Source organism: Perna viridis, chromosome 12, assembly GCF_037379345.1.
Source record: "Perna viridis isolate PV_CMFRI_1.1 ecotype Kerala chromosome 12, ASM3737934v1, whole genome shotgun sequence".
NCBI classification, from domain to species: domain Eukaryota; kingdom Metazoa; phylum Mollusca; class Bivalvia; order Mytilida; family Mytilidae; genus Perna; species Perna viridis.
In genome coordinates, this window is record NC_142456.1 from 5,765,434 (window position 1) to 6,285,843 (window position 520,410).

A 520,410-nucleotide genomic window follows, 5' to 3' on the forward strand; every position below is an offset into this window, starting at 1 on the left:
CGGTTTTAAGGTCATTTGTTCTATAACTGACAGGCCAATATCTATTAACCGAGGTTATAACTGACGCGCAATTATTTTACAATTATCTTAACATGTTTGAGTAAAGTGTCATATTACATTGGTAAAAATAACCAATACGCTGTAAGAAAGTAAAACTTCTTCCCTTTGCGTCTGAAAAATGATTCGATATTTTACAATTTTTTTCGCAGCGGAAGAGAAACAAGTTTTTTTCGATTCATGTGAAATCTTAAAGATCGATGTTCTAAACATTACAGTGTCTTCTTTGTTGTTGATACGATTAAAAGAAATGGTGAAATAAAATAATTATCTTGAATCATTAGTAAGAAGCACGCAAAATGTATCCATGTTATTACGAATACAAAATAAAATTATAGGTTTTGTTTTCCCCATATTTATTGTTTTTGATACAAGTGTGGACACAGACTGGTATTGCCGGAGGGGCAAGTGTGGACACAGACTGGTATTGACGGAGGGGCAAGTGTGGAAGCAGAATGGTATTGCCCAAAGATACATACGTTTTGTCTTGAAAGAGTAACCAATGAAACCAAGATTTTAGCGAAAATCAAAGGAATGTAATCTAAGGACAAAAATCAGACATGGAAAACAGACAAACACAACAATGAATATAAAGTAACTAAAATAATACATATGAATTAACAAAATTAAATGAGAAACTCGGACTCCACTTTAAACTGAGAGCATGGACCAGATGCACCGGTAGGGTGAACATGTTTGCATCGTCCAGAAAGCTCCTGCATTTACTGAAATCAATAATTGAATTATGCACATGTTCATAAATATATATTAACATGTGTTACTAAATATCTACTGATATCAATAAATGGTGAACGAATTCCACAATGACTTGCCACAGCCATAAGACATGTCATATACATATTCTTCCTTGAAGATGTACTTGTATGGATGTGTCGAACTTGTTATTTCATCTTAATAAGGATTGGACATTCACTTTATGTAGGTTAGCTTGGTAAAATTCTGGGCTCTTTTTTTTTATTTTATTTTTTTTATTTTTTTTTTTTTAATTTTTAAAATTCTGCCGATTGTCTTTCAGAAAAAGAGAAGAACATTGAAAACACACATGCCATGAGTGGAGTGTGCTCTTGGTCGTGGATAATCCCATTTTGGAATTTGGCACTTGAGATATTTTTCTGTTTTTACCACCTCCGTCAAAGCCTGTGGGTATGGACTAAGTCTGTACTTCGCTGGGGACATTTATGGACAAATAAAACTGTTACAGTGTTTACGGACAATATGACGACCAAATGTATTTTGAATAAGGGGCCGTCAAAGAACAAGTGGCTGATGAGTTTACTGAAAACTTTAATTTGGTTGTCCACAATGCATGATTTTGACATTCAGGCAAAATTTTGAGAGGGCGTTACAACGTTATTGCCGATGCCGCCTCACGTCTTCACAAAGAATCTCAACTTTCGAGACTTTATGATATATTGACTAGTTACAGTTGCATTCCATATACTGTACATGAACTATTAAGACATGTTCCGTTTGCCTTTTATCTTTTTAGATGGTGCAAATATGATAGCGAACTTGGAGATCGCCGTTGAACGATTGAAAGGAAAGGGGTGGGCTGAATCAACAGCTGGAAGGTACACCACGCACCTGAAGACGTATCTTCAGTTTTGCGACGAGTACAAACTGCAGCCGGTACCATGTGATCAGAAGACTATTGAGATTTATATCGCATATTTAGTGGACAAGAAACGTTTCGCATATTGTTCTATTCGCTCCTACTTGAACATTATTTCTGTTTTACATAAAATGCACGATATACAGGATCCTAACTCTAACTCTTGGAATATACAGCACTTACTAACGGGGGTGAAAAGAGAATTAGGAACAAGTCAATCCTGCAAAGCGCCAGTTACGCCGGAACTGTTATTGAATTTAAGGAACATTCTTGATTTGTCAAACCACAACAATATTTTTTGGGGTAGCTTGTTTGACAGGGTTCTTTGGCTTTTTAAGACCAAATAATTTTCTTGTAAAGGGAACGTTTAATCCCGACCTTAATCTTTGCAGGGTTGATGTATTATCATGTAGCTGGGGTATGCTTTTACGTTTAAAAGTAGTTAAAACGCTTCAGTTTCGTTCAAAACCAATAGAAGTGGTATTGCCTTGTTTAAGTAATCACCCGTTATGTCCAGCTACAGCCATGTCTCATGTATTAGCTTTAGCCGGAGATCCTCTGGACCCCTTTTTTCTCTTGTCAGATAAGTCATGTTTAACATGTACTGTTTTTTTTTTAAATGCCTTCCGTTTTGCTTTGCAAAATTTAAATGTAGATACCACAAGCTATGGTGGTCATTCCTTTCGCCGTGGTGCCGCTACCTGGGGCTCAAAAGCAGGTCTCTCTGACAACAAGATTAAGTTACTAGGATATTGGTCAAGTGATTGCTTCACAAGATATATAGATAGTGATGTTGATCAACGTTTAAAAGCTATTTCCTCCTTCTGTACCCTCTTACCCCGTTAAAATCCTTCTTTGGGTTTGGGACTTTATTACATGCATCTGTTCATCAACGCAGGGGGCATGTTTGTAATTGGGGGTTTGTTTGCTTGGGGGTACCAAGCTATTAAATTTGCCATACTTATTGTTGTGTGTGTATATATATATATATATATATACCTAACATAGTAGTAATCATACAAAATAGGTAAAGTTCGACTTTTTTGCATTTGAAAAGCTACCTGTTTTTGACAACAATATTCCTAAATAATTGAAACTATCAACCGTGATGCATCATTAAACTTAAAACTAAGATTTTTAGACATCCTGCGTTTTGGAGAATTTTTTTTTTTACTTTTGCTAATAGTAACTTTAAGTTTCCACAATGTTTCATTATTCTAAGTTGATAACCATAATCTTTCTTGGTTTTGAATATACTATGCCGAAATTTCTCTCCTTCAATCGGCTCTTATCTTCTTTTTTTTCGAAGCGATGCTAGCCATCTTTAGTATTTTTTTTCTAAGTATCAGACAGCAGATAGTCACAAACCTACAAATTCACTTGTATTTCTTATTCAGAAACAGTTCAAGACCACATAGACAGTCTTAGAGTTTAGTATTTCGAACAGTTGTTGCAGTTTTGAGATAAATATATATATATTGTAACTGTCACGATGCGCGGCCTGTATTTTCTCATCGCTAAATATTTACATACCAAAAAACACAGTAGTCACGTCAGTCAACGAGGCATCATAAATGGCCCAAAGAGGTAATTTAGTCATTTCTACATCAATCTATCAAGTCAATCATTTCTATTTTGATAACTTTTAAGATATTTCATGTATTTACTAGGTTTGTAAACAATGTTTCTTTGATCTTTTCAGATTTTACGTAACTGTGTAACTTTGTACCTTTGTACATGTACCTGCGACTGCGTTCAACAGCATGTGTATTGTGATTTGTAATTGTTTGCGATAATAAATAATTGAACTTTGAAGCTTCATGGACCTTTATTGACTGCGACAATACTCTTCCTGCTACATATATAGAGGGTGTATAAAACTGACACTCTGCAAGAGTTATCGTTCTCGATTTATGTTGTTCTAAGACGGAGATGAATAATTTTTTTCTCAAGAACTGCATATAATATATACTAAATCAAATATGGCGTATGTAGATTGTAGAAGCATAGTCTTTTCGGTGTGGTACTTGTTTGCAAAATGATGTAGCTCCATCACGTAAGATGGTGGAACTTCAGAATATATATATAAGCGGATAATAATTGTCTCATTTCTGTTTGATCTTTACAGAAATTTAATAATCCCAATTTGAGAAGACGAATTTTTTTTATTGATTTTTTTCACAGATTCATCATCTGTTTTTTTTTTTTCTTCTTTCTTTTTTATTTTTTATTTTTTTTTATTTTTTTTTTTATTTTTTCTTTCTTTCTTTTTTTTTGAGAATACGAACAACTGTCTATTATTAGACATAACTCTTTGGTGAAAACTTACGAAACGTCTCGTCCAAGTAGGAAACAGTAGATACAATAACTATGGAAAGTCAGATTGGATTCCCCCCCCCCAACAAAGTCACATTTTCCCCCATAGAAACCTATGGAATTAATTAAAAGTTTGTAGTCACGGCTGCTATCTAAAAGATATTATCTAGATTAAGTCGCGCTTTGACAATTTGGGGAAGGAAGAGTGGGGGCTTTGATTGAAAAAAATGTATAAGGAATTTGATTTGATTCAAAGACTAAAAAGTGATATGTTTTTCTTGCTTATAAACCCATGTACTCGTATCTGCAAGCGAGGCTCTTTTAACTTGGACAATGTTGATTTTTAAATGAAAGAGAGAGAAATCAAAGTAAGATGCCAAATTCATAATACTCTAAAGCTTACAATTTGTATCAGATAAAACATTGATCGTATTCTGTCATTTTGGCACCTCCAGGTATTACAACTTCAAGGTTAATTTCGAATGCTAATAAGCTGTACTGTCTGTGTTGTAGTGTGCAACATTCATGACAATCTGTTGTCGGAAATCAAGTGTCAGTTTACACTCGAACAATTACATATATAACTGACATGTAAAATTGAAACTGTAGAAACAAAAGGATTCAGGAGCAAGTTAATCTGACTTACCTGATAATCATGACATGGGTTATTAAACTACATAGTTTTTTTTTTTTTTTTTTTTTTTTTTTTTTTTTTTTTTTTATCAATTGCAAATTTTTTCGTTTATGTTTTGTTTTTTCATCATCGTCGTCGATTAACCTGGAGCAGATCGTCAACCTGGCCCTGAAAATTACCGTATTTTTTTAACCAACATCAACTAAAGAAGACACCAACCAAGATAACAACTTCCAACAATGACCATCTTACATCCAATCTACGACAATATTTTAAAGCTGGGATTATTTTTTGTCATGAATGCCCCAAAGATATTTCATTCTGAGTAATTACTGGAACTGATATTCTTGCTGAACATCCTGGTATCTCCGCATATTACCATCCAGAAAGAGCATAAATGGTGTTACAGTTATATCCCTTTGTCCGGTCATTTGATATTTGAAGGCATTAATGTTGAAGACATCTGTTTGCTATCTGGGAATGGCTTACTGCGGGTCGGAGCAGCACAATATAGTCTAAGTACCGTGATAAGCTCTACCAAAGTCTTGGAATTTTATGACTACACAATCAATAAAATATATTATTGACTTACTTAATATTAATCTAAATATGATCAGAACTGCCAATACATATACAGAATACAAATGTGCATATACGTCATGTTGGCCTGGTTTAAATCCATATTGGCCTAGGCCAATATAACGTATTGGACAAGTTAGTCAATAAAGGTATAATTGCGTAACATTTTCTATATTGGCTTAGTTGTTGCTCCGAGGCCAGCCATATTGAACTGAGACGTAGTCGAAGTCCAATATTGCTATCCGTGTATCAATAACTTTAATTAACAATACTATAATTATATAATATCAAACTTTTGTTTGTACCAACTCAATAATACTTAACTAAGTTCTCATGGTATAAATAGTGAAAAGATACTATCGAAGTTGTGAGGTTTTTAGTGTGTTCCAGTTTGGTCTTAACTGTGAAATACAGATGGCCGGATACCTCTAGAACTTCGAACTGAGACAGACGAAAAAGTAGTACGACACGGACACAATATTTAAAAATGGCTTATTCGAATAAGTGCGCAAATACCATCACCACTAGACACTTAGACTGAGGTGTTTCTGAGACTTTACACCGACAAGAACTAAAGTTTAACTGAAAAAAATCGTTTTGAAAGTGGAAACAGTTTCTTGGATTATTAGTTGGCATAGAGGACTCGTTACACCTTTCCTCGGTGTTACGAAAACACCGAAAAATTTTAACTGGTGTGCTGGACATTTGAGTGGTTTCTTATTTCCAGATGAATAATATGGTCAAGGCTACAACAAAAAATGTGGGTTCAAAAATGTATGAGAGTGGCGGATCCAGAGTGGGTGCAGGGGGTTGGCACCCCCTTTTTATCAGACATTTGTCATTTTCATGTGTAAAATTGACAAACATGGCAACCTGGCTGGTATCCCTCCTTTCCAAAGTATCTGGATCCGCCCCTGGAATCAATATTTATAGGCCTGGGGTCAGATGAGAAAGGATGAGTACTAAGGCGCAGTTACGATATCCATAATGGCTAACAAAATCGTTTACTGATTTGATATGTGTATAACAATATTTCACCCATTGCTTAATTACAAACATTGACACTTACAAATATGATGCCTCTAACCAAAGTCTAGAGCCGAACTTATTGAATCTGTTGATATTTAATCTAAAAAATATTAATATTTATACAATGAATTAAATATTCAGTGTTATGAAACAAAATATTTAGTATATATCAAACCAGAAGTTTAGAAATATAAATTCTTGTATCACAGGCTTATTCATAAGTTTAATACATTTCATAATTAACTTACCTTGACCAAAACTACCACATAATGGCGTAAACTGACTTATATTAGACATTTGAATGTAATTTTTGTCCTTTAAAATATGAAAAAAAACGTCTTTATCATTTTTCTCAACTTCCTTAATATAACACCAACGACCTTGAAAATGAATAGGGTTTACTAAGTATGGACCAAGTTTTTTTCGGAAGATATCGAACTGATTGATTGATTGATTGATTGATTATAATAAAAAAAGTTTGATTCTTATACTACTCCATTAACCAACTTGTAATGTTAAATTGGCCCTTTCGTGGTAAGCTGGTGAGCATGCGTGACTTATACTTCCGCGAGGTAGGGCTTGGGAAGAACAAGAGAACTTTCCTCGCGGAAGTGTACATTGAGCATGATACATGTATGCTCATCAATTATCAGCACGAAAGGTGATGACGATTAGGGTTTTTTTTTGTCTTAGCTTACCTTGAGGATCTCCCAGGATCAGTTCTTACGAATTAAAGTTGAATTTGTTGGCTTGCATCAAAAACAATGAACGATACTTTGCATTGTATTTAGGATGAACAGTAATTCTTATTTCAGCAGATTCGTTTCCTCTTGTTTAACTGATTGAGGCCCCTGCATGTGATATTGGATTTTACATTCCTGATTAAATTATTTCCACTAACAATACAAAAATAGTAAATATACATATATATATAAATAATTATAATCATCGGGTCTGATTTCAATTTCGCCAGCAGTTTTTCCAACCCAGTAGCTTTGACAGGATTAATTGAATGCAAATATGAATAAAAGGGGATCATGTTGAACAGTGTTTTCATTTCAACGATTCCAGTTTAAACCGAAACCTGAATTAATAAAAATTAAACCATTTAAACCAAACAAAAAGAGCCAGTGTAGCCCAAACAAAACGAAATTTTATCTGCACCTATTTCTATGTATACTTATCAACCTTTTTTTTAGTAGTGTTTAATCAATTTTTGAGTCAACTAGGTAATGTTACAGGGCTCAAGGTATCAAAATAGATTTATCTGCCTGTTGTTATACAACACACATTTTTCGCGAATACTTAAAACAAAACTAATTTCATTTTGCATGGCATTTCATATCCTGAACTTTTCTTTTTTTTATATAGTAAATTAGAACCTTTGACATAATGTAGACCTCTTTAGATGTCACTTTATAATATAATGAAACCTGTCTAAACCAAACCTCTTTAGAATTTTTAATTTTTAAATGTTTAATTTAGACATGTGTTTGTTTAATTAAGGTTCAAAATGTATTTTTAAAAGTGCTTCTCTTTATAAGAATCAGGCAAAATGTGTATAAGGTGAAATCATGAAGAAAAAAAGGAGATTTTATGGCATTATCTTATTTATCCAGAAACAACCATCAAAGTAAGTATGAAGTATGCCTTTTTAAGATATTTATAGTCAAATTTAGTTGAAATACACTATAGAAAAATGGCGGGGAAATTGTCAAGCACTTTTCTCTATATAAGAAGTCAAAAAATATCTGTGCCATAAGTGCTTCAGGATAAATTAAAATAGCTTTACGGTTAATTTCTAGATGTATTAAAAGTATTTGAGGCACAGAAGACCAAATTTATAGAAATGATGTGCCACCCATTGTCTAATTCTTACGCAGAATGGTATTTAAGTAGACAGGAGTTGATTCATGCATGTCAAAAACCCACTGAACTCACTTTTATTTCATGTTCAGAAACAGCTACTGGTCACATAACTGGTCTTAGCTTTTCATTTGGACGTTGCGCTTTTGAGATAAAAATTATGTAATAGATCTGAATATGGAAAGGACAATTTCACGTAAAAATACAGCGTATGTAGGACCATTTGTTCGATGGGTATTTCTTTACAATGAATCACTTTAATAATGACACTGTCTGAAAATTAAATGGCTGTTACTTAAACTGACATTAAGGGATTCAAAAGTTTGGTTTAGACAGGTTTTCTGATTATTCAGGATTCAGTTTAAACATGCTTCACTGTATTGCCAGCAGATCATGGTATAGTTTTGTTTAAGTATGCTGCGCTTGCTGTTAACATTCTTTGAAAGATACTAGGTTTGTGATAAAAAGATGATACCCATAGTGATGCAGAAGACGAAAGTGGTGTTGATAAGGCGATCTGTCTATCCTGTGTTAAATAAATTGATATTTGGCCGTTTTTTTTAGAAATCGTTTCCTGTGTGTTTGTACACTACGATTTAATTTACCACATTTTTTTCAGGAATAAAGATTCTTTAGTTAAGAGATTTAATGAATTGTTGTGGTTTCATTTTATTTTTTATTATCTAGGGAACTGCATCAATCCGATTTCATGAAATGTTACATTATTTACTTAGTATTTATTCTTCGCTTGTTAGAAGGCACGAGATAGCAAAAAAATTGTAACCACTTTCACTGATACAACTTAGGAAACAACCATTTGATTTTATGGGGGGCTAGGATAATTTTTTCCGTCCTGGATATTTTTTTTTGTTAAGACTATCCTAACTTTCTATTTTTTATTCCACAGCTTGTCCTGGATTTTTTATGATATATATCCTGATTTTTTTTTCAACAGATGCATCCTGCTTTTGTTTACCCGAATGGTCATCCTGTTTTTTTACCATAATTATGCTACCATCTTGCCTTTTTTCTAAATTAATCCTAGCCCCCTAAAAATCAAATGGTTGCTTCCTTCCATGCAGCAAAACTAATTTCATTTTGCAGAGTATTTTCAGCTATGTTATACTTTCAAACCAGGTCCTGACCTTTTCTATTTTGATAGTAGATTGAAACCTTTTACACACTGTCAACTTCTTTAGATGTCATTTTATAACAGTACCTCCTTTTCCCACTTGGTTTATGTCAACCAAAAAAGCTTTTTCCCCTATTATAACAATACTGAGGAAAATGTTCGTTATTTCGACATGCAAACCAGTATTTTATTGACTAAATTTGAATGCTCTGAATGAATACATTTGTATTAATTCCATACTAAAACCCTTATATTGATTTTAAAACCCATTAATATTAAATGATTTTAAGAAAATATTAGTTTTGCCTAACCAATATTATTTACCTATAGGTATTATGTAAACCAACAATGACCCAGCGCTTGCAGTGGTTGACCCAGTAATTCGCGAAAAGGGGAAGGGAGCTTACTCAGGTCACATTTTTTTAATTCACTCGAGTTCATAATAAGATTTTTTTTTTATCAACTGAACTATTTTGCTTGCAGAGTATTTTCCGTTGTTTTAACACTGAAAAAATATAACATATTTTTCTGAAATCTCATTGACAATATTATAATGGGACTTCAAATTGGCAAGACTATCAAAGACGTATGAATGATAGAAACTCAGTTGTTTTCGCTAAGTACATATATTAAAGATCTTTCAATTTTGTGTCAGAGGGGGTCATTTAATGCTATAGGATAATATGCCTAAATAAGTATTTAGCATTTAGTTTAAAATTCAGTATTATGGGGCATATAAGATGATGTTCCAAAATCAAAGTTTCTAATTTTTTCTAAATTCATAATGTTAGACATAATCAGTATTAAATAAAAACAAATATAATTATATTCTCGACCGAAAAATTATTACCATAATTCGGAATAAAAACAACAACGACTGTTTATAACCATTTCATTCTATGGTGAATAAATTATAATTTAATCAAACTTGATCGCAATCACAAAAAAAATAATGCTTCAATAATATTTTCTCTGATTAGTTGATCTTTAATGTAACGCGTTAAATTATTTTTGGATTTTTTTTTTGTAGTTTATACATTCAACATAAATGTAAATATCTTCTCTGAAACCATGTGGATTCTGCCCGAGAGATTGTCCCTTTCAGTGTTTAAACCCCAAACGAATTGCGGAAAACAAAGAAACAATGAAGAGTTTAAATTTAATGACGAAAAAAATGTACAAAAATATTAAAATCCTTAAGGCATGTTTTGTGATCGAACGAGGTTTTGAACAGACGTACGGACGGACGAGTTAAAGGCAATAGACAATACATTGTCCGACAAATGAGCAATTGTTCTTATTACAAGAAGCTTGAAAGTAAACGTAAAAACGTAGTGGAAAAAAATACAAGTGAAATAACAAATACTGGATAGAAATTTGTTTTACCACAATAGCTTGCTCCCACTATCCAACAAAGGGTGGGTGTTTCCAACCCCATAGACCCCACACGCCAGCCACTATACCCCACTTACGATCCACCACTGCATTATATAGACATACTTACTGGTAATCAGTGTCTTTGCGGTGTTTCCAAAAGTCAATATATACACAACCAAGAATGTCGCATGTGATAATCATATGGTACTTAACGTACTATTCTAAGACGAGAATATTAGCTTACTTAAATCATAAACACATGATGATCAAATACATGTATGTGATTATCGTCCGATAAACTGGAACTTATCTTAATTTTACATGATAATCATACGTGGAACTTAATGATTCTCATGTGTGCACATGTGTGGCACTTTTGGCTGTGTAGACAATAATATACCTTGTATTGCATTTTCAATAATTCTTCAATACTTTTTTCAGTATTGTTTAAGGATTATATAAGACGATGTCAAAAAAATATGTAATTTTATACCGCTCAGGCTTGTAGTCTATTCAGTCAGAAATTATAATCTCCTTGCACACAAGGGAACTTCTTCATTGTTGTACAGCACAAAAGTCGTACTTCATGTACTGACTTGGGGTTATTCACCGATTTCACAATTTTACTTACTGGTAAATATACAGTGAAACCTGTGCGATCCGAACCCTAAACATACAGAACCGGCAAAACCCGTCCTTTGTTTTGATGCCATTCCATGTCACTTTATTTTCATTCTGAACCCGTGGGCACTTGTTGGCTGCCTAAACGAAACAAAATAAGGAATCCTTACGGAGTTCGATTAAAAAAGGTTTTCCTGTAAAGGCATTCAAATGAGTATTGGTTTTCCACACAGGCAGGCATCACTGCACTTACGAACGTCAGCCTGTTAAATTAATGAATTTAATTGATAACGGGGTGCGCTTGGTTGTTCACAGGATTTAAATTTAATCTTCATATTTTGTTTTCGGTTTCAATGTTTAACTGAAATATTAGTATAAATGTGCACTAAGCGTGGACAAGATTTTACTTAAAATATACGAAGTAAATTGAATCGCTTTTGTATATCGATGTTTTTCAAATCAATTTCATAAGACGTATGATTTAAAATGAATTGATCCTGTTAAATAATATTACGACCTTGAATAAGTATTTTAAGTTCACTGTCATATGTTGTTTTTTTTTTAAAGAAATCACCGCGCAATTTCTCTCAACTAGTGATCTGTTACTATTGCCTATAGCTCCGAAGAAGTAAATAAGTGGTCAGGGGCGTAGCTAGGCCTGTTTTATTTGTACGCAAAATTACGGCGAGGGGTCTTGGGGGGAGGGGGGTCGCTCAAGACCCCAGTGAGTCATTGCATAAAACCTTTATTTCATCTTTAAAATGTGTGTTTTTATTTTTGTTACTTTTTCCGAAAGTACGCAACTGCGTATTTGAGTATAGGCAGCTACCCTCCTGGTGGTGATTGTGGTGCTTGGTTGCGTTTTGGTTAAAACTATGTGTTCGTTTTGTTTTGGCAGGATTTTTGTATTTTGAATTTGTCAATATATGTGTAACTAATAACTTATGCATCCATCGTACTTTTTTTCATCATCTAAGACTAGTTTTCCCTTAGTTCCACTGTCTCTATGTTTTTTGTTTTTTTTTCAGCATTCAATACATTTATTTAATATATAATATTACATTGATTTATTATTTGGAATATGCCTTCCTCTTAAAATTAATGTCAGAAGAAGCCAATCGGAACACTTCAGCCTTTCTAGTTAAGCAGAATATTTTTTTTGTAGTGTAGCGGAAATGACCGAGTAGTTCCGATTGACACATAGCAAAACAACTAAGAAGTAAACTACAATTGTAAGATATTAAGATGTTTTGGCATGCCATGTTGGTTTTAAAATCGATCATCAATGCGATCGGGATGTCTTCAGTCCCTATTGAGTGGATTGATGGATTGAAGCGCGTTGATGATTCCTAACATCGGGTATATTGACTAAAAAATTAAAAGAGAAAAAAGATTCCAATTCCTGTTTTAATAACCTTTAGTTAATGGTGCCTTTCGCGATGGCTGACATACTTTACTTTTTTTTTAAATAATAAATGTTAAAGAAATTAAATGTCTTATTCATAAAAGAAATATTAAAACACAAATTAGAAGCATGATCTAGATTGATGATGGTAGAAAATCTTCAAATAGAAAGAAATTAGGGAAAACCAGTTAACGTCGCATTCGTATCTGAACTGTTTCATTTGTTGTTAAAATCTCAATTTTGCTCGAGATAAAACTCTTTTTAAAATGTTTTTTTTTTGTGTGTACATGAATACATGTAAGTCGTTGTTAATGGTCGATTAAATTCAAATTTCTTGTAAATGCAAACAATTATCCTTTTATTAGATCTTAATTGAAGAAGTTGGGAGTCCCTGATCATTAAATTAAGTCAGCATATGACTTTTATTCCCTATGAAAATGATTCAGCTCTTAATACAGTGAAACCTGTCTATCTTGAACCTTGTATAAAATCTGTCGACTCCGGGCATTGTATTTTGAACCTGAGTAAACCAACAAATCTGTCAGTCCAAAAATGGTTCAGTTTAGATAACTTTCACAGTAGTAAAATAATACGAGGTATCGTGCTTAGACAACAACCATTTTTATGGCGAGGAGGGGGGGCTCGGAATCAAAATAAATTTACTCAATAATGAAGAGAAAAATTGCGAAACCGTATCCCCATTAATTAACAATGCATAATTAAAAATAAAAATTTAAACTCCGACTACTGCTAAAATGATTTGGTTATAATCTCGATCAACAACCCCCCAAATCGAGAAGAAAATCGTCTGTGCCTTACTTGAATTAGTGTTTTGAATTTTGTTCGGTTTCACCATTTGGAATCGAGAGGGGTCTATCAAATACAGTAATCAGCACACCAAGCACTTTGCTTTAGAAATCCCAAAGATGGCGCTGACTGGCCTTAGACGACCCACTCCTATGATTTTCAATTATTACTTTATAATTAACCAAACCTTTTGAGAATAAGCGAGGGTCATGCACCCAGCCCCACCCCTTCAATCCACCTTTGCTCACAGTATACACATTCATAAAACGTACTTAAAGAATGATTGCATGTCCTAAGCTAGGTGTGCTCGAATAGTGTTCAAAATTTTGTTGTCTCTCACGCTTCATTCGCCGTCTCGCTCCCACTATTAGGTGCGCGCGCAATTGTTGAACCCCTCCACCACACATAAAGCGACATATATAATATGAAAATACCTTATCTTATGTAAACGGCTATTTATGAAAGCAATCTCATTGTAATTTTTTTCGCAACTTCATTGTGTACATTCGAGTGTTCAAATAATATACTTATTTTTAATTGTTTTGTTAAAAGGCAATATATGAATTTGTTTCTTTCACTTTCTTTTTTCTATCATTTTAAATTACTAGTAAGTGAAATTGAACTCATTCCAACTTCATGCGGTGACAAACTAGTTGTATCCCAGTACATATGAGCTAAGTGCGATTAAGTCATGCCTTTAATGTGTGTGTGTGTGTGTTTTCCCTTGCTAGTTTTTATCCTTGGAATATAGTCTTTTGATTTCCGCTCGAATCTTTGTTCACTTGATTACTCTTTCTGCATATTTAAGTAATTTAGAATACAAAAATGAACAGGCGCGGGTCTAGGGAAATGCTTGTCTAGCATATCCCCACCCCCATTAGGAAAAATACATTTGTTTGCATGAAATCTTGATTTTTCGCAAATTCTACTCCCCAAAATGTTTTGCCTCGTTTCACTGGGTCTTTTAATTTAACGTACACCCCTAACTTGCCCCTGATTAAATATAATAAAACCTGTCTTACTTAAAACCCTTTTTGACTTTCACCTTGGTTAACATACATTTTAATTGATATAAAGTGACTTTTTTAAAGTGTCAGCTTTAGATTTGTTTTAAGGTTCGCTTTAGACAATGTACTATAATCATTCGAAGATCGTTAAAACGTAAACTTTGTGAATAGTGGCTTTCATACTCCTGATTTGCCCAGTAGAAATGTAATTTCTGCTGGAAGTTTGAATAAACTGGGATACGACTGACCAGGCGCGGATTCAGTTTTTGATCGGCAACATATATATCCAGTGTGGTTGACGCGTTTTTCAACAAACCATCGGCATTGCAATAGAAACAAATTGTGCTCTTCTACTTGCAAACCTATTCCTTCACTCTTTTAAGGCCGACTTTTTAGCTGATCTTATCCAAAAGAAAAAACATCGTTTAGCTAGATCCTTTAATCTCAGTTTCCGCTATATAGATGACATATTATCGTTAAACAATCCTAGTTTATAGGATCTTATACATCGTATCTACCCCAAAGAACTTAAGATAAAGGATACTGCGGACACTGTGAAGTCAGTCTCATATCTTGACCTACACTAAGAGATCGATAGTAAAGGAAAACTAACGAACAAACTATACGACAGACGCGATGACTTTTCATTCCCTGTTGTCAACTTTCCTTTCATCTGTGGCAACATCCTTTCAGTACCTGCGTATGTAGTTTTCATATCACAACTCATACGTTATACCAGAGTTTGCCGTAACTACGCAGACTTTTTGTACAGCGCTAGACTTCTTAAAATAAAGATTTCATCCAAAGGAACTTTTAAGGTGTGTCGTATGCCGGGTTCACGCCGCCCCTATGAATCCATCCCTGTCTTTTTTATGGTAAATCCTAAAAAAACATCAAATGAAAAGTAAGCGTAGGTGGCCGGAATATATATTTTATATATACTCAGTTTTCCTAGTTAGACACAATTTATTAATCGATTTAACAAAATTGAATTAACCAAGGTTATTATATCGATCACCTTTATATGCTTTGAACCTTTTTAAAAATTTAAATTCTTTATTCCTAACATAAGTAAATTTGTTTACACATTTGATGAAGTGCATCGAAATTGAAACTGGGAATCCCGAGGTGTAAAGTACATCTACATGTCAGTAAATTGAACTGATTTAATTGTCTAGTCATTGCACTGAACTTAAACTGATTTATTTTTAAATATTATTTTCTGTCGATGAACATCTATACATTTTACGAATTGAAATGTATTTGGGTCAAATGGGTCAATATACACATTTAGTCCAATTTATATTTGAATGTCTCAATTAAATTTAAGACAAGTTTTCGAATACACGGGGTATAAAATCTGAGTAATCATAGCAACGAAAAGCGTAGTCACATTAAATCAAAGTACGGAAGTACTGAGTCAATGAATCCTTCATAGTTTCAAGTAACAGAAGCATAGTCACATTAAAAAAATAAAACTTCCACAGTACTGTGGACGTAGCATTTTAGCGGTTCATAAATAAATGCAAACAACATCTCTCGCAAACATTATATTATCATACAATGAATTCGAAACCGAGAAATATACTTTTGACAAATCCGCGAAAATGTATTCGTTTAAAGTGCTCCGATGTCTGATAACACAAACTTTTTCCAGGGGACCGGGAGTTGAGACCTATTGTTTGAAAATTGTGTTAATTTCGTGTAAAATTTTGGCAAAAATAAGCAAATAACAGACCCCCTTTCAAAATCTCTAGATCCGCCCCTGGAATGATTAAGTTGTCTTAATCATCATCTCTCATTCCTCCCCTAAATGCTACCTCAAAAACACTTTCGACTATACCCTTTCCCACGAAGGATTTCCTTTTAAAAAATAATACATTTATACTTTAAGTCCCCTGTCTAAATATCAATGGGAACTCGTCCCACGCTGCGAGACTCGAATTATTGTTCTGAAAGGAACTTCATCACACGAACAATCTCTTATCTAAGAACTCAGCTTGAGAATTTTAACCGCATATTTTTTAATGTAAATATAATTAAGATAAATTTTATATAATGGTTGCCCATAAATACAATATACAAAATACAAAACGACAATTGACACCTACATGCATTTAATTTTGCTTTCATTTCGTAAAGTATCTGTCATGATAATTGACAATGAAAGCAATAATCCCTTCAGAGTTAAAATGCATATTTAAATTCCGCTAATCATGTAGCCTTTTAATTACATCGACGATTGAATATTTGCTGGGTAAACCATGATTTTAAAAGTGGTCGCTTCAACAGTAGGACACCACATTACTTATTTTCAATAATTTTTAGCAAAAACATATTTTTGTGAAAGAGTAATCAAGGGAACCAAGGTCATAGCGGAAATCAAAAGAATACAATCCAGGGACAAAGACCAGACATGGAAAACAGACATACACAACAAAGAACATAAAGTAATTAAAATCATACATATAAAGTAACAAAAGCAAATGAGCATATCGGACTCCACTAAAAACTGGGAGCATGGACCAGGTGCACCGGTAGGGTAAGCGTCCTCTGCTTTTCTAGAAACACCCGCCGTGAGTAATTATAAGTTTAGAAATTATACACCTCTGGCTTTTACACATATCTATGCACAGTATATATTTGGGTCTATTATACTGGCATTCTGGTGGCGGATCAACGGGTTCATTGGAAAATTTGATTAAGTTAATGCAAAATTTTAGCAAAACTGAGCAAATATTAGCTTGGAACTCCTTTTTCCTGGACACACCCCTTTTTCAAAATATCTGTATCCGCCCCTGCTTCTTTCTGTATAGATACGCACTATGATAGAGGAAGCACATTCGAAGTCCACTTGAAAATGGTTCTATTTGGTTATATATAGATAAAAATGAACTAAAATAACTAGAAAATATATTTTAATCACTGATCACTGTGTACGTTTTGAACCAAAAAACCAGACAATTCAAAACAATGCCAGAAACAGAATTAGAAAAATACCGGAATACATCGCCATCTACCAAGACTCCACCATGTGCGAGCGTTTCCCAAACACAATGTAATAGTTTCGGTCGGACACGGCGCCAAGATATCTCGAGGAGCTGTGCCATGCCCTCGACCTCTTCACTCCGATCCCATACATTTTTTTCAACATTAGTGATTAAGTTAATTTGAACCAAGACAAAGTTTTTTACCAATTTGTTTATATTATGAAATTAGTATTTAAATACATAAAAAAAACCTGATCAAAGTTAATGTCCTTATTAATATTTTATTAATATTTAAATGATAAAATTGATGTACATGTATTATCTTTATTATTGTAACTTTTATTTATCATTATTATTGTATATATTGACTTAGCTGATGACAAGAGTGAAAGATGTAACATAAAGTAAATATGGTCTGTTTAAGGTCCGCCGAGTCTCTGTACATGTATATCACAAAGAAACACATGCGAATGCTGATTCTCCCAAGGTTTAACCCCGAGTAGCAATATTTCAGATATATTCAGGCGATAATTTTGAATTGATTATTAATATAATACATGTACACTTTATAAGTTTGTAACGTAAAAATATGCTTTTGACAGCAAATCGCTAACGTTGGTGGTGATTTTATTATCATTCTGGGGTTCGTTCGATGCAGTTGAAATTCGAGTTTATTTATTGGTTCTCATCAAGAGACGTAAATCAAAATTAAAGTAATTGTTGAGCACCTAGCGCTTATTCAATGCCGTTTGACAGCTCACAATTGCGGGATTGGTTGTTGTTTTTCCAAGCGGGAAATCGTAATTTTATCGTTTCTGATGACGAAAATCATTAAGCGTGAAAGCTGTCTAAACCAAACCCCTGTTGAACTTTAAAATTGGATCAGTTTTGACCACGTTCGGTTTACCAAAATTTAAAAAAAATTCAAATTGAAATTGGATTCGAGAACAATCATTCGTCAGCACCATCAACACAATTATGCGTGATGATATTTGATGCAAAAATTTTCTTTTAAGGAGGTAGACCTAGGGTATGGGACACAACTCTTAAAAATCATTCGAATGTTTGAATGCAGCATTTTACTTCAATCTTAATATGTTAGCATCTAATTAACTTGGATTGATTTTATTCTGCTTCAAATGAAAGCTTGAGAGGCTTTGGTGAAATTGAATATGATACAAACGTATCACTGATTTCAAGAGTTATGTCCCTTACCCTAGTTCTACCTCCTTAAAGGTGTCTCGTTTAGACAATTCTGGGATTACTTAGAGTTCGGTTTATAGTTTGTTTTATTGTATTCATTTTAATTATATTACATTTGTTAAGGTACATGCATTATGCATTTCACTTACTTGCAGACAAACATATATAATGAAGAAACAAAGTTGCTTTAAAACTCAAATGTAAAGTGCTAATTACCTTGACATACTTTTAGTAGCTGGTCAGAAACCTGTACTATTTAAATTGAACGCAATAGCGACCAATGTGGTTTTAATATTTGAATTCGGTTTTTTTTTTTTTTTTTTTTGTTTTTTTGTTTTGTGACGAGGTCAGCTCAACCTCTTATTACAAAATGTACATATTCCATAAACTGTAATTATACGTTTAGTACACATATGGTATATAGAGTACTTGGTTTTATTCATTTTAACCAAAAAGAGGCGTTACTCGATTTGTATGAAAGTAAATATTGCAACCCCGATAATAAGACGGCGGCCATCTCCAAGCAATGTAGTGTGTTTCTCGACATTAAATGATTTAGTCGATAAAATTCACACAATCGAATCCTAGCTTGTTTTTTTTTATTACACGTGGGAACAAACTTTCCCTAATTCTACTTCGGTTCGTCTGGTTTCGTAGTCAGGGACGAACCGCAGTCTACGACCCAATATTGGAACACTAATATTTGGTTCAAGTAGAACAAAACGTATAATAAAAAGAACCCCTTGCTTCTTTTCTCCCTTTTTTTGTCATTTGGTGATGTGAGTTGGGCTACAAGAAATTCTTCTCTCGTAAGAATTCAATACTATAGTGTCACGAAAATATATTCAGAGATAAAACCAAATTCTTCAATACAGCTAAATAACATGACACACAGCTAAAAACCAATAAAACATTCACTAGAACTACTACGGCCAATTCCTATCAACCTCTTGCCATAAAGTTTAACTAGAATAACAACGAATGGATCAAATCATAACCTGGCGTTGAATTCACAAAAAGGCGTAAGTGTGAAATTGGTCGTAAATTATGACGTCACAATGATATTTTCTGTTATGATGTCATTACTTACTATCAACTTTACTCTTACGACTTTTTGTGAATTCGACACCTGGCCTACTACGACGATATGCCAGGATCGGTTGCACACAAGTACATGCCTATTGTAGTAGGAACAAAAACAGAGCAGTTTAAATTGCTACAATTATTCTACCTACATATCATACCTTTTTTCAAGTTTAAACGTGATATTGCAATATTTCGTTTTGAAAAAAAAAAAAATTAACGGAGAATTTTTAATATCGCTATAAACATTTAACAATATAAATCAAATATTATTTTATGAAAGTCTTGGATCGTATTTCTTACCTGAGACAAGATGATACATTATTCAAACAACTTGTATTTTTTTTTAATTATTATTCTACCAGCGAGAAAAATAGATTACTTCAGTCAATATAGTCTTTCATTGGCAGAGTAATCATTAGACTACCTGGTGGACTGCTTTGGCACTTATAATAATTGAGAAGGAGGTTTTCATTTTCTATCGGATAAAGATTCAAATACAATTATAGAAATAACCTTGTCAGTCAGTGGCGGATCCCGAGTTTTAGGTAAGGGGGGGGGGGGGCAAGAATGATCAAGAAGTCATTCTAAATAACTAATTTGCAAGATTACTATTGAATCATACATGTTTCTGTGTGTTTTTCATGATTTAACACACACAATTTTTCAACAATTTTTAAAAATTGCTATTTTCAATTTTCTAAGGGGGCGCCCCCTGGATCCGCCATTGTCAGTTAACTTCTGCCAGCTCATCAGGCAATTGTGATTCAATTAAAAGGTGATCAACTCTATCCCGTGAAGTTAACAATTCTACTCGCTGTTAAACCGGAAATTGTTCAATATAGTTATTCGGTTATCACATTCAATCTATCGGTCATTTACGATTATTTACCTTGTAATTTACCTGTAAATGTATTAGTAGAAATTTAAAACTCAACTTTGACCATGGAAATACAATACTTGTTAATTGATATTATCAGACCGGAATTATCCATAATAGTAGATACTGAAAAGTATCAAATCTTTCGAATTTACTTAAATCTTCACGAAACGAATAAGTAACATGTATTTGAATCAACTAAAGAACCGGACAGGTATGTAGGTATTATGCTCCCGATGAACGAGTGGGTGGTACATTAGAATCCCCTTGTCTGTCCGTCCGTCATTTCGTCTTCCCGAGTATCGTTGCAATTATCTCAACCGCCAGTGGATGTATTGAATTCATTTGGCCTACAATGCATGGGGCATACACTGTTTATGATGAATGAAAAACTCGGTTTATAAAACTTAATAATAGTTATAGCATATCATTAGGTTCGTGATTTACAGACAACCTCCAGGCCTGAGTTTCATAAAAGATAACCCTGAGAAACATTACCAAATGGTGGTAAAAATAACAATAAATATTTCGGATAACCGATACACTTCATCAGTCTTTAAACAGTGAGATGCTGTGTAAGGCGATCTCATGGATCTTAGATTAACAAAATTTCACGATTCAAAGTTCAAGATCAAAATAACAAAATTGATTCTGAAACTGGATGAGAATGACTGTACCTTTACAAAAGATACATTAAACCTAAATAGAAAAAATGTAAAAAAACGGAATAAGAATAACGTTAAAATGGGAATAATTTAGTGTCCCGTGGTGCTGTATCATCTTGGAACCTGGTCTCAGCTGTAACTTATTTCTTTTCGTTAATTCCATCTGAAGAAACAATTTGTAATTAAAAATCTTTGGGTTTTAGACCAGTTAATGTTGTTTTCTATGGTGGTGATAGTGAGGTTGTAAAGGTCCTCCTGAGTGTGAACGGCAGACATTTTAGATACGACATGAGCAGCTTAACGGGTGTTTTATAGATAGCAGGAGGTAGTCAAGATGTCGAACAACGATTGGTGCAACTTGTCATGTGCCAGTTTTTTCAGATATTTCTTGGTTTGTGTTGATTTTTTCTATGTGTTTTGTTTCTTTTTCGTGTCTTTTTCATGTCTTTTCTTCAGATACAAAATTAATATTTATGAATACATAGTTATAATATGCTTTTAACTATTATCCTACATTTTGCTAACTTGTTTTTAATAGAAATGAAGTTGGTCGGTTCAGTCATGCATACATGAACCTTTAACAAAATAATTTTCGTATATTATAATTGTTTCTAAACAAGTGGTTTGAAGTGATTCTATATGGAATTAAACACTAACCCGTCTATCTTGTCTTAATACAATGGTCCAGACTTTTGTACTTTGGATGCGTGATCTAAAAAGATATAACATGTAGAAGGTCGAATGTTAAAACTCCGCGTTGTTTCAAAATCTATCGGGATTATCTAACGATATTTTATCTTCAATGGTTGAGAAATGGACCAGAAACATAACATATCTCTGTTATTTTTTGACACTTCGTTAAGTTCAAATACTTTTCGATTGTAAAGTATGCATCATAGTTACAAAGCTATTATCGCCATATATACCAAGTATAAATTAGGTTATGGTTTAAAAGTCAGACTTGAGGTAAAACGTGTTGAACATTATACTTATAAGTTGCACCTCATTTAAATTCAGACCCATGATACACTGTATATGACTAAAAGATGTTTTAAAGGCCGTGGTACTCGGGGTGAACGAGATCAGTTATTACTCGGCCTTTATTGTGAAATATATTGCAATACATTGATGTTTCGCCTCTTAGTACTATAAACCAAGGAGAGTGCGACATCTTCCTCTGTGAAACCTAATTCTCTAAATATTCTAGTACATTTTCAGTTATGCTATTTCAGATGAAGTGCCATAAAAAATACGAACCTCTTTCGTAAGCGACAATGGCTCAAGTATCGCACAACACATTATAATTACCAAAGTAAGAATCATTTGCTACAAATAACAGCAAACGCACTTTAAGCAATGCCTTTCTCAACACCCGACATTTGCTTAGTGCTTGGTCGTTCTCAGATTGGTAATATCATTTTCATTGCTCGTCTTACGCCTCCGTACTCATATATTTAAGAATAAGGATACTTTCTATTATTCGCGGTTCGTTCCAACTCAACCAGGGATCCGTGTTCAAGTATTGGTTCGTCTCAGACGACATACCAGACGAACCGGAAGTAGAATTATTGGAAGTTGGTTTCGTACCAGTAAATGGAAAATAAGCTAAGAGTATAAATTAATGAGATTCCGTTGTGTTTGTTTGTTAATATTGTTGTATTTAGAATGTCCTGGTACTTTAATATTTTTCAACTTTTTTATTCAAACAACCCATCACATCCGATATTTTCCTAAACTTAATTTCAGACAGAAATCTGCTTATCACGAACTTTTTGTGATCTCTCTGATTAAGAGTTAGCAAATTGTTCAGAACTCAAATCTATGTACTATAATAGTTTAAACCCATGCTTAAATTCATATTGAAAATCAGACGGAATCATTCTTTTTGTCATGCCTTTGGGTCGACTTTGGGTAGACTCGTCATGTAAATTTCACCCTTAACATAATTCACATTGTTCATTACTTTAAACTTTAAAATTTATTTGAAAAAAAAGAAAGTAAGGGATCAAAATAATAAACCTTTGCAAATAAGTAGGGCGGTACTCTTTGAAAATGAATTATATATTTTCTGTTGATTGTCAGAAAAAGTATTCCTTGTTGAGAACTCTTTAACAATGGTTGGTTGTTTATATTCGCTCTTAATGTTTATTAAAGAAATTATAAACGAGCATTTGTACGTCAGTGTGAAACTTTTGTCTGATATAAATTGCTTTTGTATGTTTTATTTACATCATTTTGTTAATTGGAAATATAAAATTTCAGTCATTATGGTATTGCAATTTGTATTGAACTATAAAAATGTGACGTTTCCGTATATCATTTTGTAAACTTTATACATTCCAGTTTTGTAGATCTATACCGTATCGAAAAGGGTGTGATTTACTTAGTGGTGCTGGAATGTGGTGATGGACCGGTACCACCGAACACCGCCGAACAAATTCGAAAAAAAAAGCTAACTACCATCGAACGCTCTTTAACACGAATAAGTAGTTTATTTCGTTAAAATAGATAATACATATCCTGGGATAGTTACACCCAAATTTAAACTGAAAATAACGTATCTAGTGATCAAAAGACAGTTTGTAAATTGTTTGTTTACCACCGATCACCATCAAACTACCACAGAACATTCTAAAATACGGAGAAATGAACACATACATTAATACAAGCTAGCTCAAATTGGCCTTTAACCGCACCACGGATTGGGCAAAGTTTTAATAAGTTGTAACTGTCTCAATTTTTCTTTCTTCTATGAAATTTTCTAATTTAATTTATGTCAAGAGCAAGATTTCAGTGGATACTTTTTTGTTTAAAATCAACTGGTATAATTCCTTTTGTCATTTCGGAATTACACGTTTTAATGCAGGAAACCCTGACTAAGTGACTATAGTCATATTTTGGTCATTACAATGTTTGTAGTTGTATTTTACATATTATCTACAAAGTGATACGTTTTAGGACTGAGATAAAAGAATTACTAGTAATTAAATGACCATTTAAAATTAGCAGTTAAGATGTTAAGCGAAATCTTTCGTCATTTAAAATTTATCGTGTAATAGTAAACAATGTTGATCGAAAGTCATATCTGCGGGGTGAATGAAATTAAGTGAATATTCATAAACAAAATAGAAATGGAAATACCGAACCCGACATGGATGACTTGTCTGTAATCACATTAACTCTGAACAGAAACTAACTCCATGGTTCATTGATTTTGGCAGTTAAAAAACCTATATCAGATAGATCAGTGGCATGTAGAACTGAAAACGGGATTTATCCCGAAAGAACACGACGCGAAATTTACGACCAAAAAAAACTTGTGATATAACTGAGACCTTACGTAAAGATGGACCATCCATGGTCCCTGTGTGGACTTTTTCTAGTATTACAATTGTTTTTAGTGCCATGTAACTCGAGGTTTATAAAATTCAAGGCAGGATATGAATATGAGTATAAATTCGAATCGAATGCAGAATTGACGGACTATGGAAACTTTAACATCAGGGCTAAGGTTTGTACATACATTCGATTTCTGTCTGTCTATCTGAAGAAATGCGTTATAGGAATCCAGCCGGACGGTTCCAAATAAACATTAAATCGCATGTATACGTTCAGGTTACGGGATTTTGCTCACTGCGTGCACTAATTTATATAACAGATAAGCATTAAATATATAATGTTCATGTATTGCTCCATATGCGAATTATTTATGAGTTTTAATTGTAAAAGGAATTGCATACATGTATATTTAAATAATTCTTCTCTTAAATGTAATAGGTGGAAAAATTCGTCTTCAAAATTTTGTGATTTTTTTTTAATTCCATTTATGTATATTCTCTATATGTATTTGTGATAGTTTATCTATATACTGAATATTACATGTCAATATCTGTATAGCATGTTGTATCAACCCATAACTCCTACAATATATAACAACCCAAGGGCCAAATGATGCGATATAGGTCTAGAGATGTGATATAGGGTAGGCAATATAGGGTTTAAACGAACATAAATAATGCATATATAATATATATATATATATATATATATATTAATCTAGATATATGATATCATATGTTTTTTTTTATTGCATCAAAGAGTCACACAAGGCTTGATGACATTTATTGTGTAAGATTTAAGATTATTATTGAATTAGTTGCTGAAATCTTTCCGATGACTTATATCAACAGTATAAAACAAATATTCTTCAAGTGTTAATTGTTACAACCGAGTGAAATTTACTACTGTCAGTGGTAGCGAATTACACAACAAAAGGATTAAACAAAACATTTTAATTTGCAGTAAGCCTCGGGTCAAGAGAACTAAAAAAAACTTCAATTGTTCAACGTTTTTTGTTCTTGGCACACAACGACAATAGGTGAAAGAATGACAGAGTAAAAACTAATTAGATAATTAGACTGATTATATTTGACGGAATAATTAGTTGTGTAAAATAAAAGGGCTTATATAACCTTTGACTTTTTTTGCATGCTTATAAAATTATTGCTTAACTCATGATCAGGTAAAAACGAATAATGCAAGACTGCATTAAATTTGAACTAAAAAATCCTAATGTATTTATATTTTAATGGCTAAAATTCTGATATCAAAATTGAAATAGCTCCTCCGGGACTGAACATTATAGGTTGTAGCCGCTATGTGTGTTAAATTTGAATGTTTCAAGCTTATAAAAGTGTCTTTACTAAGGACATGAATAATGTGCTTTTTATCATAGTAACAGAAATTTAGGTTTGTTTTCGGTGAATTTTGTGGGGTTTTTTAATTAAAAAGTCAACGATATTGATAATTTCGTTGAAATGGAGTTGGATTTCTTGTGTATTAGCTTGGTGTATCGTGTTATAAAATACTATACTAGTTATAAACAAACATATTTTTAAATTAACGGTTACTTTTAACTGACATAAAAAAAGAATGAAACCGATTTAGCGGTGTTCGTTTGGTTTTTATATGCACGAATAGAGACTTGATTTTGTTAAGTCGTACAGTTTTCCTACACCGCTAAATATGTTTGTATGTGTTTTAAGTAACATTATGGGGGGATCTAACCACCTTACTTGTACTTTACTATTAAACTACACAAACAAACAAAATTGCAATGACAAAAACAATGTCTTATAACGTTCAACATTAGTTTGACGCGCTCCAATCGGTCAATATAATAATCTTAACTTTCACTCGTTCGTCTTCACAATCAAAATCAATCCCAGGAAACCTCTTCTTTTTCGGCATGAATTATTCAAGACCAGTCACGGTTTTATGAAAGACACCTGTCACGAGTCCGGGCCAGGGTTCTACCATGACCTTTGTCGTTAAAGGCATCGATCTGTATACATAACTCAAAGCACTTCTATAGAATATTGCCATGGCATTTTATAGTTGTGTCTAGTCAGTGATGCCATCTCGTTTCCATTTCTCTATAATATGATTAATTATTTTACTTTTTTTTCTTTATTTGAAACTCTATTTTACACATAATTCTTAATTTGAATAAATCCGAAATAAAACTGTCTTTTCATATGGTCCAGTTCTCGTTCACAAAGGTTTCACCCATTATATCATTTATCTATCTACATTATAGGCAGTCCGACCTCATTTAATGCCTTGAACAAAAGTCGACATTTTTTGAAAAATTATAATAACCCTTATGTTTTGTCATTCTTACTCTAGATCAATTAGTCCTTCGAGAACATTTAAAAAAGGAACCCGGTCACATGTGTGGGTCGCTTTTTAGGTCAGCCTTCAAAACCGTCCATGCTTGTTCAGCCTTTACATTCCGAAATTTAATGGAAAACGAACGTTGTGTATATCTCAAACGCAAGTTTCATTTATCTTTCTGCACGGAGTTATCATTGGCTATTCAAATAAATAAACAGGGAAATTGCAGAAACTGCATGAGAAGTACATGTAGCAGGGGTGGATCGAGAAATTAATTAAAGAGGGGTCCAGTCTATCATTTGGTTATTTTTCAGAATTTATCGCAAAAAGATTTACATTTTCCGGTCTACACAGACAAAACCAGCCCCAACTGAATAGCTACGTTTATACATAAATATGTTTATATAACATATACGTCACCGCTTCAACGTTAGCCATGGTTTTGATGTTAGTTTTTATAGTCTTGAATTGTTGGCAGTAAATACATAACAACTTGTATCTTTATATTTATGGTTTGTCCTATAACTTTTCTCATTTTGAATTTCATGGTCTATGGTGCAACTAGAATGGTATATTCATGCTAGACGAGTGATTTACTGTCTAGATCAGTCAGTCAGCACAAGTGATCTGCAGTGACGAATCCAAAGGCGAGGGTGGTGTGGTGGTGGGCGGTTAATCCCCTTTTGTGGGAAACTTTTGGCAAATTGTTAGCAAAGGATTATCCAGGATTTCTTCATCGGACCTCCTTTTCATAATTTTCTAGACCCGTCCATAGTCTGCTATATGTCCATAGCCACCTTCGGGAAAAAGGAGACGAAGGCAATATAGTGCAGCCATTAATTCAAAGGAACGTACATTAACTAGATGTATTATATAAAATTCATGCACACCAAGCGTATTTTTATGCATGTACGCGACTGCTTCATTGCATTTAAACCAGTACATGATGTACGCTCCTTTTTCGGCTAGTCACGATAAAGGAGCACCACAAACCCAATTTATTTGGATTTCATTTTTGCTGTTTAACGCTCCATAAACTTAATAGATTGTCTATATTTACAACCCTTATCTATAAACATATATAAAGCGTGAATGATATCCAATATATATACTCTATGGCGATATGAAAGATGGTGTCTTTTAAACTGTTCTACTTGAGGAAATTTTGTTATTATTGACATGACCGAAGTCATGATCACGTCATTTTGTTCGTTTCCTTTTACTTTGATACAGTAAAACCTATCAATGGAACCCCTTTCTGACATTTTGGCAGATTTTCTAGCTACCAAAGTTCAAAATATATTCAAATTGATATAAAGGGACTTTTAAAAGTGTCTGTTTTAGACTGGTTTCACTCTAAAGAGTGATTGTTTACATTTGGTGGGTCTCACTCAAACCATTGTTTCGATATGTGAAATGCAGATCTCTGTACGGAAACATGCAATTCACTTTGATCATAATCAAATCATATTTTGTGCACGTTTTATATGCAATGCCTGGACATCGTTGATTTTCCCTGTCCGTTCGTCTGTCTCAAAGTTAATTGTATGTTGTGTCCGAGCAAATATCCTGCTACAGATTTTGACAATTCGTGCAAGTTTTCATATACAGAATGATTGCCTCTCCAAAGAGTGTTTTACTGTATCCACACCAAGTTGCATTTCTATCCTTTGGGGTGTTATTGTTTTTGAAAGTTCCTATCGACTTGAGACATGGTAGCAATCTGGCAATTTTCTGTGTGTGAAGAATATGGCGTATTCTATTTTCCCCTAAAAATATGGCCCATTCCTGTATGCCAGATCCGCTTCCGGAGATAACATTTCATTCGTAAAATGTAACATTTATGCTCCGATATTCACATCTAACAGGTTTTTTGTAACATGACACTATTTTGGTTTTGTTTAAATGTTACCATCACGATATCAATTTGTTTTGTTGATCTTTTCCCCGCATTATAAGTTGAGCGTTAAAATATCAAACAAGATATCCTTTAACGATTCCAAACTTATTAAAAAGCAACAAAACTAATATCCTAATGTCACGAAATCACAAATATCTAAAAGTTTTTTTTACTTTATTACTTTCAATGTACTCTTTTATTTTCGAAGTATATGTATTTTTAAAACTTATAAACTTAGAAAAAATATGCATGCCCAAACTATCTGTATTTTTTATGTTGTTGAATGAAATGGAATTTGAAACAACACACCTTAAAAAAAAGACATGTTATAGAGTCCAGGGACGAATCCAAAAACTTATAAAGAAGAGGGGTCCAGGCTACCATTTGCTGTTCTTGTCCAACTTCCGCTCAAGATAAAAACAAATCATAACAACAGAGTTGTTTCTTATCTCTGATTTTATTTTGTAATGCTAACACTTTTTAAAGTCGTTATTTTTTCATTAGTGTCTGAATTAATTTTTCAGATAAGCTATACAAATATAGAAGAAAAAGATGGATACCAAGAAATATTGTTGCGAATTTACGCATTCATCTTTTATTCTACCGACCCAGGTTTGTTTATTTGTTGACCACCTTTGAAAATTGTCCTTTCCATTTGCCCTATTTCAACAAAAAAGTAATTACGCGAAATAACAAAATAATGTGATGAAAATTGATAATCATGCGGATGAACGTGAATCACCCCAAATAGATAGAAAAGAAAAAAAATATTTAATTGATGTCGGTTAAAACTAAAATTGCTTCATCAGCTTTTTATAATAAGAATATTACGTGGACTTGGTCGAAATTTACTATTATCAAATTTTTATTTTGTTTCATTGTATTTGTCTTTTTTTTTTTTACATAGATGCACCTGGTCATGAAATGGACCTTAGTAAATGGTAAGTCCGTATATAATTAGTAGTTTCGTTTCGTAAAAAAGTGTATTTTACAATATTACAATATTTTTTCTGTATTTATGATCTTACTACATTTAGTTGATTTAGCATAGGCCTGATTGTAGTGGCTTTTGAAACTCTCTCTCCAAGAATACGCTCCTTGATTGCACCAAGTTAGAAGACGCATCAATATTAATCTTTATCTTCTTTAAATGATAAACTATAGTTTTCACTTCAGACGAATATAGGAGAATTTTCCTGCAATGAAAGTTCTTACATAATACAACAGGACAATCTGAATTTCTAGAAGGGGGTACCGTACTATACAGAACTCAGTTAAGAGGGGAATTGAATCAATCCCTGACGCACAATTAATGGCCAGTTACTATCAAATAAGTGAATCAAGTATCGGTGACAAATCCACCAGGTTTTTAGCATGTTAACGTTTTCAGGAACCAAGCATTTTAAAGAAGGCAATTTGTTAATACCCCCTTCAAGTAAAATCTTGAGAGAATACTTGTACTGGCCTGATGGGCTTGTCTGAAGGAAAAAATCACTGGGAAGAGTTTTACTTTAAATGTTGGGGTCTAGTGTAATACAAAGTCCGTTACAAAGGGGTAAATGGAATTATTGATATCAACATCAGGTGTATTATTATGTGAAAATTTTAAATTTAAGAACTTTCTGAAAGGTCCTAGTACATTTTGTATGGCCATTATTTACTGTTAAAATAATAACTACATGTAGATATATACATTCTGTATGTACCTTTTAGCTGTTACATGTATCCTCTTAAAAATGTGAACAACTGTAGAAATTTAAAGAATTTTGTAAAAGTGAGGGGTTTAGGGGTGGTTTTTTATAATTCGAAAGTTTAGATTGCATGCTTTGGAAGGCCACATGCAATTGCAAAGAGATATTTTGCTAGTAGATATCACGATATAAAAGACTTGGGTTCGTCCAAATTCTAAGAAAATGTATATGTGATACATGAGTCCATGACATATATTATACATGTCAAATTATGATGTGAATTGTACTTTATATAACATACATGTATAAATATATTTATAAATAAATATATTAACAGGTTCTCCTTTGAGATAACACCAAGAGGAGAAATATTGAGAGTATATCATCCACCAGAGGATGATGACTTGGTCCTGGCTACAAAGAAAGGATTTGCTGCTTTATTGGCATCGAAACTACATGAGCAAGGGGAGGTAATCTGAATAGACTGAAATATTCTACTGTTAAACAATTTAATTATGATTTGTAATATATAACGCACAGTGTGCTTAACATTATTGATTGAATAGAGATGTTACAATTTTCAACAGGCCACTAAATTACACACAATGTTCATTTAGAGTTTATGAAAATCTGCATCATGAACATATATATATATATATATATATGCATACATGTAGAGGGGATTTTTCATTGACTTTGAAAAATGGTCTACCAATTACTTTGCTGTTCTGAGCTATGACAGTGTACACATACATGAATATGTAAATGAAGTGTCATTTCTTTTCAACTATTATGATAAGAGAATTGCAACTGTAGGGATAGGGTAGAACTTCTGGTCTTGTATAAATTGTTGTTCTGACCAGATAACAACATTGCAGAGAACATTATTTTCTTTTTTGTAATCAAATATGAGTTGTTCTAAACAATCTTTTTTTTCAATAATCAGGTGCGTGGACATTCAACATCAGATGGATTTAAATACCACACAGAAGAAATGGGGCATGAAGGTAATGAAAACAAATTATAAGTATCTTTCTACCTGTTTTAGTTGGAAAAACCCTCATCGAAATTATGAGAAAAGGGTAACAAAGAATCAACTGGACTAAAAGTAGATAAGAGTTGTTACAGTTATAAAGAATAACAACAGTTTGAAAGTTGAAACAGTTAACAATAAAGGGCATGATGTGTTCTGTCATGACGTTCAAAACTGACCTTATTCTGTTAATTGATTACATCACAGTTGATTGATATGTTGTCATTAGAAATTGCCTATTTCTTTTATTTTTTTGGCAGTAGCCTGAGTTAAAAACTATAAGGCATTAAGAACAATGAAACAATGATTAATAAAGTTGTAGATAGTTATAAAGGATGTGTATTGATCATTGACTGTGTAGAGTTCTAAAATACATTTTGATAATTATTGTGAGTATTAATTATAAAATAATTCTAGCATCAAAAGACTCTTGAATGATATTTTCTAACAGTGTTCAACTGAATTTTTATGGGAAATATGTGCATTTTCCTCAAGGAAGTACATGTACTTATGAGACTGCTCAGAAATAAATACTCTTTAATTATTTCAGATGAAAAAAGTATATGAATGTAATATTAGCATGTGTGTTGAAGACATTTATTGTTGTTATGAATTTGTAATACATATATTGAACACATTTAGAAGTACATGTAGTGTTTTGTGTACATGTATGTAGTCTGTGTCTGTTTTACTGTCTGTAGGTCCCCACAATTCTACATATACAGTGAAATCAACCAATACTGGTCTCCAGTTTACCAAGACTAGACATGCACCAATTGTTAAAAATGCTGGTGGAAGATACCAAAAGGTATTGTACTATAATTACAGATTTGGTTTTAAGTACCAGTCAATATAAAATTCAGACACTGCCTATGGTAAAATGATTCATGGTGTAGCAAAACCCATGGATCAGACGATCCTTTTTTGGTCTACATATGCTATATTTTTATGTGACAATAATCCTTTCTGTATTTAGATCTGTACTTTTGAAAAAACTACACTTTAACCTCCCACTAAAATCAACCAAATCAAATCAAATCAAGAAAGATAACTCTTGCAAAGTGATAATGTCGTGTACAATCTATATAAATTTTATCTCAAAAGTGCAACCCCCAAATGAATGACTAAGACTGATTATGTGATCTATAACGGTTTCTGAACAAGAAGTAAAACCGACTTTGGTGGGTTTTTTTATATGCATGAATCACCTCCTCTTTTTTATCAAGACTGCTACTTAATGAAAGTGTTTTACATATATATTGTATAACCTCCATGGGTTCTAATAAATACTGGTAGAAGGTCTGGAACCCTCAATTTCTGATACAGGACCATTAAAATTTTCTTTACCTATGGTCCTGGCATTAATCTCACAAAAAAATGTTAGTAAGTTGATTGATAATGATATCACAACAGAAAATAGCATTGAGATGTCATAACTTATGATCAATTTGAAGCCTGGACCTACTATACTTAACTTTTACTATTATTGAGGACCTTTCAGTTCTGTCTGTGGGACATTTCTTTTAGGATGTAAAAAAGGTCCAGGACCTTTCACCCTTGAAAATGAATTAGAACCCCTGAGCCCTCCATATTTATCTTCTTGCACTGAACAAGACCTTTAACAAGATTCCCAGCAGGTCTCTTGAATAGATGTGTGGGTACTTTTATGTACATGTAGAGTAGAAGCTACATTTTGAATATACAGAATAACGGCAGTTATGAAGTCTAGACAGAAAAAATCACAGCGAGATCAACAGGGAGGGATATGATGTTCTGTCCAGACTTTCAAATCTGATGTTATTCTGTTTATTGGCATTGGCACAGATGGTGTTATGTAACGTTGACATTTGGAATTGCCGATATTTTTTAGTATTGCCACAGAAGCCTGAGATAACAAATAATCACGCTGTAGAAACAATGGAAAGTTGATAAAGTTGACAATGAACTGCTATCACTTTTCTTATCTGCCTGTTTGCCCATCTGTCTGGTCATACTTTTTTGCTTTCTCAGCCACAGATTTTAAGATAATATCAAACTTCATGAGATAAGTACATGCTATCAACATTTTCAGTTTACATATGTAGTTTTTACTGAAGAGTTAACTAGTGGTACATTTTTGATGTTTGTTGTTGTAGACTATGCATTACCATCATGATTTAGAAGTGATACACAGTGTGTTGATAGAAGAAGATTTTGTATCTCCAAAACCATCTGCAAAGTAAGTCAACATTACATTACATGATACTCTTTGTAACATCACTTGTGTTTTTTGTTGTTTTTTTGTTGTATTTTTTTTTATTTTGCTTCAAAAAGCACAGATTTATTTAATTAATATGTATTTTTCCCTTTTGAGTTCAAATTTAATTTATAAAGCATTATAACAATCACCTTATTAAACTCCATTTGAAAGAAAATGATTGGATTTTTTAAATGTCCATACAAGGTTGAAACAAACAGTTTACAGTTAAAGGGAGATAAATCACTTTGTATTTGAAATTAATTACTTGAATTGGAATTCAAGCTAAAGTGTATAAGTAAATTTGTCATTCCAATCTGGAATTCATGCTTCTGAACATATCTAGTTTTTGTTAGTCCTGTACAAATTGATTTTCCAAAGTTTCTTTTTACATTGAATTATTAATTGTACAAACAAATTTTAAATAAAAATATACCACTCAGGCCTTTCACAGTCAACTTTTTGGTTCTTGGGCTATTTTCATGAAAATCAATTAGGGAGAAATTTATTGTTATTTATAGGTTAATGACCAATAGATGCAGGAATTTAATTATCAGTTACAGGTGGTTAATTTCATGTGTCATAGAACTATATAGAAATTTGATTTCTATCTTTTAGATTTGATCCATTATACAGAATGAGGAGGATGAAAGCAGTTAATGAGTTCAGTACTGCAGGTAAATTTATGTGTAAAACAATGTTTAGTTTGATTTTCATGAGAATTAAGCTTTCAAGTCTGTTTGATATCAAAAATAAAAAAGTGACAAATTTGTAATTTCACAGTCTTAGAATGCTTAGATGTTTTATAAGCACTTGAATTAAAGATATGTTAGTAGACTGTATATAATTGAGAAAAATAGGTGAAATATTTATTGTCAGGGTCTGCATCATTGACCATGTTGAAAATAACTGCAAAGAGAAAATAACTACAAAAGAAAATTTCTTTGTTTGATCCGATTGCAAAATGTTTTACCCATCAAATCATGAAAATAGATTTCCATTTATACAGTATAGTCAGTGTATTTTACTTTTCGTCCCGTTATTAAAAATCCATAATATTTGGTCAACCTCGTCAACAGACGAACAAGCAGCGGGAAATTAAAAAAAAATTTTTTTCTGTATTTATGATCTTACTACATTTAGTTGATTTAAAGTTAACTTCTTTAATAGATCTATTTTTAATGTGAAATTTAATCACTTGATGATTATATGCTTTGTTTCCTCTACAGAATGGCCTGAAATGAAAACGTTTACTAAGGGACATCTTTCATACCTTACAAGGAGATTTGAAAATGATCTAGTAACAAAACCTATGCTAGGTCTGGAAGCAGGATCTATCCATGTCAAACAGGTAAGGGTGTGCTTTAGTAGGTGTTACAACAGGTAAAGGTGTATTCAAATAGTGTTTACAAGGGGAAGGGTATAATCTAGCAGAAAATTTGATTGGTAGGGTGTACTCTCAAAGAAGAACATATGAAAAAGTACTTAGAATCTGCTCTTATTCTAAAAGCTTTAGTTTAGAGGAAAGAGTGCTGTTGTTCATTTGGAGGAAAAGTGTCAAAATATATGCCATACTTTTCCAATTTATTGTATAAACTTGATCTATTTGCTTGATAAATTTATTTTTACTGTTACATTGAAACCCATTTGTTAGACTGGATGATTTTTTTCATTTAAAAAGGTAGACCTAGGGTAAGGACCACAACTCTTACAAATCATTGGAATGTTTTTATTCAGCATTTTACATCAATCTCATGTAGCATCAAAGTAACTTGGACTGATTTCATTCTGTTTCAAATGAAAGCTTGATATGCTTTGTTGAAATTGAATATGATACAAACATATTACTGATTTCAAGAGTTATGTCCCTTACCCTAGGTCTACCTCCTTAAGACAGATTTTTGGTTTACGAAGGTTTAAGGTTAATTGATGTCGTTATGAAGGGTCATGAGAAAGAGTCTGGTTTGGACAGGTTTGATGTTTGTACAGTGTTTTGTTTAGAAATGATTCATTGTAAATTTTTCTTCATTTTGCAGATAAGAAGAAAGTCATCGTTACTGGACAGGACAAAGGCTTGGGACTACATCAAGGGAAATATAACCTGTATGAGGACCCAACCTAATAATGGTAAATGATATACACTGTTATTATATAGATAGTGGTATTTTATCAAATGTTCCCAGTGTAATAAAATTTCAATAATTCACACTGTGAAATAAATTGGGTAATTTCACTCTCATGCTTTCTCCCGCCAAAAAGTCACAACTTTGATATCGATCTGCCAAATCACAGAATTTAAAATTCATATTGAAAATATCGATAAGTTATGAAGAAAATCTATATAATAAATAGGATTATCAATTAATTATCGTGAATAACCGAAATATGATCACTCATGCCAAGAATGCTTGAGGATTTAATTCGTGTGCAGAATAAATTCTGCTCACTCGTTAAATCTAGACGTTCTTCGGCACTTGTGGTAATATTTTGGTGATTCACTCTTTCCAATTTTTATTCTTGTTATGAAATTATAGGATATAAATTAATCTGAGAAAACAGGAATTTTGATCAGTGCTGGAAAATGACTAGACTAATGAGTAACGAAGGGTTAAAATTTACCCTTTAAGAGTGAAAAGTCTTGGACTTTTACAATTCTGAAATCAATGGTCCACTATAGGACAATGTTTAGATCCAAGACATATTTTACTGTAATTTTAAGGTCAGAAATTTAGGGTCTGGGACCTTTGACTATCACTAATTCAAGCCCTGGTAACATGAGCAATGTTCTGGATACATCCTTGACATTCTAACTACTAGATGTTTTAAACAAAATGAAATATTTCCTCTGTAGCAATTTTATAATGTCACATTCATTTTACCATTAATAAGTCAATTGTACTTTTAAAAATTATTGCAGTTGGACATGTATTGAAGAGAAATATTTTTTGAATTTCATGTTATTTATAATTTTTTTTCATTTTGCAGGTGAAACTATTGAAGCCAATGCTTGTTTCTTCAAGATAGTGGACGTCCTTAAGCTTCTACCGGAGGATGAACTGACAAAATTGGCCAGTTTCTACTTTATTGAACTCAAGCCTGTGTAAGTTTATAAAACAGCAACTCTAATGTTGCATATGATATACATCATTTAATGATAACCATGCAAACAAAGTTGGGGAGGGTATATAGAAATCACCTCGTCTGTCTGTCCATCCATCCATCAGTCTGTCCGCATTTCTTGTAAGTGCAACTCCTCCTAAACCGCTCAAGAGATTTTGATGTAATTTTATAGGAAGGTTGTATATCATATGTAGATGTCCACGAAAAATTACAATTAATGTTAGATGATGCCAAAGGGAGATAATTCAACCTGTGTTTTACATTCATGTCCTTTTGAAGAAGGGAGTATTCTCTTTGTGAGCTTGTTCACTGTATTTCTAGTTTAAAATTGTTACATGGTAATTTTTTGATGCTCATTTCAATTTTACTGATTACTGCATTTAGCTATCCTTTTTAATTACCAAACTAAGCAGGGCTTGTGAGCTTTTGTTTTAACACAGATTTTTTTAATCGCCTCAGTTGTCTCCTGAAAGTGTGCTGTCCTTTAGTGATAGAGGTCTTTCTCTTAGTGAGGTTATACCCTTTCTTGCAGGCAGTTGCATCTGTGTGCTAACACATTAAATATCTGGCTCAAAGCTTTATACTACTGTAAAGCAAGATCTGTTTGTTTTGTCATTATTTTTTGTTCTGCAATGCATGAAACATCTGACATAGGACTTTAGTATCCAATTAATCAATCAATTAATAGCATTTTTTTTTATACTTCTGCAGGAGGAAGAGGAACATTGATGCCATGTCCATCATGCTGGATGCCTTTGGTGTACTGTACACTGACTTTAGTGAACAGCTAATTGCAGACTATGTGTTAAAGGTCAAGGAACCTTACCCAGACCTTATTCTAAGGATGCTGACACATATTGTTGGTAAAGAAACACCACCACATGATGTAAGTCAGTCATTCTGGTATCCAGAAATTACCTCTGAATACTGGCTTTTTTTTTAATTAAAATCATGAAATATCATGATTATTGTTATCATTTTGGTATCCAGAAATTACCTCTGAATACTGGCTTTTTTAAAAATTAAAATCATGAAATATCATGATTATTGTTATCATTAGTAGCAATCATCGTATGGCAGATATAAAATTTGGTGTATGAAAAGTTTTGTGTAATTTTGACCAATGTTTAGTGGTGCACTAAATACTTAACTTAAGCTCAACAGAATTAATTTTGGCCTTTTTAGACATGCCACTAAAATACACCAAAATGAGCACCCTGTGAAAATTACGTGCTATTTAGTAAGATACATTTTTATAAAAGGGTTAAAAAAAGTGTTGTTTCTTGTAGAATACTTGTAATTTTTATTTCATTATGCAGAAGTTAATTGACAAAATAAATTTTGTTCTTTAATTTCAATTTCAGTCAATCATTGAAGGACTAGAAGACTTGGTATTCCACAAGGAAAAGTTTCCATCCCATATTTATGACAAAGATCTGTTTGAAAGAGTTCTATTGGCATTGGGATCAATTGCCCACAAATTGTCAAAGATTGGTAATGAAGAAAAAGCAGTTTCAATCACTGTTCAAGTTCATCAATGGCTTGGGTTGCATGGTAAGATTAAGCTTTAAATTATAGCTCAACCTAATAGTCATGCAAATGTGAATTATAAGTGATACATGCATATTATGCTAAGAATATTTTGACTTAAAATTGTTTGATTAGTCTATATTCTCAAAAATAAAGTTTTAGTCCAAACTTGGTTAAGTAGATATTCACAATCTTTAAAAGGGTCTATTTAATGAATCATGTCTGTTTAAAGATTTATTTTAAAACTGGCTATTAATTGCCTTCTGCGTGATTTTCAGATGGAACTGTACTTAACAATGTTCTGGAATTTTTCAAATTTTAAGGTTTCCATGGAAAAACTCTAATTGAATATAAACTTTTGCCTCACTTGAAGTTGCTTTCCAAACTTATAAACCCTTTAAAAAAAATTCAAGCTTTCTGCCAAAGGGAAAGTGGGGCATAATAATCTACTTTCCTACACTAAAATTGCACTTCCCCCGGGTGACGGAAAAGTGGAATCCTAGAACACTGACTGAAAGAGTAATTCTTGAAGTAATATAAATTGTTATCTGAACTTACATGGATTTATTATTTATAAACTGATTTTTATTTTATTTTGATTTTAAAAACAAACACTGAAATGATTAAGAAGTAATCTGTGGTACACCCCAAAAAAAGCTACATATTTTCATTTTTCTATTAAGTTGCTTTATAGGTCAATATGATGAAATGTATAATTATTCATTCCAATCTGTGTGTTCTTGGGAGATAATCCACATTGAAAATCCAACAGTTTCTGTTGTATTTTTGTGTCATTTACAGAGTTATCTCCCTTAATTTGGAATTTTACAGTACATTCTATGTAATTTTTATCTCATAAGAACAAGTGTTATATGAAAAGCCACATAAATTTTTTTGTTTGATCTAACATTTTAAACAAAATATCAAAAATAAAAATATGTAGGTTTTCCAACCATGAATCACATTTTGCATGATTCTTAGCTGGAGTGCTACTTAAATAAAGACTATTTTAGTGTTTAAGTGTGCAATTGTATTCAAATAAAAAGTTTCTATCTCATTTTAGATCCATATGAGTACAGAAAAAAGAGAGCAACACAAACCGAAGCTGAACAGATACAGTATGACCACTGGCGAGTCATTCTGATTGAAACCCTTGGTAATGCCAGACAAGACTTCTCGTTTGATTATATTGTGTCTCATATCAATTCAACTAACTCACCATGGATAAAGAGAGCTGGTGTTCACGCTCTGAGGAAGTATGAACATGAAATGGTATGTTATTAGGATTTTAATGGTTTCCTTTTCTCAAACACTTTTTTTTCTGCTTTTTCAATCTGGATTATACTGTTACGTTTCTCATCTTATGTTAAATTCTGATTTTGGCAATTTCTGCTTTTCTGTTGGCTTTGTAAAATCATGTCTGTTTTCAGTTAAAGCTTATTTTGTTTGAAGTACCAATTTATAAGTGTTTTTTTTAATGCTTTGTTGTAGAATATTTATAGAAAGAAATGTAAATGGAAGCAAAAGAGTTTATTTATATTAAAGCTGAATTTTCATAAAAGATTATATTTGATAAAGATAATTTCAATGCTTGTACATAATCTATCTGATTAGATGAATCCTATTTTATTCTTGCTTTTTAATCTATTTGATTAGATGAATCCTATTTTATTCTTACTTTTAGGCAGCTGATATGATGTTCATGGCAGCTCATTATGATGAAGATGAAAATGTCAGATATGAAGCGTTACTACAGTATCAGGCACATCCTAATGCTAGGATTATAACTCCTCTTAACAGGTGTAGATTGAAACCTGTCTTAAGGAGGTAGACCTAGGGGAAGGGACATAACTCTTGAAATCAGTGATATGCTTTTATTATATTCAGCTTCACCAAAGTCTATCAAGCTTTCATTTGATACAGAATTAAATCAGTCCAAGTTACTTTGATGCTTATATGAGATTGATGTAAGATGCTGAATACAAACATTCCAATGATTTGTAAGAGTTGTGTCCCTTACTTTAGGTCTACCTCCTTAAATGAGCTCTGAAAACATGAAAACTCATCTAAACCCTTATTATCAGTTCAACTGTTTTTAGACTATTGGTAAACTGAACATCTGTCTTATCTGAACCAATTATTAAGTAAAGAAAAAGGATTCTATCAAGACAGGTTTCACTGTGTAACAATCAAAGAATTGCTGCAGATGACTATTCAGAAGGCTAGGTATATAATTTCTCTGAATGGGTACACTGAAAACATAGAAATTTTACGATGTCATACTAAATATAATTTCAATGCATAAATCAACACAAAAAGTAATACCAACAAAAATAATGGTATTTTTTAAAACACTAACTGTTTTTAATACATGTACTTAAAAAACTAAAACCCATGTTCAATTTCATTTTAAAGAATCCTAAAAAAAATTCACAACCATGAATATTAAGATGTTTACAGAACTAAACATCTCTCTTGCATATCAAATTATGCCTCATTATTGTAATACTTAACAAGTTTTGTGCAGATGTCTCTGTTCAGCATTAAGTTAGCGCAACATATCTTTTCCAGATTTTTTCAATTGGATATATAGGGGTCTGAAAATTAAATTCCCAATGATTTTAGAACTGTCAAATTTGCGAAGCAAATTTTTGTCATTCCCTCCGCGGGACTCGAACTCGTACCGCTGTGACATCTATGGCAACACCGCCTGCACTAAGTCCAGCGCCCTAGACCACTCGGCCAGCTAGGCTATATAAAATATAGCTTTCGCTGGCCGGGTGATTCCTCCTCGTAGGATTAATCTCGGGCTGTAACTTAGTACATGATGTATGGTAGTACGGGACAGTTCATCTAGGTGTTATTATGTAGGATAGAGGATCAAATTAATGATGCATGTCACAACAAATCAATATTATACAACGTCTCAGAATGTGACGACTCTATTCACTACACTGCTCCATCGGATCAAATTGATACAGGGAAAATAACATAAACTTATAGATGTTAGAACTGTCAAATTTGCATCATTAATTTGACTTAGTGCAGGCGGTGTTGCCATAGATGTCACATAGGTACGAGTTCGAGTCCCGCGGAGGGAACGACACAAATTTGCTTCATTTGACAGTTCTAACATTGTTGGGAATTTTTCAGACCCTTCTATAAGTTTATGTTATCTTCCCTGTATCAATTTGATCCGATGGAGCAGTGTAGTGAATAGAGTCGTCACATTCTGAGACGTTGTATATATATATACACATCATTTTTCCCAAATGTCTAGATGCTGAAGACATATTTATATTTTTCTTTAAATTTAATATCATGAACTTTGAACTCTCACAGTAAACAAGTTGAGAATGGAACAGCAATCATTGATCCATATGTGTCCGGTATAGAGGAGTACAAACCACATGCCAGAAGAAAACGTGATCTTTTCGATGGTATAAGTTTCCGACTTGAGGCCCCTAGTGTTGATTGGAGAATGTTGTTGGGATCTGAATCTGTGGGAGCTGCTTTTGGTCTGATTATGTACAACTTACTGGATTTGAATATTCGTAGGTTTAATTTTGATTATGTTTATTAGTAGGTATCAGTTCATATTTATTTGTTGCTTCTAAAATATTTAGCTTTACTTGACTATGTCCATATTATAAATATAAAAAATTGTCTTTTTTTTGTATTTATTCCAGAGGTTTGGATCATCACAAAAATTATGAACAGTATTGGAGTATTTACTTTTTCTCTAGTAACACTTTTTAAATAATGATAATGAAAAAAACAAAACTTGAAACTTTTTCAATTGGATCTGCAACGTGCAATTCTGGTTTAAATTTCACATAATGTCTTTTTTTTAAAGTGTTTTGTTGATTTGAGGTAATTGTAATTGTAATCATAAATTAACTGTAATCAATTACATTTTTCAAGTAATCATTTTAATCAATAATCATCCATACATTACATGAAATAATTGAGATAAAAATAATTTATCTCGTTATCTCAGTAATCATAAGATAATTTATCTCAATAATCATCCAAACATTACAAGTAATTTAGTTTAATCAATTAAATTTAAAAATACCCGGTAATCATGAATATACATGTAGCAATATGATGTCATCAATTGCAATCAATTCTACACTCATAAATTTATATGAAATTGGCTGCAGAAAACTTAAGTAATGTTATTGAACATCCTGATTTCCTTTAAATTTCTACACTATTTAGCACTGTGATGAAGTTAGTTCCCCGGTGCAACATTGAAAAAAGAAATCAATAATCCTGTTGTGGCAGTATGTACTTTAAATTATGTTTCTATTTTCAGAACCATTGAGTGGTCATGTTAGAATTGTTGTACACGATGAAGCTTATGCCAGAGTCTTACTTGGAGTGATAGATACTGTACTAGACTTTTTCGTTGCCAGAGTATGTTTCAAAGGAGGCAGTCAGTACAACCTCAATATACTTCAGGTAGGTCAGGAAAATGTATATTACAGGTGAGGGTCTAGAGGTTTTCAATAGGGGAAGGCTCAGAAAAAGGGGGGATTCCAGGATATTCCTCAACATACTTCTTGATAGGTGCCGATCTAGAGGTTTCTAAAAGGGGAAGATTCCAGAAAAAAAGGTGGGTCCAGGATAATCCTCAACATACTTCAGGTAGATCAGGATAATGTTGATATATCATAGATAGAGATCTAAAGATTTTCAAAAGGGGAAGGATCAAGAAAGAGACGGGTTCCAACATATTCCTGAACATACTTTAGGTAGTTCATGGGATCCAGAAAGAAACGGGTTCCAACATATTCCTGAACATACTTTAGGGAGTTCATGGGATCCAGAAAGAGAGGGGTTCTAACATATTCCTCAACATACTTTAAGTAGTTCATGGGATCCTGAAAGAGAGGTGTTCCATTATATTCCTCAACATACTTTAGGTAGTGCATGGGATCCAGAAAGAGAGGTGTTCCATTATATTCCTCAACATACTTTAGGTAGTGCATGGGATCCAGAAAGAGAGGGGCTCCATTATATTCCTCAACATACTATAGGTAGTTCACGGGATCCAGAAAGAGACGGGTTCCAACATATTCCTGAACATACTTTAGGTAGTTCATGGGATCCTGAAATAGAGGGGTTCTAACATATTCCTGAACATACTTTAGGGAGTTCATGGGATCCAGAAAGAGAGGGGTTCTAACATATTCCTCAACATACTTTAAGTAGTTCATGGGATCCTGAAAGAGAGGTGTTCCATTATATTCCTCAACATACTTTAGGTAGTGCATGGGATCCTGAAAGAGAGGTGTTCCATTATATTCCTCAACATACTTTAGGTAGTTCATGGGATCCAGAAAGAGAGGGGCTCTATTATATTCCTCAACATACTATAGGTAGTTCATGGGATCCAGAAAGAGAGGGGCTCCATTATATTCCTCAACATACTATAGGTAGTTCATGGGATCCAGAAAGAGAGGGGTTCTAACATATTCCTCAACATACTTTAAGTAGTTCATGGGATCCTGAAAGAGAGGTGTTCCATTATATTCCTCAACATACTATAGGTAGTTCATGGGATCCTGAAAGAGAGGGGTTCCAACATATTCTTCAACATACTATAGGTAGTTCATGGGATCCAGAAAGAGAGGGGCTCCATTATATTCCTCAACATACTATAGGTAGTTCATGGGATCCAGAAAGAGAGGGGCTCCATTATATTCCTCAACATACTATAGGTAGTTCATGGGATCCTGAAAGAGAGGGGTTCCAACATATTCTTCAACATACTATAGGTAGTTCATGGGATCCAGAAAGAGAGGGGCTCCATTATATTCCTCAACATACTATAGGTAGTTCATGGGATCCAGAAAGAGAGGGGCTCCATTATATTCCTCAACATACTATAGATAGTTCATGGGATCCAGAAAGAGAGGGGCTCCATTATATTCCTCAACATACTATAGGTAGTTCATGGGATCCTGAAAGAGAGGGGTTCCAACATATTCTTCAACATACTATAGGTAGTTCATGGGATCCAGAAAGAGAGGGGCTCCATTATATTCCTCAACATACTATAGGTAGTTCATGGGATCCAGAAAGAGAGGGGCTCCATTATATTCCTCAACATACTATAGGTAGTTCATGGGATCCTGAAAGAGAGGTGTTCCATTATATTCCTCAACATACTTTAGGTAGTGCATGGGATCCTGAAAGAGAGGTGTTCCATTATATTCCTCAACATACTTTAGGTAGTTCATGGGATCCAGAAAGAGAGGGGCTCTATTATATTCCTCAACATACTATAGGTAGTTCATGGGATCCAGAAAGAGAGGGGCTCCATTATATTCCTCAACATACTATAGGTAGTTCATGGGATCCAGAAAGAGAGGGGTTCTAACATATTCCTCAACATACTTTAAGTAGTTCATGGGATCCTGAAAGAGAGGTGTTCCATTATATTCCTCAACATACTATAGGTAGTTCATGGAATCCTGAAAGAGAGGGGTTCCAACATATTCTTCAACATACTATAGGTAGTTCATGGGATCCAGAAAGAGAGGGGCTCCATTATATTCCTCAACATACTATAGGTAGTTCATGGGATCCAGAAAGAGAGGGGCTCCATTATATTCCTCAACATACTATAGGTAGTTCATGGGATCCTGAAAGAGAGGGGTTCCAACATATTCTTCAACATACTATAGGTAGTTCATGGGATCCAGAAAGAGAGGGGCTCCATTATATTCCTCAACATACTATAGGTAGTTCATGGGATCCAGAAAGAGAGGGGCTCCATTATATTCCTCAACATACTATAGGTAGTTCATGGGATCCAGAAAGAGAGGGGCTCCATTATATTCCTCAACATACTATAGGTAGTTCATGGAATCCTGAAAGAGAGGGGTTCCAACATATTCTTCAACATACTATAGGTAGTTCATGGGATCCAGAAAGAGAGGGGCTCCATTATATTCCTCAACATACTATAGGTAGTTCATAGGATCCAGAAAGAGAGGGGCTCCATTATATTCCTCAACATACTATAGGTAGTTCATGGGATCCTGAAAGAGAGGGGTTCCAACATATTCTTCAACATACTATAGGTAGTTCATGGGATCCAGAAAGAGAGGGGCTCCATTATATTCCTCAACATACTATAGGTAGTTCATGGGATCCAGAAAGAGAGGGGCTCCATTATATTCCTCAACATACTATAGGTAGTTCATGGGATCCAGAAAGAGAGGGGTTCCAACATATTCCTCAACATACTTTAGGTAGTTCATGGGATCCTGAAAGAGAGGTGTTCCATTATATTCCTCAACATACTTTAGGTAGTGCATGGGATCCTGAAAGAGAGGTGTTCCATTATATTCCTCAACATACTTTAGGTAGTTCATGGGATCCAGAAAGAGAGGGGCTCTATTATATTCCTCAACATACTATAGGTAGTTCATGGGATCCAGAAAGAGAGGGGCTCCATTATATTCCTCAACATACTATAGGTAGTTCATGGGATCCAGAAAGAGAGGGGTTCTAACATATTCCTCAACATACTTTAAGTAGTTCATGGGATCCAGAAAGAGAGGGGCTCCATTATATTCCTCAACATACTATAGGTAGTTCATGGGATCCAGAAAGAGAGGGGCTCCATTATATTCCTCAACATACTATAGGTAGTTCATGGGATCCAGAAAGAGAGGGGCTCCATTATATTCCTCAACATACTATAGGTAGTTCATGGGATCCTGAAAGAGAGGGGTTCCAACATATTCTTCAACATACTATAGGTAGTTCATGGGATCCAGAAAGAGAGGGGCTCCATTATATTCCTCAACATACTATAGGTAGTTCATAGGATCCAGAAAGAGAGGGGCTCCATTATATTCCTCAACATACTATAGGTAGTTCATGGGATCCTGAAAGAGAGGGGTTCCAACATATTCTTCAACATACTATAGGTAGTTCATGGGATCCAGAAAGAGAGGGGCTCCATTATATTCCTCAACATACTATAGGTAGTTCATGGGATCCAGAAAGAGAGGGGCTCCATTATATTCCTCAACATACTATAGGTAGTTCATGGGATCCAGAAAGAGAGGGGCTCCATTATATTCCTCAACATACTATAGGTAGTTCATGGGATCCAGAAAGAGAGGGGTTCCAACATATTCCTCAACATACTTTAGGTAGTTCATGGGATCCTGAAAGAGAGGTGTTCCATTATATTCCTCAACATACTTTAGGTAGTGCATGGGATCCTGAAAGAGAGGTGTTCCATTATATTCCTCAACATACTTTAGGTAGTTCATGGGATCCAGAAAGAGAGGGGCTCTATTATATTCCTCAACATACTATAGGTAGTTCATGGGATCCAGAAAGAGAGGGGCTCCATTATATTCCTCAACATACTATAGGTAGTTCATGGGATCCAGAAAGAGAGGGGTTCTAACATATTCCTCAACATACTTTAAGTAGTTCATGGGATCCTGAAAGAGAGGTGTTCCATTATATTCCTCAACATACTATAGGTAGTTCATGGGATCCTGAAAGAGAGGGGTTCCAACATATTCTTCAACATACTATAGGTAGTTCATGGGATCCAGAAAGAGAGGGGCTCCATTATATTCCTCAACATACTATAGGTAGTTCATGGGATCCAGAAAGAGAGGGGCTCCATTATATTCCTCAACATACTATAGGTAGTTCATGGGATCCAGAAAGAGAGGGGCTCCATTATATTCCTCAACATACTATAGGTAGTTCATGGGATCCAGAAAGAGAGGGGTTCCAACATATTCCTCAACATACTATAGGTAGTTCATGGGATCCAGAAAGAGAGGGGTTCCAACATATTCCTCAACATACTTTAGGTAGTTCATGGGATCCAGAAAGAGAGGGGTTCCAACATATTCCTCAACATACTATAGGTAGTTCATGGGATCCTGAAAGAGAGGGGTTCCAACATATTCTTCAACATACTATAGGTAGTTCATGGGATCCAGAAAGAGAGGGGCTCCATTATATTCCTCAACATACTATAGGTAGTTCATGGGATCCAGAAAGAGAGGGGCTCCATTATATTCCTCAACATACTATAGGTAGTTCATGGGATCCAGAAAGAGAGGGGCTCCATTATATTCCTCAACATACTATAGGTAGTTCATGGGATCCTGAAAGAGAGGGGTTCCAACATATTCTTCAACATACTATAGGTAGTTCATGGGATCCAGAAAGAGAGGGCTCCATTATATTCCTCAACATACTATAGGTAGTTCATGGGATCCAGAAAGAGAGGGGCTCCATTATATTCCTCAACATACTATAGGTAGTTCATGGGATCCTGAAAGAGAGGGGTTCCAACATATTCTTCAACATACTATAGGTAGTTCATGGGATCCAGAAAGAGAGGGGCTCCATTATATTCCTCAACATACTATAGGTAGTTCATGGGATCCAGAAAGAGAGGGGCTCCATTATATTCCTCAACATACTTTAGGTAGTGCATGGGATCCTGAAAGAGAGGTGTTCCATTATATTCCTCAACATACTTTAGGTAGTTCATGGGATCCAGAAAGAGAGGGGCTCTATTATATTCCTCAACATACTATAGGTAGTTCATGGGATCCAGAAAGAGAGGGGCTCCATTATATTCCTCAACATACTATAGGTAGTTCATGGGATCCAGAAAGAGAGGGGTTCTAACATATTCCTCAACATACTTTAAGTAGTTCATGGGATCCTGAAAGAGAGGTGTTCCATTATATTCCTCAACATACTATAGGTAGTTCATGGGATCCTGAAAGAGAGGGGTTCCAACATATTCTTCAACATACTATAGGTAGTTCATGGGATCCAGAAAGAGAGGGGCTCCATTATATTCCTCAACATACTATAGGTAGTTCATGGGATCCAGAAAGAGAGGGGCTCCATTATATTCCTCAACATACTATAGGTAGTTCATGGGATCCAGAAAGAGAGGGGCTCCATTATATTCCTCAACATACTATAGGTAGTTCATGGGATCCAGAAAGAGAGGGGTTCCAACATATTCCTCAACATACTATAGGTAGTTCATGGGATCCTGAAAGAGAGGGGCTCCATTATATTCCTCAACATACTATAGGTAGTTCATGGGATCCTGAAAGAGAGGGGTTCCAACATATTCTTCAACATACTATAGGTAGTTCATGGGATCCAGAAAGAGAGGGCTCCATTATATTCCTCAACATACTATAGGTAGTTCATGGGATCCAGAAAGAGAGGGGCTCCATTATATTCCTCAACATACTATAGGTAGTTCATGGGATCCTGAAAGAGAGGGGTTCCAACATATTCCTCAACATACTATAGGTAGTTCATGGGATCCAGAAAGAGAGGGGCTCCATTATATTCCTCAACATACTATAGGTAGTTCATGGGATCCAGAAAGAGAGGGGCTCCATTATATTCCTCAACATACTATAGGTAGTTCATGGGATCCAGAAAGAGAGGGGTTCCAACATATTCTTCAACATACTATAGGTAGTTCATGGGATCCAGAAAGAGAGGGGCTCCATTATAATCCTCAACATACTATAGGTAGTTCATGGGATCCAGAAAGAGAGGGGTTCCAACATATTCCTCAACATACTTTAGGTAGTTCATGGTAATGTTTTCATACCATACATAAAGTGCCTGTAAGACAGGATTTTGTACTAGTGTGTTACACTCAGAAAATAAATCACTCTCAACTGCATCTCAGGAAATATATTAAGTGTGGTATTTCAGTGTACTCACTCACTGTGTGTTTTAGTGTACTAACACTGCTGTGAATGCTGATTGGACAAATTACTTCTGGTCTATATGATGATTTATCCCTTCAGCACCTGCGTATGGAGTGTTCATACATTATGCCAAAGCTTGCCGAAACTACGCAGACTTTTTGTATTGGGCTAGAACTCTAACAAATAGGCTTCTTGAACAGGGTTATGTTCATACAAGATTGAAGTCATCACTACTGAAGTTTTATGGTCGTCATCATGAACTCGTGGATCGTTATGATGTATCCATCTGCACCATGGAAACTGATTTATTCAATGGGTCAGTTCTCCTTTCCTCGTTTGTCAACCCCGGACTTGACTTTTTATGAGCAACTCAGCAGGTGTTTCTAGAAAAGCAGAGGAAGCTTACCCTACTGGTGCACCTGATCCAGGTTCCAAGTTTTTAGTGGAGTCCGAGTTGCTCATTTGCTTTTGTTACTATGTATGTATGATTTTAGTTACTTTATGTTCTTTGTTGTGTATGTCTGTTTTCCATGTCTGGTCTTTGTCCGTGGATTACATTCTTTTGATTACCGCTATAACCTTGGTTCCCTTGATTACTATTTGATTACCACTATAACCTTGGTTCCCTTGATTACTCTTTGATTATCACTATTACCTTGGTTCCCTTGATTACTCTTATAAAAAAATAGATTCTCCTAGAGTAATGAGGTGTTTAACTTAACACTCTACTCGAAGAAGGTAAAATTCAGATTGTTAAAATGAGAGCTTTTCTTTATTTTTTGATTGAAAATGCCTCTTCTGTTTCACACCTTATTTCAGATAACCCCTTCTTTTGTTTTATAATTACAGGAAAATGATATGAAGAAGATTGCGAAGATGGCACTGGAGTTTGACAAGAGCATCAAGAGAATTGTTGGTGGAATAGAAACTGGAGTTCAGATGTTTAAAGATATTGTTGGTGGTAAAATAAATTTCAAAGAGATCATAAGTGAGTTTGTAGATGCTCTTCAGGAACTGCCTGGCAAGGTAATTAGGTAGTTTTAAGATTGTTAAGTAGCACTCCAGCTAAGAATCATGCAAAATGTGATTCATGGGTAAAAAGCTTACATATTTTTATTTTTGATATTTTGTTTGAATTGCCATAGTAAACAGAAATTAACATTCAGTTTTTCATATAACCCGTGTTCTTAGGAGATAAAAATTATATATAATACGCTGTAGATTTCAAAATTAAGGGAGATAACTCTGTTAATGAATACAATAGAATCTATTGGATTTTCAATGGTGATTTTCTCCTAAGACCAGCCAGATTTGAATGAATAATTACACATTTCATAGTACAGACCCATAAAACAACTTAATTACAAAAATAAAAATATGTAGCCTTTTTTGGGGTGTATCATATTTTTCAGATTTTGCATGATTCTTACAAAGACAGTTACTTAATTATTAAATTGACCATTGTATTTTTGTGATTTCCAACTACTTTCCCTCTTTGCAAAATAAATGTTTATATGTGTATTTATATTTTTGAAGAAATTAATACTGTTCAAAGCAGACATGATTTTCTCCTGCTTTAAAAGGAATTCCACTTTTTATTCGGATTTTATTGTTCTTTTTTTTTTTTTTTTTATTACCGTATGTTAACTTATGATTTTGCCAATTTCTGCTTTTTTCCATTTGTTTACTTTAAACATCATGTCTGTAAATGGACCTCAAAGAGCAAGTATGACAAAACAACTGCTATACTAGGAATAAGAACTTTTTTGATAACATTATAATTAATTTTTTAACAAAAAAAATTACAATTGAAATCTTCTTTGAAGTTATTTAAGTAGCAGTCTTTCTAAAAATCAGACAGGAGGTGATTCATGCATATTAAAAACCCACCGAATTCAGTTTTATTTCTTGTTTAATCGCCTGAATATAGCTGAAATATTGCTGCTCAGGCGTTAAACCCCAACAAACAAACAAAATTTCTTGTTCAAAAACAGTTGTTGATCAAATAACCAGTCTTAATTTTCCATTTTGTTGTTCTGCTATTGAGATAAAAATTCTAAATATTGTACATGAAATTTGCACTTTGGAAGAGTTATTGTTCTTGATTTGGCTTTATTTTGTTGATTTTAGTGGTAGACAAATTTAAGCTTTTCTTAAAAGTACAGATCTGAATGCAGAAATGATTGTTGTTATATGAAAGTATAGCATATGTAGACTGAAAAAGCGACTTTAGTTGGTGTTTTTTTTTCTTCACTATGAATCACTTTACCATTGCCACTGCCTGAATTTTAGGTGAACTGGTACTTAAATCTTAAAATAGTTATAAATAGATAATCAAAGAATGTAAATTGATATCTTGATAGGAATAGGATTTGTAAGTCTCGTTCTAGTTTCAGTTTCCCTTCCAGAAATTCCGGTGTAGAACGTATTGAAATCCGAAGACCCATCTGTATTTTATTGTGTACTTCTGGGTGATCCATAGGCTGCTTCACAATGTAAAATCTTCTATTTTATGCTATTCCTAACATTTTTATCCTTTGGAACTAGATATTTGTCATTTTTAATCAGTATTTTTACCCCAAAAAGATACTTCGTTTTAATATGGAACTCAATGCTATGTTTATGACGAATCTCCATACATTTGAATTGTAGACTAGGACCCATTCTTACAAAACCATGGAGTCACGTGACGAGACTTACATACCCTGTTAATATGAAAATTATTGTTTCATAATAGGTGTGGAGTCTGAGAGATAAAGCTGCTAATGTAATGAAAACTCTTGGAAAGATAGATGAAGAGGAGTTACCTCCCTTTATAAGACCTACCAGAAATCTGATTGTCAAAGTCACAACTCTGTTTAATGACATCAAAACAGACATCATGAACTTCTACAATGTAAGTCTAACATTATGAACTTCTGTAATGGAGGTTAAATATGAACTTTTACAATGGATTTCAAATATGAACTTTGAAATTCTGTTATGTAATTGAGTAATTTAAGTGATCTTGACCTTTTATAATGTAATTAAGAGATCTGTCAGAATTTGTGATCTATTTTTTTAAGATCAATTCAAAAATAATAAATTCTTCATTTTTGTCACCTTTCTTTTCAATGGCATGGAAACAATTTAAATTTTTTCAAAACTTGATCTCCATTTAATGTGAAACACCACAAGTTCTTATGCATTACCCCATTCTTTAAATTATTTTTTTTCTCAAAAATTATAATTTATTCTATTCAAATCATCAATGAGTTTTACTCAGTTTCGATGAAAATCCTGACTTTCTATGCATGTGATTTAATGCAAAACTGAATTTATGTATAATATTGACCTTCTAGACCCTGGTGGAGACCATTACCATCATCATTCCACAAAATGCCAAGTTGATCTATGAGAGTATCCTTGACATTATTGATGGGTTCAAGGTCATTATGAAGGATCCTAAATCTGCCCTCACGAATATCGGGAAGGGTGTTGTCCAGTGAGTATTTTTTAAAGCTATTCCTTATTTAGTATTCAAAGGAAAATATGTCATAAATATTCAAAACAGTAATAAAGGCACTGGCACTTGAACAAATGTTTAAGGCTCTAAAAATAGATTTTGTAAAAAAGCAATAATCAATTAATAGACCTTTATGCGCATATATTTTTGACTGTCAGCCGAATTTAGAAATTTCAGGCAATAAGTTTAGCACTAATAACTTATTTGTTTATAACATGCATTAAGAATTAAATATGGCACAGGATAACATAATAGTATTTAAAATAAAAAAAAGTAATAAATTCTTTACCCAAATCAGATTTTTGTGACAAAAGTACATGAAATAGCATATACTGTGAAAGCACTATTGTTCATGGGGTACTAATTTTCATGGTTTTTGTGGGTAGACCAAACCATGAATTTTGGTTCCCAACAAAAAATAGATTCACATTGATGTGTATACTGTAAACTTTAAAACCATGAATTCAAGAACCCATGAGCTTGTGTTTCTTCCTGATCCATGAAAATTAGTATCCACTAATTAAAGTACCTTTGCAGTATATTTCTTAGATTGTTTGAAGAGCAATTAACATGAATTGTAATTGAATTCTTCTTTTCAGAATTTTTATGTCAATTAAGGCTTTGCTTGAAGCTAAAAATAAAACACAGGAGGCCTGTTTCTTCCTCAAAGGTATGTTTATTTAATTAACATCATTATGTTAAAATAAAGAGATTTTTTAAGTACTTGTGTTGTTAATGTATCATACTTCTGTTGTGAGGTTGTTATGTGTTGCATTTAAACAAAATTAAGGTAATGAGGTGTGAATTAAGGAAGAAGATCTAGGGAAAGGGACACAACTCGTAAAAATCATTGGAATGTTTGTATGCAGCATTTTACATCCATCTTATGTAAGCATCTAATTAACTTTGATTGATTTTATTCTGCTTCAAACAAAATCTGGAGAGGCTTTGCTGAAATTGAATATGATACAAATATATCACTGATTTCAAGATTTATATCCCTTATCCTAGGGGTACAGCCTTAAGTTTCAGCCAATATGAAATTCAGACACCACCTATGGTTAAGGTGATTCATTAGAAAAATCTATCGAACAAATAAGACGATGCTTTTTTTCAGTTTACATATGCTATATTTTTACCCTACAATAGTCTTTTTTGTATTCATATTTGTATTTTTGAGATAACCATATATTCATCTACTAAAATCAACCAAATCAAGAACAATAACTCTTGCAAATTTCATACACAATATAAGTGTAACTATTGAATCATGTGAATGACAAGCTAAGACTTGTTATGTGGTCTGTTTCTGAATTAGATTTGGAGAAGGTAAATCTTTTTTAGTCTTGTTTCATTGAATCTGTAAATGGTGAATAGAAGATTAAATTAAGTAGAAGTTTAAATTGTGGGATTTTTACACTCTCTAAAACCCTCTATAAATATAGCAGAAGTAAGACACATCTTGAAATTAAGTAGTGTTTATTATAACTGTAAATGTTTTTTTTTCTTTGTGTTCTACTTTAAACTTTTTTCAGGTGAAAATAGTACATGCAAAATGATTTTTAATACTGTTTGACAAACTTAGTAACAGTAAAACCACGAAAATTAATATTCATAAATATGTTTATTGGACAGAATTCACAAAAACTGTAAATCAAAGATTCTGTTAAAATTGATATGTTTACAGTATTAAATGTTATTTCCTTTGTCAGATGAGAAACCTTACTGGTGGGATATCAGTGCACAGTTTGAGGAAGTTGTAGGTCTGGCTGCCAATGCCACCTCTGCTCTAGCCAAAGGTGGCCCCACTTGGATTGCCACTACTCTCTCCTCTGGTGAAGATCCTATTGCCAAGTTCACAAAGGGCAAAGTCTCCCAGGTTTGTAGGCTATTAAGTTCACATAGGGCAAAGTCTCTCAGGTTTGTAGGAGATAAGCTCACATAGTGCAAAGTCTCCCAGGTTTGTAGGCTATTAGTTCACATACACATGTATAACAAATGAATAGAAGTAGTGTTATATTCACAAAGAACAAAGCTAGGAGCGTTTGTTGAAACGCATAATACAAGCGTTCGTTTAAACGCATGATGGGAGTGTTCATCTATTGTGCGTTTAAACGCACACTGGGAGCGTTTGTCTATTATGCATTTCAAAAGCATGCTGGGAGTGTTCATTTAAACGCACAATAGAAGCGTTCATTTATCATTCGTTTGGTGAGCGTTTAGGGTGCGTTTAGGTATTGTGTGTGCGGGAAACCTAAACGTCTCAAGGAGTGTAGGACAAAATCTCCCAAGTCTAGGCTATTGTTAAGTTCACATAGGACAAAGTCTTCCAAGTCGGTAGGCTGTCGTTAAGTTCACATAGGACAAAGTCTTCCAAGTCGGTAGGCTGTCGTTAAGTTCACATAGGACAAAGTCTTCAAAGTCGGTAGGCTGTCGTTAAGTTCACATAAAACAAAGTCTTCCAAGTCGGTAGGCTGTCGTTAAGTTCACATAGGACAAAGTCTTCCAAGTCTTAATTCTATTGCTGAACAAAGATACATGTATAAAGCAGACTTCAAACTTTTTTGTTTCTCAGATCTGTTATTCTTTTTGAAGGAATACTGAGTTTTCACATCACGTATTGTCATAAAAGAGAAGGATCCCTCTTATTGTTTTAGTCTGGCTATAAAAAAAAAAACTGTAAAAGTATATATTGAATCAGCTGATATCATCAAGTATAAAACATACTGCATAATGGTTAAAATATTTTTCAGCAAAAATTGAAGGAAGAGATTATAGACAATATAACGAACATTGTTGATGAACTACTAGAGCCTTTTGATGGTCTAAAGGGGATAGCAGACAGATTTATGAAACAATACTCGTCGTTTTTCAATCTTGTGAAAAATGTGAAAGAGGCGTATGCTATCTTAAAGGAAGGGTATGTATTTCTGGGTTGTGCGTACGAATCCATCTGAGAATCAGGAAGGGTTTGTATTTCTAGGTTGTGAGTACAAATCCATGTAAGAATCAAGCAAGGGGTAATTGGCCTTTTAAAATTTGCAGCACTTATTGGGAAAATATTTCCTACATATCTAAAAGCACACTTCAAAATTGAAAAATTGACAGAGTCAGGAATAGAACTATTATCTCAGAAGATCTGGGTATGGCATTCTTAAAGGTAAATAATTTTTTTTTATAGGTACGAATTGGGTCAGTCAATAATCAACAAGATCTTTGGACCAAAAGCTCACAAGGACTTTCCTCGACTGTACAGATTGGCTGGTGCTGGATGTGATGGGAAAGGTTTTTACCCATCAACTCTTGAAAATGGTAATCCAGAGTATCCAATAGAAGGAGTAGATGTGGAGGTTGATAAAGGACGTAATGTAAGTTTATTAAATGCTCATGCCCAACAACATATCATATTGCACTACCAATAGAAGAAGATTTACTTTTGCAAAAATCACCCATAAGTTAAATTTTAATATATTTTGTATTTTTCATATATGTGATATCTGAAGTGCATTGATTTTTTCCAGGTTGTGGCCCCTTTCCCAGGAAAATTATACAGAGGTAACAACTCAAATGAAGCCATCATTGAATGTGACACTGCTGCTTTGAAGGACATCAAAATCACTATTACTAATGTCAAATTGAATGCTACAATCCTGAAGCCTAGCGACCCTCTCTACATCACCAACAGGGTATGTACGATGTAGATATGGTAACATCCCAGTTTTTTACTTTTGTGGGAACACAGTAAATAGTGCCCCTCATGAGAATCATTTGGAGTGCATTATGTGATTATCATATGAATAGAGCATGATAAATATTTGTTCCAGTTAACACATGATTATCATATGATAATTATGTTTTTCACTAATATGTAATAATCATAGCTAATATTTACATATGAGAATCATATGATTGTCCTGTGGCACATCTGGCTGTTTAAAACCATGAGAATGAATGAAGGGTTATATGAAAGTCAACTTTGAACCACCCTGCTGTCCATTCAACCATACTAATTGCCAATTTTTGTTTTTATTTATAGGTTGCTGCTGGTACACCTATTGGTACTGCCATTGAGTCAGAATGCTATCCTTTCAACCATATCCACTTTGCCATGCAGAAGGGCGAGGGTATTGTTGATCCTTCTAGATTCTTATCTCCAAGGTTCTTCGAAATTCCAAAATGGGAGCAGACTTGTGATGATTACAAACTTGTCTACAAGGTAAATTAATTTATTCTGAACTTCCATGGTAACAATAATCAAAGTTTTAAGTAGATGACATCACAAACAGTTAAGAATTTTCTCAGACTTAAATAATTTTCAATTTTTGTCCCACTGAGGCCAAGTGTCCAAAGTAAAGAAAAAATTAAGCAAAAACAAGCAACAAAGAGTGTAAAGAAACATATCATGTGATAAAAGGAATACAGTCAGAAAAACTTCAGTTGCCAAAGAATAAATACATGTATAAAGAGTTTCCAATAACAAATCGATTGGCCATGTGGCTTTACTGAGTATGCCCAAATCATGCAGTTGAATATTTTAGCAATATGACTTCACTATGACATTTGTAGACATATACCAGTTTAATCTCTTAGACTGCTTCAGAAAATGTTAACGAAAGAAACAGAATCTTCCTCTTTTTCATGTTGATTATCTTTTTTGACAGTTTGAGACTATAGCAGCTGGAGTAATCGTAGGACTTGGTGGACAACAGCCCAACAATACCAGCCCTAAGTTGAGCAATGATATACAGCCACTGGACCCTCCATCAACAGCCCAGGATCCTGGTACAGAGACTGAAGCTGTCAAAAGTAAGTTAATAAAGTTCAATGGTTGTCGTTGTTGAGATTGTTGTGGGAAACAATAATATTACAGGGATGATTTTTTTCTGCTTTTTAACGGAATTCCGCTATTTCAAATTTTATTACATTGATTTAGATGGATTGGTAGTGGTGATTTACTACTTATATTTGCTGAGTTCATTAGTATATTTCTTGTGTAATAAAAGGAATAATCAATTGACAGTAGTGAATAACAAAAATATGTCAAAAAAAGTTTGTAGATTTAACTTTTACCTGTGTACCTGTGGTACATTTGCTTTAAATCTTGGCATTTCTCTATATTTGTGATTGTATATATATAAAGCTTTTGTCAACAAATGTTGAATTTTCTTTTTCATTTGTAGGTAATCCTGATGGGATGTTTGCTAAGGCCAAGGCCAACCCATCCAAACTACCTAATGACAACAAACCAAATGGGGTCAAAGGTCAGTATTAGTGGTTGCTATGCTCTTTTACAATTGGGATTTGTATACCAAGAAAATTTGATTTTTAAAACTTGTTTCTAAACTTAAATTGCAAGTACATCTCCTATAAATCAAAACTTTAATCTTACAAAGGGAGATAATTCTACATACCAGCTCTTACAAAGGGAGATAATTCTACATACCAGCTCTTACAAAGGGAGATAATTCTACATACAGGCTTTATTTGTAAACACAGGACTTCTTTTATTGTTGATGGACATATATATATATAAATCAAATAATGATATGTTTTGTCTTAAGGTTGGTTGGTATTTTATTGTTTATGCATTTTATATACTACAATAATATTTCTGCTTATGAAAAGGTAAACAATTATTTTTTTGCTGAATATATTTTTTGCAATCAACATTTGCCATGAATACATGATTGGCTGATTTCTGTTGTCAATTAAGAAACTGCAAAATATGAAATTTACATATCACAAAAATTAACAAGATTTCATTACCAGTTTTCTGAACAATTAGAATGTAGTATACTGTTTCTAGAAATTGAGCCAGTCAATGACGAAGCAGGTAAAAGCCTTGTAATATGGTTTGCCTATTTATATTAACTTTAATAAATGCTGTGTATTTAAGTACTAAGTACCTGCTTTTAACATGAACTTTGATTAGTTTCAGACAACATTATTATGTTTACCTGTTAGTTCTAATATTGTGTGTATGATTAAGAACAGGATTTGACATTTAACAGATTCTATGATCAGTTTGTATGATTGTTAGCTAACAATTGTGTATACTTGTGAACAGGCTTACCAAGCTTGTTATACTTTTGACATCACATATATGAAGGGTAATAGCAAAATTACCGAACCGATAGGCAGTCATCAAAAGGAATTGTCTAACATATAACAAATGGCAATATCAGGGCAAAAACCGGAAAACTACAACAATGGGCCTGACTTAAAGTATTTCAAAATGAAAGAAGGGTTAAACTAAGTTTTTTGGTTTTATAAATGTGATATTTGCGATGGAATAAATATATATTATAACAATTCAGTCATTTGTGATATAGGATTGATGATAGTAAGAAGATTTTTATATTGACAAATCACAGGCCTATGGAGGGCAAGGCTGGTCATTTATTTTTCGACAGATTGTAACCAAATCTGTTCCTTACAAAACCATAAGGAAACATTAGATTCTATCATTTATAACTGGGTTTGGAGTCATGCAAATTGGCATATGGAATGGTGAATGTGGGGCAGGTTCAGGGAAGACATTTTTCTAAGCAAATATAAATCACAATCCGCTAGATATTTGGTATGCAACTTCAGTATGGGGTCACATATAGAGGGTAGCCATTTCAGGTCTGTTGTAATTTTACTTCCTGTTTACTGACTAGGTGTATTTTTCAACTTTTAGGCAACCTGACCATTTCTGTTTTTGACCTATTTATAAGCTTATAAATATTAAGTCATGGTCACAGGTATAATTTTCTTAAGCAGTAGTTTCTCTGAATTTTAAAGTTGTTTAAAACAAAACCTTCCATTTTTAGGTATGTTTTCAACATTGATGGCTAAAGCTGACAGTTTCATGAAGAAATTTTCTCTCCGTCGACTGAAAATGGGAACCATTATTGAATTTCTTACCAAGCTAGACATGACAGACAGTAGAGCTAAATTTGTAAAGGCACTCAAAACTCTGCAGGTAATATATAGAACTAAGAATCTTTGTGAAAAATTAGTTGATAGTATGTTACAATGTAGAAAGTATGGCTAATTCTGAAACTTGGAAATAAAGAAAAAATCTTTGAATTGAAAGTAGCCTTTATAGTCAGGGGTTTCATAAATATTTTGCAATTCAGGTATGTTTTACTTTGTAGTATATATTTTCCATGATTTCCTACTATAAAAATATCTGAAAATTTAAAAATGGTATGGTACCTTTCAATAATTTAGATGAATTAAAAGTGTGAAACTTTCGTATAATAGATAGGTTTGAAATCAAGGAAAGTGAGCAAATTGTTTTAGCTGGATGATTATAATATAGCTCAAGTGGATAAATGTTTACACACCATGGTTTAAAAAATCTTTTATGATCTTGTAACTACTGGCCTGGGTTTCATTAAAAAATTTTAAGTTGAAGAAGGAATTGAGGAAAATTTGAGTCAATGATTTTTTATGAACGCGGGCACTGAAGTAATTATGTTATAACTCTAGGCCTTGATTGAAAACAAGCCGTGTTTCAATCCCTACGAAATGACTGATGAACAGTTGAAACAGACCCTAACAGAGCGAGGAAAACCTACCAATGGGACAAGAGAACAGATGATAAAAAGGATTGTGGAGCAAGATAATCGTAAGTTAACATTTAAATTATAATGAAGAAGTAAATTTGTATGTACTGTGAAAGTACTAATGTTCGTGGGGTATCAATTTTCATGGTTTTCGTGGGTAGGCCAAACGACGAAATTTGGTTCCCAACGAAAATGAGATTTCCATTTTTGTGTATCCTAAAAACCTCTAATCCATAAATTTAAGGTATCATGAACTTGTGTGAAAATTGGTATCCATGAATTAAAGTACTTTCACAATAGTTCAGTGTTTTCAGTAGATTAAACTGTATTTTTCAGACCTCATAAAGGTGTTTTCATTGGAGATTTATCAAAAATCAAATCTATGTTCAGTTTTTGTGATAAACTGTTTCATTTTCATTGCTTATTTTATACATGTAGAAATAAACAATGGACAAGGAAAGATAAAAAATAAGTTCATGATTGAAATGCAAAATCAATTTTGTCTGTTAGTATTTTGTAATATCCCCTTCATAGAGTTTCATCTGATTTTTTTACAATAACAGCAAAAATGTTTGATACATGTACTATCATTTTTAAATTAAGCCTTGGCCTTTTATTACTCTTCTGTTCTGGTCTGTTCAATTGATTAAATTATTCCAAAGGTATATGAAATATCTACCATAGGATCAGGATGTAAAACCATGTGATCTTTCTACACATAAAGATTAAATTATTCCAAAGGTATATGAAATATCTACCATAGGATCAGGATGTAAAACCATGTGATCTTTCTACACATAAAGATTAAATTATTCCAAAGGTATATGAAATATCTACCATAGGATCAGGATGTAAAACCATGTGATCTTTCTACACATAAAGATTAAATTATTCCAAAGGTATATGAAATATCTACCATAGGATCAGGATGTAAAACCATGTGATCCTTCTACACATAAAGAATTACTCCAGTTTTGAAGTCAAGATGTAAAATATCACCGTGAGCATAGTAGGGTTTACTGTTAAGATGTGCCGTTAAGACGTTCAAAACTGATGTTATTCTATTGATCATCCAAGTCACTGTCAATTTGAAGTAAATTTGCCATTTGAAATTGCCAATATTTTTAGTAACACTGCAGGTAGGAAATATCAGGCTGTAAAAATGGTTAAAAAACAATAAAGTTGATGATAAATGCCAATTCAATGTAAGGTACATTTTTCTGTTTTGTTATTTCAGAATGTCCTCTGATGTCTTTCACCATGCCGAAGAAGATTTATTGTCTGTTTTCCAGTGACTGTATGGCTGTTGAATGCTGTATGAATGTGAAGATCTCCATGTTCCTCAGGGTGGTTAAAGCTTATGTTAACTTTAATCCATGTACATTCAAATTTAAGTATGGATTTGATTTGTTCAAGGGTGAAATTGATGTACCAAGTATTGATTTTGATGGTAAGCATATGGTGTGATTTTTTAAGATATTTTTAGGGTCTTTTGCATACTTTCTGTTTGAGAAAAATGTCTTTTAAAGGTCATTCAATACTATATCACTGCACTTTCTTCCGTCTGTCTGTCTGTCTATCATTACATTCTGTAATAACTTAAAATTACTTTGAAAGATTATAATAGTTATTTGGTACAATGCTTTCCATCATGCATTTTGTTTTGTTTTTCTAATTTGTGAATTTAAAATCATTTGAATTTAAACATTTAGAAAAAAATGTAGGCATTACATTCTTTAGTACAGGTTTCTTTTTATCTCTTTTATGAGTTTTTAAATGAAAGATGAATCTTATTCAAGTTAAATATTAACCTCTTGTTGAAAAATCAATATTGCTTAAGTTATTGGAAGTCATCATTTAATAACATAAAGAATAATTGTAATTTGAATTTATTTTACTAGGTCTTGAGAAAATTATCAACACTGGTATAGTATTCCCAGTACCTGTCATTGGAGATCTGGAAATCGTTGTGTAGTAAGTTTTTTTTAGTGTATACATGCATGTTTTCAACAAAGACATTAAAGTTGGTAGTCACCATTGCTCTGCCAAGCATGCTACATTTCAGAGACAAAGAAACCCATGTATCTGAGTGTTAGGGGTCAGAAAGTAGTACAAAGCAGAATCTGATCATTTGATCCAATGTTCTCATCCTGTAATGCATGAAAATCCTACTTTAAGATTAAATTACAATCAATTTTTCTCATCTGCTTAATATTGAATTATATGCAATACATTTATTATGGAAGTTAGAGATTTTGGAATTTTTAACAATTAACATGACTTATAAGCAAATATATATCAATATACCTGTAATTTTGATGGAATATACAGAACGTAAGATTTCACATTACTAATTTTCAGCTTCAAGATTGAGAAGACTGACCTAGAGACAGTAGCCACATTTGGTGGGGGTCTATGTAACCCTGGGTCCTATCCTGACAAAGAGAATTGTCTTGTGATGATAGATTTACTAGACCAAGCTGTTCTTCCTTTACCTATCTGTTACCCGAATGGTAGTTACTCCTGGCCAGATAGTAAGTATATGCTTGTTAACCTTGTCTTATGATGATGGATTTACTAGACCAAGCTGTTCTTCCTTTACCTATCTGTTACCCGAATGGTAGTTACTCCTGGCCAGATAGTAAGTATATGCTTGTTAACCTTGTCTTATGATGATAGATTTACTAGACCAAGCTGGTCTTCCTTTACCTATCTGTTACCCGAATGTTAGTTACTCCTGGTCAGATAGTAAGTATATGCTTGTTATCCTTTAAAACTTCTGGTTGTAGGCCAAACTGTGACAAAATTTTTTAAAAAAGTCCCCCTTTTTTACATGAATGATTCTTTTTCGGACTCCTGACCTTCCACTCACAAATGTAATGAACCTTATTTGGCTTCAATGGCCTTTAAAGGGTACATGCTCTGGGATAAATGCACTTTGGATTCTCTCTTACTCCTAGTTGGCCCCACAACCAGCAAAAAATGGCCAATTGATTTTTTGGTAACAGACCAATTTTTTTGCTAGGTATATTAGCTGGTTCATTTATATTCTATAACTTACTGTAATGACATTTCAGTATTGCCACATAGTAAGTACTGGTATATTGTTTATTCACATCAAAAATTGAAACAAGTGGTAGAGAGGGAATTTAATGAATTACAACTTCATTTTAATTATCATTTCTTTACAGTCAACTGGGCAACCTACTTCAGCAAAGAGGCAGTAATGGAACGACTAAAGAAGGCAGGCAAAGAGGCTGCTAAACAACTGGCTGGCAATTTAGTTGAGGAAGCACTGAAAGCTCTAGGATTGCCTGAGGTATGTAGCAGCTAGTTTCTCAAAATTAAATCTCATTATTAATTTTTCCATCAAAAGTGATATCATAACCTTGTCTTGCCAATTGTATCTGCATTATTATACTGAAGTCTTTCCATGTCATTTTATTCTACAGCTACATGTATTTCAAAATGATAAAGTCAGTATTGTTGACAAGAATTTCTCATTTCTTGATGTAATTTGATTTTTGAAGGATTTATTGGATGCAACAGGTCCTTGCCCAAGACCGGGCAATATGACACTTGCCCTGCTTAAAGGAAAGCTTGAAGATGCCAGTTTATCTGTAATTGGAACAAGGACAGAACTGAATTCCAGATGGGAACTTTATGATAGGAGTAAGTATATTTCTAAGTATAAGATTTGATGTAATACATGATGAAAACATTTCGTTGGAAAAGAATTTAGACATATAATGTTGCTTGGTAATCTTTTTACTGTATGATCCTAAATAAAAGTTTTAGTATGACAGGGGTTTATCGAGAAAGGTTACACTCTATATTTGTGACTTATAAGGTTGTCAAGCTCAATCATGTACAATGAATAGAGTTCCCTATCTTATGATTTTGGCACAAGGTTCACGACTTTTTTGGCCATCTTACACTATTATGATTGTTGTCAAATTTCTAATGATTTGGCAAATTCTCTAAAAATTTTCTGATTTCCAGATTTTTTTTTCAGTTCTGTTCAGTTCTTTTTTTATATGACTCCGTAACGATTGCATCAATGGTCATTTCTGGTTTGAAAAAAAAACATGGTTGTAAAGAAAATAGTGATGCTTCTGCCAAGAAAAAAGCTGACCCAGTGGTCACAAAAGTTTAAGGAAGGCTATACATCCTCAATATGGATGTTTTATGTTCAATATAATCAGCTTTTTGTGACAAAAAATAACATTACAATTTTTTATCTCAAATTACTATTCTTTTGGGTGTACCTTACTATTGTCTTTAGAGAGGGGTAGGCAAGTCTGAGTGTCTTAAGACTTTCCAAGGGAGAGCAAAATCCTGGTCACATAAGGCAGATGGTCTTTCTATGCAGGTGATGTGTTATTTTATAAAATCTGTTGAAAAGACCCAAGTGTATTGAATATACCATGTCTCTTCTAGGTTGTTATTTAGCTCTTTTAAACAAGACCTTGACACTACCAGCGATAACCAATCCCACGATGAAAAAACACCTTTATTATTCCCTGACACCAAACTGTATGAGACTGGATGCCTGTGCAGATATTACTATCAAAGCTATTGATTACACCAAGGCATTGAGGGCTTATGTTGAACTGGATCCCTGCCATTTTATCTTGTATGCTGGATTTGAGAAGTGGGAGAGACAATTTATACTCATATCATATGAGTGGGGTAAGCATTTAGTGATCAGCTGTTTTTACATGGTAGCTGAATTCAGTTTTTTTCCTTTAAATTGAAAAACAATTTTTGAGTCTTATTTGAGAAAGTTGAATAATTGGATACCTGCAATAAATACAAAGGTAAGGAATGACTTACATGTACATGTATTAACAGTAGTTGTTTTTGCTTTAAAACTTTGTTAGAATTTAATTTACAATTTAAGATTGTAGTAGACATACTTCATATTTCGTATCTGTTCAGCAATTTATTTTTACAACTTTGCCAATTTTTTTGCAGGTAAAGAAGAAGTTTTAGAAATCACTCCAGACATAGTTGTCAAGTAAGTATTGTAGGGAGGAAGCGGTATGATAGAAGTGGATTATTGCCCTTTTTATAATTCACAAAAATCAAACCGAATAAAGAATGGTAATTCTTGCAATGTGCCAATTTCACACACAATCTATATATTTAAAAACTAAGACTGGTTATCTGATCAGTAAGTGTTTCTGTACAAGAAATAAAAGCGAGTTCCATCAGTTTTGGGTGAATTACCTTCTGACTGATACTTAAAAGGATATTTAATAGTAAATATAAAGGAAAGGTGACAAAAAAATTGTAGAAAAAATGTGAAAGGATGGATATAGATAAAAAAAACCAGTTTTGTAATGTACATTTTAATCTTTTAGGTTTAAGGTACAGCGAGATGCAGATGTGAAGAAAGTTTTTATTGTTGATTTTGGACTGAAGATTTGTATCTCAGGAGAATGTATCCTAGATGAGTATGTCATTACAGACTATGAAGTACCAATTCCACTGTGTAATGAGGATTTCACCCTGCCAGGTTAGAATTTAGTGCTGTAGAGAGATGGTAATACATTGTGTTGAAAGGACTTGTAATTACCTGAATCTACTTGTTAGCTGGACTAAAGTTATCCAATGGATAAGTTTAGTTCTATTTATAAAAGTTTTCCAGCAGATAAATACTTATCTTCCAGCTGGGTTCATTTGTTCAAAACTGTTTATCCACTGGTTAAGTTAGAGATTGTACTGTTCTTTATCCAGTGGATATATCTTATGAAAAAACTGGGCTCAGCTGCTCAAGCTTTTAACAATTAATATCAGATTCTTGAATATGAAATTAATGGTATGAATTGAACTGAGTTTGATGTACTTTAATTTACTTTTGTACTTGAAACCTTTTGTGAATGTGACTCTATGGAAAATGGAAAACCAAGAACAACTTGAATACCTTGAAAACCAATAAATCTGAACTAACATATCAATACACTGGCTGCTATGATTGAAGTACATGTATTTGATTTAGGTTCAGGTACTATTAAAGACTTTGCTGCCCAACTGGGAGGTGCCATTACTGCTGAGGCCTTTGATTTGATCCTTCGGACACTCAAACTTGATGTAAGTAATTACACATACATTTCAGGTAGTCATATTTTGGTGTGGCCTATGCACTGCATGTACGGCTTGTTTTATTGACATTTTCTCAAAGTGGGGTTGCCCCCAGAACTAGACAATCTATAGGTATTGGTAAAGCAAACAATGATAATGATATTGAAACATTTTTAAACTATTTTCAATTTTATGTTGTATGTTGTGTGTATGTGTTTTTTCTTTGTCTGGTCTTTGTCCCTGGGTTACATTCTTTTGTTTTCTGCTAGAATCTTGGTTCCCTTGATTACTCTTTTTTCTTTCCTTGCAGACTGTGTTCATGAAAGGCCCAATTACAATTCCACCAGGACCAACAGGTAAAACATTAAAACTTGAAAACTATTAGTTTCTAAAATGGTAGATGTTGGGAAGAAATTTAACATGTAATTAACATTCCCATTGTAATGGGTATATAGAAGTTTGTTCCTGTAAAGTCCAATGATACAGACAAAATAAAGAAAATAAAGATAAAAGCAAGACAGAAAACGAAGCAGCTGAAAGCAAACTGAATTTGATGAGTACTCATCAAGAGTATGCAATACTTCCGTAGCTGGTGAATGTTAGAGTAGTCCCTACAGTATCAATTACAGTTACAAAAGATACAATGACACTGACTCCACTGACAGGCTAAGAACGTTTTGATACAGACTTAAAGGGAAAGGCTACCTTTGCATTAAGTTTGGCTCTTATGATAAATCATACCCAGGTGAACAAAAATAAACAACCTTAAATACAAAATGCGCTTTTATAAAATGCTCAAGGCTATGCAAAGTTCGAAATATATGTAAATAGCCATCGTACAGAGCTCTCCTTTCTGAAGGAAGATCATAAGCAGACTTTATTGATTTTAACTGAAAGTTTTCGATTGGCTCGTGATGTCATTAAGTCAGTTTGGTACTGATACAAGTACTGTAAATAATATGTAAACATAGAATATTCCGTAAATATTTCTCCGATCCTGTTTATCTAATCACCAAAACATGTTGTCTTGTCAAAATTACGATTGCAGGAATGATAAAAGAGAATATTCTAAAAGTTGTTGATCGGCAACACAAACATTCTTTGGAAGTAGATTTTCCTATGACATACTAATCTTCTGGCAGTAAATCCCGGTTTTCGTCGACGTTGTCTGACATTCACTTAATGTTGTGCCTCAATCTTTTCTTCTATTAATTTTGGGTTGAAATTATAGAGGAAAAATCCCAGATTTGAGATTTTTTGGACGTCGTTATCAATTACCTATTTACTTTCACTTTACAAACCGACTTTGTGACATCACAGCTCAACCAATCATGGTGGCGCCCATGGACGCAGGAAATTCAAATTGCCTAATTTTAAATCGTGATTAATTAATTAAAAAAGGGAAATAATTTTGTTTCAATTTAATTTTCATGAACACTCAAAAGACTAGTTTCGATATTTATGACTTGCACAATAACATGGTCTTCTCCTTTAATGTTCATCACTGCCATCAGTAAGCGTCTTCTAGCTCAATGCAAGTTTTAGTTTTCTTTCCATCATAAAAAGTAGTCTGGTTTTAATGGTCCGTCTTTTTTTGACACTTACATATTTTTGCTGATATTTAATATACATTGTTTTTGAATCCATTTTAGACTGCCCATGGCAGATTGATGTAAAGAAGTACCTCCCTGCTTCAGTAAAACACATGGTGAACTGTGAAATGCCACAGAATTGTTTTGGATTGGACTGTGCCATTGATTTGTCCTTCAACCTTCCAGCTGCCCTTGGAGGCAGAACGATACAGTACAACATCCCATTCTGGTTCAAAATGAGTCCATGTGACTTTGAAATCGATGTTGGATTTGGAACTTTTACTTACAAGAAGACTCTGTTTGAATATGTTTGGGGTAAGAAATTTTTTTCCCCCTGTAATTCTGAAGATAACTGTTATTATTACAGTTTTCATCTTAAATTCATACTATCAATTATGTTCTACTTATTTGGTTCAGGACTTTTTATCAATTGAGATTTCTATCATTATCATTTTTGAAAATTGGATAGGGGAAAAAATAGCTTCAATTTAAACAAGGCGGCTGTAATTAAAAAGTGATTGAAAGTAAAATATGGACAGGGATCCAGTATAGCCTCGTTTATGAATAACAAATGAGGGTAGTAAGATTAAAAGGGGGATCACTTTTATTCCAGGTGAAGAGCGTACACTTAACATTGGAGATGCTGATCCAGAAGCACCTGTACAAATCAAGTTAGTGTCATTAGTGTAGACATGTATATATCTATACATGTACTTTACCTTATAATTTTTGTGAATTTTGGCTGTAACCTTTTAACACTATCAAAGTTAAGGTTAAAATGGTGTGATCCAAATAAATTGAAGCTGTTCAGTGTCAACACCTAGGTGTTTTTTTATAAATGAAAAATTTAGAAATTTTGTTGATTTATTCACCATTGTTGAAGATTAATTGCAGATGTAATACAATATCATGTTCAACTTATCAATAGAAATTCGGTAATCAGTAAGATACATGGTAACGGCCTGATTAAATGTCTGCCTTTTTAAATCTGAATTTTACTGTTATCATTTATTTAACTGTAGACTTCTGATTTTCATTGTTTTTTCTAAAATCATGTCAAAGTGATGCATAATAAAATTTCACAATTTAAAACTTAGATACACCATTGATAAGATGGGAGGTGGACAGGGTTTCATTGTTGATTGTACTGTAAGGATTTGTTTCCCATTTGATGGCGATCCATTCTGTGTACCCATAGAGGAAGGTCTTCATTTACTAAACCAACAGGAAATACCACTTTGTTCTAGGAACATCACGCAACTGTTCAATAAAAGTAAGGAAGCTACAAATTGTTCTTGTTTGTATGGAGAAGGTTGAATTATTTTATATTTTAGAATAGAAATGGAACTTCTGGTAAAACCTGTCCATTAAACCAGATACCTTTATAAATTCCTGTCTATTTAATCAGTATCAATAAATTTGAAACCTGCATACACCAAACACTTGCATAAACTGAACATGACCTTACTGTCTCATACAGTTTTTGTAGGTTTCACTGTATATACTATGAAAATTAATATTGATTAGTATGCTTTGATATACATGTTATTTATGGGGTTTTTAGCCGTTAAGTTTGTTAGGACATTGTAACCCAATTTGAATTTTATTTTACAAACTGTGAAAGAACTTTAATTTGTAGATCCCAATTTTTGTGGGTTAAGGAAGTCTTGAATTTGTGGTTTTAAGGTTTTCAGTTAACACATCAATGATAATCTCTGTTTCGTTAGGAACCTAATTTTGTGGTTTGGCTCAACCATGAAAACCACAAAAATTAGTACTCCACAAACAATAGTACTTTCACAGTATTTATCTTAGAAAAGCTTTAGAAGAGAACAGAACATTTTTTGGGGAGTAAAATGGTTTGCCAAAATTATACTGTGTATAATATAACTTCTCTGAATTCTACTTTTATGACACTTGTTAACATTAAAAAATTTCTACTTGCATTTCAGATTTCTCAGTGACTGATATGATGAAGGATGTAGGATATGAGGCTGGGAAACAGCTGGCTAAGGGTGCTGTTCAGTACGTACTCGAACAATTTGGTTTGACAGACTTCTTTGCTGGACCCAAGTGCGACAGAAAACGTGGAATTTACAATCCAAATATACTGGGATGGAATAATCGTTAGTAGATATTGGTCTACCTCATTGATCATGTTCATTATTGACAAACAATGAGATTTTTTACAAATTGAAATACAAGAACTTTCATTACTCATTGACACAGTACATACAATGGTATAATAGTATACATGCTAAATGCTGATTTTTTTATTTTTTTTTAAAGATTTGTCTAATTTTGAATATATATGTTGAATTTCTCTTATCTTTATAGAATTAAATACATTTACATGTATAGCATTCAAATAGGGAGACTTTGAAATACATGTAATTTTGATGTTGAGTAATATGAGGCATACTTGTAATTTTGCATCTTTGACTACATATATTTCTATTGCAGAGTGTCCAATGAGTATACTGAAGTTACCAGACATTGACGGCCCTATGACCTGCATGATAACAGATACTTGCAGTGGTATAGATTGTTGTGGAGAAATACCATTCCTTGACCTGACAATCCATGCCTACTTCATCATAAACACTTGTGAATATAGTATTTCTTTCGGTATTAACTCCAAGGGCATGAACCTGTCCCTGTTTGAGGGAGGAATTGACAGTTATGAATGGGGTAAGTTCTTTTTTTCTTCGGATATCTATCGATGCAAAAAGATTTATTTTAAACAATGAATTGCACCATTGTTAAAAAGTAAATTTCAAATGCACAATTTTTAATTCATGTTGTATTCAAGGGGACAAAAAGAACAAATATTGCAACTGAAGAATAAACATTTTTTTATTATTTTGAACAAGTATCTCAATTCTTTACTAATCAGCTTAATTGCTTTTATTGTAGGAAAACCTTGGATAGTCAACATTGAAGATGTTGTGAAACTAGAGTGAGTACAAAATGACATTACAATTTTGTTTGTACTATTGTTATAGTTAGTATTCCATTGAAATAGACTTGGGGATGATTGGCGTGACTTCAATTTTATATGCCCCTTTCTCCATTCATTTATCTTTCCACATACCTACAATATTTAAAAAAGAGAGAGAGATTTTAAAACTGTTTTCATATTGTTTGTATCATTATTACTCAACATTTATGTAGTATACATTCCATTATTAGGTTTATTTTGAAGAAACCTGCTGGACAGAAAAAGTTCATTTTAGACTTCAGTGCTCATGTTTGCTTTAATCCTGATGATGTTGACCAATGCTTGGAGTTTCCCATCATGAAAGGAACTGAGATACCACAGCTACTCTGTGACATGACTGCAACTATGAGCTTGTCAAGTAAGTATATTGTAAACTGTGGAAAGTTTTGACATCATTTTTTTTGTTTGTTATTTTCTTCATAAGAACTGCAATTTAAAAATTAGGCTGTAACTGAAATCACAGTCAAAGAAGCCTTTCACATGATTGAAATATGATCCCTTATTTTCCAAAATCACAAAATAGATTGACTGGAAAACACATGAAATAAAAGACAGCATGACAATTACTCAAATGCAATGGTTACAAATGGTAGTCTGATGACAATGATATCTTTTTACACATTTATAACATAAGATATGTTTTGCTAAAAGTTTGGAAAATTTATGCAATCTTTTTTAAAGAGGTATGGTTCTGAAAAATACATATAACCAAATCAAAACTTAACTGTGAGTGTTTATACTAACTACTATTTCATCATAATATGAGAATTGTTTATTTTAGATTTCTCTGCCATTGATTGGGGAAAACAATTGGGAATAAACATTACAGATTTCAAAGGGACATTGGCTAAGAATGTAGCTCAGCTCTTAATACAACAGTTAGGTATAGATGAGTATATGGAAGATCCTGGATGTTCCCGCAATGATGACAAGTATCAACCTAGTGTTGGCGGCTGGAAAAATAGTATGTATATTTGTAGATAATGTATGGTGGATTAATTTGGGGGGGATGAAAAATTTGGCAATTTTAAGGCAAAAAAGAATTTTAAAAGAAATTTGTCAAATTTGGTATTGGCAGATACTTAGTGCTGCAGTAAGCACTTTAGTTCAGAGTAAATACATTAACAGAATTTATTTTGGCGTTTTTATAGACTTCTAAAATATGCCAAATATATTGGACACATTGTCATATTCTTACTACCATTCATCCCTTATTTTTTTCACCAAGTATATTCTCAGATATGCAGATTAAACACAGTTTCAGATTGAAATATAAAATTTCTAGTTATATATCTTGTTTAGGATATTCCTGTAAGTTGACAGCTAGCTGTCATTACCCTGTTTTTGACTTCTGGTTTAGCTTATTGAGGAATCAGATTGGAATTTCAAAAGTGGTTCTCTTATTGCATCCGGATTGTAACTGAAAAGTTTATTGTGCACTGCACTGATGCAGTGGTTGATCATTGACCACACCCAGCACCCTATTTTAATAATTGTTGATGGGGTCTCTGTCTCTTGATTATTTACCAAAATTTGTGTTTGGTGTTGGTGAAGTTTTCACTATTTTTTGGCAAATTTCAATGAATAATCCTGAATCAGTTAATGAGATTGATATCTACCATTAAATGAATTTGCTTTGTTAACTATTATTTTATGTGGCGTAGATATATATTTATAAAACAAAAGCAATGTTTTTTTTATTTTACAGTGTGTCCTTTGGATTTTGTGACACCACCAAACATGACATACCCAATTAACTGTTACATACCTGATTATTGTTTTGGTATTGACTGTTGTTTTCATTATGATTATCTGGATATCTCGTTAAGGACATACCTGTATGTTGACACCTGTAATTATGTCATTAGTGGTGGTATTGAGAAGTTGACTTTTGAATATGAAGTTCTGAACTTTGATGACTATTGGGGTAAGTACTTGTCTCTGTATCTGTGCCTAGTTAGCTATAGGATATGCCTAAAAAATAACTTCTTAGAAGAAGTGTTCCTCCTAACGATTAATTAATTCATTAAAATGAAGCTTTAAAACTTTGAACTTTGAAAGCTATTAAAGAGCTTCCATCTACCCCTCTGTCTGTCCCTTCTGTCAATTTATCGTACTGTAACAATTGTGTGTACACTCTATAATCAAGATATATTGATGGATTTTATCAACCCAGTAAACGAAAATGACAGTTATTCATTTATTGTTAGAGTCATAGTTCAAGGGTCAAGGTGACTAAAGAGCATGATTTTCTATGCTTCATGTTGTTTTTCTTCACATTTCCAAAACAAATCTAAATATTAAAAGTTTTGAATTTGCATTTATAGAATTACAAATGAATTATTCCAACATCTGCAAATCTAAATAGTATGAAAGTTTTAGCTTAGTTTTCTCTTTAGAATACATTGCTGTGCATGTGGTGACTTATATATAGTTTTATTATACACCATATATATTTTTCTTATACAGGTAAAATCATTACTATCCCACTTCAAGAAGTCATCAAAATCAAGTAAGTTTTAATTTAGCATGAATAGTAATTGAAGTGAAAATCAACAAAAATTGCCATGTTACATGAAAGCAATATTTTTTTAAATTTATATAAGACTACATGTATTTCATAATCTGTAATGTAACACAGTAAATAATGATTGCAGGTTTTCAGTGGACAGACTTACAGAACCTGGAAACAAGAAGAAGTTGGTAGTTGACCTTGGATTACAGATTTGTCTGGACTCTACTCAGGACTGTCAAATAGAATTTTGGATCCTGAAGGGTGAAAAATTCCCACAGCCTCTCTGTGACATGAGCATGTCATGGTCCAGTGATACTGGTGAGTTACTTCCCTTTGACAAGTATGTTTGGTTTACAAGTCTGAATATAGTAATGCATAGAATTAAGCAGTAAGAAAGCAGAGATAATGAATTTTAAGCTAAATGACTTGATCTGATTAAAATAAACATAATTCAGCTCAAGTTCAAAATTTGCATTAGAACACGACCTCCACTTAAAAAAAAAATCAATACTGGTTAGTCATTAAAAGAAACATGGAATTCCAACATTGCAGATTTTTTAAAATAGGTAAAGTCATGTCTATAATTAAGAAAGGTGCATATCTTTCATAAAAAAACTTAATTTAGAAGAAACTTTGATGATGCAAACTACTTAAAACAGTTACTCTACATGTAAATAATTTTTTCTTTAGATACTTATTTTAATGATTTATATCATTCCAATTTAGTGGCTACTTAATTTTGCATCTAAAGTATTCTATTACAAGAAGGCTTATGTGCTGCAATCTATTTTTATGGATTTTTATCTTGATTGTGAAATTATTGAAAAGAAATCAGTCATGCAATAAATTTTAAAGTATTGAATTTTCTTTTTTATTCCAGATTCACTGATTGACTGGGTGAAAGACAAAGGTCTTGAGGCAGGACAATCTCTCTCTACAGCTCTGGCTAATAAACTGTTCGATGATATTGGTTTGACCCAGTTTCTGTATAATCCATCATGTGACCGATTTTCTGGTATTTATGCTGGAGCTGTCAATGGTTGGAAATCTGATGGTAAGAGAGATATTTAATTAAAAATGTCAAAATAATATGAAAACATTCTTCAACTTAGACAGCATTTTTTTTCTGATAAAAATTCTGATATATTTCTGTTAAGGGCAACAGTTGTTCTGTATTTATTTTTTAGAATTCCATACTTTTTTAACAAACTATAAATAAAATAATCTTTTCCATTCACCAACATTCCGTCCAGGATGCCACAAAACTTTTGAAATATTAAACCTTAGAATATTCAAAAATCTTATGATGTCACAAACTGTTAAGAATAAATAAATAATGAAATAAGTAAGGTGTCTCACACAGATGTTAGGACCTGGCAAATGGGGTTTGTGAATTAAAATTTCTGACAATATTGTACCCATTGGAACAGCTTGCCCACTTGCCAGTAAAATGGAGTTGCCTAAGATTAGAGGAACAGTGAGTTGCCACGTTCCGGACTATTGTACTGGTATTGACTGCTGTGTTGATGTTGGCAAGATTGGCAAGTCTTTCCGTATCTATGCCCTCTTAGATGCATGTGAATGGAAACTGAGCATTGGAATTGAGAAGAGAGCTTTCAATTTCACCATAGTGAACTACAACTGGGGTGAGTTATATGCATTAAGAGTATATTTGCTAGCCACACAATAGTGGAAGAATGCTGCAGAGGCCATGTGTCCCTTTAGGGGATAACAGGATTGTCAAGTCATGCTTGCTGTTTACTGGCATGTATAAATGATACAAGGAAAATGTCCTAATTCTAATGGTATCTTTTTGTATTGGAGGAAGAAATTCATCCTTGTCGGTTAGTGATCAATTAATGCCAGGTAGAGACTTTTAATGATTTTTATCCTTTTTTTAATTACTATATTTTTATCTTGGAACTGCAGTCATTTTATCTCTCTGAATCTGTCTTTGATATTATGTTTATTTTTTAACAGGACAAAAGGAATCCATGACAGTTTTACAAGTCCTAAGAATGGAGTAAGTATTATCTTAATATTGTATGCATCTTTTATACTTATTTTTGAAGAGAGAGAGAGACAACATTGAATCTGATTTGGAAATGTGGCAACTGTTTTCATGCAAGAATTCATAGGATTAAGATTGATGTCATGCATCCGTAATTGTATAAGCATCAAGAAAATAGTGTTTCGCTTTTAGTCGTCTTTCTGAAAAATCATGCACAAGAGGACACTACAGTATTGTTTACCTGGGGTCATAGTTCACTTTAAGATTTCTGATTGCATCAATTTAATATGAACTTCTCTTGATAGATCAATCATATTTGTTATGCAATTGCATTAGAAATTTCTTTTAAAGATTTTAATGTGTAACCATTAGTACTATTTTTTTTCAGCTATTCCATTCATAACCTACAAGCTGAAGGGCAGTACATGTTAAATATGAACTTAAGTGTCTGTTTTGAGAAAGAAGGACCTTGTTTGGTGTCAGTACCTGTGTTTGAAAACACAAAACTTCCCAAACTTGGATGTAACTGGAATGCGGCCAACTTTGGTAAGATTAAAAAAAAACATTTTGAAAAAATTGTATGCCCATTTTAATACAGATCTACCCAGGCCTAGTGAATGATTGAAATAGATATGTAGATAGAAATGTGGGCTACATTATACCAATGTAGCTTATTTTATTACTGCAGAACACTGTGTGGTCTTTTGGACACTTTATTTCAAGTTTCAATAGTTGACAATTATGATAATGCCAGATTGTTGCTAAATTTCAACTTTGCCTCTGAGCATGGTTTCCTATGTGAAATTGCAGAGTAAAATTTACATGGTTCATTAAATAAATGCACTAATTTTTATTTGAATCCATTAATTTCTAAGTGGAATTGCCCTTGATCTGAATTTCAAACGCATACATTCAAGGTTCTAATTAAGTTGAATATATCAAAACTGATTTCATTGGTGTGAAAGAAGAATTTCAATTTTCAAATTCCGATTTTACTGTATATTTACTTCCCATTTTACTAATTTTCATTTTGTTTGTTGAATTTGTAAAATCAGTTCTGATGTTTTATGAATCTTTTACTTGAAAAAAATAATCGTAATATTTTATTATCTTCCAGACTTCTCACTAGACGACTTCAAGAATCTGAATGGAGTAACTGGTAAAGTACAGGGACTTATCAGAGACAAGTTACTTGAGGCATTAGGACTAACTCCTTACCTGAAATCTCCAGCCTGTAGCAGGGCAGCAAACCCTTTCCTGGATGACATTAATGGCTGGACCAATAGTATGCTCTATTAGATCAGAAATCATTACATTTTTTTTTATGTTGGCATATAAGTACATGTTAATGGAACAATCCTATTTCTAATTGTCATGACTAACATATTGATTGAAATGAGTATATCAGACCACAGATTTTGATTCTAAATTCAGAAGTACAGTTCACAAAAAAATAGATTTAAAAGAGGTATAAATAATGGAAGCGTAAAGTACCAAGAAAATGTAAAACAAGAAAATATAGAAATATTAACTGTTATTGTATGAAGATTTTTATTTAGTCCTAATCATAGAACATGATTTTGTGTGTTTGCAAATTGACAGTTTTTGCCAACCCTTTATTTTTTTTATCTTTAGATTGCAGCCTATCTTTGCCTTTTGCTCTACCATCTATTAGTCCTAACATTCCAATGACATGTCACCTGATGGATACCTGTACAGGTATCACATGCTGTCTTGATGTTAACGAGCTGGACCTTTCTGTCAACTTCTACGTCAAGTTGGATGCTTGTGAATTTACATTTGAAGTTGGAATAGAAAATCTACCATGGAAGACAAGTTTGGTGAACTATGAATGGGGCAAAGAAGAATACATAACATTACAAAATGTGATCCGTATAACGTAAGTACCATAAACACAGCATTTTACACTAAGCACTCATTATTAGTGTACTTTGTAGCAGTATTATTACATTTGATGATCCAAGCAACTTGTAATTGTTCCTTAATTTAGAACTAATATTATTTCATCACTGTCAGTTGTAGAATTGATTTTAAGATCATTTAGATCTTTAAATCAATATTTAAGAAATACAAATATATTATTTAATATTGATGGAAATAATGCAGTTCCATTCTATTTCAGAATTTCTGTTGATGACTTGAAGGCACAGAAGATGTTTTTGGTGAATGCTAAAGTTGCACTGTGTCTAGATAAGAACAAGGCTTGTGTGTTTGAAGTGCCAATAATGAAAGATATTAAGTTACCAAAGCCCCTTTGTAACCTGGAGGCCAGTTTATCTCTACCAAGTGAGTTTCCTTTTCTTATAAAGGCCACATTGTTTCGCCTTTCATTAGGTAGGGAAAGTTTTTTTATTGCAATGCTCTAAAAAATACCTTACCGATTTTACTGGATGTTGCTTTATCTGCTTTCTTCAACCTGATTGCGAAGCTTTAAAAGACATTATGAGAAATTATTAATTTTTTTAAAAACTAAGGGATGAAAATAAAATTGCTGATATTTTTCTGCGTACTACATACATTTCAATCTTATGTATAGTTAAGACTGAATGGGTAAATACATATATGATTCATTATAATATTATTGGGAAAAAATCTGATATGCTGAGGAAGACTAAATAATCTTTCACTTTGAGCAGTTTGTTATCATATTTCTATAGTCAAAATAATTATTACTTCAAATCTGTACTGCCAAAACTTACTAATGTGGTAATAAACTTCTTGTACAGAACAGTTCTTTTTCTCCTGAATATACCAATATACCAATGCAAATTGATTGGTCTTTTTCACGAATACCCATTTTTCATGTGAACTTTATGCATGAAATCCTCTATATTTCAAGACTTTCTCTATTATTCATTTAAATTGCAATAAATTTAGACCAATCAGTGTACAAGAGAAAATAATTTGCATTTGATTGAACAAAAATTTATATAAATCATAACGAATAGGGAAAGAAATAGAGAAACTACTATTCCAAAATGATGGTCATTGTACTCTCTTTGTAGACATATCTGCCACAGATTTCCTGAAGGAACAGGCAGGTAATGCTCTGGATGTGATGCCAGAATATGTGGCTACCCTGTTCCTGGAACAGATAGGAGCAACCCAGTACCTAGAGAGCCCTCAGTGTAGCAGGAGTAGTGCTCCATATGTTCCATCTGTAGATGGCTGGAACAAAGGTATAACATTGTATATATATGTCATAGAAAACTGAAATTTCATTTAGGGGTTGGATTCTCTCCCTTGAGGCACTTGAAACGTATAATCAGACCACTTTTCCTACCTATTTCATCAAATTCAGTTGAAAATTTTTCAGGTAAACATTTTCTCCATTGTTGATAATAAGATTAAAGGTAGAGATATTCCATACTTTGGTATGTGGTGTGCATATTTTATATGTTGAATGTTTTTATATTTCTAAAAGCTGATACTTAAAGCATTTTTTCTAATTTCAAATTTCAGGAATAAAAGTCGGATAAAATAATTATTTCAGATTAACATGCTTATGTAGTTTTGACTTGTTTTGAAACATAATCTCATTTACCAGTCTGTACTTTTGCTTTGGAGTGATTATTAGAGAATTGTCTTTATAAAGAAGGGTGGTACATGATATGCTAATGAATAGGATAAGATTTTGACAAAAAAACATCTTTTGAAGAAATGTCTTCAAACATTTCTTTTTCACAAAATTTCAGGCATGATTTTTTTTTGTTTTAAAATAGAATTTCTGTTTTTTTTTTTAAATTCCAAATTTTACAGTTATGGCTGTTGTTTTTATAGTCCAGTATATTGAACACTTTCGTCTCTTGATTTCCTTTTTTTTTTTCATCTGAATAAAACCATGCCGGAAATTTGTAGCAGGTGAAAACATTTGAAGAATAGAGCCAACATAGATTACAACATTAGCACATGTTCTTCATGGTCCATGTCAAAGCAGGGTCTGTTTGATTAATTTATTGTTCAGGTGTCAATTTCACAAAAAGTCGTATATGTATAGTTGATCGTAAGTAATGATGTCACAACCAATAATAGCTTTGTGACGTCATAACTAACGATCAATTTCACACTTACAACTTTCTGTGAAATGTACACCTGGTCGAGAAACGCATAATTTACCTGCCATTTGACACTAAACTTTAATCAGTCAATCAATCTTCCTTAAAAAAAGTGAAGATATAGATAGTTCAATTTATGAAAACACTGTAAGAATTCTGATTAATGACATTCCAATTTCAGAATGTCCAGTCAAGTTCAGCCTACCAGCCATACCATCAGATAAAACCATTAGCTGCCACGTTCCAGATTTCTGTACAGGAGTAGAATGTTGTGTAGAAATACCATTCATTAAGAGGTCTTTCCATTTCTACATACTGGTTGATGGCTGTCGGAACAGGATTAGAGCAGGAATAGAGAAATATGGCATTGATGAAGCTTACTTCTCATTTGACAATGGTAAGAACTACCTCTTAAGAAATTGGAGAGGTAGAGGGTCAGGGGTTGGAAAGGCAAGACCATTGGCCCTTTGCCCCTTTGACAGAAAATGGCCCTTTCATTAAAAAAAAAATTGATATGATTTATTAACAAATAGCCCTTCATTTTTTTGAAAATGACCCCTTCTCAAAATTTCCTTCCCAACAATTTGAAGGTTGGTGCTTCATTTAAATACATTTCTATGTGAAATCTTGTGTATTGTATTGTATGAAAACTGTATATTGTTTTCTGAAAAGTTGTGATGAAAGAAATTTACGGAATAGCCCTAATTAACCTTTACACATACCTTATAACTCTGCAAACAAAGTTTAGGGGTTGTAGGTGGGGTATATGGGTTTTGATCTTTAATTTGGACATAACATTGTCCACAACATCTGAGATAGAACTGGCTGTATTTTCATAAAACTAAATGAAGGATAGGATGACTTTTTTTTAAATGTTCATACATGTATTACTTTCTTTTAGGACGATTTTAGTTTTGAACAGGAAGAATATTAGCAGTGCATTTGGATTTGATTGTTTTAGGGCAACTTTGGAGTGATTAATTTGATCATTTTCTTTTTAAAGCTTTACAATATTTGACCAAGATGTACACTAGATTATTTATTGAATAATTGTATTTATGTATTTTGCTTTTAAGGTGTACAGCAGGCAGTTAAACTAACTGAAGTATTCCACCTTGTGTGAGTAATGCATTTACATGGTATTCTTTATTTTAACTTTGCATTTATTGGTTAAAAACATGATCTTTCATTTGTAAAAAAAAAGGATTAGTTAAAATAATTTAAAAAAAAAGGCATATTTTTTCTATTTAATTTGAAATTGTTTTCCTGTGTATTAGTTTTGTTTTGACCTTTTGACCTTATTAAATATTGCAGTCTCTTGTTCATGTTTAGGATAAGAATTTTTCCTCACTTATTTTGCCTTCTAATGAGAATAATTGTTAAGCTTTCTTATTTCAGTTTCACTGTCGATGATTTCCCAGATGAGAAAAAGATCTTGCTTAACATGGACCTTAAGATATGTCTGGATGAAGGGAAACCATGTGACCCAGAACTTACGATTGTCAAGGATCTTTATCTCCCCAAAGTTGGGTGTGATTGGACAATAAGCCTCCAGAATTTTAGTGCCTCTGACTTTTTGGCAGAACAAGGACTTTCCTTACAGAATCAGCTGACGGACATTGTTGTTGAACAGGTATTGGAACGACTTGGTATAGCTGAATACCAACAAGACCCACAGTGTGATATCAGTGCTGCTATGTACCAGTCACAGTCGGGGGATATAACTGGCTGGAGGAATGGTGAGTTTATGTTGTTATGAAAGTGTTCAATTATTTTCTCTAGACGAGGTCTATGATTTTAATTAAAATAAGATTATGCAGCCAAATTTTACTGCTATTTGTGTGATGCCTAATGCAATGTTAAAACTGAAGCATTTTTTACACTCTCAGATAAAAAAAAGTTTGTTGATACAAATTTCTTTTAAAATTTATGGCTAAGTCCTTTTATGACTGTAAGTCTGCCTTCCTGTAAGCAGAACTGCAAACACACAACTTATATCCCTTTCTTTCAATACATGCAAACCTTTTCAATTTTTTATCATCTCTAGATTAAAGTTTGTTTTACTTATTTTTTCCCAGAATGCCAACACCCCATTGGCAATATGACAGTATTAACTCCCTTGTCCATTAATTACATCCTTACAAATTACATCCTTTCCATTTTTTTCATTTTCAGAATGCCCACACCCCATTGGTAATCTGACAGAGTTAGCTCTCTTGTCTATGAATTATTTCCTTACAATTTGCATCTTTTTTTTTCTTTTTCAGAATGCCCACACCCCATTGGTAATCTGACAGAGTTAACTCCCTTGTCCATAGCTACACCAAAGTGTAATATTGCTTCCCACTGTACATCTATAGACTGTTGCTTGTACATACCAGTACTCAGAACATCTTTCCATTCGTACTTTGACCTTAACATGTGTGAAAGGTCATTTAAGATTGGAATCGAGAAACTTGTGATTGACCTTGACTTCTTGACTTATGCATGGGGTAAGTTGATTGGTGTAATATTTTTTTTTTCAATTTTTTTATATGTATGCATTTTGTCAGTTATATTATTGTATAATGTTATTGGTCCATCTATGTTTGTCCTTCATCACATTTTTTTTGCTCCTGTGATAATGATTTTATGATAAAACATATATAGCTCCCTTTTGATTACTGAAAATGATACTTGCTGTGTTTATCAGTTTTTGTTGATAAATTATATTTTTCTATTTATTGGAAGATTACAAAGAGTGATCTGTATATGATTTATCCATTAACAGAAACAATTTATATTACAGATTGTATGATTGAATTGTAATAAATTCAAATATTCTAGTTATGTCATGTGTAGAACTATCAAGTACAACATTGTCAACTATATGTCCTAGAATTATATATGTATGTGATGTTTTTTTTTAGGTCAAAGAGATACAAGAGATTTACTTGATGCATACATATTTGAGTAAGTTTTTACATCTAGTCACTACTTTTTATTTCAAGTTCTTGAAGATGATAATGGATAATTGATAATGAAAAATTTACATAGGAGGGGTCTGACCTATTTCATATTAAAATGAGACATTTGAAAAAAATACCAGGTTTTTTTACCTTCCATATTTTCACCAGATGGATCTTTTTATTTTACATCAGAGCTGTTCCAAGACAAAGGTGGATCCAAGGGTGCTCCGTGGGCAATGTTCCTAAAGTCTGGTTGATTATAAAGTAAGAATTGAAAATCACTGGAGTGGTTCAAACTTAGGGCGGTTGGCTGGTCACCTTTTCTATTTTCTGGATATGCCTCTGCTAGACCTTTAAATCAGAGAAGGTTAACCCTGGAAAAGATTTTAAATCTCATCATGAGATAAATCTATATGTAGATGAGTTAAATAGAATATGACTCTTGAATCATCTTTCATAAAAAAAAAACCAATTTGTTTTAGTTTCATCATTGATTACAACATGGCAGATGAGTTCTTCAGAGTAGACTTGAACATGAGTATGTACTTGGACAGAAGTCAACAGTATGTGACCTTTGAACTTTATAAGGACCAGATTCTACCCATACCAGCTTGTAATTATGACACAACCTATGGAATCCCAGGTAAATTTAAATTTTATTCTCCCCTGCAGCTGAATGGAAAGGGACATAAAATACCTGTGTCTGTGTCTGTCTGACAAAATTGACTACGTGGATGCAACTCCTTAGCAACTGCCCAACAAATTTTGTTCAAATTTTGAAGGATTGTTAGTCACCATATGTTGTTGATCATATTTGTTTTACACTCACTTTTAAAAAATTTCAGTATTTTTTTGTTGTTGCCGATATTGTATTGTCAAATTTGACAGGAGTTTTGGGACTTTTTCACTTCATGTTTTTTTGCGGCAACCAAAGGGACATGTGGTTAAGCATAGCAATCTTGTTTTAATTTATTACTTAGATTTTTTGATAGACATCATGATAACTCATGAACACTTGGAAGGATTTGAAAATTTTTTCAGTTCAACATTTGTCGTGATGTAAGAAACTTCATTGTTTTCTAATGTTTTGTTTATGATTTATGCCAAAAAAAGGAGTATGTACATGTATGTATCTTGTGTTTTGATCTAGTTGTTTATATGAAATCTTCATAATATGACTGATTTAGGAAAAATCACTGTATTTTCTATTTTAATGCTTACATAAGTTTTGATCAGAGCCTCAGTTTAGGGTAAATAATTGGTCTAGTTGTCAGTTACAAAACACTGTTGCAGATTACATTTTTTAATAAGAACAGTATTTTTTACATTACATGTAAACAACACTACAGGATTCATGGAACACATATTTTATTTGTATTATCTATCTAATTTAGGATGTTTAGTGGTTTTTATTTGTGGGTTTATATTGATATACATTGAATAGAATTACTCTACCTTACAATCTTATGCAGGATTTTATTTGCCTAACTGGTATACATACCACAGCCTCCCACCAAACTCACTACTGACTGCACCCATGGCTTCTAAGCTGCTGCAGTTCCTTAAGATAGGTGAAATGATGGCTTCTAATCAATGCCAGCAGTCAGGAGAGAAGTACAGCCCAGCTGTCAATAGATGGAAGACAGGTAAGCTTACAAAAAAAATTAATGGCATAAAAAATGAAAAGAATTAAGTACTTATTGGTTGTAATGTAGTAAAAGTGTTTTTGTTTGAAATTCCATTCTTAAGAATGCTATAAAATCTATCAATAATTTTTTTCTGTTATTAAAATTAAATAATATTTGTAATATTCTGTTTGGAAGTTACCCAGTTTCTTTCTACCTTCAGTGTGTCCACTTGATGTTCCCATGGCAACACTAGACTCATCAACAGTGGGTTCAATTGCTGATGTGTGCTCCAACATTGATTTCTGTAGTGAAGTAGATTTCCTCGGCAGACCATTCCATACCTACCTGCATTTAGATCCCTGTGCAGGGAATGGAACTATTGGTATTGAGAGATTCAACTTGGCACTAGATTTAAAAGATCCTGCTACTTTTGGTATGATTCTTAAAGAATTGTGAGGTTCCTACCATAGATTGTAATCTCTATGTTATATTTTAAATGCAATCCACTTTAAAATACCTGTATATGGAGGTTATTATAGAGAACCCTGTATGTCTTTTGGTTTTAGCTTTGAATGCATCTCCTCCTTTGCAATTTTCAATAGATCTTAAAAAATGTAGTTGAGCTAGTATCAAATACACATGTAATACTGGAAGGGTGTCAATTGTCTGAATGTGCTTTTAATTTTCAGAATATGAGAATCCCAAGAAGTATTTTTGATAACATTATTTCAAAGGAAAAAATATTGCTGAACATTATCTGCACATGTATGCTGACATGTATATGACAAAAGTAATACAACATGCCAAAGTAATCAGTACTTTTTTACTGTTTATAGGTGTGGAGAAGAAATTCAACTTAAAAGGAGTTGTCAGACTGACGTAAGTAGCTTTAACTAAGATAATTCTAAAAACATAACTTTCTAAACCACTGCATGTTTTTTTTCTGAACTTGTTAGTGCTATTTTTTTTATTATTGTCCTCACTTCTAATATAGAAATATTAAATCCATTGTGTTTGCTTTTGAGTAGGACTTTGAATTTTGAATTGTGGAAAGTAGATTAGTTATCAATAATATTCAACATAGCATAAACTTGTTTGTTATACACATTTGTAATCCACTGATTTTACTCATTTTCAAGCTTTTGCAAAATATTAAGATCTCTGTATAAAACTTTCAGATACAAAATAGAAGAATTTGCTGTCAAGCGTCAGTATAGAGTCAACATGAAAGTTCAGATCTGTTTCAACAGTACAACAGAGTGTCAGATAGAAACAAATGTTTTCACCAATGCAATGATCCCATGGAGACAATGTTCATGGGATCTTCCATACTCAACAGCAGGTAAGTAAGGTTAGCTCTGTTACCATGATGACACTGATGTTGGGGTCTTTCATTTTCATTCACAGGTAAGTCAGGTTGAATCTATTTCATATTTTAATATATTTGAAATTGATTAGAAATTTAAATGTATAAATGACTAAAATGAAATGAATCCCTGGGAGGACCAAAAAAGTATAAATCACAGCCCTTTTCACAGATAAAGACTTGTTACTTCTCAATCATTGCTGTGCACTTCACTTATTACAATTTTGATTTTATCTCAGTGGAAAATTTTGAATAACGGCTGGCATAGATATTTATCCATTTTTTTTTTCAGGCTTTTCTCTGGCCAGCCATTTGACATCTATAGGGAAGACATCAGGACAAGTGTTTACAGCCCAGGAGAAGACAGATTTGTACAACCTACTGGGTATCAACTCATACATGATGGGATCACAGTGTACTTTGGCTGATTATTCTCCTATTAATGTACAGAGATGGCAAAAAGGTAAAACAAAGTTTGGGTTGATGTAAACATATTAGTATCAGAGGTGACATCAAGTGATCATATTTCTTGTTTCCTTATTATGTGTTTCATATTTCCACCACTTCCTCTCATCCAATGCAAGCAGTTAATACCCCTTTACTAAAAATTTGTGATTATCCTCAGATTGTCTTGTTGATATTAGCCTCCAGACCATCACTTCCAACAAGGGAGTTGATTCTTTATGCTAAACATTTTTTATTGACTTCAGATTGTGTTGCTGATGTTACCCTCCAGACCCTCCCATCAAATGCTGCTTGTAATCTACACAGCACTTGTACACACATGGATTGTTGTATGTATAATGACTGGCTCCAGCAGGGATTCCACACAAACCTTAAACTCGACCCCTGTGAACACAAACTGACCTTTGGCATTGAAAGGCTCCAGGAGACTGTAGACCTCAATGGATATGCTTTTGGTGAGATGTTAATTTTTTTAGGCTGTTGATGAAAATTCGTGTGGGATTTTTGTTCATTGTATTAAGGCTGACTGGCCAAAAACATGCAGGTGATAAATTTGGTAATGTTCAAGGGGAAGAATGGCAAATATAATAAAATCATGCATACTTTAATACTCATTTTGTAGATGTAAATGTATATTTTTTGCAAGGCAGTCAAGATGAGTTTGTCTATTAAAGTTTTTCTGCCCTGTTATAAAATTACAGTGACCTCTACATAGTTACTCAGTATGATTAGTAGGTTTTAAAGATATATAAAATTATTTATATTTGATTTTTTGGAGGTCCAAGATACATTGGAGGATGCTATACTTTTAATATGCTGTTGATATCAATTTAGTTAAGTTTGTGTTATTTTGCAGGTGTTGAGGAAACCAAAACGATGATGAATGTGGTCAGAATGACGTAAGTAGCTGTTTCACTTGAATTTTTTTCAGTCCCTTAATAATATAATTTAAGTAATCTGCTATAGAACATAAAACTACAATTAATCAATCTAAATAGGTTCTCTTAATCTTATCAAAACATCTTTTTACCTCTGTAGATACACCATAACAAACCATCAGGCCACAGGAAAATATGAACTAGACATGACAATAAAGATCTGTTTTGAGGATACAGGAGCCTGTGAATTTGAGATGACTGTATTTAGTAGTACTGTGCTACCTAAACAATATTGTTTCACTGGGTCGGCATTTTATGACAGAGGTGAGCTAGTACAGCAATTTGTTTTCAACTTATGATGGTTTAGAAATGAAATACTTACTTGTTGTCGAGAATTTTTCATTTATTGAATTTTTGACGTGGATCTATTAGAATTCAGCTACATTTAGGCAAACAAGGGCTAAAATAAAAGGAAAAAAAAATGTGGCATAATCAATGTTAACAAGGTATAATTACACCCCCATTCAACAAGAGGAATCACCATCCATCCAAATTTCCTCACAGTTATCTTGGTTCCCAATAAATGGATTGATTTCAAGTTTGATATGTGGCTTCATATAGACGGGGCATTCATTGTTAGCAGATTTGGTTGCTGTCAGATATTTACTTCCCGTGGGGGTTTCTAGCATGACAAATTATATAACTTCATGTTCATTCATTGTTAGCAGATTTGGTTGCTGTCAGATATCCCATGATTGGGGGTTTCTAGCATGACAAATTATGTAACTTCATGTTCATTTTGTAGCTTTCTCCTTGAACAACTTCTTGGCTGATGAGGGAGTGACCAAAGTAGACCCTCTGCCTGCAGCTACAGCCACCAAACTAATGACAGACACTGGCATTACTGCCTATCTACTGACCACTGAGTGCCAACACTCTACTGCTCCATTTGCTACTAGCAATAACAGACTCAATGATGGTAAGATGTTAATTCTGTAGTAGATTTTAGTTGAGTGACTCTTGGTAGTGTTTTGCTTGGTCTGTTTATACCTTGTAAGTCTTTTCTTGTGCAATATTTTAAAAATGAGTTCTTGAAATTTAATGTTTGAATAAGTTGTATATGGTAGAGAAAAATAAAATTCAACCATATTTCAACCTTTTTCATAGTAACATGCTTGAAATTGAAATATGAAAAGTTTTAATAAAATTTATAGATTTATTTTTCAATGATAACTTAAATAGGAAAAAAAATCACCTTGAGTGCATTAACGTACCATGGAATGTATTATGTACAGGTTGTATACATACTCAAATGTTTTTGCAGAATGTGGTAACATAGAGGGGACTATATCCCTGCCAACAGAGGTCTCTGCTAACATCAAATCAGACTGCACCACTGTCATGTTCTGTGCCAACATGGGATACATCAGTAGGAACATACAGGGAACCATCAAATTGGATCCCTGTTCATATGAGATTACTGTGGGTCTTGAAAGTATGGAGGCAACTGAGTCACTCTTAGTTTTCAACTGGGGCAAGTCTCAATCATTTGCCCTGCAGGGAGGCATCAGGATGGAGTAAGTTATTATTTTCATTTATTTATTTAGTGATCAAAGTAGATCTATATGTTTTCACATGTTATAAATGTTACAAAAATTTGCATTATTAGAAATTTAAAAGTGAAAATTTCTTTTTCGGATGCTTGATTATTTAATATCAGTTGTATAGAAAAACAAAGCACAATTTTGTATCTATGAAGTTTTCACTTCCATCATTTCTTTAGCATGAGGCACTTTGTGTGCTCTCCGTGGATCCGGAAACAGCAAAAAATGCCGGTTATTGACGGACAAATTCTGCAAATGACCGACGACCATTTCCCAATATCAGACATAAAAAAATTGTCAACCCTTATAAATTACAGTCTGCGTGGTTTTATTAGTGTATAAACATCCTGTCTACCAGTCTTATAATTGTTTATTGGAAATGAATTGACTGGTGTGTGTCAATTTTAGCCGATGTGCAGCCACCTGTGACTGCAATTTACCTGTATCTGATTAGTTGATTGCATAATTGAATTAACGGTACACATGCAGCCCCATTGCGTATACAAGTCATTTGAAGAAACTCGGAGAATTTTCATACATTTATTAGTTGGTAATTAAGAAAAATGTCCACCATTTTCCCGCTGACCTTTCAGAGGTAACGAAAGCACATGGAACTGAAACTATGAATCAGTCGTAGTTTGTAATTATTAATTCATCAATTGTATCTTTTTAACACAGAAGTCAACAGACCGTTTTAAATGCTTTAAATAAATATACAAAATGTGTTAGCGATTTTTTTAAATAATCAACATTTTTTTCATCACTTGGAAGTTTTCGGCTGTTTGCCTATGTGATGAAAAAATCTGAGAGATACAATGTTTTGTTTACATGTTAGACCGTCCATGTGTGGTCGAAACCAGACTAGTCCACTCGCTTTAATATTTTGTAAAAGACAGAGTATGTGCTGAAATAACACAGTTCCCAATTTTACCTTAAATAACTACATAAAAAAGTTTATTTTCGGTCTGAGCATGTAAAAGACTGACACAAACGTCTGCTGAAGTTTGATAAAATGTCCAGCATGGGCAGTCAAAATTTCCAGACCCTTGGTGCTTTCATATTTTAACAAAAAAGAGAACTTAAAAATAGAAATAGCCGGAGTTCTACTGTCCAATATTTTGCCACTAAACGATGAAGAATAAATCTGTGATATAGATAATGATTAATTAGTAAAGCAACTAATGATATTGGTTGTGATCTGTCAAACTTATATGTCATATCTTTTCTACTTTAGTTACACAGTCCATGATTTAACAAAGGACGGAATGTATCTGATATCTATTGACATTGGCCTCTGTATGGAAACATCTGACAAAACCAACTGTGATGCCAAGTACACTGTATTAAAAAATGTCCAACTACCAAAGAAATCATGTAATTGGAACATGGGATTTGACTTCTCTGGACATCCTAGTATGTATTTGTCTTAGAAAATCTATGATGTCACCAGTTTTTGCAGGAGAATATATTTTAACAATGAAAAGAATCATCATAATGTCATGTTCAACCAATGAGATTTTATTGACAGTTTGTCACAATCCAGCAACAGCTTATCTAAATGTTGATTTTTTCATTTCACAAGTTCATATCACATTGTCCCTTTATTAATGTAGCAAAAGATTTAGTCATTCAAGAATTAGATAAAAAAAAACCAAATCATAGAGATATTGAAATACCTACTTAAAAAACTGAAATTGTTGAAGAAGGGAGATTTTTTTATTTTGGTTATCTCATGTTCCTTATCTGATTGAAATGAAAATATCACTCCATTATTTCATTGCAGTTCAAAAATGTTCAAGGCATATTTAGATTTTCATAAATTTGAATTTCCACCAGGAAGGAAGATGGATGTGAGAGCTATGCAAGACATACATTTTTGTGTAAAATAAATGTTATCATACTCTGTTTCTTCTTACAGCATTTGACTTGACAACCTATCTGACTACCAACAGTTACACAGACAGTACCCCACTCTCCCCATTGGTCATTCAAGAGGTTGTGAGGTACCTTCAGCTTGAGGACTACCTCCTGGAGAGTCATTGTGATAACTCTGCTTCACCATACACGCCCATCAATGCACAGGGATGGAATGTTAGCACAGGTAGATTTTCTCATTTTCTCTTTATTGTTTCATGTTTCTCATAATTAATTTTTAACTGTATCAAATTTGTGTCATGTGTTGAAGTATTAGAGGTTTTAGCTTGAATTTTTTTTCTTCATTTGTGAGAAATTGAAATAAAGAAGACACTAAGGGGAACTACTAATGGCTAATAGAAAAAATAAGGAATTAAGAAAAGCCAACCTAAGCATTTTGTTTTTTTCCTATTTTTCAGTTTGTCAAAATGCCCCAACCTTGAACACCATAACAGGAGGAGGCATTGCCTGTCACCTTGGCGACAGCTGTACCAGCATCAACTGTTGTGTTGATGTTCCAAAGCTTGACATGACCTTAAAAGTGTATTTTGACCTTGATGTGTGTAGCAAGGAGGTTACCATAGGGGTGGAGAAGTTTAAAAGGACCATTTCTCTGTATAGTTTTGTCTTTACTCAGGAAGACAATTTCTCATTTGGTGGACTTGTATATATTAAGTACGTCTCAGTAGAAAACTACATATTGTCTGTGACTGTATAGTTTTGGCCAGTGCATTTTGGCAAATAGGACAGTTGCACTTAATTTAAATTTGTAAATTCAGAAAATTATTCAAACACTAGATTGTTTTTTTTTTCAAACTTTTGCCATTTTTAGACTTTTTATGTTTTAGAAATGCTAAAAATGTAATCATGTGAAACAATTTTGATAACAATCCATTGCAATACAGCATTTACTTATTTAGTTTTTCTGTGGGTGAATTACTTACTACCTCTAAACACACATTGCCTTAAAATAGTTCATGGTCGTCATCATTGACCAGGTTTCTTCATTAAAACAATATTCTTCTTATCAGAGTTTTCATTGGCTGGAGTTAATGATTTACTGTCAAACTTTATCACTGTTTACTTTACATAGATACAAAGTAATCAATTACAAGAGTGAACGAGTATTTGTGGTCAACCTAGAAATAGATGTGTGCTACAGTGCTTCAGGACCATGTGCTCAGCAACATGTTGTGCTAACAGACATCAAACTTCCCAAAGCATCATGTGACTACAATGAAGAATATGCTATTACAGGTAAGAATCCCTTACGGTTTAAGTTCTTGTGTACATATAATGGACATCGATGTTGATCATTTCATGGAATTTGTTATTTTAGTTTAAAACGTCTCAAAAACAGCCCAAAACAGAATGGTATGGAAAATGACTGTAGCAGCCCTACGCTCAGGAAGAAATGAAGAGGACTTAACTTTTACTATAGTTATGAGTAATAGTGGATAAACTATATTTTCATATGTGTGACTTATGATTTATCTATGAACTAGAATAATTATCATAATGGTTGCATTTACAGATTTCTCCATGGTGAAATACATGGGTGAACTTGGAGTGAACACTAACGTTGGACAGTTACCAAATTATGCTGTAGACTTGTTGATGGAAGACTTAGAGGTGGCTGGATTCCTGCAGGAGCCTCAGTGTGAACTTAACAGCTATGCTGGAGCTCTAGCTAATGGATGGGATACTACAGGTAAATGGGATTGAAGTTGTCACTACCAAGTCTCATAAAATAACAAACATTATTAGTTGATTTTTTTAAAGGAAGATGAATTACTGCATGAGCCTCAGTGTGAACTGTGTTGCAATTCTTATGGCCTTTTTAAAGTTTTAATGTATGAATTTACCTTGGTAAATAAGAAAAATAGGTCAAATTTTGAAATTTACATTATAATGGAAAGAAAACAGGAATGAAATCTTGTGTATTAAACCTTGGAATTATGCAACATATGTAGTGTTTTTGATAAATGACAAGGTCAATTTAAGGACAAATGTGGAGATTAGGATTAAAGACAATAACAGTGCCACGTGGTGACAGTTTTATTTGTCTTCTTTTTTCACCACATTAGAATGGCGTCATTAGAACGTATTACTATGTGGCACTGAGAGTGTTGTCTTTAATTTTGCTATTTATTACTTCCTGAAAGATAACTAACAAGTACCCTAGGCTTTAGAAAGCCCTACTCACTCATATTGCAGTCAGGTGTTTAGTTCACTGATCCAAACCTTACTAGTAGAACAAGTAAAAAAAAACAAAACAATCCAGAACATTTGTTTATGACATCTTGGTCCTTCCTAAAGACTATTCAACTTCATGTTTTACAGCCTGTGGGGAGCTAGTGACCTTGCCATCATTGCCTGCCTACACTAGATGTCGCCTGCCAAGTTACTGTACCGGAGCTCAATGCTGTTCCAACATTGGCTATCTTGGGAAAAAGATGGAAGCTTTTGTCCTGGTTGATCCTTGTAGTTACACTGTCAGTATTGGCTTGGAAAAGAGGAACATTAATGTTACTTTACTGGAGTTTACACAAGGAAGCTGGCAGACGGTCACTCTAGGAAATGTTCTGAGACTTCAGTAAGTGATAAGATGATGTTAAAGTTATATTTTTGTTAAGAATGGTGTTGTCTAAGAGTTATTTAATCATTTTTATTGTGGCTGCTAATGTGATTAGCTAGTTCTAGAACAATGTACTGGGGTGCATATAATTCATGTTTGAATTGTCCCCCATTGGTAGTTGTTAGCCAAATTGATAAAAGCTGAAATATTGAATTATTCTACTACTGATTCCAATTCTTTTATCATTTTAGTTTAGCAATATCACAAATCATATTTACATCAGATTTTTAACCCATAAACACATGAAAAGAAAAGAGGAATGAAATTTAAGGTTTAGAAGCCTTTTGGCTAAATAATGGTAGTATGATTTAAGGTATAAAGCAGAAGAACTGACAGCAGAAAAAGTCTACATAATCTTCATGAAAATAAGCATTTGTTTTGAGACTGTTGGAGACTGTCGTTACACATTCACCGTTTTTGACGGAACCAAGATTCCTAAACAACCTTGTGATTGGACTGGAGGATATGCCATACCAGGTAAAAATATCAGCAAAAATTACAGATGTGTTAAAAATAGAAAAATGTAGGGATATCAAAGTCTAAGTACTAAGACATTAAAACAAAATATACATACCCGATGTTGTAGACAGAATAAAATACAATATCATATGAAAAACTGAAGTCACAATAAACGAGACAGCAGACAAAAAACAAAACCATTTGTATTACAAATCCTACAAAAAATTTGAGTGACTTTATTGGTCAAATTGAAAACTGAAACATTTCCTGTTCCTAATTCATGAAAGTCAACTAAACCTTTTATACATTTGTATTTTTGAAAATGAGGCTCTATCTAGTCACACACCTCCCCCCCCCCCAAAAAAAAAAAAAAAAAGAGAGAGAGAGAGAGAGAGAAATCTGAATGAAATACCAATTAGTTGTTAAACGGGGATGATTTTTTTCTGCTTTTTAGCGTAATTCCGCTAATTGAAAATCTGGATTTTTCTGTTACAATTCTTTTTTTACTGTTTATTTATTTCCAATTTTACCAATATCAGTTTTGTTTGATGACCTTGTAAAATTATCCCTGATTAAAGAAAAACCAAGTTTTTGTGTTGATCTTGGAATTTATGTCAGACAATCAATCATTTAAAATGCTATTCATTAAAATCATCTTGGGTTCTAAGAAGGCTGAATCTTATGTGGGGGAAGAGTTTTGGAGGGTCATCCCCCTCCCATATGTTAGAAAGTTTCTGAAAAATGAAAACTCTGAACTAGGGTTTTTGCAAAAAATGCATCTCCATTCCAACTACTGTAATTTTCGTAGTTCCCATGCAATGTCCAGTGTCATTAAACAAAATATTAAAATCGTTCATACATTTATTTTTAGGATTCAACCTGAACTCTTACCTTACTGCTAGAGGATATGCTACTACTACCCCATTGAACTCATTAGTGGCCTCTCAGTTGATGGAAGATTTAGGTGTGGCTCATCTACTCAGTGCTGCTCAATGTCAGATGTCTGATCCTATGTTTACTTCACCGACCAATGGATGGACTAAGAATCCAGGTAAGATATATTGTAGGAAAGTGATCATAAATTTTTTTCTAATTCTTTCAAAAGAAAATCTGTAAGATGATAAAAATAGAACAAGACAGTCACCCAACAAGTTTCTAAATTGGAAAACAAAACCTAAAGTGATGCTTAAGGTAACTGTATGTTCAGATGATATACATATACATATGTATAGATGTGTAGATATGTAGATATTTATTCGAAATCCATCAACTGATAATCTCACATTTGTTTTTGAAGATTCTGCTCTTCATTAACCTTGCCTTCCATTAGTTACTTTGTGCTATGTAAACATTTGAAAATCTGCATTCTTGTCTTTAAAGAACATTTCAGTGATAAATGTGAGGTATCAATTTTATCATCCCCTGAACGAATTAATTTCCCAGTCAGAAAATTGTTTGTAATTTCTCAATACATTAAATTACTTTATTAATTTTGAAGTAATGGTAATGATACTTATATTTTATCTTCTTCTAATATAAGCCTGCAGTGCATCAGTTGACTTACCGAACCTTGGCAGCAACTTAGTCTGTCACCTGGAGGACACCTGTACAGGAGTTACCTGTTGTGCTCACTCTACAACTATTGACCGAAACTTCAAAGTATTTGTCAAGCTGAATGCCTGCACACAGAGAATTAACTTGGGAATTGAGAAATACCAGTTTGATTTCTCTTTGTATGACTTCAAGTATGAAACAACACAGTACTTCCATATTGAGAGAGTTGTTGATGTGGAGTAAGTTTATTTAGTCTCATACTTTGTGTCTTTGGTTTTCCTGAATCATTTTGAAGGTCTTGTAAAAGAAAATCAGGTTTGGAGAAAGGCTTGATCTTTTCATTAATGATCTTGTTATAAAATTTTGACAAAGAAGATGACACTGTTTTTATAATTTATTTTTAAAGTCCCGGAACTGATCTGCACAACTATTTGACAGATCAATAAGCAATGACTGAATGATCACTGATTGATTGATAATGATGATCAGTGAATGATCTGTTTTGTTATGTAAAAAAATTTGATGGTTGGTTCATTGAAATCTCCGAAATTTCATTGGAAGGAATCTTGTTTACATTTATAGTTCATTTTTACATACTATAAAGTGAGGATATAATCTAAGTCAGTATGCTCACTCAACTTTGGTGGACAAGATTTATTTTGATAAATTTTATAGTTTTCAGTCACTTATATTATTGACATTGATTGCAGATACAAAGTGACAGATCTGAGTGGGGAAGGTGTTTACAGAGTTGACATGAAGGTCAAAGTCTGTTTCAATGACCCTTCACCTTGTGACCTTCAAGAAACAGTTCTGATAAATACCAAACTGCCAAAGCAGGAATGTCCATGGTTTAGAGGATATACTGATCCTAGTAAGTCATGTTTTCCTGTTTTCTGTGATACAAAGAATATTTTGTAGATATCTCCTTGTATGCGATGCCAGTTATTTGAATGGCCTTACCATTTTGATGTGAAGAGGCTGAAGAAATTAGTTTATGTTACACATCATGGCACAATCTCCTTTCAATTGTAATTTTTATTTTAATGTACATATTTTGTCTCCAAAGAATGTAGTAAATCTATGAAAAGAGAGGTTGCTTTTTTACAATACTTGCAATATGATTCACAGAACCAAAAGTACCTCTATTTCATTAAGTCTCTGATGTAAGAAATTCTTGGAGTTTAAAGCATGATTTTTGTCCTTGTATTTCAGATTGGTCATTGACCCAGTTCTACACAGATAATGGACTGACCCCAGGGTCAACACTTGAGACATCAATGACCTCATTACTAATGGAGGCTACCGATCTGAGTGATTATCTACTGAATCCAATGATTGACAGAGAAGATGCATTTGGAACTTATGCTGCAGCATACTTAGGATGGAGTTCAGAATGTGCTGATGGTTCTGTCACACTATTAGCCATGGATGGTGATAAGATCTCCTGTAATTTGGAAAGTTCCTGCCAGGGACTTAGCTGTGCTGTTGATTCTCCATTCACTGGAAGAACGTTTGAGTTTTTTATGAGGTTGAGGCAGTGTGATTATATGATGGAGGTTGGAATTGAGAGGCAGAAATATAACAGGACATTAAAGGGCTATAACTGGGGACAATGGACTGAGGTGGACCTGAATGGCATCCTCAGAATGAGGTAAGTTTTAGTGACAGGGCTTCGTTTTTTTTTTTAATGCCTGAAATTTAACTCAGATTTTTAATATCAAGTCATCTGATTGAATGAAATTTGAGTTGAGGAAGGATTTGATATGTGCATACTAAACCAGTTGACTGAGGTTAACTTTAAGATAGGAATACTGGTAAATAAGTTTTCAAGAACTAATTCTCTGCTGTCTGAATAAGAGGACATTGAAATCTTACTAGAGGTTGGCCATATAATGTTGGAATAGTGCTGCTTTTAACTTCTATTTTAAATTTTCAGTTTCATACTTCATGACTTGTATGCTGAACCAGCTTACCTAATCTCGATGAAGCTGAGTTTCTGCTGGGAATCTCAACAGGCATGTGACCCTGTCTATAACATCTTTGATAGAGTCAGATTGCCTAAGAAAAATTGTAACTGGAATAAGAAGTTCTTGCAAAATGGTAAGATTTAATTTTAAAATTTGATATACAACCAAATCTACAGTTAGAATTTAAGTAGCAATCCAGCTAAGAATCATGCAAAATGTGATACATGGTTGGAAAGCCTACATATTTTTATTTTTGATATTTTGTTTAAAATGCTTCAGTAAACAGAAATTAACGTTTAGTTTTTCATATAACCCGTGCTCATAGGAGATAAAAATTGTATAGAATGCACTGTAGAATTCAAAATTAAGGGAGATAACTCTGTAAATGACACTCAAATACAATAGAATCTGTTGGATTTTTAATGTTGATTATTTCTTAAGAACAGGTAGATTTGAATGAATAATTACACATTTCATAATATAGACCCATAAAACAACTTAATTACAAAAATAAAAATATGTAGCCTTTTTTTTTGGGTGTATCACATTTTTCAGATTTTGCATGATTCTGACATAGACAGCTACTTAAAAAAAAACTACACTATTATATATAAAGTTATGACAATAGTAGACAATTTGAAGGATGGCCTTTAACTTGAGCAGGAAATTAATTTTTTAGCTATATTATTTCTTTTAAAAAAAGCTTCTTGAGTAACTAATAGATCTGACCATGATTTACAAGCATATTGCTTAAATATGAAGACTCTAGAAATTGCAATTCTGTGTTTTAAAATCATTGTAAGACATCAAGCTATTTAGTTTCCTTTCCCGAAAATTATGGTTTTTTTTACAGACTTCTCTCTGACTGACTATAAGACAGACAACAGCATTTCTGTGCTGGCGGATCATCATGTATCAGACATACTGAGAATTACAGGCATTTCACAATATATGAAGAGAAATCCTTGTGATAGGACTGCAGCTCCTTACACAGGTGCTGATGGTAATAACTGGAAAATTGGTAAGTGTCATGTTGTTGTACCATCTGCTAACTAAGCTTGTTGGTACAGTCAAACCTAATCGTGGTAAAACCAGTGTTTTAAACGTATTAATTTTCACGGTGTACTAATTTTCGCTACTTTCGTGGTGCACTGAAAAGTGCGAAAAATAGGAAGTTTATAGGAAGTAAGGGCTTATTATTTAGAAATAATTGCTGTTAGATGCATGTAGGGGAGATAATCCAACTTAAAAGTATGAAATACTCTGGCATCCCATGCAGAAAAAAACTTGAGGATTATATAAAGATATATTTTCCATTCAAAGGCAAAGCTAGAAATTTATGAAAAAAATGGGGGATGAAGATCTAGGTTTTTAATAATGTAGGCCTTATGTAACCATATTTATTGAAATGGAAGTTGCATTGTATTATATTGAAACTCCCAACATCTTTTGTTACAGACTGTGCTGATCCTATTACTGGCCTTAATTCTCTGGGATCACACATGACCTGTCAAATAGGACCAACTTGTACTGCTGTAGATTGTTGTGTTGACTCACCTAGTCTTGGTTTGACATTTAATGGCTATGTTCGTCTGGACCCCTGTAATTACAAGATCCATATTGGACTAGAAGACATTGCTTTGGACTACACATTGGTGGACTACAATTTTGGGCTTCTCCAGCACTATGCCATGAATGAAGTTTTCAATCTTGAGTGAGGCATCTTTTTTAAGAAATGATTTTTCTTCTGTTTAAAAACTGAACTGTGTTTTTTTTTTAATCCAGGTTTTACTGTTTAATTTTTTTTGTTTTGTATGTCTGCAGTGATTTTACGAATTTCCCCTCTTTTCGTTGGTTTCATAATATCGTGTTGATAGATTATGGTTTGGCAAGATGTCTGAAACTTGATATTTTGACATAACAATGATTGAGGGATGAAGATTAAAGCCATACATTGTAAGCAAAATCAAAAACAAAAACAATGTAAACAATTATACATAAAAAACAGAGTTTATGTTTATTTTGTTTGGCTTGTACTACATGTCCATACGTGTTAACCCTCCCACATTTTTAAGGAGACTTCCACATTTGAGCACTGTCTTTAGTTTTAATGTGGAAAAGTTGGTCGAGAAAAATCTCCTACATAAAAATATGTATAATGTGTGAGATCTCCGACCTACCCATTTTCCAATTTTAACAGGTATGCATGTATGTGACATAATTTCAATTTTCTGTGTTTAATTCAAAGTGATTTCACATATATTGTCTTCATTTTTTCAATAAAATCTATCCAAATTTACTTTTTCCTTAATATATTCAAATTTTGTCAGTAAAAATTAGAGGAGTGTACATTAGAATGCGCTGTCTGAATTGTTCCATGTTATTTTGTACAAAAAATGACTTTTTTCTACAGCTTTGTGATTGATGACTTGACAGTGGATGATGTGTATGTCATTAGTATGAATGTATCAGAATGTCTCGAGTCTGGCGGTGCCTGTGAAGTCTTTGCCAATGTCTTCCAGGATGTCCGATTACCAAAAGAGAAATGTGACTGGAACTCACAGTATGTTATTCCTGGTAAGTATACTATTTTAGCATTAGTACTTTAGGAGTTATTTTAGAACCTTAACTTTGTAGGTTATTGTTCCAGGACTTGAAAGTGAATCAATCTGTATTACTATATTATTATGAATTAAGACTCAATTCTTTGTTTTGTTTCATTAACATTCATTTACATCTAACTGACTTGTAGTTATGGACAAATTTTACAGGATTATTATTTTTCTAACCTAGCATGGGTTTCATAAAGCTTCTTAAATAGAAAATCCATTCAGTTTTTTTAGTTTTTCCTCTAATCTTTAATTTCCAGGGCTGTAACTTTTTCATAGTTGGCATAAGGGATAGTATCAGCTGATTTTAGCAATCAAATTCATTCATATTTGTATTTTAATAGGTTTCAAGATGTCTGAGTACCTGACTGACAAAGGCATTGACCCAAACACCACTCCACTTGATATCCACACCAAGGCTCAACTGTTACATGACCTTGCCCTTGCACCATACATGCTGAAGGAAACATGTGATCAAACTGTCATACCATATTCTCCCAACAACAAGGGCTGGAACAGAGGTAAACTTGTAAAATTTATTCCATTTACTGAATATAACATAACCATATCCTCACATCAGTTCTTTTAAAATATAGCTATCCATCACAACATTTTCTCCTAATAAAAAATAGCTGACAAGCAGTTAACTCCGAAAGGTAAAACAACACAATATTTAATTGACTTGTATATCAAAAGATCCACGATGGCTGAAACTCAACCTAGTCTTCTTTAAAGGAGATAATATCTCATTTTGATATTAACTGTTTGATCTGTAAATATATGTGACTTGATTAGCAATGACTTCATCAGGTGGTTCGTTCTAGTAATCAGAAGATATTGACCTGGTTTGATGGAGTTTATGGTTAATCTGTATTTTGTTTGATATACATTACTTTTTCATATAACTTTGTTTTTTTACCCGACAGCTTGCGAGAGCTATGTAGAATTACCTACCCTACCAACTGGTACCATCTGCCATCTGTACAGCTCCTGTACTGGTATCACATGTTGTACAAACTTCCCCAGGCTAAGTACGAATATTAATACACAGCTGAAAATAGATCCCTGTAACAGAAAGATGACCATTCATATTGAGAAACTTGAGGTTGTCGTCAGTTTATTTGGATACACCTTTGGCCAGACTGAGCATGTCAAATTACATGGAGCTATTGGAATTGAGTGAGTATAGATGTTGCTATTTGCAGAATTTTGTAAACTTAATGAATGTGTTTATTAAGCAGAGGACGCTTACCCTACCGGTGCACCTGGTCCATGTTTTTAGTGGAGTACGAATTGCTCATTTGCTTTTGTTACTTTTTATGTATGATTTTAGTTACTTAATGATCTTTGTTGTGTATGTCTGTTTTCCATGTCTGGTCTTTGTCCCTGGATTACATTCTTTTGATTACTGCTATAACCTTGGTTCCCTTGAATACTCTTTCATCATAGTAGCTTATTACACCAACATTGCATCAATACAAATTTCTCTAAATTATACCCAAAAATTTCATTGATGAATCAATTGGTTTTTTTTCACTGGTCAAATTCATTTAATGGTTTTTATGGATCAGCAAATTCCCTTAGGCTTGAATTAACTTTTCAGGTCATTTGATGTTTAAATGATGTGTTATGACTTGTATAAGATGTAGATGTGTTAAAGATGTTATATACAGCCATTTCTCCCATTTTAAGCTGGGGATTAAAAATGCATGGGACTTTTTAACCACTGGGCAGTGATTAAATTTCTGTGAAAGATTTCTTATCACTTTACATCATTCAATTTTTTACAGATTTCATGGAAGAAACCGATTCTCCTTTAGCCCATACTTGATTTAAACTATTTCTCAACTCTCTATGGTAAAATTAAGATTTTAGTTTGCTCATTAAAGCTCACATGTTGAAATTTTTTACTTTACCATTTTGAGTGGAGAAATAATTTTGATCACTTATTCGTTTTATTACTGAAGGAGAATCTAATTAAATATTTTTTTAGCAAATCAATCAATATTTTAGCTTTAAGATCGTCGACTTGGAAGCAGAGAGGAAGTACATGGTTGACCTTGACATTAGTATTTGTTTGGAGACGAACAGTTCATGTGAGATTACGGTCCCTGTCTTAGCCAGTTCTCAACTACCTAAAGCTCAGTGCGAATGGAAGAATGAATTTGTAGATCCAGGTAAGGAAAAGATAGTCTAGTATTTTGAGTGTCTTAAGAATGTTTTTAGATTTCACTGTGCGTTTGGTAATTTTTTTGGTATTTTTACTGCTAATGATTACAGTATGACATGATATGATGGATGCCATAAAAGTAGTAATTTTCTTAGAATACATATAATGACCATATTCACAGATGGTTTTGAAAAAAATTAGTGTTTCAAAGTACAAAAATTAATCTTACAGGTTTGATTTTTCTTGCTTATTTTTTAATTGGTAAAATAGCAAAAATTCATACACAGCAAAAATTGATATGTTCACAGTAAGAAAGAATAAAAAGTACAATTGTGTAGAATGTAAACTGTAGACTGAATATAATTCATAATCATGGATAACAATAACAGTATTTCTTTTTGAACTCTTATACTCTTATTAGAAATTTTCCTGAAAAGTTGCATACATTATACAGTGAGATCTGTCTAAAACAAACCCTGAATAAACCATAAACCCGTCTTAATAAGATACTCTTTTGAAGACCCTTTGTATTTTTTTAAATGTAATTTAAACCTGGGTAAAACAAACAGTTGTCTAAACTGTAAATTTTCTGTAGTCCAAAAAGTTTGGTTTAGACAGCTTTCATTGTTGACTAATGCCTTTAAAACTTAAAATAAACGTTTTACAATTTAACCAAAAGCCTTTTTTTATGTATAAATGATTTTTTGTTGTGAGGTATTAGGGCATTCTGTTAATCTTGAAAGAAAGCTTTGGTTTTTAGTGTATTGGAGAAAAAGCAGGTAGGTTTTTGGAGCCAACTTTAGAATTTAACCACTGTGGAGGGATATTGATTTAATACTACATGTTTATGTGATGATTTTCAAATGCTTTGTTTCAGTTTAATTTTGTTTTTAGATGAACTTGTTTTATTCAATATTCTACAAATAAGTTTGGTTAACATATTCATATTTAAATATTAAATAAAAATTATTAAAAGTTTCCATTACTTTGACATGTTGGAAGAAAGTTAATTTTCATTTACCATTTTCAATATGAATATGTCAGTTTTTTAAAATCCTGTTTGTAGTTATATACAAATGTGTTTTGAACGTCTAACATTCATATGTACTAAATTTAGAACATGCAATTTAAAAAAAAATACAATTTGTTTTCTTTCAGGATTCTCCTTCAGTGGATTCTTGGCAGAGAAGGGAATAGGAACCAATCAGAACTTAGATACCAATCAGATGTCAGCCCTGATGGAGAGATTGGCCATTGGTGATTTCCTCAAAGATACACAATGTAGTGCTTCTGTTGCTCCATACTCTGGGGCAACCAATGGATGGACTAATGGTCAGATTTGTTTCGTAATTCATGTTTATTTAAATTGGATCTAATGTAAAGATACCTGAAATAAAAATGTTTGGAGTGACATCTGAAAATATGATACTGTGTACTTTGGTTACTTAAGGCTATTCCAAAAAAATTTTGTAGGGGTGGAATGTCACTAGTTTTACTAATACAACTTAATTAAACTGCCTGGTGTCATCCTGGTTTGCATACATTTAATTACCATACTAATTAAATAGTTAAATGATCAAAAAAAGACCTATAGTTTGTTTTAAATATGTACAATGAAATGCATAATATTTTTTTTTTTACCTGCAGAAAATATATGTTGGCATTCTGTTGAGTTTTTTTAGTATTGATTGTGTGTTTTATTTAATGTGTACATTTGTCTTTCATTTCTAATAATCCTATAAAAAATAAGTAAAACATTATTTTTTAATAAATATTTTAATAACAAAATCAACAACACAAGATAAGGAACAAGACAATTCATTTTCAGATAGCTTGAATCACAACAAATAAAATAAATAATTTGCATATACTAAGAATACATGTACAACATTTAAGACCCATTGCAGCATTAAAATAAATATAAAATCAGGTTAAATTATCAGAAATGACAAAGCATGAAATATATTACAATATTTGTATCGTTTAAAAGTTCACTAATTAAGATGCAGTAAGTGAGAAGCGGCATCTGCATAGTCTGTCACAGTCATAATCTGCTGCTGATATCTGTCTTTGAGTTGCTGTAGTTGTGTGTTGATGCGTCGGTAAACTGGTCTTTTGGGTGGACGAGCTCCTCCTGCTGAGTACTGGATCACTGTAATTTCTGTCATGGCCTGGGTAGTCTGTAGTAAGTCAATTATCTCGTAGATGTTTGGGTGAGCATGTCAGACTTTTTTCTTGATTTTGTTGTGCCAGCCCTCTAAATGGTTTGTAGTGCGAGGTCCTTCTGTCTGGTAGTGGTTCCATAAAAATCTGTTGTTCTCAACCCAGTGTTCGGTAACGTAGACGGTAAATGTAGTAGTATCGGGTATGTTGTCTGCATTGATGATGTCTTGTAGTGCGTTGAACCAGACGTTTTCTACTTCATGCTGGGGGATGAGTGGTAGTACTGCAGCCCGTCTTCAACAGACATTAATTAAGGATAAACTATAAAACTAACTTTACAGTTTTAATTTTTTTTATTTCATTAAGTTCATAATTTATTATGTAAATAATTGTATTTTTGTACTATAATCCCAATATTGACAACATGTACTAAAATAAAATATTAAATAATGAAATATTTCATTTAAAACATCATCAAGTTTATTTTGATATTCTCATAACAATATCTTAAGATTTTAAGTACAATTCTTCAGGTAAAATACAGGTGCAATTAAGGTGACCAATAAAGAACTGACCATAATGATTAAAACAACAATTTAATCTTTGTTTATTTAAACCTGTAATTAAATGTATGCAAACCAGGATTAAACCAACTGCCTTTTAAGGTTTTTTGGTTAATTAACAGATTGGAGATTTGTTACTTTATACCCCTCTTCAGCTCATTCTGGTAAATTTACTCTCAAAAATTTTTAGTATGCTTTGTTTTGTTTTCTACAAAATGAGCATATACATAATTGTAAGAGTGAATAAATCTGCATTCTAGAAGTCAATCTAAAACCATGTTGTTTTTCAGGGTGTGGACTCTCTATGGCAACTCTCCCCACTCTGTCCAGTGGAGTGGTCTGTAATGTCGCTAGTGACTGCAATACTGTCAAGTGCTGTCTTGAAGATACAAGGATTGGCAAAAACTTTGAACTGTTTGTCAAATTGGAGCCTTGTTTGTTTAGACTGAGTGTAGGAATTGACAAACTAACATTTAACACACTTACCTTTGATTATGAGTTTGGACAGTTATCTGAGGTCTGGTTGTTTGGATATGTTAGAATGGAGTAAGTATTGTAAAGTTGTTTATTTATATAGAAAGGAAATTGTCGTTGTTTAAAGTTGTAATGGGAAAACAAAACACCAAAAAATAGCATAATTATGAAATTATGGCCAAAAATATATGACACATATATCCATCTCCATTGCTTCAAATTGAAATCAAGAGAACCTAGATCATATATAATCAAGGTTAACAAAGGTCAAATGTGATCAAAGTTAACCATGGTCAAGTGTCATCAAGGTTAGCCAAGGTCAATGTAAAATCAAAGTTAACCAAGGTCAGTATGAAGTCAAGGATTATATTAAAAGGTCTAAGAAATAAAATTCATGTTCATGGATCAAGATTTAATTCAATCCCAAAGCCATGTTATTACTAAAATCATTAAAGGGGGTACATTGGGTATTCAGAATCAATTATTTTTTTTATTCACATGTATATCCATATTCTATTTAAAATATGTTTGTTACCTATTATCACAGGTTCATTGTTCGTGACCTTGAGATGGAAGAGGGTTACCTCTTTGACATGAAGGTACAAATTTGCAGAGAGGCTGATACACAAACTACTCCATGTGCTGTAGAAAATGAAATCTTCGACAAATTTATACTTCCCAAGCAAACATGTGACTGGAATTCTGACTTTGCAACCCCAGGGTTCTCTTTCACCAATTGGCTGACATCAAATGGAGTCACAAGAACTGAACCTTTGCTCTCTACAGTGACCTCTAAGTTGAACTCTGACACTGGCATTGCTGCATACCTACATGCACCTCCATGTAATAGAGATGGCAGTGCTTACATCCCAAGCATGAATGGTATTAAAAATGGTGAGTAATTTCCTGTACTGATCTGCTAGTTTTTAACTTCAACAGTATGGCATCAAAATGGATTGTATAGTCTTTTATCGTTTAACAAATTGTTTTTTTTTTATTTTTCATTTTCAGATTCCATTACTTTTTTTATTCACAAATTTGGCAAAATTAGAATTTTGTTCACTCTCTGTACAATAGAGTACTACAAATTTGAAGTACAGTGGGAGTTAATACCTGTACATTATATGAATGAACTTAGAAAATGTCGTCTTTTTCTCAGACTGTGGACTGTCTGTATCTATCCCACCATTACCAGCGGGAGTAGTCTGTACCATCAACAAAGACACGTGTACAGGACTGGACTGTTGTATTGGTGTACCGCTGACCAATAAAACCATGAACTTCTACATTAATGTAAACCACTGTTACAAGGATATCAGGGTTGGTGTAGAGACAATGTTCAGAGAGTACAAGTTACTGGACTACAGCTACAACACACCAGAAAAGTTTAATCTACGTGGAGTTGGAAGGATGGAGTGAGTTTTTTGCTCTTGTATATAAAAAGTGCCTGTGATACATCACATACATCTTTCAAACGTTTAAAACACTGTTTTTATCCTGATACAGTGACCCCAACCAAACTGGCATAAATTCTTGAACTATGTTTTGGTCTTCATTCACTTTTTCATTGCATCTGATTTTTTGTGTCAGAGTAAAGGGACTTTTTGACACACAAAAAAAGAGGGAATTAGGGTGTATTTTATGCTTTAGTTTTGTCATTAATAAAAAGATGTTTATTTTGCACCAATTTCAATTTTCAATATTGATATTAATTCATTTACTGATTCAAGATCAAAATTGTGAGGAATTTTAAAAAATGCATGTTGTAAATTTTAGATATAACATAGAGAATTTCATTGGTGGTGAAGCTTACTTGGTGGATTTGAAATTTGATTTTTGTCTTGAGTCATCAGCTCCATGTGAGTTCAGTGAGGTCATTATTGAGGATGTCAAGTTCCCCAAGAAGAAGTGCACATGGGATGATACTTACAGATCCAAAGGTTTGTTGATGTTAAAGTTGCATTTTGTTATTACCACTACCTTGTGATCTAACAGTGAAACTCTCACCTCAAGTTTAGTATGGTGTTCATATTTGCAAAGGTTTTGATTCCAAGCTTAGATAAATCAATTTGAGATAAATACTGTAATCTGATTGGTTAAAATAATTTTGTTATATCTCAATGGATAAAAAAAATATTGACACGCTCCTATTCAGTTAAATTTAGAGCTATTTTTCTCATGTTTAAAGATAAAAATATGTTTTAAAATTAATTTATAAGAATTGGCTATGATAAAAATTTTGTCTATTGAAAAATAACATAAATTTTCCATGTGCATATTGTTTATTGCACTTCGCTTCGTGCAATGAACAATATGCTCATGGAAAATTTGTTATTTTTCAATAGACAAAATTTTTTCATAGCCTATTCTTAAGAATACAGAGACAACTGAGAGGCAGTTTCTGTTTCTTTCTGCTAAGCTTAGAAGAGAAGGGTAATCAAGGGAACCAAGGTTATAGCGGTAATCAAAAGAATGTAATCCAGGGACAAAGACCAGACATGGAAAACAGACATACACAACAAAGAACATAAAGTAACTAAAATAATACATATAAAGTAACAAAAGTAAATGAGCAACTAAAAACTGGGAGCATGGACCAGGTGCACTGCTTTTCTAGAAACACCCGCCGAGTTGCTCATAAAAAGTCGTGTCTGGGGTAGACAAACGAGGAAAGGGGAAACTATGATATATGTTCTGATGACTAAGTTAGGTTTGGAATATAGTTTAGTAAGATTTACAAGACTAAAGGTCTGATATGAGGATTTTAAGAAATTATATACAAGTCACTGAACTCAAAAGGTCATAATTGGAGCCAAGGGTCAAAATATTTACTCAAGCAATCCTGTTCTTTATTCTTACCAAACTTATCTACTATGTTTAATATTTCTGCTATCCTATTTTATTATTACTTTACAGAAAAAAGACAACTCACGGTATTTACCTGTTTTCATAAAAAAAACTCATCAAGCAAAACAAGTGATGACCTTGTGCTCTTACTATTTCTTTAAGGTCAAAGATCAAGGAATTTTCTGAAAGATAAATTGATTAAACAAATTAATAGATGTGTTTTACATTGAAGGTGTTTTTCCATTATAGATTTCTCCAAAGAGCAGTGGAGTAGAGAACGAGGAATCACAGCAGCAGTCTATCCCTCATATTACATCTCAGAATTGTTACAGACTGTTGATCTAACAAACTACTTCAAAACGTCTCAGTGTAGTAGAACAGCAGCTCCATATGACTCTCCCACTGATGGATGGAAAAATGGTACAATCTAAAATAAAATTTAAAAGAACAGTTACACTTTTTTTGGCTGTGAGCAATGTAAAAAAAATCCTTAAATTTTTTTTTTTACAATAAACAGATATTAACAGAAATGCCTCCTTCCTACATATGTTTTCATGAAAAACGATTCACACAATGTTTTGGTTAGAAAAACAAAATTTCTAGCTGTGATAATTCTGTTTTTGCCTTCCAGTATAACTAATTGAGGTAGTTAAACTGGAAGGAAGTTCCAGATCATAACTGAAAAAATTGTGATTCTTGTTAGATTGTTATCCCCTACATGAAACTAAGAAATTTATTTGAGTGGCCTTTCAATAATATTTTATTTTTAGAATGTGCATCATCTAGTGTTGTTGTTGAGACCATACCCACCAATCCATTGACCTGTCATTTGAAGTCTGACTGTGCCAGTGTCAGCTGCTGTCTTGATGAAACTTTTATCGCCAAAACATTTGAAGTTGTCTTTGAGATAGATGACTGTGAAAAGAAATTGTTCATTGGTATTGAAAAATTACAGTTCCATGTACCTCTGAAAGATGTTGAATTTGGTATGTTTGGATTTATTTCTTTATTCCTAAAACTTTTTCTATATTGGAGATTAGGAGAGATTATAAATCAGGGGTATTGACAATCCCTAACCTGATTGCATCGTTGATATAAGGCTTTAAGATTAAAAGTGTATATTTCATCAGCTCTTTTACTTTATAAGTACCTGACTATAAAAGTCATGGACATCAGTTCATTTCAGCTGTTAAATCTATATTGGTTGGTTGTAACAATAAAGTGTCAAAATGATTAAGTGCAGAGCATTAATTAAAAGTGACAATCTTTTTATTGCAGATAAATGGAACGAATTCAGCTTGGTCAAAGTAATTAGGTTAAGGTGAGTCTTGTCTTTATGGGATAAACTATGGTGGATTGATTTCTTAGATGCTTAATTTCATGATGAGTTGTTCATTTTTAGTGAAGTTTTTTTGTTATTTAAGCATTAATTACAGAGATTTGAAAATGAAACTCTTCAGTAAAGGGAGCTTTATTTATGCTTTATTTGCCGAGGGGTATAAAGTGACAGGGTGTCTGTCTGTCTTTCCTTCCTTCCTTCCTTCCTTCCTTCCTTCTGATAACAGAGGGGGTACCCATCTTTCATTCATTACTCCTCGTATACCATTGAATGGAATTTTAGAAACTCTTCAATTTACAAGGAACGAACAATTACATGTTAATACCTTATATATATATTTGAACAGATACAACATCTTCAATCTAGAGAGCCAGGGAGAATACATGGTGTCTCTTGAGATATCATCATGCTGGGAGATGTATAGTGATTGTGCCTGGACACAGAAAGTTTTGGATCATGCAAGATTCAAGAAACAAACTTGCCCCTCTCAGATGCCATATAAGACTACAGGTATAAATTCTTAATGATACCATGCTCTATGACACAAACTTACCCCTATAACATGCTGCAATGGTATAATATTTGTTGGTGTTGTTAGTTTTTTAGAAGCATTTGCTGAATTTTTTTTAGATTCCATATAAATTGACATAAAAAAAAAACAGTTAGCCCCTACAGATTTGTGTATAAACTCTTTATCATTAACGTGTTCTGAAGATTATGAAATTGTTAGTTTACTTTCCCTGTACCCTATTTTGTCATAATTTATATATTCCCTCACTTTACTGTAAATAATGATATTATTTTATCTTGCCAGGTTTTTCAGTTGCCACATGGGCTACAGCTAACAGTATCGACAAGGACAATATGACCTCTATACAGGTAGACAGACTCCACGACGAGCTTGACACAGCATGGTACTTACTTGACTCCCAGTGTAGTGTCAACACAGCTCCATTTGTCAATGGGGACTGGAATAACAGTAAGTTGTTTCCATGATTCTTCATACATTTTAATTTGAGGTAATTTAAGCATATTCATTAACATGTTAGTCATTTTTTTTTAATCATAGAATTAGAATTCTGCTGATCTTTGTGGGTCTTATACCCATGGTGTCTTCATTAAGTTTAATTTGATAAGCAATTTTTTTTTTACATTCCAAACAATTGATAATGAAATTCTGTACATCATGACATGAATTTGTTCTTCATCATATTATAGATGTACTTACTATCTTTCAGTCACATTTCTGTATGCTGTGATGGTGCTTTAAAATTGCTTTAATTTAGACAGGTTTTCAATTCGCCAAGGTTCAAAATACATTTAAATTGATGTGAAGGGACTGTGAAAAGCATCTGTTTTTTTTTTATTATTCAGACTAGTTTCTCTATATATGGTATTTTCATGGTTTGCAAAATTGTGGTGTTTTACATTTAGGCATTGCTGGAGCACCTTTATACTTTCTGACGAAACTTTGCAAATTTTATCATTGTTTATGGGAATATGCTTTGACCTTACCATGAAATATATGAGACTTGGTACCCCACAAACATTATTCCTTCATAGTATGTGATCCATAAAATAATTAAGTAACCTTTAAATTACAGATAAACTCATTCAAAACAATTCATATCTTATATTTTTCCAGCATGTCAAATGAACATAAGCAGCTTACCAATCCTTCCATCTGGATCATCTTGTTACATCACTGACTCCTGCACTAATGTTCACTGTTGTGCTAAGGTTCCTGCTCTTCAGAAGTCATTTGACTTTTCTCTTTCACTCCATGGATGTGCTCAGTACTTACAAGTACAGCTAGAAGAATTCCAGCAGAAATTCATGTTTGGTGACCTGACTTTTGGACAAGAGGCATACTTGTGGATCAAGGGAGCTTTTAGACTGACGTATGTATTAATTATAAGTGCTTATAGGTTTAGTTGCTATACATACAGGAATGAATGTGTATCAGTTGTTGACATCATGCTTACGGATGTCTTCAAAAGCGACTACAAAATTCATAACAAAACATAATCTTGGTTTTCTCCAGGATTTGCTTCCTTTACTGAGTTCAACTTGTTCAGAATTCTGAAAGTTTCTAAAATTTATTGTCTGTCTGCTGAATAATATTAATCATTTGTCACCATCTATATTCTTTTTAACAGGTACACTATATATGACCTTGAGGATCAAGACTTATTCAGAGTGTCCCTGAAGTTTGAGGTTTGTTTAGAATCTGCTGGACCATGTGATTATACTCTGGATGTCATGGATAGTATTGAGTTGCCAAGGGCCGATTGTCTTCCAAAGTGGAGTTATGGATATATCAAACCAGGTAATAGTCAATAGAGACATACATGATTTTCTTCCACTTTTTCAAATCCAGATTTTTCCTTTACTGTATTTTTTTACCGTCTATTTACTTTCGAATTTGGCATTTTATGCTTTTTTGGTAGGTTTTGTAAAATGTAGAGAAGAAAGTGGAAACTTGGAACTTGTCAAGTCAAAGAGACAATAAACAAATTTATGAAAATAAATACAATCAGACATTATTGCATTCAAGTGGTCTAGAATTTTAGAAATTTTCTGCCAATGGGAAAGTTTGATATGAAAATTATCTCAACCAGAATAAAGATCAGCACTAAATTTACCTGCTAAAGGTGACCGGAAATTATAAAACTACAGCCATAGGTGAATCCAACTTGCCCAACTCCCAAACTCCGGCATCCCCTTGTACTTGAAAATTTGGTTTAATATAAAGTAAATCACTGGAACGCCTCCCTCTTACCCCTTTTTTTCAAAATTTGTTTGAATTGCCAGTGAGACCCTTGCATTTTGTTACTATTGAAATGCTGTAAAGGATTGTAGATTGTTAACATTGACCATATTTACCATTTTTATGAAATTATGCAGGTGTTCAACTACAATAATCCAAACATACATTTTTCATCATGATGTAACACGAATGTTTCCAAATTTACAAATTTAAATGAGTAATCAAGGGAACAAACGTTATAGCGGTAATCAAAAGAATGTGATCCAGGGACAAAGACTAGACATGGAAAACAGACATACACAACAAAGATCATAAAATCATACATACAAAATAACAAAAGCAAATGAGCAACTCGGACTCCACTAAAAACTGGGAGCATGGACCAGGTGCACAAACTCTCATTTTAATCTGAAGTACCAAAAGAATCATGATAAGAAATTGTAATAATTTCTGAATATATAATTACATTAAATATGTTTATATTTTATCACAGGATTCACTATAGAAAACTGGAAGACGAGCCGTGGACTTGCTGATGATGCTACATTAAACTCATGGCAAATAGCTAAATTATTAGAAGAAACAGAAGTAGCTCTGTACAAGAAATCACCAGGATGTGATAGGAATGCTGGGAAATTTTCTGGATCTGTGGATGGATGGGTTAACAGTAAGTGCCGTGCTCTTTTTCAAGGAGATTAATATACCTCTTTTACGTGAAATCACATTGTCGGTCTATCTGTATCTGTTAATAGACAGTGGTAAGCTCAACTTTTGTTTTGATGAAACTTTAAGCAAGTGTTTTGAAATACTTGACATTGTATCAAATAGTTTCTGTGACATTGTATCAAATAGTTTTTGTGACATTGTATCATAGTTTCTGTGACATTGTATCAAATAGTTCCTGTGACATTGTATCAAGTAGTTTCTGTGACATTGTATCAAATAGTTCCTGTGACATTGTATCAAATAGTTTCAGTCTGATGCTTTGAAGAGAGGTAATTTAACTGTACATGAAGCTGTGGTTCTTTACACCATTTCACAAAGGAATATTGTTTATGGAAGTAGCTAAGTAATTTGTTATAGGATTTTGTGTATTACTGTCCACCTTTTAGGTAATAAAATCTGACCTAAAAATTTCTGGCTTTCATTTCAGTATTTTAGTCATTAATAATTGACTTTGAAAAAGTTTGATAATGTGTTATTTGTTTCTTCACAGACTGCACACTGGGTATATCCCCTAATGTACTGGATGGCAATATTGTGTGTCACATTGGAGCTCTATGTACTGAAGTTGAATGCTGTGTTGGGGACTCAGAAACAGCCATGGACATAAGTTCTTTTCTTTCAATTAATCCATGTGACTTTACCATTATGGTGGGTGTAGAAGGATACCAGTTTACAGTCCCCCTGTCAGAGTTTGATTATAGTATGTATATTAGTTTTTCAGTAGGTATAAAATAAACAAGAAATGAGCTGTCATAACAATAGGAAATTGACTTTTTTTGTCGTAGTTACGTCTTTGGATGTTCAAAACCAAAAATTAGCAACATGCTAGAATTTAATGGAGCTATATTGACAAAAATTTTACAATTGCAATAATCACAAAGTTTTTGTTATCAAATTGATTTAATAAATCAAGTTTCATGTTTACACTAAATTATACATGACCGTTGTTTTGTCAAAAAGAACAAAATGTTAAAATTGAATTGAACAACATATTCACCAACAAGATCTTAACAAGACATGTTCAGCAGTGGCAAGGTGTGAAGGTTTGACTAGTCCAGGAAACTTATCTTGTTGATGTTATATTTATCAATGATTCAGCTCAATTTTCTATGAGCTTTTCTTTCAATGGCAGCATTATTTTTCTTTTCCTTCAGCCCGTAGTTACGAGTTGGATCTTGGTGGTATATACCACATTAGCTTTACCTTGGCTAATCTCATGTACAGCCGGGCCTATATCGTAAACATGACTGTCAGTGTATGTTGGAACAGTGGCCAGAACTGTGACTTTACATCTAAAGTGTTTGAGAACACACTTCTACCTAAAATTGAATGTCAAACACAATTGGACTTTGCTCAACCAGGTAACATTACTAATATATCAAAATTATGACTAGGTTTAGGAAGACTATTTTTGGGATTTGTCTTATATTTTGTTGCAGTTACTTTATATTTGGCAAGTGCATGTCTTTCGAATTCTTTTTGAGATGAATTGTAAAAATTATTACTTCTTGATTGCATGTTTTCTCAACCAAATATTGTTTCCAAGTCTAACATATGTTTAAATAATCTGATGACTCTATCAAACCTCAATTGTTGATATTTAAAAGATGTACTTGTCCTTTTAACCTGGTATGAATTTTTCAATTGCACTAATCAAAATATACCACTAATTGCTTTCTGTTGAGTGCGAGTTAAACTTAAATTTCAATTTTAAGGGTTTGATTTGCCAACCTGGTTCACTGCTACTGGACATGTGGATGCTGCTCCTCTCACAGGAGATGCCTTGGATGACCTTGAAGAAGTCCTTGACCTTGTCAGGTTCATTGAAGCAGATGACTGCATGCAGGCCAATATAACAGCTAATGGCTGGAATGATGGTAAGAATTAAAAACAAAATGAATTATTTACCAACCAATAGGGTCTTTAAAGAAAATATACTTGTATCAGATTATTAGGAAGAAAAATATTTGGGCATTAATGCAAACTTTATCATTTTTTTATTTTTATAGATAAAAGGAGATTATTAAGTGAGTTTAAAGTGACTCAATTTCGATATTACAGTCAAAAACCCTGCATGATATTCAAACTTTTCGCAAAGGGATGCAAAAGGAGGTAATTCACTGAATTTGTAAGTTTGAAAGTGACATATTTATGATATTTTTATTATTATATAGAGTGCTCAGAAGGCCCAGTCACCCTCCCTGATATTACAAACAAAGTGGAGTGTACTCTGCAGTCTTCCTGTTTGGCTATGGACTGTTGTATTGAATCCCCAAGACTTGGTAGAAAGTTCCATACCATAGTGGATGTAGACCCTTGTTATGGTCGACTGAAGGTTCAAATTGAGAATATGAAGTTCAATGTTGGACTCTTGGAGAAGGCATATGGTATTTTTTATTTGATTGTAAACTTCTATTTATTAAATACTGACTATTGACTCCTGTTGAGTTGAAAGTGAATGTAAAAATATCTGTTTTGTCACTCAAATGATTTGCACAAAAAATATCACTTGTTTCATTGACTTCATGACCACATTAGGATTACCAAATTAATGAGCTGATGTTTAGTTGTAATAATGTGATAATGGTTTTTTTTTTTTACATTTTCAGGAGATCTATGGCAAGTTTGGCTGAAGGGAGTTGTAAGAATGGAGTAAGTATAATCTGAACTTTCTCTCCCCCATGAAAAAAATCTATGAAAGGTCTTCTTCTGTTTATATGAGTTACAATGAATTAGGAATTTACCAGTTCCTACTAAATACTTGAATACCAAAGGTTATAGATTTAAATCAGGATTCAAACAAAAAATTTTCTCTCTAAAATAAGTATCATTAATATATAATACATATGAACCTGTCCAAACTGAACCCTGAATAAATCTGACACCTGCCAAAAGCAGGCATTTTCTGTCCTTTCACACCAGTTTCAGTGGGCTCTGAACCTATTAAACTTGAACAAGTCATCAGTTTGAAAGAGTAATCAAGGGAACCAAGGTTATAGCGGTAATCAAAAGAATGTAATCCAGGGACAAAGACCAGACATGGAAAACAGACATACACAACAAAGAACATAAAGTAAATAAAATCATACATACAAAGTAACAAAAGTAAAAACTCTGACTCCACTAAAAACTGGGAGCATGGACCAGGTGCACTGGTTGGGTAAGCGTCCTCTGCTTTTCTAGAAGTGTTATGTTTTAGACAGTTTTTATTGTAGAAGAAAGTACCATTCATACCATTGTAAAATGTTTTGATATTTATCATATTATTTTTTAACTAGCTTTACAGTAGAAAATCTTCAGAGTGAGAATGTGTTGCTGTTGAATTTGAACATGAGTGTGTGTTTCCAGTCTTCTGGTCCATGTGAAGTTGGACCAGTGGCTGTTTTTGACAATACCCTGCTACCTAAGGGAATGTGTGAATTTATCAGGGATTTCCCAGATCCAGGTATGTAAACTCAATTTTCTGTTTGAAAAATGTCATATAATTTGGAAAGAGTTATTTTCTTTTAATCAATTTACTTGTTGTTATTTTCTTACCACTTTTATTTTTGCTTCTTTTGCATCTTTTTGCATTCTTCATACCAAGAAAGACTTTAAGGATCAATATTTATTTAAAAACTATGATCAGTGTTCACAAAAAATAATGAAGTGGCTTTGTTTTTGTGTGTTATTATTATTGATTTTATTGCTTTAGTAATAAACAATACTTTCATCATCAATCTCTTCCATAGACCTATGACCAGTTCCTTCATATCTGTCTGCCTGTTAACTGACTGTGCTATACAGTGTGTCACAAGGCATGAGTACTACTAATTACAAATCTGCATGGCTGTTTAAGTTGTACTTTACTAATTTGCATAAATACTTAGTTTGGCAGAGATGTAAAGCTTTGAAATAGTGAATATACCCTCTTCACAGGAGATTGTTCCATCATTACTAACTTTATTTGTACATTTTCAGCTTTCTCTTTGACTGCATTAAAGGCAACCTATGGAATAACAAGTATCAGTCTTCCATCATTCTTTGTATCTGAGGCCCTCAACACTGTAGCAGTATCTCAGTATCTTATGTCAACTGCTTGCAATCGGTTGACATCTCCATTCGGTAACACATTTGATGGCTGGGTCAAAGGTGAGTCTATTAATATCACTAATGCAACTTTGTCATGAAACTTTTACTTTTATACTGATCTTTTTGGATTTGAATGGATTGGATTAAACAATCAGTTTAGTACTTTTGATAAGACAATTTGCTTCAATCTGACTCTTAGCTATATGGTTTATGGGGTTAAGGATACATTGTAAATCATAATATATGATACTTTTTTCTAGTGTGACCATTTTAGGATGAGGTATCCATGGGATATAGAGATTATTGTTTAATGCATTCTGAAACTGTAATGCCTTTTCACTGAATTTCAGGATGAAAAAAGAACAGATATGGTGAAATGTAACAAATACACCAAATAACTAAAATTTTAAATAGTAAATACTTTCGGAGATCACCAAAAGGTCTTTAACAAGTGTAAAGTAAGCTCTGAAAGGTACCAAGAACAAAAAATTGAGAGTCCTTTTTCTTTCTTTTCCAGGATGCACTGCCCAAACTATAACTGGTGAATACCTCAGTGGTACCGAGACCACCTGCTACACATTACCAGATTGTACTGGTTTCCTGTGCTGTTCTGATACTGCTGACATCAGTCGCTCCTTCCAGTTCAAGTTGTCTGTTGATGCCTGTAAATACAAGCTGACTATTGGCGTTGAAGATTTAGAATATGAGCAGAATCTTCTGACCTATAAGTTTGGTATGTGTGCTTGAAATATATTTTAAGCAAAACTTTTCATAAGAATAAAGTTGAATTTATAAAATCGGTAATATACATGTTCAATATCATTAAATGAACAATACATTTTCACTGATTACCCATACAAATATTGACCTGTCTAAAGAACTATACATATTTATTTTGTTTTTACTCATGTTATGGCTATATGCATGTATGAATGTACAAGTATGAAATAATTCTCATTGTACACAGATTTGTCATTATTTTACCGTATCAAGACCATTTATGCCAAATCATTTGACCCTTAATTATTGAGATAGAGAAATTGTAATAAATGGTGATATGTTGATATATCCTATACATATTTTATTCAGGTACACAAGATAAATTCTACATCAATGGAATGTTTAAGATAGAGTAAGTATAAAATTTTACTTCAATTTTACATTTTTTGTCCCCCAAGATGCGTCGTGAAGGGACATGGAAATGGCAGGTGTCCGTCCAAGTTTTCTGCACTTTTTTTGTAATGCTCCTATCAAATAAGTTTGTTTTTGGTATATAGCCTTATTATGAAGAGTTACAGACTGAGTTGAACTTTGGTTACGGTTGAATGATTTTTACTTAAGTTATGGCCCTTGGACTTAGAAAATTTTAGTAAATTATCCACTTTTTTTAGGCATACCCTATGTTTATGTACATTAAAGATGGCAATTTTTTTGGTATCTCTAGCAGTAAAATCGGATACTATAACATATCTTGACAAAGCACAGTTCTACATTTAGTATTTTATCCTTTTCCAGTTACATGATAACAAACCTACCGATCGATGGCTCATTCCTCATCACTGCCTCCCTGAGTGTTTGCCTTGAAGCCAATGCTGACTGTGCTGTCGTCAGAACTGTTGCCAATAACATGAAGATAGACAAACCAGTCTGCTCATCTACAGGAGAGTTTGCCATCCCAGGATTCTCTCTTACATCATGGAAGAACCTTAAAGGTCTGATGCCTTCAGATCCGTTACCAGACTTTGGTAAATCGCTGTTGATGAATGACCTAAAAATAGCCAAGTATATGGAGGATCCACAATGTACTATATCCTCCTCTGGATGGCAAGCTGGTGGTAAGGATTAGATATAACGTGCTGGGTTAGAATATGGGGCATATATCAAAAGACGTTGGTCATGATATACTTATATTTTAAGCTTCACTGAATTCATAGTTAGCATATTTATTTTACATACTGTGTTCTCATACAAGTCATCATATTTTTGAAAGTCGCAGTACTCAAGGATTCATTCAGAAATTGTGATAAAACGCCAGCATCTGTATTTGAAGTAGGTTTGTTACACAGAAATCATTTTACATTTCAGAAAGATTACGCTAATAAAACTTATCATATCCCTACTTCCTTGTATTTTCTAGGTTGCCCTCTAAGCATTGAACTTTCTGATCTCCATGACAACATGACATGCCAGATCACAGACAGTTGTACTGGTGTCAAGTGTTGTGTGTATACCAAAGAACTGGACCGTAATTTTGACATCAATGTCATTCTTGACCCATGTGACCAGAGTTTGTCACTGAGTATTGATCATCTTGTCAATAATGTCAGCCTGTATGATCTAGGATTTGGTGAGTATTGTACAAAAATAACAACAAAAAGACATTTCATCATTCACAGGCAAAATATACTAGTACGATTCTCATTATTTTCACATGACTTTTGTTTGAATCAAGCATTTGAATTTTGTGACAGACTTTTTGTGAAATTTATGTGAATCAAGGCTTTACATGAACTTCACATGAAGATTTCACTTAAGAATCATGTGAAGTGAATTTCATGTGAACAATATTTGCCTGTGACTTTGATCCATTAATGTTTGTATATGCTAAAGAAATAGAAATATATAACCTGATTCCAATAAAGTACAATTATTATACAGACACTTTATCTACAAAAATGCTGACACTTTGAATGTGATATGTTACCTCTAGTTTATAATAATTTCTATGTTCAAAGTTCAAATATTAAAATCATTATGTTTAAGAAAAGTTTAAAATTTGAAATATGCAGTTCATTTGTGTAAAAAGAACCCAAACTTTACTTTATTTCTTCAAACTATATCCCAGGTACCCTGAACAAGTTCTACATGGAGAATGTTGTCAGAGTGGAGTAAGTCCGTTTACATTTCTTACAATATTTTTTTACCCAGGGGTAGATATTTCATAGGGGTTAAAAAATAATATGACATCAGAGAAAATATGTAGCAAAGTATAAGAAAAGCACAAACAAAATATAGAAACCAAAACAAAAAAAAAGCAGACTTACAGAAGTCTCAGAGTACAGAAAAAGATAAGCAAACCAGACCATGTAAATGCTGTGAGCATTATCTGCTTTTCTCCAAACACCAACTCGATTATGGCTGCCATAGGATGTAAAGCCATAAGCAATCAATCAACCAAATGCTGAGTTGTTAATAGAAGAAAACTAATGGAATTCTGTGAGAATCTGTTTATTCATGGTTATGAATTTCCAGGATTTGTTTTTAAAAAAATCATAAGTTTTAGGTTGTTTGATTTCATTAATTTTAATACTAAGAGTAACAAAGATTTCAATAAAAACTTTACATTTTGTTGGGGAAAAAAATTGTTGTTTGACCGAACTATGAAAAATAAAAAGTAGTATTACCCCACAAACATTTAATAGTTCTTAAACAGTATTTCTGATTTTCACGATTAACTTTTGCCTTCCATTTTAATCCACATTTTCTTATGACATCAATCGTTCTATACACACATGTAATTTTCTCTCCCACAGTTATGTAGTGTATGATCTGATCAGTGACTTTAAATACTTGGTTGATGTGAATATTAGTGTCTGTTACGAGTCTGCTGCACCCTGTGAGCTTGAGACTATGGTCTTCCATAGTACCGTTTTACACAAAAAACCGTGTGAATGGAAAACAGGCTTCAGAGATCCAGGTATTTATTTCCTATTTAACCGTGTCCCACCCTTCACCAAACAAAGATTGAGAAAATTCAATGTTTTTTTCTTTTTTTTTTTTTCTTTTGTTTTTTGGGGCCATTTCACCCAAATGGAACTTGATGAACTTGTGAAGTTTTGCGTAATTTTTTGGGGGTGAGGATGAAGCAGTACAAATATAGCTTGATTATGGAATTAACCTTTTTGTTGTAGGTTTCTCTCAAGCAACCTGGAGGACATCAATGAACATATCATCCAATGCCCAGCTGTTCCCTGTTGACATTGCCCAGCTGAAGGAGGCTCTCTTTGTTGGCCCATTCGAGCTGGATACTGCCTGTCAACCTTACAACGCTCCATATTCTGGGGCCATAAGTGGATGGAAAGATGGTTTGTATTATGAATATTTTGGTTAGTTTGGGACTGAGTCATTTTTGTTTTTGATAGTTCCACTAAGCTTGACAGAGTTAAAATGCTTGATCTATTTAAGTGGCAGTCTTTGTAAGAATCATGCAAAATCTGAAAAATGTGATACACCCCAAAAAAGGCTACATATTTTTATTTTTGTAATTCAGTTGTTTTATGGGTCTATACTATGAAATGTGTAATTATTTATTCAAATCTGCCTGCGCTTAGGAGATAATCGCACTGAAAATCCAGTAGATTCTATTGTATTTGAGTGCGATTTACAGAGTTATCTCCCTTAATTTTGAGATCTACAGTGCATTCTATATAATTTTTATCTCCTAAGAGCATGGGTTATATGAAAATCCACATGTTAATTTCTGTTTACTATGACATTTCAAACAGAATATCAAAAATAAAAATATGTAGGCTTTTTACCCATGAATCACATTTTGCATGATCCTTAGCTGGAGTGCTACTTAAAATGTAAATAATAGCAGAAAAAAATGTATATTAGGTTTCTTTAAAAAAGTTATTGGCTGGAAATAGTTCATTTAAAATTATAACATAACTGTATCATGTTGTTTAGTAAGAAAAGAGTGGTTGGAAAAACAAGCTTTATCCGGCATGGAAATCTATGATAGATCCAACATACAAGAAAACGAACAATTCTCATCTGTTTCATTAAATGAACAAAGTAGATTTCACTTTTTATGACAATCTGCTTGTATAATACATGTAGGAAGGTTAGGGGTCAATTGTGTTTTGAAATTAAGTACCTTTTTTTGACTGTCAGTTAAGTTTCATTATCCTATGCAGTAAATGTATTCATTTTTGCAGTGGACAGAAAAATGCAAATAGTGGTCCCCCACAAAATTTATTATTAACACTATAACAATTTTTTTAAAATGCAAAATATTGGTACCTGCAAATATGTTCACTTGACAGAATTCACGAAAAATTACTACGTTTACAGTGCCTTTATAGCCAACCATAAGGGAATGTCAGTTCCATATAGAGCATATGTTTATTCACTTCCAGTCCAAACCTAAGCTAAAATTAGATATAGATATTTTACTTTAACCACTGAAAATTTTATTTATGCAGATTGTTCAGTATCATCGGACCTTGAGTCGTTACCAAGCACTCTGATGAGGTGTTATATCTCCTCTGACTGTAAATCTGTACAGTGTTGTCATGAGGTAAATCTACTTGCTACTCCTATGGAGACAGAGCTGACCATGGATCCATGTAACTTTGAACTGAAAGTCAGAATAGAAAAACTGGAATTCAAAGTACCATTCTATGAATTTGACTGGGGTGAGTTGAGTTGTTCTAAGACTGTAATTGAATATAAATGAAACCTTTGTGATCCATGTTTAGAACTATAATCTGAAACTGAAGAAAAATGACATAGGAACCACTTTTGATAACTGAAATAAGATGTTTTATTGCTGTCAAGTACTTAATGGTTCTTTATTTTAAAGGTATTTGACAAAAAATGTTTTTCAAGTAAATTGCACTGGTTGTAATTACAGAAAAAAAAGGAATTTGGTTCTTTTCTTTGGAGTGCAATCACCATGTTAACAAACATGGTCTTTTTGAAACTTAATCATATACATTTATATTCTGAATATATGGATGCAAGCTTGTTAACTTAAGTGATACTTTACAATTGATTCTGTTTATAGGTGTTAAGAAGAGCATTGATTTGTTTGGAATACTTCAAATGGAGTAAGTAGAAGTTACAGGTTAAGTATAGTTTGTGCAGTGTTGCCTCCTACCCTTACCCTTGTCCATAAAATAAGCTTTTTGCTACAAAAAATGCACCTTGCTTTTTTTTTTTTTTACAGTTTGTACCCTTTGGTCTTCCCTACCTTGTTTTGTACAGTTTGTACCCTTTGGTCTTCCCTACTTTGTTTTTTTTCAGTTTGTACTCTTTGGTTTTCCCTACCTTGTTTTGTACAGTTTGTACCCTTTGGTTTTCCCTACCTTGTTTTGTACAGTTTGTACCCTTTTGGTTTTCCCTACCTTGTTTTGTGCAGTTTGTACCCTTTGGTTTTCCCTACCTTGTTTTGTACAGTTTGTACCCTTTGGTCTTCCCTCCTTTGTTTTGTCCCTTCTTAGTACCTTCTGTATTGCTCCCTCATTTCTTCTGACTTTTGTGACTGGTATTTAGACAGAACCATTCTTAAAAGTATGAACATCCCAAAATTAAAAAAAAATGTTCTCTTCTTCACAGTTTCTAATCCAATTGTTTTATTGAAGTCTTTGATACTTATGCAAATACTTTTTCTGTGGTTTTTAGCAGATGAACCTAGGATATCAAATTTACACATGTTTTACCTTTCCATCATATTTTTTTTTGTTTCCAATGGTATCTCACAAATGACATTAACAAATAATGACTTGATAATTAATTTCAGCTTCATTGCCGAGAACCTGTATCTATCTAAAGAATTCCTGGTTTCCATGAATTTGACGTTGAGCTATGAAGCAGCAGGACCAGTCCATTCTAAAACGGTTGTCATGGATAAGGTTCTGTTACCAAAGAAATCATGTGATTGGAGTTCTGACTTCCATGTTACAAGTGAGTTAAATAAATACATAAAAAAGTTTTTTTCAGTCAGCATGGTTAAGAAGCAATATATAAAGTGAGTTATTGGTTCTTGAAATTGTGGTTATATTTATTAAATTTAGGGATTATTGTATGTATTTATTATCAAATTTGTCCTTCTAGTCCATATTGTGACTAATTTTGTTGGTTCAGTACTTGTTAAAATTCCATATTGTTAGCTTTATTTTTGCAATTATATATATTTCCCTCTTGCACATTTGGAAAAAATAAAAGAGTTGTGTTAGTTATTCAAGCCCTTCCATTTCTGACCCACATATTTACAATGATTTGACCATTGCTAATCCTAATATCCATGGACTTTATTTTTGTGTATCTTAAACATTTGTTTATTCAAAGGTTTCTCATACAACACCTGGGCCATACAGAGGAGCCACTCTCCTAGTGTAGCTCTGACTGAGCCCCTCCTGCTACAGTTTATGGAAGACACCAATCTGGCACCATTTATGAAGGATGTTATGTGTAATCAGACAGGTAGTCCATACAATGGTGAATCTTGGACACAAGGTATGACTTGCTTGACTTATTTCACTTTGTCCCATGGGGACATAGGGTGACCACAGCTTCTCTGCACTTCTTCCTGTCTTTTGCCAACATCTTTACTTCTCCTCAGAGGTCTCCCCAATCCTCAGAACTCAGATGTTTTCCAGGTGTTTTTTTGGTCGCCCCCTCTTTCTGTGGACATAAGGTATGGCAGTGATTAAATTTCTCAGAAGAGTGCATGTAGTTTACTTTAAAATTTGCCACAATTTTTTTTTCAACTAATTGCTTACTTGAGGCCTATCTCCTTTAATGGTTAAAAAAAGAAAATTGCTCAGAAAATTAAGATCTAGTTTGATTGTTTACATATTTCTGCTTTATGCTCTTGACATGTATTCAAAACTAGTACATTTTTAGCTTACCTGGCCTGAAGGCTTTACTGCCCTTGAAAGTAAAATGAAATAGTCATTCTTTGCATATTTTTTCTTACATTTTAAGAACCACAGCTGATAGGGAAAAGGTTTCAATTACTGGAATATTCTTTTATTCCTGCATAATCACTACTACACTAACTCTAAGAAAGATATTCTATTTTTCCATTTCAGATTGTGCTGCAAACATCAGCTTACCCTCCCTGGACAGCAAAGTGAACTGCCACATTACTAACATGTGTTCTGGGGTGCAGTGTTGTATTCAGAATGATATCATGCAGCGTACTCTGGAGTTCTCCCTTGAACTGGATCCCTGTGAGAAGGCTCTCAGTATCAGTATAGAAAACACTCGCTACAACAGGACTTTGGATAGTACCTTTGTATATGGTAAGTTCTTTGTTGTTTTTATACATTTCTGTTTCTCTTTTTTTTTTTGGTCAAGTTTAATTGTGAATTGTAATATGTGCTGTTTTTTTTTTTGGAAATTTTAAAACTTTGTGCAATATATTTCAATATCCTCTTTGCTTATGGGAAGTAAAACTTATTTTTCAGGTGATGACCACTACTACAACTTACAGGGAATTGTTCGTATCAGGTAAGGTATTTTGTAATTTTGTATTTTTGAAATTGATGATTTTCAAATATTTTTGCAAGTATTTTGAGCTCATGTTAAGCAGAAAGTTACCTTATTGTTAGAACTATTAAAATGTGCATATTAGCAGGTACTTATTTTCATCAATAATAAGTGGGAAATTTGTGAAAATAAAAACACTGCGAAAACAATTTAATTGAAATTAGCCCTATCAATTGTTCCATTCAGTCACTGCATGTCACAATGTGACTGTATGGAACAATTAATAACTCTAATTTTATTTAGATTGACCGCAAAAAAAATTTATTACATCATGTACTTGTATTAAAGATGGAAGTTTCATCTGTTTTGATTTTACATAGTACTGTACACTGATTTTTTTTATGCTAAGTATAGTTATACTTTTGTTCTTGTTTTGCAAACCCCAGTCTTCAGTGATATGTATTTATGTTTGCTCTTAGTTTCTGCTACCAGGAAACATGTATATCAGCGAAGTTGAAATTAGAACAAACTCATGAAATAGAAATATACCATTACCTTTAAAATGATCATAGTACTTAAAATAATTGTTTTGGTTTTTTTTAGGTACAACATAGACAACCTGTATTATGACAGATTCTACCTTGTTAATGTTGTTGCCTTGTTCTGCTACGAGTCAACTGGAGTACAGTGTGCACCAGACAATACATTTACTATCCTGGAGAATGCCATGTTTCCCAAGAAAATCTGTGGATGGAATGAAGGCTACAGGATCACTAGTATGTTAAAATGAACAAGAATTTTTCTATAAGGGCAATGAGTAATACCAGGCAGTAGCAGGTCCAGATGTGGGCAGGGGTTTAGGGCACAGGTTTAAAGAAGATTGACACACCCCTTTTTGTTGGAAAATTTTGGTAATTTTGTGCAAAATCAGGGCAAAAATTAGCAGGTAATGGCTAGGAACCCCATTCCAAGTCTTTGATCTAAACCTGCAAAATCATATTTTATGAGTCACTCATCCTTTTTTAAACCAAAAACATAAAAATAAGAACATTTTGATACAGATATGTCATTTTCATTTTTCAGATTTCTCAAGGTCAGCTTGGTATACAGACAATGGACTACAACAAGGAGCTGTCCTGCCTGACTGGGCAGCTTCCTCCTTCCTCAATGACCTTCACCTTGCTGCTTACCTGCAGACCACACAATGTGGGCAGACATCACTTATCTATAACAGTGGATGGAATATAGGTGAGAATTTATGAATTATGAAGAAATGAAAATAGATTTTTTCCTCAAAAAGAATTTTTCAAAGGATATATTTATATATATGGAAACCTCATGGTGCAATCAGTATTCACAGAGAGTGGAAAAAAATACATTTTAACCATTTAAGGAAATTCAGATTTTGTTTAAGCTAAAACAGGGTACTTTGTCATTCTTAATTCATCTAAGTCCATGACAATTTCTTTTTACCAGCATGCATTAAATCAGTTGATTTACCTGACATTCCATCACCAACCAAGTGCCATCTGACAGCAGGATGCACTGCAGTGGAATGTTGTACGGAGATTGACTTCCTGTCACGCTCATTCAAGACCTACTTCCATATTGACCCATGCACAAATGTGTTGCATCTTGGGATAGAGCGTTACTATAGAAATATTTCTCTAATCAACTATGAAGAAGGTAAATAATGTTGGCAAGTGGAAACTTAGTAATTTGAATGTCATGTTTTTATGTTGTCTCTTCTCTTTTACAATTGAGGAAATATTGAAAATTCCTAGATTTAGTTGTTCATATCAGGCAGAAGTGCATTACAAGCTTAAAACTAAATTTACAGAGTGTAAAAATGTTTCGCCTTTCAGATACATACCTTTCTTATTTTTGTAAACATTTTTTTCTTCCAATTTCCAGAATTTCATTCATTAATTTGACTCCTCTGGAAAGTCAGTTTAGAATTTTTTTTTATTTTCTCTTTTCAGGTACGAAACAAGAATTTATCTTGGTTGGAGCCATTGTCATGGAGTAAGTAATACTGGTCTGGATCTAATTCCTCCTGCTTTGTCTAACAGTTATACACTTTTTTCTGGTTTTTCATACATTAAACTTGATTGCTGTCCATATGCATTGGTTCTATTTTAGCAGGTGTAATGGGAATTTGAAACTTTAGTAGGATGGTTGTAACATGTTTGATTTTCATCTAATTGTAGCTGATAAAAGTTAAAACATTTTATGTATGGTAAATTATTTAAGGGAGAGCATGTCTGCCATATCACTGCTTTCATCCATCCTCTAAAACAAACCTGACTTTGCCTTAAAGTAGAATTTCACATTTTTACTGTTTTTTTTACCGTGTATTTATGTACCTCCAATTTTGCCAACTCCCTCCTTGTTTGTTAACCTGAAAAAATCAGGTTTGTGAAAACAGTTTATTAAAAGTTTTTCTACACTTTACCAGGTACATCATTGAAGACATGTCAGGAGAGAGCATGTACCTGGTCAGTCTGAATGTATCTTACTGCTTCGAAGATGGACAGCCTTGTTATGTGATCTCTAAGATATTTGAGAACACTAGACTACCCAAGGATCTGTGTGAATGGAAGACTAACTACCACATTTCAGGTTAGAGGACAAAAATATTATATAATTGGATGGATTTGTAATAATTCATCAAACAAGCAGCTTTCAAGATGTGAATTTCATAGAAACAAATACAAGTATTTATTTATCTTCTTTATATTTCCATTGAGTAAGGTTACTAGTGTATTCCAGCTTAGCAAGTTGGTCTTGTGTATGTTCAATTTATAAAAATGCTGGAAATATTTACTGTTTCATCTTAAACTACACATACAATGAATTAAAGTAGCTTTTATAAATAAAACATTTTGCATTTTTATTCATTGGACTCAAAATATTTAAAGACGCAATAACTTGTAGTGTGTGAAGTTAAAAAAGAATTTTTTACATGAATAAGATAAACATTTGTATTTCTGTAATGACAGGTTTCTCTCTTGAGACCTTCCAAGGAGATAATGGACAGACCATTGGTACACAGATGGAGCCATGGGCTAATTCTTTGTTGTATGAACAGACAGGTCTGTCTCCATACATATATAATGAGACTATGCAGTGCAGTAGAAGAAGTGCCAAGTTCAATTCTACTATTTCTGGAGGAATTACAGTTGGTATGTATTTTGATGAACCGATTCAAAAATTGAATGGCATTCTGGGATTGCTACTGTTCATGACTTTCTTGAGTAGTCATTACATATTTTATGAGTTTTCTGCAATGGCGCTACATTTACAAGGATTGAAGTTGAATTTCTGAATTGGTTTTTAATGTATCATTCTTATTTTTATTGTTAAGGTTCTTCTTTGAATTTGTTTCCTTTCATTATTAATTGTTTGTTTTCTGTCATTCTCTACAAGATTTCAAACTTTATATACTTTGTACTGCTAAATATCACTAAGTCTCATGACGGAAACAAAACAAAGATATGATTTTCTTGCGCTTTAAAGCGCACTTCCACTTCATTAAATCTGTATTTTTCTGTTATGATTATTTTTTAACTGTATATTTACTTCCAAATTTATCAATTTCCACATTTTTTATGACAACAGGTTCAACTTGTCATGTTTCAATCTCAGCACCACAACACAGACTTCATTATATACTTAAAATAAATTAATTTGCTAGCATTTATGGTATCACCTTTCTTATATTAAGAATAACGATTTTGAAATGAAGAAAAGTTTAGAATGTTTGCAGCAATGTACAATGTATTAAAATACTGTCTTGTTTGTCTTTTTTACAATGCCCTCATAACACAGCTTTACAAGATCTGGATTGCTTCCTGTCATCAGATTACACCACTATAGAATGCTGTATTGACTCAGTGAAACTCTTCCGCCCATTCCATGTCAAGTTGTCTGTAGACCCATGTGAATTTATTCTTAGTGTTAGCATTGAAAAGTTTGAGTACAAGCTTCCACTTGGTGATTACAATGGTAAGCTGACGTGTTAAGCTTTTATGTCATATCAAGTAATCTGTACTCTTGATTTCAACTTATAAAGGGACAACTGGTCTTTTCTGAAATCAGCTTTAATGTCATGACATTTGCACATCATCATATTAATTATAAGTTGTAACATTTAGAAATTTTGAACTCATTCTGATCAATTTATGACATCTGTGTTTATTTTTAGGTGAAGCAAGGAAGTTTTCTCTCGGTGGTATTGTCAATATAGAGTAGGTATACCTGAATGAAAAAAAGTTCTTGATGGCAATAAAACATATGATACATATTTCTTCAATTTTACAAAAAAGTGTCTTATCATTTGAGCTTTTAATTTTAATCTGAACAACATTTAAAAATTTACATTGGTTATTTAGATATGCCGTATACATTTTTTCAAGGAGTAACCTCTCAACAGCAAGAAAATCATATAAACTGAAAGACCTTTGACTAAAAATATAACAAAAGCATGAAAAAGTACTCAAAACCTTAAAAGTTGAAATGAAAGCAAGATCCAGCTAAGTACATTACCCTCATGCATTTTACTTGCATGAGTTCTTAGTTTTAAGGTGTTTGGAATTTAGATACATGTATGTGAAATTTTCAAAATTTGAAAGTGTATCAATGGGTTTGTTAGGGTTTTGTTTTAAACCTTATCACCTTTTCACCTTATCATTAATCAGTTTGTCAAAGGGTGGTGGTTTAACAGGATTTTACTATATTTTTTTATTATCTGCTCAGGTTCATGCTAACTGATGTTGAATCGAAAAATTTCTACGTGGTTGACGTGAACATCACAGTGTGTACAGAGAGTGCTCAGCCTTGTGAACAGGACTACATCATTGCTGAGAATATTGTCCTTTACAAACAGCAGTGTGCATGGAATACTGAATTTGTCAACCAGAGTAGGTTTTATTAAAGTTATTTATCTCATTCCATCCTACAATGAGACAACAGATTTAGCTTTATTCTGTTTGTCTGATTATATTTTTCAATCCATCAGTCACATCATTTGGAGTGGCTTGAAGTAATATTATATTCTATTCATTTCAATACATGCATTGACTCCTATTTTAGTATACTACAGATTACATTCAAGCGTCCCTGCTGAATATAAAAAGCGATGATTTTTCACATTTTGTTCCTGTGTAATTATCTCTGTCCAAGTGCAGATGAAAACTTTATGGCAGTAATGTTAACACTTCAATGCATGTGAAAATGTTTTTGCAGTTTTACTGCCTCTGTAGAGAATTGATATAAAGATACACAAATGTCATGGTAATTTACTTTTATTCCATTTTTTGTAACAATATTTCCTTTATTTTTTAGACTTGTCACTGTCCCAATGGAGAACAGACAATAAGATACCAGCAGGTGTCCTTGCTGAGTATGACTCATCCAGGTTCTTAGATGAAGCCTTTATTTCATACTTCCTTCAGGAGACACCATGTGATCATACTGGTGTCACTTACTCTCCCTCTACCAATGGATGGGTATCAGGTTAGTATGACATTGAATAAGTATTGAAACTTAAGAAGATATAAGAATTAGGCTAGTTTAATGACACATTTCTTAACTGCTTTGTGTCTTGAATTGACCAACCAGAGTTATTTTTCCGATGCAGTCAGTATAGTTTCACTTTTTACCTTTTGACCTTAAAGACGCTCTTCCATGGAAACGCAAGTCACCTAAACAAAAATCTATTTCTCGATTGGCCAAATACTAATAACTTATTGGCGTTAAAAAAAAACTATCAGAAATTGAAATTGCATGTCATGTGTTATTTCCTGATGAAAATAACTAGTTTTGCTGTGTCTGCTTTTTTTAAAGATGCTACTTGTTAACAAATTCTTGGCACTTCGTAGTGACTGATGAGGTAAAACCATTATCTTTGTAAGTCCATAGTTGATTGTTCACCTTTATATATCTATTTAACAAGTGTACTGTAACAGGAGTTTGAAATGGTATATGAGTTTGGTACAGATAGGGCTTCTGAAGTACTTTCTCATTTTGGTAGAATTTTAGATAATGATTGATTTTCACGAGTAAGTGAATAGTATATAAACAGGATAAAACCAGTCATCCACTGAAAACCAACAATTAACCAGTTCAGTGAAGCAAGTTGAGTGTTTTATTAAATTTTATATATTTATGATATAGTGAAGAATTTTTTTTCTCAAAAAGTTCTTTCTTACACTTTATTAAAAAATGTAAATTTAGTGAACTCATCTCCATCAGTTACAGTATTTCCTTTGTCTTTCTACTTAAGCTTGTGAAAATGTCCCTGTCAGCACATTACCAACACTCGCCAGCTCCATGAAATGTAACATTGACTTTGAATGTCAGAAAATCAGCTGTTGTGTACGTGAACCTGAGGTCAACCGTAGTATTGAGGCTAGTGTCAACATTGACCCCTGTAAAGGAGAAATGACTGTGAAGGTGGAACGGCTAACAAGGACCATATCATTGACTGGATATCAATGGGGTAATATACTGTGTTTTTATGTTCTTTGATTTCACTGCATTTACTTTCATAAAGGGAATAATTTTCTTATAATAATTTTTTACTTTTACAAAAATGTGACCTATTAATTGTCCTTACCGTGTCATTACTACCTGCTTATCACAACAAACTTGTGATTTACCCTTTTAAAAAAGAAGAAAAGAAATATTTTTCACGAAATTGTTTGATTAGGTTGAATCAATAATTAATTTACAAAATGAAATCTTTTTTTTAATTTCAGGTAATGAAGAAGTTTACAAACTAAATGGAGTCTATGGCCTTAGGTAAGCATACATGTCACCACGGAATGTCAAAAACCTTCATCCACAATGTACAGTGCTCAATATCTGACTTAATTAACTTTGTTTCATTTATCATTGAAACTTTCCTCCACAATGTACAATGGTAAACAACATCTAATTTGTCAAACATTCTTTAAATTTCTAAGATTAAAGGAAGGTTTCACAAAAAATGGAATTATTTTCCAATATACATTTGTACAATTAGCACTAATCAGCACTAGAAACTTAGGACATATACCTTACATGATGTGATAGGCAAGAAAGTAATAAACAAATTTCAGATTGTCTTCATTGGATGGCTCTATGTAATCTCAGTGTGCTAGAAAACAAGTCTTGCAAATCAATACAATCCTTATGTCTTCACCATAGAATGGGTACTGATGTGGTATGCAAAACAGTTTATAAACAAATTTATAAATCATCTTCACTAGATAGCTTAATGTAGACTCCCTGCATATTGTTCTATCTAACCTACTAATGTTATATTTTTGACAGATTCACTATTCATAATCTTGAGACAAGAAGACAGTTCCTGCTGAATATGGATCTGATGGCATGTTATGAGGCTAATGGACCATGTGCTCTAGAGGAAACCATCTTCTCAGAGTTTTTACTGAAGAAACAGTCTTGTATTAGAAGTGCTGGATTTATCAACCAACAATGTAAGTGAAAAATTGTATAATTATATCTTTTCCTTTTAAACAGGCATATTATCTCATGATATACCCAACTCAATTGGAATCACCTTGTTTGTCCGTCCATTCATCAGTCTGTCTTAAGAATTATGAAGTTAAGAAGTTTTTCGAAGGTCTTATACTTCCGAAATATGTGATGTCACTCGAGGTATTTTGTTCATACTGCCAGTGCTTTAGTTTTTTGTGTGACGTTTTGTTTTCCCTATCTTTTTTTTTATATGTGTAATCTATTTTATTCGGTTCGCTACATTATGTATGTCGATCATCTTTGTTTCCTGTTTTTCTGCCATGTTTTTGGATTTTTAAGTATTTGAATTATCCCACTGCTGAAGCTTAGGTATTTTTTTGCCAGTATTTTAAACAATATTAATACCAACCAATAGAATGCATCCTAGTTATTATATTTCATTCATTATTTAGTTACAACATACAGTTTTACTTTTCAGCTATAGTCATTTAAATTCATTTTACTTCAATCCTTTCTAGTTAACTATAACACTTGGCTCAGTGCTGTTGGTGTAGCACCAAACACATCACCTCTGCCATACTGGGCCAAAATACAGCTGATTGATGAACTGCAAGTTAACAACTTCTTTGATTTGGACACCAAATGTTACGATCAGATGACTCCATTTATGACTGCTACTGCTACTGATGGTTATAATAATGGTAAGTGTATGCATAAGGCTAAACGAGCAAAAAATGTGAGTATATGGTTACCTGACTACTCTGTTTTTAGCTGCAACCCAAATTCATTTTATGGTGTTATTGGAAGTCGAAACTTTAAAGGGTCTTCATGGAATGTGATTTTTAATGAAAAAAATGCAAATAATTCAAACAGTTGAATGCATACTTCCTCCCATTCATTAGCATTACTAAGTGAATGGATTTATTTCAAATTTAGTATGTGACTTTATAGAGATGATGATTGAACTGTAAAGGATTTTGATGATTGCTATCAAATATCAACCACTGTAAGAATGAGGTATATATAGCACAATAATGTATGCAACTTGATATTTTTTTTCATTTAGAATGTACCTCAAGCCTTTCTTTTGAGACCTTCACCTCTTCTGACACCATAGTCTGCAGTATACCCACTGAATGTAATGGTGCTAGGTGTTGCATGGATATACCCCAGCTAGAAACATCTCTGGAATTCAAAATGATCATTGACACCTGTGGCAATAGACTTAGACTGAAAGTAGACAAGTTGGAGTTTGATATACCCCTTCATGATTTTGATTATGGTAGCAGTGATGCCTTGTCTATCTATGGTTTTGCAACCCTTCGGTAAGTTTAGCTTGTTTTCCATTTATTGGTGTGAACCAACAATCATTTATTCTACTTCTGGTTTTTCAGATTGTCATCTAAAACATACCACTTGAAATGGACTTGTTATGGAATATGATCAGCATTACCATTGGAACAAACTACATGGAAAGCACTCTCTATCTAGATAGTCATGGAAACCCCCCTTGTTTATCTAGACAGTCATGGAAAACACCCCTTGTCTGTCTAGATAATCATGGGAATCACCCCTTGTCTATTTAGAAAATTTTATAACATATTGATACATGGATTGTGTTGAAAAGACTAGGACCCTATCAAAGAAAAAATACCAAAACACATTTTCCAAGCAGATTGAACTACAAAATTAATTTTTAAAGCAACGGATTATCTTAATTGTTTGAAAACCTTGAAAATTAGTACTGCAAACATAACCTTCAACTGAATCAATGAAAAATAAGTAAAAATATTTCTAGTTTGTATCATTTTTGCCTCAGACTTTTATATGTATATTTATTTATTCTAATTTTGATTTTAACAGTTACACCATTGTGAATAAACTGCTGTCAAACCAGTTTGAAGTATCAATGTCTGTAAGGTTCTGTTTGAACGCAGACACTGCCTTACCATGTGACCAAGAATACACCATCTTTAATAGCACAATCATGGACAAACCAACATGTGACTTCAACACTGACTTTAAACATACAGGTTTGTAGGAATTAGGATTATTGTTTTCATGTTAAACTTTTTGATCCACAGAACCAAGTCATGTTTTAGGACTTTGTCTTATACACATTATTATATTACTGGCCTGAAAGTGGAATTTTGTTTTATACACATTATTATATTAATGGCGTGAAAGTGGAATTTTTACAAGTCAACCATCATTTTTGCCGACTCCTGGCTTCGAAGTACAGGTTTATTGTGAAGATTTCAATCCTAAAATTCCTACCACAATGATAATAGAATATTTGAACTCATTATATTTGTCTGACTATAATTATACATAATTGCCAATCCCAGTCTTCCTCGTAAACCTTTTGGCTCGCATGCCCAAACCTCATTTTGAAGTGTTTTTTTCATTGACCCACAAACATTTTTACCAGCCTCTGGCTTCACTCTACTCTATTTGTAAAGAAAAATGTAATAATGTACAGATACAAATGCAATATGGGTAAAAAAAAGAATCCCATGGCTGTATGGTTAGAAATTATCAAGGGATGTTAATAATTATTAATATGGAAAGTAATTGTTACTTTCTATATAGACATGCATTATGAATTAAAAAAAAATAATATCCATTAATATACAAAGTATTTGTAACCATTTGTTTTCATGATTTTACTTCCTCACAAAAATTATGAACATAAATAATTTACAGATCTAAGACAAAAGTTTACAGAGCTAAGCAGGATTATCTCCCTTTCAGGTTTTTCTTTGTCAACTTATTTGGATGACAGGAACCTAACAACTAACTTGACAGATGCTGATGCCGATCAACTGATTCAGTACCTAGAAATCAATGATTTCATGAGTGAAGTAAACCTGTGTAATTTCTCAGGTGCTACCTACGCGTCAGCTGTGGATGGGTGGAATAATGGTGAATTAGATTTTATGCTGTTCATGTATTAATTTTCATAATAAGTTAACTTTTATCGTATAAAAGTTTACAAGTAGATCTGTCAGTTTAGACCTGTTATAGGTTCATTGTTTTGTTAAAATTTTAAAAATTGTTAAAAAGTTGCTAATTTTACTGATTTATCTCAAATGTTTTATTAAGACTCTCCCTGACTGAATTACATGTATCTCAATGCAATATTTTATTTTCAGACTTTTGATAATGTGAAATATTACACTTAATCTTTTCAGGTGTGAGTGAGGTTTGGTAATGAATTTTATTTTGGTCTTTTTCAGAGTGTGGCAATGTAACAAATAGTGACCTTGATGCACTTACATCAGACGAGATTGCATGTCATATTGGGACATCCTGTCACAATGTTGAATGTTGTGTCAAGTCTGAGATTTTGAAGAGAGACTTTTTTGTAGCTGTTGCCATGGAAACATGCAGTTATACATTGTCTATTCAGCTGGAAAATCTCAAAATTGAAAAAGATCTGCTGAACTATGTGTGGGGTATGTTGAATACTGACTTTTGGTAAGGCTATTTCACATAAAATTTGCTTTTCCACAGAAAAACTTCTTTTTTATATTGGCTATGGTCGGGAATACTTTGACATCCATTGTGGTTGAACAAGAAATGTTCTGAATTCTTTTTATTTGTTTCAGTTCCAGTGGTGAAAGAAAACCAATTGATTTTTTAAATGTTTTTATTTTACAGGTACAGAAGAATTGATCAATCTTTATGGCGTCTTCAAATTAAGGTAACTACAAATGGCTTTTGCATCTTAAAAATAATTCAGCAAAAGTATTTATACTCCCTGCAAATAAAGTTTAGAGGGCATAGTGTCTTGTGTACTGTTCTGACAAATAGTTACACATTTGCACTCTTCTTCTTATGCACATCAAGGAGAAATTAATTAGTCTGCTTGTCCATCATTAGAACAAAACATGGTTTCTTTCAACTCGGCGGGTGTTTCTAGAGAAGCAGAGGACACTTACCCTACCAGTGCACCTGGTCGATGCTCCCAGTTTTAAGTGGAGTCCGAGTTGCTCATATACTTTATTACTTTGTATGTATGATTTTAGTTACTTTATGTTCTTTGTTGTGTATGTCTATTTTCCATGTCTGGTCTTTGTCCCTGGATTACATTCTTTTGATTACCCCTATAACCTTGGTTCCCTTGATTACTCTTCTGTGATAGAATGTAAAACCACAATCAAGCAACCAATCAGTTAATTGTCCATCAATCTTTTTTTAATAATCTACCCCTTAAAGATACTTTGTACATCAGACAATACTTTAAAATGCCTGACTTTTCCCCTTTTTTTCTGACTAACCTATCTCCCTTCAAGGTACCTGGTACACCATGTTGCCTCCAGTAAACATTTTACAGTAGATATGGACGTTAAGCTCTGCTATGAGTCTTCAGGTGGTTCATGTCTCCAGGAATATACCATCTTTGCCAGTGATAAACTGTACTACCCAGAGTGTACAAATCCATCTCTGCCATTCTATGGTAAGTTTTAATTCATGTTTATACCACCTTACTTCTCCAAAGAGAGTACTTCATAAAATATCAGGCCTTGGTTTCATAAAAGGTCTTAAATTCGGAATTTTCTCAAATCTTCAATTTCAAGCAATTTGATTGGTTGAAATTTTGAATTAAGGAGAGGAACATCAAATGTGAGATTAATTTTTGATAACTAGTAGAAAACTTTTAATTGAGGAAAGGAAAGATATGAGGAACATCTAAATTTGAAATTGGTAATTGATGGGTAGTAGAGAACAGATAAACGTCATAACGGTTTTCTTTGTTTTTTGTTACGATTCCATGGATACAGCATCACTTTTATGCTCTTGCAACATCATGTCACAATGACCTTGGCAAGGACAATAAAATTTATGTCATTCGTGTCATGTTTTCCAAATATAGTTCACTTATAAAAGTTAAAAAAAAATGTAGGAATTTTTTTTGTATGATCAACTATGACTTTTGTACATGGATTATTGTAATACTTTGTAGGTATATCTTTTGACTTCTGGAGGCCAACACCTTGTACCCTGTACACTGGTAGCAACTATGCTAATGGTAAGTCTATAATGATTTAATTCAAATCTGTCTAAACCAAACCCTGTATGTTTTAAAACCTGACGTCCCTTTGTATCAGTTTTAAATTAATTTTCACCTGTGTAAACTGAACACCTGTCAAAAGCTAACAAGACTTTCAGCCTGTAAGGGGTTCAGTTAAGCAGGTAACACTTTGCTCACTATGTTATATGAGTAATATTCATAAGTCATTTTAAAGATACGTCCATTCATGAGTTACAGGGGCATTTTGTCCCAATTTTTTTTTTCGCTTTTTAAAAGTATTTAATTTTAAGTTGGATGAATTTTATTTCATTTTTTCATCATTCTTACAGGTTGTATTGGAGTGACATTTACAACCTATGCCCAGACTCGATGTCGAATGGCAGCTGATTGTCACAGTGTTGAATGTTGTTTAGATCTTGACTATATTCCTGGTACAAGAAATACTAGACTTACATTTTCGATTGACAATTGTAATGATAGGATGGACTATGAATTGGAGAGACACACTTGGACCAGAACTGGGTTGGCTAGCATTAATGGTAGGTATCATACTTAATGTGAAAAGTTTAGTTCTGAATTTTATACATCTACACAGCCAAATTTGCCACATATGATAATCGTATGGTTATCATGTGATGAGCATATGATAAGTAACATATGGTAGTCGCATGCTTTTCATATGATTCTCATATGTTATTATTGGCCTGGGAAGAGATGCTAATCATATGTTTGTTAAAAAACATATGAATATCTCTTGACAATCATGTGATAAAAATATGTAAATGGAAACATGTGATTATCATATGGTACATGTTATAGTCATATGATCTTATTAGATAATTTTTACTTGGAAGCATATGATAATCATGTGATCATCACATGTGAAGTGAAATATGATTATTGTTATCACATTTATGTCCTATGATTATCATATGTGGCAAACCATATGATCTCATATGTGGCACTTTCTGCCATGCACGTTTCTTACCTTGTCTGCCTATCTAGTACAACAAACTGAAACTGTGATCCCTGTATTCCACAATGTTATTTACATGTGTTTGTTTTGAATTTATATAAACATTACACAGATATTCAGTACAGTGCATTGATTTCTGACATTAGTACTATCTAAGCACACTCATCGTAAGCTCTTTAAGCATGAATTGAAAGTCTCCAGGAAAAGGGAAATTTGCATTAAAAACTTTGAGACTGCATTAAAATCACCATTAAACTGCATGTTGCATGTAAATACCTTATCAGAAGTAATAAAATGCTTACAATTATTAATCTGAAGAACACCAACACAGAATCTGTATAAAGAAGCTTGACAAAAGATCCACTGCACTTCTTTAAAAACATTTTTAGATAATGTTTCATTGTTGCATTTAAAGTAGAAACTACAAATTTTTGACAGTAATGGTTTAGAATTTATAACATTCTTTTAAATGTAACTTTGCTTTTCAAGGTGTTGATCAAATTGAAGATCTGGCTAGCTCTTTCAAGTATAACTTCACACTGGATACAACAACCTCAGCCACTGCTTACAAGGCAACTATTGGTCTCCAGGCTTGCTACATTTCCCCAGGTACCTGTGAAGATTATGAACTGTTGACACAAAGCAACTTTAATTTGAAGACTTGTAGTGGTCGCAGAAGGAGAAGAAGAGCTGTTGCCACAGAGTTAGTTTTTATTTATAGTGTTTAGTTTCTATTTATAATGTTCAGATTCTATTTTTATTGTTCAGTTTCTATTTATAAAGTTCAGTTTTTATTATAGTGTTTGGATTCTATTTATATTTTTCAGTTTCTATATATAGTGTTCAGTTTCTATTTACAGTTTTCAGTTTCTAATTATAGTTTTCATTTCTGTTTTTTTTCCATTGTGAATATACCACTGTCTGTTCATCCATTGGCATGTTTTAGAATGATTCAAAGAAGCTTTAATGAACTTCATCAGTTTAAGTTTTTGTCTTACTAAAAGAATAATTATCTTTTGTTCTGATTTCTGTTTTACATTTACTTTTTCTCTTCAACATGGAAGATTATCATGGAATTAAAAAAAAAACTATTTACTATTGTTCATATAATCTGATCTGCTTTTAACTAAATTAATTGTATTTTTTTTTTTTTTGAAGGGGTTGGGTAAAACCAGAATGTCATTGTTTTAACATCTTGATATTTAATATGTACGTGTGTGTATTATAGGCCTGATTTATCTAACATGAGGGAAGGCCTTCGGATTTTGAATGAAAGAAATGCTACTGATGCTGAAAAGAATGCATATGTACAAAAAGCCATTGCTTATAGTGTATGTACATTAATTTTAAGTAATCTCAATTGTCTGAAAGAATTTAGTTGTTGATCAATGTTGTCAGTTAAATCTTTTCAGCTATAATATTGAGATTATATGGAAGATAAGGAAAGCAAGACTGCACACAAAAAATGAAAGCACTTGCTGTATCAACTGTGTTAAAAAAACTGAGATTGGCATCAAATGCTTCGAAAGTATAAGCGTATCTTGCAGACAATTCAGAGATTTTAGTAAACAAATCTGTTACTACAAGAAATTTTCATAACAGGAATGTTATTTTACAGGAGGGTCAGAGGGACTTCACAACCACTGAGCTAGCTGAGGATGACACAAAAACAGGAGTACGATCTGCAATCAAATCTCTTGGACAGGGTAACCCTATGACCGTTGGTATTACCAAAGAGAAATTCTCTGGAACTTTCAAAGTATCTGGAGGTTTGTAGCAATGAAATATATTTTCTTTTTATTAACAAATATTATAAAACTTTTATAGTTTGTGCCAATTTTTCATTCTTTAAAACATAGGTTATAGGTTGTGTAAAACCATAAATTTTTACTATGTATTAAATTTCAATCAGTCAATCACGAGTGGGTGGTATGTTGGAAACACCTTGTCTGTCAGTCTTTCTGTCCATCCAAAAATCATCATATCTTGGCTCCAAATTGATGGATTGATTTCAAACATCATATAGATGGAACATTCAGTGTTAATGATTGCTGTACAATATCAAGTTACTGTACTAAGAGTAATCAAGGGAACCAAGGTTATAGCGGTAATCATAAAAATGTAATCCAATGACAAAAATCTGACATGGAAAACAGACATACACAACAAAGAACATAAAGTAAGTAAAATCATACATACGAAGTGAAAAAAGCAAATGAGCAACTCGGACTCCACTAAAACTGGGAGTATGGACCAGGTGCACTGGTAGGGCAAACGTCCTCAAGAACACAACAACATATGCAACTTCATGTTTGACTTCTTATTTTAGGAGAGGAAATCTTCAAAGCTTTGGACTTCGTAGCAGGTGCATCAGAAGAAGCCTATATCATTGGACAGGGTCTGTCAGAGTTGGGAGCTAAGTTGTTAGGTGATAAGTTGGCCAACATGACAATTGGTGATATAGAAAGTTTACTGGACATGAAAAATATAGACCCCATACTGGTTGCTCAGTTGATGAAGGATATGAGAGACTTGGCAAAGGCTCTGGTAAGTGATTAAGTACTTCTCTGTCTAAGAGTCGGGCAAAATGTAAATAAGGTGTGGCACATGAAGGAAAAAAAATAAAAAGATTTTATTGCATTAACCAATTAATTATACCTGATAACCACCAGAAATAACCATCAAAGTGTTGTAAATTTGCCTCTTTAAGATATTGATAGGGAAAATTTAGTTGAAATGCACTATGGAAAATTGGCAGGAAAATAAATATCTATGTCACAAATGCTTCAGGATAAACTTAAATAGTTTTTTGGTTGTTTTCTAGATGTACTGAATATATTTTAGGCAAAAATGACTAAATTGGGGAAAATGATGTGCCACCCATTACCTGATTCTTACTCAGAATAGTACTAAAATGAAGGTTGTGCACATATCTGAGGAGGGGTTCAATGTGAACAACACATTTTTAATTTCTTTGATGCAGATGGCTTCACAGAGAAAATGCTGTCAGTTCAGAAATGAGTTTAATCTGACTGAAAGATTTGGCATATGTATCTGACACTTAAAGGAAATATTTAGAAGTAAAGGAAGCTCAAATAAAATGAAGATGTTTTATAAAGTTGAGGTTGTTGTGTATGTCAAATAGATGTGTTTATGATTCTCATTATAATTATACAACATTCAAGAAGTAGGTGGTATATTGGAATCACATTGACTGTCTGTCTGTTCATCCAACATTCTGGTTGTCTAAATTTTATCACAGTTATCTTGGCTTCCAGTAAATGGACTGATTTCAAATTTGGTTTGTGGCTTTAGATAGATTGGACATATGTTTTAAGGGATTTGTTTGCTGTCTGATATCAACGTTTTGTTTTATGGGCCATTTTCACTATATGGAACAATTGGGGTATACCAATCACAACAATGCATACAACTTCATGTTATTTTTCTTCTTTACAGTATTCTGAGTTCCTGACAAAGATTTTATCCAACCCTGAGGAAGCTTTCAAATCTATGGACTTTGCCCTTAATGGAGATTTCAGTTTCCCCAAACAGGATATTACTCTGTTTTCCTATAGCGTCAATATGTTGGTTGGTGGACTTATTCCAATGCAGTTCTGTAAGTAATATGATTATTTCCCTTGAACAAGTTGGCTTTTGTTATAGAGTTGCCTACCCTTACGATTTTGGCATTTGGCTTTCTATTTTTAAGGCCATCAACCATCCTTAAGGTCGTTGTCAGATTCGTTATGATTTGGCCAACTTTCCACAAATTTCTGATTTCGATTTCATCTTAGTTCAGTTCCATCTTTTTTTCATTTTTGAATGACTCCATAACCACTGTATCAATTGTCATTTCTAAGTATAAAAAAAGCTATGTCTAAACACGGCAGAATAATTTTTTTTTATGGAGGATGTCAGCCTAATCAGCTTTTTGCAACAAAAAACACACTGAAAAATGAACGTTTTTTTCTCAAAATTCCTTTTTTTTTTGGTGGGGGGACAAGTAGTTCTGTTGTCACTAAAAATAGGACACCTGCATTTAGGGTTTCTTCTGTATACTGGGAAAAAAATTATATTTAGGGTTTTTAATATCCAACAAATGTCCATTCAAATATACAAATACAAAAATTACAACACTTAAGTGATATTTTTAATAGTAGATGAAGTACTCATAATGGTTTTAGAAAATGTCTCATTAAACCTTATTATTGGAAATGTCCATCTATGTATAAATTTATACAATTATTAAGTTCAAATAATATCAAAGATCTGTGTAATCTTGGTAAATTTATATTCAGAGCTATGAAGCTAAGATCTGATTTATTGTGATGTAAGAAGCTCTTTATTTATGTCAACACAACCTTCTGCTATTGTACCTATAGTTGTATATGACTTTGGTAATAAACATATATATATAGTATATGCAAATTTAACCTTTCACCTAAGAAGCACTGATAGCCTGATTTCAGTATGACAGGAAGTTAACATACAATACCAAATGTAATATGAAGCAAGGATCTTTTTAGTTTAGTATCTTTAATAACAATAAATATTTATAGCTTGTGTCAGAAAGCTTTGTTATATAATGAAAAACAAATCCTAGTTGATGTAAAAAGCATAATCTTAAAGGTTACATCTGCCTCATATTGATAAATTCTAGTTGATTTTTTTTTCCTGTTCAGCCTTTGGGGCAGGTGCTTATTATGGCATGAAGTTTTATGTGGGTGCCAAAGTCTTAGAAATGAAGGGTAATGTTGGTGTGGAACCTTATGCTGGTGTGACAGTATACGGAGAGCTGGGTATTGGATTCTTGTTATATGGAAAGCTCAGATTGGAAGGACGTATCATGGACTTGAGATTCCCTACAACAGCTGAGATTTTATTCAACAAGTTCCCACTTGATGTTGGGTAGGATGATTGTTTTTTCTACACTAATGTTTTATATAAATATACATGTATTATATGGTTGGGTATAATTTTTATTTTGTGGAACAAGGTATTTTCACTTCGCTATAAAAAAAAAATGTATTATTATCACAGAATTGAGTTTTGCAATCTTTAGAGTTATCTAAGACACTAGTAATACATTTCCAGCTATAAAAAGACTGTCAAATTAAAATAAAATTTCATTGAGATTCCTTTGTAACAGTGAAATATCACAAAAATTAGACTTGCAGCACAAATTTAAGGATGAAACAAACAGTTGTTTAATAGTTTAAAGTCAGGAAAATGTGTTTTTGTCTTTTGTTTGATTAAATTTTAATTGAGCTAAACCTTTAATAGGCCCAATCAGCTATGATAGTAGAGAATATAGTTGAGGGGCAGCTTTGTAATTGAGCCTAATTTGTTTTTCAAATAGGTTTATATAGTTTTATGAGGGCCAGAGTCCAATTGTTTGTAGTTTCAGATACAACCTGTTGTGTCTGACCTCTTAACCTTTCAGCCAAGTCATATAGAATTTTTTTATCACCTCATCAACAAAGTTGAAAATGTTGAAAGAACAAAACAACCGGTCTCTCCATCTATTAATCTTTGTAAATTCTAGAATAAACTTTTTTTTTCAGGTTTTGACCAAACTTTGCACTAAGTTCTCATGAATATTATTTTCAAGATCTTAAAGTAGTGCTAAAGATCAAAGGGTCAACATCATATATGTCATAGAGATTCCATGCTTATAATTGCTCTTATTCCTGATTCCTGTCTTTCTTTCTACTGTAGACTGGTCATGTACCTTAAACTGACCCCAATCAAGCTGACATTGTATGCTCTGGTAACCCTGGAAGTGAACATCCTTGGTGCTAAAATAAAGAAGACCCTGTTCAAGGCGAAGTTGTGGCAGTACGCTGCTCCTACCATTACCAAAAAGTTATTAGATAATAGGAAAGGGGAGAGGGATAATACACCACCTGTTATTGGACCATTCACTGATGAACCTGGAGCAAGAAAGAAAAGGGTATGATTTCAATAGTTAGATGGACCTCAAATCTGAAGATTTGTTTGGCTTAGGTGTTCAGTATAAATCCATTCAAATTGTATTGAAACTGACCATGATATTACTTAGTTGTCTATTTTAACAAATGTTCTTGATACCCCAAACCCCCCCCACCCACCCAACCAAAAAAAAAAAAAAAATAGGCATCATATGTAGGTGTGCATGAAGGAGTATAATTAATGTTGGAGGACTTAAAGGGGGATAATCTAACTCAAAGGTTTTACATCTTAATACCTTAGAAGTCCTACTCCTATGTACTTTGATGAAATTCTATAAGATTTGTAGTCATATGTAAATATGCATGATGGAATATGATTATTATTTGAGGACTCAAAGGGAGGTAAATGAACTTAAGAGTTTTACATATTATGCCATTTGAAGGAGTGCACATTCTCTTTTTAGCTTTCTCTTTTTATTTTTAGTTAACTCAGGGGTTGATTAAGACATCACTTTGAGAGGGTAAAAGAGTGGGAGATGAAAACAAAAACAAAAACAAAAACAAAACAAAACCAAAAAAAAACAAGGGAAAAAAAACAACTGATAACTTCTTGCAATTCTGGTATGGTAATCAATATGAAGAGATTGCTTTATAACAAGTAGTCCTTAGGTTCCAGTTTACATATTCCTATCACTGATAGATTTAGGTACTGCCATCTATCAACAACTCTTCACTGGAGTACTCCACTAGTCTATTATGTAGAACATTGACTTGCATTACATGCCAGGAGCCTAAGGTTTAACCTCTGTTATATATTGCAATAATTCAGGTACTTCTTAGGAGTACTCCTTTAGCAAAGCATCCCTTTACAGTGATTTTGGGTCCAGGAATAATTCCAGCTATTACTGTTTTTTGTGCTGTGGAGTGCATCATGCTGTACTGTTACACAATATTTCTATTTTATTTGAGTAAATTCTTGATTGTAGCCAGAAGATAAGGTAAGACATGGTTGATGAATGAATTATTTTGCAGGGCTAGAATGTTGATGCTTGCAACAGCACTAACTTGATGGCTATGTTTGCGCATATTAGATTTTAATGCAGTCAGGATTTTTAAACTTTTTCTGCTTTTTTGTACTTGGAACTCATAGCAGCAATTTAGCTGTTTGGTCTCAGTCAGTTCAGGATGTGAAAAATTGGTATTTCTCAAAATGTTAGATACATTATTCATATGTGTTTATTTTCCTGAGCTTTGCCGTGAGTACTTTTTTACAGAAATAAATACACATCTAATACATTGTAGAAATTAGTAACATTTCTTCAATGATACTAAAATCATAAAATCAGTAATTGCATATAATGCATATAATTTGTACCAAAGAAAAAGCTAAAAAATAATCCAGAATAAGTTAAACTATTTCCCAATTGGTAGTCTATATGTAGGATATGGTGTTTCTGTTCAAAATTACATTTATTATTTTGTGACTTTTCTTTTTCTTGACTTGTCTATAAAATTATTTACTTCAACTTTAAATTCAAGGTTTTGTATGGTGATTCATAATTCCCAATTTAAGAAAAGGATGCCTATTTCCCAATAAAAAGGGATAAGGTAGTTTTGAAAAAGGCCAGAAATATCTATAAGTGAAAGCACAACTGATGAAAGATCTGTGAAGGATGTTTCAAAAAATGGTTTCAAAAATTTTAGCACAAACATTAAAAAATTAATCATGGATATTTTATAGACATATTGTTATATCTCAGAGTTGTATTGTGCAAAAACCATGATAATGATTTATTGAATAAATCATGAATCTTTTCTTTGAAAATTGAGCATATCCACAGACCTTGGTAAATTGAGGAAACCTTGAAATATAAGGACTCTATGTATCAAGTATTTGATATTTAGTTGTTTTTTTATGTTCTTCCTTTGCAAGAGGTATATATCAAACATAGTGTCTGTTCATTCTTTTGTTTATTCCTTAACTTTTTGTTACAATTTTCGCTGAAACTTGATATTTTGACAGAAGCTTTAAATAGGTATACCATATTGTGGGTTTAGTTTTAGAATGAAACAATGTCAACTTCCTGTTACACAATTTTCTTTACATTTTGACCATACCGTTACTTTGTTCACATTTTTTTCAAGATTAAAATGGAGTTTGTAGTATTATTTGATTGGTCCATTAAGAATTTGAATTGTCCTGATTTTTTTTTATAAACATTTACGGTGATGACTGGATATTATATGTGATGATTAACAATTAATGTACATTATATGAGTATCATCGTAAAATACAGACTGTATGTTTATGAGGTAGATTTGAGGTTATGCCGAACATTTTCCTTCTCCCACACCTAGAACACATAAAGGCTTTTACAAAACTTTAATATTACATCCCCACTGTATTTTTTGTGCAACTAAAAATGTTAAGAATTTGTATTTTATATAAAGGTAGAAGTCTGTTGAGATGTAATTTTTTCCCAATTATGCCCTATCAATTTTGGCTTTGCAGTAAAGATTAGTTTTCAACACATCCAAAGAATATTGGTTTAATGAAATAATATAACCATTTTCATCATATTGGGTAATTATAAAATATAAAGAAAAATGTACTTTTACACTAAAAAAAAACTGCATGGCTGTGTTCATGTTCATCATATAAAATGATGATTGCAGGATAGGTAAAAAAATATTAAACTAATATGATGAACTGTGTTTGTGTGTGTGTTTGCTTTCATATGTTTGCTTTGAGCTTTCAGGAAATAGACAAATGGGTTACTTTGAGTTTGGATATTACTAAAAAAAAGTTTTTATGTGCATTTATTCTATCTTGCTGAGATACCAGTAGATAAAAACAGTGCTTTCTCCCATTCATAGGCTTCATCCACATTTTCATATTGTTGATCAATTAGATAGTTGTTGATTTACGAATGTTGTCTGAATGTTTTTCATATTTTAAAAGATTAGTTGGTAGTGTATCAACTAATCATAATGGTAGTGATATCGATGACACAATGACTTGATGACTGGAGGGGAGGTCCTTGATGATGTAGTTGATGTTGGGAGAATTTAGGATGTTGTTTAATTTATTTTTTATGGTTTTATTCATGGGAGAAACAGATTCTTCCTCATTTCTTTCGGGGATTACAGGATTTCTCCACTTGAGATTTTAGATTTTATCTAACAAGCTTTAGCGAGTGCATTAAAAAATAAAATTCAACTGTCTCTAGTGGAGAATTCCTGTAATCCCCTCGAGGCTGAAGGAGAATCTATATTTAACTAGCTGAGGTTAAATATTTCTCTTTGATTTGGTCACAATATCCACTTCTTTGACAGCTAGATATTTGAAATATCACATAATGAACAATGTGATACTAACAAGTGATATAGATAATTTGCAATAAGATGGCTAGAATTTTGTCCATGGCAGATGTCAAATGTCAGGTGGTCAAACATAGAGAAAAGATTTCATAACTTGTAAAAGTTGAGTAAAGCAAAAATATCAACTTGCTTTATTTTATTTAATATTTTATTTTAGTTAATTATCATAAACTAGTTGTGGCTCATTTGCTATATAGAGATTAAGTAGCTTGAGTTGATGTTTTGCAAAATATTATGAAACCTATAAATAAAACAAATTGAAATAATGAATTTTAGACTACAGTAAATGCTTTACCAGTAGAAATAGGAGATTGTAGTTCTTGTTTTAAATTTTTTTTTGCCTCTGTAGAATCAAAATGATTAAAAACAGCTTTTTGATTTCAAACTGAAAATAAATAAAAAAAATGCATTCTTTATTTATATGATGGTAAACAGTTAAACTTGTAAAAAATTAATAAAATGCATTATGAGTGACTAAATAGTGTTTTAAGTACCATTAGCTGTTGTGTGAATAAATAAATGTACAGTGATTATTACACGAACCAAACCACTTGTTGACCCTAAAATTGGGTCAGTGTATGCAGGCATTTGGTTTACCAGGGTCTAAACTACATTTATGAATATGAAAGGACTTTAAAAAGTGTCTGGTTATAGACTTGAAATTATTTGTAACATACTAGTAGATTTTCGAATTACTTGATTTACACAGACTTCTCTGTATCTTTGTAAATGACCATCTGATGAAAATCTTGAACTCTATTGTAACTCACAGTGTTAGAAATAAAGGGGGGAATTGTCTCTGAAAGTCATAGTAGACTAGAAATGAAAGAAATTATTTTTATTCTGTAGGGTACAGCTAGGTGTGAAATATTACAGTTACCAAACAGAGATTATGTTGAGCCTGCATTCGATATTGCTATGAGAGCTGAAGATGACAGAAGTCAGGTGAACTATTTCCTTGATTGCGGAACTGTGAAGGGAGGCAAAGATGTTTTTGATCAGTTTTCTCTAGGAGGGCCTAAAACTACTATTGATGAGGTAAGCATTGTTTTGAAAAAAGGGGTTGAGTGGAGAATATGTCATTGAAATACTAGTAGAGTACTTATCATTGAGTAAGTATTCCTTTATCAATTCTTGTTCTTCTATGTCTGGAGATGAAAATTCAGAGAAAGCAAAACTGTGAATTTTTCTGTTATTGTCAAAGGTATGGGTATATGTTTTGTATAATGTCTGTAAGAAAAACCAACTTTACCACCACAAACGGCATCTATCTGTTGATATAAAGGCATATTTTCCAAAACTATTAAATTTTGTATGACTTTGTCATTGCAGAAAATTGAGTTAGAAAAAACAGGTCGTAGAATCTACTGTACAATGTTTGCTGAAAATGACGCTGGTGAACGTTCTCAAGCTTTCTGTGAATTGGAAACATATGACGTTACCCTGCCAGGAGGCAGATGTACAGAGGATTTCATATCAACCAGCAACCCAGCAGTCCTTAAGGCTTCGGTTGTGGTTTATGAAGATTCACCAATAGTTCTTACTCAAGTTGGAGTTGGTTATGGCAAGGATGAATGGGGTGACCAGGTCGTACAATGGAATACAGTCAGTGTTGAGCCTGACGATTTCCCAGAAGTTGATCTTAGTAAGATTTTGTAAATCATTATACCCCTGCCCCTTAATGATGATAATATAATAATTAATAGTACCAAACTAGTTCATACAAAATAACCTGGTTTACTCAAAGAGAGGCAGCCATTCCGAAAGCTTGTTGCAAATCAAAATATTTGTCAGTATATTCAAATCGATTATCTGTAGGTCACTAAATATCTTTATTTAAAGCATTATGACATTCCTATGGATGACAAATACCCAAGGTTTGCTTCTAAAGTAGTATTCTTTGTAAGAATCATGCAAATTCTGTTTCACATGATACACAATAAAAAAGGCTACACATTTTTATTTTTGTAAACCTGTTATATAGATCTATATGATGAAATGTGTAATTATTTATTCCAATCTGTCTGCTTTTAGGAGATTGGCCACAATGAAGATAGGCCACAATGAAAATCCTACAGTTTCTAATGTATTTTAATGTCATTTACATAGTTATCTCCATTAATTTTGAATTTTACCGTACATTCTTCATAATATTTATCTCCCAAGAACAAGGGTTATGTGAAAAGCAACATGTTCGTTTCTGTTTACTATAACATTTTAAACAAAATATCAAAAATAAAAATATGTTGGCTTTCCAACCATGAATCACATTCTGCATGATTTTTTATCTACGGTGATCCTTAATTTACTATTGAACAAAATATAGTGTTTGACGAAAAACATGCATTGTGTAATAATGATAATAAAGCATTTAGTATAATCTGGATGTATTGCTATTATTGAAGGAGTATAATTTCTGTTTCCTAGGTAATGACCCCCACAACCTTAAGGTCATGGATATGTTTACAAGTTTCAAGATTGGTAGATTGATTGCACCTCATTCAGCACCTACATCAATAGAGGCTACACACGGTGACTGTGCCAAAAGGTGTGCTGATATGATCAAAACCAAGTGCATGAGCTTCAACTATGACTTCTTGAATGCAACTTGTGAACTTTTAGAGGGCATTGAAGGTCACCATTACAAACTGGCTGAAGCTGGATTGTACCAGCATTATGAACGTCTTGGTATTGGCCATATAATCAGTTTTGATTATAATGATGTTAGTCTCATCCACAATAAGACACACTACTTTAACTTCCGTATTATCAACAGCTTGGGTTATGAGAGTATATTGTCATCTCAGGCCATAATGATGGACCTTACTCCTCCAACACCAGGTAAGTTGACCTTGAATCTTTGAACTCTGACTCCTGATTGATAATTTAACTTTGACATGATTCAGAGGACAAAAGCAGAAGAGTTACTGCTTGTAAAAAATGAAATGTATGACTTACTCAGGAAGAGTATAAACCAGATGTTTTCAGCACTTGGATCTACATAAAAAAATCCATACAACCAGTAGCATATATACTGAATATTACATGTCAAAAACTGTATCATATGATGTATCAAAACCAAACCCAAATTAAGGGCTAGCATCGTGAGATGTGATATTGGTTGAGGGTTGACATGATACAGATTTTGACTTGTAAAGTTCTTTATATCATATATTTCATGAGTGTTCTGATTAGGGGTAAAATAGGGCATGCTATATAGGCCTTTTGATATGCTGTAGGGTAAGCCATATAGGCCTTTTGATATGTTGTAGGGAAAGCCATATAGGCCTTTTGATATGTTATAGGGTAAGCTATATAGGCCCTTTGATATGCTGTAGAGTAAGCTATATAGGCCTTTTGATATGCTGTAGGGTAAGTCATATAGGCCTTTTGATATGCTGTACGGTATGCCATATAGGCCTTTTGATATGCTGTAGGGTTAGCCATATAGGCCTTTTGATATGCTGTAGGGTAAGCTATATAGTCCTTTTGATATGCTGTAGGGTATGCCATATAGGCCTTTTGATATGCTGTAGGGTAAGCCATATAGGCCTTTTGATATGCTGTAGGGTAAGCTATATAGGCCCTTTGATATGCTGTACGGTATGCCATATGGGCCCTTTGATATGCTGTAGGGTAAGCCATATAGGCCTTTTGATATGCTGTACGGTATGCCATATGGGCCCTTTGATATGCTGTAGGGTAAGCTATATAGGCCTTTTGATATGCTGTAGGGTAAGCTATATAGACCTTTTGATATGCTGTAGGGTAAGCTATATAGGCCTTTTGATATGCTGTAGGGTAAGCTATATAGGCCTTTTGATATGCTGTACGGTATGCCATATAGGCCTTTTGATATGCTGTACGGTATGCCATATAGGCCTTTTGATATGCTGTAGGGTAAGCTATATAGGCCTTTTGATATGCTGTAGGGTATGCCATATAGGCCTTTTGATATGCTGTACGGTATGCCGTATAGACCTTTTGATATGTTATAGGGTAAGCTATATAGGCCTTTTGATATGCTGTACGGTATGCCATATAGGCCTTTTGATATGTTATAGGGTAAGCCATATAGGCCTTTTGATATGCTGTAGGGTAAGCTATATAGGCCTTTTGATATGCTGTACGGTATGCCATATAGGCCTTTTGATATGCTGTAGGGTAAGCTATATAGGCCTTTTGATATGCTGTAGGGTTAGCCATATAGACCTTTTGATATGCTGTAGGGTAAGCTATATAGGCCTTTTGATATGCTGTACGGTATGCCATATAGGCCTTTTGATATGCTGTAGGGTAAGCTATATAGGCCTTTTGATATGCTGTACGGTATGCCATATAGACCTTTTGATATGCTGTAGGGTTAGCCATATAGACCTTTTGATATGCTGTACGGTATGCCATATAGACCTTTTGATATGCTGTAGGGTTAGCCATATAGACCTTTTGATATGCTGTAGGGTAAGCTATATAGGCCCTTTGATATGCTGTAGGGTAAGCCATATAGACCTTTTGATATGCTGTAGGGTAAGCCATATAGACCTTTTGATATGCTGTAGGGTATGCCATATAGGCCTTTTGATATGTTATAGGGTAAGCCATATAGACCTTTTGATATGCTGTAGGGTAAGCCATATAGACCTTTTGATATGCTGTAGGGTATGCCATATAGGCCTTTTGATATGTTATAGGGTAAGCCATATAGGCCTATTGATATGCTGTAGGGTATGCCATATGGGCCCTTTGATATGCTGTAGGGTAAGCTATATAGGCCTTTTGATATGCTGTACGGTATGCCATATAGACCTTTTGATATGCTGTAGGATATGCCATATAGACCTTTTGATATGCTGTAGGGTATGCCATATAGGCCTTTTGATATGCTGTACGGTTTGCCATATAGACCTTTTCATATGCTGTAGGATATGCCATATAGACCTTTTGATATGCTGTAGGGTATGCCATATAGGCCTTTTGATATAGGGAGGTCAGTCAAAATATGAAGTATATAGAAAATGTACAAGTTTATATTAGTTTGAAAGAGCCCAAGAAATGTAACTTACTGGTGCAAAAATTTTTAAAATCGGTCAAGGGGTTCAAAAGTTATTACAATTTAAAGTTCAAAATTTTGGTCATTTTTCTTGTGAAGGCAAAAATGTCACATTTTGGGCATTTCTGTGGCCCACATAAGTCAAACAGGTAAAGAAATTCATACATTGTGTCTTAATCATTTAAATAAAGCCATTTCATACTTTGATTTATGCCATTCAGGAAACTTGTATCTTAGATACAAAGAAAATTACACTTTTTTAAAATTGGCAAAAAAACACTTTGGACTTAGTTTTTTTTTGCTATGTGTCAACAGCATCGTGAATTAAAGTGCCATTTTTGGATATTCATATTTGGAAATTGGAAGGTAGTAGAAATCTGATACTTTGCTGTTCTTTCAAGAGTAATACATTAAACAGAAATAAATAAACAAATATTATGTCAAAACCTCTGATTTGTTTTTTATTGGAATCAGAAACACTGCGGCAGACCCCCTTTTTTTTAAATGCGTTTTTTCAACAAAATACCCTTTTGATATGCTGTAGGGTATGCTATATAGGCCCTTTGATATGCTGTAGGGTAAGCTATATAGGCCCTTTGATATGTTACAGGGTATGCCATATAGGCTTCAGGGTGTGATTAGGTATGTGATTTAGGCTTAGTGGTTTGTCATATAAAATAGAAAAGATATATGGTTTAAACAATCACTGATCATGCATATACAAAAAAGTATATTTTTTTCTAAATATGTGAAAAATACATATACATGTTTTATGAAAGTCCGTTATTTTTTTTTTTTTTTTTTCATTATAGGACCTATTTATAATAACACTGTGGACTACTTGGAATTAGTGGATTGTGAAGAGCGCATAGTTCCTGCAGATAGACCCGATTTTAAAATCTGGTGTAGAGGAGAAAATCCTTCAGTTAAAAACCATAGGTAATATGTCATTTGGATTTATTCCTGACTTTCTGTTGCAATTTCCATGGATGCTACTTTTTTGTTGTAATATTTGTACTGATTATAAAATGCTGCACTTCCTGATACATGTTTTGACTAGGCACATTTTGGGAGTTTAATTTGTTTAATCTGGGATTGTCTGGGATCTCCCCTGGAGATTCAAAATGCCAGAACATAAAATTTCTATAAACACTCATGCCATTGTAACCAAAATGTATTTATGTACAAAAAATACTAGTTTTATATATTATAAAAATTTCGATATGCTGTACATGTGTTTCAAGGAGTAACCTCTCATCAGGAAATAATAAATGTTTGAATGCATTGGTTTTCTATATGTTGTATTTCTTTTCTTTACAGAGTGATACATGATGGACCTGGTTCTCTGACCGTATTTAATGGACCAGAGTTCATGACAGATATGATGTACACCAGGGCCAACAGATATGTCTCTAGTAAGAATAGCTCCTTATTTCAGGATTCTTTTTTTTTTCCACATGCGATAGGGAAAGTACAAGGCTTGCTTTCCACGAACCAGTACAAACCAACTTTTGTCCAATTTTACTTCCATTGGTCTGGTTTGTCATCTGAGGAAAATCACATGGTATGAACCAATAATGAAACACAAATCATTGGTTCAAATGGAATGAACCATATAATGGAAAACACCTGAGGTTAATGCTTAGGGCTATAGTTGTTGAGTTCTAATTCATAATAATTAATTTTCTTCTCTCCAAATGTAAAAATGAATTGCTTACAACGAAACTCCTTATAAAATATATAATTGTGATTCGATTTGGTTGTTCCTCATATGTTTTCAACATTGGATAAAGGTTTGATTTGACTAGGTGTTGCTGCTGTGAGTTATCAAGTTGAATATTTGATCTGTTGATATGGTTCAAAGCCATGTCAAACTTACTCATGTGGTCTAATATTCTAATCTTGAAACATGAGAGGTAACTGACAATAGTCATTGTATCCTAATTTATCAGTCAATCATTAAAATTTTGATTATTGTAGGTAACTGGGATGGGTTTGCAGACAGGGAGAGTGGAATACTGGCCTACGCCATCATGATAGGAGAAGCTTACTGTGAAGACAAGATTCATCCTCACTATGATCCACACAGCCATTTGTTTGATATGTCTCAATGGACTCATAGTGCTATGATAAGTCCTATACCTGTTGAAAATGAACAGTTGGAAGGTAAGTCGAAAAAGGAAGAAAAATGAGGTATCAGCAGCTAGAGGATGAAGTGAAAGGGGCCTACACTACCATGATCAGTTTGATAATTGTACCAGAAGAACCAATTGATGGTAAATGTTGAAACACATTTGCCACCAAATTTGAGAATGTGCTAAGACTTTATCTTCTGAGATTGTTTTCCCTTTAGCATTTTAAAATAAACTTCAGTCGAACATAGGAAAGGGGTAGGTACTGATAGGGGTGTCCGTCCTTCTGTCCTTCCTTTCTTTCTTTACCCAGAGGGGGCCCATCCCTTATCCCTTACTCTTTCTACACCTCTGAATGGAATTCAATTAAACTTTAACAAATTTATCATTATTATTATTACTAAATATTCCCATTGTGCACAAAGTTTAACGAAACTTCCACAAAATCTTTATTAAATATTATAATTGTGTACATTCTATTTTAGATTTTGATCCAAATCAGTTCAAGGGTTTCACATAGCAAATCATGGACTTTTCGTTTTGAATATGGAGATAGGGGGGATCCATTTCTTTTCTGTTACTCATCCCACTCTATCAAATAGAATTAAATGAATCGTTCACAAAATTTTTACTGCATATTACCATTATGCACCTCTTGTTTAAGATTTTGATCCTAATCAACTTAGAGGTTAAAAGGTTGTACTGGGGTATTAATATTTTTTCTTCGTTTTTTTTTCTAGTTTATACCGTTTTTGGCCCTGATGTTTACAGAAAAATTTAGTTTACCCTTTAAAAAGACATTTGACTTATTTGTGTGAGAAAAAGATGAAAAAAACACAGACACAAAGATTTACAACATTTATGGATCAAAATTATGTCACGAAGTATTGTTTCTGCTCAATATTCTATTATTTCTTATGAAACTGTTTGAAAAAATCATTTTCAGTGCTTTTAGTTAAGAAAACACGTATTTTTTTTCCTTTTCAGATGGAAAATACTTCATTACTGTCAGAGCTATCAACGAAGTGAAATATGGAGGTCCCTTATCTACCAGTGTGTGTCACACAACCCCTTATATCATTGACAATTCCCAGCCCTATATTTATGAATTGTACAATATCCAGTATGACGAGTTCAAATACAATTTGACCTTCATTCACAACTCAACGTAAGGATAGGGTCAGGGCCTGGTTTCATAAGAATCTAAAATTGAGATTCTCCTCAGATCTATGAATTTTTCCTCAAATCTTCATTTTCAAGCAACTTGATTGGTCAAAATTTGAGTTGAGGATGGATTTGAGGTAAATTTCAATTTGAGATTTTTTTTTATGAAAACCGGTCCAGATCAAGTTTTAGCAGATAGTCTATATATTTATTTTCATATCTATAGCCTTCCAACACTAAATTTTTATGTCAAATGATGTATATTGATTTTTTCATATCTCATAGCACTTCAAATGCATATAACTATATGAGAGTTTATTATTTTAAATTTTTGTTATTGAAAAGTTTTCATTTCATTTGGAGGATATGTGACAGAAATAGATTTATTTGATTTTTGGTTGGAGTATATGGAAAGTGATATAAATACAAGTACATGTTTTGTTTTAGGAAGGAAATTTTGATGAATGATACATAACTGAAGTGTTTTGGATGGGTCATCATTTCTGAAATTGAGATTAATATATACTGCTCTATTATAGGGATCCTGATTCAGATGTTCAATACAATGATGTCTGTCTTGGTCTAACGACAAGAGATTGTTACGAGAAAGACTGGGAAAGATTTGACTACAATCCTAATGTTATGATGACAGCATCAATTACCCCTGGTATACCTGTCTGGGTCAAACTCAAAGCTATCAATCATGGTAAGTTTGATGTCAGTCTGTCTGTCTGTCTACTGGGTTTGATAAGTTGTAATGTCTTCATGGCTGAATCAATCACCCCTGTTTTCTGGTCTGAAAAATAGAAAGAATGTAAAATTATTAACCAACTATTAAATGAAATTTATTTTCAGTTGACCTGAGGACTATTAAGCCAGCAGACAGACCTATCATTGTAGACCCTACCCCACCAGTGGCTGGACACGTTTATGATGGACAAAGCTTTGGAGTAGATTTGTCTTACACCAAAGACCCTGATCAGGTCAGTTTTGTTTATTTGATAATTGGGTTTAAATATGTTAAGTAGCACTCCAGCTAAGATTCATGCAAAATGTGATTCATGGGTTAAAAGCCTACATATTTTTATTTTTAATATTTTGTTTGAATTGCCATAGTAAACAGGAATAAACATTCAATTTTTCATATAACCTGTGTTCTTAGGAGATAAAAATTATATAGAATGCACTGTAGATTTCAAAATTAAGGGAGATAACTCTGTAAATAACAATCAAATACAATATAATCTATTGGATTTTCAATGTTGATTATCTCCTAAGAGCAGACAGATTTGAATGAATAATTACACATTTCATAGTATTGACCCATAAAACAACTGAATTACAAAAATAAAAATATGTAGCCTTTTTTGGGGTGTATCACATTTTTCAGATTTTGCATGATTCTTAAAAAGACAGCTACTTAAGATTTTGAAGGAGGTTGGCTAGAATCTATGTGTTTATATAGTCTTAGTTCTGTTTGTTATAAAAAAAAAAAATCAATGTAGAAAAATACTAAAATATATTAACTGTCAATATTATTTTGGGGGAAAAATAAAAATAGTTATAGAAAGAAGCTCTGTAAAAGGAAGTATGGGCCTCTTAGTAACGGAAGAGTGATAACTCCACTGAGAATGAAGAGTTTTGGATCAATGATTGAGGAAGGGCAAAACAGAAATTTAAAAAAAAAAACATTTACTGGATTATAAAAGAGTAACTTATGTCATATTCTTGATTTTCAGATCTGCTTGAACTGGAAGGATTTCTTTGACCCTGAGTCTGGCATCTCTTTCTACATGGTCAGTATTGGTTCTGAGCCACTCGAAAATGTAACAGATGTTGCTAACCTTACTCAGTACAACAGGAAGAGTCATGAGGCCTGCGTCCTTCTCCAACCAGAATCGTACTTAGAACACGGCAAGAAATACTATGCCACTGTATGGGCTTACAATGGTGCTGCAAGACAGCTCAATATTTCTTCAATGTCTGATGGAGGTATGCTGCTTAATTCCCCCTATTATCAGCCAGTGGTGAAAACTCATCATTTATCTTGAGCAACTTATGGTGTAGATAAATTGAATTTGTATTTCTTATTTTCAATTTTTTTGCAGTTTCATAGTAACTGTGAAATTTTACAAAAATTAGCTTGTGGCAAAAATTACCAGGTATACATTTGTATGTTAAGATTTATTGATATTCCTTTCATTTACATGGAATAATTTGTTATTCTATCATTTGTAGTTCTTGTTGGCTTTGATTATGTTATCTGATGAAAATAATTTCCCTCTTTCAGTGCTGGTTGATTTGACAGAACCAGTCGCTGGAGAAGTTGTTGATGGTCTATTGGACAGTTTTGAAGACTTAGAGTTTACATCCAGTCAGGCCAAAGTAGAAGCTCAATGGCGGGGTTATTATGATCCTGAATCTCTGATCAAACAGTATGATGTACAGGTCTCAAGTGCCAAGTAAGATTTTTAGTAGTAGAGGGATGTTTGTTTCCCAGTTCAGGCCTGGTTTTCAAAAGTCGTTATTTTCATGATTTTAGAGTTCCTCTAATCGTCAAATTCAAGTTATCTGATTGGTTAAAATGTAAGGCTATTATATGAAATTGGCCAAGGCCTCCCTTGTTTAGGGCATGTAATTTTAAGAAGCTTGCTTTTTTGACAAAAAAAAATTTTATTTTCTTGAACCTTGTCTGTTGCATAATTTTAAGTCTAGTGCTATCTTTTTTAACCAGATTGCATCTTTCTGTGACATAAGAAGTATTTGCAATACCAGAAGTGAAATGAAGGAACATCTGTGGACAAAACAATGGTGGGAACACCAAAACAGATGGAATACATTTTGCACAGCACTAAAAATTACACAAAATAAGACGCAGCTGTTGAATAACAACTAGCACAACACTAAAAAATTAACAAATACACTCGAAAAGACACAACATAGTTGTACAACACTGAAAAAGACACAAAAACTGCAGCACAAACATATCTAGTAAGTCCCTCTTAATTCTGAAGCTATTTATGTAAAGATAATCTTTTTGGAAGAAATGGTATTAGAATAAAACCTTGTTGAAGTTTTGTGGATGGATCTATGGAATATAATTATTATATTTTATCACTGGTAATGAAATTTTGTCTGGATTTCAGGAATATGTCTAATGAGTTCTCTGTCATCAGACCATATGTGACATTCGGTAATGAATCCATTAGTGCCAGGTGGCTAAACTTTCATTTGGAACACAGAGACAGAATTAAGATACAGCTTAAGACCACAAACGGAGCTCTCAATTCTATTGTTAATGAGACAGACACTTACGTTGTTGACCTGACTCCTCCAGCACTACAGTACCTTGGTGATGGGCTGACACAGGAACAGGACATTGATTTCCAGGTAAGTCAGACAAAACTACAGGTGTCAATTTCACATAAAGTTTTAAATGTAAAGTAATGACATCACAACAGAAAATAGCATTATGACATCATGACTTATGATCAATTTTACACTTATGACTTTTTGTGAAAATGACTGTAGTGTCTGATGTATCATTGTGTCCAAATTTCAGGACGAATTTTTCTTATGTTGATAGGTTTCTTTATAAGACTACGGAGTCTTATTGCTATGATACAGTTTCTGGGAAAAGATATTTGGAAATCTTATGAAGTGAGGCTTTTTCCAAATTACAGATAAAATTTTTTGGAAGATTAAGATACAATAACTTAAATAGTTTGATATTTCAAGTGGAATTTTATCTTATAGTCATTAGTATCCCATTGAAAAATTCTTACAGGTAAATCCCCACAAATGTTTGTATGGTATGATTCTGTTATTTTGCTTTTGTAGTCTGATTCCACCTCACTGTCAACAAACTTTAAGTTTGTTGATGAAGAATCTGGAGTTGATCACTTCAAGGTTCAGATCTACGAGAAATTTCAGGGAACCAGGAGACAGATTATTCCAGGTTAGTCTTCCATTATATTTTTTGTTATTTTATGGTGGATTGAAAGTTGGTAAAGCTTACTAGTAAAAGGTGTCTCTTACCTGTAAACACTATACAGTGGAACAGTGAAAATAAGCACCAGCAAAAATGTTTATTCTGTTGAATGTAGGGATATGTTACTATATATAGAAATAAAGGTTTTGGATACATGAAATTACTAAAATTATTTTTTTATTTTTCCTTGCATTTTGAAAACAAACTTTTCAGTATTAACTTAGGAGTTATTAACACCACCCATATTTGGTATTGTTTCCATAGCAATCAATGGAGAATGGCTGGATCTACTAAACAACCCTACTAGAACATCTTACACCCACACAGGCCTATCTCTAAACGTAGGCGCTAGATACAGTGTCAGGGTGGGTTCCATCAACAAAGCAGGATTTGTTGCAGCATTTGAAACTGATGGTATTATTGTAGACACAACAGAGCCAATGGTAAGTGGATCACATTAAAATTTGCATTAGGTTTTTTTCCCTGACTTTATGAAAAATAATGATTGTTTAGTTCTCTCCTCTTTGAAAGAACATGTCCATTGTAAGTGGATGATCTCAGAACCCTACCATAAATGTGTAGCAGACATTGCCTATATAAACGGGGACTTCCTGAATTCTCATTTTTTGCTTGTAAGAAGCTACAGCTATAAGTATGTAGCTTTTTTAGTTTTATCAGTTCATAATTTGTACAAATTGTGGAAATAATACAGTTCTCCAAGAATGGCAGGTATATTTTACACATAACCTGTTATATAAACAAATGCACATCAAACTGGATGCAACCAACTGCTTTGAAGCCGAAAAAAATAAAGGAATGCATTGAAAGCAGTACATATTTTCAGTGAAAACAGTTAATGCTAATGTGTCCTGGTAATTTCAGGTGATGTGGATGAAGGTTGGAACTCTAGCTGATGGTGTTGAAGAGAAAGTTGAAGGCTATGTTTGGCAAGCAGACTCAAAGAATATAAAGGCTGCTTGGTTTGCTACTGATCCTGAATCTGGAATAATAGGGTACCAGGTAGCTGTTGGAACAACCCCAGGTGAGAAAGAAAAATGGACATGAAGTCATACGTTGTGCGTCGCACACAGTAAAGAATTATGAATGGAATGTTTTTTAACTTAAATGATCATTTCTGAGGTGAAATTTTCCAGTTTTATGAAAATAAAGAATGTAAATGTATTAGTGCTGTAAAATGTTTTATCAAGTAAACAACTTCTTATATAGTATTTGTAGTGTTTGAAATGTATAATGTGTATTGAGAAATTATTGTGATGTTAATATTCTAAGCAAAAATTAAGGCAGTATAATTGGAATAAGAAAAGCCTGCCTTCTGGAATTGTTAGCATTAAAAGTGTGGATTGCAAATTAAAATTAAAATCAAATTTTAGTGTAAAATTATGAATTAATATTGATAAACTTGTGCATTAAGTGTTTAAAAGTCTTTTGATTTAATTTGAACCTGCAGATTACTACCATATGTCTATCCAACATATTTGTGAAAATCTTAATAAGTTGCAAATACTTATTGAATATTTATAGGTGGAACTGATGTCCTGGCATGGCGAGACAATGGTGCAGAAGCTGATGTTTTGATTACTGGTCTCAATCTAGAAATAACTAATCTGACAAGTAAAATACCTGTATATTATGTCAGTATGAAGGCAAGAAATGGAGCCAACCTTCTCAGTAGTGAAGTTACTTCTACTCCAATAGTTGTAGTGGAGGAAGACAAAGCAGGTAGGTTTTGGCATTGTCTGTTGATCAATGGTTTCACATTTTGTGGTCTACTATTCAATGGTTTCACATTTTGTGGTCAGTGAATGAGTGGTTTCTTATTTTGTAGTCATTGAAAGATCTGGGTAACAATTCAAATAACATTTGGTATTTAGTGATTTATTTGGAATCACATTTTGTGGTATGTCAATGAGTTGTATCAAATTATGTTGTTTTTACATTTAGTTGTCTGGGAATGAATGGTTTCACATTTAGTTGTCTGTGATTGGTTTCACATTCAGTTGACTGTGAATGAATGGTTTCACATTTAATTGTCTGTGAATGGTTTCACATTTAAAATGTTCATGAATAAGTTGGTTACCATTGTAAATGTTTATAATAACAATTAAGGGCTTCATCATACTCACTTAAGATTTGCGAGGTTCACTCTGAAGAATCTTAAAAAAATATCAAATAGTAGCTTTTTTATTTAAAGGTAAAAGTATAGACAGTAATTCTTTGAATATCATTCACTTGTTGAAACAACATCTTAGTGCTCACATGTCTTGGCTACTGAAATGAAAGATGAGAGTGTTGTGTTACAATCTGAGAAATATAACCATTTTACATGTTCTAGGTCTAGTTGTGGACGGAGCTGATGGTACAGATATTCAAGATAACCCAGATATGGGTGTTGACATTGACTTCACCTCAGATACAACTACTGTCACTGTACAGTTTGAAGGGTTTGAAAGCCACTTGCATGGTGTAATGAGTTATGAATGGGCTGTAGGGACAACACCTGGTGGTGAAGATGTTCAACCATTCATGAGTGAGGGAATTATACACACAGAAGAAGACAATGTTGCTGGAGATGGTAATGTTTTATCTTTTTTTCAAAGGAAAGAACTATTGTTCTTTTTAGAATGTTGGTTCCTGTAAGTAGCTGTCCTTCTAAGAATCATGCAGGGAATAATGTATTGGTCAAAAGATTGCATATTTTTGTTTTGATGTTGGAATACTTCAAAATATGGCAATTCATCAAAGGTTTCATACAATGTTCTGAAGAATTTTATAAATTGAAGAAAATTACAAAGTTCAAGATATGATAGATATGCATCACACTAAAAGCTATAGATTGTAAGAAATTTAAGTAAACAGATCTATTGTTATGTCATAACCTTCATACTTCAAGTTATAAGTAAACAGATCTATTGTTATGTCATAACCTTCATACTTCAAGTTATAAGTAAACAGATCTATTGTTATGTCATAACCTTCATACTTCAAGTTATAAGTAAACAGATCTATTGTTATGTCATAACCTTCATACTTCAAGTTATAAGTAAACAGATCTATTGTTATGTCATAACCTTCATACTTCAAGTTATATTTTGCTTTTGATTTCTGGATATAATTATTAAACATTATTCCAATAGGTGTCACCAGTTCAGGCCATGCCCATGCTACACTGCCACTGAAGGCAGAGACGATGTACTATGTAGCTGTCCGTGGTATTACTAATGGTGGTAATGTTGTACAATCATCATCAGATGGATTCACAGTAGATGTCTCACCACCTGAAGTCACTATTGACAGGTATGGTTGATTTAGTAATAGAAAATTTACCTGCAGTCACTATTGACAGGTATGGTTGATTTAGTAATAGAAAGTTTACCTGAAGTCACCATTGACAGGTATGGTTGATTTAGTAATAGAAAGTTTACCTGAAGTCACCATTGACAGGTATGGTTGATTTAGTAATAGAAAGTTTACCTGAAGTCACTATTGACAGGTATGGTTGATTTAGTAATAGAAAGTTTTGTTGGTAAATATACATTTGGACCACAATCCAACAAAATAAAAATCAAACATTAAAAGAACGATAAATGGACTTTATTACAGTTACTTGATTATTTCTTTGTGATGTTTTGATTTGATACCTATTTCCCTTCACCACAGATTGACAGATAAAACATCATCAGACCAGAAGATAACAAGTGGCCATTCTCTGTATCAGACAACGACTGACTCACTCACAGCTCAATGGACATACAACGATACAGAGAGTGATATTGAACGTGGATGGTATGCTGTCGGAACTTACCCATTTGCAGAGGACATTGCCCCAATTACAGAAGTGGAAATATCTTCTATGGATTTCAGTACTTTACCTCTGGCTACTGTCACTGCTATTGATACTGGTAAAACTTTGTTTTGTTCTTTCTTGAAAGCTTTTTGGTTGATGTTATTTTATATTGAGTCACCATGTGATCTATCATAACCAATCAGAAAATAAGAAAATTGTCCGAGGGTAACAGTGATTATTTGGGCATATTGATTTTGATCTGTGTATCTCAGTTGTCTGCTTGATCGATGGAAGCGTACTTGTTGTTGAGGATGGCTCTGATAAAAACCCTTAGTTTTGGCAAGATTGTATTCATGGAAAATGACTTATAGAATGATGATTGTCAAGTCTGTTGGGAAAATATTTTCTTGACATATTTTCTCTGCAAATATAAATCGCAGCCACTTGGTGTGCAACTTCAGGATTGAATCTTGTATTGAAAGGTACGATTTCAGGTCTGTTGCACTTCTACTTCCTGTTTACCGAGTTAATGTATTTTGCAGCAACCCAGCCCTTTCTGTCTTTGACCTATTATTTTCTTAACGAATTACTGATTGTCAGAGTATGATATTTGTATGTTCTGATTTCTTTCACAGGCAAGCCCAACATTGTTAGTATCTGGGCAGAGAACAAAGCAGGACTGGTATCAGAAGTTGCAGCAGGATCAGTTATCATTGACAAATCACCACCAGAGGAAGGCTTTGTCACATGTCCTGATTATGTGGGGGTAATTTTTTTTTCTATAGGGAAAGGTTGAAAAAGTCATTAATCTATAAATTTTAGATATCATCCAGTAGAGGTTTCAATTGAGTTACCACAGAAACTAAGGTTTACTCTTTTAGCTTGATGTCATAATGAATGGGATAAAGTACAAGTTTTTCAAGTGTGTATTGAAGATTTGTGTGGGAATTCCTGGGGATGAAATGTTGGCAATCAGCACATGAAAGAGCAGTATGCACACAGGGATTGGTCCTGCATTTTTATAAACAGAAGCTACTGGACCAACTTAATGTTTGTATTTTTGCCTTAAAAATAGAAAAGTATTGTTGAACAGAAAGCTGTTTGTCCTGCATGTCAAACCTAAAATTACCTTAGTATACACATAACCACAGAAATGTTGGTTGATATATCAACATATTTCTTTTGTTAGATGAATGCTCCAATTGAATGTAGCTGGACTGGTTTCCTTGACAAACAGAGTCCTATAAAGAAGTACCAAATCTTTATGGGAGACCAACAGGGAGCTAACAACATATTCAATGGCACTGAGGTACCAGGCTACATGAACCAGTACTCTATTCAAGGTAAGACCACTAACTCCAGTAAGTTGTAACCCTCAATCATCCAGACTCTATCTTTTATCAGTTATAGCCAGGGTTCGTTCCATAGAGCTTTTTTTTATCAGTATATAGCCAGGGTTCATTCCATAGAGCTTTTTTTATCAGTTTATAGCCAGGGTTCATTCCATAGAGCTTTTTTTATCAGTATATAGCCAGGGTTCATTCCATAGAGCTTTTTTTTATCAGTATATAGCCAGGGTTCATTCCATAGAGCTTTTTTTATCAGTTTATAGCCAGGGTTCATTCCATAGAGCTTTTTTTTATCAGTATATAGCCAGGGTTCGTTCCATAGAGCTTTTTTTTATCAGTATATAGCCAGGGTTCGTTCCATAGAGCTTTTTTTATCAGTATATAGCCAGGGTTCGTTCCATAGAGCTTTTTTTATCAGTATATAGCCAGGGTTCATTTCATAGAGCTTTTTTTTATCAGTATATAGCCAGGGTTCGTTCCATAGAGCTTTTTTTATCAGTATATAGCCAGGGTTCATTCCATAGAGCTTTTTTTTATCAGTATATAGCCAGGGTTCATTCCATAGAGCTTTTTTTATCAGTTTATAGCCAGGGTTCATTCTATAGAGCTTTTTTTATCAGTATATAGCCAGGGTTCGTTCCATAGAGCTTTTTTATCAGTTTATAGCCAGGGTTCATTCCATAGAGCTTTTTTTTATCAGTTTATAGCCAGGGTTCGTTCCATAGAGCTTTTTTATCAGTATATAGCCAGGGTTCGTTCCATAGAGCTTTTTTATCAGTTTATAGCCAGGGTTCGTTCCATAGAAATTATTTGATTTTTGTGGGTCTTGGTCAGCTGGTCTTTAACTTAGACATACCATCAAATCAATTTCTTACAAGTTCCAGATATTTAAGTTCCTCAAATAAGATACTGTATTGTGGGTAATTTTTGCAGTGTCCTAATTTTGGCATATTGTAGCAGTCTGTCGAAAAACACCAAAATAAAGTCTGCAAAATGATTATTCTGAACTAAGGTACTTAGAGCACAACTTAGCATCAGACAAAATTATAATCACCAAAATTTGTGGCATACTTTTTTGCCTCACAATCCCAAATTTTACACCTGCCAAAATGTTAAAGGTATTGTGTTTCATGTTTGCTCAGCCATGAAGCTTCTTATTCTAAAACTTGTATGATTGTTGTTCCTAGGTCTTGGTGACAAGATGAAGCATGGAGACAAGTACTATGTCACAGTGACAGCCATCAACTTTGTTGATAAGGAAACCTATGCCTTCTCCACAGCCATTGGTATAGATTCCACAGCTCCTACATTTGGCAAGGTGATTGACCTTCATACAACCTACAGAGTTGATGTTACAAACAGTGATGTTACTTTACAGATGAATGCAAAGAAATGTGACACAGATGATGGTAGGGTTAAATTTGTGGTAGTTATTTTATATCAGTCTTAGTCTGGTTTCTTTATGTATTTTAAATTCAGTTTTTCCTCTAATCTCACTCAAACAGTGACCATTCAAATTAGTTAAATGACAATTTTAAGGAATGTGAGTAATATATCAGTTAAAGAATGTGACAGAAATAGAATTAAATTAGGAAGAAATACACTACATAATCACCAACCTAGTAAATTACTTTTTATAAGCTTTACCTCCCTTCAATGTCGTCTCTGTGGCCTTACCTCCCTTTAATGTCGTCTCAGTGGCCTTACCTCCCTTCAATGTCATATCTGTGGCTTTACCTTCCTTTAATGTCATCAGTGTGGCCTTACATCCCTATAATATCATCTTTATGGCTTAATCTTTTTATTAATGTATGATGAATGAGCTTTCTCTTTTGTAGAATGTGATTTACTGGATGCTGTATGCTCTGAATCCATGACATCAGTGTCTGCCACCTGGCAACCATTTGTAGATCCTGAGTCTGGAGTGAGCAGGTAAGTTAGTTCTTTATATATTCGTTTAAATAATTCTTGTTTTTACTCTTTTGTTAAACATTGTTTGGTTTAGCCTGAAATTCAATTTGCTTTGAGATTTAAACTTATATGATTGATGGATGTATTAAAAAAATGTCAACTCAAAATCTCTCAGACTTTTTGTCATGAACATTAAAATGCTTTCAGTGCAAAGTAATAATGAATTCGGAGTTTTGTTTCTGTAATAAGTAGAGGAAACATTAAAAAAAAATATCGCAGTGAAATATCTTACTCAAATTTTTTTCACAGATACCAGATAGCTCTGGGTACGACCCTTGGTGGAGGTCAGATCAAACCATTCTTTGATATAGACTTGTCAGAGGGTGTTAGGTCATATACTATTGGTGGACTCAACCTTAAGGGCTACAGAGTGGTATGAACTTCTAAATAATATTGTACATAGTCAAAACTGTTAGTTATTTGGATTTTGTTGAGTAACCATGGGAACCAAGATTCGAGCTGGATCAATGGAATATATTCCAAAGATAATGAATAGACAGGCAAAATAGACACACACAACAAAGAAAATGAAATAACCAAAATAATACATACAAAGTAGGATGACAAGATATTGGTGATACTACATGTATCAGAATAGTAACCAATATTTGGCTGTATTTAAGAACACTAAAAACAATCATGTTACTGATAAATGAACTTATTCATTGTAATTGTTTGACAAAAATTGATCTCTTGAATTTCAGGTTTATGTGTCTATAAAAGGTATCAATGGAGCTGGACTGACCAGTGTAGCTACATCTAATGGACTGTACATGTCATATCTCAGTCAAGGCATGGATGCACTTAGTCATGTTGGAGTTTTTGATGTTCTAGAAAACTCCATTGGTGATGTGTAAGTGTAGATATTTTTTTACTGCTTGTATAGGGAAAAAGTATGGGAAAATTTTCCTGCCATTTTTTCCATAGTTCATTTGAACTAATTTTACCTATCAGTATCTTAGAGTGACAAACTTTACAAACTTTTTGATGGTTATTTGTAAAGGTAATTAGGTATAAATACTTTGAAGAGTAATCAAAGGAACCAAGGTTATAGCGGTAATCAAAGAGTAATCAAGGGAACCAAGGTTATAGTGGTAATCAATGAGTAATCAAGGGAACCAAGGTTATAGCAGTAATCAAAGAGTAATCAAAGGAACCAAGGTTATAACGGTAATCAAAAGAATGTAATCCAGGGACAAAGACCAGACATGGAAAACAGACACACACAACGAAGAACATAAAGTAACTAAAATCATACATACAAAGTAACAAAAGTAAATGAGCAACTTGGACTCTCACTAAAAACTGGGAGCATGGACCAGGTGCACTGGTCCAATAAAATATCTGTGTTTTGCTTCTTTATGTGCTTCACTTTTTACAATTTATGCCTGATTCTTAGACAGGGAAGTATTTAAAGACATTGGCAATTCAAGTTAACATGGGAACATTAAAACTACAAAAAAAATTTTCAAAATCAAATTTTCCTTTCCTTTATTCTTTTTTCACATATTTTCGTCTATAGCCAATTCCAGTCTAGCGACGATACATACAGAGCATCATGGGATGTGTCAGGTGATCCCTGTCCTGCCACCAGCTATGAATGGAAGATCCAGAGGCTTGATGGTAAAGTGATCCAGGATTGGCTTCCCATGAATTGTAAGTAACTTATTGTCCATATCATCAGAGGTTCTTATTTGTTTTGGAAGGAACCTTCATTATTAGGATTGCCTTGGTCTCCATCTTTTAATCGTCATGCAGATGATTTTGTTCCTTGGTAATTTTACTTATATTTACCACTTTGACCAAACGATGGTTGTACTGTTGCATTAATGGAAGCTAATATCAACCACTGGTAATGCTGATGTAGCTTAACTGTATGTTAAGTCAGTTTGGACTGAGGAATAAACATGGAGTCATAAAGTTGTACTCATGTTATCATGGGCAGGACCTTTATAACTAAACATAATCTAGAAAAATCTGTGTCAAGCATGACATGATGTCAGCAATTTTGAAGAAAACAATGTAATATGAACTTGAATATTGATAACTAATAAATCAGATCTATTTATGTTTTTTTATAAAGGGTATATGGTGGCACAGTTGTTGCATTTCTTCATAACTGTTCCCTTTTTTTAATTTACTGTATAGCAGGCAATTTTTGCTGGATGCTTATTTTGGCTTACTGAAGCAGTTTTTTCTAAAATAGCCAAATGTTTACTCTGGGCTAAAGTACCTAGTACACCACATAATATCTCACAAAAATCTTTTGTATGCCTTTTTGCTTTGGTCATCTCAGGGTAGGGTACCAAGTCCTGGAGGTCATGGATTCAAACCTGTGCTGATTCACACCAAAGACTTTAAAATTGGTAGTCACTCCTTCCTCAAACGCATGGTAATTAACTGAATGTAATGAAAACGGGTTGCTTTGAGTCAGAATAATGTTTCTGAATGAGGTGGCATGCTTACCTGCAGGCTCTTCCTTCTAGGAGCTAGTAACCAGCACAATAAAACTCTGGCTCAACATGTCTGACTAGTACAACACAGGTTGTGATTGATTGGTAAATCGTTCTTGTCCTGAACTGCCTGAAACATCTGCCATTAGTTGTTAAACCATAATCAATCAATCTAGAACCTATTTAATTGGACTATCTATATGAATTGCTTTTTGTTTTCAGTGGAAACCAAGGGAATGACTGATGGTCTAGGCTTAGAGAATGGCAAGATGTACTACTCACTGGTTAAGGTGACCAATGCCCTAAACTTCACATACATCTTACGATCAGATGGTGTCACAATAGAGAAGAACCCACTATTGCCTGGAAAGGTCTTTGACGGGGATATCAAAGGTTATGACTTGAACTTCTTGCCATCAAACAAGATTGTTTATGCTAACTGGGATGGATTTGGTCTGCCTGCTGATGCTATGAAACAAGTAGATGTTCAATCAGGTATTAGACTTATGTTAAATGCTTGTAAGGAGAGTTGATTTAATGTAGAAGGCCTGTGTGCAACAAGTTGAAGTTTTCTTTTAGTTCTTAGCAGTAATTAGATATATATTTATCTTTGCATCATGGTGAAGGGTGATAATGTTGTTGACATGATGTGTTAATTATTTTTTATACGCCTGTTAAACTTGAGGTAGCCATGATAGTGCCAAATCTTTTGTACATTTTTGGGGAGAGGGTGGTATTTGACAGGGCTCACAGTATTTCTAGTTGATCATATAAATTCATTACAAGCATAAGGACAAGTTAAATGGTCAATCATGTGCTTAAAGATCTTTGTTACTGATAGTTGTTGCAGTTGACAACAATACAGGAAAAAAATTGCTTTTTTCATATAATGATATTACTGAATTGACAATTCAGTGAATAATGTTCTAAAATCCACTTGTGAATCTCGATGATTTTAAGCACATATGAATGAATGAATTTGAATTATTCTTTTCAAAGTTGTCAAATTCAAAAGATATTTTCTGGTTTACCGTACATACTTTGTCATTATTTTTAAAAAGGTAACCCTGGTCTACAAGTTGATGAGACATTGCTTGCTGAACAGGATCCCAACCAGGAAGTTGTATTCTATGAAGTGGCTGTCGGAACTGACAGAAGATTCCCTAAAACCAGAGATGACGTCGTGCCATTTACAAATGTCTGGTTGAACAAAACTGCAATATTTTATGACCTTGAGTTGACCCCTATTGCGGGTATCTACTATTTCACTGTGAAGGCATACAGTGCCTCATATTCTGTTGCCACAGTAACATCCAATGGATTCAGAGTTGGATATGATGGTGGAGTCATAGGTTAGTTCCATTTTTTTGTGTTGGTGGCTTTTTTCATTTTACTCCAACTGTTAAAATGTCAAACATACTTATAAAGTTAAAGTCATATTGAAATTTGAAGGTTGTGAGGTGTTTATTATTTCAAAGCACATATTGCCTTCATTATAAAATAAAATTTGCCTCTGTATTCTAAACTATAGAAACTTGTCACTTTCATTTACAATTTGGGTACCTCACTAATATTTTTCTTGATTAATTTTGAAGTTGGTGACCTCGCATTAAAAAAGACTCATTGCTGTTACTTCATATAGTTTATAATTATGCCCTTGCTCAATAAGTTTGAGGCATATAGTGATGTTCATGTCTGTCTGTTATGCTTTGGTTTCTGGATGTTCACTGTATGATTGCTCAAACTTTAACTCTATACATTCGACAATAAATTATGTCCACTATTAGTGATGCATCTGTTGTATTTATTCTTCTGGAGTTACGATCTCTTTTTCAGTGCAAAAATAAAAACGACTGATTATCTGTGATGTCTATATCTTTTTTTCTTATATTTTACTTCAGCTGGATCTTTTGTCATGAATGACTTTGTGTCAACAGACAAATATCTGGATGTACAGTTTGAAGGCTTTGAATCACCATTAGACATACTTATGTATTATGTGGCTCTGTCAAACAATTCTGATGCCAACAGTACAACAAGCTGTAAACCATTTGTAAGTAGTTAACTCCTCTATCCAAGGGAGACAATATCTGTCTGCTTCCAAAGAAAAAAATGCACTGTATATTACATGAGAAGCCTACTAATGATTTTTAGAGAAGAGGGGAAGTAAAACAATGTTTTTATTTAATTTATTCACTTTTATCAGTTCATTTTTACAAAAGGGAGGGAGGATTCCCTTTTGCATCATAATGTCATACTCCAGTTCCCATTGGGAAATTAGCTGCTAACCCATATTTTCAAAACGTAATGCCTTGTTATAAAGATTTGTTTGTAATAAAATAAACTAGATTACAGAAGAATGTTTCTAATAGCAGACTTACTTTGGGTGTTATGGTACAGGTATTAGTCACTGTATGGATGTATTGTTTATGGATGCAAGTATTTAAGTATGCAGTAATAAATCAAACTTTAAAAAAAAAATCATATTTTTTTTTAGATTGATGGAGGTGATGCAACAGCAGAAGAAAAAAGTAGATTGTTCACAGAGTTTGCTGTAACTAATATTAACAAGTATACTGTGTACACACTGACAGGCCTCAATCTACAACAGGGGCAAACATATTATGTGTATGCTATGGGTAAGTTAATGATTGAACAGGTTTAAATGATATCAGGTATTTCAATTGTTCTGTTTTAAGTAGCAGACTTTATAAGTGATTCATGTATGTCAAAAACCAACTAAGTTCACCTATACTTCCTATTAAGATACAATAACAGACCACATAAACAGTCTTAATGTGTCTTAATTGGTTTTTGCATATAAAACTTGTATAGATTTTACATGAAATTTGCTTTTTACAATTGTTTTTGTTCTTGATTTGTTGCAAAGACTTACATAACGTAAAAAAATAGTATATCTAGATGAAAAAACTGTGTCTGTTAGCTTATTTATATTATCGTCAGTCGTTATAGTTGCATGGTATATATTTCTTTCTTCCAGGTACTGACAAGTCAGGTGCATGTGGTATGTCTGTGCACGAGTTCATTGTTGATGTCACACCTCCAGAAAGAGGCAGGGTTAAAACTGGACCATACTTTGATATGGTACGATTTAGTATTTCTTAACATTAAACAAAACCTAATAATTATCAATATATACATTGCAACATAACCAAAAATTAGTGGGTATTATATTCTTGTATCTATTTCAGGAACTCAGAAATTCTTTTAAACCTTATTCAGATTTTAGGTGTCTGTAAAACTATGTTAAATTTTACCCTTATTGTTGGTCCTAAAATTACTAATAGTTTTCTTAATAAACTTTTAAGTTGGTGACTGGTATTAAAAAAAAAGACTAATCATAACCTTGTAAATATCCCACTGGCTGTCTGTTGAAAGGGGAGATAATCCATCTTTCACACATTTAGAACATAGTTATTTACATCTGTAGATCCTCTCACACTATTCCTCCATAATAAACATTTCATTGGATTTTAATTAAAAGCTTTATATAAAGGATTGGTATCAGATATTTTTTTGAACTTGAGTTGTAAACAGTTGGTTTCCTCTAATTTGTTAGTAGTGTGGCCTAAAAATGTGTTACATTCCAATGTTAATCTTTCTATTCTATATTGTAGCCTGTGACATACACTGCAGATAATACATCAGTCTATGTGTATTGGGAGGGCTACAGAGATAATATATCTGACATTGAGAGTTACCAGGTATCACTATGGCGAAATTCATCATGTGCCATGAACGGAGATACCAAAATGGTGGTTGACTGGGTAACATTGTCCAGTAACTATACTGACTACAAGTTCATTGATTTATTTTTAAATGTAAGTACATGCATTGTTCATTGGCAGATCCAGGGGTTGCCACGGTATCTGGTTTGAAAATTTTGTGCATTTTGTTGACAAATAATAATCCTGATTCCCTGTTCATTTCTGGAACCCTTTTGCAAACTCTCTAAATACAGACATGTCAATATACAATGGCTGTTGAATAAAGATTAATTTTGTTTGTATCAACTGTTTCAGATAGAACAGAAATATGAAGAAATGTTGTTTAGTTTAAACTCAATTCATATGTGCTCTAAGGGAGCATTAATGGTTGTATTATCAGCCGGTTTCAGTATACATATAGCTATAAAAACTATCAATATCTGATTTGTGCAAGTAAAATAGGGAGCTAAAAAAATAACATTGTGACAGCATCATTCTCATATATACTTGGTAAATGCAATTGAGAACTACACCAGTCTTGGAAAACATTCACTAGTTTTGATAATTATCAAATCTTAGCTTTTTCCAAGATAGGGATGGTCGAAACATGGCACCCAAATGTTTACAAAAGTGACGTGATCAGGTTATCAATACCCGACTATTTGACCCAGACATTTTATACCATGACCCCCCTCAGACCCTTACCAAAGCGGGGCATTTTAACCCATACTTATTTCAGACCATGACATTACGAGAATACATAAGGACAGTTAAACTGTATATCTTAACAAATACTACTATTTTGGAAGTTTGGACCAGGGATGACAAAAAATATGAAAGAACCTAGGAGTTTAAATTCATATGTATTGAGAGCATTTAAGGTTTTACCTTCCTCATGTTATTACCATAAAGTTTAGTAAGTACATGTATATTAGATTCAAAAACTGACCTGAGCACTGCAAAACTAATTAACTTTTAGTCACTCAAGATCCATTGTAACTCAAATCAGAGTCATTAGATTTTATGACTTAATAACAGGGACAAATTCTTTTTAAGAGATTAGACTAATTAAAAATAGATAATTTGCCTTCAATTATCTTTTCCTGGTGTCTTAAATGTGTTACACCGTTATGTAGGAGTCTGAGCCACTGACCGTTAAATTCATCATCACCAACAAAGCAGGCCTATACATAACAGAAGAATCTGTTCCAGTACTAGTGGACCAAACACAGCCAAGTCCAGGAAAAGTCATTGATGGACATGACTTTAAAACAGATAGAGTCTGGTTCAATTCACCAAGCCTTGTCAAAGGTAGGTACAAATTTATTTAACAAAATATATTCCTGAAATTTATAAAACTTGTATTACAAAAATACAACATAGTAGTCATAATCTCACTATAGAGAGTGGTAGATTTAATGGTATATCCAGGGATAACAGAATTTGTACATTTTGTAATTTAAATGATATAGAAGATGAGATGCATTTTATTCTCAAATGTCCAGTTTATCAAGGATTTAGAAACTTTTATTAAGCCTTACTATTGGAGAAGGCCATCTATGTTTAAATATATTCAGTTATTGAGTTCTAATAATGTAACAGAATTATGTAACATGAGAAAATTATATATTGTGAATAGTTTGTTGGTTGGTGTATTGTATTGGAGGGTACAAGTTTTTTTCTTTTCCCTGCTTTGGAGGAGGGGTATGATTGTTTTACCTACAGAATGACTTCTAACTTTCTCTGCAAACATTTGATATTTTGACACAAAAATGCATTATAGAAAGATGGCTAAATATGTCCTTGAAAGAGTGCTAGACAGGAAATTAAATAGTCAGGGGATTAACATCCATAATGGAAAGAGTAATTAAGGGAACCAAGGTTATAGCGGTAATCAAAAGAATTTAATCCAGGGACAAAGACTAGACATGGCAAACAGACATGCGCAAAGAACATAGATTTGCAAAAGGAAATTGTGTATAGTAGTATGGTAGCTGTCGTTTTAAACAAAATGTGAAGTGAAATTCTTTTTTGTTTAGGTTCATTATTGCACCTTGCTACACCATTTGGTCCGGCGTGTCCAAACCGTGCAATCTCACTTACCAATGACACAGGGTGGATGATACTTCAGCAGATAGGTTTCCGTGACCCAGCTGGGGCCAACTGGCCAATCAAAATGAGAACAGAGAATCTTGGTCAAGAAATTTACGATGATGAAATTTGGATCAAGATAGCTAAAGATACCAACTTAGATATGATATACTCGGGAGGTTATTATAGAAAAGCTGACTATGAGTTGGGAGGAGAGTGGCAGGTAATGGATTTTTTATGACTTATAGTACATGATTTTGTAGAGAACATTAGTAGTGGTTTTAGGGGTTAATTTGCATTTTTTCGATTAAATGCTCGTTAAGGGCTAAGTCAAATTTGATGAAATTCATTGGCATTCCTTATGTCAATGACTAAGACCATAGCCACAAAATTTGGAAATAGAAGTTAGAAAAGATACTTCCATATTTCTTTGGTCGCAAAAAGAGGTTTCATTCCAAGAATAAAGATTTCATTTATTGCACGTATACCTTTGTTATCATGTAGTTTCATGTAATTTACTGATCTTTCAATGTCACATTTCTTTTAGGCAACAATAAAAGCTGCAGCTGGTAATGGATATGCTGCCACTTCGATGATGTTATGGGATGGACCACCAGATGGCATTATGCCATACAACTTTGTACCAGAGGCTGACTGGGCTTCAGATGTTTGTTATTGCTGTTTTGAGAATCCTATCCCTGCTGTAAGTTTAGTTGTATTCAGCCCTAAGCGTTGAGAATCCTATCCCTATATTTACAGAGGGATTTCAATTTCCTCTGTCCTTCTCAATCACGAAATAATGTGAAAATTTGATTACTGCAAATATTTCTAGATATACAGAAGAGGATTCATTAAGCTGAAGGGGTATTTACAAAAATTAGATTAAAAAACAAAGGATTTCTCTTGAAAATCTGAAGTTTAAATTATTGCAATTCTGTTTAAATTTTTTCTACATTTATTATTGCAGTCATGTCCATGTAATTGTACAGACTATTTGGCTGGGAAGTTCGGTAATGGAACTATAGTAGTGCCATCTACACAAGCACCAGAAATCGTTGTCAATACAACATCATCACCTTACAACATTGTAGAGAATCCAAAAGGTGGCGCTGTCACCTCTCCAATCGATCTGTCAAAACAACCAGCTAGGGCATCTTGTGGAATGGAAATTTTTGCTGGTTAGTTATGCATGGTCTATGTGTTGTTAAAAGAGTTTTCATGTCATGGAAGTTGGTTTACATGGATTATATTTATTATTCCTATAGCCTTGTTTACAGTTAACATATCTGTCAAGAGTTTGTTTACTTACTGTGCCTACATAGCTGAAAAGAAGATACAAGTTTTTTGTTTAATTAATTCATTTTGGAAGTGTGACATTGTTTTTGCCCTTGAAAATTTGAAATAAGTGCTCCATTTTTCATTGAATGTGGAGGTATAGAGACAAACTTTCAAAATTTATGATCATCCAAAGTTATCTTTTACTGTATTTATTTTCTTTCAAAATTTCACACATATACTCTATCCAAAAACTATTCAGGCAAAACTTCATTGGAGTAAACCAGATATATTCCATTCCTTCTCTCCAGAATTGGAGAAAAGAATTGCATGAAATTTTGAGTTTTCATAATTCTGTCCACAAAAATTGTCTTGCTTGGCTTCCCTTAGCATTTAGCTATATTTACAATCTCCCCCAGCCTGAAATCTTTATTCTGCTTCTGTTAATGAACTTGTGTATTTATAATTATAGGCCCTGACCCTCACATAGTAACTTGGTGTAGAGTGTTTAATGATACATTACCTCCACAAGCTGTTGAGGACATCCTAAACTTTGACCCGTCAGCTGATTACCACACCTACAAGATATCAGTAGGGCCAGAAGCAGATGATCCTGTCAATGTAAGTATTGCATTGATGATGATTTGTTGAAAGTGCAACAACCAAATGACAAACTAAGGGTGGCAATGTAGCCTGTAATGTTTCTGAATTATCATGGGTTTTTAAACATGCATGAAGCACCTCCCGTCTGATTTTATATAGACTGCTACTTAAAATCTCAATATAAAGAACTCACATTATGGAACTTTACTGATGTTGCTTTTTTTCAAAATTGCAAAAAAATTAAATGGACTATAATGATAAAATCAGATTAATCAACTCTTGCAATATTCTCTTAATTGATAGTGCATAAGTGCAAGTATTTGTGGTTTATGTCAAACAATTAATTTTAAAGAATGAAATTAGTTGCTATTTCTGAATACAAAATACCAATCATATATAGAGCAAATTTTGATATGCTGTTCATGTGAAATGATGAGTTGAAGTCATTGTACAGGGAAACCTGTCTAAACCAAATCCTAAACAATCCAGGCACCTGTCTAAAACTAAATCCTAAACAATTCAGGCACCTGTCTAAACAAGACACTTTTTAAAGTCGCTTTTTATCAATTGTAATGTGTTTTGAACCTTGTTAAACCAAACACCTGTCTAAACCAACACATGTCTACCAGAGGTGTTTACTTGTACAGATTTTCCGTATTTTCTATTAATTTTGTCTGTACATTTGATAAAATTATAGAAAGTTCAGGATTTTATGGATCATTTCCATAGAAAACTGAAAAATATGGGTTGTCATCAATCAATATAAACAGATTTGGTCTACATCAAACACCTGTCTAACCAAACACCTGTCTAAACTGAACCTGACTAAACCAAACACCTGTCTACACCAAACCTGACTATACCAAACACCACTATAAACCGAACATGACTAAACCAAACACAACACCTGCCTAACCAAATACCTGTCTAAAACAAACACCTGTCTAAACCAAACACCTGTCTAAAACCAACACCTGTCTAAACTGAACCAACTTTTAAGTCCAAAAGAATTCAGTTTAAACAGGATTCACTGTATGTGAGTGAAGTTTTTAGGGGGCTAATTTCTTGTTTCTTTACTTTTTGCTAATAGGTATTGATGCAGCTTCAATTATTTGTCATGAAGTATGAAAATAATTTTTTTTTTCCTTTTCAGCCCACATGGTGTTTCTATGTGTATGTAGATAATGTATTCTTCAGTAAAGTGTGTGGAATGAAACAACTGAGCACCGACACTAACCTTGTCTTCCATGTGTTCAATAAAAATAATATAATGCCACCAACGAACGACACATTCAATCCATTCTCTACCAAAGCTTTCTTCAGGAATGTTATCCTCCCTCCAGCACCAGGAGCTTACTGTAGATATGGAGCCCCATTCCGAGGGGGAGAAAACCCTATTGTAAAGTATGAGATTGGTATTGGTTCAACCTCTCTTGGAACTGAAGCGGTGCCATACCGAGAAATGATAACACCATGTTTGCCATGTTATAATTTCTGTTCGCGGTACAACTGTAATGCCACCTGTGATGCTGATTTACATGTCCTGTACCAGTTTGAGATGAAGGACTTCTATCTAAATGCAACCAGAAAGGAGGGCAATGAAACCCTTAGTGTTGATTATTATCTTACAGGTATTCTATATATATGTGTATATATAGAAAGGTCTGAAAAATTCCCAACGATGTAAGAACTGTCAAATTTGCTGGATTTTGTGCAGGCGGTGTTGCCATAGATGTCACAGTGGTACGAGTTTGAGTCCCGCAGAGGGAAGGACCAAAAGTTTGCATTGCAAATTTGACAGTTCTAACATCGTTGGGAATTTTTCAGACCTTTCTATACGTTTACATATCTTCCCTGTATCAATTTTTTTACTCCTCAGGTTTTATCCATTTCGTAGTGTAAATATTTTTTCCCCAGTGACCCACTCTTTTCTTTACATAATTTCATTAAACACCTTATAATGTTATTTGTGAAATTTTATGAAATCCTTTTAATTTTTTCAGGGTTTTTAAAACCTACTAAGACAAAACCTATGGAAAATCTAGATAATTTTTTTATATCTCAAAAACGAGCACATTGATCAATTTTTTTTTTTATATTTACCTATAATTACCTATATGAAAGATCTCAATAGAATTTACAACCCTTTGAAATCCTTGTTATTCTGAAATAAAGTAGTGAACGTATTTAAATCACGTTATTGTTGAATACAGTTAACAAAATACGTGTACATTAATTGTACCCATAATAAATCTGAGCCCTGTCTATACCAGACATTTTTCCTGTTATTTGTTTCAGTGTCATGTGAACCAATTTCAGACATTATTTTCTAACAGAATACGCTACTGTGAAAGTACTTGTATTCGTGGGTACCAATTTTTTTAGATTAAGAAACAATTATCAGTTTGTAGATTGTTGAATTCGTGGATTTGACATCTCTATCATACAAATGAGAAATTTCCTCTTTGTTTGGAACCAAATTTCGAGGTTTACCAAACCCACAAAAACCTCAAAAATTAGTTCCCCACGAATAATAATACTTTCACAGTATTTCAGATCTAGATTTTACAGTTATGTTTCTCTTTTTGCGGTTAATTCATCAATTTCCACCATTGCTGTTTGAACTTGTCTTAACACAACAAAGCCTTGGGTCATAACTAGATTTGGTTGACAAGTTTTACTGTATCTACAATAAAATTTTTACATCTCTTTATTTGTCCCATTTTAGTAAAAGCAGTATTAGGATCAGGAGCAACAGCTGTAGTATCATCTAATGGTTTTTATATTGATGAATCACCACCTATCTATGATGGAGAAGCCATGACAGAAATTTACATTGATGTATCACAAGGGGCATTCACTCCTGTCAAATACCAAGCTTCCAACAGTACAATCAAAGCTTTCTGGAGGTGTTATGATGATGAAAGTGGTGTTGTGGTTAGTATTGGTTTGGATACAAATTGATTTAAGAGATGAATCCTTTTTTCATTTATAAGTATGTTCAAGTATTTATGATGTTTTTTTTTTAATTCAATGATCTGTCAATGATAAATTATGGTACACTACTGTCAAGTTGTTTCTCTATTCAATATTCCATGTGTATCCGACTCAGACCTGGGAATTGCTCAAAAATCCTTTGAATAATTCTTATTACTGTCTTTGACACTGGGTTTTTTATGGGTATGAGGTCAGGATACCTTATTGAAGTTCTGTGTCAGAGATTGTTCTACTTGAATAGCTCAAGATAAAGCAAGGAGACTATAATGAGGAATAGAATATTTATAATCTTGGAACAAAGACAGAACAAGTACACCATTAACTATAAAAAAAACATAGACAATAAAGATGAATGAGCAACTTGTACTTCGCTGAAAACTAGGAAAATTTGCCATGTGCACTGGTAGGGTATTAAGAGTATGAATAGGTAGTAAAATATTCAAATCAGATTCTTCATTCAATGGCTCTTTGATATAATTTTACAGGAAAATTGGTGGGCTATAGGTCTGACAGTTGGAGGTACAGAACTTCAGGACTGGGAGTCAACTGGCACCAACCAAACAGCTATCAACAGTACATTAGAAGGGATCTTAGAACATAATACAACATACTTTGTCTCGCTGCGGTGTGAAAATGGAGCAGGACGAATCTTAGAATACAATGATACTAAAGGTAAGTTATTTTAAAGATAATTAAGGTCAATTGAAAAAATAATTCTTTCCTGCACCTAAGTATACAATTTATGAGCAGTTTATAATGCAGCCAGATGTAAAATGAAGTATGGTAACAGAAAAAAAACATTTCATTTTTGGCCTTAAATTTATATATTAACATCTGGTAAGATAGATAAAAGATACTTACATGTACCTGAACCAATTCTTGCAGCTATAATTGCGATCAGTGACCAATGAGCGATAAATATATTTTACAGATTCCGTTTTTTTTAGTTTGTCAATTTTTATATGTATTAACTTACTGTAATAGATTTAAACATGAAATAATTTCTCTTATTCAACATTTATTCTATTTTTAACAAAATACAATATGTGTATTTAATATTTTAAACTAAAGGTATACAGTCAAACCTCGATATGTCAAACTCGGATTAGTCAAAATCTCGGATAACACGAACTAATTACAAAGTCCCAGCAAAACTCCCCTTACTCCAATACAATTTTACCTCGTATGACTCGAACTCTGATGAATTGAAACCTCAGATAACTCAAGGTAATCAATCAGTCCCCTCGATAGGACTTCAAGGTTAATTAACCCTGATGTCTCGAGGTCAAATAATTAGTCAGAAAACTGATTGATTTATTACAAAACATGATCGAAGTGTGTTTTAACAACAATCAGCGTGGCTTTTCAAATTGATTTGTTGACACTCATTATGGTTTGATTTGTTTATTTAATTAATTTACAATTGCGCATGTTGTTTAAAGAAGCTAATTGTATTAATAACACCTAGGTATATACACTAACAATGATATCGGATATTTTGATAAAAAAAATACAGATGAATTGTAATGGTATCTAACTATTTAATGAAATATCAAAGAGACAATAGTAAGGGTATTTCAACGACTACATTTATTTCGCTAGTGAATTTGAAATTTTATCGTAATAATGTAGAGCACATGGTTTGACAATACTCCTGACTGTGAATCAAACAAAGCAGCATGTTATGAACTATGACGTTTTTGATGTAGAAAAAATAAAAAGGAAATTTCACTAAAACACTTGGTGCCCGTTCAGTATTTCAAACATGATATACAACATACAAAGAAAAAATATCTTCCGATATGAAACACAAGACATTACGAAGTACCGTGTAAAGTGAAGTACATGTACAAGCACAACAAATGATGTAAATACAGAAACAATCATTCACCAAACTACTTGTATTTCGGGTTTATCCTCGACCTCGGATTACTTGAACCTTGGATAACTCGAATATTTTTGCATGGTCCCTTCGTCTTCAACTGTATTTAATATGGTATTATTTTGGATTTGTTTTGATGGAAATTATCAAATTTACATGAACCGATCATATGTCAGTTTACATAACAAAACTGTTACCACATTTGTCACCGGTCAGTGGTTCTCCATCCATCAGGGATCAATCAGTCAGCATTCATCGATCCATCAAATAGTTGTGTGGATTGGCTCACAAACTGTATATATACCATGTAAACTTTATAGGTTGTAATATTGAATCTGAACGGACATCTTAGTCTGTGATAGGATTCTGAATATTTTACTCTCTCATGAAGTTGAAGAAAATCTATACTAAATTTGTCAGCTTTGTCCTCAACATAAAACAAGCTTTTTAAACAGGAACCATAACTATGTATCAAATTGACAGGTGTCACTGTTCTACTGATTCCGCCTGTCGATGATGTAAATGCCACTATTCCGGGAGCTGCTCCTTTATCTGCGGATGTGGAACCAAGTGATGCCCTTGCCAGTAATGATGGAAAAAAAATAGGAATCAGTTTTACATTGAGTCATGATGAGTCCGTTAGACGATATGGTGAGAAAAATACTTATTAACTTTAAGATAAACAATTGTAATATTCTTGTGAGATCTGTCTGTTACCAGAAATAAGGTAGCGCTTCAGATAGGTTACTGCTGAAAATAGATATTTCATTTTTTGGAAATGAACTACAGACTAGCAATTTCTTTTCTCTTGGTTTCCTTAACTCTACATCTTCTACTCGAGTGTAAATGGGTCATGATTCAAAACTTATTTTTTGTGAAGAGTAATTAAAGTTTGTTATTTTATAAGGAGTACATAAAAGTTGTTATTTTTACTAAAAAATGTTTTGTTCTGATGCATAAGACTTTAGCAATGAATAACCTAATATATTTTTTTTTCAAGAATTTAAAATATGGTTGAAAATTCAGGCCAAAAGTTGATATTATACCTGTTAACATTTGGAACTGTTAATATGGGAGATTCTCCCTCATTTACACTGTCTCATGTGGAAAATTTTTTAAGTAAAAGCAAATTTTTATGTAAAAGTTCTATTATTTAATATTTTACATAGAAAACATATAATTTAAACCCAAAGCCTCCCACAAATCTTACATATTTTTATGGGAGAGTCTGATTTTTTTAATTTATTTTGGGGGAGTTAGCAGGTATGGATACTATTATTACATACTATTTCTATCTCACATTTGACAAATCTATTACAGACTTGTGTATAGGAACAGATGAATTCATGGATGATATTTTCCCTTGCACATGGGTTGCCTACAACAGATCAGGTGTCATTATGATAGAGAATGGTTGGATCACATTGGATGGAATCCAAATTCGACGTTTATCAGAATTCAATCCAAGTAATGCTGGCATGTCCATGGAGTATAGAAATAACAACTCTAACAATGTATTCAGCATGGAGCCTGGACGAACATTGTTTATGTCAATGAGGTTATGTAACGAGGCTGAGCTATGTACAAACAAATCAATGGGCAGTGTCATAATAACAAGTAGTAATACTGACCTGGAAACATCATTGGATGGTCAGGCTATCACAATATCTGTCACTGGAGCAGGGAATGGAAGAAAGAAAAGAGCTGTTGGGACATGCAGTGGTCTGAATATTCTAACACCTAATAGTAAGTTTTATCTGTAGGTTATGATGGTTGAAATATTCACCTTTTTTCACATTTTTTACATTTTGTTTTTATATTTTTTTTTAACAGTACCAAATAAGTTCATAGAAAACAACCTATGTTGTCCAACCAAAGGGCTTGTTACAAATAAAATTTAATTATTTCATGATAGCTGGAATAAAGTAGTCAGTGCATTAAAAAAAAAACAGAGATAGGCATAAGGGATGTTAAACCTATTCCCATCTAGCAGCACAATATATTTTATAGGTTTGTAATTACTATACATCAACACAGCGGAATGGAATGCGGATAATTGGAAAAATAATTTAAATGCTTTGGTATACAAACCAGTTCAGTGTACAGCATTGTTTTGTTTTTGGAATTCTGATGGATGGATTTCGATCTTTATAGTAAAACTAATCAATGTGAAATGCCTTTGATATGTAGACAATTAATAAAATATTAAAGCACCATTTTGAAAGATCAGTCTAAATTCATTTTGTTCTTCCAAATACCAATGTTTTGTTCAGAATATAAAAACAAAGGAGACAATTTACGACTGGTATGAAAATAAAGACATAATGGGTTTATAGCTGGAATTTAAGTGATACTTGGTGAATATCTGCATTTTCAAATCCTTATTTCACCTTCATGATTCTTCAACCACATATCCAAGTATTTCCTTTCAGACAAAATTTCTTTACTGCTTAAAAACTGAATTCCTCTTTTTAAGATAATGCCTGTACTTTTGATTTTGCCTATCTCCAATTGCCTGCCATTCCTCAAATATAGTCTGTGAGTTTAGAATTTATAAACAGTTTATACCCTAATTATCTGATTATTGTATCTCTCTCTTTAGATTTGACAATTGGACAGAGTGTTACCTATACAGAACTGACACAGAATGAGATCACGGCAACGTATGCCTCAGCTGCGTCTCCAGATTTTGTTCCCTACATTGTTGATCCTGCTACCACAACAGACTTAGTGGACAGAGTCTTACATAGAAGGTAATGGTCATGCTTACATCAGACTAGAATCGCTTCAACTTTTTTAGCATACATAGCCCAAAGGCTATTTAATTTTTATTCAGTAATATTTTAGGTAATGAATTTTCCTATTGTGAAGTAAGATTCATTATGGTTAATCAAAAAAAAAAAATCTCATAAAGTTAACTATTTGTTAATGTACATTGTTTGCATATGAATGAATATTGAACACATGCATCCTTATGGGTTATTTTATATGTAGATTGTATGGAAGCAGTGACTGTGTCTTTTCTCTTGTGTCAGTGGGTCATATTATAATGCCTGGGCCAGTATTAATGACCTATCTTGACTCTGCTGGTCCAGGACCACATGAACAGGGCAATAGGACTCTTCTTACACACTGGAATCCAGGTAAATCATCTGAAATTTACATTGTTAGTAAATTTTTATGTTTTTTCATGGGTATCAATTTTTTATGTTTTTTCATGGGTATCAATTTTTTATGTTTTTTCATGGGTATCAATTTTTTATGTTTTTTCATGGGTATCAATTTTTCGTCATTTTCATATTTCTCTGTTAAATTTATTTTTTTAAATTCAAGGATTCATTAGAGCTTCACAGTTTTCAATGAAAAAGTTTCCATATTTTGGGGAATTGGAACTTTTGCTTACACTAAACTGTGAAAAAAGTTGTTCCTCAAGAAAAATTGTTATTTCCCAGCTGACTGTAATTAATCCCTGAATTTGTTAATTGTTAGCATGGTTTAAGCTGACTGCTTAAGTAACAAGTAAGTTGATATTTTTTAGGAATTATGAATAATTGTGCTTATTTTACCTTTGGAAATATTACAGATACTTAAAACAATATTTGAAAATGGTAATTCTATGAAATCCTATGACAAGCTGAAACAAAGCATCAAATAATTTTTACATTACAGTGCGACAAGTATGGGAGATGACAAGTATGTCATGTGAAAACGAGACCGACACCGAGGTTTTCCATGCTGATGGTACTGTCACTGTTAAGGTAAGTTTTCTCCTTCCTAGTTTTAGGTCACATGACATCAGACTTGGATTTAATTGGTTAATCAGTGTAATTTTCATTACTAGAAGTCCGACAGAAATAGAAATCCTTCCTGGTAAATTCTTATTCTGAACTTGTGTTCAATGTAAGTTAATGCAACCTCATTAATAACAATTTATTAAACATTCTTCAAATATTAACCCTTTAAACACATCATGATTACCATATTAACTCTTTAACACATCATGATTACCATATTAACTCTTTAACACATCATGATTACCATATTAACTCTTTAAACACATCATGATTACCATATTAACTCTTTAACACATCATGATTACCATATTAACCCTTTAAACACATCATGATTACCATATTAACTCTTTAACACATCATGATTACCATATTAACTCTTTAAACACATCGTGATTACCATATTAACTCTTTAAACACATCATGATTACCATATTACTTCAGGTTTGCAATACATGGAAGGATATTACAGAGGGTGCTGTGAATGATTTGTACTTCCGACATGAGACAATGTTCTCTCTAGCAAATGCCGCTGCTTCAGTTATTAACTCTGTACCAAGACTAGATGTTCCCAGTATGGTTTATATGGCAGAGGACTCTGGTGAGTTGCCACTCATTTTATTACTGTATAACAGGTTTACCTTTCTTTGTTTTTAAAGTTTTGTTTTTATACAATCAAACCTGCATATGAAGGTCACCTTTGGGACAAAGGAAATGCGACCTCTAAATTCCAGTAGTAAAAATTGATTTACAAAGGAATTGTTGCTATATTCCAACCTTTTGTTACTTTCCCTCAGTTCATAAGAGGAGGCCAAATATTCATCCAAAATTTCTGAGTAACACCTTTATGTTTAACTTCTTTTAAGTAGCAGTCTTTTGAAAAATCAGACAGAAGGTGATTTATGCATATCAAAAACCCACTGAATTCAATTTTATTTCTTGTTCAGAAACAGTTACTGATCACATAACCAGTCTTAGTTTTTCATTTGGTTGTTGTGCTTTGAGATAAAAGTTATATAGATTGTACATGAAATTCATACTTTGCAAGAGTTATTGTTCTTGATTTGGTTTCATTTGGTTGATTTTAGTGGGAAGAGAATGTATGATTTTCTAAAAAGTGCAAATCTGAATGCAGAAATGACTATTGTTATGTGAAAGTATAGCATATTTAGACTGAAAAAGCATTGTTTGTTTGGTGGGTTTTTCTTCACCATAAATCACTTTACCATTGATAGTGTCTGAATTTTATGTGGACTGGTACTTAACAGAAAAAAAATAAGGATGGCTTAATCTTGATCCAGTGAAAACTGTCTTAACCAGTCAGATTTTGTTACACATATGTGAGCATAGTACCTAAACTAAACAAACCCCTTACTGTAGTTGGAAAAAGGACCATGTTTATACCAGTTTTACTGTGTCTAATCTTTTTAAACAAAATTAAGTTAGGAAACCTATGAAAGTTATTTGATATATGATACCTTGATTAAGTCATATGAGGTTTCATTTCTAACTATGTATGTTATAGGTACCATCCAGTATCAGTTAGTGGCAGTAGATGATGAAGGAGACACTATAGAATTTTACCTTGACTCAAACTTCACAGATTATAACTTAGGAACTCCAATCCTGTCTAAAGATGGAATGTAAGTTGATGTGTTAATGAGATCATTCTTAGTTTCCCTAATCAATCAATTCAGTAATAGAAATCCATAAAATTATCAGGTTCTCCAAATGCTGACATAAGGTTTTCTGTTCAAAAAGGTATTATCTCATTTAAACATCAACACCTTAGAATGGACGTTGGTTTGTTTTATTAGCTTGGTAGCATGTGACTTTGAACCCTGGGTCTTATTGATACATTTTGCATTTTAACAAACCTTTATGCTAAGAGTATTCAGTCTTAGAACACATGTAATAGCTTTTAAGTATTGTTACAATTGCTAAAGATGGAAGTGATTCAAGAGCTTGGGTCAGCAAAAAATGTAAGATAACATTAAAAAATCAATCATAAGTTTTTCATCAGATTGCAAATACATGTTTCAATTCAGGGTACCTAATGTTTTTTCATCAACTTTAAATCTTTCAACTAGAGTAATTAAATTTGAAGTTATAATGTACTTGGAATAACATTTTTAATCACCTGATTTGTTTTCCAGTTTACTATACACACCTTGTGAAAACTGTGTTGGCATGGAAACCATTCCAATCATCTTAGTAGAGGTACAGACAGATCCACTTATACCACCAAACAATGTCACAGTTTACATAACAGTTAATATTACTGACAATATAGATCCTCCAGTCATCTTCTTGTCTTTGTTGGGAGACTCCATATTACCTCCAGATCCTACAGAACCAGTGGTGGTAAGTTATGTCCCTTTCTTGAATTATCTTCCTTGACATTCATTATAGAACCCATGCCATCTCTTGTCTCTTTTGGGAGACTCAATATTACCTCCAGATCTAAAGGAACCAGTTGTGGTAAGTTGTACCCATTTGTTAAATTATCTCCCTTAATGCTCGATAAAGATTAATTCCAGTTGATGTCCTGTCTCTGTGAGGAGAAGTTGTGTGACTTTGTCTCATAAATTAAATCTTTTTAGATATTCATGTGTATTTTATATCATAACAATCTTCTCAGTGTCATCTATTATTCTTCAAAGTTTTATGAAATGGCTACTGCTTCCATGGAAATTAAAACATCTATAATATTGCAATATCTATTTAAAAAAATGTGGAGTTGAAAAACTTCAAAATTGAAAAGTGCTAGTTGAATGAGCATGATAAATTTAGGTAAGACAATGGCATATTTCCTGACAGTTAATTTTCATTTTGCTCCAAATTGCCTCCAGTTTTTGTAACTCCTCTATTGTATTGTTCAGGTATATCTGGAGCAGAAAAATGAATGGAATGAACATGTCTGGTCACCAACATGGCATGCCTTACTTGGAGCTTACGATGTTGAAGAAGGTGACGTTCCTCAGATAAACATCCAACAACCAATTGGTGGAGATTTCATAGTATATGACAATCTTACATCTACTCCTACACTACAGACTTGCCCTAATGTATCATTAAGAACGGTAAGTTACCTATACTTGATTAAATCTTATATCATAGGTGTTAACCTTTGAAAATTCTAAAGCAGTCAATGTCTCTGTCAAAAGTTTTTGTTTTCACAACATGTTTTGACAAGAACTGAAGTAATTTATTATGATTTTAAGCTGAAAATTAAAAAAAAAGACTAGAAATGCAGCGAAATCTCCCACTTTCACATTGCACAAAAGCGGAAGATTTGAATTTTTCACATGATGTTGGGAGACTTCCAAAACACATATGCTTATATTGAGTGACTACCATACTTGAACAATGCTTCTCTTCTTTCATGGCCTGAAAAAAATTAAATTCCCACAATAGTTATAATTCTTTTGTTAAAAAAAACAAAAACACTTCATACTTTATTTTTTTCTTTTCTTTTTATTCTAGTCAAATAATGCTTGGTTTATCTTAGGAACAATGTAAATTGGGAAATTACTGCAATATTTTTATTTCAGTTTCATTTTTGAATTAATTTTATGAATTAAGTAGTAGTTTTCGAGATATCAAATAAATTAATTTTGTAATTTAATCTGAACATATTTCATTCAAAATGAGATATATGTGATTAGGATTATTGCAAGCGGTAATTTCATAGTTATAATAATCAGTAATGGAGACTAAATCAATTTTAATTGTAATAAGTACTAGGCAATATACTATTCATGCTTGATTGTATATTTACAGGATGACCTCATGTTCCCATGTGACACAAATTTTAACCTTCTCAAACCAGTGGAGGACCATGAATGGTCATACATGAAGATCAAATATGAGCAGAATTATACATTCTCAGGGTATGATGAGGCTAAAGTTTACTTTTATGACAAGAGTAATGCATTGTCTCGACTGGTTACTATACAGTTCACTGTTCTACAGTTCCCATGCAAGAATGGTGGCAATTGTGCTCGTAAGTTGTTACTTTGGGTTAAAGTCAGTATTAAAGTAAGGTCTCCAACACTTATTTGCTAAGTATTTGATTCAAAAAAGTTTCACTTTAACAATTTTGGGTTCTTTTTGTATATACCTGCCTTTTAACTGATATAATGGTGTTTAGCTGTATCATCTATCCACATGTTGTAAGATATTTTAGATCATTTTTTTAGGAAATTTTACAATATTTTGTTTTCTACTATTAAAGTATAAAGGAATAAACAATCACAGTCAAACCTGCTATATTAGACACATTTATTAAAAACAAATAAATTGGCAGATATTAAAAATGTATGTTTCCTTTCTTCAATTCTATGCAAGTTTCTACTTAAAATGCAGATTGGCCTAATTTGCATGTAATATTTTTAATGAGAAGTACATGTATGAGAACTCTCATTTTCTTTTCAGCTAAGAATAACAGTGTTTACCCTTGTACCCACTACCGTAGAGCCATTCAGGACTTTGACATTAACTATGACTGTGTATGTGCCCCTGGATGGACAGGCATTCACTGTGAGATCAACATCGATGAGTGTGCAAGCTCACCATGTCCTGACCCATTTGTCTGTTACGATTATGTCAATTATTATCAGTGTGGCTGCCCAGAAGATAACCCTAACTGTTTGTTGAGGCCATGGATGATTGCTCTGATTATCATTGGGCTTCTGTTGATTGTTATTGTAATCTTGGCTGTTATCTATAGGTGGAAGAGAAGAGAGTAAGCATATTTTTCTTATTTAGGCCATTCAAAGTTAAATTCTTTCTTCTTATTTTTTATTGCCCCCTGCAAGGTAACTATGGGGTTCTTTTTATATTATTCATATCTAGAAAAAATACAAGGAAAGTATTTGTTTGCATTGATTTGGCAATAAAATGGCAAATCAGACTTCCTTTAAAGAGATGAGGGGCCTGAGAACAAATAAATTGACTTGCCCTTACATTTTTTACTAAAATCTAACATTGTCATGGTTACAGGATATGTGCCCTTTTTCAAAAGAAAGAGATTATGATGAGGCACACAAAGTGTATTACTGAAATAAGTAACAAAAACTAACCAGCTCATTGTATATAGAAAAGTGATCAGTAAATTTCAGTACATACTGTATAGCAGGTTGTTTTTGCAGGTGTAAAATTTGGTGATTTTTTAGGCAAAAAAGAATTCAAAAAAATTTGTGTTTTTTTTATTTTGGCAGATGCTTAATGGTGCACAAAGTATTTAGCCCAAAGTAAATATTTCATTGAATTTATTTTAGCATTTTTGCACCCTTCCAAAATTTCCTGAGAAACTGTACTTCTCTTTTGCATAAAAAAAGTTTCCAACTTATGGGAATACGTGTAATATTGTACATCCTATAATTTGAATGAGTTTTCTCTTAACATGTATATCTAAACAGATTCTTTTATGCCTCTTTTATATTGCTACTGAGCCATATTCCATGGGTATTAGATCAATATTTAAGTTTTATGTCTTTTACTTTACAGTAGTCATATCCCATGTGTGTCTAAATATCTGTTGTGTCAGGATGAGGATGCTGGTAGTTACTCCTTTGGATCCACAGCATCCCTTGGAGAATTCATGGGTGATGATGATGGTAGTTTCTCTAAAGTTAATCCTAGTTTTGGTAAGTTATTCTTTAGATTTTCTACAAGTACAATCTTCATGAACTTACTTGTTTGCCAAGACCTTTACCTGGTTTGAAATGCATGTGGTGCACATGTCCCCCCTCCTCTTTTTCAGAGTTTGAATGTCCATAATTAATAAATCTAAAAATTTACACAGGTGTTCAACTCCATTATGAGTTTAGATTTTCTTTGTAAAATTTCATGCTGAAGATCACAAGTCTCTTTATATATATATACAATTAAGAGAATTACAGATTTTAAGACTGTTATGAGTATACAGATTTATTCAATGCTATAGGATAGACACCCTAACTCCTCATTAATATTTATGTAGCTGACATTTAGGAAAAACATGATTTATCTCCCATTGTAGTATAGTTATGACTGAGTTATTTCCCATTAAGTTACTTTTTCATTCTTTTTTCTTTATATTTTTAGTGCCAGACAAAGACTCAGAAATGGTATGTATTTTTTTTTCGTTTTTTAAGTTTTTTTTTTTTTTTTTTTTTTGGGGGGGTATTTTTGCTTTTTATGCCAAATACTTTCATTGGCAAACAATTATAAATTGAAATAATTTCAGCTAATTCTAAAGTTCATGAACATATTGTTTTATATAATGTAAACAGTCTGCATTTGTCTATTCAGAATACATTAATAATTTTGTCTTATTTTCAGCATTATCCACCAAAGGAAGACTGGAAGCAGGAGAAACGACACTTGACCTCCAGCTTTGACCCTCTAATAGGCATGTCTGGACCAAAAATAGCACCTCATCCTTCAGAAGTCATAGAACCAAACCTATCTGCTGATCTCGCTACCATGTCAACCAACAGTGGTGGAAGTAATGGAGGCAGCAGGGCCGGAACACCACGTCAGAACAAGGTTGGGACGGAATCACCCTTACCTGGATCCTCTTCATCTGGAAGTAGAAACTCGCCATTCCGTGTCAATGAAAGCCAAATATCAACTGCTGACCCCTCAAGGATTTCCATGAATGAAGGAACACCGGACCCTTACTAGTTTAAATGGAGAAAAAACCAGGGACTGAAAACGGACATTGAAATTTGATAGTTCACAATTTTAATTCTTAAAACTTCATTTCTGACTTTGTAAAGAATTTATAATGTGAAAACTTGTATCTATGCAACTTTTTGTCGTTATTTTTGACAGATAAATTTACATATCTGACTTTGGTGCAACTTACTATAGAAAGATTTTATACAGTTTTACACAGTATCTCATAGTTTAATATTGAAGGGTATGTAATAAAAAAACTATTTATATACTTTTAGTAGAACAAAAGTTACGATACAAATTTTGTAACGTTCCATAAAATCAATGATCTAATTCTTTTACAGTGATACGTTTTTTGGCGAAATATTTTTTTACACCATAAACGTCCATTTTTTAATAGATATTTTATTTGCTGGAATTGTATGTTTTTGTATGTTATTTTATTGGAAGTGAAAATTTTACTGTGTTATGAAATGCCGTCCATATTATTTATCCATATGAAATGTATGTTATCTTTTACTTATATCTTGAAAGCCGTCCAAAGTTAAATAGTATTTTTTGTTTGATTTGCCATTATTTAAAATTATTATGCAATTTTATAACTATAAAATATGATGTGTCTAAATTTCTATAATGAGTAAAAAAATTTTTTTTTTTTTGTATGTTGTTCATTAATTATTTAAAAAAAAAATTTATTCTATGTTTTGCTCTTTGGCAGAACTGAAACTGTGATTGGAGACTGTGATAGCGTCTTATTTATTACATTTCTGTCAAATTCTATCTTTTTCTTAATAAACTTTATAAAAAAATACAGTAGTTTTGTTTATATGACAGCATATAATGAATATGAAGATGGAATTATGTGATGTTATGGCACTTTTATTTGTCTTTTGACATAAAGATTCCACACAATAACTAGAGTAATCTGTGTGAATCTCTGCGATAATGTACCACAAGATTCCACATATGACATAGAGTCAGGCTGGCATGAATATGGGAGTTGACCCTAACCTAAAATAAGTGCCAAAAACATACAATGTTCTGAATTTATTTTGTTTTTTTTTTTTTATTTGCTCAGTAACTTGAATGGATGGATCTCTTTATAATGGTGGCACAAGAACCATGCCTTTAAAAAAAAGAAGGGTCTGAGTTGGTTTTAGATGAATAATGTCCCTATGGGTTTGGGATTTAGGGGCAAACACATTTTTCTTATTTCCCAACAATTCTGGTTTTTGACCTATGACGAGTAAAAGTGTGTGAATCTTCATGAAACTGTACTAGATAGTTCCACATCAAAAAGGGAATTTAGGATTTAATGTAAGTATTATATAGTTTCATTAAACCCTTTGGAACTTGATAAAAAAAAGACTTATTTAAAAATGACAAAAAATATACAGTGGTTGGAATTATTTGCTAATAACATGTTTATACTTTCTACTACTTAAACACAGTGTATTCAGCGAAACATACATTTACTACATGTAGAGGACTGCACACACAGACAACTAAAATACTAATGAAAGACATCAACTCCACTTACACTGTATTTACTCCATGCATTGATCAAAGGTGCTTTCTCCCACTATCATATATACCGCTCAACTGTAGTGGTATATATGCACTAAAAGTGTGATCCCAGATTTTGGGTGCCTCTTAAACATTTTTTTTTATAAAATCAAACATATCACTATTTACTGCTCAGCAATCACTTAACAAGTGATTAATCTTATGAATAAACACAAGTATTATCATCAAAAACAAGAATTTGTACATTCAAACTCCATATTTATGTTTATATACACGTCATGGTCACTGGCTGAATATTTGATAGTTGGAACAAGACCCTGTGCATACTCTAAATCTGCAATAAAAAAAGTATTGGGAAATAAACTTGCAAACTTTTTTTTATTATTTTACACTATTATAAGTCCAAAATTACCTCAATACCTCATAATAATAAGCTTCCAAGAAAATGAAGATTGCATCTAGAACATTCATGTTAGAATATTAACAGATGACGGAACATGAAGAACATTATATATGTAATATAATATAGTCATTTGATAGAATTATACATAAATGAAAATTTTGTCCACAAAAGAATTTTATACACTATACTTTTGTACAGGGACTTTATACTTTATACCAGAAACATGAGTATACAATAAATATGTATATTATGTGTATGATGATTCTCAAGTCCCTGTTTTATTTTTTATGGAAGACAACAAATAAACAATGCACTTTTTGGTTTAATATGAATTCCAATTTATGAAAAGATTGAGTTTATCAGGAAAACAAGTGCAAAATCTTTTTTTTTCTAATTATCATGAGTGATATTGAATTTCCCGCCCAATTAACCAATACAAGGGAAATAACTCTAATAATTTTAGTCATGTGATGGAAATGCATCTGTTGCAAACATGGTAGATATTTCGACTGATTTGATGTGGGATCATGCTGGAGAAAGGCTTGATGACTCGATCCCATTTGTGACAGAGGAAGGGCAATATAGATCTAGGTACCAGTAGATTGACAAGAATCTTTTTATCAGATGTTTTAAAATTAATTCGTTTGTTTTCAAAACTGACCACTGTCTTACTGCCTAGTCACCGGCCCGAGCACCGCAAATAAAAGTAGGTCCTTATAATATTACTTATACAATTTATCAAGGTCTGTACACAACTCATCAGTGGTTGATAGTGGAAGTTGGTCCCATGAGATTAAACAGGGCTGTCAAGATTTGTCATAAATTTGAAAGTTCAAAGAGAAAAAATAATAGATCACCAGTTTAAACATCTTCGAGATGCTTGAGTATTAGAGTTGGCACTTTGAGATTGAGATTAGTATGATTTTAGGCAATGCCTATGATGGACTGTGCTCATTATTTGCTTACAGTAGTGTGCGAGACTTAAATTCTTCTTGGAAAGCTGAATACATTACTACACAGCCAATAATTTGAAATTATTATTAAACAAGTAAATAAATGTATAATTGTGTTCATCAACATTACAATTAAAACAGCATTTCCACACTTGCACGATTGTTTACTTCTTTGTGCACATATTTTGTCACTTCTTTCAGAAAATAGGTATGGTCTAAAATGTGTAACCCGTACCTGTACCAACTTTTCCCCGTACCCAAATACTATTTTGTCAATTTTTTCATTATTACATGATATTTCCATCAGAAAGTTGGTACATATTTACAAAATGATATGATGGTTAGGCTTGATTTAATGATATTTAAAATGTTTGTCAAAAAAATTGATTTTAATATATTTTCTCTTTTCAAGAGGTCTAAAAAATTTTTTTTTTAATTTAAATATTTTTTTATTCAATCTGTACATTTGTTAGTTAGATACACATGGTACCAGTACCTTATCCCGCCCTAGTATCATCATATATATACAGATGTTAGTATTTGTTAGTAGATACAACTCACAATATAGATATACAACATATATTTTATTTAGATACCGAGATAGACAAATGATTGTATATAATGGACATTACAGATTATTACCTACTTATAAGGTTTTATCTTGATTATTAAATATACACATATTTTTCTCTATTTTCAAAATTTATTCAGGACAGGGCAATCTATTGCACTGTCGATGTACTATTGCACAGAGCAATAATCTCCTTGAGGAGTCTATTGCACTGACCCCATAATGACCTTTATCTAAGCCTTTTGATTGGTTGAACTTTTTTTAAGTGCTTCATTGAATTGGAATTTACACACAAAAAACTGGTGTGTAAAAACGTAGATGTGACTCTCCTCTGCCAATTCATAAACATGGAGCGGTCAATTTCCTATTCCTGGTCAAATGGTTGTCTCTTTGATATATTCCCCATTTCCATTCTTTATTATATCTCATAGAAAAATTAGGTAATAAGACAATTATTAAATGGGTTGGTTGCAATAGACCAGAACATTTGTCCTTTGGTACTGAGAATGATCAAGTGTTCTATTGCACCCGGCCATTGGCCTTGATTATTTATCATTCTCTGTACCTCAGGACAAATATTCTGGTCTATTGCATCCAACCCATTTAATAACTGTATAATATCTGTCTCAAAAAAAGACTTCGTATAGATTTAGTTAAATTACTAAAAATCAAAAATGTAATCAAATGTACAGATTATCAAAGAAAATAGGATATTGAATGAAAATGATAATAGAATGTTAGAGAAAAAAATACTTACATGTACATATGTGAGACAAAAGAAGGAAAAAAAGGTTGAAATTTAGAAAAAGGCGTTCCCGTAATTGACACATGGGCAAACGACAACTATATGTATGATCGTTGGATCGTTACGGTGTATCCATCTGCGCCATAAAAAAAACTGATTTGTTCAAGGTGTCATAGTTTTCCTTTCCTCTTTCGGCTACTCGCTACTTGACTTTTTATGAGCAACTCGATGGGTGGTTCTAGAAAAAGCCTAACCTACCAGAGCACTTGGTTCATGCTCCCGTTTTGGTGGAGTCTGATGATATGTGATATTCTGTATCGTTCCAAAACATGTTTACATTATTGTTTTGAAGAAATCAAATAAAACTATATAATACACTATTCCAAAAAACCTGTAATGGTTCCAGAACTTAGAGAATGTATCTATGTTTTTGTTTTAACAGCAATACATTTTTCTATGTAATACAAATCTTTAAGTTTTCCTACAAGTGCATGGAGGGATAAATTTTTCTGAAAACATCTTGTGTTATAGATATATTGTTTGATACATAATATAATCAAGTTAGAGGCTTCACCTTTGACAACATTTGGTGTATTGTTAAAAATAAACTTTGTTTTTGTAAATGAAATACTTATCCCATTTGATAATAGCTAATTATCAATTTGTTCTTTAAAATTTTGAATAAAATTGCAATTCCAAAGCAAATTTTCAATAGTCTCGGCTTCATCTTTACAAAAAGTACAATTTAGGTCATCAGTAATATTAATTTTACGTAAATATTTGTTTGTGGCCAAAATATAATGATCTATTCAAAATTGCAGTCACTGTAGCTTAGTGTTTGTTGTCAGTTTGAATGGTAAACCGAAAATTTCTCTCCACTAACTCTCATAAATACAATGTATGTAAAATGTGACTCCATTTTGTCTGTCCAGTTTTCTGAAATGTGTAACCCAAAATTCCCATACCCAAGTCGAGTATTTTTGTTATCTGTACAATTTTAATGCATATTTGACATTAGAACATCATGATATTATCAAAATTTTCATTGACGATAAATTAAAATTGCATCAGACTCTGTTAATGAGACTTTGCTTTTCATTCTGGATAAGATCGTATCCATTTTTTGCTGATATGGGGATTGACGCTAGGTACGCTATGGAATTCAAACTCAACCACTTCTCTTTTAAAATAATAGCAAATCTTTCAAAACTTTACTCAAAGTCTTAAAGTGAAGTTTTAACCTCTTAATGAATGTAGAAAACTGTAAAATTTGGATAGGAAAGTAAGAAATAGTCAATAATTAGTTTGGTAAGGTAACTTCCGGTTACACATTTTAGACCTTTTGACTTCAGAAAAACGATCAAACAAGAAATAATGAAAAAAAATATACATCTTTTTCTTGATTAGAAATGAATTGAAACAGACTTTTCCACATCTCATGCGATTTTCAGTTCTTAACATACCGTAAGAATGGTTATTTTAGCAAAACATTATCTGGGTACGGGAAAAAGTTGGTGTGGGTACAGGTTACACATTTTAGACCATACCTAAAAAATATTCTTTAGCCATTCATAGATCTGGTCATTCTACTTATATAGGACGTGATTGACTCTCCATCTATGTAACTCCAAGGACTGTGGACCAATAAATATATGAATACATGCAGCTTATAATTGTTCCGTTCATTCAGTTATACATGTACCACAGGCACAAGCCATTCAATAATTCTACCTATGTATAATACTGTACTAACAATTACTAGCTGTTGTACCAACAAATAACTGTTGGTAAAAATAAATACTATTGGTAAGTCATTGAAATCCAATTGAAAATCCTAATGGTAGCAAATTCTTCAGGATAATCATAAGGCCATAATTTTTACCAACATGTGAATACTAGAAAAAAATATGTGGCTGACTGTTTAGTGCAAGATATCAATGGAAAATTATTAACGTTACATTAAATATCCAAAGAACTTTTAACACATTGTGTGTATATTAAATTTAATATGGGTGGACAATTTTCCCATCCTATCTAGCAGTAAATAGTTTTACTAGTTATTTTTACAGTTAAAAAGTAAAATATTTTACAAATGGTAATAAAATACTGTTCACAGCATTGGTAGTTACATTGGTATTAGTGGTAACTTGACCATTAGTAGAATTGTGAACACACCCTATAAACCATATCTTTAGTAATTATTATTATTCGACCCCTCCATCCCAATTCCTGCCCCACCTTTAATTGTAGGTTCTCCCTCTTTCCACTACCACATTTATTTAAGGAGCGACCATTGATATTTGTATTTATATGGGGACTAGGATAAAATTTTCTATCTTGCCTTTTTATTTTCAGAAAATTTAGGTTCTAACATTTTTTTCTTCAGCACATTTAAGAGGCAAAAAATTTTTTTTGAATATAAACAAAAAGTATTAGGACAAGAACAGATCCCACCTTTTTATTTTTTAACTCACCTGGCCAAAGGCCAAGTGAGCTATTGCCATCACTTGGCGTCTGTCGTCGCTGTCGTCATTTGTTAACAATTTTTAAAAAATCTTTTCCTCCGAAACTGCTGAGCAGAATTATATGAAATTTTGCACATATGTGCCTTTGGGTATCTTGAAAAAAGTAGTGTTCAGATTTTTGATCCGTCAAAAAATATGACGGCCGTTACTGAAATAAAAAATAGGGGTCAGACTGTAGTTTTTCACATATATCTCCAAAACCATTAGGTTTAGCCAATTTCTGACATCAGGGTGAAAGTGTTCAGCATGATGAGATCTATCTGTAGTCAAATTTTTATTGTAATCTATCAAGCCATTTAGGAGTTATTTTCCTTTTTTTGACTTTTTTTTGGCTATTTTTAATGTTATTTCTTTCAAAAATCTTCTCCTCTGACACTACTTGACCAATTAGAACCAAATGTTCCTTGGGGTATCTTGCACTGAATTTGTGTTTAGATCTTTGATCCATCAAAAAACATGGCAGCTGTTAATAAAAATAGAACATAGAGGTCAGACTAGTTTTTCATATATATCTCCAAAACCATTAAGTTTAGCCAAGTTCTGACAAGGGTAAAAGTGTTCAGCATGATGAGAACTATCTGTGGACAAATTATCATTTTAAACTATCAAGCCATTTAGGAGTTATTTCCCCTTTTTGACGTTGTTTTGCTATTTTTAATGTTATTTCTTTCAAAAACCTCCTCTGACACTACTTGACCAATTGGAACCAAACTTGGTAAGTGTTCAGATTTTTAATCTGTCAAAAAACATGGCCGCCATTACTAAATAGAGAACATAGAGGTCAGACTAGTTTTTCACATATATCTCCAAAACCATTAGGTTTAGCCAAATTCTGACATGGGGTAAAAGTGTTCAGCATGATGAGATCTGTCTGGTCAAATTTTCATTTTGATCTGTTAAGCCATGTAATGGTCCTTATGATTAGCCGTACCAAAGTTTTCTTGAGTCAAAATTGTTGGTCAACTTCTTGTTAAATTTAATGCCATTGGAAGACAAAATTTAACCTGCTGAGCGATTCAGGCTCCTGGGAGCCTCTTGTTTCTTATGGCCTGCCCTGGCTTTTGATTTCTTGAAATTTTAATCCTGCCTTTAAATTCTAAATTTGATCCAACCACACAAACATTTTCCCCCTTACAAATCAAATCATAGTTCCCTTAAGGAAACAACTTGTTTTATAGATGACTTAATAATTCAAAAGATAAAGAAGATGAATAATAAGAAGACCATATGCATGAAAAATGTGATCTTCAACATATCAGATACAAAATTCATCTTCAGTGAAACAATTCAGAAAATATATTCTGGGATTGCTAATGGTCATGTGGTTCCTGATTGGTCTAAACATATTTTACAAGTATTGATCTATTCCTTTCCACTGTAAAGATAAATGCACTGTTTTCTTCATTGTTTTTTTGCAGATATGAATTAATTTTTTTAACATGAAATGTTCTTCTTTTTCTGGTGCTTTGAAGTACATTATTATATAACAATATATTATGATAATAGAAGAATGTGCTCATATGCTGTCCTCCTTATTTAAAACCCTTGGCTGCTATGTTACTAGTACATGTATATAAATAAACATTTTTGCACCTGACGTAGGCCATTAAACTGAATTATGGCCTATATTCTTTATATTTTTTAAGTTTTATTAGTATTTTATTTGTATGTAGTTCCTTTTTACCGGTTAACATGGCTATTGTTTACTTATTCATATTCTTATTCTGATTTAAATCTTATTTAAATATGCTTATTCTTATTTAAATAAATGCTGCACTCTCTACAAGTTGAAATAAAATTCGGTATTGTATTTAACCTATATGTCTAAAATAAGGCTGATTTTGTGTACATATAAAATCATCATATCTAGACACTTTATTGACAATAATTAGGTAAGCTGATAGAGGACATCACATGTAACCATATATTTGCACACTGTCTGTTTAAATATTTTGGTTAATATTTACAATTCGTTCATTACTATTGTACTTCAGTGCTTGTCAGAATGTGGGGAAATCTGTAAGTGAATTATTATTATTATTATTTTTTTTTGATAGTCAATAGAATTAATTTTATCAATTTAGGGAATGAAATATTTGATTTTTCAACCTCAAAAAAGATTTAACTTTGATTTTGGAGCCTGTCCTAGTTATTGGGGTTTCAAATTAAATCTTTGTTTGATTTTTATAAGAACACATAAAAATATGATCTCATAGTGGTATGGCGCTGTCATTGTCAGTGGGCGTCGTCATCTGTAGACACTTGTTTTTCTTGGAATAACTTAATAATTAGTTGGTTAATCTTTAGAAAATTTTATACCAAGATTCCAAACCACAAAAAGAAGGTTGGTAATGCTGAATGAAGTTATGGCCCCAAACATTTTAGAATTAGGGGCAAAAAAGGGTTAAAAAAAACAAGCATTTGATTGAATTTAACTATATACATATAGCTCTGGTAAAAGCATTTGGCAGACTAGGATATTGATCCACAAATTTCTATACCACAATGGTCAGACTAGGATTGGTTTTGGGGGATTAGAAGTTAGAGGACAAAAATGGGTGAGAAACATGCATTTTCCTGATGTCCAGACAATAAGTTGTTTATAAGTGAATAGATCTCTTTGAAATTGTATTACAAGGTGCCATATACCACCAAAGAAAGACTGTGATTGAATAGGAAGATTAACACTTAAACTTTTTAGGAATTAGGGGCTAGAAAGAGGCCAGAAACAAGCATTTTCCATATGATTGGACAATAAATTGAGTAAAAGCTAATGGATCTCTTTTAAATTTTACTAAAGGTGCCACACCAAAAAAAAGTAAAAGTAAATGGATCACTATGAAATTGTACCACAAGGTGCCATACCCCTTAAGGTAGCTTAGGATTGAATTTGGAGGTTTTGACTTAAATAGTTTAGGAACAAGAGGTCACAAAGTGGCTACTTGAATTCTTGTCAAATTTTTATCCTGTTTTAAAGGTGTAACAACAATAGAAAATGGTGATGAAATTCAAACCTTTAGCTAGTTTTTATGTTGTGTTACTATTTGCTCAACGTTTTAGGGTTCAACATCTGCAGTCTTTTCAAGCTGGGCCGGGCCCTGTGAAGCATTTAATTAAAAATATCAAATTCTTGGGTTTCTTTGTCAAATATTAAATCTCAATCTGAATAAAGAATTGTAGATGATATAATAAAGTGCCCATACATACTTATCCTAAATGTTTAATGAAAACAGTAGTGGTTGCATCAAGCTGTGCACCAGTGAACATTTTATTGAAATAGTTACCTCATATTTTATACCCCTACTGACCATAGGAAAAGGGGTACACTGTTTTGTCTGTGTTCTTCATCCTGTCATTCTGTAACACTTTTTTTTTAAACAAAATTCTCAGCTTCTGTAAATCACAGGCTGTTGCTATTTTATACAAAGCTATATATGGATATACTGAATGGTGGAATGTGTATGCTACACATATGGCATCAACTTCATGTTTGAAAAAAACTTGAATTTTCCTTATGCTGTACAGTAGTAATACATGTATAAACAATTTTTGTAAATTTTTTCTCGACTACTATTAATCACAAGGTGCTGGTCATGATATACATGTAGAATTTTTTTACTAAGCATCCTACAGGGATATTGTATTGTAGGATGGATTATTGTACTCATGTAACATTTCCCCCACTGGTTAGCCATCACTTTCAGATTTTTTGGTTTTTTTTTATATCCCTGCTCAATAGGAGAAGGGTGTACTGATTTACCTGTGTCCACCATTCCGTAACACATTTTTTCTGTTACAGATGGGAGGGATTATGATTAGATATTAAGTATATTGGTTTGACATGATGACTTGTACCATTTCTCCCATTTTGGGGTTCCCTGCTCATCTACTTCCTGTTTACCAATCTTTTTAGTAATTTTTAAGGAGGTGCATAATGTTAATTTTCCTGATTTCTTGGCTTCTATTTGAAGGAATGATTAGATTTTCAGTATATTGCTTTTGCATGGTGATTGGTGCAGGGTCCCTCCCCCTTTAAAGTCTTTTGCATGGTGATTGGTGCAGGGTCTCTCCCCCCTTTAAGGTCTTTTGCATGGTGATTGGTGCAGGGTCCCTCCCCCTTTAAGGTCTTTTGCATGGTGATTGGTGCAGGGTCTCTCCCCCTTTAAGGTCTTTTGCATGGTGATTGGTGCAGGGTCCCTCCCCGTTTAAGGTTCCTCACTCATCTACTTATAATTATTTACCAATTAACTTAGTAACGATCAGCCAATGGAAATTTCCGTATCAGATTTCTCAGCTTCTGTTGATAATTTATATAATTGCTTCAAATTGTGGAATGCATTTCCATATTGGTATGACATCTACTTCCTGCTTGCCGAAATAGCAGGGGGTATCACTAGTGATTATACTAAAGCTCACAGATTTCTTATTTTGCCTTGCTTCCCTTATCAATTTTTTTTAAACCCCCCTCACACCTACTTAGGAATATTGTAATAGCCTTTAGTAGACTATTTTTAGATATGTATCTTCAGTTTAAAAAAAGCTTCTAAAGGTGGTTGCTGAAACAGCCTTATCAATCAAATGTGCGAAGAAAACTGTTACTACATAAATTGAAATGTATATGTTACTTTGTTTGTCCACATTTTGGTCACAATTATTTCAGTTGTTTTTCTCGGCCTTTGTTGGAACAAAAATGACATTCTTACTGGTAGTTAAAAGTACTTTTAGTGAAATTATAAAAGCAGAAATAAATCCCCTCTTGTTTAATGGTGCATATATATGGACAAAAAAAATGTGCATTATATTTAAAGATCCCCACCTACATCATTGAACTTCTCCTAAAATCGCACCATTGCATTCTTCACATAATTTGAAAAAGTAAATAAATTTTGTTTTCTTTCCATGACAGAATGTTCTTTAATTGATCCTTTTCTAAATGTGCTTCCTACACTTTTAATTTAATCCTAATAATGTCAGTAATAAAAACTGATTTTCAAATTAAAAGTAATTATATTTCAACACATTTCTGTTTTTAGTCCAGACATAAAAGTACATTTAGTTGAAAAATTCAATACTTCATATAAAGTTCAGACACTGCCAATAGTAAATCTGATTGAACAAGGTGCAGAAAAACCCACCAAACAAAAAAAAATGTGTTTTTTTGGTCAAGATACCCCAAATCTGTACATAATTATAGTCCTTCCTGTATGATTTATCAACAAATGTAAATCAACCTTATGTGAAATCTGGCGAATTTCATATACATGTTGTAAAATAACCAAAATACAAACTAAGACTGAATTAGAAATAAAAGTCAATTTGGTTGGTTTTTGACATGCATGTCATCACCTCCTGCCTGATTTGTATGAAGACTTCTAATTTTAATATACTATTTTAAATGCATACTGTAAAAGTACCCTTGACACCACTTGGTGATAAAAGGATTCTTTTGATATCAGTAGGTGATAAAAACAGGAAATATATTTTACATCATTCATATGTAATATCTTACCAATTTAGATAATTATTTTGTATACCATACTACATGTACCTGTACCATGTGGGATGATCAATTGAATGATTTATAGAGATGGTTGTAACAGTGTTAAAAACCAGCACTTACATAAATGTCAATACACAGTAACATGCACATGATTACAGTGATGATAGTATATATATATATAGGTTTAACCCAGTGTATAATTTAAGTACATTGAAACCTGTCATTTCTAAACCCCTAGACAGGTGTTTCAAGGTTAAAAATACATTTGAATTGATATTAAGGGACTTTAAAAAGTTTCTGGTTTATATAGGTTTTCGGATTATTCAAAGTTCTGTTTAGACAGGTTTTCAGATTATTCAGGGTTTGGTTTAGACAGGTTTTCAGATTATTCAGGGTTTGGTTCAGAAAGGTTTTCAGATTATTCAGGGTTTGGTTTTGACAGGTTTTCAGATTATGCAGGGTTTGGTTTAGAAAGGTTTTCAGATTATTCAGTTTGGTTTAAACAGGCTGCACTGTATTTGCCTGTTGCCACTTGTTAAAGTTTGAGTTCACTTGCAGATTATTCATATTTGTGAGAATAAATGCAAGGAGGGAAGGCTAAGAAATTATACTTCTTTCTGAGTGCCTATCTGTGAATAAATACAAGGGGGCAACACATTATTTTTTTTTTTAATTTCTGTCAGAGCTCCTAATATATAACTTTGAGTTCAACTTATAAGTTTTCAAATTATCCTTTAGTTTTTCATCAAAATTTTAATTTAAATTGATCCGAAAAGAATAATACTAGTTTTGAGATATTTTAAGAGGGATTTGAGGAAAATCTTTGTAAAACAAGCCCTGTGATCTTATAAAGTAATAATTGTCATGTAGTTACAGTTAAATAATTTTCCCAGGACTAATTGTGGTAATTTTTGGAAGTTATAGTCAATGGAACACAGGAAATGATCATATGTTCTAAAAACACCTGAAAAACATATGATTTCCATTCATATATGACCACCATGAAACATATGATTTCCATATGTATATGACCGCCATGAATAAAGTATGATTTCCATATGTATATGACTGCCATGAAACATATGATTTCCATTTGTATATGACTGCCATGAAACATGATTTCCATATGTATATGACCACCATGAAACATATGATTTCCATATATTTATGACTACCATGAAAACCATATGATTTCCATATGTATATGACCACCATGAAAAGCATATGAAAAACACGTTTCTGATTAACAAATAATTCATGAAAAACAAGCAAATAAAAATCCTACATTAATTATATGTTTTCAATAGGATTTGAAAAGAGTATGGTTTTAGTATGAATTTCCAAAAAATATGATTTCATGTACTGTATGTAAAAGACACAAAACCATATATTTACCATACTGGTTGTACATATGTTTTAAAAGATATGAACACATGTTACAGTTTTGTCTGTGAACAGTACTGTGATTTGGAATTAATATTTTGAGAATGTGCCACTTACTTATTTGACAGAATTTAAATGGGCCAATTTTTTAAGTTTCTTCAGAAAAATTCTATTTAAATATGACATTTACAGCTAAAAAGTGATAAATGGCACATTACCTCCTTTAACCCCTTTCACTGACCTTATAAAGTTCATGAAAATTGCAAAAAATTTATTTTGTTCTTGACAGAAACCAAGAAGGAGTGAATCTCTCTTATCACAAGACACTACAGTTGATACAGAACTTAGAGGAGACCAGTGGTATATTACAGAATTATCTGTGTGGAATTGACAATGATCTGTACAAGGTAAGGGCAGTAACTGTTTGGATACAAGGAGGGGTAGTAACTCTGAGGAGACCAGTAATATCTTACAGAATTATCTGTGTGGAATTGACAATGATCTGTACAAGGTTAGGGCAGTAACTGTGTTGATACAAGGAGGGCAGTAACTCTGAGGATACTATGGTATCTTTAAGAATTATCTATGTGGAGTAAGGACAGTAACTGTGTTGATACAAGGAGGGGTAGTAACTCTTTAGGATACCATTGGTATCTGACAGAATTATCTATGTAGAATTGACAATGATCTGGACAAGGTTAGGGCAATAAATGTGTTGATACAAGGAGGGGCTGTAACTCTGAGGAGACCACTGGCAACTTGCAAAATTATCTGCATGGAATTGACAATGATCTGTACAAGGTAAGGAAAAGAAATGTATGGATACAAAGAAGGCAGTAACTCAGAGGAGACCATTGATATCTTAAAGGTACCAGTATTGCATTGCATATCCCTGAGCGGGTGTACATCAAAACATGGAGGCTATTAAGATATAGTGCGTTTTCTTTTTGCCTTTCTTCAAACTAATGTTTTGTCAAAAGATATGAACAATGACTTGTAAAATAGAACAAACATAGCACTATAAGATGACAAACGTTTTGTTAAGAAAATTAAAAATTTTCACATAAAAATGTTCCACTGAAAAGGTTGGTTTCATGAGTACAAAATGAAAGTGAAAGTAGAGAAAATAGCTATTTATAGTTCAAGACTACTTTTCTGTCCGATCTTCATGGACTAATCCTACTTTTTTTACAGGAAATTATTTTTTGACATGTCATTAGAAATGCTACATAAGTGAAAGTTTTATTGAATCAATTTACATATTTTTTTAAAAATCCTAAAAATGTTCACTTCACTATAGAAGTCTATGGGAATATTAATACAATACTGAGACCTGCAGAATTATCTGTGTGGAATTGGCAATGATCTGTACAAGGTAAGGGCAGTAACTGTTTGGATACAAGGAGGAGCAGTAACTCAGAGGAGACAAGTGGTACATTACAGAATTATCTGCAAGAAATTGATAATGATCTTGACAAGGTAACGGCAAAAATTTCATGGCTACAAGGAGGGGCAGTTACTCTGCAGGGTGAGGAGGGGTCTGTTACACCTTGGTATAGAGTAGTTGCAGTAACTTTTAAGGATGAGGAGGGGTCAGTTACCGTTGATTGGACAAAGAGGAACAGTTACCCTGGGGTGAGGAAGGGTTAGTTACTCTTTTTAGGCAAGGTAGGTGCAGTACCGTTAGGGAAAATAGAAGAGGAGCTGACCTTAAGAGACAAACAGCAGTCTTCATGTAAATTTCAATGACATGAATATGGTTAAAGATCATTATTTCATGGGAGAATGATAAGGGGGCAATTATTCTCTTAACATGCCCATTCTTGTGCTGCCGCTACTGTACGTTTTTCACGTGCAATAAAAATCATTTTCATACATTGACACAAGTCAAAATGTTTGTGCACATACATTAACAATATTTTATTTTAATCTTTGAATTTCTGATCTTCTGTTAGTCCAGTCTCCTGGAACAAAATGTTAATTATCCAAAAGAATGATACTTGATTACATCGTAAGTGAAAAATTAGTCTTGAGTATGTTGGTAATTTGTACCCTGAAAAAAACCTCTTTATAACAAAATTCAAAGGTCATGGGTGCATAAACCCCCACATTCAAAAACTAGTTGCTCTGACAAGACAGGTGGTATTCCATAAAAATTTCTGCATGGAGTTGACAGTGATCTTGACAAGGTAGGGGAGGTAATTTTGATGGAAAAAGGAAGTTTTTGCATGTACATGTACAGTGTGTTGTATACCAGTTCAAAACGATTTTAATTTGATTATTATGAATTTTGACTCTTATTCAATAAATTATTTTTACGAACAGACCAACTCTCAGCAAGAAGAGGAGATAAGTCATAGAGGACCTGTCACCAGATTTAAGGACAACATTTGTCAAAAATGTAAATCCGTTCTCAACAGAGTAACTGGAGGCAAGGCTGTAGTGTTGACAGTAATTTTACAGGTTTGTATTCGAACTGATGTTATGAAATGTAATTCCTATTACAGATATCTTTTATTGGCAACTTTCTTATTTTTGTCCCCTGCCACTACATGGATTGGGACATAGAAATACCAGTGTCCATGCATATGTCCTCAAATCCGTCCATGCCTCTGTCTGTCTGTCACATTTTGATTTGACAAATTTTGCAGGAGGTATGAAGGTTTGTTGAATTTGTACATGCTACACTATGGAATTGATTTGTGAATGCAACTCCTTGGACGCTGCTGCACTGGTTTAGTTCAAATTTTACGCATATTATTTGTCACCACATGTTGTTGATCAGATTGCACTGCAATATTGATTTCATATGGCTATGCACTTTAACTTTTTTGCCTCATTGGGGGACATATGGCTTTGTGTAGCATTCTTGTTCCATTGTTTTACTGCCTGATATGTTCTATATAAGGCTTCTGCAATGCTACTATGATATTAGCAAATATGTCAAATCCACAATAATGTCACTGGTTAACAGAATAATATCAGTGTTGAATACAAATCTTTTTATTTTGCCATTACAGTTACATTTATTGGTTTAGGTTCCTACATAAAATTACATATAGCCTATATAGTAACAAACACACACATGATAATCAACATCAATTGGGATATTGAAAATTGAAGTGCTTTATGACATTATATTTTTTCTTGTTTTTAAACAGTCTGATGTTAAATTGGAAGACATCTTTAGAATGTAAAAATTACTTCTCACCCATTTTGCATCATGGCTTAAAGTGTATTTTACTGTTTTGACCAAAGTAAATGTTGTATTTTAAAAATTTACACAAAATAAATGCTGTATTACAGATAAAACCCTTAATAGCAAACAACACCTTTTAATGAAAGTATTCTAATATTAGGTGAAGCAAAGAACAAAGGAAACCATGATTACCAACCATACTGAAATATAAACCGTGGTTACCAACCATACTGAAATATAAACCATTGTTACCAACCAAACCAAAATATAAACCATGCTCACCAACCATACTGAAATATAAACCATGGTAACCAACCATCCTAAAATGTAAACCATGGTTACCAACCATACTGAAATATAAACCATGATTACCAACCATGCTAAAATATTCAATAGGTAAACATACTGAAATATAAACCATGGTTACCAATCATGCTAAAATATTCAATGGGTAACCATACTGAAATATAAACCATGGTTACCAATCATGCTAAAATATTCAGTAGGTAACCATACTGAAATATAAACCATGGTTACCAACCATGCTAAAATATTCAGTAGGTAACCATACTGAAATATAAACCATGGTTACCAACCATGCTAAAATATTCAATAGGTAACCATACTGAAATATAAACCATATTAAAATGTGCATTGTACTGTGCTCTCAAACCATTCTCTGCTATTATTTTATTGAATTTCAAAATCTTACAATTAGCACATCAAAATCCAAACAATTCATGGCTGCTGAATTTTGAAGAACTAAGCATTTTAAATAAAGTGTACCACCGTCAGTCATTTAACACATGATACAAGCACTCAAAAACAATTTGATGGAATTTATTATGTACATCATGGAAGGTAGGCTCCTTTTTTATTTCATTGTTTGCATTCTTTTTTTCAAAAGTTACATGACTTTATTAAACATCAAAAAAGGGGGATGGATATTTTTCATGTGCTTTTGAACTACATTCTTTTTAGACAAATTGTAAACTAATGTTTATAGTAACTTTAATTGTTATTTTTGTCATAAATGTCACTTGCTGAGAGAATTTCATTTGTAAAGAATTTAGACAGACATACAGACTTTATTTGTACGATTTTTATGCTGACTTGAACTGACTGTACATGTTGGTCTAATATTGACTATAAATTCATGGTCACAAAATATCAATGAAAAAAAAAAGTTTCTTCAGGCAAAAATTTTCTTGTTTATTTTTGCAATATGTTTAGACATCTGAGTGAAACTTGTGCACACCCAAAATGCTTGACACCAGGAAATTATGAATTCTACATCTAGGGAAAATGTCCATATTTACAATACCTGAATGTGTATCTTTGGTATACATATTAAATACAAAGACATCACAATTGAATGTGAGAAATATCCTCAATTCCACTTTATACTAAAAAATATGTAAGAGATAACAATTTGAAATTTTAGAATATCTTTTTTCAGGCTGTGAATGTAATGATACAAACTATTATAGATTTTCTACCACAGAATAAATCTAAGGATGCTTTAGATGCGGTAAGTAGAAATTACATCATGCAGTATTTTGTTTTGTTTTCTGGGATTATAGGAACTAATAGAACATATCTGTCATGATTTTTAGGCAGAAGTTAGTAGAAAAATAAATGGTTTGATAAAAAGAATATGCAAATCTGTTAACTGCTATTGATAAACTATTTAACAGTCAAAAGTTATAAAAATAAAAATGAAATGAAGCCTTTAAAATTAAGATTTGACTCAAATCTGCAGGCTTGTAAGTTCTACACAGGTGTATTTTATTCATGTGAATCAAGCTTCATGTGAACTTCTAGTGAAAAGTTCACATGATGGGTTCATGTGAAGGCTCATTCGCTTGAATTTTACATAAACTTTGTCAAAATTTTATTGGCTCAATTCAGATGAAAATCATATGAAATTCATGTGATAATATCATGTGATAATATCATGTGATAATATCATGTGAACAAATTTTATCTGTTTATTGATAATTTATAAATACTGTAACAGTACTTAATGTACCAATTTTTGAGGTTTTCATGGGAAGGCCAAACCACAAAATTAGGTTACCAACAAAAAAGGAGATTGCTATTGATGTGTTTACTGAAAACTTCAAAACTAGGAATTCAAGAATCCACTAACTTGTGTTTCTTCCCTAATCCATGAAAATTTGTATCCACGAATTAAAGTACTTTCACAGTAGTAAGGCTAAAATCAAAATCCAAAATGTTTGTTTTACCTTACCTATGAAGTTGGGAAGTAATCTTAGTTTACTCAGGTACAACATAGTGTACACTGGTAAACCAGTGGAGATTTTCTTATTGTCATTGATATATCAAAACTGTATATGCAACACATTTCTAAATACAAAAATACCAATTACATATAAATATTACAAATTTTGATATGCTGTTCACAGGAATAACCTCTCATTAGCATCATTAAAATCAAATACTTCAGAAGATCTAAATCCAAATGTGCAATACAAGGATGTTGAAAAAGATTTTTACATTAAAAAAAATTGCATACCCGCACCTGCTGACTCTACCTATAGATAACAGCAAAGATATTTTAATAACTAATTCAGATAATTGATTTTAGGTACAGGCATTTTGGAATGTATAGGATTTCTTATGTTCATTAAATTTTTTCCAGAGTTGTGCTGCTATGATCTTGCTTCAGCTTTTAAATCTACTTCTCATTTTATTTACATCTGGTAAGTCAAGTTAAACCAATAGATAATTTCTACATTCTCTTCCATTCTGGTAAAGTTTTTCAATTATATCAAGGTTAACTGGGGTCAACCGACATAAGATCAGGTGACATTGCTATTAGAGCCAAGATTCTTGCCGGTAATTTTTAGATGATACATATATATATATATTATAAATGAATTTCAGATAGTTAAATGTTCGAAGACTTATTTCCACATACTGTGAAAGGACTGTTGTTTGTGGGGTATCAATTTTCGTAGTTTCACAAAATTTAGTTCCGAACGAAAAGGAGATTTTCCATTGATGTGTATACTGAAAACCTCAAAACCATGAATTCAAGAATCCATGAACTTGTGTTTCTTCCCTAATTCGAAAATTGGTATCCATGACATGAATTAAGGTACTTTCACAGTAACTGTTATTGTTCTTGAAGCCTTCGAATGGGATATCCTTTATTTTTCTAGTATAATACTGTAAACCGGTTTCCACCAGATTCCGCGTAAATGGTGAATGTGAATAAGAAATCTTTTTACCTTATTATTAATCATAAAGATTTTGAAGTAATTTAATAAGGCATAAAATAACAATGGCTGAAAAATTTTCATAACCTTCATAAGAAGCAAATAAAAATATTTATAATCATTTGCTTAGTCAAAATGAAATTGAATCCTGTATACTGGTATGTGTTGTTTTTTTAGCTAAGTTAGCACGGCAGATGTTTAACCATCAGATCAGTGGTATATTTCTACTCCAGACCTATATCGCTACCTTATTGCTATTTGCTGGGTTATACACCATTACCAAGAGATTAAAGGTATGCAATTGGATCACTGTAAAATTTTTGGATCATTGGGTACATTCAGATACTCATTATTGAAGGTGTGGTTTAAATTATTTCTCTAATTTAAGTTGTTTACTTTTGATTTTTAAAGTACAACCTCGAAGCTTTAGTGCGTGCACGTTAAAATCTTACTTTTACATTTGGGATAAATGTTTTAAATGAATACTTGACTGATTGACATATAGTTTCAGTCTTAAAAATTGTAAAAAAATTTATAAGATAGGAAATAGATGGAAAACTACTAAAATTTGAGTTGAATGGTCAAAAGTCACTTGATATTTTATAGAGACCATTCATAGCCCTGATTTGATTTAATGATGTACAGTTTACTAGTTTGATATATCTAAGAAGTAATTTTCATCGTACAAAGGCAAAATTAAGATTTCACACAAATTAATATGATTTCAACCTGAATTTAGCAAATCAAAGCTGTAACTGAGACTTCACATGAAATTCATTTAGGCTTTTTACATGAAGTTAATGTTAAGTAAATATTACAAGTGAAAATCACATTAATTTTATGTGAATTTCATGTGAACAGTATTTGCCTTTGTAGAATACATGAATTAAATCTTTGAATTGACAATACACTGCAATGCATTCACCAATTGAATTTTTCTCAATCTGATTAAAATTAGACCAATCAATTGTTCTATCCAATCACTGCATGTAGGATCTAACAATTCTCCATTCTACTTCCTGTTCTGATGACTTTTCTGATCAACCAATCAGATTTCATTTATCCTGATTTTTAAAACATTATTCAGAGGGGAAAACCTGGTGATTCTGAAAAAGGTCATCTGAACAGAAAGTAGAATGGAGTATTGTTAGATCCTATACATGCAGTGACTCAATGAAACAATTGATAGGTCTAATTTAAATTAGATTGAATTTTTCTAGATAGCCAGATACTTACACAGACTTGTACTTTATTTCTTGTATATTTCAGCCATCATCCTGGAAGTACTTGCGTGAGGATGTAGAAGACCCTGTATACATTGCTGTTATTTACTGTAAATTCCTATATTTTTCGGTTTCCATGGGAACTTTATGTGGTAATAGTGATATTACTCCTTATGACTGGTACAACTGTGTGTTTGTTTCTATACAGGTAAGAATTGTTTCTATACAGGTAAAAAAATCACCATTTCGAATTAGATATTCTCACTTCATTATTCTGCTGGATTATTTATGCATATGTACCTTAACATGTATATAATTAACCAAACAAATAAGACACTTAGAACAAGGTAAGGAAGCTTTGATTTGGCATGTCATTCAAATACAATCACAAGCTCTAAAGAGCTTCAGACCAAATATAAAAATATACATAATGTAACATAAACAAGACAAACTAGAATCAAAGGACATTCACATAGAAAAGCAAAAAAAAAAAAGGAATCCAACATAATTATGATATGCAAACCAATAATTTATTACACCTAGTAAACCTATTGTACTTTCTACAACAGAGGAGCATAATATAACTTCAATTGCACATTTTGTATATCTAAAAAATGCTTTCTTCAGGAACTTTGATCACCAGGACTAAACACTGCAGAAACACACAAAAATCTCTAATTGTTCTTGCTAAAACATGAAAACAACTGTTCTACAAGTCATCTAGTTGAGTTGGTTAATAAAATTGTCAATATATATGAAATTTCATATTGGCCCAGTTATAGATTTCAGTCAATCATATTGACCTCGACAGCTGTATTAGCCCTCGGCGATGCCTTGGGGCCAATATGACAGACCTCAAACCTATAAAAGGGCCAATATGAAATTACATATTTATTAACATATAATATTTATCACTTTTACAGATTTGTGATTAAGAAATTTAATTCAGAACAGATTGTGTATCATATTGTTGGATCTAAGTCATGGACACAACAAAGTGAATATGTTTAATGAGTGGTTAAAATCTGAAAATGTATTAATTTTCATGGTTGCTTATTTTAGTGAATTTTGTCAAGTGAACATATTCACAGGTATTAATTTTCGCAGATTAGCCTTATAAAATGTCAAAAATCATTTTCACTGGTAATATTTTTTTTGTCCCCAGCGAAAATTTTATATGTTTATATTAGTCAATGCTATAAAAAAAAAAAACAAAAACAAAAAAACTGTTAATTTAGCCAAAGCTTTGTCTATTTTTATTTTTGGCCTAATTTCACATAGTTAAAATCGCGTTATAGGTTGGTGAATGTATGTCAGGCCACAGGCAGGCGAATTTTTTTTAACACATTTCTCAACAACTACAATTTGTATCCTCTTGATATTTGGTATCCAGCATCAGGTATGGGTCCCACATCGTGGGATAAGATTTCAGGCCTGTCAGACATCTACTTCCTGTTCAATGAAATTCTGCCATTTTTTTCTTTAATCCATTTCAAAAGACATGTTATATTAATAATATGGGGTAGGCATTGCCTAAATCAGCAAGCACCGTGAGCTTTACCATACATGTACCATTTGTGTGAGACTCGTAAAAATAATAAAGGACAGTACAAAGGGGGGGTCGACCGGGATGAAAATATTTACTTCGCAAATGCAATATTTTTGATTATTTCTAAGCATCAAGCGAAATCAATATTTTTATTAGAAAATCTGCCTTTTTTTAATCAGTGGGGGAGTTTTTTTTTTCAATAAATGAATATTTATAACTTTTTTTTCCCCAAAATTCAAACCCCATACCCCCTTTTCACTCACTCTCAAAATGGTCTATAATTTTATAGCACTTCGCAATACTTTACATATTCTGAGGGTGTCTCTAGCAACATCCTTTTCAGTTTTGGCCCGTCAGATCAATCTGTACAGAGACCGGAAATATTACAGTTCTCCACGGATGGTGGGAATATTTTACACATATCATGTGATGTAACAAAATTCAGACGACAGCTGCAAATTTCAAACAAGAAAATGATTGCCTTTCCTATCTTAGAAAAGCTATGCTTCGATTTGGATAATATAATCGAATTAATGTGTTTTTCAAAGGCAGGTTAGTTTCTTGACAACAGCTACAGTTGAACAGCGAAGATACACATATGTACATCCACGTGTTTCCCGAACTCTTTAAAAACATCATATTCACTTCTTTTAATTAGTTAAAAAAATAGAGAAAGACTTGAAAACTATTAGAAAAGATGAATGTATTTTTACTAAAACCTAATCTTAACCTGTATACTGTCATTTGTTTGGTTTAAGGAAGCGATGAATTTTCTCCATAAGGACAGTTACTTTTTGTTACTTCCGGAACAGGACTTCTTTTTTGTTAGTATATTGGGAAACCTTAAGGGAAATTTAGATAATACATGTCAAGCCGTAGAGCTCACATCGCTTCGCAGTGCTCGCTAATAGTCTCCATTAGTTCAAAGTTGACGGACAACTCATTGTAAGAGTTATTGCCCATGAATGGAAAAAAGATTACATTCTTTGCAGATTTCAGGCAATATCTTGAAAACTGCAATAGCTATTCAATTGATGAAATTATCTTTTTGATAAGTTTTACAAATACAAAAGTCTCCATCAAGTCAAATTGTCTGATGACTCCTTGTAAGAGTTATTGCCCTTGAAAGTTGACATAATGACAGTTTTTGTAGTTTTCAGGCAATACCTTGAAAATTGTAAAAGACAGGAAAAAAATTTTCATTCAATAAAATGATCCTTATGAGAAGGCCTACAAATGTCTTGATTGGTTTAAAGTTGTTGGATGACTCCTTGTTAGAGTTATTGTCCTTGAAAGGCAAACAATTACTTTTTGGCAGTTTTCAGCTCTTTATCTAGAAAACTGTAATAGATAGAAAAAATTGATGAAATGATCCATATTGCCCTTGAAAGACAAAAACCAATTTTTTTCTGCAATTTTTGGCCAATATCTTGAAAACTATGATAGACTAAAAAAAAAGGCTTTGAATTGATGAAATGATTCTCATGATAAGGTCATCAAAATAGTAGGAGGACTCCTAGTTAGAGTTTTGACTTCTTTTCTAAGAACAAATATGATAATGTTGAATATCTATGGTAGATTATTCTGTATAAATAAAGATGCAACAAAAAAAAAAGAAAAATCCGGTGAAAACAAAGAAATATTGAAATTGAAAGAAACCATAGAAAATTTATAAGATTTTTGATACGTGATTCTTCAGGTTACAGACCACCAATTCAACCAATGAGCATTTGGAACGTACGCAAAAATAGTCCTACGCAGAAATTACCCCTGTTCCTCATAGTGCTGTGAAAAAAGTTCTCATCTCATTTAAAAAATTGAAACAGTTTCTGAAAGGAAAAACATTTCTGTACATTTTATAGGTGCATTTTGCTTCTTGTGATGTGAAGCCTAATCTCCATAATTATTTCTAAATATACCCCTATCTTGTGAAAACACTGGGATTTCCCATGCTATTATAGACATTTCACTTCCGGTGACCAGTACTGCACTGCAAGTCTGCTAACCCCACATGCCATTCTGAGGATTGTGAGCTGACATATGTAGAATCATGCTGATATATAGTCCTCTGCAGGTTAAAGTTAAGGTAAAGTCCAGAGAAGCCATTGAATATTGTGAAATTAGCATAGAAGCCTATGGGAAGTGGAATTAGTGGTTTCTAGCCTTCATAACAGCTGAACGGGAAGACTCTCTCTCACTTAGTTTTTACTCATTCATAACATCAACTTCCGGTTAGCCTAAAACCTGAAAACGGTTTCCACCACACTTGTTTTTCAGATGCTGACCAGCTTCATGTATTTTGCCTCCATATTGGGCCATGCCTGTATGCCACTACAAAGTGCCAAAAAGGATCAACTTTTTTCAACATTGAAACGACACAGAGCAATCAATAGCACAATGAACTCTAGCAGAATACTAGATCCATGTAACCAGACAGATAGACTACTGGATTCTCAATATGCAAGTCAGTAGAGGATAAAAATTTGCAATTATTTATGTTTTTTTTTCTGGTAACTTAAATATTTGTTGGTGGATCTTGATGAAAAATTGTTCAACAAGGTTCTGAACCACATAATGAATGTTGGTATTGGATTTTGGCATTATGGACTGTAAATTAATAAATGGCTAAAAATAAGCAACAAAATCTCAAATAAAACCATTTTGGTTTCTACAGTTATATAATATAAAGGTCAGGCTGGGATTGATTTTTTTGGGTTATTTATATATGAATATATGAACTGAATCATTTTAAAGGACAGTACAAACATATAATCATTTTCAAAATGAAGAGCTTTATCAAGTTTGAATGTTAAGCCGTAATTGTCTTAACTATATCAAGCTGTGTCCTAATGTAATACTGTTAAAGTACTTTTATTTGTGGATACCAATTTTCATGGGTCATGGAAGAAACACAATTTATGGATTCTTTAATTATTGGTTTTGAAGTTTTCAGTTCACATATCAATGGAAATCTCCTTTTCGGTGGTAACCAAATTTCGTGGTTTGGTCTTCTCACGAAAACCACAAAAATTGGTAACCCACTATACTCGGCGTCACATAAATAACATACGGTTAAAATTTGAATAAAAATATTTTCAACGACTTTATTGACACCTACCGTCGTTTAAATTGTCTCAAATGACTTGCTCATTCGTTTAGCCAAACGGCTTCTCCCTAAACATTGAATCGTTAAATTCATGTCCGATTTTAATTTTCGGTGCCAATATTTACATTGTAAAAAGTCGGCCATGTTTACAGTGATCGGATTGCTAGGAGATGTTGTTTACGTTTAAATGGTTTGTCCAAAAACCGAAGAACCCAGAATACATTTCGGCGTTAGTTCGGAAATTTCGGATTTAGTCTACGCAAACAACGTACAATGCCGAGAAGTTGATCAAGCAGACGAACTCCAGTTTTTATTATCCAAACTGAGAAGAATATCATAGTGTGAGAAAATGGTTAATAGGAGGAGAAATTTTGAGGTAGAGAATCTCCAAATTAATACAATATTGATGATATTCCGGTAACAGAGTGACTGGCAATACAGCGTTTCCAAATCAAGCACAAATCAAAACAATGTCAATGAATCAAAACAGAGAGCCTTATCAGACAACTTGGTCTTAAGAATCACAGGCATTAATATCAAATCAATATGCAAATTCCCCCCTTTTTAAATAAGACTGTTAAATATTGACAATACAAGTACACACATTGCAGAACTTGTCATATTTTAAAAGACAGACCTGTATGAAATCTTTTCAAACAAGTTACAACACATTGTATAGCCTGAAAATGATATTTCATTATCATGTATGTATCATGTCACTAAATCTATAAAGTACAACTTCTAGTACAGTAAGGAGAAAACTATTTTATTCTGAGTTGGGGGGGGGGGTGCAGTTTTTTATTTTATTCTGAGTTGGGGGGGGGTGCAGTTTTTGGAAATGAAAATTATGGCCCTTAGATGGAAATAAATATTCTGGCCTAAAACCTCCTATGCTGAAAATAAATATATTTTATGACCTCAGTCAAGTTAGTTCATATACAGAAAAGGTATTAAATAATTCATTGCACAATATGGCAGAAAATGACCTGCAAAATTTCAAGAATAAATATTCTGTGTCCACAAAATTCGCAAGCGCCCTCAGAAGCAAATGATCACCCCATAACCCATTAAGTAAGTATTGATACATACCTGTAACTCATAATGCTATGCAGTGATTGAATCTTAGCTTGCAAATATCATTCTAATAACTAACCTTTATGTTTTGTCCAATCATCAGATAGATAATAAATTAAGAGCAAGCATAGGTTTAAAAGAGAATCTGATAAGCATGCCCTATATCATAAATGCTGCTCATGTCAAATATTGAGCCAGGCACTTTCTTTTTGTTTGGAATATGAGTTCTTATATTAGTTATTATAACTTTACATACTCCCGTAATGATAGAGTGTAGCCACTCATTTTATGTTTCTTCTTTGCATAATAAAATTTCCAATGGATATTAATATAAACTGTACCTAGTTTCAATTTTAATTCTAATTCTTAAATGTCAGACCCCTTATACTAGAAAAGTCATGTTAACTAAAAATGGTGAAAATCACTCAACTCCCACCCCAGGTCAGCCAACATACACCATTTTTCTTGATCAACCATGGTTAATTTGTAAAGCAACAATCCACAGAAATACAAAAGTCTAAATATAAATTTCTTGCAACGTCATAAACATGTTTGAATTTCTCACTAACAGTCAAATTTCACCACCAAATATCTTCATTATACATGTGTAACATACATAATAAAAACCTCAAACTGTGGGTCTATAATGAACATTTCAATCTTTACTCTATGTGGTGAATATAGAAACAATCATTTCATATTTTAATCAAAGAAACCCATATAAATCCTTGAAGAGAGGTTTCACATAGTGCAGTTTGATTTATCCACATACATGTAGTAACAATTCAATTCAAATTTGGCCAAGATCGAATTTTCTATCTTGTCTTTTTTTTTTTTGTAGAAAACTATATGTCTTGCTCTAAAAAATATGAATACAAACATATATACAAGATATAGTAAGACAATGATAGATACTACCTCCTTATTTCTTGCAAACTTAAATTCTGCTTTTTCATTTCAAATTTTATCCTTACTGCCCTCTTTTATAAACTAAGATGTATAAAATGTACTTCTTATTCATACCTTTTTGAAAAGCCAAGGGAAGGCCAGGATTTATAATTATTATTCTTTAATTACTATATCATGTCCTATAGGGGTGGTGAATTGACCTATATTGGGAATAAAAGGCCAGAGAAGATGCTACACCACTAAGGGAACAACAATTTGAAATTTATGGGAGGAGTGGACTTTGAAAACTTTTTCTACTTTTTTTGGTAACTATCTGTTATAAAATCTTGGTGAAAATATGTTGACCCGTATTGGAGTTATTGACTTTTTTTAGACATTTTTGCTGTTGTTTTATATTTTTTTTTGAAAAATCTTTTCCTTAAAAGATACAATACAGAATTCAAAAAAAGTTTGTATTTTTGTTTTTTAGGGTATCCTAAACAAAATTACTATTTGAATTTTTGATTGTTAAAAAACATTCACATAATTACTAAAAAAAGAACAGAAGGGTTGGACAGGCAAAAATTTGGTCAGGTGAGCAATTGATGCTCCTGGGAGCCTGTTGTTTTTCTTGCTACTTCAATCCTGACTTTTTCTTTGAAATCTGTTCCTAGCCCCACCCCCATTAAATACAAATACTTTATTGGCAACAGTCACAAAAGAAATATGGTTATGACCCAGTTACAACATATACATGTATGAAATAAAAACATTAATAACATTTTTTTTTACAAATGGACATGAAAAAACATGTTAAATCAAATATAAATTGGTATTTCTCTTAAGGATTGATTTCATGTATTCTGTCTCATGAAACAGTTTTAGAATATGGGGTTGAAAGGTGTCATTTTGAATCTGGTCAAATATGTACCTTAAGGGATAAAAAATTGCAATTGCACAGTCGCCTATACCTGCTAGATTTTGAGATGGGTTACCCAATTTTTATGAATTATATTAAGCCTGAATATATAGAATTCATACTTGACTTAATTATTCAATGTTTGAACTTTGTGGTTGTGTCAAGCTGTGCCCTGCAAAGCATTTCAATCCCTACAAAAATGAAGTACATGTACATGTACAATGTATTTATAACCAAGTTTGTCATTTAGTTGATCATAATGCATGATCCAAAGATAAAATCTGTATATGAAATAGTACTTTGCAAGATTTGTAGTTCTTGATCTTTTTTAAAAATAAAAAGGGGGGGTTCAAGGCTTTTATTTTCTCATTCTTTTTTGGGCAAGGTTTTGCACAGATGTAAAAATTTTTCAATGTTTAATCATGGCAAGTTATACATGTACTTATCAAAATTTTATTTTCTTTGTCAGGTTCTACAAGAATGCATCTGAACGGAGATTCATTACAGAGCGTCCTGACATTGTGCAGTGGCGTCATACATACCTTCGCAAGATACGTAAGTTTAGGCAACAAGGCCGCAATATCGTATACTTGGATGAGTCTTGGCTGAATACAAATCATGTGATCAAGGGAGATTGGCTGGATGTTCCCAGTACCTCTATGTCAGTTTTTGAGCCACACTGTAAAGGCAGTTCTCGTAAAATACCTACGGGGAAAGGTACCAGATTGATAATACTTGATGCTGGTTACAAAGGTCAAGGCCTCATCCCTGGGTGTGGTCTGAACTTTGAATCTAAAACCAATAGTCAGGATTATCATGACGAGATGAATAAGGAGCACTTTACAGAGTGGTTCAAAGACACCCTCCTCCCAAGATTGCCCCCTCAGTCTGTGGTCGTAATGGACAATGCTCCGTATCACAGCCACTTGGATCCTGAATTTAGGGTGCCAACAAAAAGTGCCAAAAAGTCAGACATCTCGGCATGGCTGGAAAAGAACAATGTCCGTTACGATAAGAAAATGAACAAGGCTGAGTTAAGTGATCTTGTAAGTCAAAACAAGCCTCGTCCAAAGTATGTGATTGACGGCATTGCATCAGCTCATGGCCATGAGGTTTTAAGATTACCTCCTTATCATTGTGAGCTCAATCCAATCGAAATGGTTTGGTCTAACTTGAAAGGCTTTGTAGCTAGTAGAAATACTACCTGCAAAAAATCAGATTGTATAAAGCTTTTCAAGGAGGCCAAGTCCCATTTTGATGGTCAGACCTGGGACAGATATGAGAGTCACGTGATAAGGGAGTATGAGGAAAAGCTCTGGCAGATGGATGGACTCAGAGATGAGGACGTGCCACGCGTGGCTTTTACTGTTACGGACGATTCTGACACTGATGACAGCCAGAGGACTATTCCTTACTGTGTTTCAGAGGGGGAGGGCGATGACTTAGAAAATGACGATGACCTAGACGATATCTCTGATTTCATTGATCCAGCTGGTGAGGTTTTGTGCAACACCTGTGGCAATGCCGAGCCACCTAAGTCCATTCGGAAGGACAAACACATTGACTGGTTTCATTGTGATATGTGTGATCGGTGGGTGCATAACAGATGTAGCACAAAACCTGCCCTTGCAAGGAATGTATGTCTTCGGTGCTTCTCCATTCTTAACCACCGGGACCTCAGTCAACCACTGATTTTGCCACCAGAAGATATGGAACAATAATATCTTTCTTAAATTCAATAACCATGTTTTGTAAATGTACAAGATTATTTAGATTTAATTTATCAATTGATCAAAATACTTATTTTCATATCTTAAGCAATCTAAAAATAGCAATTTTTTATTCTATTTATTGCTTGAAAATAACAGTAATAATTTGGCACTAAGATAATCATGAATTAAAACTTTTTTTACATGTACATGTATGTATGACATGTGTTATTAAACCTCAAAGGCTCTTGTAGAGTGGACATGCTTGCAACTTTTGATTTGTGTACAACTCAACATGATTTTCCTCAGCACACATTTGTCTAATCTTCGGCTACTGCTTGAAAAGGGAAGATTTTTGGACAGTTGGTTTGATGAATACATTAGCCCATCTTGCACATAAGATTGAATTGTGATAAAAGCAAAATCTGTGATACAATTTCAACATCTGTGATAACTTTTCCTGTTAATAATTGAAATCGTGTTATTTGTTATAATTTAAATTTATTATATATACTATCATGTTTCATTGAATATATTGATAACCCTAATGTTTACAATGTTGTTTGATTCCTTGATAGTTTAAGGTACTACAGTTGATATAGATTTTATATTTACTAGAGGATTAATATATACATTTGTATGATAGCATTGAATTTGATTTGTTTACAATGCACAATTACTTAATATTGTTATTGGAATGAACTTGTACATGAACCTTATCATGCTGATATTGGAATTGTTAAATTATATTATAGTTGTTACATGTTGTGAAACTTATAATATACTATTTTTTTCTCTCCATGTCTTGACTCTTTGATTGAAAATTTGCAAGGTGTCCGCGAATAAAATAATGAATTAGATGTGTACAAAACTCAGGTGAATTTTAGTAAGCCTCATACTAAAATTGCATGTAAACCCTTTTTCTCAACCTACTTGTTTGTACCCAACAAAATGTCTCTACCCTCCTCTCCAAAGAAAAACAAAACTGATCTTTCTGCAATTGTTTTTGTCTGTTGAACACATATATTTGAAAACTTGAAATTGTGAAATGTGTAATACATATTTCCTATCTAAATAACAACAACAAAATGAGTCAAGGACAGTCACAACCGCACAAGAATAACAAGTATTACTTTGTCAAGGACTGGTATAATTAAATCAAACATTCAGAAATGTTAATTTGTAGACTTAAGCTGACAGAATAATGTGGCCATATTTTACTATTATATGTACTTGTAGAAAATGTGGAGTCAAATATTTGTCAATATTGTGTTTAATGGAGTTGCAAAATTATACATGTATGCATTAACAATGTACCATTTAATACACATCAATTCTCTACAGCACATAGTAGTGAATTTAGAATTCATACTGACAGAAGTAATTACATACAAGTCCAAGATCTGGTTTCTTACAACACAAAAAGTTCTATTTACCGAATTATCAAAGTACTTAAAAGCATTCTGATTTATCACAATATAGTTAGAAACTTGGTTAAAAAGTACACCAGTGAAAAGAAAATATGGACAGACTGTTGCAGTGAGTTTTGGTATATCTCGACAGTTCTATATTGAATCAAACACATATTAACTAACTTGAATAGAGTTGCTGTTGGGAATACACCTGTGTACCGAGATGGTGTACATTTTGTACTTCTATATAGTCCAATCCAAGGAAGATTACTGTGTAATAAATTTACATTTCCATGACCTTTTCAGTTGTCAATTCATTACACAATACAATACAGTGATAATGACAATAATGCGAGAGATTACTCAACGTCTCCTTAAGATTAAAATCCCTCAAAGTGCCTGTGTCCCTACAAATTCAAAGTGCCCTGATAAGGATTGTTATGAAGTATTCAGGGACTCTATATTGCTATCAGTATTGTACATGTATGTACATGCACATTGTATATACATTTATTGTCCCTGTCACATGTAAACATGTTTTTATATATTTTTTTTCTATCGTGGAAGCTTTTGCAAGGAATGCCATGTGTCATATACAAATTCCGCACTGTAAACTGTAAACTCTCCGGCTCTCGTGCTTAATGATCGAGTAATAACTCGATCACAATGTTTTAAATCCGACAAAAATACGTTGCATGTGAGTTGGTAACAAAAGAAAAATGTCTGAACCCAGGAGTCCTGGCTGTCTTACTTTAAATCCAGTTTAAAATTGCCTTAAATCGTAAATGATGCACAGAAACAATGTAAACTGACATGTCTAACTACTTAAAACCAGAACAGCATTGTGTAAAAGTGTCCAGCATATCAGCTTTTGTTTACATACAAAATGGCGGGAATTAATACGATTGTCACCGGAGATCTACGGGAACTTACGAACTTCCGTTGTAAACAATTCGTCCCGTAGAAACCAACATGGCGGATATTAGTATAGGATTTCCCCGTAAGGATTTGTTACGCATGATTAAGCTAATAAGCGACTTGTTTAGGGAGAAGCCGTTTGGCTAAACGAATGAGCAAGTCATTTAAGACAATTTAAACGACGGTAGGTGTCAATAAAGTCGTAGAAAATATTTTTATTCAAATTTTAACCGTATGTTATTTATGTGACGCCGAGTATAATATTAGTACTTTCACAGTAATATCTGCAATAAATAGAGAACTGCTTTTATTTTTGAAGATTCATATTAAAATGTTAAAATGTGAATTGTATTTTTGTCAATAAGAACTTTACCATAATTTCTTAAATTACATGCACTATATACAATTACTTGGTTCATGTACTGATCTTTTTATTTTACATTATAGGCTATGGATCAACACATCTTGAAAGTGAAAACTGACCTCTAAGAAACAATATTAGATACATATACAGTTGTGGGAAATACTCACTTTTGCTAGGTGCTTTATTTTAAGTATCTGTCTTTATAAAGATCAGACAGGAGGTGATTCATGCATGTCAAAAACCCACCAAAATAAATTTTATTTCATGTTCAGAAACAGTTACTGATCACATAACAAGCCTTAGTTCTTCATATGGTTGTTGCGCTTTTGAGATAAAAATTATATAGATTGTACATGAAATTGGCACTTTGCAAGAGTTATTGTTCTTGATTTTTTTTAAATGGTTGGTTTTAGTGGGAGGTAAATATATGATTTTCCCAAAAGTGCAGATCTGAGTACAGAAATAATTATTGTTATATGAAAATGGGTTGGATGGGTTTTTCTACACCATGAATCACTTTACCAGTTGCTATGTCTGAGTTTTATGTGGACTGGTACTTAAAGGACCTATCCAGTCTCATAGTGCTTTGTATAGTTGACCATTCCTTTTAAACACTTGCTGTCTTTTTTTCTATACATTTCCAGTATTTAAAAAAAAAACATGGTATATCTGTAGACAGTTATAGTCGTTTATTCATGCCATGCATGCTTTTACAGTGAAAACTATCAAGAACAACCTTAAACAGTCCAAAAACCTCTCTAAATCTGCCATCTTTTGGAGTCCTTTCTTTCAAAATCAATGATTTTGAACTTGTGTAAAACAAACATATGCTTAAGGATGTTCACTGCTCTCAAAGAATTTCAAAGGGTTGTGAAACTTTATAAGATCTTCCACACAAGAACAATATGATGGGTCATTGTGCTCATTTTTTAGATATACCGGTAATCATTTGAAATTTTGGTGCTGAAAGAATTTCTCTGGATTTAAATAGGTTTTATCCATTAAAAACCCAGTGGAAGTAACAAGGATTTCATAAAAAATTCTCAAATAACATTTTAAGGTGTGTTTTATGAAACTATGTAAAGAAAAGTGGGAGTCACTGGGGAAAAAATACATATACTATGAAATGGATAAAACCAGAGGAATCTGAAAATCTGACAAAAATGACTGAACAGAACATTATCAACTCATTCAATGTTACAGACCAAACGAGAATCAGTAAACAAGTTTTCACTGTAAATCAGCAGTTTTGTTGCTTTTTTTTATGATTTACCTGTAATTGTTTTTATTAGTTGTTTTTTTATGCGTTTGCATGCTTTGTGTTTGTTAATTAAAAATTTAAATGAAATTAGTATGTTGTCAATTAAAATTTTCTGCCGAGAAACCAAAACTAGAGGGTAAAATAGGCTCAGGGGTACCAAATAAGCTCAGGGGTACCAAATAGGCTCAGAGGTACCAAATAGGCTCAAGGGTACCAAATAGGCTCTATGGAGCTTGTTATACTGCAAAATACAGTTATGACAGTTTCTACTAAACTGCTAAAAAAATACAATAATACCAGTTATATGTATTGCAAATTTTGATATGCTTTACACAATTTGACGAGTAACCTCTCATTAGCAGCATCAGAATCAAATATACAGGAAGATCTAAATCCAAATATTAATTGTATGTAAGTACTCAAAACAAAAACTATTGAAATAGGAAGCCAAATCCATCACTGAGATGTTTTACCATGTGCAATACAAGGTTGTTGGAAAAGATTTTTACATTAAGTAAAAATATTACATGTGGGCATCTGCAGACTCTGCAAATGGAGATGCTCAACTAAAGGGTTTTTCATATAACATGATAGCCCAACTCCTCCTTAACTGCTTTATAAAATTTATTGAAATTTTATAGGAAGATTTGGTTAATGTCAGGTTATTTTCTAAAGAGGGCAATCAAACTTTGGGGTTTAACTTTAACCCACTTTAACTGGTGGGTATTTTTCACAGTATTCCTAGTTACAACTGACAGATTACCCAAGTTATGTTACCCAAGTGAGTACATATCAAAATATTTCATAGCCACAAAACTTAAGACTGCTAAAATTAACACACCTTTGTAATGCACCAGCAAAATCGTTCACTGCCCCTATTTGTTTTTTTTTATCCATTAGGATCAAAATACCTTACATCACTAGTTCATGCCTGGAACTTCCCTACTGTTTATGAACACTACACAAAAATATAGTCCAAATGTAATTCCTTTTTAGCTCACCTGGCCAAAGGCCATGTGAGCTATTGCCATCACATGGCATCCGTCGTCGTCTCTCGTCATCGTTGTTAACAATTATACAAAACTCTTCTCCTCTGAAACTACTTGACTAATTGAAACAAAACTTGGTATGAATGTTCCTTGGGGTATCCTGCATAGAACTGATGTGGGGATTTTTGATTTATTGAAAAAAACATGGCCGCTGTTACTAAAAATAGAACATAGGGGTCAGACAGTAGTTTTTTCACAGATATCTCAAAAGCTGTTAGGTTTATCCAAATTCTTTTAATAACTGAAATGATCCATATTATTAGGACTACAAAAGTCTTCATTCTCCTTGTAAGAGTTATTGCCCTTGGAAGGGGAAAAATGACTTTTTTTAATAGTTTTTACCCAATATCTTGAAAACTATGATAGATAGAAAGAAACTTTCAATTAGTGAAATGATCCTTGTGATAAGTCCTACCGAAGTCTTCTTGAGTCAAAATTTTTGGACAGCTTCTTCTTAAATTTATTGCCCTTGAAAGGCACAATTCAACCAGGTGAGCGATTCAGGCTCCTAGGAGCTCTTGTTTGCATTACCAGTCTCGATATGAACCCCCTCGTTTTTATTATGGTCATTTCTTGATCTGAACCCAAATTTCAAAGTTTTCAATCCTCCCAGAAACCCATCTGTGCAAGTTCATGTATTTTTTTTTATCTCAGTAACATCTACTGGTCACTGACTATCCTCCTAAACTTACCAATCAAACTTGTAAAATTTCTTCTTATATCATAAGGCTTCTGGTTTTTTTGTTTGTTTTTTTTTTTAAATTACTTTCCCTTTCAAAGTGTCACTTCATCACCCCCCCCCCCACCAACCCCACAGACATACACACACACACACAAAAGAAAAAAATATTTTTTTGATTTCCTTCAAGATTGTATAACACAAATTTACCCCGAAAATGTACTTGCCTGGCATTGAATGGCCTTTAATTCTGTTTATACTCATAGGCACAAATCCAAGATGGGAGGCAATGCTTGAAGAGTTTCTTTGATTATAAACATGTTGCAAAATCAGGAGACCACTGGAGCAGGCCATGAATAGGCCAGGTACATCTCCCTTCTCTGAATCTGCTACTGAACTACACCTAACATGACACCTTGTGTAAGTTATAGACCCATTTCGAAATTTGTTCTGGTCAAATGGTTTAATGTCAGGGCCAGATCCAGACACTTTGAAAAGGAGGGGTGTCAGTTGAGGTTCCCCAGAAAAAGGGGGTGCTTAGACATTTTTTGTCATTTTATGGTCAATTTTACACATGCAAATGACAAATTTTCCAATAAAAGTGGGAAGGGGTAGCAACACCCCCCCTCCCACCAGCCACTGCATGTAAAGTTATGTACAGCCTTGTAACTATGGAAACATACAATTTTTTTCTTAATATGATAACATGTGGTTTTTTGTTTGTTTTGTTGTTTTTGTTCATTTTTTGCTTTTAGTTTTTGTTTTCTGTTTTTGTTTTTGTTGGGGTTTTGTATGCGTGTTTTTTTTTTTGTATACCCAAGTTACTTGACCTTTTAAGGCACGGGATGTGCCGTCAATAATTGGTCAGTTTTTACAAATTATTGGCTGCAGTGGCGGGTTTAATCGGAGGGTTCCAGTTTAATTATTACCTCCCCCCCCTTATTTGAAAACTTTCCGGAGCGGAGCCCTCCCGTTATATTAATTTAATATCAATGTCATATAAAGTGCCTTGTTTGTAGATTAGGTAGATCCACCCTGGTCGACTATCAAGTCTGAACAACCTCTATGCTAGATAGCAATCAGTAGCCCGGGTGTATATTAAAGAATCTACTGAAATTTCGAATGAGTTCTAAGTTGGCATACACTATGTTAATTAGTTTACTAATTAATCTAGATACTGTGATACTTAAGGATATTTATACATGAAAGAGTCCGCAAGAACATTTTTTTTTTCGTATTAATTTTAATCATTTTTTAGTAGTTCGAGCAATGCACAGTGTTGTCGCCCCTGGATTAAGTATTTTCTCATTTTTGCAATCCAAAGACTTTTTAGAAAGGAAATGAAAGACAAAAAATTTTTTTAAGTAATTGTCCATATGGTAATATTATGTTAAAACAATATCCTTGGCCTATTTGTACATTATTTTGCAAGGTCTTTATATTTTATATACCATTATGTTAATTTGGTTGTGGTTTAATCAGGTATCATCACTCCCTCAGTTATCATGACGGACATCATGATCACTATCCTAAGAGTAAAGCTCACTAAAGGATAAAAACTAGCAATATTTAGAGGCCTTACTGCAAGGCTTATAAATGATTTGAAGGGAAGCTGAGGTATCCAGTCACACGTTGTTTGAAGTGGAAACCAAGAAGTACGAAATGTAAAGAAACTATTATGGCAGCTTACTGCATGCGATATCATGGAACAGTAGAAAGAGATATCGACATCGGCTATGGGCGTCGGTCCAAATATAATATCGCATGCATTGAGCTGCCAAAATTGTATTAAATAATCGAAGGATGAAAGACAAGACAGGAAGAATAGACACAATAAAGTAAATCCCAAATCCAAAATAATATGTACAAAAAAAGAAAAGTAAATAAGCCACCGGACTTCACTAACAACTCTGAGCACGGACCAGTTCCACTAGTAGAGTAAGCATCCACTACTTTTCTTTAAACATCCGCTGAGTTTCTCGACATAAAATGTCACGTCCGGGGTAGACGAAAGAACTTTGTACTGGTGAGTTTAATCTTGTAGCAACATATATCCTTCTCAAATGGTTCATATATTAAATAGTGTCTACTTCGTCAATGACACGGGGGTGGGGTAACTTAAGTTCAATGGGTAGGTACAGATGTGCGGCCCATATCGGTCTACTTTGTATGATTAGTGACATTTCGTGCAACACATAGGCTGTGTCTATTCAAAATATGAAGAAACTAGTCTTATATTAGAATCGATGTGCACCTCGTTACCGGTATTTCACCACTCTCGCTCGGGGTAACCAAAATAACATCTACAAAGAAGCAAAAGTAAATGAGCAACCTGTTCTAAACTAAAACTGTGAGGATGGACCATCTGCGTCGGTAGAGTAAACATATGGATAATGAAATCTGTTTTCGAACTTTCTGTATAACTAATATATGAAAGTATTTGAATTAATTTTGATCACTCTACCCTCTCATTCGTCAGACACCTTTAGAAAAGAAGAAATTTTACGAATGAAGGACCGAGGACGGTTCCGATCCGTTCTGTTGTCATTACACAATAATTAATATATATGTTAGACACAGATTTTGGTTGCGTTTTAATCCAAAATCAATCTACATCTAAAGGTCGTTTAATTTTCTTACTGTTATTAAGGTTAAGCTTGCTAAATAAACTGTCTTATGTATAGTTACTCTCATATGCTGAAGATATGGAACTTTAAACATAATGCAATTTTTCTATTTAAGTGGTAGGTGTGTCGTATAAATGGATGTCCAATAACAGATGGGCCACAATAAATTTCATTGTCTTGGCTTAACATAAAAATCTCTATTTAAACTTGTATCATTATTTGTTAAGGGACTCCAATTGGAACTTCCGCCGTTTTTTTTGTAAACTACTTGTACTTTATATTTCTGTTCAAACTTTGGAAAATAAAAGTATTTGGAAGTTAACTGATATTGTATAGGACATCCGACTGAACGCAGTGAGCTAGAATTCCCTGTTCTCGATAGTCGAACTCAAACCCAATTTCGCATCTATTGACATCAAGCCCAACAGTTTCTCGGGGAAAAGAGTTGCCCTCATTAAAGACACAGACTCAGTAAAAATCCGTCATAATCCGTCATAATTATCGTTACGCAAATTGAAACAAATCGTTAAATGTATAAGTTGCATAAAGCTCGAAAATGGTATCAGGCTAGGGTTCAAGTAAAATATTGCAATATTTTATCTACAAAATGCTAAGAATATGCCATTTAAGTATTATTACGTTTTGCACCATGATTACGGGTACGCTGTCAATTGGATGGCTGAAAAGATGATAGTTCACAAAAAGATGAACCAATAAAGTTACAAATCCCGTTGGAGCTCAAAACAAATATTTATTCTTTCAAATTGAAAATTATTCTATGATATATATATATTTAATCGTGCGGAGTTCCGCAGTTCTTTAGGCCCGGTGTATGATGAAATAGGTACAATGTACATTGCTTAATTTTTAATTAAAAATAGTCACGTACATATTGTCTCTTGTGCTGAATTTATTTTTTTTTTACTTTATTTTATTTCATTATTCTGTAAAAGCTATATATATTCTCTACACCACGCACAGGCGGCCAGTCAGCATTTTGTTCAGTACTTGTACTGGACACTCAGGTGCCGACTACACGATTTGTAACAGTGCAGTATATTTCCCAAAAGTTTTGTTTGTCATGGTTAAAATAAAATAAAAAAAAAACGATTCCTTTTAAATAGTGACGATTTTGGAAATTTGGTAGCAACATTTTTTAGTATTTGTTACATTTCGAACTTCATATACTTAACCTCATGTTGTTCATTTAATGAAAAGAAAATGTTTCCCATCATTCTGTGAAATTGACCAAGAAGGGGCTTTCAAGTCGGAGATCTGTTGGGACTAAACATTTAAAAGATCCCAACAGCCCACTGACCCCCTTCAATTGGAATTATTCCGACGTAGTCAGTATTGAGTTCGCTTTGACAACACGTGACACCTATGACGCTTAACCATGGCAACGTAACCGATGGAGCTTACAACCTCGCATTTCATTGGACAAAAGTGATAGCAACAGTGAAGTTAAAGTCTCCATGTGGGGTATTGGTGTCCGGAACTTATATATTGAAATTATGAATAATCTTTTACATATTGAATAATTGGAAATAATTTAATTAAAAAAATACGAAACATAGCACAGTATCACACAGTATCACACAGTTCACCAAATAATCTAAATCGGATTTGGAATGAACAAAATTAAGCGAGAAAATGCGTCGGCTATATATTTTTTTAAAAGACTTATAACTTTAGAATTTCAACTAGGTTTGGAGGAATCCATCACAAAAAAAGGGGCTTACAAACTTCAATTTGTATCAATGCATGCGCTTGTTCAAGTAAAAAAAGCCCATTTATACCGATAGGGTTACTTGATCATATCTAGAAATTGAAATGCATGTGACTACAGGGTTGTCACCCCTGGAAAAATATTTCTTCTTACTTTTGCAATTTAAAAACTTAAAAAAGAAAAATATAGCTACATGTATATTTAACACTAAACAATTCCTTGTAGAGTAAAATTTTCTTTGTACACATTTGTCTTAGCGTATTTGCAAATTGTTTTGCAAACCATTTATATTTTATAGACTATAATATTTAATCGATCGATTCTTAATCACATTTCGTAGTGTGCTTATATTTTACGACGCACATCCTGATCATTGTACCCTGAGAGTAAAGGATAAAAAATTTAATGTGTTTAGAGGCTTTTCTTTCAAGCTATAGTATAAGTCAAAATTCAATCTGTAATTACTACTGATGTTAAGCAGGAAAATGTACAAATTGTAGTACATTGACCAAAAACAAATACCACTATTCAGATTATTACTTAATGACAACTTGTACATTTTCAGGGCCGTACCATTAAAGTTTGCTTATACGGCATGCCGCACCTAAAATGCTTGGAAAAATAGTTATATCTGTAACTAATTAAAACAAGATCAATTTTGAACATAGTTACGTGCTTCCATCTACAAATCGAGATTTTAGTGATACGCCTCTGCATTTTCTCATGGGTTTGAATAAATATAAAGTAATAATATACAGTTTTTTTGTTTTTGTTTTTTTTTTTGGGGGGGGGGTGTCATTTTTCTTATTTTCCTTTTTTATGTGTTATAAAATATTGTTTTTTGCGACCTCTCTATTTTTTAATATCTTATTAATATATCAAGAAAGTTGTATAGCTAAACACGATATCTATGGCGACGTTTCCGTATTATAATAACATCTTAATAGCAAGACTTTAATGAATCTAATGAAATAAAAATGTGAAAATAAGCACAGAAACTATAATTGAGACGCATACGTTACTGAAAAAAACCACTGTGACTGTAAAAAAACCCAAACAAATCACTATCTACAAGTGGGTTTATCAAACATTTTCAAATGTAGTATCAAGTATACAAGATTTCCTTTAAAAATCATTTCATTTTAGTATATTTTTCACATGAATGAATGTCCATGTACTTTTTTAAATGCGAGATCTGTTCTGAAAAGAATACAGCCATCTTTATAAGCAGGTTGGTCATACTTGGCTTGTTTTAACGAGTCAGATATATTTACCTGAGGACTAACTATGTTATACCATAAATCGAATATACTTTTAATACGTTAAAATCCTGTTGAGGTAGACGTCACACAAGCAAACTCGTAAATAGTGGTAGGTGGTTTTTTTCTTCAATAATTATTATCATTATTTACTTTATACATCTTTACAGTTTCCGATGCGGTATATTTTGTAATTCGTAACCAACTATCTTTTTCAGCACCTTTACATGTAGCTTATCAAATAATTCTATCTACATCGAAAATTCATATCGGTCATGTAAATTTTGCCATGATATAATCTTAAATTCTTCAATCATTCAGCTACAAAACTGACGTGAAAACTTGCCAAAAACTTTTGATTTGTTTTTTATTATATACATTAAGTATATTTAGCACATAGAACTGTTGTAGGTTGTTGTAGGAAACGTTTCCAATTACATTTAGAATAAAAAGTTTTCCAACGATTTAGAGAAATCACGATTATTGAAATACTACGCACAAAATTACACTGCGTACACGGCTACAGACCTTTTTGCGATATTTTATGACGAGACAATATATAACTTTCAGTTTACAACGGTGACAGAATGAGGCCACACCAAAATATTTTTATGTCGTTACCCTACCGGTGCACCTGGTCCATGCTCCCAGTTTTTAGTGGAGTCCGAGTTGCTCATTTGCTTTTGTTACTTTGTATGTATGATTTTAGTTACTTTATATTCTTTGTTGTGTGTGTCTGTTTTCCATGTCTGGTCTTTGTCCCTGGATTACATTCTCTTCATTATACCTCTTTAACCTTAATTGGTTCCCTTGATTACTCTCTCAAGATGATATGTCGTTTCCACAAGATAATATGTCATTCCCTCAAGATTATACGATATTAATATGTCGTTCCATCAGGATGATATGTCGTGTTTGTATTGTAATTTAGTAGCTTGGTGCGTAGTATTTCCTTTAGGAATGGTATAACACCCAAAGAGAATAGGATAACTTTCTTTTGGGACGACATAGTGTCTTCATGGTGATGGAACGATATAACTATCTTGTGGGAACATATTATCACGAGGGAACAACATATAATCTTGTGGGAACGATATATAATGTTGAGGAGACGACATAAGAAATATTTTTGCATGACCGCATGCTCCCAACCTAGTTTCACTGTTACAAGAAGTAGACATATAACATACATATAACTGTAAACAGAACAGAGTGACACATACAAAATGAAAGTAAATGTAGCCTATTTAAACATAATATTCTCATAGAACGCCAATATGTATATATTAGATTATAATATACAGAATCATGTGTGAATAATCTCCTAATAGGTTTAATTAAAAGTACTGAATGAGCTGCTTAACTTTAAAATCGTCAAAATTATTGGAATTCCCATGAGGACCAATTGTGTATCACTTATTGCCGACCTCTTTCTGTACTTTTACGAATCGCAATTTATGGCTATAATAAATAATGGCCCTTCCAAACATATGGTAGAGAAATTTAATAATACCTTTAGATATTTGGACGATATTTTGACTCTAAACAACTTTTACAAAAGATATATCCAGTCGAACTGTTTTTTAATTAAGCAAATATTGACAATAAAGAATGTCCGTTACTTGATCTTAATATTCATATCGATAATGGTAAACTTAATACTAAAATTTATAATAAAAGGGGTGATTTTTCATTTCCTACTGTCAATTATCCGTTTTCCGTCATATGGTGTTTACATGACGCAATTGGTTCGATTTGCTCGTATTTGTAACAGTGCTTCGGTTTTTAACAAAGAGAATCTTTATATAACCGATAAATTACTACATCAAGGTTTTCGATATCACAAGCTCGTAAAAACATTCACAAAAATTCAACCGATACAAGGAACTCACTCTCATGTACAGATGTACTTGTAAAGGATTAATGCGTGCGGGTATTTTACGGTAGCATTCTACTCAAAGCATGGAAAGTTCGATACTCACCAAACCGTTGTATATAGGCTCATACGTATGGGATATAGTTATGATAGTGTCGTTAAAGATGGCATTTTTTTTACGTTAACATTCATTTGATTCGCTCATAGGGTCTTTACATAGAAATTAAAACATTATATTTTAAAGCAGTTTTTGGCATGACATGGGTTGTGTCCTTACTGTATGACTTATGCTGTACCGAGATTCTCAACCCCGCATGGAAAGAATTGGGATTGCTTTTACGTATGATGGGAGCATAACTTTTTGTAGATTTAAACTGGTCTGCAGCTGGCATGTCGGTTAATTGCTAATACTCCTTAGTTTGTGTAATTGATATTCAGTTTGTTTATTTCCGTTGTAACTGATTTTTATTTGTGTTTAATTGTAAAATGTCAATGATAATGTACATGTATGGCTGCCGTGTGCGGTAGGCAATATTGTTGGCCAATATTTCGTATTTCTGGTATTTCGTATCAAATAAACTCGTTACGGTCATCCCGTTCGCCATTCTTTTGTTCTGTTACGGTCAGGTATTTTACCTTGTAATTTCTCATTAATCATACTTTTTACCTATATGTTTCCCGCTTCAAATATGAGTTGTGAATGACTAATTGTTCTTGTCATATTTATTTTGTTGAATAACTTGAATAGACAACTTTATTAAAAAAAATATTCTTACTAAAATATCCATCCGCCATCTTGGGATGACCAAAACTTTATTAAAAAAACATGTTCTTACTCAAATTTCCACCCTCCATCTTGGGATGACCATAACAGCCGTTACGATCATCAGCTTTACCCCAGTGGAAGAGAAATTGGAGTTGAAATAATAGCGATGACATTAGAATTCAGTTAACTGGGTAGCTTATTCACAAATGATTCGTTAGGCACCCGTTTTTACCAAACTTTGTCATAAGAACGAGGTCAAAGTTAAGTTTAAAATTAAATTGATGATACGCAAACCGGCAAGCATTTAATAAACTGATATATTTCATATTAAACCATGGCCACATTTGGTTCACAATGATTTGACCTATTTATTTATTTCATATTTAAAAGCACAGTACCGTGATGTGTGAAAACAGTAAACAGTCCTCATCTGAGTTTCCCCTACTGAGTAATGTTGACGAACACGATGTTTCAGTGGACTCTGCCATATCCAACTGCACACAAACCCATGGCCACAGATCGAACGGTTGCAATAACCCTAAATCAAATGACATCGATAATTGTAGACCAGGCTCGTACGGCAACTTGAATTATCACAATGCGAATTCTAGTCAGCAAGAAGATTATGTGAATTATGTGGATCAAGGTACTGCGAATATACTAACTCTGCTCGATTCTTCGAGTAAGGTTCTTGTTATAGGAGACACTTACATTGAAAGATATGTATATGGTAATTACGCAAAATTATCGAAAGAAAGTTCAATACCAGCTTTAAAAGAGTATCGAAGAGACATTGAACTCGGAGGTGTTCCGAATGTCGTAAAGAATATGAAACAAATGGGATTTGTGATAGATTCGATTTCAATAATTGGTGAAAGCGATACAGAAGTAATAAACATGCTCGACAAAGACGGGATAGATTTCAGTTATTTCATAAAATCTCAAAATTATTCTGCAAGACGTTTTACAAAATATTTCAATAACAACTTTCCTGTCTTTATGACAGAAGATGCTTACAAAGAAGGCATTTTGTTGGAAGATCACAAGATCCTTAAGAGTAAAGTTGAAACTTTGTTAAACTCAAACGAATACAGTGCCGTTGTTTTGATAGACCGTTTTAGAAGTTTTTTATGTGACCAAATCTGTAAAAAGACTCTGCTATTCTCTAGCTCAAGGCAAGTTCCAGTCGTTGTATATTCCAATAACATCAAGGATTTTAAGAAGTTTCGTACTTCATCTTGTATAGTTTTTAATGCTGATAGACTTGAAGATGAAAAAGACATTAGCATTTTTTGCAAAGAAATAAGCGAGCGCTTAGAGATAGCTGCGTGTGTAGTAACGATGTCTGACAAAGGAACGGGACTTTATCGTAGGGACACTCAAAAGCCATTCCACATTATTCCATTCCCAGAACGTGTCCGTATTATAGACACTGCCGGTGAGGGTGATGCCGTTGTAGCTGCATGTGTGTTTGGAATTGTCACCAAATGGCAGTGGACGGAAACGTGCCATTTTGCTAACGCATGCGCTGCAAATGTAGTTCAGATACTTGGTGTAGCTCCATTTTCAATGTTAGACGTTATAGGGCAAAATGTTTTGAGAACTAAACAAGAAATAGTAAATTTACGTCGAATAATACCACAGAAACGGCTAGTTGCCGTAACAACTGGATGTTTTGATATGATTCACATTGGGCACGTGGAATCACTGCGACAAGCAAAAACACAGGCAGACATATGCATAGTGCTGCTTAATTCGGACAAATCTGTGAAACTTTACAAAGGTGACGAAAGACCAATACTAACAACGGAACAGCGCTGCAGCATGCTCTTGGCTACAAAGTACGTCGATTTCGTGGTTGTTTTTGACGATCGTTGTCCAGACTGGATTGTTGAAATTTTGAGTCCAGATATTTTTGTAAAAGGAGAGGAATACCGCGAGAAAGATCTGAGGGAAAATTATCCATTCCTGAAGAAAATAGTTTATACACCACAGCTTCAAAGCACTTCTTCAATTATTGAGTGCATTAAGAAGTTATAAGGTTTATCAATTACTAGTGCTTATGACTAGAGTTTTTGACTGGTAGTTTTCAAAAGATAATTAGGAATGAAAATAAAAATAAGCATGTTAGAACTGGAAAACCATTGTTTAACCAGGTGTATAATTAAAGTTTAGTCAAAATATCGTCACAAAGATATACCCAAGAAAACATTTGTCCTCCCAAAATGATGACACAAATCGGGTACGTTTGTAGGTTATGGTGGACCAAGAAAGGATATATTTTTGCATATTTTATATCTGGGAATATTTTATGTTAAACATTTTGTTAATTTTCATGAAATCAATTGTATAAATCAAAGTTTACTTAAAGATTATATTTTCTAAGGAATAGAATTGAAAAGTAGTCAAAGAGATGTTTACAAGAAAGAAACAGGATAATACTTAATATGTAGATCCGTTAAGCAACTTAAACAGACTTTATAAAGACGTCGATTAATGAATAAGTTTATCAATTAGTAGGTTATAAACGGGATGCAGAAACGGAGATAATTTGGTATATAAAAAGGTGTTGCAGCCAGTTTAATCACTTCTGGTTTGCAATAAAAATATATATCGGATTCTCTTCTCTCTCATTTACAGGTATATGATGGACTTTAATTCAAATAGATTTTGAATTCCTTTTTAATGAATTCAAATTATTAAGATTTCACAGCAAAGCAAATTTATATTTTATTCAGTAAATTCATTTTATCAGGAAAAGAATTTAACCCTTTTTGCTTAGTACATCGTTGGGTTATACAAATCATATCCGAATTAATGAATGGAAATATTTTAGTTATTAGGTCAAGGGATCAAATAATAGTAAATAAAATCCGCTTAACTTTATGTTATATTTAGTTATTTTGAAATGTTTATTGTTTTATTTATATATATTGCTATTTTCTCAATTTGCAATAAAATATATACCGGATTCTCTTCTCTCTCATTTACAGAGTGAGCTAGTTCTACCCAAAGCCTTTTCGGCAGTTTTGTTTATGCTTTAAGTCCAAAAACAAGCATAACATATAATCAGACGAAGACATGTCAATATTAAAAAGAACGGATATGGCGAAACGAAATGTGCCAGCGTATAACTTAATTACAAAATAGTAAATACTTTTATAGATCACCAAAATGTCTTTCACAAGTGTAAACACACTTTTAAGCACGCTCTAAAAGACTCCGACAACAAACGTAATGAAATCCATTGTAACAGAACGATGACACTTCTTCATAACAAACTAAAAAGTAATATAACGACACAAAAACACATTAATGACCAACATCTTCTGACTTTGGGCAGGTGCATGTCTGCGGTCGGTCAAACTTGCTTTATAAGGCCTTAAACAGCTCTTTTAAATGTAAGGTATCAAATAGGCGAACGAAGGAACTGGAAATGTAATGAAATTTCACAGTTGCCAGTTTTATGTTGCAGATTACTAGTATGTCCAGTGAACAAATTCGTTGGTATCATACATGTATATCTCGGATAAAACAAAATGGTTTAATTTGGTGCTTTGGTGTTAGATATCGATTCACCTTCAGTCTCGAGGGATTAGAAGATTTCTCCACTCGAGATAGTTTAATTTTAGATTTCAACCCACGAACTTCAGCGAGTGGGTTAAATATCAGATTTAACTATCGAAAATGAAGAAATCTTGTGATCCCCGAGAGCATTGGGGGGAGGGGAGAATCTGTTTCTCTCATGAAATCTGTAGAAAACTCGGAAATGTAAAATGGCGGGAAAACTCTCGCAGAAATTAAATCACCATCCGGAGATTAAAAAGTCACGTGCATTTTTAATCAAAGGCTTAGAATGGGAGACACAATACATTCTGTTTTCCGCGCTTTTCAGTATACCGCGAAAAAGATTTATTTGGAAGAGACAGGCAAATCTCACAGCAGCTGAAACATACATGAAAACAGCGAGCGCTTTTTTGTAGTAAACAAATCGAAGTACCGTCCTCAGTGGCAGGTCCAGAAAATCCATACAAGGCGGTCATATACATAGTTTACACGAAAAGGGACTATACTCATTTACTTTTGTTGCTTTGTACGTATTATTTAGGTTATTTTATGCTCTTCATTGTGTATGTCTGTTTTCCATGTCTGGTCTTTGTCCCTGGATTACATTCTTTTGATTTCCGCTAGAATCTCGATTTCCTTGATTACTCTTCCATACCCTGCATCCCTCCGTGGATCCGCCACTGACCCTGCTACTACTTCATCTTTAACAAGAAAAAAACTAACAAAATAACAACCCCCCCCCAAAAAAAAAAGTATGAATCAACCACCAACCAAAAAAGCTATTCACAAATAAAATGTTAATACTTGCATCAGGTTTCAAAAGCTGTAAAATATTACGGTAAATATTTTTTGTCCGAGCGTTTGATAGCATAGATACCAACGGAAAGGTGAAAAATTTACTGTCCGCCAGTGATATACTAAGGAATGTATTTCAAGTCTGCATACAGTCATGGATGTACATTTTGAGGACTGCTTTAAAATTGATGTACAGTAAATCTTCTTACACAAAATGCCCAAAACTTGAGAGTACTGGAACTCAGACATGAGAAATACTCAGCCAGTTTTGAGAGATTCAGTAATATAATACACACCTTTGAAAAAAATGAAAAGTTCTATTATAAAAATGCTAAAAACATTAAGAATCTATTTTTAGATGTTTGTAGAATCTTATGGACTTACAATGACTTCATCTAAGCTATAAATCTTTGTCTATCTTTAGATAGATTACACTTATCATTTTTATCACAACTGCATTTCATGCAAGCTTGTTATACAACAGAAAGACAGTATGGAGGACAAATAGACACGCACACATTTGGACATGCTATAAATTTAACGAATAATTGTTGGAGTTTAACCCCCGAGCATAAAATGGATGATAAAATGAACAAGAAATGATGATGATGATGTTGATCAGGCGCGTAGCTGAGGCCAAATTGAAGTGTAGGCAAAATTACGGCTTGAGGCCCCGAGCAGGTCCAGGGAGGGGGAAAGCCCCCCCCCCTCGAAGCTCCGCGGAGATAGCGTTTTAGAGCATCATTTATGCCTCACCTGGATGTATTTTATCTCAAAAAAAAATTGGCAAAATTAAGTGCAGGCAAAAGCTTTTTTGCCTAACGGCAGCTACGCGCCTGATGATGATGATGAAATGAATCAAAGTGCTGAAGCACTGAGTCAATGAAAACCTCAAGTAATCAAAAATATTCATGTAACCAAATTGTAAGCTAAATAAACCGAACAAAATTTAGTCTTTTTTTAAGAAAAAGCATTTGTTTTCACGCAGTGTATATTTATACAGTCCGTTTATCAATATATATTTCTGAATCTTCTTTTGTATTATTGCTTTTGGTATTCCTGGTTGTAAACGTACGTTAATGTCCTCAAATTTCCTAACACTTAAATCAGCATTTCTTACAAATACGAATTCCACTGAGAATTACTGACTATCAATATTCGATGAATTTTCAAAGTAAGAATGGATCCACACCTTGAAATTTCGGTTTGGAGATGCATGAAGTAAAAATGAATCCTGCAGACCTGAGGAAGTTGAGCATAGCCTTAATCTCAAAAGAGAAATGAGCTAAAAACTTTTCTTTGTTTGTGCTCACTTTGATGCAGAATTTTTTGTAATAAATTAAAACTAAAATTTGTCCTTCTCATTGTTGTCTAAATTAGGCTATGGGTTTAACTGAACCAATTTCTTTCGTCGAAACTGTGCACGTATTTACAATAAATGATTACCTTTCTCTAGGAATTTTTCAGTTCAAACAAGGATAAAAACTCTTGTTGTAAAAGTTACTGTGCAGTTTAAGAATCATTTAACTAAAACAACTTTGTAGCTTATAGATTTGAGCAATTTAAGATTCCAATTAAGTTGGAAAGTCAATGGTATAGAGATGTGGTGAATACAGGGAATTTGATGTCTTTATCACAATTGCACTTTGAGTATATATCCATCTTTTTTTCTCTCCAAAACAAAAAAGTTACTAGTGGACCCATACCCCATGAGTACCACTTTTTTTTTATGATGAATTACTATTGCTGAGTATTACATACCTGTCTGCCTTCAATAATATATGTGCATTTCTTTCACTTTTTTCTACGTGATTGTTTCACAAATATGTATAAGATAACAATACAAGTAACTCTTATGTTTTGCAAATATTTAAATGCTTAGAAATCAGGCTTCATGTTTTTATAGTTTTTATTAAGAGATGTTGACATATACATTTACAACTGCTTCATGCACACATACATGTACTAGCACTTGAGAATCATAAACTTTGTTTCATGCTTAAATAGTGTCCCAGCACAGAAATGGTCTGTAACAGGTTTACTTTTGATTTCTTTGCACTTCATCTAGTGAAACTTCTAAGTGATAACTACTGAAAAGAAATCGAGGAAAAAAATCATAACAGTGTCTGATATATACAAAATGTTACAATGTAAATTCATGAAAATATACATGTATTTTAACTATATGATATTGGAGAAACCTCCTCTTGTTGGGAAATATTGTTACATGTATATATAATTTCGTGCAAATCAGACAAAAATAAAGGTTGGGTGGTTATAACAGTACCAGGTTTTTACTGGTTTTTAAACCACCTGGTCATTATTCCCACAGTGATCAATACTGGTCGATTGAACTTTTGCAAATAATGTGATTTCTGCCATTATTCATAGTTTTTGTCCTACATTAAAAATGTTAATATAGTATATATCTACTATATTTCAGTGTTCATAGATTTTATTCTTTTAATATCTCTATCAGTTGTATTTATGAAGAAAATAATAAACATTGCTTTCTCTAAAATAATTCAAATTTATCTGAAATAACATAACAAACTTTACACAATTGTACAGTGTATTTCATGAGCACATCATTGTTTCAATAACTGTTAATAACAGGTAACATAAGTAAGAGTAGAACAAGTTACTTTTTTCCTGTCATTGTTAAAGCAACATCCCCTCATAACCAGATAAATAAAAAAAAAAGTGGTTTGAAGTGATAAGCAATTAATTAAGTACAGAAAATGGAAAGCTTGCTAAGGATATTGCTTTAGGGCTTATTCCATGTATGATTTCAGCTACCTGCTGATTTATAATGTCGATGTTTGGACCCCATTTCAAAATCTCTGGAATGTTGATTTAACTGTGAGCAATAAATGTCACATTGTAAAGTAGAAAAAAATTAGATACATGTATTACTATGTTACAAATATCATTTTTTCATGTATGAAGTCTTTAATTAATACTGTATTACATATGCCAGTCACTTTAGAGTACATGCACATGTATTTTGTAGTTTTCAGTGTAAATGTCTTCTTCACAGACATACAAATTTTGCTAAGAAATATGACTACACTGTTCTACACTAGCAATAAAAACAGTATACCTATACCAGTTTTGAAAATTTTAAATAACTGTGTACATACAAAGTACAGTATATGAATAAATAATTCATACCTTCAACACTTACCTAGTACATTGTACATGTAAGAATGTCCATGAAAATCAGCTCTTAGGGAAAGTCTACTTTTTGGTAGCCTTGATATCAAACGCATTTTCAATGCACTTTCATGGACACAGAATTTCTAACACAACAGTGTCTTTCTTGTGTCATGAGAATCCTGTTTCTTACTTTATGATCTGCATTCTAAATAAACGGTATATCTTCACAATGTACTAAAAAAAGAACCATATTGATAATCAGTTATGACTTACATGGATATAATACACATGTACATTGTGTGATATAAGTTTAGGGGTGCGATATACAGAAGGCAATATAGGTCTAGGGGTGTGATATTTAATGCAATATAGGTCTAGGGGTGTGATATACAGTATGAGATATGTCTAGGGGTGTGATATACGATATGTGATACAGGTCTAGGGGTGTGATATAGGGTATGCAATATAGGTCTATGGACGGGTTATAGGATATGCGATAAAGGTCTATGGTCGGTGTGGAAGTTTAGATTTTAGGATATTTGATAGTTCAAGATTACCTACTGAATGTGATGAATATGTCACATAACCTCCTTTTATCTTTACCGTTGAAACAGAGACATTGTATATGTCTCTGCTTTGAAATCATAATGATTTAACAATTCTGTTTATTTTCTATTTTAAATACTTCATTGTTTGCTACATGTATGTACATGTGTGTTTACCATTTTATTTTATTTATGTACATGTACATGTAGTAATTAACATATATGTACACAGTGCTTGCATTTTATATACAGAAGTTAAATTCCTGGGATCAAATTAATCACACATGAAATTTTCCAGGAAAAAGGGGTTGCCAACCCCATGCACCCTCCCCTGGATCCGCCACTAATCTATACTTACTACACGAAAGTGTACATTGCAGCTCCGAAAATCAGTCATTAGAAGCTCCCGACATCTTTATTAAGAGGGTCAGATCGAGAGAAATAAACTTGCAAATCTCGTTCAGCATTCCTCCCTGTGAATGTTCGGGTCAATTTGACAAAATAGTCCAGCTTTCTACGTCAAAATTAAAATAGTTAATATCATATAATCATTGAAATCTTGCAGTTCTACACATATTAGATAGCCTTAATATCGTTTTACATGTACGCCCATGTCGTACGTAAAGTAAACATCACATATTTGACATGGAGTGATGATCGGCGGCGGAGCGATATCTTTGCAAACTTTGCAAGGAGAGTAACCCGCGGAGTGTTATTTTGGTAGTTATATGTTGAAATGTCTACCCTGGTTACGTAATTTGGTTGCCGACGATCTATAAATAGACTTCCTTGACAAAAATGGGATGGGACACAAGGATAATAGGGTCGACAAATTTTGATTGCCATTAGAAAAAGGAAGGGATGGATAGGATCGGGCAATTTAGCCTCCTGTGGCAGAGCGCAAACTCTTACTCCTATCGAATACCACAGAAAGGTTCTTTAACGTGCGAGGAACGTGGCATCTTTCCCAACACTGGACCACTATGGTTTGCGGTCAGGTTTTCTGTATTATAGCCTGACAGCATGTAACACGCCAGGGGAACCCCCATTCCATCACCTGGGGCACAGAACCCAGTTGCTCTGTGGGCACAGCGCCTTAGCCCCCGGCTATTTAGTCACTTTTTACGACAAGTTTAGCACTGCTGCAGGCCTATTCTATTGACACCCGGACCTGCACGGGGCTCTATAAAAAAAAATGTATTTTAAACAAGTTTACATCAAGTGTTACATATTCATTGAGAATTTGATTGAAATTGATCTTTATTTGTACATGTGCACTACAGATCAGAAATTGTACCATTTGTATAGTCATTTGATCGTTTAACTATTTAGTATTTAAATACCATTCTGTGTAAGAATCAGGCAATGAGTGGCACATCATAAATCTCAGTTTGGTCTTGTTTGCCTCAAATATATTCAACGCAACTAGAAAACAACTGAGAAGCTATTCAAATTTGTCCTGAAGCATCTGAGAAGTAGATATTTTTCACTGCTTATAAAAGAAAAATGTGCAATATTTCCTTAGTGCATTTCAACTAAATTTGACATATCTATATCTTGAAATGCAAATTTTACAAACATTTGATGATTACTTCTGGAGAATATAAGGTATAAATACCAAGATAATGCAGTAAAATCTCTGTGGTTTTTCTTCACCTTATATACATTTTGCCTTATTCTTAGACAGAGGAGTACTTAATTGTACATTGTACTTGTGTACAGGTTATGACAGGATACTAGTCATTTTATTAGTTATTTTACACAGGTGCTGATTTTCAGTGCTTGTTTTGCTATTTGTTATTTGCTCACGTGCAGAAATTTAGTTTTTTTTTTTTGTTACACGTATTTGCTTAAGGTGCAGATATTATTGTAAAATTTTTATTTTGTACTTGTAAATTTTCAGTTTTCTTGTGTTACATGCATTTTGCTCAGGTGCAAATTTTTGGTGTTTTATTTTTATTATAAAATCAATATTTTGCTTTGTTTATGTTTGGGATGTAGAGAATAAAGGTTAACAGATATTATATTACTATGATAATTAATTGGAAAGCGTGAATAACCAAAATATGATCTCGAGTGCTGAAGAACGCCTAGATTTAAGGAGTGGGCGGATTTTGTACTGTGAAGCACCGCTTGGAATTTCCCGGAAGTACACAATAAAATGCAGATCGGTCTTCGGATTTCAATACGGTCTACACCGGAAATTCCGAAACGAAAAGTGAAACTAGAACGAGGCTTACAAACCCTATTGATTATCCTATTTATCATATAGATTTCCTCCATTATTCATTGCTATTTTCAATATAAATTTTATATTTTGTGAACGGCGGATTGATATTCGTGTTGTGAAGCTTTGGCGGGAGAAAGTGCGAGAGTGTAATTACCGAATTTATTTCACAGTGTGAATTATCGATTTTTATCAATTAAGGTCGAAGATCAGAATTGATCTACAGTCATAAGAGCCTATAGATTTGTATAGCCTGTTAATTAGCACCTGCAACTATCTCTCCACCGCAGGAAAATAGTGCCATTGACATACGCCGTTAACGTTCGAATGCAAAGACTAAGGTACCCTTTACCGTTATTTCTAAAATATCAGGATCAATTTCATGTAATTTACGCAAATAAACAAAACCAATACACAACTTCAACTCCGAACTAAATATGCTGGTTAATTTGGTTTGAATTAACAACGTGATCCAATTAAAATAGTTGACCTCTAACCTCTTATCAGTACCTGTAGCTCATTTCCATGCATTTACCCGATAAGACCAGTCGTTTACTTTCGATACTCAACTTGTCTAGGAATGTTAGGCGCATAATAAGCTATTTGATGTTAAGCTGGGAAGGAAATCATCAAATATAAAAAAAACTGACGTCCTGAGTACCAATCGGAAGAGTTGTCTTCGCACTTCATGCGGTGTTTGATCCGAATATCCCCCCCCCCACAAAAAAAAAAAAAAATGGCAGTGATTCCGATAAAGGAAGGGGTCCGAGGCTATCGATAGCTAATTTTTGGCATCATTTATAAACAAAAGGATGACCCAACCTTTGAAACCATCCTGATACATCCGTCACTGTTTCGTGAACAACAATATTTATACAAAAAAAATGAAGCCTTACTTTGCATAAGACCGTTATACCGAAAGAGTATGTTGTATAATTTATAGCGACAGAAGATATTCTTATCCCATTAATTTATTTCTCCGAACGACCCCCTTCCCCGAATAAAAAAAACTGAAACAAACGAACTAATACCTGACTGCTAGGTCAAAAACGAATTGTGTACCTATCTGAATTTATATAGATTTTTGTACGCTTATCGCCTCAGTTGTGAAATCGGAAGGATAAAACATTTACATAGAACTTTGCTTAGAGGGTGTCATAGTGATTTTTTGCAATTCAATTTTCCCAGGAATGGTGTCAGTCTGGTGGATTGATATTTATAGTAATCTGTATAGGCCTCCGTGCGACAGTTTGTAGCTCGTGAGCTATAGCTTATCAGCCGAGAATTAACTGCAGTTAGATGAGAGGTAACAAGGGCAGAACTTATTTCATTGACAGTCGCTCAAGTTTGAATGATTTTACAGAGTTTTGACCTGGAGTTCGCTAAATGGAATTTTCGACTTGTAACAATTTACAACAATCTTGTGTTCAGATGCGTTTGAAGTCTATCCGGTTCATTCCTTTTATCTTATCTCTATTAGCAATATGACAATTATTTGAGGGATAAAATTCAAACAATCGAAATAAATTGATTCAGTACATGAATACATTGATTTTCCACTGGGAATATTCGGTAGATCACTGTTTTCTATATAATAATTTAGTTTATTGTACCCCTGACTCAAAAGAGGCACAGTATTTGGAGAATTTCAATGAAAACATTTGATTTCTATCTATCATTAACGCAAGTTCAGAGCTATTCTGTCAAGGTTTATTACTTCTGTTTCTTCATTAAACATCGCGAGCAGCAAAAGTGTCAACATTCCTTGATTTGCCTCTGTGAATTCACCGCTATTGTCTGCATGAGTAATGCAGATATTTTGCAGTACACAACATATGGAAATATCGCTAGATGTCTTCATTTCATTAGTGTTAAAGTTTCTATAGATGAATGGAAGTCTCTGGAAGTGCCCCTTTAAAATGCCAAAAGCGCGTTCACTGTTTAAGTTGAAGAATGGATAAAATTGTAATGTTTTTGTTCATTCACCACATGGCGTCAACAACCAGATTTTCAGTGAGTACCCGCCATCCCCAAGCACATATGTATATGTTTTATAATATCGCCACATGTAATTTGACCTTCATCCCATAAGAGAGTATTATGAATGATGTTCTATTTGTTGAAAAATAATCTTTGGATCAGTTAATGCTTTTTATTTACGTTCCCTAATTTCAAAATGGCGTCCGACCTATTCTGAATCGAGTTTTATTAAAGGCCGTAAAAAAAAACTTTGGCGGACGCCCAGCAGTAATCTGTCTATATATTTATGTCCGTTCGTAACTCGAACCATAACATATCGTGTCCAGGCGATAACTTTTTTTTACTTTTAATTGTTTAACGTAGGCATCTGATATTAGGCAAGGCAGTAAATCGCAGTTGAAGGCAGACTGCAGGCATGGAAAATTTCTTACCGTTTATTGAAGATATCTATTATCTATAGACTGTAAGAAATTAGCGTGATTATTTTTTTTGTATTTAGTGCGTAATTTGAGCAAATAATATCCTGAAACACTTTTATCTGTAAGCGATACATCTATCAGTTCATAGTAAAGAATGTCATAGATCTATTCATAAAAAGAGTTGCGTAATCGCGTTAAAACAGTAAATGATTAATTATGTCGTGCGTTTTTTTGAGCACTGGGTGATTGCGTAGTATATATGCAATGTATACAGACAAAGTGAAAACAACAATGAAAATGATAATACAGTCGAAACAAACGTCTAGGTATTTACATGGGAAGCGATTTGTTTAGCGTAGCATTGCAATAATCTATATCCCGGATGGGATATTTCATGGGCAACTCGGGTTTTTCTTTGAACTCTACCGACGCACCTGGTCCATTTTCCCAGTTTTTAGTGGTGTCTGTGTTGTTTTTTTCACTTTTGTTTCTTTATGCGTGTTATTTTTTCAATTCATGTTCTTTGTTGTGTGTGTCTTGATCATTGTTCGAATCCTGATTTACTTCACTGACAAAAATCATTTTATGATTTCTCTAACTTCCAACATACTGGTTTACTTCAAGTAGAAGCATTTACTAATTGAAACAAAATACACAACGTAAATTCAATACTTGAACGCTAAATTACAAGTAAGGGATCGCTTGTTCTCAGTTTTAGTAGCTTCAATTTATACACGTACGTCAAGACGCATTTTATTGCTTTAACTTTGAAACTAAATTAGTAAGAGACTATCCATGCAGAGACCATGTAAAAAGAGTGTCCAGGTAGAGACCATGTAAAGTGACTGTCTAGGTAGAGACCATGCAAAGTGACTGTCCATGTAGAGACAATGTAAAGAGACTGTCCATGTAGAGACCATGTAAAGACACTGTCCATGTACAGACCATGTAAAGTGTTTGATATGGGCAACACAAGGAACATTTTATCCAACTGAATTGTTTGTTCTAGGTAAATCATGTAGTTACTCCGGCATTTCTAGAGGTTGTTTGTCTGGAACGCTATTTTCTGACTTGGTGTGTATGGAGGAAAGGAATTCCAACCGCTGACATTGTAGGAGTAATAATGTAGTTACATGTAACTCAATACATTATGTTCGCAGAAGAACAGGACCTTTACTGTATCAAAGGTGGATGACTCAAAATATGTATTCAAAGTTACCTAATAAATCCACAAAATTATTCACAGATAAAAAAGTTATTTCCCTTTATTTTAAATTTTGTAGTGCTTTTGATTTAATTCATTCCATTGTTACATTTAACATTTCAGTAAATCACAAAGCAACCTTCACTTTAGAAAACATGAGTTTGTGACCTCAAGTGCAAATGTTTTAAAAACAAACTTTGGCATTTGTCACCCACTACCCGGGTCTTCCATGGACAGCCTCTAAAAAGATAGGTTTCACGAGAGCTACTTCCCCTATTTCGTTATCCGGGTATTAATAATAAGCATGTCTTGATGGAATCATAGGTGTCAGTCTCCCACGTATTTGTGTATTGTTTTCCCCTTTTAATTTGTGTGTGCTCTTTTTGTCTGTGCAGATTGGATTTAGTACTCCAGCAATGCTAGAGGTTGTCTGGCAAGCTATTTTCTGACTTGGTGCTATCCTCACCTCTAGCATCTGACAAGTTGAAAACTAAACATGTGTTTTAAACTATTTAAAGTTTTTTTATTCATATAAAAAGCAGAGGACGCTTACCCTACCGGTGCACCTGGTCCATGCTCCCAGTTTTTAGTGGAGTCCAAGTTGCTCATTTGCTTTTGTTACTTTGTATGTATGATTTTAGTTACTTTATGTTCTTTGTTGTATATGTCTGTTTTCCATGTCTGGTCTTTGTCCCTGGATTGCATTCTTTTGATTACCACAATAACCTTGGGTCCCTTGATTACTATTTTTCTTCAGTTTATTCACCTTATCCTGGGTTTTGGGAACGGAATTGTATAAAATGTTTTGAATGGTAAATATTTTTCAATAATTCTGCCGATTTCAAAGAACGATAATAAATAGGATTATTAATTAACTATCGAGGATAAGCAAAATATAATTACCGGTGTCGTCATCATTTCATGTTCATTTTATCATTTCATGTTCATCGCCTGAATATAGCTGAAATATTGCTGCTCTGGCGTTAAACCCCAACAATCAATCAATCAATCAATCCACACTCAAAAGTAAAAATTTCGAAATGACATGCTAGTTAACAAATGACCGGTAAATGCAGTATACACACAATCAATGATCGAACTTCGCCTGTCCTTTAATTAGAAGTAGAAAACATGTTTGTATTGGAAATTTAATCTGTTGAACCGATTACGCGAGGTCCGCATTAGATAATCGGTGTGTTCTCTGAACGTCAACTTTCTTAAAATCACATATTGTAACATTGTTGTTTTAGTTATTATCTTTGGGTCCTTTAAAGGGGGAATTAGAAAATCTAGAAACAAATAAATATTTGACATTGAATATTTCATAAAATGTTAATATGCTTAAGAATATTTGAATTTTTATAATCCAATTTTCATTTAACATATTGTGGTATAAAAGATCTAAATAATTATATACTGAATCACCAATTCTAAATTAAAAGATTGAACATTTTTTAAATATTTAAAAGATGTTACTGAAATATATTTGAATTCTATAAATTATAATTTTCGCCGACTTCGAAATAGCAGCTCATAACGCCATACGAAAGGTCCTACCCACCATCACCATGAAAGGTTGCTTCTTTCATTTCACCCAATGTATATGGAAAAAGGCGCAGACTACAGGACTGCAGACCTTGTATAGAGACAACCACGACGTCAAAAGCCTGATTCGCCGTGCAGCCGTCCTTCCGTTGATACCTCTAGATAGCATAGAAGACGTCTAATTCCACACATTAGAAGACTTGGAAGAGACAGACATCCCACGTAATACTCAGTCATTCACCGACTACGTAACAGAACAGTGGGTTGATGCCGACGACCGACGCACATGGAACCACTTCAACACAGAAAGACCACGCACAACCAACAACCTAGAAGCCTGGCATGGTAAACTTAAGAAGAAGATTCAACACGCACACCCGAACATTTTCACCATCATCAAGACTTTCCAGGATATCCAGAACGCAACCGACATAAACCAACTACAGAGAGAAGCAGGGGGAACAGCCAGACCATGTCCAAAGAAGTACTTGAACATCGACCGCTGCATTGCCGTCCTCAAGGAAAGACTACAGAACAGAACCATCACGCTCATGGAATACGCCGACTCAGAATCAGAACTTCTCCACCTAGGTTAATTGTGTACTGACTTTTTGTGCAACTTGCTGATCTGTTATGTTTTTGTATATGTATATGTTCCATAATAATGATGATTATGTCTATCATATTTTAATATTAGTTTCAGTGCTAAACTTATTATGTTTGTTATGTATAATACAAAGTTACATTGATATATAATAAAATATCTATATACTATCTTGTTCTCATTTATAAAGTAATCGTCTGAAGAAAACTTTAAAAAAAGAGTTTTAAGAGACAAATGAAACAAAACCACACAAAATAAAATCATTCACAGGCTTTAAAAAAGTTCATAAAACTGTACTTCATTTCAAATCTTTAGATAAAAATTAAATATAAACTTATGATTGATTTTTGTAGTAAGATTTGTTTTTTTTTTTTTGTAAATCAGTTACAATTACACAATATCCTTAATACAATTATCAACATAAACAATAAAGAAGTTATACCTGGATATTAATTTATCTGAGTTTCTCATCAGTGTAAATTCCCTTTTTGGTGCCCCATAATTAAGTTCAGTGAAGAGGAACATATATATTAATTAATTAAAAGTTGACATTCAGAGAATCAGCCAGATAATCTATCTAACATATAGTTACATGTAGATTGTAGTTGTTCTATTGTTACATGTTACTGAATATATACATTTTTTTAGTTGAAAAGCACAAGACACTTGTTTCAACGATTCATATGATGTTTCCTACTACAACAGTCAGCCTAATGTAACACCAATAAGAGTCTGTGTGGGGGTAGGAAAGACAGTGGGGGGGGGGTTTCTAGGCTAAAATGTGGTTTTTTTGCCCAATTATTGCAAAAAAACCTCAGGACATCGCCCTAGATCCGCCGCAGAAAATCAGTATCGGAAGTCCTTGCATTTTTAATCTGAATAATATGTTTACAGATAAGACAAAAGCGGAAGTTAATTGTATATTTATCTACAATTATCAACATCCGAAGAGAGCGATCAGATTAATATGATTTAGAAACCAGCTGCAGTTGAAACTTTGAAATAATTTGGCAGTGAACAGGCATAATTAAGATACTTGCTATAATTATAAAAGATGCAGACACTGTGATTGCTGAAATTTTTTCTGTTTTCTGGAAACTGTTTAAATCACTATAGCTAGGGTAAGTTTTGTATCATGGTTTTCGCATTACATGTACATATGTACTCTAGTTATAAGAATGTAATGTAATCGGCATTATCGCCGCTAGAAAATCTTTTTTCCAGACTTTTGTAAGGCGGATTAAGATACTACAAATTAAGTCCCTTTTAATTATATCAAATTAAAGAGCAATGTTGAATTCCTTTACTTTGAAAGAACTATCTTTTAAAAGTTTCATCATTTCATTACGGTACATCCATCTGCATCAAGAAAACCGATTTGTTGTTTGCCGTTTCATAGTTTCCTTTACTCTTTCGTCTACAACGGACTCGACATTTTATGAGCAACTTGACAGATGTTTCTAGGAAAGCAGAGGACGCTTACCCTACTGGTGCACCTTCTTGGTCCATGCACCCAATTTTAATTGCAAGGCAGTAAATCGCAGTTGAAGGCAGACTGCAGGCATGGAAAATTTCTTACCGTTTATTGAAGATATCTATTATCTATATACAGTTTTAATCGTAAGAGCTGTGAGGTTGTTCAGATGATATATACTGTAAGAAATTAGCGTGATTATTTTTTTTGTATTTCGTGCGTAATTTGAGCAAATAATATCCTGAAACACCTTTATCTGTAAGCGATACATCTATCAGTTCATAATAAAGAATGTCATAAATTTATTCATAAAAAGAGTTGCGTAATCGCGTTAAAACAGTAAATGATTAATTATGTCGTGCGTTTTTCTTGAGCACTGGGTGATTGCGTAGTATATATGCAATGTGTACAGACAAAGTGAAAGCAACAATCAAAATTATAATACAGTCGAAACAAACGTCTAGGTATTTACATGGGAAGCGATTTGTTTAGCGTAGCATTGCAATAATCTATATCCCGGATGGGATATTTCATGGGCAACTCGGGTTTTTCTTTGAACTCTACCGACGCACCTGGTCCATTTTCCCAGTTTTTAGTGGTGTCTGTGTTGTTTTTTCACTTTTGTTTCTTTATGCGTGTTATTTTTTCAATTCATGTTCTTTGTTGTGTGTGTCTTGATCATTGTTCGAATCCTGATTTACTTCACTGACAAAAATCATTTTATGATTTCTCTAACTTCCAACATACTGGTTTACTTCAAGTAGAAGCATTTACTAATTGAAACAAAATACACAACGTAAATTCAATACTTGAACGCTAAATTACAAGTAAGGGATCGCTTGTTCTCAGTTTCAGTAGCTTCAATTTATACACGTACGTCAAGATGCATTTTATTGCTATAACGTTGAAACTGAATTAGTAAAAGACTATCCATGCAGAGACCATGTAAAAAGGAGTGTCCAGGTAGAGACCATGTAAAGTGACTGTCCATGTAGAGACCATGTAAAGAGACTGTCCATGTAGAGACCATGTAAAGACACTGTCCATGTACAGACCATGTAAAGTGTTTGATATGGGCCACACAAGGAACATTTTATCCAACTGAATTGTTTGTTCTAGGTAAATCATGTAGTTATTCCGGGTAAATTTTGTAGTGCTTTTGATTTAATTCATTCCATTGTTACATTTAACATTTCAGTAAATCACAAAGCAACCTCCTTCACTTTAGAAAACATGCGTTTGTGACCTCAAGTGCAAATGTTTTAAAAACAAACTTTGGCATTTGTCACCCACTACCCGGGTCTTCCATGGACAGCCTCTAAAAAGATAACAGTGATTATCGAAATTAATGTTCTCTGTGTAAAAAAAATCGATAATTCACATCTAAAATAAATTCTGTAATATATATCTCGTACTTTCTCCCGCTAAAACGTCACAATTGTGTCGCATTGTGCCTAATTGACATATACATGTAGGTTTCACGAGAGTTACTCCCCCTATTTCGTTATCCGGGTATTAATAGTAAGCATGTCTTGATGGAAGCATAGGTGTCAGTCTCCCACGTATTTGTGTATTGTTTTCCCTTTTATTTTGTGTGTGCTCTTTTTGTATGTGCAGATTGGATTTAGTACTCCAGCAATGCTAGAGGTTGTCTGGCAAGCTATTTTCTGACTTGGTGCTATCCTCACCTCTAGCATCTGATATGTTGAAAGGCGCCGCCAAAGTGAATTAGCTAAACATGTGTTTTAAACTATTTAAAGTTTTTTTTTATCATAAAAAAAGCAGAGGACGCTTATCCTACCGGTGCACTTAGTCCATGCTCCCAGTTTTTAGTGGAGTCCAAGTTGCTCATTTGCTTTTGTTACTTTGTATGTATGATTTTAGTTAATGTATGTTCTTTGTTGTGTATGTCTGTTTTCCATGTCTGGTCTTTGTCCCTGGATTGCATTCTTTTGATTACCGCAATAACCTTGGGTCCCTTGATTACTATTTTTCTTCAGTTTATTCACCTTATCCTGTGTTATGGGAAAGAAACTGTATAAAATGTTTTAAATGGTAAATATGGAACTATAATAAATAGGATTATTAATTAACTATTGAGAATTAGCAAAATATAATTACCCGTGTCATCATCATTTCATGTTCATTTTATCATCCATTTCATGTTCATCGCCTGAATAAAGCTGAAATATTGCTGCTCGGGCGTTAAACCCCAACAATCAATCAATCAATCAATCAATCAATCAATCAATCAATCAATCAATTAATCAATCAATCCACACTCAAAAGTAAAATTTCGAAATGACATGCTAGTTAACAAATGACCGGTAAATGCAGTATACACACAATCAATGATCGAACTTCACCTGTCCTTTAATTAGAGGTAGAAAACATGTTTATATTGGAAATTTAATCTGTTGAACCGATTACGCGAGGTCCGCATTTGATCATCGGTGTGTTCTCTGAACGTCAACTTTCTTAAAATCACATATTGTAACATTGTTGTTTTAGTTATTATCTTGGGGTCCTTTAAAGGGGGAATTAGAAAATCTAGAAACAAATAAATATTTGATATTCAATATTTCATAAAATGTTAATATGCTTAAGAATATTTGAATTTTTATAATCTAATTTTCATTTAACATATTGTGGTATAAAAAGATATAAATAATTATATACTGAATCACCAATTCTAAATTAAAAGATTGAACATTTTTTAAATATTTAAAAGATGTTACTGAAATATATTTGAATTCTATAAATTATAATTTTCGCCGACTTCGAAATAGCAGCTCATAACGCCATACGCCAGGTCCTACCCATCATCACCATGAAAGGTTGCTTCTTTCATTTCACACAATGTATATGGAAAAAGGCACAGACTACAGGACTGCAGACCTTGTATAGAGACAACCACGACGTCAAAAGCCTGATTCGCCGTGCAGCCGTCCTTCCGTTGATACCTCTAGATAGCATAGAAGACGTCTGGTTCCACACATTAGAAGACTTGGAAGAGACAGACATCCCACGTAATACTCAGCCATTCACCGACTACGTAACAGAACAGTGGGTTGATGCCGACGACCGACGCACATGGAACCACTTCAACACAGAAAGACCACGCACAACCAACAACCTAGAAGCCTGGCATGGTAAACTTAAGAAGAAGATTCAACACGCACACCCGAACATTTTCACCATCATCAAGACTTTCCAGGATATCCAGAACGCAACCGACATAAACCAACTACAGAGAGAAGCAGGGGGAACAGCCAGACCATGTCCAAAGAAGTACTTGAACATCGACCGCTGCATTGCCGTCCTCAAGGAAAGACTACAGAACAGAACCATCACGCTCATGGAATACGCCGACTCAGAATCAGAACTTCTCCACCTAGGTTAATTGTGTACTGACTTTTTGTGCAACTTGCTGATCTGTTATGTTTTTGTATATGTATATGTTCCATAATAATGATGATTATGTCTATCATATTTTAATATTAGTTTCAGTGCTAAACTTATTATGTTTGTTATGTATAATACAAAGTTACATTGATATATAATAAAATATCTATATACTATCTTGTTCTCATTTATAAAGTAATCGTCTGAAGAAAACTTTAAAAAAAGAGTTTTAAGAGACAAATGAAACAAAACCACACAAAATAAAATCATTCACAGGCTTTAAAAAAGTTCATAAAACTGTACTTCATTTCAAATCTTTAGATAAAAATTAAATATAAACTTATGATTGATTTTTGTAGTAAGATTTGTTTTTTTTTTTTTTGTAAATCAGTTACAATTACACAATATCCTTAATACAATTATCAACATAAACAATAAAGAAGTTATACCTGGATATTAATTTATCTGAGTTTCTCATCAGTGTAAATTCCCTTTTTGGTGCCCCATAATTAAGTTCAGTGAAGAGGAACATATATATTAATTAATTAAAAGTTGACATTCAGAGAATCAGCCAGATAATCTATCTAACATATAGTTACATGTAGATTGTAGTTGTTCTATTGTTACATGTTACTGAATATATACATTTTTTTAGTTGAAAAGCACAAGACACTTGTTTCAACGATTCATATGATGTTTCCTACTACAACAGTCAGCCTAATGTAACACCAATAAGAGTCTGTGTGGGGGTAGGAAAGACAGTGGGGGGGGGGGGGGGGGGTTTCTAGGCTAAAATGTGGTTTTTTTGCCCAATTATTGCAAAAAAACCTCAGGACATCGCCCTAGATCCGCCGCAGAAAATCAGTATCGGAAGTCCTTGCATTTTTAATCTGAATAATATGTTTACAGATAAGACAAAAGCGGAAGTTAATTGTATATTTATCTACAATTATCAACATCCGAAGAGAGCGATCAGATTAATATGATTTAGAAACCAGCTGCAGTTGAAACTTTGAAATAATTTGGCAGTGAACAGGCATAATTAAGATACTTGCTATAATTATAAAAGATGCAGACACTGTGATTGCTGAAATTTTTTCTGTTTTCTGGAAACTGTTTAAATCACTATAGCTAGGGTAAGTTTTGTATCATGGTTTTCGCATTACATGTACATATGTACTCTAGTTATAAGAATGTAATGTAATCGGCATTATCGCCGCTAGAAAATCTTTTTTCCAGACTTTTGTAAGGCGGATTAAGATACTACAAATTAAGTCCCTTTTAATTATATCAAATTAAAGAGCAATGTTGAATTCCTTTACTTTGAAAGAACTATCTTTTAAAAGTTTCATCATTTCATTACGGTACATCCATCTGCATCAAGAAAACCGATTTGTTGTTTGCCGTTTCATAGTTTCCTTTACTCTTTCGTCTACAACGGACTCGACATTTTATGAGCAACTTGACAGATGTTTCTAGGAAAGCAGAGGACGCTTACCCTACTGGTGCACCTTCTTGGTCCATGCACCCAATTTTAATTGCAAGGCAGTAAATCGCAGTTGAAGGCAGACTGCAGGCATGGAAAATTTCTTACCGTTTATTGAAGATATCTATTATCTATATACAGTTTTAATCGTAAGAGCTGTGAGGTTGTTCAGATGATATATACTGTAAGAAATTAGCGTGATTATTTTTTTTGTATTTCGTGCGTAATTTGAGCAAATAATATCCTGAAACACCTTTATCTGTAAGCGATACATCTATCAGTTCATAATAAAGAATGTCATAAATTTATTCATAAAAAGAGTTGCGTAATCGCGTTAAAACAGTAAATGATTAATTATGTCGTGCGTTTTTCTTGAGCACTGGGTGATTGCGTAGTATATATGCAATGTGTACAGACAAAGTGAAAGCAACAATCAAAATTATAATACAGTCGAAACAAACGTCTAGGTATTTACATGGGAAGCGATTTGTTTAGCGTAGCATTGCAATAATCTATATCCCGGATGGGATATTTCATGGGCAACTCGGGTTTTTCTTTGAACTCTACCGACGCACCTGGTCCATTTTCCCAGTTTTTAGTGGTGTCTGTGTTGTTTTTTCACTTTTGTTTCTTTATGCGTGTTATTTTTTCAATTCATGTTCTTTGTTGTGTGTGTCTTGATCATTGTTCGAATCCTGATTTACTTCACTGACAAAAATCATTTTATGATTTCTCTAACTTCCAACATACTGGTTTACTTCAAGTAGAAGCATTTACTAATTGAAACAAAATACACAACGTAAATTCAATACTTGAACGCTAAATTACAAGTAAGGGATCGCTTGTTCTCAGTTTCAGTAGCTTCAATTTATACACGTACGTCAAGATGCATTTTATTGCTATAACGTTGAAACTGAATTAGTAAAAGACTATCCATGCAGAGACCATGTAAAAAGGAGTGTCCAGGTAGAGACCATGTAAAGTGACTGTCCATGTAGAGACCATGTAAGGAGACTGTCCATGTAGAGACCATGTAAAGACACTGTCCATGTACAGACCATGTAAAGTGTTTGATATGGGCCACACAAGGAACATTTTATCCAACTGAATTGTTTGTTCTAGGTAAATCATGTAGTTATTCCGGGTAAATTTTGTAGTGCTTTTGATTTAATTCATTCCATTGTTACATTTAACATTTCAGTAAATCACAAAGCAACCTCCTTCACTTTAGAAAACATGCGTTTGTGACCTCAAGTGCAAATGTTTTAAAAACAAACTTTGGCATTTGTCACCCACTACCCGGGTCTTCCATGGACAGCCTCTAAAAAGATAACAGTGATTATCGAAATTAATGTTCTCTGTGTAAAAAAAATCGATAATTCACATCTAAAATAAATTCTGTAATATATATCTCGTACTTTCTCCCGCTAAAACGTCACAATTGTGTCGCATTGTGCCTAATTGACATATACATGTAGGTTTCACGAGAGTTACTCCCCCTATTTCGTTATCCGGGTATTAATAGTAAGCATGTCTTGATGGAAGCATAGGTGTCAGTCTCCCACGTATTTGTGTATTGTTTTCCCTTTTATTTTGTGTGTGCTCTTTTTGTATGTGCAGATTGGATTTAGTACTCCAGCAATGCTAGAGGTTGTCTGGCAAGCTATTTTCTGACTTGGTGCTATCCTCACCTCTAGCATCTGATATGTTGAAAGGCGCCGCCAAAGTGAATTAGCTAAACATGTGTTTTAAACTATTTAAAGTTTTTTTTTATCATAAAAAAAGCAGAGGACGCTTATCCTACCGGTGCACTTGGTCCATGCTCCCAGTTTTTAGTGGAGTCCAAGTTGCTCATTTGCTTTTGTTACTTTGTATGTATGATTTTAGTTAATGTATGTTCTTTGTTGTGTATGTCTGTTTTCCATGTCTGGTCTTTGTCCCTGGATTGCATTCTTTTGATTACCGCAATAACCTTGGGTCCCTTGATTACTATTTTTCTTCAGTTTATTCACCTTATCCTGTGTTATGGGAAAGAAACTGTATAAAATGTTTTAAATGGTAAATATGGAACTATAATAAATAGGATTATTAATTAACTATTGAGAATTAGCAAAATATAATTACCCGTGTCATCATCATTTCATGTTCATTTTATCATCCATTTCATGTTCATCGCCTGAATAAAGCTGAAATATTGCTGCTCGGGCGTTAAACCCCAACAATCAATCAATCAATCAATCAATCAATCAATCAATCAATTAATCAATCAATCCACACTCAAAAGTAAAATTTCGAAATGACATGCTAGTTAACAAATGACCGGTAAATGCAGTATACACACAATCAATGATCGAACTTCACCTGTCCTTTAATTAGAGGTAGAAAACATGTTTATATTGGAAATTTAATCTGTTGAACCGATTACGCGAGGTCCGCATTTGATCATCGGTGTGTTCTCTGAACGTCAACTTTCTTAAAATCACATATTGTAACATTGTTGTTTTAGTTATTATCTTGGGGTCCTTTAAAGGGGGAATTAGAAAATCTAGAAACAAATAAATATTTGATATTCAATATTTCATAAAATGTTAATATGCTTAAGAATATTTGAATTTTTATAATCTAATTTTCATTTAACATATTGTGGTATAAAAAGATATAAATAATTATATACTGAATCACCAATTCTAAATTAAAAGATTGAACATTTTTTAAATATTTAAAAGATGTTACTGAAATATATTTGAATTCTATAAATTATAATTTTCGCCGACTTCGAAATAGCAGCTCATAACGCCATACGCCAGGTCCTACCCATCATCACCATGAAAGGTTGCTTCTTTCATTTCACACAATGTATATGGAAAAAGGCACAGACTACAGGACTGCAGACCTTGTATAGAGACAACCACGACGTCAAAAGCCTGATTCGCCGTGCAGCCGTCCTTCCGTTGATACCTCTAGATAGCATAGAAGACGTCTGGTTCCACACATTAGAAGACTTGGAAGAGACAGACATCCCACGTAATACTCAGCCATTCACCGACTACGTAACAGAACAGTGGGTTGATGCCGACGACCGACGCACATGGAACCACTTCAACACAGAAGGACCACGCACAACCAACAACCTAGAAGCCTGGCATGGTAAACTGAAGAAAAAGATTCAACACGCACACCCGAACATTTTCACCATCATAAAGACTTTCCAGGATATCCAGAACGCAACCAACGCAACTACAGAGAGAAGCAGGGGGAACAGCCAGACCACGTCCAAAGAAGTACTTGAACATCGACCGCCGCATTGCCATCCTCAAGGAAAGACTACAGAACAGAACCATCACGCTCATGGAATACGCCGACTCAGCATCAGAACTTCTCCATCTAGGTTAATTGTGTACTGACTTTTTGTGCAACTTGCTGATCTGTTACGTTTTTGTATATGTATATGTTCCATAATAATGATGATTATGTCTATCATATTTTAATATTAGTTTCAGTGCTAAACTTATTATGTTTGTTATGTATAATACAAAGTTACATTGATATATAATAAAATATCTATATACTATCTTGTTCTCATTTATAAAGTAATTGTCTGAAAAAAAAACTTTAAAAAAAGAGTTTTAAGTGACAAATGAAACAAAAACACACAAAATAAAATCATTCACAGGCTTTAAAAAAGTTCATAAAATTGTACTTCATTTCAAATCTTTAGATAAAAATTAAATATAAACTTATGATTGATTTTTGTAGTAAGATTTGTTGTTTTTTTGCAAATCAGTTACAATTACACAATATCCTTAATACAATTATCAACATAAACAATAAAGAAAGTTATACCTGGATATTAATTTATCTGAGTTTCTCATCAGTGTAAATTCCCTTTTTGGTGCCCCATAATTAAGTTCAGTGAAGAGGAACATATATATTAATTAATTAAAAGTTGACATTCAGAGAATCAGCCAGATAATCTATCTAACATATAGTTACATGTAGATCGTAGTTGTCCTATTGTTACATGTTACTGAATATATACATTTTTTTAGTTGAAAAGCACAAGACACTTGTTTCAACGATTCATATGATGTTTCCTACTACAACAGTCAGCCTAATGTAACACCAATAAGAGTGTGTGTGGGGGAAGAAAAGATAGGGGGGTGTTCTAGGCTAAAATGTGTTTTTTTGCCCAATTATTGCAAAAAATCCTCAGGACATCGCCCTAGATCCGCCGCAGAAAATCAGTATCGGAAGTCCTTGCATTTTTAATCTGAACGATATGTTTACACATAAGACAAAAGCGGAAGTTTATTGTATATTTATCTACAATTATCAACATCCGAAGAGAGCGATCAGATTCATATGATTTAGAAGCCAGCTGCAGTTGAAACTTTGAAATAATTTGGCAGTGAACAGGCATAATTAAGATACTTGCTATAATTATAAAAGATGCAGACACTGTGATTGCTGAAATTTTTTCTGTTTTCTGGAAACTGTTTAAATCACTATAGCTAGGGTAAGTTTTGTATCATGGTTTTCGCATTACATGTACATATGTACTCTAGTTATAAGAATGTAATGTAATCGGCATTATCGCCGCTAGAAAATCTTTTTTCCAGACTTTTGTAAGGCGGATTAAGATACTATTAAGTATTACAAATTAAGTCCCTTTTAATTACATCAAATTAAAGAGCTATGTTGAATTCCTTTACTTTGAAAGAACTATCTTTTAAAAGTTTCATCATTTCATTACGGTATATCCATCTGCATCAAGAAAACCGATTTGTTGTTTGCCGTTCCATAGTTTCCTTAACTCCTTCGCCTACAACGGACTCGACATTTTATGAGCAACTTGACAGATGTTTCTAGGAAAGCAGAGAACGCTTACCCTACTGATGCACCTGCTTGGTCCATGCTCCCAATTTTAATTGGAATCCGAGTTTTTCTTTGTACGTATTATTTTGGTTATTTCATGTTCCTTTGTGTGTGTGTGAGTCTTTATCATTGGATAATATTCTTTTGATTTCCGCTCGAATCTAGATTCCCTTCATTACTCTTTCTCAGGTTTTTCCGGATAGTAAAAAAATATTCCCCTTTTCTTAACAGATTCCGTCATAATTTAAATAAAATGATCGTTTTAATTTACGTCTATTATATGTTCTATATTTTAGTGACGCTTTCAGGTTTATTCATCTTTCATGTAAAATGTAAACTCTCAGTTCTATATTACTGTGTTTCAGTATAATGGCTTCAGAGAGAGCAAATAGTATACAACAAAAGACGTATTTTAAGCTCAACCCAGGAGCAAAAGAATTTGATATTAAAGGCTGTCTTGTATCTAACAATAAGTTACTGTTTCTCGATAGACGGAACAAACGCCTTCTTATGCACAACATGAATGGAGAGCACCTAGAAGACATCGCTCTCTCAGCTGAACCATTCGGAATAGCTCTGATTGATAGAGAAGTGGCTATAACTTACGGTAGAGAAAAATACATCGAATTTATTGACCTTGACACAAAAAATGTGCGCAAGGTTACAAAGGGCGGTAACTGCTGGGGAATTGCTGTTTATGGTATGCAGTTGTTCATGATTGTCGAATTGAATAGAATATGCATTGAAGTCATGAGTGAACTCGGAGGAACAGAGAAACTGATAAAAATAAACATGGAGTTCGATCAAGCCGAATACTTAACTGTTGATAAACATAATTTATATCTGACTACCTTTTTTCCTAGACGACTCGTCTGCCTCGATTTGGACGGGAAGGTCCAGTGGATTTATGACAAAAATAATTTCAATCAACCACGTGGGGTTACAACAGACACGACAGGTAATGTTTTGATGGTTGGATTTTCATCCCATAATGTTGTTCGCGTGAATCCTACCACGAAAGTCGGTGAAGAAATCATTAACAATGACGATGGTTTAAGTTATCCTACTGCCATTCATTGTGACGAGGCGACCAGTCGATTGCTGGTTTGTAATTTGAGTGATGGCAATGTGTTTCTTTATAATATCATGTAACTGCTGTTCAGTATTGGACACGCATAACAATGACGGACTATAGCAGGTGTTTTTTGTACAGGGACTTTACTCCAGGTTGTACACATACGTTTTAAAGTCTCAGACTTTTAAATGACTGAGTAAAAATTAAATTTTAAATTGTATTTCTTGGAACATTTTACACCATCCATTGTTATTTGCTAATGCAGCTCTTTAAGACGTAGCTACAAAGAGGTCCACTTCAGTGTCACCTACGCAACGACGCACATGCGTGCATAAAATTGAAAACGCAAAAGAAATGTTTTTCTTTGGTTTGATTTAGGTAACACTATATTAACAGGAAAATGAAAATAAAATTATAGAATGTTGAGTAAAAATTTCCTTCAGAGATTCTCTGAAATACAACAGGAAATTTGTGCGATGGCAAAAATATAACAATGAAGGCGACAATTCTTTTTAAACGTACAATAACGTCGAGTTCCTTAGGTATTGGCCATGAGCTAGTGTTTCTTGTTATTTCTCTGCAGTCGTAAGATCTCTAGCCATATTGATGGACACATCTACCAAAAACCAAACCTTCTGTCCGATACTCCCCAAGAGGTAATGATTCCATCGCATTTCTCATATGTAACGTATCCCTGTATCCAATACTCCCCCAGCAGGTTTACGATTCCACCCAAGTACGTGCGATGATGGAAGACCAGGGATGGCATTAAAAAAACTGTTTATTTTGTCTGAAATGTATACATTCGGACTGGATTTTTAATAATTTTCCATGTTGTTAAAACAACCAAGAATTTATTTTCTCATCTCAGAAGCAACATAATTCAAGAAATGGGCTAGTATGATCTTTAGTCACCATGTACCGGCACACATTTGGGGGTACGGGTAAATCTCGGGAATACGAATCCAAAGAAGAAATGAGACCGGCAAGGCGTCTTATTTGTTAACCTGTTAAATAAAACGAGGCTTCTAGCCTTCGTTTAAAAAAGCATTTCTACGATGGAATTGTATGACATTTAAGAAGGATTACATTTTGTTTCCCGTGTCAAATGTCTTTTGTAAAAGGTCAAACATTACGACAGTTTGTAGAAAGGGTAGGTTAAAAACAGAAACCAAATATCAGTCATTGCAGCAGAAGGTTTAGCGCCATAAAACCCCGTTAATTCACCATATCCATCAGAAATACCTGTGCCAAGTCAGGACAAAATTTCGTTTGTTTCCGGTTTTGGTAACGCCATTTGTTAAACAGACTTTTCTTTTAACTTATGCCTAGAGTTTTTCACTATGTAGAAACAACATGAAATTGATTTCGATTTTAACTTAAAAAATAAATCAAATTCAAGATTTGTATATAGCTAAGACGAATACAGTAATCGGCAAGAATACCACGGCGTCAAAAATGGAACAATCAGATACATCAAAAGCCTGAACATAAATACAGGAAACGAGACGACCTACATACCGATATACATAAGAAATTATTCGTGGAGGGGTAGATTTGTACTCATTTTAACATGGGTACGGCATTTATATCCGATTTTTCAATAACGGCTGTTCCGTTTAACCTCCCCCGTATGGAAGTTGGATTAAATTTGGATATTTATGTCATCGTATGTGTTAAATGTGGGTATTTATATAATTCATTTCAATTACATAACCTCTCAGCCGTTAAATCACCGCGTAAACGTTATTAAAAGAGCGTTTTGTCACGAAGCGACAACGAAAGAAAAGAGACTGTGCGCAAGTGCTAAAGGTGGGGGTTGTACCGACATGTACTGTTTGACGATATGCAGACGTCATATTAGAAAATTGTATATACGGTGAGGGCTTAACTTTTTAAATGTCCGATTTGCTCGTTAACTTCTGTTACTTTGTATGTATTATTTTAGATATTTTATGTACTTTGGTGTGTTTTTCTGCTTTCTCATATTTGGTCTTTGTCCCTGAATTACATTCTTTTGATTTTCGCTAGAATCTTGGTTCCCTTTATTACCCTTTGTAGGTTTAAAGTGGTTTTGATCGGGTGCCTTAGAATGGCCATGAAATTACTAAGCTCGTGTGTGTGTCCGCGTATCGCAATATTTTGCTTTCCGCAAAGCAACAAGGTTTTAATTATTTTCAGTGACAACAGCTTTGCTAGGTGATGCAGCTGTTATAGAGCACTGAGCAACGTCTTTATTTCTCTCTGACTCTGACAAGATTTCCGTTATAATTGGTTCCTGTGTAACACCTTCTGCAGTATCAGAACTTTCGCCGTAGTAGCAAAGAGACTGTCAATTGTTTTCCATTTAGGTTTTTCTGATTTCTCACGTTCTGACGTCATGTTTATTTGGCGTGAATACACAAAACTGACGTTGACGGAATCGAATGAATCTCCGCATATACAGTCAGACATAACCCAAATCAATTAATCGAAGATTGAAGTCACTGCTATCTTTAAAACTGGTGTATCTAACGCCATATATGGTGAATGAAATTGCAATGTTACAGTAGAAAGTGGTATTAATTTTAAAAAAAATCGAAAGGTCAGAATATAATTACATTGAAACCTAATATATTTTTCAACTCTTTATACTTTATTCCCCATACTCAGTTAAAATCCCGACTCAAAGACGGTAGACATAGATACACATATGTAGTTCTTGGTAGAGATTCCTCATATAGTACTTTGTAAAAACGATTCCCAGTCATCTTCCGAATATCCTGGCATTCCATTGGGAACAAATTGTGCTCCTTTAGTCGCTGACCTATTCCTTCACTATAGCTGATCTGATCTAAAGACAGGAGATCCATTGATCTCATTTTCCGCTTTACAGATGACGTACAATCGTTAAACAATCCTACTTTCGGGGATTTGATACATCACATCTACCCCAAAGAACCCAAGATAAAAAATTCTACAGACACTGTTAATTCAGCCTTATATCTTGACCTACACCGATAGATCGATGGTAAAGGAAAATATTGACCAAACTATAAGAAAAACGCGATGACTTTTTAGTTGCTTTAATTTTGCAGAGAGTACAACAATAAACAAAAACCTGAGATTTACTTGATATGGTCCACTCATTTACACAATTTCAATCACTGTTGTGTATAGGTGGCTATTGTCCTTCTATTGACCAGCATGTCAATGTGGATAGAGTTTACCTTTAATACAAAGAGAACATCTCAAAACATCATAGAGACTTAGTTCATTTTTGTCCTCTCTGCAGAATTGATAAAATTAAAACAGCTAAAGTCAAGCAAGTTTTTGATAAAATTTCACATAAAATGAATGCAACTTTCTCATATCTAGGGGATACTATGCTTTCAAATTCTTCTCGATACACAAGTTCGTCTGTAGCCAGACGGAATTTAGTGGTGAGACTATATGTGTCGTAGGGTAATGATGAACCTTAAGAAGGTACTACGCTCTTCAAGAGTACGATAGTCTGTATACAAGCCATCGTCTCGAATCCAGGGACGAAAAACCAACGTGCATATTATCAACTCCAAAACTGTATTCAATGTTAAATGTATCTATGTAAGATAATATGTGTCCAATAGGTATCGCATTATGATATAAAGAGACAAGTTTATCTTCAAACGAAGTTTAAGCAGGTGCGTGTTTGTTAATATATGAAATTACAACAGTCTAGCCCAGAGTTGAAGATGTATCGGCTGTTGGTGCTGACGGGTTTGTTTTGTCTGTTCGGCGATGCTGAGTTATTTTTAGAAAATGCCAATAATGCTGGTAAGTTGAATGAATACACAATGTATTATCAAAACCAGCGGCGGATCCAGAAGTGTGCTTGGGGCTGGATCCTCTGTATTTGAAAAACAAATACAACTTATAGTCTGGGAAACCCTTCTTTAAATGCCATGGATCCGCTCCTGAAAACATCTTAATTTTATATCGAATATTTCTGTCTGAGTGCAGATTTCCAAGCAAGTCCAAAAACTGCTTAAGTCATAAACTGATTTGGTAAGATTTATAATATTTATGCCAAAATTGCTTTTGATATGTACATTTAAGGGCGCCATTTCTGGCAGAAAAGTATAATTTCTATCATTCCAATATATATATATACATATATATATATATATATATATATATATATATATATATATATATATATATATATATATATATATATACATATATATATATATATATATATATATATATATATATCCCAACATTTGTAACGTTGACATTTGTTGATTGTTAAGATTTAGTTATTACTCTGAAAGGTTGCATGTTGTACGAACAAACTATCGATCAAATATTAAAGTGGACGCAGTCAAATTAAGATATTTCATTGTTGTTATGGATTAATCGAGAGTTATAATTCAATCTTTCCACTCTAAAATACCAAATAAATACCGAAATTCTCAAGAGATTGAATTGATACATGAGTAAGACATAATACTACACAGGCAAAATTATTTCACGTGATTTTCACACGAATTTCATATGTTTTTCACCTGAATTGAGCAAATAAACTAAATGACAGAATTCACGTGAAATTCGGGTGAATGGGGCCTTCACGTAAAATTCACACGAAATGTTCAGATGAAATTCGTGTTTAGTGAATTTCTCGTGAAAATCATGTTAATTTCATGTGAATTTCACATGAATTTCATGTGAAGCTTGATTAACATGAATTTCACGTGAAAAATATTTGCCTGTGTATCCGATGAAATATTACCCTGTGGAAATCGTTTCACATAAATTTTTTCCGATATTATTTAGGATATTATTTAACTATTAAGTTCACGCCGATTTAATTGTTTCCACTACTTGAACAATGATATCTACTGTAGTTTATTATGAAAAAGCTAGAGACATTCCTAATTGTACACATGATATTATTTCATACTGCAGTATTAAATAATATCCAGAAAATAGTTCACATAGTGTGAACAGAATTCATAATTGTATACAGGATACTATTTCATATTATTACCTAATTATAAGGTTTTATCTTGTTTATTAAATATACACATATTATACAGTTATTACCTATTTGTCTATGAGATATAATGAAGAATGGAAATGGGGAATATGTCAAAGAGACAACCATTCGACCAGGAATAGGAAATTGACCGCTCCATGTTTACGAATTGGCAGATTACCAATCAAAAGGGTTAGATAAAGGTCATTATGGGGTCAGTGCAATAGACTCCTCAAGGAGACTATTGCACCGTGCAATAGTACATCGACAGTGCAATAGATCGCCCTGTCCTGAATAAATTTTGAAAATAGAGAAAATTATTACCTAATTATAAGGTTTTATCTTGTTTATTAAATATACACATATTTTTCTCTATGTTCAAAATTTATTCAGGACAGGGCGATCTATTGCACTGTCGATGTACTATTGCACGGTGCAATAGTCTCCTTGGGGAGTCTATTGCACTGACCCCATAATGACCTTTATCTAAGCCTTTTGATTGGTTGAACTTTTTTTAAGCGCTTCATTGAATTGGAATTTACACACAAAAAACTCGTGTGTAAAAACGTAGATGTGACTCTCGTCTGCCAATTCGTAAACATGGAGCGGTCAATTTCCTATTCCTGGTCGAATGGTTGTCTCTTTGACATATTCCCCATTTCCATTCTTTATTATATCTCATAGACAAATTAGGTAATAAAACAGTTATTAAATGGGTTGGATGCAATAGACCAGAACATTTGTCCTTTGGTACTGAGAATGATCAAGTGTTTTATTGCACTCGGCCGTTGGCCTGGTGCAATAGAACACTTGATCATTCTCAGTACCTCAGGACAAATATTCTGGTCTATTGCATCCAACCCATTTAATAACTGTTTACTATTAAATAATATCATGAATATAATTCACGTATCAAGAGTGGACAAAATTCATGCCCTTGCTAAAATTGATAATATTTATTAATTAAATAATATCCTTGATGAAAAACAGCGTGTGTAAAACATCCCATAAAATATCATCCAGGATACTTATTAATATCTGGAAACATCCTGGATGATAATAAGCATCCTGGATAAAATGTCATATCGAACACTATCCAAATAGTTAACACCTATAACACTGTGAATTATGGCAAGCCAAAGTGGACAAAAATCAATATTTTGTAATATTAGAAAATGAATTTTTAATATTACAAAATCATTTTTTTAACATTTCTTAATATTAGGAATTCATTTTGTAATATTAAAAATTCATTTTGTAATATTAAAAATTCATTTTCTAATATTATAAATTCCCGATTTAGTAGTATTATAAATCACACATTTTGTAATATTACAAATTGAATTTGTAATATTAGAAAATGAATTTGTAATATTAGAAAATGAATTTGTAATATTAAAAAATCCCTTTGCAATATTGCAAAATCAGTCACATTTTTTAATATTACAAAATGATTTTCTAATATTAATAAATCGCAACAGAATACAACAAATTCATTTTCTAATATTACAACTTCATTTTCTAATATTACAAATTCAATTACAAAATTTCTTATATTAAAAAAACGTCGTTTAATGTTAGAAATTAAATTAATTTTTTAATATTAAAAAAAGTGTTTCTTTTTTGTAATTAAAAAGAAAAAGAAATCTAATTTGTAATATTAGAAAATGAATTTGTAATATTAAAAATCATTTTTTAATATTAGAAAAACACTCATTTTCTAATATTACAAATTCATTTTCTAATATTATTATTTCATTTTCTAATATTACAAATCCATTTTCTAATATTACAAATTCATTTTCTAATAGTATTAATTCATTTTCAGTAATATTAGAAAAATGAATTTTAATATTAGAAAATCAGTCACATTTTTCAATATTATAAAATGATTTTCTAATATTAAAAAATCGTCATTGAATACGACAAATCCATTTTCTAATATAAAAAATCAATTTCTAATATTCAATAATAGTTGATTAATATTAGAAATTCAATTTAATTTTTAATATTAAAAATATGTTTTTAACATTAAAAAAGTGTTCAGTGATATAAGAAATCTAATTTTTAATATTAGAAAATGAATTTGTAATATCAGAAAATAAATTTGTTATATTAAATTAAATATTAATATTAGAAAATGCTCATTTTAGTCCACTTTGGCCTGTCATAGTTAACTCTTTTTAATCCACAACAAACCATTTAGCCCCACTTTTTATAGTACCCCTAAAGAAAACTCTCTCAGACACTTGTGTGTTTAATCATCGTTAGGTTGAATATGGAAACAATTTAATAGTCATGGAAAACATTTAACTATGATAAAATATCCCCGGATTAAATTTGATATTATTTTTTTACCGGCGTAAAGTCATTCACGCAGGATAGTATTCAATTTGGATGTTACACATGCACGAAAGGTACATTAAGGGAACCAAAATTCGAACAGCAATAATTAAGAACATACTTCAGGGATAACTACTAGGTAAAAAAAGACATACGAAACAAAAGGCACGAAAATAACGTAATTGCACGCATATAAAAACAAAAGTAAATAGTTACGCACTAGGAACATAGTATGGAAAACTGAGTTCATAATTGGGGTTGCTACAAAGGCACATGCAAAAAGTTTGATGTGGTGTTCTGTTTTTTCAGTTGAAACTCCTGGCGCATCGACTCTGCCGGTGGCTTTTTCGGCTGCTCTTACCACGACTTCAACAATAAACGCACAACAGAACGTTATATTTGACAAAGTAATTACGAATGTTGGTAATGGATACAACAAAAGCTCCGGGAAATTTACAGCGCCAATGAAAGGACTCTATTTCGTGTCAGTCACGCTCTTTAACTTTTATCACGTTTCACCAACCATGGAACTAGTCCAAAACGACCAAAATGTTGTCGACCTTTACTTGGATGGTTCTGGGCATCAGAATTCTGGGATGTCCCAAACACTAGTCCTACAACTAAACAAAGGCGATACCATTTCAGTGAGGGGTAAAACAGATGCCGGAAAATTATCAGGATCGTCCGGGCAACCTACTGGGACATATAATACCTTCTCTGGTTATTGCTTGACGTACATGGAATAACTTTATTCCATGTTTTCCAAATAAATGCATGTTGACCTGACGATATATTAATTTTTCTATTTAAAACCAATTCCTTCGCTAAACTATTTCGTAGGTCCGGTAAGTCTAATATGAGAAAATATACCCGCCTTAAGAGTGTGCGAAGTACTGAACTGTCTACTAATATATCTGACAGCAGTTGAAAGCTATTTAAGTAGCAGTCTTTGTAAGAATCATGCAAAATCTGAAAAATGTGATACACCCCAAAAAAGGTTACATATTTTTATTTTTGTAATTAAGTTGTCTTATGGGTCTATATTGTGAAATGTGTAATTATTCATTCAGATCTGCCTGCTCTTAAGAGATAATCAACATTGAAAAACCAATAGATTCTATTGTATTTGAGTGTCATTTCCAGAGTCATCTCCCTCAATTTTGAAATCTACAGTGCATTCTATATAATTTTTATCTCCTATGAACATGGGTTGTATGAAAAACCGCATGTTACTCTCTGTTTACTATGACATTTTAAACAAAATATCAAAAATAAAAATATGTGGGCTTTCCAACCATGAATCACATTTTGCTTGATTCTTATGTGGAGTGCTACCTAAAGCGTATCTAATACTAGAATTAACATATTGTTTTAACACCTTTCGATTTGTTTAATTCTGAATTTAAATTTTCATATAATTCAAATCTGCGTCAGCATAAAATACTCACCATGAAGTTCAAAATCAGCATGATAATCTACAATTCTGAAGTTGTTGTGTTTATGTTTGATACATGTTCAATGGCTTGATGACCGTTCGATTTCGGCGAAAATACACATGTATCTAAAATAAATGATAGGAGCATGTATTCTGCTACTTTGAGTTAAGAAGTTAGCAAAGTAAAATAAAGATATGAAGAAAAAAAACAAAACAAAAAAGACTAAACAAAACAAAACAAACACAAAATCAAAAAACAAAAACAAAAACAAAAAACAGGCAATAAATAAAACTATTTTGTGTTAAGTAATAAGCAAAGTGAAGTAAAGAAATAAAAAAAAACCAAAAAAAAAGCAAAACAAAACAAACCAAACACAAAAAAACGAACAAAAACATAAAAAAAACAAAAGAAAAGAAAAGAAAAGAAAAGAAAAAAAACCAAATGAACAAAAAGGAATAAATAAAAAAGAAACACACACAAAATAGAATATATTATCAACAAAAATTATACTTTACTTCTCATATAATAACACTTATTGTTCGACCACTTTCTGTTTCCAAACGAAAAGTCTGTGCCAAAAAAAATATCAGAAAGAACCTGACGTGCACTAATAAAGATTGTTCGCAATTGAATATACAATGAATATACATAATGTATTATACCGAAATTATCTTGAAAAACAGATGAAGTCATCAAAATATTACAAATGCAAGTGTAGGAAACTATGAAAAGGAAGCAGCCTACAGCAGAAACAAAAAGAAAGGGTCGAAACACATGGGGAAGGATTTTTTGTTTTCAAATTAACATCAGCCCAACCTGACTGTGACTGAAATTCTTTCCTCGATTTTCTTTCTAACAGACGGATGTCTGTTGTGTTGATAAGAATAGAGAATAATCTGATTAATTATATAAAAGAAATATGAAAAGTGGGCCAGATAACAGGAATTTGGTTCAATTCTTAGATGATTTTCGTCTAATTATAAGCACAACCTTCCAAGAAAAAATACCTTGAAGTTTATACGTGGAAGGATATTTTTGTCCACTGCCGCTACGCGGAAGGGACATAGAAATACCGGTGTCCGTCCATTCGTGGGTGCGTCCGTCCGGACGGTCACGCTTGCGGACGTATCTCCTGGACGGATATTGTTCATATTTTGTTGGATTTTTAGTCACTGCTTGTGGTTGGTCATATTTTGACGCCATTTTGATTCAACAAATTTTACAGGAGTAATGGGTCTTTGTTGAATGTGTACATGCTACACTTTAGGGACACTTTGTGGACGCAACTCCTGGGAAAACGCTTGACGGGTAATGTTCAAATTTTGTAGGATTGTTAGTCACCACTTTTAGTTGGGTCATACATTGCGCCGCTAGTTTGATTCGGCATTTTTTTTCAGGAGTTATGGGATTGTTGAATTTGCACATGCTACACTATAGGAACACTTTGTTGACTCAAATCCTCGGATGCCGCTTGAATTATTTTGTTTGAATTTCGTAGGGTTGTTTGTCACCATCTGAAGTTGATCATGTTGCACTGCGATTTTGATTCGACAAATTTTATAGGAGTTATAGGACGTCGTTGAATTTTTACATGCTACGCTGTACGAACACTTTGAGCCTAAAACTCCTCGGACACTGCTTGACGGGTTTTGTGTGCATTTCGTGGAATTATTAGTTTGCCACTTCTGTTACTCGAGGCCTTGAAAACAATACTACCGTTTGCAAAATTTACGCATAATTAAGTTGTTTTTTTTTTTTAAACAAATAAAAAAATCCCAACGAGAACAGTGTGCATTAAGACCGTCATATATTTTTCAGCACATGAGTGTATTCAATATGTATATAAGCACTAGACAAAAAATGGCCCATGAAATCTGTGGTGGGTTAGACTAGCTTTATAAGGTATTACCCGTCTTCCTTTAATGTAAGGTAAAACATTAACTGAACTAAACAAACAAACACACCATAAAATTCATTCAATGATACATCCAATTCTTTCCATGGAATACCTCAACATAAACCATAAAGGCAAAAAGATATATCCACTTAAAGAATGCTTACAGTTACTGAAAGCTACAGAAGTTCACAGCATTAAAGAATGACGATGTCATCAAAACTATCAGGATTCAATTGACAAAATATTCGGTCACTACAATTCCAGTGGAACTAAAAGGGCAAGATTTGATGTGGTGCAATAGGTCGTTTCCTAGATGCTGGTTTTAGGACAAACCGTCACGTGACTTTGCGGTCAGATGACCAAAATTTTAGGCATTTTTGTGACTTAGTGTTTACTATGGAAAGCCATAGTGGACCCTCCGAAGTTACAATGTATTTTCAATAGGCTTCAGTGGGAGAAAATTTGTAACTTCGGCAACTGAATTTTCCCCCGGAATTACAAATTTCGATGTGCCCGTCTTAGAAATTTTATCCCAGAAGTTATTTTTCCTACACCCCCTTTTTTCATTCACTCGAACATTTTACAATTTCACCCCGAAGTTATTTATTTCGGATCAAATTGATACAGGGAAGATATGTAAACGTATAGAAAGGTCTGAAAAATTCCCAACAATGTTAGAACTGTCAAATTTGCTGGATTTTGTGCAGGCGGTGTTGCCATAGATCACAGCGGTACGAGTTCGAGTCCCGCGGAGGGAACGACCAAAAATTTGCATCGCAAATTTGACAGTTCTAACATCGTTGGGAATTTTTCAGACTTTTCTATACATAATTCCGGGGAATGGAATGTCTATCAATTTGTACCGGGGATTGGAATATCTAAATTTGTAACTCCGGGGTTTGGAATGTGCCGAGCTTACAAATTGTCATTCCACGCATAAAGTTCGGCTTTTAGTATGCCTGGAATTGCCGAAGCTACAAATTTTGGGTTTCTACGCATGCTCAAAGTACAAATGCGACTTCCTTCCGTAATAGTGTAAACAATAATTGAACAAATAATCCAGAACCTGGGGCCATATGATAATATTAAGAGGTAAAATGATTCATCACGGACGGAGTTCATCATGTTCCGTTTATTGGATATGTAGGAAAAGTACCAAATGTTGTGTCAGTTTTGTGTTCGGCATTATGCAGTAAAACTCGACAGCTCGACGATCCACATATCTGCAGAAATGTTCAAATAACAAACTATGGACCCCTAAAGGCTAAAGATCTTGGAATTTTGAAAGGAACGGAAGATACGTACTTTAATAAAGCATTTGATATTACACATATATGTGTGTGTGTGTGCACATTCGTCCAAGTTCGACAATACTCAGTCATATTATTGGATGAACTTTATAGGAAGAAGAAGATATTGGTTTCCTTGTGAATCTCTTCCTACCCGGCAACCCCAAGTGCTTTTTCTGACTTTACAGCTACATTTGTAGTTGCACAATGGTACTGACGCTGATAGTGATGTATTATTTAAAGATGGGTGATCATGTGATGGGGTGAGGAGGTGTTGGCAGGATGGTGGACTAAAGCGGGAAAATGAGTCTGTGACTCGGAAATTGTCATTTTTGGTTACATTTGGGGTTCAACAGGGGCAAAACGACCCAAAGCACATTCATCCCACAGCTTGTACACTGTGAAGGCCAAATGAGATTTGTTACAGTTGCAAGTGGGAGGTCAAGAGTGCCCTGAAGGGTCACTCGAGTGAAAAAAAAGAGGATTTTTTTCAAAGTCTTGCCTCTGTTTGGCCTTAAACCGGAAGTAATCAATACAAGGGGTCGACATAGAAATGGTAGTGAGAGCCATTATTCTAATTTAGAATCCAAACAAAATAAAGCACTATAGATTAATTCTGCTCTGACGAGGGGCAGATAAACTTGTGACCTCTATTTTCAGCTCTCCGGTCATTTTTTTAAAAACTCTACATGTATTATACAGTATATCAGATAGTCTCATTTTAAAGCACAGTCACGCTGCATGCAGATGGAAACAAATTGAGCTTTCCAAAACTACGATTAACAATGCCTAATCCAATAAAGTGGAAACAGGGCCAATCCAGGATAAGTCCAGGATCAATGTGATTACAATTTTGATACTATGCATGATTGTCAATGTGCAGTTTCATAGTAAATTTTCATGGTATTTCCCTTTTCATATTTTTGCTTTTTCATTTCAGTGCACCACAAAGAGTCAGTGTAGAAGGTCAAGATCATGGACGACTACATGTACATGTATATTTATGTAACACATGCAGTTTTACTGTTCATACATGTACATGAAATGTTGACAAATATGTTGGAAGAGAACTTTTAGATGCCAATGGATGAAGTACTTTTAGATGTTATCCATAAAATGAGAGCCATATTCATGTACTTACAAAATACATTCAAGTTTATACTTACAAATGTACAATATATGTAAGTACAAAATGAATGTGTCTAACATACTAAAAGTTGATTGTATTATACTCGGCGTCACATAAATAACATACTGTTAAAATTTGAATAAAAATATTTTCTACGACTTTATTGACACCAACCTTCGTTTAAATTGTCTTAAATGACTTGCTCATTCGTTTAGCCAAACAGCTTCTCCCTAAACAAGTCGCTTATTAGCTTAAATCATGCGTAACAAATCCTTACGGGAAAATCCCATACTAATATCCGCCATGTTGGTTTTTACGGGACGATTTGTTTACAAACGAAGTTCGTAAGTTCCCGTCGAACTCCGGTGACAATCGTCTGCTTTATCAACTTCTCGGTATTGTACGTTGTTCGCGTAAAATAAATCCGAGATATCCGAAATAACGCCGAAATGCATTCTGGGTTCTTCGGTTTTTAGACAAACCATTTAAACGTAAACAACATCTCCTAGCAACCCGATCACTGTAAACATGGCCGACTTTTTACAATGTAAATATTGGCACCGAGAATTAAAATCTGACCGGAATTTAACGATTCAATGTTTAGGGAGAAGCCGTTTGGGTAAATGAATGAGCAAGTCATTTAAGACAATTTAAACGAGGTAGGTGTCAATAAAGTCGCAGAAAATATTTTTATTCAAAATGTGACGCCGAGTATAGATGTCTTTTACACCCATTGAAACAATTTGTTTGGATATACATGTTGTTGCTGTATCTCCATGCTAACTATTCAATTGAATTTATGATACTAAATATGGCTGTATTAGGGCATCATATAGAACTTTTTTAAATTTTACATTCTCCAATCTTCACAGTGGAGACTTTGTGAGTGGAGTCACAGTGTCTCAGCCAAACACAGTGGGGTCGCCATTTTTAAATATGCTTGTAATTTAATGTTCATGCTTACATGACAATATATATTTATTAATTCTTAAAATTTAAAATTTTTTGAGTTATTTGTACATACAGAAAAAATAAAGAAAAGTCTTGCAATGAAGTAATTTTTTTCAAATTTACACACTGGAGAAAAATGGTGAGAGATTCCACTTTTCTTGTGAAGAGGGAAGAAAATAAAATTTAAGTTGATGGTAGTGTACATGTACATGTATGTACATTTGTATAATATTTTCAAGACATAATATTAGTGGCCGCTTGGTGCAAATAAAGATACTTGTAATCTAATTTTTGGAAGTTCCATTACTAAGTTACATGTACATCATGTACTGCAAAATGTGTTGCTGGAAAAAGGGAAGTGAACATTTTTGTATTTGTTTGGTTTCATTCAAGCTTTTCAGTTTAGCACACTTATTAAAGTCAGGCAGGGGTCTAAAATCTTACGGTTTATTATTTTAAGTAAGTCTAGTAATTGTTCAAGTCTGTCCTTTTTCTAGTCACCTTTATGTACATGTACATGTAGGTGCACCTAATTCGTGTATTCTGTATTGTAAATAAAACAGTATTACACCAATATAATTTAAACTTTGCACAGGTACATACATGTACAATGTATTGGAGTTATGCACCCTTTATTATAGAGAAATTTACAAATTTTACAAATTTTAGCATGTTGAAAGAATGAGGCACCGACCCATTTTTGTATTGAGGTGGGGGGGAGGGGCTGGGATATTTTTGAATAAAAATATTAATTTCACTTTGAAGAAAAATAAAAAAAATATTTTTGCTGTGGCAAGAAAAAAATAAATGAAGTTGCTTAATGGTGAAAAAAAGTAATGTAGTTTGTTTTTCATAATTAAAAAATGTTTAGGTAGAGAAAAATAAAAAAAAAGAAAAAGGGAAGAAGAGGAGAGGAATCTCATGTACATATAGTGAATATACCATAAACTGCCATTCAACATGTTAAATTATGTATGAAGAAGTCTGTAACAAATGTCTTTAATATTAATATTCTACGGTTTCTAGTCGAAAAATGCATAATGTTATAATGAGCAACTAAATAGATATCAATATCCAGAGACTTTTGTGTTATAGTAATCCAGTTTGTTAAACAAACTATTAGAAAGAAGCAAAAAAATACGCCAACTACCACTAAACATTATAACGAGCTACCACTAAACATTATAACGAACTACCACTAAACATTATAACCAATTTGGATTTTATCTCCAATAGAGAAAAGATAAGAATACCATGGCGTCCGATTATTCCCTGTTGTGGAAATTGCGTAGACTTCTTGACTATTTTTGGCTACCTATATTTAAAGACCAAGGAACTTATGTACGCATGTATACAAGCATGTTCAGTAATGAACTAATTAAGGCGGCTGAAAACGTTCACTTTGAAATGAAAAAAAGAAGACTATGCTACAACTTGTGAGCAATGAGAACTTACTTCTAATATTATAATTTGTTCTACTAGAATTAGTTCTTAATACGATGTGCAATGAAGACAGTCCCTAGCACTGATATATGCGACATACAAGCGTAAGAACATATTAATTTTATGGTTGAAAAGTTCCAAAACAAGCACAACATAATTATCTTCGAGATGATGGGTTCATTGTCTTTAATGGGTATTTTGATCAACTTCAAATGTTATTTAACATTGCTGATAAGAACCTGAACTACTCAAATTTACTTGCACGTTTTCTGAGTCCTCAGTAAATTTCTTAGAGAAAGTGCAATTAAATCCAAATGGAATAGGGTGAAACCTTACGACACTTAAGACTTAATGGTAGTCCAATGTGCCTAATCCACAAAAAGTTTGAATTCATTACAAAGTTACTCGAATGCAAAATATACAGCTTGGGCTCTCAGACTTAACGTCAATAAAAAAAAATAATAAAAAGTTATTAACATTTATAACAAAATACTATCCAACATTACATACAATCTCGTATTTGTTACGAAAGCACTGGTCTTATATAAATAAATGACCCCGAATGCTCTCAACTATTAGAACCACCACTAAAGCAGACCCTGATCAAACCTTTATAATAAACATCTTTCATGTACAATTAAACTATTACTCCATAGCAATTTTTATCTGTTGAAGGTAAAATCATCACATGTATATACCGTTGTTTATATATGCATCTTTTACATAATTCTTTAAATTACGAAACTAATTAATATTTTCACTAAATGTTCTGAAGCCAATGCAACATTCCTGAAATATACTTGTGATATGTGTATATGTATTACAAAATGCATTCGATTTCACTTAACTGTAATTTTTCATCCGCCAATGAACTTTTCTCCCTTAAGACTGCCTCAATGATTGCAAGCTGGAGCGTGGAGACATTATACGAAACCGGAAAAGCTGCCCAGGCTGCAATAGAAATTGAGCGCTACAACCTTGATATTTTGGGACAAAGTGAGATGGATATCACCTGGAGCGGTCATACTATCTTCAGGGCAAACTCAACTGTACTCTGGACCACAAAACGAGGATGGCAACCATCAACATGGAGTAGAAATCTCACTCAACATGAAGGCCAAATCATCATTCAACGAATAGAATCCTGTGAGTGAAATATCGTGGCAAGTTTTATGTCAAAGACGCAAAAAATAACAGTCATTCAATGCTACGCTTCTACCAACGTAGTAGAGGATAAAGATAAAGAAGAGTTTTACAACCAGCCCCAAGCTACCCTAGATTGAACAACACTTGGGGCATCTTGATTGTAATGGGTGACATGAATGCCAAAGTTTAAAAAGATAACACAGGGAGAGAACTCATCACAGGGAATGAATGAATTGGTAACATCAACGAAAATGAAGAACTCAGAATGAAGATTTTTGCTCCCAGAACGATATGTCATAGGAGGTACGACATTCCAACTCCCTCACAAGGATATACACAAACATACCGGGTGTCTTCAGATATGAGAAGTAGAAACCAGATAGACCACATTAAAGAGTAAAATCCACATATAACACCACATGCCAAGAAGAACTTGGATTCTCAAAGGAATAACAGCCATGGTTATCTGACGATATATAACTTGACCAGGTCAAGACAAGATTGCTGAAAGAATGGTTGACGTGCGAACATATAAGCATAAGGAAAGCATTAAAGAGAAAGGAATAGACAGGACAAAAGAACCTCATCAACGAGCTCGTTTCAAAAGCAAAGAATGCAATAGACAGAAATGACACACAAGCTGAGTACATCACACGCCAACTGACAGGTAGAAAGACTAACACAACCAGACCAGTGAAAGTCAAAGATGGCAATGTGATAACAAACCTAGATCAACCACTTTTAAATGGAGAAAATATATCAGATGTTCCTGATCTGCCTCATGGAGAAGACCTTGATGTTGATACTGGCCCAATTTCGACGGTTGAAATCATAAAAGTCCTCCGAATAAGGACTGGAAAAGCCCCAGGACCGGTACCGAACCAAATTTCCAGGTCTTGAAGATCAATCCGAAAAAAAAACCTACAACAAAATACGATTGATTGATTGTTGGGGTTTAACGCCTGAGCAGCAATATTTCACCTGTTCTGTTGACCCTCGGACCTGCATGGGGCCCTATATCACCTTGCATGACCTGTTTGAAAACATCTGGGAAATAGTCGAAATCCCTGAAGAGTAGAGTTTCAGCTACATCGTTATGCTTCCAAAGAAGGGCGACCTGAGCAACTGCCAAACACTGGAGAGGATTCAGCTACTCTCAGGAATCCGATGCGGTCGATCATGTATTGACCATATTGCCACATTACGGGTCATCATCGAGGAGTAAATAGAATGGCAATCAGCCTTCTACATAAACTTCGTGGACTTCAAAAAGGCCTTAGCATTGTTAACAGAAATGCACTTTGGAAGGTACTGAGACACTTTGGGATTCCTGTCAAATTGTAAAGATTATCCAAGGACTCTACAAAAACACCAAATGCCAAGTCATCCACAATTCAACACTCTCACCATCCTTCAATGAACATACAAGAAATACTCCAAGGTTGTCTCCTGTCACCCCTTATTCTCTATATAAGTGTGCAAGAATTTTAATTAGATAAAATATACAATCATGAATGTACTCATATATTGCTTCTTGTCTTATTGATATATTTTAGGGTGCTAAAGGGCTATAGACTCTAGATTGGCCATGCATAATTGATTGTGACGTGGGCTGCTTGCCTGCACAAGTTCCAGACTTTCTTGTGTTATCGCAGGAGAAACTTTCCGGCCTGCACGAGTCTCAGACTTTCTCGTGCTATCGCAGAGGAAGCTAATCCCCGGCTGAACGAGTCCCAGACTTTCTCGTGCTCTGTATGGTTTAGAAAAAAGAAGCAGCTCCTCACCAATTCCTGGCTACAGACAAAGCCATGTCTTGTTAATGGCAAGTAAATTTCATCCAACCCTCACCAAAAATATGGGGTGGTTGGTAGGATTTTATTTTTTATTTCTTACTCCTTACCAGATATTTGCTGGCTTAATTTTATCTTTTTGGTGTATAGACATGTTCTAAATCCATAGCCACACAATATTTAGAGAAGAAACATTATTTTGGTCACCAGGATTGAAAGATTTGTGTATTATACAGCCTAAATACAAGAAACTGAAGTGAAAAAAAATCCTGATTTTGAAATTCCCATCCCATTTTTTTTGAAAATGTAATTTCTTAGGAGCGGGAGGGGATATAAACATATTTATTAATTTCATTTGGTCTTAACAAGAATACAATATCTGATTATCTGAATCTTTACTTTCATATGTCCTCCTTTGGTATTTATATAATATTTTCCATTTATTGTGTATTTGACTAGCAAAAAAAAACCCTGTCATATTCCTGAAAAAAAATTATAATTCAATTGCTGTTGAAAAAGAAATTAAATAATTTTAAGAAGAGCAGAAACAAATTATTTAGTAACATTGAAAATCCCAGGTCCCCCATCCCTTGGTATAAAAATGGTCGGTGCTTAATCTAAATAACCTAGATTCTAGAGGAAATAAAAAAAGATTGTATTTCGAGGACATAAACCAAACATGAAAAACAGACACACACAACAAAGAACATAAAATAAAGCCAAAATAATAAATACAAAGCAACAATAAGTAAATGAGCAACTCGACTTAACTAAACACTGGGAGCATGACAATTTTCGAGTCACAGACCCATTTTCCCGCATTAGTCCACCACCCTGCCAGCACCTCCTCACCCATCCCATGATCACGTCAGTACCATTGTGCAACTACAAATGTAGCTGTCAAGTTAGAAAAAGCACTTGGGGTTGCAGGGTCAGATGAGATTCACAAGGAAACCAATATGCACACACACACACACACACACACACACACACACACACACATGTAATATCAAATGCTTTAGTAAAGTACGTATCTTCCGTTCCTTTCAAAATTCCAAGATCTTTAGCTTTTAGGGGTCCACAATTTGTCATTTGAATATATGCAAATATGAGCATAATGAGGATCGTCGAGCTGTCAAGCTTTTACTTTATAATGCCAAACACAAAACTGACGCAACATTTGATACTTTTCCTACATATCCTACAAACGGAACATGATGATCTCCGTCCGTAATAAATCATTTTACCTCTTAATATTATCATATGGCCCCAGGTTCTGGATTATTTGTCCAGTTATTGTTTACACTATTACGGAAGGAAGTCGAATTTATATTTGAAGCATGCGTAGAAAACCCAAAATTTGTAGCTTCGGCAATTCCAGGCATACCAAAAGCCAAACGTAATGCGTGGAATGACAATTTGTAAGCTAGGCACATTCCAAACCCCGGAGTTACAAATTTAGATATTCCAATCCCCGGTACAAATTGATAGACATTCCATTCCCCGGAATCACAAATTTAGAGGCCGAAGTTATAATTTTTTTGTTTTAACTTGAAAGTTAGGATTGAAATAAATAACTTCGGGGTGAATTTGTACAATGTTCGAGTGAATGAAAAAAAAGGGGGGATGTAAGAAAAATAAAAAAGATAAAATTTGCAATACCGGGACATCGAAATTTGTAATTCTCGGTTAAAATTGAGTTGCCGAAGTTACAAATTTTCTCCCATTGAAACCTGTGGAAAAAAATTGTAACTTCGGGGGTCCACTCTGGCTTTCCATACTTTGTGCATACATATATTACTTCAAAAACTACAATTTACTTGTGACTATTAATAGTAGATCGATACCTGAACTTCCCTGTGCTGTTAGTACACTGGTATCTATTATCATAATGGAAAGACATTTTGTGTCCCCTTAGGTATATCTGGTGTATATATTTTTTATAATTGCAAATTTTACATTGATAATTCATATTATTTAATTTGCTTTCAAATATCACTTTACAAAACTCACACATATTTTTGTTTTGTTTGTTGGGGTTTAACGTCCGAGCAGCAATATTTCAGCTATATTCAGACGATGAACATGAAATGGATGATAAAATGAATATGAAATGATGATGAAATAAAAAAAAGGATGGGACACAAGGATAAGAGGGTCGACAAATTTTGATTGCCACTAGAAAAAGGGGGGATGGGTAAGGTCGGGCAATTTAGCCTCCTGTGGCGGAGTGCAAAGGTTCCTACTCCTATCGAATACCACAGCAGGGTTCTTTAACGTGCGAGGAACGTGACATCTTTCCCAACACGTTGCACCACTATGGTTTGCGGTCAGGTGTTCTGTATTATAGCCTGACAACCCCAGCATATAACATGCCAGGGGTACCCCATTCCACCACCTGGGGCACACATCCCAGTTGTCTAGTCCCCGGCTAGGTTTCTGAGCACTATTTAGTCGCCTTTTACGACAAGCTTAGCGCTGCTGCAGGCCTATTCTTTTAACACCCGGACATGCACGGGGCAACTTACACAGAAAGGATGGTCCTTCTTTATGTGAGTAGTTATAGTGTTGATACAAACTACACTTCGTTCTAAATTCTTTGCTACATACATCACAATTAATACTTTTATTAGATTCATGGACTTCAAGCTAAAAGTCGACTATGAACCTTTGGATATTTATCACATAACGACTTTGTCGCCATTTCTGGAAGCACCCATTTTACACAACCAACATGACAAATTGGTTTTTCTTTTTTTTCTTTTTTTTTTTTTTTATAAACGACCCAATTGAAAATCTATATTCTACGTAACAGCTTGTGTTACAACTGAAAACAACCGTGAGTAAGTTAATGAAAAATATATCCAAATAAAAAGTTACAACGGAAGGAGGAGTAATCAAGGGAACCAAGGCCATAGCGGTAATCAAAAGAATGTAATCCAGGGACAAAGACCAGACATGGAAAACAGACATTAACAACAAAGAACATAAAGTAACTAAAATCATACATACAAAGTAACAACAGTAAATGAGCAACTCGGACTCCACTAAAAACCGGGAGCATGGACCAGGTACACCGGTAGGGTAAGCGTCCTCTGCTTTTCTAGAAACACCCGCCGAGTTGCTCATAAAAAGTCAAGTCCGGAGTAGACAAACGAGGAAAGGAAAACTATGACCCGTTGAATACATCAGTTTTCATGGTGCTGATGGATACACCATAACGATCCACGAGTTCATTATGACGACCATAAAACTTCTGTAGTGATGACTTCAATCTTGTAGCAACATAACCCTATTCCAGAAGCATATTTGTTAGAGTTCTAGCGCGATACAAAAAGTCTGCGCAGTTTCGGCAAGCTCTGGCATAATGTATGAGTTGTGATATGAACACTCCATACGCAGGAGCCGAAGGGATGTTGCCACAGATGAAAGGAAAGTTAACAATTCTGAATGAAAAGTCATCACGTTTGTCGTAAAGTTTGGTCAATAGTTTTCCTTTACCATCGATTTCTAAGTGTAGATCAAGATATGAGGCTGACTTCACAGTATCTGTAGTATCCTTAATCTCAAGTTCTTTGGGTTAGATGCGCTGTATCAAATCCCCGAAACTATCTCATATGACATGTACTTAAGATCTTAACAAAAAAATATTGTAAACATAAGTAGTTTATCTAAATTTTTTATCACATAAAAGTTATAAATATAAAAGTTAAGGGTTGCCGTCTGATAAGACAAGTACGGGAAGCTTAAAGTAAAAAAAATATTAAATATGGTAAACTTGCATTTACATATATAAGTATTGTATAGTTATATTTGTGAAATGGTCTAACGAAAAAGAGATGTGAGTTTATTTATAGTATTTTTCTTTATGTCATTAACAATAATGTTATCAATAGATAATGGTTAATATATACATCTACATCTACGATATTTGCAAATCAATGAAAATAATAATAAATATATGGATTAACAAATTAATATATAAAAATGTTGTTATTAAAAGTCATACGGTAATTAATTGTTTACTCATATTTCGAAGAATAGATGGTTCGTGTTTGACTTTGGATTCCATATGTTTTAGTGTTCAGTAAATAATTTTTTCTGGTAGATTCTCAGTTTAGGGTATATAATTAGTTGACTACACCATTTCTTGACCATCTTCACTAATACTAATAAGAGCAAAAATATATTTTAAAGATCGTTGGAACCCTATACACTTTGATAGGTACTCATTCAAATGGGCCACATATGATAATCATATGAAAAGCATATGATAATTTTCATTCGATAACCAAATGATTCATACACAATAATAATTGTTTGTGAAAAACATATAATTATATATATTCATGCGATATTCATTAATACTTTAATTTGTTCGCTTATTTTACATCTAGGAAAGATCATGTAGATTATTTTTCATAAACTAACCTGATGCTGTGACGTCATTAACGTCGGTTGGTCCACAGTCCGGAATTCGTGTAGGGACAATCGATTAGAAATGAAATTATAATGATTGTTTTTGTGTGGGACTCTTGTTCATAAACCGATAAAACGTACACTTCTCCAAAATCTGGTCAAAAAAACAAACCTTAAGTAAGCCGCAACATTTGATAATCATATGTTGCACATTTATCTGCCATACTTTTTTGGCAATACCTCCCCCCAACTTTTTGCGTGCCAAAGAATAGGCCAGAATGTTTTCCTCTTAAATAAAGAACATCACTAAACAGTTTTTTTTCGAATTTAAAAAATGACAAAATAGAAATGCTACGTAGAGTATATATAAGCAAGTGAAACCCAACTTTCCGACTGGATCTACAACGATAGCTTGAAGTTACAAAATACACAATTATACTATTGGTAGAGAGATTCTATTTGAGTTTAAAAATCATGCCTTGTTTTGTTTTGTTTTGCTTTTTATTATCTTATGAAATAGGGTGACCTTAATCGAAAATGCTATCAGCTTTAAGTAATTACAAAAACAAACACAGGCCGTTTATTGGATATTTCCCACAATTTTTTAAAATTCAGGCATTTACCTCCCAATGTTAAAAAAATCGGCTAATAAAAAACTGGAAAAAGGAACTTTTAAATGCAACTAGGAAACTTTTGAACAGTCTCAATACGTTAGTACTTACCCCATTCTGAAACTAAAACTTTACACACACACAAAAAAAAAAAAACTAAAAAAAAATAAAATAAATAAATTGCCGCATTCTGTTCACATCCTTCCCATTATGAAATATTATGTTCAATTAGTACGTGTTGCAATATCTGCTAGCTACTTGTATAACTCGGTGGAAACTTTATTGTGTCTGTCACTACCATGAGAATTGCCATACACTTGAACTCGGTGGAAGCCATATTGTGCCTGTCCGCCATGAGAATTGTCATACACTTGAAGTGGATGGTAGCTATTATCTTTCCGCCTCTACCATGAGAATTTCTGTAACAATGTCGTAGTTTTATAAACAAATGTTTTTTTTTGTTTCCAGCAGAAAAAAACCTTATTCTACCTATGCACGTGGTTTAAGAAAAGCTAACTATACCGATGTATCTGGATATACTCCCAGGGTTCAGTCTGGGTACTCAGAAAAAATATCTTTTAGTTTTTGATTAAATGATTTTTTAATATTACTCATATTGTCTCTATCATTATTTGAATCTAGATTATTTAAAAACAAAGAAATGGGTCAACCTTCATAAAAAAGCACTTTTAAACATAAAAAAGGAATTAATTTTATATAAGATTCCGTTCATTACAATTAGAAGCCAAGGCAAACAATTACAACTTGCTCATTTTGGAAGGCTATCTTTGCAGGGCGAATCGAGAACGTTGTTTTTATTTTGTTTCTTTTTTTAGCACATAGTATTTAGATATGCATAGTAATTTACTTATGTGTGTCATTGCAAATAATATAAATGCAAAGTGATTCAAGAATCACCACGAAATCTTGAACTTCAGGGAAGAATAAACCTTTGAATGCATTATCAATTGAACAGGTAGTATTTTTTTTTCAACAATTTGAAAAAAAGATAGGCGTTATCGTCAAGCCTTTCTTAGTAAAAGATATGAACGATGGTGTCCTGCATTTGAAAGTGAAATCAATGGGACCAAGATTCTAGCGGAAGCCAAAAGAATGTAATCCCGGGACAAAGACAAGACATGAAAAATACACATACACAACAAAGAACATAAGGTAACGAAAATAATACATACAAAGTAACAGAAGCAAATGAGCAAATCTGACTCCGCTAAAAACTAGGAGCATGTACCAAGTGCACTGGTAGGGTAAGCGTCCTCTATTCTTCTAGAAAGACCCAGCGAGTTGCTCATAAAAATTTAGTCCGGGGTAGTCGAAAGAGGAAAGAAAAACTATGAGATGTTTAACAAATCAGTTTTCACGGCGCAGATGGGTATACCATAACGATCCACGAGTTCATGATGACGTCCATAAAATTTCTTTAGTGATGACCTCAATCTTGTAGCAACAGAACCCTGTTCCGGAAGCCTAACTGTAAGAGTTCTATCGCGATACAAAAAGTCTGCGCAGTTTCGGCAAGCTCTATCATAACGTATGAGTTGTGTTATGAAAACTCCATACGCAGACGCTGATGGGATGTTGCCATATATGAAAGGAAAGTTAACAATTCTGAATGAAAGGTCATCACGTTTGTCGTAAAGTTTGGTCTATAGTTTTCCCTTACCATCGATTTCTAAGTGTAGGTCAAGATATGAGGCAGCGTCTGTAGTATCATTTATCTCAAGTTCTTTGGGGTAGATGCGATGTATCAAATCCCCGAAATTAGGATTGTTTAAAGATAATACGTCATCTATATAACTGAGATTAAAGGATCTAGCCAAAAGATACTCTTTCTTTCGGATCAGAGCAGCTACAAAGTCAGCCTCATAAGAGTGAAGGAATAGGTCAGCAAGTAGAGGAGCACAATTTGTTCCCATTAGAATGTAGACCGTTTGAAAAACGTGTCCACCACACAGAACAAATATGTTAAAAATTCCAGCGTTTTGAAAACATCTTCTATTTATTTAGAAGATGATTTGGAATTATTGTTTTACAAAGTATGAGGAAATTCTACCAAGAACTACATCTAGGTGCACCATTTTTTTTGAGTAACAAAGATGTATAATTAGAGATAGAAAAAGGTACAAGGGATAGGTACATGTATGTAGAATAAATTTCAAATGGACAACCAGAAATTGATTTGATTATGATTTTGCCCTGTAAATACATGTTTATTAATTATTGATAATGTTGACACATCAAAACAATATGTATAAAATTGCATATTTACATTATAAACTATTATTATCGATATTGAATATTTTAGAATAAGTTCAGCTGAGTAAAAATAAAACAATTTCAGAGAATAAAAAAAAAAACACAAAAATTAACTGAGAATATAAATAGCACAATGATTATTCTGTCTAAATGCAAAACAATATGAAGTTACCTCAGCGTGCTGGTTCATATCCATCATTATGTAGTCTGCTTTTTAGTTGTTAAGTGTAAGTGTTTGTAGGAATCAGGCAAAATGGGAAAAATTAGAAACATGCATGTCAAAACCCCACCGATCTGACAATGTTATATCACTCAAGGATACTTTTTCTTTTTGAAAATACCATTATTTTTTTCTGCATCACTGGCTTTGCCTAGAAATTCTTTCAATAGAATGTTAGAAAAATGAGGTTTTTGACAGAATTATCTGTCCTTGAAATGTTCATTTTCAGTGCATTTCAATCAAATTGTAACTCAATGGTCCAGCATGATATGGAAAATCTTGTCTGTTTTCTTCGATTCTGATGGTGCAAGTATTCAAATTACACTATCAAAATGATGGTTTTTTCATACCATGTTTCACATACTGCCTAATTCTTACAGGGACTGACGCTTAAATCTGGTGTTGACACTTTTGCCGTTTGCCTTATACGAATTTTTCTTTTGGTAGAGACATCTTAATTAAAATTGATCTAGAAAATGAGGTCAATGAGCTTTCTTTATATACAAGGGGGATTAAAGTTGATCCTAATTGTTCCTGAATTTTATTTTGCATAGACTTACATTGGCTATTTCCTTTGAGTATCCAACTTTTAAAAAGTACGTGAACTCTTTTTCCGCGGTGTAGCCTGTTACCGTCTCTGCAATTTAGCATGCCGAAATACATGATTTAAACCAGCAACAATTCAACCATGTAATTAACTACAAATTATGTAAGGGAACTCCACGGAACTAAGCAATGACCTTTTGAATCGGACAATAAGCGATGGCTAAACTGTTTGTTTTCCAATATGCCAAAAAATCACTTCAAATGGTATATTATGCGGGAAATCTTATGATGATAACTCACAAATACATGTAAAACAAGCTGGTGGACCGATGCGATGGGTGATGTGGGTCAAGACGCGGGATATATAGGACGGGAAAGAAATCGAAAATAATTGGTCAGATTAGTGGAGACGTAATTTGAAACCCTTGTCCATTGTAAAATAAAATTTCCTTCATAATAATCCTCGTATCATTTTGAAAAGAGCATATATTTCATTACAACTTTTTATCTAAGGTGTTGGATCTGAACAGAGTACATGAACGAGATGGGAAATTACTTCAGCAGCCAAAACAGTTCAAAACACCATGAAGTCAAATGTAACGATGCCAAGACCAATATAGAAAAAGCTCGGGAAAATTATCTTAAGAAATTGTTAGAAGACGAAAAAAGACATGATGAATTAGATTGTCCATTGAAAGGTAAAAAACACAAATGCTTTTGTAAATTTGTAAATGATAGTTTGGAGGGGGGGGGGGTGGAGGTTCAACTTATCTTTCTCGGTAATATCTTTCTCAACCGCATTAAATCTACTACTGATCAACTACTGATGTTTATAAGCAGGGAAACACTATTATTTGATTTTGTTGCGTTTATATTAAAGTTATCATCAAATAAAGAGACAAAGTCAACTCATTATACATATGTACATGTTTGTTTCTTTTCTTTGGCACCCTTTCACAATGGATGTACATTAAAAATGGTTAAATGCAGATGACTTAGTAATGCACACATATAGTTCTTATTTAGCATTTACATAATTTTGTCGACATTATAGACCCGTTTAATTGTCTTTACTGCAATGCAGTCTTTGTGGTGCTCAATATCAACACTATTGAATGGAGAAATTATTTTGTTCTACCCGAAGCCCTGCCTTGCGGAAGGATATTTCACTCTCTACCCTAAAGTGTGGACAAAAGGTATATTAATTAAGTATAAGTATTGTTGACGAATGTGTTTAATGCATTTTAGGAAAGAATCCGAAAAGAGTTTTAAAGAATCTTCCATCTATTCTGAGTGAGACAGAAGTATTAGCAATGAAAATAAACCCCAGGAAGTATGACTATCCATTCGAAAATATAGTATTTGAAGGAGGGGGAAATAAAGGTTTAGCTTACTGTGGTGCTATTAAGGTAGTTATGTAAATTAGTTTGAGTTCCTTTAATAATAACAACTCCTTCCATGACGTCAGTGATAGTAATATTCATGTAAAATCCGAAATTCTCGCTCCGAAATATTCAGTTCTAGTGGTCCTTCCATTATTTAGTTTTTCTTGGAATGAACCCATGCAGGAAATAAACTGATAAAGGAACCTGGTGTCAATTTCACAAAAAGTCGTAATTGTGAAATTGATCGCAAATTATGACGTCACAATGCTATTTGTAGTTGTGACGTTATTACATACGATCAACTTTACACTTACGACTTTCTGTGAAATTGACGCCTGGCTAGGCAACGCGTCTTCTGTTCTCTACGGATTCTCGTTAGTACATAAGGTAATCTAACTTTTTACTTGCTAACTAAATAAAATAAGTTGTTATAGCAAGATGAAATAAATGTTCTTTTGGTAGTATTGGGCTTTCGTAGCTATGTCATTCATTAAAATCATTGAATCGGAAAACTCACAGCGAAGAAAAATCAAAAGCCAGTTCTCCTCACGCAAGATTGGGAAATCTCAGTCATATTTGAATGTTGTTGTAAATTCTGACGCCTGAAAATGGTTATTTTTTGTGAAATATCTGATAATAATTACCTTCTAAACATATTATGCAATGAAATCCAAAACGCCTTATCGAGACCCATTTCGAAAATGTCCCTGTCTTGTAATTGCGCATCTATTGGATTCTCAATATCTGGAAAGCAATCGCTCTATGATATACATTAAACTAATTATATTTTTATAAATAATATAAACGTTCATTTGTACAGATATTTATGGTAATTATTTAACGAGTGGATGATTATCATATTTCTATATTCGAGACAGTTGAACCTAAAGTTTGCAGTCTTTGTTAGGAAGTTTTAACCTTCTGGACTATAAACAGCTCTTGAATGGTATAGACATCCTATTTACGCTATGTAAAATCCCGCATCCACCATTTCCAGTTGTAAAATCCTCATTCCCCCATATATTCCATTCCATTTTTTAAATTAAATATTTACATCATCAAAATGTTTGATTTTTTTTATTTTGAATTCTTCAATATAGAAGGAGTAATCATATGAACCAAAGTTATAGCAGTAATCAAAAGAATGTAATCCAGGGACAAAGACCAGACATGGAAAAGAGACATACACAACAAAGAACATTAAGTAACTATAATCATACATATAAAGTAACAACAGCAAATGAGCAACTGGGAGCATGGACCTGTTATTTCTAATAGAACTAAATATGTTTTTCATTAAAAACTGATTTCCCTATTCTCATTTTTCAAAATCTCCATCCCCAAACACTATCCCCATTCCCCATCTTCCCATCCCCTGTCCCTCATATTGACATAAAATGAGAACTAAGTTTACCCCATGCAAGTGGTGTATTTATTTTGAAATCGATAATCAGTTCTCAATGACCATTTTTGTGTGTCTGTTATATTTACCATCTTATAACAATATTGATAAATGATCATTCTAACAGGCTTGTTCTTGGTTTTCAGTTGTTAGAAGACTTCCAAATTTTTTCTCAATTCAAAAGGTTTGGTGGCACAAGCTCTGGTGCCATGATGGCGGCTCTTTTAGCTGTTGGATACAATTCGGATGAAATAGAAAAGGCGCTTAGTCTGGACTTACCAACCTTATTTAAGGGTAACCATTTTATTTTTATATTGTCAATTTGACGAAAATACACTACAGCGTCCAGCAAAGACAATTTAACGATTTAAATCTCGATTGTCTGGGATACAGTTTTGTTTAATGAATTTATTATGAACGTTTTATCTTTGGTGATTCTACTTTTCTCATGTTTCAATCTTTTAAGTTGCTAATATTGCTAGCGACTTCGTCCTACTGTACATTCGTATTTGATTTGCACAATTATATATTACTACACCACCTGCGGATCGGAACCATCAATTTTAGCTTCATACGATATCAAAATGTGCCTCTTAAATACCATGTATGTACATGTTTTCTACGTGTGTTTTTTTCTACTTGTAAGAGAGCGAGAAGTTTAAGTTTATGTTTCGGTTAGTATTGAATTTTTTGTACTATAGCTGAGAAACACCTAGTTTCCGAGTTGTTTTTTTATTTCAAAACATTCGGGTCATCCCGGCTACGAAGTCACCCGATTTTAAATTGCGCATCTGTAGCGTTACACAACAAAGTTCAAAGTTCAAAAAGTAGTCATTACAATACAATTTCTAATGATCGTTTAACACCGACATAAGCTTTTAAAACAACTAAAATGTCAAATATACTTATATTGCTAATAATGTACAAATATACGATATGTCAGAAGATGTGAAATGGAAAAGAACACGAGTTTATATTAACCGACCTAAAATCCTTCAGTTTCAGCTCACTAAAATTTGTATTTTTTGGAAAAATTCTGAACCAAGCCCATATATATCTACGCCAGGAAAAGCACTGATTGATTGAGAGATTAGCACAGCATTGAATTCGCCTGGATGTAGAAAGCAAGCCAAAATCAGTGGCATAGAATATTTGACAATCAGTGACTTTGAAGGCTTCAGTCTTTGATTAACAATCCCATACGATTTCAAACTGCGTTTTTTGCTACAAAAAAAAAAAAAACCAAACAAAAAAAAAAACAACGTCTTAACAGATGTGTCTATGCAACATTTTTCATCTTCATTAATTGCGGATCGTATTTCCCAACATACGTGTACATTGAAACCTGTCTATTCCGAGCCTCATTAGAACCGTATATTTGTTTGGTTTATACAGGTGTTCAATTCACTAAGGTTAAAAATAGTTACATTTAAACCAACACGAACGTAATAAAACCGGCCATGTCTGGTGTAGACAGATTCCAGGTTTCTAAGGATTCGGTTTAGACAGGTTTCACTGATTATTAAGGTATTATTTAAGATACCTTCATTACATATATGAAATAATAAGTATGTTTTTTTTCAGATGCATCATTTGGAATCTTTAGTCTTTTACCCAACTTATGGACTGGTTATGGTTGGAATCCAGGCAACAGAATTTACCAGTGGTTTGGTAATGCTCTTGCTGTAAAGTCACAAAAAAACCCAGACATAACATTTTTAGAGGTAAACATATACACAAGTTGAACGTAAAGTCACAGTTAAATGCTTTTCTGAAAACTTGAAGATTCTGTTCGATCGGCGTTCGAGATAAAAGAGTAATCAAGGGAACCAAGGTTATAGCGGAAATCAAAAGAATGCAATCCAGAGTTTAAGTACAGGTTCATCTGAAATTCTTGCAAATAGGAAGTTTCTAGAAACAACCTCCAGTCTTTCACACATTCACATGTATGATAAAAAAGCAAAAATGATTTAATCGTTTGTTGAAAAAGTAATGAATCTAATCAAACCAATCAAATTGAACATATATCTCATTTGGTTTCTTTGTATGGGTTTTGGTTATTGTGTTGTCTATCAGTTATCCTTTGATTACATTCAAGGTCATTTTATGTTTTCCGAGCGACTGGGGAAATTGGGAGAATTTCCATCACAGATTTCTCAGCATCCAAGGAATGATTTGTGATTTTGGTATATATCTGAAGCATGATGACTTGTATCCTGTCTCCTCTTTGTAGCTTTCTGGTCAACTATTTCCTGTTTTCTGGCCGATTTAGAAATTTTACATATGCTATATTGGGAACTTTATCGTCGGAGATTTTTCAGCACCAATTAGGAGGAATAATTAAATTTTTTGTATGTGGTTTAAGCATAATTACTTGTATTTTGTTACATCTTTCCAGTTTTCTAGGTCGTCTACTTCCTTTTTACCGAGCGCCTTAGAATTTTACATTGTGCTGTATTGTGAAGTTTTCAGTCCCAGATTTCTTAGCACCAGTTGGAATGATTTGATTTTTGATATATGGCTTAAGCATGATGACTTGTTCCGTCTCTCATCTTTCCAGCTTTCTATATTATCTTCTTCCTATTTCCTGAACGATATAGAATTTTCACATGTGTGGTATTGGGTATCCAGGCAGATTATCAGTTGTCCGTTAGATTTTCCCACGACCGCCATTCAATTTATCCATTTAGTTATCAGAACTCGGATTTTTCGGTCCACCTTGTCTAGTTGACTACCACACCCTCTTACAGAGAAATAGACTGTTTCCTACATCGCAGTGCTTCTGCCGGAATTACTTCATCAACAATTGCTTCCCCTATTCAACCAATGTGTTTTTCAACATTTAAACACGGTGCACATGGTCAATATTCCCAGTTTTAGTGGAGTCCAAGTTGCTCATTTACTTTTGTTACTTTGTACGTATTATTGTAGTTACTTTATGTTCATTGTTGTGTTAACCTGTTTTCCATGTCTGGTCTTTGCCCCTGGATTTCCGCTAGAATCTTGGTATGTAACTATGTAACAAAAATGTATGTAGCTGAAACTATACAATGCATAGAACACAAACGAATGATTTACATATTATATAATTCATATTATACAAGTAACAATACATTGGAAGGAGTGTAGATGGCTAGCTACAATAATGTTATCCATACTATAGACTACGATACTACATAAAAATTAATGAAAATCAATGAAAACCCTTTTCATCTCGAGGTATAGGTTTTCACGCCAAGTTGTTCATAAAATGTCAAGTTTTGGGTAGTTATAAGAGCAAAGGAAAACTTGGACACATTGAACAATTCAGATGGGTACTCGATCCACGAGTTCATTATAACGACAATAAAAAAGTGATAACTTCAATCCTGTAGCAACATAACCAAAATGCCTAATTGTAAGAAGTGTAGCACGGAAAAAAAGTCTGTGTAGTTACGACAAGCTCTTGCATAACGTATGGGTTGTGATATGAAAACTCAATGCGCAGGTGCTGAAGGGATGTTAACACAGACGAAAAGAAAGTTGACAATACGGAATGAAAAGTCTTCGCGTTTGTCGTTTAGTTTGGTCAATAGTTTCGAAGAACAATTAAAGGTATTACTTTAATTTTATTTCCAGCACTTGGATTTGTAATTATCATATTAGCCTCACCTAACGCTAGAAAAAGTGTTTTGTTTCACTTATCAAAGTTTTTACAAAAGCGGTGCTATCTGTTGCATACGTTCTGTACCGTTGTTGCAAGATTTACATATATATAATTAGCGACAATCTTCTAATAAGAGACATCTCCTGCATGCAGGCAGTTTGCTATCGGCTATAGCAGCATGTTTCAGAACTTCATCTGGTTGTGTACATTAGTATGTACATTTGAAAGGAAAATTGAATTAATAAAATAGTAAATAAATGAAGTTTTAACTTACATGTACGTACATGTAACAGTTTTTATGAAAATTTTGGTTATGTAAGAAGGTAAACGTAGGGTAGGGTAAAGGACATAACTCTTGAAATCAGTGATGTGCTTGTATCATATTCAATTTCACTAAAGCCTACCAGGCTTTCATTTGATATAGAACGGAATCAATCCAAGTTACTTTCATCCTTATATGAGATTTATGAGAAATGCTGAATGCTAAATAAAAACGGTCCAATGATTTGTAAGAGTTGTGTCCCTTACTTTAGGTCTCCCTCCTTATATAGGTTATATCAAACTAGGTGTGTGTGTGTGCATATTTGTGCAATAAAATGAGACGGTTAAAACTGCCTTCTTTGACATAATATCTAGGCAATACGATAAATTGATCTATTATTATGTCTCAGTATTTTGTTTCCTTGTTTTTAAGTTTGCTCCGTGCAGATGCGAGTGTCAAAAGAATAGAAACGCAGCAGCGGTAATCTTGTCGTAAAAGACGAATAAAAATCGCCTAGAACTGTGGCCGGGGACAGAGCTATCTGCTCACTAAGCAACTTGATTGTGTGCCCCAGCTGCATGGGGTATCACTGGCATCCTACATGCTGGGTCGCCAGGCCATGATACGGACAACCTGACCGCAAACCATAGTGGTGCACTGTGTGAAAAAAAGAAAGCCAAATTCCTCGTACGTTTATGACAGAAGTAGGAGCCTCAGATTCGCTACAGGAGACTTAATTGTCCGATCCTAGCTACTCACCAGTCCCTATTTTTTGTAGCAGTCATCAGCCCTGTTATCATACTTTTGTCCCATCCCATTTTTCATTTCATTATCATTTCATGGTCACTGCCCAGATAAATCCGCAACCTTGCTCCTTGGGAGTAAAACACCAATCAATCAAATCAAACATTCAATTTATCAATCTTTCAGTTATACAAAAGTACGGGAAGAGAGTTGTGTATTGTAGTAACCAACCTCAATCATATGATAGAGGAATATTGTCATGTGAAAACAACACCAAATATGCCAATTAGACTAGCTGTTAGAATGTCTATGTCAGTGCCAGGTAAAGTCTATGTAATCAAATATGGTTGTTAAATGCAAATATTTTCTTTTATATGTCTCCATCATCTGCGTTACCTATCTTCGATAGTTGTAATACAAAAGAATATGCCCGTATCATTTAACCCTTTACAGACCTCGTTGGATATTCTTGACCATATTTTAAATATGAGAGGAACTATGTGAACCTGTAATATACTTCTATTATAAGTTCCCAATACAGGACCACGCATGTATACAATCAATCGTGGTAAATTACCCCTCGATGGGCGAAACAAAATTGTACGTGGATAGTACCTGTAATAAAATTACTATAATTAACTATTTGGATGAGTAAGAGTAATCAAGGGAACCAAGGTTATAGCGGTAATCAAAAGAATGTAATCCAGGGACAAAGACCAGACATGGAAAACAGACACACACAACAAAGAACATAAAGTAACTAAAATCATACATACAAAGTAACAAAAATAAATGAGCAACTCGGACTCCACTAAAAACTGGGAGCATGGACCAGGTGCACCGGTAGGGTAAGCATCCTCCTCGGATGTTATCCGATCCCCCCACTTGTTACCCGTTGTTCCTTTCTCTCCATAAACAAACCTATCATGGTTGTAGTGCCCATATCTTACATATGAGAGGAAACCAATTTGTAATATTCTACTATTCACATATATTTCCTTAATTTCTAAATAGATTGGCAATACGTATACATGTAAGGTATCAAATTATATATTACATGTAGGTATGTTCAAGGCCACAAATTACACGAAGAATGGAGAAACAAATACTTATGTAGACGGAGGCGTACTGTGCAATTACCCTATCCATTGTTATGATGGTGAGTACTTATAAAGATATTGTAATTGTAAAAGTAGGGAAATGTTTACAGATTCAGCTTTGAGATTAGTTTGAAATCTAATGTACATGAACAAAGTACAGGCCATTGAATCCTGGAAAAGTGATTGAATCAGCAATGTTTAAATAAAGGCCTTGAAAGCTCATAAACAAATAAATTGGCGAGAGTCACAGAAATATAGTTGAAATTGGGGATTTGAAGATTAGATGCATATTGGCAAGTCAGTGAAACGAGCGATGAACAACATTCGCATCTGCCTGCTCGAACCTTTTGTTCAAATAACTCGCTCACTGTGACTCAATAATAGTAAATATTTAGGATCTTATTTAGAATGTCCATTATTTGGAATCTTCACAGGGAATATTCAATAATAATAGTAAATATTTAAGATCTTATTTAGAATGTCCATTATTCACAGGGAATATGGGCTCATAATAATAAACATTCCACTGGGATACACTCAAATAAGCAAAATGTGATTTTGCAATGGTCGAAGGAAGTATATACTAAATTGTACTTTATCAAATACGCTTAACGTTGGTAATCTTGTCAATGATTTTAAACTAGTAAGTTCCTGATAATATCTTGCTTGTCCTTGCCATCCAGTAATTTTCTACGAACAATTTATAAATGATGCGGTCGAAAAAACGAATACAATCTTAATAAATTTAAGAAATTCTTCTTGATATTTCTTTTCAACTCACAATTAGGGTGTCTTCTTTGGGATCTACACGTTATTAAAACTATATTTGTTCCTGTTAAAATTGGAAAATTAAAATTTAGTATTAAGCGTAATTTCTATTATCTAAACAGTGATCGTGTCCAACGAACCCCCAAACAAATTGCTAGCTTAAAATTGTTAGGAAGTTTCATGGAAGGAAGAGATTTAATAAAGACGGTTAAGACAGTTTCACATATTTTAATATGAAATTTCTGTAATAAAAGGCTATTTTACTTTTCATTCCATCGTAAATATTCTTAATAAAGCGAAAATAGTTCGTTTATGCGATTTTAAAAGTACTTATCAAAATAGATTTACACTCTGATATATCATAATATATTGCCGTTTTACCGATTTTCAAATATAATGCATCTGATACGTTTATTGGTGGTATAAACTTCCATATTCCATCCACCCTCATTCCCTATAGATATATTCCCATTGTAATTTTAATAGTATTGTTACCATACAATGTTTTATAAGGTTAAATTCTTCAACATTCAAACATGCATGGTTTGTAATTAAACTTAACTCGATTTTATGTATATAAAACAAGGACTGCTTAAAATCGCTCTCCCATTTATCCATATTCAAAATTCGCATTCCCATTTCCCCCCATTCATCATAAGATGTAAACTTTGCCCCATACAAGTGTTGTTATTTTGATTTCAATTATGTCCTAATTATTTGAGTTTTTAATCTCCAAAATTTAAATACATTTATACGGGAAAGGAGTCATGGCCATCGCCACTATACGTCACCTAACTTACATGATGTCTCAATAGATGGTCTCCTTCCTTTCATACAAAAACCTTTTGGACTTCATCACATTAGAACCAAACTATTCGATACCTCTCACTATACTACACTCCATTTACAAAACAAATCTTGACACTCCTGTTTCTGACCCTACCTCATCATTATACACACTTGTTGTCATCATTTTAGGTATTGGTTTCCACAGACTCTTTAAACCAGTTTGTGTGAAAAGTCAAGATGAAGAAAAACGATCATTTCTTCCACTACCGTTTGTCAACAAAGGCATGGATGCAATGACTTTGGCTAACATCCTCCGTCACAAAAACTTTACCAACAAATTCCCCCATATTTCAAAGGCAAATCAATACCGAATATTTCATATTACTATACTTCACCCACTGCATCCAAAATTTTCAATTACAAAAGACTATTGCAGAACCTTGAGATTGAGGACTTCAAGGCTAAACCACCTTGCAAAATCTCTCCATTCAAATATGGTCCTTCCTGTCACATCGTTACGGAGATTTGTCCATCATCGAAAACGAATCTCTGCGTAATATCCTTTCTAAAGGTCCAAAGTACCTCCATAAATTGGAATAATTATAACTTTAATGTTCTTATGAATGCCGTGGAGGACTACGCAAGAAAATGGATAAAACGAGAACAAGAAGACATTGATTCTCTGTCAAAGTGGTTAAAGGCCGTGAGGTCCTTAATTTTGAAACGAATGAAATTTTTAAGTAGGTCAGTGAGTGCCAATGCTACATCACTTGTCAAGGACCCTCATATACAAAAACATTGTCTACTATACATGACAAATATATTGTCGTACCAGCAGACAAAGCCCAAAACAACATTGTTGTCTGCAAAACGTTTTACATCCAATGTTTATTATCAGAGGTATACGTAGAAAATAATAGCAGTGATAGGACCTATACTGCTACCAACTCCAAAGAAGAAATTGTGGAAAACCATAAATCTATACTATCCTCTTTTGGTCTCTCTACCAAGGACGATGACTGTGATTTACCATCTATGTACTGGATTCCTTAACTCCACAAGAATCCATACAAACAAAGTTACATAGCTGGATCTGCAAAATGTACCACCAAACCTCTTTCAAAACATTTATACTCACAGCTGTCAAAGAGGGTTTGCTGTCCTACCACAACACTTGTTACCCCTGTAGTGGTATTAATTCAGTGTGGATCCTCAAAAATTCGACAGATATTTTGGAGACAATCAGTTCAAGACTATTATCAGAATACAATAGCATTAAAATTATGATTTTTCAACACTGTATACTTCTATTCCATTTACTCAGTACCGACTTAAAAACATTATACATCGTTGTTTTTCCAAAAAAGATGGTACACCTAGATACAAATATATAGTTCTTGGTAGAGATTCCTCATACTGTGTAAGAAATAATTCCAAATCATCTTCCAAATATACAGAAGAAGATGTTTACAAAATGGTGGAATTTTTAATCGACAACATATTTGTCCAGTGTGGTAGACGCGTTTTCAACAAAGATCGGCATTCCATGGGAACAAATTGTGCACCTCTATTTGCTGACCTAGTCATTCACTCTTATGAGGCTGAATTTATAGCTGATCTGATCCGAAAGAAACAATATCATTTAGCTAGATCCTTTAATCTAAGTTTCCGCTATATAGAGGACGTATTAACTTTAAACTATTCTGATTTTGGGGATTTGATACATCGCATCTATACCCCAAAGAACTTGAGATAAAGGATACTATAGACATTGTGAAGTCAGCCTCATATCTAGACCTACACTTAGAAATCGATGGTAAAAGAAAACTATTGACCAAACTTTACGACAAACGTGACTTTTTATTAGCAACTCGGTGGGTGCTTCTAGAAAAGCAGAGCACACCTACCTTGCCGGTGCACCTGGTTCATGCTCCCGGTTTTAGTGGAGTCTAAGTTGCTTATTTTCTTTTGTTATTTTGTATATATGATTTTAGTTACTTTATGTTTATGTGTATGTCTGTTTTCCATGTCTGATCTTTGTCCCTGAATTACATTCTTTTGATTACCGCTATAACCTTGGTTTCCTTAATTACTCTTCAATGTATATGCCGTTTCGACACTCTTTTTTTTTTTTTTATTAAATTTATATTTTAAAATTAAAAGGTATCATTCAAGTTAATCTAATAAATGTTTAATATACACATTCGTGTGATTCTTATAGTAGTTTTTAATTGTTTGTGAATTCTAGGCCCTGGAGGGAAGATGGAGTCCAACCCTTTTTTGAAAAGATTATAATTTTTGTGGAGAATAGATCTAGATCAATGATATACTTGTTTTCATTTTCTTTTTTCATTAGGTTGGTGGTTATCAATGAAGCCTGGTGACGGCTTCTTAGAACGGTTACAACCATTAGACCAAATCCCGAAGCTTCTAGATAGAAAATATAGGTTTAGATATGACCCAGATCAAGACAAGACGCTTGGTCTGCTTTTGGTAAATAGAAAATAAAGATTGAATATGTAAAGGAACAGATCTATATTTTTTTTTCTAAACAAGCAATATAAAAGACATTTACATGTAAGGCATAAAAAATCAAATGAAAACACACACTAACTCACGCACTCTTACAATATAAGCGATTCAGTCCAATTAATTGATACGTTTAGCGAAATTTCAAACATTATTGAAGAGTTCTTGTTTATAATTATTTTTTGGATTCATAAATTTTTAGTGGAGTCCGAGTTGCTCATTTGCTTTTGTTACTTCGTTTGTATCATTTTAGTTACTTAATGTTCTTTGTTGTGTCTGTCTTCTATGTCTGGTCTTTGTCCCTGGATTACATTCTTTTGATTACCACTAGAACATTGGTTCCATTGATTACTCTTTTATTTGTATTAAGAGTCATTCTGGGAAAAGAGAAGAAGAGTCTACACAATAATCAAAGAAGAAAATAACAACAAAGCAAACAAAAAAGCAGACCAGACAAACTTGGTCCAATCAGAATGTTTCATAACAGTACCGGGAAATTAAGAAAAAAATAGTGTAAAATAGAGGATAAACTTGATATATTGTATAGCTAACAGAAACAATAGTTTGTAACCGATTCTCTAATGTAACGCGTGTCTGATACAGACAAAGGTGACTGTATATTTATATTGTTTATAGACCAGTACTTGTTTTTTCAAAAATAAAAACCCGTAAGTTCACGTTTAACCTACCACTACATATGCTCCATACTTCCAGATTATAGTGGACTCCGAATTAATCATTTATTTTTGTCTGTATGTCTGTGATATTTTAGGTACTGTAAACGTATTAATTTTTCGCGGATTCTGTCCAGTGAACATATTTGCGGGTATCAATTGTCGCTGTTAAAAAAATGATTAGCGTAATATAGTGTTAAAATCGATTTGGCCGGCACTACCGGGATATTTTTCGCAGTCTCGCAAAAATTAGTACGTGTTCTTGGTTTAGCGTGTATATTTTGCCTTATCTAGTCGTTATACCTGGAATATGTTCTTTTTGATTTCTGTTCCTATTCTTGTTCCCTAGATTTCCCTTCCGAAATTAACCGCAAAAAGTAATGCAACCATCACAATCATCGCTTCGATCAAATCATACACAATATAGGCATTTTCATGAACGATCCAACAAAAATATTTACCCCTGAAAATATCTTACGGGAGTGTGTACTTAAACTATCAAACATTCTTAACATATTTAGTTTGCAGATTCGGATGCTGATTTATGTCGATATACGCTGGAAAAAAGAATCGGTGCCCAGTTAAGAGATTTTCCTGATACAAAGTTAGCGAGGTATGAAATATTTATACAGTATCACAATACTAAAAAGAGATAATGTAGAAAAATACAAGTACCAACCAGTTTAGTAAAATATATATTCGATTACAGATACAAATTTATCTAGGCATAAAATGTTTAAATGTTTATACAGTATAACAATATTAAAAACAGAAAATACAAAAAAATAAATAAATAAAAAAAAATTAAAAAAAATATACCAGAACCAAGCAGTTAGGTAAAATATGAATACAATTACCTATTCAATACTAAACTGAAAGAGCCAATAAAATCAGTAACATACTCAATACGTAAAAAACTGGTCCATTAAAAAATAAAAAGACAGCTCAATCATTAATATTGATTTTACACAACTGGTGATTTTTGTTTCGGTTATTCAACTGATTGAAGTACTGTATAATTAGTTGCCCATTTCCTTCAGAAAACACCCCCGCCTGCCCTCCACACGCACAAAGAGTTTGAAGTATTCTCCTTTTCAATTTCCAGGATACATTTAGAAAAGAAAAATGCTCAGGATAAGGCTGCTAGAGAACACAGACGGGTAACAATGGCAGTTGATGCTTTTCTGAAGGTTAATGTTATAAAAACAATTGCGACTGAAATTGCTGTGCAATTTCTTACTCATTAGGAAATTTGTTATTTTTTAAATTGTATGGTGTAGGTGCAATTCAATTTGTTTGGCAAATGAGTATGGTTATGATTTAAATTACCAAATAAAAAAAAATGATTTCGCTCATTTTCTGAAAACCCTTTTTTTCTTATGCCAGTGTTTGTTTAAGTCAAATTTGTATAATGGATCATTAACAGCATTATCGTACATATCTAGGTACTAAATAAGCACAATTTAGACAACAATGACAACATTGATAGAACAGAGCTTCGGAATGCCTTTAATGATGTAAGTATTGTTTCTTTTCTTAAAAATATTTACTTTTTATCTCTATCTTGATAAAGCCGTTCATTTGTTTGCAAATCTTTCAAGAGTAATCTTATTGCACTGTCTGCGAACTCTACCGGTATCTTCTTTATAGCATTATCATTTTATTTCAGTGTTGCTACGTTTCCGTTTATTTTGTGTTTGAATTATTCCTGTAACACTCGTCCATACCACTCTTAGTATTTTGGTCAAGTCGTATTTGAGATTATTTAAGTACCAGTCCATAAAATTCAGATACTGCTTAAATGGTAAGGCGATTCATGGTGTAGAAAACCCATGGATCAGACGATGCTATTTTGATCTACATGTGCAATATTTCTATGTGACAATAGTTCTTTCTGTATTTATATCTGTGCTTTTAAGAAAACTACATTTTAACCTCCCACCACATATACAACTAAATCAAGAACGATAACTCTTGCAAACGCTAGTTTCATGTACAATCTATATAATTTTATTGGTTGTTTTTTTTTTTTACATGCATGAATCCCCTTGTGTCTGATTTTTATAAAGACTGTTACTTATATGTAATCGGCATCAGCTATTATATGCGTTTCCTGTTCGTTTTACACATTATTTATAGTTACCTTTGTTTGCCCACAGAGCAACTGGGTTGTGTGCCCCAGGTGGTGGAATGGGGTACCCCTAGCATTTTACATGCTGGGGTCGTCAGGCAATAATACGGAAAACCTGACCGCAAACCATAGTGGTGCCCCGAGTTGGGATAGATGACACGTTCCTCGCACGTTAAAGAACCGTGCTGTGGCATTCGATAGGAGTAGGAACCTTTGCGCTCCGCCACAGGAGGGTAAATTGCCCGAACCTACCCACATCTCCCTATTTCCAGTGACAATCAAAATTCTTCGACCCTATTATCCTTGTGCCCCATCCCATTTTTCATTTCATCATCATTTCATGTTAATTTTATCATCCATTTTATGTTCATCGTCTGAATATAGCTGAAATAATGCTGCTCGGACGTTAAACCCCAACAATCAATCAACCAATCAACCAATCTAAAATGTCTTTATTTTGTCGAATTTGTTACGCATTTTGTAAAATACACTATGTAATTTACATTTAAGGAATGTGTTATACGCGCATATGGTCGTCCATAATTATATATTAGAAATTGCCTTATAATACATGTTAAACAAAAAGTAAACATCAAGCGATCGCGAATAAGTACTATCCTTGCAGTTTGAAACTAGCATTCTAAAATAAAAGTATATAGTATAATTGTCGAGAAGAGGACGTCATTCGTAATATAGTACCCCTAATGTTTTCGTAGTCTTCATGATGAGACTTGAGTGCAGAAAGTTTCTGATAACAAAATTGGGTAACTTTATTGGTCTAAAAATATTGTCTATAAAAACCTAATTCGACACGGATTCTATCATTTATCGATAGGCCTAATGGTTATCCAGTTAAATAAGCTTTATGGATACCTGCTTTTGTAGGATGAATTTACTACAGCACATGCCAATTTGTTATTTGGCGAGCACTGTACAGCTGACAAGGCCTTTGATGCATTGGATTTAGATGAAAATGGAGTGGTATGTAGTCCGTAGAAACTGAGTCCTAGAAGCTCTCTCGTTCCACAACGAATTTATTTTGTTTCTATCCATCCGCGAATGGGTGGAAAATTTAGTTACTAATAGAGATAGAAATAGAAATAGAGAGTGTACATCTGTCCGTTACACCTAAAGGGATAAAACTCTAAAAATCATTGGTACGTTTAGGTAAACAACTTTACATAAATCTTATGTAAGCATTTAAGTATCTTAGGTTGATTTAATTCTGTTTCAAATGAATGCATGACAAGTTTCAAGGAGAATGGATATGGTGAATATGTCAAACCACGCCGGGATGAAAAACGTCAGCTCAAGACCACCAATGGGTCTTCAGTGAACGACAAGGAAATCCTCTCACCACTAAGTAGACTGTAGTTGGCCACATAACAACATTAAACACATGTACAGCGAAATAATTGCCTCTATAAACTCCATCAATATCAAATACACTAAAAGTGAAAACGAAGCATGCATCAGAGGCCAAAAATTCCTCGCAAAAAATGCGGAGGGGTTTAAACTACTTTGGCGTGATCACAACCCTCCCCTTTTAAAACTGGTACTGTGGGGAAAAAATACAAAATTAAACATCACATGCTTTAAAATCAGTTCAAAAAGGTCTGAGTCCATTGTTAAAACATTGATAAAGAAACTGATTATACCTTACACAAATGCACAAACAAAGGACTATAAGCAGTTATGCCAGCTCCAGATCAGTTCAAACCTACTAAACGTTATGCCCTCGTCGTATATAATACATGCAAACATGTCACGGATTTCGAGAGTTATGTCCCTTAACATGTCACGGATTTCGGGAGTTATGTCCCTTAACATGTCACGGATTTCGAGAGTTATGTCCCTTAACATGTCACGTTTTTCTCTACATGTCTATAGGATTCTTTCTAAATTTAATAGAAATTATTGTTATGAAGTGTAGTTGTTGATACTACACAACATTGTGATTCGATTTCTTTTAGTAATGGGACTTTACTCATTATGGAAGACCTTGTTGTGACAACTTGTTTTTGCATAAGATATATAGACTTTTTAGGAGATTAAGTATTTCATTACTATAAAGTAAAAATTTAAGGCTGTACAAAAATTAGGCTTGCTAGAGACTTTACATGAACAGGGAGATATTGCTCTGGATGCTTACCTCTCCTTAGCTCGATAATATATGTTCACACATTTAAAGTATTTCAGTAAAATTCAACAGGACACAGCTACATCGTATGCGTATACCATATAACAGAGATTCATAACCCTAAAAGTACCTTTATTGACTTAATGTTGAAATAACGTTTTTGATGTTTATAAATATTAAATGTTGGGCATTTTTTAATTTTAAGTGAACGTAATTTTTGTTTACAGATTCAGTATCATGAATTGGTTAATTTTATACAAGGTACCGGAGTATCTTTACAGCAGAGATTTTTGGGATATCAGCGAAAGGATATTACAAATCTATTTTCATTTGTTGGTGCATTATCAGATGCTCTTCTGACAAATTCCAAAAGAATTTTTGTTGAGGTAAGATAAAATTATTCTGGGAATACTCCTTTTTGTAGACTTCTTATTATCGATATCAAGACTAAAAATAAGTCTTATGAAATATTTGAAGTTAAAGCGGCAATAAAATAGGAATCATCAAATTTCTACATACTGACCATTTTCATGTGCTTTAATATCAGATTTTGCTTAAGCCTTGTGGGTCAGTAATGTACCATAAACATGTAGTTTCTCGGTAGACTCTTATTATATGGCATTTATCCTTGATAGCAACGTGAAATGATAGCAAAGCAGTTCGTTTTTACTTTATCAAAACAGTATGTTTTTATTTACAAAAAGATCATTGCTGGCATATCTCACTACATGTGTTCATTGTAATTAATAAGAAATAGTTTTACCGACAAATGTTTAATTTATTTGAACATTTCAATACAGGAGAGAGATTTAGACCGCACAGTTGGCATCAACACTGGTTATGTTGGAACTTCTGACTTCGTGTTGGAACCAGCTGATAGAGCATATGTTGTAGAGGTAATTATACCGCAACGTTTTGTGTTTGTGTCTAAAATTGCTTTTCATTCACCTTTCGCACAGATGGATTCAAAGGGGTGTTGGTAACCAGGGCAACCATATGGTCAAAAGGAGTTCTTGAATATATATGAAAAAAAAAGGAAATCAGTAGAGCGGCCACACTTTCTTAGGGCAGTCAACGCCCTCTCCCTTTCAGAATTTAAAAACTGCCAATATTTCGAGAAATACCAATGGTGTCCGTTCTAACATAATATTTTGTTTTTTTCTGAGACAATAATTTGACGTTATAGTCATTATCTTGTGTAAGGCCAAATAAAAATGCCTGTTTCCAACTGCCACCAAACATAGGGTAGGAAGGTAGTGTAATTATTTTATATTCAAAAGCATCTTAAAGTGAGTTATTGAGGATCCAATGATTTTATAGATGCTTTAAAGAAAGGCACAAAAAGGTAGAATAGCTTGAAACAGACATACTATTGTTCGGACTAAAATTCAGATTTTATTTTTGCACTTTACAGCAAGGGAGAAGATCAATGGAAAGCTTCCTGAAATACTATGTTGCTCTGAATAAGCTTAAGAGACGCAACGAAAGCATTACAGAAGATGAAGAAACAGAATACTACCGAAATTGTCCATGTTTTAATTTAGAGGATAAACAGATTAAAGAACAGACATAGCAGATACGATTTAGTATGTATGTATGTTTTGCTCGACCGTTTAACAAATTTTGGTTTTTAGCATTGCATGATTCAGTAGATTCCACTTAGTTGCATCTCTTAATTTGCATACTAGAAAAAAAAAAAACAACAAAATAAAGATGTTCTCAGTATAGTGTGGCTATTGGATGGAAATATCAACGATAAATCAACCTTAAAATTCTAGATCTGGGAAAGAGTAATCAAGAATAATCAAGGGAACCAAGGTTATAGCGGTGATCAAAAGAATGTAATTCAGGGACAAAGACCAGACATGGAAAACAGACATACACAACAAAGAACATAAAGTAACTAAAATCATACATACAAAGCAACAAAAGCAAATGAGCAACTCGGACTCCACTAAAAACTGGGAGTATGGACCAGGTGCACTGGTAGGGTAAGTGTCCTCTGCTTTTCTAGAAATACCCGCCTAACAGAAAATTGTAATCCAGGGACAAAGACCAGACATGCATGGAAAACAAACACATACAACGAAGAACACAAAATAATACATACAAAGTAGCAAAGTACATTGCATATGAACAACTCTGAATCCACAAAAAACTTTGAGCATCGACCAGATTCATCGGTGGGTAAGCGTCCTCTGCTTTTCTAGAAACACTCACCGAGTTGCTCATAAAAAGTTACCACATTGACGTAATGACTATAAGTGATCATTTTCTGATTTATTTTCTGATAATCTCAATCTTTTCTTTTTTTACATGATTAATAAAGAAATTGCGACCTTATCGCCAATACTTTAGTGTCATTCAAGAGTTTTACTTTAGTAGAGATTTTATCTCGTAAATGAATAAACTATGAACTAGAATAATACATGTACCTGTTGGAGCTTAAACACCGCTAATGTTTCTGAATATATAAAATGTTTTGATTTAGTTAAAATTGGGATTGTCGTTGAAGCGAACATCGTATCCTGTTTCAAACAATGTAGTATAACAATTTATAATAAAAATAACAGATAGGCTAATGTAAAAGAACTACTAAATCAACAGTTCATGTTCTTCTTTTCATCGAGTTTTAACAGCGGTTATTTCGAATAGAGATTTTCGGGGCAGGGGTGGGGCGTCAATCGAAATAAATAATTAGTTAAGCCAGGTAAGAAACTGATAGAATCAGTGAAAAGTCAACAAATTGATTTCCCAAATTTAACGGGCCTTTTTTAATCCGCACCCGATTTTTCGTGCATATCAGTCACCTTCATAATTATGCAGCTACCCTATCGCCAAGCGGAAGATACTTATTCGAGCGTTACGGGCGCCGAATGGGACTTGATCTTTTTATAATCAAAAACAATTTTCTGTGAGACAAAAGTCTATTGTGGATTCAATTTTGTGAGAAAAAATTCAATTCTGTGTCACAAAAGTCAATTCTGTGCCACAAAATTCAATTCTGTGAGACAAAGACAATCATGCAAATTAGTTTACAGAATCCTTTGGATATGCAAATGAATTCAAAATGTGCCGCATCATATATATGTGTATTACAAACTTAAAGTAGTCACTGCAATACAGTGGATAGGGTTCGAATGTGCACGGTTATAATAAAGCACATAAGTGAAAGAAATATCGGATATCGTAATCGTATAACCCATTGTGTCACTTAACCTTGAATCTAAAGACAGATTATTTGGGTGTTATTTGAGCGTTTGTAAACAAACGGAAACGAAAGTTAGACTCGTACTATGTCGGTTTTTCATCTCGCCTGACCTGTTCCACTCAACCGAATTTCTTGTGTCATACACCAAATGAAATAAGGAACATATCTGTATCTGTATCGCCGACTTTGACAGATTAACAAATTTCACCACACAACACATTTCTAACATGATTTTCTTGGCTAATCTGACATTTCGTTTCCTTTTCCAGCAAAATTTTAGACAATTACATTTAAAAAAATTATCTTGTCAAATTTTAACAAATTTGGTTGCGATGAACAGGTGGGACAAATGCATTTTATTGTTGAGTTGAAAGATGTCAGGAAATGATCACGTGATTCACCAGGAGAAATCCCAATAAATCGAAAGTAGAAAAATCGCGTATTTTAAAACCTGTTTTAACAAACAAATCTCTTAGAAAACGTATAATAGCAATTTTAGTCATTTCAAAACAGTTTTACTGTAGGATGCAACTTTTCACTTAAAACGGCCTTAACCGTCCTGCATTGCTGGAAGTAATCGGAAACCTACGTTTACTATGTCCAATGAGAAACCTTCTTATAAAATCGTGATGTGAGAATTTATTTGCATATTCAAAGGATTCTGTAAACTAATTTGCATACAAAATTGACTTTTGAATTTTGTGACTCAAAACTGACTTTTGAATTTTGAGACACAAAATTGACTTGACCCACAAAATTTATTTTTGTGTCACAATATTGAATTTTGTGCCATTAATTAACTTTTGTGACACTAAATTGAAAATTTGTAGTATGTTAAAAATTTGGTAATCTGAATTCATTTTTGTTGAACAAAATTCATTTTTGTCTGTACAAAATTGAATTTTGAGTACAAAACCACAAGAGTCCCATTCGGCGTCCCGTACAACTTGCATGCAAAGCGGAAGTGTTAAGTGATCACAGTGTCCGTTCGTCCATTCCGATGAACTGCCTGTTGTATAAAGAATATATTACTTTGAACAATTCTGGAACAAATATCACAGTTGCTGTCGAAAGAGTGTTATTTACTTTTTCCATATACGATTTAGTTGAGATTTTATCTAACTCTATCACTCATAAATGTATAAATCTTTATCAATGGTGAAACAACGTAGCTGGGATTTTCCAAAAGAAAACGTGACATAATAAGTGCCAATTTCTGCATATTTTCGTCATTTCCTTTCTTATGTCTTAACAAAATTTAAAACCAATGGAGACAACATTACGCACATTTCTATACCACTCCATGTAATTTAAGGTAAAAATGAAATGAAACAATAAACAAACCCACTATACAATTCACTGGATAATATATCAAGTTATTTCCATGGAATATATCAACATGCACCATATAAACAAAATGAGATATCCACATAAAGGACGCTCACAGTTCCTGAGAGCTAGCTAAGACCATATTTAAATAATGACATCATAACAATCAGTATCAGAAATCATCAGTCACTACAATTCCAGTGGACTGGGTTTGGAGCACTGAAATATGTAGTGCTATACTCACAAATGAAATTAGATTTTACGTAGGGGTATAGTTAAGGATCGGATATAACTATTTGTAAAAACGAAGTACAAAGGATGAGCAACATCAATTTGATTCAAAACCTGTCAGTTCTGTTGTATTACTGTATCGAAGTTTTGTAACGGTGAAAAAACTTAATAAATGTTTTTTAGGAGTTATTGATATCGTTACCCCTTGTGTATATGATTTTCTATACGGAATATGTTGCTTTCATTACAATCTGACACTTTATTATAAATACAAGCAAAACAAACCAGTTGTAAAATGTAAATGTAAATACACAAATACATATTTTTTTTTATTTTCTCAAAAATGTACCAAAATAACAACAATATATTGTTAATTAAATCCCTAAGATTTCATACGAAAAAAGCCACATACATGTACGTGTATATCTAACTTAAGTACATTTGTAAACATTGTGTAGTTTCTTTTAATATGTACTTATTCCTGTTAATTGCATTTTTCTGACTAATAGGCTATGCGATTTCCATGAATCCAATGTACTGAAACTTCTTCATAACAAATATTTTATTATTTTTCTGGGTTTTTTTTACAGAATATTTCTGGAGTTCTTCATGTCTCTTTTGATATAATCATTGGTTATCATTACAGTCATGAAGGTCTCACAATACAACTTGATGATGAAGGAACATGAGCCTTTAACTGACAATACCAATTGGACGATATGTTGCGGCCCATTATTATATAACTCGAACTCGTTGTAAATATCTGCTTTATAGCATTAATCATTTTTATAACATGTTTACTGTGGTCATCTATAATGTTATCATGCTTTCGTCGTCGTCGTCCGTATGCATTTCATGTCATGACAATAACTCGAGAAATAATTATAAGAATATTGGTCTTTTTGAAATAGTACCATAAGGTAAACATCTCCTTGATGTTAGAATAATAACTTGACTATTAGTGAATAATCTCTTTGAAATTGTACCACCAAAGGAAGACGGGGATTGGTAATGGGGTTGTAACTGGAGCTGTCTAGTATGAGACACACCAGATAGACCAGAATAAATCAGATAGTCTAATTTATTGCTTTTGTAATGACTATTAGTAAAGGGATCTTCTCGAAATTGTACCATAAAAAAGTGCCATACCACCAAAAAACGACTAATTGATTGCGATTGACTTTTGGGATTGTGATTAAAACCATGTACGAATAAGGAACATGAAAGGAGTCTAGTCATGTGTGTGTGTTGAATATGTATTCAATATCTAGCGCTGTATGAAGCTTGAATGATGTGACCATAGTTCTATACTTGACCTCCGTGATCGTATCAATCTGTGCCGTGCGAAGCATTTAATATTAGGACCTAGAATTTTAGATGATAAATAGTTTTGTACATATGCATGCCTAAATTGAATGGTTTATATGACCCGTTTAGAGACAGACGTAATTTAGGTTACAGACCACCAATTCAACCAATGAGCATTTGGAACGTACGCAAAAATAGTCCTACGCAGAAATTACCCCTGTTCCTCATAGTGCTGTGAAAAAAGTTCTCATCTTATTTAAAAAATTTAAACAGTTTCTGAAAGGAAAAACATTTCTGTACATTTTATAGGTGCATTTTGCTTCTTGTGATGTGAAGCCTAATCTCCATAATGATTTTTAAATATACCCCTATCTTGTGAAAACACTGGGATTTCCCATGCTATTTATAGACCCTTCACTTCCGGTGACCAGTACTGCACTGCAAGTCTGCTAACCCCACATGCCATTCTGAGGATTGTGAGCTGACATATGTAGAATCATGCTGATATATAGTCCTCTGCAGGTTAAAGTTAAGGTAAAGTCCAGAGAAGCCATTGAATATTGTGAAATTACCATAGAAGCCTATGGGAAGTGGAATTAGTGGTTTTTAGCCGTAATCTGTCCAGTCTTTTTTACTTGTTCAATCTTATATTTTAACATAATAAATTATTTCGTTATGCTTTAAAATTGTCATTTCATATTTCATATCCTAGTGGTTCATATTCATGGTTACATGCACAAAATGGCCTGCATAAACCCTTTCGTGTTAGTTCGGTGAGCATGTTCAATATACACTGCCGCGAGGTACATGTAGAGATTGAGTAGAACAAAAGATTTTTTCTCACGGAAGTGTGCATTGAGCATTCTATTATACCGGGGGTGGATCCAGGATTTTAGATTAGGGGACGCGCACAGTTAAAATTAAAAAAAAATTGCAGTTAATTTTTTGAAATATTCTTCTAGAGTGGGTGCAATGTAGATATTTTTTTTGTGGTAAAATTAGGGAGAAATTAAAGTTTCAACCTAAAACCACCGAAATCTACCCCTGACAACCATGCTTTGCAAAATTCGCCACGCCCCCGCCTGAATCCTCCCCTGCCTACAAATGCTTATCGACTACCCCACCGTTAGCAAGGAAGGGTCCATTAATGAGGTAATGTGGTGGTAAGAATACAGATTACACTGGCCGTTTTATGCAATTTTAACCCACCAACTCTTTAATTATTATTGTATAATGTCTTTCCTTACACGGGCGCTCCTCGTTTTTTAACGTTCGCTGATTTCTTGTTTCAGAAATATTTGATTTTAAACACCGCAAAAGAGGGGTCGGGTCTGTTGGCATATACTAGTAATTGTACAAATGCGTCTTTTGTGTGTGTGGTATTTTTATATAATAGAAAAGTGCGATGATCAAATTATCAAACTAATTAAAATTTATAAGAAGAAAAAAGAAAAGACCATAATAATTTGCAAAAAGATCACAGGTACCTTTGAAAAAAGTAGAAAAACTATTAGTTTTATTTTGCCAATCATACCTAACACAAAAGTAAAATATTTTTTTTTATAGAGAGTGAAAAACAACATCAACACTAAATCTGCGGACAAGGCATACTGCAAACGTAATAATTTTAGTGGTTTTTAATCTTCGCTGATCCTCTCAAGTGAACAAATTTACGGAAACCGGTTTTCGCGGTTTAAAAAAGTAAATAAAATGAAACCAGTGGAGGATCCAGGGGGCAGGCCCCCTACCAGCCCCCCCCCCCCTTAGAAAAAAAATTGTTGAATATTTTTATATATTTCAAATCATGAAAAACACCCACTTAGCAATCCTCACTGGTGATCCTTCCAGAAATTTTTTTGAACCCCCCCAACCCTTACCTACTACTCTGGATCCGCCACTGTAAACAATAGAAACAAAAACAAAACCAAAAAACAAAAACAACAACAACAAAAACAGAAGAAAAATCCGGACCACCTGTGGATTTAAACATATAGCTTACGCTGGCCGGGTCATTCCTCCTGCGGAGGGAACGACCAAAAATTTGCATCGCAAATTTGGCAGTTCTTACATTGTTGGGAATTTTTCAGACATTTCCATTTGTTTACATATCTTCCCTGTAGCAATTTAATCCGATGGAGCAGTGTAGCGAATATAGTCGTCACAATTCTGAGACGTTTGTGTAATATACGGCCAGTGTAAGCTATATTTTTATATAGTTTAGCTGGAAGAGTGGTCTAGGGCGCTGGATTTTGTGCAGGTGGTGTTGCCATAGATGTCACAGCGGTACGAGTTCGAGTCCCGCAAATTTGACAGTTCTAACATCGTTGAGAATTTTTCTGGGGCCCCGGTCCTGGCATTTCGTAGACCTAGGAGCCTAAGAGATGCCCTAGTAAGAGCAGAGATTTCATCTCAGCCCAAACAAAATACAACGGGCCAGTGTCGACCATGTGAAGATAAAAGATGTAAGACCTGTACCCAGATACTGTATATCAAAACGTTTAAAAGCTACTGCACTGGAAAGGAATTTGTCATTTTTTGCGACGTGACTTGCAAAACCGAAAATACCATATACCTTCTACAGTGCTCTTGGATGAAGAAATTACATACAACTTCTCCAGATGGAGTAAACGAGAAAAATAATCCATTTTTAGGTCTTGGTCTAAGGCTGGTACAGCACTACATGCTATACATCAGTACGCCGTACTACTATATTTTGACTTTTTTTTATTTGTTTTCCACAGTTAATTTTTATTTTTAATTTTGATAGAAAGACCCCCTTTTGTTATTTTCATTCAGGCTCCTTATCATTTGCTTATGTGTGCCTTTAATAAAGGTACAATCACCCACAGTGTACATTATTCAGCTTCTGAATCTGTTTTGATCTTGAACTTTGTGAGTTTCATGCTCATAAAGATTTATGAGTTTCTTGCTCATAAGGTTTTATGAGTTTTATGCTGAAGAAGGATTTCAGTCATCCGAAATATAATTCAATGTAAAATTTAATGACTACGAATGGAAGTTGAAGTAGCTTTCTTTTTAAATAAGATAAACTAAAATGAAAATTTGAGAGTTGTCATTGTTCCGTTTTTATTTGGGAGAAGTGTGCCCATTATTATATACATGTACTACCATCATCAAATGTCATGACCCTATAACAATACTAAATGCTGCAAGGTAAAATAGTACATTCCAAAGTTTTATGTTTTATCCTTATTTTAATCACAAGTGCAATTATTTCTTTCTATCCCTGTATTGCCTCTTTTGAAAATATTTATCTAGTACGAACTATTGTAGGGACGAATTGTCTCCGGAATTAATATAACTATTTCACTGCCCTGCATTCTAACACCCCGAAACAGGCGATCTCATTATTGCAAAGTAACCAATTGCTTGCCAATGTTTATCTCTAGGTTTATCACTGGGTCATTTAAAATAGATCCCATTGATAGAGATTTAGGAAAACTTTGTTTATTTGTATCTGTATTATGTGATTGAACTTCAATTTACATAGATAAATATGTAGCATAATAAGTGCACAACGTCAACAGTCAACACGCTCATAAATTGACGTAATATATTGTATTTATTTATTATCTAAGGCTGTAAAGTGTATGTTAGACTATAAGGACAGACCTACTTATATTTTTTTCATATATGAATGCACTGATCTACATGAATGAAGTGAAGTCAGGAATGTACATTTGCATGTAATTCAATTTGACATTAAAATGTATCTTTACTGGATTATAATCTGCAGTGTGACTGTGATTGGATTGACACATGGTAAGAATATTGCTATACAATCATGCTAGCACTACTTATGGGGAATTTGGCCAAACAAGTTCATGTAATACACATTTTGTAACTCACTTGCGGAGCTCGGGATACAGCCATATTTTATCCTGTTTTTGCTGAGTTACTTCCCGTAAGAGCAGGTATAATTTCAAAGTCTTTTAATTGATGTTCGGATTCGGGTGCAGAAAAAAGAGGTAACCCGAATGAAAATGGAATTCCCAGCAGACAAACACAACGGTGCTTCTAAAATTTACAGGGTGTTTCATTTTGTTGGTAGGTTACATAAGGATGATTTTCATTTGTATCCCGGGTAAAGAAAATTTATGGCAGGGTCAGTAGAATGAGAAATTCCCTTTTGACTTTCGAGATTTTCAAAAGTATCGTTGATATCGGATGGAAAACCTTACGTGTTCCGAATAGATACCTGCTCCAAAGGGAGATAAATGTTGACAAAATGTTGGTCCGCAAGTCGGGAATGGTATGTATGAAGTCATGTCAGGAGGCTCGCACTTGCAGCTTTGTGTTTTTTTTAGCTGTCGAAAAAACTCTCAAAATATATTTTATTGCAAGTATATGTTACAGTTCCTGAAGTTCCATGTAGCTGAATGGGCCTGTCCAAGTACATGAAACATGTATTTAACAGAGCAATGACTGATTGTTGACTGACTGTGACTCACTGATAATTGATGATTAGTGAATAAAATAATGACAGTTCTGATGGATAATTGATAAATCTTAATTTAAGTTTTTTTTATTAGGAAAGAAAAGCGATAAAATGTGTGAAGTGTTTTAACCTCACCACATACAAAATGTACATGCACCTACCACAGTCAGGGAATGTTCATTATTAGTGCCTTTGTGTCGTTTTTTGACTTATTAGTTACATGTAACATGATATATTTTGAAGAAAGGTCAATGGTCTGTTACTGTGGATTTTATTACTGTTGTTATTGGGCTTTTTACAGCTTACAAGTGTGTTAAAGGTGTGTTTATACCTGTTCAAGACTTTTTGGTGACATCTGAAAGTATTTACAAAATATACTTGTATTATTTTGTATTAAGGTTATACTCTTGTGCATATGTTGCATTTAACCATGTACATGTACATTTGTACATTTATTTTGTCTAATATAACGAGAATGGATTTTGTGAATGTCTGACAACAACCCTACCTGGAGTGGATTGAAAGTGCCAAGGTCACCCATGAGTCTTCAATGAATGACAAAGTAACCATCACACCACAGAGCAGGCTGCAGCTGGCCCAAAAACATCATTATACACAAGTACGGGGAAAAAGTTGCTCCTGCATAATGTACCAGAAGCACTGAGTGTTTTTTCCAGGCCTCAACAAAAACTGATGTACATGTACATTTACATGTATTATTATTCTGTCTTGTGAAGAAATATTTACATTGTATTTTACAGTTTACAATTATATTGTATTCATTAAGGTTTTTGTCAGTCATCCATATCATGAAATTTAATACTATAATGAGTCAATTTTGCTTTGATGAACATACATTTGTACTAATAAAGGCATATTTGAATGTGGAGATGTACATGTAGCATGTTTAAATAAAAAAATTGAATTTTACATTTACAAATAAATTTGAACATGTCTCTTTGTAAAATTACATGTATCTTGATAGAAAGAAAGAATTCACAAAATTTAACAACATACATGTACTTGAGTGTTGTAGAGGATTGTGTACATTTACCATGATTATGTCTTCTTTGTAATTTACATTGTATAAGTCCCCAAAATTTTGTACATGTACAAACAATGTACATGTAGGTAGCCACGACTAAATTGTTAAGTGTGGCATGGTTATTTTTTATTCAACCCCTAGAAAATGCAGTTGTATTTATACCATGATGATGTTGTTCTTGTTGGTGTTATTGTTATTGTCTTTGGTGTTATTGTTAGTGTCATTGTTGTTGGTGTCATTGTTTTTGTTGTTGTTGGTGTCATTGTTGTTGGTGTCTTTGTTGTTGTTGTTGGTGTCATTGTCTTTGTCGTTGTTGTTGGTGTCATTGTTTTTGTCATTGTTGTTGGTGTCATTGTCTTTGTCATTGTTGTTGGTGTCATTGTCTTTGTCATTGTTGTTGGTGTCTTTGTTGTTGTTGGTGTCATTGGCTTTGTCATTGTTGTTGGTGTCATTGTCTTTGTCATTGTTGTTGGTGTCTTTGTTGTTGTTGGTGTCATTGTCTTTGTCGTTGTTGTTGGTGTCATTGTTTTTGTCATTGTTGTTGGTGTCTTTGTTGTTGTTGTTGGTGTCATTGTCTTTGTCGTTGTTGTTGGTGTTTTTGTTGTTGTTGTTGGTGTCATTGTTTTTGTTGTTGGTGTCTTTGTTGTTGTTGTTGGTGTCATTGTTTTTGTCATTGTTGTTGGTGTCTTTGTCGTTGTTGTTGGTGTTGTTGTTAGTGTCATTGTTGTTGGTGTTTTTGTCATTGTTGTTGGTGTCATTGTTTTTGTCATTGTTGTTGGTGTCTTTGTTGTTGTTGGTTTCATTGTCTTTGTCATTGTTGTTGGTGTCTTTGTTGTTGTTGGTGTCATTGTTTTTGTCATTATTGTTGGTGTCTTTGTTGTTGTTGTTGGTGTCATTGTTGTTGTTAATTTTTTCTGTTTCTGAGCAGTAAGTTAAGTTGTCTGTGAAGCTCTTGATTTAAACGAATATTGTAGATTTATAAAAAATGTACAATTTCTCACATTGCATATAGCACACTCTACATTTTTTGTTAAGAAAAATCTCTTGTGCTCAGAGCTTTTACATATAATGTTTGTTACACTGTACATGTATGTGTGTTTACTTTTGGCTGTGTAAAATTACAAGGTTTTCATATACAGTACCTGAACCGAACCATGCAACTAAAATTGCAATTGGTCATCGATCACTCATCAGTTTCTAATCATGTCATCAAACTTATCAATTAGACCAGTGATTTTATCATCTGACAACAAAGTGGTCCATATATTTTACAGATGCCATTGTTTTGTTTGTCAATTTTTACACATATTTACATAAGATTTAAACAACCGACAAATTGTCAATTATTACTTTTATTTTACCTAAATTTGGTCTAATTTTCATCAAGATACAATATGAGGATTGAATAATTTAAATTTAAGGTAAAAATTACATGGTAGTATATTGGATTCATTTCATTTGAACCGATCATCAGACATCCATCATTTAACATAAATAAACTACAATCAGATCGGTCACCGACTCACCGGTTATTGGTTATCGATTTGTCAGCGATCAATCAGTCAGCCGTCATCGATCCATCAGATATTTGTGATGATCGGTTCAAGGATTTTACCGGTAACTAGTAATGGTATTCTTGTGACATTATATTTCTGATAGTTTCCATTCTTTACATACATAAAATGTACTTTAGTTGGTAAATGTTTGTCTGATTGTAGAAGAAGAAAGTTTGATAAATTGAACAAATCTTGCTTTGTACATGTTAAACACACTTAACCAGATTTTCAGTGTGATACATATATACTTACAAAACAGCCAGCCACAAGCTCTGACATAGACATGATAGATCCAAGGGGGGGGGGGTTCTGTGGGTTTTAAACCCCACTTTTGTTGGAAATGATTTTGATTTTGTGCAAAATTTGAGCCATAATTAATAATTGATAACCTGGAATCTCTGTTTATAAATATTTGTGTCGGACCCCACCTTTCAATGATTTTTAGATCTGCCTTTGCCAATCTGACTTATGCACTTTTGTTTACAGGAGATCCTGTTATTGATGGTGCTGTAGAGAAACCTGATGGCACTTTGTATATCCAGGGAAGTGAGGGCAAATCACTAATGGTGACCTGTCTATCTAATTTTAGTACACTGTACTTAGTGTACAATAACACCATGTACAATGACTCAGTAATTACAAATGGTACCAGCTCAGTTAGTTTCACGATTAAGGCTGAAAGATATGATGACGGAAAGAATGTAACTTGTCACTCTGTCAATACAACATCTGGAGATGAATTTGAAACCCAGGCTATAATTTATTTGAAATGTAGGTTGATGCATGTTAACATTAGAGGTACTTAGAGATACAAAACCTTTTCCTAAAAATGGTTGTGTTGAGAGATACATATACATGTATTTGGGAGATTCAGATGGGGAATTGGGAGTCTGTTAGAAAAATCAATTTTCCAGTGGCATTGTCATTTCCCTTCAATCTCCCAGTTACATTATTGTTGGTAATTTGGTGATTTTGAGGCGAAAAGGTTAAAAGGTATATACAATTTTTTTCCAATTTTAGCAGATGCTTGAAGCCATGAGTAATTATTTCGCATAATTTATTTTTGCAATTTCAGTCAGACTGAATAAGTACCCTGAAAAATCACCTACTTTACAGTATCTCTCAACACAAGAGCATGTGGATGTAAATGTCATTAAAGATACAAACACATGTTATATTTATATAAATCCTTTTAGCTCACCTTGTCAAAGGTGAAATTCTGGTATGGATTAAAGGGTTCAACATGATGAGATCTATCTGTGGTCAAATTTTTGTTTTTAATCTGTTAAGCCATGTTTACGTTATTGCCCTTTTTCCACATTTTTTTGCTCTTTTTTGTGTTTTTTTTCTCTCAAATTAGACCAATTAGAATTAGACTTGGTATGAATGTTCCTTAGGGTATTCTGTGTAGAACTGACATGGGGATTTTGATCCGTCAAAAAACTTGTTTGCCATTACTGAAAATAGAACATAGGGGCCAGAAACATTATATAGATGTCTTAGGACCTGTAATTAGTTTCTTTTATTTCAGGAAAAACTGTTCAATTATTAAAACAGCAGAAACTAAAAGATTCACCAGACTGTTTTTACAAGTCTGTCACTCGAATCAAATTACAACAATCAATACTTTCAACGTCTTTTATTTATAATTATTAATAGTAATTATCAATCTAAAAGTGCAAAATTAAAATATAAAAAGACTGCATTATTACTTGATAAATATATGAATTCATGTTACTACATGACATTCCCACTTATTGGACGTGGCTGTAAATAAAAAATAACACATCAACAAATGGTAAACATGTACAAAATGAAAAAAAATTAGATGATGCCAAATTATTAATGACATAAGTAAATTTTTATCTTAACTGGAGTGATCCAGATTACCTGAGAAACAGAAACAGAATATACATTGTATCTAAGAACGTACACTGAATTCCCCGTTATGCCTCATTGAATTTTAAGACTAATACAATATACAAACAGTTGGTTAGAGGGAATCTGGATGTTAAGCACTCCACATGTCGATGTAACACAAAGTTTCAACCAGGTCAGACTTGAATGTTAGAGTATCATTCCATTATGAGTGTAGTGTAGAAGTTATTCATATATATATATGTATATCTCCACTACCATAAGTTTTAGCCAAATTCTTTTATTCCTGAAATGATCTTTATTGTAAGACCTACAAAAGTCTGCCTTGGATCAGTTGTCAGAAGACTCCTTTTTAGAGTTATTGCCCTTGAAATGCAAAAAATGATGTTTTGAGCAGTTTCCAACCAATTCTGAAAGGATCCTTATGATTCATGTAAGTCCTACCAAAGTTTTCTGAATCAAAATTATCTGGCAACACCTTATTAGAGTTATTACCCTTGAAAGGCAAGCATTTAACTGGGTGAATGATTCAGACTCCTTGGAGTCTCTTGTTTTACCATAACTTGTCAGGTATCATATAACCCAGTAATGCCCTGTTTTTTTTTACAAAGCTATAATTCTTTCCATTGATTGATATTAACCAGGTTCAACTGATGTTAGACAAATAAATCTCAATATTTTGCGAAGTTCTGCATGGGTGTTCTCTTTCATTTCTGGCTCATCATGTTTTGAAGTCTTCAAAAAAGTGCAAATTGCATCTCTGTTTCTGTTTCTGCTAACCTGTTTTTAAACATTTATGTTGGTACATGTGATTTTTACCCAGATAATTTTTTTTAGGACTGAGTTACAATGTAAATATTGTAGTGTGTGTGTTTATTTCATAATTTTTGTTATAGAATCTCCATGATCTTGGCAACCCTTCTTGGGAACCATTTGAATTTTTGTCTGCATGCATGATACCATGATTGTTAATACATAAGTGAATAATGTTTGTACAATTTGCTATCAACAACCTTTTTTCAAAACTTGCAATGTATTTGTATGGGTAGGTTCAAATCTACTTTCAAGATCGGAAACTCCTTGAAATTTCAAATGTTAAATACGAAATATTTTATTGGTAACTCATTCACAATAAATGGCAAAGGCCAATAAGAATTGTGAAACATTTTCAATTCAAGCTATACTGATACATGTACATATATAAGATACAATTAAAATGTCAAAATACTTAACATCTACTATTATGTACATAGTACATTAAATGTATTTATATTACAGACCACATAACTAATCTTAGTTTTTCTTTTGTTGCACTTTGGAGATGACAACTTTATAGATTGTATATGAAATTTGCAGTTTGCAAGAGTTATTGTTCTTTATTATATTTATTTGGTTGATTTTTTTGGAAGATGAATCTATGGTTTTCTAAAAAATACATATCAGAATAAAAAAAGGACTATTGTTATGTGAAAATATAACATTTGTAGAACAAAACAGTTTTACTCGGTAGGTTTTTCTACACCATGAATCACCTCTACCATTGGCACTGTCTGAATTTTGTATGGACTGGTACTTAATATTTTCTACTTACAGTGAAACCAATCAGTATTTACATGACTGGAAATGGTACTTATGAAGAAGGAGAAAACATGACTATAACATGCAATGTTAAAGGTAGTAGACCTGCAGCCACATTTCAAGAACTATGGATAGGCTTTAACATTGTGCCCCACTCAGATGTTCAGGTCTCTGTTGACTACAACAATATGACGGATACATATGATGCTATGGCCTCAGTAATAAAAACAGCAGACAGGTCCCTGAATGGGATGTCTATTTCATGCTCTGTGTATGTGGGCTCTGCACGTTTCTATTCGAATTTTATTGGAGTAAATGTGTATGTACATTGTAAGTACTAATTATTACTACATTATATGCTTTGTGAGGGAGTGTATTTGATGAGACCCCTGTACAGTAATGACTATGATGATTGTATGTCTGTCTGTCTGTCTGTATGTTTTTAAGTTCATCTATTCTCAATTTTTCATTACTGTTTTTCTCTGCAACAATATTGTACTTATCACAATCACTTAATATTCTGATTGAAGCTTTATATACAAATGTAGGTATGGGATCTGATTTCAGACAGAAGCAACATGAAATTCTTTGCTGTTGGCATTTATATTTTGACTGTTTGATTACTAAAGTGTGGAGCAAGGGAATCCTTAAGTGAGCTTTCCTCATCATTTTAAGTTAAAAATTGGAATTCTGATTTCCACTGGTTTAAATCCAGTACAAATCAGAATTCTATTTTTTACTAGGACAAATTAAGATATCCCAATTTGTACTTGGGGGATTCTGGATCTTACTGAAATTCTAGTAGGATCTACATGTAGAAACGTACTAGAAATTTAAGTTAGAAGGATTCTGGATTGTCCTGGCATTTTAAATCATAAAATTTTTTTGAACACTGAATTCAAAATATGTTTAATAATATTTTATTCAATGAGCTACAAAATGTGATCAAGTTAAAACAATAAAAAATACAGCTTTTTCAATATTTTGAAACCATTTTCAAATTTTTTAGGGAGCACTTTACTTATTGCAACACTTAATAAGATTCTGTTTGTGGTATTTAGTGGAAGGTTTTCTTTCAGACACAAACATCTCAAAGTGTTACATTTGCCATTACAATTGCATATGGATGAAAGTTGACAGTCATTGTGGCAAATTATCCTCATATTCAAATAGTTTTTCATAGAGCAATCTTTTATGGTCTCCATGTTATCACTGTCCATTTAATGATAATAAATAATTTTAAACAGAGTACAAAGTATTGAAAGGCAGGTCACGGGGATTAACCAATTTGGGATCAATAAAATATCTTTACTACATGTACTTTTTTTAATAAAAGATGATTAGACAATTATCTTGTCATTAACATTGAGACACTATCAGTTTTTTCCTTTATCTACATGTATTATAACTTTTTAATGTACACTCATTTAAATCAGGGTTTGGTTTAGAAAGGTTTCTTTGTAGCTGTAATTTACACCATTACAATCACTTTTCTAATTGATTGTAATCTTATACAAGGTTTTTATCTATGTTGTTGTAATTTTATGGTGTACCTGGTCCATGCTCCCATTACCTGGTCCATGCTTCCATTTTTGGTGGAGTCCGAGATGCTCATTTTTGGTGGAGTCAGAGTTGCTCATTTACTTAAGTTACTTTGTTTGTATTATTTTAGTTATTTTATGTTCTTTGTTGTGGGTGTCTGTTTTCCCTGTCTGATATTTGTCCTTGGGTTACATTCTTTTGATTTCTGCTAGAATCTTGGTTCCGTTGATTACTCTTGAGACTGATCTCATACATGTACGTGTAGTAAGTAAAATTCAGAGTGGTTCTGTTTAGATAGATTTCACTGTAAAATATAATAAATAGATTCTTTAATCGATATCATTTTGAAAACAGTCCATTTATGTTTTAACAGATGGTCCTGACAAAGAAAATGTTAGGTTGAGTGGACCAGAGACTGGAAATGAAGGATCTGCTGTTACATTTAGATGTGAGATTGAAGGAAATAGTCCAAGTACAGGGATGAACCCAGCTCCTACTATCTATTGGTTAAACAATACTGAGACAATAAACACAACAACTCAAGCTGTCATCACCAAGAAACAGACAAGTGGATTTCATCCAGTGGTATTTAATTTATTAAAAGTTCTAAACATATAATGTTAATATCATATTAGGATTTGCATATGAAAGAAGGAAATTTTGTTCTAAACAATATTGTGTTTTTTTCATGTTTCATGTCCCTGATGTCTCGATCAATGGGAATAAGGGAAACTTCTAACAACACACTCTATTGAACTGTATTACCGGTAAGAGTTTTAACAATCACTTCCTAACTGTATTTCTAAAATATGTCACTTCTGACAAAACCATTTTGAGCCATTCATATTCTTGAGCATTTAGATATGTAGGACATCATTGACTCTTTCTGTTTTTAAGAAAAAATGTCAGTCAGGTTTTAAATGCCATCTTGATGGGCACATTATGGTTTATGACCTTTCATCTGTTCATCTTTCTGTCTGAAAAATAATATTAAAAGGTTTGCCTTTAAAATGATGCTGGCTTTCTTTTTCTTTGTTTCATGGACTCTCATTTCATTGTAATGAGACCTTGAATCCAAACAGAAGGAGAGAACAGACTCATACCAGTACAATGTACATATTTGAAATATTGCTTCATTTTAGGAAAATTACCGAAAAAAAATCATACAGTTTTCAGACAACTTTGTTGTTTTTCCATTGTTCAGCAGTTTTTGATGATAATGTTGACTTTAATGTTTGCCCAAAAATAAAACGGAATGATGTTGGTTTTGAAGATCTCGACTGAGCATCACATCTTGCTGGACTCTTCTGCAGTGATATTCTATATAGACATCAAAACTGCAGTTGTTCTATATATTTTTACATCTGTTATGATAAATTCATCCCATGCTGCAATTTTATCAATCCTCATTTATTGTAACTTAATTAGGGGAGTAAAAGATCATGGTTATAACACTATTGTTGGTGAGAGGTCAAATTGTCATAAAGAGGTAAAACTGATGTTTTGATATTTTCAGGCTAGTAGAAACCATTTTCACTTTTATATTTTGATTTGTTGCTATTTTGCAGACATACTATGCAGCTTATCATGAGTGGGATTTAGAACTAAGCAGATACCACATTGGTTCAGAGATAAAATGTGTTGTCATGGGAACAGGCAATCGCTCAGTGACTCTTACCAAGAATATTACTGATGTCTATTGTAAGTAACTACAATGTAGCTTTCTATCGAGGGGTGAAAAGAGATGAACAGGATAAAGATATGTGTCAGTTTTTTAAACTATTCAAAGAAATGTTACTTGATATTTTTAAGTGTTTGGTCTATGTGAAGTGACCCAATAGCATCTGCTGGGTGTGTTAGCATGCTCAATTAAAGTTTTGAAGCTCATTAGTTTGATCAGCAGTCAAGTCACATCTGATGCTTTAAAATAAATAGTCACTGTTACTCTGGTAAGCACAAGACATATAGGAGATACAGTGATGACTGCTTAGCTTCATTATAACAATATGTTCTATAGGGTTTGTAAGTCTCAATTTAGGTTCAGTTTCCTTTCCGGAATTTCTGATGTAGAATGTATTGAACTCCAAAGACCGATCTGCATTTTATTGTTTTAGTTTTGGGAAATCGAAATGCTGCATCACAATGCAAAATATTCTATTTTATGCTTTTTTATAACATTTTTATCTTGTAGAACATTTGTCATTTTTATCAGTTTTTGTACACAAAAAAGATATCTTTCTTTTATTATTGAACTCAATGATATGTTAATGATGAATCTCCAGGCATTTGAATGATACAAAAGGACCCATTCTCATGAAACCACAGAGTCACATGACGAGACTTACATACCCTATTTCTACCTGGGGGCTGTTGCCTCTGTGAGCTAGTACAATAAAAAATATGGCTCAGTGAATTGGACTTCAGTACAAAGCAGTATCTGCTCAATTGTTATTGAAATGCCTGTATTATTGTCCATAGGATGTAAAATTAACATTCAATCAACAAAATTTGAGCTTGAATGTGATTGCCCTTCTTACACTTCAGGTTCATCTGCCCATGCATTAAGTTTCAATACTTGAATGACGATAAGGTATATGATTTCATATATTATATATTTTTAAATTTGTTTTCAATGTTTATATGGCCACAAAATTTTTTTTCAGTTGAATAATGATATCACCCTGTCAGGGTTGGTGTCATTGTTTTTGGCATCCATTAACTTTAGTTTATTCATGAAAACTTGAGTAAAACTCTTCCAATATTTTTGAATTTTTTATTGGTGTAAGTGGCCACACTCCAAAAAATTGATATTTATATTTTTGTTCTGATTTCAACCATTTTTATAAATGGATTTCTTATGACAATCCCTGCCAGTGTTTTTCAATCAGATTTCAGATATCTCTTACAGTTTTCGAGGTTATAAGGTGTCAAAGGGCCACACCCCCAAAAAAAATCCACTTATCTAATTTTTGGTCCAATCTAAAATATTTCTTATTGGATTCTTTTCATACAGCATTTGCCCTAAAAAACTCAAATAGCATCGTAGTAAACTAGAAAACTTTGGATAGAATCTTTTCCTTTGAAATTATAACATCATATTTGTAACATTATCTACAAGAAAATAGTTTAGATAGCTTGACAAAAGCTTTTGATAAAGTGTTGATTTGAGATTCTTAAATGAAAAGAAAATGTGTAAAATGCATTTTTCTATGTGATTAAATGTTAAGAAACCTATTGCACAATATGAAGGGTTAAATCAGGAATACATACCAAAATATTAATTTTACGCTTCACAGAACCTGAGAATACCTATGCACAGTACCAGTGGTGACTGACAATTATAAATTGTTGATGTGTTCCTACTTTCTGTGGAACATAAAATTAAAACAAATGTGTGTATTTTATTCTAACAAAGTGCTCCACACGCTGAAATAAGTTTCATTACAATTTCTTGGGTAAAATATGCTTTTGATACATTTTTTTCTGTGCAAATGATATTTTCTTCCATGTAAATGATCTCAAATCAACACTTTATTGAAACTTTTAGTCATGTGATCACATCAAATTAAAATACCCTTAAACTACCATGATACTTAAAAGGTCCTTGGAAGAACACTGCTCATACTTTTTATAATAACCATCAAAGTGTGTGTAAAGCCTGTCTTAGGTCAAATTTAGTTGAAATGCACTATGGAAGAATTGTATGTCTAGGATGTTTCAGGATGAATTAACATTTAAATTGCTTTTAGGTTGTTTTCTAGATGTGTAAAATATATTGAAGGCAAAAATAGCAAATTGAGAAAAATATGTGCCATCTTTTGCCTGATTCTTACACAGCAATGTACTTAAATATTCATTTGAGTTTTTAGATGTATTATAGGTGCTTTACTATTAAGGTTCAATTTATATTTTTCATTATTGGTTATTGATACTTTTATACTGATTGTGGGATCAGACACTCTTTTTAACTATAATTTATTTTCGGTAGTAACACGCTTTCCAATTGGTTAACAAATTGTGTATGTCATTTCATAGACCAAATATTGTAATGTGACTATGATGTCATCAACGTTTTTTTTTAAATGATTTTCTCGTTGAAATTGATACAAAATTTAATTAAAAAATGACTGTTATATTTTTCCGTCCATTTGAAATAACCTCAATGCCTGTGGTGCACATTTTAAAATAACCTGCTACACAGGTTATTCAGTGTGCACTGCATGATTGAGGTTATTTCTTCAAACGCTTTATATAGTGTATATATTGTCATGCTAAATAATACTGCTATCAGATCAGTGAATGATTATTGATCAATCAGCGATCAGTCAACAGTTGGTCATGGATCCATCAAAAAGATGTGTGGATAAATTTAAGGGACTGTATCAAATCTCTTTATTTTTCTTTGTGTCTGTTAAATATAAATTATTTTAATAGATACAAGTGAATGATTCTGACGAGAGATCCTTCAACATTTCACCTATTTACATTTCAGATAAGCCTATTATAGAAGTGACTGGTGCTCCTCTAATTGACCCAGATACTGGACATTATGTTTATGATGAAGGAGACACCCTAAATCTGACATGTAATCTAAGAGAGGCCAATCCACCAACTACTGTCAAATGGATCGACCAGACTGATTCAGGTTATCAACTTCATATTGCAATTCACTATAAAAAATATGGTAGCACTCAAACTGTATGACAATTCTTAGACATCAGAACCCTGACATAGCCAAAACATGAAAAAAGGAAACAGAGATGATCTGCATACACTATAAAGACAACAGAATAAAATAAATATGAAAGCTGACATAATGAAAAACAAGACTTAGATGGCACACACATAAAAATATAACCTTTGCAATGTGTACTTCCACAAAAATCTGAAGTCACATTGGATGCTCTGGTAGGTTAAGCATGTCTTGCTGCTTAGTGTAAGGTAGATTACTTTTTAAATTTACACTGATTTTTCTAAGAATCAATGTTGGATGAACATACTTTCAAACATATGTCAGAGATCTTGATTTTGAGACAACCGAGGCTTAATTTTGGAGGTTTATTACAATAATTAATAAAGATTACAAATGGCATCCCCCCTTTTAAGAACAATTACTACATGTTAAATAAGTGTGGGATATACCTAGCTTGACAACTTGTACAACCTCATGGTAGAAATTTTATGTACATTTGTGTACAGCAATATATCTGGATTAAATTAACATTACATAATTTTTGTCTGCCAAAACTTGGAGATTATTCATTGGAACATTTTGAAATTTGATATGCAGTTTCAACCACCACTTGACCAAAACCAGTCAGTTTGTTTTATTTAAGAACATGTATCTTTTAGAAATTATTTTTTTTTGCTTGGCAAATATGCTGATACAATGGATGTAGATTATTTTAAATTTATTTATTTTTCAGGGCTTTCAGTGTCATTCGTACATGATATAAAGACTTGGGACAATGGAAAATATTTCACATGTTTAGCAACTAACAAAGCAGGCTCTGTAACAAGGGTTATAACTCTTTATGTACAATGTAAGTGTCAATTACATGTACAAGTATAGTTTACTCCCAAGGCCAATACAGTCCTGTACTTTGTAGTGCTATGAATTTCAGCATATCTCCATAGGCCAATACAGTTTTGTGATTTGTAGCACTTTAAATAGGCTCCCTTTAGTTTTCTATAAAATTTTAATTTCATGTTTTCGAATTTTGGCACTTATTCATAAGTAAGTAGGTTGGCTTTTCTGTTTTCACACACTTACTAATAAATGCTTTCATCCAAGGCATGCAGCTTTGACCTTTGAGATATTCTTTGTATCTAGGTCACAGGGTCCCTTTAGTTTTCTATAAAATTTCAATTACATGTTTTCAATTCATGGCAATTTTTCAAAAAAAAAAGCGGGTGTTTTTTTTTTTTCATTTTTTTTGTACCCAGCCAATGGGTGTTTCATCGATTAATAAATTTATACTACAACAACTACTATATCAAAAATATCCCAATTATGATTATTAATTAACGTGAAATTATTCCATATGACAAGCCCTAAAACATTCCTGTCTTCAAAATTCTGTGAATGGAAAGTACCTTTTGTTGTAATCATGTAGATAGCTGCCAAAAGATAAAAATCAATGATGTTCAAGAAAGCATATTCATATATTGTCAGCTATTCTGTAGGTAGAAAGTTATACTCGCATAAGAGATATATTTTTAAGGGTTCCTTTTCATACATCCTTATTCAGATGGTCCAAACATACGAACTGGATACAAAAAAGTCATTGAAGAAGGCAATAATGTAACACATACCTGTGAAGTGGACTCAAACCCTCCAGCAAAAATTTGGTGGCTTAAAAAGGGAGACAACTCATTCAACATGGATGGCAATGAATTGGCATTTATCAATATTGAAAGAGAACAAGGGGGAGATTACCTTTGTGTTGCATCGACCAATAGAACGAGAGAAAATGGAACCATGGAAGTTATATTGGCTAATGAAACATTTCCTATTGATGTTCAGTGTAAGTCTAAGTATTTATAGCCCCATAATATAGATACAGGTGCCATGTAATATTTTACATTGCGTCTTTATTTATTTTTCTTTTCATCTCTTTGTCTATCATTATTTTTAGTGAGATTATCCTCTGAAATTACTTTATTAGATAATATAACCAGCTGATGACACTGCCAAGACATTCAGACCTATGGAGCTGGCATGTCAGTTAACTGCTAGTAGTGCTTATATTGTGCATTTGTGTAATTTATATTCAGTTTCATTATTTCCATTGTAACAAGGGACCCAGACCTTTTTGAACTGATTTTTAGTTGTGTTTAATTGAGTAATATTTTTTCCACAGTGGCCAGATTTAAAAGGGGGAGGGCTGTGATCACGCCAAAGTACTTAAAGGGCAACTCTTTCGCTGTATTTGTGTATTATGTTTTCTGCAACCTGTACTGTTGGGTGTGGGTTTCCTCGTCATTCATTGAAGACCAATGGTTGGCCTTGGTCTTACATTTTCACCCCGGTGGGGTTGTTGTCTCTGTGACATATTGCCATACCTATTCTTGTTATACTATGTAACCCAATTGTCTGTAGTTATCTCCCTGTACACACTTATTTGTCATTTTCTCTCTTTCTTCTAGATGGACCAGGGAACTCAATAAGATTATCTCCTAATATAACCTCATTAGACGTTACTGAGGGTTCATCAGTACCTAGAATTCAATGTATAGCCGACTGTAACCCTCCGTGTGCTGTCTACTGGTTAAGGTCTGGATCCAATGAATATTTGACTATCAACCAAGCAAACCATGAGTATCATATAGGAAAGTACACCTGTGAAGCATCTAATGATGTTTTGGGTACAAGATATGAAACAAATACAAGTATTGTCCTGCATATTAGGTGTAAGTATACTATAACCATACCAGACATTTATCATGGTGGGCCATATCCCAGTGCAAACAAATGAAAGATGGGTCATGATGTGTGACATTTGTATATGAAGCGAGATCGTGTATTTTTTTTAATTACAAGAGCAGTCAGATCCACCAACAAATTTTGTTGAACTTCATCTCTCGCACACATGGTAAAAACCAACTTGAAGTATTGTCCTTTTTTTCTCTGAATTATGTTTGAATCTAATTCTTTCAAAATATACATTTATGAATGGTATTTAGTATGGTAGGCCTCTTTAAAGGTAAGCAGCAAATTTTGTTTCATGGCAGGTCATTTTTCAAAGATGATAAAGTTAAAAACTAATTTTAGCAAAATACAAGCAGGAAATAAGTAATGGTCTAGAATGTCCCATTTTGGGTCATAACTGATGTTGGGTGAAAAAGTTATTTTAGTTGGTCTGTCACTAACTAACAGTGTGTCAGTTGGCTTGTAGAATGTTATTGTAATATGGGGTAGGAATTGCCTAAATCAGTGAGCACTGTGAGCTTTACCATACATGTACCATCAGTGCGAGATGACTCGTAAAAATGATAAAGGACATTACAAAGAGGGGGGGGGAGGGTCGGGGTTGACGCAGATAAAAATTTTTGCTTCGTAAGTGCAATATTTTATTTATATTCCAGCAGCAAGCAAAATCAATATTTCTATTTCAAAATCTGTCTTGTTAATTAACGGGGAAGTCTTTTTTCAATAAATGAATAACTTGAACAGTTTTTTCCCAGAATACCAACCCCATGAGCATACCCCCTTTCCCCTTGCTCTCAAAATGGTCAATAACTTTAAAGCACTTTGCAATACTTTACATTTTTGGCCTGTCAGATTAATCTGTACAGATACTGGAAATATTACAGTTCTCCATGAATGGTGGGAATATTTTACACATATCATGTGACGTAAACAAAATTTAGACAACAGCTGCAAAATCCAAACAAGAATATGATTGCCTTTCCTATCTTAAAAAAGCTATGCTTCGATTTTGGTAATATAATCGGAGTTATATTTTTTTCCGAGGCGGGTTAGGTCCTTGACAACAGCAACAGTGGAACAGTGGAGATACACGTATTTCCCTTAGTTTTTATAAACATAACATTCACTTCTTCAAATAAGTAAAACAAGTTAGAATAAGACTTGAAAACTATCAGAAAAGGTGAATTTATTTTTACTGAAACGTAATCTTAACCTATATTTTTTTATTTGTTTGATTTAAGGAAATGATGAATTTTCTCTGTAAGGACAGTCACTTTTTGTTACTTTTGGGACATGACTTTTTTTTCGTTAGTATATTGGGGAACCTTAAGGGAAATTTAGAAAGTACACATAGTAATGGTAGAGCTCACACCGCTTCGCCAGGTGCTTGCTATTAACTTCTGAGGTTGCTTATGTCTAGGTTTATGAAATATACACCTGATATTTTATTGCAAATCAAAACACAAATTTTGCAAGCTCCTTTTTGGCTTAAGTTAAGATGGAAATTGTTTTTGTTTTAAATCAATATGGATTTTACATCTTATTCTGTAAAATGTGCATTTATTTTGCTTTCAAAACCTTTTCTGCAGTTCACATGGAAACTAATATGCAAATCACACTGAAATATGTTAACTTGATCAATTAATGTTTACATATTTCTTTGAAAGAAATATTGGCAATGTATGTTGATATGAGGAATATTTTATGTACCAGTGAAATTTCTTTGAAGATTTCTGATTTGTATTTTTTTTATCCCCTGCTTAAAAGTGTGCAGTTGTTAGTAATTATGCTGTCAATATGTCCTGGAGTGTCTGACCACAAATCTTCTGTAACTGTTTGTTGGAGTTCAATGAAACTTTCACACATTGTTCATCAGTTAATACCATTGTGTACCCCCCTTTTTTGTATTTATTTCATTCTATCTTTGATACTTTATTAATTATGCTTCTCTTCAGACAAGCCTGTGATAGAAAGAGTCCGCATTGACAAAGTTAATTGGTATGACGAAGGATCACCTGTAGAGGTTACGTGTAAAGTGAAAAGTTACCCAGAATCCAATATTACATGGTCCATGAATTTTGGAGAAGTCATTCCATCAGGTAAAGAACCCAGAGTCCCAGAACTTAATATAATATGGTATATTACTTTTGGAGAAGTCTTTTTGTCTGGTAAAAAACCCAGAGTCCTGAAACCGCTGTAACAGGGTCAGTGAATCTTGTGAATCTTGGGAGATTTTATTTTGACAGATAATGACTATGGTTGAGTTCGTTAAATTGGATAATTATTTTAGACTGATTAAATGCAAAGGTGAAGGGACATTAGGCTAATGTTACTTGAGTATATAGGGCAACTCATTCGCTATGTCTGTGTATAATGATGTTTTGGGGCCAGCTGCAGTCTGCCCTGTGGTGTGAAGGTTTCCTTGTCGTTCATTGTTGACCAATGGGTGGCTTTGGGCTGACATTTTCATCCCAGTAGGGCTGTCGTCCCTTTGACATATTCACCATACCTATTCATCTTAAACTTCTTGTAATAACAAAAAAATTTTAAATTGTAGTAAAATCTATAAATATTAGGAAAATGAACATTTATTGTCATTAGTGCATCAGTTATACATTATTTTACAAAATCTGCTAAGAATGGTAAATTTTATTGCTTTTTCCGTCATATTTTTCTCCAGAAAATTTTGTCCACACCCAAGAAACAACTATGTATTTTTCACATATGATAAGCTATGTAAATAATGAAGGTATTCACTGAATATTAAGTTGTTTCGTGGTATTGGAACCATTTCTTTGTCAGAAATATCACCAGAAAGGTGACCAAAAAAGTACAAAATAAATGGAACATATGAATTTAGGTAAACTGGAAGTATTTATTTTGTCCTTTTTATACAAAAATTTAATAAGCCTTTATGTTATCCCAGTTGGTTGTTGTCTCTTTGACATATTCACCATATCCATTCTCATTATGTATTTATCAGTTTTTATGGATTGATGTCTCCAAATTATCTATTAACACTTTGTCACTTGATAATTAATTTTCTGTCATATTTTAGGCCAAAAAGAGCATATCATGCCAGTTCTCTTTTGTTTTAAAGGATCTTCTAAAAGAGTTGAATTTAAAGAAATATATTTTAACTTCTTTTTTTTTAGGTACTTACACTGTCAGTAACATAGTCAAATGTCATTATGACTGTGAGACAACATCCACGATGACAGTGACTCAAGCCAACTGTTTGGATTCTGGAAGTTTTTACACATGTGGTGCAGATAATGGAATTGTTGGACATATTACCGAAACATCACTAGATAAGATGAAGGTCAGATGTAAGTATTGTCTCAATTATGTGACTTCAGGGAGACCTGTGTTGGAGTAAGGATTTAAAATTGTATCTTGTTTTTTTTTACACTGTCAAGAAACAGCATATATATATTACTTAATTTATTTTTGTTAAATTACAAAATGTTAAAGTTAACTGCTTTATTTAATATATAATGTGGGAGCAACAGTTTTATTATTTTTTTCAATGTTGTGTTTTAGGAAGTTTTATTTCGTATAATCTTTTTAAAACAGTCCTTGTAATTTAAATTCATATGGATTCCATCTTAATAATTCATTATAATTGATTTGTAATCAAAACTTTATTTCGTTCAGATTATTTGAAATATGGAATGCTACTTCAATAATGTCACACTACCAATTAAGGTTATACAAAGTATTCTGGTTTGTTCAATAGGAACCAACCAGTCAGAAAGCTTTTTACAAATCTAATTAAATCATTGATATTTGAGTGGTAATTATGTATTATAGGTCATCCACGACTAGAAGACTCCAGTTTAATAAGTGTAAACAACTATACCCTACAACTGAAGGACTCAATCAATATGACAGCATCTTTCTTCTCCATTCCTGGTCCAAGGGTCACATGGTTGTTTCGAGCCACTCCCACCTCTGAAAATAGAACTCTGCCAACTAGCGATGACTGGTCTTCTGATTGGAACCAGAAGAATTTTACATCTGTCTGGACAATTGATTCTCTTATGATGCACAACTTTGGACAATATTTAGCTGTTGCTAACAGTTTTGGGAGCGATATTAAATCTACTGTTATTTATAATATTATCCTGAACCGTGATGGTAAGACATATGCATATCCAGGAGTGTGGTCCTGGACCTAATTTTTTGTTGTTTAAAATATTAAAAAAACAGTTGGAAAGAACAATAGTTCAATAGATAATCATTCAAATTTGTTATTTAGCATTTACTTCTGATTTTGCCAACTTCTGCATTGTTTGTTGACCTCGTACAATCATCCCTGCATTGTTTGTTGACCTCGTACGATCATCCCTGCATTGTTTGTTGACCTCGTACGATCATCCCCTGCATTGTTTGTTGACCTCGTACGATCATCCCCTGCATTGTATGTTGACCTCGTACGATCATCCCCTGCATTGTTTGTTGACCTCGTATGATTATCCCTGCATTGTTTGTTGACCTTGTACAATCATCCCCTGCATTGTTTGTTGACCTCGTACAATTATCCCCTGCATTGTTTGTTGACATCGTACAATCATCCCCTGCATTGTTTGTCGACCTTGTACAATCATCCCTGCATTGTTTGTTGACCTCGTACGATCATTCCCTGCATTGTTTGTTGACCTCGTATGATTATCCCTGCATTGTTTATTGACCTCGTACGATCATCCCCTGCATTGTTTGTTGACATCGTACAATCATCCCCTGCATTGTTTGTTGACCTCGTACAATCATCCCTGTATTGTTTGTTGACCTCGTACGATCATCCCTACATTGTTTGTTGACCTCGTACAATCATCCCCTGCATTGTTTGTTGACCTCGTACGATCATTCCCTGCATTGTTTGTTGACCTCGTACAATCATCCCCTGCATTGTTTGTTGACCTCGTACAATCATCCCTGCATTGTTTGTTGACCTTGTACAAGCATCCCCTGCATTGTTTGTTGACCTTGTACAATCATCCCCTGGATTGTTTGTTGACCTCGTACAACTATCCCCTGTATTGTTTGTTGACCTCGTACAATCATTCCTGCATTGTTTGTTGACCTTGCACAATCATTCCTGCATTGTTTGTTGACCTCATACGATCATCCCGTGCATTGTTTGTTGACCTCGTACGATCATCCCCTGCATTGTTTGTTGACTTCGTACCCTGCCAATTGATTATCCTATTTATTGTATAGATTTTTTCCATAATTTCTTGTTGTTTTTAACATAAATTTTATAATCAGAAGATTAATATTTGTTTTGTGGGGTTTTGAGAAAGTCTGAGAGTAAAATTTCAGAATTTATTTCACAGTGTTCATGTTACTGAATTTCATTGATATCGCTACAATTTAGGTATTTAACATTAGGGGTAATATTTCAATGAACATAAAATTGGATTTTGAATAAAATATTGCATATCTTAGAAAGGTAAGGTTGTCAGAAAACTAGGTTTATTTATTTGGGTCAAATTAGAAAGAAAGTTAGTTTAAACTAGGTTGGTCAGGTGGCTGGAACCACACTTACTTTTTATTTAGACTAAGCATCCAATCATTGAATCCTTAAATAGTTAAGAGGATTGATGCAGGGACCTTATATATTAACAGAGGCACCCAAATCTTGATTGATATGTCCGGAGAAGCAATTTTTGTTATATCATATATATATTTGAACTTGTTTTAATTATTTACTGAGAAAAATACCGTTTTTTTTTGTTACACTATGCCGTACCCTAAAAGTTATTTGTACATTGCCACTGCTGCAATGCCCCAGGTTAATCAAGAAAAAACTTCATTTTTTTTTAGGATTTCCAGACAAGCCTCACAGTTTATCAGCTTCATGCTCTGAGTCTTCTGCTGTTTTTTCTTGGATTTCACCAAACAATGGAGGAAACAACCAGACGTTCAGCACCACTTATGGCTACTTCAATCCTCCAGTTATAAAAGACAGAACTGGTATTCCTGATCCAGGTGAAAATTTGACAGTGACAGTTACAATACAGTTGGAAAAGATTGTGCACACTTTTTTCTTCACTGTGAAGACTGTCAATCAGTTTGGTTATACTGAAGCAGATGATATTGTGAACTGTACTACAGGTACAGCAGATATTTTTACATGATACAAGGAAACTTGCAGTGAAAATGAAATACCACAGGACCAACAGACATGTTTGTTAAAAATGTCTTCGGTCCTGCTAAAAATATTGTTTTCTTTAGTTGCCCAAATAGAAGAAAATTTCAAAATATGAGATTATAATATGATGTGCCTCAAAGCTTTTTAGACCACAGCCATGGTTAAAAAGTGATAAACACATTACCAACATTTTGTGCAACTCCTAGGCTGCGTCTTTTCCAAAATATGAAGAAATTAGTCCTATTAGAATTGAAATAAATCACAGAAGCTCCATTTTATCATTATTTTACCATGGACTGGCCATTTATGTCATTATTTAACCCCTCATAAACAAAACAATGCAACATAAATGGCTAGTTTGTAGTAACACAATGACAAAATGTAGCTTCCACGATTTATTTCTTAATTCGGTCTGGTAATCTCCAAACCAATTTTGCATACACTAAAATGGTATAAACTTTTAGACTTTAAAAAATGTTTGGTTTGGAAGGGTGTTTGGCTAACTTAGATTCAAAATACATTTACTTTGGTGTAAAGTGACTTATAAATGTGTCAGGGGTCGCTTTCAACAAGTTTCATTGTATTTTATTTTCATTAATTTGCCTGTCTGTCTGTCTTGTAAGAAAATCTTACTAAAGGATTTTGATGTAACTTAATTATATATATAGATTCCCATGAAGAGCAAATTTTTTTTTGTACAAGATGATGCAATCCATTGTTATGAAAATATGTCATTATTAGAATTGACTAATTTTAGCTTTTTTATTTAGTCAACAGATAAGCTGAAAAATATGTGTAGTACCCTAAAAACTGAGTGAAAATGCTTTGAAATACTTTTTCATTTTTTAAACTTCAAAATGATACACAAAAATATTTTTCCTATATTTGAATTATGATCTCATCAATAATACTAGAATTAATGTTTCTGTTTTTATAAGGAGGTAAAACTACAGGAACTGGTAGACAGACATCAAACAACATGAAGGAAGGGGTAATAGCAGGAGCAGTTATAGGGTCCTTGATGTTTGTAGCTATTGTAGTGGTTGTTGGATTTTTTCTATACTGGAGACACAAATCTCAGCAAGGTTAGTAGCATAGGTGTTAAGTCTCCTGCTTTTTGCTGGAGTTTCCCAATATTTCATGAAAAAATTAACATTCTCCTGCTAACATTTGTGTCAAAGCGTGATATATAGCCACATTCACAGAAATTTCTCTCGTCTAATTTGAATTTTTAGCATAAAATCATGATAAATAACTTTATTCTTGTCAAAACATGCTACTTAAACAACAACTCTGCAAATGTCCTGCTTTTAGAAAATTTTGAGAGAGAGTTCTCTTTTAGAATTTTTGAAATTAACGCTTTTGTTTATAGTAGGTGTAGTCTGTGACATGATCTGAAAGAATTTTCAATTTTAAAATCTTGAAATTTTAAAGAAAAGAGCAAAAACCAAGAAAGAAAAGTAAGCATATTGACATATTGAATTCATAAATATTATTCATGAAAACAATGTACATCAGCAATACAAACCCAGAAAAAATCAAGATTTATGAACCAGCTGACACTCCATCTTTCCTCACTACCTTAGACTTCAAAATAAGTAACCACTGCTTCTCTTCAAGGCAAACAAGCAGCAAATCAGGAACGATTTTAGGCTCAGAGTGTGAGAGTGTGAGTGATAAATGTTAGGCTCAGAGTGTGAGTGATAAATGTTAGGCTCAGAGTGGGAGTGATAAATGTTAGGCTCAGTTTGTGAGTGATAAATGTTAGGCTCAGAGTGGGAGTGATAAATGTTGGGCTCAGTTTGTGAGTGATAAATGTTAGGCTCAGAGTGTGAGTGATAAATGTTAGGCTCAGAGTGTGAGTGATAAATGTTAGACTCGGAGTGTGAGTGATAAATGTTAGGCTCAGAGTGTGAGTGATAAATGTTAGACTCAGAGTGTGAGTGATAAATGTTAGGCTCATAGTGGGAGTGATAAATGTTAGACTCAGAGTGTGAGTGATAAATGTTAGGCTCAGAGTGGGAGTGATAAATGTTGGGCTCAGTTTGTGAGTGATAAATGTTAGGCTCAGAGTGTGGTTACATACATGTCTAGGTCATAATTGTTAATCTTTGGAACAGATAATGTGGGCAATTCTCCCCTCCATGAACTTGTCTCATGTGGGAAATTTTTGTGCAAAAACTTATTTTTGATGCAAAAATTCTTTTCACATAAAATACAGTAATTTTAACAAAAAATGTCTCACAAATCTTACAGTTTTATTAGAGAGATTCTGGTTTTTTTTGTTGATTTTGTGTGAGTCTCCATCTAAAATGTTGGAGGGTTAAGAGATATGTCTGGGTGCTCTAGTACATTAAAATCCAGCTGATCATTTGTCAGTAGGTAAAAAAATATGGATTCTAAATCCTAAATTTATACTAAAAAATGTAAAAGGATTGTTTTTAAGTACAGCTCTGCTTTAAAACCAGGCAGAAACTTATGATAAGTGAATCCATCAGTAGGCCTTATAGAAATGTATTCGAAAATAAAAGTGCAAATGAAAGTTGCCCACAGGACATATTAACCCTTATAATTGGGTTTTGTTTACGTCAGAAAAGTATGGGATAGTTTCCTGCCAGCAATTTTTACACTTTAACCTTCAAAAAATATTTCATGATACACAGCAGATCCTAGGAAATAAGTGCAGGAATCATTGGTTGAAGGGGCTGGGAATGAGGAGTAAAAAATAGGGAAGACAGGGATTATGGGAAAATGTTGCGGAGGGTGGGAGTCAATAAATTGTCCTTCTGTTTAGATGCTTTAGTATATTTAGACACAAATTTCAGCAATGTTAGTTGTTTGTTTTTGTTAATTGAATACCTACCTCATTTTTTCAATGACCTGCATTCATGCATTTAATACAAAGTAAGAATTTTCTATTTTCTATGAAGAAAAGAGCAATTACAAAAAAATAACAACTTATGCTTCAATATAGCCATGAGGGAATTGCTCAGACTGGTTTCCCGATTTTAATATTACATAATTTTTTTCAGGAAATGTCAAATTTGCAGATCTTCACTTAAGTTTTTACAACAAATAAATTAACAGACAGGGAATAAGCAATGTTTTACAGAATTATACCATATGGAACAGATCTCAACTACTTAAAGACTCAAAGTTCATGTGCAATGAAGCAGTCAATTTAAAGTGGACGAATGTCCAGTTTTACATTTGTTTTTTTTAATATTTATACACAGCAAAGTGTCACACATGAGTATCATATGGTTTGCAACATATGATAATCATATGAAATGAGTATGATATTATAAGCATATGTTTCAGTTTACATATAATGATAGCAAAATTATCCTTTGATAATCAGATGTTTTTTTTTACTAACATGTAAAGTATTTCTTCAAGCATATCATTTATATTTGTAGATTCTGTTTTATTGTTATATTTTCAGGGATGAATTTAATTTACATAACAGTTAATGACTTGATTACATTAGCAATAAGTTATTGTTAAGCTTTATCAGTAAATACACTATGGAAAATAACTGTTTTTTATCGTTTGCAAATCATTTGATGGATTAAGGATATTTGACATGACTTTTTTCCTATTAAAATTGGATTTTTTTTATCTAAAAGTTTGGCATCAGAATTGTCTGAACAGGCAGAAAACAATGTTTTGTTGACCACACCCTCTGATTCCTACTTTTTGTGCATTTTCATACAATTTTGACAATGACCATAATATCTTGTTTGTTTTGGAATTATATTGTCCCATTGTTCATCTGACTGTCAAATCATTGTATGTTCAGCTCCTCCTTAACTTCATGGAAGTTGATGAAATTTTATATTAAGATTAGTTGTCAAATCTACATGATAACACAAAGAGGACCCTAATGTAAGGAGTATTTTATTATAAGCCTGTGCACAGCATTTTAATGTTTCAACTATATTTCTGCATGAGTTAATTAAAGTATGTTTTTCATTGTGCAAGGATAAGTACGCGTATTATAATTATATTGATATATGAAATTGCATAAACAATTTTCAAAAATTTAATCACTGCCTACTGGTTAAAGAGCCCAGTACCAATTTAATCCCTTTTTGGGAGAAACATGAGTAGCTTTATAGTGTTTATATTATATTTTAGTTAATGACTAATTGATCTGGAACTATTGATGGATCAGCTGGTATTGATGGATCAGCTGGTATTGATAGATCAGCTGGTATTGATGGATCAGCTGGTATTGATCGATCAGCTGGTATTGATGGATCAGTGGTATTGATAGATCAGCTGGTATTGATCGATCAGCTGGTATTGATGAATCAGCTGGTATTGATAGATCAGCTGGTATTGATCGATCAGCTGGTATTGATCGATCAGCTGGTATTGATAGATCAGCTGGTATTGATAGAACCACCTTTTTTTTTAATTTAATGCAAATTGGGGACAAAATTAGCAAAAAGTAGCATAGAACTCTTCATAAACCCCTCTTTCAAAATTTTTGGATCAACCTTCAAACATTCTGTGATTTTTACATTCCAAATTCTACACTGTTTACACCCTGATTTTTTTTGAATATGTTGACATCAATTAATTGTATTACCATTATATACATATATATATATATGTGCCATAAACTTGTTGTTGTGCTCTTAATGATGAGATTATTACTAATAATAAATATTGTCAGCATTTCTAGGCCTTTTGTGCTTTTTTAAAGTTAGCACTTTCAATCTATAAATACTGTATTATACTTTTGTAGTGTTCAACACAATTTTTACAGTGCCTCTCAGAAGTAGTGACTGAGCGTGCTTGGAAAAAGTACAAAAGGTTCTATCCCATCATAATTTATCATTATATTAAAACCTATACATGCATTCTTGTTAAAGTGTTTATTGTTAATGATATGTGAAACATTTTGACCGATAGTGGTTTAAATTCTATCTCTTTTAGTTACTGTATGCATAATGTCTGATATATCCACTCAACAAGTGGATGATATTTATTGGAATCATCTTGTCAGTACATCAAACTTCAAGAGATTTTTATTGCTAGGGTATACAGTTTTAGCAGTTTAGCTCTTGTACAATATGAACTTTCTATAGAAGTGGGGGTATACTTAGCATGACATCAAATACAATTTCATGATTTTTGATAGAAATCCTATTAAGTTGAAGTGTCAATGATGCAAGGCATTATATATTTTTATTTGTCAGATATAATTTTAACGCAATATATCTGTAATTGTTGTATTTGTTATTTTTCATATTTTATGATTGTGTTCTTACCTCATGAGATCAAAGGTCCATGTTAGCTTATGTCATCACTTGGAGCCTGTCATTAATGTAATCCTTTCTTTAAAAAAATATTTTCTTCTAAATGCAATCATTAGATTTAGTCAGAGTCTCCTTTGATTCGATTAAGCTGATTGAAAACTATTAAAGAAGGAGAGAAACTTTCTTTGATGAAATGATCAATATGAAAAAGCCTACAATTCTCCATTTGTGTCAGAGTTAAATGACAGATTTTTATTAGAGTTATTGTACTGTTTTAATTTAATCTTAAAAGGCGGTGATGATAAAAATAAACTTTTAAGTTGTTTGAATGATCATTTATTGCAGCCCTACATAAGGTAAGTAAGATGAGTACTTTTTATAGTTATTGCTCTTGATAAGCCAAGGACATAAATCTTTGTAGTTTTTGGCTTATATATTGAGTACCATAGCAGATTAGGAAAATGTTTAGAGTGCTGAAAGATTTTTTATTTCTGACATCAGATATTCATAAAGCTAAGAAATGATTTCCTATTGAGTGATTCAGCCCCTCTAGGGCCTGTAGTTTCTTATGCATCATTTACATTCCATATTCTTATATGTTTACATATTAAACTAATTAAAAGTATAACATGGCATTTAATGCTAAAATATTAACATATCAATTTTTCATTCCGAGATCCTTTCTTATTGTACATAAGCTGTTAACTGTATAATGCCAAAAATGTTGCCAGAAAGAAAGCTTTAAAAATTTAGTAGTATATGCAAATCTCCCAAATGATGTGGATTAACATTTTTTTACATATACAAAGCAGTATATTGTTTTTAATAGGTAAAATTACCATAATAGTCTATTGATTTTCGTGTATTTCAAGCAACCATGGTATTTCATATTTCTCTTTTTTTATGGCAACTTGTCTTTTTTATGACATTTGTTGTATCAGTATAAGTTATATCCCTTGAAAGACCATAAGATTTTAGCTGCCTTGAGCTGCTGTCTTTGAAGTTGTAATAGACTGGAAGAAGAGTCTCGTTTGAGATGATCTTTACGAAAGGTTACATAGGGTTTAAGTTAACATACTGTACAATATCTTATAACTGTTATATGATGAGTTTTGCTGTTATTTCGGCTGCTCTTTTGGGCTTGACAAAGATTTACAGACTTATGATATTTTCAGGGGATATAGCTTTATTTCAGTGTTGTGAGTTATGCTGAAGTATGAGATTTATGGTATTTTCAGGTTGTGTAACTATATTTTATTGGCATTAATTGAAAAAAAGACCTTCTATTTAGACACCTCTATGTATTTTCATTTTTGTTTTGAAGGGATATAATATGGTAAATTTGTTTCAAACATCTGTATGTATATACAGTTGAAGTTGACATACACATATTTCAAATATTTAGGTATCTTTTGGTGTCGTGTTTCAAAGATTCAAGAGGATATTTGGACTTAAAGTTGGCTTTTATTTCATTCAATTTTTATGAATTCTGCAAAAAAAGTGCAAAATAGAAAATTTGCCAAAAAAAAAAAAAAAAAAAAAATCCTGTGATATTATTTAACAATTTTTGCTTCTGTGTGCCTTCTAATGTTGACCACATGCTTTATCAGTTTGTACATTGATTTGTTGTTTTTCACTTTGCTCAAATGTAGCAATCAATTTCAACTACCTGCAATCAAATTTTTTGTAGAATTACTGAAAAATATATTTTTGATAAGTATTTTGTTATCAATAGTTTAGTTTCAATGTATATTACAGTTAATTCAGAAATAATTGTAAAAATCTACTTATTTAATTTTGTAGTTGTTAATGTACACATTATTGGAATTTTAACATCAGTTTATTTGGATTTGTCACTAATTTGGATGACCTTTAAGGCGATATACTTAAGGTAAGGGACACAACTCTTACAAATCATTGGAACTTTGTATTCAGGCTCTTAATGTCGATCTCATGTAAGCATCAAAGTGACTTGGATTAATTTCATTTGTTTTCAAATGAAATCTTGAAAGGCTTTGGTGAATTTGAATATGATACAAACATATCACAGATTTCAAGAGTTATGTACGTTTCCCTAGGTCTACCTCCTTAAATCACATTTTTTTACTAAAATGACAAAATTGCAATAATTATTGTGTGCAATAATTTCTGAATTTTCAGTAATTTTTGAACATGTTTGATATTTCACACCATATATAATCTACGCATTTTATTTAGAAATAGGGCATTGCAGAGAGCAGAATCCATTGGGGATGTTTTTGCCTTTTATGTTTACACATATCTAAGGCAATTAAATTTGAATTGGAAACAAGCGTTGGGACATAAAAAAAAATGAATACTACAAATTTCATAATGTGCGAATAATTTTTGTCAGCTCAACAATTCTCTATTTCGAAAATAAATGTTTATTTGTGTCCTTTATTTTTAGTCCAAAATAGAAACTACATAAAGAATACACAGTGCCACTCCTATATAATTATCTAGGATTTATCAATTTTTAGATTGACAATTTGAGAGAAAGCTAGGGAGTTTAGGAAAATCTCACCTGGAACATTTTTATAAATCATTTACAGCAGAGCTACTTATCTTCCACTTAGTAGTCATATAAACTGTTAACTTAACCTCCCACTTTATGTGGACCAAAGACTTGTGCCAGGCCACACCAGTTCATGTCAATTTACCAGAGTAATACTATGAGGGTAAAATATAATTGTTGATGTACATTTATATTTATCAAACTTGAATAGCCTAATAACGCTTCTCCAGTTACCTATGTTTTTATGGTTGATACATATACACTTTGTTGCCGTTATTTTAACTTTACATGTTTTGTTATGTATTTTATATATGTCTTTAATCAAACATATCAAGTACCTTTTTATAAATCTATAAATGTCAACTGTATTCGTTAATGCTTTGCCAAAAATAAAAATTTATTTAGAAAAAGGATATTGGCTTGTTTGCTGTTAGTCATTCAATGGATCCTTGTGTATTAACTGTGGAGATATTTTACCAAAGCCCTTCCTCGTGGAAGTATATGGTACGCATATTCATCGAATACACAACGGTTGAGACAAAAAATGTATATTTTCATTAACCTTATTCCTGACCTGTGTTTGTCTTTCGACTTCCTCTTGTTAATAGGTTTACCTTTGTCCTCTCTGAGGTTTAACTGTACATGGTTTTGAATTGGGAATTACGAATTTCGAATCAGATATATTAAAATTTGCAGTATAATTTACAAACTTCGAATATCTAAAACGCTGTGGCTACATCCCCTTGTATTGCACATTGTAGAGTCTCTCAATGATGGATCTGGCTGCCTACATCCCCTTGTATTGCACATTGTAGAGTCTCTCAATGATGGCTGCCTACATCCCCTTGTATTGCACATTGTAGAGTCTCTCAATGATGGCTGCCTACATCCCCTTGTATTGCACATTGTAGAGTCTCTCGATGGATCTGGCGGCCTACATCCCCTTGTATTGCACATTGTAGAGTCTCTCAATGATGGATCTGGCTGCTTACATCCCCTTGTATTGCACATTGTAGAGTCCCTCAATGATGGATCTGGCTGCCTACATCCCCTTGTATTGCACATAGTAGAGTCTCTCAATGATGGATCTGGCTGCCTACATCCCCTTGTATTGCACATTGTAGAGTCTCTCAATGATGGATCTGGCTGCCTACATCCCCTTGTATTGCACATTGTAGAATCTCTCAATGATGGGTCTGGCTGCCTACATCCCCTTGTTTAGCACATTGTAAAGTCTCTAAATGATGGATCTGGCTGCCTACATCCCCTTGTATTGCACATTGTAGAGTCTCTCTTTGATGGATCTGGCAGCCTACACCCCATTGTATGGCACATTGTAGAGTCTCAATGATGGATCTGGCTGCCTACATCCCCTTGTATTGCACATTGTAGAGTCTCTCAATGATGGCTGCCTACATCTCCTTGTATTGCACATTGTAGAGTCTCTCAATGATGGCTGCCTACATCCCCTTGTATTGCACATTGTAGAGTCTCTCAATGTTGGATCTGGCTGCCTACATCCCCTTGTATTGCACACTGTAGAATCTCTCAATGATGGGTCTGGCTGCCTACATCCCCTTGTTTAGCACATTGTAAAGTCTCTAAATGATGGATCTGGCTGCCTACATCCCCTTGTAATGCACATTGTAGAGTCTCTCTTTGATGGATCTGGCAGCCTACACCCCATTGTATGGCACATTGTAGAGTCTCAATGATGGATCTGGCTGCCTACATCCCCTTGTATTGCACATTGTAGAGTCTCTCAATGATGGCTGCCTACATCTCCTTGTATTGCACATTGTAGAGTCTCTCAATGATGGATCTGGCTGCCTACATCCCCTTGTATTGCACATTGTAGAGTCTCTCAATGTTGGATCTGGCTGCCTACATCCCCTTGTATTGCACATTGTAGAGTCTCTCGATTGATCTGGCGGCCCACATCCCCTTGTATTGCACATTGTAGAGTCTCTCAATGATGGATCTGGCTGCCTACATCCCCTTGTATTGCACATTGTAGAGTCTCTCAATGATGGCTGCCTACATCCCCTTGTATTGCACATTGTAGAGTCTCTCAATGATGGCTGCCTACATCCCCTTGTATTGCACATTGTAGAGTCTCTCGATGGATCTGGCGGCCTACATCCCCTTGTATTGCACATTGTAGAGTCTCTCAATGATGGATCTGGCTGCTTACATCCCCTTGTATTGCACATTGTAGAGTCCCTCAATGATGGATCTGGCTGCCTACATCCCCTTGTATTGCACATAGTAGAGTCTCTCAATGATGGATCTGGCTGCCTACATCCCCTTGTATTGCACATTGTAGAGTCTCTCAATGATGGATCTGGCTGCCTACATCCCCTTGTATTGCACATTGTAGAATCTCTCAATGATGGGTCTGGCTGCCTACATCCCCTTGTTTAGCACATTGTAAAGTCTCTAAATGATGGATCTGGCTGCCTACATCCCCTTGTATTGCACATTGTAGAGTCTCTCTTTGATGGATCTGGCAGCCTACACCCCATTGTATGGCACATTGTAGAGTCTCAATGATGGATCTGGCTGCCTACATCCCCTTGTATTGCACATTGTAGAGTCTCTCAATGATGGCTGCCTACATCTCCTTGTATTGCACATTGTAGAGTCTCTCAATGATGGCTGCCTACATCCCCTTGTATTGCACATTGTAGAGTCTCTCAATGTTGGATCTGGCTGCCTACATCCCCTTGTATTGCACACTGTAGAATCTCTCAATGATGGGTCTGGCTGCCTACATCCCCTTGTTTAGCACATTGTAAAGTCTCTAAATGATGGATCTGGCTGCCTACATCCCCTTGTAATGCACATTGTAGAGTCTCTCTTTGATGGATCTGGCAGCCTACACCCCATTGTATGGCACATTGTAGAGTCTCAATGATGGATCTGGCTGCCTACATCCCCTTGTATTGCACATTGTAGAGTCTCTCAATGATGGCTGCCTACATCTCCTTGTATTGCACATTGTAGAGTCTCTCAATGATGGATCTGGCTGCCTACATCCCCTTGTATTGCACATTGTAGAGTCTCTCAATGTTGGATCTGGCTGCCTACATCCCCTTGTATTGCACATTGTAGAGTCTCTCGATTGATCTGGCGGCCCACATCCCCTTGTATTGCACATTGTAGAGTCTCTCAATGATGGATCTGGCTGCCTACATCCCCTTGTATTGCACATTGTAGAGTCTCTCAATGATGGCTGCCTATTTCGATAATGATTTATGGATTAAGATTTTCCTATCTATTTGATTCTAATGCTGCTGATGAGAGGTTACGCCTTGAAACTCGTGTGCATGGTATCAAATTTACAATATATACATGATTAGTATAGTTATATTTTGAAAAATTCAAGTCTAGCAAAGAAGTAGTTTGTCAAGCATGATGACTGGGACACACCTCACGTTGCATTTATTAAATTGTATCATCATCAGTTATTAATGATTTGATATTACCTTAGGTGTTTCTGATGAAGGACGCAGTTATTTGTTTTTAAATAAAGTCCGACTATTAAACGTCGTGTGTCTGCGTTAAAAGTTAAATCACTTCCTAACTATGACGTCACTTCCAGAATTCGTAATTTCCGACAGAAAAGAAATGAGTCACTCATGTTACAGAACATCTGCAAGGTAACCTTAGTTCACCTGTTTATTACTGCTGTTTGAGCTGATTATTTAAGGTCTTTCCCATTTCAATGGGAAGACCTTGTATTTCTTCTTCTTCTGATTATTATTATTATTATTATTATTATTATTCTTTTTTTTCAGGCAGACATTTTGCCAAAGTTTTGGCTGAGCGTATCACGACAAGATTTGACAATCTGACAGGAGACTTTGGAATTCACCCTGTGAGACGTGATCACTTGTCGGTCCAGAGTTATCTGTCCCGTAGCGGAAAAAACAATTTTTATAAAATTTCTTAAACCGCTTTAGATACACACCAACCGAAAGCTCCATATTGTTCAGAAACAAGGGGCAGTACTATTTGACAAGATTTCGAAAAGACCTGAGGTTTCCCTGGTTACGCAATTTCGCGACCTAAAATGAAATTATTCGGTTGGTCACTAAACTTTTAAACCGTAAGTCCTATAGACTTGGGACCTTCACTGTTGATCTTAAATGATTTGCAGTGTGTTTTTGCATTTCTTGGTTCTTTGTCAAACTTTGATAAGATATTTTACCTCATTTGTATGGTCATTTCTGAATCTCTATTAGGCACTTTTTAGCCTTAGTTTTTTGGTTTAAGTCTTTATAGTATGAGTTATAACTACTGGTAACGTGGTATTTACTGTAATGTCTAAATATATATATATATAGGAAAACTCTCCACCGACATTTAGAACTATATTCGAATACAACGAATTCCATTAGTGGTGTCTTTGTCGGTTTTGGTCATTGAAAATCACCTCTCTCTTGCAAAATTGGTGCACACGTTGAAAACAACAGTTCTTGCCGTAGTTAATGCATTTGTTTAATAAAACTAATCTAAAAAAAGAATATGGATTAAGATTTTTCCGAAGTAATCCAACAATCATGATTTATGTAATGAAAATGTGATAATGGAGTATGATTGCCTCGTGCTCAAGGGTAATTTCTTAGCTGCTTTTAATCAGAAACCTTCACTACATTTATTCAAAGCTTCAAATGAATCCATGAATGCATATTTAGTTGTATAACAAATATTTATTTTGTTCCAGTGAACGTAATCATTATAACATATGCGGTCAAAGCGTCGTAACTCCAAATGTTAAATGGAAAAAATAAATCACGGAAATAAAAAATAATGAAGTTTAAATTTCCTTGTATTTTCTTACAGTTCAAACTGATGGCTATCGCTTTCTCCTGCAAGGATAATTTAATTAGAACTTTGTTTTTTTTGTTGCGACCTCCAGTATTACTTTTTTGTTACTTCCCCCTTCGTTGATGTGTGCAAAAAGTTGTAATATGTATTCACGTTTTCCGAATTGTTTGATTAATGTGACAAATTAAAATATTTTATTTTTAAAATCATTCGTGAAGTAATAATCCTGTAAAAGATTGTAAGTAATTTTGGGCATTTCTAATATTCTCACACTTCACCTTTAAAATGAATACAATGACAAAATCCAGTACTGTAAATGAGTAACGATGAATCATGGTACTATAACTGGAGTCTTCTGTATGTGCAATTTCTTCAGTAAAAATGACGAGTTAATACTTTACAATCTAAGACAACAACAATACTAATCTAACTGTTTAAGTAGTGTGATCTTCTTTTAATAAATGATAAGGTTTGAATGTTCGATGATTAATTTGCTTTTCTAGAATTACTTGTCAATAACTACTACCTATGACCAAAGCTCATACAGTACACCCCGCGTGGATTGTTCATGCACTGGGCTCTGTCATTAAAGACTGTGAATAAGAGCTACATGTGGAAACACACAGTTTTTTTTTTAACAAAGTACAAATTCATGTAAAACAATGGTGCATAACGCTTATAAATGCGTATCGCCTATGAGTAACTTAACCGGTTCAGCTAGTTAACTGGAGGTGACTGGCTTTAACTAAAATACTTGAACATTGTTCACGGGAAAGCGTGGGATTTAAAATCATAACTGTTGACCAACCTTAATTACTAATTTACATTTCAACGCGGCTCGATGATCGACAGAAAACCAATAATTATAAATGTTTTAGTGTATAAAGAAGCCTAAATATCCAAAATCATTCCATAAATCGGCAAGCCAAAAATTCCAAAAGTATTCTCCGGAATGTTACATTCCTTTGAGAAAAACGGTAAAACCGTAAATAGGTCAGAAACAAAGAACTTACAGACTGTAACAGTCTTAAATTAGAGAAAAGGTGTGATACACACCTGAACTGGCTATCTGTAGAAGAAGCGATAAACCGTGCCGCGCACTCGCTTAATTGCTCAGTTCAAAATGAATCAACCAATCAGAGCAAGGATATCAACTCAAATGTTATGAACTCGATCTGAGTAAAACACGTTTTGAAACAAACTGAACTTATGTAAAATACTTAGACTCGAACATTTGACGTAAAACACCGAGGCAAGCTCAAAATGAAAGTTACGACTATTCACCTCCGTTACAGTGCAATTATAAAAAATAGCCGCAATACACGTTGACATCTCTTAAACCGAAATACGTTAAGTCTTCTTATAATTAAGACAATAAATAAATAATATGAATACGTTCATAGATGTGTCAGATTCTGAAAGCTGTCTTTTTAAAAATACACCCACTACATTATTTAAAGGCGGCATAATACGTTCAATTTATAAATAGGCACCTAAATTGCCGATGGCCGCGTTTTTAATAGTACAAATCACTATTTACGATCTTGAACTTCAAAACAAGCCTATGCATCGCCTATCATTAAACAAAAGCCTAGCGGGAATATCACGATAATTTAACATGTATTAATAATTTTCAATTGTCATACAAATAGAAAAATCAAAGTACTCATGTACTGAATCAATATACATTGAGTCTTTCACTTGCCTTAAAAAATCAAGAACAGAGACCAACTTCTTGCTAATCAAAACATTTAAACAGTCATTGTACAGTAATACTGTAAAGTCACTTTGTTCCGACATTATTGTCCCAACTTACACAACGGGGCAAATGATTCACACTTATACACAATACTTACTTTTGTAGAGACTTAAAAGTACGAATTTTGGCTTTACAATCTGAGTTTTATTTTGACCAAATTTGTTCAATACACACTCAAATTATACCTTCACAATGCATAAAACTAGGTTAAGTGTTTTTTTAGTATTCCATAGAGGGGTGGCCATTTGACCTGGGAGTGACAATTGAGACCTTTTGCTTTGGAATACTTTATAATTATCTCCCTTTGATTTTTAAATATTTTTATGAAAATCACAAGTTCATTTTGTTCTCAAGTAATTGTATTGATGAAATTGACAGGAAAAAAAGTTTACAACTACACAGTTACTACTGAATTCATCTTTTTCTAAGAATCAGAACTATTTTGCAAATTTAATAATTGTCAAAAACCTCGTCTTTTAAAATATATACAAGAAATAAATACTGTGGATCGAGCCGTCTCTGCAGGGTAGAACACAATAAGCCATTAGCCGTGAGGCAAAAGTCATTTCTCATGAACATGATAGTTGTCAGGAGAGAATTGGTGGGAAAGACCTCTCAATTGTTCTGGAACAATTGACCTTTTAATTTTGTTTTGTTTTTTTTATTCGTGTACTCATTTTACCCCCACGCCCCGTTTTGTGTGAGAAGTAAAAGTTATATAATATGCTGTCCATTCGTCTACCTTGTCCTCCGTATTGCTGAATGAAATTAAAATCTATCACATATTCTTTATTACATGATGGCTATTTTACACTCCCTTTTTTGTCTTTCCATCTGACTGAATTCTGAAGTTTGCTATATATAGTGGTTTCCGCGGAGTAGAGCCGTTGGTATCTATAAGTTAGCTTTGTTAAAAAAAATTTCTAGTTTTTTTGTGTTATTTTAATAATTGCAACTTCATATTTGTCTGTCGTTTGGTTTATGTTTCAGGCTTCTAGTTTTGTTCAATGGATTTTCTTTTATCAGTCACCTCTTAGGTTTCCTTTTACTTTGACAAAAACGCACCAGATAAACTTGAAAATGTGTTTGTCTGAAAGTGTACTTCTTGAGTCAATGTAATGAAAACTTATAGAAGGTTACAAATTTATCTTCTTCAAAGTATACAAAATTCAGACTGAGATAATAAACATGTTTTCATCAACATATAAACCTGAGATTATATGTAACAAGGCATTATAAAAAGCTGAACAACCTATCTGATATTTACATTTGTTGTTATAGTTATAAAGTCACAATGCCATTTTATGTTCTCAGATCATGAATGGTAACAAAGAGTAATCAAGGGAACCAAGGTTATAGCGGTAATCAAAAGAATGTAATCCAGGTACAAAGTCCAGACACGGAATACAGACATACACAACAAAGAACGTAAAGTAACTGAAATCATACATACAAATTAACAAAAGCAAATGAGCAACTCGGACTCCACTAAAAACTGGGATCATGGACCAGGTGCACCGGTACGGTAAGCGTCCTCTGCTTTTCAAGAAACACCCGCCGAGTTGCTCATAAAAAGTCAAGTCCGGGGTAGACAAACGAGGAAAGGAAAACTATGACCCGTTGAATAAATCAGTTTTCATGGTGCAGATGGATACACCATAAAACTTCTGTAGTGATGACCAATCTTGTAGCAACATAACCTTGTTCCAGATGCTTATTTGTTAGAGTTCTAGAGCGATATAAAAAGTCTGCGTAGTTTCGGCAAGCTCTGGCATAAAGTATGAATCATCACGTTTGTCGTAAAGTTTGGTCAATTGTTTTCCTTTTCCATCGATTTCTAAATGTAGGTCAAGATATGAAGCTGACTTCACAGTGTCTCTAGTATCCTTTATCTCAAGTTCTTTTGGGTAGATGCGATGTATCAAATCCCCGAAATCAGAATTGTTTAAAGATAATACGTCATCTATATGGCGGAAACTGAGATTAAAGGATCTAGCTAAACGATATTCATTCTTTCGGATCAGATCAGCTATAAAGTCAGCCTCACAGGAGTGGGGGAAAAGTAAAGGAGCACAATTTGTTCCCATTGGAATGCCGACCGCTTGTTGAAAAACACGTCTACCACACAGGACAAATATGTTGTCGATTAAAAATTCCAGCATTTTGTAAACATCTTCCTCTATATATTTGGAAGATGATTTGGAATTATTTCTTACAAAGTATGAGGAATCTCTACCAAGAACTATATATTTGTATCTAAGTGTACCATCTTTTTTGGAAAAACAACGATGTATTATGTTTTTAAGTCGGGATTTTAACTGACTATGGGAAATAGAAGTATACAGTGTTAAAAAATCATAGATTTTAATGTTATTATATTCAGATAATAGTCTTGAACTGATTGTCTCCAAAATATCTTTCGAATTCTTCAGGAACCACATTGAATTAATACCACTACGGGAGTAACAAGGATTGTGGTAGGACTGTTACCCCTCTCTGACAGTTGTGTGTATATAAGTTAAACGTTTTGAAAGAGGTTTGGTGGTACATTTTGCATATCCTGCTATGAAATGTTGTTTGTATGGATTCTTGTAGAGTTTAGGAATCCAGTACATAGACGGTAAACCACAATCATCGTCCTTGGTAGAGAGACCAAAAGAGGATAGCACAGATTCATGGTTTTCCACAATTTCTTCTTTGGAGAGTGTGGTAGCAGTATATGTCTTACCACTGCTATTATTTTCTACGTCTACCTCTCATAATAAACATTGGATGTTAAACGTTTTGCAGACAAAAACAATGTTGTTTTGGGCTTTGTCTGCTGGTATAACATATTTGTCATGTATAGTAGACAATGTTTTTGCTACATCGGAGTCTTTGAAAACCGATGTAGCATTGACACTCATTGGTCTATTTCAAAACTTTCATTCGTTTCAAAATTAAAGATCTCACGGCCTTTAACCACTCTGACAGAGAATCAATGTCTTCTTTTTCTCATTTTATCCATTTTCTTTCATAGTCCTCGACGGCATCCATAAGAACTTTAAAGTTGTAATTCCAATTTCCGCAGAGATTTGTTTTCGATGATGGTTAAATCTCCTGTAACGACGTGACCAGAAGAACCATATTTGAATGGTGAATTTTTGCAAGAACAGTCAGGTGGTTTAGCCTTGAAGTCCTCAATTTTGAGGTTCTGCAATAGCCTTTTATAAGTGAAAGTTTTGGATGCAATGGGTGAAGTATAGGAATATGAAATAATTGGCATGGATTTGTCATTGAAATATGGGGGAATTTTGTTGGCAACGTTTTTGTGATGGAGGATGTTAGCCAAATTAATTGCATCTATACCTGACAAACGGTAGTGGAAGAAATGATCGTTTTTCTTCATCTTGACTTTTCTCTCAAACTGGTTTAAAGAGTCTGTGGAAACCAATATACAAAATGATGACAACAAGTCTGTATAATGATGAGGTGGGGACAGAAACAAAGGTGTCAAGACTTGTTTTGTAAAGGGATTATAGTAAAGTGTGAGGTATAGAATAAAGTTTGATTCTAATGTGATAACTTAGGTGACGTATAGTGGCGATGGCCATGACTCCTCTCCCGTCTTGGATTTTTGTCAAATAAATTCATCAGATTTATGATATTGTTATATTGGCTTGAAAGTTTTCCTATACTTTTGATGTTGTCATTGCATCCGTAAGGAATTGCAGTACCCAATCTGCGTATCCAGTACTCCTCTCTTCCCTACGATACTAAGAACGGGACTGTTCGTAGGATGGTAATTGTTTTCTAAAATACGAACAAAGTTACCTAACTGATAAAATCGAGGCAGAAGTCAATAGAAAAGTCCGTATAACATAATGTCAGGATAAAATCCAGAAAGTTTGAAACCATCGCAGCGGTCCTGACTTGACACAAGCATTTCCAAAACGGAAGATTGGTTATTTCTCACTCATGACATTTTGAGTACGGAATGAGGAAGTTTATTATCGACACCTGAACGTGTTTTAAAGGCTTTCCATTGAGAGGTACGGGAAAATATATAGTCACATAAAAATGACTACAATACGTCATCATGAAAAAATGAAAAATTGAGTAAGTTTTAAATGCTGCATTATTCCCTTTCAAAAGGTAATGTTATCTGTCAGTTTTCACATCAGTAATCATCCTACATATTCGCCTACAATTAACAGCAAGTAATATAGTAGTCAATCTGTAAATAGGGAATAGAGTTGGTATTCTATTGAGTTTAAATTGAAAATCACCTGATTTAACTTGACAATTTACCAAAGATTTAAACTTTCCATCAAGACAAGATCATTGCATCTATGAAATATTAGGAGTGTAAATCTTCATATTAACTTCCAGTCTACTACCGCATACATTTATTCAGACAACGTTTATTCAAACGAGTAAAGATCAAGTATTTTCCATGAAGTTCACTAGATTATTCGCTGTAAATCCTCTCTTTGTCTTGACTGATTTCCAAGGCTAACTGATCACTTATTACATTTGGGCTGTTCATTTTGCAACTTTGCATTTCATTAAACTCGTTTGCTATCTGATCAAGTATCACTATATCATTTACCAACTTATCTACAACTTTGGACACTGTTTTGCGTAAATCATGGTCATCTTTATCTAGAGGTTTTATGTTATTTGAACCTGAAAGTAACGTCTCTGATCCTATTGGCTTTAAATCAGTAGCATTAGCTTGCATGGTTGACACTGTTAGTTTTTCGTTTATCTTTGTTCTCTCAAAACCGTTCATAGAATTGATTGTATCCCTCGACTCGTTTTCTACCCCGACACTTAAGTCTGAAAGATTTTGTTCAGCTTTGTTTAGCGATGCATTCGATTTACGAAGAGATGTCTCGTGTTCCGAGAAAGCACTAATTGATGTTATTTCGGACATCAAATCTTTCTTTTTAACTTTTGGCTTTTTCTTCGGACGCCATAAACAAACCATCGTGTCATTAGCTGTTGCCATGTCCTTTCTCCCTTCAAGCCAAAACGTCTCCATTAACCCCTTTCCCTGTGACAGAAAGTACTTGTAAAATGTAGTGTTTATATTTTGTTATAAACATTTTATACGTTTAAGATTTTTCTTTCTGTATAATGCAAAATTAAGACGATCACTTATTTCAATCTCAAAGTTTATTTTACAATGTAGACGGTTGTACACATGTTGCATTGCACACGTGATTAGCATGTTTATTGTATTGAATTACTAAGCCACAAGTTCTTTATGGCATGATATCGCTCTGATAACGAGAATTCAAATAAAACACGTAACTTGTCAATTCAAATGTTCCTTGTTAACGGTTAGGTTGAACAGGAGTTTCCTATCCCTTTTCAGCTTTATACCTTTTTTTGTGCAATTGTAAATTGATTTGTTTCTATTTCTGATCTTTTGAGTTAAATAATGACTATGCCCTATTATTAAATGAAAGAGGTGTTGAAATTGTCACAAAACAACTCTTATATGAGAGACTAAATTCATTTTTGCAGTTTGCATTGCATAATGATTTATGAATGCATTGAAGAATGTGCTGCAATTGATATTTCATGGGTTGGTATCTTTACCAAAAGGCACAAAACTTCATTTAAAATAAATGAACCTGATTGTTCAGTATGAAGTGTCCGTTTACAAAATGACAAACAATCCATATTAGTCAAAAGATATTCCCGCTCTTAAACTGAAACTTTTACGAAAACAACGGCGGGTTGCTTCAAGGTTCAGGATATGTTCGCCTTTGAGCACCTGAGTTTAATCCTTGTTTTAGTGGGGTCGTACTGTTTGTTTTTTATGTATATACGGTTTGTTGTACGATTTTTTTATCCACTTATTTCTTCTTGTTTTACCTTTGCTGTTGTGACAATGTTTGTATGATTCAAAGATCAAAGTAATATAGTAAAGCAACGTTTGAATTATTTTAAATACTACAAACCTTAATACTAATTTCTCCTCTCGATGAAATCTCATATAAATGGGTTGTGTCCAGGATATCCCGAGTGTCTTTACTGATATGTATTTTCAGTGCTGAAAACAGATTTTGTTTCACTTTTATGATAACAAGTTGCATTTTGAAAACAAGATAAAACCCAATAAGACTTGATAAAATGAGTAAACTTGACTTAATTTTCGTCAGAAGATTACATGACTTTGTGTCTTTGTTCATTAATTGTGTTTTGTGATAAATATAAAATATCTTAATGAGCTACATTTACTTAAACAATGAGCCATTTAAAGAAAAACTGAACACGCATAAATGACACTTACTACTCTAGCCATAGCAGAGAGAGAGAGAGAGAGAGAGAGAGAGCAAACTGAAAATAAGTAAATGTGAACGGACCGACGAACGGACGGGCAGACAACGTGATCCCCATATATCTCCCCAAGGCAAATGGCTAAAGAAATACGATACACAGTATGCAATTGTAGAGACATTCATGTATTCATAGAAAGTTTCAATCTTAACGTCAAATTAGAACCATGTTCATATATTCATAGACAGTTTTAATATTAATTGCAAACTTCGTATTAAAAATTGTAGTTTATGCACTGAACGTTCATTAAAATACCTTTTTATGGAAGAAAATTTCTACTGATTCTCAAAGGCCTTTATGACAGGAAGAGATAAAAAATTCAAGTTAAAAAGACGAAGAAATTTTAGGGCGACCTATATTAGCGTTTCGTTAACATATGAAAATAAATCAAGTAAGAATATAAGATTTCTTCTTAGCATGCTCTGTTGTCCTTTTTATTTCCTTTAATGAACATAATAGTTTCATCATAGCATTTCTAATCCCATTAGAAGTAATAGTAACGATCTGTGTTTAAAGGTGGTATTGATTCTTTTAAATTATATTATCCCCATCTCGGATATTAACGGATGTGTGAAACAGTAACAAATAGCTCAGTGGAGCTTGACTAATCCAACATCTTAACATTCCATAATCCTGTATATATATTTTTTTGCTACTTTACTTTAAAAGTACCAGTCCATCTAAAATTCAGACACTGCCTTTGTAAGAGGTGATTCTTGGTGAAGAAAAACCCACTTAACAAACAATAATTTTTCAGTCTATATACATCCTTTTTGTATTAAAAGAAAAAGAAGAAGACAAAAAAAAAAAAAAAAAACCCAAAAACAGTGGTCTTTTCACAAAAAATCGTAGAGTAAACTTAGTCGTAAGTTATGACGTCATAATAAATAAAAGTATTGTGAAGTCATAACTTACGACTAATATTACTCTTACGAATTTTTGTGAAAAGGGCCATTTTACTTTTGAGAAAGTCATACATTCATCTCCCGCCATAATCAACGACTTCAAACTAAATAAAAAACATAAATCTTTTCTTAAAAGCGAAACAATCAAATGAAGATCAAAGACTGATTATGTGATCAGTAACTGTGTCTGAACAAAAAAATAAAACTAACTATTTTCCGTGGGTTTTTGCCATGCATGAATCGTCTCCTGTCTAATTTCTATAAAGACAGTACTCAACTTGAAAAAGAAATTTCGAATACCGACTTGTCAAACAAGGAGAATTTGTGAATTATACATAGCCGGGAATATTAAATAAAGATAACCGAAGGAAGGTGTTTCAAAATACAAAAGAAAGAACAATAAATAAAAATCGAGCAGCATAAACCCTTCTAAATACCTTGACGAACTTTAGTGCATCGAGAGTGTTGCATTTATATAAGACGTAGCGTACGGTGTTGGTGTCATTTGTGGTAACGTCGAATCGGCAAAATTTGACGTCTTTTTTGTATTTCGACGTACATCGTTCTATAATCTTGACATGTAAAAAGAAGTGTGCTTACTTAATTTTTCACATAAAATAACACACAAGGCATGTTTTATTATTTAATTATCCGATTCGATATTAATATTTCGTACGTTTCGTTCAATTGAAATGATCAGAGTACATCCTGACATGATAAATAGTTTGGCATCAAAAATGAGTTGAAGGAAATTTTATCCTATGAGAAAAATGTTAGGAATTATGAAAACAAATTTCGTGATGCGCTAAAAAGTAAAACGACCTCACTAATACAGAAAGCCAACAAACCTACAAGCAAAAATAGTCAGTAGCACCCTCCCCCCCCGGAAATCATATCGTGAAAGCGTATAAAGTGAATCTTTCCTATTTGGTTTTATATCTCTAATGTAGACGTATGTTGATATTTCCGAATACATGTATTCGTTTCTGAATTTTATAAGGTCTGTTGCTAAACATAAAACATTGCTAAAAAATTCGAGAAAACAAAACCTTGGCAAATCTCTATCTTTATGAAACTTTAAGAGCGAAATCTCTCTTTTTTATCATTCGACGAAAAAACTTGCGGTCGTATAATGTTATGGCACAGTCGTTGTCCGCGTCGTCGTCGTCGTGGTCTGGGGACACTTCGTTTCCGTGCGATGACTTTAGTTGTGGTTGAAGAATTGTTCTGAAATGGTAATATGATTTTACCAACAACTCAGAAGATTCCTATTTAATTTGGACTGTTTTCCCTGCTGCTTTCGAAAAAGTGACCAAAAAGGGTAAAAATACTTATTTTATTAGAAACCATGTAGGTTGCTTTTTTTCGATTTTAAATATTCTATTTTTTAAAGTGTTCTTTATTTAATTCGGCTAAACAAATGTACAGCAGATTTTATGTGTTTTGAACCGTTTTCAAGTTATAGGGGGTCAAAGTTGGGCAACGCCTAAAACATTTTCATAACTTTTTTTTGGTCCGATTTCAAATTTTTTTATTTTATTGGATTCTTCATTGGATTCCTCATTTTGTCTTTGGTCCGATTTGAAAGAAAAGTAAAAAACATATTTTGCAATGTTTGTACAGCTTATTATATCTTATAGCTAAAATAATTGTCAGGAGGTAATTAGACGATAATGAAATACGTTGATTTTACAATATTTCCTTGGCAAATGTGCAAGCGCGTGTCTACACATTTCAAAATACTTGGAAGCAGGCACGCTGATCCCGATTTCACAAGGACATCATTGCATATGAGCAGACAAGAGTACGCGCATTGCCTCTCTTTTCCCTGTTTTCTTTTCAACATTTCTTTCATTATTTTCTCAGATCCAAAGTATATTCACGTACGTTGTTCTTTTCTATGGTTTTATCATTTCATTTTTTTCTTTGGCTTAACAAATGGGTTATATATATAACCCATTTGTTAAGCCAAAGAAAAAAATTAAATGATAAAACCATAGAGGAGGATGAATACATTTATAATTATATGGAGAAATCGACTCATCACCATTTGCCTTTTTGAACAATTCGTTCGAATTTAGCATGGTGTACGCGTGAATAAATAAAATATACAAATTTTAGATGTTGTGACATATGGTTAGACAGAAACAAAATGCTGCGCTTAGATACATGTACCAAGTACCATTATTTTTAGAATATACTATTTGCAGCAAATATACATGTAAAATTCCAAATTTCATAGTTATTAGTTTACTCAAAGCTAACGAAAAAGCTTTATATAAAGACTGGGTATCATGCAACATGTAGAAAACGTCGGGAAAAAGACAACGTGACATCGTGCGTATTAATCTACTATTAGACAATAAAACTCATTAATTTTTTTTTAGAATAAACATGATATTCTGAATATTTATACAGTCCTCTTTTTTAAGCGTGAATATACTTTGGTAAAAATACTATTCGTTGTTATATTCTACAACCGTAAGCAAGAAAGTTGCCAATGACCAACGGCGAAAAAAATAAGATTTGTGATATAATTGAAATACGGACAAAAAGGCTTTTAACAAAAAGACTGATTGAACATTTTATATATATATATTCATTGGGGTTATGCAATAAATTGTTAATAAAATTAATAAAAGTCCCGATTAAAAAAAGCTGTTCGCATAACTTGAAAAAAATATCTAACACTTTGTCTTCAAATCGGCTTCTTTCCATTTTTGCAATGTCCACATCAACGGGGAGATGTTTGTGATATTGTAATACGCTTTGATAGAGTAATCAAGGGAACCAATGTTATAGCGGTAATCAAGAGAATGTAATCCAGAATGTAATTGATGTTATAATTACGTCATGAAAAATATGACATCGTCTGCAGCACAAACTGCTCTTTCCAAAAAAGTTTGTTTTATTTAAGTAGGCCAAAAAAACAACTTAGATATATTGGTGACATGGGAAGCAAGCATTTTTAATGTTACCCGTCCACAAATGAAAATGGACGTTCTTGTGATCGAATAATGCTTTCCTTCCACAATTAACGGCATCTTTCAAAGATTTGTGATTGTAATCCTAAAACAACAATTATTTTTGAACATTTTAATATCTATATTGCCTTTGATAACTCCACATTCTAATAGCAATATTCCGGTTTTCGTAACCAGCCCCAGTTCAATCGATTGTGACACCAACAACGTACGCAACATTATAACTATATTTTGTTTCCTGGAGTAAAATTCTAATTCACTTGTCGATGGGGAATAGGAGCTCTTGTATAATTAGGCGTTGTTATGATGAATTAAACATTGAAAATATTAAAAAAAGTATAAACACTTAGTCATAATACGTATACTATTCCATATAAAATTAAAAATTATTAGGTGGCACATCATAGGAATTGATTCCGTATTGTTGTGCGCTTTTTACTTTAAGGATTTATTTTTAACTAATTTTAGTATTTTTCTGGGGAGATAATATGTACTTAACATACACGATGAGTAGGAGAAATGAATAAACAACAAATGTGTATATTTTTTGCGAAAAAGTTTCGTTTCGTTGTAACCTTTAAGAGTGATCAAGGAAACCAAGATTGTAGCGAAAATCAAAAGAATGATCTCCAGGGAAAACGACAGACATGGAAAACAGACAAACACAACAAAGGACGAAAAGAAAACTTAAATAATACATACAAAGTAAAGAAAGTAAAAAGAAAGCAACTCGGTCCCCACAAAAAGTGGGAGCATGGACCAGGTGCACCGGTAGGGTTAGCGACTCTGCTTTTCTATAAACACCCACTGAGTTACGAGAGGAAACACACAATAGTTATTGTGGATTTTGTTTAGTTCGCCTTGTTATTCTGAATGCTATCTTCTTCAAAAATATACTTTTTTCCACTTTGAAGACATTCTTTCCAAAACAATGTTTCAAAGGGAGATAACTTATAGAAATTACGAAGAAAGTAAAATACAACTATTAAAGTGGGTTATAATAGATTTACTAGTTATATATCCAAACAATGCTTGTTATTACTTTAATCCTTTTATGCCAACTTTTAAGCAAGCAAATTTAATTACTTTAAAAGAGTAAACAAGGGAATCAAGATTATAGCGGAAATCAAAAGCATGTAATCCAGGGACAAAGACAAGACATGGAAAACAGACATACACAACAAAGAACAAAAAGAAACTAAAATAATACATAAAAAGTAAGAAAAGTAAATGAGCAACTCGGACTCCACTAAAAACTAGGATCATGGACCAGGTGCGTCGGTAGGGTAAGCGTCCTCTTCTTTTCTAGAAACCCTAGTGGAATTTTTCATAAAAAGTTAAGTCCGGGGTAGAGGAAAACATTGATCAAATCAGTTTCCATGGATACACTGTAATGATCTGCGAGTTCATGATGACGACCATAAAACTTCTGTTGTGATGACTTCAATCTTGTAGCAAAATAACCCTGTTCCAGAACCCTAATTGTAAGAAGTCTAGCGTGATACAAAAAGTCTGCGTAATTACGGCAAGCTCTGGCAAGCTTACAATATACAAAAATACCAGCAATACAAATACTGAACACTTCGGTACGCTCTACACGTGCCTCCGGTATGTTGTAAGGAGTACTGTAAACGTACTAATTTTCGCTATTTACGCGGTGATCAGAAAGGCGCGAAAAATAGTTAAGGCGAAATTGATTTTTAACACTATATAACGCTTATCCTTTTTTGAATCCGCGACAATTGATACCCGCAAATATGCCCACTTTACAGAATCCGCGAAAATCAATAAGTTTACAGTAACTCCTATCAGCTGTTTAAGAACAAAATAAATAAGAAGATCTAAATTCTTATAAATAAATTTTACACAAATGCAAGAAGTTCTCAAAATTGATAAAGATTTCGAAAGTAGAAGTGATTTTTGAATTTTTTATACTGCAAATTTCGGTAAATAATCTATGATATAAGAGAGTAATCAAGGGAACAAAGATTCTAATAGAAATCAAAAGAAAGAATATAATTCAGGTCAGACAGGTCCAAGAGAGATAAAAATGCACCTCCGATTAAGACTAATTTAGACTGTGTAACTACTTTAAAATGCATAAAACATGGCAATAATTTCTTATTCTTAATTATAAGTAATTTCCTTGTTTGGAGTAACCAACCATGTTTGATATTTACATAACAACAGTACTTAATTTCTTTCTGGATTCCGTACTACTGTATAAAGGCTAACAATCCTGCAAAAGGTAATTTTCATTGTGTTTTCTTTACATATAAAAATTCATTTTACAAATTGTACTTAAAGCCTTATTAAAATTATCAAATACGAAACTTTCGATAGATTGTAACAGCAAGCATTCATCTGTGGCTGTGGTATATTTATACGTTACACCTTTGCATATAAAACGAACAAAGCACTTGAATGCTGTGAATTATGTAATGCAGCATTACTTGGCTGCGTTTAGAAATAAATCGAGCAAATATGAATATATCAAATTAATCTGCAAATGTCAACTTTCCTCTGTGAAAGATAATACGTAGACATTTCGAAAGAGGAAAATAGCAAAGAAGTTTTAATGTACTAGAATCTCTTAATGCACTAAAATTATTTAGTTCGAACACGGCTATTTTTTTCTATTCAGGAAGAGTGAACGGCGTATAAGTCTTTAAGCTGCAAAAATATCATTGACGATGAATTTTCAAATAATCAACAATATATATTTATCATGTACTTTTTTTACTACCTATTTTCCCCGGTGCCCTGTTTTTGCTATTGTTGCAGTATACCGGAAAAGATGAAGGTGGAGGTTTAGCGCGTTATTAATCCTGGTTTAACCGATCATTTTCATCGGAGTCGGTACAGTTGCATTTGTTTTCAACATTCCGATTTTGCTTGTCATTGAAATTTGTGATATGGACTCTCCCTTTTTTTACTATTCCTTATGACTTCCGCCTAGAGTTCGGTATTTTTTTTATATTAATCTTTATATTGCATAGCAATGTCAAGTCAATTTTTTGCGACAACCAAATCTTTGTTTACCGACTACAAAGACTAATTGTTTTTTTTTCTGTGGCGATAGGGTGGTTAAATTAAAAAAAAATTCCAAACCTCAACATTTTATGACTGTCACAATTACGTCAGAAATAATTTCTGAAACAATTCTACAAAACTTCGTAAATGTCAGGCACATGCATCGACAATAACTAGTTACGTCAAAAATTTTCATACTTAAATAAGCATTCTTGGCTAAAAATGTACGTTGTCGATGCATATACTACTACAAAAATAATTCATATTGTAATAAATGATATGACATATCCATATTATTGACCATGCTTATTACCGCAGCCAAACTTGATATAAACCGAACATATCTGTGCGAGTCCGAGTTGACTCTCATTTACTGTGAAAGTATATTTATCCGTGGCTACCAATTTTCGTTGTTTAGGGAAAAAACGCTAGTTCGTAGAATCTTTAGTTTCTTGATTTGACAACTTTACCGGAGAATTAAGTGGGAAATGTCCATTCCGTTGAAAAACAAATTTCGTGGTTTGAAAAATAATGCTTTCACAGTATATGTTAGTATCATAACAAAGTGCCTTCATGTGGCTGTCCTCAGTCAGGAGATGTTGGTTATCAATGTGTCTTTGTGCCTGTCCTCAGTCAGGGGATGTTGGCTATCAATGTGTCTTTGAGTCGTTATATTACTTATGTTAGTTTGATTTTGAAGAATTATCATTGATCAGTTACCAATGTAGACCCCGATGTGGCAAAATCATTGTCTACTATACATGACAAGTATGTTGTCGTACCAAAAGACAAAGCCCAAAACAACATTTTTTTTGTCTGCAAAACGTTTTATATCCAATGATTATTATCAGAGGTAGACGTAGAAAATAATAGCAGTCATAAGACCTACACTGCTACCACTCTCTCCAAAGAAGAGATTGTGGAAAACCATAAATCTGTGCTATCCTCTTTTGGTCTCTCTACCAAGGACGATGATTGTGATTTACCGTCTATGTACTGGATTCCTGAACTTCACGAGAATCCATACAAACAACGTTTCATAGATGGATCTGCAAAATGTACCACCAAACCTCTTTCAAAACTTTTAACTTCTATACTCACAACTGTCAAAGAGGGTCTACAGTCCTACCACAACACTTATTACTCCCGTAGTGGTATTAATTCAATGTGGATCCTAAAAAATTCGAAAGACCTTTTGGAGACAATCATTTCAAGACTATTATCTGAAATGAATAGCATTAAAATCTATGATTTTTCAACACTGTATACTTCTATTCCCCATACTCAGTTAAAATCCCGACTTAAAAACATTGTACATCGTTGTTTCTCCAAAAAAGATGGTACACCTAGATACAAATATATAGTTCTTGGTAGAGATTCCTCAAACTTTGTAAGAAATAATTCCAAATCATCTTCCAAATATACAGAGGAAGATGTTGACAAAATGCTGGAATTTTTAATCGATAACATATTTATCCAGTGTGGTGGACGTGTTTTTAACAAACGGTCGGCATTCCAATGGGAACAAATTGTGCTCCTTCACTTGCTGACCTATTCCTTCACTCTTATGAGGCTGACTTTATAGCTGATCTGATCAGAAAGAAAGAATATCATTTAGCTAGATCCTTCAATCTCAGTTTCCGCTATATAGATGACGTATTATCTTTAAACAATCCTAATTTCGGGGATTTGATACATCGCATCTACCCAAAAGAACTTGAGATAAAGGATACTACAGACACTGTCTTGACCTACACTTAGAAATCGATAGTAAAGGAAAACTATTGACCAAACTTTACGACAAACGTGAAGACTTTTCATTCAGAATTGTTAACTTTCTTTTCATCTGTGGCAACATCCCTTCGGCTCCTGTGTATGGAGTGTTCATATCACAAACTCATACGTTATGCCAGAGCTTGCCGAAACTGCGCAGACTTTTTGTATCGCGCTAGAACTCTAACAAATAGGCTTCTGGAACAGGGTTGCGTTGCTACAAAATTTAAGTCATCACTACAGCAGTTTTATGGTCGTCATCATGAACTCGTGGATCGTTAAGGTGTATCCATCAGCAGCATGAAAACTGATGTATTCAACGGGTCATAGTTTTCCTTTCCTCGTTTGTCTACCCCGGATTGACTTATGAGCAACTCGGCGGGTATTTCTAGAAAAGCAGAGGACGCTTACCCTACCGATGCACCTGGTCTATGCTCCCAGTTTTTTAGTGGAGTCCGAGTTGCTCATTTACTTTTGTTACTTTGTATGTATGATTTTAGTTACTTTATGTTCTTTGTTGTGAATGTCTGTTTTCCATGTCTGGTCTTCGTCCCTGGATTACATTCCTTTGATTACCGCTATAACCTTGGTTCCTTTGATTACCCTTACCACTGATTACATTATTCTGTCGTCGGGACTTACCTTATCTTAAAGTGTGTTTATAATTATTGAAGACATCTCGATAGTTTACTATTTTGTATTTAGATTATACGCTGCTTCATTGTTTACATTTCACCATATCCGTTCTTTTTCTATCCTTTGTTGACGACAGAATACTAACCACAATATGTATATTTTATCAATCATTACACAAGACATTACTAGAGGGTCTAGTGTTTCCTATGACCATTCATTCAGCAGATGGCATTGCCTCATTGATATCAGAGTTGGGCACGGATTAGATGATCACTATGGATCATCAATCTGATACTGAACTTTCTAAAAACAATCGTCACTTAATCACTGGCACCCATGAATCATTTTACGGCACACCTGGACCATATTGTTCATATACATTATGTAGAATATTTGCGACAATATATCTCTTTTGTTTTTCTATCTGTCGTTGTTTGTTAGTCTCTCGGTTTTATATTCTCCCATATAAGTAGCAGTCTTTGTAAGAATGCAGATTTTGTAATATGTGATACACCCCAAAAAGGCTACACATTTTTATTTTACATATTAAGTTGCTTTATAGGTCTATATGATGGAATGTATAATTACCCATTCCATTATCTTTGCTCTCAGGAGTTAATCCATGTTAAAAATCCAACAATTTCTATTGTATTTTAGTGTCATTTACAGAGTTATCCCCTTGATTTTGAATTCTACAGTGCATTCTATACATTTCATATCTCCTAAGATCACGGGTTATATAAAATACCAAATATTAATTTCTGTTTACTAAAGCATTTTAAAAAAATATCAAAAATAAAAATATGTAGGCTTTCCAACCATGTATCACATTTTGCATGATTCTTAGCTGGAGTGCTACTTAATTACTTTACATAAGATCTTTATTTGTTGTTCTTAAAAGGTTTTCATTGACCTAAGACTCTGAAAAATCAGCGAGACATCATTCCAAAATAATTTTACTTCGATCAAACAAAACATCAATTAAGTTCATAGATGTTCTTTGTTTCGGAGTACAGATTTGAAAATCACACAGAGAAGTGATTAAAACGAGTTTATAACTACAGTGTTTTATAACATATCAATCTTTCATCAGCTATTGCAATATCATAGTAACATTATTGGTCAAGGATAGTCAAGACCGAATAAACCACCAATCGAAATCGGAAATATTATATATATAATAGCAACTGCGAAAGAGTAATCAAGGGAACCAAGGTTATAGCGGTAATCAAAAGAATGTATTCCAGGGACAAAGACCAGACATGGAAAACAGACATACACAACAAAGAACATAAAGTAACTAAAATCATACATACAAAGTAACAAAAGTAAATAAGCAACGCGGACTTCACTAAAAACTGGGAGCATGGATCAGGTGCACCGGTAGGGTAAGCGTCCTCTGCTTTTCTAGAAACACCCGCCGAGTTGCTCATAAAAAGTCAAGTCCCAGGTAGACAAACGAGGAAAGGAAAACTATGACCCGTTGAATAAATCAGTTTTCATGGTGCCTATATACATGAATTGCAGAGCATGATTGTGATCTAACAATTCATGTCCATTAACGTATGGTGAAAATGTACAAACAAAAATATATTTAATAAAAAAAATATTATGGAGATATATAATTACTTCTTCATAGAATCAACAATTACTGCTTAAATTATTCTTACCAGAAAATATTCAGCCAAATTGTCAGAAGATGTGAACATTCAGACGGTCATTAATGAGTTTCGTTAGAAAGTTCAAAGCATGTTTTCAGAGTCGCTAAGCTTTTTTTATGGAAAATTCTGGTTTAGAAAAAGGATAACTAATATCATTCAAATAATCTGATACTCTGTTTTGGAGTAAAAGTTGTCTGGCAGCACCACAAAAATATATAGATATGTAGATTACAGAAATGTGAATTTACATTATTGACATTTTATTCATTTACTTCTGTCTCATGCGGTACGCATTAAAAAAATAATTGTACTGGTAACTGCCAAAATATTTTAAATGACTAAACACTTAGTTAAAGTATCCGACAGAAGGTAGAATACCAAATATTTCAAAATAACCGGGGATAAAAAACTGTGGGAAATTAAAATGACAACATACAAATCACACGCAAAACAAATGAACTAAGAAATACATGAATGCGTCCACTAAAAACACAGGTAAACCCAAATGCTGTCAAAGCGAGCGAGGGAATTACTGTTTCTTGAAAGACTATGATAAATTGTCAAAGCAGTTAAGCACTTCTCTGTCTAACAATCAGGTAAAATGTGTATAAAGTGGGGCACAGGAAAAAAACCGCAGATCGATATTTTATTGCATTATTCAAGTATTTATACCTTATAACCTCTAGAAATAACCAACAAGGTTTTTTGTAAAGCTTGCTTTTTCAAGATATTGTTAGGTCAAGTGAAGTTGAAATGCACTATGGAAAATTAACAGGAACATGTTTTTCCAATATAAACAGTCAAAATATATCTACCTCACAGATGCTTCAGGATAACATGGGGTAGCTTTTTGGCTTTGGTTGTTTTCTGGGCGTATTAAATATATTTAGGAAAACAGACCATATTTAGAACAAATGATGTGTCACCCATTGCCTGAGTTTTACAGAGAATGGTTAATTCTTTACCATATAAAAATCATGTTACGTGTATATGAAAATAATATACATACGTAGACTGTTGCTTTCCATCCTCGAAGCTGTATTAACAGAGTCACCAAACAAGCAATACCTTGGCATCTTAATTCCCACCACCCCAGCAACACACGGTCCTACGAATTGATAAGATGTAGACAGCCATATAGAGTAGTATATACTATTTATAAACATAAAGTAAGCAATGTAAATATGTCTACCATTTTCTTTTATGAAACGATTTCTGGTCAGTCCCGCATTCTATGAATATGACATGTCAATATAGAGAAGGTTCATGCATGTAAACAGAGAAACCATGAACCTTTAAAATGACTGTTTGAATATCAGTCCACATAAAATTCAGACACTAGCAATGGTAAAGTGATTCATGGTGTAGAAAAACCCACCAAACAAAATATGCTTCTTCAATCTACATATGCTATATTTTTACATAGCGATAATTTATGTCTGCATTCAGATCTGTACTTTTGAGAAAATCATATATTTATCTCCCACTAAAATCAACCAATTAAAAAAATCAAGAACAATAACTCTTGCAAAGTGCCAATTTCATGTACAATCTATATATTTTTATCTCAAAAGTGCAACAACCAAATGAAAAACTAAATCTTGTTATGTGATCCGTAGCTCTTTCTGAACAAGAAATAAAACTGAATTCAGTGGGTTTTTGACATGCATGAATCACCTTCTGTCTGATTTTTATGAAAATTGCTACTTAAATAGAAAATTATAAATGGGGCAATAAGTAACTGTTTCGGTCAATACTAATTCCAGTCAACTGAAGTGACCGATTAATTCTATTGCTTGCAGTTTTGTAGATATTGTCATTGTGTAATATGTTCAGAGCTTACTTTAGAGACTCTGAGCGTTCTGTAATTGGATGGCCCATCATATCTATATGCTGAGTGTTGAGATATGCTCTGAGCTTACCTCAGTAACTCTGAGCGTTCTGTAATTGGATGGCCCATTATATCTATATGATGTGTGTTGAGGTATCCCATGAGAAAAAATGTAATATTGAGTGAATTTTATGGTGTGTTTGCTTGTTGTTTCAGTTCAGTTTTGCCTTACATTAAAGGGGAAAGGTTAAGACCCTATTAAAAAAGTAGTTGAACCCCACTATTTTCATACGCCTGTCCGCAGTCAAAATTATTTCGTTTTTCTTTGTTTATTTTGAAGAAGTGTAATCGAACTGTCATCGTTGATTTTACTGCCTTTGTTAACGGGTCCTTTCAGATCTTACTTATCGCCTGAATAGTGCTAAAATATTGCGTTCGGGCATTAAATCCCAATGTTCGATCAATCAATCAGAGCTTATTAAAAAAAAAAGAAACATACACATATTACACGGAAATATAATGTAGATTTGTACATGTAAATAGAGAAACTAACCAACTTTAAATTACATATCTGCTAAAAATTAAAAACAAATATAAATAAAAGTAACTGTGTCGGTAGATTATGATATTTGTCAATGTAAACCTTAAAGTCTTTTGCGGAAGTTTAGTGTTTTGTCCTTTTCTTTTTAAGACATGTACCAAGAAAATAAAACTGTTTGAGTATTGATTATTTTTCATACAAAATGTGTTTCAGAGTTGCTCGCGATCAAACAAATTTGAATATGATTTTTCGAACTTGCCAATCACGAAAAAAAGCAATGATTTACAATAATTTTCTATTATAATGTACAAAATACAAGAGAGATAAAGAAAATACCTGAATGTATCCCAACTCTAATCTTGACATGCTCATCTTTCTTGTGTGGAATCTTAAGTTGTTTAATGGATGATACTAAATCTATACCCATAGTAGCAATTTCTCCCGCATGCTAGAAATAAATATAATCATTATTTTTGAAACGCAACAGTCTCGATTGTAACTTCAGGACCCGGTTTGATTAAATCTTCAGTAATTTTTGTCAAATCGTAAATTTCGCCCAGTCAGATTGCTTGAAATCATAAATTTATTGATGCTGCACCGTTTAAATTTCAAACGAAATCTTACTTTTAATGGGAGTTTGTATTCATGGTTTAATCTACACCATGAAAACCATGAAATTGGGAACCCATGGTTGACTGATAATTATTTCTTTGATAATTCGTACCTTCATTCCGTTCCGATTCGGGACACCACTTGCTACCATGTAAGCATCTCCTATAGTTTCTACTTTATAAACATCATATACATCGATACGCTCATCAAACATGGAATACATACTGTTTAAAAATTCGACAACCTGAAACCAAATTCGACAGTTTAGTTATATGCGCTACCAAATCAAATAGATTGTCGTGCTATTTTTTTGTTGCATTAATCGATTACTTTTAAACGGATCAATTTTCGCGTTGGCTATTATTGTTCGAATTTTGTAAGCTGAACATTTATTTTCCCGACTTAAAACAATAATAAGTGTAATAGAAATTGAAAACTAATTTCGCTTGTCTGTTTTGCCCTTATCTGTCCATCGATAATATAGCAAAAATTAGTACACTGCGAAAATTAATACGTTCGCAGCAATCTCTGATTGTGTTTTCACAATTTACTCGATAGTGAACCTCTTGTCTGTAACCAATTGGTCGATCCGTCCGTATCGCTAAAATTTTCGAGTCCAAAAATCAAGACTTTAACTGTCATACTTTAATTCAATGATTTGGACCATAATTGAAGGTAAATTTTTGACTTATTTTAAAAGCGCGGCGAAATGTGTATACAATATTCATTTTGATCATTTTTTTTTACAGTTCTTTATTTTTACAATTCAAACTGGTTCCATTTCTGACTTTATAACAAAACGTATGCTGCAATTATACAATTACAGTCCACAACAAAAAATGCAGATATTTGATTTCAATATTTCTTATCAATTTAGGTTACAGACCACCAATTCAACCAATGAGTATTTGGAACGTACGTAAAAATAGTCCTACGCAGAAATTACCCCTGTTCCTCATAGTGCTGTGAAAAAAGTTCTGAAAGGAAAAACATTTCTGTACATTTTATAGGTGCATTTTGCTTCTTGTGGTGTGAAGCCTAATCTCAGTAATGATTTCTAAACATACCCCTATCTTGTGAAAACACTGGGATTTCCCATGTTATTTATAGACCCTTCACTTCCGATGACCAGTACTGCACTGCAAGTCTGCTAACCCCACTTGCCAATTTGAGGATTGTGAGCTGACATATGTAGAATTATGCTGATATATAGTCCTCTGCAGGTTAAAGTCAAGGTAAAGTCCAGAGAAGCCATTGAATATTGTGAAATTAGCATAGAAGCCTATGGGAAGTGGAATTAGTGGTTTCTAGCCTTAAATCAGTTCATTACGCATTTTGCAATCCTCTTTAATGAACAGATTCTCTCGCTTTTTTAAAACTTTTTGGGGAATATCTGTACAATGCATAATTTCAGGGGCAAGTATGATTCAATGTAAAATGATGCAGAGTAAAATTAATTGATGGACTCATTGGTTATATTGTAGTGTCTGATTCCTTTGGGAAGATGTATATTATGAGAGAACACTTCTTTACTGGCTATAGTGTAAAAGGTTTTGAAATTATGGCGGTAAATTTCCAGTTCAAAACGAAAATTACCTATTGATACGTCTTTATTTTCTAAAAATTTCAACAAGCTTTCTGATTGGATAATTTTTTGGGTCTTTTTCTCATGGACCAAATTTTGTAATATGACAGTGACCCTATCAACCTTTTTGGATGAGGTTATTTCTTCATAGACCGAAAAAAAAATATAACAGCCATTCCTTAAATATCACCTGACATTAACCTTTATTTTGAAACATAAAACAAGAAAATTGTGTTAAAGTGGTATCCAGTGATTTTCTATTTACTCAACCTTAATGTCCGAGCAAAAAAAGAGGAGTGGGCCCATATTTATTGGATCTGCCTATGAACGGTATATTTTTTGTTTCAGAAATATGTTCCCCTCAATTGAAAGAAAAGACAAGGTACGATAAAACTCCGATTTTTGGAGTTTTTTCTTATGTGCTTTTAAATTTTCACAATTCTGTTAGTTACAGTTTTATAGAAGCCTAAATATGCCAAAAAACATAATTGGGATCAGAAATGGCTTCCAATTTCAAAGTCTTTGGTATTTTTTGGCGTGGATTTAACCCAAGACATTCCGCAATGAAGGCGAGCACTTTATCACGAACTGACTGAAACGGTTTTCCATGAAAGTAAAAACGTCTTTGACATAGGGTTTAGTCATATAATTATTAAGATAACTTAAAGGCTTGATTGTTAATTTAGTTTGTTTGATCTTTTGTTTTTAGATTTGCCGATTTGACTTCCTTTTATCCACTTTACGTTACTTAACATTTAGATAAGTCATTAAAAGAATTAATTGATCAAACGTACTGTAACTTTGTATCACGGAACAAAACGGTAGAAATAGTATCGCTGTTATATCATTTGCAATTACATGCCAACTTTAATAAAATGATCATTTTAAATTCTCAGTCGTGCAATTGGTATTGTTTTCTTTTGAAAACGTGATACTTTGTGTTTTTTTACCTCTATTTACAAATAAAAAAATCCAAAAACAAACAATAACGAAAAAAAAAATGAAATAAACACATATAGCCTTAGCGAATGCTATAAACCATAAAGTAAATTTGTTGCAAGTCTCTTTGTATTAATATTTAAAACAATATATATCTACACAGTTACCTGTTCACCGTCCATCTGCTGATCAGTGTACTGCAGATGTAAAGTGAATGACCATTTAAAATCTCACAAAGAGACTTGGTTTGTAGTGATAGTATTGATGATAATTTATAAGAATACATACCATACAGAGATACATGTAGAACTCGCAAAAGTGTATATGAAGAAAGACCGATTTAAACACAAATGCAACAAATTAATTTGAGATAAGTAATGTAATCTGATTGGTTAAAATAATAATTTTGTTATATCTCAATGGATAAAAAATATTGACACGCCCCTATTCAGTGAAATTCAAAGCTACTTTTCTCATGTTTAAAGATAAAAATATGCTTTAAAATAAATTTATAAGAATTGGCTATGATACAAATTTACGCACTTCGCGCAATAAATAATATGCAAATGGAAAATTATGTTATTTTTCAATAGACACAATTTTTATTATTGCCAATTTTTAACTGTTGAATTGTTTCAGAAAATGGAAAACAATTTTAACGGAAACAATTAAAATTTGCATATGTAATTTGTCCGTTCTCATTCATGTTAGGAAAATTAGAATCGCAGTGTGGTAACATGCAACTATTTATGAACTTTCAGATAATTTGTTTGTCTTGTTCCAAAAGAAGGATCAAAACCCAGTACAATGATTAGATTAATACTGTGGAAGTTCGTCTGTAATGTGTGTGTATGTGATGAATTGATGTAATAATAAAAATATGCTTTGTAATGTATCATACTTATTACATACACCTTTTCCATCTCTGTCGGGCATCTTTCAAATGAAAATTGGTATTGTTAATGCGCAGCTTTAAGTCGCTTGAAATTACATTCTGACATAAAAAAAAAACAAACAAACATCGGCATGCCTAAAATCACCTTTTGTCTTACATTTATAAATATAAAAATGGCAGTTGCGGTGTGGTAACCAACGCGACAGTCATCCACAAAACGTCAAAGTCAATTAAACTTCTACTGGTCACAACAATCTTCAATAATGATGGATAAAACCCATACCATAAAACAAGCTGTAAAAGGCTCCAAAATATATAAAGTGAAAGTACCCATGAAGAACGAAAATCAAAGTGAAAGTATTAGGAAAAAGGAAAACAAATAACAATGAATACGAAGAAAACGACAACCACTGGACTACATGTGCCTGGGTCGGGATAGGCACGTGTATAAAACACCGTTTCTTGACTTTAAGTGGATGATTGTCTCAATGAAAATCATACCATATCTCCTATTTTTATATTTAATTATTCCTATTGACAGAGTTATAGTTTGGTAACCATTTTTAGCTAAGCGTTCTATATATGACGGGGCTCGATCCTCCCGTAACCTGGGACAGTGCTGGGAAAGTATAAAAAATAGAACTAACTATAAAAATGTATTGAATTCCGATATCGGATCGATACAGAATACAAATACGACAATGGCAACAAATTGTATCTACTTCGAAATATTACTCGTTTTTTTTTATAAGATAGAAAATAAATCTTTTATAAATCCAAAAGCAACTGGTAAGTACACCTTGTCAAAGTTTGGAATTAATCATTTTTAATTAAAACTTTTTGTCAGAACGTTAGTTTAGAACTATTTTAATCGAAAACTGTGGAATAATCGATGATAAAGAATGTTCTCGGATTCTTTCAGTATAAATCTATGTACAATGTACCCAACTGTGTAAAAATAACCAAGATTTTTTTACTCCTTTGCTCGTGTGTCTGTCATATTGCGACGTGAAATATAAATTTACTAAGTATATATAGGTAAAAATCATATAACCCTATGTCTCAACTCTCCGATGGTATCACGAAATTTGAGGTAACACTCAAATTTAAAATTTGGAATTATACAAAATATGTACCCCACCCTGCGAAATATCGCTTAAATTGACAAAGTTTCCATGTGAAAACCCCTGGAGTATTTTATGCTTCAGTAAAAATGGTATGTTTGGTAATTCATGTACAGTACCATCAAAATTGATACTTCTGAGGTCCTATTGATGACCTGTGGCATTTTGATAGTCAGAATTTACTAAACAAAATAGCATTTTTGAATGGACCTCAAAAAGTACATATATTTTTCCCGATTTTTTAAGGTTCGATTTATATAATTATAGATTTATATAACCATGTTCATGTGTGTGTCCTAATATGAATTTAATGAATATTACATTGAAATATTCTCATATGACCATGATGACGGCATCTCTTGGGTAATATATTCTACATAAAGCATGGAATCTTCATTACTTAAAGGTTTTGTACATTATTGGTGTTAAATGACTTAAATTTGAAAAAAAAAGACAAAACACTATAGATATAGGAATATAAGCATAAAGTTTTTGATACAGAACTACAGTTAAAGCTGTTTATACAGTGAAACTTAACTCGTTTGAACTCGGATGGCTCGAAAACCCGTTATTTCTCGAACACAATTCATAGTACATGGGCTAAGATAACCCCCAGTGCACATCCCCCACTCATCAACCAAAATATGATTTTCAGGTACCCTTATACCTCCCATTTACGAATCTTTTTGTCGCCAAAAAATATACTAAAGCATTTTTTGTATTTTTTGGCTACTTTTTATACCTCGTTGAGGCAAAAATCTATTTTTAAAGTTTTTTTTTTGTTTCTACGAACTTCTACTTTCTACAGAACGCAGTAAACTGACATATATATATATCATCATGTAGCCCAAAAAGCATCAGCTTTACAATAGTACCAAGAAAGTTGCCATAACACTCTGGGTTTTGTAATTACTGATGAGTTTTTCATAAAATTGGGAATTTTCGGATTTTAATATGTTCTTCCATTTCGCCTGTAATAGACAATGTTTTTCAAATACCCTACTTCGAACAAGCTTTTGTATATTCAAACACATTTATGTAGCATCTTACCTTTCTGATGAGCCTAGGCAATGCACAATTAAACATATTCCAGGCCATTTGGGCGAAAAAATGGTACCCCTGACCAATAAAGTCTGCCCCAAAGTGAAAGAAAATGATCGTTTATAGCATACACGAACTGTAAACATTGTCTATTTGGCATTTATTATGAAATCTTCTTGTATCAATCACGTTGTCAAGCAAAATTATGCTTTCATTGTCCCGAAGACGACGAAATATTACAAAAAAGGAAACTTAAGAATAAAACGATTATGACGCATTTTAGCACGTAAATTGTATAATATTTGTTTAAAATATCACAGTTTTGACATGATTTGATTTTGTTTGCTATCATTTTTTTTTATACATATAAGGTGTCAAAGGAGCAATTACGATGAATGAGAGGCATACATATATCCAACATCATTTAAAAATGCTAATCTACCACATATGAATTCTGGGTTTATCACGGAAATTTTAGTAGGTATGGGGTACCATTCTTTCGCCTTTATGGTTTGGAATACGTTAAACATCAGCACCATGAAAACTGATTTATTCAACGGGTCATAGTTTTCCTTTCCTCGTTTGTCTACCACGGACTTGATTTCTTATGAGCAACTCGGCGGGTGTTTCTAGAAAAGCAGAGGACGCTTACCCTACCGGTGCACCTGGTCCATGCTCCTAGTTTTTAGTGGAGTTCGAGTTGCTCATTTACTTTTGTTACTTTGTATGTATGATTTTAGTTACTTTATGTTCTTTGTTGTGTGTGTCTGTTTTCCATGTCTGGTCTTTGTCCCTGGATTACATTCTTTTGATTACCGCTATAACCTTGGTTCCCTTGATTATTCTTTAAAGTATATGATGCCTTGGCTCATGAGAAAGCTTAGATGCTACAAAGATGTGTTTGTATAGGCAAAATTTTGTTTGAAGTAGGGTACTTGAAAAACAAATGCCAATTTCCGTCGAAATGGAAGAAAATATGAAATCCGAAAATTACCCTTTTTATGAAAAACTCATTATTGTCACATTAACACTGAAAAATACGAGCTTGAAATGAGTAGGTATATTGAATACATCAATAAGTAAAGCATTAAAACACAACATGTCTATTGTACTCCGATTTAATGCCAAAATTAACATTTTAGTTCATGTTGAGGCATTTTCATCAAGGGTAGGGTTGAAAAGTTTCCACGTATTTGGGCTTGAAAAAGTTAAAATATTTATTACATGGGCTCGTTAGAAAGCTAAGACACTATATAATTGTAATTGAATAAAAAAAAAGCTTGTTTGAATTATGGTATTTTAAAGAAATTGCCAATAATAGGTGAAATTGAAGAAAATATGAAATTCAGAAAATTCCCCTTTTTATGAAAAACTAACTACTGTCACATTAAAACTGAAAAATACGCGCCTGAAATGAGAAGATATGTTTAACACATCAATAATTAAAGCAACAGTACCCAACATGTCTATTGTATACCGTTTATATATACAAATTATTAACATTTGGGTTCATGTTTTGGCATTTTTGTTCATGGGTAGGGGTGGTAATTTTTCACCTAACCTGACTTGGTAGCGTTTAAATATTTATTACTTGGGCTACTTTTGAAGCTAAAACACTATATTAATGTACCGTATTACACAAAAGCTTGATAGAACTACGGTATTCTGAAAAAAGGAAATAACGGGTGATATAGAAGAAATTCTGAAATTCTGAAAATTCCCTTTTTTACGATTTTATAGTAATCATTACCCCAAAAAGAAAATCTAAACGCCTTAATTTATCAGATATATTAGGAACATCATTTTCTTAATTAACAAAACTTAGTAGGAAGTAAGCAATTTCTAACGATAAAGTCAACTCGGACTAGCAACGAAATCAATTCAGAAGTCTACGAACTTCAATTTTCAACTCCCGATAACTCGAACACATTTCAATAGTCCCTTGCAGTTCGAGGTTGATAATTCCAAGATTAAAGTTGGAATTTCTAAGATTAATGTTGATAAATCCAAGATCAAAGTTGGAATTTCCAAGAATAAAGTTGATAGTTCCAAGATTAAAGTCGACAATTTGAAAAAAAAAAATAAATAAAAAATAAAAAAAGGATGGCCCTAATACGCTTCCGTAACATAGTTATGATATTTTTTTATCGCGATTGGTCTGTTTTTTGGAGTGGCAATGAATACTTACTTCATGTAACAATGCATTACATATATACACATGCAATTGAAATGGATTTCATAGTTTCAACGTGAAGTAAATTGGAATGAGAATATACTATTTTTACAGTATCTGAATGGGCAAACTTCCCACTTAATAGGGACAATAAGGAATATTGCATTGAACACGGACAATTGTTGAACGGAATGATTAGGCACATTTAAAGGTAAACAAAGATTTACTTAATTGGAGAATTCAGCATTTAAAAACAAATATAATACATAAACTGTTCTTACAATCAGTCTTTATTTCATATAGTACGACTTTGTATAATTTGGAAAAGGGACATTCGGTACACTGTATATGGCAACAGGGTAATGGGAATGGGACACGGTGAAAGGGCATGGGTATGGGGAATGGGGAATCGGGAAGTTTATCCCATAGTAGAGCTTTAGAATTAAATATTGATAGCCTTACCTGCATTGGGCTACTGGCGGCGGCTATTGCAGTAAATCCAACTACATCACTAAAGAATATAGTCACGGACTCAAAAGTCTCAGCAAATACATGGCCATTTCTTTTTTTCAAATGGGACACGACAGTCTTGGGTATCATCTTGTATAAGAGGTCTTCGGCTGTTTGTTTCTCTTTGTCAAGTTCATCGGTTTTCAGCTGTATCTCATCTGCAAACGTAACCATGCACTTATTCATGATTTTTGTTGTCTGTACCACTGCGAATAACATGGCTACGGTAAAAATACACATGATCAAAACAGATATAATTTGTCCAACGAAGAATTTTTCCTTCCCAATGGTATGAGCGTCTATTTCTAATTTTAGTGTTATTAGTGTATTAGACAAATCGTTCATTAGAATATTTATTTTTTGTAAGTATTCATTGAAAGATGTTTGGTTAAAAACAATATCTTGACACATTTTGCTACTTATTTCTTGAACATTTGCTTTAAATGAACTTGACAAAGAAGTTAAGCCGTCAATATCACTCAATGCACCTTGCTTTTGAAGGGAGTATTTACTTTCGTCCAGAAGATTGTGTGAATCGTGCGTTAGACAGTGATACAGTTCCAGCAAGGCCAGACTTCCGGATTTAACAACACTGTAGAAGTAAATATACTGGGTAGGGTTCTCGAATTGGACGTCAACGAGATCGGTTCTTAACCACGCCAAAGTTTCGATTACAACTGTCTCAACGAAGTCTGAAGCATGATCCTTGCAACTATTAAACAGTGTATAATTGCATAATTTCTGATAAACCAAAGATATTGAGATGTCTCTGCAAGTTGGTTTAAAAAGTGTACTACGATCCGTAAGATGGCGATGCAGATCTGTTGAATTATCCGAAATCCGACCAATTGCACATTTTGAGGCAAATGCATAAAGTATACTGAAGAATTGTTCGCTATTCTCTTTTGCTCTTTGAATCATGCTCAGGCTATAGTCGGCAGATTTGTAGTTTTGGATGTTACTGATAATTATAAAAGTTGAAATGCTAAAAATGAAGACAACTGATACTGCACATATTATATAAACTTTGAATAAATACAGTTTGACTGACTTCCCAAAGAGTGAAGGATTTAATTGAGTAACTTCAACTTCCTTAATTAATCCAATTTTTTTCTTCTCTTTAAAGGGAACAATAGCATTTTTCTTCCAAATATTAAACATGATGATTTTAAATACACGTCCGGTCGTTTGAGATATGATCTGAGAAAAATCCACTTTAGTACAGTCTTACACTCTTAAGGTTTTTTTTATGTTTTCTCACATTAACACGTTTAACAGTTATCGACATTAAATGCATAAAATACTCAAATAAATAATATGTTCATACTTTGATTATTACCAACGCCGTATCCGTTTTTCCAAAGAATTCAAAGTAGACAAGAAAATTCAATTAAGTTTCCAATAGGTAAGCGCAGAATTGCAGTAGATACGTACCGATTCCAACCGTTAATGATCCTTAATACGGTAAGAAAACAAGAAATTTATTTTAATTCACTGCAGATATACTGAATCACTAAAGAGTTTGATGACCATTATTAAATGTCATTTTGTCATGCGAAACCCATCCAAGAACTCTAAGTCATTAGGCCAATTTCCATGGAAACAAATTTGCGTCTTTGTAATATAATTTATTTTTCATGTTATTTTTGCATTTAAACGAAGCGCTTTTTAAAGTCATGCTGCTGAAAGAAATATGGGTTTATATGACCATAGACTACTTATGTTTTGCTTTTAAGTACCATTCTGTGTAAGAATCAGGCAATGGGTGGCACATCATATTTCTCAATTTGGTCTTTTTTGCCTTAAGTACATTCAATACATCTAGAAAACAACTGAACAGCTAATTAATTCTGGAGCATTGGTGACGTAGATATTTTTTGACTGCTTATATAAGGGAAAAGTTTGGGAATTTTTCCCGCCATTTTTTCCGTAGCGCACTTCAACTAAATTTGACCTATCAATATCTTAAAAAGGCAAACTTCAAACACTGACAGTAATTTCTGAGTTTATGAGGTATAAATACTTGGGTTATGCAATAAAATGACTGTGTATTTTTCTTCGTGTGCAGCACCTTATACACAATTTGCCTGATCCTTAGACGGAGAAGTATTTAAGTATTTCACCACACGATGCCTATTCCTAAAAGCGTTATAATGAACTTAATGACATAACTCAGCATGACTTATTCAGTACAGAAGAATCGTTAGTACAGGGCAAAAATTATCTTGAGTACTGCATTTAATAAAGTCATTGGTAGTATTACAGTGTTTATTTCACATGAGAGATAATGAGTTAAAATGAGAATATTTGTTAAAGCATCAAAGTATGTAATTGAAACCAAATAATAAGTTTTCATAATATTTGGTATTGGTCTAGACTGTATCATCAATTTAGATGTATTCCGGAAAATTCTGAAAACAGACTAAAGTAGCTTCCTGATAAAAAAAAAAAACTTTAATAATCGAATTAAGCAGCTTCATACTAGAGTTAACTAGAAAAAAGATCATTGTTTCATAGGACGTTTACCCTACCGGTGCACCTGGTCCATGCTCCCAGTTTTTAGTGGAGTCCGAGTTACTTTGTATGTATGATTTTAGTTACTTTATGTTCCTTTGTTGTGTGTGTCTGTTTTCCATGTCTGGTCTTTGTCCCTGGATTACATTGTTTTGATTACCGCTATAACCTTGGTTCCCTTGATTACTCTTTCATTCATGGCATTTTTCTTAACCACAGAACGGATAATATAGATGTACATGTGTAATCGCTTCTTTGTGGCAAATATTTGCAGAACTTTTATTTCTGCTAAACAAGTCTTATTTCAAATTAAACATAAATATACAATATAGGTACATTGTCGAAAATTATTGAAGATATGTGATGAGGCGACGGAACGGGTAGGAAATGCGAGGCTCCGCCGAATAATTTTCGACAATGTACCTATATTGTTTTTATCCTGTTATATTAATAGTTTTGTGCGTGTGTACATTTTTAAAATAAAATTTTAAAATGCATATCCACTGAGGAGCCCAGATCGTTAAACCCGAAGTAAAAAAAATAAAACGCATGGCGCATGACTCAGTAAACATTGAAATTCAATCCGCACCATATAATCCGTCAAAGCTGTTTGAAGAAAATAAGCAATGTATCAAAATTTATTTAATTCCAAGAGACAAATAAGTAAAATGAACAATAAATACAAATATTTTAAATGTTGTAAAGTCGATTTTAAGAACATTAAGGTTTTGAATTTCGAGGTGGAAGCTGACTTGTTTCTGTTTGGTACATGGCAGTAGAGTTCAGGGGTGAAATTTGTGTTTAGGCAGTAATAAATCCAAGACCATAACAGTTTCCTGGTCATTTGTCTCTTCAAGAGTTTTATCATGTTGTAATGCTTCAATTTCTTTAAGTGGGGACCAGTTTATGTTAAATTGTGACGGACACTCTGGTTCCGAGTCCGACATGACTGAAATGACAGGGGAAGTCGTCTGCAAACTGATAATGAATCAAATTTGAACGAGATTTGGGATTTGCCATATATATGACGGTGAAAAAAATACAAACAAAATCATTATTTGGTTTACATAAAATCTTTTATTTCATTCAGGTGAAAACGAAACGAAACAGCAAAAAAAAACCGGATATGCAATCGCAATTTGTTTATATCGTACCTATGGTGGTGGCCATGATTAATTTACGCATACGATAACCTGCTAATGTACGGATACAGCAAAAAAAAAACCGTATACCTTTATTCGTTTAACAAATAACCTCATTGCAGGATAAATATAAAATTATTCGAGTTGAAATGACGAATTATAGAGACGAAAATTTACCAATAGAAGCTCGAACGCACAAGTGTTCATATCCCTCGTACGACACAAAATGTTCAATCTCCTCCGCAGACCTATAACCCTTCCGGATTTGATGTGTATCACTCCGCTAAGTTATAGGCTCTGCTATACAGGAGAATACACTGGGCATGAACACTAAAAATCTGCAACACTGTTTCTGGAATACTTTTCTGATTTGTTAAAAGTGGCGGGGTTTAACACTGAGTGTGGCAGATGTGTAAAGCTTTTAAATACGAACTTACCTTCTGTGCAGGAGACGTTACCACTGTCATATTTACACGCCTTGTATATGACATCAAGCAGGTTATTGTTTTTTTATCCTGTTTTTTTTTAGATGATCCATTAAATATTATTTAATCACAAGTCTTCTATAGTAAAACATGTCTCAAGCGAACCCTGAGCAATCCTGTCTAAACCCGATACGTTTGTATTAATTTAAATGTACTTTAATCGTGATAAAAAGAACACCTCTTCGAACCGAACTCATTTTAACTCCAATAAGGGGCAGCTTTAGTCAGGTTTCAGGGTATTATTTTACTGTGAACTAACTAATTTTTGCTATTTTAATTTTGAAATAAGTCATAACTGTCAAACAATCATATTTTGTAGTTGAGTTTTAGTTTGAGTTTTTCCTCATTTTGTGAAAAAAAAAAAGAAAAAACGCACTGAAAAAATTATAACAAAATTATGAATGATTTATTTGAACATTTGCAAAATTTAATTTTGCATTCATTTCTAAAATTATACAAACGCAATAACTATTTTTATGCAACACTTTCTGAATTTATTGTATTTTATTGCTTTCTTTTTTTCGCCACTTTTTGCAGTTCTGCATTCTACGCATCATTATCCCTAGGCATGAATGGGTGATTATTGTAGTACAGAGTTTAAATGAAACATCACGTGTTAAGTCGACTATCCAATGAGATAAGCGTATTTTAATGATATGCATAGAAAATGTAATTATATATGTATAAAGACAACAACAATCCCTTATAAGGTACCTACATCTAATTAACTCTGATTAACATGACATTGTCATGACATGCAAACAAATAATGGTCCTCGCCCTCGATGTCCGTTTAAAATTTATGGCATTAAAACAGCAAATGTTTCATTTAATTCATTTAATTACGTACCCACATTTTCAAAACAAGGTAGATTTTCTGTTCGGATTTACCGTAGACGATACATCGAATTTATGTTTCTTCAGGTCTTTGAAACTACATTTTTCTACAACTTCATCTATAAATTCGTCAGTGACAGGAACTTTTAAAAATGTAGCCAATTCTGTCATGTGTTTCTTTGCTTTCTGCATAAAATGTGGGATTAAAATTTAATTAGTAAAAATAATCAAGTATCACAACTCCTGATTATAAGTTCTAGATACAAAAGTCTATCAAGTTGGTAATTTCTGACTGGTTCAAGAATCTTCCTTTCTCTTATATCAAGTGGTATTCTTAGACATAAATGATACTTAATTTAAAAAAAAATGTGACTTAAGCAATTTGGAGTAAAATTAAAGTCAACTTGGAATAAATGTTTCTAAACATATTGACGTCAGCAACCTAACAAGCAACATATTACATTTTACTACCTGTAAGTACCGAGAAGCTGTCATATGGTAACTTTGGAAACTATGATATTGTATATGTTACAGGGCATTTTGGAATCCAGTAGGACCCCTCTCATAGGGTAAATTGGAATTCTAATTTCTCCTAGGACAAGTTTGGATATCTCGAATTTCCCTATGATCCTACTAATTTTTAGGCATGATCAATAATGCCATACTCTGAATAATAGTTTTTTTTTTCAAATACATTACCATCATTTGAAGATATTTTATAAAGCGATTTAGAATCGTTGATACCCTTGATATTCAGAATTTTACAATGAGGTACATTTGTAAATTGGAGTCCGTATTTGACCGAACAACTTTGTGAACTTTATTACCCACAGTATATTTGATATTTTCAAATTCTAAGCCAGTAGAATCCAGAATCCGCCGAGTACAAATTGGAATTCTAATTTCTCCGAAGACAAATTACAGTTCTAATTTGCACTTGCTAAAATCCAGAGCAAATTGGAATTCTAATTTGGCCTAGGAGAAATTCGAATTCTGATTTGTCCTAGGAGGATTCCGGATCCTACTGGATTCAATTTTGCACTGTAATATACACAACACATTTCTCAACTATATGTACCTCATCAAAAAGACTTGTCTTTGTTTTTGTTTTGTTTTGTTTCGTTTTGTTTTTGCGCATATCGAGAGATCTTTTTAAATTTGGTTCCGGATTTTTATTGGTCAATTTCTTTTTGGAAAATACGGACCAGTATTCCCCGACAACTACTAATGTCATAAACATGATAAATTATTATTTCGAATTAGTTGTTAAGGAAAATGGCAAGGCACGCACTAAACCGAACCGTTGAGTATTTAATTTTAAAACTTTACTTTTAATTTTCTTTATAACCCTGTATCTTTTTTCCTTTTGTTATTTCACCTCTAGGTTTTTTTCTATATATAGCTGACAACAACAACTTACGATAACCAGAGCTGATTTGTTCTGTACCGCCTTTATCATTTTTTTTTTGTGTAGTTAAACCAACCAGTGTACAATCTATCTATATGGAAAAGAAAACAATATCTGTTGTAAGGTGAACTGAGTGTCTTGTTGAAAAGGCCAAGACTTCTTTGGTCCGAGAGCAACAGACAATACGTTTGTTTGTTTGTTTGTTTGTTGGGGTTTAACGCCCGAGAAACAATATTTCAGCTATATTCGATGAACATGAAATGGATGATAAAATGAACATGAAATAATGATGAAATGAAAAATTGGATAATTGGGTCGACAAATTTTGATTGCCACTGATAAAGGGAGAGGTGGGTAGGGTCGGGCAATTTAGCCTCCTGTGGCGGAGCCCTATGGTTCCTACTCCGGGAGAATACCACATTAGAGCTCTTTAACGTGCAAGTTCATTATAATGTACAATCAATACACGTACAATTACCTCGAAAGACTTGTTATGTACCAGTTTATTATAATGTACAATCAATACACGTACATTTACCTCAAAAGACTTGTTATGTACCAGTTCATTATAATGTACAATCAATACACGTACATTTACCTCAAAAGACTTGTTATGTACCAGTTCATTATAACGTACAATCAATACACGTACATTTACCTCGAAAGACTTGTTATGTACCAGTTCGCTGTACACATGTGAGATAAGAATAATATTGATGTATATGAATATGGCTTGGCAAAAATTACATACATCGTTCTTAATTTGGTTGATTTAAGTGGGAGATTAATGCATGGTATTCTAAAAAATACAGATCTATATGCAGGATGGACTGCTACAGTAGTAAATAAAATATGTTGAATAATGTCTTGTCTGTTAGGTGTCGTTCTGCACTATCAATCAACGCTACCATAGACTGTGCCTTAATTTTTTAAAGAGTGGTACTTAAGTTGCAGTCCTTATAAAATCAGAAAGGTGGTGATTCATGCGTGTCAGAAACACACCGAACTCAGTTTTATTTCTTGTTTAGAAACAACAATATACCACATAACCAGCCTTAGTTTTTCATCTTGGTATTACGCTTTTGAAATAAAAATTCATATAGATTATACATTAATTTAGCACTTTGCAAGAGTTATCGTTTTTGATTTGGTTTGATTTGATTGATTTTAGTGGGAAGTGGAGGTGTAGTTTTCTCAAAAGTGCAGAATTAAATACAGAGAAGACTATTGTCACATAAAAATATAGAATAGAAAGACCAAAAAGGATTTTTTTGTTCAGTGCCTTTGTCTTCATTTGTCTTCACCATGAATCACCCTTCCCACAAGCAGTGTCTGAATTTTATACGGACTGGTACTTCACTAAAATTACTGTGTAATGCTTGCTTTGAATGTGGTCAAAAAAGGCGATGCAAAGTGTGGAATCACATGTGTAATAAATAGTTTTATAACCTTAAAAATTTAAACTTGGAGATCGATATGGTTCTTAATTAATTTTGTAAAGATCTGTCCATGGAAAAATGTTGTTTCTAAAAAAAAATGATACGCTTCTACAAAATATTCTGATCACGACCAAATGGGAGCTCCAATCTTTCCTTCAAAGAAGAACTTGTTAGATACAAATCTATTTTTAGGATAACGATTCAGGTATATTATTTTGTAACCATTATCTATGTGGGATTTAGGCAGGAAACTGAATGGAATGTGGGAGCTGAAAATTCTAGGTCCTTCTAGCTTTTCTATTTCTTCCGGTTGTCGTATCTACCCCAAATTGAGATTCCACCACGGTCCAAGAGTGTTGTATTCCGTTTTCTGAGTCAACAGCATTGACAATATTTCATGTAACCAGTGAGTCTCTGAAAAATTAGCGGCAAAGCAATTAAATAAATGGTTGCCACATTTAGTTCTTTGGTCAAAAGACCTTTTAAAACGCATTTCCTCAAACCTTTGATTCAAGTGTCTGTTGTGCAGATATCTATTGTGTTCTGGTGTTCCAGGAAATCAGACAAGTCAGCACTTGCTCTAGCGTTGCGAACCAGTCGTGAAATATAAACAATATATGCAGGAGATGGAGATATATTCATAAAATGTGGATGGGCTTGTCGATAAATAAAAAGTGTCAGAACAGATGAGTCATATAATAAACAATTAACAATTTTGGATTTCAATTATTATGAATTAATATCGTGATTTATCAACCCTCTAAATCTATAATTATATCGGGCGATTGCCTTAGTGATTATTAGATCTCTCTGGATGACTGGATGATACGTACATGAGTACTCATGGGAAAGGTGGCATATCCATTTTATATCAAAAATTTTTACAGTTTGATGTTTCAATTATTCATAATATCGACTGTAACAGAGCAATGGGAATCTGTATGAAGGGTGATTTAATTAAACCTACATTTTTATTTGGTGTATACACGCCATCTGAAGGTTCAACTGAAAGGTATAGAGAAGTATTAATTGTTGATGAAATATGTAACTATTATGATAACTATTGGAATATAATTACTGCTGGTGACTTTAATACATCCTGTATCAAAGGTTATATGCACTACACCAATTTATCTTACCATAATTGATGCAGTAAATGTATACCTTTTAAAGGCCAAATTTACGCTTTTCCATTTAAATGTGCTATGCTTGATTATGTTTTGGTGTAAGAATCCCGTGTCAGACATGTAAATCTCTATGAAATTCTAGAAGAGGGCACTTTTAGTTCAACGTCGGACCACTTACCAATTGCTTGTTACCTAAAAGTATCTGAAAGAGTAATCAAGGGAACCAAGGTTATAGTGGTAATCAAAGAGTAATCGAGGGAACCAAGGTTATAATGGTAATCAAAGAGTAATCAAGGGAACCAAGGTTATAATGGTAATCAAAGAGTAATCAAGGGAACCAAGGTTATAGTGGTAATCTAAAGAGTAATCAAAGGAACCAAGGTTATAGTGGTAATCAAAGAGTAATCAAGGGAACCAAGGTTATAGTGGTAATCAAAGAGTAATTAAGGGAACCAAAATTATAGTGGTAATCAAAAGAATGTAATCCAGGGACAAAGACCAGACATGGAAAACAGACATACACAACAAAGAACATAAAGTCATATGAAAATCATACATACAAAGTAACAAAAGCAAATGAGCAACTCGGACTCCACTAAAAACTGACAAACAATCTACATATAGACATCAATGCCTACTACTTAGCCTTACCGACCTGGCATCATATTGATACCGACGCCATTAAAGCTTACCAGATATCGCTTTAGGAACCTCTAGACAAACTACTTAAAGGTTTTGAAACACACAGTAATGACATTAACTTGTTATACACAACTCTTCTAGATATTCTACTTGATACTGCAAAGTCTGTTATTCCTTCCCCGACGTTGAACAGACACATAAAACCTTACTGGAACAGTAAAGTGAAAGAGAACGAGGAAAGAGACGTATTTGGTTGACGGAGAACAAACCCAGAGGTATGCAAATTACTTCTTATTTCCGTTATGATGAAGCATGCGAGGAATACATAAAACAAACTCTTCTCGACATTAATAGTGCAACCGAATGCGACATTCGTTTGTTTTGGAATTTATAAAACGCCAAAATGTCGAAAAGTAACAATATTTTGCCTGAAATAATGATAGATGGTACTTCTCATAAAACCCCAATGTCTGTTGCCGAGGGCTTTGCTACGTATTTTGACCGAATTGACCGTCAAACAACACATATGATTATAAAACCTTCAATGTTATTGATAGAGACGTTTCAAATATTTATTTTATGATAACCGTTTTATTGTGGGGTTACACTGTCTTAATGCCTATAGTCTATAATTGACGGTTTATGGCCTGAGATGCAATAATTGCAAAGTTCCAGTACACTATATACAACTTTTTTTAACATCTGATGATCTGTTCTATATTTTGACAGAGGATCATAAAACACTTAAAACATTCCGAATTTTGAGGTGTTACATCATTTAGCGATAATTGCTATATTGACAAATATCTTAGGAGCGGTTTCTCAGCTCAATGACGAACACTAAGATTATCAGGGGATTAAAGAACAATTGGGCAGTTAAACCATAAAAGTGTAGCAAACCTAAAATAGTTTTTTTTGCCATATTATTAAGGAAGTTAATAATCAGCTAGTGTAAAGTTTAAGAACACTTCTCGAGCGATGGCGGTTTGATGTGCTTCTATTTTTATCCGGTGACTGTTTTTAACCCTTTCAAAGTCCCTCCTTTTTAGGTCAGTTGGTTTTATCTCATGATTTAAGCTAATTGTCAATATAAAACATATCGGACTCAACTCTTACATCATTTGGCCAACTTACCAACCATTTTATTTCAGAAAATATACTCTAGTTTTATATACACTGGAATGGGTAATTGGCATGACTTATGGCAAGGCCTTGTAAACTGTGCTGTATGGACGTATTATTTTAGCAAAAGGCAGGGCAGACTTGTTTTTTTTTCTTGTTCTGATTTGGAGCCAATAATTGCTTTACCAAATATAGGAGTATATTACAGGTCAGACCATTCACCTGTAAACGTTACTATACCTTTAAGTTTATTGAACACGTATCTGCGTAGGCGGGGTACATGAAAGTTTGAAGGACACAGTTTTGTTGATAAGGTTACGCAAACTGTTTTGGAGGTTATTACAGAGTACTAAAATCAGAATCTTGAGAACCTTAATAAAAGGTTTATTATTGATGGACAGTTACTTTAGGAAACAATTAAATTTAAGGTAAGAGGGTAGCTATAAGCTGTGCCTCACACAGAAGTATACCAAAGATTGAGATTAGAAAAAAAAACACATCATAAAATGCACGAATTGATTCTAAAGGAACTAAACAGAACATCGGAAAGTATGAAAATGAACTGCGTAAAAGTTAAAGGGCAAGGACGAAGGTAGAAGGTGAACAAAATACCAGTTTTTTTCTGCAATCTGACAAAGAACAACTACAGTGATAAGGTAATTGCAGTTGGTAACTGAAAACAACCTTATCATTTTAGATCTATAAGCTATTTTAAATGAATAAAACCTCATCTACAAACAATTATACAAGAGCTCAAAGACAGGAATAAGATGTATGTACAATAATGTATGAAAACATGTTTTCTTACTCTGAGAATCCATTCAAGACATTAATAAACCTGATATAGATGAAGTTGATTCATGTGAATGGACAAGCTAGAGGAGAAAAACATTCCTGGACTTACAGTATATCTCTGATTGGTAGACTTTGAAATAAAATAAAACATTTGACGCTGCTGAATGGTTATTTATCGAAAAGATCTTTTTACGGGTTTAGACCATTATTACATATATGTCAATGGAGGAAAAGTTTCTATTCAGAGTTATATAGTTCTATGTTAAATAATGGTCACATGTTAAAGGTGTTTTTTAAAATTAGAAAGGGGTGACACAGGGAGATCTGTTATCCCCTAACTTATTTATTCTTGTATTAACACTTGTTAGTGCAGCCCTAAAATGATCAAAAAATAACTGGAGGTGCAATTTGTGGTTCTGAGTATAGCAGATTATCTCAATTAATTTTTGGATGACGCCCCTAGATCATTACAAAGGGCATTACATATATTCGATTGCTTTATATTTGGGCTGGTATAAAAGTTAACTTGACAAAAAAAAAAAAAAAAAAAAAAAAAAAAAGAAAAAAAAACTAAAACAAAAAAAAAAAAAAGAAAAAAAAAAAAAATTATTCTGAAGCAATATTTGTCGATTCAGGGGGAATGTTCAAAATAATCCTTCTCGGAAACCTTTAGTTTGGAATATATCTGGTTAATTTGACAAGAATTGTCACAATTTAAGAGATTTATTAAACAATGTACAAACTATTTTTGTGTTCTTTGTTTTGTGTGTCTGTTTTCCGTGCTTGGTCTTTGTCCCTAAATTGCATTCTTTTGATTACCGCTTTAACCTTGGTTCCCTTCATTACTCTTTGAATTGTTGGTGTAGCAGGAACCTAACATATATTGGAAGGACAACTGTCATCACGACTTCAGCCCTCCTAATACTACTTGTAGTCCAAGTTTTCAGTGTTCTATCAAATACACTATTGGAAATAACAAAAGCCATCCAGGATAATTTTTTTCAATTTCTTTGGGATGGGAAACCTAATAAAATGACGAAAAGTACTATTATTAATGATGACGCAAATTGGAGATTAAATCTCCAAGATGTTAATTGCTTTTTCAAATCCTTGTAGATGTCATGGCTACAGAAATTTTTTATCCCACTTAACCACTCTCCTTGGAAAGGATTATTATTATCGAAAAGTATAGGATGACAATATTGTTTACTTTAATACCGGGGATCTAGAGCACCTTTCGGGGAGTTTGCACCGTTTTTAAAGGAAACAAATAAATGAAGGGGTACTAAGAAATCAACATCAATCCTCGAGCTCGAAAGGTGATGAAGATGAAAGAATATGTAAACAATTTTTGAGTCAGCCTACATGGTTTATTTCAAACAACAAGGAATGGCACTACAGTTTTGTTAAAAAAAAGATGTATTTCTTACTCACGATTTGAGATCAGGTACTAGACTACACACATACGAACAGCTTTTGGAACAAAACCCAAGTAGACAGCAACAATCATTTTAAATATTAAGGTTCCAGAAGATTGGATTAATCAGAACAGAGAAAGGCAAAAATTGATGAAATAAGAATAGTACTTTAGAAGAGATGAAAAGTGGCAGGAAACTTTATTTTATTTTAACTTCTGTACTTTCCAGAATATTAAGTTATTTATTTTTTTTTTAAATTCAGAAAATCCCATCAAAATTCAACAACAATGAACAGGACATAGACAATTGGAACCATATTTTTCTTCAAGTTTTTTTTTCCAATATTAAAAACTCTAAGCTTCAAAACTTTCAGTTCAAATTAGTACACATGATTTTAGCAACAAACTTTTTGTTGTATAAGTGTGGGATTAAAGAATCACAAATGAGTACTTCATGTTATGAAACTTAAGAGAGTATTTTCCATCTGTTTTGTGAATGCAGACTAATAATAGTATCTGGCTTTTTGAAAAGGCCATTTTTTTATTTGTTCTCTGCATCACTGGATTTGCTGAGAAATATTTCAATAGAATGCTGAGAATGCTGGAAAAAAGCACGTTTTGACGGTCCGGAGTTATCTGCTCTTTAAATGTTAATTTTCAGTGCATTTCAGTGAAATAATAACTAAATTTAACAAAGTGATATGGAAAATCTTGTCTTTTCCCCTCGATTCCGATGGCGCAAAAAGTCAAATTAAACATTCAAAATGGTGTTTTTATTTCATTCCATATTTCAACGACTGCCTGATTCTTACAGAAACTGATACTTAATCACAAAGGTTATTCAAATATTACTTGATACTCTTATGACCTGACACAGATAGAGATATATATTATCAATTTGACCATAACCAACATTATCCTCCTCAAGTGTTTAAAATTTCTTAGTTATTTCTTAACTGGTCCTTTATTTTTGGAAATTGAAATATAATCAGTTTAGACAGATGTTTGGTTTACAGTTAAATTGAGGGACTTGAATAAGATGTCTGGAGTATGAAAAGCTCACCTAGAAATATTAAGATCTTGAAGTTATATTGAGAGAGTAATCAAGGGAACTAAGGTTATAGCGGTAATCAAAAGAATGTAGTCCAGGGACAAAGACCAGACATGGAAAACAGACATACACAACAAAGAACACAAAGTAACTAAAATCATACATACAAAGTAACAAAAGTAAATGAGCAACTTGGACTCCACTAAAAACTGGGAGAATGGACCAGGTGCACCGGTAGGGTAAGCGTCCTCTGCTTTTCTAGAAACACCCGCCGAGTTGCTCATAAAAAGTCAAGTCCGGGGTAGACAAACGAGGAAAAGAAACTGTGACCGGTTGAATAAAACAGTTTTCATGGTGCTGATGGATGCACCATAACGATCCACTAGTTCATGATGACGACCATAAAACTTCTGTAGTGATGACTTCAATCTTGTAGCAACATAACCCTGTTTCAGAAGCCTATTTGTTAGAGTTCTAGCGTGATACAAAAAGTCTGCGTAGTTTCGGCAAGCTCTGGCATAACGTATGAGTTGTGATATGAACACTCCATACGCAGGAGCCGAAGGGATGTTGCCACAGATGAAAGGAAAGTTGACAATTCTGAATGAAAAGTCATTACGTTTGTCGTAAAGTTTGGTCAATAGTTTTCCTCTACCATCGATTTCTAAGTGTAGGTCAAGATATGAGGCTGATTTCACAGTGTCTGTAGTATCCTTTATCTCAAGTTCTTTTGGGTAGATGCGATGTATCGAATCCCCGAAATGAGAAGAACAATACTTAATTAAATCATTTCCAATTAAAGAGACTTAACAACAAAAAAAACTATCGTATACCTTATAAAACAGATAATTTCACTTATCAAATGTTTCTTTCTATCTACAGTAACTGATATGGTGTTAGTGATAAAGACTAAAACTGCAAATACACAATATTTTATCTTTCAGTGTGGTAGAGGTACATTGTAGACAATTTTTGAAATAACGAATATAAATTATCTTTCAGCAGTAATTTGTTTATTTAACGTATCAGTATTGTATGCGCCTATTCTTGCTTTGATCTCTGTACCTTTAGCCTTTCTCTACCGAAGGCTAACTGATTGATTCATTGATTGAGTGACTTTATATGTTCATGGCATTTTCCAAGCATTTGACTGATCGAAGAGACACTATTCTTTACTTGCCCGATACGCTGAATCGGAACTTTATTGTTCTATCTCCTAGAAGCAACAATTCTGAGATTTATGTAGGCATACCAGCCCTCTCGAACACACTATTCTGATTCCTAGCCAACCAAATGACACTATATCGCTAAATACTGCACGTTTGACGTAGAAGCAGTTACTTCCAATTTTAAAGTCTTTGGTGTGACTCGAATTGGTATCGCTTTGGCGACAAAATGATTCGGTAATGGGAGGTATAAAGGTACGTACCTGAAAATCACCATGAAGTCGATCAGGGGGGTGGGGAAGCACGGTGAACCCTTACAGCCCAAGGACCGATGAGGGGATGGGGAAGCACGGTGAACCCTTACAGCCCAAGGACCGATGAGGGGGGTGGGGAAGCACGGTGAACCCTTACAACCCAAGGACCGATGAGGGGAGTGGGGAAGCACGGTGAACCCTTACAACCCAAGGACCGATGAGGTGGGTGGGGAAGCACGGTGAACCCTTACAACCCAAGGACCGATGAGGGGGGTGGGGAAGCACGGTGAACCCTTACAGCCCAAGGACCGATGAGGGGAGTGGGGAAGCACGGTGAACCCTTACAACCCAAGGACTATATCCTGTTCTATTAGATGATGCATTAAGCCTGATGACTCCATTTTATCAACCATATTTTGGTTTTCCTATCAACTATCATATATTTATAAATAAAATAGTAATTACTTTATTTAACTTTAAAAATCTGTGTTTCATATTGGCCTTTTATCCCTGATTTTTTCTTTTGTTGTACTTCTTATATTTCACTGGTCGTAAATGCTTTTTAATTGTAAGCTGTTTGTTCAATTCTTATAATATTATATTATAGTAGGATAGCAGAGATTTAAAAAGTCTTCAGATAACAAAGTTAAATGCACCGAAATATAGTACGGCTATCTATGGTATCATTGTTAAGGAAATCATTCTACTTTCAAATTCGAATTGTCGTACAAACGTATTGTGGTCACAATTAGTAAAATATTGCGTTTTATGATGGCGCCCTGTTTTCCTTTACAAATACAGGCTGTTAAAAAAATCAATTTTGCTCATGAAAATATGAAAAAAATTCTTAATGATCTAAGTGTCTTTCAAAGTAAGCAGAAAATATTTACGTAGTTTTTTGCGGACCGTTTTTTGTGCTAATTGTAAGCTAACTGTCATCAATTGTATGAAACTTGTACATGTGTATCGACCACAGTGTGTTCAAATGTAAAGATTTTGTAATCAAGTACCTCTTGAATTATTAACTCTCAATTTTGTGTAATGATAAGAAGTATTTTGATAGGTCAATACCGGTAGTACAAGCTACCTCATAAATGCGGAATTTCACGTATTCCGTGTACAATCTAGCGTATATTTTGCTTTACCATTAGACTCAAAGGGAACATAAACTGAACGCACAGAGCCAAACTAACCAAGTCACCTTCTTTGGTTTAGTTCATTTGAAACGAAAAACTATTCCAATATGAAATATGACAGCTAGGTTGGTAAACAAAGGGGTAGAAAAATCGCTATCGTCAATGCTACCCACGCCCCGATAGACCGGTGCAATGAAATTGAAATATCCTCTCTTTTCCGCCAAGATATTCTCATAACCAGGCTTCAAATCAAAAGCTATCCCAACATCCAGACACAAACTGTATATTCATAACAGGTCTATGTGAAGGATACGAGTTTACCTTGCAGAATGTTCAATACTTTTACTCGCTTTTAATTTACGACAGATTAACTGTGTTAAGTGTTCAAAATCAATTTCTATTGCTGATAAGTTTTCAAGCCGAAAAAAAACTTGTTGCTGACACAAATAATCAAACTGGCAAAAAAAAGTGTCTTGGAGGTGCAGCTTTTGTCGCATTTCATGACCTTCCAAAAACCTGGTACTGCTACACTGTAATAACGAAGTGTTGTTTCTGCTATTTTCTTTGAACTGCATTTATTGCATTATTGGTATTATCTTTCTTTAAAGATAGATACAAGATTTTCGTTTCTAAACAAACTAGTAGTTTTCGTTGTAGCCAGAACAACAAGGAATTTTAGACAGGTAAAATGGTGTTCTTTCGAGTTAATGAAAAATTCCATGTTTATCTCACATTTTGTCAAGAACTTAGCTGTTGATATAAAACTTATGCCTACAAAACAGTTTTGTTTAGTATTATACAATTATCTTTGTAAATATACGAAATATTCACACACCGGCAACTAGTTTTTGAACTAATGGAGGAATGGCTCTTTGAAATCTGCTTTTTAAATAGAAAATTCGATATTCTACTGCAAATGCTAGATATTAAAAATTATTTTAGAATGTGTTTTATTAAATATTTACTTTCTAGTTTTTACATTTCGATACCTAAAAGGTCAAAGACGGCCTTTCATTTTGGACTGCTAAAATTTGAAAGTTTTTGGCACGTTTACCAAAACTGCTGCTGACGGCACTATTTGCTATTTTTTTTCTTAAATATAGTTATTGATTCTTGTATGGGATTAAATTTGAGCTGATCTGATGTAAAAAGTTTGGAATTTTTCTCACCAGCAAAGGGGAGTAATCCATACAAAAATGATTCGACATTTTTTCCTAAAAAGTTTGATTGACCTCTGACCTTTTTTGTTAGACACGTGACCACAATCGATGTGTACCACATCGCTATTTCGATAGAGCTTAAAATACTTTCCATTGATATATACATTGTTATATAGCTATATTATATTCCGGTGCATTAAATTCTCAAAAATCGATAGCCTGCCATCCTGCTATTACATGCATTTTATCTTTGTTGCAAACTAACGTAAGACAAAAGGTATATTTTTATTCATTTATTATTATAACTATGTATAAAACATAAGTACAGTATAAACGTATATAACAAAACTATGATAATTTTGCTCGGTACATTTATTATACTTATCCCCCTAAAAATATTGAAGTTGCATTAATTGGAAAATTTAAATACATGAATACAGGAAACAAATACTGGCACAATGTATCGAACAGAATCAAAAAGATTACATATAAACCTGGAAACAAAAACATACATCATTTTACCCAGTTCTATAATCATTTGGAAACTTTTGATGACGGTGTCATATTTCGTCACTTTTTTTCTGGAAGTTCATATATAAATTCAACGTCAAAACCTTCCATTTCTGTGGCATAAAGGGCATCAAATCTTTCCGCTTGGGCAACTGTAAACCAGTTTTTCCAATCACCAATAGTTCCTAAACATGACGATAAATATTATTTAATCACAAGTCTTCAAAAGTACGAGTAATCAAGGGAACCAAGGTTATAGTGGTAATCAAAAGTCTTCTATAGTAAAACAGACAGTGTTATATCTTGTCACTTTTATATTTCCGACGGTAAGATCCGAGATTTTTCGTAATTCTTTTAAGTGTACGAATTCCAGTATTATGTCCATGTAATTCATCCAAACATTTGATTATTTCACAATATCTGAGACGAAGCTTGAAATACTCTGTTTTTATATTGTCTAAGTGCATAGTCTAACAATAAATGATTGCGAAATAACATTAGTTTTGCAGTAGTAGTATGAAATGTACAAAAAGTGTTAATTTTACAAAAAAGTATAAATTTTACAGTAAAAATTGCCAATTTTACAGACAAATGCGTAAATTGTACATAAAAAAGTGAAGCGTTTATGTGGCCCTAATACGCTTCCGTAAATATTACACTCAGATTATCTTCGTAATCATCACAGCAAATAACGAAAGATAAAAGAAAACGTATTTTTTTTATTCAAATGTTTATTATTACACAAATGTAACTATATATTGAACAAAAGTACAGTATAAGCATATGTAACAAAACTATGATTAGACAATAATTTTCCTCGGTACATTTACTATATATGTACATCTATCCCCCCACCAAAAAAAAAAAAAAAGAAAAAAAAAATACCGAAGATGCAATAATTAGAAAATTCAGGGACGTGAAAACAGAAATCAAAGACGATCTACTAACACAATGCATTGAACAGAATGAAAAACTGAGGTTTAGGTTATCAAAAACGTACAACATTTTACCCAGTTCTATTTCTATAATCATTGAAATACAACTTTTGATTACAGTGTCTTAGGTGTCTTAACTTGTTTTTTGTCTGAAAGTTCATATATAAATTCGACGTCAAAACCATCCATTTCTGTGGCATAAAGGGCATCAAATCTTTCCGCTTGGGCAACTGTAAACCAGTTTTTCCAATCACCAATAGTTCCTAAACATGACGATATATATTATATAATCGCAAGTCATCAAAAGTAAAACATGTCTCAAGTGAACCCTGAGTAATCCTGTCTAAACCCGATACGTTTTACAGTCCCTTTATATCAATTTAAATGTACTTTAACCGTGATAAAAGAACACCTCTTTGAACCAAACACATTTAACTCCATAAAGGGGCAGCTTTGGTCAGGTTTCATAGAAGACTTGTGATTATATAATATTTATCGTCATGTGATTATATAATATTTATCGTCACGTGATTATATGATATTTATTGTCACGTGATTATATGATATTTATTGAAACGTGATTATATGATATTCATCGCCACGTGATTATATAATATTTATCGTCATGTGATTTATTTTTGCTATTTGTATGAGCACAAACCACGAATATAAATTGCTTCGAATAAGTTTATTATATAATAAAAATCTTTGAGAGATTATTGGACGCCATATTAAGTAGACGCAAAATTGGATTGACATTCTGAATCGAAACACTTAGTTTCTGCAAAAATAAATTTTGACTACTTTAAATTCCCGCAGTTGGTCGTACTTTTTGTGAAATAGAGAGGTTTGTACATGTGCTAGGTATGAAATTTACTATTGTTTCTTTTCTTTTAATATTAAGATAAGTAATAAATGTCAAATAATTATATTTTGAAGTTGCGTTTTAGTTTGTTTATTTGTGTTTTTCTTTATTTTGTGTCTCACGGTTTTACCAGAATAGGTTGAACTCAGTCTGGATAAATCTATATGAATACTACAATCATTCCCAAAGTTGTGTCTTCTAAAAATTGAAATAAAGGTTGTGTTCCCGTTGACATATCTCCTATTAAAAGTTCACGAAATATCTTGAATACCCTATTAGATTTTAGTTGAGGCATCAAATATTCAATTGCTTTGTTTTTATTATTTTATTTGTTATTTCGAAAAACGCACTGCAGAAATTTTAACAAAATTTGCAAAATTTAAGATTGCATTCCCTACTAAAATTGTTGCAGTTCTGCATTCAAGGCTTCATCATCCCCAGGCATAAGAGCATGATTTTTTTTGTACATAGTTCATATGAAACAACACGTGTAGATAAGATCATCCAATGAGATTAGCGTAAATTTGATTATATATGCATGAGGACAACAACATTAAACAATCTGTAGTAAGGTAACAAGTACCTAAATCTAATTTACATTGATTAAACAACATTGTCATGACATGCAAACAAATAAGGATCCTCGTTCCCTGATCAAAACAGCAAATGTTTTGTTTAACAATATTCTATTACGTACCCACCTTTTCTAAACAATGTCGATTTTCTGTTCGGATCTACTATAGTCGATACATCGAATTTATTATTCTTCAGGTTTTCGAAACTGCATTTCTCTACAACTTCATCTATAAATTCGCCAGTGACAGAAACTTCTAAAAATGCAGCCAATTCTGTCAGGTGTTCCTTTGGATTCTGCATAAAATGTGTGATAAAAAATAGTGAAATACAGGGATTGGAAAAAAAATAATTAGTAAAAAAAATAAACAAGTAGTACAACTCCTGATTACAAAAGCTAGATTCGATGGTTGAGAAGGCGAAATCAACTTCTACCAAAATGGTTATTTTTGACTGGTTTAAGAATTTGTTTGACTCTTATAGCAAGTGGGATAAATGAGACTTGATTGACAAAAATATGTGACCTAATTAGTTTGCGTTAAAATGAAGGTTAACATGGAATTAATATTTGTAAACATATTGAAAGAATAATCAAGGAAACCAAGATTCTAGCGGAAATCAAAAGAATATAATCCTGGGGCAAAGACCAGACATGTAAAACAGACAAACACAACAAGGAACATAAAGTTACTAAAATAATATATACAAAGTAACAAAAGTACTCCACTTAAATCTGGGAGCATGGACCAGGTGCACCGATAGAGTAAGCGTTCTCTGCTTTTTTAGAAACACCCGCCATAAAAAGTCCAGTCCGGGGAAGACAAAAGAGGAAATGTAAACTATGACACGTTGAACAAATCAGTTTTCATGGTGCAGATGGATACACCGTAACGAGTTCATGATGACGACCATATGAGTTGTGATATGAAAATTCCATACGCAGGTGCTGAAGGGATGTCGCCACAGATGAAAGGAAAGTTGACAATTCAGAATGAATAGTCATCATGTTTTTCGTAAAGTTTGGTCAATGGTTTTCCTTTACAATCGATCTCTAAGTGTAGGTCAAGACTAACTTCACAATGTCTGTAGTATCAATTTAACAATAACATTTATTTCTACCCTAAGTACTGAGAAGCTGTCTTGTATGATTATGGTAACTATGACAATGTACAAATTTATCAACTATCTCATCAATAAGTCTTGTTTTTGTTTTGTTTTTGTTTTGCGCAGATTGAGAAATCTTATCTTATTTGGTTCTGGACTGTAATTGGTCAATTTTGGCCTGCAAAAATGGGGACCAGAATTCTCCGACGACTAACAATGTACTAAACATGACACATTGTTACGAATGAGTTTTTAAGAAAAATGGTTAGGTACACACTAAAAATCGAACCCCGTCTGTGTTAAGTTCTAAAATTTCACTATTAATTTTCTTTATAACCCTGTATCTTTTTTTATTATTATTTCTTTTTTGAGTTCTTTCTTTATTCCACAGTTAATTCGAATAGCTGACAACAACAACTTACGATAATCAAATCCTCAAACATAACTGGAAATATATTAGCTGATTTGTTCTGTACCGCCTTTATCATCTCTTTTGTGTAGTTAAACCAACCAGTGTATAATCTATCTACAAGGAAAAGAAAAAAATGTATATCCCTCCACTGCTGTAAGGTGAACTGTGTGACTTTTTGAAAGGTCCGATGTTTGTTTGGTCCGAGAGGAATAGACGATACGAGACACAGTGTTTCAAGGGCCCATCTTACATGAAATAACAAATGCGTGAAACAACTGACATCTGGTGCACGATTCATTATAATGTACAGTCTAAAGTGTAATTTCCACAAAAGTGCACCAACAAAATAAAATACCAAGACTTGTTTGTGTCAGGCTTTAGAGCTGTTACACCTTTAGATAAAACAAATGTATAGATTTATATGAAAAAGGATTGGGAAAACTATGTTTCTTTCTTAACTTGGTTTAATTTTGTAGGAGTTTAATGCATGGTTTTTTAGAAATTAAAATTTATATACAGGAAGTAAATATAATATATTGAATGTATCTTTTGAAAATATCTTGTTTGATGGGTGCTTTCATGCGCTATGAATCAAATGTACTATGGCTGTGTCTAAATTTTTTATTGTGTGGTCCTTAACTACTAAGTAAGGCCTACTTTGAATTTGGTAAAAAAACACAATGCAAAGAGTGCAACCCCTTGTGTAATAAATGGTTTTGTAACCTTGAAATTAAGTTTTGGAGATCGATATGGTTCATAACTAATTTTGAAACGATTTTGTCCATGGAAAACATTGTCTCTAAAAAAACTTCTACTGACCATTCATGACATGCTCATCAAAATATTCCGACCACGTCCAGTTCGGAGCTCCAATCTTTCCTTCAAAGAAGAACTTGTTAGATACAAATCTATCTTTAGGATTACGATTCAGGTATACTATTTTGTAACCATTATCTATGTGGGATTTAGGCAGGAAACTGAATGGAATGTGGGAGCTGAAAATTCTAGGTCCTGCTAGCTTTTCTATTTCTTCCGGTTGTCGGATATACTCCAAATTGAGATTCCACCACGGTCCAAGAGTGTTGTATTCAGTTTTCTGAGTCAACAGCATTGACAATATTTCATGTAACCAGTGCGTCCCTGAAAGATAAGCAACAAAGCAATTAAATTAATGGTTGCCACTTTTAGTTCTTTGGTTAAATTTGGTTTATGGACAGTTGTAACGCCCCGGACATATTTGACGTGTTACATTGTTCAGTTGTGTATTTGAGCGTTTAGAAATAGGGAAATAATGACGGTATTGACATATGAATAAATAAACACGTTCAATATCTAACATTTCTAAATGCTTTTATCTTTTTTTTTCAAATTGAATAAACTTTGCATACAACGGCATCTTATAGACAAAATTACATGGCAGTCAATTTCAATATTCCAAATATATAGGGACCACCCATATCCTTATTCTTTCAAAATTGTTGTTCTAAATATGTGATGTCGGAGTTGACTTGAATGAGGGTACATGTAAGTATAAAATTAATGAATACTAATCCGATCCTTTATCAAGTCAAGTCCATACGAAAACTAGCAAAACAGATATTATAACACCGGAGCAACTGGTAACACAATGGTTCTGAAATCAATCTTTATTTGGGTAGAAAGTGAGTATTTTTCAACCAAGAACTGATATCTAAAAGGAATTTGGTAAGTGACTTTTTAAGTCGCATTTCCTCATACTTCTGATTAAGAAGTCTGTTACACGTATATTTATGGCATTAGAGTAGTTATTTAGTACTTGCTCTAGCATAGCGAATCAGTTGTGTAATATAAACACTATCAGTAGGAGATGAAGGTAAATTGTTGCACAGGTAAGGAAAATTTATTTCTTTTATCATAAATCTTAGAGCTGAGATGAACACTATTATCGAATTCGAGATGTAGGTACAAAAAAGATGCAGAACGAGCTGTTTCTGTAGTTTCCTTTATCTTGAGATCTGGTGTATGTTGAAGTTAACCATTTACCAAAAAGAGGGTTGTCAATGGACAATACATCATCAATATATCAGTATGTAAAGTTGAAGGTTTAAGGATCTTTTAAATTTTTATTTTTTATGAAATTGCGTTGACATTCAGTCTCGTATGAACATGAAAACAAATCCGCTATTAGAATAGTTAGTTCTCATTACAATGCCAACTTATTGTTGAAAAAAGCCCCTAAAAATGTGATAAATATATAAAATTCAGCATGTAGCAAACCTTATTGTCATGTATTTGAGCATTATACATCGTTTCCTGACTTTTATCGTAGCGATGATAGCCACACTTGTTTACGATATGTACGGGAATTTTACACAGTTGTTAAAACACTTTCACCACTGGTGCTGTAGATTTAAGCTAAATTTATTTGAATTTAAAATGTAAAACTACAAAATACAACAATAAAACTGGTTGCATGAAAGTACTAATACAATAGCTACTTTTTATAGTGGACATTATCATGATTTATTGTACCAAGCACAATGTGAGCTCAATGGCAACGTGTTTGTATGTGAAAAAAAATACATTGGTCCCCAGTGATATTCATTAGTCAAACCGGAAGGTGTTCTGAAGAAGGCACAAAGGGAAATTTCGTAGTAAGACAATAAAAAATGAGATACAAATTCCACTAATGAGGGTCAATAAATGGAAATGTATTTGCATTTAATTTTTAACATTATTGTTGTACACATGTCCTTTCTCCCTTTTTCCTGCTTCACACAATATATTCATGGAAAGGTTGGGAAAAATTCCATGGTACTTACGCATATTTCGCCGCTGTCCCACATGGTGTTCAAGAACCTAACCCGTCTTGGAATATACATATACAGACCTGAGATCATATTCTTCAAATTGAAGTACAGCTATTCTAAGATAGTAAAGGGGGAATTTCGGCAAAGCTGTTTGCTGTGAATCTGTATATCTCCGCGAAGAACTGTATTATTTCCGGTCTTCGAACATAATCTGAATTAGATCCGCTAAAACTTAAAAAGAATGTAGCTGGAGCTGCTCGTAAGTTTAAAATTGAAAATTCATAAATGTTAAACCTACCAGCTCTCGCTTCTATATGCTATGCATATGCCTACACCATATTATGAATATAAATAATTTCGAATTTGATAGGTTCAAATGATACTAAATGGTACTTTATAAATTATGATGATCGCCGCGCAAAGAGGCACGCGAAGAAGCTGAGCCACCTGGTCCGAGCAGCAGCAGGGGTAAAAAGGTTTGGACTTCAAATGACGTTGATATGTAAGGTATATTGACTAATAAAGACGCCACAAGTACCAGATCGAGGCCATTGATTTCCCTTAGCAGACTTTTTAAAATTATTTATACTGTTAAAGAATGCGAAATGAGAAAAAGAAAAGATAACAAAGAAGAAAAAATAAAACAAACAAAACAGCACAACACAACACACACACACAGAGGAAGAAAAGGGTCATTTGCTTACATTTGGATCCTTGAATTGAATAAATTGAGGCAGACTCAACCTGTAAGAAAACAAAGGATTTAAGATATAGAGGCCTTCTCGATGAAGACCCAACTTCTATATCCTAGGATTTGTTGTCTGCAGCATAAGTTGTTTCGATATGTTCGAAACTAGGTTACTCTACATCCAGTTTTTTTTTCAAAGGCGGAACTATATCCGGTTCTTTTGCTTACACTAAATCATAAATCCGGGAAATTTCCACTGGATATAACTTCCTGTCAAGCTGAAAAAAATCAGACTCTTTGTGCTTCTAATATTATATCTTATATCCGTTTTAATTATCATTATGAAGACTTGATCTTTATAACTTATATATAAATCATCCAGTTATTACAAGCACATGTATCATAAACAAAAAAAAACAACAAACAACAAACAAACAAAAAAAAAAACAAAAAAAAAAAAAAAAAACAAAACAAAACAAAACAAAACAAAACAAAACAAACAAGCAAACAAACATACCGGCCTTCATAGGCGAACTAAGTATTATATCTGTTGGCCTCGTTTTGAAATTCCTGATATAGTTGAAATGTTCTTCTGGTCCTTTAGTGTTTAATGTTATAGTCGGGATAAAATCCCATCCTTTATAAGTTACAAATGGATATATTCGTGTCTGTGGTGCATCTTCAGCACTGAAAACAAAAACGCTTATAACATGACTGTTTTAATATGGTACTAAAGATAGTGAAGACGGCACAAAATGTATGTTATTTGGTATCATATTAATTTATTGAGTTTTAATAGACCAATTGCAAATTAGGTCTTCTGAAACTAAATTTGCATGCTGTTAATTGTTATTTAATTTTAGTTGAGTTTGGTTGTACTAAATTTGCAATATAAATTACAAAGTGGATTGAAACATATTATCAGATTATAACAACCAACATAATTCATATCATCTCCAAAAAAAAAAAAAAAAAAAAAAACACACAAAACAAAACAAAACATGCGCATAGTGTATCCCAAGACAAAACCTGAAACAAACAACAAGACACATTATATTCAATGTTTATTATCGAAGGTGGATGCAGAAAATGATAGAAGTAATAAGAACTATACTGATACTACACTCTTACAAATCCGTCTTCTTTTGTTATCTCTACATGTACTAAATTACACAACTCCACGAAAATACATACAAACTATGCTTCATAGATGGATCTACAAACTGTTTTACAAAGGCCGTTTTGAAACAATAAACACCCATTCTTACAGATATCAAAGAGGGTATTCAGTCATACCACGACACTTGTTGCTCCTTTAGTGGTAACACTTCAATGTGAACCCTGCAAATGGGAACAAATTGTGCTATGCTACTCTATGGCCTATTTCTCTACTCCTTTGTGGCTGATTTAAAAGCTGATATGGTCCAAAAGAAGAAATACATAGTTTAGCCAGATCATTCGATCTCTGTTTTCACTATATAGATAACATATTGTCTTACAACATTCATTGTCTCGGGACTAAATACATCGCATCTAACCCAAAGAACATGAGATAAAGGGCATTGCAGACTCAATGTAGTCAGCTCCATATCTTGACCTACACTTTGAGATCGATGGAAATGCATAACAAAATTATACAACACACGATTAAATGTCAACTTTCAATTCATATACATGTATTACAAAATTAGCAACTGATTATGGGGTTTTGATATCACAGCATGTACATTATGTCAGCCCTAGCAGAAGAATGATCAAGGGAACCAAGGTTCTAGCGAACATCAAAAGAAAGCAATCCAGGGACAAAGAACATAGAAAAAGACAAACACAACAAAGAACATTAAGTAACTAAAATAATACATACAAAGTAACAAAAGCAAATGAGCAACTCTGACTCCACTTAAAAGTGGGAGCATGGATCACGTGCACTGGTAGGGTAAGTGTCCTCTGCTTTTCTGGAAACTACCGCCAAGTTGCTCATAAAAAGCCAAGTCCGTGGTAGACGAAAGATGAAATGAAAACAATGACACAAGGGTAGATCAAAATATGAGGCTGACTTTACAGTGTCTGTAGTATCCTTTTCCTAAACTTCTTTGGGGTAGATGCGATATATCAAGTCCCCAAAACTAGGATTGTTTAGTGATAGTATGTCATCTATATAGGGGAAACTAAGATTAAAGGATCTAGCTAAACGATTTTTTTCTTTTGGATGAGATCAGCTACGCGGACGTTTTGTACCGTGCTTAGATTCTTACAATTAGGCTTCTGGAATAGGGAAACACGTGTACAGCATATCGAAATTTGCAGTATATATGACACTCTACACACATTCTCTTACTGTCAAAACACAACATAAATTTTACAGAAACGAAACTAAAAAAAATCAAAAACAAAAATAACTATAGCACGTCCATCATTAAATGACAATTGTCTTGATCACGTGGTTTTCATTCCAAATTAAGACTCTTAAAAATTAAATGAAAAAATTCAGACTTTAAAGTTAATAAAAGTGTTTAAAATTTCTGTCCTAAACTTTTACTCTTTATAGCAATATCTCACCGTTTCCTACATATTACAAAAGTTTATTTAATTTCCAGGTATTTCAAAGGCTGGGCTCGGAAAGTTTCAATGTGTTTAAAAAATCTGTCATCATTTTTCTCGAAAAAGTCATTAATTTAAGTTTTTTTTGTTTGTGATTAAATCTACTATGAAAAGGTACATTGCATGTGCTGTTTTCTTGAATTTCAGTCCAAAAACAAAGACTCTTGTATGTCATCACAACGAAGCAAGTAGAGAGTAGTCTAGAACTAGTTCGGGGAAAGGAACTGGAAAAAGACTAGCAAAATCCCAACAAATATTTGTGGACGTGTATTCAAGAATCAACAGTAGTAATAAGTTTCGTTATTTTTTTGTAACTATTGGTAATGATTGGCGTACAGGTAAGCAACGTCCAACACTACATTTCAAAGCAAACCTCAAGACGTATTTCTTTTTATATCGAACAATGTAGAAATAAATCATACTTACGTCTCCATTTTAGGAAGTTAGACTTCTTTCCTTTGAGATAAGATTAAATGTATGGACTGCAATTGTCAGCGGGTGAATTAATATTAACATTCCATCAAACTGTGTAATCACACTACATGTATTACTCTCCAAAATAAGCTGGCAAAATAAACCGTGACACATGTAATTTACTTTGAAAGTATTTTTTACCACTAAAGTGGAATTTCATTGTTATTAAAATAAGACAGGAAGTGGTAATAAACCTACAAATTTCCTATTTAGAATCAACAACAGACCATAAAATCAGTCTTCGTTTTTCATTTTGGTGTTTCGCTTTTGAGATTAAATATATTGTACTTAAACTTAACACTTAGCAAGAGTCACCGTTCTTGATTTGCTTTGATTTGGTTGATGAATGTATGTTTTCTCAAAAGTACAGAAAAGACAAATGTTACCGACAAATACAGCGTCTGAAGACCATGTACCATAGGCAGTGTCTGAATTTTGTATTTAATCAAAAATTTGAGGTCGAATTAATACATTTGTTGCGCAATCGTTATGGCGTGCGTGGCCATCTCCAATATGAGAACAGATTTATTGAAGATGCATATCATAAATATAACTGTGTGGTGCTTTCGCCGCTGTTGTACCTGGTTCATACTTTTATTTGAGTGGAGTTCAAGTTTATCATTTATAACTTTACTTCTTTGTGTATTCTTTCAATTAATTCTTGTTATCGATCTAACTGTTGTCTGAATGGTTACATTGTCCTCCTCCTCTGCATATAGTTTGTCATTCATTTTAAAATCTATAGGTTTGACATGCTTAGGTAGATGTTCTTGGTGTTTTCTTTGCAATTCTTTTGTTTCTAGAGTGAATCTGGATCTTTTGAGTCTGCCTGAGGATAGTTGTTTCTGTCTCTCATTCATTGGGTGGTTTGGTAAGCATTGATATTTGGTGGCCTGTATCATAGATTTACATTATCTTATCTTAATTAATGATTGTATGTTTGTAATTTCCTCCATACTATCAATAGGTGTTGATTTCATGGCTCCTATGATGATGCGGAGTGCCTGATTCTGGACTTCATCTAGAGTCGGATGGTGAGACTTAGCTGCTGTCATCCAAGCACTAGAGCCATATTCTAGATATGGGCGTACATTTCCTTCGTAGACAGATTTCAAAACTTTCTCATTAGCATCCAAGTTTGTACCAGCAAGTTTTCTCATGATGTTTAGTTTTCGTCTGGCTTTGGCTTCTGTTGTCATTATATGCTGTTTCCATGTAAGTCTTTTATCGAAGGTTACACCATGGTATGTTTGCTGATCTTCCATTGTGATATGGATGTCATCCATGATCAGTTTGACAGATTGGGTTTTAGGTGAGGGTGTAATGCGGGTTGCTGTTGTTTTCTCTCTATGATGGTAACACACCACTCATTGGCCCATTTGACTACCATATCTAATGCCGTTTGTATCCTGTACCTTGCAGTGGTTGCATACTCCTCAGAGCACCAGAGGACAAGATCATCTGCATAGTGTGCTGATTGTACACCATTTGGTAGCTCTGGAACTAGGTCATTCATATATAGTATGAAGAGAGTTGGTGGAAATACTACATTACATTTTAAAGCAAACCTCAAGACGTATTTCTTTATATAGAACAATGTACGAAATGAAATATACTTACGTCTCCATTCTAGGAAGGTACACGTCTTTCCTTTTAAGTAAGATTTATTTGTATGGACTGCAATTGTCAGCGGGTGAATTAAATAGGATCATTTACATTCCACCAAATTGGCTCATAAAAATTCATGTAGTACTCCCCAAAATAAAAAAAAAACGCGATACATGAAATTGACTTTAAAAGTAACTCTAAGTTGTATATGTATATTTTTTACAACTTAAGTAACATTTTTTTAGTTATTAAAGAGAGGAGGTGATAATAAACCCATCAATTTTATATTAAAACTTAATTAATCAGTCTTGGTTCTACATTTTGGTGCTTCGCTTTTGAGTTTAAATAAATTGTACACATTGCAAGGGTAATCGTTCTTGATTTACTTTGAATTGGTTGATTTTAGTTTGAAATGAATGTATGTTTTCTCAAAAGTACAGATATGAATACAGAAAAGACCTAAAACATTGTCTTATTTGTTTGGTTGATTTTTCACTCCTTGAATCACCTATACCATAGGCAGTGTCTGAATTTTATTTTAAATCAAAAGTTTGAGGTCGATTTAATAAATTTGTTGCGCGATCGTGATGGCGCTGCCATCTCCAAAATGAGAACAGATTTATTGGCGATGTCGATTTGACCCAGATGTGACATCGTATATACAACTGTGCGGTGTTTACTGAACATAGACGCTTTCCCTGCTATTGCACCTGGTCCATACTTTTACTTTAGTAGAGTTCAAAACTTGATCATTATTTTCTTGATTTCTTTTTTTGTATTTTTTCAGTTTATTCTTATTATCGATCTAGTTTGCATTGTCTGTTTTCTGGAGCAGTCTTTTGATCATGATTACTTATGAACTCATTCTAATTATTGTATTCTGGCTTAATACTTCATTCTATTACTCCATCATTGAGATTACAAAGTCCCAGACAGTGAGTACACAATTTACAAGTTTATTTACAACATGTGTATACGTCGTACATGTATATGTAATAACCCTCTGCCAGATTCATACACCGTGCAATACGAAAATTGGTGATACTTTATCATGTACTTGAACTTTGAGATATGCATATATGTACTTAAACTACTTAATCTAATTGGAGATAATCTTATCTTTATTACGTGTCAGACGGGAATTAAGACTGTATATATTACGCCAAATGTATTTGTGTTTAAAATTAGTCCCAATCATTGGAATGTCTTGGATTTAGGCTGTAAATGTATTTTCATAGGGAAGAAGCATATAAATTTGTATCTGTTTTACCTGCTTTTATAAAACATCTCGTTTTTGTCTTTGAGAAAGCTAGTCATCTTTACCATCTTTACCAAATACTTGAAAAGTTAACGTTGAGCAGGGACTTTACATACATGTATGTTGGAAGGATAACTTTCATCAAAACTTTAGTTATTTCAAAATTACTTCATGTTGTTACTGTACTACCAAATCCACCATTGGTTATAACAAAAGCCATTCAAGGGACTTTTTTCAATTTATTTGGGATGGAAAACCAGATAAAATCAAGAAAAACAATGATTACGAAAATGGAGGAGTAAAATCAGATATTAAATACCAGTCCATATAAAATTCAGACACTGTCGGTATTTAAATGATTCCTATTGATGAAAAACTCACCAAACAATGATTTTTCAATCTACACATATTATATTTTTACCTTACGGTCGTCATTTAAATATTCAGATCTGTACTTTTGAGAAATCATACATTTATCTCCCACTAAAATCAACCAAATCAATCAAAATCAAGAACGATAACTCTTGCAAAATGGTAAGTTCATGTACAATATTTATAAATTTTATCTCAAAGGCGCAACACCCAAATGAAAAACTATGACTGGTTAAACGGTCTGTAACTGATTATGAATAAGAAATAAAACTGAATTCGGTGGTATTTTGTCATGCATGAATCACCTCCTGTCTGATTTTTAAAAAGACTGCTACTTAATTACTTTCTCAAATCCATTTAAATATCTGTAGCCGTAACTAGTATGATACACACACACACACACACACACACACACACACACACACACACACATATATATATATATATATATATATATATATATATATATATATATATATATATATATATATATATATATATATATATATATATATATATGTGTGTTTGTGTGTGTGTGTGTGTGTGTGTGTGTGTGTGTGTGTACTTTGGTGAATAGGTAGTACCGAGGTAATTCATAGAAATACACACTCACGTACCGAGGTCAACAAAATTATCGAGGTTAATTTTTCGTAACCACGGTATGCAAACCTCATTTTGTTAATTGGAAGTTTGCGCTGTCCACGTGGCCGGAGTTTCGCGAGTATACTCATGACCTGCAATTAAATATTCATCTGTAGCAAAAAGGTAAATTATACAGGATGCAAGCTACTTTAGACGAAAATGGAGTAGTGACTTCCTTTTCATAGAGACACCAAGGAGAAATGAGTAGGGGTCAAAGGGTAGTCCAAAATAATTACACGGTGCATCTTGTTTTTGGGAGGCTAAATGTTATTTTTGCTTGATTGAGACAAAGTGAGGCATAAACATCATTTTAACAAAATGCCTCATCAAACATGATATTCTGGATCAGTCAGGGAGAAGTGAAATTAGTTTATTAACTGCATGTGTACTATTAGTTCTACATGACATAAAACCACACACAATTTTTGTGTACATGCAGGGATCTCCATGGATCAAAATGAACACATGGCTCACTCTCCTGTTGGACAAATTTTCATCTAGCGCGTCTTCTTTCACACAGAAAATAATTTGCCAAAGAAAGTATGATGAGGTTGAATGTGACATATTTAATAGCACAGGCTACAACATAGAAATCAACTATGGTAAACATTTCTGTCTATATTATCTAATTCAATTATCCCTAGGTCAAGTTTTCTCTTCCCCAGGAATGGTAGGTCCACTGGGCTAGAGAAGTTATATCACTTACAGGTGTGGTAATTTTGTAGATACCATTAAAATGTTCTTTATAATATAACCACAAGAACGTAGATGATCATATGTATTTTTTGTCCAAATTAGTGTCATTAAACAATCGGTCCATCACCCTTTCAAAAAGTTAAGCAAATTGGATTGCTTTTCTGTGATCGATAAATGCTGAGATCGTTAAAGCATTGTTGTATAAATATAAGATTGTCTTACTCCCTCTTCTATCACATCAGTCTTTGTTAAATTTGATCCACAATAAGTGGTTGTTTGAACCCTACACTACTGTCAACCAGACCTTATTTTTTCTACTCTACACAACTTGTGCTGATTTCAATTGTCACCTAAATCAATTGAAGTTCTTTGAAGCACATTTCTGAACGTCAGTAACCAAATATTTAGGATTAAATGTAACTCAGCAAAATTTGGTCACAAATCATACATGTATTTTCTTATTGCCAGAGATAAAATATAAAATCTGTATAGTACACTGTATCAACCGTGAGACTTCTATATAACCAAGCTAACAGTAATATATGCAGAGATAAAAAAAATAGTCGGCCAGCCAGAGACAGAGCTGGCTCATTTTAGGAAAAATTTATACAGCCGTATAGTAAATATGTTGATAAATTATATTCAGGACTGGCTTGAATTTGAGTTACGTTTTCAACCCTATATAGTTTACAATTAGGTTTAAAGGTCATGGTTCTCACTAGGATATTTATATGATGAGTCCTGGGACTTATCACTTTTTGGAAATGTGAGTCCCAGATGAACTTTGTGGGTCCCACCCTATTCCCTGGTTTTAATCCATTTTGAATGCTACATGTGTTACTTTAATGGTTACATCAGTACGTATTCTAAATACATGTATGTACAATCATATAAAACCATATCTCACTGCAATTATGCATGTCATCCATATCAAATTATATAGAGTAAACTCAGCATCTGTTTTTATTTGAAAACAAACTTATTCTGTTTGCTGGCTTCATGACATTACTCCTTGTATAATATGTACTTAGTTACATGTACATGTCCATGTATTGTTGGTAATGCACCTCACAGTACAGTTAAGGCTTCAAAGCCTGTTCATGATCATGCGAATTCTAGTCTTGTGACCTAATAAATTGTTACACAAACAGCTTTCTGCATTGTTGATTTATATGTATGGCTTTAATTTCTTTTTCACACTGAATCTTAATACATGTACATGTATATTAAAATATAAGTTAAGACACTTCATTTAATTATAAAGACACTCCTGATACTTCAGTACATATACATGTAATAAATCTTTTCCTTTTAATATGAAGATATTAAATGTTTCAACAAAATATTGCAACATTCCTTTCGTCAAATAATTTGAAATTGGACTTAAAACATTAGTTTTAATAAATTTGGCTTCTGTCTAATCAAGTTGTTAACCCTAGCCATAAAATCACCATTACTGTGTAAAAATCTATCAGCTAGACTGACCCCAACTGGGACTAGGTCTAATTCTGATGCAGTTTCCACAAATACGAGAATACAATTAATTCCCCTTGGTTTTTGTTGTATATGAATATAGTTCCAACTTTGGTAGTAATTACCCTCCACATTTTTTTCATATTTTTACTGGAAATTTATTTGCTGAAGTTTTGCCTCAAATTGGAAGAAAGTAGATTAAAATCACTTGGGATTTTTTTTTCTTCAATCAATTCTGACTAATAGTTGTGATTTGGTTCTATGGAAGAAGGTTAAAATTTGGGACTTTTAACTCAGTTCATTTGTCATGTTTACCCCATGTCCGGGTTATATGTATTCATTTCAGAAAATGATGGTAAAATTTTCTACAATTTATATATAAAATCCTGTTTGTACATATCATTAGGCCAGAAAAGTTTTATTCAGTTTGCGTTGGTGGACTTTTTTATATCTGTAGTCTTGTGCCTAGTAAGGGGGTTGCCTGGGTATCAGAAATTTTATTTGCTAGTGTTTGCTGGGGGTAATATGATGTTCATTTTCAAGAATTCAGTAAATCTGCATGAAATATGAAGATTTTGGCCCTTTATTCTCAATTTTTTGAGATTAAAATAAAAAATATGGTTTCTATGGGATTTTCCTTTGAAATTGCACTGTTGCTAGGGTGCTAGGTATGAAATATAGACCAGTGTGGAAAATATTGTACAGCTTTGTGTTTTTCTCCTCGAACTATACACTAGGAACATCAAATCAACAAAAAAACATACTTTATGAACAAGATTTAGGCAGAAATCTAACAATTTAGTGCAATTTTTATGAACCCAGTCAATGAAATATGACAAAATCAGGGGTTTTCACAGCCTTGTCTTAGGCTCTAAAAAATCACAGATATGTGTTTTAATGGTTTGAATCCTTTGTATTTGCTAGTAAATAATATAAATAATGTGGAAAAAACCTTATATATTCATTTCATTGATATTCAAGCATCTAATGTAAGCCACGACATGTACTGTCGAACCTCGTTAAGTCGAAGTCGGAGGGACCACGCAAAAATGTTCGAGTTATCCGATGTTTGAGTAATCCGAGGTCGAGTAGTTTGGTCAATGATTGTATCTGTATTTACATCATTTTTTTGTGCTTGTACATGTACTTGAAATACTGAACAGCACCGAGTGTTTTAGTGAAATTTCCTTTTTATTTTTTTCTACACCGAAAACGCCATAGTTTATAACATGCTGCTTTGTTTGATTCACAATCAGGAGTATCGTCAAACCATGTGCTCTACATTATTACGAGAAAATTTCAAATTTACTAGCGAAACGAAAATAGTCGTTGGAATACCCTTACTATCATATGTCTGTTGTTTCATTAAATAGTCAGATCCCATTACAATTCTTCTGTATTTGTTAAAAAAAAATTATCAAAATGTCCGATATCACTGTAAGTGCAAATTCCGACGTGTTATCAATGCAATCCATTTCTTTTAGCAACACACGCAATTTTAAATTAATTAAATAAACAAATCCAACCATAAAGATTGTCAACAATTTAATTTTAAAAGCCATGCTAATCGTTGTAAAAACACACTTTGATCATGGTTTGTAATGAAGCAATCAGTTTTCCGACCAATTAGTTGACTTCGAGACATCAGTGTAAATTAACCTCGAAGTCCTATCGAGGGGACTGATTGATTACCTCGGGGTATCCGAGGTTTCGATTCATTCAAGTTTGAGTCATCCGAGGTTTCGATTCATCCAAGTTCGAGTCATTCAATGTGAAATTGTATTGGAGTAAGGGGAGTTTCAGAACAGATTTGGTTGTGGTGAAGTAAATCTGGCCCTTCTTAATTTCATCATGTGTAAATAACTTTGTAAACATCTGGTTGTTCGGTTGTCACAAAAATGTTGAACAAACAGTTTTTCCACAACTTTTTGGATACATGTACATGTACATATAATGATTTTTAAATAAATTATTTATGATTCAACTGATATTGTGAGGACCCGTCCAGCCGACGCACGATGTTTTAAGTTGGTGGGTCCAACAAGTTTTTCTTGCATCCAGGATGCGTGTATGTGCCTTATCGAGAACCCTGAGAGGTGTGAAATAGGGTATGCGATATAGGGTAGACTATACATGTATATGTTTTAAGCAAATTAAATGGCAGTATCATCAACTGGGTCCTGCATACTTATGGGCAGAAAAAGCATCAATATCCAGTTTGCAAATGTAAAATCAGGAAATTAAAACACTCTAATGACAGCTTAATTTTCATATACTTTGAAAACACGAATGACAACCAGTCTAAGGAAACATTAGCTACATGTAGCTTCGATGATTTAGTGGTTGCACCAATTTTTGTGAAAACTTTGGAATATAGATTATCGCTATTGATGGTAGTTCCCTTTTCAGTTGAAATAAAATTCTGAATTTCGGATTCTAGTTTTTAGATTTTTATCATAAGAAAGGGAGGGTATCCTAGGATTGCACAATAGCTCTTCATATGAAACTTTGTTGAATTAATAGAAGCTTTTTTATACATGTATATACTTTTTGCCAAACCACAATCAGAGATGTATCAAGTTTAATTTTTATGTCCATATTTGCCCCATTTGTTCAGGGTCTGACTTCTGCGGTTGTACATGTACATGTACCTATTTGCACTCTGTGAAGCATTTTTTTTTCATCCTGATAGTGCAACAGTAAATCTTCTTGCTGTCTTCACAGTAAGCCTTTCAGTTCACAGACCCAAAATACTTTTTTTATTATACTTATATAGTGACTTTGCCTGTAGTAGGTAATTTTACATGCATCCCACCACAAGCTTTGAGTCTTCAACTCTTGGACTGTGAACTGCTTAAGGGTGATGGCTGTTTCCTGTAGTCAATCATTTACAGTACTAAATTCAATGTCTGAAAATCTGACTTGCTCGCAATTTGACAGCTTCTTGTTTGTATCTAACCTTGCGGGACAGCAATTGACTATATAGGTTATCAATAATTTATGCATAAGGCTACAGCTGAGAGGTGCTATTGGCGCAGATAGGTCTCCCTTTTGAGAACATTGAACAACATCACAGCAGTAGATGTTGCAGCACATATTGTCAACAGGAACAAAATTAGTAATTTAAGCAAAATACATAACTTTACAACACCCGTAGCCAGGGGGGTTCATAAGTTTGGCAAGATTCCCCTCCCTTTAAAACATAATTAAACTCTATTCCTGAACTTATACATATATTTAACATTTATTTGGTATCTATATAATAAATTTTGGTGATTAAAGATTAGCTATTTGTCGATTTTGTGTTTGTTTACTTTGTCAGTTCGAAGAGTAGGACATATTTGTCCTATATGCAAGATAAAGAAACTAAAAGATAAGCTCAATATTTTAACAAAATAATATGAAAAAAAAAAAAAAAACGTTACTTTGGCGAGAAACGTTCAACAGCAATGATGCAGAAAATAATTCTTTTTGATCTTTGTACGTAAAAGTACAAGTATTATATTATATGAGATGCAGCCGATGAGCTTACCCCCCCCCCCCCGAAAAAAAAAAAAGAAAAAACATAAGAAAGATGGTAGAGAGGCAGACTTGTACATATGCATGTATTCGGTATTTTATGCCTTGAATATTTTTCATATGTGTGAAAATTGTATACACGCTCAATCGATACTTTGCATAATAGACAATAATAACAAATGCCTAAATCAAGTTTTAAGATTGATATTTGGAATAGTCATAACTATTTAATAGATATATCTTGCTATAAACGTAATCATTCATGTATTATTAAAAATAAGTTGACAATGCATATATTAATATGTTTCCTCTCGATGCAGCTATTTGCTTATTCAATTTCAAAATGTGTTGGTCATTGTTGTAAACATCAGATTATTATTTTATATTATTCTATAACATTAAAATATTTTTTCAGGTATTCGCTCTGTTTATTGTTTTAAAGTACACGTTATGAAAATTCCCGAAAATTCCTATCATCTTTTTCGTAGAAAACAACAGAACTGTTTTCGCCAGCTGTTTCAAACGTTAATATCCGGAAAAAAAACGAAGTAAACTAACAATGCTCGATAAAATGGCCCTCCAGCAAAAAAGCCTCTTCTTTCTTTCTGTGAATGGTAATTAATACTGTAATGAGTTACCTAACATATTCGAAAATATTTACCGGAAAGGGTCGATCCTATATGATTACTCTGGAAATCGTATATATATATATATATATATATATATATATATATATATATATATATATATATATATATATATATATATTTATGAGAATTACAATGACTCCTTTATAAAATAGTTACGCGACTCAAATTTAGGTTCTGTCCGTTGATCTGTCTGCTTTATTAAGGTGCTTGGTAAACGGTAGCTCATATTTTGTCACCAAAAAGATTCAAATTCTTAGGATGCTTATTGCAAATCAATAATCCCCAACGGATACAAAAGACAATAATGAGACATTATAAACACATATCCATGATTACTTCAGTAATGTTTAACGTAAATGTCATTAAAAAATATATATTTTCATTAAAATCTGGTAATATTGTTTATGTCCTTGCGAGCCTGACGCCACTAGATTTGAAAATACACAATTAGTGCTTTTAAAAATGATGTCCTAGAAAATCGGTATATGCGTTTCTATAATAAGTAAAAGTAGTAGCATACTGAACAATTAATTACTGCTTTGTTACATATAACTCTATTTTCATAAATGATACAATGCATTCTTAAACTATGACAAAAACTTATTTTTAAATAAATAATGTCGTAGATTTTGAGTAGGATTATAGTTTTGATCTTTGTAATATGTTATCGAATTTTACTTCAAGCCAGAGAATTGAGGTGTAACGACAAACATAATTATCACATTCAATCACAAATCTCGCAATACGGCGTATGATATAATATGTAGTAAAAGAAGTTCAAACCGTTTATTTTCCAAAGTATGATCTGCTACATATCTAAAATTATTTCACTGATATAGTCCGAATTAGATATTCGGAAATTTCAGACCTGTTGTCATCCAGCTTAAAATTGCTAACGTAGATATATGTACTTATCTGTCGCATTGCCTCCATGTTCTTTGTAAAGTGTAACGATTTTGACACCTTTGTTTTGTATGTTAATGTTGTATTTTGTATTTTTATTGTTGACAAAATGAAAACAAACAAAAGATGAGCAATTGAAGCACATCTAATTATTTGTTTAAGATCCTCAAAATCCTTATGATCATGATCAGAATATCTCCTTGGCTGTATGATTGGAGTGTGACTAAATACTTTTCACAGTATATCCATACACTTATCAGATTCTTCATTGTAATGTATAAATGCTACAGTGTTTGTTTTCCACAATATTTGAAGGTCAAACTTATACATGCTGTATTTTTATATCTGGGCCGAATTTGAGTAAGCTGTTTACATTTAGATCTCAGATTAAATGTAAATCAATTTAGAAAAAAAATATTGACAAAGAGCGCCTCAATGGGGTAAACTTCCTTTTTTCCTAAATTTAAAAGCGTCATTTTCCCATTCCCCTTGCACAATTCCTCATGTGTTCTTCCCCACATGTTCTTTTCAACATCGCTCTGTGCGTCATAAACATTGATATTGTTTGCTGAAAAAAGTACTATGATTACTTTTAACTTAGTTAAAATAAATATTTTATGGTTTTAATGAAACTTGTTTATGTTCAGTGTGTGGTAAGTTGATGTCAATGTCCATTTTAAAAGACCATATTTTTGACTATATTAAACCAACTTGTCCATTCCTTGTGAGGTATAAACGTCCCATTTTCCGGTTTATGGGATGCGGTAAAAGATAAACAAAAGGGATATTGTATCACAGGATTGGGATTCCAATCCCTGAATGTGAATCGAGGAATATTTAAGTGTTAATATTATATTTCGAAATTATATTTTTTTGTATTGATTTGAACAAAATGTGTTAATATTTGATAAGATGAAAATAAATACGATGTTTTAAAAAATGTATTTTATAGGGTTTCTACAGAGGATGGTATATATTATATGACATAAAGAGATTGTTTAAGCCACTCCAAAGCTGTTTAACTTTCTAAAAAATATTGGGCTGATATCTTTAGGAACTTAAATATAAGTAAATGTCTCGAGTGCCTTAATAAAGACATGACATAACACCTAGATTTATTGTTTTATTTGAGTTGATAAAAGCCTAATGAACGTTATATACACCTATTAACTATTCATGAAAAAATGACAAAGACGTCTAAACCAATTTCTGAAAAAAAATATGATTAAAATATTACCACACACTAGGAGTTTACAACGGAATTTTATAAGGAAGACCCTTTTACTGGCCATGTTGGTCGTTATTGCATTGAATTTTCTTTTCACCAGCTGGTTCTATGAACTTTCGTGATGCTCTGAAATAAGCAGATTTTATCAAACGTTCATCAATGTCATCGAATGTCATGTATGCATCGTTTCCTGGACAGTTGCAAAACGCGTTATCTATTTAGGGGAAAACTCTTCTCTATGGTATCTCAGTTAATTAAATTGACACAAGAAATATGACTGAGGCATGTAGCTTACCTTGGCCGGGTTAATTGACGAATTAAGCACGATTTAGACCTGTGATTTGTTCATTAATCATGTGCGTTTGTGTAGAGGTTTTGTTATTATTCGTTAAATCATTGACAAAGTGTTGTGTCATTAAAAAAAGTCTGCTTGAAACCTTTAAATATAATTTTTTAATTCATTCAAACATATTTTATGTGACGAAGAGAAAGTTCACTTATGTAGGTATATAAATCGGAAAAAAAAGAATGGATAAATGGATATACCTATGCCAAACAAGGGTAGTACCATAGAAAGAGTACACTTTGCTGTAAGAAGATAAGGGTATTATATTAAAAAAAAAAAAACAATTATGCAAGTAATACCCTATATGTAATATTTAAATTCAGGTAAGAAACATATTTGAAACATCTAAACGACGTTCACTTGCTTTCAATCCAAGCGTCATTTATTATTTAAAGAGTTATCTGCTCTTGAAGTATTCATTTCTGGTGTATTTCAATGACATTATAACCCAATTTACCCGAATTATATGGAAGAGTGATCAAGGGAACTAAGAATACAGCGGAAATCAAAAGAATGTAATCCAGGGACAAAGACCAGACATGGAAAACAGAAGAACACAATAAAGAACATAAAGTAACTAAAACAATACATACAAAGTAACAAAAGTGAGTGACCAACTCGGACTCCACATAAAACTGTGAGCATGGACCAGACGCACCGGTAGAGTAAGCGTCCTCTGATTTTGTAGAAACACCCATCGAGTTGTCCATGCATACTCAAGTCCGGAGTAGAAAAAAGAGGAAAGGAAAGCAATGAAACGTTGAACAAATCAGTTTTCATGGTAAATATGGATACACCATAACGATCAAGGAGTTCACGATGACGACCATAAAACGTCTGTAGTGATTACTTCAATTTTGAAGAAAATTAACACTGTTCCAGAAGCCTGATAGCGCGATACAAAAAGCCCGCATATTGACGGCAAGATCTTGCATAACGTACATTTGTATGAGTTGTAATATGAAAATTTAATAAGCAAGTTCTTTGGGGTAGATGCAATGTATCAAATCTCCGAAACTTGGATTGTTTAACTATTACACGTCATCTATATAGCGGCAACTGAGATTGAAGGATCCAGCCAAATGATATTCTTCTTGTCGGATCAGACGTATCTTTGTCAATACACCACACTATTCTAGATCTATGGCAACTCAACTTTCTTTATTTCACTTGCAAAAAGGCTTTAATGATATACAAAGACATACACAACAAAGAACATAAATTAACTAAAATCATTTTTTCAACCTTAATATGTATTTAGTAATTAAGATTCTCTCCACCATTAATAAACTGAAAGAAAAAGGCACATATATCAATGCAAAATGTCTGTATTAATTCAGGAATAGAGTTGTTTTTTTTTAATTTGTTAATATAACATATTTGAGCCAAAAAAAAAAATTGAAAGACAACACGCAAATAGTTAAATGTCTGTAGGTAATGTAATGCATTACAAGAGAGTAACACTGCAAAAGAAAGGGTATCTCAGTATCTCACCGTCATATTTGACTGATATTTTGTTGTTCAAAATACTCAGTATATAATAAATATTTCAAGAAAATTCACATCAACTTGAGTAGCTGTCTTTGTAAGAATGATGCAAAATCTGGAAGATGTGATACAGCCCCACAAAACAACATATTTCAATTTTTGTAATAAAGCTTTTTTTTTGTGGATCTACACTTTGAAATGTGTAATTATTCCTTAAATGTGTCTGCCCTTAGGGGATAATCAACATTGAAAATCAAATAGATTTTATCGTATTTGAGTGTCATTCACAGAGTTATCTCCCTTACTTCTAAAATCTACAGTGAATTCTATATATGTTTTATCTCCTAAACACGGGTTATATGAAAAACTGAATTTTAATTTCTCTTTACTTTGGTAATTCAAGCTAAATATCAAAAATGAAAATGTGTAGACTTTTTGCCCATGAATGACATTTTGCATCATTCTTAGTTCGAGTGTTACTTAATTTCTAAAGTAGTGTATATTTCGTTTATTATTGTTTACTTACATGGTTTCTTATATCCATATCCACCGTAACCACTGGCTCCATATCCATATCCTCCAAGTCCACCAACAGCACCACCATAACCATATCCAAGACCTCCAACTAGTCTATATCCTCCGCCGAGTCCTCCTCCAAGACCGTAACCATATCCCCCGAAAACTTGATTTTCAAGCCCCTTAGAAAATTGTTGCCTTTCGAAGTAGTTACGAAGGATATATCCTGGAGTGTATCCTTGTCGGCCATATTCGGCGGCAGCGAAGCTGAGCAAAGCGGTGAGGAAAACTAGAGTTGTCTTCATTCTGTAAAAAATAATATATGGTTTCCAATAATAACTGTTTGTGCTTGGAGTTGCAATCAAAGATACAATTGCCTAGAGTTTGTCACTTTGGTGATTTATCTATTACCCTTTTTTTAATATTCTTCAAATCTTCTTCTTTGGGTTTCAGCATTAGTTTCAGAAGAATCAACATTTTTTTAACTGTAGTATAGACAGTAACTTAAGGAGGTAGACCTAGGGTAAAGGTGTAGTATAGACAGTAACTTAAGGAGGTAGACCTAGGATAAGGGATGTAAATCTTACACATTTTATACAATTTCATGTAAACATCAAAGTAACTGAATGATTTTATTCTTTTTCGAAGGAAAATTTGAAATATTTTGGTGAAATTTAAAATGTTAGAAGCATATCATTTATTTCAAGAGTTATGTCGCTTTGCCTAGGTCTACATCCTTAAATTGACCAGGGATTCCGATTGTATCGGTGGTAAACGTATTTTAATTAATTGAGTATACAGTATATAGTCTAACACAAACGAAAGTCACCTGAGAGATGAAAACTGCAAGAAAATGCCAAATAATATGTTTTTGAATAACATTTTTAAAAAAGGCTATCAAAACAAAAACAGTAGTTGTATTACATAAAACCACTTAAAATTATGCATTCAAGAAGCAGGCGTAATGTTTGCCCGTTATATTCATAAACGACAATGACAGCCATTGAAAAATAAATCTTTGCCATAAAACATGAAGCAGGGAAGTAATAGGAAAATGCCAAATATATGACAGTATAGCAGACTTAGTATTTATCTAGTAAAGTCAATTTTCCCTTTGAAATCTGAATACCACTTACCTGTTTTATAAGCTTGGATGGTGCTATCTCTTGTAGTTCATAAATTTGGATCATATTTATACCATGTTTCGATTGTTTTGATGGATCAAATATTTTTATACATGTACATCGTAAATCAATTCACTTGAAAACTTTTTACGTATAATGATGGATTAGAGCGGTTTGCGTGTTTAGTTTTTTTTTCTTTTTCCCCCGTTTTTATTCTTCTAACAAATATGCTTCTGGAATAGGGTTTTGGTGCTACAAGATTAAAGTCATCATTACAGAAATTTTATGGTCGCTATCATGCACTTGGTCCATGCTCCCAGTTTTTAGTGGAGTCCGAGTTGCTCATTTTTATTTGTTATTTTGTAATTATGATTTTAGTTACTTTATGTTCTTTGTTGTGTATGTCTGTTTGCCAGGTCTGGTCTTTGTCCCTGGATTACATTCCTTTGATTACCGCTATAACCTGGGTTCCCTTGATTACCCTTTCATGTATTCAATGATGGTTTGAATATAAAATCTGAAAATAAAGTATTAACCCAACTAATTAAATTCCTAAACTTCACAAGAATCCATACAAACAAAGTTTCATAGCTGGATCTGCAAAATGTACCACCAAACCTCTTTCAAAACTGTTAACTTCTATACTCACAACTGGCAAAGACGGTCTGCAGTCCTACCACAACACTTGTTACTCCCGTAGTGGTATTAATTCAATGTGCATCCTGAAAAATTCGAAAGATCTTTTGGAGACAATCAGTTCAAGACTATTAACTGAATATAATAGCATTATAACCTATGATTTTTCAACACTGTATACTTCTATTCCCAATACTCAGTTAAAATCCTGACTTAAAAACATTATACATCGTTGTTTTTCCAAAAAAAGATGGTACACCAAGATAAAAATATACAGTTCTTGGTAGAGATTATCATATTGTGTAAGAAATAATTCCAAATCATAGTCCAACTACTCATGATGTTTCCAAAATCCTGGAATTTTTAATCGACAACATATTTGTCTAGTATGGTGGACGTTTTTTTTTTCAACAAATGGTCGGCATTCTAATGAGAACAAATTGAGCTCCTTTGCTTTCTGACATATTCCTTCACTCTTATGATGCTGATTTTATAGCTGATGTGATCAGAAAGAAAGAATATCGCTTTGCTAGATCCTTCAATCTCGGTTTCCGCTATATAGACGACGTATTATCTTTAAACAATTCTTATTTCCGATATTTGATACATCGCATCTACACATAAGAACTTGAGATAAAGATACTACAGACACTGTGAAGTCAGCCTCATATCTTGACCTACACTTAGAAATCGATGGTAAAGGAAAACCATTGACCAAACTTTACGACAAACGTGATGACTTTTCATTCCGAATTGTCAATTTTCCATTCATCTGTGGCAACATCCCTTTGGCTCCTGCGTACGGAATGTTCATATCACAACTCATACTCTAACAAATAGGCTTCTAGAACAGGGTTATGTTGCTACAAGATTTATGTCATCACTACAGAAGTTTTATGGTCGTCATCATAAACTCGTGGATCGTTATGCTGTATCCATCAGCACCATGAAAACTGATTTATTCAACGTGTCATAGTTTTCCTTTCTTCGTTTGTCTACCCCGGACTTGACTTTTTATGAGCAACTAGGCGGGTGTTTCTAGAAAAGCAGAGAACGCTTACCCTACCGGTGCACCTGGTCGATGCTCCGAGTTTTTAGTGGAGTCCGAGTTGCTCATTTACTTTTGTTACTTTGTATGTATGATTTTCGTTACTTTATGTTCTTTGTTGTGTATGTCTGTTTTCCATGTCTGGTGTTTGTCCCTGGATAACATTCTTTTGATTACCGCTATAACCTTGGTTCCGTTGATTACTCTTTGTAGAGGAGATTATGTGGACTCGTGAAGCGAGTCCTGCGCCTCGCACCGCGAAGTGCTATCAACTTTTATAGTCAGTAATCAAATAAAAAAAAACTTTGACTTAAACAGTGCTTATTTGTTTAAAATTTATGAACACCCCCTGGCTACGGATGTTGTAAAGATATGTATTTCGCTTAAATTACTAATTTTGGTCCTATTGACAATGTGTGCTACAACATCTATTGCTGTGAGGTTGTTCAATGTTCTCAAAAGGGAGACCTATCTGCGGACGACAATGCACCAATAGCACCTCTCAGCTGTAGCCTTCTGCATAGATTTTATAGTCAATTGTAACGAGTCCGTGTTTCTGAATCGGAGACTGAGTAATATTACATTATGTTCAATGCTAATAGGCGCAGGACTCGCTTCGCGGGTCCACATAACCTCATCTACAAACTCCTGCCTACGATCCTGTTTACGTCGTCATCGTCTATAAATGTTTTATAATTCTTATTATAAGCATGATATATTGTTGGCCATGAAAATTATGGGTGTAAACTTTATTTTCAAACTTCATATTCAAACCATCATTAATTACATAAAATTAAGAATAAATATGGAGAAAAAAAAACAAAAAAACAAACAAACAAACCCACAAACTGCTTTAATCCATCATTTTACGTAAAAGTTACATAAATGAATTGATTGACGATGTACATGTATAAAAAATATTTGATCTATCAAAACTATCGAAACATGGTATAAATATGATCCAAATTTATGAACTACCACAGATAGCACCATCCCAGCTCACTGAACAATTAAGTCGTATTCAGATTTGAAAGGGAAAATTGACTTTACTAGATAAATACGAAGTCTGCTATACTGTCACATATTTGGCATATTCCAATTAGATTGCTGCTTTATGTTTTATTTTCAATGGCTATCATTGTAGTTTATAAATATAATTAGCAAAAATTACGCCTGATTCTTTAATACATAACTTTAAGTGGTTTAATGTAATACAAATGTTGTTTTTGTTTTCATAGCCTTTTTAAAACCATTTGTTCTAAGACATACTATTCGGCATTTTCTTGGAGTTTTCATTTCTTTGGTGATCGTCGTTTGTGTTAAACTCAAAAATCAATATTTAACTCCAATTCTAGCGTTACTATTATCATTAAGATATATTCGTCATAGATGATAAAAGTTTTCTTTATTATCAGTAGAACTTCTGAATTGTTTTGATATACATACTTAAATTATATATATATTAAATTAATTAAAATACGTTTACCACCGATAAAATCGGAATCCCTGGCCAATTTAAGGAGGTAGACCCAGGAAAAGGGATATCACTCTTGAAATCAATGATATGTTTGTATCATTCAAATTATTTCAAGCTTTCCTTTGAAACAGAATAAAATTATATATTTACTTTGATGTTTACATGAACTTGTACAAGATTATTAGATTTACGTCCCTTACCCTAGTTCTACCTCCTTAAAACCAATGCTGAAACCTAAAGAAAAAGATTTTAAGAATATTGAAAAAGGTAATAAAAACATTACCAAATGATAAACTCTAGGCAATTGTATCTTTGATTGTCACTCCAAGCACAAACAGTTATTATTGAAAACCATAGATGGATACTATTTTTTACAGAAGGAAGACAACTGTAGTTTTCCTCACCGCCTTGCTCAGCTTCGCTGCCGCCGAATTTGGAGAAAAAGGATGCACTCCAGGATATGTCCTTCGTAACTACTTCGAAAGGCAAAAAAATTTCTAAGGGGCTTGAAAATCAAGCTTTCGGGGGATATGGTTACGGTCTTGGAAGAGGACTCAAACTTGGCGGAGGATAAGGACTCGCTGGAAGTCTTGGATATGGTTATGGTGGTGCTGTTGGTGGACTTGGAGGATATGGTGGATACGGATATGGAGCCAGTGGTTACGGTGGATATGGATATAGGAAACCATGTGAGTAAACAAGAATAAACGAAATATGCACAACTTCGGAAATTAAGTAACACTCCAGCTAAGAATCATACAAAATGTGATTCATGGGCAAAAATCCTATTTCTATTTTTTTCATTTTTGATGTTTTGCTTGACTTGTCGCAGTGAACAGAAATTAACATTCAGATTTTCAAATAACCCGTGTTTTCTATGAGATAAAAAATATATAGAATGCAGTGTAGATTTTATAAGTAATGGAGATAAAATCTATTGGATTTTCAATGTTGATTATCCCCTAAGAGTAGACGAATTTTAAGGAATAATTACACATTTTAAAGTATACATCTATAAAACAACTTAAATACAAAAAATGAAATTTTGCAAAATATCAGTCACATATGACGGTGAGATACATTTTCTTTTGCATTGTTATTCTCTGGTAATACATTAACGTACCGACAGGCCTTCAATTATTTGCGTATTGTCTTTCAAATGTTTTTTGGCTCAAATATGGGGTAGATCCAGTAAAATATGTTATATTAACCATTAAATTGAAGAACTCTATTCCTGAACTTATACATATATTTAGCATTTATTTGGTATCTATTTAATAAATTTTAGTGATTAAAGATTAGCTATTAGTCGATTCTGTTTTTTTTTTACTTTTTCAGAACGAAGAGCAGGACATATTTGTCCTTTGTGAATGGTAACGAAAATAAAAGACAAGTTCATTATTTTGAATATATAATATGGAAAAAAAAAAAAAAAAAAAAAAAAAAAAGTTACTACAGCAAGAAACGCTCAACAGCAATGATGCAGAAAATTGTTGTTCTTGATCTTTGTTCGTAAAAGAAACAATTTTGATTTTTATTATACAAGTACACTAAACACAAATGAAACTACAGATTTTACACAGCACAAGTATAATATTATATGAGATGTAGCAGATGAGCCTAAAAAAATGAGAAAAAAATTAAGAAAGATTGTAGAGAGACAAACTTGTACATATACATGTAGTCGGTATATTATGCCTTACATTTTTTTCATATGTGTTATTCAAGTTACGGAAAATTGTAAACCCGCTCAATCGATCATTTGAATAATAGACAGTAATAACAGATGCCTAAATCAAGTTTTAAGATTGATATCAGAAATAGTTATTAGTCATAAGTTTTTTGTTAATTGATATATCTTGCTAATAACGTAATCATACATGTATTAGTAAACACAAGTTGAAAATACATATATTAACATGTTTCCTCTCGATGCAGCTATTTGCTTAATCAATTTCAAAATGTGTTGGTCATTGTTGTAAACACATAATGAAAATTCCCGTAAATTCGTATCATCTTTTTCGTATAAAACAAAAGATGTGTTTTTGCCAGCTGTTTCAAACGTTAATATCCGGAAAAAAACGAAGTAAACTAAGAATGTTCGATAAAACAGCCCTCCAGCAAAAAAGATTCTCCTTTTTTCTGTCAATGGTAATTAATACTGTAATGAGTTACCTAACATATTTGAAAATATTTACAGGGGAAGGGGCGATCCCGTATGATTACTCTGGAAATAGGATTTAAACATATCTATATATTTATGAGAATTACAATGACTCCTTTATAAAATAGTTACTTGATTCAAATTTAGATTCTGTCCGTCGATCTGTCTGCTTTATTAAGGTGTTTGGTAAACGGTAGCTCATATTTTGTCACCAAAAAGACTCAAATTCTGAGGATGCTTATTGCAAATCAATAATTGCAACGGATACAAAAAGACAATAATGAGACATGATCAACACATCCATGGTTACTTCAGTAATGTTTAACGAAAATGCATTAAAATTATCTATTTTCATTAAAATCTGGAAATGTTGTTTATATCCTTGCGAGCCTGACGCCACTAGATTTTGAAAATACACAATTAGTGCTTTTCAAAATGATTTCCTAGAAAATCGGTATATGTGTTTCTACAGGTAAAAGTAGTAACATATTGAAAAATTAATTACTGCTTTGTTACATATAACTCTATGTTCATAAATCGTACAATGTATTCTTAAACTATGACAAAAAATATTTTTAAATAAGTAATGTCGTGGATTTTGAGTAGGATTCTAGTTTTGATCTTTGTAATATGTTATCGAATTTTACTTCAAGCCAGAGAATTGAGGTGTAACAACAGACATAATTATCACATCAAATCACAAAATATGACGTATGATATAACATGAAGTGAAATAAGTTCAAACCGTTTATTTTCGAAAATATGATCTGCTACATATTTAAATTATTTTACTGATATAGTAAATAATCGGCAATTTCAGACTTGTTGTCATCCATCTTAAAATTGAAATCGTAGATATATGTACTTATCTGTCGCATTGCATCCATGTTCTTTGTAAAGTGTGGTGATTTTGACAGACACCCTTGCTTTGTATGTTAATGTTGTGTTTTGTACATTTATTGTTGACCAACAAAGGACGAACAGTTGCAACACATCTAATTATTTGTTTAAGATCCTTAACATCCTAATGATCATGATCAGAATATCTCGTTTGGCTGTATGATTGGAGTGTGACTAAATATTTTTCACAGTATATACATATATTTATCAGATTCTTCATTGTAATGTATAAATGCTACAAAGTTTGTTTTCCACAATATTTGAAGGTCAAACTTATACATGCTGTATTTTTATATCTGGGCCGAATTTGGGTAAGTTATTAATATTAAATCTCAGATTAAATGTAAATTTATTTCGAGAAATATTGACAAAGAACACTTAAATGGGGTAAACTGCCTTCTTTCCTAAATTTAAACGCCCAAATCCTTCATTCTCCCATTCACCTAGCACAATTCCTCATGTGTTCTTCCCGATACATTTTCAACATCGGTCTGTACGTTATTAACATTGATATTGTTTGGTGGAAAGAAAAAAAAACTGATTACTTTTAACTAAGTTAAAAAATAATTTTCTGATTTTGATGAAACTTGTTCATTTTCAGTGTGTGGTAAATTGATTTCAATGTCCAGTTTTTTTTTGTTTTTTGTTTTTGTTTTGTTTCGTTTTGTTTTGTTTTGTTTTTGTTTTTGTTTTTGTTTTTTTTTGTTTTTGTCTCATTTCCTGGTTTATGGGATGCCGTAAAAAGATAAACAAAAGGGATATTGTAACGGAGACTTGGATTTCAGCCCCTGAATGTGAATCGAGGAATATCTAAGTGTTAATATTATATTTCCAAACTTTTATTTTATTTAATATTAATATTATTATTTTGTTTGCAATGATTTAGCAAAGTGTGTATTTGGAATGAAGAAAATAAATACGATATTTCGTTTTTTGTAAAATGTATTTTATAGGGGATTCTACAGGGAAATAAGAGGATGGTATACATTATATGATATAAACATATTGTTTTCTGATATATTTAGGAACTTCAATTTAAGTAAATGTCTTGAGTGTCTTAATGAAGACATGATATAACACCTTAATTGTTGTTTTATTTGAGTTGATGAAAGTCTCATGAACGTTATATACACCTCTTTACTATTAATTAAAACATGACAAAGACGTCTAAACACATTTCTGAAAAAAAATATGATTAAAATAATACCACAAACTATGAGTTTACAGAGCAATTCTGTAAGGAAGACCCTTTTACTGGCCGTGTTGGTCGTTATTGCATTGAACTTTCTTTTCACCATCTGGTCTTATGACTTTCGTGATGCTATGGTATGAGTAGTTTTTATCAAATGTTCATCAATGTTATCGAATATCATGTATGCATCGTTTCCTGAGCAGTTGCAAAACAGTATCGTTATGCGACGCGATATCTATTTACGGGAAAACTCTTCTTTATGGTATGTCAGTTAATTAAAATGACAAAAGAAATATGACTGAGGCATGTAACGTACCATGGTCGGGTTAAAGACATTGACGACTTAAGCACGTTTAAGACTTATGATTTGAATCGAGAATACCACAATGTTCGTTCATCATCTTTGTTTATGTAGTTGTTTTGTAATCATTTTTTAATCATTGACAAATTGGTGTGTCACTAAACAAGTCCGCCTCAAACCCTAAATATACTTTTTAATTCATTCAAACACAATTTATGTGAAGAAAGGAACTTTCACACATGTAGGTACATAAATGGGAAAAAGAAAGAAAAAGCAAAAAAAAAAATGTACTTGACCAATCATAGCACTTTGAATACATGTAGCATGAGTGGGTTTCAAACTTGAGATTCATCTCTTGAGTCGAAGTCACGTTTATAGATATCACAAACAAAATCCTGTTCCTATGGTTCTATCGTCTTTGGAACGATATTTCCACGATATGAAATGTATTGCTTTAAACCACTGTAATAGTAGATTTGTTTTAAGACATTCTTGAAACTCTTTCATGTTTTTATTTGCCCACGATAATGTGTTGATAAACAATGAATATGAACATTTTTCATCCATCAAATGAATTGATAAAAGTGAATGTAAAAAGTTTCCTTATAAAATCAATGACAAAATATTCTGATTCTACGTTTTGTTATATTTTTGCAATTATTGTACTCATGACTTTTAATTACAAAGTACACAACTACCGACCTTAAACATATGTTGAAGACTCAAAAACATTGCAGTTTTTTTTTTTTTTTTCTTAGGCATGAACATAGGAATAAGGAGAAAGATATCGTATAGGCTGTCTTTAATTTAATGTCGTGGAATGACAAAATCTGCCAGGAAGTAAGTTTCTATTTCAAATGGTACTTATCTTAATCTAAACCAGTAGTTTTTTATGTTCATTTGTACATAGATGTATATTTTTGACTAAAATGTAAGTATTCCACTGATGATTGATATTTATTGGAAATGGCTATGCACAATATGTTGTGTAACTTTTTAGTGTTCAAATACTTTTTGTAGGCATGATGTTACCCCTTTTACATTTGGTTTGATTGTCCTTTCATTAACATCGTGCACACCTTTTTACCTTACAGGACAAGTCATCTGTACATCTTAAACATACTTTTTAATTGATTCAAACAAAGATCATTCATAAAAGAAGTACATGGAATGCAAAGAAAAAACGGAACAAAAGAAACCAAAACAATAACAATAACAAAAAACAAGAAAAAAAATTGACATGATCAATCATAACATTCTTCCATTATCATTATATAAGCGAGTTGATTTACGTTACACTTTTGAATTTTTGATCCATCAAAACATTTGAAACTTGATATATGAAATATGACCACAGCAGTAATTTCTTGATTATGTTATTTGATTGAATTTGCCTGAACTGCACACATGTTGAACTTATAACTTCCCCGACAGCATTAGTAAAAATGATTTTATTTCTGATATATTAATGTGATAATGTCATGGTTTTAGGTTAAGGTGGATATATCAATCCTGGAGAAATGTCTCGACTGACAGTTCCCGATATGTCAGATGACTACAGATTGAGTGGTAGCGAATCATAACATTGAGTCTTAATTTAATTGAGTAGTGTTTCGTTCATGTCGAAAAGAAGAACGAATGGACTATAAGTGGACCAATCAACTAAAAGTCACAAAAAGTTACGATCAAATAGATACGATGATACGAAGAATAAGATTAATTTTATTATTTAAGCTCCTTTCCAGTAACCATGAACAAACGCATATGATTTATCCATGGCTCATCAAGAATGCATCGTCACTATAATTGAACAGTCTAAAGCGTTAATGAAGTCGAAAGCTTTGATAAATTAGTAAACAAAAATATTGATACTCTTGAATTATAAAACATTAGTCAATTTTTGACGACATACATATTGTTTGTTCAATAAATATTGGAAAGGACAATATTACATTTGTCTTACAGTCAGTTAAATTATATAAAATTAAAAAAATCCTCATTAATACACACACCATCGAATGAGAATTGTTATACTCATTTTAGATACGAGCTTTGACCTGGATTCACCATTTTACCCGACACCAAATTCATTGGCAAAAGAAGCTTTAGCAGATATCAGAACAGACCAAGTGGAACAAAATGAAATAAATGACCCAATTTACTCGCGTACAAGAGTACCGAGACTATATAGAGATGATCAAAATTCCCAAAAGCACAGGGAATGGGCAATCGCGCTTATTCTGGTGGGAGTTTTCACAAGAATGATCAAGTAATTGTTATCAATAAGGCAGTCAACAAAACATCTGTCATTGAAACAAGGTGATTACCTTCAACAACAAGCAATGGGTCATTGACCAATCAAGGTATAACTTAATTGAAATCGTAGGTTAAACCAATTGAAAACATCAAAAAAATAAAACAACATTTTGATTTTGAAGTTTATAGTAGATTCAATTACAATAAAAGTGATTAAACTTACAACTTAAATACCACATTAATGTTCAAATTGTTTAGTGAAGAGATTTTTTTTCGGTATTAACTGAAGTCGAATAGAATACTCATTTTTTTTTTTTTTTTTTTTTTTTTTGTTTCAAAGATGATAGAACCATAGGAACAGGATTTTGTTTGTGATATCTATAAACGTGACTTCGACTCAAGAGATGAATCTCAAGTTTGAAACCGACTCATGCTACATGTATTCAAAGTACTATGATTGATCAAGTATATTTGTTTTGTTTTTTCTTTCTTTTTTTCCCATTTATGTACCTACATATGTTAAAGTTCCTTTCTTCACATAAATTGTGTTTGAATGAATTAAAAAAGTATATTTAAGGGTTTGAAGCGGACTTGTTTAGTGACACACCACTTTGTCAATGAGTAAAGAATGATTACAAAACAACTACATAAACAAAGATGATGAACGAACATTGTGGTATTCTCGATTCAAATCATAAGTCTCAAACGTGCTTAAGTCGTCAATGTCCCGGTCATGGTACATTACATGCCTCAGTCATATTTCTTGTGTCATTTTAATTAACTGACATACCATAAAGAAGAGTTTTCCCGTAAATAGATATCGCGTCGCATAACGATACTGTTTTGCAACTGCTCAGGAAACGATGCATACATGATATTCGATAACATTGATGAACATTTGATAAAAACTACTTATTCCAGAGGATCACCAAAGTCATAAGACCAGCTGGTGAAAAGAAAGTTCAATGCAATAACGACCACCATGGCCAGCAAAAGGGTCTTCCTCATAGAATTGCTCTGTAAACTCATAGTTTGTGGTATTATTTTAATCGTATTTTTTTTCAGAAATTGGTTTAGACGTCTTTGTCATGTTTTAATTAATAGTAAAGAGGTGTATATAACGTTCATGAGACTTTCATCAACTCAAATAAAACAACAATTAAGGTGTTATATCATGTCTTCATTAAGACACTCGAGACATTTACTTAAATTGAAGTTCCTAAAGATATCAGAAAACAATCTTTTTATATCATATAATATATAACATCCTCTTATTTCCCTGTAGAATCCCCTACAAAATACATTTTACAACAACAAAACATCGTATTTATTTTCTTCATTTCAAATATACACTTTGTTTAAATGAATGCAAACAAAATAATAATAATAATAATATTAAATAAAATAAAAATTTGGAAATACAATATTAACACTAAGATATTCCTCGATTCACATTCAGGAGCTGAAATCCCAAGTCTCCGTTACAATATCCCTTTTGTTTATCTTTTTATGGCATCTCATAAACCAGGAAATGAGAAAAAAAAATAAAAACAAAAACAAACACAAACACAAAAAAAAAAAAACACAAAAAAAAAACAAAAAAACAAAAAAAACTGGACATTGAAATCAATTTACCACACACTGAAAATGAACAAGTTTCATCAAAATCAGAAAATTATTTTTTAACTTAGTTAAAAGTAATCATAGTTTTTTTTTCTTTCCACCAAACAATATCAATGTTTCTGACGTACAGACAGATGTAGAAAATGTATCGGGAAGAACACATGAGGAATTATGCTAGGGGAATGGGAGAATGAAGGATTTGGGCGTTTAAATTTAGGAAAGAAGGCAGTTTACCCCATTGAAGCGTTCTTAGTCAATATTTCTCGAAAACAATTTACATTTCATCTGAGATTAAATATTAATAACTTACCCAAATTCGGCCCAGATATAAAATACAGCATGTATAAGTTTGACCTTCAAATATTGTGGAAAACAAACACTGTAGCATTTATACATTACAATGAAGAATCTGATAAGTATATGTATATACTGTGAAAAATATTTAGTCACACTCCAATCATACAGCCAAACGAGATATTCTGATCATGATCATTAGGATGTTAAGGATCTTAAACAAATAATTAGATGTGCTGCAACTGTTCGTCCTTTGTTTGTCAACAATAAATGTACAAAACACCACATTAACATACAAAGCAAGGGTGTCTGTCAAAATCACCACACTTTATAAAGAACATGGAGGCAATGCCACAGATAAGTACATATATCTACGATTTCAATTTTAAGATGGATGACAACAAGTCTGAAATTGCCGATTATTTACTGTATCAGCAAAACAACTTATATATGTAGCCGATCATATTTTCGAAAATAAACGGATTGAACTTATTTCACTTCATGTTATATCATACGCCATATTTTGTGATTTGATGTGATAATTATGTCTGTTGTTACACCTCAATTCTCTGGCTTGAAGTAAAATTCGATAACATATTACAAAGATCAAAACTAGAATCCTACTCAAAATCTACGATATCACTTATTTAAAAATACTTTTTGGCATAGTTTAAGAATGCATTGTACGATTTATGAACATAGAGTTATATGTAACAAAGCAGTAATTAATTGTTCAGTATGTTACTATTTTTACCTATAGAAACACATATACCGATTTTCTAGGAAATCATTTTGAAAAGCACTAATTGTGTATTTTGAAAATCTAGTGGCGTCAGGCTCGCAAGGATATAAACACTATTTCCAGATTTTAATGGAAATAGATAATTTTAATGCATTTACGTTAAACATTACTGAAGTAACCATGGATATGTGTTTATCATGTCTCATTATTGTCTTTTTGTATCCGTTGCAATTATTGATTTGCAATAAGCATCCTCAGAATTTGAGTCTTTTTGGTGACAAAATATGAGCTACCGTTTACCAAACACCTTAATAAAGCAGACAGATCGACGGACAGAATCTAAATTTGAGTCAAGTAACTATTTTATAAAGGAGTCATTGTAATTCTCATAAATATATAGATATGTTTAAATCCTATTTCCAGAGTAATCATATGGGATCGACCCTTCCCCCGTAAATATTTTCAAATATGTTAGGTAACTCATTACAGTATTAATTACCATTGACAGAAAAAAGGAGAGGCTTTTTTGCTGGAGGGCTGTTTTATCGAACATTCTTAGTTTACTTCGTTATTTTCCGGATATGAGCGATTGAAACAGCTGGCAAAAACATTTCTTTTGTTTTATACGAAAAATATGATACGAATTTACGGGAATTTTCATTATGTGTTTACAACAATGACCAACACATTTCGAAATTGAATAAGCAAATAGCTGCATCGAGAGGAAACATGTTGATATATGTATTTTCAACTTGTGTTTACTAATACATGTATGATTACGTTTATAGCAAGATATATCAATTAACAAAAAAGTTATGACAAATAACTATTTATGATATCAATCTTAAAACTTGATTTAGGCATCTATTATTACTGTCTATTTTTCAAATGATCGATTGAGCGGGTTTACAATTTTCCGTAACTTGAATAACACATATGAAAAAAATGTAAGGCATAATATACCGACTACATGTATATGTACAAGTTCGTCTCTCTACAATATTTCTTATTTTTTTTCTCAATGTTTTAGGGGAAGAGGTAGGCTCATCTGCTACATCACATATAATATTATACTTGTGCTGTGTAAAATCTGTAGTTTCATTTGTTTTTAGTGTACTTGTATAATAAAAATCTAAATTGTTTCTTTTACGAACAAAGATCAAGAACAACAATTTTCTGCATCATTGCTGTTGAGCGTTTCTCGCTGAAGTAATTTTTTTTTTCAATATTATATATTCAAAATAATGAGCTTGTCTTTTATTTTCGTTGCCATTCACAAATGACAAATATGTCCTGCTCTTTGTTCTGACAAAGTAAAAAAAGAAAAAAAAACAAAATCGACTAATAGCTAATCTTTAATCACTAAAATTTCTTAAATAGATACCAAATAAATGCTAAATAGATGTATAAGTTAAGGAATACAGTTCTTCAATTTAATGGTAATTATAACATATTTTACTTGATCTACCCCATATTTGAGCCAATAAAACATTTGAAAGACAATACGCAAATAATTGAATGTCGGTACGTTAATGTATTACCAAAGAATAACAATGCAAAAGAAAATGTATCTCACCGTCATATGTGACTGATATTTTGTTCCTCAAATTATTCAGTATATAATAAACTGATAATAACTGCAAATTTCATTTTTTGTATTTAAGTTGTTTTATGGATGTATACTTTAAAATGTGTAATTATTCCTTAAAATTCGTCTGCTCTTAGGGGATAATCAACATTGAAAATCCAATAGATTTTATCTCCATTACTTATAAAATCTACACTGCATTCTATATATTTTTATCTCATAGAAACACGGGTTATTTGAAAATCTGAATGTTAATTTCTGTTCACTGTGACAAGTCAAGCAAAACAACAAAATTGAAAAAATAGAAATAGGCTTTTTGCCCATGAATCACATTTTTTTATGATTCTTAGCTGGAGTGTTACTTAATTTCCGAAGTTGTGCATATTTCGTTTATTCTTGTTTACTCACATGGTTTCCTATATCCCTATCCACCGTAACCTCTGGCTCCATATCCCTATCCACCATAACCAAGTCCACCAACAGCACCACCATAACCATATCCAAGACCTCCAACAAGTCCTTATCCTCCGCCAAGTTTGAGTCCTCTTCCAAGACCGTAACCATATCCCCCGAAAGCTTGATTTTCAAGACCCTTAGAAAATTGTTGCCTTTCGAAGTAATTACGAAGGACATATCCTGGAGTGCATCCTTTTCCTCCAAATTCGGCGGCAGCGAAGCTGAGCAAAGCGGTGAGGAAAACTAGAGTTGACTTCATTCTGTAAAAAATAACATCCATCTATGGTTTTCAATAATAACTGTTTGTGCTTGGAGTGACAATCAAAGATACAATTGCCTAAAGTTTATCACTTTGGTAATTTATTTATTACCTTTTTTTTTCAATATTCTTAAAACCTTTTTCTTTAGGTTTCAGCATTGGTTTTAAGGAGGAAGAACTAGGGTAAGGGACGTAAATCTAATAATATTGTACAATTTCATGTAAACACCAAAGTAACTGAATAATTTTATTCTGTTTCAAAGGAAAGCTTGAAATAATTTAAATGATACCAACATGTCATTGATTTCAAGAGTTATATCCCTTTTCCTGGGTCTACCTCCTTAAATTGGCCAGGGATTCCGATTTTATCGGTGGTAAACGTATTTTAATGAATTTAATATACATATAATTTAAGTATGTATATCAAAGCAATTCAGAAGTTCTACTGATAATAAAAAAAAACTTTTTTTATCATCTATGACTAATATAACTTAATGATAATAGTAACGCTAGAATTGGAGTTAAATATTGATTTTTGAGTTTAACACAAACGACGATCACCAAAGAAATGAAAACTCAAAGAAAATGCCGAATAGTATGTCTTAGAACAATTGGTTTTAAAAAGGCTATGAAAACGAAAACAATACTTGTATTACATTAAACCACTTAAAGGTATGTATTAAAGAATCAGGCGTAATTTTTGCTAATTATATTTATAAACTACAATGATAGCCATTGAAAATAAAACATAAAGCAGCAATCTAATTGGAATATGCCAAATATATGACAGTATAGCAGACTTCTTATTTATCTAGTAAAGTCAATTTTCCCTTTCAAATCTGAATACCACTTAATTGTTCAGTAAGCTGGGATGGTGCTATCTGTGGTAGTTCATAAATTTGGATCATATTGATACCATGTTTCGATAGTTTTGTTTTTTTTCTCCATATTTATTCTTAATTTTAAGTAATTAATGATGGTTTGAATATGAAATTTGAAAATAAAGTTTACACCCATAATTTTAATGGCCAACAATATATCATGCTTATAATAAGAATTATAAAACATTTATAGACGATGACGACGTAAATAGGATCGTAGGCAGGAGTATGTAGATGAGGTTATGTGGACCCGCGAAGCGAGTCCTGCGCCTATTAGCATTTGACATAATGTAATATTACTCAATCTCCGATTCAGAAACACGGACTCGTTACAATTGACTATAAAATCTGTGCATAAGGCTACAGCTGAGAGGTGCTATTGGTGCATTGTCGTCCGCAGATAGGTCTCCCTTTTGAGAACATTGAACAACCTCACAGCAATAGATGTTGTAGCACACATTGTCAATAGGACCAAAATTAGTAATTTAAGCGAAATACATATCTTTACAACACCCGTAGCCAGGGGGTGTACATAAGTTTGGTATGAATTCTCTCCCTTTAAAACAAATAAGCACTGTTTAAGTCAAAGTTTTTTTTTATTTGATTACTGACTATAAAAGTCGATAGCACTTCGCGGTGCGAGACGCAGGACTCGCTTCACGAGTCCACACAATCCCCTCTACAAAGAGTACGGAACCAAGGTTATAGCGGTAATCAAAATAATGTTATCCAGGGACAAACACCAGACATGGAAAACAGACATACACAACAAAGAACATAAAGTAACGAAAATCATACATACAAAGTAACAAAAGTAAATGAGCAACTCGGACTCCACTAAAACCTGGGAGCATCGACCAGGTGCACCGGTAGGGTAAGCGTTCTCTGCTTTTCTAGAAACACCCGCCGAGTTGCTCATAAAAAGTCGAGTCCGGGGTAGACAAACGAGGAAAGGAAAACTATGACACGTTGAATAGATCAGTTTTCATGGTGCTGATGGATACAGCATAACGATCAACGAGTTTATAATGACGACCATAAAACTTCTGTAGTGATGACATAAATCTTGTAGCAACATAACCCTGTTCCAGAAGCCTATTTGTTAGAGTTCTAACGCGATACAAAAAGTGTGTGTACTTTCGGCAAGCTCTGGGCGAACGTATGAGTTGTGATATGAACATTCCGTACGCAGGGGCCAAAGGGATGTTGCCACAGATGAAAGGAAAGTTGACAATTCGGAATGAAAAGTCATCACGTTTGTCGTAACGTTTGGTCAATAGTTTTCCTTTACCATCGATTTCTAAGTGTAGGTCAAGATATGAGGCTGACTTCACAGTGTCTGTAGTATCCTTTATCTCAAGTTCTTATGTGTAGATGCGATGTATCAAGTATCGGAAATTAGGATTGTTTAAAGATAATACGTCGTCTATATAGTGGAAACTGAGATTGAAGGATCTAGCCAAACGATATTCTTTCTTTCTGATCACATCAGCTATAAAGTCAGCATCATAAGAGTGACGGAATATGTCAGAAAGCAAAGGAACACAATTTGTTCTCATTAGAATGCCGACCATTTGTTGAAAAAAAACGTCCACCACACTAGAAAAATATGTTGTCGATTAGAAATTTCAGCATTTTGTAAACATCTTCCTCTGTATAGTTGGACTATGATTTGGAATTATTTCTTACACAATATAATAATCTCTACCAAGAACTGTATATTTTTATCTTCGTGTACCATCTTTTTTGGAAAAACAACGATGTATAATGTTTTTAAGTCAGGATTTTAACTGAGTATTTGGAATAGAAGTATACAGTGTTGAAAAATCATAGGTTATAATGCTATTATATTTAGTTAATAGTCTTGAACTGATTGTCTCCAAAAGATCTTTCGAATTTTTCAGGATGCACATTGAATTAATACCACTACGGGAGTAACAAGTGTTGTGGTAGGACTGCAGACCGTCTTTGCCAGTTGTGAGTATAGAAGTTAACAGTTTTGAAAGAGGTTTGGTGGTACATTTTGCAGATCCAGCTTTGAACTTTGTATGGATTCTTGTGAAGTTTAGGAATTTAATTAGTTGGGTTAATACTTTATTTTCAGATTTTATATTCAAACCATCATTAAATACATGAAAAGGTAATCAAAGGAACCCAGGTTATAGCGGTAATCAAAGGAATGTAATCCAGGGACAAAGACCAAACAGAAATACACAACAAAGAACATAAAGTAACTAAAATCATACATACAAAATAACAAATGAAAATTAGCAACTCGGACTCCACTAAAAACTGGGAGCATGGACCAAGTGCATGATGGCGACCATAAAATTTTTGTAATGATGACTTTAACCTTGTAGCACCAAAACCCCGTTCCAGATGAATATTTGTTTGAAAAATAAAAACGGGAAAAAAAGAAAAAAAAACTAAACACGCAAACCGCTTTAATCCATCATTATACGTAAAAAGTTTATAAGTGAATTGATTGACGATGTACATGTATAAAAATATTTGATCCATCAAAACAATCGAAACATGGTATAAATATGATCCAAATTTATGAACTACCAAGAGATAGCACCACCCAAGCTTACAAAACAGGTAAGTAGTATTCAGATTTCAAAGGAAAAATTGACTTTACTAGATAAATACTAAGTCTGCTATACTGTCATATATTTGGCATTTTCCTATTACTTTGGTGCTTCATGTTTTATGGCAAAGACTTATTTTTCTATGGCTGTCATTGTTGTTCATAAATATAACGGGCAAACATAACGCCTGTTTTTTGAATGCATAACTTTAAGTGTTTAATGTAATACAACTACTGTTTTTGTTTTGATAGCCTTTTTTAAAAATGTTTATTCAAAAACATACTATTTGGCATTTTCTTGCAGTTTTCATCTCTCGGGTGACTTTCGTTTGTGTTAGAATATATACTGTATATTCAATTAATTAAAATCCGTTTACCACCGATACAATCGGAATCCCTGGTCAATTTAAGGAGGTAGACCTAGGCAAAGGGACATAACTCTTGAAATAAATGGTATGCTTGTAACATTTTAAATTTCACCAAAATATTTCAAATTTTCCTTCGAGAAAGAATAAAATCATTCAGTTACTTTGATGTTTACATGAAATTGTATAAAATGTGTAAGATTTACATCCTTTACCCTAGGTCTACCTTCTTAAGTTACTGTCTATACTACACCCTTATCCTAGGTCTACCTCCTTAAGTTACTGTCTATACTACAGTTACAAAAATGTTGACTCTTCTGAAACTAATGCTGAAACCCAAAGAAGAAGATTTGAAGAATATTTAAAAAAAAGGGTAATAGATAAATCACCAAAGTGACAAACTCTAGGCAATTGTATCTTTGATTGCAACTCCAAGCACAAACAGTTATTATTGGAAACCATATATTATTTTTTACAGAATGAAGACAACTCTAGTTTTCCTCACCGCTTTGCTCAGCTTTGCTGCCGCCGAATATGGCCGACAAGGATACACTCCAGGATATATCCTTCGTAACTACTTCGAAAGGCAACAATTTTCTAAGGGTCTTGAAAATCAAGCTTTCGGGGGATATGGTTACGGTCTTGGAGGAGGACTCGGCGGAGGATATGGACTAGTTGGAGGTCTTGGATATGGCTATGGAGGTGCTGTTGGTGGACTTGGAGGATATGGTGGATACGGATATGGAGCCAGTGGTTACGGTGGATATGGATATAAGAAACCATGTGAGTAAACAAGAATAAACGAAATATACACTACTTTAGAAATTAAGTAACACTCCAGTTAAGAATGATGCAAAATGTCATTCATGGGCAAAAAGTCTACACATTTTCATTTTTGATGTTTAGCTTGAATTACCAAAGTAAAGAAATTAAAATTCAGTTTTTCATATAACCCGTGTTTAGGAGATAAAACATATGTAGAATTCACTGTAGATTTTAGAAGTAAGGGAGATAACTCTGTGAATGCCACTCAAATATGATACAAACTATTTGATTTTCAATGTTGATTATCCCCTAAGGGCAGGCACATTTTAAGGAATAATTACACATTTTAAAGTGTAGATCCACAAAAAAATGCTTAATTACAAAAATTGAAATATGTTGTTTTTGGGGGCTGTATCACATCTTTCAGATTTTGCATCATTCTTACAAAGACAGCTACTCAAGTTGATGTGAATTTTCTTGAAATATTTATTATATACTGAGTATTTTGAACAACAAAATATTAGTCAAATATGACGGTGAGATACTGAGATACCCTTTCTTTTGCAGTGTTACTCTCTTGGAATGCATTACCGTACCTACAGACATTCAACTATTTGCGTGTTGTCTTTCAATTTTTTTTTTTTTCGGCTCAAATATGTTATATTAACAAATTATAAAAACTACTCTTCCTGAATTAATACAGACATTTTGCATTGATCTATGTGCCTTTTTCTTTCAGTTTATTAATGGTGGAGAACATCTTAATTACTAAATACATCTTAATGTTGAAAAAAATGATTTTAGTTAATTTATGTTCTTTTTTGTGTATGTCTGTTTTCCATGTCTTGTCTTTGTCCCTGGATTACATTCTTTTGATTACCGCTATAACCTTGGTTCCCTTGATTACTCTTTGAATGAAGGGTTTCTAAAAGATCTTTCAAATCGTTTAGGATCCACATTGAATTAGTACCACTACGGGAGTAACAAGTGTTGTGGTAAGGCTTGGGACCCTCGTTGACAACGGTGAGTCTAGAAGTTAAAAGTTTTGAATGAGGTTTGTTGATACATTTGCAGATCTAGCTATGCAACGTTTTTGTATGGATTTTTGGGAAGGTTAGGAATCCAGGACAAAGACGGTAAATCACAATCATCGTCTTGGGTAGAGCGACCAAAAGAGGATACAGAGATTTATGGTTATCCACTATCACTTCTTTGGAGAGCGTAGTGGTAGTATAGGTCTTATCAATCTTGTTATTGTCTACGTCTACCTCTAATAATAAACAATTGATGTAATATGTTTTTCAGACAGAGACAATGTTGTTTTGGGCTTTGCCTGCTGGTACGACAACATGTTTGTCATGTATAGTAGACAATGTTTGTGCTACATCGGGGTATTTGATAATGATGTCGCATTGACAATCAATGATCTATTATATTTCTGTTTTGCATTTTTTTATTTGTTTCTGGTTTTGTTGATCTTTTCATACCACGTTTCATGCATTCCCATATTTAAGTAGATGTATAATTAGTATTTCGAAAGTTTACAGGACAGTATAGTACGTAAAGTCCACGAGACACGCAATTATAAACACAGGATAAACGCAAACATATTGTATCGTTTGGCATCATAACAACATTACTGTTAATATTTATATGTACAAACACATGACCATTTTTACGATTGAATTGTCTCCAATAGATCGCTTCATACATAAATGAATATTGCAATTTTCGTTTCATGTAAGTAACTTGCCTTCATCTAACACGTTGTTAAGTTTCAATAAAGAATGTATACAACGGCAAAAATAAAAACTGTAGAAACTTAAGAATCTCTAACATTTCATGTGTTAGTCAAAATTATAATATTTGTTTTTGGGCTTCACTTTTCAAATTGTATGAAGCTGCGCTGTCTGTGTACATCATTAAAGCCTTTTTTGCAAGTGCAAATAAAGGAAGTTGCCACAGATCTAGAATAGTGTAGTGTATTGACAAAGATACATCAGAGCTTAATCAAGCTGGTCTGATCCGACAAGAATAATATCGTTTGGCTAGATCCTTCAATCTCAGTTGCCGCTATATAGATGACGTATAATAGTTAAACAATCCATCCAAGTTTCGGAGATTTGAGGTTACAGACCACCAATTCAACCAATGAGCATTTGGAACGTACGCAAAAATAGTCCTGCGCAGAAATTACCCCTGTTCCTCATAGTGCTGTGAAAAAAGTTCTCATCTCATTTACAAAATTTAAACAGTTTCTGAAAGGAAAAACATTTCTGTACATTTTATAGGTGCATTTTGCTTCTTGTGATCTGAAGCCTAATTTCCATAATGATTACTAAATATATCCCTACCTTGTGAAAACACTGGGATTTCCTATGCTATTTATAGACACTTCACTTCCGGTGACCAGTACTGCACTACAAGTCTGCTAACCCCACATGCCATTCTGAGGATTGTGAGCTGACATATGTAGAATCATGCTGATATATAGCCTCTGCAGGTTAAAGTTAAGGTAAAGTCCAGAGAAGCCATTGAATATTGTGAAATTAGCATAGAAGCCTATGGGAAGTGGAATTAGTGGTTTTTAGCCTTAATACATTGCATCTACCCCAAAGAACTTGCTTATTGAATTTTCATATTACAACTCATACAAATGTACGTTATGCAAGATCTTGCCGTCAATATGTAGGCTTTTTGTATCACGCTATCAGGCTTCTGGAACAGGGTTAATTTGCTTCAAAATTGAAATTATCACTACAGACGTTTTATGGTCGTCATCGTGAACTCCTTGATCGTTATGGTGTATCCATATTTACCATGAAAACTGATTTGTTCAACGTTTCACTGCTTTCCTTTCCTCTTTTTTCTACCCCGGACTTGAGTATGCATGAACAACTCGGTGGGTGTTTCTACAAAAGCAGAGGACGCTTACTCTACCGGTGCGTCTGGTCCATGCTCACAGTTTTATGTGGAGTCCGAGTTGGTCACTAACTTTTGTTACTTTGTATGTATTGTTTTAGTTACTTTATGTTCTTTATTGTGTTCGTCTGTTTTCCATGTCTGGTCTTTGTCCCTGGATAACGTTCTTTTGATTTCCGCTGTATTCTTATTTCCCTTGATCACTCTTCCATATACTTCGGGTACATTGGGTTAAAATGTCATTGAAATACACCAGAAATGAATACTTCAAGAGCAGATAACTCTTTAAAGAATAAATGACGCTTGGATTGAAAGCAAGTCAACGTCGTTTAGATGTTTCAAATATGCTTCTTACCTGAATTTAAATACTACATATAGGGTATTACTTGCATAATTGTTTTTTTTAATATAATACCCTTGTCTTTTAGAGCAAAGTGTACTCTTTCTATGGTACTACCCGTGTTTGGCATAGGTATATCCATTTATCCATTCTTTTTTTCCGATTTATATACCTACATAAGTGAACGTTCCCTTCGTCACATAAACTATGTTTGAATGAATTAAAAAAGTATATTTAATGACAATGTCAATGATTTAACGAATAATAACAAAACCTCTACACAAACGCACATGATTAATGAACATTGTTGTATTCTCGATTCAAATCACAAGTGTAAATCGTGCTTAATTCGTCAATTTTGTTAACCCGACCAAGGTACGTTACATGCCTCGGTCATATTTCTTGTGTCAATTTAATTCACTGACATACCATAGAGAAGAGTCTTCCCGTAAATAGATATCGCGTTTTGCAACTGTTCGGGAAACGATGCATACATAACATTTGATAACATTGATGAACGTTTGGTAAAATCTGCTTAATTCAGAGCATCACGAAAGTTCATAGAACCAGCTGGTGAAAAGAAAATTCAATACAATAACGACCAACATGGCCAGTAAAAGGGTCTTCCTTATAAGATTGCGTTGTAAACTCCAACTGTGTGGTATTATTTTAATCATATTTTTTTCAGAAATTGGTTTAGACGTCTTTGTCATTTTTTCATGAATAGTTAATAGGTGTATATAACGTTCATGAGGCTTTCATCAACTCAAATAAAACAAGAGATCTAGGAGTTATGTCATGTCTTTATTAAGGCACTCGAGACACTTACTTAAATTCAAGTTCCTAAAGATATCAGCCCAATATTTTTTAGAAAGTATACATTTAAACAGCTTTGGAGTGGCTTAAACAATCTCTTTACGTCATATAATGTATACCATCCTTTGTAGAAACCCTATAAAATACATTTTTTAAAACATCGTATTTATTTTCTTATCAAATATTAACACATTTTGTTCAAATCAATACAAAAAAAAAAAATATAATTTCGAAATATAATATTAACACTTAAATATTCCCCGATTCACATTCAGGGATTGGAATCCCAAGCCTGTGATACAATATACCTTTTGTTTATCTTTTGCCGCATCCCATAAACCGGAAAATGAGACGTTTATACCTCACAAGGAATGGACAAGTTGCGTTAATATAGTCAAAAATATGGTCTTTTAAAATGGACATTGATATCAACTTACCACACACTGAAATTAAACAAGTTTCATTAAAACCATAAAATGATTATTTTAACTAAGTTAAAAGTAATCATAGTACTTTTTTTCAGCAAACAATATCAATGTTTATGACGCACAGAGCGATATTGAAAAGAACATGTGGAGAAGAACACATGAGGAATTGTGCAGGAGGAATGGGAGAATGACGCTTTTAAATTTAGGAAAAAAAGGAAGTTTACCCCATTGAGGCGCTCTTTGTCAATATTTTTTGTTCTAAATCAATTTACATTTAATCTGAGATTTCATATTAATAACTTACCCAAATTCGGCCCAGATATAAAAATACAGCATGTATAAGTTTGACCTTCAAATATTGTGAATAACAAATAATGTAGCATTTATACATTACAATGAAGAATCTGATAAGTATATATATATACATACTGTGAAAATATTTAGTCACACTCGAATCACACAGCCAAAGATAAATTCTGATCATCATCATAAGGATGTTGAGAATCTTAAACAAATAATTAGATGTGCTTCAATTGTTCATCTTTTGTTTGTTTTCATTTTGTCAACAATAAAAATACAAAATACAACATTAACATACAAAACAAAGGTGTCAAAATCGTCACACTTTACAAAGAACATGGAGGCAATGCGACAGATAAGTACATATATCTACGTTAGCAATTTTAAGCTGGATGACAACAAGTCTGAAATTTCCGATTATCTAAATCGGACTATATCAGTGAATTAATTTTAAATATGTAGCAGATCATACTTTGGAAAATAAACGGTTTGAACTATTTCACTACATGTTATATCATACGCCGTATTGCGAGATTTGTGATTGAATGTGATAATTATGTCTGTCGTTACACCTCAATTCTCTGGCTCGAAGTAAAATTCGATAACATATTACAAAGATCAAAACTATAATCCTACTCAAAAACTACGACATTATTTATTTAAACATAATTTTTTTGTCATAGTTTAAGAATGCATTGTATCTTTTATGAAAATAGAGTTATATGCACAAAGCAGCAATTAATTGTTCAGTATGCTACTACTTTTACTTATTATAGAAACACATATACCGATTTTCTAGGAAATCATTTTTAAAAGCACTAATTGTGTATTTTCAAAATCTAGTGGCGTCAGGCTCGCAAGGATATAAACAATATTTCCAGATTTTAATGAAAATATATATTTTTTAATGACATTTACGTTAAACATTACTGAAGTGCATGCAGGAAGGCAAATTGAAAAGAAGGTCAGAGGAATATCTAAAAGAAATCGATTCAGGTGCAAGGTGCGGTTATCTCGTCATTTGAATCTGTAAACTAAAAGTCCAGAGATTTCTTTGATATATCCATATTTTCCAAGAACTGACTGAGACGTATTTTTAATATCATGTCACGATAAACGCCAAAAAGTGATTTTTTATCTCTATAATATTATTTTCTACAAGACAATAAAGTATTTTATTGAATCGTATCTTTTGTTCACTACATTTAATATTTAACTATTTTAGGCTTTACCAATGTAAGATCTTCAATTAGATAAATGGAAGAGAAAAAAATGCTGGCTAATTAACGAACGCTTCATTCCGCAAAAAAGCATTAGATAATAAATGTTGATATATTGCATGATTTAAAACAATCGGTCGATTGGAAAATAGCATGATAATGTATGGATTTAGTCTCTTTACACTTACTATTGTCAATGTGATGGATATTCAAAACCCCGTTTACAAGTGCACAGGTAAAAATACCTACTCTAATACAATGTATGACGTGCTACAAAGCTCTTTAGACCACAATCATGGTAAAAAAAAGTGTAAACACACGACCAACGTTTCTTGAAATCATAAGCTGCATGAAGAAACGATTAGAATCAAAATTATCGACGGGAACTAAATTTTGGCATTGTTCTACCTCTGGCTGGGCATTTGTGTCGTTAAGTTATCCTTCGCTGTCATTTGTTGTAAAACAATGCGACATAACGTGCCAGCTTGTGGTAAAATAATGATAAAATGCAGTTTCCTTGATTTATTTCTTAATTACTTCATACATAATAAGGTTGACAATAACGTAATTGTTTTCCACGATTTCAGTTTTTATGCTATGTTTTTGTTGCTATGTGTGTGATTTTAGTTACTTTGTGTTCTTTGTTGTGTATGTCTGTTTTTCAGCTGTCTTCGTTTACCGTTTATAGTCTATAAACGTCTTTGTTTTGTTTGCTAAATATTAAGTTTTGTTTATGGCTGTTGAGTTCGTGTGTTTAAAACATATCTTTCGTATAACATGATTGTGACATTCCCTTATGTGTTAACTGTGTATCTTTCATTTATTTATGTATGCAATTGAGTAAATTTGTAATCAGTTCAAAATCTAACTTTTGAAATAAAGCATTTTGACATTAAGTACTTCCGACCTTTTTTAAGTAAAATAGTGTTGACATGAAAAGTATTTCTGCATTTATACATTCATTAATCTATATATCACACAACATAATAGCATTAAAACCCATGACTTTTCAACACTGTATACGTCTATTACATATAAGCAGTTAACTCCCGACTAAAAAAAAAAATTATATATTGTTGCTGCTCCAGAAAAGATGGTACACCTAGATACAAATATATAGATCTCTTCAGAGATTCCTCGTACTATGTAAAACATAATTTCTAATCATCTTCCAAATACACATAATAAGATGTTTTATTTTCTTAAAATGTTGTAATGTTTTATCGACAACATATTTGCCTAGCGTGGTGGGCGTGTCATTTTTTTCAACAAACCAGTCGGCTTCAAAAGGGAACAAAATGTGCCCGTCTATTTGCTAACTTATTCCGTCATTCTTAATAGGCCGACTTTGTAGCTGATATGATGCGACAGAAAGAGCATCGTTTCGCTAGATCCTTTAATCTCAGTTGCCGCTATGTAGATGACGTATAATAGTAAACAATGCAAGTTTTGGAAATTTGATACATCGCATCTACCCCAAAGAACTTGCGTATTGAAATTTCATATCACAACTCATACAAATGTACGTTTGAAGTCTTCACTACAGTCATAAACTCGATCTGTACCATGAAAACTGATTTGTTCAACGTGTCATAGTTTTCCTTTTCTCTTTCGTCTTTCCCGACCTTAACTATGCATGAACAACTCGGCGGGTGTTTCTAGAAAAGCTGAGGATGCTTATTCTACCAGTGCACCTGATCCATGCTCCCAGTTGTAAGTGAGGTCCGAGTTGCTCACTTACTTTAGTTACTTTGTGTGTATTGTTTTAGTTACTAGATGTTCTTTATTGTGTTATATGTTTTCCATGTCTGGTCTTTGTCCCTGAATTACATTGTTTTGATTTCCGTTACATTATTAGTTCCCTTGATTAGTCTTACATATGCTTCGGGTAAATTTGGTTATGATTTCATTGAAATACACTGGAAATAAATACTTCGAGAGCAGATAACTCTTTAAAAACTCAATGACGCTATGGATTGAAAGCAATTCAACGTCGTTTAGATGCTTGAAATATGCTTCTTATCTGAATTTATATTACATATTGGGTATTAGTATTTTTAGTGTATTTTTGAATATAATACCCTTGTCTTATTAGAGCAGACTGTACATTTTCTATGATACTGCTCTTGTTTGGCATAGATACATCCATTCAATCGCAAGAACCATTATTGAGAATACAAATCATAATATGCACAAAATAAGCAAAAAACATAACTTGTAAATTGTTTGGTTTTCAATAAATCAATATATATCCAACTTAGATGCTACTAAAATTGATAGTCCTTGAGCCGATCAGCACAACCATTTGACGAATGGATGACCTCTGACTGACTGATTGTTGACAGATCTATACCCGAGGACGGGTGACCGATCTGATCGCAGATTTATTATGTAAAATGACAAATGATCTGTTAAAAATAATACAAATGTAAAAAAAAAATATGAATTGATGTTTTAATTTTTATATTATGTTAATATGTGCAAAATTGACCAATCGCAATTTTAGTTGCACGGACCGGTTCAGGTACTGTACTTAATATATTTTGGTGAGTTTCATTCAACGTTTGATTTATCTATGGCATTAATGTAAAATATGAATAGTTGATCAGCAGACTAACTCATACCAAGTGTTAGAGCTATCTAAAAGTAATACTTCTACATTATCTTTTTTTAACTAATCATTTTAGCAGGACCCAAATGAAACTGTAAATATTGTGGTCCTAATGTGGCCCGATTCCACCTGGACATATGTCTTTACCTGAAATTATTTCCAAACTACTTGTTATAGGGTTACTTACTTTGTGAGTGTAAAACTGGTTGTCAAACTTCAAAATGCTAAAAAATAAACAAAGCGAAATTTTAGGTGAAATTATCATTGGCTTGCTTCTTTGACATGTTCCAGTAATGAAAACAAATCAAGCCAAAGATGAATAGTGTGAACATAATCTTTTCTGTTATTAAGTTTGTGTTAATCATTTGTATTGGCATATTTTTTTAATCTCTTTATTTTGGATAAGTTTACACATATCAGAAGTGATTTTTGTTCGGTTAATTTTGTACAAATCATAATATTTGTTCACTAAACTTATAAATATATAATTTATACAGACTGAAAATACGAACCATTGTTTGTACAAATATTTATACAAATTATAATTTGAACAAAACTACAACCTGTACATACCAAATGTGTGTGATTTACCTCCCCTCCCGTCTGAACCAACCATAATCAAAAAGCCTGTTACAACGTTTGAATAAATATTCTTTGAATTTATACTTTAGTTGTTTGAAGATAAAAAAAAATGACTTTGTTAATACGGACTATTCAACCCCCCTCTTTCAATTATCCACTCTCTTACAAGACCCGCATATGCCGCATATGTACTTTTTAATGGACTGTATAAACTTGTATTCGATCAAGAGTTAGTTCCTTTTAGGTAGTATCTATATTTTTGGTATGTGCTTGTTTATCGGAAATATAACATGATATTCAGAAAAATTCACATTTAATATTTTAATGTACAAACAATAAACTCATGTTTTTTTGTTTTTGGTTTTGGTTTGTTTTTGTTCGTTTTTTCTTTGTTTTTTGTTTGTTTGTTTGTTTGTTTTTTTTTAAATCTAATTTTGCTGATTAACTTTCTTCTTGTCAGACGTCTCGCTTTCTTATTGTTTTTGGTAATCTTTCGAATCTGCAATTTGAAATACAGATGTAAGAGAAGGTTTCGTTATATAATGCGTGCAAAAATAAAACCCTGATACATATAGCTCATTAGATTTAGTTGCTATTGTAAAAATAATAGATACGGTAAGTCTGAAGATTTTTTAAGAAATTTATTTACTACAACCGCTTTAAGTTTCCTTCCTTTTGTTGTCGGTGACCGGTGTCATTAATAGAGTATTCTATTCGACTTCAGTTAATACCGTAAAAAAAAATCTCTTCACTAAACAATTTGAACATTAAAGTGGTATTTAAGTTGTAAGTTTAATCACTTTTATTGTAATTGAATCTACTATAAACTTCAAAATCATAATGTTGTTTTATTTTTTTGATGTTTTCAATTGGTTTAACCTACGAGTTCAATTAAGTTATACCTTGATTGGTCACTGACCCATTGCTTGTTGTTGAAGGTAATCGACTTATTTTAATGACAGATGTTTTGTTGACTGCCTTATTGATAACAATTACTTGATCATTCTTGTGAAAACTCCCACCAGAATAAGCGCGATTGCCCATTCCCTGTGCTTTTGGGAATTTTGATCATCTTTATATAGTCTCGGTACTCTTGTACGCGAGTAAATTGGGTCATTTATTTCATTTTGTTCCACTTGGTCTGTTCTGATATCTGCTAAAGCTTCTTTTGCCAATGAATTTGGTGTCGGGTAAAATGGTGAATCCAGGTCAAAGCTCGAATCTAAAATGGGTATAACAAATCTCATTCGATGGTGTGTGTATTAATGAGGATTTTTTAATTTTATATAATTTAAATAACTGTAAGACAACTGTAATATTGTCCTTTTTATTGAACAAACAATGTGTATGTCGTCAAAAATTGACTAATGTTTTATAATTCCTATTACCTTATGAAGAGTATCAATATTTTTTTTTACTAATTTATCAAAGCCTTCGACTTCATTAACGCTTTTGACTCTTCCATTATAGTGACGATGCATTCTTGATGAGCCATGGATAAATCATATACGTGTGTTCATGGTTACTGGAACGGAGCTTAATTAAAAAAATTAATCTTATTCTTCGTATCATCGTATCTATTTGATCGTAACTTTTTGTGACTTTTTAGTTGATTGGTCCACGCATAGTCCATTCGTTCTTCTTTTCGACATGAACGAAACACTACTCAATTAAATTAAGACTCAATGTTATGATACGCTACTACTCAATCCGTAGTCATCTGACATATCGGGAACTCTCAGTCGAGACATTTCTCCAGGATAGATATATCCACCTGAACCTAAAACCATGACATTATCACATTAATATATCAGAAATAAAATCATTTTTACTAGTGCTGTCGGAAGTTATAATTTCAACATGTGTGCAGTTCAGGCAAATTCAATCAAATAACATAATCAAGAAATTACATATTTTATATATCAAATTTCAAATGTTTTGATGGATCAAAAATTCAAAAGTGTAACGTAAATCAACTCGCTTATATAATGGAAAACTGTTATGATTGATCATGTCAATTTTTTTTCTTGTTTTTTGTTATTGTTATTGTTTTGGTTTCTATTGTTCCGTTTTTTCTTTGCATTCCATGTACTTCTTTTATAAATGATCTTTGTTTGAATCAATTAAAAAGTATGTTTAAGATGTACAGATGACTTGTCCTGTAAGGTAAAAAGGTGTGCACGATGTTGATGAAAGGACAATCAAACCAAATGTAAAAGGGGTAACATCATGCCTACAAAAAGTATTTGAACACTAAAAAGTTACACAACATATTGTGCATAGCCATTTCCAATAAATATCAATCATCAGTGGAATACTTACATTTTAGTCAAAAATATACATCTATGTACAAATGAACATAAAAAAACTACTGTTTTAGATTAAGATAAGTACCATTTGAAATAGAAACTTACTTCCTGGCAGATTCTGTCATTCCACGACATTAAATTAAAAACAGTCTATACGATATCTTTCTCCTTATTCCTATGTTTATGCCTAAGAAAAAAATAAAAAAAATGAATAAATAACCCACAATATAGTTTATTGCTTGTATTATTATAGTACACTAATTGCAATAAATACCAATGCAATGTTTTTGAGTCTTCAATATCTGTTTAAGGTCGGTAGTTGTGTACTTTTGTAATGAAAAGTCATGAGTACAATAATTGCAAAAATATAACAAAACGTAGAATCAGAATATTTTGTCATTGATTTTATAAGGAAACTTTTTACATTCACTTTTATCAATTCATTTGAAGGATGAAAAATTTTCATATTCATGTTTTATAAACACATTATCGTGGACAAATAAAAACATGAACGAGTTTCAAGAATGTCTTAAAATAAGTCTACTATTACAGTGGTCTAAAGCAATACATTTCATATCGTGAAAATATCGTTCTAAAGATATCTATAAACGTGACTTCGACTCAAGAGATGAATCTCAAGTTTGAAACCCACTCATGCTACATGTATTCCAAGTACTATGATTGATCAAGTACATTTTTTTGCTTTTTCTTTCTTTTTTTCCCATGTATGTACCTACATGTGTGAAAGTTCCTTTCTTCACATAAATTGTGTTTGAATGAATTAAAAAAGTATATTTAAGGGTTTGAAGCGGACTTGTTTAGTGACACACCACTTTGTCAATGATTAAAGAATTATTACAAAACAACTACATAAACAAAGATGACGAACGAACATTGTGGTATTCTCGATTCAAATCATAAGTCTCAAAAGTGCTTAAGTCGTCAATGTCTTTAACCCGGCCATGGTACGTTACATGCCTCAGTCATATTTCTTGTGTCAATTTAATTAACTGACATACCATAGAGAATAGTCTTCCCGTAAATCGATATCGCGTCGTATAACGATGCTGTTTTGCAACTGCTCGGGAAACGATGCATACATGACATTCGATAACATTGATGAACATTTGATAAAAACTACTTATTCCAGAGCATCACGAAAGTCATAAGACCAGCTGGTGAAAAGAAAGTTCAATGCAATAACGACCAACATGGCCAGTAAAAGGGTCTTCCTTATAGAATTGCTCTGTAAACTCATAGTTTGTGGTATTATTTTAATCATATTTTATTTTCAGAAATTGGTTTAGACGTCTTTGTCATGTTTTAATTAATAGTAAAGAGGTGTATATAACGTTCATGTGACTTTCATCAACTCAAATAAAACAACAATTAAGGTGTTATATCATGTCTTCATTAAGACACTCGAGACATTTACTTAAATTGAAGTTCCTAAAGATATCAGAAAACAATCTGTTTATATCATATAATATATACCATCCTCTTATTTCCCTGTAGAATCCCCTATAAAATACATTTTACAACAACAAAATATCGTATTTATTTTCTTCATTTCAAATACACACTTTGTTTAAATCAATGCAAACAAAATGATAATAATAATAATATTAAATAAAATAAAAATTTGGAAATATAATATTAATACTTAGATATTCCTCGATTCACATTCAGGGGCCGAAATCCCAAGTCTCCGTGACAACATCCCTTTTGTTTATCTTTTTACGGCATCCCATAAACCAGGAAATGATACAAAAAGAAAAAACAAAAACAAAACAAAACAAAAACAAAAACAAAACAAAACAAAACAAAACAAAACAAAAACAAAAACAAAACAAAAACAAACACAAAAAAACAAAACAAAAACAAAAAAACAAAAAAAACAAAAAAAGCTGGACATTGAAATCAATTTACCACACAGTGAAAATGAACAAGTTTCATCAAAATCAGAAAATTATTTTTTAACTTAGTTAAAAGTAATCATATGATTTTTTTGTTCTTTCCACCAAACAATATCAATGTTAATGACGTACAGACTGATGTTGAAAATGTATCGGGAAGAACACATGAGGAATTGTGCTAGGGGAATGGGAGAATGAAGGATTTGGGCGTTTAAATTTAGGAAAGAAGGCAGTTTACCCCATTGAAGTGTTCTTTGTCAATATTTCTCGAAATCAATTTACATTTAATATGAGATTTAATATTAATAACTTATCCAAATTCGGCCCAGATATAAAAATACAGCATGTATAAGTATGACCTTCAAATATTGTGGAAAATAAACACTTATATATCTGATAAGTATATGTATATACTGTGAAAAATATTTAGTCACACTCCAATCATACAGCCAATCGAGATATTCTGATCAAGATCATTAGGATGTTAAGGATCTTAAACAAATAATTAGATGTGCTGCAACTGTTCGTCCTTTGTTTGTCAACAATAAAAGTACAAAATACAACATTAACATACAAACAAGGGTGTCTGTCAAAATGTTAACCTTTTCTGCAAGCTTAGAGCATGTAGGCAAAATCCTCAATTTGTAAACGATAGCCATATACTTTTGTAGTATATATGATATTTGAACACATTTTTTTCTTACTTAAATAGACCAAGATATACACATACAATGAACATAAAATGCACATGGCTAGGTTCAGTGTATAGTTTTATATAACACTGTACAGAGGTGTAAGTTAGACCAAAAAAAAAAAACAAACAAACAAACAAACAAAAAAAAACAAAAAAACAAAAAACAAAAAGAAACATAACAAAACAAAAAAACAAGAACAAAATCCCACTGTGACACGTCACTTCTAATTTTACAGCCAGATAAACATTTGAAACCTTTTGTTTTGTCACGAGTGAACTTTTGTAATATATTCAAATACAAATACATTTTTTCCCAATGATATGGCTTAACTTGCATATTTTTGTTCGGAAAATGGGTTGCTATATGTCCTTTAAAAAACTTAGAACAGTTTCCAGATGAGTAAGACGTAATTGTGCAATCAGAGATACATTGCCCGATGATCAATGTGTTCAACAAAAGAATCGTCACTCCTCTTAACTAAGAAAGTGAAACAGGGGCTGCGAAATTCTATACTTGAACAGTGATATATACTGTATGTAAATTCTAAAATAAATTTCTAAGCATATTTTTCAATGAAATCTCGGTCAATGAAGTTATACCTATCAAAACTCTTAACTTTTCTACTTAATACAACATATTATTGTGTTTAACTCTAGACAAGTTCTTACACGTATATCGAAAATTGAGATGACTAACACTGAATTAATTTCGATGTAATCAACACAAATCTACATTGGATCTTGTATGGTCACCATGGAAATGGTTCCTAGCCATACAACCTGATTTATCTCACTATTTCACTTTTAAATGCCTGTAATAAGTCAAGGACATCTGTTTTCATTGATTTATGTATGTTTTAGTTTATTAGCTTTATTTACAATCATCATCTTAATTACTTAAGAAATGACTGTTATACTTTTTTGGTCTATGACGAAATAACCTTAATCACTTGGTGCCCACCAAATAAGTTGAGTAGTTATTTTAAAGTGTGTACCTCGGATAAGGAGGCTTTAAAATGTAACAGTCATTCTTTATAATTTAATTTAAGTACCAAAATTTAACAAAAAATAATTAAAGAGTTTAAGGATGTCATATTCATTACAGATTACTCATTTGGTCATGAGATAATAAACATAATTTCTGAAATTAAATTATAGAAGAAATACATTTACTTTAATGAAACATGTCTATACGCAACCCCTGGCTTGCTTTGGTATACATAGGTGTGGCCTACATTTAAATTGGACTTGTTGAGTCATCCTAATATTTAGGATGTCTTCAAAATCAACATTTAGAAAGCAAGGTTTTCGAAAATTAAGATCAAGGTTACTAAGGAAAGTATTATTTTACAAAGATAGACGCATAATACTCTACTCAGAACGTAACAGGAAACGTTGTCAAAATCAAAATGATGAATGGAACACCTATCATACATTGACACAAACACAGTTTCAATTACAAGGTATTCCCGTGATATATATGAAATTTGTGCGAATTCTTTGCATGCTTAACGAAATTGTTGTGTACGACTGCGTACTCAATGTCTTTTTTAGTGTATACATCTATGTCATATATGAATGAGCAATTATGGTGAATTATATATATCTAAACTTGTCCGGTATACTAATTTCTGAGGAACACAGTAAACACCCCAAAAAGATTTTCAGGTCGACCTCTTTGGTCTGATACAGATATGGTGATGATGTATTACCCATTAACAGTCCATTGTTTGGTCCTACATCTCGACAATGGTCATCAGAGTACTGCGATGCACTGTAAAAGATACGACTTTTTTCTTAAAATTAAAAAAAACAAGTTCCTCACTTGTGCAGCTGTATATCTCCATCCCTTGTACATGGTGTGTCTATTGATTCGCTACGCTACAGCAAGTACTAACTAATCATGAATCAGGGGTAATAGGGAAAAGCGTCTTAAACGATCTCGTAACACATTCTCTTTCAGATATCCGTGTTTGGTTGAAAAATACCCAGTATCTTTTGAAACAATAAGTAATGATTGCCTTTTGTTAATAATTCCTTTTGTTTGTGTGATCATTGGTTTACCGATTATGACACTACAGCATGCAAATGCTATTTAGTCATCACAGTAAAACCTAGGTTCCCACTAACCCATTCCAGGTCAAAAGGCCATCCCCTATGTAGTACCAAAAGCACACTGATCATAGATCTATACATTGTAATTGCATTACTTGTGTGTATTCTGAACAAAAGTAGTCAACTAAAGCTGCAAATGTGTATTTTAAAATCAAATTTGTAATTTACTAAAAAAGTGTATGAATATTGTTTACATGTGTGAGTAATTTGCCTCCATATTGGCATTGATCAGAAAAGATAACATGTGGATTTTCAGTATTATTTATTCAAGTAAATTTGGTGTAGAATTTCTACGGTCATCGTACCATTAGCGTAATGATTTGGAAAGCCATGCTTCGAAATGGTATGTATTTTTTTAAGATGACATTTGTCGCGGGAATTCAAAGTAAAACTTTTAAAAGTACCTTTTCAACATGTAAAGTAATGTAAACGTTTGAAGTGGTTAGTGAGACTAAAATTTAACCCACCATTTCGTTTCAAATGCTTGTACCCAGTTAGGACCATGGAGGTAACAGCTACTCCAGTGGTGTGATATTTATGCTGTCAAATCAAATTTGCACTTGGCTTTGATAATGAATCTGATTAGTGTTCAGCCATTTTGTTGTTACCCTTAGTTACATATTTAACTCGAAAACCGTATGATATATCTGACATCTAATTGGAAGTCCCTGGGAGAGATTTTCACAACGGATCCAATAAAAAACAAATGTCAATTCATATTTTGAAGAAGGTCAGATTAGTTTTATTTAAGTTAATGTAAAGAAACAAATGTAAACGACGACGCCGACGAGGACTACAATGTGATACCAAAAACTTTTTTGTGGTCGTATAACGTAGAACATTCGAAATTGATTTTAACGTTATATAAGCGCTGATAAATTTAAATACCGCAAAATTTGTAACCCGCAATTATACTCACTTGAAAGTTTGATCCAAATTTGTTATGTTTACAGTATTTTAGAATGGAAGGAATGTTTGAAAATGAGGACATTATCTCTATTCCAATCAAACTAAAGACTAACTTTGTTACAGTTTTAATATGGTTACACGGGCAATTGTGATTCCAACGACCTTTTTTTTAGCTTATTCAATGTTCATGACGACCTGTTTTTTCTTTTTCTAAATGAAAGTATGAAATATGAATAGATTTAAAGTTATAACAAGTATGAGATTGATGTATTTTTAAAGATGACATGTTCAGTCATAATAATTTAAACGGTGGAAAAAAGATTGAAATTCTCCATAATGCATGTTATACAACAAACCTGGCTTTGTTTATGATGAATGAGTGTAAAAATCGTTTTATATTAACTTTCAATTGCAAGTTCATATTTCAGGTATTATAAGACGAACTTGGTTGACCAATATAATCGACCATGCTTTGTGCTTTTCATATACGGTGTTTCGGAGCTTTATTGTGTTAGTTTGAAGCAACAGTCGGCAAGAATCTATAACATCATACTTGGACATTGTTTTCGGTAAAAGAAAAGTAACCGTCGTTAGTACAACTTGGCGGAGAAAAAAACCCATGACCTCCCACATTCTCTGCTTCAACAATATGGCTTTAACAAAGCATGCAAAGGTTGAAATAGCTAGGACAAGTATGGAGACAACAGCCTGGTGTAGCTTTGAATATAGTTTATGCTTTTATGCAGGACACAGTAATCAAAGAAATTTTGGTTTGCAATTAGGCAGAGTTCGGAAGGAATACAAATTTATACAAAGTTAAGGGAATGTACAACAAATATTTATGTTCTCTTTTTGGCCTCAAATCTTTAAAACAGTAAGGTCATATCACAAAACATGACAAACAAAAAAATGCGTGTCCATATCAAAAGAAGACAAAAGGCGACTTATGCGTGTAAAAAAAACCCAGTGTTTTCAAATTCTACATCTGACAGAGTTACAGACCACATAACCAGTCTTAGTATGCCATTCGGTTGTAGTACCTTTTAATGAAAATTTTGAATTTGCAAGGGTTACTGTTCTTGAATTGTGTTCATTCTAGTGGGAGATAAATGTATAGTTTTTCTTAAGAACTACAGATCTTAACACAGAAAGGATTATCAGTACGTTCAAACATAGCATTCGTAGAATAAAAAAGCATCGTTTGTTCTGTGGGTTTTCTACACCACGAATAACCTCTACCACAAACAGTGTGTGAATTTTATATGAAATGATACTAGCACTTAGATACAAATTATCACATGAAATATTCCTTACTGTTTAATAATACATATTATTGCTAGATAATCCATCTTTACAGTTACAAACTAAGACATGAAGAAAAAAGTGCGCTTTTCAATCATTTTATGGTTTAAAGTTTATATTGGATTTCAATTTGAAAATGAGATATTGATTGGAAATTTCCTGTAAACATGCATATTACCCTTGTACATGTATTAAGTCTCTGTATAGATCTCCTGACAAGATTCAGATTGCAAACTCCACATTGTGTAGCTGGATATAAAAACTGTTTGAAAGGTCGGAATACACTTAGGGAGTTTCTTGTCCACTACTTGTCTGATCTTTAAACATGGTAGAATAATCTTTTTCAATTTCATATAAGTTACCTCTTGTTTGATATTACATAAAACAAATCAAATAAAGTTTGCAAAGAGGCTATATATAGTGGTATAAATCATATTTTATAAGGACTCCACGAAAACCTGGACCAGAAATTCTGGTAGGGTAAGCGTCCTCTGCTTTTCTAGAAACACCCACAGGACGGTAAATAAAACATAAGAATATTTTTAGTATTGAATGTAGTTCACATTCGAATTGAGAAGCCATTCAAAAACATCCTAAGCTCTCCAAGGTTTTTCCTGGGGCCCGGTCTTGGCATTCCGTAGACCTACGCGTCTAAGAGATGCCCTAGTAAGAGCAGAGGTTTCATTTCAGCCCAAACAAAATACCAATGGACAGTGTCGACAATGTAGAGATAAAAGATCTGAGACCTGTACCCAGACACTGCATGCCAAAACGTTTAAAAGCTAATGCACTGGAAAGAAATTTTTTTTCCGATGTTACTTGCAAAACAAAAAAAAAAACCACATATATTTTCCAGTGCTGATTTGGTATGTAGTATGTTGGCAAAACAGAACAACCTTTCAATGATGTTATAGTGTATCCATCTGCACCATGAAAACTGATTTATTTAACGGGTCATATTTTTCCATTCCTCGTTTGTCTACACCGGACTTGACTTTTTTATGAGCAAGTCGGCGGGTGTTTCTAGAAAAAAAATGAAGACGCTTACCTTACGGGTGCACCTGGTCCATGTGGTCCATGCTCCCAGTTTTAAGTGGAGTAGTTGCTCATTTGCTTGTGTTACTTTGTATGTATGATTTTAGTTACTTTATGTTCTTTGTTGTGTATGTCTGTTTTCCATGTCTGGTCTTTGTTCTTGGATGACATTCTTTTGATTACCGTTATAACCTTGGTTCCTTTGATTACTTTCAACAGGCACATCCATGGTCATCTCAGTGACTACAAATGTAAACCACACTTCCCTCTTAGATCTGCCGTACACACTCAGGAGGATCTCCACAACATTGTTCTTACGATCATAGTACATAATAAAAACTGGTCAAAATGTAAAAGACCTTCTCCAGATGGAATAAACAAGAAATATAATTCTTTTTTATGTCTTGGTCTAAGGCTGGTACAGCACTACATGCTTTACATCAATACGCCGTACTACTATATTCTGACTTTTCTTAATTGTTTTCCACGGGTAATTCATTTCTAATTTTTTTTTTTTATAAAAAAAAACACCCCCTTTCTTATTTTCATTCAGATTCCTTATCATTTGCTTATGTGTGCCTTTGATAAAGGCACTGTCTCCCACAGCACCATTATGTCAATTATGTACTGTACAATAACCTCGCAATATACCGATTAACTAGTCTTTAAATCCAATATGAAAAGTATGTGAAAATTGCATAGTAATTAATAAAAAAAATCTTTTTACTCATGATTATGAAAACTAACAAACAGGATCTCCCTAGTCGAAGCTTTGTTGAGTGAACACTCGACGGAGAGAGAGATTCATCGATGTTGATCCTTAGTGAAATCCCATGTCTAGAATGTGTGGTATAAAGAAAAATAAAATAAAAAAAAACATAGACAAATTAAAATTACGCTCACAACAATAGAAATATTGCTTCCTTTATATAAATGAAAATTCTACTATTTCAAAACCAAACAGAAATATAAATCAAAATTGTTTTGTAAAAATGTACCCAAGTTTTCATTGTTGCAAACGACATAGTATAGTTGACCAGAATATTATGTAAGTTTCATGTATAACTTGTATCCTTCTAATGATGATGCGAGTACAAAAGCCAAATTATCCGCAAACATTTCTGAACTCGTAAGTCAACAGTTCATTTGAAGAAGGCCCTATAAAATTCGTTCTAATTGATCATAATATTTTGTAATGGAACATATTTTATGGATTATCATATTTTTTTCTTCATTTTGTTTGTTACATAAGAGTATAAGATTGATGGCATCCTTTCCAATCCATCATGTTGATACTATGCATTGGTATAAATATAACCATGTCAAATCATTGTAGCAAAAGGTTTAATTAAGGAAAATAACAAGTAAGTTTAACGGTGAAACAGTTAACGTTAAACAAGCTGAAAAATGTTTTTTTTTTCTTCTTTGAAATTTGAGTGTGATTGACTTTCGTAATTTAAACTGATATTCTCATTTATTGATAGGTAGGTCTGCGTTATATAGCGGTTTTCAGTCTTTAATTTGGTCTTTGGGTATTAAAGGGAAATTCAATGCACGACAACCCTAGATAAAGTATGTTTATCTTTTTTTTTAATTATGAAAAGTTAAACAAAATAAGCATAAATCACATGACATAGATGAATTATTAATATTTTACAGTGTATCGATTTTTAAGCATTTATGTAGTTTTTAATTTTGTTGAAGTATACCCATAATTTGTTGATCGTAATTTTGTGTCGTCATTCTGATGTATATATTTTTCAAGTATGAAGACCGCACTGATTTTCCTCGTTGTTATCGGTTTTACCGCGGCAGAGTATGGAGAGCAGGGATACACTCTAGCCTACGTTCTCCGTAACTATTTCCAAAGACAACAGTTTTCAAAATGGCTAGAGAGCTAAGCATTCGGAGGATATGGTCTTGGAGGAGGTCTTGGACTAGGCGGTAAATACGGGCTTGGTGGAGGATATTGATTGAGTGGCAGGTATGGACTAGGTGAGGAATATGGACTAGCTGGAGGTCTCGGATATGGTTATGGCGTTGCTGCCGGTGGTCTTGGAGGATATGGTGGCGGTGCTCTCGATGGCGGGGCTGGTTATGGATACCGTGGATACGGCAAATCACGTAAGTGGCCATTTTTATTTTTTTTGTACATGTATGTAATAAATCATTACGACTTTATACTTGATTTATGTTATCAGTTTATAAGATGCCGGTAATGAGAAGCACGTGTATTGAAACATATACATGTGAATTCCGCATGATTATTTATGATAAACATGTTTTAATGTTTTTATTGTTTTTATTTATTTATTTATTTATTTGTGTTTATTAAGTTGCAGTCTTTGTAAGAATCATGCAAATTCTGAAATATGTTATACACTAAAAAAGGCTACACATTTTTATGTTTGATATTAAGTAGATTTATTGGTTTATTCGGTGAAATGATACTTATACACTCCAATCCGCATGCTATTAGGATATAATTCATATTGATAATTACAAACAGTTTCTATTGTATTCTAGTGTCACTTACAGTGTGTTCTCCCTTAATTTTTAATTCTACTATGCATTCTATATAATTGTTAGCTCCTAAGAATAAGGGTTATATGAAAAGCCGCATGTTAATTTCTGTTTTCTATAAAATTTTAAACAAAATATCCAAACTAAATATATGCACAGGGTAGTTAAGGTACTTTCGGGAAAAATGCCGAAAAAAAAGTTGATGGAATTTACGGATTACTTTAAACCTCTCTTATTTCTTCCATGTTATAAATATGTTTCATTAAACGTTATGATTTAAAAAAAAAACAAGCGATAAAAATTACTCTATTTATTGTTTCTATATTTTGAATCGAAAGTAAGCATGTAAAATGACACTTAAAGCCATATGGACGAAATTCACATAAAACTGAAAAGTCCTGCATGATAATCCCAACAGATCTATATAACCAATACCTTAAGAAATGCGGCGTTAAAAGGAGTTTTAGAAAAAAGTCCTTCGCCTACGATTATTAACAAGTTTTAATACCTTATTTTTGATAAAATTCATTGAAAAAATCTAAAATTTTGACTCTGCCGCTGTTTAATTTGCTCTGCAAACTTTATACTTGGTTAATATCCGTAGGCATAACAGTTTTTTTGAAGTTAAGCGGTAGGTCTTATTACCCAGTACTTTTTACTTTTATTCATCAAGGTGGCCAAAGTCTTCCTTCCATATTTTGCCAAGCGCACAGGTGATCAGTTTCTAATATCGGTCCTCGATATGGAATAACTAGGATATATGACATAGTAGCATATCCGGCGTATTTCTTCAATATGTTGGAATAAATGTTCACTTTTTTAAATACCTAATTTTTAATACAAGCTTATTAAAGCACGAAGGCAGAAAGGGGTAATAATTAGATTCTTACTGAAATCAAAGTACTCATGTAATGAATGAATTCGTGTCGCTTGTTCGAAAATTTACTAATTTTGTAAACATCTTTTTCTGGATATTTGTAAGATGATTTGGAATTATTTCTTAGAAACAAAAATGTAGTCATCCATCATCTTATTACGTACACATTTAAATCAATGCAGATACATGTACATATACTATGTATAACCCAATTAGTTGGGTTTTTCGTTATCAATTTTAATACAAGTTTTCTTGTAATATGTAAATAGTAATGACTGTACGACCTCGTTTTGGTTTTGGTGTCCAATGTCACCGGCTGTGTGATAAATAACATTTTCAATTGGCCCTATATGATCTAAAAGAAAGCATTTATTGATAATGAAGACCATTAATATTATTTCATTAATAAATGCATTATACTAAAACTGATGTTTGCTTGTAAAAACGGTAAGTACTAAAATCACATTGTAATTGATTTGTTTTACATGCATTTAATTGTGCTTAATAATGCTACTAGATCGTTAACAATTTCTTCATTGATGAAAATATGCTGAATAAATGGAATAATATGCTTCTACATTTTTGCTTTCAATTGGCGAAATATGTTTTTGCTTTTGAAGTCTAAATAATTAGATCTTTTTCCGTTTTAGTTTTAATTTCTATCCCTTCCTAATTAGTTTTCTTGATAAATACTGTTAACCTACCATTTTTCACAGAGTTCTGTATTTTCGTGGTTGACAGGAAAACTGCGCAAAATTATTACCGCGAAATTGATTTAAACACTAAAAAACATCGAAAATTACAGAAACAACTAAAAATCGAATAACGATCACACATCCTGCACTTGTTTCTCTCAGATTCGAATATGTATATATTAGTAATACCAACCATTATCAATGTCTTCAATTTTATTTTGTCTGAAAAATGATATAACTTAAAGGCATTGTTCAAGATTAAATCACCATTTTTGGTAGGTAATTGGTGGAATATTTCTTTTCTCAATTTGGTCATTTTTACAGAAATATATTCAATACATATAGAAAACATGAGCCAATATTTTAAAATTTATCCTGAAACGTCTGTGATCTACATTAATATCTGTTGACTGCTTATATTGACAAAAGTGCGAGGAAACTTTCCCGCCATTTTCAGTATTGCTTTTATTTCAACTAAAAATCAATGTAAAGGTATATGTGTGCACCTAATTCAGATCTATATTTCTATTTTGCTGGACAAAGCTGTGTGAAGTAAAACGGAGAGAGAGAAAAACATGAATCGCATATTTTTTTTTTTTTGAATTTGTATTAGATAAATATGGAATAATTATGGAACGTGTTTATAAATGTATAAATCCGATATTGACAGTCAGTAGAATGCAAGAAAGGTCCATCTTGATTCTTTTTCGTAGAGTTGAAGTGTTTTTAGATCTTATACACACACAAAATTGCAAAAAACATCTACAAGTTAATTCTCGCGTCGGTGGTGGTTTTTGGGATTGGTGTCGCCTACCATTTCCGAGAAAATGTTTTGCAAAATACTGATAAATGTTGTGTGGTATTCAGTTGTACGTGTGTTTGTGGGCGTTGGGGAGAGTTTTTTTTAAGGGTCGATGGATTGAGTGCTTACAATATTGCGATTTGGTGCATATGATTTTGTTTAGAGTGAGGTGCTGTACAAATACAAGTACGTACCAAAACAAATGCAGCTATCACCCATCGCTTCGGCATTCTTTCCAGAAGGGTAACATAGTATTAAATAAGTTATTATACACAATCCTAAACAACACGTCGCAAGAGGTTTAAGACCATACAACTTCCTAATAATGTATTTAAAACTTAACTTCCTTTTTCAGAATATTTGTATGAACTATCACGGGGATATAATTAATGTTCATAGTCATGCGAGACTATACAGGAAAGTCCTTGTTACGAGTATCGCCCGCTATTTCATTAATAACTTTACCGAACCTACAAATGTACCCGTCCGAGTAAGCGTCAGGTAAGCCACGTCATACGTTCTAATAGAGATAATCGGATAACAAGCCTAACGTACGGACATAACGTGAATAGCAACAAAAATACATTCCAGTAATCTTTCTTTTTATACAAATGTATAGAAATACACAAGTTCTAGATCTGGATACAAACCTTCTTGACGCTACAAGTCGCAAATTTACATTCGATTTATTCCCCTTTCGTTACTTTCTTCAAATAAGTTACGATGTAGATTGCACATTGCGTTAATTCCGAGTATCATGCAAAATATATGACTGATATGTCATTTACAAATTTTGGAAATTCAGTCGATATACACTGTTGCAGTCCTACTCATAGAAGCTTCAAGGCATAACCACAAATTGGACTTCTTTTTACGATATGGCACCTTTTGTCAAATTTCAAAAAGTTCCATCTTTCAAAGTCAAATGTTTTCCCACATTATGAAAAGAACGTGTTTTTCCCTTTTTACAATGGTCATGAAATCAACGAAATTACCGTTGTAAAATTAAAAAAAATTATAATAAGATAACCGTCTTGTATCATTCACTTCGCCAATTATATTCAGTTCGTGCATTCTTTATAGTTTCTTGTTACAAGTTAATTCTACTTACGGTATTTTTATCAATTAAGATCGAAGATCAGAATGCAAATACAAGTAGCAGTGGCCAGAGCCTTGAAATTTGTAAAATATGATAGCATCTGCAATTATCTTACACTACCGCAATAAATTAGTCCAATCGGCATACATGTACCCCATTTAGGTTCAAATACAGAGACTTAGGTCCATTTTATAGGTATTTTGATATACCAAACTCAATTCTGTGTTATTTACGACAAACAAACCGAATAAACATTTTTTTACTATGAACTAAATATGCTGATCAATTACACTACTAAGTTATATGTAGCAAAAACATTGTCTACTATACATGACAAGTTTGTTGTCGTACCAGCAGACAAAGCCCAAAACAACATTGTTTTTGTCTGCAAAATGTTTTATATCGAATGTTTATTATCAGAGTTAGACGTAGAAAATAATAGCAGTGATAAGACCTACACTAATACCACTTCCTCCAGAGACGAGATTGTGGAAAACCATAAATCTGTGCTATCCTCTTTTGGTCTCTCTACCAAGGACGATGATTGTGATTTACCGTCTATGTACTGGATTCCTAAACTTCACAAGAATCCATACAAACAACGTTTCATAGCTAGATCTGCAAAATGTACCACCAAACCTCTTTCAAAACTTTTAACTTCTAAACTCACAACTCTCAAAGAGGGTCTACAGTCCTACCACAACACATATTACTCCCGTAGTAGTATTAATTCAATGTGGATCCTGAAAAATTCGAAAGATCTTTTGGAGACAATCAGTTCAAGACTATTATCTGAATATAATAGCATTAAAACCTATGACTTTTCAACACTGTATACTTCTATTCCCCATACTCAGTTACAATCCCGACTTAAAAACATTATACATCGTAGTTTTTTTTCTCCAAAAATGATGGTACACCTAGATACAGATATATAGTTCTTGGTAGTGATTCCTCATACTTTGTAAGAAATAATTCCAAATAATCTTCCAAATATACAGAGGAAGATGTTTGCAAAATTCTGGAATTTTTAATCGACAACATATTTGTCCAGTGTGGTGGACGGTTTTTTCAACAAACGGTCGGCATTCCAATGGGAACAAATTGTGCTCCTTTACTTGCTGACCTATTCCTTCACTCTTATGAGGCTGACTTTATAGCTGATCTGATCAGAAAGAAAGAATATCGTTTGGCTAGATCCTTCAATCTCAGTTTCCACTATATAGATGACGTATTATCTTTAAACAATCCTAATTTCGGGGATTTGATACATCGCATGTACCCAAAAGAACTTGAGATAAAGGATACTACAGACACTGTAAAGTCAGCCTCATATCTTAACCTACACTTAGAAATCGATGGTAAAGGAAAACTATTAACCAAACTTTACGACAAACGTGATGATTTTTCATTCAGAATTGTTAACTTTCCTTTCATCTGTGGCAACATCCCTTCGGCTCCTGCGTATGTTGTGTTCATATCAAAACACATACGTTATGCTAGAGCTTGCCGAAACTACGCAGACTTTTTGTATCGCGCTAGAACTCTAACAAATAGGCTTCTGGAACAGAGTTTTGTTGCTACAAGATTGAAGTCATCACTACAGAAGTTTTATGGTCGTCATCATGAACTCTTGGATCGTTATGGTGTATCCATCAGCACCATGAAAACTGATGTATTCAACGTGTCATAGTTTTCCTTTCCTCGTTTGTCTACCCCGGACTTGACATTTTAGGAGCCACTCGACGGGTGTTTCTAGAAAAGCAGGGGACGCTTACTCTACCGTGGAGTCCGAGTTGCTCATTTACTTTTGTTACTTTGTATGTATGATTTTAGTTACTTTATGTTCTTTGTTGTATATGTCTGTTTTCCATGTCTGGTCTTTGTCCCTGGATTACGTTCTTTTGATTACCGCTATAACCTTGGTTCCCTTGATTACTCTTATACAAGTCTGAATAGGGTACTTTTTGTTTTAACTTGTGCTAACTCTGTCTTAACTTTTCTAAATGTGTCTGAAAAATACTTGGATTGTCTCGACTGAGTCTCACCATGACAGATCAAGTCTAAAATAGTCATGACTGTTTCTCGACTTGTCTTGACCAGTCTCGACTTGTCTTATCTAGTCTTGACCAGTCTCGACTTGTTTTATCTAGTCTTGACCAGTCTCGACTTGTCTTATCTTGTCTTGACCAGTCTCGACTTGTCTTATCTTGTCTTGACCAGTCGCGACTTGTCTTAACTTGTCTTGACCAGTCTCGATTAAGTTTCAAGTCTCAACCTGCCTCGAAGAGTCTTGAACAGTCTTACAAGTCTTGAATAGTCGTCTTAAAGTAATCTCGACTAGTCTCAAATGAATTTCAAACTGTCTCGATAACGTATATTTATCAATTTAGGACTGAAAACATTTCGAATTCAGGAATTCAGAAATAAAACCACTGTATCTCTTTTATACAAGAATTGCCTTTGCATAATTTTAATGGAGACTACTCCTTAATTATTTAGGTTATAGGAAAGACGAAAGTCAAATAAAAAATAATTTAATTGAAAAAAATTGATGTTTCAGCGCTCCCTGTGAAATAAAAAAAAATAATTAAATACAATTTACTCTGCATGCATACAAAAAGTATGATAACAGTATGATCAAGTAGATAACAGATTCTACATACTCTTAGATTTAAACAGCAATATTGTGCTGAGAAATTGAATCAATAACAAAAATGTAAAATTTTGGCCAAAATTGTGCAGATTATAGCTTGAAAACCCGTTCGTGGTAACCTTTGAAGCCCGTCATTTTTTTTAAATACTCCTGTTCAGCTCCGAAAGTATTTTTAAAAAGAATCTGAATCAATCGCTTTTCGGTGCATCTTAATACTGCTCAGGTGTTCTGGATACACACAGGACCAGATAAAAATTCTAAGTACCTATAAGTGACGTTCATCATTATGCTAGAGAAAATTTTATACTAGTATTTAGCCAATATACAATATACCATGCAACCGGTCCTGGCGCGTGGCATTTATTACGATCCTCGAAATCACAATACACATATTACTTTCATAAATTGTGAACAAAATTGTGCAGATTATAGCTTGAAAACCCGTTCATAATAACCTCCGAAGCCAGTTTTAAACACTCTTGTTCAGCCCCGAAGTTATTTTAAAAAGAATCTGAATCGCTATTCGGTGCATCTTAACACCAATCATTAGTCCTGGGTACACACAGGACCAGATGAAAACAATAGATACCTGTATGGGACGTTCATCATTATAACAGAGAAAATTGTTTACTAGTATTTACACTATGCAGGCAATATATAACATACCGTACCGGCCCGGCACGTGGCATTTATTACGATCCTCGAAATCACAATACCTACATGATCTACTTGAATCACATAAGCGATAAACATGGTACCGTATAAAATGATAATATTGTATCATTATTATACATATTTATGTTGATATATAATGTTCGTATGGTAGATTAATTACAAAAAAAATAATAGAATTCTTTTCTCTTCTTTTATTTTTTTTTTATCTTGTGTGTGCGGTTTTTTTATGAACTAAAAATTATAGTTTATAAAAGATGTATATAGGGAATCCAAATACCTGACCATTTAATGATATGGGTTAACGTCTTTTGGAAGAAAGGACGAGAACGACTTTACCAATCGAACAGACCCTCCTTTAAACTAGTACAGCCAAATAAAAGTTCACAATCTCGCTTGCACCGGAAACAATGTGTCTGGCTATCCTTTTTGTTAAGATGTAACTTGTATAAGTATTGCGAGATATGTATTCAAAATCTGTAGCGGATGTTCCGCTTTAATGTTGTACATGCATAATTTCGTATGATAACGCAAAAAATATAATAAACAGTTTATTTGACGCTAATAAGCCTCTGTGATTACATGTACATGTTTGACATAATATACAAAAGATTTATGAACTATCTGACTTTTTATGTTATAAAAACATGCAATTATTGACTCCTTTTAGTTTGACTATGCAATATAAAATCGAATGTTTGAATTTGTTAACAACAAAACACAATCATCTTAATCATCTGAGATGTAGTCGTTTTTTTTTAGACGGTACTTTCGGTGTAATACTTAGATCGATTTAATTTTAAAGGAACTACATAACAAAAATATAAGTTAAAGGTACACAATTGACAAAATGACAATATGTTGTGAAATGTTAAAGTAAAGGTTCATCTAATATTTAGATATTAGAATAAAAAGTGTCTTTATTCAGAAAAAATATACTTCAAATACAATATCCCCACTTTTAAATAAATTAAGACAATTTCCAAGCATTCTAATGATATAATGGATGGATAACTCATGTCGAGACTAATAAGGTTGTTGAGAGTTTTGAATTTATTTGTTGAGACAGTTTAAGACTAAGTTAAACTGGTTGAGACTAAGTCGAGACTATTAGAGACTGGTAAGACTGTTTCATACTGGTCGACTTGTGAAAACTTGGTCGAGACAGGCCAAGACTGTGTCAAGACAAGTCGAGACATGGCCGAGACTAGTTGAGATTAGTTTGGACAAGGTGACACTCTGTCAAGATAATACAAGTGTTTTTCAAACATATTGAGAAAAGTTAAGAGAGAGTTAGCACAAGTTAGAACAAAATTTACCCTATTCAGACTTGTATAACTTAGTAGTGTTAGGTATGTACAAACAAGTGACTGTACATTTATATTAACAACGATACGATTGAACATAGTTGACATCTAACAATTTATCAGTTCCTGTTTAGTCGTTTACTGTCGATATATTCAAGTTGTCTGTTTATTTTTTGACGCATAATACACCATTTAATGTTTAGCTAAAAATGAAAAACCTGCGAGGCTATACATATTCATCGATTACAGAAATGAAATATAAAGGGGAATGTTGAAGCTGTTTTTAGATATTTTATGCAAGCCCCAGCAGATCCAAGTATATACAAAACAGCAGTGCATCCGATCAAGAAACTTATACAGAGAAAAGGGTTCCAAGCTATCATTTGCTACACCTATTTTTGGCCAAACGTTGTACAGGAAGGAAGCATATATCCCCCGAAACATCTCGATGTATCACTCACTGTATCGTATATTTTAGTATGGTTACCGCCTTGTGACATCGGAAACCCGGAAATGGATGACGAATAAAAATGAAACTATGTTTAGATGATAACAAAGGAATTTCGATAATGCATATCTCGGGAATGATGTTAATTTGTTGTGTAGATTTGGTGACATTGCTTTTTGTAATAATCAATCTCATAGGCTTTTTGTACGTGTCACGTGTAAAGATGATAGAGCGTCGGGTGCTTCAAGGCGAAAAAATACAAACGATCAATAAAAATTTATTCAGTACATGAGTATGATTTATTTTTAGTTTTGTGAGATACAGACAAAATTTGCACTGTAGCCTGTCAATGAAAATGAATGTATTAAGTTTAGGCTTCGACTAGAAATTACGTTGATATAATTTATTTTATTTTCAATACTCTTTGCCCCTGGCGAAGGCCGTAAGGCCACAAATTTAGGCTCACATTTATTAATTTCCTCTTACCTTTCATTCATATTTTATTTGTTTTTAGTTCCATTTATACCTTTTCAACGTGGCTATAGTTCAAAAAGTCGTTATTCTTAAATATAATATGACTGTACTACCTCAAGTTTTCAACATTTAAATGCTTATTGTTTAATGTAATTATTTAATGGGATTGTTTAGCGTCATTAAAGGTGGGTGCTGATAAATATAAGAAAAATGCAAATTGTACTTAACAAAGCATAGTTTGAATAAAATCTGCCATTTTCTTTGATAGTCCTGCACATAACTCCATAATACAAGATAGCTACCATCTAGGATGTCTAAATCCTACTATCCTAAAAGTCTTCAATTCCTTCATTACGTGCTCAACATTCACACGTCTCTTTCCATGAACCATATTGAATCTACGCCTATGCCTCTTCTCAAGTTATGTCTGTCCAGCTATCTCATTGGCCTTGTAAGGTGTAAGAAGTGGCCCTGTGTTAGGGTATATGCTGTCTGCTAACAAAAACAAATTTGCCGGAAAGTCCAAGTTCAGCTCAGGTCCGATTGATGCCAGCTGCTGGTACGCGAATGCGTCATTATCATGGCCAAGAAATCCTGACTGAACGAAACATATGTTTATTTGGTTGTCACCTGTAAAATGCAATTCAAAATTGATGTCATAGTATTTAAATTATCTGTCCCTTATTTTCTGTATAAATAACATAACTACAGTCTCGAAAAAAATATTACATGTATTGGGAAAACCAATGTTTCTGACACGCTTGATATGAATTGAGGTAGCATTTGCATTGCATTTAGAGTAAATATGGGTTTAACTTTCAGGATAAATCATTTTTCAAAACAAAAGCGGTTATCAGGACATCGGTAGCTCGGCTATGCCAGAATTGTACACATTATAATTGAAATATTCCCAGCAAAAGGAGTCACAACGTTGCTCATGTATTTGTATGTTTCATACACATGTTGATTTGTTTAATGCTCTTCAAGTTTAAATATTACAGCACAACTATCACTCGCCGAGCCTATTTTCCATAACCACCGCATTGGAAACAACGGATTTTACCGGGTAATTATTGCTTCGTTAGTCAAATAGAATGTAGTTAAAATAGTTGTAGAAAGTAGTTAAATGGACTTGTTGGCATTTTGTTTTCTTTGGCCACAGCAGAACTCCTCCTGTGGCTCTGTTGATGATACAATAATTTCATGAGATCGTCCGTCTATTTCTGGCCAGGATCCTGATCTTTGCTGCCATGTGTTGACATCTAGCCACGCTATAAATCCAGCATATTCTGCCCAAAGAAGTACCAAAATCCTGTTTAGTACTGCACTTACTGTGGCAATACCAACACCAAAGTAAATTGAAATTACTATGTCAGTTGGATATTGACGTAGCCACATTAAAGTCATTAAAAGTATATTCTCCAGTGTCATACATCTTCCTTCAAATCTGAATTTGGCTGTTCGCCGCTATATTTGTAGTAGCATATACCTGAACGAGTACACTGTCTTTCCAGATAACATCCAAAGCTCGTACGGTCTTGTAAACAGTAATTCATATAAATTGTTGGTCTCCATAATTTCTGGTACATCATGCGTTTCATGTATCCTGTTACGTATGGTTGGGTTGTTAAAAGGCAGAGCAACTGCACTATTCCTTCTGTACTCGTTGAAAAACCTCATCATCAAAATAAACAAGAAATATTCCTCTTTGTTAAATGGTAAATATATAAACTTCTGTCTTCTGTATTGCATATACATGATAAGGACCATTGCAAACAACTGTTCTCTATCCATTTTGAGCATTTAAAAAAATGAGTGGCTAAATTATTTATATACTAAACTACCTACGGTATCAATATATAATTACATGAGAAACATGTATAAAGGGATAGCTGTAATAACAAGATATGTACATGTACGCATATGTTTTATATATTTAAAACTACATGTAACTATGGAGATTGTATATCAAAATATATATCTTTTATTTGCTACATCTTTTCTATCAAAAGATCAATAAATTACAATTTCACGTATATGTACTGATGTTGCCTTACTTTTTCTGTTAAGTATATTCATAGAGTATGGTTTCAAGTTGTTATTTTTTCATCATGTTGTTTGATGATTTTGAACCAATGGAAAAGTGTTGTCCTGGTACCAATACGTTCTTGCAAAGCCAACCACGCGGTCATCATTCTTAACCGTGGCTTCCAGACCACACATAGAGTTTCTTTTGATTGAAAAAATGCTCATTGCAAGAGCATTTGAGAAGGATCGATGCAACTGACCGCTAAATCAAGAAGAGGTGAAAAATAATGTGAATGATTTACTGGTTCCTGCACAACAAATGTACAAGACAAGAGACTATCCACGTCTTTAGCGCAGAATGAAGGAACAAACAAGACAGATTACACAAAAAAGAAGCTGTTATCATTAATCAGAAAATGAAAAGAAATTGTAAGCTGAATCAGAGATTTAGTGGAGAAAACAATATATATATATATTTTCAAATAAATACTTTTTGTTCAATCATTAATAGAAACCTAATCGAATAAACTTTGCCTCCATCCGTGTACTCGACTTGTACAAATCCATTACATGCGATAGCAAAGATTAATTATTTGCGGACTGCTCGAATAGTATGATATTTTATTGAAAACGACAGTTACGCGTCATTGAATTAACTTACACTAGTGTAGATATAAATTTTGTTCACTTAACATTTATACACACATTTATTTATTTACTTCATTTTTGTCAAATTTACATTATTATCGACTAAATAAATAACTCCGTTTCTAACATGAATGAATAACGAAAATAAATGTTAAACATATATACAAAAGGTTCAACTCTTTCACAGTGTGCATTAACTTTATCGTGTTTTGTGCAGATAATTTTTTTATGCATGAGAGAAATACTATTAAAAGTTTAAATCAATTGGTAGGCTATAAGAGGTCATTCGACCAGGGGCCACAGCAAAATAGAAAAAAGGAAGTCGCAGAGATAATAAAGAGAGACATTCTTGTTCTAAATCGTCAAAGAAGGGATAGAAAGGGGGGAAATAGAAGAAAAATGTAAATGCATGGACAAATCCGTGTCAATGTAATTCAAATACAGAACATGTTTATGTTTGTTTAATTATCTCAGTTGACGAATGCATGTTACTAAAATATGAGTATGGTCAAAATTAAACCACCCAAACTCTAGTACTTCTCCAGATAGTACACAGTTGCAGGGTTTATATCACACAAAATAAATAAATAAATAAATAAATAAAATAATAAAACCTATATAACTGTAAAAGCATTACCACCCCATACAGTCAGGGGTCATGTTTTAGGTGGTGAACCTTCATATCAGGTTGATCACGTAGATATATGATATTACTCAATTTTTTTCCCGTCCTCAACGTATCTTCCGAAAGTGATTAAATTCAAGGTCAACATAATTAAAACATCATAACCTTCTGTACATTTATAACTCTGGCATCAAAACATACTAGTTGAAAATGGAAATGTATTTTATTGTTGAGTTCACAAATATCTGCAAATGATAACGTGACGGATAAGGGGAATACTTTCATTTTGTAAATTTTAGGTCTGTTTTTCCGACGTAGTCTGTATAGTTTAGCTTTTTACCCATTGACCTTAAGGGCGCTCTTCTGTGGAAATGCAAGTCACCTGATAGCAATTCTGTTTCCGATTGGTCAAATACTGATAACTAGGTGGCGTTCATAAATATGTATAGACAATTTAAAATTGCGTTCGAAAACTGTATCGAAAATTTGAAATTGAGTGACATGTGTTATTTTCTTGAAAGAATTCAAGGATTTGTAAATATTTTCTATAACTCCTTGAAGAAATTATTTAAATCGGACCCTATCAGTAAAAAAAAATATGTAGAAGATCATATTTTTGAAAATAAACGGTTTGAACTTATTTTACTACATGTTATATCATACGCCGTATTGCGAGATTTGTGATTGAATGTGATAATTATGTTTGTCGTTGCACCTCAATTCTCTGGCTTGAAGTAAAATTCGATAACATATTACAAAGATCGAAACTATAATCCTACTCACAATCTACGACATTATTTATTTAAAAATAAGTTTTTTGTCATAGTCTAAGAATGCATTGTATCAATTATGAAAATAGAGTTATATGTAACAAAGCTGTAATTAATTGTTCAGTATGTTACTACCTTTACTTATTATAGAAACACATATACCAATTTTCTATGAAATCTTTTTGAAAACACTAATTGTGTATTTTCAAAATCTAGTGGCGTCAGGCTCGCAAGGATATAAACAATATTTCCAGATTTCAATGATAATAGATATTTTTTCTAATGACATTTCAGTTAAACATAACTGAAGTAACCATGGATACGTGTTTATCATGTCTCAGTATTGTCTTTTTGTATCCGTTGGGAATTATTGTTTTACAATCAGCACCCTAAGAATTTAAATGTTTTTGGTGATAAAATATGAGCTACCGTTTACAAAGCACCGTAATAAAGCAGACAGATCGACGGACAGAACCTACATTTGAATCAAGTAACTATTTTATAAAGGAGTCATTGTAATTCTCATATATATATATATATATATATATATATATATATATATATACTATTTCCAGAGTAATCATATAAGATTGACCCTTTCCGGTAAATATTTTCGAATATGTTAGGTAACTCATTACAGTATTAATTACCATTCACAGAAAAAAAGGAGAGGCTTTTTTGATGGATGGCCATTTTATCGAACATTGTTAGTTTACTTCGTTATTTTCCGGATATTAACGTTTGAAACAGCTGGCGAAAACAGTTCTTTTGTTTTATACGAAAAATATGATACGAATTTTCGGGAATTTTCATAACGTGTACTTTAAAACAATAAACAGAGCGAATACCTGAAAAAATATGTTAATGTTATAGACCAAATAATAATCTGATGTTTACAACAATGACCAACACATTTTGAAATTGAATAAGCAAATAGCTGCATCGAGAGGCAAAATATTAATATATTCATTTTCAACTTGTTTTTACTAATACATGAATGATTACGTTTATAGCAAGATATATCTATTAAATAGTTATGACAAATAACTATTTCAAATATCAATCTTAAAACTTGATTTTGGCATTTGTTATTATTGTCGATCGATGGAGCGGGTATACAATTTTCACACATATGAAAAACATGCAAGGCATAAAATACCGACTACATACATATGTACAAGTCTGCCTCTCTACCATCTTTCTTATTTTTTTTTATTTTTTTTTTCGGGGCGGGGGGGGGGGGGTAATAAGCTCATCAGCTGCATCTCATATAATACAATACTTGTGCTGTGTAAAATTTGTAGTTTTATTTGTTTTTAGTGTACTTGTATAATAAAAATCAAAATTGTTTCTTTTACGAACAAAGATCAAGAACAATTATTTTCTGCATCATTGCTGTTGAGCGTTTCTGACAAAGAAAAAAAAACACAAAATCGACAATTAGCTAGTCTTTAATCACCACAATCTATTATATAGATACCAAATAAATGTTAGATATATGTATAAGTTCAGGAAGAGAGTTTAATTATGTTTTAAAGGGAGGGGAATCTTACCAAACTTATGAACCCCCTTCGCTACGGGTGTTGTAAAGTTATGTATTTTGCTTAAATTACTAATTTTGTTCCTGTTGACAATATGTGCTGCAACATCTACTGCTGTGATGTTGTTCAATGTTCTCAAAAGGGAGACCTATCTGCGCCAAAAGCACCTCTCAGCTGTAGCCTTATGCATAAATTACTGATGACCTATATAGTCAATTGAAACGAGTCCGCGTTTCTGAATCGGAGACTGAGTAATATTACATTATTTTCAATTCGCTTCGCGTGTCCACATAACCTCATCTACAAACTCCTGTCTACGATCCTATTTATGTCCGTCATCGTCTATAAATGTTTTATAATTCTGATTATTAGCATGATGTATTGTTGGCCATGAAAATAATGGGTGCAAACTTTATTTTCAAATTTCATATTCAAACCATCATTAATTATATGAAAATAAGAATAAAAATGAAAAAAAAACAAACAAACAAACAAACAAACCCACAAACTGCCTTAATCCATCTTTATATGTAAACGTTACATAAGTGAATTGATTGACGATGTACATGTATACAAATATTTGATCTGTCAGAACTATCGAAACATGGTATAAATATGATCCAAATTTATGAACTACCACAGATAGCACCATCCCAGCTTACCAAACAATTAAGTGGTATTCAGATTTGAAAGGGATAATTGACTTTACTAGATAAATACTAAGTCTCCTGTACTGTCATATATTTGGCATTTTCCTATTACTTTAGTGCTTCATGTTTTATTTTCAATGGTTGTAATTGTAGTTTATAAATACAACGTGCAAAAATTACGCCTGATTCTTTAATGCATAACTTTAGGTGGTTTAATGTAATACTAGTACTGTTTTTGTTTTTTATTGCCTTTTTAAAAACGTTTGTTCTAAAACTATTTGGCATTTTCTTGCAGTTTTTATTATATGACATTAAGAGATTGTTTAAGCCACTCCAAAACTGTTTAACTTTCCAAAATATATTGGGCTGATATCTTTAGGAACTTAAATTTAAGTAAATGTCTTAAATGCCTTAATAAAGACATGACATAACACCTAGATTTTTTTGTTTTATTTGGGTTGATGAAAGCCTTATGAACGTTATATACACCTCTTAACTATTCATGAAAAAATGACAAAGACGTCTAAACCAATTTCTGAAAAAAAAATATGATTAAAATAATACCACACACTAGGAGTTTACAACGCAATTTTATAAGGAAGACCCTTTTACTGGCCATGTTGGTCGTTATTGCATTGAATTTTCTTTTCACCAGCTGGTTCTATGAACTTTCGTGATGCTCTGGAATAAGCAGATTTTATCAAACGTTCATCAATGTTATCGAATGTCATGTATGCATCGTTTCCTGAACAGTTGCAAAACGCGATATCTATTTACGGGAAGACTCTTCTCTATGGTGTCAGTTAATTAAATTGACACAAGAAATATGACTGAGGCATGTAACGTGCCTTGGCTGGGTTAACGAAATTGACGAATTAAGCACGATTTAGACTTGTGATTTGAATCGAGAATACAACAATGTTCATTAATCATGTGCGTTTGTGTAGAGGTTTTGTTATTATTCGTTAAATCATTGACAAAGTGTTGTGTCATTAAAAAAGTCTGCTTGAAACCTTTAAATATACTTTTTTAATTCATTCAAACATATTTTATGTGACGAAGGGAACGTTCACTTATGTAGGTATATATATCGGAAAAAAAGAATGGATAAATGGATATACCTATGCCAAACACGGGTAGTACCATAGAGAGAGTACACTTTGCTCTAAGAAGACAAGGGAATTATATTAAAAAAAAAAACAATAATGCAAGTAATACCCTATATGTAATATTAAAATTCAGGTAAGAAGCATATTTGAAACATCTAAACGATGTTGACATGCTTTCAATCCAAGCGTCATTTATTCTTTAAAGAGTTATGTGCTCTTGAAGTATTCATTTCTGGTGTATTTCAATGACATTATAACCCAATATATCCGAAGTATATGGAATAGTAATCTGGGGAACTAAGAATACAGCGGAAATCAAAAGAATGTAATCCAGGGACAAAGACCAGACATGGAAAGCAGACGAACACAATAAAGAACATAAAGTAACTAAAACAATACATACAAAGTAACAAAAGTGAGTGAGCAACTCGGACTCCACATAAAACTGTGAGCATGGACCAGACGCACCGGTAGAGTAAGCGTCCTCTGCTTTTGTAGAAACACCCACCGAGTTGTTCATCCATACTCAAGTCCGGGGTAGACAAAAGAGGAAAGGAAAGCAATGAAACGTTGAACAAATCAGTTTTCATGGTAAATATGGATACACCATAACGATCAAGGAGTTCACGATGACGACCATAAAACGTCTGTAGTGATTACTTCAATTTTGAAGCAAATTAACTCTGTTCCAGAAGAATGATAGCGCGATACAAAAAGCCTGCATATTGACGGCAAGATTTTGCATAACGTACATTTTTATGAGTTGTAATATGAAAATTCAATAAGCAAGTTCTTTGGGATAGATGCAATGTATCAAATCTCCGAAACTTGGATTGTTTAACTATTATACGTCATCTATATAGCGGCAACTGAGATTGAAGGATCTAGCCAAACGATATTCTTCTTGTCGGATCAGACCAGCTTGATTCAGCTTTGACGTATCTTTGTCAATACACCACACTATTCTAGATTTGTGGCAACTTCCTTTATTTGCACTTGCAAAAAGGCTTTAATGATATACAAAGACAGCACAGCTTCATACATTTTGAAAAGTGCAGCCCAAAAACAAATATTGTAACTTTGACTAACACATGAAATGTTAGAGTTTCTTAAGTTTCTGCAGTTTTTAATTTTCTATTTAAACTTAACAACGTGTTAAATGAAGGCATGTTATTTACATGAAACGAAAGTTGCAATATTCATTTATGTATAAAGCGATCTATTGGAGACAATTCAATCGTAAAAATGGTCATGTGTATGTACATATAAATGTCAGCAGTAATGCTGTTATGATGCCAAACGATACAATATGTTTGCGTTTATCCTGTGTTTATAATTGCGTGTCTCGTGGACTTTGCATACTTTATTGTCCTGTAAACTTTCGAAATACTAATTGTACATCTACTAAAATATGGGAATGCATGAAACGTGGTATGAAAAGATCAACAAAACCAAAAACAAATAAAAAAATGCAAAACAGAAATATAATAGATCATTGATTGTCAATGCTACATCATTATCAAATACCCCGATGTAGCACAAACATTGTCTACTATATATGACAAATATGTTGTCGTACCAGCAGGCAGAGCCCAAAACAACATTGCCTCTGTCTGCAAAACATATTACATCCATTGTTTATTATTAGAGGTAGACGTAGGCAATAACAGGATTGATAAGACCTATACTACCACTACACTCTCCAAAGAAGTAATAGTGGATAACCATAAATCTCTGTATCCTCTTTTGGTCGCTCTACCCAAGACGATGATTGTGATTTACCGTCTTTGTCCTGGATTCCTAACTTTCCCAAGAATCCATACAAAAACGTTGCATAGCTAGATTTACAAATGTATCACCAAACCTCTTTTAAACCTTTTAACTTCTAGACTCACCGTTGTCAACGAGGGTCCCAAGCCTTACCACAACACTTGTTACTCCCGTAGTGGTACTAATTCAATGTGGATCCTAAACGACTTGAAAGATCTTTTCGAAACCCTTAATTCAAAGAGTAATCAAGGGAATCAAGGTTAGGGCGGTAATCAAAAGAATGTAATCCAGGAAAAAAGACCAGACATGGAAAACAGACATACACAACAAAGAACATAAATTAACTAAAATCATTTTTTCAATCTTAAGATGTATTTAGTAATTAAGATTCTCTCCACCATTAATAAACTGAAAAGAAAAGGCACATAGATCAATGCAAAATGTCTGTATTAATTCAGGAATAGAGTTGTTTTTTTTTTTAAATTTGTTAATATAACATATTTGAGTCAAAAAACAAATGAAAGACAACACGCAAATAATTGAATGTCTGTAGGTACGGTAATGCATTACAAGAGAGTAACACTGCAAAAGAAAGAGTATCTCAGTATCTCACCGTCATATTTGACTGATATTTTGTTGTTCAAAATACTCAGTATATAATAAATATTTCAAGAAAATTCACATCAACTTGAGTAACTGTCCTTGTAAGAATGATGCAAAATCTGAAAGATGTGATACAGCCCCAACAAACAACATATTTCAATTTTTGTAATTAAGCTTTTTTGTGGATCTACACTTTAAAATGTGTAATTATTCCTTAAAATGTGCCTGCCCTTAGGGGATAATCAACATTGAAAATCAAATAGATTTTATCGTATTTGAGTGTCATTCACAGAGTTATCTCCCTTACTTCTAAAATCTACAGTGAATTCTAAATATGTTTTATCTCCTAAACACGGGTTATATGAAAAACTGAATTTTAATTTCTCTTTACTTTGGTAATTCAAGCTAAACATCAAAAATGAAAATGTGTAGACTTTTTGCTCATGAATGATATTTTGCATCATTCTTAGCTGGAGTGTTACTTAATTTCTAAAGTAGTGTATAATTCGTTTATTCTTGTTTACTCACATGGCTTTTTATATCCATATCCACCGTAACCACTGGCTCCATATCCGTATCCACCATATCCTCCAAGTCCACCAACGGCACCACCATAACCATATCCAAGACCTCCAACTAGTCCGTATCCTCCGCCGAGTCCTCCTCCAAGACCGTAACCATATCCCCCGAAAGCTTGATTTTCAAGACCCTTAGAAAATTGTTGCCTTTCGAAGTAGTTACGAAGGATATATCCTGGAGTGTACCCTTGTCGGCCATATTCGGCGGCAGCGAAGCTGAGCAAAGCGGTGAGGAAAACTAGAGTTGTCTTCATTCTGTAAAAAAAATAATATATGGTTTCCAATAATAACTGTTTGTGCTTGGAGTTGCAATCAAAGTTTGTCACTTTGGTGATTTATCTATTACCCTTTTTTTAATATTCTCCAAATCTTCTTCTTTGGGTTTCAGCATTAGTTTCAGAAGAATCAACATCTTTTTTAACTGTAGTATAGACAGTAACTTAACGAGGTAAACCTAGGGTAAGGGATGTAAATCTTACAAATTTTATACAATTTCATGTAAACATCAAAGTAACTGAATGATTTTATTCTTTTTCGAAGAAAAATTTGAAATGTTTTGGTGAAATTTAAAATGTTACAAGCATATCATTTATTTCAAGAGTTATGTCCCCTTGCCTAGGTCTACCTTCTTAAATTGACCAGGGATTCCGATTGTATCGGTGGTAATCGTATTTTAATTAATTGAATATACAGTATAAAGTCTAACACAAACCAAAGTCACCCGGGAGATGAAAACTGCAAGAAAATGCCAAATAGTATATTTTTGAATAAGCAGTTTTAAAAAAGGCGATCAAAACAAAAACAGTAGTTGTATTACATAAAACCATTAAAGTTATGCATTCAAGAAACAGGCGTAATTTTTGCCCGTTATATTTATAAACGACAATGACAGCCATTGAAAAATAAGTATTTGCCATAAAACATGAAGCAGCAAAGTAATAGGAAAATGCCAAATATATGACAGAATAGCAGACTTAGTATTTATCTAGTAAAGTCAATTTTCCCTTTGAAATCTGAATACCACTTACCTGTTTTGTAAGCTTGGATGGTGCTATCTCTGGTAATTTATAAATTTGGATCATATTTATACCATGTTTCGATTGTTTTGATGGATCAAATATTTTTATACATGTACATCGTCAATCAATTCACTTATAAACTTTTTACGTATAATGATGGATTAAAGCGGTTTGCGTGTTTAGATTTTTTTTTCTTTTTTTCCCGTTTTTATTCTTCTAACAAATATGCTTCTGGAACAGGGTTTTTGGTGCTAGAAGGTTAAAGTCATCATTACAGAAATGTTATGATCGCCATCATGCACCTGGTCCATCCTCCCAGTTTTTAGTGGAATCCGAGTTGCTCATTTTCATTTGTTATTTTGTATGTATGATTTTAGTTACTTTATGTTCTTTGTTGTGTATGTCTGTTTTGTCTTTGTCCCTGGATTACATTCCTTTGATTACCGCTATAACCTGGGTTCCCTTGATTACCCTTTCATGTATTTAATGATGGTTTGAATATAAAATCTGAAAATAAGGTATTTACCCAACTAATTAGATTCATAAACTTCACAAGAATCCATACAAACAAAGTTTTATAGCTGGATCTGCAAAATGTACCACCAAACCTCTTTCAAAACTTTTAACTTCTATACTAACAACTGGCAAAGACGGTCTGCAGTCCTACCACAACACTTGTTACTCCCGTAGTGGTATTAATTCAATGTGGATCCTGAAAAATTCAAAAGATCTTTTGGAGACAATCAGTTCAAGACTATTAACTGAATATAATAGCATTATAACCTATGATTTTTCAACACTGTATACTTCTATTATGAAAATATTCTATTATTCTACCATAAAAACTGATTTATTCAACGTGTCATAGTTTTTCTTTCCTCGTTTGTCTACCCCGGACTTGACTTTTTATGAGCAACTCGACGGGTGTTTCTAGAAAAGCAGAGAACGCTTACCCTACCGGTGCACCTGGTCGATGCTCCCAGGTTTTAGTGGAGTCCGAGTTGCTCATTTACTTTTGTTACTTTGTCCCTGGATTACGTTCTTTTGATTACCGCTATAACCTTGGTTTCGTTGATTACTCTTTGTAGAGGGGATTATGTGGACTCGTTAAGTCCGTGTTGTAACGAGTCAATTGTAACGAGTCCGTGTTTCTGAATCGGAGACTGAGTAATATTACATTATGTTCAATGCTAATAGGCGCAGGACTCGCTTCGCGGGTCCACATAACCTCATCTACAAACTCCTGCCTACGATCCTGTTTACGTCCTTCATCGTCTATAAATGTTTTATAATTCTGATTATAAGCATGATATATTGTTGGCCATGAAAATTGTGGGTGTAAACTTTATTTTCAAATTTCATATTCAAACCATCATTAATTACATGAAATTAAGAATAAATATGGAGAAAAAATAAAGCAAAAACAAAAAACAAACAAACAAACCCACAAACTGATTTAATCCATCGTTATACGTAAAAGTTACATAATTGAATTGACGATGTACATGTATAAAAAATATTTGATCTATCAAAACTATCGAAACATGGTATAAATATGATCCAAATTTATGAACTACCACATATAGCACCATCCCAGCTTACTAAACAATTAAGTGGTATTCAGATTTGAAAGGGAAAATTGACTTTACTAGATAAATACTAAGTCTGCTATACTGTCATATATTTGGCATATTCCAATTACATTACTGCTTTATGTTTTATTTTCAATGGCTATCATTGTAGTTTATAAATATAATTAGCAAAAATTACGCCTGATTCTTTAATACATAACTTTAAGTGGTTTAATGTAATACAAATATTGTTTTTGTTTTCATAGCCTTTTTAAAACCATTTGTTCTAAGACATACTGTTTGGCATTTTTTTGGAGTTTTCATTTCTTTGGTGACCGTCGTTTGTGTTAAACTCAAAAATCAATATTTATCTCTATTCTAGAGTTACTATTATCATTAAGATATATTCGTCATAGATGATAAAAAAAAGTTGTTTATTATCAGTAGAACTTCTGAATTGTTTTGATATACATACTTAAAATATATGTATATTCAATTCATTAAAATACGTTTACCACCGATAAAATCGGAATCCCTGGCCAATTTAAGGAGGTAGACCCAGGAAAAGGGATATAACTCTTGAAATAAATGATATGCTTGTATCATTCAAATTTTTTCAAGCTTTTCAAAAAAATATGATTACATACTTATCTGCTACTTTTTAACAACGTAGGGTAATTCAATTTCAGCGAGTGTTTTCCCGCCATTCTTCTTTAATCTAGTCCTGAATTTATCTCTACTGTCATTGGTGATATTTAGATACAATCATCTTGAGTTGGGAAATGATTTAAACCACCAATTACTGAAGAAGAATATATAACTAACCTACACAATAACAGTCTTCAAACAGTATGTTACGGGTTGCTAAAAAAATAATTCAAATCTGAAAACTCCTATAAATAATTCACAACTATTTGATAACAGAGGTAACAAAGTAAACATATATTTCTTCTATGTTTTGGTATACGGAAGCGTTTAAAGAAAATGATATGCAGCAAAGCTATTTTCTCATGTTTTGTTTTTATGTTATGGTATATTTCTTTTGTTGTTTCCTTTAGTTTGTTATGTTTTATTTCTTTTTAATTATTTTCTATTTTGTTTTGTTTGTTTGTTTTTAGTTTAAATTATTTTTATTATCGTTTCTATCTGGGTTCCCTTTGGCAGAGAGCTCTGACAACTTTCGAAAAGATACATAAAGGATGTGCGCCGTCTATATATTTCAACGTAATATTTAATGCTGTTTGATATTTATGATATATGTGATACCTGCAGTTTCCTTCGATGTGTTTTTATAGTTTCTTTGTTTATACTATAATGTATACAAGAAGTTGCTTGATTGCAATGCGATTTTACAAAATTCACGGGTATATTTTATTGCAAGAAATCTAAACACAAGCATTTTTCTCGCTCAGAAGTTTCATATTTACATTCCCTCAGTTGACGCTGAAGTTAAATTAAGCAATCAATCAAAACCATATTTCTCTGTCATGATTTAAGGCTTTGACCGACCCTATAATTCCGAATTTGTCATTTCCTGAAATTAAGTAATCTTTGTAATGGATGAATGTTAAAGATAATAAAGTAGGCCGGTCATTTTTAAAGTGTCGTGGATTGATAAACAACTTTTTTTTGTTAACTGGATCAATCATTTTACTTTAAATTTAATATAAATACAGACATAGTTGTGACAAGAATCAGACAACCGACCGTGCTCAAACAAAGGTAATTTAACAAAATAACTGTTATGAAGAAAAACATGAATTTATGCAATGTTTGCCGCAGAAATTTATGTTTAACAAAGTATAGTATATCGACATTCATGTTGGCGTTTCTAGAAAATCAGAAGTACTCTACCTCACCTTTACAACTGCAGTAAATTTCACAAGAAGTCGTAAGTGTAAAAATTAATTGTATGCTGTCACGTCACAATTTACGACTTCTTTTACTCTTAAAAATTTCGTCGGAAAACGACCACTAATTTGTATTCCATTTTAAGTTTAGTACGTGTTCTAGTTTATACTTTAGTTTCAGAACTAATATTTAATTAATATGTGCTGTTTATTGTGATTTTTCAGTTTTCATAATTTAGCTGTCTAACATAAGTATACCATTAATCATTCTTTTCATTGTCCCTTTCTTTTAACTTTGAACACTTCAAGTAAAATTGGAATATGTATCATCACAAGAAGACAATGAATACGTTTTGTATCTGAACTTATTTAAAAAGTGCCATACGCCTGTACACTTGAGCAAAAAGCCCCACAAAATCACGTTAGCGAGATTGCTTTTAAACTCATTTTAAGGAATGAATGAAAAATCAAATTCGTCTTTAAAAAGAAATTACCAGAATATGATAATAAAGAACGTTTCTATTGTAGTATGAAGACCGCACTTGTGTCCCTTGTCGTTGTTTTTGGTTTTGTTGCCGCCGAATATGACGAAAAGGGATACACTCAACCTTACGTATATGGTTACGGAGCTGGTGGTTATTCAGGAGTTGGTGGTTTTACAGGTGCTAGCTATGGATTCGGGGGATATGGTTCAAGGGGTTACGGGGTTGCCGCTCCTGGTCTCACACATAGTTTATCGGGTGCCTTAGGTCTATTGGCCGGGGGATACCGTGGAGATATTGGAGGAGGCTATGGTGGAGCTATCGGGGGTTATGGCGGTAGTGCCCTTATTGGTGGTGGATACGGTTATGGCGGTTATGGATTTAAAAATCAAGGTAAATTAATACTGCACATTTTGAAATTTTGAGAATGCTGTATTTGAAAACACTGTATTTAAATTCTTATGATATCTAAACCCTATATAATAAATGTTCTTCAATATCACAAAAAAGGTTAGGCCTGATGTGGTAGAAATACATTTTAGACTACGGCATAATGAAAGTTGACTCCAATACAGCAATAAAATGAACAATTTCCGTTCTTTGCTCACACTAAGAAATGTAAGTCAAACATGATTTCTTTTTTTTTTTTTTTTTGAACATTCGGGAAACAATTTAATGCACTGGAAGTGGAGATAGGTTAGCGCGCTACAAGACCGTTCAACTGACTATTTCAATCAGAAAAGCCTATGCAAAGTCAGGACCATTACAGTCGTTTCATTGATATTCCCATTTGTTATATGAACACTGATTTTTGTTATTCTTCTTGATTTTGTTCGGCTTCTTTATGCTGTTGTTAACCTTCATTATTGTACATTATTCTATAAAACACCGATGTCACTGATGCACTCGACATATCATAAAGTGACACCCTTAATAATAACGAGCCAGTAAGGGTTTTTGTCAAAAGTCACATACGTTATTACTAAAAGGACGATCTTACATGTTAATATGGGGAGCTCCGAGTAGTTTAGTCGGATGCTATAAAACAGGCTTATATACTAACCTATAAAATTATTTAATATTTCTGGGCAGAAGACAAATGTAATTTACATTTTGAATATATATATATTATGAAACAATATCCTCAACTATAGCAAGCACTCCCCCCACCCATTTTTGGTATGACAAAAACATATACAATCAATTGAGATACTGAGGCTTTTACACAGCTAAATCTATCAATGTCTTTATAGAATTTATGCTTGTAAACCATGTAGTTCAATCAGTTTCAATCTCATGAAAAGTTACGTTTTGTTTTTGTTTCTTTGTTATGTTTTGGTTTTTAGTTCATTTTCTTTATCAAATTTTGTAGTGTTTCATAACAAATAAATAGATCATTGATATTACATAAATGTGATAGTTAATGAATCTATCGGATAATAAACGTTTTACTCAATATTTTTCTGGTACAACCCTTTAATTTTATATTATTTTTTTCAGCATATTAGAAAGTTTTTGAATGGCAAATGAGAAGTCGCTGTTGTCGGTAATGTGACGTGTTTTGAAACATATACATGCGAATCCCGCACACTGATCTATGATAAACATGTCTTATTATGTTTAATATTTGTTTATTAAGCCGCAGTCTTTGTAAGAATCATGCAAATTCTGAAATATGTGATGCATTTAATAAAGGCTACATTTTTTTTTTCGTTTGACATTAAGTAGTTTATGGGTTAATCCGGTGAAATGATGCTTATACATTCCAAGCTGCCTGCTATTAGAAGATAATTCATATTTATAATCACAAACAGTTTCTATTGTATTTTAGTGTCATTTACAGAGTTATCTCCCTAAATTTTTAATTCTACTATGCATTCTGTATAATTGTAAACTTATAAGAGCAAAGGTTATATGAAAAGCCGAATGTTAAATACTGTTTTCTATAACATTTTAAACAAAATATCAAAAATAAAAATATGTAGGCGGTATTCAACCATGAATAACATTTTGCCAGATTCTTATTGGTAGTACTTAGGCACCCACCATTTTCATATTGGGGGTGGGGGGAGGGGGTGGGTCTATGGTATTTTTTTAGAAAAGAAATCGACAATGGTAGAAACAAATAATAATCTTGTAATCTGTTTTTCTTTAAAACAATTAAGGTAGACAATAATATAAGAAGAGAAAAACGAAAAGGAGAAGAGGGGAATGGCGTGTAGATAAAAGGTTAGAATAATAAAGAAAAGGACAAAGTTTCAACAGGGTTTTAACAAGGATGTACGAATATGAAATGAGACAGACTGTATTTCTACCAAAAATGCATGAACTAATTGTGCTCCTCTAATCACTGACCTAGTTCTTGCACTCTTACGAGGTCGATTTTATAGGTGATCTGATCCAAAGGAAAAAAAAACATCAGTTAGCTAGATCCTACGATCTCAGTTTCAGCTATAGAGATGACGTATTAATACCATTTAACAATCTTAGATTAGGGAAGTTAAACATCATATCTACCCCCAAAGAACTTGCGATAAAGGATACTACATAAACTATAAAATCAGCCCCATATCTTGACCTACACTTAGAGATCGATGGTAAAGGAAAACTATTGACCAAACTTATGCGTTATGCCAGAGCGTGTCGTAGCTACGCAGAATTTTTGTATCGCGCTAGACCTCTTACAATTAGGCTTCTGGATTTCCAGAATCTTGATTACTCCACCACTATACATTATAACCAATTTAGATTTTAACACAAACAGAGAAGAGATAAGATTACCAGGCCGTCCGATAATTTCTCATTGTGGTTCTCCAAAAAAGTACTTCGGTAGACTTCATGAATATTTTATGCTACCTACATGTAAACATCCAATGGACTAAATACGCAAAAGCTCGGAACATTTACAGTTTCTTAATGACTACAAATTTCTTTTGATATAACAAGACACTTTCATTTCATTTCATGAACTAATTACAATGCAAGGGGACTGAAAACGTCTACCTTTAAATGAAAGATAAGACTATGCTATACCACTTTCGATCAAAGAAAATTTACTTCTAATATTAGAATTAGCTCTTAACAATAACGAATTTAAATTTGCTCAGTCTAATTTCATTTAGCGAATAGGATGTGCAATCTGTGTTTGTACCTCTTGATGATGTCAATATAATCTGTGTTTGTACCTCTGTATGGTGTCAATATAATCTGTGTTTGTACGTTTGGATCTATGTGTTGAGATTGATGGTGTTGTTGACATACATTGTTTCATAGACTCATTTTACAGTAGATAATGACTGGGTTACGAAATAAACCATTTTTGTTTTACTTTTTTTGTAAGTGGAGTTTTCTTATCCAATGTACAATAAAAGGAGCTCATTTCTCTGTTTAAAATACATACTTTTAAACTTGTCTGTTTAACTCGTTCTTTTATGTAGATATAATTTTATATTAAATTATAAGTCATCTCGGATTATAAAAAAGATATTTTTTTTATAATTAGATTTAAATTAGTTTTAATATTCTATTATTCTATAATCGATAGAAATAAACCTCTTCCAAACAAGTAAGCTGTTTAGATAAAACCAATTGCATTTGTACAAAATATAGTCATTATTCTGCAGTAATAACTTCACTATGTGGGGTGTCTAATTAAGATTTTCAAAAATGTTGTTTTGTATTTGCATCGTTTTCATTTGATGTATATTCAGTTACTCCTAGTGCTTATTAGCACTAAATGTTTAGCTGGTTATTGGTTGAAACTTCTGTGTATTAAAGCAGTTAAGTGGAAATGATCAAAATTAATTTTTTGCTAAAATGCAAATCAATGACTTTTTAAAAGCTATTACATGTAGTTAAAGCCCGTTAGTTTTATATGTCTACATGTACAAGTATTTTTTTTTTCTTGATACACTTATTATTTCCTATTGATTATTTGATCAATTGGTGATGCACTATTAGGTAAATGGTTTTTTATAGGACTACAAAACAAATTTGAAGAGGTGTAATGGTATCATTCTGGTGTGGTGTCCCTTATCTTTCGTTTAATAACGATAACTTCAGTAAAGCTTATCAGATTTATATGATATCTTAACACATTCTTACTAGGTATTTGAATAAGCTTGTGATAATGTTTAAAATAATGATCTATATTGCAATTATAACATTAGTTTTCGCATAATCTTGCATTTCGAGACATTCTACCTTTTCACAGCCCCTACATAATCTTTTTCCAATTCTTTAATTTCTGGCAACTATTATACATCCGCCTAAATTGAAAATGTTCAAAATGTGTGTATACCTTGGTTTACAAAATCCACGAAAACCCTTTAATGATATATCATTTTACTTGTATTGAAATATTGTAATATCTTAATATAAAGCTGCTATATTTCAGTTGATTGTATATGGCTTGGAGTCTTCATTTTTGGACATTTAACATTATTGTGCATTGTAGGAAAATGTTCTCTTGTTTCAGTTTTATTGACAACATGGTTTAACCATAATAAAGATATACAAAAAAAGTTTGTTCACTAGCTTCAAAGTGAGTAAAAATTAAATGTCAACTCAATGTGCTTTCCTAAATCGGACCCAGTATATATTTCTCTCATCAAGATGACATTGTTCCTCATTTTAGGAATTTGAAGAGAAGTAGAAGTATAAAGTGATCACGGTGTCCTTTCCTATTTTTGTTTGCCACAAATGTACTTCTTTAATGAGATGAATTAAATTTAATTAAACATTCACAGAATCTTAATAACACAACGCCATAGAGCACCTATTTTGGATTTAGATTAAATTTCATAGCGAAACATGCACTTTGCTTTTGTATCCCATAGGGCGTTCTTCTAGTGGATACATAAGTGTATATAATATGTTTTGCATGCAAGACGAGGTAATATCCTTATAAGGAAGTACCTCGAGATGTAATGTCCTTATATGGATGTACCTCTGGTTGTATGTAAGGTGCTAGCATTTAAATAAACGATATACAGGTTTTATTGATCGTTTTCTAACATCCCAATCCTACATATTAGTACAATTTCAATTTAATGTATCATTATCTCCACCAGAAAGCATAGACATCCTTACGTTGGTGCTGAAACTTATACCTCTCTTTGTAATAAAAACCAGTATGTGTGTGTGTATGTTTGTGTGTATCCAGCATCTTGGCTGTTGCTGTATTTGCATTGTCTCATTTTGTTTGCCGACGTTAACAAACTGAATTTACTTGAAAGGTCACCTTGTATCTTCCAGTCCATAGATATTTCCCTACATTAATGTATCTGACATACTGTATCGATAATGCGAAAAAAAAATGTATTGGACAATTACTGCGCCTTCATTTCTCAGCCAGCGAGGATGGGAATGACACACGATGGAATAATATATAGTTTTTGGACATTCGATTTTCATTTTAATAACTTGAACGGAATAATAGAAAGAATATGAAGATTTCATTTGTTTGAAAGTTTGGATGGATTCAATATACTATTCATCAAAACAGTATTCTGATCCATTGACAGATTTTCAATTTTAATATATTTTCAATTTACATCAAGTTAGCATCTTAGTCAGGCACATGTCTGCGTAACTGACGACACCAAAGCGCACATGTTATTAATTTTCCCAAAATATTCTGGAACAGACCCAATGACAATCCAGAGTATGACCTCTCTACCCAATTGTCGAGTCGACCGTGAATTATAAGGAAAAATAATTCAAATTAAACGTTGTCAGTTTTAGGCTATTGTAATAGGGTGAACGATTGAAACGATGACTAAAAAACTGAGACTTGATGCCACCAAAATGAGCACGAAGAGTCCGAAAGAAGCGCGTACGTCGCGAATAATATGCAGGTGGTGAGAATAACAATATAGAGACCATTGACTCATATTATGAAAATTGCCACAACAAATGAATGAAATATGTCATTATGCATCGTTATTTGACTACCACGCAGTATATCCTTCATGCATGCAGGAACGGCAAATTGAAAAGAAGGTCAGAGGAATATCAATAAGAAATCGATTCAGGTGCAAGGTGCGGTTATCTCGTTATTTGAATATGTAAATTAAAAGTCCAGAGATTTCTTTTATATATCCATATTTTCCCCAGAATTGACTGAGACGTATTTTTAATACCATGTCACGATAAACGCCAAAAAGTGAGTTTTTATCTCTTAAATATTATTTTCTACAAGACAATAAAGTATTTTATTGAATCGTATCTTTTGGTCACTACATTTAATATTTAACTATTTAAGGCTTTACCAATGTAAGATTTTCAATTAGATAAATGGAAGAGAAAACATTGCTGGCGGATTAACGAGCGCTTCATTCCGCAAAAAAGCATTAGATAATAAATGTTGATATATTGCATGATTTAAAACAATCGGTCGATTGGAAAATAACATGACAATGTATGGATTTAGTCTCTTTACACTTACTATTGTCAATTTGATGGATATTCAAAACCCCGTTTACAAGTGCACAGGTAGAAATACCTATTCTAATACAATGTATGACGTGCTACAAAGCTCTTTAGACCACAATCATGGTAAAAAAGTGTAAACACACGACCAACGTTTCTTGCAATCATAAGCTGCATGAAGAAACGATTAGAATCGACATTATTAACGGGAACTAAATTTTGGCATTGTTCTACCTCTGGCTGGGCATTTATGTCGTTATGGTATCCCTCGCTGTCATTTGTTGTAAAACAATGCGACATAACGTGCCAGCTTGTGGTAAAATAATGATAAAATGCAGTTTCCTTGATTTATTTCTTAATTACTACATACATAATAAGGTTGACAATAACGTAATTGTTTTCCACGATTTCAGTTTTTAGTGGAGTCCGAGTTTCTCATTTGCTTTTGTTGCTTTGTGTGTATGATTTTAGTTACTTTGTGTTCTTTGTTGTGTATGTCTGTTTTTCAGCTGTCTTCGTTTACCGTTTACAGTCTATAAACGTCTTCGTTTTGTTTGCTAAATATTAAGTTTTGTTTATGGCTGTTGAGTTCGTGTGTTTAAAACATATCTTTCTTATAACATGATTGTGACATTCCCTTATGTGTTAACTGTGTATGTTTCATTTATTTATGTATGCAATTGAGTAAATTTGTAATCAGTTCAAAATCTAACTTTTGAAATAAAGCATTTTGATATGAAGTATTTCAGACCTTTTTTAAGTAAAATAGTGTTGACATGAAAAGTATTTCTGCATTTATACCGTCATTAATCTATATATCAAACAACATAATAGCATTAAAACCAATGACTTTTCAACACTGTATACGTCTATTACATATAAGCAGTAAACTCCCGACTAAAAAAAACATTATATATTGTTGCTGCTCCAGAAAAGATGGTACACCTAGATACAGATATATAGCTCTCCGTAGAGATTCCTCGTACTATGTAAAACATAATTCCAAATCATCTTCCAAATATACAGAATAAGATTATTTTTAAAATGTTGTAATGTTTTATCGACAACATATTTGCCCAGCGTGGTGGGCGTGTCATTTTTTCTCAACAAACCAGTCGGCTTCAAATGGGAACAAATTGTGCCCGTCTACTTGCTAACTTATTCCGTCATTCTTTTTTATAATAGGCCGACTTTGTAGCTGATCTGATGCGACAGAAAGAACATCGTTTCGCTAGATCCTTTAATCTCAGTTGCCGCTATGTAGATGACGTATAATAGTTAAACAATTCAAGTTTCGCAAATTTGATACATCGCATCTACCCCAAAGAACTTGCGTATTTAAATTTCATATCACAACTCATACAAATGTACGTTTGAAGTCATCACTACAGTCATAAACTCGATCTGTACCATGAAAACTGATTTGTTCAACGTGTCATAGTTTTCCTTTCCTCTTTCGTCTACCCCGGACTTAACTATGCATGAACAACTCGGCGGGTGTTTCTAGAAAAGCTGAGGATGGTTATTCTACCAGTGTACCTGATCCATGCTCCCAGTTGTAAGTGGAGTCCGAGTTGCTCACTTACTTTAGTTACTTTGTGTGTATTGTTTTAGTTACTAGATGTTCTTTATTGTGTTCATATGTTTTCCATGTCTGGTCTTTGTCCCTGAATTACATTCTTTTGATTTCCGCTTCATTATTAGTTCCCTTGATTAGTCTTCCATATACTTCGGGTAAATTGGGTTATGATTTCATTGAAATACACTAATTAATCTACCATACGAACATTATATATCAACATAAATCTGTATAATAATGATACAATATTATCATTTTATACGGTACCATGTTTATCGCTTATGTGATTCAAGTAGATCATGTAGGTATTGTGATTTCGAGGATCGTAATAAATGCCACGTGCCGGGCCGATTGTACGGTATGTCATATATTGCCTGAATAGTGTAAATACTAGTATACAATTTTCTCTGTTATAATGATGAATGTCCCATACAGGTATCTAGTGTTTTCATCTGGTCCTGTGTGTACCCAGGACTAATGGTCGGTGTTAAGATGCACCGAATAGCGATTCAGATTCTTTTTAAAAATAACTTCGAGGCTGAACAGGAGTGTTTAAAAAACTGGCTTCTGAGGTTATTATGAACGGGTTTTCAAGCTATAATCTGCACAATTTTGTTCAAAATTTATGAAAGTAATATGTGTATTGTGATTTCGAGGATCGTAATAAATGCCACGCGCCAGGACCGGTTGCATGGTATATTGTATAATGGCTAAATATTAGTATACAATTTTCTCTAGCATAATGATGAACGTCACTTACAGGTACTTAGAATTTTTATCCGGTCCTGTGTGTATCCAGAACATCTGCGCGGTATTAAGATGCACCGAAAATCGATTGATTCAGATTCTTTTTAAAAATAACTTCGGAGCTGAACAGGAGTATTTTAAAAAAAGACGGGCTTCAAAGGTTACCACGAACGGGTTTTCAACCTATAATCTGCACAATTTCTCAGCACAATATTGCTGTTTAAATCTAAGAGTATGTAGAATCTGTTATCTACTTGAAAATGTTTGTATGCAGCATTTATTTAAATTCGGCAGAGTAAATTGTATTTAATTATTTTTTTATTTCACAGGCAGCGCTGAAACATCATTTTTTTCAATTAAATTAATTGTATTTGACTTTCTTCTTTCCTATAACCTGAATAATTAAGGAGTAGTCTCCATTAACATTATGCAAAGGCAATTCATGCATAAAAGAGATACAGTGGTTTTATCTTTGAATTCCTAAATTCGAAATGTTTTCAGTCCTAAATTGTTAAATATACGTTATCGAGACAGTTTGAAATTCATTTGAGACTAGTCGAGATTACTTTAAGACTATTCAAGACGACTATTCAAGACTGGTAAGACTGTTCAAGACTCTTCGAGACAGGTTGAGACTTGTGAAAACTTGGTCGAGACTGGTCAAGACAAGATAAGACAAGTCGAGACTGGTCAAGACAAGTCGAGACTGGTCAAGACAAGTCGAGACTCAGTCATGACTATTTGAGACTTGATTGGTCATGGTGAGACTCAGTCGAGACAATCCAAGTATTTTTCAGACATATTTAGAAAAGTTAAGACAGAGTTAGCACAAGTTAAAACAAAAAGTACCCTATTCAGACTTGTATAAGAGTAATCAAGGGAACCAAGGTTATAGCGGTAATCAAAAGAACGTAATCCAGGGACAAAGACCAAACATGGAAAACAGACATATACAACAAAGAACATAAAGTAACTAAAATCATACGTACAAAGTAACAAAAGTAAATGAGCAACTCGGACTCCACTAAAAACTGGAAGCATGGACCAGATGCACCGGTAGGGTAAGCGTCCTCTGCTTTTCTAGAAACACCCGTCGAGTTGCTCCTAAAAAGTCAAGTCCGGGGTAGAGAAACGAGGAAAGGAAAACTATGACCCGTTGAATACATCAGTTTTCATGGTGCTGATGGATACACCATAACGATATAAGAGTTCATGATGACGACCATAAAAAATCTGTAGTGATGACTTCAATCTTGTAGCAACAAAACTCTGCTCCAGAAGCCTATTTGTTAGAGTTCTAGCGCGATACAAAAAGTCTGCGAAGTTTCGGCAAGCTCTGGCATAACGTATGTGTTTTGATATGAACACTCCATACGCAGGAGCCGAAGGGATGTTGCAACAGATGAAAGGAAAGTTAATAATTCTGAATGAAAAATCATCACGTTTGTCGTAAAGTGTGGTCAATAGTTTTCCTTAAGTGTAGGTCAAGATATGATGCTGACTTCACAGTGTCTGTGGTATTCTTTATCTCAAATTCTTTTGGGTACATGCGATGTATCAAATCCCTGAAATTAGGATTGTTTAAAGATAATACGTCATCTTTATAGCGGAAAGGGAGATTGAAGAATCTAGCCAAACGATATTCTTTCTTTCTGATCAGATCAGCTATAAAGTCAGCCTCATAAGAGTGAAGGAATAGGTCAGCATGTAAAGGAGCACAATTTGTTCCCATTGGAATGCCGACCGTTTGTTGAAAAAAACGTCCACCACACTGGACAAATATGTTGTCATTAAAAATTCCAGCATTTTGTAAACATCTTCCTCTGTATATTTGGAAGATGATTTGAAATTATTTCTTACAAAGTATGAGGAACCTCTACCAAGAACTATATATTTGTATCTAGGTGTACCATCTTTTTTGGAAAAAAAAAACAACGGTGAATAATGTTTTTAAGTCGGGATTTTAACTGAGTATGGGGAATAGAAGTATACAGTGTTGACAAATCATAGGTTTTAATGCTATTATATTCAGATACTAGACTTGAGCTGATTGTCTCCAAAAGATCTTTCGAATTTTTCAGGATCCACATTGAATTGATACCACTACGCGAGTAATAAGTGTTGTGTTAGGACTGTAGACCCTCTTTGACAGTTGTGAGTATAGAAGTTAAACGTTTTGAAAGAGGTTTGGTGGTACATTTTGCAGATCTAGCTATGAAAAGTCGTTTGTATGGATTCTTGTGAAGTTTAGGAATCCAGTACATAGACGGTAAATCACAATCATCGTCCTTGGTAGAGAGACCAAAAGAGGATAGCACAGGTTTATGGTTTTCCACAATCTCTTCTTTGGAGAGAGTGGTAGCAGTATTGTTTTCTACGTCTAACTCTGATAATAAACATTGGATATAAAACGTTTTGCAGACAAAAACAATGTTATTTTGGGCTTTGTCTGCTGGTACGACAACATACTTGTCATGTATAGTAGACAATGTTTTTGCTACATATAACTTAGTAGTGTAATTGATCAGCATATTCAGTTAATAGTAAAAAAATGTTTATTCGGTTTGTTTGTCGTAAATAACACAGAATTGAGTTTGGTATATCAAAATGCCTATGCCAGCACTCCACAGTTTAGTTTAGTTTCCCACTTTTGGCTAGGAATGAAAAATGACATAAATGGAAACCGGTGGTTGCTATAGTGATTAAAAATGAAGAGTCTATTATTGATAAAACATTTTCTGAAAAAAAAGGGACTTTTAAAAGTATTTTGCAATGTTTTATTTATTTTCAATGTTGAAGGGTTTTTTTTCAATGACAATTTGACTTCATTGTGAAAGTGAAAGTAAGTCAATTTTTCACCATGCTAAATTTAATAAGTGGATTACAAAGTGAAATAGCTCAAAATCTTACCGGCGATGCCCATATGAGGAAGGGGTTTTCGAAGGAAAAAGTTTGAACAGTTTCAGGGGATGAAATAAAAATTGATATTTTTAAACCTGATTTTATAAACTTTTTTTGAAAATTTTTGCATATTTTTGCATGGTTTCTATGGTAACTCTATATGCTGTGTGTAATTTTTTTCCAGAAAATTTTTACTGCATCCTGAAGGCCTTTGCTAAAGCTATTTCTAAATATATAGATTTACAGATGCTTGACATTTTTTTAAAGCGATAAATGTTACAAAGCATCAGATTACAAGACCAAAATTAAGCAGTTCGACAATACTGTGGAGTGCTGGCTTAAAGGGAGCTGCCTATACCCCGACACATTTAAAAAATTGCTTTACTTCTTAGAAACTAGTTTTTTTATGCTATGCTTTGATACAAGGGTTAAAAAAATGTAACTTATGGTATGGACCTATGTTGTTGTTAGCTAAGAAATCCCTAGCAACCAATTATGCAGATTTTTTGCAAAGTTAACAGAACAATCATTGAACTGATCCATGTTTGAATATGGCTCTTGCCATCACAAAGAATGAAATATATTTTTAAAAGCTAAATATTTGCGCAGGTAACATGTAAAATAATTAACCGGGCTACTTTTAAGTGCACAATAAGCAAAGGTTTAATAACCTGACACCTGGAGTGGGCTTTTTAGAATTTGGTTTTCAGTTCATTCAGATTTCTGTGATTTTTCATGCGATGAGCTTCAAATGCACTATTTTGGCATAAACCTGTGTTAGAAGCTTACAAAACCCCAAATGTAGGGTCTATAAGTATATATAGGTTGTGATTTGTATGTTTTAAGTGGAAATTTTCATTTAAAAGATGATTATAGCAAAACAGTGAAATGCATATCTGCACTTAGGTATAAGGAAAGTTCTCCACTAATGAAGAGGAGATGCCCTAGTATGAGAATGCCTCTGAAATTGTTATCAATTGTCCAATTATGACAAATTTGGTATCATTGTACTCGTAAGAAGGTAAGCTTTCAAGAAATAACTAGAAAATTACAATATTTAATATTGCATTTTGCTTAAGCCAGCACTCCACAGTTTAGTTTAGTTTCCCACTTTTGGCTAGGGATGAAAAATGACATAAATGCTATAGTGATTAAAAATGAAGAATCTATTGTTGATAAAACATTTTCTGAAAAAAAGGGGACTTTTAAAAGTATTTTGCAATGTTTTATATATTTTCAATGTTGAAGGGGCTGTTTTTCAATGACAATTTGACTTCATTGTGAAAGTGAAAGTAAGTCAATTTTTCACCATGCTAAATTTAATAAGTGGACTACAAAGTGAAATAGCTCAAAATCTAACCGGCGATGCCCATATGAGGAAGGGGTTTTCGAAGGAAAAAGTTTGAACAGTTTCAGGGGATGAAATAAAAATTGATATTTTTAAACCTGATTTTATAAACTTTTTTTGAAAATTTTTGCATATTTTTGCATGGTTTCTATGGTAACTCTATATGCTGTGTGTAATTTTTTTCCAGAAAATTTTTACTGCATCCTGAAGGCCTTTGCTAAAGCTATTTCTAAATATATAGATTTACAGATGCTTGACATTTTTTTAAAGCGATAAATGTTACAAAGCATCAGATTACAAGACCAAAATTAAGCAGTTCGACAATACTGTGGAGTGCTGGCTTAAAGGGAGCTGCCTATACCCCGACACATTTAAAAAATTGCTTTACTTCTTAGAAACTAGTTTTTTTATGCTATGCTTTGATACAAGGGTTAAAAAAATGTAACTTATGGTATGGACCTATGTTGTTGTTAGCTAAGAAATCCCTAGCAACCAATTATGCAGATTTTTTGCAAAGTTAACAGAACAATCATTGAACTGATCCATGTTTGAATATGGCTCTTGCCATCACAAAGAATGAAATATATTTTTAAAAGCTAAATATTTGCGCAGGTAACATGTAAAATAATTAACCGGGCTACTTTTAAGTGCACAATAAGCAAAGGTTTAATAACCTGACACCTGGAGTGGGCTTTTTAGAATTTGGTTTTCAGTTCATTCAGATTTCTGTGATTTTTCATGCGATGAGCTTCAAATGCACTATTTTGGCATAAACCTGTGTTAGAAGCTTACAAAACCCCAAATGTAGGGTCTATAAGTATATATAGGTTGTGATTTGTATGTTTTAAGTGGAAATTTTCATTTAAAAGATGATTATAGCAAAACAGTGAAATGCATATCTGCACTTAGGTATAAGGAAAGTTCTCCACTAATGAAGAGGAGATGCCCTAGTATGAGAATGCCTCTGAAATTGTTATCAATTGTCCAATTATGACAAATTTGGTATCATTGTACTCGTAAGAAGGTAAGCTTTCAAGAAATAACTAGAAAATTACAATATTTAATATTGCATTTTGCTTAAGCCAGCACTCCACAGTTTAGTTTAGTTTCCCACTTTTGGCTAGGGATGAAAAATGACATAAATGCTATAGTGATTAAAAATGAAGAATCTATTGTTGATAAAACATTTTCTGAAAAAAAGGGGACTTTTAAAAGTATTTTGCAATGTTTTATATATTTTCAATGTTGAAGGGGCTGTTTTTCAATGACAATTTGACTTCATTGTGAAAGTGAAAGTAAGTCAATTTTTCACCATGCTAAATTTAATAAGTGGACTACAAAGTGAAATAGCTCAAAATCTAACCGGCGATGCCCATATGAGGAAGGGGTTTTCGAAGGAAAAAGTTTGAACAGTTTCAGGGGATGAAATAAAAATTGCAGATATTTTGCGGGAAATTTGATATTTTTAAACCTGATTTTTGAACTTTTTTGCAAATTTTTGCATATTTTGCATGGTTTCTATGGTAACCCTATATGCTGTGGGTAATTTTTTTCCAGAAAATTTTTACTGCATCCTGAAGGCCTTGGCTAGAGCTATTTCTAAATATATAGATTTACAGATGCTTGACATTTTTTTAAAGTGATAAATGTTACAAAGCATCAGATTACAAGACCAAAATTACGCAGTTCTACAATACCATGGAGTGCTGGCTATCAAATGAACCTAACTCTCTGTATTTGAACCTAAATGGGATACATGTATGCCAATTGGACTGATTTACTGCGGTAGTGTAAGATAATTGCAGATGCTACCATATTTTACAAATTTCAAGGCTCTGGCGACTGCTACATGTATTTGAATTTTGATCTTCGATCTTAATTGATAAAAAATACCGTAAGTAGAATTAACTTGTAACAAGAAACTATAAAGAATGCACGAACTGAATATTATTGGCGAAGTGAATGATACAAGACGGTTATCTTATAATTATTTTTTTTAATTTTACAACGGTTATTTCATTGATTTCATGACCATTGCAAAAAGAGAAAAACATGTTCTTTTCATAATGTGGGAAAACATTTGACTTTGAAAGATGGAACTGTTTGAAATTTGACAAAAGGTGCCATACCGTAAAAAGAAGTCCGAATTTTGGTTATGCCTTGAACCTTCTATGAGTAGGACTGCAAAAGTGTATATCGACTGAATTTCTAAAATTTGTAAATGACATATCAGTCATATATTTTGCATTGTACTCGGAATTAACGCAATGTGCAATCTACACCGTAACTTATTTGAAGAAAGTAACGAAAGGGGAATAAATCGAATGTAAATTTGCGACTTGTAGCGTCAAGAAGGTTTGTATCCAGATCTAGAACTTGTGTAATTCTATACATTTGTATAAAAAGAAAGATAACTGGAATGTATTTTTGTTACTATTCACATTATATCCGTACGTTAGGCTTGTTATCCGATTATCTCTATTAGAACGTATGATGTGGCTTACCTGACGCTTACTCGGACGGGTACATTTGTAGGTTCGGTAAAGTTATTAATGAAATAGCGGGCGATACTCGTAACAAGGACTTTCCTGTATAGTCTCGCATGACTATGAACATTAATTATATCCCCGTGATAGTTCATACAAATATTCTAAAAAAGGAAGTTAAGTTTTAAATACATTATTAGGAAGTTGTATGTTCTCAAACCTCTCGCGACGTGTTGTTTAGGATTGTGTATAAAAACTTAATTAATACCATGTTACCCTCCTTGAAAGAATGCCGAAGCGATGATTGATAGCTGCATTTGTTTTGGTACGTGCTTGTATATTTGTACAGCACCTCAACGTAAAAAAAAACATATGCACCAAATCGCAATATTGTAAGCACTCAATCCATTCACCCTTAAAAAAACTCTCCGCACCGCCCACAAACACACGTACAACTGAATACCACACAACATTTACCAGTATTTTACAAAACATTTTCTCGGAAAAGGTAGGCGACATCAATCCCAGAAACCACCACCGACGCGAGAATTATCTTGTAGATGTTTTTTTTTGCACTTTTTATGTGTATAAGATTTATAAACACTTCAACTCTACGAAAAAGAATCATGATGGATTTATTGCATTTTACTGACTGTCAAAATCGGATGTATACATTTATAAACACGTTACATAAATATTTAACTAATACAAATTCAAAAAAAAATATGCGATTCATGTTTTTCTCTCTCTCCGTTTTACTTCACACAGCTTTGTCCAGCAAAATAGAAATATAGATCTAAATTTTAAAATATTGTCCTATGTGTTCTATATGTATTGAATATATTTCTGTAAAAATGACCAAATTGAGAAAAATAATATTCCACCAATTACCTACCAAAAATGGTGATTTAATTTTGAACAATGCCTTTAACTTATATCATTTTTCAGACAAGATAAAATTGAAGACATTGATAATACTTGGTATTATTGATATATATATATATATATATATATATATATATATATATATATATATATATATATATATATATTTAACATTTTATACAGTTATGTTAGATCATAATGGAATTTAAAAATGCTCACACTCATACATTTGCATGAAACTTTTTTTAAAGGATTTTGACTCAAATCTAAATGTGGCATTTACCCACATGGACAATTTCGCATTTTTGTCAATAATTTTAGACTTTATGGAAATTAAAAGTGATCGCAATAGTTTAATCTGATAATCTAATTATAATGAACTTCTGTGGTAATAAATTTATAACTTGTTGGGCACGTGCCTTTGGCTACAGGGAGGAGCTCAGTAAACATATCCAATCCATTTAAACACACAGTAAATTACTGATGTGAGTGAAAGTTTCTTCAGATTTTATCAAAACAGATCAAGACGTTCTTATATGTAATATATATAAACCCCACCTGTTAACTCAACATATAGTATCAGAAACGCATTTGAAGAGATAGAACAAGAAATATTTTGATTGTCAGTCAAGTATAAGTACATTTTATTTACTGGTAACTTTAATAGTACAACGGGTATTGATAATGATTTCAATACTTTTTTATGGTTTACATGATTTCATGGATATTGTACATACTGATTATGCCTCTAGGCTTAACAATTTTAATATGTTGTATACAGGTTGTAGTTGCGTATGGCAATGCATTGTTGGATTTTTGTAGATCTAATGACCTATATATAATGAATGATAGAGTAAAGGGTGATAAAACTGCTTTATTTACGAGCAAAAAATCTAGTTTTGTAGATTATTACATTTGTAGTTATGATTTTTTTTACAATTTATTGTTCAAATGCAAGTTCTTGAATTTTCTGCTCTTTTCTCAGATGTTCATTGTCCTTTGTCACTTTAAATGACTTTAGATATTAATACATTAGTTGCTAGTATTGGGGTAAATGAAATTTAAAGCCAAACTTTCGGGAAAAAAAGATAAAGAGATGGAATGGTAACAAAGAGTAATCAAGGGAACCAAGGTTATAGCGGTAATCAAAAGAATGTAATCCAGGGACAAAGACCAGGCATGGAAAACAGACATACACAACAAAGAACATAAAGTAACTAAAATCATACATACAAAGTAACAAAAATAAATGAGCAACTCAAAAATATGTTTAGTGATATAAGATCTTGTATTCTTAATGGTTCTGAACAGTCAGATTATTTTCCATGAAATAATGGTGTACGACAGGGAGAAAATTTATCACCTGCGTTGTTCTCATTGTATATTAATGATCTTCATAGCTTTTTGCTAGTAGAAATATAAATGGTTTAGACTCCGTAACCAAACTTGTTGTGATACTGTATGCAGACGATACAGTTTTACTATCTGAATTGCAATCTGACCTACAGAAACAATTTATCAATCGGGTGATAAAATAGTAAAGCTGACTTTGTTATATGGCAGTGAAGCCTGGGGATTTGGAAACAATAAGGTATTAGAGGGAGTACATATTAAATTCTGTAAAAATTTATTGCACATGAAAAGTCAACTCCCAATTCTATGGTCTACGGAGAACTTAGATATCCTTTAGATATTAATGTAAAACTTCGAATGATTAATTATTAGGGAAAGCTTATACAGCAGCCAGAAAAACTTCCATCAATATTATATAGACTTGCATTACAAAAGCAAGATATTAATATAGAATGGATAAAAGAAGTTAGATTTATTTTAAATGGTTGTAGAATGTCATATGTATGGAATAGCCAAACGTTCACAAATCTAATTTGGTTGTAATAATGTAAAACAAATTTTGATTGCTCAGTTTAAACAAAGTTGGTATTCAGATATAAACACATCGCCAAAAGCCTTACAATACCGCTCTTTAAGCATAGATCGGAATTTGAGAATTACGTTAATATTCTTCATGACAAAAACATCGTTACGATGTGCAGATTTAGAACACATAACCATCATTTGCCCATAGAAGATGGCAGAACATTCCAAGAGAGAAAAAGAAAATGTACTCTCTGTAATTATGGTGATATCGGCGACTAGTTTCACTTTTTATTTGTTTGTAAAATTTGAAAAACGATAGAAAAAAGTTATTAAAAGAAAAGTATATCTGCAGACCAAACTGTATAAAATTCAACGAATTGCTGAACACAAAGAATGTTTTCGTGATTGTTCAATTATGCAAATTGATGCAATTTATCAATAAAAAGATAAATGTTTAAATAACCACGATTCTAGCGGAAACCAGGACAAATGCCAGATATGGAAAACAGACATACACAAAAAGAACATAAAATAAAAATACAAACAAAGTAACAAACGTAAATGAGCTACACATATTGTTCCGTCATCATTTCTCATTGCATCTTAAACATGGATATAAGGCCATTTTGAAAATGGTATACATCACAAAGTGGTATCATCTGATTTTATTCTAAGTTTGAAGTTAATTGAAAAAAAAAACAAATACAGTTTTACCTATGCAAATAAATTGAGAAGATAAAATAAAAATACACAAATCATCCAGACACCTGCTTTGTTTAGATTTTAATAAGTTTAATTACTTTTCTATTAATTTTAATTGATAGGTTTAAGTAGAGATAATTTGAATAATTATATTGAGTAAATACTTAAGAAAACAAGATTGGTAATTGGAGAAACATAAGTGCTTTGATATAAATCCTATTTAATTACTATCCTGTTTTTAAAGCTTTCATTTCTTTAATTAAAAACCTCTTGTAGGCATATTTTAAACCTTTACATTAATTGGATGAAGATATGTTGAATGTATCTTTCTTTCAGGTTCCCCTTTTGATCTCACAGTGGCCATGTTGGATCATGTTATCATAAACAAACATTCTATAAAAAAAACAATTGTGTAATTAATGGAAGCACACTGTTGTATTTTCATATACTTAATGATTAAAATTCACTGTGTTGTTCATAATATGCTTTATAACTAAATGTTAGGTGTTCTAGGTCATTCCGTGTGTATTTTGGTCATGACACGTATATCCGCCTTCCGAAAAACAAAGATTTCCATTATTGAAGGCCCTAGCCGAGGTGCTGTATTTTGACTTAGGAAATGAACCTTAAAAATGATGTTATTTGGTGGAACCACAAAGAAAGAAACAATACATCTATAGTATATACTGAAATAATCATTAATGACTATAATAAACCAAAATCACTGAGAATACGTTTAAAGTGGTAATATATACAACGTACGGTAAAATAATGATGCACGGTAAAGTGTATGATCTGTTCAATGCAATTAAATTATTTTGATAAATGTTTAAAACTAGTAGATAGAGGGTATGGAGAAGGAAATCATAAAAAATTGGCCCTGTGGTTGATAAACGAACAACGCAAATTATCTGAACTTGTTCAACTTCAAAACGATCATAAAAATGAAGTATTGTTTAAAATTTCTTAAATTTCAAATCAGAAAAAAAGGCTACAAACTAATCAAAATAAAAAGTCGTAAGATATTAATAAAATTTCTACTCTTGAAAAACAATTGAAAGATAAAGAATCTATAATTTCTAACTTATATGAAGTTTGATTAACTCAAACTGGAAGATTTACAACCAATCTCGAAGAAAGATCTCGATTTTATAACACCAGAATATTACAAGGGGAAATTAAAAAAATCCTGTCAAACATGAGCGATTATACACTGATTTTAAAACGAAAGATGATAGGTAAGAGGTTAAAAAACTTATGTTCAAAGAAAGACAATATGACAAGGACAAACTAATAGAACATTTACCTGATTGGTTACAAACACAATTTAATGACGCTCAAGGTGACCCTTGTCATAAAATAAGTCAGGACTTAAATTAGCCATGATGTAATTATGTTACATGATTCTGTAGGTAAAGTCATAGATATAAATAGGTAACTATAAAACTCAATCAGAAGTCGTCTAAAATAGTCAACTTTACCTGCTGTTATTAAATTTTGAAGTGAGAAGTTGTAATATGCTGTTATTCTACATGTTAAAATAAATGATTCAGAACACTAGTCTGTTGATGAAGCCAACAGTTCTTACGAGAAAAACCGTAAACAGCAAACTTGCAAAAAATAATATCAAGAGTAGAAATCCTATGTTTTTACTGTATACTTCTCTTTCCAATACTCAGTTAAAATCCCGACTCTAAAACAGTATACATTGTTGTTCTTTAAAATAGATGGCACACCTAGATACAAATATAAAAATTCTTGTTAGAGATTCTTCATACATAATTCCATATAATAATATAAATTTGTTGCTAAACGTATTGAATCAAATGTTTATTATCGGAGATAGATGTAGAAAATAATAGCAGTGATGAGACCTATACTGATAACACTCTCAAGAAGAGACAGTGGGTACCTGTGCTATCCTCTTTTGGTCTCTCTTCCAAAGACGATGATTGTGATTTATCATCTATGTACTGGATTCCTAATCGCCACAAAAATCCATACAAACATCGTTACATAGATTACTGGATCTGCAAAATGTACTACAAACCTCTTTCAAAACTTTAAACTTTAAACTTTAAACTATACTCACAGCTGTCAAAGAGGGTCTCCAGTCTTATCAAAACCCTTTTACTTCCGTAGTGGTATTAATTCAATATGGAGTCTGAAAAATTCTAAAGATCTTTTGAAGACCCTCAATTCAAGATTATTATCAGAATGCAATAGCATTAAAACCTATGATTTTTCAACACTGTATACTTTTCCCCATACGCAATTAAAATCCCGACTCAAAAGCATTATACATCGTTGTTTCTCCAAAAAAGATGGTACACCTAGATACAAATATATAGTTCTTGGTAGTTTGTGAAAAATAATTCCAAATCATATTCCAAATATACAGAAGAAGATCTTTACAAAATGCTGTATTTTTTGACCGACGACATGTTTGTCCAGTGTGGTGGACGCGTTTTTAAACAAACGGTCGGCATTCCAAGGAGAACAAATTGTGCTCCTCTACTTGCTGACCTATTATTTCACTCTTATGACACTGACTTTATAACTGATATGTTCCGTAAGAAAGTCTTTGTCCCTGTACTACATTCTTTTGATTTCCACAAGAATCTTGGTTTCTTTGATTACTCTTTCATTAGTTGTACAGTGTAATTTTCATCAGAAGTTTGAGTCGTTTAATGAGATGCTATTAAATACATTTAAAGTCATATAAAATATCAAATTAAATGCAATTCCAGTTTTATTCAGAAATATTGAAGTACAGGTAGTTCAAGAGTTTTTTTCATAGAATCTATCCGTCCATCTGTGGTCGGGACGATAATTCTAGCATCAAATATTAAGAGTACATTGATTTGTAAAGCTTAGAGACTCAGAGAAACAATGCATTTTCGACAACAGCCTTCAAATGATCAAAGTATTAGACAATCCAACGTCCAAAATGGTAGACTTATAGGCGACATCCACGGTTATTTCGAGGCAAAAAACTGAGTACAGCCAATCTTGCTTCGAATAAAGCTATTGTAAATGCATTAATGTGTATATATTTTATGTGTGGACTTCAAAAAATTGTAAAAAAAAAGGTATCAGATTTATCACACATGTGTATCATTTACATATACATTATTTCCATACATGTATTGTAGTTTTATTTGAATAATTTTAATTGTACTATTTTAATGATTATATCAGAGTTTTTGTTGTTTTGGTAGGAGCATTTTAAATATTGAGAGAGTGTAAAATACAAGTACATAAATGTTTTTTTAAAACATGTACAACATATTTTGTTTATAATTTTAAAGGACATGTAAAATTAGTAAAATACCATGTACATGTATGTAGATCAAATATTACTTTTGTGGTGTTTTAGAAATGATAAATGGGAAATCGGATGAAATGTTAATTGTTAATTGGGTGTTTTAGAAATCAAGTGATGGGGAAGTTATAAAATTGAGACGGCTTAATTCTATTCAAAATTAATTTGACTTCTCATGTTATGTTTTTGTCTGAAACACATTGTAGTTTTATTAAGAGGCTCCCAGGAACCTGAATCGCTCACCTGGTTAAAGTTTGTCTTTCAAGGGCAGTAAATTTAACACGACTTTGGTAGGACTATCATAAGGATTATTTCAGCAATTGAAGGTTTCTTTCTGTCTTTTATAGTTTTCAAGATATTGACTGAAAACTGTAAAAATAAGAAGTCATTTTTCATCTTTCAAGGGCAATAACCCTTACAAGGAGTCGCCTGACAACTTTGATCTCTGAAGACTTTTGAAGGTTTTATAATAAGGGTCATTTCGGCAATTGAAATAATTATGCTAAACATTACGGTTTTTGAGATATATGCGAAAAACTACTGTTTGGCCCCTTTGTTCTATTATTAGTAATGGTGGCCATGTTTTTCAACGGTTCAAAAATCACCACTTCAGTTCAATGCAGGGTACCTCAAAGAACATTCATATCATGTTTTGTTGCAATTGGTGAAGTAGTGTGAGAGGAGAACAGTTTTGAAAAATTGTTAACGAAGACGGACGCCAAGTCTTAACTTTAAAAATTCCTTAATTTTAACTAATTCAAGAACTATCGCTCATTGGATCCAAGGAAAAACAGGAGGGATCTGGCAGTTTTATAAGAAGAAAATTTTATCTTGAATTTCATGTTTTTAGTGGATTTCGAGTTGTTCAGACAGCTTCAAGTCCAAGCAAACCTTGGAATGATGACGAATGTGCAAAAAGAAAATAAGACATATTAGAAGTCTAGGTCGCAATCTGTGTAAGTCAACATGGAGCACAGACTTGTGGGATAAAGTACATTTTGAGAATAAAATATAGAAATTATATAAAGTAAAAAAAATAATGCATCGGAAAAGAATCCTTATCACTTTTGGAAATTAGTAAACTCCCTCAAGTAGTAGACAGATGACGCTTGCATTAAGTTTGAGTCACAAGATTGGCATACTTATTATTTTTTTTAAATGGCAAGGATTATTCAACCAGCTACTCTTCCAGTGATGTACAGGGATATTTGTATGCAAATAATGACGTGTTGATTAATGATTTTTAACTGAGGAATTATTAAAAGCAACAAAGTCTTTGAAGAACAATAAATCGCAATGTTCAGATTGTATTAGCTATGCGATGACTAAGGCATCTTCCCATATATTGCATGTATATGTTGATGATCCTTAGATCTGGTATATATCTATCAATGTGGAGAGAAAAAAAAATCAAGAATCTTTAATCAAAGGTGGTGATATGAATGATCCCTCTTAGGGGTATTGCTTTGTCAAGTTGTATGAGCAAAATATTTACTAGAATATTATTTAATAGATTTTATGGTTTTCTTGAAAAAATGATATTATTTGTCCTGAACAAAAAGTTTTCAGAAAAGATATGAGAACAAGTGATCACACATTTATACTTAACTGTGGCGCATCATTTGTCAATGTTTTAAGAAAATTCACAGTGTAGATTGACCAAAATATTGCTATTTTTAGAAATCTGAATCATTGGCCAAACTGAACCATATCTGGTATTTTAGGATGGTCATTTTGACAATATATTTGAATAAATCACTGAATATTAAGTCAAATTCACTTCAAGGGGATTAATATATCAGATTTAACATGGAATTTTTTCCCTCCATTTTGTAGAAGAGATACTAGGCTTTCAATTTACCAACAAATAACAAAAAAGGGGGATAATTTTAAGCTATTTGCTTAATAATATATAAAACCCTCTATTTTTCGAAAAATCCATAATTCAATTCTCGTACAAAACTTATATTATATAGACTATACAAATGCAAATCAATAAACGCATTTTTAGAAAAGTTCACCGTGTAGTTTTTTTTTTAAATGTTTTAATGGTTTAATAATTGTAGGATAAAGCATTGAAATATATTTTTTAAAATAATTAATCATGATGGCTAAACTCATGTGAATATTCAATAAGTTACCAAATATTAAATTATGCTTACTTATTTTGATGAAAGAGCATTACCGGACACAGCTTGAGTCAACTACTGTCGCAAATTAATGTCACACAAATATTCATACTTCTGCACGAAGGGGCAAACATATCCTAAACATAGTTCAATAATGCACAGAGTCACATGCTGAACAAAGCAACAGAATTAAAAAGAAAGCTTGAAGCTTTATAAGAAATCATAAAAAAGTATATTTTTTATCTCTAAAGGTTAAGGAGTTATAAAACTGGCCTGGTTATTAGTTAGCCGCTCATGACAGAGATTATTTTCATATTTCATTTGAATATGTTATCTAAAGATTTGGAGTAGAAGGCTTTAGCGGTAATCAAAAGAATGCAATCGAGGGCCAAAGACCAGACATGGAAAACAGACATACACAACAAAGAATATAAAGTGACTAAAATCATACATACAAAGTAACAAAACCCTTTCTTGAAGTTATTTTCGTTTATCATCAGTATCTTTTAGAAGCTTGCATATTAAGAGTCATTCAAACGCTCTAGTGATTAAAATCTTTAGATTACCTCCCTTACCCCAGGTCTACTACCTAAAGTTACTTATAGACAAATATTTTAAGAAAAATAAATATATTTATGCTTGTTTTATTGATTTAGGAAAAAAAAAACGCATTTGACATAATCAACAGAAATGCTTTACACAAACTATTTCAAATGAATATTCTATGTAATTTTTTCAGCTAATAGAAAGCTTGTGCAAGCAAGTTTAAGTCTATGTGGCCTTGCCTAATGGATTAACTGATAGTTTGAATCTAATATTGGTGTCAAGCAAGGATGGATATTGAGTTCTTTGCTATTTTCTTTTTTAAATAAACGATTTAGTTGATCGCGTAAATGCCGACAGTGCACCTGTTTCACAAGATGGGTATCCTATATCGTGTTTACTTTATGCAGATGATATTGATTAACTGTCAGATTCTTCAAAGGTTGGCAAAAATCCCTTGATTTTTTAAGTCTTATTATGATCAATGCAATCGGGAGGTGAATATACATAAAACTAAAATAATCATTTTTAACAAATCTGGCAGAATCCTTAAGAGTGTTTCTAGATAACAATCAAGTGTTAAGCTTTGTGAATCAGTAAATACCTTGGAATAATTTTGAAACCTTCTGGTTCATTTACTGAAGCTATTAATCATTTGTCAAAAAGGCTGGGAAGGCAATGTTTTGTATTCGCAAGGCTGTTTATTCTGACAAGAGTAATTTTCAATTAAAATTGAAACTTGAAATTATTTGACACTTGCGTTAAACCAATTTTGCTATACTGTAGTGAAGTGTGGGCATTGTTACGATTATTGAAAGGCAACAACCTTAATGAGTTTGGGTTTAATTATGAAATGTTCATTCCC

General features: G+C 33.0%; 15 protein-coding genes, 1 long non-coding RNA gene and 1 pseudogene across 24 annotated transcripts; 12 read left to right on the forward strand and 5 right to left on the reverse strand.

Annotated features, from left to right (window-relative positions):
• Nucleotides 1-955: 955 nt before the first annotated feature.
• Nucleotides 956-2,658, forward strand: LOC148600972 (uncharacterized; annotated as a pseudogene).
• A 21,845-nt stretch (nucleotides 2,659-24,503) lies between these two features.
• LOC148600973 (uncharacterized) lies at nucleotides 24,504-193,518 on the forward strand. 2 transcript variants are annotated; one of them, XM_088555206.1, is made up of 210 exons: nucleotides 24,504-24,795; nucleotides 29,385-29,472; nucleotides 29,768-29,801; nucleotides 30,889-31,021; nucleotides 31,498-31,558; nucleotides 32,286-32,392; nucleotides 33,720-33,802; nucleotides 34,439-34,497; nucleotides 35,050-35,171; nucleotides 35,857-35,947; nucleotides 36,806-36,920; nucleotides 37,652-37,826; nucleotides 38,305-38,494; nucleotides 39,534-39,742; nucleotides 40,155-40,270; nucleotides 41,813-42,024; nucleotides 42,792-42,937; nucleotides 50,077-50,253; nucleotides 51,965-52,123; nucleotides 52,569-52,711; nucleotides 53,332-53,402; nucleotides 54,445-54,611; nucleotides 55,486-55,652; nucleotides 55,914-56,100; nucleotides 56,254-56,418; nucleotides 56,769-56,948; nucleotides 57,394-57,538; nucleotides 57,913-57,993; nucleotides 59,548-59,699; nucleotides 60,212-60,350; nucleotides 61,526-61,738; nucleotides 62,190-62,262; nucleotides 62,650-62,822; nucleotides 63,480-63,607; nucleotides 63,819-63,960; nucleotides 64,729-64,980; nucleotides 65,266-65,308; nucleotides 65,655-65,809; nucleotides 66,293-66,384; nucleotides 66,686-66,731; nucleotides 68,028-68,282; nucleotides 68,581-68,638; nucleotides 69,065-69,240; nucleotides 69,920-70,093; nucleotides 70,431-70,658; nucleotides 70,884-70,926; nucleotides 71,160-71,326; nucleotides 71,750-71,932; nucleotides 72,677-72,895; nucleotides 73,438-73,480; nucleotides 73,626-73,801; nucleotides 74,364-74,537; nucleotides 74,914-75,129; nucleotides 75,464-75,506; nucleotides 75,883-76,040; nucleotides 76,612-76,779; nucleotides 77,130-77,394; nucleotides 77,638-77,801; nucleotides 78,521-78,694; nucleotides 79,752-79,967; nucleotides 80,647-80,689; nucleotides 80,969-81,309; nucleotides 81,838-82,062; nucleotides 82,480-82,522; nucleotides 83,001-83,161; nucleotides 83,991-84,164; nucleotides 84,367-84,579; nucleotides 84,983-85,025; nucleotides 85,325-85,488; nucleotides 85,805-85,975; nucleotides 86,223-86,432; nucleotides 86,834-86,876; nucleotides 87,016-87,179; nucleotides 87,661-87,834; nucleotides 88,180-88,432; nucleotides 89,694-89,872; nucleotides 90,378-90,560; nucleotides 90,793-91,048; nucleotides 91,467-91,630; nucleotides 91,908-92,084; nucleotides 92,717-92,969; nucleotides 93,325-93,488; nucleotides 94,342-94,521; nucleotides 95,011-95,263; nucleotides 95,735-95,898; nucleotides 96,240-96,678; nucleotides 96,964-97,127; nucleotides 97,848-98,015; nucleotides 98,453-98,708; nucleotides 99,408-99,571; nucleotides 99,948-100,124; nucleotides 100,530-100,782; nucleotides 101,617-101,780; nucleotides 102,932-103,105; nucleotides 104,790-105,045; nucleotides 105,521-105,867; nucleotides 106,133-106,388; nucleotides 106,750-106,913; nucleotides 108,070-108,240; nucleotides 108,591-108,806; nucleotides 109,099-109,141; nucleotides 109,506-109,669; nucleotides 109,974-110,138; nucleotides 110,805-111,060; nucleotides 111,319-111,488; nucleotides 112,423-112,596; nucleotides 113,146-113,355; nucleotides 113,810-114,016; nucleotides 114,371-114,532; nucleotides 114,830-115,042; nucleotides 115,265-115,307; nucleotides 115,934-116,100; nucleotides 116,616-116,786; nucleotides 117,244-117,459; nucleotides 117,816-117,858; nucleotides 118,242-118,561; nucleotides 118,864-119,073; nucleotides 119,572-119,614; nucleotides 120,260-120,423; nucleotides 120,638-120,811; nucleotides 121,934-122,146; nucleotides 122,518-122,560; nucleotides 123,253-123,416; nucleotides 123,801-123,968; nucleotides 124,547-124,759; nucleotides 124,925-124,967; nucleotides 125,550-125,722; nucleotides 126,030-126,194; nucleotides 126,423-126,632; nucleotides 126,929-126,971; nucleotides 127,405-127,568; nucleotides 127,949-128,131; nucleotides 128,778-128,954; nucleotides 129,154-129,196; nucleotides 129,705-129,868; nucleotides 130,293-130,463; nucleotides 131,233-131,448; nucleotides 131,708-131,750; nucleotides 132,264-132,430; nucleotides 132,950-133,132; nucleotides 133,498-133,756; nucleotides 134,295-134,464; nucleotides 135,186-135,356; nucleotides 135,671-135,889; nucleotides 136,095-136,137; nucleotides 136,730-136,893; nucleotides 137,401-137,466; nucleotides 137,799-138,008; nucleotides 138,935-139,148; nucleotides 139,674-139,776; nucleotides 140,064-140,214; nucleotides 140,775-140,992; nucleotides 141,905-142,064; nucleotides 143,131-143,356; nucleotides 144,167-144,401; nucleotides 145,365-145,376; nucleotides 148,609-148,797; nucleotides 149,092-149,404; nucleotides 150,187-150,600; nucleotides 153,622-153,748; nucleotides 154,130-154,224; nucleotides 154,790-154,975; nucleotides 155,929-156,109; nucleotides 156,645-156,811; nucleotides 156,961-157,088; nucleotides 157,845-158,097; nucleotides 158,396-158,567; nucleotides 159,252-159,495; nucleotides 159,946-160,063; nucleotides 160,361-160,539; nucleotides 160,979-161,138; nucleotides 161,639-161,836; nucleotides 162,450-162,689; nucleotides 163,252-163,411; nucleotides 163,775-164,016; nucleotides 164,537-164,667; nucleotides 165,091-165,244; nucleotides 166,438-166,659; nucleotides 167,089-167,182; nucleotides 167,471-167,594; nucleotides 167,926-168,074; nucleotides 168,744-168,877; nucleotides 169,897-170,169; nucleotides 170,736-171,026; nucleotides 171,576-171,727; nucleotides 172,172-172,313; nucleotides 172,676-172,779; nucleotides 173,313-173,516; nucleotides 174,539-174,713; nucleotides 175,442-175,716; nucleotides 176,041-176,196; nucleotides 176,461-176,671; nucleotides 177,241-177,389; nucleotides 178,525-179,002; nucleotides 180,100-180,308; nucleotides 180,854-181,040; nucleotides 182,734-182,901; nucleotides 183,571-183,996; nucleotides 184,853-185,003; nucleotides 185,245-185,393; nucleotides 185,920-186,008; nucleotides 186,486-186,642; nucleotides 187,567-187,684; nucleotides 188,198-188,405; nucleotides 188,924-189,124; nucleotides 189,825-190,047; nucleotides 190,479-190,788; nucleotides 191,553-191,692; nucleotides 192,132-192,154; nucleotides 192,369-193,518. In XM_088555206.1, the coding sequence occupies exons 1-210, from the start codon at nucleotides 24,631-24,633 to the stop codon at nucleotides 192,711-192,713; spliced, it is 35,790 nt and encodes an 11,929-aa protein (XP_088411332.1). In that variant the 5' UTR covers nucleotides 24,504-24,630; the 3' UTR covers nucleotides 192,714-193,518. The 2 variants fall into 2 exon arrangements, with proteins under 2 accessions (XP_088411332.1, XP_088411333.1); XM_088555207.1 differs by lacking the exons at nucleotides 24,504-24,795; nucleotides 29,385-29,472; nucleotides 29,768-29,801; ... (28 more) ...; nucleotides 62,190-62,262; nucleotides 62,650-62,822 and adding an exon at nucleotides 62,850-62,929.
• A 1,586-nt stretch (nucleotides 193,519-195,104) lies between these two features.
• Nucleotides 195,105-227,268, forward strand: LOC148600974 (uncharacterized). 2 transcript variants are annotated; one of them, XM_088554516.1, is made up of 9 exons: nucleotides 195,105-195,228; nucleotides 206,604-206,721; nucleotides 208,640-208,777; nucleotides 210,973-211,044; nucleotides 212,179-212,239; nucleotides 212,936-213,051; nucleotides 214,028-214,189; nucleotides 217,808-217,994; nucleotides 226,004-227,268. In XM_088554516.1, the coding sequence occupies exons 1-9, from the start codon at nucleotides 195,131-195,133 to the stop codon at nucleotides 226,036-226,038; spliced, it is 987 nt and encodes a 328-aa protein (XP_088410642.1). In that variant the 5' UTR covers nucleotides 195,105-195,130; the 3' UTR covers nucleotides 226,039-227,268. The 2 variants fall into 2 exon arrangements, with proteins under 2 accessions (XP_088410642.1, XP_088410643.1); XM_088554517.1 differs by lacking the exon at nucleotides 195,105-195,228 and adding an exon at nucleotides 201,306-201,450.
• LOC148600975 (uncharacterized) lies at nucleotides 221,813-224,027 on the forward strand. The gene has a single exon (XM_088554515.1). The coding sequence runs from the start codon at nucleotides 221,940-221,942 to the stop codon at nucleotides 223,236-223,238; it is 1,299 nt and encodes a 432-aa protein (XP_088410641.1). The 5' UTR covers nucleotides 221,813-221,939; the 3' UTR covers nucleotides 223,239-224,027.
• A 7,293-nt stretch (nucleotides 227,269-234,561) lies between the features above and the next one.
• LOC148600976 (uncharacterized) lies at nucleotides 234,562-240,131 on the forward strand. The gene is made up of 2 exons (XM_088556239.1): nucleotides 234,562-234,636; nucleotides 237,557-240,131. Exon 2 carries the CDS (start codon nucleotides 237,569-237,571, stop codon nucleotides 239,204-239,206), a length of 1,638 nt encoding a protein of 545 aa, XP_088412365.1. The 5' UTR covers nucleotides 234,562-234,636; nucleotides 237,557-237,568; the 3' UTR covers nucleotides 239,207-240,131.
• Nucleotides 240,132-253,962: 13,831 nt separating this feature from the next.
• On the forward strand, nucleotides 253,963-258,840 carry LOC148600977 (uncharacterized). The gene is made up of 3 exons (XR_015917140.1): nucleotides 253,963-254,332; nucleotides 255,535-255,804; nucleotides 258,746-258,840. It is a non-coding gene; the product is annotated as an uncharacterized LOC148600977 (long non-coding RNA).
• Nucleotides 258,841-259,089: 249 nt separating this feature from the next.
• On the forward strand, nucleotides 259,090-265,746 carry LOC148600978 (uncharacterized). Of its 3 annotated transcripts, XM_088555917.1 has the most exons (4): nucleotides 259,092-259,226; nucleotides 260,429-260,698; nucleotides 263,626-264,092; nucleotides 264,817-265,746. In XM_088555917.1, the coding sequence occupies exon 4, from the start codon at nucleotides 264,821-264,823 to the stop codon at nucleotides 265,601-265,603; it is 783 nt and encodes a 260-aa protein (XP_088412043.1). In that variant the 5' UTR covers nucleotides 259,092-259,226; nucleotides 260,429-260,698; nucleotides 263,626-264,092; nucleotides 264,817-264,820; the 3' UTR covers nucleotides 265,604-265,746. The 3 variants fall into 3 exon arrangements, with proteins under 3 accessions (XP_088412045.1, XP_088412043.1, XP_088412044.1); XM_088555919.1 differs by lacking the exon at nucleotides 263,626-264,092 and having other exon boundaries at nucleotides 259,090-259,226; XM_088555918.1 differs by lacking the exon at nucleotides 260,429-260,698.
• A 3,416-nt stretch (nucleotides 265,747-269,162) lies between these two features.
• LOC148600979 (complement C1q tumor necrosis factor-related protein 4-like) lies at nucleotides 269,163-273,654 on the forward strand. The gene is made up of 2 exons (XM_088556364.1): nucleotides 269,163-269,321; nucleotides 273,178-273,654. Exons 1-2 carry the CDS (start codon nucleotides 269,207-269,209, stop codon nucleotides 273,612-273,614), a joined length of 552 nt encoding a protein of 183 aa, XP_088412490.1. The 5' UTR covers nucleotides 269,163-269,206; the 3' UTR covers nucleotides 273,615-273,654.
• Nucleotides 273,655-287,720: 14,066 nt separating this feature from the next.
• LOC148600980 (uncharacterized) lies at nucleotides 287,721-316,290 on the forward strand. The gene is made up of 16 exons (XM_088556148.1): nucleotides 287,721-287,790; nucleotides 292,533-292,717; nucleotides 293,268-293,428; nucleotides 294,953-295,100; nucleotides 296,391-296,530; nucleotides 299,645-299,780; nucleotides 300,522-300,617; nucleotides 304,472-304,608; nucleotides 305,840-305,931; nucleotides 306,424-306,508; nucleotides 306,764-306,835; nucleotides 308,335-308,430; nucleotides 309,817-309,975; nucleotides 310,390-310,485; nucleotides 311,004-311,179; nucleotides 315,007-316,290. The coding sequence occupies exons 2-15, from the start codon at nucleotides 292,555-292,557 to the stop codon at nucleotides 311,160-311,162; spliced, it is 1,740 nt and encodes a 579-aa protein (XP_088412274.1). The 5' UTR covers nucleotides 287,721-287,790; nucleotides 292,533-292,554; the 3' UTR covers nucleotides 311,163-311,179; nucleotides 315,007-316,290.
• Nucleotides 316,291-319,004: 2,714 nt separating this feature from the next.
• Nucleotides 319,005-349,484, forward strand: LOC148600981 (B-cell receptor CD22-like). Its single transcript, XM_088554777.1, has 15 exons — nucleotides 319,005-319,451; nucleotides 323,215-323,499; nucleotides 326,200-326,514; nucleotides 328,100-328,311; nucleotides 329,295-329,427; nucleotides 332,219-332,371; nucleotides 333,153-333,269; nucleotides 333,978-334,253; nucleotides 334,876-335,139; nucleotides 337,114-337,257; nucleotides 338,314-338,487; nucleotides 338,972-339,298; nucleotides 340,988-341,278; nucleotides 342,254-342,400; nucleotides 344,348-349,484. Exons 1-15 carry the CDS (start codon nucleotides 319,397-319,399, stop codon nucleotides 344,392-344,394), a joined length of 2,940 nt encoding a protein of 979 aa, XP_088410903.1. The 5' UTR covers nucleotides 319,005-319,396; the 3' UTR covers nucleotides 344,395-349,484.
• Nucleotides 349,485-360,096: 10,612 nt separating this feature from the next.
• LOC148600982 (uncharacterized) lies at nucleotides 360,097-385,450 on the reverse strand. Its single transcript, XM_088556336.1, has 6 exons — nucleotides 384,242-385,450; nucleotides 376,135-376,266; nucleotides 375,747-375,858; nucleotides 374,048-374,146; nucleotides 361,668-361,759; nucleotides 360,097-360,751 (listed from the first exon to the last, which is right to left on the reverse strand). The coding sequence occupies exons 1-6, from the start codon at nucleotides 385,448-385,450 to the stop codon at nucleotides 360,164-360,166; spliced, it is 2,232 nt and encodes a 743-aa protein (XP_088412462.1). The 3' UTR covers nucleotides 360,097-360,163.
• Nucleotides 385,451-389,263: 3,813 nt separating this feature from the next.
• Nucleotides 389,264-391,270, reverse strand: LOC148600983 (uncharacterized). Its single transcript, XM_088555142.1, has 3 exons — nucleotides 391,213-391,270; nucleotides 390,687-390,765; nucleotides 389,264-389,452 (listed from the first exon to the last, which is right to left on the reverse strand). Exons 2-3 carry the CDS (start codon nucleotides 390,723-390,725, stop codon nucleotides 389,288-389,290), a joined length of 204 nt encoding a protein of 67 aa, XP_088411268.1. The 5' UTR covers nucleotides 390,726-390,765; nucleotides 391,213-391,270; the 3' UTR covers nucleotides 389,264-389,287.
• A 10,991-nt stretch (nucleotides 391,271-402,261) lies between these two features.
• LOC148600984 (sulfotransferase 1B1-like) lies at nucleotides 402,262-413,044 on the reverse strand. Of its 3 annotated transcripts, XM_088555139.1 has the most exons (7): nucleotides 412,887-413,044; nucleotides 410,377-410,546; nucleotides 407,202-407,522; nucleotides 406,393-406,496; nucleotides 404,995-405,163; nucleotides 403,567-403,691; nucleotides 402,262-402,678 (listed from the first exon to the last, which is right to left on the reverse strand). In XM_088555139.1, the coding sequence occupies exons 1-7, from the start codon at nucleotides 412,892-412,894 to the stop codon at nucleotides 402,544-402,546; spliced, it is 1,032 nt and encodes a 343-aa protein (XP_088411265.1). In that variant the 5' UTR covers nucleotides 412,895-413,044; the 3' UTR covers nucleotides 402,262-402,543. The 3 variants fall into 3 exon arrangements, with proteins under 3 accessions (XP_088411265.1, XP_088411266.1, XP_088411267.1); XM_088555140.1 differs by lacking the exon at nucleotides 403,567-403,691; XM_088555141.1 differs by lacking the exon at nucleotides 402,262-402,678 and having other exon boundaries at nucleotides 403,538-403,691; nucleotides 404,991-405,163.
• Nucleotides 413,045-425,299: 12,255 nt separating this feature from the next.
• Nucleotides 425,300-428,863, reverse strand: LOC148600985 (uncharacterized). Of its 2 annotated transcripts, none has more exons than XM_088555733.1 (3): nucleotides 428,770-428,863; nucleotides 427,644-427,939; nucleotides 425,300-425,409 (listed from the first exon to the last, which is right to left on the reverse strand). In XM_088555733.1, coding segments are annotated over exons 2-3 (297 nt in total). In that variant the 5' UTR covers nucleotide 427,939; nucleotides 428,770-428,863; the 3' UTR covers nucleotides 425,300-425,407. The 2 variants fall into 2 exon arrangements, with proteins under 2 accessions (XP_088411859.1, XP_088411858.1); XM_088555732.1 differs by lacking the exon at nucleotides 425,300-425,409 and adding an exon at nucleotides 426,770-426,919.
• Nucleotides 428,864-447,092: 18,229 nt separating this feature from the next.
• On the forward strand, nucleotides 447,093-449,587 carry LOC148600986 (uncharacterized). Of its 2 annotated transcripts, none has more exons than XM_088555484.1 (3): nucleotides 447,093-447,175; nucleotides 448,008-448,312; nucleotides 449,369-449,587. In XM_088555484.1, exons 2-3 carry the CDS (start codon nucleotides 448,009-448,011, stop codon nucleotides 449,410-449,412), a joined length of 348 nt encoding a protein of 115 aa, XP_088411610.1. In that variant the 5' UTR covers nucleotides 447,093-447,175; nucleotide 448,008; the 3' UTR covers nucleotides 449,413-449,587. The 2 variants fall into 2 exon arrangements, with proteins under 2 accessions (XP_088411610.1, XP_088411611.1); XM_088555485.1 differs by lacking the exon at nucleotides 449,369-449,587 and adding an exon at nucleotides 449,034-449,102.
• A 39,212-nt stretch (nucleotides 449,588-488,799) lies between these two features.
• LOC148600987 (uncharacterized) lies at nucleotides 488,800-490,757 on the reverse strand. The gene is made up of 3 exons (XM_088555827.1): nucleotides 490,697-490,757; nucleotides 489,619-489,923; nucleotides 488,800-488,895 (listed from the first exon to the last, which is right to left on the reverse strand). Exons 2-3 carry the CDS (start codon nucleotides 489,920-489,922, stop codon nucleotides 488,888-488,890), a joined length of 312 nt encoding a protein of 103 aa, XP_088411953.1. The 5' UTR covers nucleotide 489,923; nucleotides 490,697-490,757; the 3' UTR covers nucleotides 488,800-488,887.
• A 3,203-nt stretch (nucleotides 490,758-493,960) lies between these two features.
• On the forward strand, nucleotides 493,961-496,296 carry LOC148600988 (uncharacterized). The gene is made up of 3 exons (XM_088555209.1): nucleotides 493,961-493,980; nucleotides 494,637-494,983; nucleotides 496,091-496,296. Exons 2-3 carry the CDS (start codon nucleotides 494,638-494,640, stop codon nucleotides 496,096-496,098), a joined length of 354 nt encoding a protein of 117 aa, XP_088411335.1. The 5' UTR covers nucleotides 493,961-493,980; nucleotide 494,637; the 3' UTR covers nucleotides 496,099-496,296.
• Nucleotides 496,297-520,410: the final 24,114 nt, after the last annotated feature.

What these genes read in the sequence shown, in the direction of transcription:
- LOC148600973 (XM_088555206.1), top strand. Translation starts at nt 24,631, where the DNA reads ATGGACCATCCATGGTCCCTGTGTGGACTTTTTCTAGTATTACAATTG. An exon ending in TGGTAATAACTGGAAAATTG is followed by an intron (nt 98,016 to 98,452) that starts GTAAGTGTCATG and finishes CTTTTGTTACAG; the next exon opens with ACTGTGCTGATCCTATTACT. An exon ending in TTATGGATATATCAAACCAG is followed by an intron (nt 111,489 to 112,422) that starts GTAATAGTCAAT and finishes ATTTTATCACAG; the next exon opens with GATTCACTATAGAAAACTGG.
- LOC148600974 (XM_088554516.1), top strand. Translation starts at nt 195,131, where the DNA reads ATGGTAGATATTTCGACTGATTTGATGTGGGATCATGCTGGAGAAAGG. An exon ending in CTAAGGATGCTTTAGATGCG is followed by an intron (nt 211,045 to 212,178) that starts GTAAGTAGAAAT and finishes AATTTTTTCCAG; the next exon opens with AGTTGTGCTGCTATGATCTT. An exon ending in ACTGGATTCTCAATATGCAA is followed by an intron (nt 217,995 to 226,003) that starts GTCAGTAGAGGA and finishes TTTACATTATAG; the next exon opens with GCTATGGATCAACACATCTT.
- LOC148600975 (XM_088554515.1), top strand. Translation starts at nt 221,940, where the DNA reads ATGGCAAGTTATACATGTACTTATCAAAATTTTATTTTCTTTGTCAGG.
- LOC148600976 (XM_088556239.1), top strand. Translation starts at nt 237,569, where the DNA reads ATGTGTGAAAACAGTAAACAGTCCTCATCTGAGTTTCCCCTACTGAGT.
- LOC148600978 (XM_088555919.1), top strand. Translation starts at nt 264,821, where the DNA reads ATGGCTTCAGAGAGAGCAAATAGTATACAACAAAAGACGTATTTTAAG.
- LOC148600979 (XM_088556364.1), top strand. Translation starts at nt 269,207, where the DNA reads ATGAAATTACAACAGTCTAGCCCAGAGTTGAAGATGTATCGGCTGTTG. An exon ending in AGAAAATGCCAATAATGCTG is followed by an intron (nt 269,322 to 273,177) that starts GTAAGTTGAATG and finishes CTGTTTTTTCAG; the next exon opens with TTGAAACTCCTGGCGCATCG.
- LOC148600980 (XM_088556148.1), top strand. Translation starts at nt 292,555, where the DNA reads ATGAACGAGATGGGAAATTACTTCAGCAGCCAAAACAGTTCAAAACAC. An exon ending in CTTACTGTGGTGCTATTAAG is followed by an intron (nt 293,429 to 294,952) that starts GTAGTTATGTAA and finishes CTTGGTTTTCAG; the next exon opens with TTGTTAGAAGACTTCCAAAT. An exon ending in TTCGGAATGCCTTTAATGAT is followed by an intron (nt 306,836 to 308,334) that starts GTAAGTATTGTT and finishes CTGCTTTTGTAG; the next exon opens with GATGAATTTACTACAGCACA.
- LOC148600981 (XM_088554777.1), top strand. Translation starts at nt 319,397, where the DNA reads ATGTATCTTTACTGGATTATAATCTGCAGTGTGACTGTGATTGGATTG. An exon ending in GGCTATAATTTATTTGAAAT is followed by an intron (nt 323,500 to 326,199) that starts GTAGGTTGATGC and finishes TTCTACTTACAG; the next exon opens with TGAAACCAATCAGTATTTAC. An exon ending in AGTAAATGTGTATGTACATT is followed by an intron (nt 326,515 to 328,099) that starts GTAAGTACTAAT and finishes ATGTTTTAACAG; the next exon opens with ATGGTCCTGACAAAGAAAAT.
- LOC148600982 (XM_088556336.1), bottom strand. Translation starts at nt 385,450, where the DNA reads ATGTTTAATATTTGGAAGAAAAATGCTATTGTTCCCTTTAAAGAGAAG. An exon ending in CCGCCAGTAGCCCAATGCAG is followed by an intron (nt 376,267 to 384,241) that starts GTAAGGCTATCA and finishes ATTTGGTTTCAG; the next exon opens with GTTGTCGAATTTTTAAACAG. An exon ending in TAGAGTTGGGATACATTCAG is followed by an intron (nt 374,147 to 375,746) that starts GTATTTTCTTTA and finishes ATCAATTCGTAG; the next exon opens with GACCGTGTGTTGCTGGGGTG.
- LOC148600983 (XM_088555142.1), bottom strand. Translation starts at nt 390,725, where the DNA reads ATGATAAAGGCGGTACAGAACAAATCAGCTCTGGTTATC. An exon ending in ACAAATCAGCTCTGGTTATC is followed by an intron (nt 389,453 to 390,686) that starts GTAAGTTGTTGT and finishes CATTTTATGCAG; the next exon opens with AAAGCAAAGAAACACATGAC.
- LOC148600984 (XM_088555139.1), bottom strand. An exon ending in TGATGAGCATGTCATGAATG is followed by an intron (nt 406,497 to 407,201) that starts GTCAGTAGAAGT and finishes TTTTCCTTGTAG; the next exon opens with ATAGATTATACACTGGTTGG. An exon ending in AACTTTCAGACAAAAAACAA is followed by an intron (nt 402,679 to 403,566) that starts GTTAAGACACCT and finishes CGTCATGTTTAG; the next exon opens with GAACTATTGGTGATTGGAAA.
- LOC148600985 (XM_088555732.1), bottom strand. Translation starts at nt 427,938, where the DNA reads ATGAAGACAACTCTAGTTTTCCTCACCGCTTTGCTCAGCTTCGCTGCC.
- LOC148600986 (XM_088555484.1), top strand. Translation starts at nt 448,009, where the DNA reads ATGAAGACAACTCTAGTTTTCCTCACCGCTTTGCTCAGCTTTGCTGCC. An exon ending in ATATGGATATAAGAAACCAT is followed by an intron (nt 448,313 to 449,368) that starts GTGAGTAAACAA and finishes ATACATTTGCAG; the next exon opens with ATCTAGCTATGCAACGTTTT.
- LOC148600987 (XM_088555827.1), bottom strand. Translation starts at nt 489,922, where the DNA reads ATGAAGACAACTCTAGTTTTCCTCACCGCTTTGCTCAGCTTCGCTGCC.
- LOC148600988 (XM_088555209.1), top strand. Translation starts at nt 494,638, where the DNA reads ATGAAGACCGCACTTGTGTCCCTTGTCGTTGTTTTTGGTTTTGTTGCC.